The sequence below is a fragment of the Limanda limanda genome, chromosome 20, assembly GCF_963576545.1.
Source record: "Limanda limanda chromosome 20, fLimLim1.1, whole genome shotgun sequence".
In the NCBI taxonomy this organism is placed as follows: domain Eukaryota; kingdom Metazoa; phylum Chordata; class Actinopteri; order Pleuronectiformes; family Pleuronectidae; genus Limanda; species Limanda limanda.
Genome location: NC_083655.1, coordinates 16,739,725 through 17,316,440, shown reverse-complemented (window position 1 = coordinate 17,316,440; position 576,716 = coordinate 16,739,725). Strand labels below are relative to the sequence as shown.

Sequence of the window (576,716 nt, the reverse complement as noted above, 5' to 3'; positions counted from 1 at the left end):
TTTAATATTTCTCTTCTAAAGTGTTGATCCGTCTGTGGATAGACACGTTTTCTCATCTAGCCATATCAGATCTTTACTTTGTTCCCAAGTGAGTTTTTATATAGACATTTAATGCAGCTTTGATGCCTCGGTGTGAATTGATAACATTGTAGAGGTGGCATGAGACTATTTCCTTGATAAGATGAAAAAACGAAATGAAGCCCCTCCCTGCCCTCCATGCTTTGTTAGTTTGTTAGTAATTGCCACAACAGGTGGTAAACCTAGCTGCCCCTCTGGCCCTTCAACCTTACAAGGGGGCTAAGGACGCACAAAACAGGGTTAGAAATGGAGCCTGAAACAGAAGCACGGTCAGCACAAAGCCCAGTGTCCTAGTAATTAAGAAGAGGAAATCCCAACAATGGCGGCCGGCCTCTGATGGTAAAGATTAGCTGAAATAGTGAGACGGGTAACTGAGGAGGATGAAACGCTGGCCTTTGTAAATGAGTGTGTGTGTGTGTGTGTGTGTGTGTGTGTAGGGGTGTGTGTGTTGCTGAAGGGCTGGGAGGTGCCTCATTCGTCCTACTGTGTGAGCTTGTGTGAGTGAAGATGGAGCACTCATTTAGTGTGTGTGTATGTTTTTGTGTGAGCTGTCATGCTGATATTTTCTATTTTTCATGTTGCTATTTTTACATATTTGTATTAAACGCCTGTTGGTTTTGTGTCTTTGTCACAAGATCTGACTGTTGTCATGCAGCTCCTGCAGCAAACACCAAAAAAGAAGAAAGTGTATCATGTGAAATGCCTGATTTAGTCTTGGATTATTTACCACAGAGTGACAGGATGTGACTAAAGAGGTTCAGAGAACAGAGAAAAAAAAGACTGATGTTTGACTCTGATCTAACTTCACCAGGAAGTAGCAGTTTCACCATGATATCACAGTCACACACACACACACACTCATCACAAGACTGCGTTCTACTAAGAAGTCCAAAGATGGTCACAAGCAATGAAAAGTTTTTGATATGCGTAGAATTACCCTACTTCATCTGAATCACTCATCAACTCTTTTACCCACGAGAACTGAACAAATGAGGGGCCTTCACACATCAGAGCGCGAGGTCAGTTCACGTGTATAGCTACATAAATGTCATATCAAAGTCATACAAGTTTTTGAACGTACCCTGTGAATACACAATTAAAATGCTGCAATAAAAAAAAAGTTAGTAAAGGATTTACTTGTCAATAAGTCTGAAATTTCTCCAACATCAAACTGATGAACCTTTCATATCACACGGATGTATCATCATCCTCAGGCTGTTCATGGGCAGAACGAATTTGGCTTCCCCCCAAAAAGCTAATAGACTCCTCGGAGTCCTCAGCACAGCTTAACTGGATTTGAAGGTGTAGCAACAGTGAGGAATATATCACGGTATGTGGAGCATTCTCTCCTCTTTATAGAATGAGAGTAAAATTTGAACAAGTTGTGAGCTTTGGGTAAAGTTTGCTCTTAAGAGTTACGATGAGGTCCAGTTGTGGCCCCCCACTTAGACAAATACTGATTTCAGACATGCACTCAACTCCAATTAATCTCTTAAAATTATTCGGAGGGGCTGTATGTGAGAATGCAAATGAATTTCTCTGCAGTCAGAATGAGCCAATGTGAGAGGACTCACCCCTCTATGACTTTTTCTAACACGCGACAGGTGAATTAACAAACAAAAAACAAAAAGAAAACTAATATCTGAAGATGCAATATACCGAACATGTAGAAGACATAAACAAGACTTGTAAAGACAAGATTCAAGAGATTTTGGTGATGAAGGCAAACGTTGCTGTTGATCTACTGCAAACAGAAACACTTGATAACCACAGCCATAAAACACTCCGGACTTGTTTTCTGGTCTGACCTGAGAATCTGCATTCTAGAAAGTCAGGACACAATTGTGCAAACATTCTCTGGAGTTCATGTCTGAGCCCAGATAAAATAACTCAACCTCAATCATCTCTCATGGTATCAGAAAGGAGGAAACAGAAGCAGCTGCCTGAGCTGTGCAGGGGTTAACAACTCACCATGTTATGTAATAGATGTATCATGTGGACATGGCAACATTTTAAAACAAAGTCCAACTTGTATAAGGAAGTGATCAGTCATGCACAAACCTTCTGAGGGGAAAATAAACACAACATAATTTGTAAAAACAGACTGACACACTGATTTGTAACTCTCTACACACATTTTCTGATTATAACAGACATTTTCTTTTACTTTCAAAATAAAGTGATTTTGATACTCTGGCTGAACTGGTGTTTTTTAATCTACGTCTTTTGAACATGTTCCCAGATCTCAGCACTGAACTTGACGTGTACAATCATATCATCACTTAAATTTAAAAGATGACCAACACTATATAAATAACACAACACAAGATCGGCCTCAAAGGAAACAACCTATTTAAAGGAACCTCAGATAGTTGTGATAGAGCTCTGTGATTTCCTGTAACTCTACCGACACCTAATGTCTGCAGTGCTTTCAAGTATCACCTCTCCTTTTCTGCCAGCTCACGGTGAACCCTGAAGTCCTCTCCGTCAATATCTGGAGTTGTTATCCTGACTGCCAAGTGCCGCCGTCACTGCCGGAGCAAACTAACTCCATTTCACCATGTCAGAGTGCAGCCCTCAGAGAAACCGACCTCTCCTCTGAGACAAATGGAGAAAGACAGCGAGAAAAAAGAGAGATGTAGCAGGACAAAGACTGAGAGGAAGAAGAGACAGACACAGATACACGGAGGCTGGATGAGAGCGAGAAAGGCACAGCAGTATTTGGATTCAGACACAGTGACAGTGAGAAATGTAGAGTGAGAAATGGAATTGGATATAGAGAGAAAATACAATCAAGATAGAGCAATACGAAATCAGGAGAGGGGAAAGAGAGAGAGAGAGATGGATTGAATGCATAAAGAAAAAAAGGGAGAAAGAAATGCAGGTTGACAGGGAAAGACAGAAATGTAATTCGATGTTGACGGAGAAACAGACAATATAAATATAGACTTATATACATAAACTACAGAGACAAAGAGGCCGAGAGAAATGGAGACGGAGATAATAGAAAGAGAGGTAGACAGTCAGACTGTGAGAAACTTGGGAATACACAAACTTCCACTTCCACTGCTTTCAGAGATATGGTGGTATTTTAAAAATAGAAGAGTGTTATCAAAAAGAAAACCAACATGCTCCCAAGTCTTTTCACTTTTTCTGAAAATTCTTCAAGATAGTAAAATGGCTGTCTAGTGTCAAATCCACCACTATACAAACATGTGTACTAGGCCAGAGTGTACAATTTGTAGTCTACGAGAAACATATATTTTATTTAGATGGACATATCAATATCAAGATTTAGACTCTATTTAGACCTGGAATTAAAATTAATCTTATATGACGATTTGAAAATCGTAGTTAACCTAATTTTACATTATTTACACTTGGTATTGTGTGTCTTCAGTGACCACATTGAGACTACATTGGGATCCAGTCGCTCTGAGCAGCGCACATCCTCCTCTTGTTTGCAAAGGTTCCAAAAAGAAGACAAACAACAACAAAAATTACAGAGGAAGAAGAATAGAAGATTGTAGCCAATCACAAATCTGTGTTAGTGTGATTGCTTCCTTCAGATCTTCTCTCCATCTACAGGTGTTCACTGGCTAATGACTGCTAACTGCCTATCTGCTGCTCCTTCGCTAGTTTGGAACCATTGAGTGTGATTATTAATTACAGCAACAACACATACATTTATAACTATATACAATGTGGTCACAGTCCGTCCCTGACCACCCAAGGACGTGGTTTAGGCAATTGGATCACACTTGTCCTCGAAGTGCCTTGGGTACATTCCCACTAGCAGTATTCGATTGCAATTCCATTCACCCATTTCAATGCCAGGTCTACACTGAGTAATAAAGACAAAATAACATGCTGCACATAGCCACATTATGCTGCTTTAATTTGCGATAAAGACTCAGACAGATGAATTGGATAGTGGGAAAAAAGCAATGACTCACCACAGCATATTTAACAGTTAATTATTAAGTGTTTGATGAGAGTGGCTGTATTTAAAAGGCCGATAGATTGAATGGCAGCCAAGCTTCAGTGTTCACAGACTTGACATATGGCTGGGTGTAATCACCACAAGGTTTCAGCGAGTGCTTTAGATACAATGGGCCTGGCATGAGAGCACAGCGACACAAACAACACAACACACTTGTTCCCAACACCTTGCATCCTTGTTAACTGTGACTTTAATTTGCAATTGGACACAACCATTATAGGCTCTGTTGATTTCTCAAATCCCCCTCCCGCCTGCCTCCCTTTCTGCTTCACTGATATGAATCAGATGCCAGACTATGAGCTATTATTCTGTGGCGGTTTTGCAATAGTACGTCTGCTCAGATGTTGGTTTATCAGCTCCCCTGTTTCTGCTAGACCAACAGTCATACCAGCAGCAGGCTGAGACTGACATTGTGATGTTGTTGACCTTCTCCGACCCCATTTGTTTCACTGCCAGCGTCTGATGTAGCGATATGCCTCTGTCTGTTTTATCAGTCCTGGTCTGTGCCTCTCCAACTCTGCCACCCTCCCAGCCTCACAATGGGCCCTTGAGGCAAACCACACACGCAAACACATATATACACCCAGCATGACACATACGTGCTGAGGTTATCTTGCCTTGACATGCCGGTGGTAATCAGTGTCACATTGCATTGTGCACAGCGTATCCAACAACTCTCCAAATGAGGCTTTAAAAATGAAGCGATCTTTGCAGCTGCACTGGTCTTTTGTCCACTCTTCCTTTCTGTCCCCATTACGCTGCCCCCATCATTCTGTCAAGCCAGGGAAGTAAACCTAAACAGACACTTAATTTTTCTTGCTTTGTCATTAGCTCTGCTGCCACGGAGCAGCCTCCAAACACATGCCTCCATATCGATTTAATGTCAGCTGCTGCCTGGCTTTAATGCAAGTATTGGCCACATTTGTTTTGGTTTCAGAAAAAGCGACAGGGGATCACATCGTAATGCGTGTCACACATTGATGAGATACAATGGGCAGCAAAGTGACAAGTAGGACTGATGGCATTTGATATGGTGCTTCTTCACTGCTTGGAAAAGTCAACACATATAGCAGACTGGCAGTCGCCGACAATGAACTGATGGCTGTCTGAATACTCATGGGGAGGGAAATCCCGTTTGTCTGCTGCTTCTCATCTGACACATTTTAGAGTGAGGACATACTCTAAATACATTTGTAGTCCTGAAATAATTATTTTGTGAAAAGCACATTGGGAAGACGGCACTGGGAATTTGAGTTTGAGAAAAGTGATTTCAAAGAGAAAGAAAGTTAGTGAATGAAAAGCAGTATAGCATGTTTACTTTGTAGAAAAAACGCAAATAATCTATTGTTGAATGTAAAGAGCCCTCCAAAATGTTATCTTTTTGATTAGTTTGTGTTAGAGAGCTAAACGGATGAGATGTGTCAAAATGGATCGATTGGTCATTCCACTGGGATAGACACAGACGCAGACAGTGACTGTTTTCTTGTGAAGAACAAAAACAGTGACGGGTGAGAGCTCATTCTTTAAAAATTAATTACAAGTATTTTTGGCCAGTACATTTATTATTCAAAGCATGGCGACTTGAGGGGTTGTGAGAATTCGCTCATCCAGGTCTCATGGGCTTTGTGAAGGTGGAGAAGGCTTATGACAGTGTCCCTATGGAAATCTTGTAGTGGTATACTGTGGTGTATGAGGTAACAACAAGCCATCCAGTCTTTATATAACCAGAGTTGTGTTTGTATTCTCTTCAGAAAGTCAAACATGTTTGAGTCGGTGTTGCCCTCCACCAGGGATGGTCCTTGTCACAGATCCTGTTTGTGATTGTCATTCACAAGATCTCAAGGTGCAGCTTATAGGAGGAATGTGTCATGTTTATCAACCTTGGAATCGCCTCACTGTTTATTGCACAGGATGTGACTCTGTTGTCTTAATCAGATGATGACCTCAAGGCCATGGTCTGGTTCTCTGCCGGAAGAGGGTTGAGAGGGAGCTGTTGCCTCGAGCGGAGGGGTTACAGTAACTTGGTGTCTTGTTCAGGAGCCAAGGTTAAGTGGAGTGTGAGATGGATGGATGGATTGGAGCCACATAAGCAGTATGGTGGGCATTATACCAGATCGTTGTGGTGAAAAGGGTGCTAAGCATGGATTTACCATCTACATTACAACCCTCACCTACGGTCATGAGCTCTAAGTAGTGACTGAAAGAATGAGAAAGCTGATACAAGTGGCAGAAAGGGGGCTGGGCTCACCCAGATAGATCGGTGGGAAGTCAGACCTCCAGAGGATGCTGGGAGGAGAAAAGTTGCTCCTCTGCATGGAAAACAGCCAGTTGAGGTGGTTCAATCAGCCGATGGCCTCCTGAGTACATTCCATTGGAGATGAACATGCTGAAGAGATTACTTATCTTATCTGGCCTGGGAAGGCTTCAGGGTCCTTCCGGAGGAACTTGAAAGCATTGGTGGAGATGGGGACATTTGAAGTACTTTCCTTAAGCTTCTGCCACCACAACCTGAATCTCGATAAGTGCTAGAAAAGGGATGGATGGATGAATTAATCATCATCCCATTTATTACACTGTTTCCCAAACTACTTGCTTTGTGGTGAGTAATAAAAAGCCAATTAGGCAGTTAGTCAGTGCAGTTTGTGCCATTTCAGCTACTTCAGCAGTCCACTGTTTAGTTCTGTCAGCATTAGAGCAAATATTTAATAGAAGACAGGATGAATGAATACTCTTATTAATGTTGGGCCATTCATCTGAAAGACAAATTGTGTTAATGTTGCGAGTGCAAGGCTGCTTTGTTTTTGATGGCATATTTGTAAATGTTTTACGATTCTAAATACTGACTGACTAAATTATTTGCTGTTCATGACTGTGTGCATTGCTGCACAGTGTTGTGTTTATCTGAGTATACTGATGAATGTCTCATTATACGGTCTGAAAGTGAGGAATAAATACACATATCCCTTCTCAGTCCACTGAAGCACACACGTGTGTGGAGTCAGTTTTGGATTGTTGGATTCAAGATTGGGTAACTTACCATAAAGGTCACCATAACCTTAACTTATACAAGAATAATACAAATCACACCAGATAGCACATTTTTATTATGTTTACTTATCGATTTGTTACTATTCTTATGCTCCTACCTCGCTGCATGAGAAACAATTATTTTCCCACATTAACATTTTGGTGACTCTAACATGCACCTGTGAAGCTCATGAAATAACTTAAATACAAGAAAATACCAAATTTGAAAGCTCAGGTCTGACTACACCTCCTCTGGTGATCGTCTGCAGAAATCTAGTCAAGAATGTAAGGCTTGAATAAGCATGAGATGGGCTTAGTGTCATGCTGTCAATGAGGATATACACTCACAGCCAAAAGTAGATCTACACACATACATATTTTTAGTCTGGGTAATTTTTCATGGTTTCGTCTAAGCCCTTTAGTCCAAGTCAATAGTAATCTTAAAGCTACAGCCTCCAATGTTATTCTTGGGCATTTTCACGCTCCAACCACAAACGCACCACAAGAGTTCTATTTACCTCTATAGGGCACTTAACTGAGGGTGGTGGCTGTGTCATCATATCAATGTTAGAAACAAATCTCATTAGGGTAAAGATTTCCTTCTGTAGAGACTGTTCACTAAACCCTTACCCTTAAACCAAAAAAATGATCCGCCTCCAAACCTACCAAAGTTTGTTTATTACAAAATCTACATATTTTTTACATATTAAAGACACAAGAGATCCCGTCTTGTTATGATCTTACCGATTGGGGCATCATTGGAAGATGCCTGATATGATCTGGTAATGTAATAATAATAGTTGTTAAATTACTTTTTTCTCATGTAGTGTAGATTATTGTCAAAAGCAGTAATGAGATATGATGTGTATATGAGATTGACTGCCAAGTCGTCACATACTGGTTTGGTCAGGACCTTTCCTCATATTTTAATGTGCAGGGTGGTCTGATAGAATTCCAATGTTCTCTGCTGTGTTCTAAACTGACACACGAGGCGAGCAGACCACAGCCCATTGTCTGCTGATTTGCAGACATAATCACATTATGTTTGTTAAGTCACAATGAACCATAATCAAAACCACATTTCTTATGAACCTTACCGAAGAGCTTTTGTTAACTGAATGACAAGACGTGACATGCACTTTGTACATCCACCCTACATCTGATTCACCTTCTGGGGAATTCCAGGCTTAAAAGTCAATGTGTTAAGTCACATGGTCTGTATGTCACAAGTTAGGAGTGAGAATCTGTTGGTTTGGACTTCCTATCACAAAGTAATTGTGGTTATAGACTAAACAGAGAACACATACACTCCAATGAGAGATAAATGTTGATTTACCTGAAATTATATTATAATTGCTTCTCACTTTCATTCTAAAATCTTCCATTTACTTTAATTAACAAGCTTCGATGTTTACTTAGTTTTAGGTGTTCGCTGCCTCTTCTCGTGTCTTCGTCATACTCTGTTTCCAAGCAGCTGAAGGGCACGATGATGAGAACAGCGGCGCATAATACACGGCTGGCATAGCTGCAGCAGGAACTTGACAAGTTTAATGAAGACAGGCAGGGAAAACAAAGACGGGAGAAAAACAGGAAACAGGAGCTGGCGAAGACTGTAGGTCAAATGAATGGGGAGAGAGTGGAAGAACAGCAGGGCAGCTCAGTGGTGGCTTGGCTTCCAAATACCCCAGAAATTCAAGAGCTTGGTCTGGATATTTGTGGAAATATAGTTATCAGGGGCCTCATCAGCAATTTGCTTTGGGGGGGGTGATTAATAAAAATTACCTAACTCAGACAAGAGGCTGATTTTGAAGTGGCTTTTTACTGTACGGAACACTGAACTCCAACTCTACCAATACATGGAGAATGTTTAACTTGGCTCGGCTACACAATGCAATGCTTGGAATTTATTTGGGTTTTCAATGTGGGTGAGGTTTTTTCTTTGGAGAGGGCAGTTTGAAGCTCAGCTGAAAGCACCAGGTGGGTTTTGAGGTCTAAGCTCGGAAACTGGATGATTCAATGAAACGTTTGTGGAAACGTGTGCACACTTGGATCTTTTATGGCTTGTTTAATCCAGGATCCCAAAGCCTTCATTCCTGCTGCCCACATTCCGACCAGCGCCAGGAGTTCACGGTTGAGGTACCAAGACAAAGTAATATTTATTGTGAACAAGAAAATGTTACTTTTACAAAAACTTTGAATATAAACATTTTAATCCTATAAATGTGGAGGGTAAGAAGTCAAATATGTTCCAAAAGATACACTAAACAGCTTGGCATGGGTTAACGTTCCTCAAAAGCAATATCACCGGATGAGGGAAATTTATTTATTTGCCAAGGAAACCTCTCTCCAAACATGAAAACAGAGCTCTCCTCTTTCACCAAACACTCGAGACAAGAGGGGAGAAGAAGACTTAAATAAATACATCGCAGTGTTCTGGTTTGAAGTCTGGAAAGTACAACTCTGCACTGCTAAGCTCCATGGCGGCAACTGTAAATAATGTTATGCGCCATTATAAGATCAAAAAAGTCTGTCATTGGTGCTGTTTGTTTTCACAAAGAAGAGACCAGTAACTAGCCTTATGTTAGTGTATGTGTATTCTTGTCTATAAATTAGCAGGAATGCAGCAGATCATGGCTTCAAAGACGAACCATGAGTCAACATAACAGTCTAATGGCTGTTCTGTCGCTCTTTAACACAAATGCTAGAGGATGAGGTTTAAAGTTCAAAGTCTTGAAAAAAATATGCAAAAAGATTGACGTTGGAACATCAATAATTCTATAAAATATTTGCCTAGGGAACATCATGTGATACGATCCTAAGCCCCAGACAAACAGCTTCTTGTCCTAGTTGACTGATAATGTTATTATATTATTACATTTCTGTGGTGTATATTCCACATTCAACCAGTTTGTGTCTAATAGCCTATAGCTCTTCTTGAGATTAAAACTTCTGTGATTTGACAAAAGTTTAACAACGACTACTTTGTGCGCACAGGAAAAGAAATCTATCTTGCTGAGTCCTCTGAACTTACTTTGACCTCTCAAGGGAAACTCTCTTGTTGAGCCATGATGTTTAGCACATTAATGTCAAGGCTGGATGGGAAATTCCTTAAAGGCTGCCATAGAACATAAATAAAGAATTCATTAAAATATTAGATATTTAAGAAAAACGAAAGTCCACAATTAAAACAATGACGTGAGCAAAATGTGCTGTTGTGAAAGGCTAAAAGTCAGGACATCTTGGCCATTGCTGCTGTAATAGCTGTGTCTCCTGAGTCCCCCAAATTCAGACAAATGCAATTCTAATCTGCTTGACATGCTTTTGCCTTTAAAACAAATATAGAGAGTTTTAATCAATTATTCCATTCCATGCAGAAATACTGGGAGACTCCGGTCAACAGAGAAAAATCACCCAAAAGAAAAGAGTTTAGATTTTCTTCCAAACAGCATCTCTTCCTTCTTTACAGTTTCTCACTTAACCGGTTCGGCTTTTAACAGTTTATACTATCATCATTGTGTGTTGACATATTGACATTGCATGAAAATCCACCTATGACTGTGTGAGTCTAATGTTTCAGGATCCGTGGAAGGATATAAAGCAAGTGTTTAGTATTTGTTAACATAAGTACAATTGAAACCTCACGTGTAGTTTAACACATCAACAGATTTCACAAATATTCCCATATGCACGTTTAGAAACTATTTCTGAATGACACTACTCATGCTGTTGACACATCACGCCCATCCCCAGACTCTCATGTTTATCAGGGAGGATTGATGCGCAGTGTGTGTGTTGAGTGCACACCAGAAGGGAGCTGCAGGAGCATTTGTCTGAGTTAATGACTAAAACCGCATCAAACAAGCGAACAGAAAAGCTCTCCATGGATATCTTCAGTTAGCTGGACAGTTTGTCACAGCTTCAAAACCACCTACTACTGCTGGGATAAGGTGTGTGTGTGTGTGTGTGTGTGTGTGTGTGTGTGTGTGTGTGTGTGTGTGTGTGTGTGTGTGTGTGTGTGTTTGCCCACATGCTCGTCAGCAGGATAGCAGAGGAATCTCCCTGTCTGCGTTTGCCTGATGTGAGCTTGTATGTGTTTCCATCCTGAGAGTCCCACAGCAAATTTTGTCAGCAAGCAGATAAAGAACACTGTCTGTGTGTTTCCGAACGTTTCAGCTGCACACAGACCAGTCTGGACACATTTGTGTAATTTCTGGTGAAATATGTTTTTCTATGGCGGCAGCAGAGGAGGGTTTACAAAGATTAGCCGCAGCACCTTCAGATGTCAGCGAAAGAAAAGTCACACTGTCAATCCATTGTGCTGAAGATTCAGTGACAACTTATTTTCCAAATCATGTCAACAGTTCACAAATAAAATTCTATAACCTGCATCACTAACAGAAGCACAGTGAAAAAAAGACCTTTCTGTCCTTAGTTTTCCCTGAAACCACTTTCTACTGAAGAAAGTCACCATGAGAACTGTTGGCAGGTAGTGGGTGCCAATGTGTGGTCTGTGGATCACCAAGAGTAAATCAGATAATTATAATAGGCCTCATGCAAGGATATTTTTTTCTTAACTTGACTCAATTTACTGTTTTCAATGAGGTGTTCCAAGTTGCATGATGGATTTAAAAAAAGTTTTAACTTCACAAAATGAAAGAGTATTTAAATCGGTTAATGAGTAGATGCGTGTTCGATCCGTGTGTCAGTCCAAAAACCTTGTATAAGTAAGTTAGAGCCTATATCAGACATCTTGATTCATATATGCTGATTCTACTGTAACATGACTAGTTTGAAAGAAAATCTGTTTTACAGCAGAACATGGAAATACTGGCAATATTAAAACAGCACAGCGTGATAGAAAGATCCAGCAACATTCTCAAAAATATGTTGTGAATGTGTTTGATCAAAACTGTATATAGGCGGGTTTGAGTGCTAAAGATAAACATCTATCACTTTGGAAATACTATTTTTTTCAGACTATTGTTGGATATGGCCTACCCTCTTCAGGTAGAATCATATCTCCAGCTCCCTTTATTAAAATCCTTATTTAAATATCTTATTTACTGAGGCCCAGTGAACGACACAATAACTTGATATCTTATTCAATTGAAATGCCATGGAGCAATAACTATTTGCCACAGCAAAGAGCTTGCAAATAAAGCTTGTCTCCCTGAGCGGTAATAAAAAGCCTCATATGGAAGTGGTTATATTAGGACTGTGAGAAATCAAATAGATAGAATCTGGATTGCTCGGTTTCACTCAGAGCTGCGTAAAGAGAGGCTAGCTGCTTTGTGGGGCTGGCAAATATTGAAGCGTTGCACTCAGTGTCAAGGGAGTTGAGCAACATGTTGACATGTCAGCAGGTCAGAGACACACGTGCAAAATCTGCCTACTCCATGTTAAAGGCAACATATTTGGCCCCATGACTGAGTTGTCAATTCTAAGTATTAACCTGCACTCAAATAACCAGGTTACACTGTCACCTTAATCATCGAGCATCATTAGACTCAAGTTGTCATTACTCTGTCTCTCATTTTACAGTTTTTACTCCTCTCGTGTTTACCTGTCTGCCATTGTCTTTGTGTGTGTGTGTTTGCACGTTTGTGTGTGTGTGTGTGTTGAGTGTGGTGATCCTGTTGAGATTCCCAGGTTCCTCAACTACAACTGCAGACATCGAAATGAAAGCCCCCATTCTTCACTCTATTATCTGCAAGATTGTACAGCGTGTCCGCATGGTCATTCCTTGTACTTTTTTATATGGAGTATAACTTATATACCACTATTATTATGAATCGGACAAATTTCTGATATGATAAGGTGATGCAAGTAAGACAGGGCAAAGCAGAAGGATGTATGCTATGTATATCTATTCACGGCTAAATGTAAACATATATACCTTCATTCGGCACATGAAGAGGTTAGTAGAAGTATTGTCTTTTTCAGAATAAGGTCAATAACTAAATTATTTTGTCCATTTACAATCATATGACGGTATGCGAGTCTTTCATTATAAGAACCTGCAGCGTATTTTGAAATAAGTAACTGCCCTAACATTAGGTCAGGGCTAGGGGGGGAATTTGATGAATGGACTTTTGGTGAAAGCAGACACACTTTGTAATTTACTACACGGAAAAATCATCTTCTTTTCCGCTTGTAAGTTTCTCGTAAGTAGAATGATTAACATACTTGCACACTTACACGGTTGATGAGATCCATGCTCGCAGACATCCCCAGACACAAGAAAGCCTTTTTATTATGTTGAGTGTTAACCTTTAACCAGGGGCAGCTTTGAGATTTCTGCATACACAAAGGCTAACAAGGTCACACAAGCTTGCCATCCGTTCACATGCCTTCGGGCTGCAGACTCCACTTTTAGTTGGAGAGATAACCTTCCTAAACAACAGAGGGCCTGGGACTCCGACCCGAATGAGTCACTGATTATCTATGTTTACAAAGGTCAGCGTCGTTACAGCCCTGGACGTGGAGTGTCCACCAGCTTATCTGTCACCTGGCCTTGATGGCCAAACAGCCTCCTATGTTAAGAGGAAAGAGTGGAGCTGTCAGAGGAGCATGAGATGGTAAACAAGCTGGGACTGGAGCTGAAACAATCCCCTGTGAGTGTGGTATTTAACAGAAAGGGCCCTATTCTTCACCAAGAGCATAGCGGCACCGAGTGCAATGCAAACATATTTCCTTGATTCTAACCGACTCTGTTCATTTAATCTTTACGTGTGCCTGTACCCATGAATTTATATTCAATTAATTAATATATTTTTTCACTCCCCCGACCTTTTCCAGTACTCGAAGCTGGTGAATAGCCATCATAATAATAATCGACCATGGTGCAGGCTTATCTGGCTTTCAAAGGGAATGGGAGATGATACACTGATTGGTGTATTGCATGCTGTGTCCAAAACATGCCCCTGATAAATTAAAAGACTTAGTACAACCATTTTAAGCCGTGAGCCTGCTGCAGCAACCCTTTATTTTCCTGCTGTTGAACTCGCAAAAGTGGATTTGGACACGCCCTAATTGCGCTTGTGCCATTAACTTTAGACCATGTGCTTAGATCATTAAAATAGAGCCTCAAGTGTATATGTGGGTCTGTGAGCACAGAAGAGAAATGTATGTGAGAGTGGGAGATAGGTAGAGAGAGGGAAGCCCATCTCAACCCTCAGGACGTAATTATACTTCCTTATTCCAACTAGCGCAACTTGATGGTTAGTCCCCAACTCCAGGGCTCTGCTAAATTTTCTCATTAGCCAGCCAGAGTTTCTGCTGGAGCACGCACCTCATCTTTCAACCAAACCATGTGCCTTGTAGTAGAACATGTACATGAAATGTGATTAGGGGAAAAGACATAGGCATTGCACAGATTTAATATTTCCTTGTAAAGTTCTCATAACCCTAAGTGAATACAGGCTGGTCACTAAAACCTCTCGCAAACAGTTTCTTGTCCACACTGGATTTTTCAACCCCGCCTGCTAGCAAATGCTATTATCGTGATTAAGCTTTGTGCAGGTGTGTGTGTGTGTGTGTGTGTGTGTGTGTGTGTGTGTGTCCTCTGTGTGCATTCAAGGGGTAAGTGATTTTCTATGATGTCAGCTCTTAAGAATGCCAAACTCATTTGCAGCATAATTATGGACAACTAGCTGTTAAATAGCCATGTCATTTCTGCCCTAGAATTGCGTTGTCTCGGCTCTTTCTCCCTTCCCCAGTCCCTCAAACACAAACAGGTGACAACCTTTATAAATCAAGCATGGAGGAACAATGAGGCGTCCGAGGAGCGATGGTAATCTTCGATGTGTATCATCATTCCGTGCGCCTCCTCTATCTAGCAGATGAGGAAGACACAATGATCACTGGCCTCAAATAGTAAAAACAGACGGTAACCCATTTTGTCATGTCACACATCCAATCCCATATGCACATAAGCAAAGTAGGCACGTATCATCCGACCCTAGGGGTGCTGTAGGGTGAAGTAAACAAAGCGCACAAATGAGAAAGCATGTAAACTGGTTATAAACAGGAGGAGGAAGGAGAAAATTAAAGGGTCAGATCGTGTAAACATGTCTCAGTGTTGTTTTTAATGTGTGTGGCAATTTGGTGAGTTTTAAATTGATACCGGTGCTCCTTTTTTTTTAACCTTTATTTTAGATGGAAAAACAGAGCCCCTGCTCTTTAGAAAAAAAGGAACAAGTCTTTGACTGCTGGGAACTAAGAGTAGAAAGTTGAGGAATGTCTGGCATTGGAGACCTTCAAGGATAAGGAGGGTGTTATTTTATATTTTTCTAACAGTCAACAAATCCCATAAAAGGGCTCAAACTAACAAAATTGTCTGCCAGGTTCAAAATACTTTAGTGGTCCCTGAGGACAATGTACACACATAAGAGAATGCACAAACATGAAGGGCTGAGACCAGGCCGCAGGAGAATGTGCGCTGTTGTCCTGGGGATAAGTCTTATCTCGACAGCCACTCTGGCCAGTTCCCCCCTGGCTCTATTGTCCCTGGTGTTTAGAAATATGTTGTAATTCCTCTCAGAAGATTTGAGAAACTTTACCCTCAGAGCTGCATAAATCATTTGATTCTGCCAATTTGTCTGAAGGTTAGGCTGAGTTTATAATAATACACAATGTATCAATGAAAATAAAACCAAACAGAGGCATTGGGAATATTAACATTAGGGGTGCTGCCTTCAGGTGCAGCGTCAAAAAACCAACACTACACAGAATAAAACCAAGATTAAGAGAGAGAACCATCGATGCCAGGGTGCCATAGATCTTATATAGTTTAGGGCAGGGCTATGCTAAAGAGGGCCACACTTCGTCATGCATGTCGACCAATAAAATATATCATGATGTTGCGCGGTTCCCTTCTCAGATTCTACCAATAACTCAGGAACAAAGGAATGCTGTCAAACTGCACAATTCAGTTACACACATTTCCCCTTCTTTTCACATGTTTCAGTAATCACTTACTGACATGCATAGCATGTTTAGAGACAAATGAGTAACCTTGCTTTACACAGATGTGAATGTTTGTGCCTGCACTCTTCTAAGCATTTTGTCCTCAGGGCCAATAACCAACTGATTAGTTTTGATCTAGGAGATTGTCTTGCTGTTACTTGGCCGATGGACTCAACAGACAACATGTTGGTCTATAGCCTGCTGTTTTACGACTTCCTGATGTCACCAGTTGGTAGTTACTAGGTCATGCAGGGGAAACACAAGACACAGTAGCCTAAAGGAGGTCCTGAGGGGCTGATTCTAGTCATAGGTCTGTCCCAGGGCGATTTAAAATAATAGCAAACAGCAAACTTTGGTGCTGTAGTAAGTAATTACATTGGATTATTAACTCCTACCATCTGCATTAGTTTATATGGGATTGAGTCAAAATAAATAGAGTGTGTGTGTTCATGATAAAGAAGGAAACACAGTGAGACTCACTAGTAGATCGTGTACACCAATAAAGCTCTATGGTACAGAGGAATAATATACTGTGTGTCAGGCTTTATTGAAAAATAAATAAATATATAAAATAATATAATACAATCATGTTTGCTTTTGTAGCTCATTTATTTTGCTGGCTGGGATTGTATGAATATTTGAATGGACTCACAGCCTGCCACTCAAGGCTCTTCTGTGCAATGTTTCATTAATGAACATGGAAGTCAAATTGTCTCTCTCTATGTTTTCTCCGATCACTCCCTCTTCCCTGACAGCGTGACACAGACCACAGTTTAATAAGGCCATTCCGTTTTCCCGAGCCCCTGTGCAAAAACAAACGTATCGTTTTAATCAACGCTGGCTGCTTGATTTCAATTTCAACCTGAAATGTCGCCTGCGTCATGCTCGGGGGCTGTCATCGTGACCTTGCTGTGCCCCGTCTCTAGGATTCACCCCTCGGTGGCTCAGTCAGCCCACCCACTTGTGTGAGATCATTCCAAGAGAGTGTTGGGATGTTGATCTCATACGCCTGTCACGCTCATGCCCATAGCCGCAGTATCAGCAATGCTGTTGATAGGAAGAGGAGAACAAGCACAAATATCTTCTTGGTTTGGACCCCTGCAGAAGCACGAGGGGAAGTGAGGCGACCAGGAATCTTTGAGGTGCTCGGTAATGACTTTCAAACTGAATAACATTTGTGTGTGTACGGCAACACACGCTGGGAGGGATGGGATCTGATGGGCTGGTTCCCCGAGATGTGGTGATGCCACTTTCACAGCGACCCCCTGCTGCTCCCCACAGCTCTCTGCATGCATCGTTCCCTTCACTGCTTCATGCCTCACATCCTCTCTCCTTCATGTCTGGTTCACGTTCCCTACAATTCCCCCTTTTGTTTAATCCTTTCTGTTTCTTTCATGTGTTCTCTTTCTCCCTGATATTTCAAGGAAATTAGCCTGTCTTTGCTGATTCCCTCTCTGGTTGAAGTGATAATGTGGACGGGAAGCCGCCTCTCTCTGTCTTTCTTGTTTGGTTTTTAATGCCGTTTGTCTGCCTGACTCTTTCCTCTTTCTCTCAGACGGGGGACTTGTGGTGATGAAGATGCTCATTTCTCTCTCCCCTGGAGGGCCAGATTGTAGTGTTGTGCCATTAACCAGAAGTTGCGCTCATGCCGTGGCAGCTTATTAACATATTTCATCTGCATGCACTATTCTGCCTTCACAATTAAATTGTGCTTCTTATTTTTCTTGCTGTGATCTGCAAGCTATAAGTTACAATAACTTATTTTGGTAATTTGAGCGAAATAATCACAGTTTCCCATTAGGAACCGAGACAAGTTTTTTAGCATATAATAACACTGTGGGGGGAAAAGAAAAGACGCAAAAAAGCTGCCTCTGATTATTGAGCTATCTGTAATGTTTTGGGTTAGGAAAAATGAGACAGAGGTGGCCACACACATGCAAAGAGGGAAAACAAATGGTTGGCCACACACTGACATATAACCGCACAGCATTTGTCAGACGCGCCTGTGAAAATGTAGAGGCTTTTCCTAAGTGGCAGCACATCTTCCCCAGCGCTTTAGAGTTGTTAGCAGTGTATTTCAGGAACTGTACATGCATGGGTACACAGAAACATAGTCATTAAAATGCACCTGCCTCCACTCTGCCCTCTCTCGCCGTCGCCCTCTTTCATCCACTCCTTTTGTTCGGTGCTAATGGTCCGCAGCAGTCTACGGTCATCCTGAGGAGCAGGAATGTTGCACGGACCAACAGGGTGCATGGGGCGTTAACCCCAGCAGAGAGGAAGGCCTGGAGGGGCCGCATGTGGAGGGCAGTGCTGAGGAACCAGAGCTTTTTACACAACCTCACACTGGATTAAACTTTAACCCAGCTCAAAAACTCTCAGTTTCAGAAATGAGGAGGTGTGAAAATGACTCAATGGAAAGGCAGTGGTGTGGAGGGGGTGGGGATTGGGCAAGTGTCAACTCTCAGCTGGACTCATGAGATCACCACGATGCATTAAAGGTTGCACGCTGTTAAACATGAGTCTGAGAGGGGAAGGCAGTTATCTGAGGTGTTCATTAAGTTAGTTCTTCTGCTTCACCATAAAATCCCTGTCTGTAAAAACTTTCCCCGAGAACAGTGCAACACCTGAGAAATAAACAAACTAAACTGATAAGATTTGCTCTTATTATATCCAACTGACTACGCGTGTGAACCCATCCGAGATAATATATTTATTTCCCTCTGTTAATGGGCATGAGTGAGCTCCTTGCAAGCTCGTCGTCAGTGGCTCCCCACAATCAAGCTAATTATTCCTCATCATATCCAGCAGGTAGTAATTAGGCCTTTGTTGCTCGCTATCATACTGTTGATACAATAGACGGCTCTCAGGCTGCAATTGTTCTCTGCAATTGTGCGGAGTAAAGGAGATTATGCATTTTAATAGGTGAGAATTAAAATAATATGAAGTAAACCCCAGCAAGGGGAGAGACCACACTCTTTGTGTTTACCACCGATGTTGATTCATATAATATACAAGCTTAATCTCATGATTCAAAGTGACTCATTCAAGTGTTCTTGACTGGAGCTCACGATGGAGATGCAAAGCTAAACTGACTGCTGTCTCAGTTGATATACAGCGGCGGCAAAATAAACACGAAATTGGCTATTTAAGAGATCAAGCCATGAAAGGCTGATTGCCGAGTGTGTTTTCTGCAGATGTTGTTTGTCATACAAAGGGATGAAAGGGAATCTAAGTGATAGACCGTCTGATTTTCGGAGAACACAACACTCCAAAGACTCTTGGCTGATTGCTGTTACACCCACAATCACCCAGTGGCAGGGGCCTACACACAAACATAATTTCATTTATGAGAACTTTTTCACAGATTTTCTTTCAAAATGTGATTATAACGAGATGACACAGTCCCCTCCAGAATACAACTTCATCATCTAAAAGCTGAGTACAGTCTATGCTTTGGGACAAGGACTCTTATGGTTCAGACACTGTGAGAAAATTAAGGGATAGGGCTGCACATTTCAGAACATTTTACAAGCTGTGGGAGCTTTAAACACAAATACATGTTCTTCATTAGTTTTCTGAGATAACACAGTTATTATCATGTGAACTAACTACAAAACTTTGATCACGGCACACATGGTCACATATGTGGAGCAATTGTAACCCTTATTCAAAGATGGTGCCTGGCATCATGATGTGCAGGGCCTCCTTGATCTTTCTACATTCTCTGACAACTCTTCAATGACACTAGTCTCTTCCAAGTCAATTCTGTGTTTTGTGTCTTGTGTTTACTGACTGCTGACAGTGTGTATTTCTTAAAGTTCTAGAAAGACCCAGTAAATGGGCCTCATTCAGAGTCTTCTGAGCTGCACATCATTGGAAACACAGCACTGCAGGTGAACCCTCAGCTGAGCATCTGTGGTAATCGACCCGAGCCTGACAGGACCATCGGGACCAGACATGCCAGTTCAGGTTCAGAAAAAATGTTTGAATAATATTCAGGTTGAGGTCCCGTTCGGTGCGCACATAAGGAGCTCTGCACCCACAGACTGGGTGCAGTGTGCACTGTGTGGTGCAGTTGCATCTCCTGAGCCATCTGTCTTCTCAAAACAGAAATAATAGGCATGCATGATATATATCTGTCCGATATATTATCGGCTCGATAATGGGAATTAGATTTATTTATTTATTTTTCGGAATCGGAAATTATTACAGATAAAACGTCCGATAAACACAGCAAACCTGGCCGCGCTCAAGACGTCATACATCTGTGCCTGTCCATACCAGCGTGATGTGTTTATGTCGGGACTGAAAACCTGCGTCACCAGTGTGGAAGTTTTTACACTTTCTGAGGGCGACTGTAGGATTACAATTTGCAACAAATGTGCAAAGGTTCCGAGAGAGGGTACATTTTTTTCAGACTACCAATCTCATAAGTCACCTTGGAGTCTGTCTTCGCGACAACGATGTATGGTGAGAATATGAGACGCTTGCAGCCAGTATAGGGAAGGGGAAAAAAGGCCAAAGCAAGTGTCAATGCAGAAGTGCAGCGAAGGGTCACGGAATTGGATTGTTCTACTTCACCCACCTTTGTTTTTCACTCTTGCACTATAAATGTAGCCTTTCTGTGGAATTTCCAGCTGCACAGTTAAATAATGCTGACCTCTGAAAAATGTAAGAAATGTCTGACTATGCAGGGAGTATAAGAACAGGAATGAGTGTGTGAATATTTTGTTAGTGGTCAGTGCCTCAGTATTTAAAGACATTTGCTGAGACACTATGAAGCCAAAAAACACAAAAGGAAGACGTTTTACCAATCAGCCACAACATATCGTCTCTACTGGTATGTCCATGTTAGGAGGGGGCTAGTCTCCTTTCAGTGGGGTGCAGTAAAAACCAGGCTGAATTGCTGGTGACTCTGCAAAAATAGGGGCTCTTAGGACCAGCACCAGAACTCCCAGGCCTCCAGAGGAGGGAACAGGCAGCAACCATTCAGCTGGTAGAAGACACATCGAGTCGGATAGTTATTATTGTAATGTTGTGTAGTGTTATAAATTATTGGTGTGTGTATTGTCTCTATAGTATTATAATTTTCAATATCATGGACAGCTGTACAAATATATCTACTAATATCCAAATATCTCATAGAAACATCATCCTTTGGACAACTGTTTTCTTTCTGTATGTCAGAAGAAACAATAGAATGCTCATTTCAATTCTTTTAAGATAAAAATGTATTGTCTTCAAATTGCTTGTATAATGACTAAATTACCAAAATATTCAAATTACAATGAATTGACACAAATAAAAGCAGCAAAATGTCACATTTGAGAAGCTGAACATGATAATTGCTCGATGTTATTAACTTCATTGCCGTTACTCTACACTTCTGCAGAATACACGTTGTTGTCAATGTGCTGTATAAGAACCACATGGCAAATTAACCCATATCATAACTCCTAACAATTACTTTTTAACCCATATCATAACTCCTAACAATGACTTTTTAAATCTACTTTTTTTATGAAGAATAAAAAATAAGTGCTTTAGAGGCCCCTGTAGCAGGAGCTGTTATCTTAGGACAGAGTGGTTCCCCTGGTTCCAGTTTTTATGCTCAGTTACGCAAACTGTCTGCTGAAATTTCTGTTATATCCATATCCTTCTTCTGGCAAAAAGGTAAATAAGCCCATTTGCCTTGATATGAAAACCATTCCCTTGACAACTAATAAAATGATATAATTTCTGATAATGGAATGATCCTCTACAATTTACAGGATAAATATGATTATGAAGTTAAAATAATTGATGCTTTCCCACTGACATGCAGCCAACATATATTATGATTCATCCATGAAAAGCGAGCCTGATAATTAACTAACAGGTAAGTTGTTTTTCTTTGGATAATGATAATGTAATGCACATAAGTGCTACTGGCTATATTTTATCCATTAACTGGCAGAAAAGCTGTGACCAAAAAAATTATCAATTCTCGCGATGATGGGAGATTTATGAGTCGATATGAAAAAGGCAACATTTACTTCTAATACAGTGAGCACCTGCAATCTGTATTCAGGTTTTGCACCACACTTTTAATTAAGACTTTGCAGCGTTCAATAAATTCTGCCAGACACAAACACACAAATCACATCTGATAAGATAACAACTTGGCTGACTTGCAAAAATGTTGCCCTTCACTGTGTACACAATGTAATAGCCTTGCGCTCCATAAACTACCCATGGGGTGGGGGTGGGCTTTACGTCAGTATGATTCATGAAGTCTTAGGACCACACAAAACTCAACTTTTTGTTTGTTTTCTAGAGATTTGGGTTAGGGCCTTTATTAGGAGAGTAACACTTTAATTCAGGAGTACTGGCACTGGAAAGTGTATGATTGCTTAAGTTTCTCCATTTTGTCATTATTTTTTATCCTCCTCTCACATTTTAAAAATGAAGGAAACTGGTAATGGTTCAGAGAAGGAAATAGGGAGTACTTTTAACCTTGTCTGCAGTTTGCTTGTTTTGAACTGAGACAGTAAAACAACCATTTTATCATAAGCCAGAGATGAATAAGTACAATAGCAAACTCTTATCAACTTCTCAAACCCCTCTCCTGTCAGGCAGCTCAACCTGATCCGACGTTGAACGACTCCTTGATCTGCGAAATCAGTTATCTCCCTAACTGTTCTGCATTGCCCATGTGGTTGAGCATTTCTTCAATAGTGAAAACGTCCTTCAAACTTCACAGAGATTACATTTTGCTTCAGTCTGGAGCGCACAGAAGCACGGACGCACAGGCGCTGCTGGTGTGATGCATCATGTGGGGTGTTTGTGCTCTTTCTGAAGTAACACATTTCTCTTGAGCCCCACTCATGCATTTCTATTGTCTTCTCTATGCCGATGCTATCAAACACAACAAATGAATCTCCCTGTTATATTTTCTTAGGGGCCCTCATCTGTGCTTGGCTTTATCTAAGAGGGGGAGAACAGAGTGCATAGACATTTATCGCCGTGCTGGTATGTGAGCGAGTGTCTGTGTGCATATGGTCCTTTTCTCTTTATCTCTGAACAACGGGTTAGGGTGTTAGAGCAGAAGAAAGATGAAGATAGTAATGTGCGCTGGAATGCTGCTATCACACCGGCTTTCCTGCCACGTGTGTTGGGGGAGGCGTCTGCATTTGTATGTGCATGTTTGCAGGGTCAGGCCATTCAAAGGCTATATTATGCTCATGTGAGGAGTCCAGTTTGAGCCTGAAAAGTGTTGTGTAACAATGAAGTGACACAAGAGTAAAGTTCCTGAGCAGTAAAAAACTAGAATGGTGACTCATCTAGAGCTTAGATCACACGCCGCCACAGCGACATACACTAGTTTATAATTAAACCCATGGCAGCAAACCAGATAGGACCTCTGGAAGTGCTTATGACTCCCAAGATAAGAGCTGCCTTGGTTTGCAAAACATGCTGCATGGCACGGTTTGGCCCTTTGAAGACAATAAGCCCTCTGCTCACAAGCAACATTTCTCTTTGACGGGTGCTGGGTCTCATTGACACACATTTATCAATTCATATCTGTCTGCTCAACCTTTTAAACAACCTCAGCATTTACAGGGCCTAAACAACATCTGTCTTCATGTCCCCCTCTTCATCGTGACCTAAAGACACACCGCGGCCTTGAACAGACTGGGTTTACAATCTGGCTTCAAATTAGCATGTTTAGAAGTTTTTATGTGGCTGGGAGCTTGCAATGCAGGCTTCTTTTACCAAAGTATGGCAATGAATACCAGAAGTGGTGCAGTGTGTGATCAGCTTTCAAAGCGATCTTCGGGAATTGAAATGTAAGTATCTCATTTAAAATCCAAACAACCACAAACTTTCAACTCAGATGTCATCCATCCTTGTTTGGAAGAGTTTCATGCATTCCTTCATCAGCAGTCACTGATGTTCAGTGACAAGCTGCTGGGGTAATGGGTTCAGTAGCAACTTGTGTCAAACCTTGAGCAGTGGCAGCTATCAAAAAGAGGCAATTTAGATGGGCAGAGATTATGGATGCTCTGATGCATTGTCCACATCAGAGGAAATGTCAGCAAGCAAACACAAAATTAAGGCTAGCACAACATGCTGCCTGTCTATAAGAAGGAGGCGATCATATTGATGGGCTTTTCTTAAAGCAGGCAGCTTAACTGCTAATGTCCACTGAAATGTCATCAGTCAAATCAGCGCCTTCATCTTTTGCTCCCAGCTGCTTCGATCGGGAGATATCTCTCAGCCCAACATTGACTGACAGAGGGAGGATTGATGAGAGTCTCTACGAGAGTCTGCCCCGGCGACACATCTATTCCTCTTCAAGACGTTGCTCTGAACAGGGAAGACAAAGTGACTGGTTGCCTGTTTGCTCATGTTGAAATCAAGCAAAGTGACAATCTGTCTTAGCGCATGTCACTTATTTCTCTACATTCCCTCTTTGTTCTTCACAAGAAAATGACAAGTAGCCCAACATGTATGTGAACCGATTCTGAACAACCACAGCCTGTTGGCACCACTGTATCCCATGGGGTCAGGCCTGGGCAACAGATAACTCAGCGTTGGCGAAAGGGAGGTGAGGAGGGGGAGGTGGCTGTGAAGCTGGTCTGAAGGCCGCAGCAGAGGGCCATGTCTTGCAGGCAGGCGGGCAGACAGACGGATGTGCTGAGTGACTGGCACCTGCTCTGGAAGCACCAGATGGCAAGGCGAGGGCCTGTGCCAGTGGGGTGAGGGGACCTATGTCAGTCAGTGCATCTGCAGCCTGTGTCAGGATTCTGGCAGGGCTGCGATGTTCGGCCAGCCATCGCCACTCAACAGCCTGCAGTTATGAGGATGAAAATTCAAGTTGGGCAAGGGATGAGTCGAAAGCCATGCACCTGATGCTGTGTTGTCGTGCAGGGAATCAGTGGCAGTCGTCCAAATCAGATCTGAGAATACGGATAGAGTCAGAGAGAGATTGGGTTTGGCATCTTGACAAGTAACCTAGGTGAGGTAAAAGTTAGAGCTCATCAAAAAGTTCACTTTAATTATAGACTAGTCCAGGTGAATTGCAGAGCCAAAAAGGTTCTATTTTGAATATTCAGCACCTGGAGACATTGCTCATTTTCCATGCCTGAAGGTGAAATCACGCTGCCACTTCAGTACCGCATCAGGTGATATGTCACTTGTCAAGTTCACAAAGAGTTTGAGACAAGGAAAATAGAAACCTTTTTTTAGAGACAGTGAGGCAAGAAATAGGAGAGCGGGATCAAGTTGTGAGTCAATGTGATCACATGTCTGGCCACCACTGGTGTGGGGAGGTTGTACGCTGGAGATGATAGGGGCAGCTGTTTTTGACACTCAACATTTGGCAGCTTTGTGTTTTGACCTTAAGATCCCCATAAACTCCAAGAGGCATGGTATTCATGGTTTTCCGCACCTGTAGCTTTTTAATTTGGCTCTCTGTATGATTAAAATCATAAAATACTGCTGCACAACACAAAATGGATGCTTTTTCTACAGTAGAAAAATCCCATAAAGTGTTCCCTCATGCCATCCCTATAACATTTTAAACTTCTGCCATGTTTTATGCTTGTGACAGTGAGGCGAATGCACTAGTGAGACACAATCCCATTTCATGATGAGAAAATTTGAAGCAAGACTTCAAGGTCAGTCCCCACAGTGGAGGGGTGGACTTGGGTCACAAAACTCCATGGCACTGAAAAAACAGCAGAATGACAGCGGGGTGAGAAACACTTTAAATGTTTGACAGGTTACAAGTGATTGGCTGAAGGCGAGCGTGTCAGGTTTTTATTGCTTGAGGGCAGGGATGACCTCATGCAATAAGGGTGTTTAGACTTTGAACAAAACTGTGCTTGGAAACATGGGGATATGAATGGCAACGCATGTAATGTGTATGTGCATCTTAGACAAATACGTATCAAGTTCTTTTCTACACTAAAAGTGCACATTTCAACAGATCATAAGAAAAATTCCTAGTAACATCCCTCAGGGTTGCCCACATCATGTACAGGAAAACTTATTTCACTTTTGGAAATGTTTTTCTTTCTCATATGATTACCACAGCAAGTTAAGTACATCAGTCGACACTATGAAAAGCTAAATTCAGACGCAGTGGTGTTGTATTGACTATTGACCTCCAATGATCAACCAGCGTTCTTCCTCTGGGATGTGTCAACTAGTACAACTGGGCAGAACATCGATATAAGGGTGATGCTTCCTTTTTTCTGTCTCTGAGGACTTCTGCTGTGAGAGAAGCCGCGGCATCTCCCCAGTTAAATGTGGATGCAATCAGACAAGCCTGCGAATTCTTTCTCTGTTTGCTGTGTGGTCTTTTCAACCCACAACAGAGTCCCGCGGGTGACTGACTGCCTGAGACTAACCAGCTCAAAGGCAGCTCCACTGATCAATATTTGAGCAGCTTGGCGCTGCCTGAGCTCCCCATCCCTGTCATTGAGGTCCCCATTCCTCTTGCTGGGACAATTGCCAGGACATGCCGGGCTGTTTGAGGCCTGCTTACTGAGGTGATCCGGTATGAGTAGCGAGAACATCCCTTGATCCATTATACATGAACTTGGGAGTTTGCTGGCAAGTTGTACGTGTGTAATTGAAGGAAACAAGGCGGTGAACATCAGTACACAAAGAACAAACATGTATACATGGTGAGCAGAAGCCAAGTGCACAAACATGTGCATTCACACTCCAAGAGACTGAAGAACACACACACACACACACCTATATACACACAAAGACAGATGCTGTTTCCTATCTAAGTGCATCATTACAGAGGTCTAAACAACAAAACAGGTTGTCGGCTCAGGACCCACGACTCTAAGAGGTGGATGGATGAGAGAAAGTGACACCTCTGTCACTGTGCAGCTAAAAACTCTGCGGCTGTTAAAGCCGAACCGTGTGTCTGCATGCCTGTACGTTTAAGGGCTTTCCACCTACACAAATGTGATCCAGCAGAACTATCATAGCACTGAAGGATGGAAGGCGCTTCTGCCTTCGATCACTACAGAGGTGCCTCCCGCAAATAACCATACCTCAAATCCAAAAGTCGGCCAAAAGAAAACGGTTTGCGACAGTTTCCAAATAGTTTGACGCAACACCAGGAGCCACGGAATACATGAAAAAAGAATTCCTGAAAGGTTTATCCATTCCGAGTGTTATATGACCTAAATGTTGACTCTTTGAGTTCTTTCACATTCTCTATTGACAAACTATAGCCCAGATTTTTTGTTTATTTAGTAATTAATCTGTTTTTGCATCATATCCAATGTGGGAAAACATTGATCAGTGTGTAATTACATGAGGAGGGAGGGAAGAATTGTGTTGCCTTCGCCATATACTTTTGAATACATAATCAGTTAGATATATGCAGAGCGGTGATTTATTTTGTTGCCCTCGTAATGCTCCGTTAATTAGACGAGGGGAGGGATGTTTAATTAATGCTGGTGGCGAGGATTAAGAACAGGGGGCAACAACTTGTCATTTAGAAACATAGAAGTCAAACAACACAAGCCAGATAACTGACAGATACCCTGACTAAACACAAACAACATGCGAAACAAGGCTGACTTTGTTTCTGCTGCTCTTGGTTACCAGTCAGGTTGGCAGTGAGCTTTTGCCATCATGATTCACAGTAAGTTTCTCACAGCTCTTCCAGGTTAGTTTGTGCTTTCAGGGAAGAAGTAGAACTCTCAAGGTTGACTTCAAGGAAAAATTTCGAATGGATTTCCAAAATGTCACACAATTTTGTTTCCATCCATGATAACATGACAGAGAATTTTCTCCTTGAAGAATGTCTCACAGCCCTTATCCCTCCCATCGGTAATCTGTGCGTGCTGTACACCTATGCATGACACAAATGATTACACATTTGATTATTTTTTCTGAACACCCATCCATCCCTGGTCTTCTGTCTTGTTCCCCCAAGTCTCCTTCAACCTTCTGACATGAAACTGTAGATTTATTTCATTCACTGTTTCCTTGGCAACTCTCTCTGAGAGACCAGCGAGGTTTCAGCAGGAGACAGAGTGCGGCAGTGGAGTCATTATTTACTGCAGGGTTTAAGCTCTTATATTCACTGACGTCCTTTACAGTATCACCCCCTTTCTCTCCATGTCTATTTTCACCCCTCACATCAGGGCATACCTAATTACAGTCTCCATGGCGATGGGCCCTTGGTCAGGTTACTGACTGAACATTTTAAAATACAGCAATTATCTTTTATGAAAAATAAATAAAAAATCCTCCTAATTGTTTGTTGGGTGGTAAATGCACGTTATATCTAAAAGTATGGCACAGAAATTGTGAATCACTAAAGCTTGTTGAGGTTTATTTAGAAATATGTGCTCCAAGGCTAATTAGCAGACCTATTTTACGTGTTAAGCGCTGTTTGTTGGTTCAGCGTCCTCACAATGAGGAATGGTAGACGGCGAGGCCACCTTTTACTGGGTGATAAATCTAAATTTGAAAAGTGTGAAATTCAGTAAGCCGGGGTCTTAATTACCACCCGTGTTCACTTTCTCCATTCATCCGTGACCGTAAACTGAACAAGAGCGCTCTGAGTGGCTGTGGCATGCATGAGCAACAAATGGAGTTCCCCTTGTCCCAAACCCATACATCATCAGCTGTCAAGACCAGGGCAATGTTAGTTCACTTTCATTAGTAAACACTTTATGAAGTTTGGTCAAGAGTTACATACTTTAAGACCGTATTGTACACAGAGTAAATTATAACTAAGAGGCTCTGGTTATTTATGCCACAGCAATATTCACAGAAAAGGAAGGACAGGACGAACCTTTGGGAATATTCTTGCATTATTCCATCATGATTAGATTGAACATTCCCTTTGTATCCACACCTGATTAACAGCCTCTACTTTTTTGAGAGATCAGTTTTAGTAGTTAGTATTAAATAGAACAGAATATGTTGGGTGCTGGCTTGGAACTCCATCATTTTCCATCAACTTAACAACGAGTTGGACTTTTAATTTGGGCTCTTGTCTGCTTCTACTGCAATTTCGTTTGTTTAGACAGAATTTTTACGGCACAAACGCCATTCATTTAAACAAAATGATGTAGATTGAAGAATAACTTGACTTTCTGATGGGATAAACTCAAATATATTATACATATTATTCATTTCATAGATTTTTTTTCCACAAAAAAGTAAATGGACCTCTCCTCCTTCCTCATATAAATCTTAAGAATTCATAAATATGCTAATATTTAAGTTCAAAAGGTAAATTCCTGCAAGTCAGATAAACGTGAAGTGGATCAAACAATTAACTGTATAAACATGAAAAAAGATAACACACTGGTGAAATGCAATAGTTTGCGTATGTGTGGGAGAAAGAGTTAAATCTGACTCATTATCACCTGAGGATGGAGATAGGAAGATGAGTATTGTCAACCCCCCCGCGAGGTTGCTGAAAATCTGTCCACAAAGGACCCAGTGGCCATCGTGCCGTAAAACTCCAACCCTGGTGTGCTACATCATTAATAGGTATTTTGCACTGTAGTCTGCTTCCAACTTATGTGCCCGCAAATTTGGGGAAGATCCTTTCTGTTTCAGCATGGCGATGCCCCAGAGGAAATCCAAAAGCCAGGTGCAAATGATTTTCCCAGAACTGGACTGACCTGCACGAGCCCTGTACCTGTGGGATGAAGTGGAACACCAACAGTGAGCTGGGTCTCATCCACCAGCATCAGTGGCTGACCTCACTAATGCTCCTGTGTCTGAATGGGAGGAATTCCCTGCAGCCAGAACACTGGAGCTGCTACTGCTGGAGCAATTAACACTGTGGTATCTTATCCTATCTCGATGTAGTGTGACTTATGAATACTTCTATTGTCATTTCATATTTCTATTTAATTGAGCTTTATGTTCCTACAACAAATAAAGAGTGCTGTAAACACAGAGCCAATTGAGCTTGAAAATGATCAGTTTTTAACAATATACATAAACCTGTCAGGCCTGTCGTCTGTCCTCTGTCCTGCTTGCTGTTAATGACTGGCTTTAAAGCATCATTCTTCTCCACAAATGGAACACCTTGAAACAAAGAGTTGTGCCTGTCAAAGCATGATGTGATTGCTCACGCCCACCCAGCTTCAACAGACACGCAGGTGTTGTTGGAGCCCCTCTCCTTGACCGACCTTCGGGATTGCCTTGCACCAAACACCGTCTTTGTCTCTGAAATGGCAGCAATTAGCGTCTGGAGCTAAGACGAGGGGTTATTTTGAACGTGCGAGGGGGCAAACCGAGCGAGGAAGGACTGGGTTGAGAGAGAGGAGACCTGAGCGAGCCACAGGGGCCCGGAGTGGGAGGCAGAGAAAGGGAGAGCCAGAAGGTCAGGGATAATTAGAAGCCTTTGTGGCCCTCTCAAGAGGCTCGGGAGGAAGCCCACAGATGGGTCCACGGCTCCCAGACACCTTGCCCACACCTGAGGGATGTCATAGTGCAAGCAGCAGAATATTTGACAGTGGACACAGGTGCATTTGGAAGAAAAAAAGGAAAGGAAAATAAATTATGGAAGTGGCCTAATATGTTACTTTTCCTAATTGTTGCTTAATCTGTTCTCTGTGGTGGATAAGTGGGTAAAGTGATAGCTATTTCCTCATTTTGCCAGTAAAACGCTGTTTATGAAATCACTAATACAATCTGGCAGTGAGTTTCTCATTCCCAACACATGATCCTAATAATGTAATGTTGCGCTGGCTGAATTAACTTTCTCACTGGAATGTTCTGCCACCAATGCTTGACTTTTAACTACAAACGTCAATTATGTCACCCTGGCCCACATGCAGCCTTAAGCTTTCCCTTCTCAGTGACCTGGTGAAAAATCAATTCATGTTGCCGTGACTTACCGGGCCTCATGAACGGAAAATGCAAAAATTGCCGTGATACTAGCAATTATTGGCTTGACATATTTATCTAGTTGCCATGCAAATTCACTGCCGGAGTGTTTAGCTGTGAATTCAAAGGGGTTGTGATGCTGTGGTCTGCAGCATAATTAAGAGTTAGAGGCAGTGTGATACATACAGACACAAACATAAACAGACTGAAATGGCACCCATTCTCCTGAACCCGTATTTGCTATCAGTAAATATCTTGACACATGCTCCAAAGGGCCTCACAAGGCTGCCCAGGAGTTAACCTGCTGACATAAGCCCTTCTGTCAACGCTTGTTGCTTTTCAGTCAGGTACCATTACCATTAATGGGTGTTGATGGCAGACCTACAATCACTGTCATCTGCTTAATGTAAAAAAGGCCACTCCCTATTGCCTCACATGTCCGTCAGTCTTTCATCTGGCATTTGTGATCTACATTTTTGGTGTAATTCTTGTTTACTGCGGCCGGTCTAGCTGAGGTGAAGTCATTTCTGAGAGAGTACCACAGGGGAAGGGATCCACCACCCAAATATCCTTACTGCTTTATATTCCACTGCTGCTACATCTGTTTGTGTTCTGGAGTCAGTGTCGTGAGTGATGTAAATGGTAAACAAATGTATTATGACACTAGGTCAACATTCGAATGCAGCGCTGACAGCCGAGGAAGTAGGAAAAAATTACTTCTGATTGATATTTTGCCTCTTGTCAGCAGAGCAATTTCATCCTGAGCAGACGGACAGGATTGAAAGTTTCCCCTGCAGAGATACTGTGTTTCGCTTCACTGCTATGTAAATAACTTGTGTGTGTAACATTTTAATGAAGGTTTGGGGGGGAACCAGGACTAAGGGGGTGTCTTGGCTAAGCTGCACGGGTCACCTGCAGTAAATCTTTGCATGATAGATTTTGTGTAATTGCTAAGCTTTGTTTAATCTGAAGCTTAGTGTTTGGCATGCTAACTTCGCCTCATGCATGGCATGTAAATATCAGCTAAATGCCACATTCATTAAGGGATGCGGCGCCGTCTGGATGTGTGACAGACCTCCCTTCTGTCTTTTCACTGGAATGAGTTCACTGCACATGCTATCGCCTGGAGGCCTGGGGGGAATGGGGAGACAGGGAGTTGGGGATCCCCAATCTGGGGTCGGCCTCAAAGGTTGAAGCATTCTGTACGTCTGTGTTCCCATGCATGGGTTTACAAATGTGTGTGTGTTGGTGTCAAGTCCATTATGAAAACAGTTTTTCCTTTTACTGTGTGCAGCTAATGAACAACGACTTGATTGTTGACTGCGGTGTGAAATGTCAGCTGTCAGTTTGTCTGTGTGTGACATGTCATTTTGACAGGAGATTCTTTCCTTCTATTATTTCACAGCCTCTCCATTTGTTTATATGAAGGTGTTTATGCATTCTTAGCGTGGCAGCTCTCCTCAGCGGGAAACAATAAGAAAACTCATAGATCATTCTCGTCTCTCATGCTGTTTTGCTGACATGCACAGCATTCGGCCCAATTATTCCTGTTTCCATTGTAGTGATGGATTGCATATGAGTATATTCATATTTTTCAGATGCCCTTTGCAAAGTGTGTGTGTGTGTGGGGGGGGGGGGGTATTTGTCTTGTCTATTACTAAATATCTGCTTATTTCATTTAAGCTGAGTTAATGACATGGGTTATCATCACACTAACCTCCCTGTTCTCCCGTGGACAGCAAAACCCAGGTTACATTTGTGAACTTCTTGATTATTGATAGCGGTATGTAGAAGGTCAACCAGATGGCCGATACCTTCCTACTTCCTGTTCCCCTCATCATCCATCCCATCCACCCCTCTGAGCTCTCTCCAGTGCGGAAGAAGCTCCCTGAGGTGTCCTGTTGATTCTGTCTGGCAAATCTGCAGCTTTGGCCTTTTCCCCTCCAGGCACCCACGCAGAGAAGGGTAAAGTGTGTGCCGGGAAATAATTAGAAGGTGGGGGTGTGGGTGCTGCCCTGATAATTAGTTTAATAGCATTCTAATGGTGGACCATGCCATCTGTCCAAAGGGTTGGGGCACAAAAACGTCTGACACGTTTTAATGAGGCTTAATATTCACCCAAAGCAAACACAGGATTGCATATTGTGACCGAAACAATTGCATTTAAGCAATAGGAATTTAGGATGCATTGTTGTCAGTCAGTCTTTTGTGTGCACGCACTCACACACACACTCACTCACACACACACAGTAGAAAATATTTCTAGCCTGGCAGGAGGGCAGCAAGGTTTTGAGTAGGCCTCATACAGATAATCAATTAGAGTCCAAAGTCAGGTATAGGAGCTCACAGTTGACAATCGATTCGTGAACTCACATTTGGTTTAAAATACCTTGTGCATTGAGGTTTTAATGATGATGATGGTGGTGATAGAAGACGTTACTATGGCTGACTCACAGGCTGGCGAGCTCCAGATTCCTGCATTAGCTGAGACAGCGTACATGATGAGAATATACTGTAGGTGAAGGGCAGGGGGGAGCATAAAGGAAAAGGGTGAGGGGGGGTGGGCTGTGCAAAGTGTCTTCTTCTGAGTCTCATGCTGATGTCAGGTTGATTTCCAGACCTTGCATAGAGGAAATGTGTCCTGGTCAGAAAATAACATTCATGTATTGAAGAAGCCACATTCCGCGTCTTCCTGTCAAGACATGCACACACACACAGCTACCTCTACTGTCAGGGATCAGAGAGTACATCTACTTTACAATGTCACCTACAATGTACAGGATTCTGCTATCCAGGTTTGAGGGCCACACTGTGCATTGATAGCTGTGTGAAACAAATATAAAAGCCGCCCATTGAGTTCGACCTGGGTGTTCATCGCCATTAGAGCCACATACAATGCCATTACCAGGTTGGAAATACTAAATGAAACTACTCCACTGCAGCTACACCAACCAGGGGTTGGTAGGAGAGGGACTAATGGAGCTGGCGAATGGAAGTACAGGGAGTGATGGTTGATGATTACAAACACTTGAGAGGTTGATGCTTAACAACAGGCGTCATCAGTCTTACGGCATTGTAGTCGATAAGGACTTTCTTTTCTCTGTACGGTTTACTTGTTTTGTGGACTTTTTTTCACAATATTGCAACTTTCGCCCGTTGTGAGCCTCCACTCTGTGATTTCTGATTGTAGTTGGCGGAAACGTTGGACAGAATTGAAGAAGAAATGCTACGACCATGCAGCTAGAAGAAGAACCACAACCTCTCACAAACCACCCATCCATTATGTATACTATTTCTTCTTTCAGGGTCATGTGAGAGCTGGAGCCAATGCGAGTAGACATTGGGCGAGAAGCAGGGTATAACCCCGGAACAGGTCACCAGCCCATCACAATGCCAAAACTATCTATCTATCCCCAGTCTGTATATCTTTTGCACTGTGTAAGAAGAGCCTGGCCACACAGAAAAAACCCATGCAGACACAGAGAGAACCCAAACGGTCCACACTGAAAGACCCCAGCTGAACCTTCTTACCGTGAGTCACTGTCAACAAAAACTGAAAAAACTATTTTGTACAGACCTGGAGACATGTGGGACAGACAGGTTGAAAACATGGATGGCAAACTGTTCCCAGTAAGGGCTTCAATAATTCCCCCGTACATATCTTTATATCCAACGTTTCAGAGGAAGATGTTTTTCCAAAATGCAACATAGATGTACTATTTCATAAGTGGCTCTGCTCTCTGGAAGTAATGCATAGCCAGCTAACATATTTTATCTGTTTATGTTAAGCTTGCTTGACTGATACCCAAGTGTCTTGAAATCTTATGCAGAGTATATCATTTGTATGGATGACACATTGATGGGTACAGCACTTCCTCCCCTAGTAGATTGCCTCTTTAAGCACGTAAGGCGGCGGATCGATCAAGTATATCGAGGTGGGTTATGGGGCAGCCATTAGCGAACGTAGGCTCAAGCAGAACACAGGGAGATGGGTGGGTGAATTCTCGCTACTGGCTTTTTAATAATAGACCAGTGGACTCACATTTTTAACCACTCATGGAGGGGTGTTGTCGATTGATTTCATTCTTCAGCAAGAAATATTGATAGGCTTCATGCTTCTAGCTGTGGAAAATCAATGACAAGTATAAGGACAGATGGAAAAAGAGAACACGAGGGAGAGAAGGATGGAAAGACAAGTTTTGTTATAACCATGAGTGTGACAGTGGACCATAATACAACTCACGGCAAAATAACTGGAGCAGTAGACGTGGTGTGATTTACTGATGATGGCTCAAATCAAAAACAAAGGAAAGTAGACAAGAGAAAAGAAAAGGAAATGCAGAGAGGCAAAGAAGCAAGGGGAATGGGAGGATTTAAGGAGTCAAGATTGGAAAGGAAGCAATGGAGGGAAATGGAGAGAGAAGGAAAGCAGTTGATACAAAAATTAAAGGTTATGGAAGGAAGAATAGAGGAAAGGACAGAAAAGCAGATAAAAGAAGAAAAAAAAACCTCACACCTCAAAAAAGAATTGAAAGGAAAGGAAAGGAAAAGGGGAATGTGTAAGAGAGACATGTGAAAACATCAGTGGGGAGAATGAAACATTGAGCACAGTCTGACAGGCTGATTATTTGACAGTGACCCCTTAGGGCTCCGCAGGAAGAGGTCCACGGCATGTTTCTCTCCCCACAGACGGAGCTCTGTGACTCTGATGACACAGCCAGGCGTGTCCCAGGGCTGAAGAGGCCTGTAGAGCAACGACAGGCCACGCCAGCTCTAACTACCCCTCAGAGACATGGAGACAATCACTCAGCTGGGCCTCACATGCACTCATACACGCACACACATTAATACTACCTCTCTCTCTCTGGTTGAAGACACTTTTTAATGAATCAAGAGAGGTTTTTAGAGCATCTAATATCGTTCACTCTCCATCCTTAGTTTCATTTGAATGCAAAATACCCATTGTTCTCCAGGTCAATCAATAATAAAATCTTATTTGGATTGACCCAAGTGATTGTTGTGTAGCTTCTGCTATTCTTCAGACTGAAACATTTTGATGCGCCGACACATTTCATTATCTCATTTGTATGCCTGCTACACCGGTGTTTGTCTGATTTGATATCTGCACGAAGAACTGAAGCGATCAATGCAGTCCCTGGTAATGGCACCTGCTCAGACTCTGCTAAATAATTGGACTAACACTTTTCCACTCCAATTTGTTGAACACTCCTTCAGACTGAGAGATGGAAAGACGTTAGCCTTGATAATCGTCGCATTGTCACAAGCAACTTGCGTAAGAACATCTCAGGGTAGATGCTGCAGACTTCTGCAGACTTCTGCAGCATCTAGGTTATTAAAAAGCTAGTCTAATATGAATGAAGGGGCTTGTGGACACTTTGATGACACCACACGAGCAGTATAGAGGCATGTCGTGTTTATTCTGTTGTTTTATTACGTCTAAAGAAAGGTGACTAATGTCTTCAATTGAATTGTATTCGGCTGCTACACTGTCTACCCCTGAATCTCCAAAAGTGTTTTGTGGACTCATACACACCTACCCCTCCATCGGCATAGTGTTGATAATAATGAGTGAATTTTCATTTCTGGGTGAAATAAGTAAATGATGTGTGAAAACCTTGCTGTCTGCATCAGTTTTTGGAGACTGTCATTGTTACAGTGCAGGTCCAAGGTGGAAATATTCAGCCATGGTGTTGGCTGATTATTTTTCTTATTTGATACTAAAGGGATTGGTTGCAAATTCAGGGGAGCAGTTTCAGGAGTTCACAGTTCCTAAGATTAGGTCCTGTTTGTTTCCTACATGCTACAGTGGTCAGTAAAAATAAGCAACTGCATTTAAAAATGTTTCGCTCTTTGAAGAGGTGTCAAAGGGAAGGAAAGTTAACCAGAGCTACTTAGGATTGCATCATCAAGAGTTCAACAACCAGCTTTAAATGTGCAGGTAGGAGACCAAAGCCAAAGGTCATCTGAAGTCGACTTACTCTACTTTGAAGAAATCTGATAAAAGATTCAGCTTTCTTTTTAAATTCACTTTGATGTTTCTGGGTCAATATTACATGAATTTTGAAATGGTGCTACATTTCTTCTCAGTAGAGTCCGGAACTCCCTACATTTCCATTTCATTGTAAACTGAGGCTGAAATACCTGCTTTAAAAAAATATAAATTCTTGATACAAACATGTGATAATTTCAAATCACTCCCAATATTTTCCATAATTTTATACATGTGTTCAAATAGTGTTAAATGTATGCTCTATTTATGTTTTTCTGCATTGGATTCAAAGAAGTGTTGAAAGCTGTTTGCCGAAGATCCAATATGAAAGCTATTGGATGGTCAGTGAAGACACAAAATAGTCTTTGTGTGATAATTATTTTTCAACATTGGTTTAAGGTCTGAACGTTTTTTATTTTGACAGTGACAGTCCAACACTGAGATCCTCCCCCTTCTAATTAAAAAATATAACAGGTCAATACTGGACAGCAATCTCCACAGTGTGGATTAGATGGCTTGTCAGTTGTTGGTGAGACATCAGGAAGTCATTGGCCCCCGGGGGGGTGTGCCTGAATGATGTGCACCGTGTGTGTCATCATCGTGCTTTCTCCTGCAGCTCCCATGGGTGTCCTTCCCAAAAGGCAACACTCTCCCTGATGAGCCAGCGCCAGAACAATAACTAGCTCGCATTCGATTGTGACAGGAGAGGCTTTCGTGTGTCACTGTGTTAATTTCGTGAACCTGCCTTTCCATAGAGTGGACTTTTCACTTTTAACTCTTGACATTTACTTTTTCTCTCTTTTTTTTGCATATTCCCTGTTGTCTATTCATCTATGGTTTCATAATTTCATAAATGTCAATGACAAGCAGCAGCTGGAGTGAGATCTTCACAAACCACAGCAATGTACAACTCAAAAGTGACACATCATAGGAAAAAATCACAAATTAACCTGAGCAAGGAGGAATAACACCTGTGTGTTTGATTGTGCATGTGTGTGTTTGTAGGCTGAGGTGAGGTGGGGGTCCGGTGGTTTATCCATATTTATAGTCACGCAGAAAGTAAAGTTGTTGGGAGACCCCTCTTATCTATCCTTCAACCTCCGTAACTCTTCCTCTCAGCTTCCCCTCAAAATGTCTCTTCTAAACAGTTTCATTTCAGTGGCAAGCAACATCTGAGTGCTTCTATGACCAAACCTCTGTGTGTGTGTTTGTGTGTAAGTGTCTGTGTGTGCGTGTGTATCTGTATATCAGCATCTATCCTGAGCCCCAGTGGGCCATCTACCTGAGGTGGTCACACCACAGGAGATAATGTGCCTCCTTCTTCCTCCCATCTGTGCCACCAGGACCACAGAAGTGTGAATGCATTCCTGTCTTTATTTTAATTTAATATTCAGGCCCTCAGCAGAGGTACAATTACGAGAAGACATGACGAAGAATAATATTGAAGGTGGGAATGATACATTTTTTCCTTGTGGCCAAACAGGAGAGTAAATGGCTAACAAAATGTGTGGTGTCCAGCATTCCTGAAAACGGATTGCTTGCAGTTATTTTTCATCTTAACACATACCCCCCCCCCTATTTTCACTTTTCCCTCTCCTGTTCGTTTTGTACATGCATGTGTTGCCACAACCATGTTTCATTATTCATTATGAGGCCAAGCCGATCAACTGTGAGGGACATGGAATTCTCTATTTGGCCTTTTTTTTAAAAAAAAGCATACCTGAAGACCTATAGCTCGCACTCTTAATTGGAAAACTTAAATATGATGTCCTGTGCGGGCACATCCAGGGGTCGTCCAATTATGGCTAATGAGACTCACATGAACCAGATAGCTTTGAAAATCAAGGAGAGCAGAGAACGTTTGGGGTCAATTCCCACCTCCTGACGCCCGGTGAACACCTGCATGTGGTACCCTCTTCTGCAATTACACCCCTTGCCCGGTCATTTCTCTCCCAGCACTTTTATTGCATCTGCTGCCCAAGACAAACAGCAATAAAGCCAAGGTAACCATGGATACATGAGGGTCACATCTCTTTTTTTTCTTCCCTGCGAATGCTATTGAAAAAATTCCTCTTTTGAATTTAAGTGGTCGGAGTCTCTTACTTCTCCATGGTTGCTCAAGGTTATGAATGATGTGTGGGAAGGAAACAATGCTGTGTGGGCTTTTATAAAAAATACAAAGAGAAGCCAACATGGTGACATTAGAGAAGTTAAAGAGGAAAACAGTCATTTTTAAGCCCTGACCTTTTATTCATTATTCTTTTTTGAAAGAATGGTGAGTAGTGGGAAACAGTGAAGCAGCAAAAATGATCACAGGAACATTCCGGCATTTGTCGCACGAGTCAAACATTGGTGTAATCACAAGAGCAGGAAACATTAACAGCCGTGTTTCAGGCTGTCACCCTGACTGACAGAACGCCTAATCTCTTGACAGAGCTAATGAACACATCAGCTAATTAGAAGCACAGGGAGTGTGCTTTTAAATGCACACACGCACAAGCACACACACACACAACTAAAAAGACACACACACCCTCTTCCCCCTCGACTCTTCCAAACATGACGAGCTATCCATCTTTGTTTCACCCTCTATCTGCTGTCTCTTCTGTTGTGGAGCCTGCAGACCTGCTCGTAGGTAATAATGTTCTTTCTCTTGTAGCTGTTGTGTTCCTGCTCACAGTAATTGTGAAGATGGCATGTTTTTTGCACTGAATTGGGCTTCCCGGAGCCCGAACTGCGAGGCTTTGAATCCCACGTCTAAAACACAAGTTTTGATATTTAAGACACCTCACACAAGCAGAGAGAGGTGGAAGAAAAGTGACATGAGACGTGAAGACACCACAGGCTAAAAGAACAAAAAATAATGTGGGCGGAAGAAAAGGGGATTTAAGAGAGGAAAGGTAAGTGGAAATTAGGTGGAAAGATGTGAGGACCCGTGAGGAAGAGGAGGGAGCAGGGGGCAGGGAGTCTATGCTTGTCGCTAAGAAGAAACATGACAGTGGCTGTAATAGATTCTCCTCACACCTTCATTGAGGTGACCTACCTATGGGAGAAGGCCTCTTTACAAATGACAGGTGAGAACAGAGAGGAGGCCGTACTCACATGCTGATCATATGCTGCAAACCCTCTTCAACATGGCCTCTGGCACTGCAGAGCTACGGTGACAATAAAGCTTCTTTTCTTCTTCCAACACGTGTTTGGGTTCTGATCAAGATCGTCCACATCGACATTGACAACATGCTAAACTAGCGACAACTTTAATCTTAATGGAAGAGGTTTCAATGGGAACAACTCCCTCATTCTTCACATATAATGTCCCAAGCTGTTATTCCCTCACACAGAAAAGGCATTATTAAGTGATCCATAATCCAACGGCTACAATGAACTGAAGTGTATTTCTTCCTCTCCTCTGTTTGTGCTGTAGCCTGGAGAGTTGGAACAGCAAGAGATTTCATTATCCTATTGTACTGCCGATGCGGCTAGCAACGTAGTCACCAGGCAACGAGGCAACACGCTCCCTGTTCTGGGTCTTGTTCTAAAGAGTCAAAGTGTTTGCTTCGCACTTTCACAGCAACAGCTTCTGTACGCACACAGACACAAACACACACACAAACACACACACAGACACACACACTCCTCCCAAATCCCCCTTTTGAGACTCTAAATCAGCCCTAATCCTTTTGGGTCAGACCAAAGTCCTCCAAACAAACATAATGGACACTAATCAGCTCTGCGGCAGTCAGTGTATTGGCTTGTTTTGTCACGCTCAAATGATCAAATACAATAATGCTGTTTTCTTAATAAAACAGAAGGTTATTAATCTGATGATCTCCAGTCCCTGTGTACCACAACAGCCCCCCCACCAACTACCAGCCACTTCACTCAGCCTTTTTTATTTGTCTCACCCTTTTTGGGCATTTTATTGAGGATGTGTGTGTGTGTGTGTGTGTATGTGTGCACGCGTGTGTGTGAGGGTGTTTGTGTGTGTGTGTGTGTGTGTTTGTGCGTGTGTGTGTGTTGGGGGTGAGAGGAGACACGCTTGCAATCAGTGTAAGTGATGAAGAGCTGTTAATCATCTGTCATTCACACTGCCAAATGAAGAGCCAAATTAAGAACCATCTACATGTGTGATTGACGAATGAAAGTTACTCTGGCCAAACTATATTACTTTAGTCACAAGAGTAAAAGTGGAGCTTTTCTGAACACAGCAACCTCACTACAGCAAAGTGTGACACAAGGCAATCTCTGAGCCCATCGGCTATCATCTAAAAACAAATAAGCCTGTGGGGCAACGGCCAATATTTTGTGGCTTCCGGTACAGACAGCAGACATCTGGGCTAACACTCTAACTTCTGTTCGCCATGCACTGTTTACAGTGCAACTAGTCTCTTTTGACACATAAGTCAAACGTTACTCCACAGAAAACACAAACAGAGATTCTTTTTGTGGGTATGTTTTAGATCCAGATGACATTTTGGCTAATCTCTTTTAACAGCTTTTTGCAAATGAAGGCAGATAAATTAAAAAGCTGACGGCCGAGGCACTTCGGTCAATGTGTTCCGCCTCTTATGCTCTCCACGGGGACTGTGAGGATTCAGGCAACCAAACGGCTCAAATGAGATCAAACTAGAAACAGGAGCCAACTGGGCCCAACATTTTGTCCAAATTAAAGACTGTACTTATAATTGTGGTAGTGATCTCATTCCTAATTGTGTGGAAGTATGACTATGGTAACTGTAAAAATGTAAACAGATTTTAATATGAATATCAATATGTTGATAACTTTGGGTAGTACATTTACCCTATACATTTGGAAACAGATTTAATAAATATATAAATATATATATAAAAATATAAAAACATGTTGTTTCTACTATAGAATCACTGTTAAACAATATACTGTGTGTCAGGACCGACATGGAGACGTTTCCTATTTGTCTCGTGTTTGTCCTTTAGGCTTTTTGCAAACAGCGGGGCCCTACAGCGGTAACCCAGCCGAGTGCAGGCCAAACAATAAAAGGTTCATCCAATTCATTCTGGCATGTGGTCCTGCCTTTTCAAATGGAGAATGGAACAGCACCTGGTATCTCACGGGCCTCGATTACGCACTGCCAAGATTGGAGAAGATTGCGCTGCCAGGACAATAATGTGGACATCCACCATGAGCGTCCATCACCCCCACACCTCATCTTCTCTCCCTTTCACCCTCTACTCTCTTTCAACAGCTCACCCAAATCAATCTGTGTGTGTGTGTGTGTGTGTTCATGGATTCTCCCTCCTCTCAGTCGGTCCTTTATGGAATAAGTCATCACAGGTCTTTATCTCTGTTATAGTCTGTCTCTTACAGCATTGGCTTCTCTTATCGTGGCTGAACCGACTGCATGCCCCCACATGCTCTATCCCTTTCTCACCTCACTGTCTGCCATCCCCAGCCGCTCACTTCTCTTGTCCAGGGTCTGACAGTCCAGTTTACAGCCAGTATTTAATTTCTTCGACCAGGTGCTTCCATGCTCCTGCCTAAGATTAAGAAGGTCTATACTTCAATGCAGGATTTAATCCATTGGGTTTTGAAGTATGATCAGGCTTCAGATATTTTGTCTTGTGAATCTCACTAATGTAAATCAGTAATATCACCATGACAAATTGATTCATATACAGAGGCAAAGTAACTTGATGACAGTTGAGTCACAACTTTGATGAACTGATCATTTGCAATCTGCTCTGACAGGATGAAGGTGACTGTTAAGAAACATGAGCATTTCAAAACCTGACCTAAAACATGACAATCACGAAAACCTTTCTTTTACATTTGTCAGCATTTCGTTTCTGTTCAGAGTTGTTAAGAACCAATCAGATGATCGGTGATGTACAAACAAAAGCAACAGGATCTCACGTGGTATATACAGTATTTCATCTTTTTTTCTTTATGCAAGGCCCAAATAAATATTTAAGTGACCTGTGCCTGCTCCTCCACAAACATGTCTCTCATCCTGAGCCAAGTCATCAGAGACTCTGAAGTCTGTGTCTAAATCTTAGAAGGTAATTGCATTATTGTTCTTACTTCTACTTTGGTTTAATATAGCTCCCTTCACTTTGATCATTGGCCCTTGTCAGACCCGTGACTGAAATGTTTGTTGTGGGCTAAAACTTCAGAAAAACAAACCAAAACACATTACCCACTATGCAATTTGCTTTCTAGGCATTCATTTGAGCAAATCATAATATATTTCACTGATCATGTGACTTGTTAATGACATCATTAATAAATGTACATACATGCCATCTGGCTCTCGAGGCAGAAGCACACAGGCGATGCACCCGCTACTGAAGGGAGATACATGCATGCTGCACGTGGACTTCATGGGTTAAGGCAACAAAGTGCACTGGAGAGTCCAGAGTGATAAAAGCTGTGTCGCATGACACACAGTCACATCACCAAGTTTCCAGAAGCACCTTTTTTGTGAGAAATTTCTTCATTCATTATTGCTGATACCTGCAGTTATCACGTTGCTAGATTTTGTATATTTGTGAATTTCTCCAGAGGTACTGACGAAAAGTAGATTACTGAGTATTTCTGCATCAAGCTGTATATTGTCTTAACCGTTTGTTCCACACATTTCTTCACCAACATGTAGCCCTGACATGCATAAGCCAGAGTGCATGTCCAGGAAACTCCAAGAATGCACATCTGCTTCCTAGATCCAGTTCATTCCTGTGTACAGGATGCACACAACTCCTTTATTCTCCCATCAGTGCCACATGCTTCAGACCTGCGCATCCCTTGATACACTTTCCCCAGCCTCCATGCCCTGAACATCTCCCTCACGCCCACTCACCCATTCACCAACGCTTCTCCCCTGCTTATCTGTCATGCCTTGGGTAAGATGTTGCTGGGCAGATTAGTTGGCAGACTGCAAAGCATTACTCGAGCCTGTTTGGTTTGCTGTGCAGCCACTGAGGTGTAATGCGGGGTGACACTCACGCATGAAAAGAGGATGTGATGTTTTATCACTCGGCTCGGCACAGGAGTCAACTCAGGGATTTCATTAAGCGCCGCTCGTGGTCGTGCATCTCTCTTATAGATGTTGTGGTAGGATGCAGTTTTTCATATTTGATGGAAAGAGCTAAAATTATGTATTAAAAATCAAACTCACTCACAAAGACAAATATTGTGCGCATGGACATACAAACTGTAAATGTAAAATGACACCAACACTGAATGTATCTTACCCCACAGTATTAAGCTGTCCACCACTTTGGGTCATTATGTTAAAAGTAAAATGCATCCGAGGCGATAATGTGGTGCAAATCACAGCACACTTGGTTTCCTGCACTGCCCCTAATAGCTGTGAGTACAGTCTTTTCATTGCACTGTGAAAGTTTAATAGCATTATTAAATGAGGCAAAATAAATCGCTGCACTTGTATGATGTAAGAGGGGGTTTATTTACATAGGCAATGTAAACAAAGTGTTTAATGGATTATTGCTGAACCAGTGGGCTAATCAACAGGTTTGTCGATGAAGCAAAAGGTCCTGCGTTGGATCACTAATAGATTCAATGCAAGCAATCACTGATTAACACACAGGTGCCAGGAAATACTGTCAGGGGGAGCAGACGCAGATTGTGTAATAGGAACTCTACACCAGCCGTTTTTAATCGCAATATCAGGAAAAGATCAATGATGAAGTAACTCGGGGTTATTCAAATGAATAATGTATTCATCTATGAAAAATATATGAAAAGTACTGGTTTTGTTGGTTCTATAAGCTACAAGGCACAGAAAATTGCCCCAGCTTTATCCAAGGATCAGCCTGGAAGAATAATGTATTGAACCACATCCTTCAAAAAGGGCACAGATCGAAAGATTTCATCAACCAAAAGGACAGTGTGAGTTCCCGTAGACAACAGAAAGAGCACAACGACTCAAAAGACGACTCCAACGCCTCAGATGAGACACAAAGGTTCAGAGATAGTTCACTCACTGACACCCAATAATCAATGTTCTTTGGCTTGACAGCATCAGACAAGTTTCTGGGGCAGTGCACATAAGAGTCACGCTGTAAATAAAAACAACTTTACCTTATCCACAGAAGTTCCGTCTCCCCATAAGTCAGAAAGGTTTCCTTTTGATCAACTCCTTCAGATAATCCTGTGAGAGGACATCCTGCAGTGGCAATCATTTCCAGAATTGTTGTTTACCGACTGCTCGAATGCTGCTTCTGTTGCAAGACTGTAGTCTCAGCTGAAAAGAACAATTCAGGATTTTATTCATTTGGTCCATCCTTGCACAAAATTTGTATCTGTGTGCAATGTGTCTCTGTTCATGTGTTACAGACCTTTTTAAATCGTATACAAGAATCAGTTAGCTGGGAGAGCGTAGCATTAACACAAATTCTCAGCATAAATGTATTCAATAGTCAACTGATATAACGCTCTTTTGAATGCTGAATTATTTCTATATGAAGAAAAAAATATCTATAGGGTTTTATTGAACCTGCCACTCAAAGAAAAGCAGTGCAGGGCATCATGACCAACTGCTGACTTCATCCCAGCTTTCACGTACAGGAGCCTCACCACACTAAAGCTCCAGTGCTGCTGCTTCACAACGAAACTGACAATTGCATCCTGAAGGCGCTTTGGCGGCTTAGAGACATTCCATTATGTATCAGCTCACCCACGTATACACACACAAACACATGCTGGTTTTTGAAGTCAAGGTCAAATGTATGAAAATATACAGTAGTCCCTACATTATGTGTGTGTGTGTGTGTGTGTGTGTGTGTGTGTGTGTGTGTGTGTGTGTGTGTGTGTGTGTGTGTGTGTGTGTGTGTGTGTGTGTGTGTGTGTGTGTGTGTGTGTGTGTGTGTGTGTGTGTGTGTGTGTGTGTGTGTGTGTGTGTGTGTGTGTGTGTGCTGACAGCGCTCCCTGTCAGTGAGTGACTTGACTGTTGAGTTGTGTTTTTACAGGCTTCACAAATTTACATGCCCAGCAGCCAGGAGACTTAAAGACAAAGAGAGGGGGTGGTATTCAGGCGAGGGGGGAGAGGAGGGGGGGTTGAGTTACCTATCATTTGATGCTGCTTCTCTTGCATAATCCCACGCTTTTAAATGGAGGGAAAATGCTGATGAAGCCACAGAGCAGAACAATTGAAGACAGAGAGAGAAAAGGAGAGCGGGAGAATGAAAAAAAGAAAACAGAGGAGAGCCTGCCCTCTTCTTTGGTGTATCAACGTAAATTCCTGACAAGGCAAGCCTCTTCTCTTTCACCAAGTTTGTGTTTTCCAGGCTTGCATTTTGACTGGATCAGCATTCTAATGAAAGACTGCAATGCCCCACAGCTCTGTTTGAATCCCTCAAGAAACAGTCAGCAGTTGTCTCTTTTGTTAATATGCAACTTTTGCTGTGCACCTGTACAGAAACTCCAGGGAGCAAAGTTACGTTGTCATCCCTAGAGCTCAGGAAAGTTATCTGTTCACCCCCGTCAAACTAGTTTTAAAGCATGAAAGAGAAAAGATATCTGAAAACTTAAAATTCAAAAACACTTCACCTGAAGATTAGAAAACTAGGATGTCTCTAACTCCAGCTGAACTCATTCATCTTCGGCTTTCCTCTCTTCATAACTTTCTCTGCTTCCCCTCATCCCCTGGGCCCTCCATGAGCACCAGAATCCTTTGGATCAGGTACAGAATCATCCAGAGCATGCAATGTACTTCAGGCTAGCAAAGTTACACCCAAACTCAACCTGGAAAACATTAACATCTCAGACCTGCACAACTTCAAAAGTGCTCTCCCTGGTCTGGATGTATTGAGGCAGCCTCAGGCTCTTTCATACTGTTATGCATGTGTGTGCTTGCATGTCAGTGTGGAGCATGAAAGCATTTTTCCATCTGCAAATTGCCTCTGAGGAAACGGGTACTGACCAGCTGGTACCTTATGTTTATCAGGGCCCGGGCTCATTACACCATGAACGGCAGGCAGCCCTGGCAACTGTTGCTGTTTTACATTACCAAACAACAATAGGCTGCCGGACTTCTTGTCAATATTTCGTACTTGTTATTGCAACAAGTGCATGCATACAAAGATAGAATTCAAAAGGAGATGTAATGCTGTGTGCATGAACAAAAAGGAGCCAAGCACCAAAGGTAAAGCAGCCAGAATGTTTATAAAGACCATCACTTGCTGACCAGCTGAGGGAGACAATATTAGTCAGTGCACAGCAGGTTAAACAAGCCCCTCATTGCTAAAGGTCATTATGACCTGCTCCTCTTGACCTACACTTTGCATCATGCAGCAATCACATGAATTCTATTTTTTGACACGGGTGAGCTTTTGACACCATGCCCATTCAAGCAAGTGTTGCAAGTGGTTCTCTGCAGGAAAGTATGGCAAGGTGTGAGGCGATGTCTGGTGAGGTGTTGAAGGTGTTTCTCACAAACAACACAGACTGCATGGTGTAACACAAACCTCACTTCCTCTGTTTCTGCAATACTCTTAACTGATCCACTGAGGAAATGTCCATAACTTGTTGTGTAGAGTAATTTTTATGGATTAATTGCATTGCTAACAATGCAACACTGCATTTTCTGCTTCACGATAAGAGCCTCCTGAGAGGGGAAAGCTTCTTATATGAACTAAAAGCAGCATCTGCATTAGCAAAGCCTTATCACATCTTAGAAAACAACTTTAATATGGCTGGGAGAGCAATAAGTGTACATTAACAGCTCGTTGCTGAAAACCCAAACAGGAACACTGACGTCAAACTAAAGTAACGACTCTCTCTGGTCAACAGCAGTGGAGCAGTTTGGCACATGATTTGACAGAATAAGCCCGATAAGCATATTTATTGTTAGGTGATACCTTGTCCTTGAAAAAACTATATTAGAGCAGTACTAATTGGTACATGTGTGCTAGGAATTCTTGATTTGACAAAAATCTAAAAGAATAAAATGTTTTTTTTACCAATTTTTATGATACAATAGACCTACAGACCTTCAGATAAAGTGACTAGAATAGATACAGTAATCAAACCAGAGGCCTCTCTGAAGTGTTCATGTTTCCAACTGTAGTCCCCTCATCCCTATGTACTTTAATGATAAATATCCCTGTGCTACTGTATTGTCAACCTAATCATATGATTGAAGGCACTGAAGCAAAGAGTGCTGCTGCTTGTCTAGTTAGAGATCTGGCTATCAGCCCATAAAAATCAAACTTGTGTGTTCTCACAGTCTATGAACCACTTGGCAAGCGATTGACATATCGAAGGATGAGGCAAGGCCCTGAAGCAAAGCTGGCATGTGTTTGAACATTCGCCCATTGCCTCCCTGTAGCTGAATTAAACACTGGCTGGGAATCAATTTACAGCAATTCCACAAAGAGAGGCGACCAGTTTCCCACCTGTTCCCCACCTGTTCCCTGCAATGAATTCATGTGTTTTTCAAAAGAATGCAAATAAAAAAAATGACTGTCTCCAAACAAAATGATGTTATCAAAGGACGGAGACAAACACGGGAGCTGAAGCGAACTGGGAGAAATTGTTGTTAGTGGTTCTTCCGCATTAAAAACCTGAATGAAACAGAATGATGCAGTGGAAGATTGGCCCTTCCTCTCTATTTTCCCTTCAGATGAAAGACTCGTACCTGTTTTATCACAAACACAGATACACACGTTTGGCTTTTCACTCTACCTTCAGAGTCCAAGTGTATATCAAACATTCCTCTGCTGTGTTGTCATGCCTCTCACAGGGTTTTTTTCTTTCCTCTTTCCTTTCATTCTCTTTGTGCATGAAATGAAAGCAGAGCCCTGGGAGTGAATTGTTCTTTATCCATGCTTTCTTCACGTGTAAATATGGAGCCATCAAGTGTAAACTGATTTCTGCAGCTGGTTCCTGTCTCATTTTCCTGAAATTCTAACCCAAACACACCTCTTCTAAATGGTCACAAAGGTCCTGAATGGGAACTGGCTCTTTTTTTATTTTATTTAAATAAAGGACAAAAACCTTTGTTTGGTATTGCCCATTAGTTTTTTGAATTTCAACCTGTTGACTAAAATTGTCATCTGTGGAATGTAGGTGATGTTCTCGTCACCATTATAAATTATTTCATCTTTCTCTGGCTTTTCTTGTTGTTTTGTGTGTGTTATATAGAGTGGTTGAAATAGATCTAGGTTAAATACTGAGAGAAGTTGTCAGCATTGAATATGTTAATTACAGATATGAAGATAGCAAACAGCTCCTTCATAATGACCTCCCCTGGGCCTGTGCATGGTTATCCAGCAGTGCGCTAATGGGGTTACTCCCAGTCCTCTGTGGATTTCCCACCACCAACTATGGAAGCACATAAGCATTATCAGAACAAACACTGAACATTTACATATTCATCATTACAAACATGACCTAAAATAGTACTGTTAAAACACGGAGATGAAAGTTTTAAGATCCCCGAGCATCAGAGAGTTTATGAAGAGACACAAGGAGTGTACGAGTTGTTCATCATGTACTGGTTCTACTCTATTAAGTACAGATAGATAACAAGCCTGACCTCTAATAATAAAGAAATATATAGAAAAATGTTGGCAATAGGAATACAACAATATGATTGGAGTTACAGAAGCATTGCTCAAGGGTGTTAAGTCAAAGAAGTCAAGCAATCAACTGTTCAGTCCGGTTATGAACAAACACCAGGTTAAACTTATTTAGACTAAGAAGACAAGAGCACACACTGTCCACACTAACCAGGTAATGCTTAAAAAATAGCTTTTTCAATTGCAACACTCCCAACCTGCAAAGTGTGAATCACAAGAAACAGCAATCAATGAGCTTCAAGACCCTAAAAAGGCCTTTGGGGGTACTGCATACTGATTTGATTATACTCATTAGTACTTAAGCAACCATTTCTCAATATGTAGTTAATTGACCCATTGTTATTTAGTGCAGATCTCACACCCCTGGGCGTGTGTGTGGTATGAGCCTCTTTCAGGACCTTCAGAGGGAACATTTATAACTTTCTTCCTGATTTCCCTCCATCCTCTGTGTTTGTCCTTGTGTCCTCACTACATGGTGAAAGCTGTCTTGACAGTGGGTGATAAGCATCGGCCAGACACTTGGAAACACAAGAAAAAGAGGGAGAGAGTTTTTGTAGAGTACACACTCTTCCCTTGCAGCCATGTCTTGTTTGTACACTGGGGAGATGGCAGGATCTCGTGTTTCACCAGCTCTTGTCGCGTAGTCCCACTGCTACTGTCTGTTGCTGTCATCCTTCTACAGTTGTTAAAAACAGCATGTGCACTTGGACTGCTCTGCATCTTGCAGGTGCTGCTATAGACAAGAGGGAAAAGGGAATAAAACTGAGTCAGAGCAGCAGGGTTGTGGGATCTGCTTTCCCCTGGTTGTTTCATGTGCCATTCTTTGTCTCTGCCTTCTCAGCTCTCTCTGCCTCTCAACTGATGTAACATGACTCCAACTTGATGTCTATCACAATACTCATTACACCCCTGTTGTCCTTTCCCAGACCCCCATTTTCTCAGGAGGTCCTTGTCTCTTTTCATTCTTCTGTTCCATCTCCATTTTTCGCAGAATGCAACTCATATTGAGAGACTTGTGAATTTAGAAAAAGGTCAAGCTAGTGGTGCCAGATGACTTGTTAGCTATAGCATTGAAGCAAATTTAGCGCAACTAGGTTATAGCGGTATTTGAAATGTTTTGAAAGTGAAATGTTTAGAATTTTTTTTTTTTTAGATGTTGCCAAAATGGCTAAAGAAAAAAATTATTGATGTCTCTGGGAGAAAGTGAAAGTATTGCCAGACTGTTTCATTTTGAAGTGATATAATAAGACAGGTTTAAAGGTAGCACTTAAAATTAAAGACCCACATAATTCTTAATAAAAAAATATATGCTACATTTATAGGACAGTAAAGTGTACTATGCAATGGAAAAAACAAGCACATCTCAATAACTTAATCCTCAAAGACATTCTTCAAACATTGCAAACTGACAGAATTGCTGCAATCGAAGGCACCTCTCTCCACAGTAATCAAAGTCCTCTCCCAGAAGTTTGAATGGTTTGTGATGATGATTAGTTGACCATGGTGCGCAGCCGAGGAGTGGATGCAGATGTGGCTAATTCCAATGGTGCATGGAAGGCTGATTGTATGGCACAAAGCGCTAGCAGCTAATCAATACAGTTAGCATTGCTCGCCCTCGTTTGTGCATCTGAGGGCTCAGCACCTGTGACTGCAGCCCTGTGCTAATTTCAGCTTGATTATCATCAGAGCTCATCTGTTTCCTTGCATTTCAAAAACTCTCCAATTAGAGGACTTGGGGTGCTGTTAAATTCAAGGAAACAACACAGTAAACCGCAGGAACAATTCAAGTGTGGAACTTTTTGTGGCAACTTCTGAAGAGATATGCAACTTGGACAAAATATAACTGCTCAGTGATCTTGCACACAACATTGTTAATGTGATTCATATTATGTAAGATGTATTTGTGGAATTATGACTATTTGCAATCCTCTAAAGCAGTTCTAGTCTATCTGATGTTTCAAGGTAAAACTGCATCTGAGGCTGAAACACTGTAAATATTTGATTGTTACATGTTATTCAACTCAAATTCATGCAGGGTTTGTTTTTTTTACCATCAATGACGTCAATATAAACAGTTTGCTTGAATTGCAAAGGAATATCATTTGAATAGTAACACATGCCTCTCTATCATGTACACAGCTTTGTACAATAATGTATAGTCTATATGTGAGGACAGTGCTCAGGGCTATCATTCCGCAGCCTTTGTTTTTCCCTCTTTTGAAGCACGAGACGAGCCACAGAATGACTCCATTAATGCAGAAACTATTTCCACCAAATCAAAAGAAACACCCCACCTAATGTAATGACAAGCTCTCCCCTCCTTGCCTCTGGTGCTTTTCTTTTACTCATCACAGGAAAGGAGGTCACGAGGGTTGGGCTGTACAGTAGAGTATTGTGTAGAGGTAATGTGCTGTGGTGAAGTGGGCTTTGATTGGCAGTGCTCTGCTGAAATGGTGCCATTCTTACCATATTGTGCAATCAAGATACCACAAAAGATTATGAAGCCATAATTTATTTTCTTTTAGTGGCATCACTGAGATGTTTTGAGCTCATGATGGAGCTTCTCTCAGTGGCGTTGGTTCACTTCAACTAAATGTGATTCATTCTTGCTTGGCAGCCTTGCTTGTGTTCAGGTATGAGTGTATGCTTTTATATGTAATTCTTATTCTTTGTTTTTATTGTTTGTGACATTGGAAGGTCCACTGAACAGATCTCTAGTTTTATTATTAGCTTTTCCAACTCATTCCAACATGGTTGTAGGTCTTTTAATCAAGACACACATTTTGTAATTTGTATTTCTTGTGTTTTGATGGATTTTTCTTAGTATGAATTGATAGACCTCAACAAAACAAAGATTTGTCAAACATATTTGATGACTATATTTCCCCAAAATATTTACATTTGGTGCCATATGACATGAACTTGTAATGCCCCCTGTGCCATTTAATTCTACCCTGTATTTAGTGTCCCTCTGCAGATGGTCACCTGTTGTGGGAGTCTGTGCTCAAACCACTGATGGTTAGCCTCTGTGGCTGGAGTCCTAATTAAGCCAGTGTGGAAATATCGCCAGCCAGAATCATAATGACGCTAATTGTTTGCTGCGGCCCAGGAAAACTGCATCATGGGCATAAGGGAATAATAACAAGTTCTAATGCCACCCCCGAAGGGACTGCACCTGCTTATGCTTAAAGTTATAAGTAGTCACTATAGGTACTAATATAATTCAACCACATATGTGTTTGGGATGTTTGCATTATTTATACTCCAGTGAATTACTAGGCAGGCTACTTGTTTGTGAGCACTGCAATTTGTAGGATTTGTGTAGAGAGAGGAAGAGAGAGAGTATCTTGTGGAGGGCGGGGGTGGGGGTTGCCTTTCATATTCTCAGCATGAATCCTGCAGAAAGTCATTACCCACAACAATAGAATTTCTGCTCTATTTGCCTGGCATATTTTTCCATCTGGCCTCTGAAGTGTGCCACCCCAGGTCCAGAGTCTAAAGAGGTGGGCCCAGACAAACAACCCTTTCCACCCCTGTTACAAAGATGCCATACCCTCCTTCTCAAGACGTGTTGGGAATGCACAATCACCACTGTTTTTTCTCAAGTCTACCATTCTTATGGAATAGGATCAAGCCACCAACAGTAGGAGCCCCCTTATCATGACTTCCAGGAAGCAGGGATTTTGAAATGGAAGCTTATTGATGTGATCCATCCAATGAATTTCAGAATGTGGACAGGATAGAAACCATTTGAGGCATCAGGTACATCCTACAGTGTGGAGCTCATCATTAAGAACAATGCAGTGTGAACACAAGGAAACTGAAAATATATTTTTTAGATGGCCATATTGAACTGTTTGTAAAACCATGTCTCGTGGCTCTCAACAATTAAACAGCTTTGAGAAAACTGAGATGCAATAATGGATCCAAACAAAGCATTTGCAATACTACATTAATGGCACCGTCCTACAGATGACAGCCCAGTATGTGGGAACTATTCTGAAATGGGTGGGAGAGCTCTCATCTTTCCTCCCATCTCTTCTTCCATGGCCTCCTTTGCTGTTTCACTCCCATTAGCAGTCAATGAGAGTGGGAGGAAGAAGGAATGCTTTCTGGCACAGGGGTCCTTTTGTTGTCTTGGTGACTGCGGCTCAGCCATCTCGGAAAAACTCAGACCTAATACATCATCACCCTGGCTCCCCAGGCGGTCGTCATGAGGCTCAGATCTGATTCTCTGTAGCACGTCATCACGCGAAAATAACGCCCCACAGTCGCAATTTACACCGAAAAAAATCAGCTTTCTGGAAATAATCCAAATCCTTAACATTCACGAGAAATGTTGCCATGTGCATGTCCCACTTCATCCGCTGTTATTTAAGTGAAGATTGTTTTTCTATTTGTGCCCATTGACTTTGATGTGCCTGCTCTGTATGCTTTGAATATCTCCTCGTTTCCCTGCAACACAAAGCCTCCTAATTTCTGCGGCTGTGAGCAATTTTGGCGGACAGCCTTCAGATTTACATAGGGAAGTGGCCCACCTGCTCTGTGTTTGGATAGATGGATATAGTGTCTTTGTTTAAGATTGCAGATTTGATTAGAAGATTACTAATTCATCCTTACAAAGCTCGGGTTACTAGAGTGCTTCATGTTTTGGGATTTATAAAGATCTTCAATTTCTATTCCAGTGCTGATGTAAGTACTTGTAGTTATCTATAAGAGCTAAAGTAGACTTATCTGGATAATGTTTCATGGAGGCACAAGACAAACATTGTTATATGTTTCCTGTAAACATGCTTAAACTTATAGAAAGGTCATCATTTACTTTGGAATGCACAATTTGGTTCTCCAGCCTTTAGTTGCCCAAAGATGTGATATTGCTCCAGATGTAAGATCTTTATTTATTCCACCAACACTATGCTCACGATCATGAAACAGACACACACAGACAGACACGGTTACTCTGACTTTATGAAACATTCCCCAGGAGGGTTAGTGACTGTCCTTAGTGTCGCGTAGATCATTTTCTCATTTCTTCTTTTGATGAAAGCGTGTTCTGAGAACCTCCCACCTTCTCCGAGGCACAGAAACTACAGTGACTGGAGTGACTCAAGATACTCAACAGGATATCATAGCTGTCAAGGCAATATTAGAGTCCCTGATTTTTTTTTCTTGGACCACTGTGAAAAGGAATTATTCTAACTGAATGATAAACATCACCTGCATACAAATACATATTTATATTATGCAGGAATTTAATAACCAAAGTTTAAATAGTATGAGCAGAGATGGCTGCAGTCGTCATTACTGATGCAGTGTGCCTGCAAACCTGCTTTGAACTACATTCAAAGTCAAAGCATTGAAATAATCTCCTCACTGTGAGCCGAGCTATTCTCAATAGCATGTGGAAACCAATTCAGTCCTGCTGCCCGGATATGTGATGTGACTCCAGTCTGGCAGGGTTGGCAGAAACGAACAGCGCGATAAGGAAGTCCAGACCTAGTCGCCCACTGCCCGTCGCAGAGAGGCAGACGTGTGACAGATCATAAAATTAACAGGCTCTTTTTTGACACACAGAGACACTGCACAAACAGAACTGCTTCCCAGAGATAGCAAGGCAATCACCACGACGGGGTGGGGGGTGATAGCAGGGTGGGTAGGGGGCAACCAGGCACACATCCTGCCCAGTAATGTTTCCTGAAATATTACTTACGGAGAAGTAAAATCCATGGGGCTGGTTTGTGCTATTAACCACAAAAATCAATCTTACTTTAAATTTGAAATATGCATTAGGCCTGCAACAGAGCGCCATCATATAGCACCTAACCAACATTCACAGGAGTGGACAAGTGCACCAATCTGTCTACTCAACCATGGAAATGAGCGGTAGATGCAATCCATATGACTACGTAGGCTCTTGAGGCTATGCAGAAGTCAAAATCAAACACTGTATTCACCATAACAGACACATTTGTTATTATCACGTATAGTTTTCTATCACAGAGCTTGTCTTGTCTGCAAGAACATAAAAACCACATGTATTCAATTTACAACGGTAAAACAGGACCCAAGCAGCATTTAATCACTAGAAAGTGTTCAGCAATTTTAACGTGATTGAATTAGACTTTATTGTGTTTAGATCACTTGTGTACAAGTAAAAAGTCCAAACCCTGAAGCAAATGTGCAGAACAGAGGGTAGTAAAGACAGCTCCTTGTAACTGCATAGCAGCAGAAAGGTTTTTAACATTCACTGAGGCAACCGTACCGTGCTGTCTACCAGATATAATTTAAAGATATCCATCAGCCACGTCTGCTCTCCAGGATGACCAACAGGCCTCGGCTGTGGCCATCTCTGCCCCAGCTGATAACATATCACAAAGCAGGGACCCGGTATCACTGCTGGCCGAAGCAGGGCAGTGTTTGGAGCACATTTTCTGCTTGGATGAACATAATGTTTTTGGAATTCTATTGACTCTGGTGCTGCTGCTGATCTGAGTAAGGGGTGAAAAAATGAAAAAGTGACAGTGGGGAGATGTATAAATCTGCTTTCAGTGATGGAAGGTGAGATTGCGAAGACTAGTGAAGCAAGTAGGTTTGGGCTCCAGGGTGTACAACCTGTGCTTGTGCCTTTGCCCCTTACACCACTGAAATGTCAAATCTGCCCTTTGCACTGAGTTCAATTGTTATTATTTTTCAAATCCAACTCTGTTGACTGTCACTCACTTCCCTCAGCTTTATTCAATCTTTTATTTTCTTATCTGGCTGCTGGCTTGAAGAACATCCAATTCTTATTACTCGGCTGTACACGTACAATGTACTCTTACTCTCTCTTTCTCTACGCTGATGGCTAGTCCCCTTCCAATAAAATATGTTTTAATATAAATCAAAAGGATTCCTTTCATGTTGTGGAGGTATTCAAATGCATGGTAGTGACATCTTGCAGCGCTACTTGGTGAACAACAGTACCAATCAGTTTTGTTCGTACATACAGAATGTTGTATGTACTGTGCATAAAGTAAAGTTCTGGTCATAAAGTAAAGTAATATCAGGAACATTGAGCCAACTTCAATTGATCTTTTTAAATCTACCATCAAAACCCACCTATTTAAACAGGCATATAACTCTTAATGTTACTGTGTGCTGATGTTGATGTTCTGCTGCTGCTCTGCTTTGAGAATTTTAAAACTTTTGATAACTCTTAATGTTACTGTGTGCTATCGTTGATGTTCTGCTGCTGCTCTGCTTTGTGCATTTTAAAACTTTTGAAACTGACTGTATTGCTGACTGTTGAACGGCGACCTTGAGTGCCCTGAAAGGCGCCTTATAAATAAAATGTATTATTATTATTAATATCACCTTGATTTTATATAGCTCTACCCTATGTTGTTAACAATTAACTGTTATTTTGTCATAATAAGCATGTCAATTCTTGAGATACGGCCAAAAATGTCTTTAGTGTGGTCACATGTGACCTTGGCATTTTACTAAAATGTAATGAGCTTATATTTTTATCCAAGTGAACATTTGAGAAAATCCCCTTAAGGCGTTCTTTAGATTAATTTGTCACAATGCTAAACGCGTTTTGGGAAGTTGCAATACCAAGTGTGACCACTCAGAGGTGAAACCTAGTCTAGACTGACAAGTTATAAGTCTCCAGCCCTAAATGTAGACTTTTCAGTCACACACAAGCCATGATGCCTTCTTCATCATACACAATGCATGTTTAACAGAGAGATAATATATTTAATCTACCCAATTTAATTGTCCTATCATAGCATATAGCACTATAAACCAATATCGATACTTTTCTCTAAGCAAATGTGTCAAGCATTTTCTGTGTGTGTGTCTCTGTGTGTGTGGGAGGGAGGAAAAACAGTTACATAAACTTAAACTTATAGTGTCCTATTCTACCACAGGGTTGGACTATTTCTGTGATCTGCGGGCCCTATGATGTATTCCATTGAAGCAAAAGACCAAATTGGCCAAAGGTCTGTCAGTCACACTGTTAACATATGATGTCACAATTGATGAAAACTCACTCAACCGGAGCATTGGAGGCAGGCAGTGCCAAGACTAAGTGAAGAATGAGCCTTCTTTTTCATTGCCCAGAACAAGATGTCAAGGTAGTTACAGATATGTAGTCCCAACACCCTTCGCCCTTTATATGTATGCTGCAAACAGTCATTCCCCTTATCCAAGATCCTCTCACTCTTCCTAATCAGAACAGAAGAACCCTCATCACAATTACTATTGGTGAGGCAGTGCAGTCAATCAGATACAAAGACGGAAAAAGAAAACTTTCCACTATGAAAGGGAGCAGTGACGCCATCTTCTGTCTTCGATATTTCCAATTGGACTTCTGACAAGGCCACTCTGACTTGTAACTTCAGCTTCTCAAGGTGCTGATTCAGCGGCAGGACACAGGAAACAACTAAACAGATTGTTTCCATCTTCTCCCTTTGTCAAATTTGTTGCTGCGTCAAACAGCTTTGGGACGTCCACCAACTCTCTTAACAGGCTCCACTCACATGCTGGGAGCGTCAACCCCTTGTGCTCAGCCTTATTTGGAACAGGACGGCGCTTTCGATGATCCCAGGGAGCTGTCTTCACTTGTCACAGTCTTTAGTTCCATCTTGAGCATTCAGAAGTGAGGATGCCTCTGTCTTCTCCAAATTCCCCAATGTGCAGCACTGAGTATTCATAATTTTAAAAGAGACGGAGTTGTCACTTTATTTCCAACTGTCTCCCAGCACCAACTGGAGAATGTGCATATAACATTGCAAAATAGCAACATGTAATGTTAGCTGATCTTCCAGGGTTAGGTCAGGCCCGAGCTCTGCTTCTTCAAGGTGATCCTCATCAAGCACATCTTTCTGCTCAGTGGGGATGCACTTTGTGAATGCTTTCCGCACTTTGGCTGCAATGTCACTAAAAATGGAGTCAAAATCTTCTTTAATGTTGCATCCATCAAATATGGCCTCAAGCGTCTCACTGACTCTTTAAGCTGTACATGATGCTTTGAATTGGTAACAGATATAATATATTTATATACAGCCCACTGACACTAATCAAACCCCCTCATCTTTAAGACAAACCAAATGTCCACAGTGACTGAAACTGTGTTGCTCAACTGAGTTTTCCATTTTGAAAGTCTCTACAGCAGTACTCTCCGTTTTGGATGTCTTTGTTTTGTGGCACCTCGGGCTGTATTTACTGTCAAATTACAGTCAGGCAGTGACAAAAAAAAAGTTGTGTTTTTTACAATAGACGGGGGCAAGTTGCTATAAATAACCACATCGGACAATAAAGCATTGCTGTACCACCCCACGCAAGTGTCACTGAACTGTGAGATTGAAGGCTGTTGTGGTTCATTTGTGATGCTTTTTTAAATCTGGGACTCTACAAATGTCGGATCTGAGCACATTAAACAGATGAGGAAATGCCTCACAGCATGGACTGTAACCAAGCACATTCACCCAAGTGATGGATTTGTACCGATTTCCTTTACTTGAATCCTTGAAACTTAATCCTTCAAAATGTTTAAACATTGGTGATATTAGCCTTGACTTACTGTTCTTTGTGCAACTTTTAATGTCAAATTAAGTTGGATGCTTTTGCCCACCTGTTATTGTGGACCATCATATTTTGCATGCTGCAGTTTTTCTAATAGTCCTTGTATGTGAATTAAATTTCATTTGGTACAATTTTTATCCCAAATGGAGTGAGGTAACAGCATTATCGCTTCAAGGTTATCTGCTGCAGTGTGATTGAATGCTGGGGAATAAAGCCTGACTGAATACTGTTACCTCCAGTTCATTCGAAAAAAGATGTATCTTTGGCAAATATCATCTTTGGCCATTTGTAAGTTATCAACTATTTTCCATTAAGAAAATTCAAATAAAATTCCAAGTCATGTATTTTTTCAGACTAAGTCATGTAACTCTAGTCCCCCTTTGTGGCCACTATGACAAAATTGTCTCCCTGTCCCTTACTGTTCCCATAAGGGCTTGAACATCATAACTCTCGGAGCTAACTGCCAACTCAGCTACTAACGAGGCATTTTCTTCACAGTTTATTCAAGACTATTCGTACCATTGACTTTTAATAAACCATGGTTCTTTCAAGGAGCCCTTCATACTCTAATAGAGCAGATTCAATAAAAGTGGATTGGACAACACAGTTAATAAGCTGCGATAGCTCAGTTTGTTTTGATCTCTCCAGCTCTCTGTTACCTCAAAGGTCAACACTGTCAAGACACTTTGATGTTAGTTAGCACCTCAACATTACCCATCAAAGTTTATCAAAGGTGAGCGCAATCCAAAAGATTTGCGTGCATTCTCTTCCCTGCCGTGTTTACTCTGCTGATCAACTCAAATGAATTGATATGGCAGCAACATTTCAGCGTTTTAAATACTCACGTGACTGAGCCTTTCTGTCTTTCAGCATAAGATTTTGACAACGCTGATTTTAATATGGCAACATTAACTTTGACATTCCCACAAGTCCTTGTGGACAATGTCACTGTGCATTGGGTAAAATGTCGTCTTCAATGCACTGATTCATATGTATAACCTCCACAACCCCTTCAACAGGGAGAGTGGCTCTTTTCACCTGAACCAGCACAGTTACAGTACCATGGAGAGAGCAGTTATGAAATGCCACATTGCATTTGGACGTAATGTTGAGACACTGGGGTTGCCGGGCTCTGTGGGAATTATAGGGTAATGAAAAAAAAAAACTGCTCCTCACCATTGCCTGTCTCATCTGGCCCCCGCATCCGTTTCCCATAATGCTGGGCCACAGGGAGCCAAGTGCTCTGAACAGTCCTCTCCCTTGGATTTTATGTGTGCCCCACGCTGTTGTCGGTGTGATTTAGCTCTTACCTGGTGAGAGGTGCTAAACGTCACTAGGGCTTTTTCACAACAGAAGGTGAGTGGGGTGGCTCTGTAGAGCTGGGAAATTTGTGCTGTTGAAAGACTTTCAGAAAGTGATGCTTACTATTTTTGGAAGTGAAACAAAGCTGGTACACACTTCCATCATACATACACCCATGCATCTGTTTTTCTGTCCTAATCTTTCTTGCTCTTCTTACCAGACAAGCCCTCATGTGCACACACTTCGCTCGATAATACTTGGGCCCACTTCAGCCATGCGGCATCCTGACTGATGGCTCCCTCAGCAGCATTTTAAATGGCTGTGCCCATAACCATTAGAAAAAATGGAACACGAGCGCTGCAGTAGCATTGAGAAACATACAATGCCGATTAATCAGAGAGTGGGCCTTCCCTCTCGCTAACGTTTGCTGCTGTATTACATGGGCACAGGGGACAACTCAGCGCTGAGGAGGCCAATAAAACAGCACATTCTCTTGGGGGAACCAAATGCTGCCAGACCATCCGCTGTCATAGAAGCCTGGTGATGAACTGGGCCATTAAAACTCGGCGACACCAATACTGGATGTCTGCAGGAGGCCGTGGGTCTATTCCCATCCCTGCTTTTACAGTCCGGCTGATTTCTGGGGAGGAAATTTATGCTCAGGGTTCAATCCTAATGAAGTCAGGAACATGTGTGTGAATACGCTGGAGAAATGTAACTCTGTATCCATATGGGTGTTATTGGATGCTGCTGTAAACTAATTGCTTAAGATAAAATGACATCAATTCTAATTACTTTATAGGACTCTTGCACCTTTCAGTATGACTCATTGTGCATTGTAATTACCTGTTTGAGGGAAAATAGAAATTAAGATGGCTTTTTACATTTTTTTCCCTCTGAGTTCCACTACAAAAGGAATAAAGAAAAAGAAAACTGCTGTATTTTTTTTTTTAAGTTAACAACTTGGCCCACTGCCTAACAAGGAGCTTGGGGGAATAACATGTTAAGTGGAGTTGTGAGCTTGAGTCCTGCACTGTTGTGTTGATGTTTATTGCCCACAAACAGGCAGGCACCGACTCTCTACCTTATCCTGCACATGAAAGCCTGGCCCGATTTCAAAGTTTCCAAAGAGAGCACAGTCTGCAAAACACCTGCAAGATAACACTCAGGGAGGATTAAACTGCCATTTGACTCTCTCTCTCTCTCTCTTTCTTTCTCTGTCTCTCCCTGCCTCCCTCTCTCTTTTCATGTGTTCAGTCTCAAGCAAAGACTGCGGCCGTGGCATTCCTGCTGGCTCCGAAAGCCGACTTACTGATATCATTCAGAGGTGAGCCTCTCGAATTTGTTTACTTAATCCAATATTCATGCTCTGTGTAGGTTAGTGAATGCAAAGCAGTTTGTGTCTCCAACCAACAAGACATACGGTTCCCAGATAAATATGAAATAAATAAATGAGGAATGCAGGAATGGTGGAAAAAAAAGAAACAGAAGAAAATAAGGGTATTAGGGGAAATTCTTGGAGGAATGTGTGCGGCTTAACGCAAAGCAGATAGCTGGGATTGAACCTGGTAGGAATCCTCACATGGGACAAGCTAATTTATAAATTGTTAATAATTTATGAACCTCTCTGCTTTTCATTTGCAAAAAGTTGAAAAAGTAACACGGCATGTGGGTAAAGTTTAGTCCAACTGCGGTAGGGGTGGGCAAAATCATGTCAGCAAGAGCAAAATTGTACATCGATTGACTGGATTTGGCAAGCAAGTAAAAATTACTTAAAATGTTTCTTTCAAAAACAAGAAACACTGATTATTCCTTACAGCTCAGGATTGAGAGCACAAACTAATCTAGCATTCAATATGAGGGTGATGCTAAAAACCCTCAAGGAAATCTCTAATCTAATACCCCCATTTGAAATATTCTCCATTTCTTTGATCTCATTCGATCTTCTCAGAGGGAGCTGTGTCTGTATCTGTTGCCATGTCCATGCTTCACATTGAGAAGGCTGTGGCTCCTCTGTGCACCCTCCATGCCCAGATGAATTGGTCAAAGGCCTCATCTGCCACTGATCTCCTCCAGTACATGCCTAGAAGGCTGTGGTCATGCTGCCTGGTGGGAAGCCTTACATGGCTTCAGGGCAGACAGCAGGACCAATGCTGTTTGGCCACCAGTGATTCGTCCACAGCTTGGTCAGCAACTGATCATTACAATTTGTTCAAAGTAAAGAAAAAAACATTCACTGGAGTATTCCAGACTGTGGGAAACATATTGCTAAATATGTTGATAATGTGGTTGTGTAGCATTTCTCTAATCAACATTAAGTTGAGTCTGGTTTTATGATCCTAGACTGTTTGATAAGTCCCTTAGACATGGGTTTATCAGCTCTCACACATGGCGATAACAGATCAAGCATCTTCTATATGGAAACACACACTCACAAAAATAAATAAACACATGCACATAAACAGATACACAGAATCAGAAAAACCGTATTGATCCCTGGGGGAAATACAACTGTAACAGGCTTGTGCACGTAAAATGGACCATTCTGTATAATTCTTTATTTATCCTTATTCCATACACCTCCTTTATGAGCAAGAGCAATATATTGATACTTTATACAAGGAGTACTGCACGTTCTGACACAATTTTTATTCCCAATTGTCAGTGATGATCTTTTCTTATTAAACATAAGACTGCTTCTCTGACGCAAGTCTGCTGAGTTAAAGACACAACGTGATTTGCACTGAGGTCGCCGCTGGGTTCAGGGTTCTGTTCAAGGAGTTTTAGATTAATTAATTGAATAGGCAGGACTGCGTCATGTCTACGAGGTTATTTTGTTGTTGCCAAACTCGAAGGTCCTATTATATTTAGAAACTATTGTTGCCAGAAACAAAGATACATCTGTCTTTTGCCAACAAGAGGGGAGCAACAAGGAAGAGGCTGTGGGTTCATGAGGCCCTCGGGTCCAGAGAACAGTTTGGGGAATTCAGTCTTGTGAAGGGACCTCTGTTTTTACAGCCACTGGTTCCAGATCTAGTTTTGGCTCAGCAGGGAGCAGTTTGACAGTCTACTGGGGGAGAATCGGACCTTACACTATGTTCACACAGTGAAACAGCCCGAATCTTTATATCACTCTGGATATTCCTCACAATTTTGTGCAGGAGAAGGAGAAAATTCTGAATTGAGCACCAAGGCTTGCATTGTGGACATGGCTTAAGATTTCAAGGATCCAAACAAATGAGCCACTTTCCATGGCAACGTTTCTGAATGTGAACTGACTGAAAAGGTAGACATACATTTAATTCTTCATTATAAGGCTTCCTTAACTGTTTTTTTTGTTGCCTGATTTCTTATTTCCACATTTTCACACACTCTGTTTTCTAATTTGTTATTAACTGTTTACATTATTTAATTTTAAGCCAATATCTATATGACTCAAGATTAACTCCGAACCAAAGACAATCTGCAGCTGCCACCTCTCACTACTCGTGAGGATCATCGAGAATCTAGCGCCACAGTGGAGGCTCTTCCAGTGGCCGATTGGAGTGAGCCCTGCGAACGTGGATGCTGTTGAAAAAAGCATTTAGGCCCTTTGCAACTTTCAGAAGTGGAACGTTCCTCTCCAATGAAAAAAACTGAACATCCCTCTTCTCAACTTTAAGGGGGTAAGTGCCATTACTTAACCCAAGAGACAATAGCTTTACTACTTGTCCTCTGCAGCAGGTGAAGTCCCCTGGCAGAATCAACAAAGCCTGATATGCCCACCTGTTTTCTCTGCAACCCAAACCTACCGAGGCACCTCTTTAAAAATATAACAACAGCTTTTATAAGCCACCCACTTATTCTTGAAAGAGCCGTTTCCATTGATCTTCATAGGTAGAAGATGGTAGGCCCCCTACTGCGTACAACCTTAAAGCATTTATGATCACAAAGTCCTGAAATTCACATTTCCATAAGCATAGTCATTCTGTAGTAATTAGCAAATTAAAAGCAATCAGGCCACCTATATTTACAGTGAATCATCACATGGTTAAATGTGTACACGGCTAACCAACAGAGAGAGTAAATGTGATTGAACCAAACCTAATGGTTGAGGTGCAGTGATTGCCTCATTACGTTGTGTTGTTGTACACACGGAATGCAACAACATGCAACCACTTTCTTGTAAATCATGTATTATAATAAAAGCCATTTATCTTTACTCCATTCACCCTGCTCACATATATCCACCTTCCTCTGAAACATATACATGACAGTCTTTCATGATGTTAGTTCATTTGCCATTCGAATCAAAAGATAAAACTTGAACTCATAGTTGTGTAAAGAGAGGTAAGCCCTGTATAAAGCTGCCATGAACTCCATTTGACCTTCCATTTGACATGATGCTCCAGGAGGCTTATGATGGAGACATACCCGCATGTTGTCTACTGTGCTGCCCCTGCAACACTCTTGTCTCTCATGGTATTTATCTATTTAATATATCGATAACTATCTTCCTATATTTAAGATTCCTCTAAATAAAGGAAAATTTGTTAAAGTAATAATTAATAGCTGAGGGTAAAACATACAACAAGCCACCCGACTGTTAAACACTCCAGCTTACTTAGATATCCATTCTCAAGATAGGATTTTCCTCCTGAGGTGCTGACTCACATGTACATTAGTGCATTATAATTCAGGGACTCCCTTTTGTGCTTGGTTCCTTGTTTTTTTTAACCATGCAGGCATTTGTCTTAGCACATAGAGGTCAAAGTTCAACTGGGCTGAGCTTGCAGAGTGGCGCCCTGTGCGTGCACTTTGCTCAACACAGTGACAAACCAATGCGGCGTGCTGAAAGCCATTGGAAATAATGGGCTTCAGAGCACAGAGGTGGTGTCGTACCGATGTGTCTGAGAGCCCCATTAGGCTGAAAGGAAGGTTGTCTGCGGATACATGTAAATTCTCTGTATGCAGAGGCCCTCATCGTACCATGTCACTACTAAAGGCATAGCATGAACACAAGATCGGCTGCTCTGTTAGCAGAGCACGAGCAGCTTTGATGCTCCATGGCGGCTACACAGGAGATCTTCACAGTGCTCGGAGATTCAATGTAGTCATATGTTTGAATGGAAACTCTAAGAGTAACATTTTAAATGATAGTGCAAGTAAAACAAAACCACTACACAGTCTGCTTCAGCTGCTAGATTGATACAAATAGAAGCTTATCAGTTGTCAAATGTGGATGAAATGCTTTTTGTACTCTAAATAAAAAAAAATTAAACACCTTACAACAGTATGCCATGGTGCAGCCTGGAAAAAATTATTTAAACTCAATTTTAAATACTATCCACCTTGAATTGAACTTATATAAAAAATGTGCACTGTAGATTTGTTGTTTTGCTCCGTATAAGATTATATATTAAAGAAAATATTGATACTGTTTTTTTGATAAATAGTTGATCAACAGTTGTTGATTTCTTGTGCTGCACACAAGTTAAGTTCTGTTCACCGCAGCCGTATTTGTGTATACAAAAGATTTATGCCTCAAAACCTGGAGAAATAAAACATTTCTGATAAATCCCACATGTTAAATGAGTATAAAAAACAACGTAATCCCCTTAACAGCTCATGCATTTGCTTTCCCATGACCTCAGGCATGATGATGCGCACAATGAGGTAGAACATCATGTAGACTTAAGCTAAATGAGTTGCAAGGGCATTATTTATCATCAAACGACTTTCTAATTACTCTTGATAGTCAAACATGTTGAAGAGAAGACCACGAATATGAACTTTAACTGTTATCGCCTATCTGTAGCTGAGGCAGAATTAAGGACCGGGCCTGCACATAATCACTTGGCACAGGCAATTACAAAAATAATTAGAATATTAATTAAAATTTCTCATTAGTGCACCCTGTTGTTTTATGAAATTAGTTTAATGATAGGGAGGCCTCTGGCCTTCATCCCTCCTAGTAAGCGCACAGTTTGCCCCTAAGAGCAGAAGGGGAAAGCAACAGAATATATCAAGATGCAGAAGAAAGAGAAAATCGAAAAAGAAAGAGGGTGGAGTCGATGTACGATTTGTTCAAAAATAGAAGCTAGTATATTGGATGAATTTACTTAATTGTGAGCTAGGGGGTATTTACATACTTAATACCCAACCCAGATTTGTAAGCATGACTTTAGATCCTATTCCTGGGCTGGGTGATTAAGAGACTGTCATCATTTTACCTGGGGTCGATCAGGGGTAGAACAATGTGGGTTCAACGCGATTCTGCTTGTCCCTAATATATGCTTTCACAATCCTGATCTAAAACATACAGCTTCTGCATACGTTTTTTTATTCAATTCTCTGGGCTTATTATCTACTAAATATGCTTTCGGTATGAGATCATTCTGCATCCCATGTGTTGTAAATTCATTTAGAATAGGATCTTTCAATATGCCCTGCTCTTGTGTTTTGTCTCAAGAAGAAGATGTTTCCATCTATTCCCACAACCACCGGCAGCATGTCGAGTTCCCCCTCAGAGCAGACAAGCAAAGAGGCAACGTGAACAAGCAGGAGACCTATTCATTTGATGGGAAGGTTAGTGAATAATCAGCACAGGCCCCCATGACACTGCATTGCACTGGAGACTGGGCCAGGTGCTCCGGTTCACAAAGTTATTTATTAACCAAATTCAAATTTATTCTGCTGCCACAGCTGCCATTCCCACGGACATCTCACAGTCACCGCTCTGCGTGTTTATCATCTCTCTCTGTCCCTTAGTCTTAATCTCTTGCCGTCTCCCTTGTTCTCATTTGTTATTTTTTCCACCCCACAACCCCCACCCCCGTGCGTTTTGATTTGCGCGGATTGCGAGTCCCAAATAAACACATGTAGAGAAGTGTTGAATTCATTCTGATGCCAGATGAGTTAATGAAATTACATAAATATTGAATTGCTGTGTTGACAGCAACAGTCAAGGGAGATAAAGTCCTAGTTTTGCAGCATGTGTTCATACTGATACATTTTTTTGTCTGTGAACTTTCAGTTCTTCTGTTAATTTAAAAGTAAAATCCCTGTCACAAGTCTTATGATGTGCATGTAAGCTGTCAGTGCATGCGATACTGCCACCTCCTCCCCAGAATCCATACGGGTGATGGTGTCACATTTGTCGGATTGAGCCTCTGGAAGGGAATAAACTGCTTTTTGGAACCTACACACAATAACACGCAGCACAATAACATGTCAGGCATCAAAGCAATCCCATTGGCTAACCAAGGAAACCCATTTCACTTTAAATCAACGTGCAAACAAACACCTTACAAATCCTTCCATTTGAAAAAATATGTCATCATGTTTGATAAATATACCCACATGGGTAAATAGGTGCACCCATCCCCTCTGTGTGAAAGCATTAACACTGGCGATTACCAATTTGCATGAGTGACTTGAGGTGTCTAAACAGAGCGCTGCCTATTATAGCACTCTATTGATACCACTGACTTGTGTGCCTCCTCAGAGTGCAAAGAAACGCCTCTCATCTTTTGTCACGGCTCACAATACTGCTTGTATTGTGGCAGGGTTTTTTGCAGAAGGAAAGCTGAAATGAGGAGATGTTCCAATGTGCTATTGTATGTTTTCCCATCAAGTTTCCATATGTAGCTGACAAATGACTATAAAGGCATCAGTTGCTGCAAGAGTCCATTCTCTCGGCGCCGCAACTCCTCTGTTTACAGATTCAGGAAATGCATGTTGATGCAAGAATGATGATAATACACTTGCCTTGGGGCAATGTGCTCTGCAGTATCACAGCGCATATCCCAGTATCCCACTATTCAGCAGCTTCAGCTGGGGGACACAAAGAGGACACAGCCAAAGAAAGGAGCGTCGGACTGCCTTTCACCACCTCTCCCAGTAAATGACAGTTGGAAACCTTGCCCACCGAAAATGTCATGCAGCCAGAGATGACAGGGCCAGGAGAGAATGGGGTCCCAGATCTGCCACACATGCCCATTACCCATTTGTCTGCATATTGATGTGATTGTCTTATTGCACCTGCCGATGCAGACATGCAAACTGTGAAATCATTTTCAAGCAAAAAGGCCAGACAAGCTCCAGTACCAGCTTCTCAAATATGAGGATCTGTTGCATGTTTCTATCCAATATGATAGTTCATTATATTGGTTTTGACTGTTCGTGTGAAAAACAGGCAATTTAAGGACATGAGTGTGGGCTTGGCAAAATTGCCAGAGGCATTTATTTCCACTAGTTGTTAACGTTTCACAGACTAAATGCTTCTGTGATCAATCAACGCATTCTCACTTCCAGGTCGTTACATATGGACGCTTGGTCAGGGCCTATTTGGAATCTGTTTTTAACGCCTTGCATTTAGTGCCACTTTGCTGCATGAATGAAGTGCTACATTTATTAATGGCAGCAGAGTCACCAGGAGGTGTTTGGGGAGGACGGAGGGAACACAAAGAACACGACTGTTTATACCAGAGACCGTCCAGACTCCTGTCTGTGGTTAAGTTTAGACAATAACAGCACTCTTGTTGAGGTTAGGGAAACATGGAGGTTAGGGTTAAATATAAATAAGCATGTTGTGTCTGACATAACTTTGACCTTCCTGACTTTTTCTGCATTAAACGAGACCATGATCTTCCCCTAAAGTGTAATGATGCTGTTGTCCATATCGGTGGATATGGCACATAACAAAACAAATTGTTGTAACACACAACATTTGCAACTTCTTAAACAACAACATATCTCCATGTGACCAAACCGTCCCATAGCACAGAAAAGAAGAGATTTTGGAATCCTGCAGTTGTTTGTTGTTTTTTTTGACAAACCATATCACTTTTAGTATGTGAGTATTTATCAAACTTATAATCTTTTCAGTGTGACAGTATATCTCTCTGTCTCCTGGATTGTGTCTCTGCTGGGTTGCAGTAGGCAGATAGCATAAAAAGGAGGGGATTTTGTAATAGTCTGTAAAGAATCTGTTTGATTTACACTGTTGCTTATAAATGTTTCAGTTAAACCTTGGCATTTATTTTAGCACAAACAATGTCTTCCTGTACTTTGGAAGACAATGGCCTGTATGAACAAGAGCAATTATTGCAGCAAGTAAAAACTGCATCAGTCCTAACAGCGCCTTCCTGACATTCAAAAAAATGAAAACTTATCCTGTAAAGAACATTAAGGAACAAATTCCACATCAAAGCCTGCAGCCAGGTTGGAGTTGGCCAATTTGAAGCCACTGGACTCTCCCAGTTTGAATAATTTACTACTTGACCAACTTCATCATATGACTGCACTATGACCCTGTACATCAAGGTGGTAATAGGTGAAGTGGAGGCTGTCAGCAAACACCCCCCCTATCCAGCCATTCATAAACCACTTCCTCCAGTTTTTAACTGAAAGTAGCCCTCTGCATGTTGACCTTGCCATGCTCCATTGATTTGGGTACTTGAGGCTCAGGTTGTCTGCATTTATTAAGATCGGAAGCAGACTGGGGGGTTGGTTTGAGTTGACGGGTCTGACACCAGACACCAGGTACCTTCCCCTGATGCTCTCAGGTCTTCTGACACAAGTCTAATAGGCTCTGACAGGCTCCCTAAATGGAAAATGTTAATGATCAGGATGTTACTAGCTCTAGCTGATATTATCAAAGGGTTTAGGGGGGTTTGGGGGATACTAAAAGGTGACTGGATATCCTACGTCCATGATCGCTCAGGATGTGAGACATGGAGCGGAACAAAGGGAAACACAATACACTGTGAGAGAAGATCACTTTTGCATACATGGGTGTGTAAGTGTAACATTTGCATCAGACATAACAATAAACATTAATAAGATTTCAAATCTGTTTAATCTATTTCATGTAGAATTTAATGCTTAGCTGTAAATCTATACATTTCAGTTTTAACTCAACTTTGAAAGTAAAACTGATGCTAACAAGAGATTATTTGACTATATTAATTTGTTTTTAGGAATTGATCATGAAGTTGCTGATCAATATGACCAAACATAGAACGGCTACTGTTCTTTGTCTGCAACATTTTTACAAGGTAAGTGAAAAAGCGCGGCCTTGGTAAAAACCCAAAATGTAATAACGAAATGTGAAGGGAAGGGAAATTTGAGTGGCAGTGGGAACAAATGCTAAATAGCATTTTCCCTGGTTTAATGAAAACAGCTGATTTATCTCCATCACCTCACCCTTCATTTAGTCTTCAACATAATGTCAAAAAATTCCACATCACGAAATTACCTCAGTGAAAGAAGAAAGGGAGGAGATGACTTGAGTGCCCAATTTATTTTGAGCATAATTTCATAAAATTGATTTTTCAATTTTTCTTCAAATTTGCAGTGAAGACTCTGAATTTGCATTTGCTCTTCGGCTCCTAATCAAAAAAGGTAGACGTAACTATACCACAGAAACGTTTCTCTCAGCACAAGTAACCTTAAAAGAGCTAAATCCAGTCACCAGCACACAGAGTAGACGTCATATTCCATACATTTCTGTTGTATTTAAAGCAATTTTTATAAATGGCATCTTCCTGCAGAGTAAGTGAGGAGAAAGGGTTAATCTGACGTGGACTCAGTCGGACACAGAAATGTTGGAATAAAAAGCAGTCTGTGAAGAGATGTAAAAGATTGTGGTAGATTTGCACTAGTCTGGTCAAGGTGTAGTGAGTTTGACAGTTGATGATCAACCAGACAAGTAATGATTTCATCAAGCATGTGCCGGCTGGTGGCACAGGTACTGCTACTGTTTCCACTGTAAGGTGACCAACTTTAAAAGATCAAACAGCTCGCTGGACATCTGTTGTGTATGCAGAGTTATGGTCAACGTAATGCTTGAGTCCATAACAATGTCAAGAATACTGGGATAAATACTGTATGCACAGTGAGACGAAGTGGTTTAATATGCCACTTCATAGACAAAAAGTACTGTACTGTATAATACATGTTAAAAAAACAGCAGGAATGTGAAATTAGTATTTTCTATTTTAGTTATGTCACATGGCTGTGTAAAGAAACATTCACTTGTTACATCAGACTTGTGCTGTATTTTTATTTTAGAACATAGGACAAGATGGTGAAGATTCCTCGTATGTTTGAAGGTCTTCGGCACAAATTCAGTTACCATCTACTAGTGAATATTAGTGGTTAGCACCCACCAGTAGATATTAGGGACATATCTTCAGTTGTATACCTTTCAGGTGTTTTGGCCTTTGCCGAACCTGAGCGTACGCCGAGGCTAAAGGTCAATCTGACTGGCTACTGGCTTGTATGGCCCGCTCAGGAGATCAGACATCAGTAAAACAATAACCAGAAGAACAAATGTAAGTGGAAGCCACGGCAGACAGATGCAAATAAACAACATGTGGCTATGCTAAATTCTGTTTTCTGTTTTGTGCTTTCAATGTAAACCCAACACAGCAACTTCCAACATTCCAGACAAACTAAAATTGCATGACTTGTAATTATAGTTATGCTCTTTCATGTTCTGAAAGTATCTTTTGTACTTGGAAACAAATTAACATCAAGGTTTAAATTAGATCAATTATTTAAGATCCAGGCTGATTCCTCCAGTCCAGCTGGGCGCTTCACTCCCTTAAACAGCTCCCACAGCACCATGTCGACGCTGGATTCAGTCGTTTGACTTCATTTCAGAAAACACTGGTAGAGAAAGATGATTGCAATATCGCTCATGAGAAAGTAGTTCCAGACAATTCCACAGAGTCAACGCCGTTTGTGAACCTTTCACTTTTGTGGCCAAGTCTAGCTCCAAAAGGCAGAAACAAGAACATTTTGAGCTGTTGTGTTTCACTTGGTCTATGCGGCTGCTATGTTGTCTTGCACCTGTTGATTCACATGCTGTTTGATTTAGTGTTTTGCCTCAACTGTAAGCAGTTTCACACAGGTCCAGTGCACACAGATGCCAATTTTGAAAATCTAATTTAACTGAAATGTTTTCATTAAATGTTTATATTAGAGACCAATAAAAAAAAAATTGAAATCTAACACAAATAATGTTGAGATCAATGAGAACCATATAAAAAAACATTACTTCTGCAAGAGAAGTTAGCTGCAGTAAAAGGTAAAAATATGTTTTCTAGAGCGGTGTGCTCTTAATATTAACAAGAGTCACCTGGTTCCATGCATGTATGCTATTTCAGACATTCAGTGTCCTTTTATCCCTCGTCCTCCTAATAGCTTATCTCTATTGATTTTCCCTCCAAACATCTGTCCTATTAGTATGTTCTCATCAAATCTCTGATGAGGCCTATTTTCCAAGATGAGATGGAGCAAACCATACAGCCATAACAACACAACCCCCATTAATGTAACCCTGAAAAGGTAACTACTAGTAGATGGAAAAGGATGGAGGAAGTAAACAGGGCCCACAGGATAAAATGGAAATAACCATGAAATAAAGGATCTCAAATTATAACCAATGTTAGTTCTGGGTTCAGAGTGGTCTCTCCAGAAATCCAATCAGTTTTCATTTGGTCAGGGCCTGTATCAAAGCAGGATGGGCTCCATATTACCAAGGTAACTAATTTCTATTAGCTTCAAACAGCCGAGAGAAGAGAGGCAAGCTGGGAGGTGCGACGAAGAGGGGCGGAGGTAAGTAATTGTTGATCACAGTACAGCCCAGCTTGGAGCCCATTTAGCAAGGCATACATTTTGCAAAGGTAAAGACAAACTGCCTCTTGTTCTTTTTGTAAACCATGTATTTTCATTATTAACAATACATCCTATAAAAGAGACAGGATAGTGAAAATGGTTTGAAAATGGAATTTTCATTGAAAACGGGCAATATTCTTTAAATGGATAAAAAACATGAAAAACACAGACTGCACATTGGATAACAGAATCCAGAAGATTGGACAAGGCTCTGTAGTTTCTACCAAGTGTTCTCTTCAACTTCTTTTTGAATATTTCTATTTTCTCAAGTGTTTTGTTGTCCTTCTTACCCATAGTGCTCCTCTTATCAGTAAAAATGTTGTGTCACCCCTCTATCCTGTTCTTTACTTAAATAGTTTTAATAATTAATATTCCCACTATAACAGGACGGAAGTCTTTACGTTGAAAAGATCATAATGTCACCAACCTACAGAGACAATTATTCTCATCTTCCCATGTCCCTGTGTCAGAATAACAAAGTCACACCTCTCACCCCCGTCTTGTCCTACATGTGAACATGACTGTGCTCAATCAGTTACTACAGGTTCAGAATGTCACACAAAACCACCTGAGAGCACAGCGATAAAGACAGAGAGCATAGAGAGAGGTCCACATCAGGGTTTACTGGTGTAACAGAAGATTGGGAAGTGTTCAATTCCGTTTAAAATGCTACGGTAGCTGTGTCGGTAATGGGAAGTAAAGGGGAATCAATGTTAAAGGGGAGAAGGGGAAGTGACACGAGAGACATGAATCATATAGAAATTGTGTGTGCTGGAACCTCTGAAACAGCTGTGCAGCGCCTCATAAATGCACCATGGAGACAGGTGCTCCCTAACATGGAAATATAACCACCATGCCAAAAGGAGAGGCCCTATTTCATGTGGCGCTGTGGGACCGGGCGGAGGCGATTCACGGTTCATCTCCACTGACCCCTCTGTCCTTCAAGAGGATTAGTCCGTTCACAACAACTCAAAGCCAAAATGGAGTACGGCCCGGCCGCGGGAGTCTGAGTGCATCCTTTCTCAGACGGTTGCTATGGGTGAACATGTAATCAGCGCTAAAAACACGTCGGAGTGAAGCAATACAGGAAGTACTGATGCGTAAAACCGGCCCGCACGCTGAATGCAGAAACCTTCACTGGTTTCAACAGCTTTTCAATCAAACTGATGCGATTGCCCTTTTAACAAATGCACCCAGTCAGTGACAGGACCCCGTCCCAACCCCCCCCCCCCCCCAACTTAAAATGAAGTCTGATTTCAATATGAAAGTGAGATTTGCACCTACTTAAGCTCAGATAGGACCCAGCATTGGACACACACTAATGGTTGAGATGGAGTGATTTTTTCTTCCATGTGACGTCCCAGCTCTGCATTTTATTAGGTTTAGCTTCATGTTTTCCATATATTTCGCATGACTGGGAATTGGGATAATAAGGTTTCAGCCCAGTGGCGTCGGGACAGACACATGCATGTTCCTTAGCTGCTGTCACTCACTTGAATCCAACACCATACACCGGACAGAGGGTTTTCTGAGAAGATTAACACATTTCTTTCTGAAATGTAACACTGTGCTTTCGGAAGTCTTCTGTTGCTTTTAGTATTCTTTTTTTGTAGGTGCATTCATTTTGTGAATCCAATCACTGTGCTAAGGCAAGGTCTCATCTAGGCACTGCAGCAGGTCACACATTAATTTAGCCCAAAAAATAAAACTATGATATAAACCATCCCTTCTTCTCCGTTTCTCAGCATTTCTCAACCTTTATTCGGATGGGTGACTGAAGATGTGGAGACCAGGAAGGCTTTAGAAATCTCTTGGTAGGAGATTGGCAGTTTGGTAGTTTCTTCCTAAATGATGCAACTTGTGTTGAGGAAGATGGTTAGAGTTGAAAACAAGTGCTGACTCTGTCCTCCAAAACACAGGAGCATGTGCACCATCACACAGCTAAAAATGTGTTTTTTTTATCTTAATTGATGTCCTATTAGACAAAGATAAGGTCACTAAATCTGCTGTTCTTACTGAAAAGTGATACAAATTGTCGGCAATCCCTCAAAATTAAATAAGATTTTTGTCATTTTTAAATATGTTAAGATATCCCTTCTTGTTGTGACGGAAAATACTTCTTGCAAGTGTTTTGTGACACAAAGGGATGAAATAATGTCCATGTTATTGTATTGCTTTGAAACTTAATAGAAGCTGATTGAGCTTAGAAATTGCAGAGAATCATGATTTTAAATGAAAAAGCATAACAAATGAGAACAGATTAAGTATTAAGAGGGATCTGAGGCCAAAAAGACACAAAACATTCACTTGAAAGGGGCCGCGTAATGACAGGATTAGCCAGTATTTCATCAGAGCACTGTTCATATGATGCCTGCTCACTTATACTTAACAGAACAGGAAGTTCTCTCCTGCTAGTCACTAGGTCATAGCAATATGGAGCCATAGCCATAAGGATGTGCTAATGGCGTCTGACTGACGTCTTCACCATGTCACATAAACCTTCATTAGCAGTGCCTCTGTCTACATCTCGACAGTTCAAAGCCATTAGTGCGCAGCATCACCAAAGAAAATAGCATGTGTCGAGGTACCACTCTTCTATTGGATAAGGGAGTAGAAGGGAGAGAAAGACGATACCCCATAATGATACGTCATGGCTGCCTTAAAAGGCGCGGTCGGTGATGAATCGCAATGTTTGGCCTCATAAATTATAATTATTTTGAGGCAGCACGGTTTGAGTGAGCCACTTAGCATCGCAGCATCTATCAGTCCGCCCATATGGCGCAGAGATTAAAGCTGGACTTGTTTTTTTTCCTCCTCAGAAAAATGACATTAGCATGAGGAACACAGTGATGTGGTTAAGGGAGCAAGGTGATGGTTGTGATTGTATGCATCCAGCAGAGATTATTTGAAATGCAAACACTTCCCTAATACAAGAATATAAAATTTCATAAAATCCCCAAAAATAATTGGTATGGGATTCCCTTAAAAAATAGGCATTGCTGAATTTGACATGCAGGACCTGAAGTATTTTATTGTAGCGAGGACAACAAGACTTCTGAAATCATACCCGAGCAGCTGAGGAAACAACCCTTGGCACAACACAATATGTTTTCTCAAAAACTTTCTCAAGAACTAACAACTGTTTAAATTGTATCCTCACAGTTCATTCTGGCATTTGTGCAGCTACCCTGATTGAATATAATTTTTATGATTGTCAAGTTATATTGAGATGCGGATCTACACAGCCAAACAAAAGAAAACTACAATCAATGCAGGAAACAGTTTTATCCTGGAAAAATCATTAAACTCCAAATTCTGTGTGATTTTCTCTATGTGTGGCAACGTCTGAATTGTTTTCACATGTGGTTCACTTTAAATTTTTCAATCTATTGCGTAAGTGCCTGGCTGCTCCCCTCGTATAGAATCCAAAATGAAAAACCCTGATACGATGCTCATGAAATCCCACTTGAGCAGAGCGACACATGCTCAGACAGGCTTCTGGAGCCAACACTTGTACTGGGTTTCGTAATTTCCAATTAGCGTGCAATTCCAAGTCTTAATTCAATCCCGGCTAAACTCATTTGCCAATTCATGTGGCAAGCCGTGCATCATCTATAAATAACCATTCGGGACATCTATGAGCAAACGTGTTATTGTCAGTCCTGGTTAAATTGGTTGGTATGGAACTGGCCGTTGAGAAACAGGACACAAGCTGCTCTGGTAGCAGGTCCTGACATCTTCTCTGTGGTTTCCCTGCCCCACCAGGCAGCCAGCACTGAGAGAGGACCTGTTGTTTGACACACTGAAGGAGCTTTGGCCTCGGGACAGTGCCACAGCAGAGTTTTCTCTCCAGTAGTGGTGATTTGAAACCTTGCAATTCGGGGGATCAGCTTTTATGTTTTATGATCTGCAACAGCTTTGAAAAAAAGAAAAAAGAAATAAAAGTCCAAACAGGTGCTGGCAATTTCTCATGGCTGGCTGTGTGAATAAGCATGTTGTTTCTATATTTTTGATTAACACCATACAACAGACACTTGCTCAAGTAATTTCATTGCTGTAGAGTGAAGATGTGAGAATGATTGTTTATAAAATATGTATGCCAGTACCCAGTGGAAACCTTTTGCCAGCACAGTCTAAATTATGACAATACAAGGAAGCTGAGAGGGATCGTAGCAGCCAGGAGAAGTGAATATTAGAAAAATAAAGTCAACATTTCTTGGAACACAAGAGGTTTATTCATCATTCCGTTTTGTTGAGCAACACATAACACCCGCAAAATTACATTGTCCAGACTTTCATTTTGGTTCATTCACCACTAAACTATAGAAATAATGTGTAAATAAGAGATGTTGACATAGTTATCTATTTGGACAGAGCTAAGGTCATTGCTTCCCTTTTTCGTATTTATATTAAACTAGATGATTCTTCTACTTCTTAGTTTGGTTTATTGTCGGGTGACAACCAACGTCAAGGTGCATTACCGTCCAAACTATACCTTACACATCTCGACTTTAAAGGAAAGGTGTAACATTTAGAAAACAATGCTAATCCACTTTCAGGCTGCTAGTTAAATGTGAGATCTGTCACAGCCTCATGTCTGTATGTGAACCATGTAGCAGCTGGTTAGTGTAGCGGTGCAAAAAAGACACTTCACATCATCCCAGGTTGAATTTAGGCCCTGTATGTTATTTTAACCAGCGGCAGTGATGCTCAACACAGGTTCAAATTAACACTGTATTACAAATGCTAATGATATTAAGTGAAGATAATTAGTATCTGAGTTCAGTAAACCTGTACACCCCCCACTCCCAGACCCCCAAACATCCGATAGCATTTTTCATTCCATTTTCGCAATTTAATAGACATCCCCCATCCCTAATGTTAAATAGCACTGATGAACATGTCAGAGGTATGTCAGCTTAACATGCCTTTGATAAATTTTGACAGAGGCACGACAGCTGTTTTAAACCATGAAAATAATGGAAAATAAAAACCACATTCTATCTGCCTGTTCTACACACCCTTAAACTTCCTGAAACCATCTGTAAGTAAAGTGTAAATTGATGATTATGTATTACCTCTGGAAAGGTGGTTATGTTTTCATTGGCTTTGTTTGTGTGATGTTTAGCAGAATTACACAAAAACTGCAGAGCTGATTACCATGAAACTTGGTGGAAGGATGCAGTATGATCCACATCCCATTTTTTCCACTTTCTTTAACATAATAGAAAGTGTTTTTGATGTTTTCATCAATTTCCCAGGGAATAATCAATGGATCTAGATGAAAAGAATCAGGCATGTTTAGGGGACTGATATATATGAGTATGTACAATTTTGTGCCATTTGATCAATTTGAGGGGATTTTGGGTATTGGCGATGGTGTGAGCTCCTCTCAGTGCTATTCAAGTAAAACATTTTGTGCTTTAAAGAGCAGGACAGCGTTTGTGAGATTATGACCTGGCTCACATGGCCACAACAAAAGTGAGAGAAATGAAGTCTAACAAATAATGAAAGATATTTTATTAAATTGAATCAAATGTTGAAGGTGCAAGTAAGTAAAGTCGATGCCATCTGCAGTATAATAATAGCTCAACCCTAATTTCCCTCTGGCTTGTGGCAGGTGATTATGCACAGCAAACCAGCTGACTTGTTAGGCGACGCCACAAAATCACACGGATGTGCCCCTGAGACAGTTGTCGACAAACAACTGACACTAACTCCATCACCACAACACAAAAAAGTGGACACATCACTACAGCCAAACAGGGAAGAGTTTGATGCCAGGTCACCAGCTATTTTTACCAGAGGGCAAAACATGTTGAATCTCCAAAAAACCCAAACCTGGCAAACAGAACCCGCAGCCAACACCAGCACAAAGCTTGAGTAATTCACCTAATCAGCATGCACAATCAACACCAGGGGCCTGCTCCTGCCCAGGGCACAAACAACTTTGAAACGAAGCAACCTCAATGGTAGAGCCTTAATTTGTTATGTCCTGGCTAAAGTGGCCAAAACAAAACGGAGACACACCAAGGGTAACAATCAATGAAGAATTAATTAAATTAAATAGCAAATTAAATGTTTACAGAATTGTGTGTGGAAAGAGCTTAAATTAGTGGTGTGTGCAGAGCGCATGAGTGTGAGATTTGTAAAGTGAAAAACAAAGCATACCACAACGTCAGTATGAACACACCTGAAGACACACACGACCGTTAACAGACACCCAAAATGCCCATACATACGTTCCATCTTGACTAAGACATTTATCGTTTTTTGATGAATCGTATCAGATAAATCCATTCACATTTTCCGATACCTTTATTGTTTAAGCATGTTCCACCGCTAAATGATCATGACCACTGCTGCTTCAGGATCAGGTCAGATGCAGATTAAAAGGTGTGTTCGTATTTTACTGTGTCAAAGTTTCCAGTCTGACTGTCCCTCCACACTCGCACTGACCTGGGCTCACTTTAAACTCAAATAACATAAATAAGAATTCAGCGTTTTGGAAAAAAGTTCTTAGTGTAAGTGATTAGAAAAGAACAAATAGGCAAAATCTTGTGTTGACCAGCGGAGTAATGTTCCCTGATGCTGCCAATGGGGGCCAGGCGGGGCCACCCTTATATAGTAAAAGCTTAAGATGCATAACACAAGTCTAAACTGAACGAATGTGAAATCAATGTGTGTGCCTAGAGTTTCCCACCCATAGCTAGTGCTTTGTTAGCTTTAGGCAACAGTTGAATGAACAATTTACACTAAACCTAAATGGGTCTACAGTCACATGGCTACCAGTTAATATATCATTCGTTGCTGGCGTGGGAATTTGTCCCTCTACTTTTAAACTGCCTCTCTAAAGACCAGTGCTCTTTTTAACAGCAGGACACTGACAGAAGAGTTTTTTGTTGGGAGAAATAAATTACAACCTCTAATTAGTCATACCCTGTTGATGGAAAGCCTTGTTTCTGGAAAGTTCCTCGTGAAAGAATGAATGAATGGACTACAGTAAACATCAACCCTCTCTGTACATGTACATTTCTATCATAGAAGTGCTGAGAGTAGGTGCAAGATAAACATATTTTATCTATATTATTATATTTTGTCTTCTGTCTCCATCAGTGTACTTGCTGTGAGACCTTGATGCGGAGAGGAAAAACAACCAAACTTCTTTATCAGATTCCACTGGGATATGAAATTAACATTACAAACAGTAGCTCGTCAGCACCGCCTCCCTGCGCAGCCTCTCTGTGGAGTTGGCAGAAAAATAAGTACAGTCTAAGAAAAGAGATGAATTTTCACCTTTGGGCCATATGGTAATTTGAATGATCCAACTCGTATCAGATCTGGAAGTGCATGCATAAAGCGAAGTGAATAAAAGGGAGTGCCGGATCACAGACGAAGTGAGAGCGTGACACGGACTCTAATTATCATAAGCCATATGCCTACAGCCTGTGGAGTGGCCGCAAGTTAAATAAAGATGATGACAAACAGCACTGCACATACAAGCAGTGCCACCCCCTCACTCCTCTCCTTTCTCATTGGAACAACCCAGGCTGCCAACCAAATTAGCATCAACTTGCTGATACATTTGTAATCTATTCTGAGCCTAGCAAACAATACAAATTGGATTTCAAATTTATCCTGACTCAGTTATGCAAAGTAAGAGTAATGGAGTGTCGCTATAGTAACGACTTTCAAACATGACAACTTTAATCAGCGACGACAAAAATACCTTCATGTTCAGGCCTCAGCAGGAAGCGATATCAAAGTGTTTCACTTATTTGAAAGTAGTTTCTTCTCTTGACTCAACAAAGCACATCTGAACACAGGCTCACAACTTCTGTCATTCCCGCAAAATCAAACCTCAGTTCGGCTTCTTGATGGGGAAAATTCACTCGGCTATATCTGAGATAATATTGGAGGAACGTCCACTGTCACTGCATACGATGACATTAAAGTGGTAAAAAAAAGAGGAAGCATTAATTCGTCATAAGAATAGAGATATCAGTATTTGTGACATCATGCACCAGAAGATGCTTCATGGCTATAACTATCGTGGAGCGTAAGCAGCTACTACATCAACCAGATTATCATTTGGTTGTCAAAAATTACGATCGTCTTGGTCCTCCTTTAGATGATCATTCCACTTTATTCTCTGTCCTTACACTGAGTGCCATCGAGGAAGGTGTCCTGCTGAAAATCCTTAACTAGCATGCATTAGCAGAACACGAGCATGATAAGGTATGAAAAACAAAGGGACATTTGTATTTTGTATCTCTCTTCTGATACAAAACAGTTAACATAATAAAATACAACAAACTTTTGTAAAAAAGCAGATGAAAAAAACATTTTGCCATTTCATGCTATTCACTCAAATTCATTTAGCACTATCTTGTGACTGCCCTCTAGGTGAAATGCAGCTGATTTCACCACAACATAATAGGAAGTGGAAAGTCTTGAATCGGGCTCTGTCGATATGGACTATCTATAGAAAGACAACAAGTGATTGTCAAACAGCTGACTCCTTACATGTGCCCAAGGCATCAAGCATTGATTAGTCAGATTAATTACATGATAACTTCTAGACTCTACCTTTCTGCAGCCAGGAAATGAAAACAAAAATCTGCTCCTGAGGCTAATTCACAATAACACACACACAGATACACACAGATACACACAGATACACACAGATACACACACACACACACAAAAGAAAAATGAAAAAAATCAATGTCAAGGCCTCACGATGCACACAAAACTAGAGCCCTCACTCTTTTGATAATCTAACTCCCAAGAACAACAAACCCAATTAATGATAGGGTTTCTGGCTCCATTGAGCCATTTTCTCTGCCCGAGATAACCTAGAGACACCAAACATGCTGATAAATGGGCCATAAACTCCAATCCGCTAAAATAACAACACTGCCTAATGTGTCCGTGAGGATGCTTATCACAATGTAATCATTATTGTGTTTGCACTGAGCTTACAATGTAGGTCAAAGCTGTGTGTATCGTGTATTATGTTCATTATTCAGCTTTGCCTTGACATTGAAAGTGTTATATGGGTTCTCACTATAGCATTGCTCCAGCAGACTGAGTTCAATAATGTGTACAGTGCAGGTTTAACATAATTTTCTTACTATTACTATTATAATTATAAGGTAAAATAGGATAAAATAACAGTTACACAACCAAGTGAGTAATTGTTTATAATAATACATTACACTGCAACTCTATCACCAAGTATGAGTTAGGTTTTCATATAATGTGAGCGCAGGAAACGTTTCTGTGCTGTCACACACATAGAGCGCACAGGAGACCAAAAATAAATAAACTGTGTTCACCTTCAAACTTTCATTTCCAAAATGATGTCCCAGACCGGAGGTCAGGATCCCACTGCCATGTGAAGTAATTGAGCCGCTTGCTGTAACCAGAAATACTGCGGTACTCCTGGCCCATGAGGATGATTGATCAGCTGATATAGATCCTATAGAGCAGTGATCTTGGATCATTGTCCTGAACTGACTCCAGTATTACACAGACCAACCGAAGGAACCAAACCATCACAGTTCTTAAAGCACCTTATGGCAATAAACTATTTTTGTTCAATTTTATTATTCGTGGACATCACAGCTGTCTCAGAATTTGCTGCATTAACAGGAGCAGAAACACTTACCCCTCAAAGTATTTCACTGATGAATGATATCAATTCTGTGGCCAAGCTCCTGGATTTTGGTGTCAGAAAGTTGCGCTTCTTCTTCTAATCGCTTGATGCCACGATTCACCGTAGAAACCCATTGGTTAGTAAATGAAATATTCAAGCGGTGCTTTGCATCGAATGTGGGTGTGTAAGGTGAACTTTGAGGCAGATCTGCATATAAACATTTCCAGGTGGACCTTGATTTATAAGGGGAACATTTCCTTCAGGTGTACGCCCCCAGACGTTTGACCAAATGAATATCATAAATCTAAGGTGATCAAACGTTCTAAGATTTTTCATATACAGATTTAAATCAGTGTAAATAATGCTGCTACAGTGGTAATCTGATTTCACTTTCTAATGTTCATCATGTATTCCTTCATTTATTATCCTACACAAAGTTTGTATAAACCAAAACTAGCAATACGTGATAGCGACTTAGGACCTGAGACATTGGCAGTGGTTACATGGAGTAAACACACTGGTTATGGAGAAGAGGTACAATCATAATCAACAGGATATCACTGCTGAGTTTGCTTAACCTAAAATGTTCCACTTGCCCAACCTCTCACAACTGATTCAGGCCATTCAGGCAATTTATTCAGCCTTGTCTCTCTGCTTTATCTCTTTTTCTCTGTAAACAAGACAGACCAACAACTGTTGCTGATGCATGATTTTCTTTTTTGCCATTTCCTTTTTTTGTCTCCTGTATCTTGGTTTCATTTGTATACACTTTTGATGAGCACTGAAATTTGGGAGAATCACGATATGTTTTTGTGCATTTATTTAGAAGGCATCACTTTCTTTTTCATTTACAACACACATAGCACTTTCTGCTATCTGTCTTTGCTCCCACCTGTGGGACACACTGACAATGTGGTTCATGCTTCAGTGGCTTTAAGTAGTTTTTTCATCAGGCAGCGATACAAGCTACTGCTTCCACTCAGGCTTAGATCACCACAGACTGGTACCGTATGCGCTGCTCAGGGATTTTGAGTCTACATCATATTTCTCTATATTGCTTGTAGCCTTCCTCTCATTTTGTCGTGGGATTAATTCCTCCACATTGACCTCCTGTACCTAGCAAAGATTCATGAACTGTAATGCTGATGACAACACCACATCCCTGCTGCCTAATCCCCTGACAGAGGTTCTTTCTCATTCCTTCTCTGACCTGATCTCACCATATCATATTCAGACACTCACAGATACAGGCAGAGACTAAAGACAATACCACATGGCACTGCCAGGACGGGAAGCTTAGCAACAGACTTGTTCTTTCGGTACACTTCAATTGGCAGCACTAAAAAATGATTTTTAGAACTTGTTGATGTTGAGGATCATTAAACCACTCTGTATAAAGTCAACCAAATATTAAAATCCAGTTTCCTATTCCTGTAAAGAATCCTGATATTTTCGATGACTCATCAACACCAGGACAAAACCCTGTCTAACACATAAAACAGCACTTAACAGTAAGTAAGTGGTAGAATGTTTAGTTGATTCAGTTTTTCCCCTTTCTGATCTAAAAAACGGAGGTATGGGTGGAGGCTAATGGTCCTCCACAGCTCCATATTCCTCCATTCAATCAGCCATGCCTGTATCTGAGTAATCCAGTCAGAGAACGATTTGATCAAATTCCTTTCATAGGTACACCTCTCCCACATATTCAGTTTCAACCAGAAAAAAAACACACCTCACATTACTGAAGGTTAAAAGGCAATGATCAACATGTCAGTATTAAACCTTTAAGACTCAGAGAATGTGGGTTTGATTGATTGGTGTGTCAGGCAAAATTAAATTAAAAACTACTTCAAATGAATGCTTTGACCCACAGTTACACTATTAAAGACAGCTGCAGTAGTGAAATCTGTTTAATCGGTAAGACGTCAGAAGTCAAATGACAAAAAAACCTGACTGGATCACATCCAGTGTAGAAGCCTTACCATATAAAATTTGATCTTTGCTAACAAGAAGACCTTCTAAATGCAAATGTACCACTCCCGCCTTTAGGTAATCATACATGCAGTACATCCATACATTATTCTCACTGATTACACTATGTATGCATATATACATACATAATGTAGCTAGTTGGAATGCTGGTTTACTTACATGATGATTGACATGGTTAAGAGTCAGCCATATTATTATAATTATTATTATTTTTTAATTGAATTTGTCCCCTACCTGTTGAGTCATTTGGATAGCTAAAACTGCAAGTCAGTGTTATATGTCAATGATAAATCAACTGTCAAATGTCTGTTTCTAAGATGATGACGCACACAAACAGTCTATTGATTCACTTTCGTCACAGAAACAAGCATGGCGTGTGTGTTTGATTATAGTTTGCAATTACTGATGTCTATCAAGCATCCGCTGCTGCAGGCTTCTTGTGGCAACGGTCATGGCTGACGCTTGGTGCCTTGCTTATTCATGGCATTTATCCTTTTTACTGTCACTTAGGATCACACATGCACAATGCCAGGATAGGTTATCCATACCATTAACGAACGATACGGAGACAACAGCCGACAAAGACGCGGCTGTCTGAATGGTGAGACAGTAATGTGTTTAAGGGGAAGAGAAGAAGAGGAAAGGAAGGGAAGGGATCACAAAATGACAGCAAGAGAATTGAGGCTCAGCGCTGGGATTTGTCTTACATTTCCCTGATCTTGTCCCCGAGCGCTCCCTGTTATCACCCTCAGAGGGGAGAATTTATTTTCTATTTATTTCATTTTTTTATTTGGGACTCTAGCGGGATATTCATATATTCATTTGTGCCACCATTGCTGTCTGAGAGGCGAGCCGTGAAGTGCATCACATTAAATGTATTGACATAAACAGCTCGGCGGGCGCATTGCCTCAGCCTTTGATGAGAGTTTAAGTAGGAAACCATTGAGAGACTTATGGAGAAACGTTCCCATGGGATCAATAGATTAGAGACCTAACTAATCTCAGTGAGCTAGATAGCAGAGCTCATAAGGAAAAATGACAGTCATATCTGCAAACACATGGTATGCCATCACTCCTCGCTGCCCTCAAACTGTAATTATTCCCCACGCTAATATGGGTCATGAACGAGTGAGCACAGGAAATAGCGTCTGTTGTTTTCCATGTGTTTTAGTCGTGCTCTGTGCCCCTTATAGAATAAAAGCATATGTACTGACTTCTTGTTGTGTTTTTCTCTGCATGTCTTCATTTTGATACTTATCTTTTAAATGAGTACAGTGCTTATAGAACTGAATAATATATAGCTTCTCTACTGTGCCAATATAAGATCCTGTAACAGAACACAAGGCTAGTAAACAGTAGAAAGCAGCATGGACGCCAGTTTCTATGTTTTGGTCATCTATAATATAATTATCAAACAATGCAGACTGAAGAGTGTTTGAGATCCGCTTGAACCACTTCCTCTACTGCCACCTTGACATGCAATTCTACCATCACCTAGGATATGGGGTTGAAATTAGCATGTCGATTGGCCATATTTCTTCCACCTAATGGAGGGGGCCGCCATAACCCTGGATTTCATTAGCACTCATTGCCGTCATTGGTTATGTTGAGGTATGAATACTGATGATTAATGGTTAGGGTAAGAGTATCAGGAAAGACGAATCTGAGACAAGGAAGGGGTAGCTCTTCAGAATCTTCAAAATACATAACGCTCTCTCTAGTCTCTAGAAGACCCTGCCATTCCTAAAAAAGTTTGGTTATTTGTGTCCGGACGTGTCCTTTCCCCACCCTGTCCTACCCCTCTCCTCTAACTGAAGTGGCCCTTGGCTGACAGATCCAAGGTGAGGCGCCCAGGACAGAAGCCCAATTAGACCTATCTGTGGGGAGAGCACCTCAGCAGCATTCATCATACCATTTCAATTAAAGCCATCTAAGAAATGATTAAATAATCAGTTGCAGGCTAATGGAGCCGTATATCCTTGTTATGGGAGAACATTGGTCATCGGCATGGGAATGTCTGGCCACTGCCAGATGTCACACAGCAGTGCCAAACGAGTAAGACAGATGATAGAAAGGAGGAAGGACGGTAATGAGAGGTGAACAAAATGGAGTGCTTATTAAGCCAGGAGGGAACGTAAATGTGAATTAATTGCAGGAAAAATACATGATTTTGACCACATCGTTAAAACCTGCGTGCATGCAAAGGCAAAATGATGAGGCCGACAGCTGAACATGCATCAGCGGACAGTGAGCGGCGACACAGAAAAGGCTATGATAGTTAGTTTGTCTGCAGTAATGTAGAGCCCTGTCCCTGTCAGTCTGCTAGCTAGGGTACACAGCTCCAGTATACAGCTATTTAGCCAGCGGCGCTAAAGAGAAAGAGTCTGGTCTGTTGCAGATGGTGACAGACAGAAACAGACAGATTAAAATACCTTTCTGCTTCCTGCACACAAAATCTTGTAAATAACCATCTCAGTGTGTTTAATGTTTTCCATCACCAAGGCTTAACTCTTAACTTGATACTGAAAATAATTACAAGAATTTATATTTTAGAGTGTGGCACATGATAATCACGAGGGCCCAATATTCCACGCTTAATCTTCTTATGCTGAGTTTTATTGCAAAAACATCATTCATTCACACACTCACACACACACACACAGGACTGCTTTAAGAGGGGTGGGATTAAATAGCCGTCATTATCAAGCAGGGTGGCTGTAGAATGGATGTGACCCTGGACAGCTTTCCATCTTCCTGCTCTACGACTGCACATTAATGGTTAATTGATGTCACAGGGGACTGCTGATCAAAGGCTTTCTAACCAAGCCCCCTTTTCAAGCATGCTCCACTGCTATTCTATTAGCAAGGCAGGCTTGCCAGACTAATGTGGGGGGCTGGGGTAGGGGTGGCTGTGGCTGGGGGTGTATGCGGAGTTGGGAGGAGGTGGTGGGGGGGTGCGAGGGGAGGTTGTTTCCCGTACATCTCTTCTCACCCATCTCCCTACACCCCTCCACACACCACTACCCTCACTCCCTCCTCCATGATAATTAGCCCCTGCCATACACGGACCAAAACACACAAGTATGCACACACACGCCCCGGAGCTGCCACTGTATCTGCAGCTTAAAATGCCTGTGTTCTGACAGCCATCAGCAGAAATAGAGGAAAATCTTATTTACCTTGCTGGTTTTGTCGGTCCCCACCCTCCACTTCTCCCACCCCCCTTCCATATTTATGCCACTTTCATGATTTCTCTCCTCGCTACTGTCTGTTCAACCAGTGATGCTAATGCAGTAATCAGGTCCCTTTTAGGTGCTTGGCCACAATGATTGTTGTAGATGAATAATGCAAAATTAGAGGGATGGAGACAAATTTGTCAGTCAATCAAAAAAGTTGCAGGGAATCTTTGAAAACATTTAGTCATACCTAAAAATCTGCTCAAACTTCTAATTACACAAACACAGTGTGCATCGGCAAATTTCCATTTTTCACCTGGTGTTTGGGAAGATTTGCCTTCTCCTGGACAATTAATCCCTGAATCAGAATCCCTGCAACACCATACAACACAGAGGAAGATGGGTTTTTGAAGATGTAATAGTGTGAGTTTGGCAGGCAGCCTGGAATAATTAGTGTTGCCCTGGGTCTGAGTTAATCTTTGCTGGGCTCGCAGAACATTCCCACTCAGGCTCTTTCACTGCCAATTAACTCACACTCACACAAATGATCTTGCATGTGCCCCAAACTATAATCTCTTTACAGATTGGAATGTACACGCCTCATTTCCGTGACTCTTATAGTGGTTCACCTTCCGATTTCCACAGTGTTTCACAAACACAGGTTTTTCTGTGATTATAGTTGCAGTCGGGAAGTGTGTCACATCTCAACAAAGGCAGATTATGCTGACAACTTTTATTTGGTGCAGAGAAACATTATGAAATATTTGTAACATACTGACAAAGAACGAAAGGGCTCAGTGTGGATACACTCAATCAGCACACTTTTGTTTACTTAAACTAGAGCCAAAACTCCTGCAGTATGTCAAGTGAGTAGGAAGCATCTAATGTTTGATGCATTCAAGCTTCTGGTTTGAAGGCATACTGTGCGCTGTGAGAGCAAGGCCAGCAGAACCAGTTATGCATCACAGAGGAAGCTAGATAAACGCATCATCCTCATCGCTCTCGCGCAGCGATTTCCCAGTAGTGGGTCTACTTGATGAAGTGCCAGATCCCCTCCCTGTTATTCTCTGTGCGCCAGCAAAGTGTCCACATGCATGAGTGTATTCATCAGTCAGGTGGCACAAGCCGGGCTTTTTTTCCTCTCCTCCTATTCTTCCCTCTTGCAGTTCGCAGGTGTGAATGAGATTGGGCTGATTTATATCTTTTGTTGCTGCTTATCAGTAAACTGTAGTGATAACCAAATGAACTCAGGTGATGCAAAAGTGTAGACACTGTGATTAAATATGTTGTTAACACGCAAATATGTTCTGTATCACATTTGCAGGGCATACTGTACTAACTGTAATACTAAGTCTCTACTTGATGAATGAGTCACCCAGGATATCCTGGCCTGCAATTGAGTGATGTGACAGCCAAGCAAAAAGTCAAATATATTCATGGTGCAGACTACAAGAGCAAGAAGTAACTGCAGTAATCAAAACAAAGCTTGGAGCCATTGGCCCAGACTGACATTTATCTGTCTCCGAATCTAGATAAACCTTGTTACTGCTGTTTCTTTTGTTTTGGGGCCAAAGTGATTATGTCAACAAAGTCAGGTCCTCACATGCAGCATACCACTGTGGGGTGAAGTGCTCTCTCTCTGTTTTATCTGTCACATCCAAATCCATCCAAAAATACCTGTAATTACGCAAATTCCTCGAAACTACAAACTTAAACCAATAGCAGAGATTAAGAAAACATCTGATCCAGCCTCCATCCTGCCATTTTAGCCCACAATACCTCACTTTTCCTTACATCCACATCAGCCATTATAGTAACTTTGAACCCGTAGTGCTGGTCACTTCTTTAAAAAGATTTTTTTTTTTCCCGTACATGCCATATCGATCATTTTTTCATTCAGTGGCTACTCAGAAAGCCATCCAGAGTTGATTGAAAATGCTGTATTAAGGGGCCCTGGGATGAGAAACCCTGGAGTTCCTCTTACAGCACTTCAAAGAAGGAATTAACCGAATTAGCTGGTCAACAGAGGGGGACCGACTGCATATGTCAGATGGCGCTAATCATCAGCTAGAATAACATATGCTGAGACAATGAGTCATTGCATAAGCATTGGACTTTGTTTGAGAGTTTCTGCCTGTCAGTGTTCAGTGACAGGCAGACAGAGCCTGACATCATGGCTGGGTGCTTTGTGGACCGTGTCACAAATGCACTTAGCCCTTTGTTCATCCGGTGTAATGTACTTGGGAATGAGCAGCATTTAGAAATATAACTGTACGTTATGCTACATATACTCAGAACAGGACTATAGGTGTAATATAGGGGTAAAACCATAGGCAAAATAATAGGAACACTTCACAATACAAAGTACAGCATCTTGACAGGGCAAATGCAGGACGGCAAAGAATGTGCGTTGAAAAAGTGGTGCTGAAACCTGGTTCTATAAACCCTGGGATCCTGAAGGTGGTTTGGATTGCTTGTTGCAGAATTGATGCTAATAGGAAAGGTCTATGGTGCAGGACTGCTACTCTTCACCTTTACGATCAACTGTCAGATTATATCTAGTGGGTCTGTTGTTCACTCTATTATTTAATGATTGATTCTCTGCACTGTCACAGTGAGACTTATTCATGCATAACAAGATAGCAACATGCACCAAGCAATTATATGTACAGTACATAAACTGCTTTTAAAATTATTGCATAGTTTACAGCACATTCATGCCAAATTGATTTGAACTCTCTTTGTCCGTGCTGGGGTAGTATTTGATTTCCCACTACAAACAAACTCCACCGGATTTCAGTTGGAACCAGACCAAGATCCACTTCCTCAGACAGTGTCGGTGCATTGTTTAGTTCAATGGAGAATTTGATTAGCACCCGGCTAAAAGACACCAAACTAAAGACACGGATGCATTCCTAAGAAAATGCCATGGGTACATTACTTTTCTGTGCAAGAAAGGAGCTTTGACGGTCCCACCACTACATTTTGAGCTCCTCTTGGTGAATGGTTCTCACCATTGTGCTAAAAGTCCTGCACTACTAAGACCATTTGCAGTTGATATTAAAAATGCATCCATGATAGTCAATGCGAAATACTTTTTTTAAATCCACCGATGGCAGTAAATACCCTGAAATGAACTTGATTCAAGTCTGGAATGTTGCTGGTTTTAATATGATTGAATGTAATGACTTGCAGCTTGGAGTGCGTTTTAGCAACAAATATATGCACATAGTTTGGTGTTCGCTGTGGCTTTGTTGTGCCCTGAGGCCACAACAGAGTAGCACCTCAGCTACTCAAAAAGGACCCTTGAACTGAACATATGCTCGCTGCATATTTTTTCTTCACATTTCTATATCCCACAGCTTTGTGATTATCGATATCCTTACGAATGTTCACTGTCTGTTAATCTGTTGCATTAATTACAGCCTGTGGTTTAAATCAAGGGCAGCACATTTAAAGTATGTACAAATCATGATTGCATAAGTAAAAGTGCACAGAAAGTACAGCTGAAATATTAGAGCGGGGAATGTACATTTCTGCAGAAATGATACCATACTACCAACCCTTGTACAGTAATGTCTGCCTTTTGTGAGGTTTAATTAGACATGATATCTTAATTTGCACACAGATGTACCACGAAGTAATTATAGACTATTTTCCAAAGACTAAGCAGAACATAGTCAAATCCCCCAACTGCCTGTTGACTGGTAGAGTAAAAATAGCTCATTTGAAGACAGTGGAAGGCTGTCGTCTTTGAGTAAGACTTCTAGTGTGGCCTCTTGGGATGAGGCTCACTGCAATTTATCACAGCCACTAATTATTCATGTTTTAAGCCACTTTCTCTTACAGGAAGAAAAAAAGGAAAGGGAAAAAAAAATGTAACAGGCAAACACAACAATGAAATCACCACTTGCATGAGCGCTGACACGAGAGCAGAGCAATGAAAGCAGCATATGGCCAGATTCTGTGCTGCTCGCTGATTATAAGACATGTGTCTCATCCAGAGGGAAGAGAAGTCTTTTGCTAAGTGGAGTGTCGGCTTCCAAGTCTTGGTTATTCAAAAAGAGAAAAATATGTCATTGTGTGATTACTAATTCCCTTCTACTCATCATGCCATCCCCGATTGTGGGCAATTCCAGCTGTTTGCTAGAAGAAAGGTCTTTTAAAATTGTATTAAGATGACCTCCACTTTGTGATAACCAAGCACTTTACTTTATCACAAATTTAGCTCAAAGGAAAATAAAAGAAGCAGAAATATGTTATTCTCTGTAGGAGCTTAACAGAGGGAAAAATAAGCAGCAGCTCTCAGATCCTATACTTCAAATATAGTGTTGTCAGTGTTTTCACCTTCATTATGTTGCAGCACATTCACATTATTCTAGGTCAATGGCTCAATTGAAGACCTATCTTACAGAGAGATCAGCAGAGGAGCTAATTACACTAATAGGCTCTGGCAAATGTTTGATACCGTACCACTATCTATAATCTAAGAGCTAATAGGAGACCACTTGCTTCATGTGTTTTCTTCTTACTTTCATCTTTAACGTTGTTTTCTTCTACTAATTGTATGCAGCTCAAGTGTTTAGAATGCAGAGTTCCAGTTTTAAATAATAACCGTCTCTAATCAGGAATCAAATTATAGCCTGAAGAAAAAGTGGGCACAATGACGTCCGGACATTCTTGTTTGCCTTTCAGATATAAAAAACACAGCAGGAGATTCTCCAGTGCAGCATGTATAAAAGGTCATATGAAGGAAAATAAGAGTTTAAAACATTGTTGCTGCTCTTGGTGAGGAGGGAAGTGAATTGGATGCTGAACTTGCATTGTTTTTATTACAGCGTTTCCTTGTAGCATCAGTTTAGGCATTTTTCAAATTAAAACCTGGAGAAAACAATATTTCAGTGAATTGAGCTTCTGAATGATTTACTCACTCAAAGCTCATAATGTGCAGCACTAGCTCTAATAATGCTAAGTGACCGGGGATGACAGCATCTGAGTGTGTTTCCACAGCCAGAGATGACAGCTTACTGAAGAGTCAGTTTGTTGGATTACCATAGAGCAGAGTGACACAGGCAAGATAAAGTATAAACAAGGAAACATTGTCTTTCACAATAACCTTATGATAGAGGAGAGCAGTGATGGACCTGAACATATTAAAAATGATAACAGGGGCAACACCAAGCTTGGAAGGAAAGAAAAATATCTTATTATAATAAGGCTAAAATTTCAGTCTTAAAATACGTAAAAATGTCCACATTTTTATGGACGATACACAAATCATGTTAGTCATCTGCCTTAATGCACATACAGAATGGCCTATGGTGTTAATGACTGAAGAACAATAACCTCAGCTGTTGTTTTTGACAAAACAATATGCAAAGTAGCTTATTGAGGTCATCTCTGATATTACACATGCAAGAAAATCATTATGAATGTTTATCTAATGCCTAAAGGTAATAATCTTACTTTCATTGGCATTTTTCATATATACATTACCTTTCTGGGGTTTTTTTCGCATTCAAGATTAGGTAAAAGCAAGAACCGTACTGTCGTTAAAGTCTGCTCTGGCGCCAAACTCCTGTTTCAACTTAAACCTTTTTAAAGAAATACAATCTAACTATTCAGCTTTGCCTCTGCAAACAGAATACTATCTTAGCTTTCTTTCACAAGCTCAAAATCCCAAGATTACACGCACTCTATTTAAAAAAAAAAAATAAAGTTTTTGAAGGAGCAAAAAAAAAGACACACATGAAGTGAGTTTAGGACAAACAGCAAGAAGACACCGCGACACCGCAGCTCTCTTTAGATTGTTTTTACTGTAATAAACATGAAACAAGGACTGTATCAGTTTACATGCTCTTGTCAGATCACTGTCTTTATCTGCTCCAAATACAAACAGAGCGGTTCCTGGGCGCACGCATCAAAGTAATGTGGTGCATTTAAGGGTTGTTGTGCTGCAGCATTGCTTCGCTGTTGGCTGAACCATGGTAAAGAGGTAATGATTTGTTGATCATCAAAAAAAAATAATTTAATTCTCAAAAAAAATAAAAAAATGTGTTTGTTTCTTTGTTTGAAAGCAATTATGCAAAATTCTTAACTGATTTTCATGAAAAGGATGCAATGTGTGTCGGGGAACACATTTTGGTGCAAAAATTGGTCAACTTGGTCATGTTCCCTAAAATTTTAATTTCATTAACAAGGACATCTCAACTGATAACCCTCTGCTCCCAGTAAGTTCTGCTCTCTATCGCTGAGATTATTATGGAAACTGAAAACTTAAATTCAGTATTGAAACAATATGAAACTCTGGAAATCTTAGAACGAATCACAGAATGTTGACACAACTAATATTTTGAGTATAAATAAACCATGACACAACCTAAAGAAACATGATTTATCTATTTAGTGTTGCAGCCAATAACCAAAATCTAAATCTACTTTAGGTATCTGGCATGACTGTAACTCGTTAACTGCTTTCATCAAGTATCCTCACATATGGAGGACCAGCATATTAATTTCAATGCATTTCACTTTTGCACCTAAAATTTCAAAATTTGACAACTTAAGCAATATTAATATTTATATAAACCATCCATTTGACCTTTGTACAGGATCAAGATCTCCTGTTCCTCAATGTTGCCTATTAACTTAACCCAGTAGAATTATGGTATTTTATGATTGGTGATAAGGTTGCACATATGCAATCCGAATAGGATTCAACAGGTCCCTCTGAACAACCACGATCTCGAACCAATGGCATGGCTGATGCACAACTATAGCACCTCAAACCCTAATGTAATAACCAGAACAAATTGTGATTTTTTTTATTACATTGTGGAAAATGTTTAATGTTTTTATAACAATATTCACAGATATTAGACGTTTCCGCAGGCCAGTTCCTGTCTAACCAACAGTCAATAAATAACTGTCTCAGCATGTAGAAAAATGCTTTATCTATCCCCTCTGTGCTGCATGTGTGGGAGTCCATCTGTTCATTTCAATAGCAAGCGTCATAGACGCAGTGCAAGGATTATTGTACACAGTGACAGAGGAACCACATTTCCAGCTTATCTTCCCAGTAGCCATTCATATTGGCTACTTGGCCAAGTATCCTGCATCATACCCAAGGAAATGATTAACCAGAAGAGGCCCAGTGATTGCCACTGAGATTCAAGCCAAATCTCACAAACCCACATTCATTTTAATTTTATCCACAAGCGTCACATGAGCATGGCTCCACATTAAAATTCAGCAATATCAACACCATTCATTCACTGAGTTTAACAATAAGTCCACAATGAGAATGTGGGATGAATGTGCTTGATAGTGCACATATTCAATTATGATGGATTGAATGATGGCTTAGTGAGCATAATGCTGTTGCTCTTCCCTATTGGGTTGTTTATTTTTGGCTTATTGTTTGCCGGCTGCGAGTAAATTGTTAAAGTGGTCTAATAAGCAAGATGGCATTCTCTCCTCAGCTTCAAAAACAGCCCCACAGCATGTCTTCATACAGATGAAGTAATCAAGTGGGCAGATGGATTACAGATAAAACCCTGTCCAACACCCAGTATGTTTAATCACGTTCTACTTATCTTTCGATTGGATCTCTTGACCAGAAAAACAAAGAGTCCAGTGCTCTCGATACCTGGGATGCACATGCCTTTAGCCTGCATGTGCTGGTATGCAAAAATGTGGTCTTAAAAGTTTAAAAGCACCATCAGGAAGGCGTGAAGGAAGTTGTCTAATGGAGAAAAGACATGAGGGAGTGGAGGGGTGAAATTGCTTGCTAATGGCCTCTTTCTCCCAGCTGTAAGAGCTGCAGCTGTCTGGGGTTGCTGAGACAAATAGGGGTGGCTCATGAGGGGACCGCAGCATCCAGACATCAGCTCACATTTTTCCCCTGCACACTATTGGGCCACAACAAATTAATTCTGGACCGCTTGGGGAGGAGCGGCAGCCAGCTGGGTGTTGGCTAACAAACATGTAATGTATTTTCAGTGTGCCGAGCCTGCTCTATCAAGGAGATGCATGCATGATTGAAAAGTTGAGCAAGTTGAAAAATACATTCGCTCCAGTTACATGAGATTCACCACAAAGTGACCTAGAAATTATAGCTTTATAGCATAGAAGGAGGGGGGGGGGTGTTTGATGTGTAATGGGAATGAAAATGACTAGCATCCATCCATACTGGTTAGAGAGACAAAATCACCCCTAGATGAACAAAATTAAATAACTAATCTCCGACCATTGCTAGCAGCACTGTCTCCAACTCATCCATATGAGTGCTTGGATTGAATCTAGACAGGCTTTGAAATGTGGCTCACTGGCATGAAGTAAAAGAACATTGATATGGATGAAATCTGCTTGGCAGACACAGAGCATAGAGCTATTTCTAGGGCAAAAATATATGGTCATTTAAAGTTCACAGTGGAAATACCAGACCCTAAGATGTACATTCAGTCCTATTGTTTTTATGATGAGTAGCCTACTGCCCCATGTGATTAGAGGTGAAAAGTAAGTGTGAGAAGATTTTGCGATGGGATGAATTTTTGTCATATGTCAAAAAGATCATAACCATGGTCTTATGTACCCAGATGCCTTATATGTATTTTCATGTTGTTTCTTGCAAAACCAACATTATTAATCTAAACTCATTTTTTTAAAGATTCTCAAAGGCCAGAAACAACGCCTTGCATTCAATTTTCACTTACTTGGATTTTGAAACTTCCAATATTGACTTTGATGGTGCAGGTGTGATTAATTAATAACAAACGCCGGCTTTGTCTGGCAGCTCTCACAGCTGAAAATGGTTCTTTCCTTGACACCGAGCCTCTGGAAAGTACTTATTGAGATGAATATTTGTACCTACGAGGTATTTTGCCCTCTCCAGCACCACTTCCTTGACCACAGAAATTGGACCTCAGTGGGTTTGGGCCTGGTGAAACTGTCATAACCTGTGTCTTTGTGCCGTCTACAAAATATTTTAGTTTTGATCGAGTAACTAATTTGAGTCAGCTGTTTTGCTTTCTCAGCGGAGTCACATAACTTAACATTTGGAGACTCAGCAGTGCCATCCACCACTATGTTGTTGCACCTGCACTGGGAGTTTGATTTGCCTTTTCCATCAGGGACCAGAACAGATTCAGCCGGTTTCTGCATTTCATTTATATCTGAATTGCAATAAATCGAGAGCGCACTTCAGTTAACTTTTAATTTATCCACCTCCTTCTTAGTTAGTTGTTTTCAAGTCTTGTAACTCTTTAATGAGCTAATCCAACTTCCTGCTGTGTTTTTAAGCAGTTCTCCCTGCTATTCTTGCTGTGACCTTAGTGTGGTATGCTTGACTAAGTGGTTAGCTAGACGCTAACTGCTGTCAGTCTGCCATTTTTACCGAGGAGTAGCTAGTGTGCAGTCAGCTCATCAAAGCACCTTTGCTGAAAACAGCTGCTGTAAAGAGGCGGATGAAACTGAATCAAAACTTTAAAGTTGCGTGCCTTAAAAACTAAACAAGCTCAGACATAAAAGCTCTCAAACTGAAGAGATGAGTGATAATTCCCTGTTCATCAGAGGTGGTGAAAATTAAAACAATTATTACTGCAGCTTCAACTATATTTTGTTTGTCTTACCCAAAATCTTTCATATTTCATAAACCAAAACCACAGCCATATGGTTGATATACATAGATCTATCAAGAGCAGGGGTCCTAGACTCCATCGTGTAGTACAGAATATAAATATACTTTTGTATTATTATCTAGTAATATATCATTGTTCATGACTTCACATGCCATGAAAGTCTCCAAAGCCACTGTGTGTTCTTATCATATATCAATACCTCCGCCACGTTTATTACCAGGCAGGAATTAAATACAAAATAACCTACTTAAAACACGTACCCCAAGGAATCATGGGATTTCAGGAGGTACATGCTATTCTTCTTGCTGCCTGCACAGACTCAATTATATTTGCTGTACACAATAACAATCAACCTACATGCAGCTTCCTCCTGCCAGTCATAAATTTGTTTTTGCTAAATTGTGAAACGTGAATCACAGCTATTGAATGTTGACTTCAGTCTGAATATCTTGGGTTGTGTTGTTTTTTGTTTGTTTCAAGACTGCAAAAATCTCAGTATTTCTTCACTAACAAACTGCTCGTGACCTAAATTAATCATGCTTCCTCTCATTTGGAAGAGAAGCTATACGAGCTATGACGGCCTTTGAACTATTCCTCCCAGACCAATGACTGGTTATTTATTCATCCATTCTTTTGAAAAGAGAGCTTCATTATCATCCCCACATCAGCCCGTCCCGCGAGAAGTTGCGGAGCCAAGCCGTCAGGATTTTGCTCTCCAGCTTCACAGGCTTGTCAAATTAAAGGGGTCTGCCAGTGACACTTTGAGGGTAGCTACCCAAAAACAGAGGAAAATGAATGAATTATGTAAGATCTTTTTGAATATTGCATTGCAGAGGAGGGCAACCCCATATGCCCACAGTTTCCAGTCTCAGAGAAGACATCAATTTGGCATCCCGCCGGCACAATACAGCAGAGGTAAACTCATCCACCTCTTTTCTATTGCCTGTTATCACTGTGAGCAGTGTAGAGTTGGCCCCTGTGGCTTTTCTAAGACAAAAGCTTTGGGATATAAGCAGAAAGATGACGACACAGGATGATTGAATGAAATCTGCATTTGGCAAGTGGATTTGGATAACATCAGAGGGATACAGAAGATGACCTGGGTTCTGGGAAGTGTTAAAGAAAAACAAGATGATGTCCCTTTCTGTTTTCTAACAACTTCTACTCCTCGTCCTGCTTCATTTGAGATGAGTGCAAATTCAATATTTGTTCCTGTTATTGAAACAGATGTGCTAAATAAGTCAGATTCAGCAAAAGGATCAAGGGATAATTTAAAAAAGAATGGGGGAAAGCACAATGATGTGGAACATCAAAATGCAGCAAACACAGCAGGGAAACACACACAGTTTCCCATTAGAAATGAATAGAGGTAGCTTCCTTGAGACAGTAGTAAAGAAATACCCTAAAAACTCCCATTTCTGACTGAAACAAAGCAACTCAAATGGCTCCCTCAGTACAATATTCCACAATCTATTAGTTTTACTGCTAATCACTTTTCTCTTTCACGCTGTTGCCTTTATTGACCTTATATCGGTACCAGCAGCCTCCTGCTATTTCACTGTGTGTTGCGTTTCCATCTACTTGCTTCAATCCCTGCAGCAAAACAAAGAGATAATTGAATTGCACCCAACAGGCCACCTGATAAGTCAATCTCATATTCAGAATTTGTGATGAAGTCTCGCCGTATGTCCTGCATCCTTATTTTCTGCCCGGTAAGCCTGTGTCTAATTGTTATTATTATAATTACTAGAATGGTAACAGTTGATTTGCAGGGGACTGTGAGGAATGTGATGCAGCTGTTTTAACACCACTGGATTAAACGCTGAGACACGTTGGTGGTGAATGGTGTCAGTGATAGATGGTACCACCAGAATGGAGCTGGGGAGGCAGAACAGTGGGGTTTATGATCGCAATTTTGATTTCTTAATTATAGCAATTATACTTGTGTAATTATAATTAGTATTATGTGAATCTGGAGATGTTTTCAAAAGTAAAATAAATAACCCCAAGAGAAAAGAAAAGCTATCCATTCCCTGCATAAGGACTTCAAGGATGATGAGATTAAACCTCATTCTGACTTTATATCATAATGTATTCAAATATGGGATGCCATAATCCTATAATGGGCGTATAGTGGTGGAGTAGATAAAGTCAAACTGATGGGAGAGCTGAAAATGTGGTGGTGACAACTGCCAGCTATTCCAGTAAAGAGCTTAACTCCAGCCTTTGTTGTGATAAGGAAAAATTCAAAGTTAAATCTCACAACAAGCTTTGTGGTCCAGGAGTCACCACGAAGAATGTCAGCCTGATTGCCTCAGAGGAGAAGACCGTCCCCCATCATCCTTCATCTGAGAACCACAAACCAGGCTCTCCAGACCTTTTCTTAATTATTTGAGGCTCTCTAATCAGTTGAGAAACTCTCTGCGGGATGTACAGTAATGGTCACCTGAGGTGAAGTGCATGCTGGGTCGCCAGAGGCAGAGACATGTCAAACAGAAGCTGGAGCAATGGATGGCAAACAATGAATATAGGATGCAATAAATCTTAAATAACGCAGAGAGTTACAACCCTCTATCATTTAACAACGACTGAACTCATGACAAGGAAGTCCTGAGCAATTAGTCATAACGTGGGCACGTATTGAAAAACCAGGGCAGATTCTGAGGCTGAGTTGTCACACATGTCCACCATCTGCTGAGGACCCCTACGAGGTGCATTTAGACAGCTCCTGGCAGTTCCAGAGACACGCATGGCGCTGGGCCTCTGCTGAGTGGCCATCGGTTCCCAACACATCCCTCTGGAAGTGCTCACGCTCTGCCGTTTGCTTACGTTCTCATTTGTTATGAATCTATCATCCCTTCGGCACCAGTTGCATGCTGGCTGGTCATGAACACGGCCCTTTAGTGCCAAGAGAGCAGAAACTCAGTTTGAGTCACACTGTGTGAGGCAGTGAGGATGTATGGATGCACTCCAGGACAGTGGCAACAAATACGTCTGCACAAAACCCAACACAAACACTAGCGCCAAAGCTGAGTGACTATTTGGCAACTGATCAAATTGATAAGCTATTTCATCATACATCTGCAAATCTAATCTTTATTTTTCTAGCACAAACAGAAGTCAACAACTCACAACTGCTGTTTTCCAGTCACAAGTTCCACACACTCTCACAGTTGCAGCAAAAGGCCAATAAAACAGGTTCTTCTTTGTCTTTAAATTGTGGTTCTATTGAAATGCTGCTGTAGTTAAACATAATTCCAATTTAGAACAACTTTATTATCCACAAAATTGTGTCCATTATTCACACCAGTAATACCAACATTCCTTTTTCAAAAGTTAATAGCTAAAGTCTTTGTACACCTTTAACCTACAGCTGTGCATGTAGACAGTCAGGGTTATTCATTATTTTCTGTGCACTCACCTTAGATTGTACCTAATCAGTTTAGATCTGATACTGCACCAGTCTGATCGTCATTAAGTTTAAATAAACCGAGAATATCTTTCACCATATTGTAGATTAAAAAAACTGCAGTCAATAAATAAAACATAATCTTGTCTTTCATGTCATTTTCTGCGAGCCAATACTGACATTTATAATTTGCATATGAGTAATCAGGTCACTTTCCTATTAGCAGTATGTGCCAAACTGTTATGCTGTTGCAATCATAGCTGTGACTTCGCCCGTATTGTATTTAACAGGGATCTAGACCCCTTTCATTTTTTTTTGTTCAGTAGCCTTGCCCACAAGGAAATCACTGGCGTAGCAAATCAGAGCTCACAGCATTAACACATTAAAGTCACAGTCCAAAAAATTAAAGGTTTCAAAACAGATGGTCTCATTTTATGCAAATGTTATTATGCAAAACTAAGCCTAGAGGCTTGGCTATTTTTTTCAGCCTTTTAATTGGCTAAGAGGAGAGAGAAGTGCCAGACGTTGCAGGTGGCAAGGTTGTCCCGCTTTTCTATTGTCACATCCTGAGAGAGAATTGTCAGAGAATTTTATTTAGTGTTTTTTCCACCAGGGCCTCACCACAGCTATCTGTACGCTAAGAGGGGAGCCCATGGAGCTCTGTGTGATGCTGCAGCTTCTCAGAGCCGGGTGAACTGGTAATGTAGCACGTTTCAGCTCACAGCGGGGGCTGGCTCACCAAGGCAACAACGGCTGAGAATAAACCTTTGGTTAAGAAGGTGAGCATTATCCACCGTGCTCTTTTCCCTCCCCTTTGAGCCATGAACACTCAGAGCTGCTGATTAGCACCATGTCGTCTGGAGTATGTCAGGATAATTAGGAAATAAGATCTGAATAGTTCTTCACATGGAAAGGTCTGCTCAAGTTGCCCCCTTACAGACGTCACAAACATTTAGCCTGTGACATTGGCCGGCCTCTGGAAAAAGGAAATTCTATTTAATTCAAATTTTATTTTCCCAAAGAGAAAATGTGCCTCACAGACATGGTTTACGATAAACATACACGCACAGTAAAAACACAATAAAAACACTTTTAAACACATAATTATCTGCCACAACACATGCAAGTGAGGAGTGACATCAGCTTATAAAACCGATCTTTCCTACTGGTATAAAGTGGGCTCATATGTAGGCATCAAAACACAATGAAGTAGAAGTAATCTAATTCAACAGAGGCTTAAGTTGTAGATTTTATTTCGGTTTTGAAGCCAACAGAATCAAATGCTTTTGCCTTTGACTTACCTCCTAAGAGTTACTCTCAGGCAAAACAGACTAAGCAGCTTGCACAGTACTACCTCATCAATACCTGATGAAATCCATTTGGTCGGGACAGTGATAAGATAAATATATTCAGAAGACATATGGAACTTTGAAGTCCTTAAATATATCACTCCCCCTATAATATTAAGAAAAGCTTTTGATGTTGGGTCGTCTTCCCAGCATCAATCTTGCTGAAAATGTGCTCTTCATCAATGTGAATAGGATATTGTGCATCACTTATCTTTTTTTTTTTTTCCATTCTTTGAAAAGTGTGCTGTTTGGGTATCAGTCATCTGCTCACCATGGGACCAGAATTACATGAAATAGTGCGATTAACTGTTGGCACGCACTGTACACATACGGACCATATGTTGAAACTGCTATGTCTGTGGTGGTAACTTCTTAAATGTGTTAGCACAGCACTCAGATTTTGGCAGTGCTAATATGCTTTTGGCACATGTAGATGCACTTCTATTAGGTTTGGTTTTTCCAATAATGAAATCTGACTCTCCCAAAAAATTTGCTCTTTAAACAAGTTTTCTTTAAATCCTAGAGGTTGTCAATATAAACACTTATATGTTCAACATGGGAGAGAATGAAACAAAAGACATGAGCTGCTCACATGAGTCTGACTCTCAGCGCTTGCAACAAAGAGTACATGAGGTGACACTAGATGCCATGATCTGTCTGTAGCAGGACCTGTGGGGCTTCACAAACAGGCCAGCAACACCTCTGACTCTATAAATATGTAAAATCCTTGGCATGTTCCAGTGTCCCTGTTGAGCTCTGTGAATCATTCAGCCACCCCCACCTCCTCCACTCCCTGCTTGGCCTCTTTGGGGAACAGCCAGGGTAAACAATGTAAATAAGTCATGATGACTACAACTGCAGTGCATACACTCGCACAACCTGCAACAGTTTTACATGTGGTGCAGGCCTAGAGTCTAGCAATAGAGGCTGATCAGTTGAAAGCCGTTGCTCGGTAATGAATGCAGTGATTGAGTGCTTGACAGATTTTGGTATTTCTTGCCAACATTTCAGCCAATTTAGGGTTCTTGCTTTAAAGTTGAACTGATTTTAAGTTTTTAAAATCCTTTTATCGACACGCTATATAAAGGTTAGATCTAGGCCTTTTCTACACTACCATGGATTTTTTGATATTTTACTCTGTTTATGTCAAAACAATGTCTGTCGCTTTGACCTTTTTATAGAATATCTCCATCAAGACGAGAACAGGTACTGCATACAGATAGTTTTTGTTGTTTTTGAAAATCTGCACTTTGGAAAGATGTAAAAATCTGATTTAGTGTTTCAGTGCCCACAAAGAGAGAGTGACCATTTTCTCTGCTCAGGAAACCAATACTCCACTCTATTCAGTTAACATGTTGAGATTTAGCTGTTGATGGACCCATGTATTCAAGGAACTCCTTCATTATGAGGTAGGGAGGAAAGAAGGATTGAAGCAGGTAGCAGTAGAGGGCTCATTTGAGGTTTTTAAGAATGGAACGTAGACACAAAGCGGACATGCGAGGGGGGATGATTAATAGTGAACTCCATTATTGAAAGGCTTCACTCATAAGATGTTCACATCTCCCGGAGGAGCCCGCTCAGGACTCCAGGCTAGGTTCACACTGTTCTGTTGTTTTTTTTCATTACCAGAAATTTCCTCATAACACCACGGCAGAGAAAACAACACCCCAGGGGCCGAGACGCAGGAGAACGGATGCTTTAAAACACCTATATGGCCTCCAATTAATCCTGAGAACATGTTACTGATTCTGTTTTTGTTCTCTCAATAAAAACATTTCCAACCTAAAAGCAGGCCTCTGACTATGACGATAGGAGCTGAATTTATTGTCACATTATTGCCCTCGTCATTTAGGTTTTCAAAGCAGTTCAGACACAACAGCATATTTATAGTTTATTTTCAGATATGATAAGAACGCTCATACTAGTGTGTAATACTTCAGCAATTAGTCAACCTCTAGTCAATCAAGACAGTCTAACTGTCCAGATGGTCGTTTTATTTTCCATTCTTGAATCTGAATGTGAATCCCTTTTTAAAGACTGTTGGCACAATCATGAATAGGCTATTGGTTAAGTATACTGAGCGCTCAAACGACATTTTGAAAGCTTTTTGGAGCCAATGATGGATTGGGATGGATGTGGAGTGGACATGAACGTAGCTCATTAAACACTGGGGTGAAAAGCTCTCAGCAGGCTCTCGACAGCATGGCTGAGCGGTTGCAGTCACCCCCAGCGAACCGCTGGCTAGAAGCTCTGGTTAAAAGGAGCTGCTCCAGTCAAAAGGTGCTTTATGTTATTGTATAGAATAACAAGTTAGTGCTTGCCGCAAGGTCAGGGGAAACAACAGTGGATGTCTCCAGTGACAAATCACTCTCTTCACAGAGTTTAGAAAGGACTTTTTGTCTCCATCAGTTCTTAACTCTGTGGCAGTATACACATTTTTTAAATAATACTTTTTACAGCTGAAGTCTTGTTCATAAAATGAGCCTATATTTAGAGGTCTTAAATGCTTTCTTAAGTGTAAACTTGCTGCCCCAAAGGAGTGATTTTGCTTGTCCTAAATGCCGAAGTAACAAGTGATTTTGGCATTTAGCACTGACCATAAAAACATTTGTCTGTAAGTCATGTTGGCTTCAGCTCGCCGTAGTTTCTATTTGGCTGATTGTGCATGCACTAATGCACCAAGACTTAAGACAGCTGGTTTTTATTCCACTAACCTTTCTGCCTCCCAGTGGGTCTTATTAACCGCATACTTACTGGTTCCCACATGACTTGTTATCAGGGTTTACATTAAAAATGAATTTGCAGGTTCTATCGGCTGATAATTTGTCATTAGGTTGTTGTTAACCCTGCTTTATCATCTGTTAAATTCTTTATGCAGATTGCAGGGTCACTGACCTTACAGGATGTGTCTGGCTGCGGTGAGTTAAAGTGACGTTCTCAGTAATTATGCGGTAAAGGCGCTAAGGTCAATTAGAGAGGAAATACTCTGAGTGCAATTAAATTAATGTTAATATGTATTCTTTGCTACCTCAATTAAGTGCCTCAGCTGTCGGATTATTCTGTTAGGAACGTTTCCGAGTGGTTAAAGGAGGGCCATTTATACCTTTACAGAGTTAATGAACACTTCAGCTCTGCCTCAGTTAAAAGAAAACTGGTCTTTTTAAATCTAAAATCGGTGTCTGCATGGTTTAAAAAAAATACGATGATAGAAAAAAGGATCAAATTTGACCCAGATGGACTACCAATAAGTGACACATTCTAATGGGCAGCAGGAAATGGGCAGACCATCAGTCAGCCAGAGACAGATAAGTGAGGAGCAGGTAATGGGAGGAAGCCCGCGGCAGCTGCCGTTGGTGGTGATATCTCTATGGAGCAGACGTAAAGCTTGAGAGGATTTGGGAGACAGTGCTGGCTGGCAGGAAGCATCCACACTGAGGGGATAGATACTGCTCCGTCTCAGTGGCTAACAAATGTCTACTGTAAGCAGTTTTTAAGTGTTTGTAAATGAGATAGATTGAGTTTTGGGAAGATTTGGATTTTATTGCACATGACAAAAATCTGTTCTTCCACCCAACAAATGCTTAAGGTGTTTCCAATCCAGACTGATATGTTACATTAGTCCACTACGACACATATTGAGGACATATCGACAAAAATGGAGTCAATTCTTGAAAGGAAAAAATACCACCCACCTTCCTTGATGACTGACTGTGACTGCCCTTTCTCTGACAATGTATGCCACGAAAAGTCAGCCGAAGCTCCAGACGGAGGGAGGAAGAGCTGTCACCGTATCCCTTATCATTCGCCACAGCATTGTGGACGTCAGGTCTCACGCTCTTTTCATTTCTTCCACCCTTTTTTTTCCCTTCCTCCCTTCCACCTTTGCTGTTTCCCCCTGGTATTCAAGTCGTTTAAGCAACGCACATAATCTTCAACCACCCAGCCAGCCCTAAGCCTCAAAGAGCCGCCCAGATATGTGCAGATGGAGGTGAGCTAACCTGTAACCGTGGGCCTAAGGCGATAATCATTTCAAAACTGTGAGGGGAAATGGTTTTATTAGTTCTGTAAAGGTAACGTTTGCCTTATCACGCCTAGCAGATGCATCAGAGAGGGGGACGGGGGAAAGGAAAACAGGGGCAGGGGGAGAAAGAAAGAATCAGCTGATAACAGTCCCTCCCCAGGGAAGGATAAGTAAGGAATTAAAAAAGTGCTTCCTCCAGGAGAAAGTTTAGGGGATTAAGGTTAGGCGCTTTTCCCCTCTGTTCCCCCTGCACCTCATCCTCACCTCGACTCAGCCTTCCTCCTGCACCAGCCAGCTGTTAACCCCTGGAATGAGCTTTTACAAGCCTCACAATATGATTGACAGACACCTCAGGGTCTAACAATTTTCCTTATATTTCGATACATATGTGACTGGCTGGTATCATGTTTTCCTCATTATCTCTTGTCCTCTGTCTGTTTTACTGACCAGTGGCAGCGGTTCATGACACTCCACCTGCCTTCAACCAAAGCCCCTTTCATGTTGGAAAGGTTTCCATGATAGCTGGCCTAAATTGAAACACCACACCCACAGTTTCAAAGGCCGGTCTCAGACGGTTTATACTTGACCTGTGGGGTGATTCAGAAAGCCCCAATTGATGTTTTATGGGGAGCATGGCCCTCTGTGCAGTGCTACAGTATAACTGCCATTCCACTATGGACAGACCTGGATTCAATCTCTGACTGCAGCTCTTGGCATTTGACGGGATTTTTTCTCTGCTGTTTCAGTCTGTTACATCAGTCCTGTGTGCACTGGTTCGAATTTATGTGCGACCCAAAATTGTTGACTTCTGCTTTAATGTAGAAAGTTTTATGAAGTGGTTATGGAACATTTTATTGTTTTGTTTATTGTTTCCATGCTTAGAGTGAACCAGCTACGGAAAGGAACATTTTGAGGTCACAGTTCTGAATGTCTTTAATATAAATGCAACAACAGTCAAAGATAGAACTTTTTTTATTCAATCTATCTGTCAAACAGCCATTTATTTTTCAACTGTCCTTTAGCAAGGATAGTCAGATGGCTACTATGAATGGGTTGAGCTGTAATTGCAGGAGGAAAACAAACCAATATGTAAAACAGGAAAAGGCAGTGGACAGTGATACCTAGGGCCTCAGGCCTCTGTTTCCTGACACACGTGTCGAGCTGTAACATTACACAAAGCAAAGAATGTTTGAAAGTAACTGCAAATGTACTCAAGTGTGGTACGTCAGGGCTAAAGCATTTGCACAGTTCATTAAATGCATGTGCAAGAATTAAAAGAAAGAGACATTCTTAGTATGATAACACAGAACATCTGGTAACACTTGACATGACGTCTTAACACTTTTCAGCTTCATGAATCCCAACAGGCATATAAGTTAAGTGATTTACATTACATTTTCTTTTGGAATTAAGCGTTCAATAGAAAGTTTGCCTAATGTTACTGCCCAACACAAAGTAAGTGTGATTTGTATTAGATTTACGAGAAAATGTATGAATGCCAACCAATTTGATTTAGATGTAGCATGAGGCCATCTGAATATTGTGACCCACTGCAGATGGAGGGGAACACAGATCAGGTGTCACCTATTCCACTGAGAATCCCCCACTCCTCCCACCTACTGAAGGAGAAGACTACACCGGACAGACACAACAATCTAAAATTAACGAGGTTGTTGTCACAGGTCATATAGGAACCTAACTCATGATGGGAGGAAACCATATGATTGGCTAATATCCAATATTTCATATAAGACCAATACGCTTACTGCACATCAGAAAACTCATATACTTGTCAAACCTCCAACCACAAACTTTCTTTGCAATCACTTTGAGTACAATTGGACCTATGAGCCTGCTCCCTGTGATGACTGATTGTCAGAGGCCATGTACCACTGACAGTGATTTCGCTTTAATGGCTGATTGAGCATGTCACCAGTCAGACTATAACCTGCAGTTTGATATGCTGCAGGCCGAGTCGTTTGACAAGCGCGACAGCTGCTGTCACCCTCAGTCAGAGCAAGAACATCCGAGCAATCATTTGGAGATGAAAAAAGCATCGGTTTCCTGTACACCTTCCCATGTAGAAACAGAAGAATTCAAAGTCTGCAACTTTGCTGAGGTTGGAAACAAGTGAAAGAAAGATGAGGGGGGGGCAAGTTCAGGTGATCTATAAAATGTACTCACAACCAGACATAAAGCAGAGGTTATTCTCCTGAGCCCCCCTCCCTGCACTGAACCACACCTTTAGTGTTCAGCTATGTTTAACATTCCCATTATGCTGCAGGGGGGAGATAACTTTCGACCCACCAATCTCTCTTTTTCGCTTTCTTCTTCTCAGTCTCTGTTTTTGTCTCTCAGAGGCATAGAGACTGTTGCTATCTGCAGCTTTAATGTCATAATTAATTCCCCGACACCATTGTCATCTCAGTAGTGTCAATTATTCTGCTGCATGCCTCTAGGTATCAGTTAACACTCTTCATTTAGTGAAGAAATAAGGTGAAAATTAGAGGTCTTTCAGCGAGGCAATAATTGGCAGAAGAAAAGTATAGTCACTGACAGATTAAGTTTGTTTGTAAGCTTTGTTATTAAGATGTTCTCTAAGGTATATCTAACTCTTTGATAACAATATATAGGCCTACCCTGCATTGAAGACTTGTTGCATGAGAAGTCGCGAACATGATATTGTGTTACTTATTAAAAGGGATGAACTCAGATTGGACTGTAACCTGTCCACTTTCTGTGATGCTATTATTGCAATTTCCAAACGAGAACCATGGTCATGGATCATGACTCAGCTACACTTGCTTTCATATGGAAAACATTTGTGCTCGGCACATTTCAGGGATGTGCTAAATATTCAAATGATATAAATCCAGCATGTGTGAGATGCTACTTTGTTATGCCAAAGGACAGAGCGGGTCAGTGTTCCGCATCGTGGTGCCCTGACACTAATACCCTGAGGTTGACAGCGAAGTCTGGAGATTCAGCAAATCTTTTGTAAAGTCCAAGAGGCCTGTCAGATTGAAACTAAATACATAAAGAGTTCCAGTGGGTGTTTTTTGCTTCTTGATCTTTATGTGCATGGCAGCACAGATTCAATAAAATGTTTCCAATGCTGGTTTGTTTAAATGCACAAAGAGAAGTCTCTACACAGCCTCTCAAATGCACATCCCAAAGTGAACCCTGGTCCTGCTCGGTTGTCAGACATTAATTAAATCATAGGCAAATTATTTCTTTGCTTTGCTGTACCCATGGACACTCCTGACTAGGAGCAAATTGAATGAGAACTGAATGTACTCAAGGGTGGGATTGTAAGAGAATCCTGGAGGGAACATCACTGGTAATCTGAAAGGAATTCCTTCAATTTTCCACTCCCAGTCGATAAAGGACTTCATTTCAGCAAATGTTGAAGCATGTTGTGTTATGTGGGGGTTTGATCGGGGTCTACCTACCACTCAGGCACACAGGGCCCCAGCTGGACCATGTTTTATGGCCCACCATCCAGCACAAAACTGCTGAATCTCACTTGCCATGAAAAGGCTTACTGCTCAACTGTTTTCCCTTAATTCTCACCATTTGGATACCCTTCACCAGCATCTAAATCCATCTTCCTAATCCTACCCCACTTCCCGTCACCAACACCCCCCTTTGTTTCTCTTTGCTCATTTATTTGTGTGGCTGTCTGGTTGCTCTCAGATCAGCAGTGGTGGAAGCTTAGCAGCAGCAGCTAACCTTAAGCCCTCCACATGACTCCTAGACTGGAGGAAGTGGGGCTCTGCATCAGTGGTGGAGGAGTTTCATTGGCTCAGGTTCTTCCAACTTTCAGTCACAATCCCCCTTCTGTCTCACATTATTGTTAGCGTGACAGATTTAGCAACATTCTTTGCTGTGATTCCCCTTTTCACATTTTCCCTCATTTTGTTCTAAACTGATAAAACATAAATGATTACAACTTGCGTTTTGGGTTGCATCTTGTAGCTGTCTTGGATTACCTTATCAATAACATCACTGTTCTCTTCAAGAAATACTAGAACACATTTCATGCATCATGTTAGCGGCTGCCACCCGATTGTTGTCAGCTTTACATTCAAACTGTACGGAGAAGGAGCTTTTCCTGTAAAATATGCCAGTTTAATTATACTGCCCAACATATTGCTGTTAGGAGGACCCTTCATACCCCGGGTTCTAGAATCAGAGGAGTATCCAAGTGATACCAGCTCTTCCTTTTCCACCTGGCTCTGACTACCTGTGCTGCTGACATAAAGGTGGAGCAGCAATGAACCTCCCGATTCAGTAGTCTTGTGATTTATAAAGAATAGTGAAGTGGAAAGAGTCCTGAACAGGCTGTGAAAAAGTTGCTATTGTAAGCATGTCAGCATGCGGACATAAGCTTTATGTACAAGGTATTACTGTGACTCAGTACAGCGTCACAGCAAGGTCCTTAGTCCTGTTTCTCTGTATTAATAATGTCTCTTCTTCTAATGTATTGGTGGAAGTATGGAAAAACACTGCTCACACCACAGGTGTATGCATAGGGAAGTATTTTGTAGGGTTCAGCATTAATTGAGCCATGGTGTCCTTCTACAGTGAGGTGTGAAAGTCTTCATTTAAATCCTATATTTCTACTCTGTTAAAAGATATAATGCCATACTCACTATAATCTACGCTCCACAAAAACACATTGACTGCCCAATGTCAATACTTGTTCTCCAACACCGAATGAGTTCCCCAGACAGTTCACTAATCAGTCCACTCACCTACCTACCTATTCTGTGATGATAAGACACTTTCCCTCTGCCGTTTATTTTATATTTAAACGCATACACAGAATGTGACGATAAATAGTGACAGCACTTCTGAGCTCTGGACAGACATTACACTTTCGCTTGGATATGTTTTCACAGCAGAGCATATGGTTGGCAGTGGATGGTGACTTGGCTGTGTTGCATCTTATTCTGTGTCAGTGTCTGTCACAATGTCTTTGTGTCTCTTCTTTCATTTTTCTGCTCTTGTAGTAGACGTTGTGGACACGACAGCTGTCAGGGGTGTGGGGCGTCTTAAGGGAAGACGTTCACCTCCCACTCCTTCCATCACTGATGGTTAGCACTTAGAATCCTGGAGTGAAATCAAATCAGATCAGCTGATTGCCTGATAATCTTCATATGTCTGTGTACATCTCTGTGTATACTGTCTGTTCACTTGCTCGTCTGTGTCAGTTGAGTCTGTTCGTTGCTCTCTCTCTCTCTCTCTCTCTCTCTCTCTCTGATACATTCTGCCGAGTGTAATAGAGAATAGCAGGTGGATTGGTGGCCCACGCTTCTCGCTCTAAGTTTAACCTGTGAGATTCAACACCCCCTGAGGTGGTGTAACATGTCTCTCCCAATGGGTGCCTGCTTGAGTATTAATAAACTTTGGTGGAAACTAAACTTGTGTCAGTAACTGCTGCCATCAGCAATATGACTGAAGTCAGCGTTCTTGTTCTCTTGCAATTCTCTTGATATTGTGGCATTGCATTTTCGCATATTTTTGTTCCATTTTAATGATTTATTTGGTTGTTTTTTCATCTATTTTTGCTCCGTCTCTCTTTTCTTCACAAAGTAAAACAATTTGCTTCTCTATAGCAGAGCTCTATGGAACTGTGGCTTACAAAGCCACAATAGCACATTTCAGACAAAAAGTCCTTTTATTATATGCCATTCATAAAACACAAATATACCATCAGGGAAATATAACATAGAACATGACTCATTTTTAGTGATACAGTTTTTATAAATGTTAAGTCACTAAAAAGTTAACTTAAATCGACATGATTGGGATATTACAAAGGTATATTTTATAATTAGTTTTACAGTTTGAAAAAGTTAAAGAAGGGGCGTCTGCATGGGACACTGACCACACTGACCATGTGCGATGCCACCAGTTCAAGGTGTATCTTAGAGACCTTTGTTGCATGCTATCTTGTACAGACAGAGATTGTGCATTGCACAAAAAGCATAGGTATAATTCTTAATGTTAAAAACAAGTGAATCCTATTAAGCTGAACTCATTTCAGGGTTCTGGTATTGCAGCTCACAAGTGCTAGATGAGTCTTGTAGAGAAGACAATGCCCAACTTATCTTTATACAGTGAAATAAGACAATGTTGAAGCATGTGGCTCTTAATTTAATAAAAGAAAATGGGTTATATAGACCATATCCATGAAAACATTACTTTGTTTCCAAAAATAGACACATTCGACACAGCAGACACATAAACAGAAACAACCAATACTATAGTACAGTATTGTAATTTACTACAACAATATTGCCAATAATAGCATAATTTACAGATCTGCTTATGTTATGAATTGCAAGCGCATTGTTACGTGTATTTACACATTATAACTGATCTGGATAAAAGCAGCTGTATGACAAAGTGATCATCACTTTTTGGTGGACACAGATCACTTTCAGGTCTGTACTATGCCCCCCACTTATTTCAGGAGTGTACTAGTCGTTAAGTTCTGTAACTTGGCCTGCAGACTAAAATATTATTCACTTAATTATAATTTTTTATATTTATATTTATATTTTCTAGTACATAAATATGTACTTGTTATGTTTGTGACAAGATTTCATGAACTGAGGCAGGGCTCATCCAAATACATTTTTCAGATTAATCCAAATCTTTCTGGAACAAGTTGACCTCAACAAATTGATATATTTCAATGCACTGACAGATTTTAGGAGCCAATAATAAAGGTTTCTTGAGGTAGACACCTTGATACATTAACCACAGCTCATTGTTGTCTATAGCTTTCTGTGCGGCAATGGTACAATGGCATATGTTTTCCAGAAAGCCAATTAACTGTTCAGCGTATCATCTGTATGAAATATGAGGCCAGCTCATCAGCCAGTGAGAGAGAAATAGACACAGTTCACATTTAAATGAGAGAGAGAGTGTGATGCACAATGGCCTGGAAGTCCTGCACTGAGCCATTTCCTTCCCATTTCCTTCCACCTCAGTGGGCTTCCTGACGTCTGACTCAGCCATCTCTTTAGAATAATGGCGAGGAAATCATCTCTATTCCACTCAGGAGAGACAAATACAAACAGACTCTGTGGCTTAAACTGTGTCCGCATCACATTCCCTCAATGCTTAGACAGAAGATTATACACTGAAAGAAAATGTGTGTGCATCCGATTTTTTTTTTAAATCATTCAACTAATTCAGGTAAAATCAGGACACACAAACACAGCAGTAGGATCTGCTGCATGACTGTAATGTTGAGATGTTAAGACATGTCTAATCTTCTGAATCAACATTCCAATGTTCGTGGACTCAGCACTGAGTATGCAATTCATCAGTAAGGATTTTGATTCAGCTCCTTCAAATACTGATGTCACTTCATTTGCTGGAGTGAAATGCAACACTGTGTGGTCGTGCAGCTGAGAAAACACAAGAGAAGGAAAAAAAAGTTCAGCTGTTGAAATTAAAGGCTGAGATGCACATAAAAAAGTCCATGACATGCTGTCTTCATGGAATATTGCTATACTTAAAAGTAAATTATCACACCTAGGTGGTTTAATGTCTTAATCACATGGGGCAATAAAACCTTTATAGGCCTCATTAATCTAAGGCCTTGAGCTTCTACGTTGAAAGTCCTGTTAAATATCAATCTTTTCACATACTGTACCCCCAAGCAAAGACAGTAAGGCCATTCAAACAGATTTCTTGTGTAAGATGAACCCGCTGAACAAAGCTTCACAACAAGCACTTATCTTCCTTGCTTCTTCCCATTTCACTTTCCATCTGATCCCCATTTCCTTTGGTCATCCCTTATGTTCCAGTACTTGTCCTCGCAAAATAATTACAAAAAGCCCAATGTCACCTGTCAGGTTGGTCACGCCCTTTGCTGAGAGTATGACAGCCATCTTGTCCCCTCACTCCTCTATTTCCATTAGCGTTACTGGCCGTTGTCACTGTGGGTCCACTCCAGGGTCAGGGCTCTAAACTATGGGCTGTAATTGCAGCGTGTCAAGCACTTCAGTGCTGCTGCACCCACCTAATGAATTGTCACCCAGTTTAATATGAAATAACATTAGGATGAGCCGTAATAGATTAACAGGGTTTGTAAGGTTCGTCACAAAAGATAATCCATTTGAAATTGCTGATTACCTGCCTGAAATTATTATAAGGAACATATGAAGTGGATTACTCTGCCTGTGTGATACAATCTGATCAGCTATCACTGGATTACTCTGTGTTAAGAAGAGACGAATGCTAATCTTCATCCTCCATTAAAATGTACTATCATTAGCTTAGCCACATATAGTGGCTACAGAAGACATTGGATCTAAGTTTGATAAATATTCTTAATAATATTCAGGGAAAACTCTGTCTTGTCTTTTAGCATGTGGAAAGTATTCCTATACATTTTTTTTCCCCACTCACATTCTGTGAATATATATATATAGACAGGGGACAATGAAACTTTGTATCCTGATGATGTTGGGTATAATAATCCTAATCAATCTAATACACCACGGCTCTAATTCATGTAAGTATCCCTTCAACACTGATTCACTCACTAATGTGACAGCCCAAGGCCAAAAGGATGACCTGCCTTTATTTAAAGCCGTTACATTAATAAGACCTTGCTTCAATTAAAGGATAACACCAATTAACATCTGAGCCAACAGTTTGTCCAGATTATATAAACCACTTTAGTCAGGACCACCTTAATTTGGTTTCAATGATTGCAATAGTTATATTTGGTGGTATAGCTCTGTTCTGAGACCACCCTGCCTTCCATGAGCATGAGTGGATCCACATGCAGGCAGCGGGAGCGGCAGCTAAGAGACCCTGGTGGAGAACAGGCATCAATGACAACACATACTGCTAAATTTATTAGAAAGGTGAAGGGCAAAGTGCCTGCACCCGAACCATAACTTTTTTTGTAAATCACCAACATCCATGGTGAGAAATTCAGATTGATGGAACAACTCCAGGATAAATAAAGTAAAGTTAACTTCACTATTTTGTTAAGATAAAAATGAAACCATGCACATTTTAGAGATGATGTAGCATTTTAGCTAAATATATATTCGGCATTACTGTACATGTGGCTCGAGAGGTAAACGGGTTGTCCACTAACCAGAAGTTGGGCGTTTCGATCCCAGTCTCTCCCATTCTACATTGAATGTGACCTTGAATCCCAACCTGGGCCTGACAACTATAGGCGGTGTGTGAGTGATATATAATAAAGACTGCACATAGATGCACTGTATGAACCTGTACATCAGCAAGTCTATGGCAGGCTTCAAAAACTTATTGTTTTTGTCAAGTTCATAACAAGTACACGTCAACTTACAAATCTGATAATAACCCTGTTATCAACACTAAACAAAACGAAAATAAAGAAATTCACACATGCAAGTATGCAGCAGACCAAAAGCTGATTGCACACACAGCAAATATAAAACAAGAGAAATGTCATGTCAACACACAGCTTCAGTGTCCAGGCAGAACTTAACATCAACAGCATCCTCACAGCAGGAAGTCAACACTCAGGGACATTCAGTCATGAAGAGACACACAGATGAAGAATATATCTGACTCACGTGTTAACGATGAAGTTATTTTCCTCTCTTCTCCTGGACATGAAGAGCCCACTTCACTTAATGTGCCTCCACGTGTTGCTGGTGTTGTTGTGTCCTCACTCCCTCAGTGCTCCACACCTGCTCTGCTAGCTGCTAGCATTAGCAGCAATAGCCTGTTAGCAACAACCGACCATATAACTCTCTGAGCTTGATTATTTTTCTACATATTATTTGTTGTGAGGCTAAAACGTCACAAGCTTCTCTACTCTCCTCAGAGTTTGTTTCCCATCGGCCTGACTCATCATGGAGACACTTCCTGACTCACCCACTGACCAACTGGTTCACCTGTGTGCACCTGGAGAGAGGGCAGCTGCAAAACCAAGTCTGACCACAAACACTGAGCAACATTGATTTGTCATTACAGCCCAGAGGGACGCTGTTTCACTCTTCTGGGCTTTTGCATTTAATCTTTTTTGTGTTTTATCTGATCTGGAACCATCATCATCACCATCACCTTCACCATCATCATCAATCATCATACTCATCATACTCATCACCATCACCATCACCATCATCATCACCATCACCATCACCATCACCATCATCTTCATCATACTCATCATACTCATCATACTCATCACCATCACCATCACCATAATCATCATCATCTTCACCATCATCATCATCATCATCATCATCATCATCATCATCATCATCATCATCATCATCATCATCATCATCATCCTCTTCTCCATCATCCTCTTCTCCATCATCATCATCTTCATCATCACCATCATCATCATCATCATCATCATCATCATCATCATCATCATCATCATCATCATCATCATCATCATCATCATCATCATCATCATCATCATCATCATCATATTCATCAAACTCATCATACTCATCATAGTCATCACAATCACCATCACCATAATCATCACCATCTTCACCATCTTCACCATCATCATCATCATCATCATCATCATCATCATCATCATCATCATCATCATCATCATCATCATCATCATCATCATCATCATCATCATCATCATCATCATCATCATCATCATCATCTTCTTCATCTTCATCATCATCATCATCATCATCATCATCATCATCATCATCATCACCACCATCATCATCTTCTTCATCTTCTTCATCATCACCATCATCACCATCATCATCATCAATTTCTTCATCATCACCATCATCATCTTCATCATCATCATCATCATCATCATCATCATCATCATCATCATCATCATCATCATCATCATCATCATCATCATCATCATCATCATCATCATCATCATCATCATCATCTTCACCATCATCATCATCATCATCATCATCCTCTTCACCATCATCATCTTCACCATCATCATCATCATCTTCATCATCATCATCATCATCTTCACCACCATCATCATCTTCTTCATCATCATCATCATCATCATCATCATCATCATCATCATCATCATCATCATCATCATCATCATCATCATCATCATCATCATCATCATCATCATCATCATCATCATCATCATCATCATCATCACCACCATCATCATCTTCTTCATCATCACCATCATCACCATCATCATCATCAATTTCTTCATCATCACCATCATCATCTTCATCTTCATCACCATCATCATCTTCATCTTCATCATCATCATCATCTTCACCATCATCATCATCATCATCATCATCATCATCATCATCATCATCATCCTCTTCACCATCGTCATCTTCACCATCATCATCATCTTCATCATCACCATCGTCATCATCATCATCATCATCATCATCATCATCATCATCATCATCATCATCATCATCATCATCATCACCATCTTCATCCACATCATCATCATCATCATCATCATCATCATCATCATCATCATCATCATCATCATCATCATCATCATCATCATCTTCTTCGTCATCATCATCATCATCATCATCATCATCATCATCATCATCATCATCATCATCATCATCATCATCATCATCTTCACCACCATCATCATCTTCTTCATCATCACCATCATCATCATCAATTTCTTCATCACCATCATCATCTTCATCTTCATCATCATCACCATCATCATCTTCATCTTCATCATCATCATCATCATCATCATCATCATCATCATCATCATCATCATCATCATCACTTTACCAGGAACCATCTTGCTCTCCACTCTCCATTCCAGCTTTCTTTACAAATTCTTTTAAATCAATATCACTTTCTACTGAGTACAAAGTTTTTTCTCCTGAGCCCATAGTTGTCAAAACTAATAGAACTGATGACAAAATCTAACAAAATAAAAGACATCATGCCTGAAAGTTTGTTTGACACACAGTTGAGGTGGGTCATTCAAAAAGTGAAAAATGAGTGGTAATAACTGCTCTGCTTCCTCGTCTTCACAGAGCTTCCATCATAAATAATTCTGAGTACGGAGGCCTGTGTTTCACCCCCTCCCCAGTGAATCAGCTGATGCATTTTTCATTGACCAGCGGCTCCATTAGACATGCTGATAGATGTGTCTGACACTTGAGGCATACATTTTCATTCATCCACGGGAGGATGATTATTAACAGAGATAAGCAGAGTGAAATGACACACAATTATGCTATCGACCCCCCCCTCCCACACACACACACACATACACAACCAAGTTTTGACGGCAACCATATAGCATTCTGCACCTCGAAAGCCAGGCAGACAAGCCAACTCTGTCAGGAGCGCTGACCTAAAATCAGAGATACATTTCCGATATGAATAATAACAGGCTTAGTCATATGTCTGGCAACGTAACCCATCATTATTCGAGCCCTCGACCAGTAAATATAGGAAAGTGAGCAGCACTTATCATTGTGACAACACCTCAGCTTGTGTACTCCTAATTTATCAAACAGCGGGATCTAAAAGACGGTTATCTATTGACTGCCTTAGAACAAAACAATTTTCTTTTGTGTGAGGCAGGGAAAACAAGTAGTAGAAGGGAAATCACAGACGTTATTGAGTTTTCAGTTATCCCTATCATTCTCTGTGATTATCCTTTGTTCAGTAAACACAGAAAGAATGTGTAAGTTCAGAGTTGTTGTTCTGTGTCGTTCCCAAAGGAACTCATTCAGGTCTGGGCCCAATCAGTCAGTCCAAAGCCTTGTTGTTTTATTTACTTTACCTGTTTCTCCACTGATACAACACTACTAGTAAAAACTGAATCTGTGCGTGCAGCAGCTGAACATCTTTGCAGATACATTTTCTAAATGACTCCGCTGTGAATGCATCAGTAAATAAGTACCTGAGTGATGGTCCAGGTTCAATATGTGGAATGGACGGAGAGTTTATCATCATCCACACCGAGCAACAATCATCACATCTTACACTCAACTCTCCGTCCCCCGATGTTAACAAAACTGCGTGAATGAACTCCATCTCTTATTGATCTGTTGTTTTGCCACATAATTATCTGAGATGTGTTGTCCAAGCGTGTGGGTCTGTACTTACAGATGACAACATTGTTGTGTAATTATGCCATGTGTAAAAACACTGCCTTGTCAATTTTCCAATCAATTGTTGTTGTTTTTAAAAAAATCTAAACATTAATTTCTGTTTCCAGTCTTAACATGTTTCCATTTACGAACTACATGTTGGGCTTCATCTCTGCTGCGCTCAACGCGTTATATTCCACTCCACTTTCTGTGTATGTGCTGGGATCGACAGCCAATCAGACGTCCCCACTGACTCCCAATCTCCCAGCCTTCCTGCCCCGGGCTCTGAAAACGGAGGAAAGCCATCCCGGGGTCACGACGCTCCGTGTTCTCATTGACGGAAACCCCACTGCTGTTCTTTTCTCATTACCCACTGGGCAAACCCCCCGCCCCCCTCCCCACAGCGGCATGCCTCAGCCTCGGGTCAGAGGTCAGGTATCATAGAAGTTATTTTTATTTCCTTTTTTTTTCTCCCTCTCTCTCCTGCAAATCCTTGTGTCACTGCCGCTGTAACCGTGGATAATGTTTGCTTGTGCTGTGGTAAATTCTTCAGTGACAACAAGACTTCATACATTTCTGATTTGTATGCTCATCTTCAAGCAGCTGGAGCCTGGTGTCATGTCCTGTGACTGCTTGAAAAGAAAGTCTTATTTATTCAGAAAGAAAAAACTTGTGCAGAAGGAGGGATTAATACCAACCATGCAGAGAGGGAGAATGAATAGGCTTTTGTCAGAACCCAAGTTCACCCAAACATCTGCAAGGAAGAAAAGAAGTGCTGCCATTTCACAAATTAATAACATGCACTACAGTACAAACATGGAAAGCTACAGTATATTCTCTAATCATTTTCAAATGGACATTCAGGGTGACACATATTTCTGCCCTGAAGTCACAGGCACAGATGATAAGTGGAAAAACGACACTGCAAAAATAATTTAAGAGTCACACTTTACTTGGAAACAGATAAAACAGACAGAGCGCACGCTCACAAGCCTCACACAATCAAACTGAGCACCACTTCAAGAACAGTTTGCATTCATTGTCAGTCTTGCATCACAATCTATGCATTCAGCACGCCCGCCCTGAGGCTACGAACAACTGAGGGGCCTTCAAGGTCTGGTTTCTTCAGGAGATTTAAATAAGTGCACTTTCTGCACTGGCACTGAGCATAACAGCTGGTTTTGAACATTCCCAGCCTCCAGCTTCCAGAAATGCTGGTTTCAAACATGAGCTGTCGTCATGTCACCTCTCATCTGTGCTGCTTTTAAACTGTCAACCACGGCAAAATGAAAACTTCTCATGCATAGAGAAACAGTGCACTGGTCACTGCATGCACATAAACACCTAGCTAATGGCTTGATTAATACTACTTCATTTACACATACCAGATCATGTGTAGAAGATATAAAACCCCATGAGGCTGCTTATATCAGTGCTACAACCCAAGACAAGAATTCACACAAAAAAAAGTGGTGTCATTTGGCTACAGAAATCCTAAAATCTGCATCTTCTCCAACTTGGTCCTGTTAGAGGAAACAGAATTACACATGTCAATAGTTGTGTTGCAAAAGAGCTATCTATTGTTATTGTTTTGACAAGAAAATGCAATTAGACTGGTAGAAATTAATTTCTAATATTTTCTTCATGTGGGGAGAAATCCGTTTACGCTCCTGTTCTTTCTTTGTTCTCTGTTTTTGAGGCTCTGTTCTGACAGGGCTATGATGTGTTTGATTTGACTTAAAAGTGTGTATGTGGGGGGGAGGGGGGCATATCAGAAGGTCAGCCTGCCACCTGCGTTAAAATTAAGAATTCGGAGCATCTTGTTAAGATATTCCTTAGTTTACGATGACATATATCTTCTGGCACATCCCCATCACATTATCGTGAGTACTGGGATGATTGTCTCGGAAAACAGTTCCCAAAAAGAACCACCGACTTGGAGGAAGTTGCCTGTTTTGTGGAGGAGGAAAAGTGATCGACTTCATATAGTTGGTTGTATCTGCATGATATTCAAAGGTGGATTACAAGAAACAATGAGAATCATCGAGACCTTGGATCCAGAAGAATGTAACCCTGGCGAACATAGGTTCTCCTTGCTGGTTATTTCCCTTTTTTTTTTTTTTCACTGAACATTATATTATGTCTTCCTCATTAAGTTACGAGTTTATTCTTGTAATATTATGATTTTCTCCTTAATCATGACATAATTCGCAATATGTCAGAAATTGTATTTCTTCAATATGCACCTTATTCTCCATCATAGGCTGAACATCTTGAACTTAAGATTGATTGTTTTTTGCTTGGATACTGTACATTCTTCATATTCTGTGAATACAATAGCATTGTCATTAACAGATGTTCTACCTTATCAACAATACCACCTCCATCTGACTGTTCATTAAATGCACTTGTTTACTTTTCTCATATTAATTTCCGTTGTCACATTGGATAGCAAAATGAGAAATTCTTTATATTTGGACAAAGAGAACTGTAAGATTTAATTAAAAAAATGTAAACATTCATGTTTATGAGGCTAAGATTGGTTTATACTGTGTAGTCGTAAAGCTAAAGTAAGCGTCTATAGTTTTGTTGTATATTACACAATAAAGAATATTTATAGGCATCTATTTGTCTCTAACTCCAATATTGTGCACCGAACACACCTAACACAGGATGTGTGAGGTGGACCAGCCTTGGGCGACGGCCCCCCCTTGCAGCATCTGTTGGTGCAGATGTAAGGTGACAGTAATCAATACTGATTATTAAAGTGGGAACACCATCTCTAGTGTGTGATTAATCTTCATTCCCCCATGTTTACAGAGCCTCTTCTGGCCCATTCGCCTCAGAGGGGGAGCGTTTCCCATTATCTCTCCCTAGAGACGGGAAAAACAAAACAGCGTCATCATTAAAAATACTCAGTGTCACTGTGGAGGGAGGCAGGAGCAGGTCGTCAGTGGGATGGAGCCCACGTGTGATATCAAAGCACAATGTCTGCAAAATATCAGGAAACGGGAAGATGAAGAACATGTGTAGAAGATCCAAAACATACAACTGGGAAAAACCTCCCTCAACAGTATGTACACAGGATGAGTCACATGAGAGTGCACCACAATGACTGCTCTGCTGTTTAAAGCAAACTGGTTTGTATGATGTATCATCTGACCACGTCTGCAGGCCGTGTTTAAATCTGTTCTGAATGGAGAGACTGGCTTTGTGCCCTGCCTGCTAGAAGAGTCACACACACTTTTCTGCAAGTGAAGATGACACCTTACCTTTCGGGCAGTTGGGTGTAGAATAACAATAGGTTTAAATCTCCAAACAGGTGGTCAATCGCTTTGTAAAGCTGGGGTTAATGTTGGATGGAAAGTCAAAACCCTCCTGACAATGGAAAGGTGTATCAGCAGCTGTTTGATGGTCCGACAAGCAATTTGGAACCAACTTGTCAGGTTCAAGGAGGATTACAGGAAATCTCAGGTGATCTAGTTCTGTTACTGAGCAGCTGAAGCTGAAGCGCTTGGTGGTGGTACAGGTTGTGCCACCACCAAGTTCTGCACTTGGATCATTAACAGCACCGGCATATCATCCCCTTTGTGCAGGTGTGGCTGAAGGTCCAGTCTGATCCAAAGACCCAGGGTGGGCTACTTGCAACAGCGAGGGATTGGCAGCTGCTGCTTGAACTCGGGAAGCAGCTGAACATCATCACAGTTACCACACAGGTAAATGAAGGAAGTGGTGTTGCTCGTGCAGATTGTACCTTAGAAAGACTGGATGAGGAAAACTAAGGAAAGACAACAAGGTAAATATCCTGACAGGATAAACTGAGGGCCGGTCGCTGTGAGCTGGTGGAAGTGGGATGTAGGAGCTTCACAGGCCAGTCTCTGGGTCTGGCCTGTGACAGGTCCTGGCTCCTGTGTGTCTATGGGCTGCAAAGGAAGCCACAGAGAGGTCTTCCCTCTGGCCCTGGTTGAAGAGGGGGGGTGAGTGGTGGAGTGAGATACTTGGACACAGGTTGTACATCGAGGTGTATCATGAACCTGTAAATTCAGTTCTCTAACGTTTCCTATTTGCCAATGTGATCCTGCCGAGAAACAGCATCTTTAAATAGACATAATTCCGCAATAAAACTTGTTTAATCCACAAAGAGAGGAGATGTTTTGGTGGGGCATGTTTGCATTATTTACCCAAATCATTATTCCTCATGCTTTATGTCACCTGACGCATCTGTGTTGCTGTTGCCGAGCAGCAGTGTTCTCACGACTTAACCACAAAAGCCAAGCACGACTTCCCACACAACTTCGTAAACATGAGCTCAAAAGTTAAATTACATTTCTTTATTATTTCAAGATACTTTTTTATTTCATGGCATAATTGACAAAACAATTTAGTTTTATATCAAGTAATTTATTTCAAGGAGGGTCATAATCACTGTTTGTTGTTTCTCAGAAAGATACAAAGCTAATCTTGTTTTTTTTGTGCTTGTCGTGAATAATTTTTTTATTTCAGTATAACTGACATTAACCAAATAATTGCACTTTGAACAGAGAGAGAAACAAGACAAAAGCACAATAAGAAATAAAGACAATAAGACGGCAACAACAAAAAGTAAATCAGTTAATTAAAAAGAAACACCTACATATGTTGGTATGAATGTTTATGAGTCAACCAAATAAGACAGTACTGTCCAGAATCGTATTTATACAGGCTCAAGGCCTTTGAAAGAATGAGTGATGTTCTCAGCTCCATCCAAGAAGTTGAGGAAGAAGAGAAAAATTGTATTTATATGTTACTCTTGAATTGTGGAGAAACCCAGTTATCCAGTGTAAGAAAAAAAGTCTACATTACCCAAGATTTTTCTGCTTGTAGGAAATAATACCAATGCTGCATTTCATGTAAAACAACAGAACCACAGACGTAACATCCAGCCAATAACCTTCCTCTTAAGTAACCAGCCTGTGTCTCTGTACAGTAGGTTCCTCTCTGAAGTGAAATCCTGTAACCTTGCCGTGTAGCAGCTACTGTGAAACAAACAATTCATCATCCGTGCTCCACTGCATCCACAATCAAATTCAGATTAATGTTTAAAACCAACACAAAACAAAAATCAAATTAAAGTCACTTAGAGTATGGATTGTTTGGTTTGGGGGCATTTATGCTACCAGGTCAATTAAAGCAAGAATCAATAATACAATAATGAAACAATAATGGAAGTTTGGCATCGCGTGGAGGAGAAAGTAAAACAACCACAGGCTGATGATGCTAATCAGGGATATACAGCAAACACTCCGAGCAGGTATGAATCATGTATTTACAGTGAGGAGGTGGGGGTTGGGTGGGGGGGGGGCTGTGTGCAGATGTGCGTTTGATATGCATCACTGGCGCAACATTAACATTTCTGGACGGGGTTGAAGGCTCCCGGTGCCTCTTGTCTCCATCGCCTGTGACTGCAACAGATGGTCACCCCCTCTCTCGCAGGCTCCACCCCCCCCCCCCCTCAGTGCTCCCCCACAGGTGTCACACTCCTACTCTCCCCCCCACCCTCCTTCCTCCATCGTTAAATAATCTCCAGGAGCAGCCTAGCCCCCCCCCCCCCCCCCCCCCACCACCACCCTTCCCTCCCTTGTGGTTGTCAAAAAAGGAATGGCATCCTTCCTCGGTTTAATCCGCTCTTACTCCTCCTCTCCTCCGTCTTGCTGTTGAGGGGCCTCCCCAGCCGACCCCCCCCCACCCCCACCCACCCACCCTCCCGTCACTCAGCACCTGCGAGGATCCCACCGAGAGCAGATAAGGCCTCAGCGTATAGCTCCCTCTCTCTCTCCCTGTAAGTGGGGGGGTGGGTGATGAGGAGGCGTGGGGAGGGGTCAGGTAGAACAAAGAAGGGGAGAGGGCGCACGGAGACATTTGGAATTCTTGACAGCTGTTTCATTGGAAAGGCAATCTCCTCTCCTGGGTGCCATATCTGAGAAAGACAGGGGGGAAGGAAAAAAAGGGAAAGAGAGTGGCTGCATTCTCAGGAAGGAGGAAAAAAGAAAATAGACGAAGATCTTTAAAAAAGTTCAGAGGATTAATTTGACACAAGGCAGAGAGGGTGGCAGGAGCCAAAGAGGAGGGGAAGAAAAGGAGGAGAAAAAAGTGCTTTCTTTTGTCAGAGTAATTGCTCTCAGCCAGTCTAGTGTGCAAACTGGGGGAGAGATTATGGGATTTATTCCCATGTAGATTTTCAATGGAGACGCTTTGCTGGAGCCTTTCAGTTTCCTTCAGCAGAACGTGTGGCCCTGGATGTTCTGTATAAATACATAAATACATAAATACTGTGGAGCACCATCTCTTTTATTCCCAGGGACGGTGAGGTGGCGAGAACACTCGGGTCAGACGTGCGTGTGTCAAGGCAAACAAACCACATCAATGAAATGTCAACATGTCAGCACAGTATTTATACTTATATATGTAAATAAATAAATATAAACATATATATGTATATATGTATACATATAATAAACAAGCCTTTGCCTCACAGAATCCTAATCATCTGTACAGTTAAAGGTGGATGAAGCAGGCGCCTGCGAGAGCGATGGAAACACTAATTACAGATGTTATCACAGCAGCACAGGAATTCATTCATATTTGATGTGAAAACACAGAAACAAGTTGAATTTGGCTGTAAAGCTGAGTGCGGCAGCAGAGCGGCTGCACATATTTGCATTTGCTGCGCTACTTTGTTTACCAGCAAAACTTCAAACAATGCATTACCATTTCAAAGCCGGTCAATTGTGTGTAATTCCTTGTCCACACATCGAAAACAAGATGAATCTGTGTTTGTCGATTGGATTGTTTATATATATTTACATGTTAGCCAGCGATCTGAGAGTGCAGCTATAAACTATCAGGTTATCGTTGCAGTGAACTTGTGGTGACTGTCACACGACTTGTTTAATGTGATGGAAGTAAATAGTGTTGTGGCAGAGAAGTATGAGGAGCGGCCTCATGTGGGACAGATGCAGACCATTCTGTTTTTTTTTTTGAAGAATCAAAGGCTCCCGGAGCTAGAAAAGAAACTTGTGTGATTCCTGACGGTTTCCTTCAGCATGTGTCACCAATCAAACAGCCCTCAGAACACCTTCTGTTTTCAATCTGGCTCTCTGATGGGCTGCTTGAAAAGTAGAGGGTCCTGGGTGTGTGTGTGTGTTTGTGTGTGTGTTAGTGTGTGTGTGTGTGTGTCTGTGTGTGTGTGTGTGTGTGTGTGTGTGTGTGTGTGTCAGCGCAGAATGTTACAGGTCCCATTACCTTCAATAGTTTATTATAGCTTCTGTTTGCGCAATATTATCTCTAACAGCAGCGTATCTGTACACCCCCCGCCCCCAAGTTACAGGCAATAAGAACGAGAAGATGGCCGAAACCCTAAACCAATCTGAATTTACCGTCAGTCGCCAGTTACTATGTATGAGCTCCTCAGAAACGCGATCAAAGAGGGTTACAGACGAGTCGCAGACACATCACAGAATCCGATCTGATTTTCAAATCTAGTTGGAGTTGGCACAACACAAGTCAATCAGAGAATCGGACAGGGTGAAGGTGGTGAAGGTTCACGTAGCGGTGAGGAGCCGTCGAGTGTAAAGGACAAAGTATTACAAAGTGTAGCTCACATGAACTTGACATGGAGCTCGGCTAAGGTTCGGACACAACAAACAGAATGTCTGTCAGTCTCCGTTAGGTTTCTAGTGGACACGGACGGATTCAAACAAAAAGAAGGTCTGGCCCGAGCAGCTTTCTATTCTTCTAGGGTCTATAAGAGTTTCACCTCCCCCACCCTGGTGTGTAGCAGGATGACAAAGAAGAGGATCAGTCCGACTCACTTTCTCTTCTTTTGTGTATGTTCAGGATTAATCATAGTTTGGGGACATGTCAGGATTCTCCTGGTGAAAGACGGTGTCCTGACCCTCCGTCACCAGGAAGTCGTGTAGCGTGATCTGCAGTGATCACTGACTTTGAAAGTCGTGGGGAGACAGAGTTTAATGAAACATTTTTATTAATTTAATGAAGTTACATCATAACTGAAGCAGAACCAAAAGACTGCTTCATGTGCCGTGACGCAGGCTTCATGGCGACCTCAAATCCCACTGGCGTGTAAATAAAATGTTCATGTAAAACTTCAAGCCCGAGCTTTCACGAGGCGGTGACTCCTGGCACATGTGTAGACTTGTTATCTTGAGTGTTCCTCCTGGTTTGTGGGGAAGTCTTCTCCACCCGACGCCTTCGGGGCTGTGGTTCGTCCCAGGCACTGTGTGACACTCCATGGGTGGCATGATGGGAAATGGCCTCGGGTTAAATTGGCGCAGGAAGAGGAAGTCTATCTGGGGACTATACTGCAGCCCGGTTGGGGCCAATTCTGGCCCTGAGAGAGGTAATTTCACGGTGTGCATTTGGATCAGTAGCTGCTGGGCTGAATGACCTTCAGGTTGGTGATTAACATGTGCCACAAATAGACACACACATCATGGACTTTACACAAGTAGGTCACCGGGTGGCTCACTATCACTGGAGATAAAAGAAAGCTGTGTTGTTATGATGTTTGTTTAGTTATCAACACTAAATATTCACTTGATCAATTGTTTAGTCTATAAAATATTTTAAAATGTGAAGATTTATGATGTTGTTAGAGCTCATGTTGATGAGATTATCAAGGACTTCAGAAACAGGGAACTGTTTGTTTTCAATAAGTGTTTAAACCAAACACTGATTTCACACCTGATGTGTTTACATACAAAGTAGAATAGAAGTAAATTTTGTGTCATTTGCGGCACAACAGACACAAAGTTTGCATCATTCACTTCACTTGCTCGAGTTGAAATACTTTGCCAATCAAAAGCCGATCAGCATTTAGGATGAAACTCACAGATCCTGACACCATCAGCAGTTCATCAACTGGCCACTGGTCAGCCTCAGGTAGTGCTGGAAACAACAGTCACCCAGATGCAGCTCCTGGAGCAGACAGAGAAATCCCTCGAGCTGTGTGCGCCTCCTGCTGAGGAGGACCCACACACGACAGCCCTGACTTCTCTGCTGTTTCCACAACAGGAACAACAAAGCACCTGCAATCACTTCAGCCAGTTGTCCTCCTCTCCTCTTTCCAGGAATAGAACGGGTGAATATTCCCGAGTCGGGTAAACTCAAATTGCTTACAGTAAACACAAAGGATCCTCCAGCCGAACACAACACTGACATTCACGTTCCGTGTGGATGCAACATAAGAGTGAATTTTCTTGACCCTACATATTTTTTCTTCAAGCTGTAGGACTCTGCCTCTTAGAACCTGACAGGTAAGAGCTTGACCTGCAGACCTGGAGTAACTTCATACCCAACAGGGGCTGGAGTTCTGTTTATACATCAAGTGTTTGCATCTGTTCTGTTTGTTCAGCAGGGACAGTGTTACATTCTGACCCTCACCACTGGCATGTGCAAATTACAACATTCTCATCACGTGCACGCTCACAGCGAAGCAGACAAAGAAAGCACATTGTGCTCACAGATGTTCCCTTTATCGCTTGTCTTTCCATCACTCGTCCGTGGTCCGTCTCCAGTGTAGCAACCTAACATCTGGGAAGGCAGCCGGAAACGGTCTGGCCCATAAAATCCTAAAGAATATGGCAAATATGAACTTCTAAAAGAAGCTGAGACGATATGTGAGAGCAAATACCTTTGCCAGAGCCCAACTGTACCTACGTTTCTGTGTCCATGAAACCACATGCAATTCCACTAGATCTGGATTTTTATTTGGACCTGCACCTCATAAAAATCTGTCTCCTAAACATGTCTGGTTTTTCTCATCAAATCCATGGATCACTCTCTGAGAAATTAACAGAATGTAAAAAACATCACATAATGTTGAAGGAGGTGAAAAATAATCTGCAGCTGATATGGGTCCAGATCAAACCTTATTTCCTGCTCCAGATGATCCTTGGCGAAGGTTTAAATGCTGCGTTGCTTTTGTCTTGACTGGATGAAAGATGAGCAGGAATCTTGAAATATGTTAAGTTTCACCTAACAGATGTTCGAGATGTGTCAGAGGGTCCGACACATCAGAAATGTCAAAGTCCAGATATAATCTAATACAAACGGTTATGACAAGATAATACGTTCTGTCTTGAGTCGACTCTCTTGGAGATGGACCTTCTCTCTTCCTGAGACAGTAAAATCACGCAGCTTGAATCACTTTGATATATTTTCCATGTTGTAGAGAGAAAAAGGAAAAAAATGTGAATTATTCACCCATATGCAACAGATTAAACTCTGAAAATATACTCAGCTCCGTTCTGGATGACTCCAGTAAACCTGACTGTGTCACAGGTCAATGTACAGGACGACAGCCTGAAAACCTTCCTCCAAATTCTAGTGATATGTGGCCATAAAAAGTTCCAGTGGAAACAAAACGTCTTACTATGAAGTAGGTGAAGCCATCTTTTCTTCTGGTTAACACACAGTATAACCTCCCTCTGTTCCTTATCATCTGGTTGACTTTTGTATTCCATCATACACACACCCACACCCACACCCACACACACACACACACACACACACACACACACACACACACACACACACACACACACACACACACACACACACACACACACACACACCACAAGAGTGAAAGACATTAGCCCATTACAAAGACCGGCCTCTCTTCAGACACACGCACTCACCAGATGTTACCCAGAGCTTAAGGGAAGAACCTCCAGGTGTGTGTGCGTATCTCTGTCTGTGTGTGTGTGTGTGTGTGTGTGTGTGTGTGTGTGTGTGTGTGTGTTTGTGTGTGTGTGTGTGTGTGTGTGCGCTTGCGTTCATGTCAGCCCTCCACAATTGGCTTCCCCGTGCATCTGCCAAGATTTATGACTAGAGTTTTTCCGACAACAAAGTCGGCTTCCTCTTTTGAAACCCCAGTGGGGCAGCGGCTCGTGGATCAGAGGGAGAAGCAGGTTCTTCAACCTAAAACAGGTGAGTCCCACTCTTGCCTCAGCAGCTGAGCGGAGTGTAAAAAATGATTTCCCAAATCCCCGGGCTCAAGTGTTTTTTTTTAATGTACGGGCAGTTCACACGGATCCCATCTGTTTCTCATATTAACATACTTGCACTTGCCAAGGCAGGGGTCTCCTGGTCTGGCCTGCAGGGGTCAAGCGGATAAAGTTGAGTAATAAAATCAAACTGGGCCCAATGACGGTGTCTGCTGTTGATCACTGGGAATCTCTGAAGGTTTTCATTATGGAATATTATGATGGTGGTAAAGCAGGAGGGGGAAGTTAAAGAGGCAGCAGAGCTCTTTGGGTGTGAGTAACGATGGGACGGGGCGGGGCCAGAGACAGCTTTACTGCTCCCCCCCGGCCTCTAAGGGGTTCAGGGCAGAGCACCCACTCAGTTACAGGCCGCGTTGTGTATCATGCTGGAATGAACCCTGTTGTGTTTTGATGGCTTCAGATCACCTCCATGAATATGATGATGGAGGTTACATCTCTGATGTCATCATTTGACATCACGAGGAACTCACTTCTCCAGACAAACTGAATTTATTGTCTGTAAATATATTCTCACTGCACTGTTGAATGGCATTATAATGCTCCTCAGTAAATACCTTGTATAGCTTGAAACACTCCCATATCTTCCAATGAACCAAATAAACCTGGTACAGAGCAGATGCAGAAACAAATCACTCACAATCACTCACATAATGAAATCCTATATTCTACATCCACACAAAAAAATGTGTTCAAATCAAGATAGCCAGAGATCAAATGAGAAACTCCCTCAGTTGAGCACGAACCTCTGCCAAGGCCCAGCAGTCCTCTTATGAAGCCTCATTTAACCTCATCACTAGATCCAGATTTTTATTTGGATCTGCACAAACGCATAAATATCAGTGTCTTTTTCTGTTTTATTATTAGCTGACAAATCAGCGAAATGTTGAAAAACGCCCTATTTCACAATGTTGAGGTCATGAAGAAATAATTCTGGATCCTCCCCCCTGAACAAACAAACACAGCAGATTAGAACAGAAACTCCGTGGCAGAGGTCATACGAGTGAACAAGGCACCATCCTGACTTTGTGTGGAATGACAACACAACATCATTTTCAAACGGCCCTGTAGTTTTTGCAATGTTACTCAAACAGGAAGACACAGAGCAGTTTTTCAGGACTATTTTTAGTGGCGGATTAACACACATTTGGTGCTCAATTGAGTGTGTTGGGCAGGATCCCAGTGGGTGTCAGAAATATACCCCCCTGTGTGTTCAGAGTTACAAAGGGCGAGTGTAGCTCATCCATGTGTTCACAACTATGATGCTAAATAATTACTAATGTTCTAAACTTATAATAATATATTATTATTAGAGGCAAAATGTCCCCCCCCCCCCCTCTCCCTTCAACTCAATTCCACCCTCATCCCCGAAGGTGGGACATGAGTGAAGGTCCAGTTGTGTTGTCTTGTACATTTCCCCTCAGACCAGACAGATTCTTTCAAAGACCTCTCCCTTCCTCTGGGTGAGGAGCGATTTGGCAGCAGTTCTGTGCAGTTCTTCTAAAACCGGCCGTTCCCCTGGAGTTCCACATCACTGAGTGAACTATTGTCTTTATCACCATCACAGGACGTGATCAGGAGTCGAGCCACGGCCTCCTGAGCAGCTGTTAGAGACCTGTCAGGCACAGAGATAAAAGCGATGGAGGGACAGGGAGGACGTGTGTCTTCTTGCGGAGGTTCAACTTGTTTTTACTTTCTTGAAGCTGTGAGATGACACATTCATAAAATCCTCACTTTCTTATCTCAGTTTTTATTTGTTTTAGGCAGCTGAAGCCGTGAGGGCTGAGCTGTCGATCGCAGATGACTCAACGGTTTTGAATTCTTCTCGTTCAAACACGAACGTCAGAAAGAAAATTTATTGATCAGGATGGAGAAAAATTATGAATTGAGTCATGCAGGAAAGGAAGCAGCAAGATTTTCATTACTGTCCTTCAATTATGCGTCTGCTGGTGTGGTGTCACGCAGAGAAACTCTTAATGATTCTTAAAGCAACACAATCAATGGAAAGTATTGTATCAAGGATTGAAAGCACCCTGGATTTATTCATTGAAAAAAGTTCATATTGTTTGTACAGAGAACAGCAGACACGGCTCTTAATGATGCACTGTTGTAAAAATGGAAATTGCACAATGCTTACATATTAGTCCTCTTTTACAACCATAATACTATACTGTGGATGATAAAAAAAACAATGATGGTCATAAAAATGTAATGAAACAATAACAATATATTTCTCATTCCTCCCAGGATAAAAAAAAAAAAAAGATTCTCTGAAACAATAACTTTGCGGGAGGAATCCATGTGTCACAGAAGTGCCACGCAAACATTAATTACACAACACAAATAATAAACACGTATTATGGCATAGGATCACATTTGCATATGTGGAGGAAAAACTCATTAGATGTTGCAGACAGTCGAAGGACACCCCCCCCCCCCCAAAAAAAACACAGGCTCCATTCTACTCTATTACATTTAGAAAATGATGTTTTCAGACCAGTCCACACGAGCTGGACACGCTCGAATACCAGCTCGTCTCCCACATGTAAATAGTTGCATCATTGTATCAAACAGCTTTCAGTAGAAACAACAGGGTCAGTAATGCTTGTAATTTATTGTCTGTGTTGTGTTCTTCACTGGAAGCTGAGGTTAATGCCGGTCAGGGGTCACATGATAAGAGCCTGACGAATCAGTGAAGGCTTTGTCTTGATCAAAAAGTCCCAATCAGCAAACAGCGCTGAGTGTCTACGTCATCGTTTCCAACCATCTCAGCAGTATGCATGTAGCCAGTGATAAAAAAACCCACATTAAAGTTCATCCACACAAACAGAAAAGCCCAAACATGTCGGATCTGACAGTCAGATGAATAAGCAGCCTTGTCGGTAACCTCCTGTTTGTGGAGCAGACTCAGAGGAATAGTTGTGATTACTCCATTGACTGAATCATCTGGAAGGTCAGGCCTCCTCTCTCTGCTCCCTCCCACTCCTCTGCTCCGCTCCCACTCAGCAGCCAAGTGGTTAACACGGCTGCCAAGACATATTCAGAGGCATATTGGAGCATCCAGTTACTGGCAGCGTGCACAGACACTTAAACACATGTCCACCTACATGAACACACACACACACACACATACAAAGTGGAAAATTGGGAGCTGAGCAAACACACTGCTACTGTAGTTTACTTACACTTGTAAGTGTGAGGAAGCACATACACAAATGCACACTCTCTTTTTTCGGCAGTTGTGAAGACAAAAGCTCCTCCGTCATAACAGTTCTATTATTTCTATCAAGTTTTATTTTCTAATTATGATCTTTATCCAGAGCCTACTAGGATTCATTTACAGTATAATATCCTGGTTACTACGACAACAGCAGTCTCCATGCACCTGCCTCTAACCAGGCTTCTCTGATAAACCTGATTTCATGGCTTTGTGTTAAACATACTGAAGGGAAGCATTGCACCAAAACTCAGAGGGAAAAGGTCATAGGACAAATTAAATTAAACCCAATTTTGACAATTACCTTTGCTTTTCAAGAAAATGTCTTGATAAATGCAGAGAGTGTTATAAAGTGTCATCACTTGGACTAATGCTCAAATTCCTGTCCTTACAGGGATAGAAATACAGGAACCAACACACGCACACACACACACACACACAAACATGGTCGTACACATACACTCTCAGCCACACTTTGAAAACTGCACCACTCCCTATTGATTGAATGATGAGTGGTTTGTTATCAATGGACATCATCAGAAATGGAAAACAAAATCAGCTCCATTGTATCTGGCCTGTGGATAGGCTGCCCCTCACTGAGGCCCCCGACTGCAGAGCCATGTGCCCCCCCCATGCAACCACCATGATGAAATATTCAGTGAGAAAGCGCTCAGACACCTATGGGTCCAACAAGGCTTCTGTTACAGCCGAGTCACACTGGGGCCAGAGCCCGGGCAGCAAGGTCGCTGCTCCTTACCCCTCGCCGCACATGACAACAAACAAGCACAAAGGGCTGCATTCATTTTTAATGAGGTACGTTAACTAATAACCCAGGCCTGACCCCATTTATCCTGCTGGATTCCCTGGGTGGGGGGGGGGGGGGGGGCAGAGATCTTAAGCTGTTTCCCTCCACTGAGAGTCTGGTCTGGTGGTGGTGACGATGTAACGAGAGAGAAGAGCGGAGATAAAGCAGCGAGCGGAGAGGAACAGAGGATTCAGGATTATCATATTAAACCCGGGTTGGAGGGGAAACCAAAAGGGACGTTTCTCCGAACAGAGGGGGGGGGGGGTTGAGTGGTCGTGGCCGAAGCCCAAGCTCTGAGTCGGCGGTTCACACGAGCTGTGCTAACCTCCACACTGTGTCACTCCCAACTCCTGCCAGCACCTACACCCCCCTCCACATGGACAGTGGTGGCTGACAGAGTCCCAGTGAACAGCAGAAAGAAGCCTGACTCACACCAGCAGGGTTTCCACTGCGTCATGTGTTCAGAGTCATGATGTGGTTCTGTAACCAGTTGCCCTCAGCTGTTCTATTGAGAGTGTGATGGATGAGTCAGAGCTGCAGATCATGAGCCCAGACATGTGGTCTGTGGCTACAAAAGGTGAACAATCAACAATCAATGGGTTAAAAGGCACTTATACACATATATGATCTTTGTAGAGGATAAAACATCTCAACTCCTTGGATACAGCTAAAAAGGATTCTTAGAATAAAAAACATCTTTTTTTAAATATCAACATTATTTATCAACAATCCCATGGAAGTCTCAGCATTATATATATATAAAAAAATCATGTATTGCCCTCTTTGCGTTTTTCCCTGTTGATGCGTTCTAGAATCAGTCCTAATCTTGAAGTACTGTTACTGGCTCAGGAGTAGAACTGCCTTCCTTTCTCCGAACCATGAAGCCGGCTGAGTTTGGCGATCTGAGAAGGCGACGGGGGCACGTCCTGTCTGTAGGGCCCCTTGGATTGAGGTGGGGGCTGCACCGGGGCAGAGCCAGGGGTCTGAGCGTGGTCCCTGATGTGGTCATAGGTGCTGCCGCCGAGCGGTTCTTGTGTGGGAGGCGGCCTGGCCTTGCTGGCCTCCTGGTCCCTGCGTCGCTGCTCCTGCCTCAGCAGCTCCTGAGTCTCCAGGAGGACGCGGGCGTTGAAGCTGGACGTTCCCAGGTAGCCGTTATGGGATCCCTGCCCAACGGAGTTGCGAGGGTTGGACGTGGGTGATTTCTCAGCTGGCAGGTACACCGTGTCCCATATGTCCTGGGACGCTGTGCTGGGGGTCTTACGAGGCGGCCTGAAGACACAGAGACAGGTACAGAGTCAGTCTCCCTGTTGAGAGAGTCACCTTAAACAGCACCTGATTCTAAACGGAGACGAGGAGGGCAGCAGTTACCTCTGCTAAGAAAAGATTGCTTTTTTCCCCTGCGTTGCCCCTGGGTCAGCACTATTGAAGGGGATTTCAAAGGAAACTGCACTTCAGCAGAGAATGTGACCAATTTCCACATTTTGTGAGATTAAAAAGAGGTTGTGGTACCGGAACTGAGCTGAAATACTGCAAGCAACATGGTCGGGAGAAGCTGTAGCCTGCACACTGAATCCAGTGACATAAAGAGCCAGACATGAAAGAAGAAGGAAACAAATGGAGGAAACTTGAAACACCCACAGGGCTATTAGTTCCACGTTGTAAACAATCACAAATGTTGAACCATCGCTGAGAAAAACGGCTGCTCTCATTCATTGAACTCCTTTCTGGAGATGCAGACAGCTGCACTTACAGCACAGACAGAGTGATGGAAGGCTCATGGCGTTGTCTGCCTTTTACCCAACATCAGTCTGTGTGCCCCGGCCCGGGGGCCATCGAGATTTGTCCAAGGGCCAGAAAGTAAATATATTACTAAACAAAATAAAAATTGGCTAATTAATTTAGTATGAATTGGCCCATTATTGTTAATATATTTTGACTTTTTTACAAATCTTCCTAATCTTAAAACCAGGAAGGCACTTCACTGAGGAGTGATGATTTGAATTTGCAACTCAGGAAACGTAATTGCAGACCTGATGGAAAACGTTGCAGGAAGCAAGAAGAAGCTGTTTGTTGTTTGTCAGGCAAGAAAAAGTGTCACTCTCAAAGAGCCTAAAGCAGAAAGACATGAAAAACCACTGCTATAGGGACGAATGATCTGGTAAATACAGATTTATCATGTCCACTACACCAGTTTGCCTTGTGCGCATTGAAACAATTACTGTTGGAAAAGGACACGATATCACAAAGAGTTTTTTACAGCCCTTGAAGTTTTAAATTTTTAAAATGCTGTTGGCCCCGTTTTGGTGTGAAAACTGCCGGGCTGGGCTTCACAACTCGATGACCATGCAGACAAAGAGTCATATGTAGACAGAGTCCTACCATGAGCAGTCAGAGGCTCATTGGCACTGTAGGAGCTGGATGTTCCGATGCCATCGTTATTCACCTACTTTAACTGAAGAAAAGAGGGCAACAAGTGCAGCTCTTCAGTCTGTCTGGTTTCTCACCAAAATAACAAACTATTTACCGCTGGGGTATTTGAAGGAGTGCATGGTCACTGTTCGGAAGGAGCCTGCTAGCAGCATATCTATGGACAGGATAATTGCCCCTGTTAAGCAAATACCTCTGTCTGCTTCAAGTACCTCCGGCTGGTCCCACGTCAGACAACAACCGGCCACTTGCACTGGATGGGTTCAAGGAAGCTCAAGACATATTTCTGGCTACTGACGAGTCCTCTGACCACAACGACAATTCCCAGTTGTCTCTTTTTGTCTAAATTATAATGATTATATATAGATTTCAAAGGGGAGCTGTTGGCTTTGATCCTGCAGCAAGGGTATCACCTCTGGAGACTTTTTCTTTGTAAAACTGGAGGTGTTAGTTAAAAAGCAACGTCATTAGAAAAAGTCAACCCCATTCGTCGCAGATGGTGATCCTGCCTTGGTCGGTGAGTTAAGAATCACAAAGCTAACGCACTTCATCATCTCATTCACCAAATTGTGCTGCGTGTCAAACTTAGTGACGATATCAAAAGAGGTTATGAGCAAAATAATAGAAATAATTAACCTCAACAGAGGATATTAAAGTGTGCAGCATCGACTGTTCAGCAAATATGTGCCTGAATCTTAAGCTTCTAGTGACCTCTCATTCCACGAAGCCGCAGCTGGCTGAGGAAGAGCCAGGCCTTGGAGGCTTCATGGGACTCAGGGATAAAGTTATGGATTTATTTGGAGCGAAGAAATTCCAATGAGCAGCTGAGCACCTGCACACTGTGCAAGACAGAGAATACAGTGCTGCATTTTCAGGAGACATTTTTCCATTTGAATTCAATTAATCAAATTGCAGGAATGCAGCAGAGGGTTGATCCCTTTGAGTTGGGTATGGGATACGTTACCAATCTGTGTCTTCTACTGTTTGGTTTGGCTTTTGTGTAACGCCATATCTTCGTTTGTTGAAACCAGAAAACAACATATTTGGAGCTCAAGGACACAACGCACCACCTTCACCTGCAGCCTGCCATAATGCATATAATGCTCTTTTGTTTATTTGACTGTAAATGGTTCAATGATTTACAAAATTAACATCATGCTACATTGGGGAAGACTTGGAAGTAATGGTTTAGACTAAATCAAGTGAGAAAACTGTCTCATTCTCTCATAGACTACGATAGAAACAGACTTATTTTTGCAACCAGTGAGATATTATTTGATCATATACGGATGTTAATATCAAGTTTCAAGCCTAAGTCTACGGAAAAAGACCCGCAGTCTATTTCCATTTTTACATCAAGTCTACGGAAGAGATGGAGATAAAAGGGGCTCTCCATGGTGATGGAAGGATGAGAGGAACTCACTGTTAACAGCTCATCCAATTGATTTAAAACCAGGTTTGTGTTTAGTGTGAAGTTACCTATATGCTTCCTTCTGAATTAAGAAACAAAAACTTTACAATATCATCACTGACATTCTCATATGGGTCAAACTTCAGCATGACGGACACATTTCCGCCTAAGGAGTTTGTTCATGGGATTCATTAGTAGATGTTATGGTCTATTTAAGGTTTTATTTGATGTGCAGATGTCTTGCAGGAAGCCGCAGTGATCTGTTCCATTCGACTGACTCTTGAAAGAAACGTTTTTGGCAACTAAGTCCTGTCTCTTTAATTTATTTATCTTCCTAGCATGTTGTCACACAAGGCTGGAATTTGCTCTGATCTTTTGATTTTTAAGAGCTGTTAATTAAATCAATTCCGTCTTTCTCTTTCTTTTAGTTTTGGTTGCTATTATGAGTCATGGTTATGGTGCATGTGAAAGAAATAAAATAAAATGTTAAATAAGAGTATCTGAAAAAATAAAACAAAAAGTTAAAAACAAGCATATGAGGAAAAACTTATACAAAATTATACATCAGAGCTTGTGGAATATATAAAGGAAATGATAAGTACAAGCAGATGAAAAATATAAAACTAAATGTTACATAAAATAATGTAAAAAAAGAAAAGAAAAATGGGCGCTAGTTCACAGCCACTGCCCCACACTGACACAATGTTTCACATATTGTCTCTCATACAGAAAACGAACCCCCATGATTCCTTTCTCAGAAATAGCCCTGGATGCCATCAATGGAAACTGCCAGTTTTGGGGCTACAGTGTTAATGTTGTTCCTGCAGTTTTAGGATCCATTAAGGCCGACCTGTGACAGTGTCTTCTGCGTCAAGGGTGCTAAAAGAAATCCCATTCACACCTCACTGCTGCATTGTGCGCTCAAGAAGCTTTTGAGTTCACGGTGCACAAGGCGGCAGATGGAGACAGGGGCCCAGCGTGCTCTTAGACCAAAACACCTGCATCTCTTATCTGACCGATCTCATTCCAGAGACGCTGAGGGGAACCAAAGACAAAAGAGGCTTCTTCTTGTGAAAAAAAACGTTTTCTTTGAAAACTGAAACCTTAAAATTGTATACTTTACGACCAAAAATAAAAATAAAATAAATGACTCAAATAGTTACACCGTAGCAGAGACGATACAAACAGACACTAAAGGTGCGCAAAATGTAAATACATGTTTCGTGTTTCCACGGGAGGGATACTGAAGCAGTTTGCAGCAGAGTTTTAGAGACATTATTTCATGCCTCTATCTACTATCTACCAACCCTCAGGTTTGAGGGAGTTGTATTTAAACAACACGTAGGATTTACAATGCTTTTCTATTTGGCACCATAGGTCTTAATGCAGGCAAAACATGCTTCAGTTGCATTGTTGAGACATCTCTATTTTTTAGAGATGAGTTGTTTTTTTCTCCAGTCTATAACCTTCTCGCTCATTGTGGGAACTGTTTCTCGAGAATGTTCAAGGTCTCGACCTTACTATGTAAAGTGTATTGAGATAATGTAAAAGTTGTGATTCGGTGCTATACAAATGAAAATGAATTGAACTAAAGAAGGCCTTGTGACAGGAAGGGAATTGTATGCAATTATCTTCTGTACACGTGTTGCACAGATACATTAGGTTGTTACTCTCTTTATGTGTGTGTGTGTGTGGATGAGGGTAATTGGCGGAGGGGCAGCTGTAGGGCCAGACTGCAGAGAGAGCCCCGCCACATGCTCCATATCTGGGTTTCGCTGTCTGGGCGAGCCGCCACACATTTACACCCCGGTTTGGCGTACGGCAGCTAGCGTCGCTCACAAGGGAGCCGCTCATTTAGAAACGCTGGACGACTGTTGCACAGGACGGCGATCGGCACTTCCACAGTGAACTTTTAGATTTGAAAGTAGATAAGAGAAGAAGGGGGATTCAAGGGGAAATTCTATGGCGGCAATGAGGAAAGAGCAGAAATGGCATTGTTCCACAGGAATGTAGCAGTGATTGATGCGTCAGGGGAGCGAGTTCTCTTATCACCTCCACTCCTGCGCCAGAATATGTCACAGAGTAGATTAGTTACATTTACAGAGGGAGGGGATGGGAAAGTACATCATGCCAAGGAGCGGGGTAAATTTAGAATGACAGAACATAACAAACAAAGCCAGGAAGTTGGCTCGCAGAGAAGTTTTGTGGCTGCTGTGTTTCTTTAAAACAGCTGGGAAGAATCAGAGTTCATGAGAAGGGGGAGAAAGCAAGCGCACCCACACACACACACATGCTCAGATACAAATTGATTAGATGAAAAACCAAATGCATGCATTGGGCAATGGAAAAATCATTTCGATATTATACAAATAAATTGTTAACAAACCTGGAATAATGTTTTCTTTACCAGCGTGGAACAATTATGTTTTGGCTGAGGAATGCAAGAGCTGCACGGATATACGCAAGAAACCCTGGCAGTTGGGGCCACAGTTAAGAGTCTTATATTGACCACATTCGTGCGTGTGTTTGTGTGCTAGTGCGCCTCTTTCAAGCTAATCAGTGGTCTCTCTTTCCTACTAACACGCTCATTCCTCTCCCAGCCCCTCTCGCCATCCGCTGCCTGTCTCCGCTAATCCTGCTCCAACAACAAGCCTTCATTAGTGCTCTTCCAGTCCTCACATCCCAGACAGAGAGCTAAGCCTGGCCGTCATCAGATAACCAGCCACCATGGCTTCTTCTGGAACTCTTTGGGAAGAAGATATTTGTGTGAGTGTTTGAGTGTGTGTGATGGTGGGGCTGGCGGTGGTGGTGGTGGGGGGTCCCATTTTGGCTGAACGGCTCACTGGCTAGGCTTCCTGTTTTGGAAGAGAACGACAGGATGAAGGGGTTCCAAAAGAGAGGTGGTTGGCGTTTGGGAGAATTGTGGTTATTAATCTGCGGATGTAGACTCCAGCTCCTAAATGAGCAGCCGTGTTAGACACAAGATCTATAAAGCCTTAGCCAAGGTCAAAGGTCAAGCCGGAGCTCATGCGAGTCCTCGCTAAAAGACGCTATGAGATTATGAGAGGAATGTATATCAAAGGCCACCCTCGCCCGGCTTTTTGGCCAGCCAGACCAACTTTCCCAAGAGAAGCGACCCGCGGGGAGGGGGGGGGGGCTGGAGGCAACTGTCACATCACATGAGATGCCAGCAGATAACACCTATGAAGGGAATGCATAGATCGGTCTGGCTCATACAGACCACATTGATTACGGGTCTATGTGGATCACAAATCCATAGCTTTAGACAGTAACATGCTTTAATCGACCCGACTGGGACTGCTCACAGAGAGCAGAGCAGCTAAGAAGAAGTGACTGCTGTTAGTGGAGGGAAAGATTGAAATCACAAGGGAGCAGACTCACTCTGGCCAAGAGAATGAAAAGACCACACACATTTGCTGTATATACACACATTAAGTGTCCTGTCTTTTATTAAACTGGCAAAGCAGCCAGCGAAAATAAATATGACTTCACTTTAGAACATACTGTGTATTTCAAAACACAAACACTTTTTTCAGTGTGGAAACGTTTAATGAGAAAAGGAAATGTTTGTTTTATTACTAAAATTAAATCTCTTTGTTTGTCAGTCAAAGTATAAAATCTACGACTTCCCCCTGAAAGACGAACAATCCAATCTAAAGCTGGAGACCCCTCAGTCTATTCTCTTCTTTCTCACGACTTCATGAGGACATTTCTGTCCCCAGACGTCCACTGCAGGGTGAGCGCACCTCACTTTCATGCTGCTCTCTCGGGTAAAATCATTCCACTACGTCAAGTCATCCTTTCCGCTTGGTGAAGATGTCTGCGTCTGGACCCAGGGTCAGTCTGAGAGAGACGGAGGCAGCTGTCCACTCGGGCTCCGAGATAACGTTATTTTCTACCTTCTGCTAAGAGGTACTGGATTTAAAGCTCACAACTCCGAAGACTATAGTGACTGGCTTTCGTTTGGTATATAGTGTTGACTCACTGTCACTTTGAGTGTCCCACCATATTAGGTTCCAAGATATGGCCGTTCAAAAAACTATTGCCTGATGTTTTACCTGAAAAAAGGACGACTCCATGAATATTCATATCGAACAGCCTCATGACATTTGACTGGCACATTTTACAGCCTTAATAGAATCAGCACCTTTGCAACTCTCTCTTTAAACATGTAAAGCTTTAAATATGGAGATGTTTCACCAGCAGTGGTTGGTTTCGCAATTTGCATCGAATAAAGTGCTTTGAAGGATCTTTGCAGACACTTTACAGAGCGATGGCAGGAAATGCAAATACTGCTACTAAACTCCTTTCCCCGCAAGGCCTCCAGACGTGAGATATTGGATATAAGCTTTCTTGGCATCTCTTTGACTAATATGCAAAGGAATCGAAACAGGAAGATGGAGAAGATAAAGAGCAGCAGTTGTAGCTCTGGAATCATCAAGCTGATTTAAGGCGAGAGATTGCCGAGAGAAAAACCCTTTTAAAAACAGGATTTTAGAGCTGGTGATCAGAGGAAAGGGGGGGGGGGGGGGGGGGGGGGGTTGATGGCTGTGACAAAGTCATCACTCCCTCAGGGTCAACATCGAATTAATGAAGTTTGAATATCAGTCAAATAATTCCAAGCAATCACATTAAATTATTGAATTCAAAGAGTTTTTGCTGAGAATAATTTAAATGAGTTAAAAGTGGCTTCGTGGCGATTTACTTTGTAGCCAAAGACAAAAGATAAAGCACGTGTCCAGGAACAAAAGAGGTAAAAGGCCCAAATATGAAGAAAGGAAATTGATGGAAATCGAAAAAGTCAAACGAAGAGGTTGAGAAAGGGCAGGGAGAACGTGATAAGTCAAAGTCTGGGCAGGGAGAGAGAGAGAGACGGAGGCTGACAGGCAAGCAGTGACAGGGAGGCAGAGGAGGAGGGATGTCTCACCGCGGCAGGGAGCTGTACTGTCTCTGCGCCTGTTGGAAACCGTCTCTGTCCTCTTGCTGCTCTTTCTGAGTCTCCACTGTCACAGAATGGCGTCCGCTCTGCATCTCTGTCCCATTGCTCACCTGCAAACGTCAAATCAAACAAGACAATGCACAGTTTAGACACAGAGAGACATTACACCAAACATTTCATTCTGTGCACACGCTCATTACATCCAAACCATAGCAGGCTTGTTTGCACACTCATCTACACACACATTCTTAAATGGTGGAATAAATGTCCCTCGGCACAGCAGGTGGTTTGACAGTGTGAGGCCTCCTGTGGTTTCTGGCTGCCCTCAGGGAGCAGGTTGTTAGTGGCTGTGAATCCAGGATGACAATGACACTGAGGAAAGCACCTGAGCTGGTGGAGGAAAACTGCCTCGTAATCCTGTTGAAGGCCTAATTCATAGAGTTATTATCATTCTATCAATTATAAATCCTTGGTTTATTAAAATGCCAGACAACACACTTTGTACTTAAATTCTTTATGGGGAAGAGGAATCTTTCAGTACTGTCAAAGAGTCATAAATAATTTACATTTTAAAAAATTGGAAAAACTCTAGAAGAAAGTGTGGTTGACTTTGAGAACTACAGAAGGACTTTGGTTATCATGGAGGGTAATCCAGGAATAAGGTGCAGTGTTCATATCTCAAATTCTTTATGTAAGAAGGTTCCAGGTTAAAATCATCGTTGGTCCGGGGTCCTTGGTGTGGGGAGGTTGCATGTTCTCTTTGCCTGGGGTTTCTCCAAATACTCTGTCGTCCTCCCACAGTCCAAAGACATGCAGACTGGAGTAAGACCTCTCGCCAACTGTCAGATGAATCGTTACTGTACCACACTATCAAACTATTGTCTATCCTATTCTATTCTTTTCAAATGAAAAGAACCATGTGGCCTTGTCGTTTCTCAAGAGGAAATGGGTGCTAAGAAAAGCAGCTGTCAAAGCGAAATTAAAATCTATGTAATCCATCTTTTATTCAACAGATACGCACCAGTACGCAGCACTGCAGATATAAACTATAGATGAGTATAACCATAGTCTCTGCCTCATTCCACAGATCTGAGTGTGATGTGCCTCGATCACACATCACAAACCTGCACCAGCATGTGTGTATGCGCTTGTGTGTTTGTTATCTGATCATCGGCTTGGTTGACATGGAGATATCATCTCCCCCAACGCAGTGAACTGCTAACGAGCTGCCTGATGAAAGAACACGACAAGCCAATTAAATGGAGGCGAGATGAGGAGGTGTGGTGAGCGTGGCTTGACCATACAGCAGTTGTTAAAGCTTGCGTGGTAATGTGGTCGGCAGGTGTACAATGTTTATTCAAATATTATCTAATATTTTTCACGATTTTACTTGTCAGCTGAGTTTTGACAACTTTCAAAAAGTTAGGTGTTTTGAATCTTGGTAGGAGATCTTTGTACATTTTGAGAACTTTGTGATACGTGTTTGTAGGTTAGAAGAAGGGTAATGGTGCATGTTAGAATGGATTGATGGGGTAGAGGTGTGTGGGCGTAGGGAAAGGCTGTCAGCCAAAGTGTCTTTGGAAACATCTTGTGTTGTTCAAATGAATATTTTTCTCCTCTCACGGACAGCTGTAATAACAGTGCAATTACATTTCACTCAGCGTCAATAGCAAGTCCTCTCTCTCGAGCCCTCCAAGACGTAAAAACATAATAGTATTCCACGTGGGTGAAGTGAATTGGACTCATATGTTTCAGGTTTCTGCAGCAACAACACGTTTCCCCCCAGTTCAGAGAGTGTGGCGCACGTACAAATCAGATGAAGTGGAAGGGAATCGGAGAAATTGTTTTACTGTGGCCAAATGTGGTGGTGAGAAAATAATTAGTCACGCACTCTGAAAGTTTTTAAATGTGATCTGAAAGAGAAGTGGTGAGGAGTCCGGGGGGGCGCTTGATGCTTCGGTTGAGGTGGGTGACACCAAGCCGGAGAGAAATGCATGAGAAATATCCAGGAGAGAAAATCAGTCAGTGTAATGGTATTATCCAGGGAAGCAGAATCAGATTATTCCATGTTAGGCCTGGAATACAATGCCACATAAAACATGACATTTGGTGAAATCAAATCAAAGTGACGTCCCTGTTCGTTTTTATCCAATAACGTGAAAAATGATGTCTATACAGCACGCTTTTATCCCCCTCCCCCCTTGTTTCCTTGCTGGTGTCACCGACCAAGCAGGGAGAGGTAGGAAAAAAATCTCCACCTGTTAAAACACGGGAGCATTCGCAGACGGTGAGCCAGGAGGGGACATAATTATGAAAATTATTTGCAGCTATCAAAAATCCGGGAGCAGGAAAGCAGCTGGCAGGGGGCTGAGCTTAGACAAGTTCAAAACATAAGCAAGATGGCCAAGGTGACATATTTTTTTGCTCTGACCTTTTAGATATCCCACCAGGTTGCTGTGATGGGTCAGCACTGGTTTTAACACCAACATTCCTCATGATGCTGTTTGTAGGCCGCCACAGAGTGTTTTCTTTTTTTAACAGAGCAGCCGTGCTTTTTACCAACAGGCATATGGAAGACATTTATGTTGCTAATGGGCAGAGAGAATGAGAAGAAAGTGAGAGAATGTTAGTGAAACACCACATCCTGACGAAGGCCCAGCTGGATAATGATTCTCTCTTAAAGTCCTTGTTTTGGCCCAATTCCGCCAATTTATTATGAGCAAGCCCCGTCCATTTGTGGTTGCGAGGGTGTGTAGCTCTGGGCAGAGAATCCATCTGAGAGCAAGCAGTGTGGTCCCTGGCCCAGGAAACTGAGCTAAATTGGTTGTTGGACGGGCTATCTCCACATCGCTGAAGGACTCACACAACACAACACAGCACGACAAAATGTTGTGGTCTCATTTTTTGCAGGGGAGATATCTGTGTGGATGAATGTGTGAGGTAAAAATGCTTCTCCCTCCATTATCTCTTATCTGCTAACGCAGTTTTGTATCGCTTATAAATCGACTGCAGTAAAAACGCTGGATGTGTTTGCATGTGTACATATATGTGTCTAGAGGTGTGTTTTCCCTGTGAATCGGCAGCAGGGTGAAACAGTGAATCATATACTTTTTTAAAAGTCTTTTTCACAACTCACTGTAATTTATGAGGTGTTGTTCAAATGTTTTGGCAAAGACCTATCGCTCATGGCAGGTGCAATCATGAGATCAGTGCACCACCACACCTGCTATTTGCACAACAGTGACCAACACTTATCTGGAATCTACTCATGCAGCCTCGACATATGGTAAACTAGAGGAAGCCAGACAAAGGCTTGACTGAAATCAAGAACATTTACATAAGTAGCAGAATAATACAATCATGAATCACGAGAGTAACAAGACTGCTGGATTTTACATTAAGTTGTGGTCCAGATTCACTTGAATTATGAATAACATTTACTTTGTAATAATATCTGTAAAAAATGTGTGTCCTTGTTTCAGTCTTGTAAGTACATTACAGAAAAAAACGTTTAAAGCTTGGGTTGGTAATCATGGAAAAACTAGCAAGAGCAGGCTACAGGTTGAAAATACACAACATGTACATCCTGTCCCCTCAGATCAGCACTCTGAGTTACGCCCAGTAAAACACGTGAAAGCACAGTTTGTGACTCACTCACGAACTCTGGCTATCGTCTCTGCTTCAGCTCTGTCTTTTTGGCTTGTGATGCCTCAGGTCATGCGCAGTCAGAGCATGAGCACAGTGTGTGACCAATCGTCACATTAGGACCATTTGTGTTTGTTACAGTCGTTTGAGGGACACAGACACCGGCTTTTCTTCTTCTTTTTTAAACAACTTTATTTATTGATGGAGATTGCGTCATGTCGAGGATTTCAACAAATTAGGTAAAAAGTGTTTCAACAACTTTCCACCCTACCTCTATTTTAAAATAGCTTTAAATTAGCCTAAGTGCTTTGTGCTAAACCTCTCTAGCTCTGTGCCAACTCTTGAAAATCTGTCCACTTGTGTTCGGATCACCAGAGACAGATGTTAGTACCAGGTCTGCTCAGGGCCCTGTTCAGACCTGAAAGACCTCAAATGCGACAGTGCGTCTTGGTGAGTTCGCACCTGTTCTTAGAACAGTCCACTTGTTATCAGATCAGTGAGGATGGATTGATACAGCAGCTAGTATCTCACAAGACATCACATGTATTACGTTGCTGCTCACAGCCAGGAGCTCACACTAATAATTCCAACCCGTCGCCCCTTTGGGTAGTCAAGTGACTGCGGCTAAAAGTGGCTTATTCTTCACATGATCACATAGGAAAGATTACACAATCACAACGGAACAACCACCAACATAAAAGCACAAGATTCAGAGTTTGTGCAAACATAGCAAATGCTTGTAGAAGCACGTATCCTGGTAGCAGGAGATAGAGCGATAATAAATTCAAAGGAATTCGCATAAATAAGGGCTTTACGAGCTGCTGTTGGTGTGTTTGATCCAAGGTACCAGCATGGCGCTCCCACTCGTCTGTGTGGTCATGCTCGTCGGTCCTCCAACGCAACAGCACAAATTGATTTTATTGCCTCAGTCAAAGAGTGAGAGAGAGAAAGCCAACTCTTTGGAAAATACATCGCGTTTTATGATGAACATCTGGAAATCCCCGCTCAGAGAGCAGCAGTTAGGGAGGGAGAGAAAACATGCCAGCTCTAATTGTGTACTTGGGGCGACATGATAGACAGGGCTTCCTGTGTCCCACTCATTATTCCATTAAGGAGGAGCTGGGGCTCGAAGGCTGACCCCAGCATTGTCATTACAGGCGTTCACAGCGGACATACCTGAGCTCAGTCTCCAACACCCCAGAGACAAGCCATTTAAATATCACGATTTTTCCTCTTTTAAAACAAAAACTAAAATGAAGCATATTTAAAGTTGAATCTGTATATAGTGACCATTAAAGTGAATCAAAATATTACTCTTTATATTCTATTATTTCACCACCAGGTCCATTTAGTAGCTGTTTTGCAGCGCTCCAGAATTATTAGCTCAGCCAAGGAGGTTATGTTTTCACCCGCTATAGTTTAAACGTTGATTTGTTTGAAATGACGCCACATTATTAACACTGATCATCACATAATGATCGATCAGACATATGTGTAAACTCAGTCTGGGTAAAAACAACCTAATGTGTAAACTTGTATGGAGAGCCGGAGGAGATGGCAGCTGGCTCGATTTGGCCCACTTCGGTTGGCACAGTGCACAGCACGAATGATAAAGACACAGAGAGGAGCAGTACATTACTGACAGAGAGAGTAAAAACTGTATAAACATAACTCTATTATGGTCCAAACATGTATGAAAGACCGCAAATGATCACTGTAATTGGACTTAGTGGAGCTGTGCATGGCTCCCTGGGTAGCTGCCCTGGACCAGATGGTGCTGTGGCCGGGCTGTGCACCTTCTCCCTTGGGCTGTGGAGCAGTCCGTGGTCCCTGCCTCCATAGCCACGTGGAATTTTTTTTTTAATAAAAATATGTTGTTGTAATGGAATTAATGCATTTAATTTTTTCAGTGTCTGCATAGGCTACTCAGTGTATGGGGTCTATGTTAGCAGCAAACCCAAAGCGTTATATTCAACGTTATTGCATATCACATAATTTCAAAATATTGTGCAACCCATACAGCTTCTAAATGAACCTGAGGCGACATTGTTTTTTCTGTAATGTTTTAATTTTCAACATCTAGAAAAGTTATCAGGTGATCTCAGCCGTTGCTGGATTTTTTTGGAGAGAAAAATATGCAGAACAAATAATAAAACTTTAATGGCTTAAAATACTGCATTTCTGTGTTAAGGCCATAACAAGGCAACCTTCAGTGCAGGGACGACTTGTGCAGATCTGCACATATTAATGTGGAAGACATTCAACTGCCATCATGAGCATCTCGCCCGAAACACTTTTCAATCAGTTTACAAAAACTACAGGTCACAGAGATGTTTTTGTCACAAAGGACAATATTTTGCAATGATAAAATATGAAATCCACAGTTTGACTGACCTCATATTCTACACAGAACATATCTGCAATAGGCAAGAAGGGAAAACAGCTACAAGGTTTGTAAAGTTGCCCAAAACTCTTTATCAAAATTAAACTGATGTCACAAATGCCTCCACCTACACTTATGAAACCAACATTTGAAAAGTTCACTCTCTATCAAAGTTTTAACGAGATTTCAATTTCATAATAACTCTAAAACTATACAGACTACAGTTGAAGAATAGTTTATTCCTCTGATGTATTTTTATCTCTGCTTCCTGCTCTTACACAGACTGTATCTGTATCATTTTCTTCCTCCTGAATCTTTTCAAATCAACCATAAATGTGTCACCTCATATATTCCCGCCTTCTTTTCTTTTCATACTTTCCCTTTGTTTCCATATTAAAATTATTGCCCCGTCTGTCTAAAATAGATACATATCCGTTTTGCTTTTAGATGACACTAAGACAGGATTTCCCCTTGAATTCATCTAATCAGTGTCAACACATAACATGGGTACGGCTGTATCTTTCCTAACAAGCTCTGCCATTGTGAATCCTTGTTCAGGACTGAAATAACATGATAGAGGGCTGATAAAACAGACTTCAATACTCCAGGGCTGGCCCTATATCTTCTTACCCGTGGAATAGCAGGGGTACGCTCAACAATGTCAACAATCACAAGCAATTAGGAGCTCAGTGGCTCAGAGAGACTGTGGAGTACTGAGCAAACAGTTAACATCTCAGTCTGACAGCAAGAGAGAGAGAGAGAGATTAAGAAAACAGTGCAGTAAGATATTCGTCTTTCAGTGGTTTTCAACCATGGGTAGGACTAACACTGAAGCTAATCCAGAGCAAATAAGGTATTTCTCTGTGTGAGAACGTGGAAGGAGGGAACGTGGTGGGGATAAATGCTGTTATGTCTGAAACAAACTCATTTAGACAAGAGGAAAAACAGTAGAAAAACGCTGCCACTCCAGAAACCCATTCAATTGGCCAACTGACACCAATAATTCTCCGGGAAATTTGATGCCAAATATTTTTTTACTTTCAAGGTCTGACATTTTGACCCATAATTTAGAAACAGCTCTACATCTAACCATTTTTCTTCTATAACCAGATGTGAAATGTCAAAACACAAAAAAGCAAACCCTTTCTCAAGCCATTATAACTAAAAAAAATATACAATACCTACCTTTAATTTGTTCCTACTTGACCATATAATAAAGTGGAAATTAAGTTTCAACTAATAAGTTTACTTAAAAAACACTGTTACCTAAACAGTAGGACTGCATGTTACAATAATCTGGGAAATCACTGGGTAAAAGGATAAAATAAAGTGTTTCTTTATTTAAACTCCAGGCACAGCTAAAGTTTTCATGCTCAGCAGGGAAGGATACCAGATCAACTCTGAATTAATTAACAAAGGAATTAACTTGATTAAATTTTTCCAATTATGAGGAGTAAATCCCATTGTTCCTACAGATCAATCATGGGAGAGGAGAAGGGCTTAAAAAACCTCCTAAAATTTTAATTCAAAATTTTTTTAATTTAAAAATCCCTTTAATAGAGTCGGATGAAAATTCGAATGAAAGAGTGCCTGAGTGTCATCAAATTCAAATACTTTGCAACAGGCTCCCAAATAGTCACTTGTTTCCCTTGTTCATCTCCTCTCTGCCTTCCTGCCATAAGTGAGTCATATTTAGTTTTTTTTTTACAAATTACCATTTTGTTCCCAAGGTTGGATCCCGAAGAGAAGAAAAAAGAAACAGTTTGAGGGATATGAGCCAGTGGCACTTTCCACAACGAATGAATTCTGAGTTTGTTGTTATATTAATTATTATTAAATTTCACGAAGTAACATTGTCATTATAGTTTGTCCCTGGATGCAGTAATGTTACTGTAGTCTGTGGAGATGTATAACTAAACACTGTATCTTTTCTTGATAATGCATTTTTAGCATTAACATTGCTCAGAAAGTACAATTTACTGGAATGTTTTCTACTGCTGTGTATTTTTATCAAATGAACTGGGTAACAGTGATAATCATCAAGAACCAATCAATCAAATACCAATAAAAGATATGTTTCCTAGAACTGAAATGTGTTTGTTAGAGTTTGTTAGTGCCTTTTGCCAAGTGGAAGACAAACTCTGAATGAAGTCAGGTCAGGTCACAAGTAGTCACATGAATAAGATTCTACTGTATCGATTCTGATGTTCTTCAAGCACTTTACTGGCTCTGGAGATAATATGGGTGACCAGTGGTGCATTAAGGGAAATTAGTATCGCAGGGGATTGTGTAGTAAATGTGTTTGTGGGTCTGCGTAGCTCAGTGCTGCTGATGGAGCACGGTCCCATTGGACACTCACCAAAGATGGGTCGATACTATAGGTGTGCTGATGGTCCTCGGGGTCCTCATGTATGGCCTGCTGGAACTCGTGCCTCAGCCTTTGTATCCGGTCATGGTTACTGGGAGCCATCTGACCGCTGGGGAACAGAAAAACAGAAAGTAAGACAGTGGGACTTTTCATTTCGCATCCACATAAAACACTGAGCGGTTATTTAGAGGGTAATTTTTCAGCAAACTTCCACTCGGTAATCACACCTGGCACACCACTCTTGCCAGCATGTTGCTCCAGATGCTTGTTCATTTTTTGAATAATTCACTTGACCACCCGAACACCCCTCTAAATTGTGTAGAGGATCCCCTTGATCTGACAGTCAGTATTCCCTTTTGCAGACCCGGCTGACATAGCTTCATGCTTTTCTTCCTACACTCCCTCTCACCATCTATTGCTCCTTAACATCCCGATAACTGAAAGTGTCCCTCGTGCACCATTGTGAATGATGCATATCCCTTTTAGACTGCAGGAGCATATTGGCCTTTTTGATACACAGTCATTAAACACTGTGGAAAACCTTCATTTACATCCCCTTCATTAAAGGGCTTTGAGGGGCCTGTCAATAGGAATCAATAGCCTTCCTTCAGCTTAATCAGGCTCTCCTTTTATCAGCAGCTACAGAGGCAGCACATGACAAAATGCATAATTATGATCAGACAACCGGCTTGATAATAGGCCTGCATTTATGCATACCACAGGGATGAAAGTGACCAAAGGTTAGGAATTTGTGCTGGGAGGGGATGGGAGCGTGGGGATGTAGGGAGTGGGATGGAAGGAAAAGGAGATAAAGGCAGGAGGGGTGTTCTTGGGTTTGGTGTTGAGTGAAAAAAGAGAAAGGTTAATCAACAGCATGTGAGACAAGGGGAAGAAAGGATCTCAGCCAGTGTGAAGAAACCAAAATCGCCAGAAGACAAAGAGAAGAAAAGAAGCCCAGGTGGGTAAAATAAGGGGATAGGGGGAGATATAAAGATAAAAACATTGTCAAAATGGACACTTGACTCGAGGACCTGTCACCCTGTCATTGTGCGTGTCCTCGGGAGTCGCACTTACAGGTGGCATGCCAGCGGTGGAAATGATTGCTTGCTTGGGCCCAGTGGATTCTGGGCACATTACGGTGATAATTACAGATTAGAATGAGCACATCCTTCTGATGATAATGGGCACAAAGACATGCTACCAATCAAGCTTCATTAAAAGCACAATAAAAAGCAGCTCATAAATGATGCTAGGATCTCAGAGCATCCCCCTGAGTAGCACTTGGTGAAGTGTAGTTATCTTGTTATTCGTATTGCCTGATCAAAATCAATTGTATTAGTTATACTCCATTTGATTCCTATAGCTTTATGTGTGTGGGAGTGCATTAGGCCTTTTATGTGGATGTGGGCAATTAAGTGGCTCACTGGGGTGTGAGGTAGCTTCTGCTTTTAGGCTGTTGGGTGATGATGGAGTCGGTCTATTACTGTTCGTAATGTTGGTAAAAGAAGAGCTTCTGTTCATAGACTATATGTACAAATCTATGACAGCACTTGTATGCTAATAAAAGAGCAAATTTCCCTTTAAAATGTTGTAACTAATTGATAGACTGAGAAATAGCAGTTTCAGAAAGAGCTCTACATCTATTTAGTTTGTTATTGTCATCACCCGAATGCCCCCACAGGTTCCTCTTAATATGTTGGCCTTAGCTATACTGTGCACACACACAGCCATGCAATTGAGAAGGAAAAATGAAAACGTATCAGCAATTCTGAGTGAATCCTGTTTATGTTTTCTCCTGCTAATGCATATTCTGAAATACAGGTCACCATCATCCCTGCTTGCTGAGAGAGAGAGAGGTCTGGTGGAAAAAGACCAAATATAGAACTGGAAAGCCCAATACATGCAATTAGCTTAATCCCTGAGGCTGGTCAAAGAGAAGTCGAGGCTGGCTCCGAACAAACAACCTCGTAAATTTTTTTCTTTGACCCTCCAGGGAGGGTCATTGCTAGCATCAGCATCTCAAACAGTCACGACCTGGCTAGAGGAATCAGGGGGTGCAGTGAAAGCCAGCTGGGGATCCAGACAAAGACATTCAACCTAGGCTATAAACAAGACTACGTGAGTCCATATACACTGACAACATTAGACGACCTATTGCCCTTCTATCACCCACTTAATGCATCAAGAAAGAGGATTGGCCTCTATCGCTCCAGTATGTGCTGGATAAAGTGGTGGGGTGTGCACTGCAAGAAGATCAGCTGAGACAAGATCTCCCGGAAATTTAAGAAATAGCAGCACAGCACTTATATATTATTTTCCCAAGAGCTACAAATGGAAATTGCATCAAATATGGGTTGGGAGTGGGGGTGGGATTTAACTTGGGCTGAATTTGTCATGGTAGTTCAAAGGAGGCCTGTGCAATATCTAGATTATCTTTAGGGGTTTCTCCTCTATGCCCCCCATCCAGCATGGGGGGAGATGATGGGATTCTTGGAAAGCACTCCTTGTAATTATCCAGTGTAAATATATTCATATGGAAAGAAAAAAGAGCTGTACGATAAGCAGTGTCGAAGGGCAGGAATCAACCACAAAGTGGCATCAGAAGCTGCGCTATCACAGCAATAGTCGACAGAAGGCCTGTCTTCATTCATAAAGAAGATGGATTCTGCTGCCTTCCCTGAGAGCTCCTCAGAGCTGGGGTCCCTCAATGCATAATTAGTCAGCATGATCGTTGTTGATGCATCAGGTGTCACTTCTTCCACAAATTCCCCCATGAATACATCAGTGTATGTAATGGGCCTGAAGAACAAGAAGTGTGAGAAAAGATTGGGGGGAAACCTTGTAGCAGTATATGTTTGAAGATCACCTCAGCAGTTAGGATGGATGTGTCCATGATGCCAGAAATATAAGGCTATGAAGGAATAGGAATGAGCACTGCTCATCACTTTGCCACAAACCATGTCATGTTTATGCTTAAGGGAAAATGTCTGCATCATGATCGTATGAGCTTATAGGGCTTAATCCCGTTGCAGTTTTTTTTTTTTTTTTTTATGAAAGTCCTCCTTTTAAAATGTAGTTCAATGGAAAATAGGATACTGCGTGTAAAGTAATTAAAAAACATGGGGGAGATAAAGTATCCATATGCCACAGAGTTTTCACAGCCAGCATCTTCATTCGGGCCTGCATAATGAGGTCTGCTCAAAATTCATTTGTGTGTTTGCAGACTGAAATGTCAGCACATGGCCTCTCAGGGTGGCAATGCTGCTCCCATATGCATGAAAACATGCCCACGCAACGCAGGCTGCAACACACAGACGTGGAAAGAGACACAAAGACGACGACACACACTCACTATCTCACTTTCCCCGTCTCCTCACTTTACAGACACTCATATTCAGTAAAGTCACACTACTGCTGTATTTACAGATTGGGTGAGAGCTTATTCTGAGGGCTTACGGGGTGAGGTGAACCTGTGAATTCACAGGCATGCCGAGTCATGTCAAACAACAAGGATTCAGGCCTGTTTGATCAACAAACAGACTCTCCACTGATCTCCTCCTCCTCCTCCCGCCGCTGCTCCAACTCATCCTTGTCTTATTTAAAAAGGATTAAAAGTAGCTGAAGTTGTGAAATACCATATAAATCAACAAAAATAAGACCCAAGCTCCCTGAACTTGTTATGAATGTGGCTTTGTGACAGAATCAAATGTTAAGGTTGTATTCATAACCCCCTGTGGGGTTACAAGCTATAAAGCAACTCCTTTATTTGGGCATTTGTTTAGTAAAAGGCTATTAAAGGGCAGTTGTATGAAGATCTCTATATGCGGACATATGTGTGACCTCCATCCCACCTGTGTTTTCAAACCTGACCTGTGGACAGGGGTCATGAGCCCTCTGAGGCAGCAGTTGGAGGTATGTGGATGCCTGTCTGTGTAATAGTCATCCCTTGATCCGGGAGGATTTGGCAGATGTCTCACACACCACAAGGCTTAGGCCAAGGATGCATAGTATGCCACAGTCCCCCTCTTCGCTTCTGTTGGTGGATCAAAGCCACAGAAAGTCTCGGCATGTCATATAAACACTGCCACTGGCCAATAAAGGAGTAATCCAATCACTGAGAGTGCAACATGGGTCATATGAGCATACCTAAGGCCAGGGGCAAATCCCAGCCAATCAGAATAGGAACCACAGAATGTTATAATCCTGGAGATAATATTTCATGATATGAAGTTTGACAGGAGTTGTCACAGACTTGTTCATTTCTGACGAAAGTAAAAAAGGCTGAACTGTTAGGGCTCCGGTCTGACTTTTAAATCAGGCGGTCTGTTATTCCTTATCTGATCACTGTTGATTGAAATTCTATCAGATTGTCTGGTTTCTTGCTCTGGTCCCAGTATCTCAACGCAGCAGATGAGGGGGCAGGCTTCTTAAGTTTGGGCCCTTTGGCAATCTTGCATCAAGTCAAAGGCTTAGCTCATCTTTATTCCATCACCCTGTGGACTTTCATTTATTTCAAAGACACAGAGATGAGGCATTTTTTTGGGGAGATGGACAGCCTTTGGGACCTACTGCGATGATTGAAAAAGATTAGATATGCATTACCGCAGGTCATTTCTGAGCGGGAAAGGGACAAAGATAAAACATTTTTTTAGATTCTTCAGAGGAAATCGGCACACATCGGCCAATCAGCCGTGATTTCTGCTACAATCAAATGAAAACAGTTAAAGCATTTATTTCCTTCCACTTTCTGCTCTCTATAACCCAGCTTAATAAAAATATCCCAGTGCGTTCTTGCCCCTCCTTCATTTTTTTCCTTTTCGTTTCCCATGTGTTTTATCTCTGAATGCCTCGGTCCTCCTCTGTGGTAACAAGGATAGGTCATGAATTCCCTTCTGTCTTCCTCATCCTTTCCAACTAGCCTGGTAAGTGACAGCTGCAGGCCGGACAAAGGCCTGATAAAACCATGGATTTGTCAGGCTCTGACTTCACCCATGTCCTCCTGTGACTGATGCACTGACATTGGCGTCTGGCCAGCTAAAATCCCCACTTCTAGATGGGGGCTCTTTCCGTGAATGTGTGTGCGTGCATGTCTATCTATGGTTCCTTTCAGACTCCATATGGAGTTCTTGGGGGTCCTCGGAGGCCATCATCTGGGCTGACTGCCTAGACCACGTTAGTAACGTGACTGGGTAGCATGGAGCTGTGATTAGCAGGGGAAAGAAGCAATTTGTGTTGAGCTGCTCCCTCCTCCAGACTGTCCAAGGTGGCTGGCCTCTGGTGGGCCGTTCATCTCCCACTTCCCTGGAGTGAGAATGAAGATATAGCTCTGCCCTGAAGGGAACCACAGAGGATTGTCCTCTAGGAAATGCAGCTCAACGAAAACCAAGAAAAGGGGCAGGCCTGTGGTTATCACACCCTTCTGTATTTCAAAAGGCCAATTTTCCCCAGCTCACATATCCCCTGCCACCCGGCCGGGCTCAACTTCACCCCAGTTTGCTTTATTACCACAAAGACATGTGCTCCAACCCCTCCTTCCTACATGTCATATATATCTTTCTCACTTTCATTCTTCTGTTTAAGGGAATTGTCAAACTACAGGTGCAAGAGAGCAATCGGCCTGACAGCTGTCTACATGTGAGACACCATCAATGCCTTCTGCCCTGACTTCTCTCTGGCAAGTTTTACAACTTTGGTTCCAACGTAAACGTACTTAAGATGAGTAACAGTATTTTTGTTTCTGTGCTGGGCAGTGCGATTGGTTTACTCATATTTGGAACAAAAAGTGTGACTTTTTCGGGGAAAAAGAGGAACTGAAATATTTTTTCTTGTTTTAAGACATCCAGTATGTGGTCTTTGGCTTTAATGCTAAAGAGAAAGAAGCTGGGATGGCGATCTACAGTCCAATGAAAAGACACGGGGCAATGTCGTGGCAGAGCCAGCTAGATGGCCAGAAAATTCTAGGAAATACTAGTTAAGAAATAAAGAATTTTAATGCTCAGGTGCAGTTCAGAAATGAACCAATTATTCACTTGATTTTTGTGAGGCAGATTGCAGCTGCTCTAGCTCAGAGTGAAGAACAGACACAAGGTCAGGATGGCTGTCAATTAGAAGTGAATGTAATTTACAGAGGTTGAAAAACATATTTTACTGTAAAATAAAAAGGCTTGAAACGTTTGACTTTAAAAATGTGGTCTTGTGTGTTGCTTGTATTCTCATTTATCTTTAAAGGTAAGAGAAAAACCCAGCAAATGCTGTATAATAGATCCTATGAAAGCTCCCCACAAGATTAATTTAGCTATTGCTTCAAATTCAATCGAGGGCAAACCAGTTTACATGCAGCCGTACCAGTGTTTTTTTCTGAGTTGCTTCTTCTGAGTGACACTGAGATGCTTTCATACAGCTAACAAAGGGGGAGGCACAACATTAACATGGCGTGCTCTCTTAGAGTGCATGGAGTGCACGATAAGAACTTTCTCCACCTCTATTGCTGGCAACTTATCTGTATGTTATTTTCTGGGAAGAGAGGAGCGAGGCGGCTCCTAACTGACAGCTGCGTCCATGAAGAAAGAGATGAACTTTGAAGTCAAAGCCCCTAATCCTAGTCCATTGATTCAGAGGCACTTGCTCAGTCTGAGAGAGAGAGTTGGGTTTGGAGAATGGCTCGGACTGTGTAATGCATTCACACAGTCAGAAACACACACACACACTCACACATGCATGCACACACATCAGAGTAAGTGCCACTTTGTAATGAGACAAAGCTGCACTGCATGCTTATGATTAAAGCTAATCATGTGTTCACAAGTTGCAAGCACAGACTAAATTAATTTGCTGGATCGTGCCCCAGACCCTTTAATGCTGCAAATCTTTGATTTTCAAAGAACCATATAAACAGCAAGAAAACACATGTGACAGCCCAAGTTTCATAACAGGGTGAATAATTATCTTCAAATTAAAAAAAAAGTGTCCCTTCACTGCAGTGTCACAGTGGTTTATGTTGTTCAGAGACATCGGATGAGTCTACATTCTTCTGCAGGGTAAGCAGAGCGACGAGTCAGTCTTAAATAAGGTGTGAAGGCCACAGGATAAAGTATCCGTCTAAACAGGTTAGCTCAGCTTTTATGAGCCCATCAAGCTTTAAAGACAGCTTTTACGAGATATCAGCTAGCTAGACACTAAGAGGGGGAAAGCGAAGTGAGCTGGGGGTATACTATATTTCTTAGGTTTCCAGTATACTCTTTTATGGACCCTGACACCAAAATACTTGGTCTAAGTATAGGTTGGCGCCTGGAAATATGAAATATATGGTTGCTGTATTTTGCATGTGACCTCAATTGAATTCCCTGTGAGACTGATATGTTCCAATGACAAGTCACCTTTGCACTGTGACGTATAAAACGAGTAAACTGGGACACTTCCTGTTGTTCATGTTTCTCAGTCTTGGTGCACTGCCACAGATACAGTCTCACAATCATCTCCAACCTGCTAAACCCGGTCCAGCTGAGATCATCACAGCTGTGAGATCCCACAACCTCAAACCCCCCATCCCCTGCCAGACCTCTCCTTCCCACTTGACTTACTTTTTTCACTTTGCATTTCTGACGCTGCCTCATCCCTCAAGCTCTCCAGTGCTGGAATTGTTAGTGTGGCACAAACCGGCCCATTGTGCAGTGTACCAGTGCCTCAGCAGGAAAACAGACAGTGTGGAGGGATGCGATTCAAAGACAGGTTAAGAGGTGAGTTCCTGCTTAAAAGCTGAAATTGGGTGAGATTTTTCCTCAAATAAAAATAGTTGGGGAAATCAGCACACAAACAAATATTATCAAGTGCACTTTTCAAAACAACTCATGTTTTGAGTGGTGGTAAATTGACCTTCACGCTTAGTAAACATTTCATCACACCCAACACTGTAATTACACAGTACTTTGCCTCTGGTCAACTTTTTAGAAGTTTCAGATCATTTCCAAATTAAGGATTTACTCACTATTTATTTTGTTTTTAAAATCAACCTGCAGGGAGTTTAAAACTGACAAAGAAAATAGAAATAAATAATTTGTTAGAATTCGTCTCTTGAATGTCTGAACCTTTCAAAACCAATTGTACGTATCCACATAATCCCTATGTGTATCTGTGTGGTGATGTTTTTGTTTATTGTGCTGTGGCTATTACCAAGAATAAAAGCGAGTATGATATTCATTGTGTTTGAACAATATTCCACACCTTTACTGTTTATTCTCTGTTAACTGATAACACTATTGTGTGATGACTGAACATCAGTGGTTGCCTGCAGAGCTGGAGAAACGCATGATGTTGAATTGTGACACTACATTATAAGCTCTTAAACACTGTTATGCTCCATTAATATTGAAAGACATCAGCATGTGAACGAGCAGAGACTCACTGCTGATGCAGGTATTCACTGACCCTCTCTTTGCTTTTCTTGCACGTTGCTTGAGTGACAAACGTGATATTTAATGAATGGCTAATATTAGATTTCAGTGGGGCCTGGGCAGTGCTGATGCATTGACCATACTGTATATTACATGTGTGCTCAGAAATGTATTATTAACATCTGGTGCATCATTTTCAGGAGCACTGAATGGCTGATGTTGAAGGTTCACTTCTTCACTGCCGCATTCAGTGGTCACACATGCATACATTTAAAAAATATATATATTTTTTTTTTTTTCCAGCATCTAACAAGCACTGAGGTCTCCCAGGTTCACTCTCCAAGGCCTGCACCACAAAGTATCCCCGTTTTACGCCAGCACGACATCACACAGGGCTGAATGCTGACAATCGCTCCCCTCTCCAAATGTCAGAGGATGACGCTCAGCGGGCAAGCTGTGATGCATGGGTAAATAATTCACGCCAGGCCTCGGTAGCTCTACTCGCCATCCTGTACTCAAGCAGCCCACAAGTCCTCTCCTCCGCGACCCCCGTGCAGCTGCTACTTCCTCTATACATAATTAACGAGTAGGCACAGTGTGATGTCCGTATGTCGGAGCGGCGCTAGAGCCAGGGCCACTTTAAACAATAACAATATTGATAGTGGGTGTAATAAAGCAGAATTAAAAAGATGGGCTACTGTGATTTTTTTGCTCCTGGCGCAGCTGGTCCCTGCTTTAAGTGGCGAGGAGAAAGGAAGGGGGGGTGGTTTTACTTCTAGTGAAGGGATAAATGTACAGAAAAAAAGAGGGGAGGGAATAGAAGTAGAAGAGGAGAACTGTTACCCCCCTCCTCCTCCTCCCTCCCACCCTCAATGGCTGCTCTTCTGTACACTCCATTACTGGATTAGGTCCTGGAGTCCTCCTCTGAAAGCCATCGAGAGGGAAGAGATAGGAGGTCAGGGGTTATGACCTTTAGTAATGGCCACGCACACAGACAAGCGTAAAGAAGAAAAAGATGGAGATGGCAACATCGTTTCAATTTAGGCCATCAGTGCTGTGTAATAATCAATATGTCGGTCAAGAGGTTGGCAGACAATGACAGATGGAGAGACAAAAAGAGGATGAGTGAAAGGACAATAATGAGAGAATATGAGGTAAAAACTAACTAATTAGTGTTCATATAAGAGTAACTTGTCTCCTGTCTTAATACGAATGAATCATAAACACCAACAAGTGATTCACATAATTAGTTTAAATTTACTTTTGAACAAGACATTCTTACTCATGTGAAAATCAGTTGGAGGCTGTTTTAGTTAAAAATGTATTTTTGGTTTGTTGCGCTGACATGCGTGTGACCTGTTGCAGTCATTAGTGTTTGTTTTCATGTTTTTCATAATTAGTTTTCTTCTTTTGTCCGACTTGTTAAATTTTTTTCAGTTGTGAATTATTTAAGCTGCACACCTCTCAAAACATGCTAAAGAGATCTGTTCTGTTTTTTTTTTCACAGTGAAATCACTTCCTCAGCTATTTCCTTTACACAAGGGACCAGCTGATCACCCTGGAGACCAGGACAGAAGACATGCAACCGAGATCTGAGGATAAGGAGAAAGAATGATGCGACAAGGAGAGAGAGCTGGTTCCAGACAACAGAGACTGATGGAGAGCAGTGTATCTTCCTTCTCTCATTATGGGCAATGCAAAGATCACTGGACAACAAGATGGACGAGCTGTTGGCCCTTGTTCAGAATCAGATTGTTGTGTTATGTGTGTCACAGAAACATGGCTAGAAGGAGATGTTACAGATCCCATTACTGTCATAGACTGTTTTCATATGGTTCTTGAGGACAGGGTGGGATGGTTCTTCAGCCCAGACAATGAACTGTAGGGATACATGCACACTACATATCTCACATCAACACCTCAGTTAACCTGGCAACCGTGTGTGGCGTCACCTGCTCTGTTACTACTTCATGATCTCTGGGGACTTAGACAAGACCCTCCCCACTTTCACTCAGTTTGTGGACAAGTATGTCAGCATCCTGAGCCAGCTGAGGCACATCACTTTTTGCACATTTTTATTTGAACATTTTCCTCCTCACTTTATTCTATATATGGTATATGGTATATATTAATTTCCATAATTGTTTGTTATTGCAGTGGTAACAAAGACATTTGCTGTCAGGATCATTAAAGTTTATGTGAATCTGGCTAGAATTTGTTTTCAGTCTTTATGCACGTGAGACACATTCACATATCAAACCCACTGGTCCTCCTGACAGGTGCTTTACAATGCTGTAATGCATTTGTATCAGCCCATAAATTCACAAAGTCAAATCAGTGAAGAAGAAACTCTGCCATTACCGCTATCACCCATCAACCTCCAGGAGCCTTACATATGTTAATGCCCCTTCAACCTGTGACCCTCAAATTCATGACATCATTATCAGCCCAGCCAGACACAGTGTTGGCCTGTCGGCGCAGTGATCTATGGTCACAGTGGCTCTCCCTCTTAATGAAGCCATTGCGCTGCCTTAAACTGCTGAAGCCGCGACGAGCCTGGCATGGCCGTCGCTCAGCTTAATGTGAGTACACATCCATCATCTCACATCAGGCATCAATCAATCAAAAGCCCCCATGACAGCTGGTAGCCCTGCACCCCCCTCACAACGACCACCGTACACACACACACACACACACAAAACTCATTGGCTGTGATTATGATCTCAATTATCATCATGACCACAGGCCAACACTTCCCTTGTGACCGACATGCTAATCAGGAGCACTGGCAGTCAATAATCAAGGCTCAGAATAGGCCATTGGGTCCAGAACTGGTCAAGTATAATTATATCTTTAAATGTTAATTGGCCTAAATGAATATGCTTGGACCTCAGGAAAAACTGACAAGATCTGGAGGTGACTAAAGTCAACTAACAAGACCACACGGTAAGTGACTCGATTTTTATCAAACATGCTCATGCATTGAAAAAGCCAATCCTGTGACATGGCAGCGAAGCCATGAACCTGAAGTGTCTTTGTACTCCCCAGAGATTTAGAGGGTCATAACTTACCATGTCCAGTCCTACCAAAAGCTATGAGGTCAGCTGTGACAGGCTTTTAGTCAACAATGGCGGAGTTCTCTGTGCACCCACATTCTTATTCACAAACACCCCCTCCCCCCAAGTAGCAGAGGCAGCAGCTGAGGTGGGTCCCAGTGGTCTACTGTCCTGTTGTTTCTTTTCAGCAACATGGATTTGAATCAAACTGGACTGGGCTTTAGTTTCTTCATGTCTGTCAACAGACAGCTAGTGTGGATGATATTGCGTCTGTCTCTTCTATGCAGGTGATTATTGGACTTCCCCAAATATGAGCAGTTATCACAAACCAGATCACAGTGTAATCTCTTTTAATCCTCTGACTAAACTGCTTCTGAGGCAGAAAAAACAAGAGCTGCAAAGAGAGGGAGGGGGTAGAGATGAGAGAAGGGCAGCAAAAAGAAAGAGAACTGCACAGAAGCAGAATCTGTGTCCTCAATAACAGACATCTATCTAATGAACCTCCTCCACTGAGAGGAACTCCTGTCTGGCATTTTAGGAGTCATGAAAGGATACTGCAGTTTCATGAGAGGGATCAGAGTGGACATCACAGCGATAAGAAAAAATAGATAGAGCACCTCTTATGTTATTCTATCTCATAACCCACTTCCTCCCTTTGGCAAGGCTGCATGTTCATGGGTAAAAACCCTATAAGGAGCCACATTTTAAATGTGACACAGCAAAGCACTCAGCCAAGCTCCTAATGCACCTTGTAATGTCCAAGAGAATTATTCAGGCCTGGTTAGGTGGCTGACTTTGGTGCTGGGGTTTAAGGTTAGACTGCAGTTTCCGTTAGGGGAGCTGAGAGACACTGATGACAGAACACTGTCACCTTCAGGTGGTTTAAGGAATGGGTGACAGGGACGACTTCTTGTGACAGCGCTCCCAGAGTCCCAGACGAGTCAGGGAGGATTAGCCACAAAGCGGTCATGGGTTCGCCCACAGATGGTGACCGTGGTGGCTGATGTGTGAATGAACGCACCAGCGAGTCAAAACTACATCTGCTTGAATACACACACATGTATGCGTGCACACTCGGACACACAAAATGCTCATTATCCCTAAACTCCAGCTTGGGTTGGAGGGTGGGAGGTGGGGGGCATCAGAACAAAAGCATTTAGTAGGAGTGAGCCCTTTAATTATGGGCCAGTGTTCGCAGAACTCTCAATGGAGCTGTGAACAATAGAGGTCTTTGGTAATGCTCAACCTGCTGAGTTAACACATATTCTCCAGGTATGACAAAGCACACACATACACACACACACACACACACACACACACACACACAAAGCCACTGGCCATGCCCTGGAAATGAAGCAATAATTGCCTCGTTGGAAACTGAGAAGTGAGTGGCCAGTCTGAGTGGAGACAGACATTTCTGAAGCACATTAATTTAGCTTTCCTCTCACACGCGAGCAAGTGAATATCCTATTATTTACCATCATCTCCAGCATTTGATTTAAAGCTACTACTGTAAGTGTACAGTACTTACCTGAATATATGATTACTGAATGAATTTTGAGCGAGTGCAGAAAACAACAGGAAATTAGTTTATTTCACATCTTTTTTCCTTTTACTTTATGTATTCCTCTGTGATTTCTTGTGAATTGCTAAAGACAATAAACGCCTCATATAATGCGAGGCCATTAAAACACACAATTCCCAACAGCTGTACGCTCTGTAATAAAATGTTCATCATGGCTTAAAGGATAGTAAAGACATGATACTAAGTGAGTAAATTGGCTCTCCTATGGCCTCCCAGTGTGGCGAGGTGTCCGGGAATGTGGGTCCATGTACCGAATGTGTGAAGGATGAGGCCTATAAATAACTGGAGTGCTGATGGTGACCATATGACCGTATGAGAAGTGACAGCTTTCCCTGTCAGTACATTTGACAGGCTTAGGGATAACTCCACATGCCTGGCAAATTGGATTGGAGCTCTGGTGGCTTTGCAAAGAAAAAAAAAAAGATGAATCCCTCCCTTCCTCCTTCGTATCCCCCCCTCCATCTTTTTCTCCCTCTCACTTTACCCCCCTTTTTTTGGGAAATTCAAAGAAGTGAGCATTTAGCTGGTAATGGGTAACAGTTTCTATTTCATGTTTTAAAGTCAGAGTGGGAGGCTGGCCGGGGAGCTGATAAATCATCACTGGTGCAGATTGAACCACATTATCACCTATAAACAGTCCAGTTCCCTCCCCTTATTCCATGAGAGCACTGGCAAGGTGATCTTCTGAAGAAGACGGGGAGAGCAGGCTTTTGAAACTTATGACAGCACGACAGCGTCTCAAGGACACCATTGGGTCAACTGAGAAAAACAACATTAAAGAGACTCAAAATGGATACCTTCAACAACACCTAACATCCCAAGAGTCAGGCGTCTGCACACTTCACACTAGAGCCCAATTCAACAACAACAGGAGACACTTACTAGGAAAAAGAAGGGAATTAGCTCGACAAGTGGTATCAAAATGTTCTCAAGAATAGCTTTAACAGGCCCGTTAATATGGCAAAGCTTAACTTATGCCATACACAGGGATCTTGTAAAGATTAATAAGATGGGGGAGAAGAGAGAGAGAAAAAAGTACATTGATGTGTAAAAGAGAAGCAAAAACTTCAATGAGCAAAAGCAGCTGGTGGCAGTAAACAGTGGTTGCCAATTGGCCAGCACTCACAGAACGCTAATCTCCAAAGCAGGGCGTGGTTACCGTGTTAAAAATGTAACAAGTCTATTTAGCTTCCAAAAATCACTTAAACATAAGTAACAGGGGGACTGTGCACTTTATTTGGCACTTTTGGGTCTGAGATTAGAACATTTTATGGGGATCGAAAGAATGTTGTATCTACAACCAAGAATGTATTGGCTTAACCAGGGAGAATAAAAAAACATTGACAAATTGTCAAATATCAAGATTTACTCAGGAATCAAAAGGAAATCTTTAAAAATACATTCACAGCCCACAAGGATAATGTTTTTTATGTGCTTGAATGTGTCTGGCCCATCATGCCGCTTTCTTTTGAAAGTGGATGGAGCTGGGTGATGTATCTGCTCCTAATATTGTAGCTGTGGTATTGAATTGTAAACTGAAACCTTGACATTTTACTTCTGGTAGGTTAGTTTCCTTAGCAGAAAGACACATTTGCACAAGGTTATCACAATATTCCCCAAGTGGGTGATTTCCAAACTTAAAAAACATGAATTGGCTATTGCTCCAGTAAATCCAATATTCTTGACTGCCTGTGTAATTTCAGTAAGAGCAACATTGCACAACAAGTGTTAATAGCTTCACATGGCAACTCCTCTAAAGACACATTCAGATTAATTTCCTGTGTTGAATGGGGATAGATACACGCGGCAGGCTCACTCCAGACATGTGAGGTACCAGGATATAAAGCCGACAAAGTTTATGTGGACACGTTTGGAGGAATGAGAGCTTGCCACATGCTCTGGTCATTGAGCTCCTTCAAGAGTAAAATGTATGATAATGGACTTGAAACCTTTACTTTGCTCGTGGCACGGCGCAGACGGAGTCATCATGTAGTCAGGCTGCCTCCCACACTCATGTGCAAACATGTGCAGAAATATGAGCATGTGGATGGAAATGTGTTCTCAGAAATAGCTTTTGACAAACACAGAAACATAAAATGTTCCACTCATGCGTTCATGCACAATATTCCATAATCTCCAATGCTCCTGTCCAAGAATAAATGGTCTGTATTTCTCTAGAGCTTTTGTAGTCTTGATGACAACTCAAAGCACTTTACAGTACAGTTTTGCTATTCACCCATTCACACACATACTCGTGCAGTGCATCGATGTGTAGCTTTCTATCACACATCTCTCACACTCTGCCAGCAGACCTGACAGGAGCAATTTGGGGTTCAGTATCTTAAGGACACTTCAGCAAGCGGCAGCCTGGCATCAAACCACCGACCTTCTGTTAAGCGGACGACCCGCTCTATCTTCTTGTATATCATGTCTTGTATATCTTGTATGTTAAATCTGTACACAAATCTGTGAACTTTAAAGGTGCTGGTCGGTGGATTTGACCACATTAAAAAGGGGAAACTGTTTCCCCTGCTTACAGTCTTTATGCTAAGCTATGCTAACTGGCTGCAGGCTTACATTGAAGTGGGGGATACAAGGGTGGTTTCGATGTTCTCACCTTACCTGCAGCAAGTGGCAGGAGGAAAAAAGTTTCCAAAATGACAAACTCTTCCTTTTAAGTTAAATGCATGGAACATGGTGGGAGCCTTTCACACATAGCACATACACACAAACATGCTCTCACTAAGCCAGGCTGGATTAATTTATACGAACATAGTATACAAGAAAAACACACAGACAACATTTTCTCCTCCAGGCAGACTCATGTCTACCCAGCCTCAGCTACTGATTTCACATGGCCATCTCAACGATCACACGTTACAACGTCTGAGATTGACAGCTGCTGTTGAGAGCCAGAGATTCCTGCCATTACAGAGCCATCTCATCCATTTACTTGCAGATCAATGGGGCAGTTACTGAAATGGCCCTCGGAGCAGTGTGTCATCCAGCCCAGACGCTTTAACCGCTTCGGTCGTGCACTAACACGCTCGCCTGAACCCTTCGCTGTCTCATCAGGGCCGCCCTCTCTCAACTGAGCTGTTTGTTTTGGGAGATGGATTCCGAGACAAGACCCCGACCCGGACCAGTGAGTTCGCTTTACAGTCTGATGGCAGCGGCCAGACGGGCCTTTGTTAGCTGGTGTCTCTTTACAGCTGATTAACAGGTCGCACGGAAACAAAGTCACATCATGAATAAGTGATGAATCTGTGTGGACACTGCCAAGTTTCCTTTTAATTAAATTAAGTCACAATTCAAAAATAGAAAAAAAAGAGAGAAGAGGGGAGAAAAAATTGACTCCCTTCCTCATTTGGACAGGAAAGTTAGGTAGGATTCCAGCCTGGATTAACGACTCATAATAAAAGTAGGGATGATTCTTGCTGAGGCTTCATTTCAAAGTCACCACACATGGAAGGAGACTCAAACTGACAGAAATACCCGCACAGGGTTCAAAGGAGCCTTGGACCACACTGTTTTTTGCATAGGTCTTTTCTCACAGGCATACAAACACACACATACACACACCCATTCTTTTCAGGATGGACTTACTCAGCGCCCTACAAAGAGAAGGAACCAAATAAAGCCGTCAGTAGATGGAGATTAAAAGAAGTGCAACACAGTAAAAATCTGATTTATGGAGCTCAGGCCAAGTTGCTATGGGGGGTTTGGTGCCATGGTAACCCAGTCAACGGGGAGGTCGAAGGGGCGCTTGAATAAAGAGCCGTAGAATGGGGAAAAAAGAAAGGAGACTTTTAACCTCTCACTGTTCACATCTTTTCGTCAAGATTGGAGCCTTTACCAGGCTAATGCATAAAGGTAGAGTTTCAATAGAGGGGTCAAAGTCCTCTTCATAAATTACGAAAGCCTTTCATTTTGTTTCCATTCAGGCCAGAACAGATGAGACAAAGACTTAAATGCAACAAGTTCATGATTTTAACTCCATGGAAATGGCTCCTTTAATCGACATCTTCATTCCTGTTGCTCTCTTTCCATTCCCTCCACCTTGCTCCACCTCCTTCCCTCCTCCATCTCTCCACAGTCCTTTATTGTCAGTCCACTGCTGTGCAGCCAGTCTCAGGCCAACCGGACTGTGAGGCAGTCCTGAGACCCACCGTGGTTCGTGGTTCGTGGTGTGTTGTTGTGTTCTGTCTGTGGGGGCAGTCCTGTGCCATGCTGCTGTTTCCGGGGCCAGGGCCCTTTACTATTGTCTGCTGCCATATGGAAGCCAGCACCAACATGGAGATAAGCCTGTCCTCATGCTGTTCCCTGACCTTCTCAGGCACCCAGCTGGCACTAAATGCAGAAATAATTATTATCCCAATTACCCAGGCCAACTCTGTCGCCTCTTCTCTTTGTGTGCTTATAGGGTGTGGGGTGGGGATGGGTGGGGGGTCCTCTGTGGAGTGCCGGGGCTTATGCTGGAGGAAGGTCCCTCACTAAAACTAAGAGGTTTATTTTCATGTTAGCCTTACACAATTAATATAAGCTTATTACTACATTACTACATGAGCAATCATGGGCCAGACCACACCCATCGTCAATCTCGGGCTGAATTTTGATCTAAACTACACACTTTTATGTTTTTTTTTTTGGTACTATCTAGTATGTATGTGACTTTATACTGCTGATAAAATCTGTCCACATACATATAAACACCTGCCAAAGAACTCTTAACCACTTGTGTTGTAGACAGACACACACACACACGCAGGCTCAAAGTGGATACATTTAAAAAACAATCGCGAAGTACTCAAATGAATTAGCATTTAAATTATGTAATTAAAATGTTGCAAGAGTGTTACAGTTTCTGTTTAATAATACTATTTCATTTAAAAAACTATTTCTAAGACTTTTACACTTGGTTATTTCAGTATGAAGCCCTAAACCACAGTAAGAATACCTAAATTGGCATGGTGAATAATGCTTCAGGATTAGATAAGTAGTTAGGTGTCCTTTGACAACTCTATATACAAAGATAATTGCTTTTTCCTTAGCACCTTCTTCCTGCAGTTTGGCTCAAAGGTGACTCAAAGTCCACATGTTTTGTTTAATTTTCCTCATTTTTAGTTTAGTTTAGTCATTTGGGTGGAACAGGTGTAGTTCTTAGTAAGAAAAGAGCAGTGTGTCCATATTTTTAATTGTGACATGTTGATTACACACTGAATTTCATACATAAACCTGAAACAGAGACATGGTAAATAAAGTTGGCACTAGCCTTTAAAACCTGCTACTTTCACCTTCCCACCTGCCTTTAATCAGTTCCTGGTGCTCACTGGGGCTTGGGACACCAGGGTCCGAAAGAGAATGCTCCACAGATGTGCCAGACGTCCAACTGCTGGAGCATCGGTGTCATGAACCCTGTCGGGCATGCTGAAAGACGGATGGACAGACATGACGACAAGTGCAGAGCTTCAAAGACTGCACGGGCAGGAAAAGGGGGGGGGACTTTGGTAGATCTTGCTCTCTCACAATAGATATGTTCACTGGATGTGGAAAAAGCCCCCTCTCCCCCAAACTTGGTGGGTAAACAAGCCCTAAGAGAAAGTGAGGAGGATGAGGAGCCCTCAGTGGCAAAGCAATGTGCAGCATGATATGTATAAAGAGTTGTGTCTTCCTCTGTGGTGAATACTTGCACCAAAAATGAAAGATGTGAGTTGCTGCTGCAGATCCATACATGAAACCATAAATATGTGATGCATCCATTAACCCTCAGCTCTGTAACAAAAGCCAGTACATAATAAAAGCTGTAGAAAATGGTAGGTGAAGCATACAACAAAAACATTTAAGGCATCATTACTGCCAAAACAGCCTGCACCATCAGCTCATCTTATCTCTGCACTTTTATTGCTTTCCCTCCCTGCGGTGAAACGCTAAAGCTGCTGAGGATGTTGCTGATTCCTCCCTGAAGATTTTTATCCGTACTGAATGTCATGGGAACTTTGGGTGCTCAGATCACTTTAGAAAACTGTATTTTATTGTGTTGTTTTGCTTCAGGCTGAAAGCTCCACAGAAGCAGGGTGTGGGGACAGGGGGGTGTAATAACCATGCCAGAAGAAATTATCTCACTTATCCTGTTGGGATCTCAGTAATGTTTCCAGTAGAAAGATAAATAATAAGGAAAATATCACAATTTGGGGAAAAGAGAAAGGCAGGGATTGGCTATGACTGCAGACGAGGGACAAGCAGCAAGGTAAAGTGAGTGCATGGAAGGGAAGACTACCAGTGGAAGCATCATGGCGGCATATACTCCTCAACATAAGTCCCATTGACAAGAGATGAAACCACATGGGCAAACATGCCAGAGCAGTGGTACTCCAGTTCAACTTCCAGTTATATAGACGTTCTACTGGACGTTATTCCCCGATATTTCCTGTGTCTCTCCACTGTCTCTTATATGTAAAAATAAATACTGTTAAAAAAAATCTGCAAAAGTTCCTTCTCTGCATGTTTGCTGTCATTATTCAGCACAAGGGAATTATTTGGATCGATGTATACTTCGAAATGATGTGTCATGTAATGATACCTTCCTTTTAGCTTAGCTGCAAACCCAAGGTCCTCTCCTCTATCACAGTAGTTTCAAGACAAAATATATAAACAAGTCTCGCTGTTTTTTGCTCTCTTGTGTTTGTTTAATAACATTTTGAATTATATGGTTTGTTTTTACACCAGCTATTAGAAAGTGAACCCACTTCCACCCTGTATAAGCCCCTCTAGATTCTGCGATTGTGTTGTCACCATGGCAATGCAGGACCATGAATCTAGGGGTGGAGCTTCTGAAGGACCACTGAATAAAGGGGTGGAGTTCAAATATCTGCAGTCTTTCTCCAGAATCACTTACTCCACCTTTAAACAATTTCTGTGCTGAAACTGGGGCCAATACTTTCCCATTGTGAGAAATCACTTTCTGACTTGTCGTATCAAAGGGAATGACATAAAAGAAAAGAAAACAACGCACACTTCGGTGGAGTAATGAAAGTAACGGTGCGTGGATTTAAAGAGATTAGCCTGCCAGCACTTACATTTAAATGCCTCTATCTGGCCTTGCCTCACTCCATCACATAGAAAATGTGAAGAATGAAGAAGGGAACAGCGGGGTTGATTAGTTTGGGGTTGGGGATTAGGTCTAAGCAAAGGAGCTTTGAGTTATTTAAATCTGCCCCCTTCGTCAAGGTGCAAAGCCACCGCCGGGAAGGTGCATCATGACTTATTCCAGTGGAGTGAATGAAAAGGCAGGAATAAAAAACACCAGATAAGAGACTACCCTGCCACTCTGAAGCATTTATTAATGTGTTTCAGGTAACAGCTTCAGAACAAGGAGAGATGAATAAGATTGTCCTGTGTTGGCAGCTGTGGAGCTAAAGCAGAGGCTCCATCCAACCAGGAAAGCTGACGGTCCACTTTTAATTAGGGGGCATCTCTGTGAGAGGCCACTCAGTCCGGGGTGGTAAGGCGGAGAGGATTTGCGATGACATAAAGTCACCTTGAGTGAAAAGAACAGCGCTAAACTGCAAATCATGAACACTGCTTTGATTTTAAAGTTAAAGTTAAAAAAAAAAATACAATAAGAGCCGATTGTTTGCCAATCACTTGTCACGTTAAACATTAAAGAGTCTTAAGAGTCTAGGCCTGCAGCTTTTCATCTACTCCCACCCTTAGTGACTGCACACTAGGGCTTTCTTGTCTCTCTTGCTTTGCCAAGACTGTGATCTTCTCCCTGCGTGTGTGCGTGTGTGTCAGTGTGTGTACGTTTGACTAGCACTGCCGCGGGAGAAGATGGGAACACTGACCTCTTCACCATTACAGCCCCCACAAAAGATGAAAATGGCTCCTATGTTTCGGATAGCCACATTCTCTTATTAGTATATCAGGGATGGATGGAGAGATGGTGTTAAGTGTGTGTGTGTGTGTGAAAGGAGAGTAGTGAGACGGAGATGGGAGACGGCTCGGCGTCTCAGCAGGGGTAGCAGCAGAGCCATCAAAGAGAATCCCAAAACCACTCATCTCCCGACACTGTCGAGACACTGCAATAACATTCGCTAACGCTTAGAAATGTGTGTGTGCATGAGCCTGTTAATTCTCAAATCCATCGCGCAAAATTACTTCTCAGAGCGTCTGACCTCCATCTGTCGGGTGCTGCCGGTGCCATATTTGTTTTTGTTTCATCTGCTAAGAATCAAAGACTGTAATCCCGCTGAAATGGGCGGCACGACAGACCATCTCAAAAGAAGAAATATGCAAGAATTATTCTGTGTCTGTGTGAGAGAGACTTTTATGGGTGAGTGTTTAACGCGAGAAGAACATCCAGGACCTGACTTGACCCCCAACAGCTGGCTGCCCCACTTTCTGTCTGCTTACACACACACACACACACACACACACACACACACACACACACACACACACACACACACACACACACACACACACACACACACACACACACACACACACACACACACACACACACAGTCACAGTTACACATTCCTAGTATCTTACACTGATGTCCCAACAGCCCCATCAGCAGACAATGCCACAGTCTGTCTACAGTACTTTGATCAGAGTCTATAATGCTCAGAGTGTGTATGCCAATGTTGGTCTCTGACTTTAGGGGATGTGCCTAGTTCAGACAAAGTTCATATACAGTAATGCTTTTGCTGCCATCACCTCCTCCTGTCTGCTGAATCGTACCCTGGAGAGACTGAAGTCACTAAACGATCCAAACATCTCCCAACACTTGCCGACGGCACTTTGTGGCCTTACCATAAAAGCATTCAGCATCAACTGCTGATCAGTTAACACATTGAAACTGAGCGCTTGTATGAGTGCCAGAAAAAGAAAAAACAATATCACCGCAATATACCCAAGCTAACACATACAGTGTCAGGCATCACAATAAGTGTTGGCCATGACAAATTTATTCTGTTTATCCATGCGAGGTAAGTCATAGCAGGACACAACCGATTCTATTTACTAATCGATAGTATATTTAAACCCTCACTTATTGTCATGAGAGTGAGATTATGACCATAAGCCGTGGAGCTGAGCCGCTGCTCCTTCACATTGTGAGGAGCCAGTTGAGGTGGTTCAGATATCTGATCAGGATTCTGCTTTGTGCCATCCAATGTGGACACATCCAACTTGGAGATTGGGCTGGGGTAGCCTTCGAACACACTAGAGAGATTATATACATCTGGCCTCCGGGAATTCCTCCGAGTCGACCCCAGGAGGGACTGGAGAGTAGAGTCCTGCACAAGTCCATTTTTGCAATCCTGGATCCCCTAATCAATCAAAGAATTTCTAGAATGTGCTGAAAACTGCTTTGTCCACACCGACAGTACTCATTTCAGGTGAGGATCAGAGGGCGTGGTCACGTCTAACAAACATTGTTTTACTCTCATGCCCAGTTTTCCCTCCTTATTGGCTGTCAGGACTGGAGCGATGGCTTGACTGACCTTTCACACTTCTGTGTGACAGTGATTGCAGCAGCATAGGATGAATGAGCTGAAATTCGAAGGGCTTAGACAGGTGGAATGCTTCGAGTCTGATTCAAAGAGAGCTGGCAAAATGTCAAATGGCAAATCTATGTGGGCACACACAAACACACACACTGGACGTACGCACGCATACACACACCCACACACATACACATACACATATTTTGTCTGAGTGAAGAACACTGCATGATATTTCACTGGTCCTGACAGGGCCAGAGAGTGAAAAGATTAGTGTGTTAGCCTGCGAATGTCAAGACCGGGCAAACAAATGATTTTGATATGAACGCCTTGCCGAGTCATTTTTTGAATCTGAGTTTGATGGCTTTAGAGAGCAGTTTTCGATCTTATTGCAGTGGTTTGCATCGGCAATATTAAAGTGAAGAGTCTTTTAAGTTTGGACAGTTTAATTTGTGCTGCAATGAGCTGCAAGGCACTGCTATAAATCATGGCTATATTTCAATCTTCTTATCAATAAGGGGGCAAAAATCACACAGTGTTGTAGTAACTGTGGCAAACACATGACAAAGGCCTGTCATGACTTATTGGTGAACAAACATGGATCCAATGTGGTGTGTATTTTCAATCAAGGGATGCCAACCTCGCTGAATAGACAGACACAACAAAGGCCCACTGGAATTACACAAAAAACACAATTTTTTTCATTCAGAAGCTACAAATGAATGTCTTTAGCTGATTGCTTCGATTGATCACGCAGAGCTTTAAGGACATCTGCCACAGAACAGGCCTCCATTGACTACTGCACATGGGAGGGACTGTGCAGCATTGGTGGAAATAAATCATGTGTTAAAATTATATTCTGATGCGGGGCCTTGAGTGCATATTGATTCGTAATTATTTGTACTAACAGTGGCGGGGGAGGGACAATGCCATCCATTACTGTGTGAAAATAGGCAGGGGAATCAATGCGAGTGGAATAAGGATTGTGGTGAAAAGCGTGGCGGCCGTTTCTCTGTCGAAGGCGATCATTAGCCCAAGCAGAGGAGCGAACGCTCTCTGCCATGACCATGGCTTGCCTTCACAAAGCTGACGGTGAATTACATTCCATTCACCGAGGAAAAATTGACCTCACTACTCTTGTGATGGCACAGGCAGCTTCTCCGTGTAATAACAGCGTCTCTGGACTCAGCGCAATCATCCATTGTTTTCTGCATTTTTTCCTTTTTATGTGCCTCTTTCTGTGCCACAGATATATTGTCACTTTAAGAGAAAAAAGGCAATGGGTGAGGCTCTTACAGACACATGAATGAGATCATGTCAAGATGACCTGGCATTGGAGTTGCAATTTCAAGGTGGAAATTAGACAGAAATTAGGTCACACACACACAGAGCCATGGAGGAAGAGCGGGTCGGTTCAATCCCTGGCTCCTCTAGTCGGCAAGATGAAGTGAAAAGGTGAATATGACTTGTAGTGTAAAGTGCTTTGTGTGGCTGCTAAGGCTAGAAAAGCGCTATTTAAATGCAGTCCATTTCCCATCACCATGGCAGCCGGATGCTTAGGGTGTTTTCATGGTGGTCGGGTGTTATAAGGAACACATTTAGTGCTTTGATATGCAAAGATAACATTTCCCATCACTTAGACCAATGCGCTTCATATTGAACTGCACTGGCGTAGATGTCAAGGTAACAAATAAATAGCACTCATAGTAAAACTTGACTGTAAACTGTGGGAGATGCAGATTAAGGGACAAGCAATCATCTGACATCTCATTCTTTCCAGTTTCTACAAATTAAGTAAGGGGTTCTGCAGTGCAAAAAACAGTAAAACAACCAAGAAAAATTATCTTCCCCTTAGTTATACAATAGGAGAACAAATGTGAACTATCTAAACACATTAACCAAAGCCTACGGGCCCAGAAAATAAAAACTTGCCTAGCTACCCGCCATTGACACATTCACCCCCACACACACACATACACATATACACACACACACACAAACGCACCAAGCAAAGAAAGGCAATCTCATCCTCCCATTATAATTTGATAGCTCAAATTGTAGCAATGATTCAAGTGTGGTCCTGTGGGTTTTGTGGATGAGCCCACAGCCTGTTATTTCACCACTGGGCACCAGGGGATGGGAAAGGATGCTATTGCAGCCGACAAAATGACCATTAAATCACAGGCTATGAAGCTACTCTAGACTGTGAAAAAGCATGCACCTCCAGCTTGATGTGTCAGGTGCGTGTATGTGTGTGCATGCAGTGCTATCCCACCAATGTGCAATGTTACCAGCGTGTGAACAGGTGGAAATTGTTTGTATAAAAATTGTGTGGAGGTGCACCTGCCTTTCTGAAGAGTACACTGTGTCAGTGTATAAATTGTGTGGCACTGAATGACAGCTGAAGTGCAAATTGTGTGGATACAAATTAAATGAATGTGCATGGAGTGGAGCCGGTGGTCTCTGTTCATCTCCTCTTCAGATGGTAGAGGTCATGAGTATAAGCATGGTCCACATGCCCCACATTATTACAGTAGACACATTGTGTGTTCATGGTTGAGAAATCCATATGTTTACAGAGTAACTGTGTGAAATCCAATACATAATGTATGTACGTATCTATTGGCCATTGGAATGCGGATTTCTGTGCATGCCTCTACATTTGTATGTGTTTGACAACATGACTTTATCTTGCGTCACACCCTGACACGAATAATAAAACAACCAAGTGTTTGTGAGATTGGGCTTCTGGCTATACAGTGAGAGCATATACACAAGTTATTATGTCCCTGAATGGATTCATACCTAACATGTCTCTATTGCACTGTGTGTAAATATTTATTATTCTACACTACAGGGTACTATAAAAACTGAGTACCAAATGTTACCGATGCTGTAAATGACTCAGGGCTCCAGAGCTGGACATGGGCCTGAGAACATGATGGATATTATAGATATTTGCTCAGACTGAGCTGTTGTCAAGGGGCCTTGCTGTGAGTGACAACTACTCCTATGAACAAAGTGCCAATTATAACCTATGTTCACAAGTAACTTTGAGCAAAACCAGGTCCTGGAGGAGAGATACTTTAATTCATATTTAGCCTTGATGTGCAACGACTGATATATTGAGCCAAAGAGCAAAGTGACATGTCAAGTGTTTTGGCTGAAAGGTTAAAGATGATGCCTCAAATTCCAACCACCTTTGTACCCTAAAGCAACATGGACTGACTGTGGGAAGGAGGAGGGCAGCTCTTTCTTTGATGGGAATGTTTTGAGTCGTTACCATTCTACTACAGAGCTAAGCACCCTGCTAGGAGCTGACATATTAAGGGTGCAAGACTCCCCCTGTGATCAGCTGTGCAGAGCACTTTCCCAATGTGTGGCTTTGTAGAGTAGTATTGCATTGGCACATTACAAACACAGGATCGGGGGTATGGCATGTGATGTCAGTTGCAGCACTTATGGAGGACAGCACAAGTAAACAACTAAGCCACAGGTAAACTACTGGGGGAAAACACATTTAAAAGAAAGTCCACTGACTTATTTCAGCCTTACCAAGGAGGAAACAATGTGTGAGGAGTCAACTCAACAAGCAACAACAAATATGCTGAGAGCAGGAGCAGCTGATGGCTACAATCTACCACCTGTGCCGCTCATGATAGCTACCAGAGGCCAGGTATTTTACTCAGCAGCAGAAAAGAAATACCTGGATGCATCAACAGCCCTGCTTCCCTTTACAAACAACCTGGTGTGAATGCAACAGCTTGTACTTAATCTAAAACAAACATTTTGTACCCTCAGCTCCAAGACATGTTTTTTTAAAACGACTATTGAAACTTTACATAAAATATGTATGGTGTATGATTAGAATAAAATAGTCATACTTGAAGCATTCAAATCAAACCAACAAGAGAGTGTTTTGTATCCCTATGTGCAACTCCACTATAGACTGTAAGTAAAGATGGATGACATAACAACTGACCAAAAGTGAAACCGAAGCATTGTTTTATCCACATGGTGACTGGCTGCAGAATAGGTCATAAGTTAATAAGGGGAAAATGCCAAACTATGAAGTGAAAGGACATGTTAAATACTTTTTTTTCAAAGATGTTTTCTGTCGTTTCAGGTAGTTGGTAGTGGTTCGTTTAATTGCAAATTTTCCTCCAAGTTTGCTTTTGATTAGTTATTTAATGCTAAAAAACAAGGTAAAACATCCTGATTGAAAGCAAAGACTGACTCACGATTGGTCAAGCGAGTGTATCTATTGATGGCACCTCGCTACTGCTCTTCAATCCTCCGATACTGCGCAGCATTCGTATCCAAGATGTTTAAGCTTCAGTTCCAGATTGTGGGAGGAACTGGAGATGTGTCGTCCATCTTTCATCAAACAGTCTATGGACTCAACCATCCACTACAATTGAAACTTGAATACTGCTTCAAGGTTGAAAGAGTCAAACCACACAGTGTAATGAATGGCAGATGAACATGACATGTGAACTGTGGATGTATCTCGACCCCCCCCCCCCCCCTCCCTGACTCTGCTTTTTGGAAATGAAAAGCTTAGGGAGCACAGGTGAGGAAGAAGGGAAGGGAAATATAGAGAGGTAGAAGCTTGGCCTTATCTCCTACATGCCTGCCTACCTCCAGAGGAATGAGCTTGAGCGTTTTCAAAGTGCTGGGGTTTGGCCCTTGTTGCTGCATTACTGTGTTTCCAATAGACCTGTGCAGTAAAGCTGAGGGAGAGGGTTCGTCTGAACCTAGATGTATCAGTGGCTAAGGGACTTGTTCAAGTATAGCCCGTCAAAAATGTATTTTGTCAGTTCCAAGGCAAGTCCAGCTGTTTGAGGGCGATTTCAAATTTAAAAAAAATTAAATAAATGCTCGAGACCTCAAGTATGATAGAGATATAATTCTACAGATAATAAACCCTTCAGCTTTATCACTTAGCATCTTTCTCACTATAACATCTTGATTTAAGCTTAGAATATTGACAGATGCAGACCCAAAACTAACTGTTCACTTGTCCTGGTTCTGGATGGGAAGTAAAAAGTGAATCAGGACAAGAAAAAGTATTTTCCAATATCTTCAAAACACTGAATTGTTGAGTCAGCATCCAGCAGAAGAGGGGACAAAAATAGCTCACAAATGCAGTGAGAGAGTATATATAATGACCATTAGATACACAGCAGCCCCTTTGCACAGGCACACACAGTCACACGGACACAAACCAGAACTGTGCACAAACCTGTTTAGCTTTTCCACCCATTTTGACAGGGCTGCCATAACCTTTTCCCACACTCTTAATTTTCTTCCCTTGAGTCACGAGATGAGTTTACTCCGATCTCTTAAATCCCGGAGTGTTAGCTCAGGAGAAAGAGGGGCTGTCTCTTAAAGTCCAGCTTTAAATGACATGTGTGTAAACAAGGAGACTTCTGGCTTTTCTCCAACAAGAGATGTGATGCCATAATTTCTCCTGACAAGCAAGGCTTCCAATAGGCATTTATCTAAACAGGCTGGGGGAACAGCACACCAGGGAAAGTGACACATGTTAAGACTCAGCATAACAAAGGCAGCCGCGCTTTGGGAGGGGGGTGTAGGGGTTGACAAGTCAAAGGTCTCCCTCTGTGAGAGCTGACATGGTAAGGATTAAAAAAAGAAAATTGCATTAATTAAGCTATTATGGGGGACTCAGGCTGTGACTTTTGACTTTGGAAAAGGGGGAAAGTGAATCAGCAGCCCATATTTGGGAATGTCCATGTGTTAGCTACAGGTGGGAGCCATTCGGCCATTCTGCTGGTTAAACTGGTTTTGTCATTTTCTGGGATCAGATGTTGAACGAAAGGGAGTCATGTTCCAGACATAATTTGTCCAAACACAAGATTAAAAGTCAGTCTTAGTTGTGGCCGGGCTGATGATGGAACACAATACACATAACAAAAAAGAAAAGTTAGACACTTGATTCCCTATTACCCCCAGACCACCTATGCAGGAAGCGTAATTCAAATGTCGGCTTTTGTTTCTATCACTGCCACCCATTCATATGGGATTTAATTCCCATAAACAGAAACCCCTCTAGTTGGAATAAATTTTCATAACAGAGATGAGAGGAAAAATAACAATCTTTGACTCACAGTTATAGAAAATGAAAGATTCTGTCTCCTGGTGCTAATATTCCCCTAACAGTTATTATATCGAAAATGAAAGCCTGAATGTTGGAAAATACAAAACAACTGTATTTGCTGGTGAATTTGAGTTACCGGGGGCAATTGCCTTCAAAGACGCCAAATCACAAACAAAACAACAAGAAAAACAAATACAAACTGTATTATTATTCACAATTGGCAAAATCTCTATTTTGATTTTATCTCAAATGAGATGCCATACATGGTAATGTTAACTCTTGAAGTAGATGTACAGTACAGTAACTGACCAAATTAACTCATCTTCATGTGTAGATAGGTATTTTAAAATTCTTCTGGTTACTTATACCTGTATCTTGAAAGCAGTGACGACGGTGTGATCAATTTTCACTTGACCAGAACTTTTCGTGCGTGTGCATCACTCTGACAGTAAAATGTGTGTCTGTGCCCCTGTGTGCCGGCTCCCGCTGTGTCCCCACCTCCCCGGGGAGTCGCCACAGATGCATAAACCTGTCGGCTCTCATGATCGGCAGGGCGATGCGTGGAGACTCACAGTGACAAGGCTCTCCTAGATTCATTAGACCTCCTAAGGACCAGATCCATACAGCACTGCAGGCTGGTGTCACTGCTGGTTACCCTGACACACACACACACACACAAACACACACAAACACACACACACACACACACACACACACACACACAGAAGACAACTGCTCCAGATGGGCAGAGGACCTGAATCAATCTTGATTCGCAGACCACCTAGCACTCAATATCAGTCAATGCATGTCAAAGAATGTGACTGGAATTGTCTTTGACTTCTTAAAGTCTGTTACAGTTGATATTGTCACAGCTGGTAAAGGTAAATGAGAGAACACCAAAGCGACAGGGAATAAAATGGCAGCAGTGATGACATACTTGCAAGAAAACTAGTTTTGTTTTCCAGAGGCAAAAGCAGACTTGTGCAAAGTGGGGCTGTTTAGCCCAGAGGGCAGAGAAGAAGGCTGCTTAAAGTCTTCTGACGAGCGCTGGAAATTTGGTTGATGAAAAAAACAGCAGGATGATCATCAGCCAGCGCCTTGAAGATACCCATAAGCAAAGCATGTAAACTGTGCCATTAGTAGTTAGTATACAAGGCAGCCCCAGCGGTAAGTTATGAAACTGTACCAGTGTAAAGCAAAGGGCATGCCTGCATCGTACAGTTTCTTTGCATAAATAAAAAAATACGGTATAAACAAAAGACAACCAGAGATAAGATATGTGTAATGACAGAACGTTGGAAAAGTACAGCAAAAATATTTTCCCTTCTCTGGATGAGTATATGTAAGTCTCTCTCTCTCTTTCTCTTTCTCTGTGTGTATCCTGGTGCCAGGGTTGAGGCAGGATGGGCAACACGGCTGGCAGCCATGCTAACCAACCCCCGACTGTGTGTCTGCTCTGATTAGATGGGGCTTCTTACTGCGGTGTGCCAGGAGCTCTGCCAAAGATAAAGACAGTCTAACAGATGTTCCCCTTATCTCATGACCAACCTCAAGCCCATCAACTCCTCAACACTCACAGACTCACACGCTCACACAGACAAAGATACACACAAGTACACACACACACACACACACACACACGCCGAGACTGTGTGCTATTGTAGAATCTCATTCTGGAAGAAATCGGGCCTTGCACAAAAATCTTTCTTCAATTGCGGACTCTAATTTAATGCAGGGAAAGACAGACACACTCACACTCTCACACACACAGACACACACCAACTCACACACACACACACACACACACACACACACACACACACACACACACACACACACACACACACACACACACACACACACACACACACGCACGCACGCACGCACACACACACACACACACACAAATGCCTGCAGATACACACAGCTCCAGACTGGTAGCTCCCCTTGGCAGAGGAAGGCTTTCAGCTCCTCCAACCCTCTGCCTTCCTCCAGCCGCATGCAGTTAGAGCTGAAGTGGAATGTTAAGGTGGCTTTGAAGAGGTGTCTGCTTCATGTCAACCCGACACGACACACTTATTGTTCTCACCATGCATGGCTGACTATATTATCTCTCTCTTCCACACGCCACGGACAAGAGAGAGTTTCGGAGACGGGGGTGAGGTGTGGGTGCAGAGAAAAAGAGACAGAAAGACAGTAGCAGACAAAAAGAGGGGGAAAAGAGTTGAGGAGGCTCTAAATCAGGAGACAGAGAGATCATGGCACAAAGACAAGAAGCACAGCACCGGGGCCCCCAGGGTTTGGGGTCTATGTGTAGGCATAATGAGCGCAGCCAAACATATCCAGCCTCATTAATTTTGTCTATCAAAGCCACCTTCGCCGTGCACCATGCTGCCTGTTTCTTCTCCTATCTGAGAAAGTTCTCACTTGTCAGCTAAGATCAAAGGAGTGCTGGCTCGTCGAAGCGTAAGCTGCAAAAGACACTTTTCTTTTTCCGAAGCTTTTGAGAAAAAAAAAAAAAAAAAAAAAGATTTCTGATCGTACATTTTGCTCTCTGCAGGCAGAGTCTGGATTTACGAACGGCAGCTAAGAATATTCCCAAACATGCGGCGGGGAACGACACTGGAGTGAGACTGTGCCTTGTAATGCAATATTTATGAAGGGCATCTACATATGATGGTAACAAGGAGAACCAGTTTGAAAAAATAGTACCAAGGGTCTTAAATGGAAAACCATAATCAGACTGGAAGAAAACAACACCGTCCTCCATGTTGTGAAAAGTCAATATGCCAATTAGTCTCTGTAATGAAAGTAAAAACATTCAAACCGTCAGTGCAGCAATATACAGCAGGGAAGTAATAACTGAATGAATGAATGAGAATGTGTTGAATCCTGTGCAAGGAGAATTTCAACTCAAATTCATTTGAGACAAGTTGCTCAGGGTTTTGTAGCTCCTTTCACCCATTTGCATCAGTGTTTTGCCTTTTCTCAGCAAGTAAACACATGCCTCATTATAAGATATTTCTCAGCTGAACATCAACAAGCCACAGCCAGTTCTTTAAAGCAGTTACATTTCATAGTTTGCTCTGCAACGCTTTTCTAACTCTTTATTGTGGCTTCTGTTTGTAAAAGTGGACGGGTACACGTCTCAGGGCATCTTAATTCTTTGGTTACATGCTTCTCCACACTCTTCCCACAGTGGCCGGACAAGGTGGTCATTGTAGCGCTATCTCCATCGTGTGCTGAGGACAGGCCCGAGGACATCCATAACCACCAAAACCTCCAGACCTTGGCATTTGGTCTGCCCTCATGTCCTCTGTTTGTGCTGGCCAAACAAAGCCAGCATTGATTAAAAAAAAAAAAAGTATTCCCCTGCTCTGATAACGCTCGATGTTTCACATGTCAAGCACAGTCAGAAGTTTCATAATGTCAAGCACAGAGGCAGCTTTTGTGGCTCGAAGCTAAACAAATAAACAGAAGTTCCCAAAAGCAGAGGAAAGAAAGACGAGCTTTGTGTAGCGATCATTCACATGCTGTTCATTTGACACATATCTTTGACTGGCTGATAACCTCACTCATTAGCACACAATGCCAGCCAATAATTTTCAAAAACATGCAAACTGGTGGGGTTGTACTGCGTGCCATTTACAGACAATCAGGGATTCTTACACCACTGATCTTATCACCGGGGCTCGATTCAACTTCTGCTGTTATAAAAGGGCCCAGTGGAGAATGTGGCGTATCGCTACTTGCTCGTGTTCCACGCTGATGAAGAAAAATAAAGAAAACATTCCCTGAATGTGAGGTTGAAAAGTGGAGAGGCCGGTGAGTGGTTGCCAAGTTTGTGTCATGTCCTATCTCGGTGTGCGTGGCATTTTTATCACCTTCTCGGAAAGAGGAGAGTGTATGATAAACAACGCTCTTCTTCTTGCAGTGAAAAAAACAGCCAATAATCTTGATATCTCCCTTAACCAACTTTTTTTTTGCCTTCACTTTATCTTTTCCTTCATCTGGACGCTCACACACCAGCAAACACACACACACACACACACACACATGGAAGTACACACACAGTTCCCTAACTTGTACAATTAATGAATAGTAAATAAACAGTGAAAACTTTTCCATTGAAAAAGTTATTGAGAGCCAATTGATATTTTCATGTAATGCGACGACAGAGAGAAAAAATGAATAGAGAAAGAATAGTGTTATATAAGAATCTAGGTTAAAGTCAAAAAGTGATCTGCCTGTAATTTGACACCGCTGATGGCAAAGCAGGTACGAATAGGAAAAGCACAAAGGAACAAAGCCTCATTCTCTTTGGTCTCTGCCTGCTAGACTTTCTCTTTCATAAAGGTAGAGCTGTGAATTCTGCAGACTGACGTAAAGTTTTTCTTTTACCCAGTGGGGGCATGAAACAAAGAATTCACACTGGGGGCTGCCAGATATGTGAATGTCAATGCGTGGGCTGTGAGGAAACTGGGGAAACTTGCCATACCGCACTTTTATCAGGGTTTAATAATGAATCAAATGTGACGGACTTAAACTGGGAACTAGGGTCGAAGAAAAGGTGAGCAAGGGCCCACTGCTGCACAAATTTAATTATTTTAATTATTATTTTAAATCTGATTTGAGTTTCTTCAATGCTTCCTAATAAATATAATTTGGGAAAGTTATATTCTTATGTCAAGAACATTTTCTTACACAATGCATGTATTCATTTCATTTTTCACACATATTTCTAGAGTATGTCCACATTTAAAAATAATAACCAAGTCAACTCCAACTTCTGTGGTGGTCTGTTTCTGGCTGTGGAACATTAGGGTTCCTTATTCAACAAGTCCAATTAGCAATAATTCAATTTCTGCTCAACTTCATAGAATCTCCTTACTGCGAATTACAGTAGTCAAGGCGGCTGTTGTACTTTGAGCTTTAACTGATTAATTGTTTTTAACCCAATCTAACAGGAACAAAAACAAACTGTTCAGCTTTTGACATGAAAATTCAACTTTCAGAACAGTTAATGTTGTCAAAAAAATGTAATAATCATCAATTAGATCGGTGTCTGTCAAGCCTTGTCATGTGCTCAGCATAAGCGTTTTTTGCATGTGTAGGGGTCATTCCAGTAGCTCTCAGACACAGATCAGTCAGTGAGGTTCTAAGCCGGGGCGGGTCACTCTCAACACGCTCACTTTCATTGAGCCGTGGACCCTCTAAGCAGCCGTCTCAGTGTGGCTAGTGACAGAAAATGTCAGCAAGCCACTAATCCCTGTTTAGCCTGCGAAAACAGAGACAAAGGCCTCTGCGTCCCTCTCAGTCACTCTTGTTATCCCCCTCGCTGCCAGTCCCTCTCTCACCCACCCAGTCAGCCTGTTGCCTCCTCACCGCTTAGCAGTCCTCACACACACACACACACACACACACACACACACACACACACACACACACACACACACACACACACACACACACACACACACACACACACACACACACACACACACACACACACACACACACACACACACACACACACACACACACACACACACACACACACACACACACACACACACACACACACACACACACACACACACCAAGGCCCATATGGAGAGCCCTGTCCGTTGCCATTGTCTCTCAGATTATCTTCTCTCTCAGCACCTGGTAGGGGAGGAGGGATTAGTGCGCCTCCTAACTGCTTTAAGAATGCTCTCTACTCTTTGACTCTGCCCTGCCACACTTCCTGTTTTGTTCTCCCTCCATCGTGGTCAAGCACCATATGTCGGACTGAATGAGGCTTATCCTTGAGGGGCAGCCTTTGCATGTAGCGCTGTTCAGCTCGGTGCTGGCATGTGTCGAGATGAACGGAGGAGGAGGCAGAGATGAATGGGTCTTGGGCTCGGCTACTTGACATTCTCACACACAGGGCCAAATGTTACACAGTTGCACCCGAGCCCTCTGCTTGCGATTGTGCCAACAGTGGCACGTTCACCCCCACGATAAGATTACACTGCAACAATAGGCTTAGGGATGTAGCGGTTAAATTAAGGGATTCTCATCAATTACAAAGTTCTGTCTCATAGTTTGCTAAAAATTACTTATGCTTAACAAACTGTTCTTTAATTTGTCGTTTAAGTCACTGACATTTAGTTGAGGTGTATATTTAGTTTAATTCAATTATAATTTTATAAGAAAATAAGAAGTTGTAGCTTGTCTTTTTATTTACTTAATGATACAAGTTTAGTTGCTAAAAATTACACAAACTTTACACCTTCATACGGTTTGCATGCGGAGAGTGACTGTGCAGTTGTGATTAAGTATGTGCGTATTACATTTACCACGGTTTGTTTACCCTTTGTGACTAAACCCACATCAAGGACGATATTCAATACACGCACAGATGCTGTTTTGTAAATCACTTGCTTTCTGATAAGACGGCCTGGCAAACAAAGACTGGAGCCATTGTGTTACTGAGGTGAAGCCACCAAGGTCTCCAGATAACCTTGTTTATTCCCCTGTATGTTAGTTCCATATAATATGAAACTCTGCTACCATGACAGCCCTGTGAGCTTCAAAAACTGGAAATAAACATCACTCTAAAGTTACAATCCTGCTTTGCCAATGCTTCTAGTCATTACCTTCTATCTACCCAGAAATCAGGGCCCTATTTTACAGAGCACTATCTGGACTGTAAATTACGTGGAAGCAAAACAAAAATCAATAATTACTTTAATTGTGTTAGGCTAATGTGCAGGAAAGCCATCTACGCTCACATCAGCTGGCCTAGCCAGCACGCAGGCGGGTATGAGTCAGATAACGGAGGATGGCTGTGTTATACCTACGGGCTAATTACGAGCAATTCATCAGACAGATGCTGCGATGACACTTAATTGATTTGAGAATTAATAACAAGGGATAAAATAATTCTGCTGCCAATGTGATTCTGCCGTCATGGTGCGTGGCCAACACTGAGACGCTCCACATGCTGCGGGGTGTTTCTCCTGATCAGATTGATACTGTGGAATAAATTCCCGGTAGAAGATTAAAGACTTGATCTCAGAACTTTGTTTTTGTAATTTTGTTGTTGTTTTGTTGTTCAGTTGCCATGTAAAATTCACAGGCAATACTGCTGTCACATGCCATTCCTCAAAAAATGGCCCAGTTGCCCGCTGCCAAAGCTTTTAGCATCTAATAACCATGTTATTTTGCTGTCTCTCTGCCACTTTAAGAGAGAGAAGGCAGTGGGCACCATGCAGAGCACATTGTGAGAAAACACTACTGCGAGGACCCTTGTCAAGCACTTCTCTCACAAGCTCCTAAGGGCCTTTTGGAAGGGAGAAAGAACTAGGTGGGAACTAACAAAGAAAGAGTGTTAAAATAGAACTAGTTAGAGGCATGAGTGGATTCAGAGGCAGCAGCATGCAGGGCCGTTGCCAGCAGGGAAACAGGGTTATGCCACTGTGGTTGGTTAAAGGTTGTAGCCAGGTATGGAGGGGGGTGGCTATACTGAAGAACAGAGAGAGCACAAGGAGGTTACGGGGTCATGGGGGACTGGAAATAATGAAGAGGAAAGCCTCATTCACTTCCTTGGTTTAGCCTTTGGCCTATAATGAGGGCTCTTGACACCGCGGAGCCCACTGATAGGACACTTTTGGCAGCCTGGCAAATTGACCTGGGAGCCTGATGGGTGATTGACAGCTACTCCTCAGGGCTCCTGAGTTTCCCTGCATGCATGTGTGTGTGTGTTTATGTGAGGGAGTCACACTGACAGTGACGGAAAAAGAAAGTAAGATAGAGCGAGATGGAGGATGAGGTGACAAGGAGCTGCTGCTGATGAAGAGAAAAATGCACTAACCTGCTCTGGGAAGGTAATTGTGGGTAATTTGGTGCAGGACCAAATTAGAATTGAGGTTCAAACATCGAGATGGTCTGGACCAAAAGTGTTTACCAGACAGGGTAATTCGATATTGGTGTGGCCACTGATGCGTGTATGTGTGTGTTTCTGTGTGTGAGTGCACGCCTGTGTGTTGCTGTGTCTCAATACATAAATGTATTTTAACCAGGAGTCTGCCTGTGCTGCTTGATAACTGTTTTCTGAGAATATGAAAATATTTTTTTGCAAAAATACCACAGATCCTGGCAACAGATTCAAGAGGTATAATTTTTTGCCTAATGCAGAGATGCAGGTAACATAAACAAATGCATTTACCATCCTTAAACTTTGGCTTTTACTTTTCAAGCCACATTGTTTTTATTATAAATTCTAAAGAAAAATATTTATGGTATAAGGTTGTAGTGTCATTTTTGATTTATAATACAAAGTGATCAATATACTTCTATAGAGGATGTTACTGGCTACAGATATATGGTCATACAGTTTAATCATATTGTCATTCAGAAATTATTTCCTCTTAAACTGTACATTCCACTTTTGAGAGGGGATTTATATTAATAGGGAAGATTGTGAGGTATCACTTATGTTTTCTTGTTTACTGAATTTCAATGATTTGTAATGTAATAATTGCATTAAGAAAATGAATGGTAATTATACAAATAGCGATACATTACATCAATCCATAGTCATAGTTCAACCCAAAACTGAATTCTATTTTGTGTTCAAACCTGACGAAACCCTAACCTTTCAGTAGCCACATGTTTTTTACTGTAACCATGACGACAAGGGTCTGGCCTGCCTGCCAAAGAAACTCTTATGGTTTGTATCAGAGATTAAGGACAAACAGTCCATATCAGTCATCTAGGTTGGAGGACTTGGTAAATGTTTTTTGTACAAGTTATAAATTAGCTATAATGTGAATAATCATCATGAAATTTGGTCTTCTTGTTATAATACTTTGCAATTATGGGGACACGATTATTTCAAAAAGTCCAAAATTGGATATGACAAGAAACAACACTTAAAAACAAATCTGTAATTGAAACCTCAGAGGTTCCTGTCTATGAGTGATTCTGTTTGTCCTGCATCCTCCTCTGTCCAGAATGCATCACACCTTCAGCCCACACAACCCCAGAATGATGAGCTGTGATGTTTGACTAGTGGATCAAGATGAAAAGGAGAAGGAGATTTTTATTTTCTCTGTCTTCACCAGGGGGACATATATCACTCCGACCCAGGTGTAAACACTGACTAACAGTCTATTTATCTCACAAGCCAGAGAGACCCTAACCTCGCTGTTACTCAGCTCATAAAATAGACTTCCAAACCTGCAGGGCAGACTTGTACCTGATGTGAAGTATTTAGATACTGTCACGACACAGTACCCTGAATGGAAAAACTATATTTTAGAGTGAGACAAGCCTGAGTTTTTTAAAAAGCTTGTAAGGCAAGATTGCATGTTAGAAAAATGTGCTTGTCTTATCAAACTAAATCACACACTGGCACGGCAACAAAGCATCCACTGCCGAAAAGTCAAACACTGTAAATCCAATCTACGCAATATAAATTATGTTCTAAGGTAACGTTTACTATCTGTGAATAAATAAACTCCTCCTAATCTCACAAATAATCTGAACATCAACAGGCTGTTCAAGGAAATGTTGGCCTTCCTGGTTTCTTAACAGTAGGTGGAAACATTGCAGTTCATCTAGTCTAAGACCATATAAACCATCTTAATGGACAGTTAAGTAAAATAATTATAACCTGGTGTTCCCTGGTGGTGTAGAGGATAAGGTGCCAACCATAAACTACAGCATTAGTGGTTAGCATCCAGCCAGGGAACCCCCACCAGTGAGTTCAGACTCTGTGACTCTAAAGCTCCTAAATAATCCACAGAATCTGACATTAACCACAGGTTTAGTAAAGTGCAGCTTCGAACAACCTTTGTTGGTGGAAGAACCCAGTACATTTCGGTGCGGATCGGGATCCGGGGGAAACTTTCTTCAAGATTGTGAGATGGGTATTTTCAACTTTTTCATTGATTTCCTAGAGAATTATGTGGATTTCGATGAAAAATGGGTAGATGACTGATATTTAGGAATGTGTGCAACGTAGTGCAGATACGAATAAAAATCTGATCTAGTGAATTTATTTGTGGTTTTATAAGCGTAATGTTAGGACTCGGTGGAGCGATGTGCTTGCTAGCCCCTTATCCACTGGTCCAAAAACCCACTAAGACCCCCTAATATCTGGCTTTTGTCTGGATTCAATCAGCATTCACTCCTGGGTCAAATTACTCTGTAGTAGACACAGATTTTTAGTAGTCTCCGATCGGCAGTGATGGCAACATGAAACCCGGGCATGCGCTACTTTGTCAAGACAGCGAGCTGAGAGCACATCAGTTGTCAAGGCATTTGTGACGTCGAACATGACGCACTGGGGGATAATAACAGAGCGGCAAACTCCTCTGCTGGCAATGGGAGAGAAGTCAATGGCTTTATCCACATTTCAAAAACCCACGTATACCTGCTAATTTAGGTGTTAAAGATGCCATTCTAGTTTCTTTATTAATCCATTTTGTATTGTTTGATGCTAAGAATCACAGGCTCCCTGAACATGAAAAGTGTTGGGTTAACTGACAGCCCTTTGAAATGCTGTCTAGAAATATCAGAAGTACAAATAGAAACCTTGGATTGTAAAAAGTAGCCGCCAGCTGATATTTAATCATTACTATCAGTGAGACGTATGATGCAGTTGTGACACAGCCAACCTGTAGAGAAGACGTCACATGAAAGCTCCTCTGCTGTGTTTACTTGCTGTCATCACGCTGCAGGCACACAGCCACCTCATTAACATCTTCTGCATGTCCTGTTAATGTGCCAGCGTGTGTGTTTTTAAGCTCGCTCAGATAGTGGGAAAACAAAGCAAAGTCTCAAGAAAAGGGAAGCACAGGTATTTTTCTTTCCTTTTTTTTTTTGCCAGAGGCATCGATTAAAATGCCACGACACAAAGAAAAGAACAATAAGCAGTAAGCAAATAAAAAAAAAAGGATAGTCTCACATGTATGTGAGCAATAATGACACAGTGGCAGCTCTAGTTTATATGGCCAATAACTGTGTCACAGCATCATTGAGTCAGCCGCGGGTGAATTATAGCCCCTGTAGACTCTATTGCTGCCATTTTTCCTGAAGTCTCCCCGAGGAGCAGCACTGTCCACATGTCGTCCACATTCTTCTGCCCCTGGCCTACATGACTGTGCTGGTGGACGTGTGGAGAGTTACGGTGATGGTCGCGGGCTGTTGCTCCTCATATCTCCAATGGTTGTTTTAAAGACAGACTGATGGGAGTGATGAGAGCGGAGGGGTAGAGGTGGAGGGAGGCGGTGTTTAAGGAGCGTCTCGGTGGAGAAGAAGGGTTGAGTTATAGAGCGTGGTGGAGACTGGAAACACCTTGCACCACTCCACTGAGGTTGGATGAATGATGGCATGGGAGTCTACCGCTGTGGCCCCGACAGGGAGGCGTGGGAGGGTGAATCGCTCTTCACTTCCATCACTCTTTCTCTGGTGGGAGGTGGAGATTCACCCGCCTGTGTGTGTATTCACTTCTCCTGGGTTAATCTTTGTCTTTTTGTCTGGTTCACTTATTCTCTGGTCACTTTTTATTTCGCTCACCTGCTGGTTGTAGTTATTCTCACATTTTTCATTCACTCATCAGCTCTATTTGTGTTTCGTATCTCTCCAGCTTTCTCTCTTCTCAAGTGACCAGACCACCCATTATTTTACTCCATCTCAATACTGGTGACTAAAATACTGATTACATAATGAAATGTAGTGTTCAACTGCCTTTAAGTCTATATACTCAGGTGACATGACTTTCTATTCTGTTCAGACACAAATAGAATATGCCCCATCTGCTGATAAAGTCGGGTAGTCTCATAAATAAATAAATACACTTCTATCTTTTATCATTCACTCCCATTGTTTTTAAGAGTGGCAAAGAAGAAGAGATTTCTGGAAGTGTAGCATTAGCTGAGTTAGCTAATATATCAGCAATTTGGCAATATTTCACGCCAAAAGTAAAACAGCAACGTGAACCAAATGCAGTTTCGAGCTATTCAAATCAAGTAATTGTTGTGTAATCCTATTTATCTTTGTTCTTGAATGAAATATGTTTTTCAAATGGTTTAACCAGGCCATACAACATTAATAGCAATGATCACTTCAATTCAGTGTTCGCATATAGCTATTAAGATACTTTACATAGGCTGTTATCTTTTTAAGTGCACTGGTATCAGAACATCTCTAAACCAAACATGTCAAATGATTGGGTTTCTGAGGAGCCTCACTCAATATAAATAATAATATATGGCACGTCTCACTCTGACATGTGATTGTTATACCATAAGCCTGTAGGGAAGAGGAAAAGAAAACAGCCAGGAGTTCACAGGGTTTACCTCGATTCCACAAAAATGAGGTGGCTAACTTTAAGCCGGTCCACCATCTTATCCCTGCCTCTATTTGACGTCTATTCATCCACTCACTCTCCTCCACTCATCTGCCCTTTGCTCTCAGCCCTCTCTCTGCCCGTGCGAGGAAGTGACAATGACACAGCACGCCATCCTGATTACAAGGTTAAGAGACACAGACGTAGAAGTCACACAAACCGTGGCAGCGCCAAAATAGAGATGACGTCTGTCAGATGCGGCCGTAATCCAGTTTATAATGTGTGTGCTCGCCGACAAAAGCATGAGCGGGTCAAAAAAAATACACACACACACACACACACACACACACACACACACACACACACACACCATATGAAAGACATGCTGGAAACAATTTCATTAGCCAGGACATTTCGCTGTCTGTCTGCATTGGCCACCTCGAGATCAGCACATCGAATAAGACAAGACATGCGTGGGTGTGTGATTAGGTGGGGGGTCATCCCATCTCCCTGAAGTCCACGATAAGATGTCAACTCTGTGTGTGTGTGTGTGTGTGTGTGTGTGTGTGTGTGGGGGGGGCTGCTCACCAATGGGCCACCAACCCAATCAAGTAGCAAAAAACACCACTTTCTCTTTTCTCTTTCCCTGTCATCCTTCTCTTTTTCTCATCTCCATCCTTTAAACTAAGCTGATTAAAAGCCTCCCCAACACCACCGCCGCTGACGCCACTTCCAGCCCCCCTACTAACCCACAGCCCAACAGCACAGCCCCATGGCAGCGCGGGACAGCGAGGGGCCCTCACTGCTTTTCTGCATGAATATTAAGTGCAGGATTTGTGTCACGGGTTTGAAATTGGAAATCACAAGTTTGACTAATCAGCTTTGGAGGTTCCACATTCAGGGGTTCGCGTGCGTCTGAGTGTGCGTGCATATGCATCTCTTCCCTCGTCTCCAGTGGCAACAGAGAGCCATCCACACACACACACACACACACACACAGCCTCACCACCACCACCCCTGATCCTGCTGCGAGTCAGAGTGCTTATTCATTATTGGGGCCAAATACACCCCCCGGCACACACAGACTCCCCTCCATCCCCTTCTACCCCTTCAGTGCATTCACTCCCACCCACCTCTCATTTAAAAGGGACCCAGAAATAGCCCAAGAGGCTATTAAGAAAAATACAGCCACAGGAGGAGGAAGCTGTAGGGGTTTACAATCCAAAGCCATTCAAGGGTACACTCCAGCATCTCTCTCTCTCATTCTCTGTCTCCCCCTTGTCATCCATCCTTCTCCCTCGCTCTCTCTGCCTCCCTTTGTTCTGATGATTCAGTGCTTTAGTGAACATGCTCATTATGGCTTGATAGCTCGGGCTCGTTCTCTATCCCCTGCATTGGTGGAAAATGGGGAAGAAAGACGGAGATAAATAGAGAGAGATGAGGAAATGGAGGGTGCGGAGTGAAAGAGTGCAGCAGGAAAAAAGGAGAAGAAAAGGTGAATTCAGTCTGAGAGAAAGGAGCATTAATGAAGCAAAATTAAAGAAGTGGAAAAGTATACATTCTTAACAGTCTGACAATGGAAGATAGATTCAATTTGAGGGACAAGAAAGATGTTACAACTAATGAAAGAATCCACATTTTCAATCTCTTTCCACTGAAGGTACCATGACCTTTTCTATACTCTGCTCATACTTTCAACATATTTCTCATGTTGTAGAAAGACATGTTATTGTCAAGAGCAACTTGTGATTCATTCATGTTAATTCCCTTCCTTCGCTTCAAAGTTGGAACCGTTCTCGCACAGTTTTGTAAGAGATGGAAATTATAGAGAACATTCAGAGGCATTATTGATAATTGGAATTATACCATTTAAATCATTCACATGCTTTTACGAAATGTCAGACTGCTCTAAAGAACAGACATGTTTTATATAATGTTGGTTTTCAAATGCTCAAAGTATGCTGAATGACTCACTGACTATATGTCTTCCTGAAAAGGTTGAATGTAGCGATGGGTCATGATATAAGGCCACACAAAGAGCTGCTTTAAGAAATACTTAAGGTTCCTCGGCCAGTGACGAAATGTCTAACCTCTTTATGACCTCACAGGACTGGATGAATGATTCCCCGGCTCTAGTGATATATGCATCGATATGTAGCGCCTTGCTTCACCCATGACTCAGGCTCGACTGTGAAACATATGTCTGTTGAGATTTACTGTCATGATACAGACACATAGTGAGACAACAGGCATAACCATAGATTATCCATGAGAACCGTGTGTGACTGCCTACACAGCAGACAAGTTTGATATGCTCCAAGTGCTATTGTGTCCATTTTTATCAGTATAATCAGGTTATACCCTCCACATCTGATTACTCAGACCACATTGGGAGGTGTTCTGAGACGCATGTGGCCACATTCATTTAGCTGTGTGAATGCGAATGCGTCCTGTGCCACATGTGAGGGACCTTCTAAGCTGACATCCTCTGATCCACTACGGTTTCATAATGTATCAAATGTATTTCTGTGCTTCTCAGGGCTCATACATTGATTCGTTTGTGGTCACCGCTGCAATATCAACAATGATCACCACATGATTGATACTTTTCTCAAATTGATCAAATCTTTCTACCAGGAGGTCTCAACCTCTCTTTCTCTCTCTGTCGCTTGTGCCTACACACACATACACACACACAAACAAAGTGACATTGATCACATCTGTAAACTCAAAAAACAACAGAGCTTGGTCTTCTGGAACCAAAATTATGTACGTGCTTATTTGTGTCTAGAGCGCGGCAGTAAGATCCAACCACAAGCGATCTAAGGAGACACATTCGGGAAGAATTTTACTGCCACGTGTGAACAGACAAAATCTAAGTCTGTCTACTTGTCATCAGATCTTTTAGGGCAGGTGTTAGTACCAGGTCGGAACAGGGCGTTATTTAAATCTATTAGGAGATTGTCATTGCAGCAGTCCAAAAATGTAACTTTGATGAAACAGTAAAGTTGGGGAAATCTGAAGTGTGATAAATAAACAAACAAAATCAAGCTCATGTAAACTGGTTTTCTTATGTAAACTGAAGTGTAAGTATATTGGTAAACTTCTCCAATTGGTTGGCTGACAGGAATATTAGGTACAGGCCACAGATCTTCTATCCCTATTCTTCTATCCCTGAACTTATTTCAGAGCGAAGAGGTCCCTGATTCCCCTGATCCCTGATCCTCTAACTCACTACTACATTAACCATAAAATCTACCATGTTTAAATCCCTGTCAGCTGTTGCTCACAATGTTGAAGTAAATCTTTAAAATTACATTATCTCAATACACCAAGCAGTAATTCTATAACCGTAACTTACTGCAGTCAGCTTCATTATCTGAGAACCACTTTGTTTCCAGTCAGAACCCAAGGCCCCTCTATCCACCACTCCATTAAAGTCATTCTGCACAATCATCTCCCATCCTGTTGTGATACATTATGAATAAATTAAAGACACTAACAGAGAATGGTAACACAAGCTCCTGCTCTTAGACTGGACTTTGTCCATACACACACACACACACACACACATGAAAAAGACAAATACAATGCTCAGCCATAAACACAAAACCATAAACTGATTTGAAATAATACACTTTATCACCTATAGTCAGCTCTAGCTGCCATAAAGAGGATGAACCATGACTTATGAGAAAAGGTCATAAAACCAGCGTGGATTTTAATTGACATCCTTGACTAGCACTAAAACATGACCACTATCCAGGGTAAAACGGACTGCAGGTCAGGCTGGCAGTGAGCTTTTAATGATTGCCATATAGCTGCAGGATGGGGATTATTCTTTATGTTTAATCACGGCAGACAAGACAAGTGTTTCTGAGATGGCGTCTCTCACCGGGACACTTACCGGTACACACATTCAGCCTTTGAAGCCGTAAAGCTAAAGGATGGTGGAGGGAGCTCACCGCCACACAGGTGTTTTTAAATGGTAATATCCAACAATATCACAGATAGCTCACATGTATAGTCATGCAGAGTTCTGAAAACAGCCCATTATGAGTAACTATCACATCATATTTTATTCAAATTCATAGAGTAATGAGGGTTGCGTCAAACTTTGAAAGCACAACAAGTACTGGTATTTAACAAGAGAATATTAACTGTTCGGTTTCAGGCAGGATAAAAATTGGAAAGAGCAAGGCAGACGAAAAGTAGAGCTTATTACCAGGGACTTAAATGGCATTTGGTCGAATCAGTAAACCAATTAAATAGGGCTGACTAGGTTAAAATGCCTGTGGTTATTAACTTTCCCAGTAATTTCTTCTGGCATAAACAAACTCTACCGACAACAGTGGGCAGACATGGAAACTGGAGGATACTTGTGCGATTTCCCTGAACACGACTATTTTTCTTTGAAAGCAGGCCAGACTCTGAGACCTTTGGCTCCATGATGATCCTTGATGACATCATGGGCCCATTACAGTGCACGGACAAGACCATGTGCAGCCATTACTCTATTGCAAGGGGCTAAGAGCCTTTTTACTGGCATGCTGATGGCATTAGAAAATGTGTGGTGGCCCTCATAGATTTTTATTAGGTCCCACAATGAGCTCAAGCAGGTCCGGCTCAAATGACCTGACAAAGGACATGTCCCATTTTGCCAGAGGGGTGCTAGAGTCGAGTCTGGGCATCAAGCATAGCCTGTTGCCCTAAGCTTTCCAATGGTATATTCTGGTTTGATTCCACCCTACCTGCGTGGAATGAGGTAGTAGAAATCAGGAAATACGCCCCAAGTTCACTGTCTGACCCCAGGTTACACTCTACTGACACGCATGGAATCAGAAACTATAATGTAAGAAAAGGTTGTGGCTGTCAAAAGACATGAATATGGCGGTAGAAATATTTCCTTTTATGGAATCTACAAGCATAAACCTGGCTTTATTTAAAATTATGAGATATCACACATTTCTCAAGTCTACATGGCAGCTAAGCTCTCAAATGCACCCCCACAACCGATATACATCCACACAGCAATGTTATCACCGTGTTGAATTTACAATGGACCGCCATTATATCAGAAAAATTACTGTTCCAGATTTATTGTGAGGGGCTTACATTTTTTCGGGACAAATTTTGTCGGAAACATTCAATAGAATTCACAAAATTTTCACACAAAAAGCTGAAAAACACCATATATGTGCTGTGCACTATTTCAGTACCTCAACACGAGTCCATCTCAAATGTTGGAAGGAGGCTTAAGACAGATGGAATGTGTCACAGGCTGGTCTTGTGGATTTGGGATGTATTCACCCATTCAGCTCCCTGTAATTACAAAGGCTCTTGCTGAGATCCGATTTGCCGCTGGGAGCTTGTTCAAGGCACAGGGATTGGAACGACAAAGGCGTAGTCTGACAAAGGAATATGGATACTGCTCTTAAAACAGAGAGAACTAATTCTTTTCTGTGCTGAGTGCACAGGCTCGCTGGCTCAGATGTGGGCGAGGTACATTTAATTACGTGCCCTGTACACACTGCCTGGCTTTAGATTAGAATGGAGCAATGTCTTGTTACAATTGTACCCCAGCGACTAGTTAAAAACAAATGTTCAGGACACAGCTTGGTCATTTATGCAGGAGCCACTGGTCAGTCTGAAAGTTTTGGCCCCAAGTCTATTCTCTATACTGTATAGTGGCCTCCTCCAGTTAAAATGTTTCTGTCAGTACTGGAATAAGGGCATGACAGTCATGATTTAACACCATAACTGCCAATAGCAGATATTTTGTGCTGTTCAAAATTGTTGTTTCTAAAGCGTAGTTAACAAAATTTTGAACGGCCCAGAAAACATGCCGAGTAACAACAGAGATCTGAGGGTTGGCAAGCTGCTTGATGTTTGGTGGTCCCTGATTGGTCCTTAGACGGCATGCCGCTTAGGGCGCAGGCAAAGAAATGAAGCATGAGAATGAAATTGACTTCATGGAGCTGAGACTTGTGCACGTTTATTTTTGGAGCAGCTCATATGGTGGTAGCATGGTGCTGTTTTGGGGATTTGCAAGTGTGTTGAACAAAAGTGTATTCAGTTATTAGATTATAACATTAATTTCAACTGTGTTTAATGACACTATTTTTTACCATGTATCTCAGCTCTTTGGGATGGCCTGAACATAATTGTTGGCAAAATTAGATAAAAGTAGAATTTGCTACACATATTACGGCGTTATAATGCAGCTATTTCAAGTGAAGCATCACTGAATGAGGGCTTTATTCCATCTGCCTAAAATCTGTAGAGGTTTATGGCATTGAAGATAACATCTAATTTTACATTGTATTTTCTAGCCCAAGGGGGAACTGACACTAACTGTCTATCTTTAATAATGATTGAGGCTAATTTTGACTTGATGCAACAAATCATTTATTTTTGTATTCAAGTTATTTTCCTACTTTACTTTTTTCTTGGTTGACCACAACTACTTTTCCTCAAGACGTTTTTCAGACATCGGGTCAATGGGTCTGGACATTTCTGGACTTCACATATGAAAAATTCAGGATTTGGTTGTCCACATCTGATGTGTTCACAAAAACAGGAAAATGCCCAGGGTGCACAGGTGAGGGTATATTGCATATTGAATGGTTGAGTATTGTTGTCTTTTTAGGTTGACATCCTCTTCAGTGTTCCCTATGTGTATAGGACCTCTTTTTCATCCAAAGATATTCGTATTCCTGCTTTAGACGCACTTGGGCTCACTCTGAAATTTTCTGGACATTTCACTCGGGGTCAGCTGGAAAAGTTTTTGAAAATGTAAGGAGCAACTGGTTCCGAGATTTTCATTCTCAACTAAATTTCCGGAAAATGGTTGTATTCTGTGAATGTGTAAAAGCGTGTCCTCTGCTTTGTAGTTGCATTTAGTTCTTCTTTAGGTCAGTTTGTGCTCTCAAGTCAGACTCACAGTGAGAGGGGAAACCCAAAATACTCCCTTTTGGCTCTACCAGCTTTCACTTAATAGTAACCAACGACCTTCCTGGGCTCACTTCAACTGCTTTCAAACGTCGGTTGCAAAACATGCAGTGATTTGCATCCCTGCCTGACATGCTGAGGCCTCTTTCATGTGTATGTTTGTGTTTACATTTGCTGTGACGGAAGAGTGTGATGAAAGCACGGTGAGACCGATAAGGAGCCATGAGAGTCAACTGCTTGCCGACACGGTTCATAGTGCTCTGCAGTCACCTGCCTCTCAATCACATTCCTCACCTGATCTATTTCTGGAGCGCCTGTGTGAGAGTGACGACTAGCAGCAATGAATGCTGGGATGCTGTGTTAGTGTAACGCACCCGTGATTAGTTCATGAAATTAGGTTATCTATCATGTGAAAATCAAGTTTCTAACAGAGATTAGCTCATAGTCAAGTAACAGTCACAGTACAGTGTGTGTTATTCAATCAAAATGGATTTCTCAGTAGATGAATTTGGAGAAAAGTATACATCCCCAGTTTGCTAACGGCATGTTCTCTGTTTGCTTTCTCTCAATTAGTTGCTTTGACATTTTCAAAACAAATAACCAAATTCATTCTAAATTGTGGAGGAAAACTTGCCATGCTTGTCTATTTGGTTAATCTCTCTTTAGCGCAATAGTCTTTTACCCTGTCAGACATCAGCAGCCTTCAGGAGAGTTGAGGGTGGGATTATTTTGCAGATGCAGATTACGAGGAATTGGATGCCCTCTGGTGCTGATCAACGAACAAGGCTCCAGCAGCCCCATCGACTTTGTCAGCGTTGGGCTTACAATCTGTTTTGCTCTTATGGATTTGAAAATCACCGGTTTATCGACTAATGTTAGCAAATAACTGATGTTAATATCGGCTACTGGACATTTTTACCAGAGAATGTGGCTAAGGAAACGTTACTGATTGTCCATCCCACTACATGGCAGTGTATGTTCCTATTGATTGATGTAGAATTCCCACAGTGATTTAAAAGAATGAATGCTGTATTTTTAGATATCCTCCAAATTGTCATAGGCAACCCATAAAGTAACACTTTGTATTAGGGCAGGGATATTGACCCTTAACAAGTTGCTTTTTATGCATTTTATGAGCACATTGACACTTTATCGTTCATTTTAAAAGACGTATTAATGATGTATGGGTCATTGACGTGAAGCCTATATTGACGTGACTGCCTGACCATATTCTACTTAAAGGTTTTCCCTCAATAACCTCCCAATTACTGCTTATTGATATTAAGTAAGGAAGCTGGTGTTTAGGAATCAAAATGCTCACTATTGGTCTTATAAATTAGTACCACAGTAATACAACTTGTCCTTTAATAAATATGGTCTATTCTTATGAAATAAAACCCAAATAAAAAGTATTTATGTTAAAAAAATGTAACTTAAAATAAAGAGTTATAATTTATTTGTTCAACCATTGTGCTAGTTTATTTTATCTGTACAACACAAAGGCCAAGGTGGTCTGGGCAGCCTTCAGTCGTACTCAAACCTTCTGCATCTCCACTTCCCATTGGGTTTCCAGGGGCACGCCTACCCTAAATAGCATGCTTTCCTCCTTACCTTTCATCTTCAAAGAAACGTTCCTTGGGTAACTCTTTGCATGTCTACAAGCCTTCCAAATTGAAGGACATTGATAAAATGCATAGGCTACTGTACATGCAACCTTAATCAGTTGGATCTACTTGATGTAGAGTTTAAGGTGAGGTGGGTCTATATTTCCCCCTCTCTCTCTTTCTCTCTCGCTCTCTCTCTCACCCGCTCTCTGTCTCTCTCGATCTGCTTTCAGGCTGTTTGCTTTCTTAAATGAACGTAATGGTACAAACGGAGGATAAATTGCCTTCTTGTGCTCCATCTCATCACATCCATCCCAGAGGGCCCTCTCTGAAGCGGGAGGGTATAAAAAATGAAAACAGACCAGGAAAATAATTCACTTGCTTTGCCTGGGAGATACACATTGCTATCTGTGTAGAACCCCAGCGATAAGGCTGATGTGCATTTGGTGCATTAGGCTGCCTGCACTATCGCCACAGCACAGAACGGGATGCGAGTAGAGGTCAGAAGTCAGTGCACGAATGAGTGTATTGGACTTACACCCTCATTTTGTAACCTATCTACAGGGTTTACATGGGGGCTTTACAAAGCTATATGGGGACTGAAACACAATCTACACAGGTTTTCCAGGCGCAGGAGATGTCCTGCAGACACCGGTAACAGCAGCTGACCCGAAGACTAACCCCAGCTCATTTATTACACCGACAGCTCTCTCAACAGGGGCGAACATGAACTCTTCCCATTACCTCAGTGTCCCTTTTTTATTCTCAATTAGAGCAGAGGAAGGCACTGCTCCAGACATTGACTGTGACACTAATTTCACACCCACACAAGGATACTCAGAGGGAGTAATGGAAAACGCTGGTGGATGTCAAAGACAAACAAAAGGCAGCACCAAGACATGCTGCCATGGCTCCGGGAATAAATTGGGATGTCAGCTTCTAAATCTTGTTTAGCTTGGTATCCCACAAGCGGTAAAGGAACTGGATACACCAGACAAAACACCCTGGAATAACAGAGATCCTGACAAGTAAGTAAAATGTAATTAGTTACCACTAATGTATGTGTCTCATTAAAGCAAGCAGTTCCTTGATAATAGACTTATCAGTTTTATTCCCTTAGGAACTACGTAAAAATGTTATTAGGGACTTACGATATGTTATTAAAGTCTTAACGCAGATGCGGGGGTCATAAAAGATTAATTTGTTTACCAATGAATTATTGAGAGATAGCATTTAATCAAAGCTACAGATGTTGCAGTCAGAAAATGTTGCTAATCTCACTTTGATTGCATTCAAATGAAAATAGAGACAATAAAAATCACAGAGACTGATTGTTGATTGCAGAGTTAATTACACATGCCAAACAAGAGACAGCAAACAATAAAAAAGTGATTACTTCAGATTGGCTCTCTGATCATCTGATTGAGGTGGAATTGTTGTTCATAAGAACTTGCTCTCCATCTGCATTTCTTTAATGGAGTCATCCAGTGGTCCATTCAGACAATCTAGATCAGAACTAAAGCAAATGATTATGCAACTGTTGTGTTGTTTTCTAAAACAAAAAGGTGAGGATAATAAGAAACAAGACAAAATGAATTGTTCTTTGTGATGATGAACCAGACAACTGTGTGAGAGCGAGCAGAGGGGTGTGTGTGGGTTGTTAACTGCAGTGGACAGCTGTAAAAGACTCTTCATCTGAGGTGTGAAGTATGTGTCTGTACATATTCCCATCTTCCAGCTTCAAGCCTGTTTACACAGTTGTCAAAGGAAATGTAGCAACTTCACTCCACATCACCATTCTGTACAAAAACTACAAACATAATAAAATTAAATAAAAATACAAAATTGAATGGGGAGCATTGTTCTTTGATGTTTGCAGAAGAGGCAGTGGCAGAATCGGACTTGGCATTTTTCCGGTTTGTATCCAGTTCAAATCTCGAAACAGTTCCCTTTGTTTTGACAGCCAAAGACCTGTCTCTCTTATAGATAAAACTGGTTGGACTCTGGCACCAACAATTAAAAGCTTAGAAGGATGGACTGCTGGGGGCGGGATTATCATGACCAACAAGACAAATCACACTGACCAATACATAATTATGATAGCTGTTTAAAAAACAATGCTCTTGTGCGTAGTCTGATCGAAGATAGAATAGTTTTAATTAGGACCTGTCGTGTTTGGAATTCAATGTACATCTGCAAAGCCAGCAAGACTTGAAAAGAGATGCTGTAAGATGATGTGTACAGTGACATGTACAGTGACGTAATGATTTAGATTTATGGTGGCTCGAGCCCCTGGCAAAACAAACTGAAAAGGTTTGCAAGTTTAACTTATCTGAACCAGCCCAAGCAGCAGCTGGCACGCTGCTGTATGATATGTCACACTTCAGATTCTGGAAAGTCTGAAATCACACACTGGGGGGCAATATGCTGGCTTGTTTGTTTCAGAGTAAAGAAGTAAAAACAGCAAAAATGTGGTCCCTTTAAAAGGCAATATAGGGGTATCTCTATATATAAGGGGCCTCAGAGTGGTGAGATGACAACAGCCAGGGTAAAGATCCACACAAACCCTCTGACCTTCTATCACCACTGGAATTAACCTTATGATCAAATTTCAAGACAATGCAAACTGGATTCTTTAACAGAGATTTGGTGCAGCTGGAGCAAGGGGGGGGGGGGGTACTCTAGTGGGTGTTTCTTTGGGTGTTGGGTTATTTTTCTCTCCCTGCTCTCTGTCTGTCAGGCTCTCTGGAGCTGCTGAATTGCACAGGACTTCAAGGACTTTGCACTGCTGAGCTCCGTGAGCTCCATATCTTTTCTCCCCTTCCACCCCCTGCTTCCCCCACAACGCTTCCTCTCTGTGTCTCTCTGACTCTTTCTCATGCCCATGCTCTAAGGAGATTTAGAGACTCGGCTGGGTAATGGGAGCAGCAGTCAATCAAATTGCTGTTTCAAAGGTGATGCTTTGTTTCATGCTTGCTTCCCACAAATCCCATCGAGCCTGGCACCTGTCAGGTTGTCGTCGTGAAACCCAGCATCCAACGCCAGTCACCCAAACCCCACGGTCTCTGGGCAGATGGAGGGTTTGACTTGTCAGCTGCCTGTCAAGAAAGGAGGTCATTCCATTTTGCTAGGCCTACCTTTTTTTAATAAGGTGAAACCAGTAAAAAAAAAAAAAAAAAACTGAAAAAGAAAACACCGAGCTAAGTTGTTGACGTCTATCGGACTTTCAAGTAAACTCTGTAACAGGCAGCGCTACAGACAAAGCACAATTCATGCTACAGGTTTTAGTCTGTTTACTTTTGCTCCATAAAAGGTTTAACAAAACGGAACATGAATAAATCCTAGGTTTCCATTGGTGCCCTTCTGTTTTACTGGGTCTGACGGCACTGTCAAAACACAGCTGGTGCTGCCAGCTCTAATAACGTGGAGGTTGTTAATAAATTGTCAAATAAAGTTCTTGTTCTACCGTGATCACAGTAAAACCTGATATGGCAAAATGGACAGGATCTCTGGCCGCCCAGAGTAACCAGGGGTCCTCGTATCTCCGATGGTTTATAAGCTCAGGTCTGACTCATACCAGCTTTACAGTCCCAGTGACCTTCCCATTAGGGCTCCATTATCAAAGATCTATTACAGGAAGGGGAATATATTTTGCCAGCTGCAGCTTCTTCATATAAACTGTAGTGGACAAACAAAAGCGTGGCTTTAAAACCCTATGCAAGTCATGGGTAGGTGCCTTTATAATGGCATAAAATGAATGCACATGTGCATAAACACATGAGGCATAAAAATAGTCCAAGATGCAAAACTATAATGTACAGTTACTGGCAATTGCAGGCATTTGGACGCCACCTCCTCTGAAAATAAACTCCTCCCCCTCAACTGAGGGGCCCCTAAGTGTTTCTAATTACGTGACTGGATTAACAGAACCTTCTGCTGTTTGACTTAAATGTTGTGTTTTAATGACGGCACAGAGGACGTATAGTAAACAAACCAGACTTGTGGGTGCACATACATTGTGTGATGTCTTTCCAGCTATGCTAATGTTTGACTAGATGGCTTTTAGATGAAAGACTGATTAGTTCAAGCGTCGTCCTCCTCCAACACACTCCTGGTCTCTGTTCAGCGTTTGGTGTGTTTTTCCCAGCAATGACTGAAAAATAAAGGAAGGCTGTCAACTAATTTCAACTCAATTTACTTCCATTTACTTGGTCCCTGGAACCAATTTGACATGATAAGATTTGTGAAGTTGCGCCATGCTTCTAGAAGTCATATGATTATCAGGAGATGGCTTCCACCATGGTAATACCCCTATAACATTATTTACTATGCTGTAGTGGAGGCTAGCCAGCAACAGAGAGCTGGGTATTTTCTATAGGTGCGTTTTTATAATAATATACAGAAGTCACATAATGTCTGGATCTCTTTTAAAACTCGTTTTGGAACTCTCTATTGGCCATTGTGTATCAAGACAAATATTGATACATTACAGATAATAGAGCATTGACAATCAGATCATAGTCTGAAGTCTGTCTGTCATATTTGGTTTCGCTTGTTAAGTATTATCAGGTCTGTTAGAGGGTAATAGATACTGTCAGATCTTTAACTGTACGAGATAATAGCTTAAACATCCCTAGATAGGACCATTAAACTGACCCTTTGATCAGAGAGCGATCCTCTGGGGAAAGTTTTCAGAAGCAGTGTCCAGGTCAGAGGTAAATGCTTCCCTTTCATAGTGAAGACTGACTGACAGCCAGGAATGAGCAGCCTTCCCCGAACAACCCTCGTCTATTTCCTTTTCCTGAACCTTTAACCGGGACGTTCGTGCTATCTGTACGCTCAGGAATATTAGGTCCAGGGGAGGCAGCAGCACAAACAAGTCATGGGTCTCTAGATGGAAATCAAAAGTTCTGGCACCAATTTGTTGTCTTGTTAAATAGACCAATCAGTAATGTTTGAACATTGTATTGTGTTGGCGCTTTATAGTAAGAAAGTTCCATTACGTCTAATTTATAAATGCAAATTATTGTTTGTATTTGTTATGATAGACAAGTGATGGGAGTCTTGAATCTGAATGTTTTTAAAGCTCTTTTTTTGCAAATTGTAAATAGAAAGCCTCTGAGCTAAATAAGAACCAGTGCATATTATTATACCTCAAAGGCAGCAAGACAAATATTACAGGCATACAGCCGGGCTGGTATACAAGAGATATGCAAAGCAGCGAGAGGTGCAAAACAAAAATGCAATGTTGAACATGCAGTGCATATTTCAAATCAAATAACCCTCGCAACAGCTAATCCTGTCTCTGAAAGTAAAACTCACTGCGCACTGCGCTATCAATACTAAAGGCTCAGACTCCAAACTAAATTTAAGCTTGTATGTATAATTAAAATGCAACACTAAGCTTTTAATACTGAAATAAAACCAGTGAAGGTGAGAACTCAATATAACCAAGGAACTGCAAAAACAAGAGGGGGAAGAATAAAAAATAATTACAAAGGTTTTTTTTCATGTTATGTTATTTGTGTTTTGATACCAATGGTTTTCAGAGAAAGCCTCATGAATAGTATAATGAACCTCCAAGAGTCCCAAAATATATGTTAGAGGTAAAACAAAAAACAACAGAAATATGAAACAGCTTTCAAATGGTCAAAGGGAATTTGAATAAACCCCAGCAACCAAAACCATCTGATGCTATATTTTATAAAGTTATACCTAAAGAAACAAAGCATCTGTTTAAAATCAGACCCCTCATGCAGGATGAACTTTGCACAACTCTTGCTTTTCCCTTCATTTCTCGTAGACAGCCTCGAGCAGCCTGCTATTAATATTCACTGTTAGGGTAAGGCTTTTATATAGTATCCCTGCACAGTGCTTATTGACATTCCCAGTGAGAATCAATAACACTCTGTCTATCACTGACCAACATCTTAGAGTTTTTTTGATCTAAATATACAGGCTGAGTGTATAATCTTGACAAATTCTTTTCAACTAGCTGCCAGAAGTCTCACCATCTCCTCCTTTGAGCATGGGATAGTTTACAGATAGTTTATAGAGTTGCTATGATACAACCAGGCCATCCTGAGGAAACACGTGAAGGTATAATCTTTGACATATGGATCAGTGACCTTCACTAAGCCCCAGCTGTATTGGCACATGGATTTAGCCAACAATCAGAGAAGCCAGATAACCTTGTCATTACTGTCATGAGCGAGCAACAGGATGGGGATTTTACATTTGTAAATCCTTCTAAAAACAGACACACGCTCTCATGGAGCCGCTCTGTCTTCATCGCATAGAGTAACTCATAAACTCCACCCCACTGGAGCCCAGCAGTAAAAGGTCATGAGCCCCCTAGTGACAGCTGTCAATCACAGGAGATAGGTATTAAGCAAAGCATTAAAATTAAACACCCTGAAAGGTTCTGGTAACTGCGGGGATTGTGGTCTCCTGGCATCTCACCACTTAATATGAAATTACATGCAAAAACAACATGGATTTGTGAAACCAAGATGTGCAGCGTGTTATTGATAATGATTTAAGCAAGATGAATTGTTAGAGATGGATAAAAAGCATATTAAAGTTGATGTATCTCTAATACTGTTTACATTTCTTGTACCTCGATAGGAACAGAAAACACGAGTAACCTTGTTTGCTGAAAAAAAGTGTTTTCACTCCTTAACATTGGGACCATGGTGTGAAATAAGGTCTGTGTCTATGATATTTTAGATCAGACAGACTTGTTGCAAAGTTGCCGAACTTTTATGAAGTGAATTGTAAGTTGTAATGCTGTTGTCTGACTTTGAGAATTTAACAGTTAGCAAAGAATGTAATAGGCTAAGTGACTCCTACTCAAACACCAAGAAACCCTGTTTGCTGAAGCTGAAAAAAAGTGAATAAATAAAAACATACAAGATGACTTCTCATGCTCTGTGTGGTGTTGTTGTCACATCAAATATGTTCGTGTCGACATGGAGGTTATGAGCGATGCAACCCTGCAGCGACAAGGAAGCTGAACTCAGAGATGCAACGTGACTCTCTGAAAAAAAGGTCGGTTAGAGGCTGGGGAGGATCACCTGTGATCCAAGGATAATGAAAAAATACATTGCCTGATATTAAATTCAAACAGATAGAGAATTACTGAGAAGCTTGGGGTGTTGTTTTACCTTGTCTGTGGATTCTGCCTGCTTGTCTTGTGGGAGAAGGCTGTGATAACATGGTGTAAAGTTCATTGTTTGGAATTTAACATGTAAAAGTGAACAAATACTGTAATGTCACACTACAGCTTCTATATTATAGATGTGGTGTAAAGGAACATGATTGCTGAAAAGCACAAGCATCAGGGACCTTCGTTGTTTGGAATAATGGAGAACATAGCCATATTCTTCAACAACGCCTGTATATTAACTATAGTTTTTGGCTGCTCCTCACCTGTCTGGAGCTGCAGGGCGTCCATTGCGATGTTTGTTGACTGTGGCATAGACAGCTTCCATGGGTGGGCCGTTGTTCTGAGGGCTCAAGGGAAGTTGCGGGCCCTGGGGACTTTGAGGGAGATGGTAGGGGTGACTGTAAGGGTCCATGCTGCTGCTGTCTACCGACGAGTCTAATGATCCGATGCCAGCGTAGGTCGGATCCTCATCTGAGCTAAAGGTGCGACTGACGACATCTTGGATCTCGGCGTATTCCCTCTCTTTGGCCTGCTTCTCCCGGAACTCTCGCGTCTTTGCCTGTATTCTGTGATAAGCACAATCAAGAGAAAAAGTTTGATAAAGGTTTTCTTCATTTGTGAATCATCTGGCAAAGGAAAATACACATACACCAAATCAATTTCCTCACTGGAAATAGCGAGGGATTTTAAACTCAAAACCTCTAACAAGGATATAATCCTTTTGCTTTTCTATGCCTTTGTCTTAGCCAACTTAAATTAGTGCAAAGTATATAAAATAGGCCATAATTAATCTGTTCTTCAACACATCTATGACTTTCAGGCAGTGAGTTTGTTCAGTGTGATGCTCACAAAGTGTATCTACAATTATTGTTCCAGCTCTGTGGATGGAAAAACATTAATTTATTTCATTTATAAGACAGGAAACGTTTTCATAAAGTTTTCACAGGGAACAGACAAATATGATAACTTGAAAACGGCATGCATTACATTGTGGCCAATAAATGTATCTATTAGGAGAAACAAAGAGATATTTAATGGTATTTGAGGTATTAACTTGTAAGTGATGGGATACACAGCCAAAAGAGATAGGGCAAAAAAGACAAAAGGTCATAGCATAATATTCCATTGAAGACTCAGAGAGGCTCAAAGCAGCTTTAAGTTTAATCTTAGATTTAGATCAGTCCAGACTGATGCTCACAAAGTGTATCTACAATTATTGTTCCAGCTCTGTGGATGGAAAAACATTAATTTATTTCATTTATAAGACAGGAAACGTTTTCATAAAGTTTTCACAGGGAACAGACAAATATGATAACTTGAAAACGGCATGCATTACATTGTGGCCAATAAATGTATCTATTAGGAGAAACAAAGAGATATTTAATGGTATTTGAGGTATTAACTTGTAAGTGATGGGATACACAGCCAAAAGAGATAGGGCAAAAAAGACAAAAGGTCATAGCATAATATTCCATTGAAGACTCAGAGAGGCTCAAAGCAGCTTTAAGTTTAATCTTAGATTTAGATCAGTCCAGACTTGAGAGAGGCTCACTTTAACTTCTAAAGTAGCTTTCATGTCTGGTAATAGGAAATAAGGATAGAGAAAATGAACTGGCCCTGTAGTTACAGACACCATTTATACTGCTTTTCCATCTATATGGAAAGAGTTTGATGGTTCCCTTTCGCACACCTCATTCTGAACCCTTGGAACATTTTGAACATGTATAAGTTAGTTCAGAACCAAAAACATTGGTTCCCAGCTGGAACCATGAAGTAGAATGTTTGTGAACAGTGATGACATCAATGTGCGCGTCATATTCAACAGTTTGAAAAACGCTTCATTGTGCTTTGTGCAGTGCCCTAAGTTGATGACACATCCTTGATTACAATGGTTCCACTCAAAACTGTTGGAAATGTGAGCTTGTTCGCTTGATAGCACCAGGGTTCCAAGAATTCTGAATGTAGCTGGTCCAAGAACAAGATCTAATTAGGTGCAACAGAGCATGCAATATTATTCAAATATGCAGCTTTCCATGAGCCATTAGAGGGCTGAGATATGTGCACTGATCTTATTCCACAGGTCCCCGAACAAGAGGAGGTGGGAGGGAGACAGTTAGCTCCCCTCATCCTCCATCCCACGCCTTCCTCTCCCCAGGACCACTTCCACACAACAGAGCCTTTCACAGGACCTTTCCTGTCTCAGAGAACGGTTCCATGTGAATGCCCATCTGTCCGCAGCTAACAAGACTCAGTCATGGTCTCGCATGTGCTGGCATTGTAGGATACGGGAGGTGGACGTTGGGGAGTGGGGAGAAGGGCTGAGGACAGGCGGAGAGGGGGGAGTTGACCTCCTACTGCGGTGACCCTGGCAGCAGCCACCAGACTGCTCACTGGTTCCAGATGTTGCAGTACTGCTGTAGGGTAACACACATCCACACACATTCATACAAGCACGCCACCTCCCACTATTCCTAGACTTCCCGATTACCTCAGGTCATAGCTGACCTCTGACCCCCTGCTGCTCTTCACAGATGACTGACAGGCTTGGAACAGAACTAGAATCCCCGCTAGCCCCATTTTCTCCCCCATGTCTGTGTATTTTAATAACAGTAATCACATTTCAAACAATCACCATTTTTCAGTGCTGGATTAACCCAATTCCCACATCTTACCCATAGACCGCCTTGTTTATTTTTAGCCGTCCAAAATCCCATTTTCTCAGCATTATCTCCACAATGAGATTCTGATGGAGGCCTGATGCAATGTTACATTATATGCAGTCATCCATAAAGCCTCTTAGCCTTTTTCCTGTATTTCTGCATTGTTTCAGACCAGGTACAGTATGGAAATGATCAAATCACATCACAGCTGTGCACACCCGGTGTGGTCTTACTTTAGCTTGTGCGGTCAAGAAAGAGAACACAGGCCACACAAGGAGGAAAAATCTAATTCCCAGAAGCCCTTTCACCTGCCATCTGGCTAAAGTGATGTCAGATCTCTGCCAGAAAGGACCAGACAATGATGTTACCACAGGTTCACAGAAGTCCACTGGGATCTCAAGACCCTCTGGCGTTTTATGGACTAATCTAATTCATAAGAACGGCGATATTGACATTTGGGATGAGATAATGGCCTCGGCTAGACTGGCGACACAAAGCTAAAAGAGAGAGAGACTTCTCTTTCAGGGCTCAAGAGTCGGACATTGATAAAGCTAATAGGTGCATTTCAATAAAAGGGTATTAACAAGCAAATGCCACAGATGTGACTCATGCTTTTGTCATAAGTGTTGTTACAGTCAAAGCCATCCTGCATTGTACCTAATTTGCTTTTATACATCCATCAACTTTCAAAATAAGCTTACATTTCCTCGCAATGACACCAATCACATTTTCAGAGGAGAGGTCATGGCCCTTTTGTAAAACAAACCTTTCTGTCCGTGTGTTTGTGGAGAAAACGTATCCACAATCCAAACCTGTCAATCTGCTGTGAGGCCTATTTCAACTTGTTCTGGCTGTCAGACAGAAATGCTGTATCATACAGGTAGCAGTGGGTCTCTTTGGCAATCTGCCATTGGAACGCTACATTTATGCTGCGATTGTCATGATGTGTCAAGAATGAAACAATAAATCAAAATGTGTCTTAACATTAAACAAAGGAAACTAGCATTTTCTGTCTGTAAAGGGTGAATCAAACTGACTTTGATGATCCAGTTACCTTTCATCCAGATGTCCCATTATGGAAAGGAGAGCTATAAACTACCATAAGATTCACGAGAAGAACTGTAAACAAATGTTTGTCTCGGTTTACAGATGATGAGTGTTCTTCTGAATCTCATTAAGTTGCTGTGAGATTTGGTAGAGGCAGCCTTGTTGCTCTGAGGATGAATTTTAAAGGATCTTTCCTTTTGCATCATTAGGTAAAAATCTTAATTTGCCTAATATTTCTTTGTGTGTTTAGCTGTGTTAAGTACAGTGTCACAGATATACTAGTCCGGCTGCAGACACTTGTTTTTGTCAACCAATTAATTTGTTTTTTTAAAGATAATTATCCAAACCCATGATCTTTTCACAACCTTTAAGGATTAAGGATTAAGATACATTTATTTGTCCCAAACACATGCACAGACATGCACAAGCACACTCATGCAAGGAGGGAAATTTAACCTCTGCTTTTAACCCATCTGGTGCAGGACACACACAGCAGTGAGCAGCCATGTACGGCGCCCGGGGAGCAGATGTTGGGGGAGTAAGGTGCCTTGCTCAGGGGCACTAGACAGGGTAGGGAGAATCTTTCAATTTTTGGACAGATCAATCCAGGTTCGTCTTTTTGTTGTTTCTCCGTGGAGTCGAACCAGAGACGAACCAGAGACCTTTTCTGCCCATAGTCCATGTTTCTGCCACTAGTCCACCATCTGTTTTAAAAGCTGAAACGTAAAAACACCTGTGATAAAACACTTCCACTGTGTCCAACATTCCCCCCCTCCCCCCTATGACTTTTCTTCGCTGTTTTTATGCTTATTAGCTCAAAACTTTCACACCAGTTAAATGCTTTCTTCTTGGGCAACCTGCAACTGCTGCTCCATGTCCAACTCCCCTCCTTCCCCCACTTTCTCCTGAGAGACCACCCCCGCACTGTACCATATATATACTCCATTAGCCAATTAATGGCCCAGCATGTTAACACCGAGGAAAGTGCTGCCCACACTAAACACATTATTACTCTACAGCCCCAATTACTAGCCCTTTTCCTCTCTTCTTTTCTTACCAGACACTACAAGAAGAAGGGACACTGCAATTTTGAACGCCGTAAGCTTGGGAGGATTTTATTTCAAAAAGGTGAGAAGCAGCCCCTCTGTGGATTAAATTGTTTTGTTTTATAAATGGAACAACATCTGTCTATATCTTTATTTCAATTGTCTTGACAAATGCTCATCAACTTGACATCAACAGTGGCGGGTTTATCGCTGAGGAACCACAGAGGTGCATTGGGAACTGCAAAAGTGTTTGATGAGCTGTTCTCAACAAAGCTTCAAACATCGCTTTGCTATATAGTTACTGATGTGAAATATATATATATATAGTACAACACTATATCTGTACATAAATCCTCACTTTGTATGTAATTTAGACACACAAAACATTTGCGTCACATCATTACACATTGACCCCACCACATGTTTCTGTAACAGCTGATTTAAGTGAAGTTGTTTGGATGATGCTCTAAAGAAATCTACCATTTAGATGAATGCAGGCCAAGCAGTCAGGCAGGCAACAGGCCCTGCAGTACTTACACAGATGTCAGGATGAAAGATACTTCCAGTATTACATGAGTAATTACTTGGTTTCTTTTGTGTCTTTTTGTATTGTCAGTGCTACGCTCTATATTCGTACAAAAAGAATTAACCTCACATCTACCTTTAATTAAAATATGAATAAAAAATTACAATGCTTACTCACTCCTTCATAACAGTGCAGTGGAAAGGCATTTCCTCCTGGCTGGAGAGTCTAGACAGACTAATGATGAGGTTTTCAGGGCAGTAGAAGTTCAACGACTAATTCAGCGACTGACCATATCTTCAAGAAATTCATGTGTCTGCCAGATGACATAATTCTGTCTTTATCCTCCAAATCCCTATTCCTTTTATGTAGTTTTTTGTCATTCATTCACTGGACTAAAAGGGAAAACTGCACAATCACAGTAACTAAAACTGGATTTGTAACTAGAATCTTGCTAAGGGTTCTTTTCAATGAGTAAACGTGAAAGCAACTGCTTAAATTCATTCTAATGGTAGAATGTGGGGCCTGGTGTAAACTGGTAAAAACATGTCAACTAACCTCAAGTCCTTCTGAATAAATCTCACCAACAGACTCCTCCATGTGTTTGTCAATGTTTAATCTACCCAAAGAGGGGGGGGGGGCGGCTGTCTGTATTCTCAGACACTCATTTTGAAGTCAGCACACTTAGAGGTTCGAAAGCCTGCCTCCTCAATATGCATTGTTACCATGGTGGATGAAACAGAATGTATTTGCACTCTTACTTTCTCATCCAGACGCCTTGAATAGATTTTTCTTTTCAATACCCCCTTATCAAAACATGGTCTATTGTTCTGAAGTGCAGATGTAGGGCAGAATGATTCTGAATCTAATCAAAGTGCAGTAAATGGCTCTGCACGCAGCTGTCTGGGCAGAATCACAAACCTCCAATAGCCCATCTTTTGTGTTGACACTTGGCCCATAACAGCATAATGTAATCAGAAAAGATAATTGTGCAAGTTTCATGGTGTCAATTCACACTATTAATATTCACATTAACTTGCTGTAGGTATCCATGTAATTACAAATGTAATTACACTTCCAAATAAGCCAATAGTAAGTTCCTTTGAACTCACTATGCAAATGAGAATGAAATAGGATACTGAAATAATGAGATGGTTTGACAAAGAGGAATGATAATGTTGGTGCCATGATCACATGGGACAGAAAAAAGGAAAGGAAAGGATCTGCTTGTAGCCCTTTTTACAATGAACATGGTATAAGAATCCAAGTATCCTCTGCACAAGGTCAAACATGTTCCCTGTGCGTGTTGGACTCCCCTAGGAATGCCTTTTGTCACCAATTCTGTTCTGTGATTTTCATTTGCAGGATTTCAAGGTGCAGCCATGGTGAGGAGTGTGCTGGCTTGGGAACCTCAAAACTGTGTCCCTGATTTTTCTAAATAATGTGATTCTGTTGGCTTCATCAGACGGTGACCTCCAATGTGCACTGGGGCAGCCGCAGCCGAGTGTGAAGTGGTCGGGACAAGCAGCAGCACCTCCAAGTCCAAAGGCATGATTCTCTGCCCGACAGTAGATTGCACTGGGGTGAGTTGTTGCCGCAACTGAAGACGTTTAAGTACCTCTGAGTCTTTTTCATGAGTTAGGAGAAGATGAAGCACGAGATGGGCCGGTGGGTCGGTGCGGCGTCAGAAGTACTGTGAGTGTTGTACTGGACTGTGGTGAAGAAAAAACTAAAGCAAAACCTTCAATTTACCAGTCGATCTAGATTCCAACCCTCACCAATGGTCATAAGCTCTGGGTAGTGACTGAAAGAAGATTGGGAATACAAGCTGCCGAAATGAGTTTCATCAGTCGGGTGCCTGGACTCAGCTTAAAGAAGAACTGCTGCTCCTTCATGTCAAAAAGAGACACTTAAGATACTTCGAGCATCTAATCAGGAGGCCCCGTGGGCGCCTTCCACTGGAGGTTTACTCGCCCATCTGGGAACAAACCTAGGAGTAGATGTGAAACTCGCTGGAGGGATTACATATCCCATCTGGCCCAGGAATGCCTCAGAATCCCCCAGGAGCAGGAAAGTGTGGCTGGAGAAAAAGACTGCCTTTGTGACCTCCAATATGCATAAGATAATTGATGGAAGCATGGTATAAGAAAAAAACTTCAATAAAAAACCCAATTCTCCATCCATGCTTGTCAAAAATAAATTGTGCTGACCGATCTTTGAAATACCGTTCGAGTCAGCAAGAAGTCAAACAACAAACAAGAGGAAGCGAGTCACTGTCGAGGAAAAACAGGCAGTAATGTGTTCTACTGTGGTCTGGGAAATGGGAACAAGGAGAGTGGCAGTGGCGTGGTGGCCGCTGATTAGAAGCCAGCCAAAGCCATGCAGATAAGAGAGAATGGACATCATAATCAGCTGCCACAGAGACATACAGAGAGAATGAAGTTCAGTTCAGGACGAAAATGAGGAGGGAACATTGTTAGGTTGTCTTTGTGTGCTCCCTACTTTGGCCGGAAAATGTAGTTTCAGGGCTAACATGTGCAGTGATAAGTCAGAGAACGATAGAAGCTCCACCAACACCACCTGCCCTGTGTTCCTTTCTTTCCCTCTCCTCTCCCCAATGGCCCTGCATGAATGAGGCAACAGGCAAAGACACGGCTTCTCTCCAACCACCCAGGGTCCAATCAGAGAGCTTGTTGTCTTCTCAGTCCTCTCAACATGAGCCAATCAGGCAGGGCTGTCTTGGGTGCTGTCCACAGGCATAAAGAACCCAGAGTAAAGGCTGCCACTGCTGGGCTGGACAGTGATTAAGATCAGCCTAACCACAGGCTCTAATGCTGCTTTGATGAGACATGAATCAACCAATCAGAAGAGCCGTATAAAATCTGCCAACAAAACAAATGCCTCTGATAACCACTACACCAGGTCGATGAACTGCACTGTGCAGTGGTAATTAAGTCAAAGTTTTATGCACTCAATTCTCTATCATCTTTAATGCTGCTTCCATAAGCAGCTGACAAGATATCAATTAGAAGAACATTTTCATTAATAATAAACAGGTCAGGTCTGTAAGGACTAAAAATGGCCAAACCATAAATTGCATGAATCATATCAAGGTCACAGTTTTAAATATATGACTATAGCTGCCTTATTGCAGGGCAAAAATGGCAGGTTTTATGAATTAATTTGCCTCACCTCTTCCCTGACTCCTATTTTGAATCACTAAAAGCCCCTGTCAAACCGTCTGCATTAATTAATGATCGCTAATGTCAGCCGAGCTGGGGTTTTGGCTGCAGCCCATCCCATATCGTGCTGACACATTGTGCTGGCTTGACGATTGCCAGCTTCGGGAAACCCGTAACGGACCGATCCATAATTTCATAAACGCACTCTGAAATGGTCCCGTCTCCGTGGCAGAAATGCAATCAATCTGAGTGTGTACCTAAAGCGGAGACCTACGACAATTAAATGTAGCACCCAGGGAGTGTAATATAGTAGCGCAACCAAAAAATACAAGACGTAATGGATTTCTGAGCTGTCGTCCTGCTGAACTCTAATGCTTTGAATATCGACTTGGCTTCATGGCAGGTTGGTTTATTATTACCCACCACCGTTTCCCTCAGGATTCACTTTCCATTAACCGAGGGACAATCCTGGCCTGACTGAGTGATGGGATTTTGGAGCAGGTACAAAAGGAAAGAATTAGGTTTCCCAGGTTGGGACTGGAGCTCACACATGCAGAACGGACACAAACAAGACAAGGAATGAGAATGTGCTGTAAGACAAAGTAGCGCACAAAGAAATTGGTTGACAGCGGTGAAAGAAGAAAAGTATGAGCAAGATTTAAATTGTGGGTGTGTCTGTGTGGGGAAGGGGGGAGTTGAGGGCATGTACTCTACATATCTCATGCCCACCATGCATCTGTGTTGATTCTGCTGCTTAGGATGACAGTCGTCTGGGAGCTCAAGGGGAGAGATCTGGATGGAGAGCCAGGCACACTGGTCTCCAGGGTGCACTGAGGGAAATAGGTTGGGCCCTCAGCCAGAGGGGTCTGCACCCACATTTTGGGAGGACCTTCATTGCAAGTCATAGTTGAATACTGAAAAGAAATGTGCTCCAGCTTTTTGAGTGAGGCCTCCAGATGTTCTATTCAGCAGGGAAGAGGCCCTTTCTGAGTGTGTGTGTGTGTGTGTGTGTGTGTGTGTGTGTGTGTGTGTGTCTGTTCACACTTGTTTGTGTTTGTGGTACCGTGCATTTTCAGCAGCCATCCATCCTTCTCTCTCTCTTCGCCGTAAGAGGGAACGGTATCAAGCCCTATTGTTTCTATTCAATTAGCTGTCATTACCAACGGCAGTTTGATTACTGAGTTCATTTGGCTGGTAGAGAACAATGGCAGCAGCAAGCTGTCTTTTTATTCAGCCTGCCACCAATATTGTCTTGCCTGCTGGAGAATTAAATGGGGCTTGTCTTTGAGGGATGATGTGCACGCGGCAAAACCAAAGCTTTTGCCTTTTTCTTGTGGACGTCCTGATGTCCACAAACACTGGAGGACACAGAGCCAAGAGGGCCTGGATAAAAAGGAACAGCATATTCTTGAACGATTAACAACCTGGTCGAGCTGCAGGAGAAGACAAATGCAGAGCTACATCGATTTCGCTATTATAATGAGCACCATTCAATCATGCCAAATCCACAGGGGCCTACGAGCACCATTAGGAGGTCAGTGCCTCTGAATGGCACAGGCAACAACAATCCATAAATGATCTATTTAATGTACTGATATAAAAGAACGGGACATTTCACAAATTGACATGTGAGTGCTTTCCCAGAATTTCTCGACCTTGCGCCACCATTTTGTTAATTAGGTAGTTTGCTAATTTTCCAGTCAGCGGTGTCTTTTTCCCCCCTTTGTTTGGCCGGGACTTAATTGTTTCGGCTTTTAGCGAGCCAAGGCTCTGTCTGAGCACTCACCTCTCCTGTTCCAGTCTCATCCGCAGGGTCTCAGCCTCCGACGCCTGCACGTCCTCCGCTTTAGATTTACTGGAGCTCTTCCTCTCCATCCTGTCTCCTGGTTGCTCATCCTTCCGGTGCTTTCCAAACCTGAGTAAAAGAGGAGGGCACACTGGATTTAATTGAGGCCCAGGCTTTAATAATTTCAAATGCAATATCGATCATTTTCTTTTTTTTACAACTGCATTTCTCATCCTTTGTTCAGGTTTTTTATTTGAAATACTCAGTAGGAAATTAAAGTGTCAAACTGTCACGATCCTCAGTTTGGGTTTGTATCGGCGTGACAGCTCAGGAGGAGTCTCCTCGGGCACCCATACGTTATCTAATGAATAACTTGGCCTTTTTCAAATAAATGCAATCAAAATGCAGCAAGCCATATAAAAAGATAACTCCATATAGCAAGTTCCCTCCCAGACAAAACTCAATCTAGCATGGCATGCAGTGTTAAAAGAAAGTCTGAAGCAGACTTTTTTAGAGATGGGGAAGGCTCCCCACTCCGTCCCTCAGCCGCAGAGTTTACTGAGTGAGAGGAGCAGTGACAGCTCATGATTTAGTTTTGAGCGTGGAGGGAACAAACTACCTGCAAACGGTCGGAATGTAATGTAATGTAAAACTGGAGGCAACCACCAAGCTGGCGGCATCATTTGTAAGTTTCTAGGCGGTGTCACCAACTTCTACATTTTTATGACAGGAGTGACACGCCGGTTGCGGTAAATCCGTGACAGCCTTACTGCAGGTGAGAATAAGTCAAGCCGGTGATCGCAAATTCCTCTGGTCAGCCAAGCTTGCCGCTCGGCAAATGAATGAGTGGAGTCTGTGGCTGTGTGAGGGGTGTGGGGAAATGATGATGATGAGGAATGAAAATGCAGTTGACAGGAGTATGGTGCATTTACAGGGCTGCACACTCACAAACCCACGGATAATAAATGGACAACTCCATAGTCGGACTCCACTGTATTACTCACAACAGTGTGCTTGTGGGTAACACTAGGATCAGATGCCAACTTTATACATGTGCACAGAATTTAGGGATAAAAGTTAAACTCTCTGATGCGACAGAACAGGAAAGGCAATATCGTGAAAGTGTGATGTAATTTCCTGCTGCGCCACAATGGGGCCAGCTGTGGAGGAAGTCCGAAATGGCAGGATACAGAAAAAGGATGTATTAAAGACAGATATCCAGGAAGTACACACAACGGTCATTTTGCACATGCAGAAGCACATCTGCACACCATATACAGTAGACTCAATGTCACTGTATCCACTAATCACTAATCACCATTGCTGGTGTGTGGTTCTCAATATATATATATGCACCTGCAAATTGAATAGGTTTCTCTGATCACTATATCTACATATGTTGATAACGTATGAGAAGTGTTATTTGAGGAATTTTTATATGAAAGAAGCGAGGGTAGACATGATTGTTGCACTTAAGGTTATTGTGGTTGCTTACAAACTGGGTATGGTATTGGCTCAACTCATTCTCAGAATTTAATCACTTTGGTTGGATTAAGCACAAGAGGTTCAACAAAGGCCATAAATTGAAACCCAATCCGACTTGAAGTAAGGTAAAAGTTGAAATCTTAGAGAAAGGAATGTGCGCAGCATCCTTCGTTCAGTTTCAACTTCCCCAACCGATGGGTTTGAAAAAGCTTTCTCAGTTTTTCATTACATCTCAAATGAAAAGCGGAGAACAAGACACTCAGCCACAGTTGGAGAATATGAGGTAACCTGGAGAAAAAACAATATATAAATCCTACTTGGCAAAATACTGCCTGTGGGAAAAGCTGAGAATGTTTGGTTAGAAATTGGTAAAGGTCAAATATTTACATGAACTGAAATGCTGTGCAAGAAACCTAACATTCTGAATGTGGAACTACTTAAGGTTTGCACTTTAACCGGCTCCAAATGTGAAAACTCAATTTAAAAAATGTGAGGAGTGCAAACCTTGTGCTTTTGATTGTTGACTTATGATTGTCAGGTTGTTGGAGACCAGGCCACCTATATGAACAAATGTGATGATTGTACAGACAGGGCAATAAGAGAACGTGTACGGGCACAGGGGCACGAGGCCACAAGTGAAGGAAATTCAATAAATATAATCACAGCAAAGGGCTGTATGTTTATTGAGTGTTCATATTGCATAAGGTAACGCTGTGTACTCGCACTGCACATAGATGTCGATTACGATGTTCCACATGGGCTTTTTTTTTTCTTGCGGTCCCGTTCAATTTCAGGCGGCGGCCCAGGAGAAAGCATTAAGCTCTGCGGTCTCCCAGCACCACGCTGCTTCACTTCGAGTTTATTTTTACCTTCCTCGTAGCTGAGCTTTATTTGACAGTTTGAAAACTTTCTCTGAAAGCAGGAAAAAAATCACATCAGACAAGGTTGACTTTGGGCCAGTGGAAGTGAATAAATTCATGAAATGGGAGACTGTTTCCCTCATAGATGTTTATTATTCTACTTTACATTAAAAGCAACCGGGAGCTTTGTGGAATTGGCTTCTGTGTGGTAGGGGCTGCTTTGGAATTGTAATCTTTTGAATGGGCTGTGGCCTGGTGGGATATCTGACTTTGTGGTTGTGCAGGGGGCCCAGGAGAGGCAGAGGGAGTGATATGTGGGTTCCTTTGTAGCACAGATAGCATACATTACCTGATTAATTAATCAACAAATGGCTCTACTAAGGCATAAAACTCCAGGCAGGGGCTGAGAATGCTAATAATAGTGAACCTGCTATCTATCACCAGGGCAGGTGACAGCTTCCCTCACCTCGCTTCAAAGACTTTCATTAACTTCCTAAGGAAAATTCACCTCCTTCTATTCTTCTTCCAATTTTTTCTCAGCCTCTTCTTATGCCAACCCACCTAACAACACAAGATAACCTTAGGGGAGACAAACTTCTGCCCTCAGCACTTTTGTCCTCATTCTGGATCGACATCAATACGGTTAGAGATTTGTCATAGTGAAACATATTGGCGGATTAGACTGAGCAGGATCCTGGGCAGCTCCCGTATGAAAGGCTATTCCCCCATCGCCAGTGGCTTGAGTAGCAGGTTCCACATCCAAGCAGAGGCAGAGGAAAGGGACAATCCTACCAGAGTTATTAGACGGCTTGAGACACTTGCCGGTTTACCAACATGGCTCTGCCCTTCCTGTTGAAACCCCTAGTCCTGCCAGTGGGGACTACAGGGGAGCACAGGATTATCCACCACACAGTCAATGATGCACAAACCACAATGTAATATTTCTAAACTCAACACTTTCTTGGCAGAAAGAGATCGGAAATCTGTTGCATCAATGTTTGTTTCAAGTACAAACTACTGATTTTCAACCCTGTCTCTGAAACTATGTGTCTCGTCTGAGAAACGAAGGGAATCGGATAGAAAACAGGAATGATTTTTGGTTCATCTCGGTCAGGAGGGAGGAAATAAACTCAGCTGTTTCTATGGCAACTCTTGAGCCAGTATTGGCACCTTGGCATTAATTAGGACTGGCATCAGGATCCTTGTATTGAGAGTGAGGTTGTTGAAGCTTGATAATAAGATATTGATTGGCAGCAGCAAGTTATGGAGAGAATGACAATGGAGGAACTACACTGCAGTTTGGCAAAGAGAACTTCATTTGACCTAAAAGACTGACCAGCCAGTTTTATTGCGATGTGGCTGTACAGCATTAAAAATACCACCCAGAAGTCTGGATGGCATTGTTTCAAATAATTTTTCATTGCAAACTGCAACAGCTAAGTGAATTAAGTATATTATGAGTATACAACTTGTAACAGACCTCGTTTGATGACATCGTGAAGCAACACTGAACAATGGGAGTTGTTTTATTCAACACCACTGCCCAGCAAAACCAAAGAACAGACTGACTAACTGGTTTCCAGTGTGATTTTCCTTTGTCATTCATAACATAGGTCTAGAAATTTTTAGACAATCTACTCAATAATTGTTACATATCATATCATTGCTCTCAATTGTGGACATATTATCTCTTTCCAGAAGAAACGGGATCTTTGAATCAAGATTATTAACATGAATGACTATTTGACTTGCATTAGTCACCATTTAAGCAACACCTGGACTTCCCCATTCAAGCAGGTGAACAATGATACGCCATTTACCTCCTCAAAAAGCTCTGATCTTTTTCTGCCTCAGTCCCCCGGACCAAAGCTCTGTTTAATGATCCGTTCCTAAGCATCTATCTCGCTGTGGCGGACAGCAGGTAAGAGTGATGAATACAGAAATGCAGAGGGGCCCCTCAAAAGACAAAGAACAGAGGTGCAGAGAGATGGAGATCGCAGAACCACCTGGGTAGAGAGATGTTTAGTTAAGATTAAATGAGTGCAAACACAATAGCTGAGCAAGATGCTGTGTTGATCAGACGTATTGTGATTTGCACACAGAAACCAGATATGATCTTTAGGCTTCTTTCCAAGCTCCAGCTGATTTGTGTGATTCATCATTGTTTGGTCTTGATAATGTCTGATTGGTCATTAAACCTCATTTAGACACTCAAACACGTGTCAGCCAAATATAATATATGCTTTATTAATGCTGTGCTAGCCACTGATGCGATGAAACATTGAGAGTGAAATTGAAGTGTTCAATCAAAGTGTCCTGGGTCACACATCAGCTGACAGCATCTCATAAAACTAAATGCTTTTATATACTGATGCACATTCGGCATACTGTGTTATATCTGCTTTTACTGCATGTATTCTAGCTTTACCTGAAAAGAAGTCAGTAAATATGTACTCCATTCAATATGATACATCATCTTAGAGCACTGAAAACAGAAGGGTTTATACTACTAGCAGTCGGTGCCTCATACATCATCTTCATTGATTTTACAGGGTAATAATACTTCAAGGCTGCGGCACAACAGTGTAGAGTAAAAAAAAAAAGTCCAGGACAGAATTTCCAAACAGTGAGAAAAATAAAATTATGCAAAGCCTCAAAGCCTGTTTGATTGTTACAATCATTTAATCTGGGGAGCAGATTTGAGAGAAGCAAATCTGTTTTGACATCTTCTGAGGGGAATTTTGTGGTTTGCTCACAGGAAGTGTCTGACTTAGGGAGCAGGAGCTGTCTACTCTTTTCTCTTATCTGTGGTTCTTAAAAAGTAAATCCATTGATGCCAGGGACCGAATGGTTTAACCCTCACATGATGCACTCCTCATATGAGCGGTTACATCTTCTGGCATTATTCAAACCTGCAAATGGAACAGGTGAGCCAGAGAGGAGGAAAAAGAAAGACTGCATCTATCAATTTGAGTAAGTGATGAGAGGATAATTTCAAGGGCAGACAAAAAAGAATCATTATCGTTTCTGCTCAGCGGACCTGAAAGTTAATCCAAATCTCCCAGGGCGATGTCCCCTGCAGAGGCCTGATGTGGTGTCTGAGCCCCACTGCCTCCAAACCGTATTGGTTGCTGTGGGGAAGTAAATAAATAACCATGCCTCCACCCATTGCCTTTCATTGTGACCATCCGTAAAGCGTCGCAGAAAATACACATTTATTCAGAGCCGAGAGACAATATTATCCTCTTATTGGTGGCAAAAAGTACACAGCAGAAAGGTAAGATGAGAACAAACACACACACACACACACACACAATGCTCCTTGTCTATCTTCTCCCCTCCCTGTCAAAGGCAAGGCCATGCCAATAAGAAGAAGTGCATGATTTCTACACAGTGCAGCACCAAGGGCAAAACCCTGACAGTGGCATGTAATTTTAATAGCTCCTTGTTAGAAAAGGTGAGGCTGTCGGATTTGTCTGTCCTCCTCGCCAGCTAACTGTTGTTGCAGCTGTGGCGAGTAAACATTCTCTTCCCGGGGTGACACACACAGATGCCTTGTAAAAAAATCCAATAAGACAGTCAGAGAAAGAAAAAGGGAGCGAGAGTGTCTTTTTTCTCCCCTCTTCCTTACAAATCGCATTGTGACCCAGCGATCGTTAACAGGCATTAAAGGGGCATTCGTTATCGTCGAGTGGCCTCTGCGTAACGTTGCCACCACCGGTTTCCAGGGACACCGACCCAAGAGGTATGGGAGGATATTCTCCCGTCATTCCTCCAGCTTCAAGCTCAACGCCAGACGATTATCTCCTTCCCCCCGGAACTCATTATCTGCAACCTGTAATGTCAGTCAGCGCTTTCCCTGCTCAGCCAGACCTCTTTTGAACCAGAATCTACAATTTGATGCATCTCTTAAGGAAAGGAAAGGGGTTTTAAGAGTTTTAAGAGAAAGACTGCAACCCGAGATTCATCAGAGAATGAGTAAGATCTTAGGATTCACCACCGTGGGGGGAATGTGTCTTCAGAATAACACAACTCGTAATGCAGCTGCACATCTCACTGCCTTTTAGAGGGACTCTGCCTCTTACAGGTCACAGCAAGATATGACATCTCTCTGCTTTCACTCCATTGGTCAAGGGCTTGCACACACAGAACCAATTGATTTCCACCCAGGGGGGGTTGGGTTGTTGATTGGCTGCAGCCATGGAGGGAGGCCAGCCCTAATTCTGCCACCGACGGTGTGAAAACAGTGGGTAGAGGTGCAGGAGGGGGGAGGATGGGAGTCAAGATGGTTCATGCCGGGTGGAAGAGTGGCGTGTCCCGCATTGTGGAGGCATGACATGCATTTATGCATGACATCAGGCCGTGCCCCAGGAGGGGGACAGCGCCACGGGCTAGATGGAGATAAAATGATTCTCACCAGAAACTTCTATGACTCTTCGGTCTCCCAGCTGAGCAAAAAGATGCCGCTGACAACGTTTGCGAATTCTCTGTTTCAGTGACGCTCTATGTGTTCTTCCACCATGTCATAGCATTGAAAATGAAAAACAATTTGTGGGCGTACGAATTGCAAGTCAGATTATTGTATTTAAGTGACTCTTTTCAACCGATATCACTGTACCTATCCTGTTTACCATAAAGAGGTTATTGTATGGAAATGAAGATTTTCTGCCAGATATACAGATGCATAGAAATTGCTGTATCGCCCTTTCAAAATAATTGTTTTTCATCCAAACATATATCTTTTTTTCCTGCTCTGTCAGTTTGAATTTTCTTATATTTCTGTAATTCTACAGCTAGGTATTCTCCGTTCAGTTTTTTCCCCTCCCTTCACACTTCTCTTTCAGAATTTATCTTTCTGGGTTACATTCGTTGGAGCCGGTATGTGTGTCCAATTGCCTGATCAACAACTGCATTCCACCACTTGTCTAGTTGTAAGTAGACATAGATAACCAAAGACAAACAGAGTCTTTCTACACCACCAACAACACCCCCGCAGGAGGAGGAAAAAACGTTTGGACTAAAATAAATGTATGCGTGTGAAGAATGGTCAGTCACAGAGAGCCATAGGGCTATTTAAGGGTGGTATCCCATCCTACAGATACTTCATTGTACTTCCATACTGTTTTTATGTGTCTGTGTGTGCGTGTGTGTGTGTGTGTGTGTGTGTGTGTGTGTGTGTGTGTGTGTGTGTGTGTGTGTGTGTGTGTGTGTGTGTGTGTGTGTGTGTGTGTGTGTCTGAGTCTATGTTTGTCTGTGTGTGTGTTTGTGTAGAGGAGGGCATGGTAGATTTTCAAAATCAGACTTAATCCGCTCTTATTGAAAAAGGTTCTTTATAGCAACACAGACCAGACAGAACACAGACACAGAGCTGCAGCGACATCCAAGATGGTAGAATTACATCAGAGTGAATGGCTAAAGATGTTCTTCGCCTCTAAACTAACAACTTTTTATATCAAAGCAATGTTCGACCCTGGGGATTTGTATGAGTGTGAGTATGAGTGTCTATAAATGTCCATCAATCTATGAAAAAGTACTTACACATGAGTGAGGCTTATGTGCTGGGAAAAAAATAAGCATTAATCACTACGTGTTGCCAATTATTCATATTTAAGCAAAAGCAGGTGCACACAAGGATATGTATGTGTGTTTGTGTGTGTGCTTGTGTATCAAGGGACAGCTTGGCTTGTCCATATTTCATAACAGCCTGTGCAATACAAAGGAGGAGGCCCGGCCCAACATGATTGCCTTTAATGTTTCACATAAATCACAGAGTTGTGTGTGTGTGTATATGAGAGTGGGGGGGGGGGGGGGGGTTGCGCACACTCAGAGGAACGCTTCAAATGCCTGACACCGCTGATTAAAGCCTCTCATTACAACACAAATAAACAGTCCAAACACATTCATGCATCCATCTGTTAAAGTGTGTGAGCGCAGTGAGCAGCGACTTTCTGTAGGACAATTTGCATAGAAACACTTGAGTGGCTCTGAGGGGAGTTCAGGTGAACTTTGTGTGTGTGTGTGTGTGTGTGTGTGTGTGTGTGTGTGTGTGTGTGTGTGTGTGTGTGTGTGCATTAGAATTATTCAAACTATTCAGCGATGCATGATTCATGAAAAAAACGAGAACCACGATTTCACGATTCACTCTCAAAGTTTTTTTTTTTCTTTTTTCAAAATGAATGTTTATTGCACTCAAATGACCTGCAAAAGGAAACTCAACAAAAAATATGATTGAGCCTGATCTGTTATTATGGATTTTCAGCTGATGTTTTCTTGTCCTGTACAGTTTCCTCACATTGTAGTTTGTGATGACGTATAGGGTGATTGTATAAATTTGTATTGTTGTGGTGTGTTAATGCCATGATGGCAAAACACAACTGGCAGTGTACATGGTTTTGACTTTCATTGTCTTCTCGGTCTAATTTGTTCGTGGCCGCTGACACCATATCAAAACAGACCACCACATAATGAGTTTGTTTTGAAATGTGTCTTTCTGCACAGGTCGCTCGGGCCGACACACACAATCACAGACACACACAAACATTGTAATCGCACACATCAAATCCTCAGACTGGTTTAAAACGTAATTTGGTCTTCATGCACATAAATGAGGTTCAGGTGTATGTGCATACAGAGCGAGGACATGAGCTCAGATCACTAGTTTTCACAGTAAAATTCAGGATGAAATTTACTACTTGGTCTGAGCAGGGCCAGATTCTTTTTCTGCATGCGCACAGATAGGTTGTTTATCTTATTCCCAATGCAGTCTGAGGTGTTTTCTTTGAATTTAATTTCATTGATTTTTTTCTGTCCTCAAAGCAAACTTTTCTCTGCTTCTCCGTCACTCGCTCTCTCTCTCTCACTGGTGGCTTTCTGCTGCTGTCATGGGATGATCCCACATTGTCATTGGTTAAGGAATAAAGTAAGGGCACTAAAAGGCAAATGAGATCGTATATGGATGTGAACCCAGATCACGATTTTATTAATCATGCAGCCCTAAAAGTTCTGTTCTGTTATTTTAGTTGCAGATGTTTTGTCCTTAATAATTCTGTGCATTCTCTGTCTCTGACTTCTCAAAAACAGACGTACACAAAAGCCTTGAATAGCTACAACCCATGAATAGTCAAACACACACATTTGTTCTCTCAAGGCCATATGCAGTGCATGTTCACTCACAGTTGGATAAAGCCTAACCAAACTGGCACCCCCCACTTCACCCCGCCTTCCAAGTCGGGGTGCAGGAATATTGATGGGTGGGGGACGACAGCGCTGTGGTTTCTCAGTGGAAGCGGTGGCTCAGGCTGTGACCTAAATACAGTATGGCACACTGCATTCCTAATGGGCCATTTTGATCACTGCCACTCAGCGAGGCTCCTGCTGCACGCCTCAAACACAAAGATCTCAGCATTCAGCAGACACAGCAGCCAAAGTCTGCTCAACTTTCAACATTGGCAGCAACTGTGGATGTTAAGGTACCGCAGCAAGTACAAAAAGGCGACTTGAATTCAAGAATCGCTGAAAAATTACTACTGATGTGTAGAACATTTACAGGATAAGAATTCCACTGAGAATAGGTTTGGTCTTGTATTTCGAGCTTCTCTCACCTGCTTAAACTTAAACCCACCAGGAGACGATGGTGAGAGGAAATAACTTATTATTATTGTCATGACACAAGAGTACCTCATTAATTAATCGTATCCATCAAACCCCTCTCCTTGTCTTTTCTGTTTTGATTATCTTTGCGTCTTGCAGTTGTCTCCCAACTAATTTACATGCTGATGAGTTTGGTGACAGATGTGATGTGCAACACTCGAATGCCTGATTTCCGAGATTTCCTGCCTGAGGACAGGGGAGGGGAGAAGTGAGGCAGATTTTCTTTCTCGTAAACGTCAGACTTTGAAATACAAGCATGGACCCAAGCGTTGTACTGGAGTCCATCGGCGAAAGGAGACAGGGGAACTGCTGATCCGTGATATACATCCCTCCCAGCATTCAGAGAGCGAGACGGGAGAGGTCTTTCTGTCAATGCCACAATGAATCTCCAGGGCGGCTGAGAAAGAAGAGGGGCGAGGGATAGGGGTGGATATATGGAAAGAAAGACGGAGGGAGTGACAGTAATTGTGAAAAAAGTGAGGATGAGCGAGAGCAGGGATCCCAAAGGAATCGAAGGGATAGCGACCGTATATCACGAGCAGGATTAGATAAATAATGCTGCACACTCCTTCTCTGTCCACTGGCCTTGTACAGTTGGATGATTTTACAAAGAAAAATAAATCAAAATAAATATGAGAATGAGTCCATGAGTACCTCAAATTAAACATGCAGCATAAAGCAATTTTCATGTTAAGAAATCATTTATAAAACCTTTGTGCAATGACTGTAAAAAAAAGAGACAGCAAGTTCAATAGGAGGATTTGCAGCCTCTACTCAAACACATAGAGTGTTTTACCTGATTTAAGTCTTAATGATTTACAGCACAAAGGGAAGTTGCTTTAAAGCCCAGGAAGAACATGTGGTTTTGGGAAAGGTTCCATTGAGTGAGTTTATGATACATTTAGTACAGTGTAAAGTACAAATCAACCATGGTGTCATCAAAAATACAACCACAATGATACTGATAGAAATATGGTTGATTAGGCAAATATACTGGCACTCTGTTCCAAACATCACATTATGACCCAGAGTTACAGTCTATAAGCTGACCTATTGTGGCTGTAGAAAGAAAGAAGGCATCAGGTGGTGTTGTACATGGAGTGAAGTCCACGTTAAGAGGAGGTTGCCGTGGAGGCTGCAGTTTGTTTCCCATGCGAAAGCACCAGTCATTGTTGTTTCTTTTCTTTTCTAACCCTAACCACGAACATTCAACACATTTAATTGCATGTTTATTATTGAATCCATGATGATGATGTCCAGTAACCTGAGGGAGGATTTATGTTAACCCAAACCACAATCTATTTATAAACACAACCTTAACTTATGTGCTTACACCTAACCACACTATCACAGCTCCACAACTTTAATCGCGTGTTTCTTATTACCATGACAACATATGCTTGTCAGACAAGCACAAACCTATACAATCATTTAGTTTGGGGGATTTTTTAGGTTTGGTGGATGCTTAGGATAAGACAATCATTCAATTAAAGAGAAAAGGATCACGGTAAGAGTTAAAGCCTACTGTATAACGTTTTACATTACTACATAAAGGACAAGCGAATTCTGCTATTGTCACTCAAAGTTGGGGTTAGATGTAAATCAGAAGGGGCAGGAATAAACAATATGAATGTTATTCCTCTGTAAATTGGGTTAAATATACATTTGTTGGTACAAACAACAGCTCACACATCTTGTTGTGGCGAGTGGCGTCCAATTAGGAATCCTTTACGACAAACATCGGGAGCAATGAAATCCTGATGCAGCCATGAAAATAATCTCAATGTCTCTGACACGCTCGCTAAAGACAGAAAAAAAGATCAGAGTAGGCGTGAGAGGTGGAAAACCGGGAGAAAAAAACAGACAATTTCACTTTACATGACGAACACATGTCGGAGACGCTGACAGACCAAGAGGAGTATGGATGGTAGCTTTAATTGGTTGCCTTCGATGGAAATCCGACGTGTGATTCAACATCGATTGATATTACCTCTGTAATTCAAAAGCAATTTTCCCAGCTTATTTTCTTCCTGGTCCTCACTGCGATTGTCTCTCTCCCACTACCCATCCTCTCACTCACAGGTTGGGGGTATGCACACATCAGCAGGTGAGAACTCAGTGGATAGGAAAGGTCATTTCAGCCAAAGGCCTCCATTTCATTACATGCTAAGCCTGAGAAATGGGTGAGCAGACTAGCAATGAGTCCTACTGTAGCGGGCAGCACGCTTCATTTGCATAGCACATGGGGGGAAATAAATAGGTTCTCCCATGTGCATTTCTCACCTCTGTCTCTGTAATATCAGACATGCTTTGCATCTCGAAGTCAGCTAATACTTTACTTCCCTCCCTCCCTTGGACCAACACATACATTTACTGTGATATTGTTTATTACAAGACGGCATTAGTGATTCATTTGCACTATTTAGAAAGACAAAATGGGATTTTGCCATTCTTAGATCCTTGTACGTGCTCTTAATATTTTCTCATTATGGTTCGCCTGCACCTGTCCTCTGAGAGTTGACTCGCATTGGAACAATCTTCTCTCAAATTGATCAAAGCGATCCGCGCAGGAGCAAAAAAATGGATTCAAAGTGTCTCAAAGTGTGAAAGACAAATATCAAACAGAGAGGGAGGAAGTTTAGAAACAGAAGGCGGTTTCTGTTTGGAACATCAAGGTTGATAAAAGAAAGAAGGATGGAGAGAGAGAAAGGGTGTTTCGTAAGGGAGTGCAAAGAGAAGAATGAGGAGGAGAGAGGAGAAGAGAGACAAGGACAAACAAGGAGAGACGAGGAGAGGAGAGAGGTAATGAAAAGAAAAGAGAACAGGAGAGACGGGAAGCGAGGAGAGAAGAGACTAGAAGAGGAGAGAAGAAAATATACAAGGGGAGAGAAGTGAAGGGAAGAAGAGAAGAGAAGAGGAGAGAACAATAGAGACAAGGAGAGAAGAAAAGAGACGAAAAGAAGAGAAGAAGAGAAGCAGAGAAGAAAAGAAGTGAAAGGAAGAGAAGAGAAGAGGAGAGAAAAGAAGAAGAAAAGTGAAGAGGGAAGAAGATATCGAGGAGAAAAGAGAAGCGACGGGAAGAGGAGAGGAGAGAAGAGAAGAGAAGAGAAGAAGAGAAGAGGAGCGTGCAGGGTTTCCATGGGTTGGTGTTGGTGTGATTCCACTGGGGTTGGATCATTAGTAGTCATGGGCCTGGTAGAGGATGGAGGGCTGCACTGCTACACTTAATTTGAGCTCTTTAATAACACACTTTATGAATTCAGTCATGTTTGCAGCCCTCTGCCTGAGACACAGCGTGAGAGACATCGGAGGATCTCATTTCAGGCCAACAGGATTTCAGATTCAATTAACTACACCGTGCAACACCACCTCTTCACACGCGCACACACACACACACACACACACACACACACGCACACACACACAGACACACACATACACAGCAGCCTCCCCACGCTTCAAGGTCTATCTCAGAGCACGGCATGATCATTCTAAATATAATTACTCCAGGGCTGTCTGATGGGGGCCCAGCGCTGCCCAATCACATTTACATCGAGTGGCCGAAAGCAGAGGAAGTGCGGCCGGACAGCCAGACACCCCCCCCCTTCCCCTTGGCCATGTCTCATTCGTGCATGGTGGTTAAAGTCACAGAGCAGCCTCACCTCCCCCTCCTTACTCGCATCTCTCAGCCTCGCCCCACCGGAAATTGATGATGATGACATCCTATCTTTTGACACCACACACAAAGCTGTACCTGGTGCACAGAAAGAGTTTTGTTGTTTTCTGTTTCCCTCTCCCCACGCGGCGCTCTGTGACGGTGACGCTAATCTTCTCAGCGGGGCGCTCTGTTGTTAGTTGTTTGGCCCCCAGCTGGGCCTCTTTGGTACAAGATTGGCATGGGAGTAATGGGATGTCACAGTCAGAGGACATTTTGTGCTCTTTTGTTTTTCCTGAGAAGTTAGAAAAGTTGACCCTCTCTCTGCAGCGCGCCCTCAGTGACATGATATTTCTTTTTTTCGCCGTGCAGCCATCTAAAGGTGAGACTGAGGTACGCCGGCACTCGGCAGAGTTGCCAAATTTCATGATTGAGGTCTCACTGAAATATTCAGCCGTGACAGGAAAAACTTGCAGCTCACATTCATGTCACCTTCTCCACTTTGATGTCAAACGGTCAGTAGCACATAAGTCACTCTAAAGCCGACAGGAAGCCACTGTGTTGTTCACAGGTACTTACAGGGAGCGACTCCTTTCCCACATGAAGACGAGAAAAGCAATTTCTGAAGCTGATCCGATTTTTTCGTCACAATCCAACGTCCATGATGTGTTCCATTGTTCTTTTTTTTTAATGTAATTATCTCATTACTCCAATTCTTCTCATCACCTCAGCTGCCAGTCAGTCTCGTGCTCAGGCTCCAGCTTGACGCTGTGCCCCACGCTTGCCTTTACTACCTCAGCACAGACATGATGATGAGTGAGGCAGCGCAAAGGAAGAACAATTATCATTTTCTCTCAGATTACATTCAGCAGATGTCAGAGCCCACATGTGGAGGCGGCTAATTGCTGTCTCCAAATCAACTGTGGTATAATGCTGCAAGCATATGTGAGGGTGTGTTGCAGGAGGTGGAGGGGACGAGGGGTGTATTATATAGAGGAACGGTGTATGTTGATCCATCAGGCAGCACGCTCTTGGCTCTTGGCTCTGAGTGTGTGTGTGTGTGTGTGTGTGTGTGTGTGTGTGTGTGTGTGTGTGTGTGTGTGTGTGTGTGTGTGTGTATTAAAAGCCAGGCTAATACGTGTGTCATGTCGGTGTACTAATGATCAAACCGGCTTACCCGCCATCAGCTGTTCACACCCACACGAGCAGAAAGAATCAGATGGCATGAAGACACACGGAGCGGCATGGAAACACGCTCACTACCTCCTCTCGTGCTACACACAGATGAGCTTCCATGATGTGGTATCCATTTTTTAAGGCATAGTCATGCATCCATGCAAACACACACACAAGTGCTACTAGCATGCTTCTTCCACACTGCCCAAGAATAATACAAATTGAAAGAGAGAAAGCATCCCCACACTTCATCTTTCACTGCTTTCCTTTCCACTCCACCACCACCCCCACCCCGTGCATCGCTCCATGTAGCCTTGAGTGGGGCTGCATCCGCAGGGAGGAGCAGGCAGATGAGGTCCCAGAGCAGTGATGTAGGGTTGAAGGGTGTAGGGTGGGGGTTGCAAGGCTGTCACACCGAGCTCCAGTGTCGGTTGATGGCTCGGCGTGAGGCATGCCACTTATCAGATTGGTGGCGAGGGGGGGGAGTAGCAGGGAGGTGGGAGTAAGAGGACGTGTGTGTGTGTATGAGGACCACTGAGGAGCAAGGGTGAGATGCCGGAGCCCATTAACAGATCTAAAAAACACAACTCGCGTTATTTATACATGTGCACGCAACTATGCATTACACACTCACGCAAGTGCTCATTTACATGCTCTTTAGATCTGCTCACGCTAACTCACACACCCAAAAGGTAAAAAACTATGAAAGAAAATCAGTATTAATGCTCAGTCCCCCTGCAGGCGGACAGTAGCACTATGCCGTGACTGCCGCTGTGAAAAGCTCCTTTCTCCTCTCATTCTCCCTTTCCCTTCCCTTCCCTTTGCATCCTCCTTTCCCACTCTCCCTTGGTGCCCCAGTTCACTCCAGTGCACACGGCTTCTCACCCGATCCACCCCCTCCTCCTCTCTGGCCCCCGTTCCCTGTCCCAACCATGCTTAGTATTTTTGCAGCCTTTACACTACTGTTTTTCCTTCATGCTACTGTTAGCTTTTCCTACTATATAATGCATTTTCCTCACTATTGTCAAATATACATTTATACACACATAAACATAATTTTGACATAGAAATATGAACATGCAAACACATGCACACACGCATGTGCGCGCACACACACACACACATACACGCACACACACACACACACACTCTGTATATCAACCTTCTGAAGATAGAGATCTAATGAGCCTATTTAACTCATAATTATATAAATTTTCACATTGTTCTAAAGACATTTCATACATGATCTGGAGTGTGTGATTTGTATGTGCTTACACACACACCCAGAGATGGGAGATGGTCCTTGATGGAGGAGGTCAGTCAGTCACGAGCAGATAAACAACACCTCATTTGGCATTTTGAAGGGAGTCTCGCAGGCTGCGGCTGAGACATCATTGTCTGCTAGAATGCTAACAGAGCCCTGGGCAAAGCTCCCAACCTCTAAATAAAACTGATAGAATCAGAAAGTAATGATCACATGTTTTCCACTAGAAAGGAGATGAATAATCACATATAGTGGTTCAGGGGATTATATCCCTGCAAAGGCAGACATGGACGCACACTAATAGATGCATGTAACATACATCCCTGAAATAACAGTGAGTTGCTGGGGGCAAAATTTGTATCCTATGGATGCATGCACATATCCATTCATAAGATTATATGTAATCCATTAGTGGATGGTCCAGGACTGTGTACCAGGCTGCCTGCCATCCTAGAGGCGGTGCACTGTGAATCCAGAGACGCACTGAAGCCAGGCTTGTACACTGCAGTGTCTTTAGCTCTGGGCTTTAGGCAGTCAATTTTCTTTCCATCATGCACTTGCACACTTTCAGTCATTCTTGCACTCACAGTATTTATCTCACTCTCTCCATCTATCCTCACTCTCTATATTAGGCCATCCTCCTTTCCCCTGGCTCTGATGTTAATGCACTCCCAATCAGACTGTCCATTAAGCGGACGTGCACTACACGTTCATCAGGCCATCCAAAGGCCTGCATGCAAATGAGCTCAAATTGCAGCGCGCGGCAAACTCTTTGAAATCTCCTCAGAGAGAGAAGGTGAGTGTTGAGACATGCATGTGTGAAAAATGCATGAAAAAGTGGGAGCCTGCCTTTCCATTTTATGCAAATGAAACCCTCGGAGACAAGCATTACAAATGATTAACCCAATCAGCATGTCCTTTTGATGTTTCGATACAATAGTGAGACAGGTGAAACTTGCTATAATGTAAATTATTTCAGTTGTGGGTTCAGTCCCAGTCAGCCAAACTCTTTGTTATGAACAGGAAGCCTTCTGCTTTTCCAAAAATCACCGCAAAACTTCTGCAAGATTTTCTAAATACAGATCTTTCACTTTTCTTTCCTTCTCCTCAGTTTCAACCTCTAAGCATTTCAAAATGCTCCACTTTGTTCTTTAGAAAAAAGTTTGATTATTTATCCAGTGCGACACATTCATGCTCACCTCAGTTATTTGCCAGGGAACAGAGAAAGAGAAGTGAGAAAGACACAGTAGATGTGTGGGTGTGAGAGCTGCCGTAGATTTAAGTAAAAAAATTGTCTGAGGTATCAGCAAGGAGAATGAGTAAGAGCGAGAAGCAGAGACAGGGCTTGAGAGTCGGAGAGACACCCCGGTACAGGAGGCTGCCTCTTTGCATTCAGGAGGCACAGGTCCTGGTGGTGAACGCACGGAGAAGGAGGTGAGTGTCAGCGAGGCCTGCCACATGCCAACTCTTAAGTGGCAGTGGAACTCAAAGATAATGAAGAACGATGATGAGGCACGGGGCCCACGTGCCCGACTAAAATCATCAAGCAGACGGCCATCGGGCTGAGCACACAGCCCCTCAAAAAGGTTTGCCAAAGGTGCAGAGTGCATGTCGCAGAGTGTCAAACCCAGATTTCCTCTTTTGTCCATTAATGCAGAACATTTCTATGCGTGCACTCCTGTGAACATATGTGACCTGGTGTGCAACAGCATGTAGGAGCCATTATGCATTTACACCACAGGATGCAAAGACAGTTGGGTGAAAAAACACATGAGTGAAAATGATAGAAGATAAGCAAGCACCCCACATTCCTCAATCGTGACCTCAAAACACACTTGTCGTCTTTATTGTTCATTACTGAGCTGTGCGCCGCGATACGCTAACTAATCCCATTAAACTAATCCACATGAAAACAACTTAGTGATAAAGGCCCGCACTGCCTCAGCCATTAATTTATTCCATATTCAAATGTGCACGGCATTGAAATAATTAATGTGACTCCCACTAATTTTCCTTGGGGCAGAGATACTGAATGGATACCCGCAGGATGTTTATTTTTATCTTGAGTCGTTTTGCATGTTTCCTTTACTATTGTCTTTGTACTTTGTATGGTCCAAAGCCACGTAGGTTCTTTACTGTTGGGTAAAGGTCTGTTTTTACCCATCAGTGCTCTGTGGCAGTTGTTTTTGTAACACAGGCTGGAAGATAGCAAACACAACATTAAGCAGTGGGCTTTTCACACACGAGGAGCACAGCCGGAGTTCCGTTAGTTGGACGCATTCACAGCAACACAGCAAGCTCTGGAGCATCGACGTTTTGATTCTGCTGCGGAGATCATGTGTTTTTGTTTACAGCACATCGAAACCGGCATTGATGTGCTGCCTGAATCTCGTCTTATCGAGTTGGCATCTTCGTTTATTTCATCTTCTGGTATTTATTTTCTTTCTGTTTTTTTTGTTGTTTTTGTTTTGAATCTGTGCTGAGCTCGAAATGTCATCAACATGCCCATTCACTCCGGGTGAATCCTTCCTACGTGTATTCTCATATTGACTCATTCAGACATTATCCAAAGTTTGAACTATGTGGTCTGGCAGGAGAAACTCAGGAGAACATTGGCAGCAACTGAGTCGGACATTTGCCTTCTCACACACATCCCCTCCGGATAATTTCTGGAGTTCAGTGCATGTCTGAAAGCATCTTAAGTTTAATGACTTCCAAGAAATAAATATTACAATCTTGTGGAATCTCTCTAAGCCTCTGAAGGTAGTCGGCCTCGACAATTTTCCAAAGCAAAATGAGAAAGGTGCTCAGAATACCGATCACAGGCAAAAATCCCAACCTGTAGTGGATTCTATCGTTTCCAAAGGTCTTTTATCCCCAGGACTGTGTCACAGCTCCCACATTAGCACCCATATGGGCCCCAATACATTGTCTGATGCTTAACAAATGGCTGAGCGTGTTTGGATAGCAGTGCTGCTTATGTGGGCTTATGAATAAAACATGTCGTTCCTATTAAAAATAATCTGGTTCAAAAGTGCCAGAGGCCCTTGAGGTCAATAACCCCCTCCTCTCCCCACCCTCTCTCTCTGTCTCACAGGGTTCAAGGAGAGGGGTCCCTGATTAGCACCCGCAACATCCTCAGAATGCATTCAGATTCTGTATGATCCAGTTGCGAATGCGTTGAGTGGAATTAAATAGAGAGATAGCGGTTTGGCGCTCGAGGCACGACAGGGGCGACTTGTTTAGCAATTTGAAGCGAGCGCTGTCTCGTCCTTACCTGAACATCTCACCCAGGCCCTTCAGCATCCCTTTCTTCGCTTTAATCTTGTCCTTGTCTTTCTCCTCTTTATCCCTCTCTGGTTTCTTCTTCTCCTTCCCATCAGCCGTGTCCCAAACTTTCAGTCTGTCCTCTTTGGATTGGCTGCCGTTCAACCCGGAACCCACGATGAGGTCGGCGCTGGTGGACATCGACTCGCGACCAGATCGGGAACTTCCCTCTGTGTCCTCGTCCACTGGATTGGAGAAATAAGAGAGTTGAGGGAGAGTTGAATAAATAAATTGGAGGAGAGAGAGAATAGCACCAACAAACAGAGGGAAAGAAAGCTAAATAAAAAGTCAACGAAGTCAAACATAAAACTTTAACTTCCACTTGACTCCCCATAGATCACAGAAGCCTCATTTGAAATCAGCACACAACACCACTCTTTTTTTCTTTTTTTTTATCAGTTACAGAGAATCACTTCTTTCCTCTTGTAATATCACATAACCCATTCAAAGAAGTGGTGTCTCCCACAAGGTATAGCAGCTTTGAACAAAACAAGCAGAATTCATCCGTCTCATTAGAGCGGAATATATTTACATTGCGTACCCTTTGAGAATAGTATTCAGTTGAACATATTTTCACTTAGCTGAGAGCCTCAAGTTATTTTAAGTGTGTACTTTTCGCACAGCTCACAAGAGACTTGTTTTTCCCCCTATTCTGCTGCTTTTCATACAATAATGATAACGGAAGCTGTGATGTACCCATGAATCTGGTTCCCTAATTTACATGTCTTCAATTGCATCTCATTTCAACCCAGACATACAATTTAGATTAAAATCCTTAGGAGATGTAAGGTTGATTTAACTCAAAGTTTCCATCACATCTAATCAGAACTGATGTGCAAAATGTAATTAATCTGTCAGTAATTATACATTTAAATAATCTTGAAAAAGGCTCCTGGGGATCTTAATTGCAAATGTGGTGCGCTCCACAATCGGTATAGTTCCTGTCTGCACTGTATCTCTGACTCCGACGCACGAGGTAGATGTCCTTCAGATTACAACTTATTACAGTCTTGCATGTCGCTGTCTAAGTTCTGCCTTTGATGGAGGAGAGAAACACGCTTATCGTGAGGGAAGAAGAGGGAGGGGAGACCGTGATGGATTTTCAGCATACAGGATGAGGCAGACTCTGGGAAGGAGGAGCCGCCGGATTCACATTTCAAGGATGAACAGCGGGGTTTGTTTTCTCTTGTGATCTGTGGAGCTATCAGCGATTTCTTTCAGCCGCCATCTCACAGGGAATTACTGAAATGGAATCTCAACATGAGGCGGTGTGTTGCAGGAATAGAGAAGAGAAACTTGCAGCTCACCGCCACACGTAGCCCCTCCCTCCCTTCTCTCTCCACCTCCACAAATTTGTGAGCAGGTTCTGGATGAGGATCCGTGTTATCACTCAATCTGCTGCCTGCTTATCATCCACTTAAGAACAACGGCAGCGAATAGCAGCTGTGAGCTTTGTCTCGCTATGTAAATGAGGGCTAATGTTGCTACTGCTGAACGATGCCAATCTGCAGATAACATGCTAAACATTGTAATCCAGACCCACCCAGAGGGCAGCAGCCAAATGTGCTTGCATATCTCTATGTATGTGTGTATACATTTGTTTGGGACTATATATGAGTCAGAGAGGAGGGCAAACAAAAGGGAATACTCTATTTGTATACTTCGATGCTGTATTTGACGTTTTCCATTTAATTTAATTCTCTTAGACACAACAACAGAAAAGCCTTTATCACTGGACATTAAATGTGAGGCCATCCGCAGCAATTTAATGGAACTGAGAAGAAAAACGAATTGGCTTACAATTTCAAATGACAGCGGGAGCATTTACGAAAGCGACAGGAGACAAAGATAATTTGAAAAGACAGACGACTGCAGGAAATATTAAGTTACTTTTGTAGAACTTTCTTGCTTCAATAATCATGGGCCTAAGCTGGCCTATCAGTGAAGGTGATGGGGGACAGGTTAAATACAAAAGAAAGGATTTTGTTTTGCCCTATGCGGCAGCGTTTCCTTTTCTGTTTCCTCCAACGATGCAACACAACACAGCACAAGGGGAAGAGCATTTTGCCCAGCAGGATATCTTAAGGGACACATTTTCTTTAGGTGATGGCACATTCTTATTTTATGTAAATAAAAGTCTGGGAGCAGAGGAAGGCAGAGGCTTATCTGTCAACTTTGACTATTAACCTCTGTGACGAGCACAGACTGGCTGCTTTTATCTAAATTGAAAAACAGAGTTATTTGAATATCATGAGGGAGAATGCAATATACCGCGGCAAGGGAAATCGGCTGCTTTCCCCATTTTTCTTTGCCGAGATAAGACTGTATTTAGTGGCACGCTGACAGAGCTTATGAGAACAAAGCGTTTCAGGCAAATAATTCTTTCTTTCTCAAATGTCCCCCAGCTCTTTTAATGGAATCCTTTAATGGTGAATGGAAATTTATATCTGGTGATTACTCTTGCGGTGTTGCAGTGTTATTACCTGTCGCAAGACATAAGACGGCTGTCTCTCAATATCCAATGCATGTCTTTTTGTCATCAAACACCAAGTGGGAATGGATATAAACACTCAAACAGAAGGTGGCATTTGTTTTCTTCTTCTTCTCTTGCTAAGAATATAGTAAGGTAATTTTGGTTTCGGTACCAGGGAAGAAACGCAGGAAAACAAACGTGGCAAAGTTGTGGGGTAGGCCTTGCCAAAACTAACTAGCACACACTGACAGAAGTTAATTTAACTTCCAATCATAGTCAATGTAACTACACAAACACATAACGTGTGAAATAGATATTCTAGGGCACTATCGTGTGTGAGTGAGCAGAAGGAATTTTTCCTTGCATGCACTATGTTGAAAAACATGGCAATGCATTAAGATGATCTAGGCTCCAGGGAAAACATGTTGCCATATTCTCTCACTATTGCACTAAACATGAACTACAGTGCGTGAATATTAATGAGAGTGTGACATTGATGCTCATTGCAAATGTGCTTTGTGACACACAAACAATTCTCCAGCAAGTGGGGATCCCTAACCCAGTTTACTTGAAGGGTGAATCCATTCTGAACAGACCCTGGTGAAGCATTATTGAGCCCCCCTGTATTAAGAAAACTTCTCTTTAATATCTACTATTCTACAATATATAATACAACGTTTTCAACTGAAAATTACTTCTGTCCAAGTGATTTTGATCTGTATTATTTTGATCACCATGAATACTAAAATGCCTGGAAATGCATATAACGTGACAACTCACATACACTGGACTTCAGGAAGGCATGTGCATGATGGAAGGATCTATAGGCCCAAATAATACCTTGTCTCCTAAGCATTTGAAATGCAGAATTAACTGCCCAACAGCTGTTGTAAAGACAACAGGGGTGCAACAGGGGCCATCAATGTTTGTAATTGATTATCCAAGATAGGTTCTACACTGAAAGGCGAGGCTACTGACGGCTTTCTTCCAGAGTTTGATCATGTCATTTGATCAAGAGCATGACAAATCAGCGGTACCGAAAGACCCAACCAGCAAGTGGACGTGAGAGTCTACGTCATCGTTTCTAAACATCTCACTTTCTGCCCGTCCAAAACGAAGTTTTCAAACTGAAACGGGGGGTATCCAGCCTTCTCAGTTTGAGCGGCTCTGAAACACCAGAATACGTTGGATGTATGGAGTTGATGTGCTTTCAAATGAAAATTTAGCAGTGCTGATGTAACCTCAGTGTCTGAACACTCACGTGTCTCCATGCTGTTCTCTTCTTCTGTGCTCGGGACACCAGGATTTTCATAGGATTTGTCAATTGCAGCTCGAAAGCTCTCGTTGCAGCCGCGGCTCCTGATGATCCGAGAGCGCGGCCTATTGACGTTGATATCGCTCTTCATTGACAACTCAGCAACAGCCGTCTGGAGACTTTCGAGGGAGCTGGACTTTTTCAGGCCAAGCGCGGGTCCGACCTCTTGTTCCGCAGTGCCTATGGAAAGAGGATATTGTGTCACTGAGGCCGACAGACTAATGGTGTGTGACTCCAACTCTCCCACAATGGCAGCCTAAACCCTATCATAACAGAGCTCATTGCATGTCAATGAATCATTTACGTTTTGCTGGTTTTGTATGGGATGATGTTATGCGCCGTACTTGGCAGGCAAAGAGAAAAGTGTGAGTCTGGCTATTAACATGAAAAACAAATGATGCCATTGCCTGGCCAATGAAGTGTGTGAAATGAGAACAGAGTATTACATCTTCACAGAGACATTTTCCTGTGAACCTTTGTTCCTAAGTCTTCCAGAGTGAAATCCTATGGCTGAAACATAATGCATATAAATGACACCTCAAATACAGTAATATACCAGAGTAATTATAGTGTTATACTAAAATATTCCCAAAATGATTATATAGACTGTGAACCTGACAAATCTCACATGGGTGGTCCTCGCTCTGATTTCTCTCTATGAGAGAGGAGGGAGAAACAGGGAAGGCACGTAGACTAAACAAATCCAAGTGCATTCATTTCTAACACTATTCTTTTGTATTCACTGGCTCGTCTTAGCACAAACAACGTCTTACAGCTGTAATGTTTGGCTCTCTTTCAAAAGCCTTTGTGTGGAGAGGATTTCAGATACCAAAACATGAAGAAAGTACCATTAAAAAAATCACATCCGGATCTGCTAACAGTTTTGTTTTAATAGGCCTGACGGGAGAAAACAACAAAAACAGTGTTCACACAGGTCACCTACAGAACAAACTAGAGCGTGAAACCTTTCCACTGTATTGCCCATAGAAACACACACCACACCTTAGTAAGAGCATATGAATATGATTTATGTATATTTTAAACCAGACTAGTGCACACACTGTTAAAGACACAACAATTATGCATGTAGTATAACCATTTAGAAAAGCAATTGACTAGTAAATTGTTCCTGTGATACAAATTAAGAGCTGTTATTACCTCAAATATTTGTAAATGAGCTGGTTAGAGAAGCTTATAAATGTCATGTCATCTAGACTAGAAGTATATGTTTAAGGAGGGCCAGCATTATGCTGCTATACAAGCTGGTAGGCCAACTGTGTAGAAAGCAAAGTGAATGTTCATCAGTCAACCTTTTCAGCTCTGCAGCCAGGCCCTGAAAAGCAGTAATTATTTTCCCAATGCTTGCCAGGGGTTTGTTTAGGGTATGTCAGTGGAGCGCGACTCAGGTATTGGTATTTCATTTTGTCAGGGAGCGTCTGTCAGTTCCCCGGAGCTCTTACCTTACCTGCCAGTTGGTAAACAAACAGCCCGGTTGATTTTCTGTCCCCTTAATTCTACCTCAATTCAGCGTGCCGCGCGGCGTTGTCAGACATGACAAGATGGTTTTCAGAATAAGTGCAAGTGAAGCCTTGTTAGAATACAAACTTCTGCGCAGGAAAGTATCTGTAATAACGGATAAGCCCTTGATTCAATTACTTTAGCAGCCTCACTGACTCTGAGGACGCAGCACATGTCAATGAAGTCTGGACAGAGCAGCATTGTTTCTTTACGACTCCCCGTAGACCACATAGACCCTCCACATGTAATGAGTGTGTGCTGCTGTTTCCTCTGTGGCTTCATGTGGTGTAAATTAATGTCTCCGACAGCTCTTCCTGTATGTTTTCAATAGCAAATGTTGCTCTGAGGCTTTGTCTCTACCCCCACTGAATAGAACACACACATGCAAACATTGATTGTATATGTTTGTATGACTTTGCCCCATGCAGGGACTCCTCAATAGGCACAAGAACACAAACCCATGACATCCGCACACACTAACATCAACAAGATCCTTGACATGTTTAAAGTGGCCTAAATGAGGTATGACCCACTGCTGCTAGGTGATCACAGTGGATCTTCGGACGGAGGGCCGCATGGCCAAACACAGATTTGGCAAAGAAAATAAACCCCGATCACTGAAAGAAAACAATTTGCTGCCACAGTAGAGAGTTAGTTTCTGTGCATGAGAGATTGAGACAGGAAGAGAGGCCATGAATACCCAAAGGTTACAAAAGCAGGGTATGATGAGTGAAGAGCTAAAGAAAGAAAGAAAGAAGAGCGTATACTGGCAGCGCTGCGCAGAAAAGTATACATGCTGAAGCTGTTATCCTAATTTTACTGATGGCAGCTTGTCTCTGTTGTTGGCTGAACGCCTTTGCTGTTTTCTTCTTGATCCCTTAACCAAGCAAACCTGCAGCAGCATGCTCATGAATAGCCAGCTAATTCAAACATTCATGAGATAAAGCAGTTTTCACTAATTTCCCAATTCAGTCCTGTCCTTTTAAAGAAACATAGTATCCACACTACTTTTAGGACCCTTTCAGTCAAAAAGGCATCTGTCCTTTAATGCATTTGCTACTTATGCACCCTTATTGTTACAACTACAGATACGCCTGGCGTCAACAGTACTCTGGAGTTTTACAGTGTAAAATTGAGACGTTTTGAAACACGGTTGACCCCGTTTTAGTATCTAAACTCTTAAGCAGCATTTATTCTTCATTCTGCATTTTACAAAGTTTACATGCGTAGGAGACAATCTATTATTTTGATCAATCTGTGTTCACTGGCATACAAAGGCTAAGAGTATGTGAGTGGTCGTGTGACATGCGTTATTAGGTGTGTTAGTATGTGCAGGGATCAAAACTGTTCCACAGTCAACATGATTGTGTGGACAGAGATAATTTGAAAACGTAGTAGTATGGATGGAGCCTAAGGGTGTTCCTCTGTCATATATAGATCTGGTGTCAAATAAGTCAGATGGGCTGAAAGGTCAGCTGTTAGAGAGTGGTGTTGGGTTCCAGGGCTGGTTAACGTATTGTTATTTATTTAACACACCATTTTCTCTTCCTTTTTGTCAATGTTAATACAACTGTCCAATCCCCAGAGAGCCTGGACGCAATCCTGAAAGTACCATTCAAAATGAATGAACACCAATCCAATAACATTGCATGCCATTTAGGAGTAAGAGCATGTGTTTGCCTTGAGGCTGCATTAAACTGTAAAATGAAACTTAACTGTATACTACAAATGTCTGAGGGGGTCAAAAGTTCTCTGCTTGCAGGACGAGAAGATTCATTTTACTGCTTAGCTCCACAGAGGAGTCGGGACCATTTCTGATTACTATGACAAATTTTAATGCCAGGGAAATATAAAAAAGCCTTACGAGAGCAAGAGAATGCAAGTAAAAAATAATGTAATTCATTTGTTCAGAGGGAGTAATCTCATCATGTGAAGGACAAGAGAGGACAGTCTAAAGACAAAATATATTACAACGATACATGGGCACAGAGGAGAGTGCTGTAATTTTTCATACTTTGTGGATAAAACTCGATCAACCCAGTACAAATGCCATGTAAATTTGTTTTTTTTTAAGCTCATGCATTAATCCTGCCAACAGCAGACGAGCAGAAGCCAGGGTACATGTTTGACACAATGGGATTGCAAGTTAGAGGCGCATAGGATGCAACAGTTCAAGGGAACACAAATGACATCTGCTGTACTCGGAAACAGGGAATTATTCTCCCGCTTGGTATTCCTCACCATGATCCCCCTTTGCCATTGTTTCTAGTCGTGGTGGTGAATGACTGAGAGAAGCCGAGAGACAAAGAGAATGGCAGAGCGAAGCAAAGAGAGAGAGTTTGCCCGCAGACCCCGGCTGCCTCAAACCTGCCTTTGTTTTCATCAGAGGCAGCCCTGGCTCTCCTGGGAGAGTTTGACGGACAGCTCTCTGTATGCCAGTCTATTATGCGATTCCTATCACACAACAGAAGCCTCGGTGCTGTGCTCCTCATCTCCCTCTTATTCAGAGGGATGAAAATACACATTCCCCCACTGCATACAGGCATGAGCTTGTATCTCCCCATATGTCTGGAGGAGAAATGAAAATCATCATAATGAAATACGAAAAAAGACAGACAATTAAACCAAATATGGGGGAAGTGCACGTGGAACTTTGCCATGGCCAAAGACAGAAATAGCCAACACGCTGGGTTCTTTAGCCAGATTAAGGGCAAGGACAGTTAATTGCAAAAGATCCATTGCCATTAAACGTTAGAGAGGAGGTATGGCAAACTCGATGAATAAATCAGCAGCAGTTATTACAGGGACAGGAGCCCATAGTATAATTAGAGCAGCTAAAACTATGCTCCCCAGCCATTACTCACCACAGGCCCTTGCATGTAAAGATCTGTGTACAGACAGGGGGCTCCATTACACATAATTTATTCAGAGAGTCCGGCCTTTAAGCAGGGCGGTAAAAGGGTAATTATGTTAAAAATAGCCTCCAAGGTGGTCGAAGGAAGGCCACGTCCAGGTATCCTACTGGAAGTGAGGCGTCACTGGGTCGACCGGGCTCCTATGTCTCTGCCAGCTGTGGATCATTAACCTGACAGAGGACGTCCTCCGTACGCTGAACATGTGTCACAAAGGAATCATCCTCACCCGGGCTTGTGGCTAATATCATAATTATGGATGCTGGACACTGTCCAATGGACGGGTGCTTTTGTCAACCCAATACTTTTACTGTTACACTTGCTTATCACTCTCCAAGTAAGTCTAGTGGCTTAATTAGCCAAGCAATGATTATGCGGAGGTGGTAACTTTAATGCCAAGAATGGCAACGGACTGGATGAACAGGTGAGCTTGAAGTGCCCGTCTCTCGTTAAACACTATTAGCCTGTCAAGCTGTTTTCAGACTTTTTGGACATTCTCATGAAATTTCCTGAAGGTGCTGTTTGTGAGAATGCAAATGCCAGAGTCAGTTGCTCCAGCTTTTTTCAGGCATTTCTCTTGCCAGCCCACTAGTGAAATTTGTGCAAACTTTTTGAGTGAGCCTATTTGAGTATAGAGCAGGGAAATGTCTGGAAAATTGGTCAATTGGTAAATAAAAACCAACAAACACCTACTAATTTCTGGCTTTTGTCTGCAACTGGAATACATAGTTGACATTCACTCCTGGTCAATATCTCTGCCTTAGACACAGGTTTTGGGTGGTGATGGACATGTGACACCCACAGGTTAAATGGCTAATTTGGCAAGACAGTGAGGTGAGAGAGCACCTCAGCCTTTCGCGCACTTTTAACGTTGGACATACTGGCAATGGGAAAAGAGTCCATCGCTTTTTTAACAGCTTGACCTGGATTATTATTATATACCTGCTAATTTATGTATACAAGAGGGTTAGGGTTAGTGAGTTAGTACGTAAGAGGGCGTGTTGTGAGACGTGAAATGAAACTGAAGGAATACAGATATCTCAGGATGAGATGCCAAACAGTTCAAGACACTGTCGAAGATGTCAACTCGGAAAGATAAGCAGATGAGAGATTTTGACAATAAGTTCCAAAATTCTCAGTTCTGGTGGAGTTCAGCCTTCACAGGTCATTTAATATTTGTCTTTAAGCAATTTTCCAGGCTCCTATAGAACGTTTAGGATTTCTTAAGATATAGAGACAGTTGTTTTAGGTTTGCATGTAGGTAATCACATATCTAATATGGGCACAAATATGATTTTATGTATCCCTGAAGACAACAAGTATGCTAGTTTCAAAATTAGTGCTCTTTGGGAAATCACTCAAAAATGTTCCCTCATGACCCAACTATCAGCTCATTCTGTGTTAATTTAATGGATTGGATGTCCTCTAATGTGCTGAATACTAAGCTCAAACCTGCCTGACTATGATGGATCAATAGCAGTGAGCTGAAGAGGCCAACTGGCAAATGCCACTCCACTGCCTGGTTTCCTCCAGCCCTGCACAACTCCTGCAGTAATGGGTGTTCTCTTCATCACCTGCACTACAGAATGAGCACAATGGCACAGGTTCCCACATTAGTTGCCAAGTCTCTATTCAACGCCATGCGACTCCCTCTCAGCAATATGAAAACCGTCTTTTGATCAAGCTGCAATTATCTGGAAACAACTCTCTCCTCCATATGCATCTACAGGTGCCAAGATCACACAGCCAATAATGGCTGGTTATGTGCAGGTTATGAAGACAGAGTGGGACTGTTTTATCTCTATTATTGACCTAGCTGAACAATCATAATGGTCCTTTGTAATGATGGGGAGAATGTATTGAGCTTGTCCCTACATGGTTGCTTACCTCCGCTGGATCTCCTGCTGCAGTCAATCTCATCTGCTACTGTTAGAGAGCATAAACAAGCGAGAGTGGTTAGAGCTTTCTGCGCCAAGTCATTGAGCACATGCAAAGCACAGACAGAATCAGAAAGTGCAGGCAGATACAGAGCATTTTGAGAATAGGAATAAAAGTGGAGCCGATATTATATCCCATGCACAGGCCTGTCAATCATGAGGGCTTACAAGGCAAAGTGGCTGGAATGTGCTAACCTATTACTGTCAGCCGCAGCACCTCACGTCTCATTCTTCCCTCACTCAGTTTAGTTCCTGCGTCAAAATGGGATTGAACTGCGGGATGTCTGACTAGTTTAGCATATTTCGACAACGATGGGCTTCAGTCACAAAATCCATCTGCTGATGTAATTTGGGAGCACCTGGAACTGGATTAGAAGGAGGGACAAAGATACCTAGTGACAGGATAAAATGAGTCTGTCGGGGATGGCACTGTTGAGCATTAACATCTTAGTGAGGTTGGCTTTAAAAGGAAAGGACAGCTTTATTAGTGTGTTAATGAAAAGCAGGGGAGAATGCTTACACCTCCTACTTTACTGAACTTCTAAAGACAAACTTCTCAATGACCAACAGTGAGGCTAAGATGAGGCTTAAGGGTAAACGTTGGCAGTATGTTCTTTGGTTCATTTAATTTTTTTGCTCTATGAATGATACATTATCTATAGGCCATTTTTTATTGTGTGGCTTTGATGTAATAATTTCATTAAAATAACACTACAGCAGTGTGCGCCTATGAAATTAATTAAATGTATATAGCATTAGATACAATCTTTACTTTGTAGATTTCACTTTGAACAGACTGCCGAGCCTGTGTCACACTCTGCTTTCTCAGTTTGCCTCAGTCCCTGTCTCCAACTGTTCTTTTTTGTCCTTGTCCATTGACTTACCAATCACCTTCAACCCACAGATGTCCCCAGACATTTTCTCTGCTCTACTTATTGTGTAGTTGTAATCACCTGAGTGATTTTCCTTTTTTCTGCTGCTTGTGTTTGGATTCATGTGGCCTGTACGTGTCGTTTATATTTGCCCTCCAGTGAAAACCAAGTTTTCACCATGTCCCCCTTGTTCATTTTATTTGACAAAAGAGAGATTGAAAGAGAAAGAGATACATATTTTATATCTATATTTTAAATTAAAATATAAGATTAAAGGAGTCCATTGTATTTCCAGCTTGACTGCAGAGTTACCCTAACTGGAATATAGCATTGCCAAACATTTGCCACCAAAATAAAACACAGCTTTCTGTGGCAAATAAAGTCTGCAGTGTGGCAGGTTCAACTTTCTTGAACTTTAACCCACAATATTAGATTTCATTTGTGTATTTGTGTCTGTTCCCTAACGCTGCACTAAACAAATGTCAATCTGAAGAAAGCCGATTCAGACAGCAAGGGTTTGTGATGTCAAAAAACCTAAGAGGCAAACCTGTGAACTAGCGGGTGCAGCTCAGGTAATGGAAATAATCCTTAACTGCAAGTAGCGCTGTGAGGGTGGGAATACCGGTGGGGACTATATCATCATATTAATAGCTCGCAATCGCAAAATGAAAGAAGAAAGGTGTAGCTACATTTAAGCCAATTTAAGGCAATTAGGGGAAATGTTTAAGACAATGCTTTTTAGAATGTAAATTTGAGGAACAGAGAAGAGTTTTAGGGGGTGTAAGTGGAGTGTCTGGGTTCTGTTTCTGGTTTTGATCCTCCTTGCCTGTGTTGCGCCAGCAACCCAAACAGTTTGTGGTGAATGTAGTGACATAAACATTTTTCTCCTCTGGGAACTCATGTCAGTTACTCAGAGTTATTACGTGGGGAGCAAGTGAGTTATTTCCTTGCACCATCTGAACACTGTGATATTCTCACTGATGGATTATGATTTTTTTTTATTGGCAGGGAATTCTGTCGGCAGGATATTTCACAATTCAATTGAGCCTCAACAGAAGTGAAAGGGAATGTGATTTTGAATTGCGTCTAACAACACACACACTAATCTGGAGATCTGAGATGTAATAGGGTAATAATAGAGATGTGTAAAACATCAATAACACTGGTTATCCCAGGAGCGATGTAGTGCCTCATGAGCAAATAAACGAGTCTCCTTTGTAAAATCATACGCTGTTTTCTCGAACTAATCAAATTCAAAAATAAATGCTGAGGCCACTTTGGCTCAACTAAGAAGCTTTCTTGATTAAACTTGATGATAAAATGTGCATTTACAGTAATGAAAACTATCATGAGTGATCTCTGCTTCCTGCCCATTCTACTCACTTCCTGTCCTCAGTAATACCCAATTATATTTCAACGCTAAGAACATAATGGAAAGTCTTTTTTTGGTCAACTAATTTCTCAGTGAAATCTATCCCATGACCAGTTATCATCTTTCTCCACAGAGCACTTTCGGGGAGTAGTTTGTTTTGTCTGGTTTCATTTAGAAGTCGAGAAGTTAGTCAAGAAGCGAACAGAGGCTATGGCTAATGCAGGAAAGGTGGAACCCACAGAGTGCAGTCGTCCAGACCTACACGAGTCTGATGGAGAGTCAAAGGTTTCTACAGGTCTCTGGGCGCCTTGTGGAAGAGAGGTAGTTGTTATCTGTTATGATTAGCCAGTGATCCGAGAGAAGGCAGCGGCTGCTTCAGCCACAGTGGGAGAGGCTCAGGCAGCATTTTCTTCCCAAGATACAGGCTGTGTTTTTGAAGGTGTGTGTGTGTGTGTGTGTGTGTGTGTGTGTGTGTGTGTGTCTTGCCAGCCTTCCCATCACCAAACAGTCACTAAAAAGGCTGTTGTTATTTTTTCTTGTGTTTTCAACCATGCTCTACTGGACAAAAGGCCATGGGATGTGGAAGCCAAACGAGGACGGGTGGACAGGTGATGGCTGGACTTGTGACACCAAAGGTAACAAAATCCCAGATATTGTGTTCACTCGTTCGCAGTGTTGGACTGTTTGTGTCGATGGTGTTTATTGTTGTAACAATTTCTTATGTTGGGCTTTTGGTTTTAAAACCCTAACCCAAACTGGTGAGAAACAAAATAAGAATGTTTGCTTAAATTTTGAACAGACTCTTGACTCATGTGTTAAATATGGTTAGCGTAGTGTAGCATTTACCTAGATCCATGCTCTTCGACTTGCGGGTCTTCATGATCTCCAGCTCATTCGCATTTTCATACTGTTTGCGTTTTTCGGACATACTCTGCCGGCCAAAGCCCTCCCTCTGGAACGAAGTGTCAGCGTCTGCGTCCAGACTGAGCGAGCTGCCGTCCGCAGTGAAGAAAAGAGAGAGAGAGAGGGAGTGAAAGACAAAAACAAATTATAATCATGTTTCCAAGAGTCAAACAAAAAGCATACCTTTTAATCCACTGATTATGCAAACAAAGAATATTTTATAATAAAGTAGGGGGTATCTATTAATATGAAAACACACACACACACACACACTCAATGTTCTTTTTCTATTCTAGTATATTCAAGGACACCTCCATCTCGTGCTGGGGAGAGGAGGCCTGGCGAAGATGTGTGATATCCCAGTGAGGTGAGGGATCTCCGGGGTCATGGCCACTCAATAACCCCCCTCCTCCAATACGTCTGGAGCGATGGCAGGGCCCGGCCCACCAAAGCACACTCTCTATGAGATCCTCTATCTCTGTCTGGATCTTAATTGAAAATCCGAGGGGAGCGCAAGGAAAGGAGATTCAGAGGTGTGGGGGGGGGGGGACACGGATATCTGAATGCAGAGGAGTGCATTTACAATTAAGGTGAGAACATCCTGCCATTCGAGGGGAGACAGAGGGGAGGAGAGGCGGTGCGATGCAGAGTCTAATAAATGTTAAACGCATGAGAGGCACTGCATGAAAAGAAGCGTTTGTGTCAATCTGTGTCGCAGAGAAGTGTTGGCACATCCTTCGGTTAATGACTTTCACACGTATCTGCAGGCAGCGAAGGAAACGCTCAGGGTTCCTGCAGTTGTCAAGCCTGTGAGCTGTTGAGATTTGACCCCCCCTGCTCCAACTCCTAGAGGACGCTTTCACATGCAAATGACAATGCTCTGAGCTTCACAAATGCAAATCAGTTTCCCTGAGAGCAGATAACACCAATATGTAAGAGGCACCAACAAACTATCTGGCTGAGTAAACCAGGCTTAAAATAAATATTAAACCTGAAATTTTAAATTGTTCTTAAGTAAGTAAGTGTGCTATAATGAATTATATTGTATACCACGAACAAAGGTCAATGCAGTCAAAAGAAATGAAACAATGCACTTTATTTCAAATTTTTATTGTCATCCAATCCTAAATCTCAACAACTGTACAGAGTGGCATGATTACAGTCACTTTTTCAATAGTGCTGGTTAAATGCACAGAGGAAGTGTAAACCACACCTCTTCCAGCAAATAAATGATGCTGGGTATGATCATCTGTGTCCTGTAAGCTCCAAACTTCTACTGGCTTTCCATAAAAATATCTGTCCTTCCAAAATACTGGCATCAAATTCACATGTCAATGGCAAACTAAGCTGTTCCATGAATTATAAATGGTACCTTTTCACCACTACTTTCAAAATTGCTATGAAACATTCATTGATTTAATGATTTATTTTTTCAGTGTAATATTTAATCCCCCATGGACTGCACAGTGACAAAACACAGCAGCCGGCTGTTTGGATACAACATACATCTCCACTCAGTTTGATTATTATTTTAAATATAAAGGAGACACAATATAGAGCTTAAATTCCTTCATAATTTGAACTTCAATTGTCTAATTGTTGTTATTAAACTTTCTCAGTATTCCATTAAAACAGTCAACACTTTTATCCAAAGCGACTTACGATAAGTGCATTCAACTATAAGGTTACGAACACAGAACAGCGTGAATCATGTGTGTAAATGTACTAAACACTGCTGCTCACGTCACCCGCTCGCGTCATCAGCTGATGGACTCGTCCAATCAGAGCCTCGTAAACGCCGTGCAGCAGCGTCGAGTGTCCCGCAGACAGGAAGCGGGTCGTGTTTAGCTTGTCCCGTACGAGTGACTCTGTCTTCGGGGTAAATAACTTGCTGAAGTCGACACGACGCTTTTCCCTGGAGGAGAAGATGAGTGCGTGTGGAGGCAGAGCCGCGGGCCCGGTGTGGACGAGTCGAGGCGGAGAAGACGGAAGCACAGTCCCTGAGTTACGGTGAGCTAGAGACGCCAAGCTAACCACTAAGCTAACCCTACATCTGAAAGCATGTCCGCCACTCTTTGGGATAGCGAGAAAGTTGCTAAAATACGAATACAGCATCGAGTGCTGGAGCAGATCTAGTGCATGTGTAAATATGTATGAATTACTTAGATGTAACAGTTTGTTCTCGTTAAGTTTTTTCATCAACGTGACTTTTTTCTGTATGTTTTCACAGCCTCAGCCCCCCCCCCTCCACACACACACACACACACACAAACAAAGAGGCGTTAGGCTGAGACGCTGAAAGTCCGGATTTAATGTGCAGAAAATTAAGCCATTGAATGTAAGTAACTGTTTTTGAATTGTTTTGGTGTTTTTTTGCTGTGGATCTTCCAACGGTGATGCAGCGCGGCTATTTCCGTTTATTAATAATAAAGTCATGTTACATGTGTTGTTTTCCAGCTGCCTGTCCATGACGTACAAAGACACACTATGAGCCAGTATGATCCGACCAGACCTTACATCAGCATTGAGGAGTTGTCGGAGAAGAAAGAGGGTAAGGTTATATTCATTAAATAATTTTCCAGTTACATGTAAAGGTGTATGTTGTAATTGAACTGTGCTAATTTTACTGAATGTGTTTACAGCTGATTGAAGCGGGACAGATGACATGGATCCATCCTTCCACAGCCAGGAGTGCACCGACCTGTGTCCCACACTTCATATAAGACTGGAAGCTACACTGATCTCACAGCTACACACCACAGACGTCTACACACTGGAGAAGAGTCCCACAAAGAAGTCATGACCCAGAGGCTGCAGAGAAACATTTCAAGCCTCATCTGAGTTTTTGTACAATATTTTTGCTGTATGTAAATAAAGCTTTCACTCCACATATACCTTGTTCACATTTGTTCCCTGTACAATATGTTCACCTATAACATCAAGCATCACATGAATGTTTAGTTTTAATTAACTGCAGTGCTTTTGGTAAAGGCTTACTTATAAATAATAATAAATATTAATATATACATTTTTATTATAAATATTGTGTGGGAGGGGCTTACCCCACGTGCGGAATGCTGTGACCCCACGTGTGCACTGCAATGACCCATAAGGTGACCAATAGCAACACTTCTACCAACCAATCACGAGTGACATTAGTTTCAAGGGTCTGTGGTTTCCTCCAATGGTGAGTAGAGAGAGGTTCTAGCCAGCGGCTGGACTCCGATTCATATGCTAATTAGATCACACGTCGCGATCGGTCCGCGAGGCTCAGCGAGCCCCCCCCCGGCTCTCTCCTTTGTTCTCCAAATCCCCCTTAAGGTCCGCAAACGCCGATAGACCCACCTTGTCTTCACTGGCGAACGCCGAGGTAACATCATGGAAACAGTTGGTTACAGCAGGGGATTAGGCCTGTCCGTAGAGGTTCACTGTGACAATAATACTGCTTTTCGTCTAGTGAGGACACTGGCGCTGTTTCTTTTGTTCTGTTGACGATCATACATTATAATCATTAAAAGGATCGTTGTGTTGTCACCTCGAGAGATCCTGAATTCCTGCTTCTTACAACAGAAGCTTCATCAAGTAATCAGATCTTCCATGATACTGTTTACAGCTTGATCACGTGAATATGGATATAAATGTGGAGTAGAAGGGAGGGGATAGCTTTTTTTGTCAGTGTATCCATTCTGCTGGCACTTGTTTGCATGCAAACAATTCTTATTTGGGACGTCAACCCCATTTAACGAAAGAGCCGCTTCATGTGCCACCAAGGAGCTGGCGTCAACGTGTCACTTTGCTGTCGACCACACCTGACAATCCCAACTAGGATCAGACTGCCTCAAAGGACCAACTCCAGCTGACACAGGATGAGAGGGAGGTGGAGCAGGAAGAGGGGAATGACAGCACAGATGTATTATTCATTAATTCATCATCCCTCACTTTTCTCCTCTCATCATTCCAAGCCCACAAAAAACCGCCTGCCCTCTCTCTCCTTTTTTCTGTTTCCGCAAATGTCATCTGTCGGAGCGTGACTGAGACGATGCAGACGAGAAAGGACGTATTTTCAGCCTGAATTTAGATTTCCCTCGCTCTTGCCAAGATTATGTTCCTGGGGAAACTGAACACACATAGAACATAGCAAAAGTGAGAGGCCAGCAGGTGGGATCATGCCTAACCCTGTCACGCAGATACAGATAGTTGGCGAAGGTGTGAGAGCAATTACGGTTGGGATGAATCAGGAACCAGCTTGTCTGAGCAGCAGTGGTGAGAAGTCTGTGGGCAGTAGGAGTGACATTTAGAGGGACAGCCCAGCAGAGGTGCAAATTTACTTGGTAGGACATCAGATTTGCTGGTTTACGTTGAGCAGCCATTTTGACATTGCCTCTGTTTTACTTTGGTTCACACAGAGAAACATCCAAACACCCAGGTTGGGATCCAAGGTAACCTGGGGGGGGTCTGAACTAAGGTCGGAGTAAGCATGAATAACCATGTAGCCATGAATATAATATGCATGAGTAATTATGTGTATTTGAAGAGGTGGCAGTGACCCTCTACACCACTGCTTCCTACCCTGTTTAACTTGTCCCTTTGATATAACAAATTCTACCTTTCTAAGTATATAATTACTTCTTACTAAATTTAAAGCTATTTAATACAAATGTGGACACATGTGGCACTTTGTGATGGTGCTACTTACTCTACCAAAGCATTGAAAGGATTGAATTAATCTTCTAATCTACTCAAAGCTGGCACACAGACTCACAGCTTGTACAGGCCATTAATAGAAATTCAGCACTCAGTTGCAGACCCTGTATATTCATTCTCAACTGGCAATAAATTTTCCAATATAAATGCTTGTTTTAATGAAGCTGCTTTGAAACTCTCTGCTCTGATCAACATGTTCCTTAAATTCTAACAAGCAGAAAGACAAGCCATCTTAAAGATGTGTGGTTCTATGAAGTTGTCCCCTATACTGGACTTAGATGACCACTGAATTGTTCACTTTGGTCATATACTTAATGAGAAATGTATTGGATGGATGGAAATGAGAAGTATCTTGACCATGTGACTGCCCAGACAAGTTAAATAATCTGCAGAGTGGCACAATTTCTTCCTCAGACCATCCATCTTTGTCCAAGCCTCTGGGGTATTTTTAATAGTGGGCCCAATCCATTTGGATAATACATTCTCTCATCTCTCCTTCTTTAAACAGTGTTTAAAAGCAATTTTCACCATTCCGAGCAGATGCGTTCCTCCACGTTCCAATTCCTCCCATCATCTAAAATTAACTAGCCTGAGGATTGCTCACAGGCAAAACCCACAGCTTTAACTTGCATTTTACATCAACTTGTTCCTGTCTCCCTCGCAGGAAGCTAAATGTGTCAAACTGCACATCGGCCTTGTTGTTAAGTGGTGTGTGCTAAAAGCCGTATGTGCTCACAATTTACCCTGGTGACTTGTGTGTTTTTCAAATTCCTTTTCTTCTTTTGACTTGCTCTCCATGCTTCTTACCCTCATTTAAAAGTGACCCCGAGGAGGTAAGTCTCAAAGCATCCTACGTCTTAGAAAAGTGCAGCACAGTTTGATCGACTAGCGGGGGGGTTCTGTGCATCCGTCTCAACGCTTCGGAGAGGGGCCAAGAGGTGCAGAGTAATGCTCGGTAAGGTGCTTCTGAATTGGTCTTTCTGAGGTTTGGAAAGGGGCAATTCAGCTGACCGCATGAATGCATAGCTGGGCCAAGGAGCTTGAGGGTGCCTTCAATCACTGCATAAAGCCCTGCATGAGAAGTTGGTGCAGAGCTCTGTATGTCTGGCAGGTGCACCAGCGCACACCAAGCAGCTGAACTATTGCATCTGTTTTGGAGGGAAAAGAGGCCAATGGAGAGTTTTCTTTAACCCCTTTCAAAATGTCTGTAAACATGAAATTCCTGTCAGATTTTTATTTCACTTGCTTAATTGCAGCCATTAAAGATTAAAGACTGTAAAATAAAACTGTTCCATCAGTGCCACACAGGCGAGCAGCGGCACCTGCAATTTGCTTTAATTCCCTTTTAACTGTGATGAAGTTGCAGAGAGAGAAAGAGGGAGAGAACGAGATCAATTAAGACTGACTGTGTCGACCCCTCATTCAGTGCCTCCCCGGCTACGGATGCTCTTGAGTTTTGCTGACGTCTTCTCCAGACTCCTGGAAACAACTGCGAGCAACCAGGCAGTGAGATACTCTGTGTGGCGAAAGTGTGTGTGGAGGTTACTATGGCATCATTCATGCTGAGATTCACCTGCACCCTGTCACAGCGAGGCGATGTAGGGCAGACACACACACGTAGTACACAACCTGAGAAGGTGCAGATAAACACGCTCAAGGTGAGCACAGAAACGAGTGCATGTATGACACGCTTGTAGCAAGGAAGCACCACTGAGACATAGTAAATATTCATAAAGCAGGCGATTAGCATTTAAGGAATGCCTGCAATTTCTGTGTGTGTGTGTGTGTGTGTGTGTGTGTGTGTGGGTGTGGGTGTACTGCATTGTGTCAAAGTCGCTGCAAACTTAAATGGACATTCGAGATTAGTCAAATGATGTGTGTGTGCGTGCACTACAGGGCTGCATTCATATGTACTTATGCTGATAGCTTGATGGGAAAAACACATGTTTAATAGAGCACTTGTGATTCTTAGTTACATTACTGATGATAGAGACTATTAGGGAGTCAACTGAAGTAGGCAATCTGCCTGCAGTGTTGGTTTGCAAGTTTGTTTGTTCGTGTCTATGCGGACCTTTTCCACTTTATATGTTAATTTGTGAAATTGTTTACCAGCCAATATGTATCTAAACACTCATGAGACCAAGTCTGTCGGTGCAGCATGAACAATGTGTATGTGCTTGTACTTCAATCTTGGATTCAGTTTTACAGAATGGGATTTAGGACATTTGTTGCTGGTCCTGGGGTTATTTGAGATGGTTAAAGGGCTAAGGGGCGCCCACATAAAGATGGAAGTATAGCGTGTGTGTTTTTCTTCTGGAGTCCTGTTCCATCTCTGCTGGTTGACAGACTGTGTCATAGCTGCATGGGAAATGATTTTTCCACCTGTGACATCTCACAAAAAAAGAGAAAGACACAGTCTAGTGCTCTCTCTCTCTTTCTCACTGTCTCTCTCACTTCTCTCTCACCTCGATGACAATTGGCACCTATCCTCTGTCAGCCTCGCTCAGATTGACTGTGCCCCCGGTGGTGCAAGTGGGGTAGTAACTTTTCTTTTTTAAGGAGGTTAATTTTCCTCTCCAAGCTCATTTGTTGTTCTCACACCTACTAAAGTCGGAAATAGACATTAGATAGGTGTTACAACATTTAACTCTAAACTCACTAGATGTTAGGATGTTGTGCAGTGTTGTGTTTTTAGCATTTGTGTTGACAAATCTTTGGGAATGGGGTATTTATTGTGAGTTTATAAATTGCACGGCTTTTTTTCATAGTTATTTTCTAAAAATCATTACCATTCTGGGCTTGCCCCGTAATTTAATTCTCACTAGTTTTAAAAACTTTTAAAAACCCAAAGGGCTTCCCAATAGGGGGTCGAGCAATTAAACCAATCAAACAATCAATATATAATTGAGCAAGTTGCACTGAATTAATTGTAATTTAAGTAGCATTTATCCAATTTTAACTGTACTTGTCTGCCTTCTGTCCTGCACTTAGTAAAACATTCAGGTGGTCTGCGGGGCAGCTACGATAACAGTGGTTGGTATGGTAATAGTAGCCTGTGTGCCACGGGCGATCTGTGAGTAGTTAGTTCCAGACTCTAAGTGATGTTGTGTATCATTTCCTAAACCTCAGACTGATGAGCAAGCTGCGGACACCCCCTGGCTCATTTCCTGCACATCAGCACCAACTGACTCACTGCACAGTCTCACACCCCATCCTCGTACAAGTGAGAAAACGGTGCGTTCATGACTTAGACAGCACAACAAGCCCTTGCAGGTTTTACCTTGTATGATCAATGATAGAGCCCAAGCCTTCTATCCTGTACAGTGATTATCTGGGGAAAGCTGTAAACTTCTCTCTGTATATAGCACTGTGTTTAATTAAATAAGCAAACAGGATCAGGCTAGCAGTGCTGCCATGTATTATGTATAGATTATAAGTTATAGGACATTGTAAATAACGATAACTGACTTGATACATTCATAAAGTGGTACTTTTGTACTGTAATGTTACATTCTAACAAAGATATTGATATATTATTGTTACCATGGCCACATGTGCTTCTATTTAAATATATTTTTCTAATCGTTTGTGTTTTCCATATGCTTTGTGCCTTTGGGTATAATTTTGTGTCTTAACACATTTATACGTTTATTTGTTATTTGCATGATTTTGAGCATCAACCTACCAGGGACTGTAGATGAATATGTAAACATGAATTTATGTGGATTGTCCTTTTTTAAATGAATAAATATAAAAGTGAGTGGTTTATCATAACACTTCTAAACTAGTAATGTGCATAGAGACCATAAGCAGTTCATGGAGAGAAAAACACAACACCAAGGAGATTGCCTCAGCTTCAAAGTCAAGTTGTTGTCCTTTAGAACTTTGTACGTGAATGCTTTTGACTCTAACAAACTTTTCCTGAGCTCAGGGCCTTTTGTTTTGTCTTGTTTTGATGCTACATTGTGACGTAAGTCTGCCTGCAAATTCCTTTAAAAGTATTTTTTTTTTTCTGAAGGACAAAGTTGAAGGCATCTCAGTGAGGATTAAAACAACTACTAAGCAACAATGTTAAAGGGAAATATTCATTCGGGCATTAATGATGGAACTGAGCAGTCAAAATGGAAGGTAAAACACTCCCAAGTGTTTTGGTCTTTAGAAGCCTGAGAACACAGAAAGCTGATGGGAGCATCTCTGCAGAACAGTACATCTTTAAATTATAGTTTTGAGGAATCTCTGATATCTGACGTCCATATTTTAACTGTTTATATAAGACAAAGAGTTCATTATTTGCATACGAGGCGTAACTAGAGCTTGAAATGGGCTTGGACCCAGGTTAGTGAGAACAAACACACCCTGCAACTGCACTTCATCAACATCTGGCAAGAAAGCCCTCTGAATTTCTGATGAACCTGCATGTGTTACAGTGTAGGAGCTGTGCACTAAATTGTGTTTCCGACACTGCATATTGCATTACTGAGGGAAAAAAAGCCCTTTCATCTTCTTATTCAATCAAATCATTTTGCAAAGCCACTATATCTGCCAATGTGTCTTATCTGTTTCACTGTAAATCATTTAGACGCGGCCCTTCCTGTTTGGCTTGAGATTCAAACTTATGAGGGAGGAGGTAAGACACGGCAGAGGGAATTAATGTGACGGGTCAGGACCCAACGCTGCAATGAACTAAGTGCAGATATGCATAGTAATAATTTACAGACTTTATTTATCCAGTGGAACCAGACATAAAACACATGCTGGTTTACATCACTACACTGGTCCACATTCACACAGCCTTTGACCCTACACACTGACACCCTGCCTTAAACCAGTATAGTATTTAACAGCTGCCTGACAAAGCGCCAGAGCAGTGCAATCAATTCAAAGGCATCTCAAAAGTATCTCCAAAAAAGTTTGGAGGTAGAAACGGCCTCATATCAAAAAACACTTTCAATAAACTCCACAAAACCAACACCTTGCTGATAAAAAGTCTATAAGATTAATAATACTAATAAAACAGTCTGTAATACAGCAGTAGTAAATAAAAGCTTGGGTATCCCAACATTACCATTTTAACAGAGATATAAAAGTATTTGTTTACATAATTTATAGCCCTTTTTATATTCAGTTGAGACTTGTAGAGCTGATATGGTGCAACTGTGGTTCATAACAAAGGAACAGCTTGTAGTGCCTACAAGAGAAGGCAGAACAGGCACATGCCTTCTCACAATGAAACTAAAAGGCAAAGGTATACAGATCACACACCCATTAGATATTGTCTAGGGATGACAAGGAAAAAAGTGGGTCAAGTTATGTGTCTCGTGAGAAATGGCATTCATGCATTCAACAACCATTCTTCTTGGGGGCCTACACATTAACACAGCAACACACGGGCTGTGTCATTCGCTGTAGAAACGTGCTGAGAAAAAGAGGAGAATCTCATTAGCTGTTTAACAAACATGAACTCCGGAGAATGTCCACAGAACTGGGTGCAGTGTTTTTGTCTTTCACATATGGAGAACGCAGCAGGAGATCCTCCGCTCAGATGTGTTCACAACAACACAGATATCTCCAGAGCGTTCAGGTGAGGGATGGAGCTACATGTAGGAGGCAGGACGTCACGTACAGATTCTGCTGCGGCGATCAATTGTTTTTGTTCAAAGCGCATCAACACTTTCTTAAATCTCGTCATTCCGTTTTGGCATCCTTGTTGGCATCTACGTATTTGGCACCTTACTTTCATCCTGAGATATTTGCATTGTTTTTAGTTTTGCGTCTGCTGTGTGTTAGACACATCATCAACACGCGCTTGCGATGAATCCTCGGAAGAAAGAATCTCCTGCTGTATTCCCACACAGACCTACTTGGATATTCAGCTTGTAAGACAAGATTATTTGGAGTTGCAGGTCTGAAAGCAGCTTTCTCGAGGACGCATATTGAGATGTATATTTCTAACTTTGTATGACATTGAATGAGACGGAATCGGATGAGAAAAAAAGCAAAGGAAGATGAGTATATTAAAAAACACAAAGCCGGATTTAATGGATTTTTGTTTACATTAGTAGTTCTTTACATTTATCATAACCACTACCAGAAGCTGGAATGACCTTTTATTACCCCTTCATTTATAGAGAGATGTCAAATTAAATTAATTTTTAACAGCGAACTTGGCCGCTATTCAAATCGTGAACAAAGTCACATACATCACTGGTGCCAAAGAAAATAAATAAATAAGGGAAGTTAAATCGAAGAGAAAGGGAAATCTAAGTTTTTTAACTCCACTGGGTCAAAAAAGGACAAGAAGAGAGAGAGCCTGAATAAGAATTATTTTACAAGCATGCCGGCCATTTTTTTGTGTGTTTTGTGTATGCACTGTAGGTGTATAGCTGTGGCCTTGGTGAGGCGCCTCCCAGGAGGGAGTCTGTATAATACTGGAGGCCATAGGTGAGACTTTCATAGCTCTGCACAATACATATTCAACACGTACAGGGCCCTGGCTGCACTGTTGCAAGAGCTTAATTAAAAAGTAACAGTTCCAATACATTGGAGTCTGGCTGACCCACATCCCCTGCTGGCTCGGTATGCTTGTTAATGCTAGTGTCTGTGTGTGTGTGTATGTGTTGTATGTATGTGGAGGAATGTTTGGGGGAACTTGAAAAGGAAAATGAGAAACAGTATAACAGTATAATTTAGTCAGAATGTGGATACACACCACTTGATGTGTTTAAGCAACTGTTAGAATTGCAGATTTTTTGATATTATGTGTGTGTTTTTGTGTTTGTGACTTTGAGGCCATGAAATATTTACATAACCCAAGGCAGAGGTATGTAGCACACTACGGCATGCATGCATATGTGTGTGTGTGTGTGGGGCGGGGGATTGTGTGTATGAGTATGTGTTGGGACGCCTGAGTGTGGTTCAGCCATATGCTGCAAACCTAATCCACTATGACAAACCTCTGAAATCACATGAACAATGAGCAAATCTACTCATTCATAATAAATAAGGGAGAGAGAGAGAGAGAGAGAGAGAGAGAGAGAGAGAGAGAGAGAGAGAGAGAGAGAGAGAGAGAGAGAGAGAGAGAGAGAGAGAGAGAGAGGGAGGGAGAGAAAAAAAGAGTGTCTCCAGGGAAAAATAAATAAAAATACTAGAAATAAATAAATAAAGAATCCAAGCATCTCGTGGCACCCGTCATTCCACCTTGAAAACACAACACAACCAAAACTTCAGGTCGTGGTTGTGTTGCTGCGTGTCCCACCCAGCCAATCACAAGAGAGGACGGCAACCTTCATATAAAAAGATATGACTCACTCTGAATAGAATAAAAAAATGAGAGCTAGAAACCAGTAGGTGAAAAAGTAGTCATTCAGATGAGAAAAAGAGGACATGATTCGATGTCTTGCCCTGTGATTTCCTGTACCTGAACACTGCAATTATACAGGAAATGCCACATGTAATTTTAGAGTGGGTGATTGTACCTGAGAGGGAGGCCAGCTATAACTTCCTGTCTTAAAGGCAGCCTTTCACTGACAGGAATACAGAGTTTTTGAAAAACACATTTTTAAACATAAGCAGAAGATGGCTATGTGCTGATTGCACAGTAATACAATTTTAAACCCTCCTCCTGCAGACTGTCGGGGTTCCTCTGCTTAAACGGGTCCCTAAAGAGACTTTAGTTTCCCGAAAGGGTTGATGGGCGCTGGCTCCACATTTTATTATGAGGTTCAGATATAGACTGAGTGGGGCACTGAAATCCCAGAGGTGGTTGGGGTTGGGGAGTTGAAAGTCGAGTCCCGGAGAGTTTTTTTACTCATAGTCTGACTACTGCTGCTAAGTCATCCATTATTTAACACACACACACACAGGCACACATGTTTTTACATCTATCTTAGTGAGGACACTCATTGTCATAATGCATACCCTAGCCACTTACCGTACCCTTAACCATCAAAACTAAATGCCTAACCTAAACCTCATTCTAACCTCACTCTGTAGGTTGCAACTCAAAATGGTCCTCACAAAGGCATCTGTACAAGTAAACACACACACACATACACACACACAGTGTTACACAACTGCATCTATAAACCAAGATAGATGTGTACCCACATCGTGTGGTTCCAAATACAGCCCTAAAGCAACAGTTCTTACCTTTCTCATAAAAAACCTAGTGTGTGATGTAAAAATAATATTTCCTGGTCTGTAGTCAGGTAATCTGGTTTGTACCTTCCTACTTAGGACATCTGGGAAATAACTTTGAATAACTGAAAATGTATTATACTTAATGTTTCTCATTTCTGGAGAATATTGAATCAATGTGATTTTCTAGTTTTCTGGATTAGAGCGAGAAACACAGTGACAGTCCTGAAAGTCAAACCTCATATACAAACATGTAATAAATAATTCAGTTCGCTCACCATTCATTCTGACTGGGCAGCTCGTGGATCCAGGACACCGGGTTCTCTCCCACAAAGCCCATATCATCGTGGGAGCTGGAGGACGATTGGTCGGAGAGCAGGGCCGGCAGTAGGGGCGGCCTATCGTCTTCGATCATCACTATGTCGTCCTGTGGCATGTTCACAGTGGGAGAGAGCTGGTAGTTACCTGAGAGGGAGAGAGAGAGAGAGGAAGAGGGCGATTCAAGATATGCTACAGATGATTGATTAAGTTTCTTTATTAGACAACATGACATCAATGGTCAAGAGTTTCTTAAGCCACTGAGAAAAAAAGCTGAATGAAAAAAATTATGTCCACATGCTGAAGCAAATTCCTCCACAGACATGACTTTATCTTACTTTATTAATTAGCAAGAAAATACTGTAAACAGAGATAAATGTGCTGTGGAGTGTTCCTATCAGGACAAGCCTGAAGGACAGAGAAAGTTTTCAAACAGGAAAAGGAGCTTATCAGGTGCATTTTTGTAACGCTGCATGCATACAAAGATGTTGCATGACAAGACCAAAGGACAGTTGGTACATTACACTCATTAAACACACAAAGGTTGTCGAGGCCGGTGCAGATTAGGACAAATTGACCATGAAGACTCACTAGAACATGACCTAATGTTTCCTGTCTGGAGTCCAGTCTCTTAACGCTGCAGCCAAAAGTTGGAAGAGTAAGAAGTTGGTAATCTATTCTCCTTCTCTCCTCTCCAAGGACAAATATGAGGAGGAGAAGAGCTGGCCTGATCTGTATTCTGTCTCGGCCGACCCTCCCCACTGAGGGCTCCTTTGAATCGCTCCTTCGCTGCTCCTCAGGAGTCAAAGTCAATGGGGAATGTGCGCTCGGCAGCACCAAGGGCAGGAGAAGGGTTGTTCAACGGCATGAGAAGTGGCATAACAATACAGAGGTGGAGGATTCACTCTGCAAATGAGTGATGAGCACATGTGTGGATATACAGGCATGACAAAAAAAGGGGGGGAAATCAAAGTCAACATGAGTAATGAGGTCTCAGCCCCATCACACACCTGCTTACGATTAGACAAAGGTTTTCAGAACCGCTGAACTTCCTATGGTCTTTGCTTTTGTTTGCATTATAGCGAGAGTCATTTTGCAAATTTAATAGCTCAACAATTGTGTGTAATCACTAACAGCAGACAACAATATTTACCCTGGCAGGATCCCAACTCTGAGAGTCATTTAATTTCACGGAGGCCCCGACGAATGATAAATGCTATTTGTGGAAGTAAATCAGAGCAGCAATCAACACAGCAATGAGGTATAAAGTTTAGTTATTTGCAGATAAAAAATAATTTAAAGGAAAAACACTTGACTCGAGCCGAGGACACACGGGGGTGGGCTTATAAAGATTGTCTCCAACGACAAACCACAAAATCAAATAGTAAATTAGCATTTTCTTGGTTGTTTGTCATAATAGTCAGGAGTCTTATCAGTGGCATAGAGCGAAAGAGATTTATTACACCTATTACTTTAGGGAAATATGTGAACTATATCAAACACAGCGTTACTGTGGATAGATTGAATTACAGCAGTACGACATTGGTTTACCAAATGTCTATTTTTCTTTAATCCTAATGAAATAAAGCTTTTCTTCAGGGTAGGTTAAACTCTTTTACACCTGATTGTCTGATGCCTTCTTGCTTTGCCGCCCCCTGAATACAAACCTATACCAAAACCCGGCCTTGTACTTATGTATCTATCTTTTAATTAACTCTGGAAGCCTCATCCCTTTGTCCATGGACAGCCTCATCTTATTAACATGGCTGCCAACACTGTACAGGTGGAATGAAGGCTATTTCTCACTTGGGCCGCTTGACAGAGAAACAACAGTTAATTGAATTCTCCCTGTACTGTAAATCAGCAGGACTGGAGTCGTGATGGTGAGAAACTCCAGCACGTGGGTGTGACTGAGCGAGATCTTTAACTTTGACCTACAGACACAGGCAGATCAACTAGTTGGAAGTTAAATCAAAGCTCGGTGACAGTATTCATTATTTATCTTAAATCAAATTGTATTAGTATATAATTATTTCTGAAATGCAATTTGGCATGTAAGAAAAACACTCAACAGCAATGGTTTGATCTCTACGGCGAATATTAGGGCAATATTGAAAAACTAATCAGACAAAAGTTGTAATATTACGTCAATAAAGTTGTAATTTAATGAGAAAATCCAATTACAAGAATAAAGACGAAAGACTTTGGAGTTCCACTCCAAAATCTTTGAAGCTTTGAACAGCATCCAGAATCAACTAACAATAGTCGTGCAGCCGCCCACTCCCAAAAAACTCCTCCCCCATTAAAGAGACTATTTCATCTAGGTCTGTGTTATTCTTCAGAAGAAACTCAGTTTCTTGCACACTCTTTTCAAAGTCCGGATAATATGCTGCTGATGTGCCAAAAGATGAAGTATTACGTTATTTGTGAAACCTAAAGAAGCCTATAACTCAACAAGATACTCCACATTCCTCATCCTAATGCAAGTGACCCAATGATTTTCGGATAGTCCCTCTCTAAAAGGACAAGTAGCCCAAACTTATGATTTGATTCTTGTAAAATCAAATCCTTATCCCTATAATCTCATGTCATGAGGCCCAAATACACCGTCATTTAACTAAAATTGACTGAATGTCCACTTAAACATAAGAGGTAATGTCCCTGCAGATATTATGATGTAATGTGTAGCAGTTTGTTAGGCAATTGTGACACTTTCTTCATCTTTCCAATTTATATAGAAAAACAAATTATGGCGGTATCTGCACTTGGGTAAAGGAGAAAATTACCTTTGCAGCCTATAATTATTACTATGTGGCTTTTAGAATCCTCATTCTGTTCTATACTGTGTATTCACTGAATGTTCTTGCTCTGTGTTCTTCAGCTCTATGCAGTGGTTTAGGTTTGACCTCGGAGTCTTTTTGCACATCTCCTCTAAGTCAGTCCCCAAACTCTACACTTGTCGTCATTGTTTCTGTCTTGCAGTCAGTTTGGGAACAGTGCGGCGAGTGTGTCAATAAGAGATGCCCTGCGGTTGTGTGTCCACAGGGGCTGTCCTCATACCAGCCTTTCACTTTTCTTCAGCTCTCAGTTAGAGTTACCTTTCAATTGCATCAGCCACACTGAGAATGCCACTACAGGAGAGACCTCGGTGCAGAGGTAACATGACAGGAGCTTTGTACCAGGATTAGTTTGTGTTTCAAATGTACAACACCAGGACGAATAATTTCCTTGCATACCAAATGTGCACTCTTAAAGACAATGCATTTGCACATAATCACCTTGCATTGACTTACGTCAGCAGAGCACTTTTGTTAGAGGACATACTTTTAATTAGAAAGTCTGAAAGCTTCCTTCTGCCAGCTTTATGAAATATTTCCAGTCAGGACCTTTCGACCCAAGTGGCCAGCACAGCAGATGAAGAACTGCTAAGAGCGTTTCACTTCCCTCTTTACTAAGTAGCTAAAGGACACACACGCACGCGCGCGCTCGCACACACACACACACACAATAAATGGCCAGTGGACAGGTATGGTCAGGGCCATAATGAGGCTCTGGGAGGTGAAAATAATTAGAGAAGCTGCGGCACTTGCTTTTCTGCAGTTGTTAGCATAATAAAGGAAACCACCCACCCTCAAGACATGTTGTTGAATTCAGCAATTTAACTCTGTAAATGAATGTCCAGCTAAACTGGGACGATAAAGCAGACAAACCTTAGACTGAGTGGACGAGACATCAAGAAGGGGACTCGGCCTTTGGTTCATGAGGGTGGACTCAGGAAGATGGAAAGCAAAAGGCAGAGTGGAGAGGAAGGAGGTGCAGATGGAACTGCTCACTCACTGCTTTCACACCAGTGTCTTACTGGCCCTGCACAGTCGGCAATGATAGGAAAAGGCCATAATAGTACCAGTAGAGACACTCCAATTCCCATCGCTAGCCAAATCGACAGACAGCATGTGTGTGTTTTTTGTCTGTGTGTGTTTTTTTGACCTAGACGTAGCTGGTGAAAAGGCTGACAGTCAAGTCTGTCCATCCTCAGTGCCTTGTTTGTAGTCTTACTTTACATGCTGTGAGTGTTGTCTCTGTTGATTACATAATTACACTAAGAAAAACCATCTGAACATATTGTCGTTGGTAAGTTGGAAGCAACTTTTCCCTTCTCCTGCCAGAGCAAAATAACCACAAGCATCTAAAACTGAGCAGAGTGAATGCAATTACTGTTTTCTCCAAACCCCAGAACCACTATCTTGGCTGGAATCAAAATGCTGTTATTAAGTCTTTGATGACTTGGCAATTCTAAAAACACTGGGGCTTTTCATGCGCCCAGTTTGTAGGGAATGAAAGCAAATGAAAAGAGATACGTGAAAATCACGTTGCTATTACAAATGAATCAGCAGTCACACACATGTCTTCGAGACATGTAGGAGAGGTCACTCCAGGATACATTTCACTTGGGTTAAGATTAATTGTTCATGGGATCTGGTTCTTCCACAAAGGGGCTTTTTGTTGTTTTTTCAAGAGATCATGATTCATGCTTCCCATCAATGCCGCTAAAGGAAGAGTTCCCGAGCAACATGATTAGACCACTGACATAACTGATATTTGGGATATGGATTATTTTGTGGCACAAGTGTAACCCTATGTCACGTTAAGCATTGTTGAGAGTGCACATGACAACATTTACAGGGACAATAATATTCCATGGTAAAAGTCTGAATAACACACTGCCACTTAGCATTGTCTGAATCCCTAAACATGATTAATGCCGTACTCAGAATAACCAATAATGGCATTATGACATGTTGAGTATTCTAACCTTTGTCACTTTTGTGGACATTGCTACTACAACCAGTATACCAGTAAAACAGTTTGAAAGGGGTCATAATTAGACATTAATATGGATAATGGTTAACATGTGACAACATTTATTCAACACAATATACTTTATCTTCAAAAAATACTTTTCTGTGCTCCAAATTAATTGCTTAGTAGGGAATGAGGAACCAATATAACACTGTTGTGAATGATTACCCATAACCTCGGTATCCACAGCTATAGGAGCAAGAATAATTTGTTAGATGGGGTCTGTAATGTAGCTATACTATTGTTATGGAAAGGATTAACATATCAGAGTTAACATTTGAAATGTGTTGTCACGTAAATGGCGTTATTTTTAATATGAGAACATCGTCCAAACCAGAAAAACTAGACAAGAAATGATTTTGCATCGTTTGACACTTACATCGACTGAGCCAGGAATTTATTATCACATCATGGTGTTTCCATCCTATCTGTCTACTCGATGCATATAACTTTGATAAGTGCAATCACTACAGTGGAAATCCCATTACTACCACTGTACTGGAGCACACGCAGCCCCCCCCCCGGCAAGCCGTGCTTAGCGTGTGGAAGCTATTACATGATATTGAAGCAGAGATGTTCCTCCTCCCTCTGGCAGAGGGTGAAGACAGAGACAGATGGGATCTTTGGCTCGAAAGGCCACCTGGCTGCATCCATCCAACCAGATCAGAGCTTCACTCTCTTCTCTCTCTGCCCTCTGACCAAGCGTTGCCCGTTGAAACATTGAGCCGTAAGGGGAGAGGTCACACTAATAGCCCCACTCCATCTTCTTTCTCCTACATGAGTTTCCTCAATCTTGTCCCATCATACACTCTCACTCTTTCTTTTCCTCTCTCTTCTCTGTCTTTCTCCCTGCTTTGGTGACACTTTGGCCTATCGATCTGCCTGGAGAAGGGATCATTAGTTGATCCACGCTGCCACAGCAATCAGACCCATGCATGGGTTGCAGCAGGTAATCACCATAAGTACACACTGGGAAACAAAAGCCTTATGCTCAACAGGGGACACTGGTGCCATTTTTTAACAGTCTCCCAGGGATTCCCTAATCAATGCAATTGATCAGGGCATTTAGTTGATTGGGTTGATGACAGTGTCTCACTTCCATGTTGAGAAACTCAATGGCTACAATCAGTTGTCTATGAATGAGGACGCCAAACACTGAGACTAACAGAGACATGTGGAGTTAATCATGTCCCTGAGCCCAGGAGCAGAGCATTCACCAACACTCTGTGACTGTGTGACCACATATCGACCAAATGTGGCTATTCTTACCATATGCTTGGAAAACTGATTTGGTGGCAATTTGCAGAAAAAAGATCTCTATATAATGTATGGAGGCCACTAATATACCTAAGATAGCATTGCTTCCGGCCAAAAATGATCTTCAGTACAGCATCAAACTAAACAAACATCTTCTCTGGCATACATTAGCATAATGAAGCTAAACGTTTTTCCTGACTATATACCAGTTTCTCTAAGTTTGGTTTGTTAGTTTGCAGCAAAATTAGCATCCCTGCACCACATTACAAGTGTAAACAGGCGTCTGCCCACTTATACCAAGGCTCACTGAGCTTGCTCGGAATGTTCTTTTCTTTTCAATGATGATCAATGATGCAGACTATATCGCCACCTAATGGTCAGGCATACTTGTGAACATTTGTCGTTGTTTTTATGTTCTTGTCTGGATGGAGATATTTCTATAAAAACAAAGGTCATGTGGAGTTTTTCTTTTTTAAATGGAGGGGAAAAATCCATTCAAAATTATCCCCAATACTGTAAACACGGCATTAGAAAAGACAACAACGAAATACCAAATATGGAACATAATCAGTTTGTTAATTGTCAAATAAGTCCAAATTCTGTCCTATAACAATATTACATTGATACAATTTTAAATACAACATTGCAGACCTCAGTCCTATTTTCTGGCTAGTCAGAATTCTGTTCCAGTATATTTTGGTGCTATGTTGGAATCATGTGAGGTCACAGTGAAATATAGGTAAGGGAAGGTTCTTGTGTAACATTGATGCCATTTTTCATTCTGAGGCATGCTAATAGTACTCTGGACACCGAGTTAAGAGCGGTCACTCTGCCTCATCTCCTGCATCGATGGCTGAGTGCACAGAGAGGATGAGTCGGCAGACTGAGAAATACTGAAGGTGAGAAGACAACAGGGTAAATTCCTGGGAACACGGCCCCACTTTAACACCATTAGGGAAGCCTACAGCATCAGGGGACACCCTGGAGTTGCTCTGTCTTAGTCTGGGTTTTCTCTTGTATTTACATCCTATTTGAAAAATATCTTCTTGTAATGAATGCATACATCAATCCATCTTTACTGCATATTGTTTGAAGGTTGCACAGGGAGGACTGGAACCAATCCCAGGTCAAGAGGTTGCCAGTATCTTGTAATGAACAAAATACATGAAACAGATTTAATAATTATGCCTATAAAGAATGTGTTGTTACTTCTAGGTGACACATTTTGTGTTCGGCTGTGTCAACAGGATTTTGCACCTTAACGTGCACTGCATGAGTTGCATCCTATGAACATCTACTTTCCTGTGTGACAACAGCATGAGTGTGCTTGGCTGGTTCCTCACTTCCAGCCTCGCATCCCACACCTCCTTCACTCCTGTGCCAGTCCTGGGTGAGCATTCTTGGTCAGGCACTTGGCCAATAAGTTACATCCACAAAAAGCGTCAGTCTGTGGGCCTCAATTTTCACCCCAGCGTGTGGACCCCGCACCCAGTGGCACTTTTCAATTAAACAGGACAGAAGGCGACGCCGGGTGTGATGGTAACGACCTTTGTGTCAAACCTCGGCTGTCACTGACACACTGTGTGCACGCAGGAGATTTCACTCATAGTTCCTTTTATTTACCTCTTTTCTCTGTTTTTTCTTCCATAAAAGACAAATTTCTTTGTACTTCCCCCACAAAAAGGTCAAAAGGAGAGTGGAGCTAGAAGGAAAATAAACTTCAGGAACTCGTGTCATTTGAGGAGGGATTCAAGCTGAGTGTACTGTACTCTTCACCACCTTTGAGTTGAGGATTCAGCCTGTGACCATGATGCTACACCTCATGGTGTTTGCATGTGCAAAGTTAAAGCTGACAATACCAAAGCATTTCATGGCTTACTGAAGCAAATGGGGGATGGAATTAACTCGGACTATTGATTCGGTAAATAAGTTCGCCAACAAAACACACAAACAACAGATATTTCAGAATGACGGCCCAAAACACTACAGGGGAGATCAAGTGCCCATACAGTCAATGTGATGGTTCTTTACCAGCATAATAACACCCGTCTCCTTTTTTTTATGAGATTTTGCCATGGTTGTTGCCATGGTAATTATAATAATTTCCCAAACAGGCAAGCAGATGTAAAGTGAAATCAGGTATTCATAGGACACAGCGGCAATTTGCTATATTTTAACAGAAAACAGAGATTGTAGCAATAACAATCATAGTTTGGCAAGAATATGGAGTTTACAATTTCATTATATTGACTTGCTGCCACATTAAATGACTCAAAATCAAAGTCAGGCGTTAATTCTAAAGCAGAGAAACCACTCCATTACATTTACCTCTGTGTAGTGGTCCATTTACAACAGCACAGGTAGTATAATGAAAAACAGACTCAGAGGAGAGGGGCTGATTTGGTTTGAGAGTTCCTTCATTCTCTTTAAAGAGGTAAAATGCCTTAGAGTTCTATAAGTAAACACTATTTGCTCTGAGGAAAATGTACGTCCCACATCAGTGGGAATTGTGTATAACCTGATGGAGAGGTTGAACGTGAGTGTGCATGTGTATGTGCACAGAACTATGTGTGCGTACTGCAGCATGTGTGTCTCAGAGTGTCCCAAACTCCACACGTCTGGCCTTCATGATTCAGTAATTTAGCTGGTCTCGATACTCTCGACATCAAGCTGTCAGTCAGGCCCTGCCGGCTGTGTGCTTCCTGACCTTGCAGAGCCGATCTCAGCATCTGTCCTCTAACCACAACTGTCACATCTCACACACCAGGCAATATGTCTGAGCCCATCTGAAATAATATATAGACGGAGATACAGAGGGAAAACCGCTACTGTCAGACGAGCCTGCAGAATTTACCATCAACACTAGTGGAGGATAAGTGAAAGGTATATTATTACTGTCTCAATTCTTATTATTTATGTATTGCCCTGATTAAAAGTAAATGGAGTATATGTAGTACACAGTTTGGTTTGAAGTGGAAAGTTAGATGTGTCATGGACAGCGATGCTCTTTGCTTTCAAAGTGAATTTTGTGACATTTGATTAGGGCTGCCGCGATTCGTTGACGTCATCGATTACGTCGACGCTGAAAATGCGTTGACGCGAATAAAATGCGTCGACGCATTTTTTTTTTAAACCGCTGGGCACATGCAACGGCTGGGGGAGCAGTCCCGGCGCCCTCCACGCAGCCGGAGGCTCGGTGTGCGGCCGGCCTCAAGTTGTTGTTGTTTTTTTGGGGGGGGGTCCTCGTCCACGGCGCCTCACGGCGTCGCTGGTGCGGGGGCTTCCTTTCTCTTGGACCGCGGGGCGGTGTCCGTCGCCGGGGCGGACGGCCCTGGACGCGGGTCGGGTCCTTCTCGCGTCACCTCGGCTACGGCGCCCGCTGGGGAAACGCTCCGTTCGCGCGGGAGGGGGGGGGCGCTAGCCTGAGTCCAGAACATGTGGACGTGCTGACATTCTTACATTACAACACACATGTCTAACTGACGTTTGAGTCGGATTTTGAGCTGGACACCATTGTTTCTTATACTCTAAACATGTTGCACTTTGTTTAATATGCAGACCTAACTTTTTTATTTTGATAAGGGGTTAAATAGAAACTTTGATATCTTTTTGAGTTGCACTGCTGACTTAACTTATAAGCCCTCTTTTTTATTTATTTTTATCACGTTGGAGTTGCTAGTTTAAACCTACAGTTTTGCACTTTAATATTTGAGCCTTTGTTTACATTTTGTTTTGTGCTGCATTATACGATGACATACAGTTTGTTGTTGTCAAAATAAAATTAACTGAAATGAATGGTCAATTTGATTTTTTTGGAGGAAAATTAGTCATTTAGATTAATCGACTAATCGATAAAATAGTCGTACGATTAATCGATAGAAAAATAGTCGTTAGTGGCAGCCCTACATTTGATCAAGGTTAACAAAATCTTAGCTCAACGTTGTCAGTGAACAAGGTCACTTTGTTATAAAGAACAGATAGAGACAGTACTTTCTTCTTCCAATTTGTCTTCAGATGTATCTGTTATGATTTAATACATTTTAGGAATAAAACAAAATGCATTTTCATCTTCAGTAAATCAAGGATGTAAGAGACGAAAAGGAGGACCAGATACACAGACACTGGAAAAAGCCCAAATTTGAATGTGTCTGAGCAGCAGTGTCCTGGATTTTACTTCATAGGTGCTAAAATTCTACCTCAGTGCGGCACTGTTGTGTTGCTGTGATGAATACAAACTATTCCCAGGTTGCATCAGAATTTGAAATAGAAGAATTTGTGTCGGTTTAAAAAAGATAAAGACCTGTCACAAAATATCAGGCGGGTTAATGAGGGCGCAACTCGGAGACAGCCTGAAGACATGGAGGAAAAGGAACTGACATCTTCTTGCTGCAAGACAATTTGAGTCAAAGATCTGAGGCTCCTCTGAGCTTCGGCTGTGATAACCTAGTACTTTAGCACCCACTCCACCCCCACCCCTAAAAGTTTTCCGCTTGGCTCATTTGACTCCCACTCCGCAGGATGAGATGAGCGCTGGGTACCCTTGAAGTTTCAATGCCAAGAAACTTTTCCATCAGTGTGCCCACAGTTGCCGCTTATGATCACAGCAGCATTCTAAAAAGCCTGCGTCGGAAAAGCAAGTGGAGTAAATAGGCCAAACTGAGAGGAAAACCCTACCAATTCCAGAACACTTGAATTGGGATTGAGGACTAAGACATGATGAAAGGGCAAAAAAAGAGAAGGGGAGACAGGGAGACAGAGGGAGAGAGTGTGTCAGGGGCAGGCCCTATTGATCTGGAGGCTTAATTAACCATCAGATGCCTCTGACACAGGCTCTGATCTTCTATGATCAGTAGCAGAGTGGCACCACACTGGGGGGAATGGTTGGGAGAGGATGGGAGAGAAACAGGAGAACGAATGGGAGAAGGGTGGAAAGGGACAAAGTGTGGATCATTAACAGATTACAAATTTACTCCATCCGTGTGGAGGAGGTGGAAGTGGTTACAGGGTAGGAGGTGAAAGGCGAGAAAGACTGATGACATGGAGATCATGAGGAAAGGGTTTAGCAGAAGGGAGGGGGGGATTGTGAAAGGAAATGGGGGAATTGGACAAAAAATTCAAGAGGAAGACGAGAGACGGAGGAGAAAAGGAGAGGCAAGGAAGGTTAAGATAAGAAAACAAGCCTCTGAAAACCTATTGTGTGTGTGCTGGGAAAAAGGAGTGGCTACATGCGACAACACTGCATCATCCTTAACAAAGACTACCCCCCCTACGATGATGCAATTACCTTCGCTGTCTTTGTGTATGCATATGTGAAAGGTCTGTCGATGTTGAGATGACAGCAGCGACAGGCCGAGGATTGAATTGCCAATTCTAATACACTTAGGGAGCCGAGATCTTAGCCCGCTGATGTCAACTGGGTAGAATGGGAATTGACCCGAGTGCAGCCAGTTGGGAGAGGATTGAAGGTGGGGAGGATTGGGGATGACGTTAATCCCTGAGAGGTTTGGGTAGGGAAATAGCATAACCTGGGAAGCAGAGGGCGATGAGGCGAGATGAGGCTTTGAAGGTGATGCTGACTGAGGGCTTGAATGGAACACATGTAGCAGAGGCACTGCACAAGGCATTGGGTGGATGTTAAATTAATCATCAAACGTTAAGTGTCAGACAGCACCGTAGGTAAGGACAGTGTTGGGAGGGATACTTTCAAAACGTATTCCGTTACAGAATACAGAATACATGCACAAAAATGTAATCTGTAACGTATTCCATTACATTAACTAATCTGAGTAACGTATTCTGAATACTTGGAATACTTCCGGTTTGTATTGCATTTTTTAAGTGTATGATTGCGGCGTTGTTATAGTCAGTGGAGCAGCAGCAGTTTAAACTCTCTCTCCACCGATGCTGCGGGCCCGCTGGATGTCCGGCTCCCATCCACTCCCACCTCTGTGCGGGTCTCACCGGAGGCTGAACCCCGCCCTGCGCCAAGGCTGCCTCGCGCCGTGCAGCGATCGTTTCGGCGTCGGGTCTATTTTTTGCGCTTGACGCGAGCATATCGCTCCAGGAAACACACTGAAAAAGGATTTTAAACGATATTGATGACATATTTTATATGATATAAATGATAAAGCATGCACCCCATAGTTTGTATTCCCCTTCTGTTGTCCTGTAGTTTTAAATAAAGAGAGGGGGGGGGGGGGGGGCGGAGAATACGTAATTTACCCTCGACACCCGACATTGAACGGAGCAAACAGCGGAGAAGTTCTTGAAGATGGATGACATTAAATTGGGACGCTGTTGCAGTTAATGTTGGAGCAACAAGTGACCGTATGCTTTTATACTACTGGGTCAACGGGTGATATTATTTTAGCGTCGCTTCAGCGTCCGGTGTGAACCCTGCATGCCTCGCTGGTCTCCTGCAGAGCCATGACAGCGGAGCTCTGGGAGCGCAGGTCGGTCTTCTCTCACCAGGCGCTGGAAGGGCAGCTTGCGGATCAGCAGCTCCGTAGATTTCTGGTAGCGACGGAACTCTCTCAGAGCCAAGGTCCCGGGGCCTGTAACGGTCCCGAGCGGGTAGCGGTGAGGCTTCTTCACGCCGCCGGGGTCCGGGCGCTCTTACGGCAGCCCTGGTCTCCAGCTGCTTCCTGGGGGCTTTGCCTCCGGTGGATTTACGAGACAGTGATTAAACTCGTGAAACAGAGAAGTACCGTCATGTAATCCACTGATTTCAACAATGTAACTGTATTCTGAATACCATCTATTTAATTTGTAACTGTAACGGAATACAGTTACTCATAATTTGTATTCTAAATACGTAACGCCGTTACATGTATTCCGTTACTCCCCAACACTGGGTAAGGAGAATATACCCACTGAGGTTAGAAGGTCAAAAACACTTCCCATCATGGTGAATGGCTGTAGTCACCAGCCAAAATGAAGCCTAACTTGTTGAGTCATCTTATCTAGCAGTAGTTCAAAGAGACACAGAGGGAGAGTGAAAATAATCCCCCGGTAATAAATGACTCACCAATACGTCCCATCACATTAGTGCGTGATGTTGAGATGTTGTCAAAGTCCTCGATGGTTTCGTACTGTGAGTGGGAGATTCGGCGCTCGTGGTTGTCCTGTAGCGAGTTCATAGATTGTTCTAGAACTGGAGGGCTGCCGGGGGCTTCCTACAGAGACCAGGAGAGAGATTAAGAGTAGATATTAGTGTTCGTTAGTAGGTGCCAAACAAGGATGAAGCATATCAACCCATTTAGACCAGCTCCAACATATATGCATGTACTGTATATACCTTTAAGCCCAGGTGCAACATTTTTGTGTTTCTCTTTTAAGACAAACGTCATAGGTTGCAAGAGATGCAACATATGAAATAAAGTGTGGTTTGCTGAAATAATCCCTGTAGAGGAAAAATGCAATATGGGAAATGTAGTTTGGTTGTTTTTTGGCGATCGTAGCATGCAAAACTATTTTAAAGGTACGTTTGGCTGACAATCTAAGCGAACAATGCTGAGGTTTCAGACCGCCTTCTAAGCATTAGATCTTAACAGGTTCAAGAAAATTCATAATCATGAAGATATTAATCTATGTGGAACAAACTAAGACTAAAACGAGGCTCCAGTCGTGTTTTGATCATTCCTGGAATATGTGTTGTATCACTGTAATAATCATTACAATTGTCACACAGAGAGTCAAGAAGTAAAATAAAGTTAAGCTATATAAAATACTTTTTCTTATCTTGCTCCACTGTGAGATTATACCAGTCATTTACAGATTATGTTTGCAGTGTATGGCACCATCTAAACTGGAATGTATCCACACAATCACATTCACACACAAAAGAAGACATAGTGTCTGCTACAGTATCGCTCCTGATGTGATGCCATCGATACTCTGAAAACATGGAACAGGGACTTCAGCATCCATCTTGGCTTACATCGAAATTTTCTGGTTCACCAGTGTGAAACGGCTCCTGCAGAAGTCTGAGCTGGATAAAGCTCCATAGATTTCCCATAGGCCAATAGACAGCTGTCTCTAACAATGAGACCAAGTAAATGGACCAGTGACATTTGCCATGTGGTCGATGTGCCACACTGCTGGTTATTGAGCCCACTGTACACTCGGTGCACGTGTCAGTCTTGACAAGGCGACATGGTTTGCTGTGAGTCTTTTTGTTTGGGACCACTAGGTCCCAAGTACAGTGTCCATGTTTCAAGAATCAATAGTCTGTAAAATGTGATATTTTTAGGATAGAGACGATGGCGCTACCACAGAATGAGTCAGGGAATGGAGAGGAACAAATATCTCAAATCCACGTGCGGAGAGTTAGAGAATAAAGCTTGGGCCGTGGCCTTATTTCCCATAATGCTTTACAGCAGCCTTTGGGCAGCTGGGGAATCCACTGGAGAAGAACTCCCTGTACATGACCTATTACAGACAGCTCCCTCACAGCTAGATAGTCTTTTGTAGTTCAACTCTGTATCTCAAGCATAGTTTAAACTAGGAGGCCCTGGCTAATATTGATCTCACAACACTCCACTGGCTCCTGGCCAAGAGAAAGGGAAGTAAACAGCAGGAAGACAGGAGCACAGGAAGAAGACGAAGAGAGAAGAAATTCCCGGCAACCATTGTGAGGAGTGTTTGGTTAACGAATGTAAAGAAGAAAAAGAAGAATTGTGGGGGTTTGCGAGCTGAGGCCAGGGTGCAGTGTGGGTGCTGTCAAGTCGCCTTCTTGAGGGAGTAATGCGTCCTGGGAGATGCAAACCAGGCTAGAAGGACTTACTGCCTGTTTAATATAAATGAGAGCTTTAATGAGGTTTGGAGCGCAGGACTTTATCTGGACGGTGTGCTGATAAGAGCGAGGGGTGAGAAGGGAAAGAAACGACGTCTGTGTGTGAGAGAGCGTGTGTGTGAGCGTGCATGTGTGTGAGTGAGCGTGCATGCAAAACAGGGGGGCTGGGTCAATTACAATCACAGGCACAGCCACTGGCAGCATTATAATAAAAAGCATGTCCCTGGATGATTCTGACTCAACAAGGTTCAAATTGTTTAAATGAAGATTTATTTTACTCACTTCTCTCTCGTCTACTCAACTCGCCGGACTTCAGATCTGCTTCAGATCTGTGCAGCGACTTGTCATGAGCTAACAAGAAGTAAGATGGAGGGTTTCAGATAAGAGGTAGGGCAATGTGTGGACACGGTGGAACAGAAGGCAAGCGGCTGAGAAACCATATGATATGAAAACTATATACAAGGTGCGTCAAGTTGAGTAGATCTCCGAGAGACACTTGTGTCACCGTCTGCCTCTATCTCTGACAACCGAACAGGCTTATTCTAAAAGTATTCATTGGATTCTATAGCAAATAGACTTTGGGAGCACTTTACATACAGGCAAAATGGCAGCAATTTAATCTTTGTGTATCCAGTATTAATTAAGTCTGCTTCTATGCATGCTAATGCTTTAGCACACTGTGAATGTTTACTGACTTGTTAATGTTTACTGACTGGCCCAACATTGCATGACGAGCTGTGACATTTTTATGAAAAATGTGCACCCGTTGCTGTCACCCGTTAATCAGTCTTCAACACATATCCCTTTTTTTTCATAGGGTAAAATATTCATATGCTCAAGAACATTATGGTAACCTGCAACAGAAGCAGCAGGTTAATAAAAGGGTAAGCAGAAGAAAACTATGGTCATAAGCGTTAGCCATAGCCTCAATTAACCACAGCATGTCATGAGGTTATTTATACCACATGATGAGAAATGACTGGTTAAGTGAAGAAGGCTGTAGATTGTGTCTCTGCTCATGTTGGGTGCAAACGTTAATGCACTACTCTACTCTATGACTTCATAATAACATCAGGATGATGTCACTGCTACCATATGATCCTATAATTATTTTTCAATATGTAAAAGCTTCAGGTCATGTGTATAGTCCCATGAGATCCAGAGGAAACAGAAATAATGTACGATGTAATTTTCTGACTTAATGACGTCCCTTATCATGTGACCCTGTGTGAGGAGGAATCATTGTCTGATCAATATAGAATAAAGATTATGATGTGGATGTGTATATTGGAAAACATGTCCCTCTGATATATTGTTTTTGACTGACTTAAACTTATGACCCACTGGGTCAGAAAGCTGATTATCTGGATAATAAATAATATTCCCAACAAATTTAGTGAAAATCTGTATTTATGAGTTATTTGGTCCACATGCAAAAACACGGGGTGCAAACATTACCCTGCTTGTTTTATATTGACGCACTGGGTAATTAATCAACATGCCCATAAAAAAAAAAAAAAACTGCCTTGGGTTATCAAAGTATTTGATCTGCAGCGGTTTCAATCCATAAACAAAAGTAGCACAGAGTTAAATCGAGGATCATATTGGTCCAAAAGTGGATGTGTTCCTTTAAATCTAGTGTCAATGATAAGATTTGAGTCCTTTCTTAGCCCAATTCTCATCACCTCATCATGTGCTTAATCTGTCTTAATCTAGTCATTTTCAGAGTAGATTATTCTGTTGACTGAGGGAGAGGGCAGAGCACTGTGACTCACACTGAGCCCAGTCGAGATCAGCTGCTGCTCAGTGACTATCGACTCGTGAGGCATCACTGTGTGTGTGTGTGTTCAAGATGCTTTTACTTTATGTGTGAATGTATCAAGAGGATGTGTGTGTGTGTGCATAACATGTGTGTCTCTGTAAATGCACTTGTGGTAAGTGCAGACTTGTGCACAAATGTTTTTGTTTTTTTCGCCAGTGCCTCAGCATCTACCTGACCTTGGAAAGTCAGTGAAGGAGAAGAAGCTGTGTGTTGACAGGGTTGGTCTTAAGCTGTCAACTAAGGCTAATAATATATAGTCCATGGCCATTTCCTGGCCTTCTATCCTGGTCTCAGCCTGTTGCTCTGGCCCTAATCCAGTCAACCTCCACTATAATGCTGTAATTACAATCCTTAAGCTGCTGCATCCTGCCACAGGCACAACTCACCTCTCTGCTAGCTAGATTCCCCACTTTTATTAGCTTCTCACATCCACCTAGAGCCTCGTCTAATGCGAGGGCTTCCCTCACAGGTGGACTCCCAGGTGTATGAGGGGTTCTTGGCAAAACTTCAACTTCAAACGAGCAGGAAATGGAAGAATAACTCATATTTTAATGTTCCATCCGATATATTAATATTAATACTTTGTAGAAATAAACTTGTTTCCTGCAGTTTGGGAGTTCAGAGCGCAATACATGATGGTAGATATTGCTCACCTAGTAACAATCGGGTGTACACAATTTTTCATGATGCATAATGAAAAACAATGAGTACTATATAGGGTATAACACAATTAAACACAAAAAAATGCCGAACTCACCATATAGTGAACCATATACTGATTAGTGAGTGATTTCGGACACAGCCTGTTTTTTTCCCCTATCAGATTTCCTTTCACCTGTGTCTCATTAGTTAATTTGTGGCCTTGAGTTTCCTCTTTTCAGTTGCCAGAACATTATGTTAAGTCACAACTCCCTTGACGATCTGATTCCACATGTTTTCAACAAAGGGCAGAGGTCAAATCCAAGAGCAGACGTTTCTTGCGTAAATAGAAGCAGCTAGAGAAGATCTGAAGCTGGTGCGCACACAGAAAATGTGTCAGAGTGCAAGTGCACAGTTTGAGCACAAGCAGAGCAAACCTAAGCACAAGCAGGGGCTATTTGAGTTGGAGCGCAGGGTTTTGCTGTCTGCTGCTCTCAAACTGAAAGACTTGCTCTTGAATAAAGATAGGAAAACAGCCCATGTCTGTCCATATTGACCATTTTTGGCACATATGTATTGCCATAACATTATATACCACATTAAATATACTATGTAGAGAGGTTAGAGGGATATGAATGTGTGTGATTATTCACATACAAGTTTTTTTTTTGCATAACAACAACACATGACTTCAGACACTAAAGCACACACTTCACCTTTGCAGTCCTCCACCGAGCTGAAGCAGCCCACTCAACCACCAGATTCAATATATTATTCTCTCAATTGGTCCCATTGAGTTTCCCCTGCTGCTCCTAAACGAGTTAGTCCTCAGAGAGTCGGCCGGGAATGAGGGCCCGGCAGCACTGGAATTGCATTTCTGTTGCTCTACGATCTACTCTTCGCAATTTAGTCACTGCTTTATGACAAACTGCATTTCCCATAGTGCACTGCTCCCTGCCCTGGCTCTGTCCTCTTTTTCATGAATCACTCCCATTCACTATGACAACAGGGGAATTGCAGCTTTTCAATGTCCTGATCAGACTGGACTTGTGTTCGTATTACTGAAGGGGTGGGGTCACCATAGATTCCCATCCCTGTCTCTTGCCTCTGTTGTGGGCCAGCAGAAGCTCAATGTTTTAAGGTCTCTCCCAGCAGTGGTCAGCTCAATACTAATAAAACCATAATTTACTCGGCTGGGACTCTGATTGATAGCTCTCTCAAGGCACTATCGATCAGCCTTTCTCTCATGCGAGTGAGTGTCTTTTGTTAGGGCCGGCCACTTCCTTCCCCCTTGTCTCTTTGCATAAACATTCTCTTAGTGACTAACGGCAACAGTATTGGAATGAATCGCAAACACAGGCCATTGGCATGCTGAGCAGACTGTCTGCTCCTTTAGAAACACAATAAGCTGTTATATCTACTCACTGCAAAGAGTGAACTAAGCTACTGTGACTGAGAGCCTCGATGAAGGAATAATACTGAGGTAAAAGCATGGGATAGCATCTCTGCTGCTTTGATCATCCTGCTGTACCCCCTGCTGCTCCTCATCAATAATAAAACAGCGTTCTAGCTTACCATTACCTGACCATGTTCCATAATGGTGCAGCTGTAAAACATAAGAGAGTAAGGTAAATTATGACCCGGAGTCCACCGTCATTACGATGCAAATGGCCACACATAAAACAGCATTTTTTAAAGGAATTGCTTTTCTACTTCTTTGTGAGACCTCATTATATGTAAATTGCATTATTTTGTTTCCTGCTTTGTGTTAATATTAACTCATGTCATTATGCCCCCCGACATCCCCCTTCACGCTGACCTGTCATCCTCGCGCATCATGCTGTTATAAGCCTGTCACATTCCTTCAATTTAAAGTACTGACGCTAATTAGCTGTCATATATATCAAAACCTCAGCAGTGTCATCTGTGATTGACGTATTTGTGGTGGATTTGATGAGTAAACACAGACACACCAGTGGACCTTCCTGTTAATGTGGTACCATACAGTGGCTTGAGGAAATGAGAAAACAGGAAACCAGAAACATGTTCCTCAGGTGACTAAATGCACTGGCACACTCTGTGGTTTCCTGTCCCACATGGCATTTACATAATTGCGGTTGCTGGACTTTAAAGTCTTTCAAGTGGTCAAATCAGGGCGAATTTCTTTACATAAAAGCTTTACATTTATGTCTTGGGGTGTTCTTGACGGAGAGCTCTGCTGAGACAAGCAAAAATAATGAAAAATACGTTAGATATATCTTTATTTCAATAAATGGAATCAAACAAATGGGGAGGATCACTGCTGAAGCGGAGAATATCCTTAGGCAGAAGCTCTTTCTCATGAATTATCATGAGAACTCTAGGGCTGTGTAACACCATGTAAAAATAGTACCCCGAGAAATTGGATGTGTAGTATGAGCGAGTTAGTTTGCTGACAAACGCAAGACACAGAGGATGAGACAGGTTTTGTGGTGAAAGTGTGTTTTTGTTGCTCTGATTAATGCAGTGTTTGCTGGCAAGCTGCAGTAACACTGTCAGGAAGGACCAAAAAATAAGAAAAACACAGTCGATGTCTGCAGAAGATCTCTGTCATGAATAACATCAAAATGCACAGGGAGGCATTCGCGTACATCGTGTGATGAATTTCAAATGAGAGATGAAACCCGGCCAAACATGCTTATCATCAGCCTGTCTGCTTTAAGATGCCGCTGTGATAAATACTGCTTCTTAGAAATGTCATGAACTGCTGCGGCTGCTGCAAATACAAACATTCACTGATCCTATAAGTTCATAAACAGGAGAGATGAGAGGGGATGCATGTTTTATGAGCTCAGACTTATTTATTCTTATTGGAAAAACATTACCTTGAACTTCCCACTCATTAGCTACAATTTAAGTTTTCCGATCATCACCTTTTAAATTGAAATAAGTTTTGATGATGTCTCACAGTATGCCAATGTCTTTTCTTTCACCCTAACTGCAGCGCCCGTTCTGAAGATGCCTGTTTGGAATGGGCTGTTTACTCAGGTAATGCTGGTTCCAGTTTTCTTTCTGAAACAGTAAAGGTGACGAGCAGCAATTGAAACACGTAAGAAAAGACCGACTGCAGGACTTAGTCCACAGCATCCTGAAGCTGCGCCTCCACTGCTGCACAAATTGCCGGGCTGTTTACCTGTTATCATGACACTCTGCTCTAATGATCAACAAAGTCATTTGTGTTGATGAGTGTCAACCACTGCTGCTGCTGGTCACACGTTAATTTACTGTAAATCTTATTTATATTGAACGTGTCACTCATCCAAAATCGCACCAAATTCAACATTGCACTTCCTTGGGATCTTAACCGTACACATGCCATGTGTTAGGCTTTAAGATTAACAGGTCTTGAGATATGCTTTGCACAAGCAGAAAGACAGATTTCTTGAATATCTAGATAGATGATAGTAAATTTTTCGATGGATGAAAAGGTTTTAAACTAGCAGGAGTGAGGGGATGAAAGTTGAATAATCTGAATTTGTTAATAAACTACATCAGGGTAATAAATGAAAATACAATGAAAAACTAAGGCCACATATTAATAATGGAAATTAATAATGGAAGTGAAATTACTTTTCATAAATTTAATTGCTTAAACACATGTGCGCGTACATTAGTGGAACTCAGATACAGATGAGAAATTATACAGTCTCTGAAGCAGCCATGCAATTACAACACTTCAAATGAATTGGCAGTGACCAATCAAATCGCCTGATTATCTGGGGCAGAATGGTGGTTTTTCAAATGAGGGGTGGGGGGACGGTGGCAAAATTAATTGTTCTGGTACAGAGTGTGTGTGTGTGTGTGTGTGTGTGTGTGTGTGTGTGTGTGTGTGTGTGCGTGTGTGAGAGAGAGAGTGTGAGTGTGTATCTGTGTATGTGTATTGACCATATTCAAATATTATTAACTGCCCCTATCTTTGTTCCCTGGTGGATTCATTATTAACTTTACAAGGTGTTGGCATCAGGGCTAGTTTCAAAAAGCAGTTTTTATCATCTCTTCTGACTTTGGATCTTGTTGCATTTGACTTGCCACATCCTGAACTCACTTGTATGCAGTGGTCAGCTTAGAGTCTTCCTCGAATAAATAAGATTCGTACTTTAGAACATGAATTGTGGAAGTGAGTGTAAGCACAACAGGCTCCTGAGACCTTCTCGGTTTTTGCTACCTTCAAAATATCCTCGAGCAAATCTGACACGCTGCTGTGTAAGGCTTGAATACATCCTTGGTAAAGCCATAGGATTTGTATACATTTTTTATTCCAAGTGTCAGCAAAATTCCTAATTTTTACCTGAGGCTGCTCATTGCCGCTGCTTTAATGGTGGCAACAATAGACCAGGTACTGCACCTCAGATGTGGGGTTAATCATGGCCGTCAGCGGCATGAGCCAGACTATAGAAACACCTGTGTCTGCCACTGTATGAGGATGGATATCACTACAAGTTCTGCAGAAAGCAAATGGGCTTATGGGAGACCTTGGTATATGTGTGTGTGTGTGTGTGTGTGTGTGTGTGTGTGTGTGTGTGTGTGTGTGTGTGTGTGTGTGTGTGTGTGTGTGTGTGTGTGTGTTTATGTTTGTATAAATATATTTCAGGATCCTTTTTCTCTAAAACATTTTCAATTACATAGAAGAAACAAAATGTCAGTTAAGCTCCTTTTCAACAGATCAAAAAGAAAGCCCACTAACACCCACTAACTACTGGCTTTTGTCTGCAATGGGACTGGATACAATCCAGTAAACTGTGATGTTAAATGACTTCGTAGACACAGGTTTATATCTGCTCCGTCTCAGATAATGAAAACGAGACACGCAGGTAAACGCGCTAATGTGGCTAGATATCTGCTGTGCAGTTCTGCAGACATCCACCCAACCAACCTAGAGATTAAACTACCAAGAAGCATCCAGCTGCTCTGCTCTAACAGAGATGATCACACTTTAGCCCACAGGACCAAGCGATGATGAAATCAATGCAATTTTCATGGAGTATGGTGGCCTGGATATGCTGCACCCATCTTAGTCCTCGCCTCTGATGCATTAGGCTCTACTGCTCGGCTCCTCTTCCCCCCCCCGAAGACAGTGATGGATCTGATTCATTTCAATGGTGGCCTCCAGTGCTCACTCCCATTCGGCTGGGTGACAGTGGCAAACTGAGGCTGGCTCCCCACAAATCTGCCTGCTGCCTGGTCAACACAGCAGGGCAGGGGGAGGAGGGGGGTGGATGTAGCTACCGGAAGCTGGCGTCGACATTTAACTTTTGCTTTTCTTTTTTTTTTTCAGGTTTACAACTGACCTCGGAGTATTACAGTCTTATCTTTTCTTGACTTTTAGTTTTCAAATTCTCACTCTCACAACAGTTTCAACGCTTTCTGAAGACACTGCAGCTTAAGTAATGATTGCCTGTAATGGGACTTTAATGGATGAAATCCAAAATGCACTATTACAGCTCACTTCTCCTTTTGTTTCACATACCCTCAATCTTTTGCTGCAACATCATCAATTAGCCGTCTCATAGCAACTGATGTTGAAATAAATGTCACCTTATATACAAACCTGTCAAAATTTCTCTCTAAATCATCTCTTCAAATGGATCAAAATTGCAATAAACTTTAATGTAAAAGTGTCATTCTTCATCCGTCTACCTACAGAGCAATAATGCAATGATGAAAAATATATATTTCCAGTGTTTCTCGAGACGTGTTTGTCTGTGACCCCAGCTGTCTGCTCAGTGTCAGTCTGTCTACCTGGCTGCCGACTGGTGAGGGATTAATGAGGACAGGAGAGTGACTGGACCCAAGTGATAGAACTCACTGAACCTTGGGGCTAAATTTTCCCCGGAGGGACATGTATCCTCTCCCCTAGTGTGGAGACGGGGAAGGAGGGGAAAGAGTGGGGAGAAGGGATAAAGGCAGAATGAAAAAAAAGAGGCAGGGGGCTGCGTTGGAGGGAAGAGTTGCTTTAAGTACCACTGAGACAACAAAATATAATCCAGGAAGTCTGATTTATGGAAACAAAATTGCATGGATTTGAAGGATTATAGGATGCCACAACAACAATGCACAGTGATTTATAATACCGGCGCCGCAAAATCCTTTAAAAGTGAAGGATTTTACGGCGACAATTATTTCAGCTTGCGTCGAGATGATCTTAAGGTAAACATTAAGTATGACAATACAAGGGAATCGAACTGAGAGTGTGATATTACAGCCGAAGTTAAACTTTAATTAAGGTTTGTTTTGTTTGCCTGTGTTTTTTGCTGTATCTCTCTCTCTCTCTGCACCATTGACTTGACAACACTGTAGTCTCATTGGAATGAATAATGGGCCAACATTTTCTCTTTCACGCCGGACTTTTGTGTTTCTAAAAGCAGCCTAAAACACAAGCCCAGGGATGAAGGGTTCATGGCCATGAAATTAAAACGACAGACCTGGAAAGGAGGGCTTGACTGTATGGATTCAAGTTAACAGAGAACAAAGCAGTTAGAACAATTTTTTATATTTGTAAGCTTATTTTTATAGCACTTTCTTGACAAGGTCACAATGTGCTTCATAGGGGGAATAAAACAAAAATAAAATAAATACAAATACAAATTTAAAAAGGTGAATAATTGTTTTTAAATCTACACAGAGATCAAAGGTAGATTTTTTTAAAGAAAAATTATAAGAGCAGGCCAGAAGCTGTACAACGTCAATTTGAGTGATACCTGTAGAAATTCAACCTCAGTCCCTGGTTGATTTATCCCATGTTCTACCAGGTAAAATGTGGGGCACAACAAGTTGAGGGGAAAGGAGGTGAAGATTAGCATTGAAACAACTAGAAAAACACGCTGACCGGGCACCGAGGGGGAATAATGTGGTGAAGAAGAGAGAGACACAGCGCTCAGAGGATGAGGGTTAGCGGGGAGGGTGAAGGGCAGAGTGGGAGAACGGGGCTCAGCGTGGTGCTCCACACTGACACACAGCCACAGGACACACGCTCCAATTAGAGTCACAGCAACACTAATCAAACCTGATCTACAACCTCTGGCTGCAGGCGGACCGGACGTGTGTTGAAGTATTTACACTTGAATCCACACTCCTGAAATACAGTCACACTGCACTTGGCATTTTGCATTCAGCTAAATCATGGTTGCGTTCGCTCGAGAACGTGAAAGAGTTTAGTTTTTCTTCAAAATGAAATAAATAAACTAGGCTGGGATTATTCCTGTGTCACAAAGGATATTTCATAAAGTTGAAATCCCCTGGCTTTCAATATTCTTCACTGTTGCCTCATGACAAATATCCACCTAAACGCAATACATATTCCTTTATCTGCCTATCTGACAGTGTTATTTCGCAGGCCTGTCAATCATAACTCAGTGAAGTGCTTCTTAGATATCATATCAATGCCCACCGTGGGAAATATGAGACATATCACCTATCTCGCACAGGAAATGGGACTGTTTGAAGATTTGCATGGTGGTGTGGTCGTTTCGTAGAGGTCCTCCTGTAGCTATCTCAAAGCTCTAAAAAAAATAACTATGGGGGACAGATTATGGCTCGTGGCAAGGTAGAAGAAAGCAACTCTCATTTATCATTCAGTGCAGCTGAATGTAGTCGTCTCTCTTCTTCATTCTATATGTCTTCTACTTATACACACACAGGATTTAAATTATAGTATGCATGTGCGTTTGTTGAGTGTGTATAAAGAATATATGTATGATATACTGAATGCATGTATAGGAAGAGTGAATTGTATTAACAGCCGTTTAAAACTGAAACAAAGGCAGACCAATAAAGTCCTTGTGAGGGGAAATGGTCCCTAGCACCTTAGTGTGATTCCTCCCTCTCTGTTCGGTTACCTCATTGTTTGTGGCCACCCGCCGAGCCACGATGAGCTGGATCATCCCTCGCTTGTTGCCCTCGACAGACATGGATGTCCGCAGCGTCTCCATGGCCTCCTGGTTGGTCTTCCCGAGCAAAGACTCGGCGTTGACTGCAATGAGCTGGTCATTGACATGTAAACGCCCATCCTGCAGAAAAACACAAGGGGAGAGTTAGATCCTTCTGTTAGTTGTTTATGTTAACATGAACATGTATAGTGTGAAGCAGCTCTCTGGGTCACGCAGACCTTTTAATTCAATAGCATCCAAAGAGACTCTGGGGCAAAACAATAATCTGTGTCCCCATTAATCCCTAACGATGATATATTTTTTTTGGTTTCAGAACCAAATAAAGATAAAGTGAATCAAACCACCGGTATTCATGAAAACTTGAATTAATCACATGATTCAAATCTTGTATAATCTTTCAAAGGAAAAGTGAAATATTACAGAATGGGGTAGGGCATCAAACAATATCAATAAATATCACAATTGAATTTTCATCAATAGAAATATAACAAATGTGTCAATATTTATACATTTTGTTAGCACCTTGAATTTGTAAAATGTTTTGCTTTTTGTGTATTTTTTATTTTCTGCTAATAAAGATGAGTTTAAAACCAGATCCTCTACTCAGAGGAAAAACATGAAGAAATTAAATAAATAATTATGATTTTGACATTTATCATGATGATTATCAATATTGATTGAATTTAATTTTATCCCTGGCCATGTCGCCCAGCCCTTTTCACAGAACATTGCTGCCACAAGGTAAAAATGCACAACATCCTAAAGTCTAATGCCAATTACAAACATCATGTGACCACTTAAATATCACAAAGACAGTGACTTTGATATGTTTACATTCAGAAGCAGCAGCATCTCTACAGCACAGTGACCCATCTGTGTACTTACCTGTAGGTCCTTGTCAAAACCATGAATTAAATCAATAAAATCCATCAAGGAATAGTCAGAGGATAAGTGAGTGGGAGAAGTTACTTGCCTTGCTAGCAGCCCCTCCGTTTATGATGGACTTCACAAAGATGCCTAAGTCGGCGTGGTTCTCCTTGGAGCGATTGCCTTTGACGCTGACACCGAGGCCTGCGGAGCCTGAATCGCTCAGTGGGATCTCAAAGGTCATGAACTCTCTCGAACCGTCAGGGGTTAACACCATGTCGTCTTCCTCTGGCTGCTGAGGGTAGTGAAGAAAGAGAGGGATGTATGTATCGGGTCTGTTTTTATTCTAAACAGTTGGGCATCAAAAAGAGCAATCATCTCTGCTGATCATGTGCTAATCAATTATTCAAATGACATAGAATGGACAATGAGGTTTTTAGGCTGTGATCGTTCAGCTTTATAATCAAGCTATAGCAAACTGTTGCTGAGCCCCACTTTTACATGTGAGGAGTTTCTAACCTTAACTTTGGTGAAGAGACAGAAAGACAAAGAGACTTAAAAAAAAAAAGAGGATAGTGGAACAAAAGTTGAAAAAAGAGAAGGGATGGGAAATGACAAGAAAATGGAAAGCGAGCAGGAGACAAGATAAAGAGGCGTAAGATGAGGGGAGCGGGAGAAGAAAGCAAATGGGTGGCAAGCATGTCACACACTGTATCTCAGGGCTGTCATCGTCAATTGGCCATACTGTCTAGCCAAGCGCTGCTAATTCCTCCACCGTCATGAGCTCGGTGTATTAACAGTGGGGACGGCGGAGAACTTTTGAAACCGCCAGAAAGCAATTTGATACTCAAACAACGGCGGCTTCCTTTGAACAACAGCCCTTTGAAGGATCATTTGTGACACGTTAAGAATGTGACCTTCTTTCCTTGTGCAATCCTTTATGGAAAATCACCATAGTTACTTTTTGTTGCAGGGGTGTGCTGCAGATCCTTAGTACACAAAATATAGTTTGTTTTTTTTCAGCTGCCAGAGAAGTGTGAGAGAGAGTGTCTAATAGGCAAGGAGATCAACTGAGCTGGAAAATAGTCCATCAAACATCCACTGCAGTCTCTTCTCTTACTATTTTCACTGGTGTCTAACAAAGAGCGTTTGGAACAAGTAACCAAAAGAATAGTATTTTATATCTCACTTGCAGCGGTACAGAGGTGGGAGACAAAGCTAATAGTGTAGGGAAAACACAAGGGGACTAGTATTTTCTTTCTTAGGTCGAAAAAGAATGAAACCTGGAAAGGACTTAAAAAAAATATTTTCTTTTTAAAGATTTTTGCTGCTCACGCACACTGAACATACGCCTGCCGGTGTAAACAAGCATGTGCATGCTGGAAAGAAGCATTTGCTGTTGGTTTCAGAAAGAGCATAGGGCTACAAATGAGAAGCAGCAATGGTGAAAGGTAAAATGTTAACAGCTGTTAGCAAAGACTACAGGGCGAGCCCCTCTTTGAAGTGATTACTCCTGTTGTGCTCTACACTTGTAACTGACGCTAATGCCAGTTGTTTTCTTCCCGGATGGAATAGGAGCTTGACAAATCAGCAAAGGCTATATTGAGACAGAAAAGACCCAATCAGAAAGCCTTTCTGACTGTCTAACCGAGTTTTCAAACCAAAACAGGGCTTCAGGGCTTTTTTTATTCGGCAGGAAATTCTGAAGTAGTGGGGATGCCAGGTGTGTCCACAGGACAGGAAGTCTCAGAGCTCCGCTGTACTACTGTGATTGGCCAGATTGGTTTACTGTACATGAGTATGTATTGCCATGGCAGCCAAATCCACATGATTGGAAATTAACCCCAGGAACCCACTGCAAGAGCTTTAAATAGACTCAAATCAATACATGCGGTTGCACACATACACACGCACACACACACAAACACACACACACACACACACAGACACACACACACGAACACACACACACACACACGGAACCAGATGGATGGCAGCCAGGTGTGTGCCCTTCACAGCTGCTCGGATAAAGAGTGAAGCAGAGGAATAAGGGAAAGATACAGAGAATAATATGTGTTTTTTTTCTATTTTGGAGGATGAGGAGTTATTAGGATGCAGTGGTGCGTTCAGGTGAAGGCTCTTTTCAACACCCTCTGACTGAGCCCCTATTCTCCAGATGGACCTTCTATCTGCCCCCTTTTCTTTTTCTCTGTTTTTCTTTCAAACTAGGAGTACACCTGTCTGTACAATCTGCCAAGTGGGCTTTCTCTGAATAGACTATTAGTTAATTCAGACCGCTGGAATTCATTTAATTGTGATGCATTTCAACAACTGTAGAGGCTTTATTCGAGAAATCACTGGCTCTGGTTAGGAAATAACCCGTTCCTTTCCCTCAGACAACAAAATGGAGCTAGGGGGATAGAAAAAGCAACTGTTGAAAAACTGTTCTTAGGGGTAAATAGAATGCATCTAAAACTTCCTATTCCTGACTAGAACTTGTAAATATATGTCAGATTGTATATCTATACAATCTATGAGCGTTTATATTGGAGCACTCTTAGCTAATGGGTTGTGATAATTTGGTTTCCAATGCAGGCCCCCTAGCAACACAGCACAAACATACACTGAAAATAACTCCTGTGGATGAAAAGCCTCATGCGTCATTGGCAGGATCAGTCTTTCTCTTTAATGAAGATGTTTTTATCAAAATAAAAGGTAAATATTGGCTTTGAGTAAGCTCACTGGAGAGGCTTTGAGCCCTACAGCGGAAGATGGCATACACCGGATAAAAAAATAGTACTTTGGATGGACCCCATCTAAGCCTGTGTGTTTCTCTTCCGAAAATTATGACAGAATAACCACCCACTCAGAGCTGTGTTCCGGGAGTAGCGGGCCGAGGCAGAGAATGAGAGAGCAGTGTAACATTTCCATCAGACAGGACCAAGTGCTTCTAGCTAAGAATGAGTTTGTCAGGCTGCTTGACAGGCCTTGTTGCAGCGATTCAGCTCTGGCAGAGCCGGATTCAACTGCCACTGTGCTGGAGAAAAAAGGCAGTGAGCTCATTGTTCCGTGCTCAGTCCCATACATGCACCTGAGACAAGAGGACTGACAATGGATGAAGTGATGTAAAAAACTGAAAAGGTTGCATGCTTAAATCAACTTTAAAAACACCAGGAAAAAGTTACATATGAACTGATAATAGTGTTAAACCTTTTTTGGTGTTTTTCACAGGTACGGTCACTGGAAGAAAGAAATTCCTTATTGTCTTAGGACAACATCCGCTCCAGAAAAGGAGCCCTCACTAATGATGGCTGAATATCTCACACCTCCACCACTACGAGCAGCTGAGCCAGGAGCGCACTTCACCTGATCCAAGTGGATTTGGACACTTACACAGGGCAGTAAATGTTTCTATAGCATCATTAAACAAGTTTGGAGTGGTGGAGTGCAGTTGTAAAGGAGGCTGTGCCATTGGCCATCTTCTGCCTTTCAGGAAACAGACTCATCTGCCCTCGGCTTGAACTCTTTGTTTTGTGATTGAACAGTTATTCTCCAATCACATTCAGTTTACCAACATCCATGAGCATCACCATCATAGAATTTAAAGTTTTAAAAAAGATAAACTTTAATCTAACAGATGTCCATATGTAAGTAAATATGTCTAATAATAATGTCTGGTGAATAAACTGGTGCAGTTCTGTGTTCTGGCAGTGATCATTAAGGTCAAACTTATTACTACCACTTTTAAGTGGAGTGCCTGTAAGAAGCCAACGTCTCCTTTCTGCTCTCTCTGACTCAGCCATGCAGTCAAAGTCCATTATGCGATGAAGTCCTTTATTAATTAACACTGTGATGGGGTAGCTCCCATTCATTACAGTCCATTGTCTGGGCAGGGGACAGTGATAGAGGCAGCATTGGAGCAGAGACACAACCAGGTGAACCGAAGAGGGTAGAGAGAAAACATTGCTCATTACTCTTGCAAAAATATCCCGCTTGCTTAATCTGCCTTTTTGTTTTGTTTCTACCTCACTAAACTTGTCACGCACTAACAAGGAAGGTGTGTTAAATGTGTTCAAGTGTGTGTCGGAGAAACATTGCAACAGAAGAAGCTCGAGTGAGATACAAGAGGGAAAACGACAGAGAGAGAGAGAGAGAGAGAGAGAGAGAGAGAGAGAGAGAGAGAGAGAGAGAGAGAGAGAGAGAGAGAGAGAGAGAGAGAGAGAGAGAGCGCAAATGAATCACAATTAGTTCTATTCACAAAAAACTCTGAGTTCTCCGCACATCACTGCCTAAAACAATTAACACTGCTGGAAACTTCTTTCCACACTTGGCCCAATTTGGCGACATTAAAGGTCATTGGAAATGAATTTAAAAAAGGCTAAAAGAAATCAGCCATGTATGTAATTGCAAAAGGGGCGTTCGCGTGATAAGTATTGTAACACAAATTTCTTTTGGTGCTGTTTCTCCTCATAACATTTTCTGACAAAGGGATGGAATATTAAACACCTCTCAGCCTAAAGCAAAACGCAGGCTTTTTCAGGTACAATCGCACAAAACTGAAGGTCACGGCGAGCAGTGGAGGGTCTAAAGTGTTTGTGAACTAACAACATGTGTTCTTCAACCCGGCAGATATAGAGTCAGCGATGACAAACTTGAAGTGAAATCCACTGGGGATGTTGTAATGAGAAAGCTCATGTGGCTCATTAGCAGAGTAATTTCAGTTTCTATGAGGGCATCTGAGGCAAGATACGTCTATATCACTGCAAATGTTTTGAGGTTATCAGACTCTGAGTGGAGCAACCGAACAGAAGCTCTTATGGGGGGTTGACTTGATGCTTCTGTAGGCCATATAGGAAAACAATTGCATCCAATCAAGATGAACATGAAAAACAAAAGGTGACTGTTTAAGTCTACTTGGCAACTGGAAATGTTTACCAAGGCTTTTCAGTGGATCCAACCTACAGACGCACATCATGAACCAGATGCCTCTCATTTCGCGCTAATGGCGGATAAAAAGTACTTTGCTATGTCTAACCGCACACGCACACTTCAAGCCATTATGCATTGTGGAATTAGATGCTGGATCCCCCGAGGGAGAGTAACTGTGTCGCCATAAGTGGCCTTTAACTACCTTGTTTATCGGCATAGCACAAGGCTGCGGTGTGCCCTCCCGTTCTCCGCCGTGACAGCAAGCATAATTATGGGAACAGCTGCTGAAAAGTGCTCAACGGAAAACAGGTGGTGTAGAGAAGACGCGCTCGGAAATCGTTAACCAGGCTGGCATTGTCTTCAACCACACTTGGCAGCTTTCCCTTTAATCACGACAGAGCATGTTTCTGAACTTTGATCAAAAAAAACCTCTTCTCCCGCAGCCAAATTAATAATGTAGGAATTCAACTCATCAGCATCCTTGAAATGGAAAATAAGACCCAGAGAAAAACAAGAGAAAACCGAATAAAGAAAATTAAAGAGAAAAGGAGGAGGAAAGTACAATGTGTGTGTTTCTCTACAAAAAATCAAAGAGTAAAGCAAAGTTTGAATTTTATAAAGCTTTCATGGATAATTTTCCCCCAAGAGGAAGCTCTCTGTAGATGTGGAAGACATATTTATGTGCCATGGTAACACATTGGAGTCCAGATCACCATGTCCTCTCATTTCAGTCATTTCTAGGAAGAGATTGGAAGAGAAAGTGACCTCCAAGATGCATCTGCCGCTGCCAAACTGTTCTGAAGAGCTTTGCAAAGTCACAGATGCGATCGCTGATTGCAGGTTGCCAAACCTCAATCCTACACAACTCTTTCCAAAGGCTTTTAGAGCAATTCCTGTGATTTGACTTCACCTGAGTTCCAACTGTATTTTCAGAACAAATTTGCCAAGTAGGGGTCAGCCAACACTCGACGTTTGTAATAGCAGAGCAATTTCCTGATTACATCCAATTACATTTGAGCAGCTGGTTTGTTTTTTTAAGTTGTATCATAGGGTACAACTGGGAATTCATTATCGAAGGAGTGTGAATACTGGTAAAGGTTGAAACATCTTAAATTATCAGATCCACACGTAAGAAATTACTCATCTCCTCGAGTTGTTTGCCAAGTTTCACTAAGGTAAAATATCTGGCTCAGCCACCTGCTGTTACATAAATAATCTTCTTAAGAGACAGAGCAGAAAATGTCTTTCTGCAGAACTTTATAAGCAAAAAGTTACAAAGCATAACATCATCTTTATAGTGAGGCTAAAGAGCATTACTCTAAGAGACATCTAATTATATTAACACCAGAGATGTAATTCTTTGGCATGACAGCCGATACCACGTAGCTCAAAATAGCACTGTTTATCACCACTTCAATGTAATACCCTCAAAGTGTTATCTGTGCAGTTATATCACTGAGAAGGCTACCACTTTGTGGGGAAGGAGTTCAAGAAGATGTAGGCCATCCAATCTGATTCCTTGTATTGTTTTCAGATATTCCATATAATATCAAAGCAAAGGGTTGAAGCTCTGATCCTAGATGAACTTGACTAAGAGCAAGCTTCAACATGAATCGATGAATGGCGCCTAATGAGAAATTTATAAAGGAATTCTGATGTATTTTGTGACACTCTTTTGAAGCAGGTTGTGTATCCGTTAAGAATCATTGAAGTGCCCGTACTAAAAATTCCTGTTTGCCTGTCCTGTGTTTATGCTACAGAGCTAGTTCAGAATTATTCCTTGTCATAAATAACTCATCCTCAAGCAGTTCTACAATATACTGTCACTCAGTTATTGTTTGCGTGCTGCACGTTGTGTGCAGAGCTTTTTTATAAACAGTCTATGGTGCAGAGTGAAGTTTGTATTCTTTTTTTATTAATAATGAACATCAACAATATACATCCCAATTGTGAAGCAGATAAGATGAAAGGTTCTTCAGATTTGTGTTCCAAATACACAGAGACTGACTGTTGTTTGTGGAATTAGAAGGTCGATGCATCCAGTTTCAGACATGCTTGATAATATTTCAGTTTGGATTTAGTTTTTTCCATACTTGCAACTAGGCTATCTACTTTAACTTTTTTACTAAACTGTCAATAACAAAGTTGAATTCTACGTTAAGGAGTAAACGGAAGAATGAGAAGACGTGAACTTGGCTCGGACTCAACTAATCCGTGTATCATTAAGTTGCATCCAAAGACAGGGGATCGTGTTTTGTTTGCCTTGTATCAATTCATTTCTCCCTCTACCGACTCGGCAAATGGATCTCAGCAGCAAGAAAATCAATACGCCGTCCTAAGTTTGTTCTTGTCTTTAATATGGGCAAAATCTAAAATGACAACCTCACTGTACTGCGGGTGGCACATCAAGAACCAGCTGTGTAACACTGTTAGAAGTAAGATTAAGAAAAAAGAAACCAAGATATCATCTGCTGTGAATAATTGTGCAGAAGCTACGCAAAGCTGACGTTGATTGCTTCAACTTGGAGGAGAAAACAATGGAGTGCTTGTTTGAACTGAACCATTTCGGGGAACCAAATGCTTTTATTTGCACTGTATATAACTATTTCGAGAACTTGTATAAATAGCAGTATTTTAGCTTAAACAAATCTGGAGTAGTTCTGCATGCCTCAGTTGCATTCAGCTGGTAAAAAACGTGGCAGGGAGGATTTAAAACCAGGCCACCGGGGTTGGCACTTATGAAACAGGCCATTAGTCTGCTATAATTGTCAGCAATATTGTCACGCATTTGTCCTCAGCATTCGCACGAGCCATAAATTTGGCTGTCACATCAATCAGAGTCCTGAATTAATTGCACAATTAAGATTCTTATTGCTTGGCAGATATAGCTACTAATGGATCAGTGACAAGTGTGATATGATCATAAAGAGGGTTTTTAATGTACTGTTTGATTGCTCTTATGTAGTCTGCAGTGTTACAACATGAGGCTTCACGAGTCCATTTGTTCCACACAGTGCATAGTCCTATTGGATATAAAAAACACTGTTTATGTGGGGGTCACAGAATGATGTAAGGGCGAGCACTGACAACGTGATTATGGTACAAGAGCATATGTGACTAATCAAAACCCATATTGTGTGTCATGTTTTACTTGGGGTGGTTCAGTATTTCTGCTGTTATTTAAAATATGATTAAATTATGACTGAAAATGCGTTTGTGAGTGTGTGTGTGTGTGTGTGTGTGTGTGTGTGTGTGTGTGTGTGTGTGTGTGTGTGTGTGTGTCCGTAAGGCAAGGAGTGAAACCTGTGTCAGCAGCGATGCTTACAGGCTAATTCACTTATGCCGCAGCAAGGGTTTTACAGTGAATTAAAATGATTTGTCATGAGTGGGGACGTGGCAGTATATCTCCCTCCACTTATTGTTTATGTCACAGCAAACTGGTAGTCGCAGATTATATTTCTCTGCCTTTGTTTCTAAATGGCACCACAACAGGTGAATGGATGTGGCGCTCCACCACTGACGGCAGCGTGTGGATGGACATCATTCTTTGGCCACGGCTTGTTGCACAGTGACTCGTGACATTTGACTTAGTTATTACAGGAAAAGGGGAGCTATGAGAACTCAATCTCGCCGCCACAAAGCCGGGGAAACGTGGACCAGAGGCAAAGCTTTGCTCGCAGCTGTAAGCACAAACAGCGCTGCACGCTGGGAGATAAATGTCTACAATAAATAACATCCGCTGGCTATGCGTAGGAAGTGTGCACTACATAGCATGTGTGTTTTTAAATGTTGTGCTTGTTTCCGAGCAAGAGTGAGAATGTGTGTGTGAGTTGTAAGGCGTATGAGGTCATGGAGAGAGAGAGAATGGTGCATTGGGAGACAAATGCTTTTTAATTTAGGTGCGAGCTACACCTCACTCTGAACAGCCCATATTTTAATTATCTCCACAATGATTACTTTTGGATTACAGCCACAATTTCTATTTAATATCCATGTATATTTTTTGTATTGCCACCTTTTATCTTGTCCTGTTGGACCATGTTAAAACTACATTGATCTAAAAAAAAGGGGAAGGTGCTTAGCTGCCAAATGGATCACTACAAAGGTTTGACCCAGAGATCATTTATGTAGATGTTATCTCAAGACCACAAAGTTACCAGGTATCTTCATGAGTTTCCCCCAAGACTTCCTACTCACTCATAACTGCCCCTCTGATGCTACAAGTTTCTATCTCCAAACAATTACTTCACAGCGCTTCTTCTGATATCTCTGCAGTCTGTTGTAATCCTGCATTGCAATCGCTGATTTGACATCCCAGAGCTGTCAAGTAATGGAACAGCACTTCAATAGACAGGTGACTTTGTTCACATGGCCATTGATCAGAGCCTCCTGCCGCGTCTTCAGGTTTCATGTTAAGCTCTAAGAGAGAAAGCTGTACTCTATGTCCCTACTCGTCTCGTCTCAACCTCTTTGAATGAACATGTCTTACTGTCTGAAGGTCACAGGATGTATAATACAACAGAAAACCAAATATATGCACAATTCCCTCACTCCCTCCCGTTATATATTATAGAATAGACGGCGTGAGATCAAGAGAGAAGAAAGAGGTTTGAAAAAACAGGCCTATTAGGAAGATTACAGAGTTTGGTAAAGGTTAAAGCTTTACTACTTCTCTGAAACTACATGTGTACGTCTCCAAATGGATATTGATATCCTTGGAGTAGAGCGGGTGCAGTTGCCACACAGACAAAGACAGGGGGAAATCACAGAGACAACGCCCCACTTCACTCTATTGCCATTTAACCTTTTTCTCTACCCAGCGAGTACATGTTTATTGACAGGTATTGAGAGCTAGTGCGATTGCTGCTGAAAGCATGTCAAAATACACCCCGACCGTGGTAATTAAAGTCGCAGCGCAAACACTTTGGGGGGGTAAATTAATTCCTCTGGGGGTTCGTGCTCTCCGCCTGGCACACAATAAAACATCTAAACAAAGGGAAATTTTCAGCTCTGACATTAAACATCAGCAGGCAAATGTCAACTAGACAGGAAAAAAAATGCTCCTTTCTATTCTCATCTATACAGCTGCCAGTGTGCGTGTGTGTGGATGTGTGTGTGTGTGTGTGTGTGTGCGTGTGTGTGGATGTGTGTGTGTGTGCACGAGGACAATACTTCTTTGACAGATGCCGGGCAGTTCTCTGGCACGTCACTCACGCTGCATTTTAAAACGTCATCGTCACATTATCATTCAGGGAATTAGATGAATGACGCCATGTAAACAGTCATCTATACATGTGTGGTGATGTGTGTCCTTGCACTAGAAGATTGTGTAGCATACATGCACACAAACACAAACACACACCGTACATTCACCGACTGTGTGACTGAGGAGGCAATTACCAAGCATGCTTTTCCACCATGCTTTATTTGCAATAACTGTCATCGGCAGAGTCTTGGCCTCCTTATCTGATTTTTATGAACATACTTGGAGGGATTATTGAGATTTGTGAGAGCACCGCGATGAAATGTGAAAGTGAGAAAAAAAAGAAACAGTAAGGGAGAGCAAAATGCTAATATTCCTTCCAAAGTGATGAAATACTAACTATCTCTCACAGCATGTAAAAGTTGGTCGGGGAGAAGAAAAAAAGCAGAACACAGAGAGAAGGAGATTATTAGACGATGTTTCCATGATGAGCTTTTTTCTAATCCCGTCATGCCTGAGGAGCTCAGAGAGTGAAGCCGTCAAACTCTCACACCGCACATCTCAAGAGTCGACAGGCCAGGGGCAGCTGCGCATTTTTTAACACTCCTCACAGCATCATTCAGCAGCTGTGGAGCATGAATCAGTTCACTGCTTCTCTAGTTAGCATTTGAGTGTCGGCTCTAGTGGTTAAAGATCAGTTTCAGTGACTTTACGGTCACATGTAGAGGTCACTGTACAGTCAGGAGGAAAAACACTTTTATCAATGACAATTACATCTTACAAGATTGTGCAAGATTCCTGAATTCAAAGATAAGAATTCTGTGGACTTCCTTAATATGATTGGGAATCGTAAATGTGAAAATGTGTGTATCTAAGTCTAGGGGGCTGTGCTTTTCTTACAGCACATTAGCGGAGTAGAAAGTGTCTCAGAGGGCCATTACTCTGCACCATGAACAGCTCCAACAGCGGGGTTAACAGCGCAGGTGCCAGGCTGAGTATTATAGTGTAGCAGGGAGGTTGGCATCGGGGGCCTCTGGTCTGCCAAGGTGCAGTGACGCCCGAGTCTGCTGTCAGAGCCGCGGAGCGCGGGCCGGACGAGGGCAGTCGCCTCACCATCTGTTGCACGACAGCCAAAGTCACCCTGTATGTGTGTCTGTGGGTCTGAGTAGAGAGTGTGTGTACGGGGAATGTGTTCATGTCAGTGTGTGTGTCTGTGTGTGAATATGTACAAAGCTCGAATGGTTTCTGTCAATACACATAATTTGAGGGTATGTGTGCGTGCATACGTGTGTGTGTGTGTGTATATTTATCATTTTGTAGGGACTTAAATCTGGGGACATTATGGGGACTTGTCTTATATATGCCGACAAACAGCAAATGTACTAGTACAAGAGTGTGAATGTGTGTGTTTATGCCCACAACTGTGGACCTTACCGAAGGAGAAAAGAATGTAAAAATATTTGTGCAGAGGTGATGGACTGACGGAGCAATGGCACATCAGTGTTGCCACCATGATAAAGAACTCAGTTGTACAGATGTGATACATTAAACTTTGTCAGATCCCTATTTGAGTATACTGATGGTTTCTACTTATTTCATAGAAACTTGGTGGTGATCAATGGATTGTAAAGTAAAGGATTGGGTTGCTGCTCCTGCATCACCTCTTTTAAAAAGAATGCACTACGTTCATGGACTGCCCACATTTTCATGATCCTGGAAATTTGCAGGTGTGTGTATTAAGCCAGATACTTAAATTATAGTTCTCCTCCAGTATCAAATACATTGCATGTTAAGAAATGTAGAAATACCAACGTCCTGTAATGTAACAAGATATCCTTGTTTTTCTTCATGGGATAAAGTAGTGAAAGCTCAAGATTATAAGGTGATTTGGTGAACTGACCACTTCTCTGGGCAGCTGGGAGTCCTCCTGACGTGTCACCAGCAGGTTCACAGCCCCGCCCATGGGTGTGGCTCGCAGCAGGGCCACCACCTCTTCCTGAGTCTTACCATGAAGATCCACTCCGCTAACCTGCACACACACACGCACACACACACACACACACACACATTTAAGCAAAACTAAAATCAAAAAGCTCTCAGACTTTAACAAGGAAGAATCTGTGGCCTCCTCATAACCTTTATGCAGATGACTCTCTGAGCCAGTTGGAGTTGGAATTAAACATGGGTTATTTCCCCCTGAAGTCAGCGGTAGCTGATTTTCATGTCAGTCTGATTGAAGTATAATCAAAATATTGTTCCATCTAACCAATTTTCCTCTACAGTTCAAAGACTGTGTTATAGCCATAGGGAACGCAGTGTATTTGACTTATTTCAGCAAAGCTCAGTTAGATTGAGTTTTGGAACAAAGCCACATCATCAAAGAAATAATTAGTGTCTGAAATTACATACAATCTCAAAGAGCCCACTCGCTCGACACTGCGTAATGGTTAGAGGTTAAAGAGTGTCGTCTCACCTCCAGCAGCCGATCTCCAGCTTTCAGTCGGCCATCTTGGATGGCAGCGCCGCGAGGAAGGATGTTTTTGACGTAAATGGGAGCCGTGCCGCCGATGGGGACGTCTCTGGATGTGATGCTGAAGCCCAGACCCTCTGGACCTGGGAGAAAAACAATTTTTATTAAAGTAAAAAAAAATGAAATGTGATATTTTACAGACCACTGCTGACAGTGTTGATCTCGCCACAAAGGAGTGAAAGGTCAGAAGTTTAGAGACTGCTTTTCAGTGTTTTACTTTTTTTTAGCAAAAGTGCTTGAGCCTGGGCAGCAAAATCGAGATTGTCAGTCTACATGCTCTCACACCCTGCAACCACAAAAATATATATGTGCTTTTAGTGATTTACTTCCAGGTGAAAAGGGTGAAATAAATAAGATGCATGTAGTTATGTTTTGCAAAGTGTTACAGCAGCTTCATCTGAGTTTGTAAATGTCAACAAAAGATGTTTCTCCTAAAAAGCCACAAAAGCCTAAATGAAGCCACTGTACACTTTTATCCAGTAATCATTATTGCTCATCAAAGTCACAGGGGAGCCTTATAAAATGTACCAAGCTGTATATTACTTCCACTGTGACTCAGAGAAACAGAGTAGGCTCTTAAAACCATTTCTGTAAGATCCTTTTCATTTCATGTCACTGCAACATGAACAACCACTGCGCAGGGATTAAATTATGGTTCTCCTCCTCTTTTCCATCCTCAAATTTGTCACCGGTTTGCCATCAGGGCGTGTCTCGCTCAGGTTTTTCAGGATGTAAAAATGAAAACATGTCCCGAGTCTAAATATAGTGTTGACGCTATGAACCAAAATTGAGTGTTTGTGATACGTGCATGTGGACTGTAAAGCCACTCGTGTACATTATGGTCAGATTAAAGAGCACTTATTGACCAGAATAAACAGAGAAATGAATGAGTATGGATCAAGGAATGCGTCAGAATGCTGTTCAGTATTCTCTTTAAATGTAGAGCGCTACACCTAAATAGCACAAATACCGTTTTCTAAATCATCTGTGTAGCATGTGCTCGATAGTTGAGCCAAAAGCTTCAGACTCTTCGGTACCATGACAAACCAAGAGGCTGCGTTTGAATTGTATCTGGGTCAAGACAATCTTTCATACGTATGCAGAAGTTTGCATAATGTAGACAGAAGTGATCTTTACATTTACATTATGGTTGTTTCTTATTGATGCATCCTTGAGCAAGAGCTACAAGCCTTTTTTAAAGTGCAGTGAGTAGTGAGGCTGAATCTGAGAAAACACTTCAGGTATCAGCTGTGCAAAGCCATTTGCCGTTAGGTTTTAAGACTGACCTTTAAGGTTCATCAAATGAATATGAATAGCTGGTCTGGAGGAAGTAAGCAAATACAATAAAGGATAAATAAGAGGATCTCAGGGCTGACCTTTTCTGCTGACCAGACCCAAATTTGTAAAATAAAGGCAAGAAACGGTTTTAAATGTCAATCGGGGAATGAGGTAAACCACATAAATTGTGTTTGTCTGTTATCTTTGATGGAATATTAAAAAATTCAACAGCCGAGCTCCATAATGTTAATAGATGGACATAAGGAGCAGTGTAGCAGAGATGAATTCCACCGTGCATAACCCAGCTGCTGGTGTTTTTCGCAGTGGAGCGGGAACGTCGTGTTACGTGGTTCAGTCGAGGCTGTTCTGATGGTAACAACAGTGATTAGTATTCATGTCAAAGTAGCTGCTCATTTCACGGAGCTGTCAGCACCTCTGACGGTTCATCATGACCTACTTTTCCCAGTGTGTCTCTCCAGCAGTCTGTCGAACTTGTCTGTCGTCTCGCTGACAGTGATGGCGTTGATGAGCGAGAAAAGGGGGAGAGAAGTGCGGAAGGCAACTTTCTCATGGCTTCTGCACACAAACAAACTCGCGGGAAAGGTGATGAAGAGGTTGCTTATAAAGTCAGAAAGTTGAGCTGTTGAAAGTTGATGATGTGCTCTGATCTCTCCGTCAATGCAGCGATGCAGCATGATAACTATGCAGACCAGAATAGCTGCCGTCGTTAGTGTTGAATGTTAAATCTTTCTTTATGAGTGACTAGCTTTTATTACAAGGTCACATAAGCTGCCATGACAATCAGTAGTCCTCTCTCTGGAGTGGTACTCAAATGAAACCATAGAGTAAAGGCCCTTTGAGACAGGACGTGACATCGGCACTGCTGAGCTCTGAAACCCATCCTGTTGAATACGTACGTGGCACAAAGATGGTTTATTTGCAGCACCGAGGAAAGCACAAATGCAGGTCACCAACGTTGAACTTTGACCTCTGCACAACATGATAAAGATGTGCGTCCAATAGAAATGAAGCATCCAACCAGGCACAATGGAGAAAAGTTTTTGAGTGCGGCTTTAGAGGAAAGTAAACCAAATGCAGCACCGTGCAAATAACGAAAGCTGCACTGACTTTTGTGTTACACTGGTTATTGCTTTTTTCCCCCTGATTACAAAAAGCTGAGTTATATTAATTTAAACAATTAAGACTGACCCGACTATCTACCCATATATTGTCTAATCCCGGCCTGGCTCATTTGGTATAACCACATTTTAGTGTGTGTCTGAGGAATTATAATTATATAAGTTTGAGACACATAGAGAGTTTGAGTCAAGTGGGCACATCAGGTGTGTTTCAACAGTCAGGTAGCTTGTTGTTGGTACACGTACACAGCCTAATGAACAGAATTAAACTCCCGCCCATTGTATGATCCTGTAGTTAACTGTCTCCGATCAGGTAATTAGCAGAATGCAGCTTTAATATGCCTGCAGTAATTAACCACTGGCATCTTTATTTTGGGTAATAGACGAGCAGGATAAAAGTAATTGTATCCTTTTCTGGATTAGTTGGAATCCTGGCTCCAATAAGGCAATTAAATAGCAAACATGAGGAGAGGCTGAGGCACATTAGAATGAGTTAATGGGCTGCGTATGTCCTTTTCAACAGTAGACATTTGATTAAGGCACTCTTGTTAATTCGCCATGTGAGATCTCCTGCCACTCGGAACTCAGATCCATTTAGGCCGAATCACAACAGTTACAAACTGGATCAACAACAAAAACGGCTGAACCCTGTCTAAAAGAACATCAGTAGTGATGGTAATAAAATGGAAATGTCAAGATGAATTTCAGAAACACATTAAGAGCCTCTCAGATTTTATTGCGCATATGAATTTCCGATTCAACATTTGGGGTAATATTTCATCTCACGTTAACGTTTATGAATAGATTGAAATTTACAAGTGAGGCACATCCATTCCAGTAAGCACCATTTAAATCACGAGCAACAATCTCAACAACAACTTTGAAGAATTATGAGTAGTTTTGAAGTAGATCATGATGCAGTGTGGCTAGTGAAAAGACAATAAACTACTGGCACAGGTCTCGTGCTGGAGCCTCACCAACATCTTGGCTTGGTTTCTCTAAAACCAGAGACTGGTGTGCAGACAAAAAGAAAGGAATTCTATCGCATTAAAAACAAATAAATATAACTTGCACTGAAGTGCTTGGGGACCTTTGCCAAAGATATTAGAGTAGCTAGTGACTGCTTCTCCCGTGAGGTATGTTGCATTTAGCCTCTGCTGCTGCCCTCACTTGCCGCTGTTTTCCCCGAAGCTCAGCGCTGAGGCCTCAGAGCCAGCTTTCAACTAAACATCTGCTCCCTCCGACAGGAAAAAGAACAAAAAAAAAAGGAGAGAGAAAGAGGCGTCCCCTCTGCCCTGGTTCATTTCACAACCAACTGCTCGTCAATATGTGTGAGGATAGTGAAGTGATGAAAATGAGATGGGGCCTGGCAGTAAATCCACCACAATGGCTGGCTAAGATAGACAAATGCTCCAGTATCACAGGCCTGTCCACAAGCAAACCGACCTCAGCCGGAGGAAGACTGATTTCTGAATATCAGTAGTTCAATTTCCATTCCACAAGACCACGGTGATCCAGCCATGTACAATAAGCACAGTCTTTCAAGATGTGGTTGATCTGTGTTTGCATTGGGTTTGCACTGTTAAACAAAACCCTGAGGCATGAAGAGATTTCTGAATATTTTCGGGGAGATTAACAGTATTCTTTATTCTCCCTGAATATGTTGTTTACTCTAGAGAAAATAAAGGCATACGTAGGATGAGACGGCCCTTTGTCCCCCTTCACTCAAGGAGGGGTAGGGGAGTAGGAGGAGAGACAAACCTCTGTTAATCTTTCCATTCGATGACTCTTGCTACTTGCTGCAGATAATCACATTGTTTATTTGTAACCATGCATTCCTGTTACTGCTGGTTCGTACCTTTCTTCAGCTGGATGTTGAATCTGTGGCCTTTGTTCTTCAGGTATGAGCTGTTGGCGGTGTTTGTGCTTATTCTGCGCTGCAGGGAGGGGGAGGGGGCTGAAAAGGTCCTGGAGACGCTGTACCGTCGGCCTGGCTCAGGGGTGCTTCCTGCCAGGGGGCCCGCGTGGCTGCAGGAGACAAATAGCAGGGTTTCAGGAGTATTTTTACCTAAAATAAACAATTTATAATATGATGGAAAGGAAAACACAAGCTTTGGTCCTTTGACATTTCCTGCATGAAGTTTTGGTATTTTTTGCATTAATATTTTATTTACTAATAGTAGGTAATTTAATTTCAATACAAAACAAAACAAGAACATATGTTATCATCATATTATGGCAAAATGTTATATGCAGATTTATTTTTTATTTTTTTATTTTTTTAAAATAAATATGAGGAGAACTTCAAGCCCTATTTGGAATAGTAGTGGTGGTGGAGGCAAAAAACTGCAAACATGTAGCCTGGATGAAAGTTGTCCAGACAAAAGTTTATGGGATGACAGCTGTTATTTTGTGACAGTTCTGATAACATACTCTGCTAATGGGATTCAACCAGTAATGTCTGTGTAATGTCACTGGACGATAACGGTTGGGATTAGCCATTATCTGTCAGGCTATAAACATATAGACCTATTAGACAAACACCACATGTTTATCTTTCTGGAATTTGTCCAGAGGCATTACAGGAATTAGTTGTGACTACAGGTATATAAATGCACTTTTAACAAGATGATCGTTGGTGTGGGCTCGGAGGTCTCAGGTAGAAATTCTTATTAAACTGCTCTCTTGGCTTTTAATGTGTAGATTTTAAACTATGATGGATTCACAGTGAGGATATTATGGAGAAGTCCTTGACTGGTGTAATTAAGACAAAAATTGGCAGGTATTAGAAAGTGTGGCAGCCTGAGACTGTTTAGATTTAAATGAATGTTTTTTTATTCATCCAATCAGTGGGACTACTTTCTGGACCATGCAGATGTAAATTCAGGATAGCACGGGACAGCTGCGGACAATGCCTGTGGATTTGAGACTTTTCACATAAACAATCTGAAAAAAAACATGAATGCAACCTGACAGCAAGAAGAACAGCTTCTTTGTTTCTTGTGTTTGGCTTTATAACATGAAATAGTGAACAAAAATGTGTGTGTAACTGCATAAAAAGAAAAGCATGCATGAAGGACTTGGAAAGAGTGCATTAATCGTGACATACTAACAGTGCAAAGTGCTCATTTTACTTTACTTGTGCATACAATTTTTTTGGCTAAACATGGACATGTGGCTCACTCAGACCCTGTGGATTTGGACAGTAATGGATTAGCCTTTACTTTCATTTTGGTGTTGTGTGATGTGTTCTTCAGCATCAGTTCAGGCTGTCAAAACATTTTAACAACCACAACATGTTTTCTGAGGACAACAAGCACATAAGGCAACAAAGCAAAGGTCAAACATACTTGTGGTTAATGCCAGGTGGTGGCCCTGGTCTGGACGCTGGCCCTCCGACGAGACTGGACCTTTCGCCCGGCCTCTGAGAAACTTGGCTAAAGTAGACTCTGCTGGATTGACTGAGTGCGCTCTGTGCTGACAGCAGCTCATACTGCCTCTTCAACACTGCCGGAACCACATGGAAGAGGATGAGCGGGGAGCGCATCGCCTGCTTGAAGATGCTCTGTGCACTGGAGGTGATACACAGAAAGTGTGGAGGTCACGCAGAGAGAAATAAATTAGCTTTAACATGATAAGAGATACAAGTATAATAATGTACTATCATAGCTTGGCAGATGGTGGGATAAGGAAAGGCTGTGATGTGCTGTATGTTGAGAGATGATAGAGGGTTAAGGTTAGCATAGCTAATCGCAGGGCTACTCACTGTACAGCAGCAGAGAACAGAAAGCACATTATCTGTAATTACCAGCATCAAGACAGGAAGGAGATAAGGATGGTGGATGGAGAGTCGGTAATGATATATTATATATAGTGCATTCCTGTATGGAGAGTCGTTGATGAAATAATATATATAGTGCATCCCTGTATGTAAGTCTGTCTGCAGTGTAGTAGCATGTGTGTTTGTTTGAGTTAACACATGAGTGGACATAAGTTGACTCAACAATCACAACAGAGATGATGAATCATGCAACAGGGAAGCTTTCCAGACAACGAGGTTCCAAAGTGAGCAGACAGACGCTTCATTCCCTTCACACTAAATGAGAAAGAAAAAGCCAAAACACACACTGTTGGTCTCGTGCGAGCTTTAGGGGCTGACTAAGCCAAGACAAGGGCTCAACAACACTCCCAGACGTACAAATTGTTTAGTCTGGGTTGCCGGCGGCACTTAGCATATAGATAGGCTTGCCATGAGCGAGCCAGGCAGCAGCATAAGAGGTGTGGTAGATGTCTGGAATCCAACAATCCCAACGCCTGCTTCCAGACCCCCATTACCAAACCAGTAATACCGAGCTGATTCTATCCAAATGATAGGCGCTAAGTTGCTTTCGCTACGACAGACGGCGCTTCATTCAAGAGGTGTCACAGAGGCGAGACCTGAATATCGTATCGAGGCACTTCTGAGGGATTTGGTTTCTCCCTTCTTTATTCTTATGCTAATTTACGAAAATCACTCACATGTGCACACTGAGATGTGATGACTGAGTGGCTATGTGTGTTTGTACACAAAATGTTCCCACATGCACATATACACTGCCATCACTCCAATAATCAGCCTCCATGCGAGCCTGATTGAATAATAAATTACCCCATCAATGCATCATTACATTCAGTTAGATTAAGCGCCTCAAAATATTTACCCATGCAAAACAATCCAAGGAGATTAGACTATCACTTAAAAATGTTGCTCTCTACGGCACACAATCAAGTCGAGGGGTGCAATGCTGGGGAGGGGGTGTAGAGGAAAGTTTGGCTCCTTCACCTAATTTTCGTGCAGAATTACAAACATCGTTTTCGTCTGGGTGCCGGTGAGGAGTGTGTGTTTGACAGAGGCGGGTAAGTGCGGAACGCTACAAAACATCACTCCCCAGTGGATTTGGTTTGAAAGCCTTTTTCACAGTAGAAAAGGCTCGGTAGGGAAATTGGAATGTTTACTAATGACAATAGCATTGTATTGACGAGAAGAAAAAAAAAAGTCTTTGAACCTGAGCGGCTTTGTGCACAGTCTGGTGAACACATTAGCATAATGCGGAAAGGTTACTGGGGTTTTACAAGCTGATGGAGTCGGTTATATGATGTTAGGCGTGCAGTGACAATGATATGAGTAGTTGAGGACAAAGTTGGTAGTTTCTGACTCCACTTGTGAAAGAAGAGGATTTTCAAACTAGATTTCTATCAGTCATTGAGCAGGGTGTCCAGCCCAGTGTGATTTTAGGCTGGACCTTCATTAGAAGGAGGCAAGGACTTTTCTTCCATCGGGGGAGTGAATGATAAGAGAGAGAGCCAAGCAGACCACCGCAATACACTGCCTTGAGGACAAGCAATCTATTTCTCTGCCTGGCAAACACACACACACACTCAGACTCACACACACACACACACACACACACACACACACACACACACACACACACACACACACACACACACACACACACTCACACACACAGGGGTGTAGATAAGACTATATAGCTCAGCGACACCGCATGCGTGTGTCAGAGGATGTCTAAGAATGTGTGAGGGTGGCTTTGGATAAATTGGGGTGGGGGTTGTCCCAGGATTATATCTTTATTCCACTTTAGGAAATGAAGGGGAGCAATGAATCGATACAAATGAATCGTGAGAAGCGTGTAGGTGGTTTTAGATCAGAGGGCGAAGTGGTGATGAAGGACTGCAGGTCACTGAGACCTATTTCAGGAAGGCCAACGAATCGGTAACATTTCTGCTTTATTGTGCCGGCTGTGTGGGTGTCACGTCTCTCTGCAGTTTGGGTTGCACTTATCAACAGCAACACTATTTACTGTCACTGCACTTTGTGTCCAACACAGCTCCTTTAGTGTGAACTGTATCACTCAGTGAACAGTGGTTCGGAATAATAGTATGTTTACAGCTTTGGAGATAGTGAAGGGAAATCAAATGGTTTCCAGTGCAAGAATGATACAGTTTCTTCTATACGAAGAAAATTCACTAAACAAAATGCAATTAAAACATGCAGGATAATATAGTAGGGAAAATATGTTACAATCGACTATGCAGGACCAACATTAAGGCTTACTGTTCAAAGCGAAGGTTGCGAATGTCTCCCTGATTTATCTTGACGATGCAGTCGTTCTCCTGGAAGAGATGTTCCTGCTCAGCTTTTCCTCCGTGCTCCAGGCGTTTCACCAGCAAACCCTGAGTCCTGCAAAATTATTACCCAACAGGTTACAGATAAAACATCATCTGGAAACATGTCAATCACTCCACAGTCCACACAGTCACATATCAATAATGCGAACAGCAGGGATCCAGTTGCAAGCTTTGTCTCCTGCATAAAATACTCTGGGAAGCGACAGTATAGAAAAGAAGGTGGGAGGGAGGGATACATTAATATTACTATGAATGTGTCAGTTCTTACTATGTTTTATACATTCATAACTGGTGAAACAAGCATTGCAGTATTTCCCACATAATTAATTCAGTCTATTACTGTAACCTGCACAAAGGTCACTCACACATGCAGCAGATTCTGAATGGCAAGTTCACAGATTGAAGAGTAAAATATATTCTAGCATGATAGAAAGAACTGCACTGCATGCCGGGACTGCAGCGGAAAATATGAAGTGTGACTGCGTGGACGGTAATAATGTTATGGACCAGGCAAGCACGCGCTAGCTCGTGAATAGCTATAGGTCGAGGAAAATAGTGCTGAATGTATCACTGCACACACCAAGTTAGAGATCTCTTGTTATCATGAGAAGTGTAAAAATAATTTTGTCCATTAGGAAACTTTGGCAGGACAACTGGAAATATGATGGGCTGTCACAGTTGAGATAATTATTGGAAACATTGCAGTGGAAGCATTTTTATTCGTATTTCATCAGTTAACAAATGTCATGAAAAATCATCAGTTCTACAGTTGTGATACTTTAAAAGTTCCCCACCAGTGGGGGTGAGTTTGCAAAGTACGTTTGGCAGATTTGTGGTGTTCCGTACTTGTTGTGCTTCACTATCAATAAAAGTTAACTTTCAGAACTGTAAGCTTGGAAAAGAACCTGCATTTTCCTGCGGCCTGGAGAGTTGATGTTTTATTAACTTAATTTTAAGCCGCTGTCCGGCCCTCTGTCCTTCGCTCTCTCTGTCTTTCCGGGCAGGTCTGAGGGAATGACAGGATGGCTTGTCTCAGGTAATCCCGACCAACAGCTAAGAGACCATATTTTGCCTTCGGAGGAAGCACTGCAGTAGCCTTCACTAAGACGAGAGCCAGCAGTGCTGCAATAAATACCTAAGCAGTTGCGCAGCAGTGCTATCTCAGCAATCCCTTCAAAAAAGGCAACCTTTACCTTCAAATGTGCCGTCCCTCTCTCCCGCCTCTAAATAAATACATCAGTGAGCTCTTTGGGGCTTTAAGTTAGACCCTGAGGATAAACACATGAAGAGATCCGATGAGCACTCGAACAGCAGAACTACAAACTCCATGGTTCTCTAAGGCACCAGACGCATGAGGATGCAGGTTGACTCAATGCGTGCAAACTTTAGATTTCCTTCTATAAACTGACAAAAGGTGCAGAGGCTTGCTTTTGGGAAATTAAAAATAATGATGGAAACGTATCAGAGCCAAAATCTTTAAGATACCAGGAAGACTAAACAGATATTTACAGTGTAATCAACAGTTTTACTGCGGCAAGGACATCAGCTGCTAGCTCTCAGTTATTTCCTCTCAAGTCAGTAGCCACATAAACAACAGCACATTTAAATTGTGACCCTGTTTACCATGGACGTCAAGGGCAGATCTGCGGAGCTCTTTAGCATCTCAGCCAAACAGGGCCACTCTCAGAACATTGCTCTAATAGGCTGCATAATGTGGACATCCACGCTCACGCCGCAGACTCGGCTCGGCTCCTCAATGGGGGTAAATGGTTCAGCATTAAGTTGAAATTAAAGATCACAATAGGCCCTTTCCTCTTCCTCCATGTCTGAGCCAGTGCTGCCAGGTCGGCTTAAGTGTGTTGAACAGAGAGTAATTGCGAATCGGTGGAAGTGGACATGATTGTGCTTTATCTTCATAAGTGTTGGCAGCTTGAAAACAAAGTAAAGCGCGTTTAGATTACAGCATGGACACACTCTAATGAGTTTTGATATGGTAGCAGGCCAGAGACAGCGGATAAGGGAGTTGCTGTTGATCCCTAATCAGTATTCAAAGCAGCAGTAGGAAAGATTGTTGTAAAGCAGCATCTTTTAGGGATTTCAGGAAGATGATGATTTCATAAAAGCACCATTATTGTGATGACTGTAATGCACTGCCACCCTCTCAGTTGTCTCCTTCCTCACTGATGGGATTTTTTTTTGTAGATGCTTATCAGCTACTTGGGGAGAGCCAAAGAGCTAAAGCAGGAATCTAAATGGCATTTCTCATAGGCTGCAAGTCAGTGAATTCATTAGGAATCGGTTATAAGCACAGAGTTTGTAGTTGAAGGACTCTCTGCAGACTCAGGAGGAAAATACTGAGAGCGTTCTACTTTTCACAATAATGGCTCTACTCCATCTTGTGGCTGGGCAGCAGTGCTGAAAAGAGGATTCGAAGGAGGCCACCTGATCTCATCTACTGCCTATAATCAAACGCAGTAATAATCCAATCATGATCCATTTATGTACGGCAATTATGTCCCAAGTTTGTTTACAATTGAAACTGGTCATGGAATGAGAAGTTCATTAAGCGGCAAAGAATGCATCTGCGAGCGCTGTGTAAGTGTGTGTGTGTGTGTGTGTGTGCAGTATGTCTGCACTCAGCCCTTGGAGTAGATTAGCACTGCTTACTAACCATTTGCATGTGTGCAATAAGAATAGAAAAGCACCAGGAGTCTATATTGGAAAAGAGTTGCACGGTAGAAGTTCCTCTCCAGGTGCGTGTGTTTTAAACTTTTTTCAAACATGCACTGAACTCCGGATAATCTCCTGATATTATCCAGAGGGGCAGTATATCACAACGCAAATGTCCGAGTCAGTTGCTGTGGACATTCTCCGGAGTTCTCCTGCTAGCCCCTTAGTAGAATCTCAGAATGAGCCCATGTGAGAATACAGCAAGAAATCCTTCTGAGGATAATTAATGTCACGTCCTGCCTCTGCATGCTGCATTACCCCTCACCTGAACGCATCGGATATTTCTGTGTTGTCAAAGCGTCTGACCAGACAATCTCCTAATTTCTAGTCTCTAGGCTCCCTCCTGCAGTTGTCTTCCCCACCTGCTTGGATCTAACTTGATGTCTGAGCAGTGAAGCAAAATGCAGACGGCCGCTGCTGGAGCGCCTGCAGTTGCTTGTTTGTCGGCTGTCTGACCCCTGTGTCCCTGGTCTAGACACTAATGACAGCTCCCTGAGCCAAATGTCTCTTGTCCTAGTGCACAGGAAAGAGCTGGGCCAGGCCATTAGCATCATCCCACTGACCAGACGCTGTGTCTTATCATGTCTGAAGTTAATTGAAGGCTCTGATAGCTATTAGTGCCGGTCTTAGCTGATGGTGAAGAAGTCTACTGGCCATGCAGCATCACCGCTATTTAAAAAATGCAGTCTGATTTAGTGGGATTATGGAGTAGCTAAAGGATAAAAGCATGTCTAATTAATTGTTGCATTTGAACTTTATCTAAGCAATGTTGCTCACTGGAGTTTTATAAACGCTTTATTAAGTTTCTCCTCTGACTCAGGATAACTCACAGCTGCTGAGAGAGTCATTCACACAGGGTCAGAGCTAAATATAGTTGCATGACACTTGCTTATAAACAGCAATGGGATTAGTGTCCCCAAAGAAATGACATGCGGCAGTCTTCAATGACAGCCATCCTCACTCTCTGAAATGTCATCCCATTTCATCTCCTCACTCTGTCTTTTCACCTCAGTCCCCTGCCTCCCTCTTCCAGCACCGAGCAGTTGCGTTCACCTTGGTGGCGTGCCAGTCCCTTGGCTTGAAGCAGGGATCCGTGTCACACACAAGCTTTTAGTTTGATTACATCGGTCCACTTCCTCTGTCCCTTTTTATTCTTGAATAACCATAAACTAGGCGGAAGCTCACAAGCTCAAAAAGGCACAAGGAAGCAGCTTGAATCACCTTGAAGGCAGAGTGGACACTGACATTGGTTAAAAGAAAAGAGAAGCATAATAATAAGTCTTAGAAAAACGGTGCAGTCAGGGGCAAAACTACTTTCATCTGTTCTCCTTCCCACTGGGAGCTGTGGGATTTGAGCAGCGGTGGGTATTGCTGTGTCGTTACAGCAGCAAGACTCACAAAAATAAAAAGAAATAGCGAGAAGAATTGGAGTCAATGAAAAATACAGCCTAGAGTAAAACATAGAAAGAGATGAGTTAGAGAAAGTTTGAAAAAAATGTGTAAAATGAAGAGTAAAATCTAAAAAGAGTGCAACATCCACTGGGCTTCAATACAAAAGCTGAGGGAGACATATTGGCTGGAGAAACAAACTGGCTGTTGTTGTACACTAAGCTGCATTGATTTCCAGATACCTTTTCTTTCTCTTACCTGACATCCTGCGTACTGAAAGGCACGACGTGGATCCCCAGGGGCCCTCCCTCATTGGACACCTCGACCGGCTTGAGCATGCCTCTGCAGGACGATGATGGATGTGGCCGAGAGGACAAGGGGAGGGAGAAGGCGGTGAGGGGGGGAGAGACGTGCATGAATAAAAAATAACAAGAATGACAAGCAAATGCAGAGAGGCAGCATATAAAAGACGAAACAGTCAAACATGACAAGGCTGATGGGATGTGGGTGTGTGTTTGTGTTTGTGTGTGTGTATGTGTGGGGGGGTGCAGCCGTATAGGTGGAGCTGCATTGTGTTGCCTATACAAAGTCATCCATTACAACGTCGGGCTGGTGGACCTCAGGGTCAAATGGGGACCCAAATGGAGACTCCAATTAAGTGATTAAGATCAGACTCGTGCTAAAAGAGAACAAATTAATTGAAAAGGTGTTGAGAAGGGAGGGAGGAGGAGGAGAAGGTTTGTTTGTGTAAAGACAAAAGAACGGTTGATGCAGATGTGTGTGATGACTTTGATAGGAAAAGGCCTCGATGTATGCTTCTGTTTAATAAATAATAGTGTTCTCATTAATATAATCAGATGTTTCTTCCCCCAGCTAACATTGTTCTTCTATTAAAAGTATTATTTCATTCTAGTCGAGGGTTAAAAGCAAAATATGTAACACCTTGTTGATTTGTGCATATTTGCTAAATTAGATTGATTAATTTTATTACTTTTAAAAAAAACTCCCAGATTTATTTGTTTCTAGAACAACAAAAATGCATAGTCTACTGCGAAAAGACCAACAAATAAATAATTTTGCTGTGGGGATGATGAGGACCAGAACTATCTGCATGGCATAGGTCGTTGTTGGAGGGTGGGGTACTCACTCTAGACTTATCCCATGTGACCTCTCCAATGACGAGTCAGCCCTCCCTACTGGCTCTATGCGCTCAATCCTCCTTTCCTGTTGCCTTTGCTCCTCTTCCTCCTCCTCCTCCTAAAAGAAAAAAAAGACAGGATAAATCATTTAAACAAAAGTAAAAAAGCTCACACTCTCTGTGATTATTTCAATTTGGCTGTGCTTGCATCCCCTCCTCTCCTGCCTGTGTCTCTCCACTGGCTTTTAATCCAATTACCTGCAGGAACAAGTTACAGTCTCTATTTTAAATTAAAAGAGACGTTCAGCTCAGGACAGACTGGGGCCCTGACGCTGCGGCTGAGGCCCCCTTACCAAGCCAAAAACCTCAGTGACTGTAGTGACAAAAGTGGCACTGATGAATTGCTCTTGCTCGATCAATCAGTTCTGGCCCGGGGCGTGGCACAGCGACTGTGTATTCGCTGAGATGCAATGAGGTCCTGAGTGAAGTAGTCGGCACTTGCTGCCATTTTTTCTCTCACTCTCTTCATTTCATTTACTCATCTTCCTTCAGGGCCATTAGGCAGCGGGGCTGGAGTGCCGCGGTTTTTACAGGCAAGCTAGACGTCTGACGACTTAACTAGGCTCCGGGATGAGACAGCAGAATCATGCTTTCCTTAATGGGGGATAGAAATCTTTATCTGAGCTGGCTTTAAGGGAAGGGTACAGCCTGAGCAGGGCACTTACTGTACATGTAGTGATGACATGCTGTTTGTAGAATAGGGGGAGATATATTTAATACATCACAAGGTTAATTTCCAACCAATCATCATCTGTTGAGGGTTAGTTACAGAAAGAGAATCAACAAGGGAGATGCACGCTGAACATCTGAGTTTCTTCATTTTGGAAGGAGAAAAAAATTTCAATTGTTGCTTCTACTCCTGTTAGTAGCTGATGATCCGTGTGTTTTTCTGCATGTGTGAGTATGTGCTTGTCACCATCCAGACAGCGCATCATCTCTTTAGAAGGGTCTGCCGAAACGCTTTGTTACACACGCCGATTTCCTCCACCCTCACCCCTCCCCTTCCTCTTTCTCCCTCTTTTACTTAAATGTCAAGCACATCCAGATAGGTCTTGTGCCTTCCTGCTTTCTTTATGGAAATGGATTCAATCTTTTTCAGAGGCCAGGTTATCTTTGGCGACACGCAGTAGTGGGGCAGAGAGACTCCGTCCCCCTATTTATTTATTAGAGAAGGGGGGTAAGGTGCAGTGGGGGCATGACAATTTAATCGGCGGTCTGCCTAAGGAGACCTCGACTCAACCCACCTGTCTGTTTCCCTTCTCTAACTGTCCCGTATGAAAATGAGTCAGTCAACCAGCCACCCCACCTTTAATTACATGTCAGTTGGGGTCCTGGGCTCCCTGCAGAGAACTGCTTTTTATAAAGCTCTTTATGAAAACCCCTCAGGTTGGTTGGCTGAACTTTCTCCATACATATATATATAAATATATATGCTCAGTACAAAGGTTCCAGCCACATGAGGGAATCCATAAATAAAGGCGGGAGAGCAAGGAGAAGAGAAGGCAGGTGAAATTGGAAAGCAGAATAAATATAAGACCTTATAATTATATGTCATGAGACAAGATTGGCAGAAGCGGAGGTATGAAAGCTCCAGGAATATGTAGACTTTGCTAAAGGAGTCATGGTGCTGAACATCTTCGTCTCATTAGAAAACAGATTGATCAGAGAGGCGAGCTATCTCACAGTGTATCATCAATGAAAGTGACACATAATTAACTTCGGTGACAGACACTCCCAGCAACAGTCTCCTGTTAATTTGCTCCTGAAGATAGTTGTTTATGTGACTGTATATTTCTTCCTTTTTAAGCAGCTTTCATTGCATTTGTGATTATTACCATATTCCTACTAATTACACAAACGCCCGTCCGTCTGTATTTGGAACTCATATCTCAAAAAACGTTCATCTTATGGGCTCGTGTGTATGTGTATTGCAAAGAAAGTGCAGTGCACAGTAAGGTGAGATTTGGACATGCGATATGTTCAATATAGATAAAAACAGGAAATCGGCGCTCTACAGCAGTCAGTGGGGTCGGAGCAGTGGGCCTTTAGTCTGTGGACCGTGTGGAACGGGTCTACGTCCTCGGATAAACCACAGCAGTGGTCAGTAACTGGGTCAAATTGTGGGTCAAGATGACTGACAGATAGATTTGATTAACAGATTTGATGGTTAGATTTGATAATTAGATTAGATGATTAATTATTTTTATATTACCATACCAGACTGGCAAAGACATTCACGGATGGCAACAACAAACATTTGCTTCATTGCTGTGATACTTCAAATCGAGTTGAATTACAGAGGTTTAATTTTAGAAGTTGTGAACTTGGGTCCTACGATTGTGTCGGTTGCTTACCAGATCTCTGAAACAATTACAGCAGTTATGTAAATCATTCACACATAACAAAACTGTCATAAAAAGCTCCGCAAACAATGTCCAACACAGAAACAATAAAAAGTGACAGTATATTGTAGAACTGTTTGAGGAGGACTCACTAATGACAAGGAGTGATTCTGAAGTAGCTCTGCAGCATTAGCACAGGCCTGTTTGGAATGGGCACTCCTCCAGTTAGAGCAGTGAGGTGAAGGGATCCATCAGCTGCACAAGAACAAGTTGCTATTGAAAAACTGACGGGAAACTATAAAAAAGAAAAGAGGAACGTGGTGATAAAAAAACATGAGTGAGCAAGTCACAGTGAGCTGGCAATGGAGGAGGGAAAAGACAAAAGGAAATTGGGCAGAAAAGACAAACACGGGGGAGAACTGCAAAGCCTCATGGTTAATATCTTTGCTCTTTCAAAAAAAGGCAGAAAAATAAGCAAGGTGAGATTTTCACTCAAATTTATCCTTAAGTGTTTTCTCCTTGAAAGAAGTGCAGTGATCCGTGTTATACACCCCTAACTCAGATATTGACTTTAGTTCCAAGGACGTCTGTGGAGCAGTTGAATGATGTTGGGTACTGGAGCAGAATCATCTCAGGGCTTTAGGAGGATTTGTACTGTTTTTATGAAAAATGTGCTAAAGTAACAGAAACATATTGTTATATTGTCTCGCTAAAACAAACAACACTCATCTTACACTGTAGTGGCTTTGGTGGCGCTTGTGTTTATATCTCGGGAATGTGCTCTGTAGTCTCTGGACAACATGTTTCAACTGCCAATCAAGTTCCAGCACCAACAGAAGCACACGGTCCACACATGACACTGGATTCATGAGGAAGTGCTTCAGTGGCCACTGGGGTTCGTTTGAGGGCACAGGGGCTTCATTATTTCATACTGTTTGGTCTCAGAAGTCTGAGCTTTCACCAGGCTAACACATCCCACCTCTACGGGAATATGATTAGAAATGACTTGTTAAGACGGACATTTCTTGCAGTGAAGTCCTGACGATAGCTGCCAACTGCCCACCAGACTGACTGTCGAGTCAGTATCGCAGGGGTCAGTGTCTCCTTGTGACCAGGAGTGGAAGAAGTCAACTCTCCTTATATTCACTGCCAGCTCACTTATTGACTGTGACCAAGCAGAGCACAGAGTGACAGCAGAGCAGAAACAGGCTCCATTTCTCTGGGCTCCTTCACTCCCTCTCTTCTCTCTTTATGTATCCCTCCATCACTCTGAATCTCTCCCTTTCCCCTTCTCTAAAAACCCTCCATTCCGTCCTCCCCTGAGTGCTTTTAGCACCCTGTTGATCCCTTGGTAACGGGTGGCGTGGGGAAGCAACACAGCTTTTAAACTCCCGAAGGCACTCAATCCTAGCTTGCTCTCTCTCACTTTCTCTCTCTGCCGTCCTCCCTCCCTCTTCTCCACCCCACCTTCCATGTCATTGGGAGGGCTCGGACTCCTGATCTGTGGCCAGAAACCAACCAGCCTGACAATGAAAGGAGGCAAAAGTAAGGGTTTGAGGCTTGGCCATCTGACAGCTGTTGCATTAGATTATTGAGGATCATATAAGAGAGAGAGAGAAGGGGGAGGGATGGCTGCAAAGTGCAGAGTCTTGTTACCTTCAGATGGACAGAGGGGTTAGAGTAGTGAGAGAAGTAGAAGAGGAGGAGGGAGGGAGGTAGCAGCTGTCTGCTCAAGAGAGATGCTGTGCGTACACACACACACACACACACAGTAACCCATTGCCCAGCTCTAGGGCTGGGGCAAAGGGTGTGTGTTGAGGAGCTGTCAACCTCCATCAACCACTGTCCTTAAGGACACCTACTGTATTTGTGTGTGTGTGTGTGTGTGTGTGTGTGTGTGTGTGTGTGTGTGTGTGTATGTGTGTCTGTGTGTGTGTGTCTGTGTGTGTGTGTGTGTGTGTGTGTGTGTGTGTGTGTGTGTGTGTGTGTGTGTGTGTGTGTCTTTGTGTGTGTGTGTCATGCCATTAGCCATAGGCGAGTACAACATGTAGCTGCTAGGGGGATACGAGGAAGGGAAAGGAGTAGGGGGGTTCCCTTCTGAGCGTATCTGTGGCGTCAAGGGCTTAACAAGGACAGGTTCAAAGGTCACAGCAAATGGTGTGTTACTGGCCACCACTCCTCCTCTAGAGCCGAGGTCCACATCTGTGTGACGGCTTCATGTGTGGAATGGGCCTCCCTGTTAGACGATGTCACATGCTGAGCTACAATGAGCCGTCTGTGGCGAGCTTAACGATGGTGGCAAAAGAACAGAGTATAGAAAAGCCTCCCAATCAACAAGGGTGCATGCAAGGGTGAAGGAAACAAGGAATTTAACACTATTTGTCAAGTTGAAAGTTGAAATACAATATAATATTAGACTGCCCTCCCTCCTGAATTGGCCAGCTAACAATACAAAACATGAATTATGCGATGTGACAGACGCCTCTTTTGAATATATATATATATATATATATATATATATATATATATATATATATATATATATATATATATATATATATATAAAACAGGCCAAAGGTAACAAACCTGGTTACAAACATGTAAGCATGTACAGAGGTGTAAGTGAGAGAAAAAAGCAGGAGTGGAGGATTTTCTCCTCCGCCACAAAAGGTTAAGGAGCTATAATTGTACCCTCATTACCTCGAGTTAATGCAGTTCTACTAAACACTGTACAACAAGACCGAACAGGACTTCACAGCACTGCTGCATTACACAATGGCATTGACATACAGACAAGCTGCAGGTAATAACTTCTAATAGTCCCATTAAAGTTCCGCTGACCTCACAAAGCAATTATCAATACTTAGCTGCGGCCAGAAACTCGCTGTTTTCAATCAGCTGTTAAAATAAGCTTCATGGCTTTGGACACAATGTGAACAGCAGATGATCCCAAAGAGTGTGTGTCAAAATATAGAGCTGCAGCTGCTGATGGATGGCGTATCCACTTTGTAGGCTGACCTGGTCATACATGTGTCACAATTTGCCATACATGGATTATTATGGATTATTCTTCATGTTACAATAGGCCTTCTATCCCTCCAATCCATCCCCTTAGAGAAAACTGTCATTAGGAACAAATTAGGCCCCAAAATGGCCTCAGTGATTAGATTGGACATGACTGTTGCACCCAGACGACTCAGCCCCACCCTCTGTGCAATCCTTAACCCTTGATTCCCCAGCAGCCCATCAGACTCCGTGGCCATTACAGCAACTAATATGTCACAATCACTAAGACTGTGAGACACTTATTTACATTTATGTTGGGGATAGACAAACAGTGTAAAAGGCTGGGCGAAGAGTTAATCAGTTAAAGGATGATGAATGTCATAACGACCTCTTTTATCCTACCCACAAGTTCTCCAAATGGCACTAAGTGGCTGTCAGCAGAGGCAAAAACTGTTTCAGCATCCTTTATTATCTTCTTTATATTGTTATGATCTCAAGGAACACGATGATGTAAGCTAATAGTAATTTCAATATGTAGCAATCCGGATTTATTGTGTTGAAATGAAGGGAGTCACATGGAATAGGCAGCGTACCTACTGTATTAGGTCTCCTTTCTTTGAATGTTTTATCTATCTGGCAAACTATTAGCTCCACGGTGCAGCACAAACAGTAGATGTGGAAGAGAATCAAAGCAGTGACCTGGTGACTCCCATCTCTTGCTTTATGCGCACGTAAGGGAGAGAAGGAGCGAAATATAGAGGGAGGTTATGATACTACAGCTCTGTGTTTGTTTGCCAAAGAGACGAGACGAAGCGGCGCCTGTCCTCTGATGAGGACATGTGTTGCCTTTCATATTTCACACCCCACACCCATGGGCTCCAGCCCCGTTCAAAGGAGAGCACTTGCATTCCAGATTGGATGTACCATTCCTTTTGATAATGAGGAGAGGGAGTCAAATTTGTGTGTAAATTGTGCACGGTGAAGACAGAGGAGTGGGAGCTGGGTATTAACAACCTGTTTTGAATTGGGAGCATTTCCATGAATGCAGCTTTACAGAATCAAATTAATGCTTCCACTTTATTGTGTATAACAGGAAACATTAATCTTCCAGATGGCAAAAAATCTGCCTTTATTTTGACCTTACCTGAAGAATAAATGAAAAAAGTAGAACTCTAATACATTTAAAAACACATTTATGAGACTACTGATTTATATAAGAATAAAAAGAGGCTTCATGTTTTTATTCATTGAAATATCTGCATTCTAACATCACCCAACACCTCCTTTTAATCAACAAAAATGTCCAGCCTCTAAATCTGTCCCTCTTTGTTTTCTTTTTGGAAAGATATGGCTTCTGGCTCGTAAAAGTTTAGGCTCTGATGTGGATTCACTTGAAGCAAATTACAGGGACAGACAGGTTCCTGATGCTGTTAAGCAAATTAGATCAGAGACGTGAGGCTGCATTTGTCCACATCAGTACAGAGGGCGGCAAGACGTGGAGGGGTGGGGGTGGGAGATGGACAGCGCTGTTTGTTTGACAGACTGACATTTAAAAAAAACTAAAAAGCCCACCTGTTTATTTATACTCCTCTCATCGTCCCTTTTTTTCCTCTTGTCTACAATATTTTGTCTCTTCTTCTGTCAGTGGGAGACTCGCTGTGTGTGGAATACATCATCTGTGAGCGCCTGCTTCATATCAGGCCTGGACTGATCTATCAATGACACAGCTGCCTATGCCTTTGCCCACTGCATCGTTAAATTGCACTTTAATTAAATTAGGCCTGCTAATTATGAGGGCTTAAATCAATCACCAGGTCAATAACACAGGCCCAAGGCGGACGGAGGGGCCCAAGACTTTTTCCAAGCCTCATCAATAACAGCGGCAAACTGGAGCAGACCGCTCCTGTACCAGAGAGCCGGAGGTTCAAACGGGTAGGAATTACTGTGAATTGAGTTATCGTCACCGGCTTTTGTCCAGAGCACTTCTTACTCTTACAAGCTCTGTGAATAATGTTGTTTGAATACAGTGGACGTGTTTCAAAGAGTTGTGAATCTGCGTAGCTTTTTTTTTTGCCTTTAGAAAAGCCCTTCAAAGGGGACATTTGAAGCAGATTTAGAGGTTCTGGTGCATAAAATATAGTTCAAAAGGGATATTATGACTTTCCAGACACCTGGCTCAAGAGCGGGGACGTGATTCTGAACAGATAATCCAGGGCGGTGGGTGTGCAGCCCAGCTGAATCCTGGGTCTTTATCCATGCATTAAAAGGAGCTCTGTGGTGATTTTCAAAGATTAATCATCATTTTCAGCTTATTAAGTGGGAGGACAGTCTGCTTTCCACTACTCACAATGTTTAATCCATCTTTCAAACTGTGAAGGTCAGTGACTGAATGTTACCCCCGTTGAAATAATAGTGGCTGTTTGAATTTCAACAAGAACCCCTGTGGTTCGGGTCTGTATTGTAATTAAATACATTTTCCCTTTTTTTCATTATTTTAAATCGCCCCCGCCTGCAATTGTGTGAGTCAAAATCAAACTGACTTATCGAGTAGCACGGTGGCTGCCAATAAACTACACGTGCTGCACTGCCAAGTTGTCATATCAACTATTTAATACGATATTTACTGTGATGCAAATGTATCAGCAAGTAATCACTGGGGAGGCGCTGGGAAAGAAAATAGGAGAGCAGCTCTCCACTCTAGAACCTCATTCGTCTCCGGTTGTTTTAACACACTGTGACCTCAAAACCTAAATACACTGAACATGAAGGAGGAAGGAATGATGACGAGGGAATGAGGGTGAATGATGTTGAACTATGAATAATTTAGTGGAAAGTAAAGCTTTGGTACACATTGCAGCAAGTTATTAGAGGGGGCGAACGGCCTATTCCACCGATCAGCGCTTGTTTGCTGCCTTGTTTGAGCAGGTGGGGGTGGATGGAGTGTGGGGCGTTCATCGGTATAGCATCGTGGGAGCGATGAGGGGCGAGGTGGAGTGGGGGGGCACTTTCCATTTCATTTTAATTGGAAGTTGAAATCCTCGGATAAGGGGGAGACAGAAAGCCATTTGGAGGAGACCTTGTTCTCAGCTGGGGCTAAATGAAGAGGGCCGTGCGGAGATGAGGGGGGGGGTGTCTGTGGAGGGCCAGTAATGAGGAGAGGTCCCAAAAGACTCCAGCACGGCCACGGTAATTTAGTGGACTCTGGACAGGTGGGGCAGGGTGTCGGAAGGCGAAAGAATCGGTGGGTGCTTTTGTGGAGAGGGAGGGAGAAGAGGAAGGCGAAAGAATGGGTAGGGGGCTGATTAAATTCATTATATAAAAGAGACATTTTTGTATTTGTACTTGAGAGTACCCAAGACAGCCGGGTCTTGTCAGGCTGGTTTCGGAAATACAATCTGAAATGATATTCAGTCTGGGTTTGGCTGGGCTATGTCTGGGACAACATCAGGTCAGGTTCAGACAAACAATCCTAAATACTGGTGCAGATCAGGCTCATACAGGTGCTGACAGAAAATTGCGTCCAGGGTTTGTGTGTTTTGAGTCTCTGAGTGCGATGAGTGTAGCCTACAATTATTCCAGGCATTGATTGATCAGAAGAGTGGGCTGATGATAATTTACCAGCTAAATACAACAAGTGATTGCAATCACTGATGAGATAAGGACATGAGGAAATCTTCAGAGTTTTGACCAACAAGATAGATCATGGGATACACTAAGGGAAGATGATGTTGGCGCCCTAACATGTCAGAGCATCTGTTCATATTTCAGCCAATCACATAACAACATCAGCAGGAGTCTCACCTTCCAACCCTACAGACACAAACCAATTTGTGTTTCTGCGTTTACCGTTTTCTAAATGGTAAAGGCTGTCAGCGTGGTACTGGTTGGAATCATGAATACATGTGAGAATATCAGGGTATGTTGTGATGGAGCTCAGCAGGGGTCCTATTCTATGCAACAGCTCCAATAGCTGGAGCATGAAGAAGAGATCGAAAGACGAAATTCCTCTGGAAAACGGCTGCACAGGGAGAAGCTCTGTCCATTACAGTGGCGCTCCTTGCTAAAACGACACCATTAACATGATCTAGGCTGTTTCAAATCCAATGGGATTTTACCTGTTACTTTTATGTGTTTTCCTGCAGACGATCTTCATAAACATACAATAGGTTTTCAAAGTATTTTCCTTAGATATTGCAGACAGTCATTGGTGGCCATTGATTTCCTTGAAACATGAGGAATTTAAGTAGCTTGAGATGCAGGAGGGAATCTATCACTGGGAACGTCATGTCACCTTTATGAAAGTTACTGTCAAGCATAATATGATTTGTCTTCCAAGGTGCTGGATTATTATGTTACTGAGAAGTTCCAACATTTTAGCTTTAGGTGGCAGAGATGGAAGATAAAAAAAACTAAAAAGCATTTCCCTCATTCTTGTTTTTGAGTCGTTCCATATGAGGTGTCACAGCTTCCTGACACCAGGCATTTGAAACTAGTTTGTATTTTCCTTGAATTGGAAAATATTACAAATTTACATTTGGGGAGAACAATGTGACACAAATTTTGATGTGAATGATTATCTCCTCTGAATCTGAATTAATTTTAAGGCTTACTTTCATATAGAGAGGCGCTGTCCGATCTCTCCATCATACTTCATACATCAGTCATTAACTTTTCTTGACCTAAACTTACAGGGATATTTTACCAAAGTACAATAATGATGGTAGAGATATTGAGCAAGACAATTTTCAGAACATTTGACAGGTGATGGACACACTTACTTTACTTGGTAACGTTACCACTATCATGCTTCCTTACAATTTGCAGGCTTAAATATTGATATTAAACTAGCTGGAAATGGTTCACAATCCAAAACAGAGTAATATCTATGAGTACAAATAATACCTCTTAGCAGAGTGGCAATAAGTGCCTGGCTACCATGGCTACATCTTTATGGAAGAAACAGAAATGGACTGATTGGCCCGCAACCATCTCTCTCCTCCTCGCCCTTTCTCTTCAGAAGGTTTCTATTCTTCCGTCTCTTTGGCTCTGAAATGAAACCACCCGATTCCTCTCCACTCGTATCCGACTGTGACCGCTTTTGTTCTCCAGCCAATGCAAATTAAACGGGTCCTTTCGTCCGAGATAGCAAAGCAGCCCATCTCGTGTTTCTCTCTTGCCGCCGAGATGTGGATGTTTACTGTCGGTCGGGGCCTTATTACATTCCTGCAGCAACTTAAAAGCATTGCCCCCCCGCCAATGGGACCTATAAAACAGTGAGAAAAGCCTATTGTGACAATGGAGCTCATTGTGTCGGAGTGAACTCATTTGGCACTCAGTGGAAAGTGGAATTGTGAGGCATATTTTAGAGAAAGCAGTGAAGGAAAGAGAGGGTGAGAAAGTAGGGAGAAATCAAATAAATAGGAGTGAATGGCTTTTCTCTGTGGGAAACGGGCTCTGTCAATCACCAAAGTCCATCTGGAATATAAAGAGCTTCGCTTTTCTATGTGGCGGTTTCTGAATGTATTTTTATTAATCGATGGCTTTGTCACTCTCCTGTCTTTTGAGTTGGAGAAAGGTTTTGGTGTTTATCGTCTTAAAATGATCTTTTTAAGGAAAATGATCTCCCCTAGCTGAGAACCAGTGAGAAACACTGTCGCTAAATATTGACCAGGCTCCTCCTACAACATGACTCAGCACTTCCCTCCAAAGCCACTGACACTGACTCCTCTGAGGAAGGCGCATTGATTCAACTTAAAAAATGCAGGAAGATAAGAACAAAATGTTTTCACCTTCAGAGACAGTGATAACCTTTCCCATCTTTGTTCTTTGCTACCCGAGCTGCTTGGATTCCACGCCGACAGCCCGGCTTTATTCCCCGAAATCATTATTGTCTTCAGCTAAGGTGCCCGTGCTCCCTGTGATTTGTGGGTAATGAGCTGGCACCCCCCTGCCCGTGTTCAATTATTCTCATTGAGAAAGTGATTTCTCACTCCACAGAGCAAATCGGAGAAGGCAAATGCGTGAACGCTAATCAAGAATTAACACATTCATAACCAGCAGTGCAGAGAGAGATTGCCGCGCTGATAGTGTTGAGGTGCTGGACAAAAATAGGGGGGAATAGGAAAGAGGAGGGTAAAGGGACAGTTGAGAAACAGTGACGGACGTTTTTCACTGTCCATGGTAAATCCTCTTGTTCTAAACTGGTTTGAAGTGGGAAGTAAATTAGAATTGAACAAAACTTTAATTAAGTAATTAACCACAGAGAAAAGGAACCTAAGACCTTTCATATTCATATCATTTAAACCACTGAATAGCATGAGGACGTATTGACCTTGTGACTCTCACTTCAGTTGCTCTAACTCTTTTTCAGATGCTTTTCCAGCCTGGAAAGAATACAATTCTGAAGATAAAAGTCACAGGTTTCTTATCTCTGACTGAAGTTTTGCATATAAATAATCAAATTTGAAAGATGGCATAAAAATCTCCTTTCAAAAACAACGCTATGAGCCTTCTGAAGCTTGAATTCGCTCAACTCTGACAGTCTAGTCACACACACAGCCTGCAGAGCAAGACAGGTTAAACATTTCCAGGCAAGTACAGCTGATAGAGAAGAAGTGCTGGCAACTTCCAAAAACATCTACCGCCTTCTCTCCTGTTCAAACGAGATAAGAAGAGAGACGTAATTTGCACGATTTTCAATGAAGAGTCAGACCAAACAAGACACGTCTTGTTTCAAGGGTAAGGCAAGGGCCAACGTGACACCAAATGTGGTTGTGGGACAAAAGAAGAGGCTGATTCCCATTTGTGAGGTAAAGCAGCATTTTCAGCCTTAGTCCCTTGCCCACAGCCTTTTCACTTACTGTCCTTGGGAACTACATTTGTTTGCTGTGCTATGTGTTTGGGATTATGTTGTGAAAGTCGTTCTGAATCGCTAATGACTTATTTGTATCATTCTCACATATCCTGTGTGTGTGTGTGTGTGTGTGTGTGTGTGTGTGTGTGTGTGTGTGTGTGTGTGTGTGTGTGTGTGTGTGTGTGTGTGTGTGTGTGTGTGTGTGTGTGTGTGTGTGTGTGTTTGTGTGAAGGTGAGAGCAGAGCCTCTGAATGCTATGGACACTGAGAATCAAGAGTGAAAAGCTTTTGGGCAGAAACTCTGGTGGATGGTTAACTGTTGTGGCCTCAATATGAATCTCTCCCACACACACACACATACGCGCACACACACACACACACACACACACACACACACACACACACACACACACACACACACACACACACACACACACACACACACACACACACACACACACACACACACACACACACCATGGCTCATCGTGATTATCACGGTTATGAAACAAAGATGTTAAGTTAATAATGAGATGTTAAATTGCCTTATTTTCATAATTGCTCGTTTACAATCTATTTTCCCTGCTGGGGAATGAATCAACTAAATGATGCCACCAACAGTGTGTGTTACCTGCTCACACACACAGACACACACACACACACACACACAGACACACACACACACACATACACACACACACACACACACACACACACACACACACACACACACACACACACACTTATCTAACGACCGATTGACACTAAATCTGGATTGCATTTTGTTGCTGCGGGCTCTTTGCAGGGTTCTACACGTAGCTGGTGGCTGAATACATCTTTATTTGTTTTATTTAAGTAAAGTTGTCAAATATATACTTTTCCGTTAATGAAAATCCAATGTATGCTCAGTCCCAACATTTTTGGAAAAAGTTGGGGTTTTTACATCGCCAAACATTTAGAATTGTGGCAACTGACTTGACTTCTACATTACTGAAGAAAAATATCATGAGTGCTAATAGGTGGATGCTACAGGACAATATGAGCAAAGTTGCTGCTCTGTCCTTGCATAAACAAAATGCATAAAAATCATGAAAACAGAGAGTATGATTTTAGAAAATGAAAATCAAAAAAATATGGCAAGCACAGTAGTGGATGAAGTATTCATATACAGTACATGCAGTACTTGCAGACTGAATGCAGCAAGTTGCATGAACAAACAGCTTGTCAAAAGTGTGAGAACAGAGATACTCGAAATATGCTGCACAACCCGTCTTTTTGACTTATTTATGAGAAAGATTTGCATTAAATGAATTCATATAATTAAAAGAATTTTGAAAATACAATTTTTTTGCAGTGAAGAGAAAGAGAAATGCAAAGATGAATATAAATAGAGAAATACATAATAGAGAAAACACACTGCTGTGTCCTTGTAGTCATTGTTGAATACACAGCAGCTCCTACTGGTCAGGTTCACAGAGCAGCAATTAGACCAGACATGTTGCGTATATCTTGCATGTATTCAGTTTTAAGTGATTTGTTATAAACTAAACAGGCACACAAGCCCTTTCATGTACGCCGCTGACTGTTTTTGGAGCTGAATGTGCTTCCTGTGTATTTCAGGGAGAACTGAGAACGTCTGGAGAAATGCAAAGTCCTCTCTGCAGACACGAGACACCACGACGGGCCTGACTGCACTGCTCTGGAATGTGAGTTTCTGTTTTTCTGTGCACTCTCCTGCAAACAGCAAAACCCCTCTACCTGCTCTTCATCAAATCCTGACACAGATCTACCCGAACATAATGCACCGACACATATGAACACTTCACCGCACAGCACTGCACACCGAGGGAAAGGACAGAGAATGAGTGAGGCTGGACATGTGTTTCTAAGTCATTCAGAGAGACAGTAAAAGACAAGAAGAGAGACAGAACGAGAGAGACTTATAGGGAGGGTCCGGAGGTTATTGCTGTTTTCTGTCCACGTTCAACTGTTCTAACTTTGCCTGCAGCTTGCCTCAGGGTCTGCACACTGTGTGGGCTTCACCAACAAGTTAGTCAGGAGAGTAAACTCATTTACCAAACTCACTCACCAACCACAGAGAATTAAATGATGACTTTTGTGCAGAATTTCCAAAGTATTCTAATTTATAAAACTAGTGCAGTGCCCATAATAAACCATAATAAGTCTGTTTGAAATGGGCTGTTTTCATTGCCTGCATTAATGTGCCAACGCTACTTCACATTTAGTGAGTCCTCCTCAAACGGTTCTACAATATACTGTAACATTGTGTGCGGAGCGTTTTATAAACGGTCTATGGTGCAGAGTGAAGTAAGAAAATGTTGTGTTCATCCTACCTGGTTTACCTGTAATGACAATTTCATCATCTTTTTTTTTTTTTTTTGATAAACAAAATGGACTTTATTACTCTGATCATCTGTTCAAGTTTGAATTTTTTAGTTTTTTCATATGATGCATGTCCGCTATTTCAGAAGTCTGACGAGCAACCGTCAATCCTCAGATCTCAGTTCACAAGTTTCAGACAGAGAGACAGACAACCATTTGGGGAATTAGTATGTAGATATATTTAGTCTTTATTTGTAGAGCTCCTACACTCCAGGACTTCAGTTAAGTAATAATAAGCTTGTTTTTGTTTTCATCTGAATCCTGAAATAAGGCAGTTTAGTCATGAACAAGCAAAGAAGCTGATTTGTATGTAAAGGGGAATTCCTGTATTTGTCAATATGTGTTTTTCTGTTTTGTTTATCCATTCTGACTATTGTGCAAACATTGGAGATTTGTCAAGACTTTATTTTAAGCTTAACCTAGAGTTCAATGGAAAATCTATACAGAGAGTCGTCCTTTGGAAATACTCATTAACTGCTATAGCCAACGTAGCAAAGAGAATCTGAGATCAAATGGCTGCTACGCTAACCAGACAACAAAATGTGAATAACTAAAGTTGACAAAGACTGGGATTTAACTTTAAGGCTTGAGACATTTCTCTCAAAGATGTATATATTTAAATCATTTAATACATATTCATAAACCTGGGCTTCCTTTGTAACAGCCACTAAATGTGCAATAGTAATGCTGCTCTGTGCAAAGAGCAGTAAAACAGCAAAGCAACTGCTGGCTTCTGACTAAAGTGAAAGAGGCAGAAAAAAGGACAGAAAACTAACATTTTGTTGACAAGCTCACAAATGGCAATCTTTGTTTGTTTGGTGAGCACCGTTTGATGTGGGAATATAAAAGAAAGGCGTGTGTTCACACTGCTCCTCGCTCTGTTCTACCAGCTTGAAGTCAAACGGACTCATCTTCTTTCAACATGTTGCCTCTGTGATTTAGCCGGGCACCTCGCCACTTTGGGTTTCCTTTAAAACTCGCCAGACAAGGTGTCTCATTTAGACAACAAAAAGAAGGAGGCACTCCGACAGCTGGAGTCTTGATCAAAGATGTCTGATCAGAGCTGTTTCTACTCAGACATATTTTTCTTCTTATGTAATAGTTTGTTTTTCTTCCTTTCTGTGTCAGTGTATCTCTCTCTCTTTAAATAAAAAACTGTTTGGAAACTGAATTTTCAAAGCGCATTAATAATAAATGAATAAATGAAGACCATATTAGAATACTTATTAGTTATATTTAGAAACCCGAAAACTGAGCTTCAGGATATACTTCAAACATGTATGTCCCCCTTGTGTGAACTTGATTACCTGTCTTTGATCAACATAATCTTTTCTGTAGCCAAAGAAAACCATAAAACTAAAGTTATTTTTCTTTTTGGCAACCAAATCTTCAGTTTTTCTCCTGTTGCAGGGGCTGCTGTGGTTGTTTGATGAACTGATCAGGAGTGAATTGTGATTGGTTGTTGGCTGTCACTCACTATAGCAACAAGCACTGTGTATGCCCCTTATAGCAGAGTACATTTTGTTATACCAGACACACTTCTTTAGTAGATTAATCATGGAAAGTTAGAACTGTAGGACTGTTGTTTTTGTACTGAGCACCTAAAAAGGTGTATAATGACACGTTGAAGTTAATTTCACGCTGCACGTACTAATTTTGCAGTCCTAGGTAAAGTCCTCTGTTACTGGTGTCAGTCCTTCCTCTGGTACAGCTCATGATAACAGCCTGTGGTCCCTCTTCAAGGCTGCAAAATAATATTGTGTAGAAGAACTCAGCCAGATCCAAAAGTGTGTCAGCGTGTGTGTGTGTGTGTGTGTGTGTGTGTATGTGAGGCTGAGTGGGAAGGCTCATTAGCATTCATCAGTAGGATAACAGGCTGGTTAATGTCAGCTGTTTATGTAAACAATAACTCATAAGGCCTTGGCATTCATGGGCTGATAGAGCATGCTTTTCTCCATGGCACAGTTGGCAGGGTGCGGTGTGCGTGTGTGTGTGTGTGGCTGCTGAAGCTCCTTAGAGAGAACTGTTTGACACCAAAGGGAATTTATTGAATGGGTGAGCTAAACATAAGACACTGACTAGAACAAGATGGCCTTGCGATTGGTTTGTATGCTGAACATATGAGAATACTCCATCCTACAAAGAAAGCACGCTGTGTAATCGGAAATAAATCCTGAGAGAACCACGACTGCAGCTACAGTTGCTATTCTGCAAACCACTTTCACTTCATCACCTCTGGGTTGCTGTGGTGACGACTGAATCACAGATTGTACGGTGTCGTGCATCCAACTTCCCCATGAAGTCTCTGGTATTTTAAGAATAGACATCACATTCCTAATTTATAGCAGGGGGTGGGAAGGTCTGCTTAAATATAAATGCTGAACTAAAGCACTTTAAGAGTGCACCAAATGGTACCTGGCAGAACAGCCATTAATGGAAAAGATTTGACGAGGGAGTGTTTAAAATCCAGGTCCAGTAAGAGTGAAGAGAGAAAATACACCCTAACACATATAAGCTGTTTTCAGAAATGAGCTCCAGAGAATATCTGCACAATTGGGACTTTCTCTGTTTTTTTTCTTTCATACATGAAGAACTCAGCAGAAGATTATCTGCTCAGACACGTTCACAACAAGCACATAGGTAACGGGTCAATGTGCTTTTTGAATATCATTTACTTCTTCGGCATCTTTTTTGTGTATGGCTCCTCTTTTTCATCCTGACATATTTTTCTTTTTTTTGTTTCCTTAAAGTTTCGTGTCATTCGTGTGTTAGAAACATCGTCACCATAAATCCTCCGGAGAACATGATCTCTCGGACATTATTCAGAGTCTTGACTCGGACACTTGCATTCTCACACACTCTGGATAAATTCATGAGATTACTAGGATTTCAGTGCATATCTGACAGCAGCTATATTAAGTAGTGAGTGCTTCATTTGTTCCAGTGAAGAGAGAGAAATGAGTGTGATGCCCTGTTTTTTTTTTGCTTTTGCATTATACTCATAAAGAAGAACAATGAAGTACAGGAGATACATGATCCATGATAAATAAACAAGTCCTAATTGATGTGATTTTCCTAAAACCTTGGCATATACAGTGTGAGCGTGTGTACGCGTGGAAACTCATTATCTCCGACTGCGCTTTAGCAGTGATCTCAGTTCTTTATAATTAACCCACTGTGTATTTTTATCTTACAATCTAACAATCCGATGCTGCTGTGCTGCCTGTCCATCAAAAAGACAAAGGAAGCAACATATCAAAGTGTCATGTGTGGGAGGGAAAAGCAGCGATCAAGGCTGATATACAGTGAGTGACAGAAAAAGAAACAACGGGGCAATTAAGTGGCCCTTTGCAACCTACACTGTGTCACATCTAATGAACGGATTTGTGTTTTTGTGAATCATCTTGTTCATATAGCTTTCACAGTACAAAGACTTAGGTAATTGCCGTCCATAAATTATCATACAGAGATTTTCCTGCAGTTATTCATCAAATATTACAGGCCGATGCTTTTATTCTTCTCTTCAGATTGTACTAGAAATTTTTAATTTGAGAGTAAAATGTACTAAATAAATTATAGAAAATAAAAGTAATATTCAAAGTATTTAACAAAAATAATGTTCATAATGTTCAATTGTGTTCTCTTACATCTAATTCATACTTCCTACTTCTTGGTAAATACACTTTATATTTCTTGCAAAAGAAATTTGTTAAATGAAAAGATCAATACAAATTTCTCAGGATATGAATGTGTGTAAATATGTATCAGGTTCTGAGATGTTACGACAAACACCCTCTCTTGATGTGGCAAGGTGTACAATATTGTTTATTAAAAGGCAGATATGTTGAATAGGAAAGGTGTGTTCAAGGACACTCATCTGGACTTATGATGGACGTGCTTCAGCTACTAAAGTTTTAACACTACAAACCAACTACTGTTCATTGTCTTAGTCTTCCTTTATCTCAAATACCAATCTGTGAGAGGCGCTACAGATGCACGATGAGTCAAGAAGCTGGTAGAGAAAGTGTCTCAAAACCCTAGAAATGTGTTTGTCTTTTGTGGCTTTCTATTCAAACAATACTGCATTCATATGTTGCACTAAAAAGCTTATATCTAATTGTATTATTATGATTTGTCATAATAATAATAAAAACTGGGGAATCAAAATATTTCCTCAAAAACATCAGGAAGAGGAAAGCAGTCAAAACCTAGTGACCTATTGTATTGTAACCTTGAATTTTAAGTGACAAGCCGGGCAAGAAAAAAGAAAGGAATCAATTTTAGGAGATTTGTCTGTGAAACAAGCCATCAGACAAAGGTTCAATAACTTCCATCTCAATAAACTCTTTTATATTTCAACTCTTTTATTACTTACTTGCTGCTACGGTTGCTCTTGCATTCACTGAACTCTAAATCTTTCACGACTTTGCTCTTTCCTTATTCCGTGGCATGAAAGAGAGATCAATTAAACACCTCCTACATGGGTCAGATCCGGTGGCTGAGGGAGCGATGGGCAAAAGACTTAGAGGCAAACTCCTCACGTCGAGCTCAGCGTCTTTGACACCTCCCAAGGTCATTCCTGTTCTCCCAGCAGAGCGCCTCTGTCACTTTTAATAACTTTGAAAGGGAACTTTTTTTTCGCTCCTCTGACAGGCTGACGAGCAGAGGGACCAGTCACGGAGTGAGACAATCACAAAGTGCCGACGGAGCGAGGAGGTGTAAAGCAAGGAGACAAGCTGGCAATGACTTAGACTGTACAATGTTACTTCATAAAAAAGTACTGTCATATACAACAGAATTACACTTGTAGCATGAAATCTGGTACCAGTCAGTGTTTTAGTTTCTCGTTGGCTTAGGCAGTGAGGAGTGAGTGTCGCTGTAACCACTGCTCTGTCATCTGTCTTTACTGTGGTTACCTTGTTGTGACAGTATAATAGGATATGATGCAATATGACACAATGCAGGACGGTATGAAACATACAGAAATAGATCATCTGCAGATTGATGGAATAAATACAGGTGCCAGACAAGTCTACTCATGCTGCCTTAGGGCATATGTTAAATGTTGCTGGCACTCAGTAAGATATTTCATAAAAGGAACATGGCTGCTGAGTGGCTATGATAATTATTCTTTTATCCATATAATAATAACCGCCTGACTTGGTTTCTCTCCACAGGAATTCACAGATCCAACTTTTTTCTCCAAAGACCAGAACCCGTAAATCTACGAACACTGACTAATGATTAAGTAGCAGAGCTCTGTTCTATCTCTGTGTAGAACTCACAGGAATAGTTGCTATGCTAGAGAGCATGAAGCTATGGACTGCTGTGGCAGGTAGACAAGCATATTTGCACCTTTTTAACATATTTAACCCATTAGGACCAGCTGCTTGAGGAGGAGGACGAAGAATGAGGGGGATCAAGGCAAGTTTTCCGGCTTTGTTGGTTTAAGCTTATAATGTGTTTAGTTCTTGTCCTATCTGTTTCAGAGGCCCCAAGACATCCACATTTTATAAACATTGGCAATGCTGTCAGCTCTTCTCAGAAAACCCTTGGTTTTAGATGGCTGTTTTCATACAATACTTAGGTTTCAAGGGAATTTCTCCCTTGTGCCTTAGGTCTCAATGGGTTTATACCAAGATAAAATATGATGTGATTAGGCACTGTGAAAATAATTAATAGAACTGTACCTGGTCCTGTCTGTCTAGCCACTGGTCGACCATTGGATGGTTGGCGCTCAGGGAGGATCTAGTCATCTCTCTCTGGAACTGAGTGGACCAGCCACTCGCATCCCGTGGAAGACTACGATAGGCATGAGCTCCTCTGCCCTGCGGAGGAACAGGAGGTGTTGGAGAGATTAACATCACTGTTTGACTATGACACAGAAACTGTTGTCAGAAGAAGATTGACTCACACTTACATTGATCATACCACTGCTGCAACAAAGAAATGACTAAGTGCATAATCGCCTTTTTGAAATATCCTTTATCAGCAATTTCAAAGACTGATCCATCCTCTGTATTTTTGGCCTGACAGTTTTTGGGATTAGCGCTGTCTATCCCAGCGATGTGACAGACGCTATGTGGTGGATGTTGGTTAGTTTGTCTTGGAGCGGTGCCACACACCGATAATGCATTGTTAATACAAGGCTGACTCCATTCCACCCTCACCCCTAACCCCTCCCCGCAGCTAAACCTGAGCCTCTAATAAGAGGCCCTTTATAATGAGACAGACACAGCTGAGCTCTTACGTTACACAAAAAGCACCTTTTAAAAGCCTCTAGCCAAGGTTGTGTCAAACACCAGCCGACTTATTATAATGGTAATAAGCACAAAAACACACACAAGTACACTCGATTACACTCCAGGGCCGATGGCCTTGGCTTTGAAATCACGGTGATTAAAGGTCAAGGTGGCTAAAGATGTGTGAATATAAATAAAAGCAAATAAATTACTAAAAATAACAGCAGAGACATTAAACAAGACAAACAAAGAATAATAATTATTTAATGTTTGATGAGTTATGAAAAGAAGCTAAAGACTGAGACAGACAGGAGTTTAGATGTCTTGAATTTTATATCGGTTATATCTACACTTTACTCAAAGGGGTTTCATAGTTTCACAAAGAGATTGGTTCAAGATTGTGAATCCAGATAGTGGTGAAACTTAGTCCTGAATGTTTTCTCTTTGCTGTTTTTCCAAAAATGTACTATTTTTCTTTATTGTTGAAAAGTTATGACTTTTTTCTGATAATAATATTACTTTATTCTTGCAAAATCACAACTTTATTCGCATAATTTTATGTTTCCCCTTAACTAAGAATTAACTATTGTGTATTAGAACTTTCTTTTCAATTACAACTTTATTCTTTCGATATTACGACTTCATTCTGGTAATCTTAGAGTTTTCTTTTCTTCAACATAGTCCTAATACTCCATTGTACGATCCAAAAACAGAGAGTGAAAGAAAAGGAGACAGATCACTATCCCTTGCATGCTGTAATAAGCCATGTGTGTTTTAGTGCTGTTGAATGTGGCATGACGGGGCCTGAGGAAGCACTGCAGACAGGACTGTAAAACTCAGCCGGACATGTGGGCTCAACTGAGACAGCCCCTGATAGCCATCATGGCCTCGGTCCCCCACCGCGCAACACGCCGCGACCAAGGACCTCTCTCCACAAACTTTTATTACACATCAGATCATAAAATGCGGAGAAACCCAGATAGCAGAGAAGTAACAGTAAATCAACAAGTTCATATCCACTGGCTAATCCCTTTAGTTACTGCTAAGCGTGGAGAACTCAGACTATGAGGTATTGTAAAGTCATCTGGAGACGTGATGAGTTTACAGTGCTACCTGATGACTGAGGATTCCTACTGGCCTATATTGTGGAGATTTAGCAGAACTGAACCTGACTTAGCCGTAACTGAATTAAATTGATCATGGCTGTAGTGTGAAATGATGCCAGACAACAGAGAGAGTCTGTGTCACTAGACGAAAAGCAGTATTATTGTCACAGTGAACCTCTACGGACAGGCCTAATCCCCTGCTGTAACCAACTGTTTCCATGATGTTACCTCGGCGTTCGCCAGTGAAGACAAGGTGGGTCTATCGGCGTTTGCGGACCTTAAGGGGGATTTGGAGAACAAAGGAGAGAGCCGCGGGGGGGCTCGCGCCGCCGCGCGGACCGATCGCGACGTGTGATCTAATTAGCATATGAATCGGAGTCCAGCCGCTGGCTAGAACCTCTCTCTACTCACCATTGGAGGAAACCACAGACCCTTGAAACTAATGTCACTCGTGATTGGCTGGTAGAAGTGTTGCTATTGGTCACCTTATGGGTCATTGCAGTGCACACGTGGGGTCACAGCATTCCGCACGTGGGGTAAGCCCCTCCCACACAATATTTATAATAAAAATGTATATATTAATATTTATTATTATTTATAAGTAAGCCTTTACCAAAAGCACTGCAGTTAATTAAAACTAAACATTCATGTGATGCTTGATGCTATAGGTGAACATATTGTACAGGGAACAAATGTGAACAAGGTATATGTGGAGTGAAAGCTTTATTTACATACAGCAAAAATATTGTACAAAATCTCAGGTGAGGCTTGAAATGTTTCTCTGCAGCCTCTGGGTCATGACTTCTTTGTGGGACTCTTCTCCAGTGTGTAGACGTCTGTGGTGTGTAGCTGTGAGATCCAGTGTAGCTTCCAGTCTTATATGAAGTGTGGGACACAGGTCGGTGCGCTCCTGGCTGTGGAAGGATGGATCCATGTCATCTGTCCCGCTTCAATCAGCTGTAAACACATTCAGTAAAATTAGCACAGTTCAATGACAACATACACCTTTACATGTAACTGGAAAATTATTTAATGAATATAACCTTACCCTCTTTCTTCTCCGACAACTCCTCAATGCTGATGTAAGGTCTGGTCGGATCATACTGGCTCATAGTGTGTCTTTGTACGTCATGGACAGGCAGCTGGAAAACAACACATGTAACATGACTTTATTATTAATAAACGGAAATAGCCGCGCTGCATCACCGTTGGAAGATCCACAGCAAAAAAACACCAAAACAATTCATAAACAGTTACTTACATTCAATGGCTTAATTTTCTGCACTTTAAATCCGGACTTTCAGCGTCTCAGCCTAACGCCTCTTTGTTTGTGTGTGTGTGGGGGGGGGGGCTGAGGCTGTGAAAACATACAGAAAAAAGTCACGTTGATGAAAAAACTTAACGAGAACAAACTGTTACATCTAAGTAATTCATACATATTTACACATGCACTAGATCTGCTCCAGCACTCGATGCTGTATTCGTATTTTAGCAACTTTCTCGCTATCCCAAAGAGTGGCGGACATGCTTTCAGATGTACCAGTTAGCTTAGTGGTTAGCATGGCGTCTCTAGCTCACCGTAACTCAGGGACTGTGCTTCCGTCTTCTCCGCCTCGACTCGTCCACACCGGGCCCGCGGCTCTGCCTCCACACGCACTCATCTTCTCCTCCAGGGAACAGCGTCGTGTCGACTTCAGCAAGTTATTTACCCCGAAGACAGAGTCACTCGTACGGGACAAGCTAAACACGACCCGCTTCCTGTCTCCTGACACTCGACGCTGCTGCACGGCGTTTACGAGGCTCTGATTGGACGAGTCCATCAGCTGATGACGCGAGCGGGTGACGTGAGCAGCGGTTACTTCATGGGATAAGTATTTGACTGAGGCCAGGTTTATTTTTTGTGGTGTTTAGTAAATTTACACACATGATTCACTCATGCTGTTCTGTGTTCGTAACCTTATAGTTGAATGCACTTATTGTAAGTCGCTTTGGATAAAAGTGTTGACTGTTTTAATGGAATACTGAGAAAGTTTAATAACAACAATTAGACAATTGAAGTTCAAATTATGAAGGAATTTAAGCTCTATATTGTGTCTCCTTTATATTTAAAATAATAATCAAACTGAGTGGAGATGTATGTTGTATCCAAACAGCCGGCTGCTGTGTTTTGTCACTGTGCAGTCCATGGGGGATTAAATATTACACTGAAAAAATAAATCATTAAATCAATGAATGTTTCATAGCAATTTTGAAAGTAGTGGTGAAAAGGTACCATTTATAATTCATGGAACAGCTTAGTTTGCCATTGACATGTGAATTTGATGCCAGTATTTTGGGAGGACAGATATTTTTATGGAAAGCCAGTAGAAGTTTGGAGCTTACAGGACACAGATGATCATACCCAGCATCATTTATTTGCTGGTAGAGGTGTGGTTTACACTTCCTCTGTGCATTTAACCAGCACAATTGAAAAAGTGACTGTAATCATGCCACTCTATACAGTTGTTGAGATTTAGGATTGTTTTGGATGACAATAAAAATTTGAAATAAAGTGCATTGTTTCATTTCTTTTGACTGCATTGACCTTTGTTCGTGGTATACAATATAATTCATTATAGCACACTTACTTACTTAAGAACAATTTAAAATTTCAGGTTTAATATTTATTTTAAGCCTGGTTTACTCAGCCAGATAGTTTGTTGGTGCCTCTTACACATTGGTGTTATCTGCTCTCAGGGAAACTGATTTGCATTTGTGAAGCTCAGAGCATTGTCATTTGCATATGAAAGCGTCCTCTAGGAGTTGGAGCAGGGGGGGTCAAATCTCAACAGCTCACAGGCTTGACAACTGCAGGAACCCTGAGCGTTTCCTTTGCTGCCTGCAGATACGTGTGAAAGTCGTTAACCGAAGGATGTGCCAACACTTCTCTGCGACACAGATTGACACAAACGCTTCTTTTCATGCAGTGTGTATGGTGAGTATGTGGCCTGTATCCATTTGGCAGCGCTTATCAATGATGTATGGTCCCTTTAAGAACAATGGGCGCGCCAAGACATAAATATATCACAGTCAATGCAATACCTTCAACATCTGTTGCTGATTACATAAAAATAGACTTTATCTTGGACCCGTGGCGAATACGTGACAGTTGAAAAAGAGATACTGAGGATTACGGGGACTAGGACTCAGTTTTTATTGAAAAAAAATCTAATAGCCCTGTCAGAAATTGTACAATAAAAATGACAGGCTCCCGGTGTTAGCTCATTACTTTTCATACCGGTCGCCAGTGACAGGAAGATGACTGAATTTGATTTAATTCAGATAACTGATCACCTGCCTCAGATAGGAGTCAAGAACCTAATGGGATACGAGACCATTGCCTTCATTCTGGCCCTGTCAAAATCTTTGAAAAAATACTTATCTAGAAATATTATTTTAGTCATAAATATATGAGAAATGATATTGTCAATCACATCTTAACCTCACTACAGTGGTTGATCTGTATTTCAACGGGGCTGATTTTTTGTCCAATGTCCATGCAAAATCCTGAATCAGTAAGTTGCACATTTCATGTCTTGTTTACTGTTTGCTCTATAGCTTTAAGCAAAGCCACACATCATTGAATATATAAAACAAAAATTTCGAGCACAATGTGGACTTCAGACAAGCCTAGAAAATAAACATTCTCAATACATTGTTATATTTAGTATTGTGACTAGTTAATTTAAGAAAATATTGATTGGCAAGACAGGGGCTGTTCAGCAGCAAATAACATTTCAGCTTGGGCCATTGCCCCCCTTGCCCCACCCCTGGATCTGACCCTGCTTTAATAACAAAGGATGTTCTAAGTTGTCTTTTTGAGTTATCCAGTAAAGAAGAGGGAATACAATTATTTTTATGTAATTTGTAGTGTCATGTCACAGTTGCTGCTGTAATATGATAATATGATATTATTTGTTTGTAGTTGTTGAATCCCTGTTGTGTAAAATATAAAACCCCAAATGCTGCTTATCCTTCTCTGAAAGCCGTCACATATTCATATTTTGCGGAGAGGAAGCCACAGGGCAGCGAAAAAGGGCCTAACTGCATTAAACAGTCAGAAAGAGAATTAATTGACACTCGTGGTCTTTTGCTTTTACATTTCTCCTTATCTTTGAGGCACAAACATTCTTACATATTTGCTCAGTTGACATGGACCAAAAAGAAAGCTTCTCGGACAAAATGAAAAGGTCTGACAACCATTTCACCCCAAACTTTCTTCTCCGCCCCCACAGCAGTGTGCTGTTACATTGACGTGGCTCTGAAAACTAAAGTGTCTTTAAATAGGATTATCAGACAACGCTCTTCGACAAACTAATCACATGGAGGGTTGCTATGTCACGTTCTCAGCACTCAATCACCTCTCTCTTTTTAACCTCCCTGTTTCATCAGGAACATATCTCTTTCTTTGCAAGAAGTACAGGTCTATCAGCGCCACATGGGTCGGACATTTTAGAAGTTAATTGGCTTCCCTTCTTTTTTGGAAGCTGCGGGGAGGAAAAACCCGAGCTCCACTATTTCAGGATTTATAATCAGAGGCTTACAAAGCCGCAGAAAAGGTGAATTTCAAACAAACGGAAAGTGTTTAACAATCTGTGTTCGTCTTTTTGAAAGACACGAAAGGGCGTTATCAGAATGAACTAGTTTCAGATAAGGACTATCTATGCCACTGCTGGATATCTGCTAGCAGGGCAGCACAGGTTTCATATGCCATGGGTATTTCTTTGATTCAGGGTGCAGAGGAGAGTGGGAGTGAAAATGAGAGAAGAAAGCTAAGTGAGGAAGTTAAAAAAAGGTGCTTGCTGGAGGTTAGAAGATTTCAGAGAACATTATCTCTGACATTATAATTGACGTTGCTGCAGTTTATCTGCAGCACTGTGAAAAATAGCTTCAAGGTAAGATACAAGAGAATCAGTATATGCTGTTGGATTCAAAATGTTGTGCAAAGTTATTTTTTGTGCTTTGTTGAGTTTTGTTGAGTTTTAATTGCCTTTTAAATTGACACCTTTATAACAAACTTCACATAACGTAGTAGCTTTTCTCCCTGAGCAGATTTAAATGTTAAGTTGTATGTAATATGTTACCTTTCGTTCCAGACTGCCAGTGCCAGTGCTAGTGCCAGTGCCAGTGCTTGTGTTTGGTCTGTGGTTGTGCTTTTGGAAGCCAGCAGTTGTGGACCAGCGACTTGGGTTCTTTCTGGACGGTTCGTCTGGACCGACTGGGACCTCAGCGGTCAGGGAGGGATCGCTGCTGGGACGGACGTGGAGAGGCATGTCTGCGGAGGGGAAAGCAGAGCATGAGGAGGGGGGGAAGAAAAGAATATGAAGGAGGCGAAATAAGTAGAAAGGGGAAAAAAAGAGTTACAGCAACAACAAACCACTTATTGCTTTATCCTCTTACAGAGCAGATCACTTTCCAAGTCAGTGTTCCAACAGTTACACTTTTCTGCTCTTTCTGGCCACAAGCCCCAACAGTCCAGCTGAGACATGGGAAGTGGTGATTATAAGGACTTTGTGTTTATAAAAACCCTACTGAGTCCAAAAGGAAACACTACAACTCAACTATGAAGGCTAGGCTTGGCGTGAGTCCTGCTATAGTGAAAGAAATACACTGTCAATTCAGTTTTAGATGGAAAATTACCCAGACAGCCATGAAACAAATGTGTGAATGATCATATAAGCCTTTGCCCAGCATAGCCACTCTAAAAATAATCATAATTGGGGCAAAATTCCACATACGGGTCAGGAATGACTTTCAAGATAAGGGTAATTTACAAATACCGTACCAGCAACTGAAGCTGATACTGGACAGTTTCCAGTGATTGAAACCGAGTCTCAAAATTACCCCAGCAATCAAACCACTAGAAGAAAAAACTGCACAGGAAACACCGGACCGTATTACAGCTGCCGCACTAACCACTAGTCAACTGCAACCCGGAATAAAGTTCCCACATCTGATCAGAGCTGCCAAAACAAGTAGAGGGAATGAAGTTGCTCCTCACTTCACACTCAGTTAAAACATTCAGCGAGAAATCCTGCTGATGCCTGTTACACAGGGAAGACGGTGAGTAGAGTATATCTGTGAGCCGTGGTGTGAATCATCTTGATTTTCCCAAAAGGCCATATGGATTTGTTTATGACATTCTCGCAGACTGCGCGTTTGCACCCGTAATTATGCAAATAGTTGGATAACCACCTGTCATCCATCGGCGGATCATTGCAGTGAGCATATGCCGGTGCTAAGCTTCCATCTGATACACCAGAGACAAGTCTTAGTGGAGGAAGCGACGCATTTTAATCATGGCTTACACCGTGCTGCAACTCATGCGTATTTAATGCTGTGACAAGACTGTGCAGTTCTGAATACAACTGTAAGTGTTTCTTAAGACCACCTGCAGAGTAGCTGGGGACGTAAATGGTATAATTATGTGACTGAATCCTAAATATAAAGGTGAGATTAACACATGTTTGTCAGTACCTGTATATTGCAGTCAGAAGAATCACACCTTCTTTTTTATGCTATTGTCAAACAAATACTTCCATAAACCAGCTTTTTTGACCAAAGTAAATCACATCACTTCTCCCACATCCTTCATGAATACTTATTCTCATATGTTCTGATCACGAAACATTCCTCCTCCGTCTCTCCATTAATATTTCACTTCAACTTATTTCACTCCCACTCTGACTGCTTTACTTTCTCCTAGCAGATAATTCAGCGGTCAGGACTCTAACCCTTTACTTTAGGGTTGCAAATCCATGTGGGAATTGAGGCTTTTTTAAATATAACCCATTGAGAGTCACTCTGGTTCCAGACTCACTTGTCCATTTTGGACAACTCATAACCTCTAAATCTTCAACCAATGTCAATGTTAGGTGACCATGCAGAAAATACCGTGTCATACAGTTGTTAGATAAATCGTAAGGAGGTGGAGGCAGGAGCTGTGGTAGAAAATTCAAGACTAAAAGGTCCTATAACTTTTCCTTGACCTTGATGATAAATGTTGCGGTTGAGGAAAGATGTGAAAGAAAATTTATAAGGACTCCTGCCCTTATAAAATCAAAGGCACAACTGCTGTGCTGAGGAAGTCTGACTGCTTTAACAGTGGATATTATGACATGACTCCATCAATGCTGCTGCTGCAATAAATTGTGGGATGATATCATTGCCTTTCCTTTCACTAGTGCAGCGTCAGCTCTAAACATGCCTGATTGGAATGGGTTGTTTTCTTGGCCAGTGATAAAACTGTCTTCCAGAAACAGGAAAGTGACCTGCAGTTATCAAGCCATGGCAAGAAAACACTGGCTGCAGGATTCAGTACAGATCCCTGACGCTGTGCCACCGCTGCTGAAGCTAATCACCTGTTTATCAAAGTTAGGTGATAAACAATGTCACTTATGTAAATATGTCACTCCTGGTACCTGTTTTTTCAATGTTTATTAATATTGAATTTATTGTGTGTCCACATTGCACCAAATCCAACACTGCACTTTCTTGGGCCCTTAAAAATACACATGCCAAGTGTGTAGGTGATAAGATGCCACACAGACAGATGGACAGACAGACAGATGTTTCTGAAATAAGTGGAGAGTAAACAAAGGATGGTCCATTGTGCTAAAGCAGATAAGAAAGGAAACACTGAAGCAAGTGTAGTTAGAATGTGGATAATCTGACCTTCTCTTATCAAGCTTGCCACATAAATACTTCCTGGTCACTTCACTCAGTTAGGAACCTTCCTGAGCAAAGACTCGGGGCATCCTGGTCATTTTGACTGCAACCTGACACAGAAGGCCAGGTGAAACTCATCTGTTAACAATGGCTCCGTTCCATTAGATGCTCTTTCACCCATGCCAGTGAGCAGCCATGCACAATACCAGGAGCCTGACACTAGCTCACCTTAATTGAATGCGGCCATTTTATCAATTACATGCTATCACATGCCAGAAGGTCTGCTGTCTATGAACATTCAACATTGATATAACCGAAAGCATAATTTCCAAATCTTAAGAGTTCAAGTTAAACAACTCTAACTATTCTTTGTTCATATTTTACTTCATTGGCATATAACATTTCTGTCTTCAGCCTGTTCACAGAATAGTAAGAAGGATTTGTTGTTTTTATCTAGGAATACATTTTTACAATCTCATCTTATATTGTCTTGTGACAGGGCTGTGCAAAGAAAAACAATCCAGAGTGTGTTTGCTGTCACATTAAATTAAGGAATAACAGGATGCTACACTAATGGCCTCTGGATGCTGAATTAATTGCATTCACTACATTTACGAATAGTGTCATGGCGATGAAATCATCTTTGAAAATACAGTATGATTGATACAGTATTGCCTGCAATTATATTTTATAAAAACCTTATTTTTGCCAACTGAATTTCAAAGTCTCGTTTCTAAAGCATGAACACCTTTTTTTTTTAACAAATTTAAAACAGAAGTTTCAAATATACATTTCATAAGTAACCTGAGTCAATATTTTTGTATTTCTCATGAGGGAAACATTGCTGCAGGGTCCGTTCTTGTGCAGTAATCGGTAGCTTGTAAAGGTTCCCCAAACTAACTCCAGATAAAGTTTGACTGAACCCTCTCTGCACGAGTAGCACACCAGAAGCTTTAAATCTCTGTCTGTATTCCTCTGTTACAAATGTGTTTCATTTGATTCGACCATTGTCAGTAGACTTACTCAAAGGAGGCTGGGAATTGAGTAAAGAAACCCCAGCTAGAAGCCAGGCGGCCAGTCGTTGTGCGTTCACTCTTAAATTGGGTTGAAGATTCAATAATGGCATTTAATAGACTTTGCCCGCTCTCAGTAACGGCTGGTTCACATCCAGTTCAGGCCTCTAGTGACGTTCACCTCAGACAGCGGGGGTAATTAATGTCTGGTATTATCCTACATGACAGCATGAGACATGACACACACACACAAACAGCAAGGAACAGACTGAATTATACCCTCAAAGAAACATTGAGAGACAAAACAAAGAAACTGAATGAAAAATAGCTCAAAGACAAATTTGAATCACTGCGTCATCTGGACTTTTTCCAATTCAGTGAGCCTTCATATGATTAAGGACTTTGATGTTATAAAATAATATACTATGGCTTAATGCAGCTTTGGTGCTATGTGTGTGCTTCTGTGTGCATAGGGACACTTGTTACACTTGTTCCCAGAATATCTCAAAGCTCAGCTATTACTGGACATTCGATCTGGGTCTATGGAACCCATCACAGCATCTATATTACTTTATGCAACATGATTGCTTCCAGATGTATCAAAGCAAAATGTCCGTCAGTATTTATTTGTTTTAAATGTCAATCCTTCTTACGTAGATAACACAAGTCACGAGAGTCTGAATTTAGAGGATATTATTGTAATGTTAAATTTACAAAACTAGATTAATAAACTCTGTTTGACAATTTCATCGAGTAATCTCATGTTTGCTGATTATGCATTTCCTTCAAGATTACAAAACCTCACAGATTAAGGTAAGTAGATTTATAAAAGATTTACTCTGTGTGAGGGAGAAAATGTGTCCTCTGCATTTTTGGATCTATGCTTACACATCAACTTTTTATGTCTGGCTGTTTGACGATGCTCCTGGCATCTAAACATTGACAAGATTTAATTCAGGGAGGTCCTCTTTTTAATAACGTGCTATTCCATAGGGTGAAGAATGCTTACAGATTAACATATGATAAATAAGAGAGCTGTTACCTATTGTCTGCTTGTTTGTGTGTTCTCTATAGAAGGTCACAATATGAAGATTCTCTCCACTCTCAATTCTCCCTGACCAATTTTCATCGACTTAATTTGTGAAGGGATTACCCCGGCAGTCCAAAGGGTTTGCTTGGTCCCACGTTTAATAACCGGAGCTGCCACTTCAGACCGAGCAAGCCATCGATCCAGGCTGAAGCGAGAGTGAGACCACTAGAGGGGCGGCGGGAGGGTGGTGGCTAATAAGACGAGGCCCTAATCCAGCCCCCGTAGTGAGGGATTATGGCCAGGGTGCAGGGTCATAGAGATGTACACACACTACAATTCACCACAGGGAAAGGTCAGACTCTCTGGGGGCTATTACCTCGTATTGGTCCGTCCTTTATTTATCTTTCACATTCACCTTGTTTGGAGGAGAAATATATGAGCGTGTAAATCATTGGGGAGAAAAGCATGGCCATTTACACACAGCAGGAAAGTCAATATTAAAGTCATTTAGTTAGTATTAGATTGCAGAATCTTTCTGACTGGTGTAGGGTTACTCAAATTGATCAATTTGATTGGCACAGCTGCGGTTTTTTGTTGTTTCAAGGGCTTAAGGATTTGCAAACAGTTTGATGTACATGAGGAAGGAACAAACTGTGAGTCGATGCCGTGGCCATTGCATTAAAACCAACAACATGCAACAAGCACTGCTATCAGCCAATAATGAAAATAAAGCCAGTTAGGGACTTGTTGAGAATTTGTAGCAGCTGTAGATGAGTTTAGTGGACTCACTAATGTGAAGGTGAGGACATTTGAGTGCAAATCCAAATGTCTTCAGTTCTCGTTCCGAAAAATCCAATTACAACAAATGAAGCTGAACTAGATGTGTCTCAAACCAGTCAGCAAATGTTTAAACAACGACTGGTCTAACAATTGCATGCAGTGGCCAAACGGTGAAACACCCATTCAAGTGTTACAGATTTGAAATGGAACATATGCACAAACTATTTTCCATGATTCAGGCTCTCATTTAGGAAAAAAACAAGACCCTATCCAGCTCTCCAATTTGAAACTCCAAACCAAATATTAATAATAGTCCAGCGCTCAGTGTGTGTGTATTCATGTTATTGGCTGAGGGGAGGTAACTGTCATATATAATCAAGTCTGTTCTTTAAACAACGCCTACCTCACACCAAGTGCTCAACCATAACATTTAATTTTAACGTTTACAGGATAATATTCTTCATGAGATGGGACCATTGTTTCTCTGAGGTCTACTTGATGCCTCCTTTTTGATCTAGTGTCCTGAGTGTATATTTAAATGCTCAACCGGTCGAGGCAGATGACCACCCAGATAATGTATGTCATGATCGGGGCTACACAAATAAAATTGAATTGAATTGAATATTAAAAAAGAGCATTCCCCCTGTCAGCTTGTGTCATGTGACATGCTCATTACTCATATTTAACTGCCTGGTGATGATCCTCTTCAGTCCTATCCCAGTTGGATGACATGGTAACAGCATTTTCTGCAGGTTGCACAGTATTCAAAAATATATATAAACTACGCATACTTTCATTATAATCATCACTCAAGTGGGTCATAAAACACACCAACCTGTACAGTTATATCCACCTCACTCCACCTCCCCACATTTTCCTCAAGTGGCTCTAGTAATGCAGCAAAACAACAACTTCCAACTTAGTGGTGAAAGACATGGGGGTCAGCCCTAATGTATTAGCTGTGGAAGATTCCAATCACTGAAATGGCATGAAGTACAGAGAGAGAGTATACCTGGAGAGAGGGGAGGGGCCCTCCGTCCTGACTGGCTGCCAACTCAAGGTAATGGAGCTTCTGCCTCAGCATACTGATAAGACTATAGAGAGGACAGGCTAAGGATAGACTTTGTATCAGTGGGTGTGTTCGTGTAAGTGTATTTCTATTCTACCAGTGACTTAATTACCATATAGGGCTTGAAAAACACAAGACAAGAAACTAGAGTGTCTTTCTATTTTTGTACTGATGTTCAACAATTATACAAGGACAAATCCACAGCAAAAGAAGAAGCTACTTGAACGGCACAAAAACATTTCAATAAGTCAGAGTCAGGGTTGTCTCGACAATATTTTTCTTCATTGGAACACCATTTGCTTCACCTGAACAAGCTGATGCGTGTTCACGTATGAGATTGCAAATAACTCTAGAAAAATCAAGAAGAACTTAAACTTATACTAATAATAAAAACAGAACTACATCGGTCTCAAAGCTTCAGTTTTGTGGATTGAAACAGTCAAGAATGATGTTGCTCCAACAGCTGTCATCAGCTGTCAAATGAAATGCACCTTCTCTGACACCACTGATAAGGGTGACACCAGAAGAACATGCTAGAGAGTTTGAGCCATGAGGAGCAGTAAAACAGCAATTTGTTTTCCGATGTGATAATTCACCCATAAATCAGAAAATGAGGGGTAGGCTTTGGGAAGTGTAGGTGCATTTACAGAATTACAAGAGAACATATGCAGTGCACTGAACATTACAGATAATAACATGCTATGATGCCTCCACAACGGGAACTTTCCTGTTAAGTGTGGGCTAGAGGTTATGAAATAAATGAGGTTAGGTTTTCACCACCAAAATTTAAACATAAAAGAGTGCATAAAGTAAGCAAATACGCATTATCAGCCAACCAGTGGTGAATTCAGTCTGGTGGGTTTTTTCTCTCGTGGCCCTCCAGCCCTGTCATACTCTGAGTCTTTGCTTTCACATCAAACTGATTTAAATATAAATGCCATGCGACCATGGCTTCATGAAACGTCTAAAAGCTATTTTTCCTGGGCTACTTTGAATTCTTCAAGCTGGGGCCAGTTCAATGTCTGAATAAATTATGGCACTGAGCCATTTTAACTCTCTCTCCAACCACGTCTACATATTGATGTCCCTTGTGTGCAGCGAGGGGGGATTTCCACTGAATACACCCTGACCTGAATCATGCAAGGGGGGGAAAAAAAGGTTCCATTTTGGGGGGAACAAGACAGTTCTGGAGTGGTGGGAACCAGGACTGTGGAGAAAGAGATGAAATATGTAGAAGACTTAAATAGGATGCTGATCAACCAAAGGCTAAACAGGGTCAAGAATAGAACTGAAAGTACTCCTGAGAAGTATTTAGCAAACTCTAATCTGATGTAATGTCAGATGGAGAGAAGAGACAAACTGTGAATAAACATCAACTGTTGACCTTTACTCAGAGTGGAAGATGAAATCCAATAGATGGATGGAAAAACACTTTAAAGCAAAGGAGCCGTTACGAAAACAAAACCCCTCCTCAGCCTAATTGCCCCTCTGTCTATACATTGTGTGTGCCTGTGTGTATGTGGATGTACATTTGTAAAGAGCTCTATGTGTGACTATGTGAGCCTTTGTGTACATGCACATAAGTACATCAAAATGTATTGATTTTCGTGTTTTCATGTCCAACTCAATTCTGAGAAATTTAAGATGTAAGCATCTTGTAGCTGCTTCTGACTAAAACAGCCTCTGCTAGTTTCTCTTGTGTTTCATATTCATAATAGAAAAACAAAATCAATAAACTTGCATTAGTGAGCCATGATAAAATGTTGCCTCTCCCTCTGGGGAAACAAAAAAGGCTGTAACTCTGTGTCTTATAGTAAAAAACAAAACATCAAGTCATATGTTACTGTTGGTCATTTATCAGTTCACCTTTCAGCTGGTTCATGCTCAAATGACCGTGTTTGAAGACTGGTGAAGCTCTCCACACAGCAGCGTATTTGGCAAACTAACCTAAAATACTATTTGGCCTTTGTAGGAAATAATATCCAGTTATTTTTAAGGTTGATTAAAACTGAGTTATGTGCCACTGTGAAAATCAGTGCTGTGGTCATGTCTCCAAAATTGACTTTTTAAGGCTGAAGTGTCATTGGCTCAGATGTGATGAGATCTAATTGATATCATCCCCTGTGTTCAGGAAAAAAAGTAATTATTTGCAGTAATTCCTATGTTCTTCACCAATAAAGAAGCCACCATATACCCAGTGAGTGGTAATCAGTTTCGGAATCAGTCCTATCTTTCATTTCAAACTTCACATGTCAATCATGGCAGTGTTGGTGTTGGTATGATGTCCGATCATAGTCTGTGAGTCAAACAATAAGACGGGGGAGATCTGTATTCCCACTGGGTTTCTGAGTGAACCATCCTGTTTTCATTTTGAACAACAAATAGAGGGGAGCAGAAACAGATTCTTCCCTTCTGACAGAAAGACAATACAGACTATTTACTGGGGAGAAAGAGGAGAGGATGTCAACCTTCCTCGAGCCCTCAGAGATGAGGCCTCCAGCAAAGCAACAATAACACCATTATATGAGTGTGTGTGTGTGTGTGTGTGTGTGTGTGTGTGTGTGTGTGTGTGTGTGTGTGTGTGTGTGTGTGTGCGTGTGTGTGTGTGTGTGTGTTTGTGTGTGTGTGTGTGTGTGTGTGTGCGTGTGTGTGTGTGCATCACAGTCTCTAGGTAAGGTTGTGGTGGTGGGGGAGAGGGAGTCCACTCGCAAAATCAAGCTTGACTCATCTAGGTCGAGGCTCTTCTCAGGCTGAGATCCCAGAGAGTAACACAACTAGTGAACTTAAGAGTGTGCATCCGTGTTTTTGCGTTAGCATGTGTGCACATATGAGTGAGTGCAAACTTGCACATGATATTTACACTGACACTGGTAAACACTGAATCAACATTTGGGGCTTTGATTTTCCATATAGATCTGTATTATTCCATTTACTACTTTTTTTAATTGAATAGTTATGGATTAAATTATCTTGTTACTCTCCAAAAATAAAAAATATAATAAAGAATCGTGCTGAAAAAATAGGTTCAGGTCCAGAAGCACCATCACAACTCCCCAACTCTATCCACACTTATCTACACTCTGGCCTCCAGACAGTTGCTAATCAGCAAAACCAAACAACCCCCGGCAAGCCCAGAAACAGGTCCACAGCAGCACCTTCCGTGTAAACACCATTTTGTGTGTTTCTCTATTATGGCCTGTCCAGAGGTGCGGGCTCCTGGAGAAAAAGGGGCCATAAATCTCACTCAGCCCGATATGTGGCCGAGTCAGTCATGATTAAAAGCACTGCTCTGAAAATATCACGAGCCAGGAGTCGTAGAAGCTCGGAGCAAGGCCAGAGCTCCCGTGCTTGTCACAGCTTAGGATTTAGTTTAGTTGGGCAAACAAATCTTGACTTTCACAGAAATTATTAAAAAGCTGCTACTGCTGGAGCTCTCCCAACCAAAAGCTATTCTCACCCCTAAAATCTATCTTCAATGTGAGCGATTGCTCTAGTCGGCGTCAGGGGTGGCAGTCTGTAAAAATACTGCAATGAAACCTGAACAATTCCCTGAACCCAGAACAACTTTATTGATATGGATTCCAAAGGTCCCCCCAGTGCCCTGTTGTAGTCTAAATATAAAGAATCTTTTACACTTGAGTAAGAAATAAATTCTGAAGATATGATTTGAACATTAAAATATTTAACACAGCAGGCAACATGCTGTCCACTAGCTATAAAAAAAAACTGCAGTGGTTTGGAGCTGCAGTATGCTCACACATGTTTCACACGTATGTTCTGGAAAGATTTCTGAGGCAGTACATGCCCCGACCATTCATCATCCTCCTTAACCCAAGGTAAACACATACACAGTACATAAACTCTAGTCCATCTATAATATTACTGTTGGCGCCACTGTCACAGAGAGCAGATTGCAACATGGCTACGACTATCAGCCTGGCTTCTGTCCAAACCCTTGTCTCAGGTCTATGATTAAGCATGAGTAAAACACCCAGTTGTATTAATAATAAGTTGGGAAATGTCATTACTCACAGATCTAAAGGAAATGATACCAACTGAATATTCGACTCAAACCTCAAGTTCCGGAGCTCTCTCCACCATAGAGTGACTGGCCAACTGGGAACCAACAGAACAAATCCAAGTTTTGTGAGCAAACAGACTTCCTCCAGTATCTAGGTCATTACATCGATATCAAGCCCTTTAAAGCAGTGATTATGTGAGAACCAATCTAAACTCAGAGGGTGTCATGATTTGTTAGTCATAACCTTTTTCAGTTAACATTTACTTAATGATACGTTTACATAATAAGTTCAAGTAAAATAAACTTGCCTGTCGCCATTTATAATGAATGGTCACTTTTCTAAGCTGTTATTTTTAATTTGTACATGTAGAAAATGTTGTGAATAATAATGCTAAAGGTGTAAAAAACAACATGGGTCGAACTTTAACCGTTAACACTAAGTTAGAGCCACTTAGACACAATATTTTATTATATTTCATAATTATGACAATGGTGTTATTGCTTAATTTGTGCAAGTTGACCCTTTATCTTTGTCTATACTTCTGTTTTAAGTGCAAATACTGGTGACGAAAAGCATTGGCTTACAAACGACACACATCTAGTAGAGTAATTAACAGAGCATGTCTTCTCCTCAATTTGATCACTGCTGTCTATTACCGTATATCAAAGAACATATACAAAATGTAGTAAATATAATTTTTAAAAACAATATGGTAGATGGTCTGTATTTTGAGGGTGGCTGTGTCTGAGGGGTAGAGCAGTAGCGACAAGGAGGTCGGCAGTTCGATCCCAGTCTTCCTCATCTGCATGCCGAGTGTACTTGGGAAAGATGCTGAGCCCTGAATTGCCCATCACAGAAAAGAAAAAGTGCTGCTTATAGATGCACTGTAAGAATGTGTGTGTGAATGGGTGAATGGCAAATTGTACTGTAAAGAGCTTTGAGTGGTCATCAAGACTAGAAAAGTGCTATAAATACAGACCATTTACCATTTAAAGAGCGCTTTACCTGTCGTGATGATATGTGCTGATTATAAGTGTAACCTTTATAATGTAGTCATGGTGCTATCAATGCTTGAAATTCAACAATGAAATGTAGGTCAAAACCGACGCCATCAGTATCTAGGACATCACATCGATATCAAGCCTTTTAAAGCAGTGATTACGTGAGATGATTCTTGTGCAGCAGGATTACAGAATGGTCAGGTACATTGTTATTTGCATTACAGGTGTTATGTATGCCATGTTAATTTCATATGTGATAGTATATACAGTTATTTAGAGACATCTCCACAGCAGCAACAGTAAGAGTGAAAATTACTGCATGGACTTACAGCCTATACAAGCCACTAAAATGCATTTTCCACTGTGGTCAGCTGTGTCTTTTCAGGATCACTTTATGAAACAAAGTGTTGCTTCTTCTTTCTCCAAACAAGTTTAGATAGTAACAAATTTAATTGTCACAGTCGATGTGTGAGCGGAAACTGGAGGCTGATGAGTGAGTGAATGAATTTCTGTTTCTGGCAAGTCAGACAGCATCTAAAGCATGGAGCTCATTCCATTTGCAGCTTCCAGACAGCACGTACGCAAAATCCATATCGCAAACATTTCAGCTGCAAGAACAACTTCTTCCTCGGCTCTGAACAAAAACATCCTCACACCAGCTGCTTTTTTCAGAGAAGATGACAAATGCAAACTTTCACCAGACTCCCCAACTTTTTCTGGACCCTGTGATGATTTATTGGGGAAAACAGCAAGTTATTTGGTGGGAGAGATGAGAGGAGTGCTGCGGGAGGAGTGATATGGGCAATGGTGTGAGGCCTGGCTTAAATGTGTTGTTGAATGAACTGAGACATTTCTGGTTAAAAGCTGCCTGCTGGGATTCACCACTGAGTACATATGCTAATCAGCTAAAACAGCTCTCACACACATAAATCTATTTCTGCTCAGATGCACACATACACACACACACACATACAGCATGTACGAGGTCAGACTAGTTTACATGCAAAAAGTCAAAGCATATCAGAGAGGCTCCCCACAACACAGAGCAGAATAGACGAACTCACAAACTCAGCTCTGCAGAACTTTTATGAGAACTGTTTCAGAAAAAGTGAATACTAAATCCTAAGAAACAGATGGTATTGTAATGTGCCGACTTTGTGCTTTAGATATGCATCACTCTGATTAGTCACAAAGTATTATGAAAGCACGTGATGTTTTCATGGACATTTAAAAGATTTAGAAAACCTAATGTTTTCGAGATAACAATATAGTGTAATTCGATAACAGGGGGGTGCCGTGAGTGGGAAGAAATGTCCTAAGTTTCACTGATAATAGTGATAACGACAAAAGCTCATGAAATCAATGCTCAGATAGTGGGGGAGTTGTGATTGGACGGGAATTATATGCGAGTCACAGTGAGGCTAAGAGGTTAAAGGTGCTATGAGCTGCACTTAAGCAACAATATATTATTACTACACTCACTCACTTCGTGCTGCCAACATAGACCACTAGGTTAGATTACACAGATTTAGGTGGATGTGTTCTGGAGTAAAACAGATTACTTTTACAATCCAGAACAGGGAAGGGGCGACGTTCTTTCAGTACAAGGAAAGTCCAGAGTTTCTTGCAGTTGTAGATGGAATAAGTGAAAGGTCTTAGCTGAGGTCAAATGCTTCAGTCGCTCATTGCTTAGTCACAACTTGACCTCACAGTGAGGTGCAGAGAATGATGAAATATGCCAGTAACTTTTCAGCAATTGCAACAGCATTTGAAGTACTGAAGTCCGGAGGATGAGTTGAAAAGCATGAACTTCACCAGAGTTGCCTCTTTCACAGGTGTCTTGACACAGACCCTTCCACTTAAAAAAACTTTTTAAGAAGGTTCGGCATATGACTGGCTCTAAATTGTGCCTTCACGCTAAGATGGAACTTTGGTAACTATTTTACTTCTTGACACATCAATGTTCTTGTCCTTTCGACTTGACCCAACATTAATCGGACCATATTGGTCTCGGTTAAAAATGGCATCCCAAAAGTTTAGCACCAAAAGTTTGAGGTTAAGAAAGTTTCTTGGGAATGCTGTACATTTGTTAACTGCTAAATTCTTGTTCAACATTGAGATGTCAAACATTGGTTGAAGTGCAGGGCTTTGACGTGGTATACTGGTTGTGTACCAGGTTCAGACAAAAGCACACTTAAATTAAGGTTAATAAAAGATTGTAGTTTAATTAGTTTTAATTAATATATCTTGTGAACTTTTTTTCAGTTTTTCATCAGACCCAGACCGTCCCATAACCTTAAGGGTTAGAGTTTTAACCCTAACCCAAATTTGTTCGCAGGTTTGCTTTATAGAATAGACTGGAAATATGTGAACTGAACAACTTCAAAAATTACATGACAGATTAAGTCTGTTTCAAATTTCAGTTTCACAGTTTGAAGTGTCACTAAAAGTACTTACTCCAACACTGGTTTATCCCATTTCTGTCTCTACCGTGAATGCTGACTAGATGGTAGAAGTGGGATCAGTTTAAAAGTATGGAAACTAGTTAGGCAAGTTTTAAGTGTGATCAATGCAACTGGTTTTTGAATCAAGGACTATTCAGCATGTGTGAACTTAATCGCAGTACAGCTTGAACCCAGTCTCCATGGATCATGTCTTGATTGGAACTGAAGGTCACTTGATCGGCAGTCAAATGCTCAACCACTGGGCTGTGCTCCAAACACTGTTCTCAGGCCCCACTAGGGAGATACTGTTAGTCCGCTTGTTGTAAGTTTGATCTCTGCTACTTGACAAAATTCCACATGACAAAGGCAATTTGGGCCAGCAGGCTTTAGGAAATGGGCAGGAATTCAATCCCACATGTGAATCTGCATCTCCTCTGCTTGAATAAGACACTAAAAACCAAAGCAGCTCCAGGGTGTTTTCCTGTAGCTAACCAAGTGCTGACAAGTCCATGTAGGAAATGAAGGGATGCTTCCATTGTGGGTATCAATATCAAAAAGTGTTATTAATCTAGAAACAAATGTGATGGTATTATGCTATGATGAAAAACAACCGGTTTGGAAAAATGCAGGAAAGACTTACACACAACGTATGATTATGAAAGACTTTGCTGGGGGAGTTAGTAATGTATTCTCTCTGTGATTCCTGTAGGAACATGAACATATAAACACATATCAATAATTAATCAATTATCAGATATATGCCAAACCATGTGTGTCATTATCTGCTAACATTCCAGACCTAGAGCTTTAGTCCAATTAACCAAGATGTGGTTTCGGAACTTTTGCAAGCCTAGCATAAAGGAAGTCTGCAGGGCAGTAACTGCATATTGTCAAATTAATTTGCCCCTAACGTCAAATGGTTGGCAGAGACCATTTCATAAGAAAAACAATAAATCAGGCAGGATATGGACAAATGTTGTTCTTTCATCCAAGCTGTGATTGTGAGCCAAAGAAAGTATTCTGAAAATGATTGTGTTTACGGGAAGATGGGAATATGGTCGGTTTGTGTTCTGGGATTTCCACAGAGCTTTGGGGCTAGAACGTGTCTGTGTGGATCTGATGAAAAACAGGAGAGGGGACAGACTTACTGTGGCTGTGGTCAAGGAGATATCTCACTCTCTCAGTTCTATCATCATTCATGACTTCCCCACATATTCATTGCACAGTCTCACCTTTTTATCTTCATAGATTTGACTATATTTTGTGCTACTTGGTGAGTGACAATCCCACAAAATTAATATTGGGGAAATGCGTTGTCACTGACTGTTCAGACCTGGTATTAACATCCATCCTGAGTGATCTAATGTCAAGTGGTTATGAATGCATTCAAATGTGTCCTGAGATACAATCAGTCAGACCACATTTGGACGGGATCTGGGATGCATGTAGCTATATTATTTTAAAAGGATAAATGAAAATGTGTCCTGGTCCACATATGGGCCGCCTACTCAGCTTCCCTCCTCTGACCCGCTACTGTTCCATAATGAACCACGCGTGTTTTTACGCTTTGTAGTGCGCATACCACAACAACATCATCACTAAAGATTGATACTTTTCTTAAAATTGGAAAAATCATCATGGTACAGTTGTCCGCAGCTGCTTGTTTTCTCTCTCTCTCTCTAACTCGCCCATGTCCCTCATACACACACATTGAAAAAATATACTATGTAATCAAACTAGGTAAAAACAACATAATTTGGTCTTCGGGAACAAAAATGACGCCTGTGATTATTTGCATATAGACAATTGATTACAGAAGACACATTTAGGACACATTTTTATACTTTATTGATTAATTTTAACTTGTGTTCGAATGTTGATACCAGGTCTGAACAGTGCCACTGATGGAACTCTACTTGAAAACTGAGATGAATTGACTTGTTATAGCTGCAGTCACACGACTTGTTAAGATGAACCATGCAGCATGTCCACGTTTATATTTATTGTGTGTGTGTGTGTGTGTGTAATGTGTGAACACATTCAACTATACAATGTCAACACACAACCTGCACAACACACAACAAATTGTGTTGCCTGCATGTGCATCACCAGGTGTAGATAAATGCCTGTCTACCTTGAGAATTGAGTGTATAAAAACACACGTGCGTGCTACCACATGTGGCTGCTGCCTGTGCGTGCCAGTGAATGCTTCCCTCACAAGTGCTTCATAGCAGACAAACTTCACAGCTGACCTACCCGCGGAAGAGAATGATCGGTGTCAGAGAGAGACAGGATGGGAGGCTTTTTACAAAGGGACTAATGAGGTGGGTGGAGGACTCGAGGGGATGTTTGCGGGTCCACAGAGATGAAGAGCCTGGAGACAAAGAGATGCTAAACACCCCATAATCCTTTGAGGACTTATCGTGCCAAGACCAGGAGCCATTGCCCTTGGCCAAGTGTGACCCTCTTTTGACATGTCATAAACGCTGTAAATGAAACACCGCAGACTAATGAGAGCCAGAGAGGAAAGAAGCATTACTGTACATTTATAGTTTCAACATTTCATGTTCGAAATGTTTGTAATTTGAGTAGATGTGAGAACTTGAGCAATTATGCAAATGTTTCTGAGGTATAATCATTGTAATTAAAATGAGTGCTAGGGTGATGCATTCACAGATTAAGCCTAACATTATCTCTTATTTTTGTTTTGTCTAATTGTTTTGCATTTTTGTTAAGAAACACTTGCATATGTACCACACATTCAGTAACAGTGGCATTTTGGGGAGACATTCTAAGTTTTTGTGTTAGCAAATCTGTTACTGAAATAAGTATGCCAATAAGCTGCTGACTGAAACTACAAGCACGTTTCTTTTGGTTTTCGTCTTTGCCTCGAAGAAGGAAGACTGAAAAGCAAGCAGATGGATTTGAGGTCACATATTAGGAGAATGTGACGATGAGTGTAAGTTCAATGGTCCCCTGATATTAAATTTATAATTCCTCCAAAGAAGCCTTTACTGAATGATCAATTATTTCAATAATATAAGCAGTTGAGAAATAAATGGGGTTAACCATTTGTACATTTTTCGTGTCAAGATTAATTTGGAGGCCTTATTTGTAACTTGACACAACGATCTTTGTGATATTTTTGTGATTACAAGTGAGAAAACGTGTGAACACCTATTTTTTGTCTCTGCCAAAACAAGCCAAAACAAGTTTGAGGACTTGTCACCTATGCAATCACATTTCCTGCTAACACATCCTGTGTCTGGAAAGTTTCATCCCCTAACCTATCGCTCAAAGCAATGCCACTGTGAACAGGATGTCTTCAAACATGACATAAATTTGTGAGCTTTTACATAGTGGATAAACTTTAGGAGTCCAGTGTCGAGTCAGACGTCAACAAAGACGCCATATTTTAGACTGAACAGTCAGACACATAATTCTGCTTAATGTCTTTCTGCCATGTGTCTGTGGTACTGGATTGACCAGAGAGTCACTGCAAACAAACTTTGGCTTTCCTCCCATGCTCCCTGTCATGGGGTTATAGAAAGTCATCATTCGAGACTGTGTCTTCATGTCAGAGAGTGTAAACGACTTTATTTCTCAATCAAGACCTCGGTGCTCCTGTGTTGCTTTAAGTGTGACACAAGTGACCCACAAAACTGATCTCAGTCCAACACAGGAAGTAATAAAGCAGTCATCACACACACGCACGCACACACACACACACACACACACACACACACACACACACACACACACACACACACACACACACACACACACACACACACACACACACACACACACACACTCCACATGATACAGCTGTCGAGCTCCAGCTTTATTGGGATCCTGGCAGATGAAATAATAGGAATAGTACTGGTAGCACACTCCCAGTGGTGCTGAGTGGAGACTTTGACCACTCCAAGCACTTCACACCTCATTACCAAAACAATGTCTTCACCATTTAGCAGTGCTGGCGGTTGTAATAATTAGCTGTAATAAGCCAAGTATGATATTACAAGAGTATGAGTGTTTTTATGACTAATATTCCCAGTGACTGCAAAATGAACGCCCACTCCTCAGCAGTTTAAAGACCCACCCTGGGCACCCCTGCCTCCCTCCCCCTCTACAACCAGGAGTATGATTAAAAGTTGACATAACTAATAGCCTCTACACTAAGTCAGGTAGAGGAAGGCAGTTCAAACTCTCATGGGGGACCTGTGGGGTTTAAAAGTGCTTTCAGCTTGCTAATGATGAGCTTGCTATCTCAACATTCTCATTTCCGAGTGTGTACTCAACTCCGTAGCTACTTTGAGAGGTGTGATGCACAGTTGGAGTGGCTGTGGTTTGTTGAGGGATAAGGGTCGAGTATATGAATGAAGATCCACACAGAGTATGTTAGCTGTCTAAGTCTTGATTGGTAATTCACACTATAGGTCTTTCATTCAATCTAATCCTCTATATCTCTATTGGTAATAATCAGGATTCCTGCCTGATAATATTTTTTATTCATATTTACAGGTCAATAAGAACACAATTGCCTTGCTTACATAGCCCCGTTTAACACTAATGAATGAATTACTGGAGATAATATAATACATAACTGTAAACTTTTTTATTTTATTGTTGAATCACAGCTAAATAATTGTTCCAGTCTTTCTCAGTTTTAGCTGAGGAGAAAAGCCTGTCATGACAAATGTTCCATGACGCTGGATAGTGTCGTGGCAGTGGAGAAGCAGAGCCCTGAAGAAAAGACTATTTCATCACCAGTGCACAAAGCCAAAACTAAAAGAGAGAAAGAAAAATAAACAAATAGAAAACCTAAGAACACCAGCTGAAAAATTGTGGCGTGTTTTCTTAGTGATCTAATGTCTGTTCTGATCAAACTCAGCAAGAAATGGAGGATGTTTTGTTCATTGTTTCTCCTCCACAGTTCTGTCTTTGTAGAAACCAGCTTTACAGAGGCAGGTGAGGGGGGAAGTACCTCACTGCTAGTTTTGTTGTTTTGTTTTGAAGTCCCCGAGGGAATCAAAAGGTTCACACTATAACTAAATTGTTGTGACCCTTCAAAGTTAATTCACAGAAATCATCATACCATAGATTTTCAAGAACAAAGCGAGGGGCCATTTGCCAAAATTTGGTAGGTATTCCAGCATGGGAGTATTGTTTAATTTCTCTGTATTTTGGCAAATGATAATTAACAGTCTATTGTGTGCTTGACTAAAACAAGACGGCTTGAGGATACATTGGGTGATCTGATCACAAGTGGACAGCTTGAAAAATGGGTTTTAATGCACCCAAGATGCATTGAGATCGGATCATTCCGATCACGTTTGTATATTGTCTGGCCCACAAACAGACATGTTCATTTAGAAGTGTGAAGTGTATATTTCAACTACGGTCCTCTGTATAGCTGGAAGTATGTACTCGTTTGTACAAATTTTGAAAAGCCCAATGAGATGTATTACGACTGTGTCAAACATCTTTGGTTTACCTAGAACACACAATAAACCCAGGCTGCTTAGTTTTGATTTCTTTAGATTTTCCATCAGACAAAACACGGGAAAAGCACCGTTGCCTCCTGCTGGTTATAATAAACTACACTTTCTTCTTTGAAATGAATTGGCATATGTTCTGATTTGTATATAGAGCAAGTAATTGAGATCCAATCCTAATCAATCAAGATGCAGAGCTGTCCAGTTGAGATCAAGTCATCTAAGTTAACATTAATACCAGATAAAAACAGGGCTATAGACATAACAAAGTTTAATGCTGATACATCAGTCCATAATATATGATAATTCGTGCCTGGCCTTGTCCCATGATCAAATAATGAATCGATTAATAGTTTCAACAGCAAGCTTCTAAGAACTTACCTAGTGACGAGAAAAGACAGATGGGTTAACCGTCAGACAGGACCAGCAGATGTACACCCCCAACCGTTATCAACTCTAAGATTCTAGCGATATCTAAGCTCTTTGAAGGTACTGTGTCACCAGCTCACCACTGAAGTGAGAGATTAAAGAGGTAGTTTTGGACCAGACAGTTAGACAGAGAGAGGGCAGATGAGAAAGATAAGTATCAGTGCCTGATATCAGACCTATAGCTGCTTGTGGTTCCAAACCTAAACCTGGCATTTTATCTATAATGGGCAATCACAGACTTCACAGACAGAATCCACCCAATCCCACTGAAGACCCCACAATGGAGGGGTGGTCCACTTCTTACGCTGTAAATCAATCTGAGGTAGAGCTCTTAAAAGACAAAAAATGCTGAGCGAATGATTCGTACACAGCCCAAGAACAAGTCCAAATGAAAACGAATGTCTTATTTGAGCGGTTTTTGTGCAACATTTTACAATCACTCTACCTTAAATGTTGGTTACTGTGAACAATGTGCACTTATATCCTGTGTTGGCAGTGTCACTGTGCATCTCGTCCGCTGTAGTGACTTTTATATGGCCTTGGCTGACTGCAGGGAACCCGCTCAGTGGCAGACCACTAAGCCAAATTGATTAGATGAAGGCCCTCCTCTTTCGAAGGTGTCCACACTTTCCCCCCCACAGGCAATCTCTCTAATGGCCTCCCAGCAACCCTGTCACTGCAGAGCTTCAAGGACCAAGGGAGCGGAGATTCAAGGACCACAGGAGCAGGTTCGTGGAAGAATGGACAAATCGTCATCAGATTGGTCGACTTAAGGGACAGAAACGCTAGAAGATATGCTTTTGTTGTCTGGTGTTGAAACTTTGAAAGGTGGTCACATTGGAAAACGCAAAATGACAAGTTATCTAAAGGTGTTTTCGTTTTGATCTGTACAGCAGCAGGGGTCAATCATAAAAACTATCACTGTAATCACTGTGATCTTCTGCTCATGTTTTGAAGCCAGTCCGAATTGATGTCAGTGTAGTTTTGACCTGTCGATAGCACTTAGGCCTCTCCCATTTACTGATTGTGTTTCTTGAGCAACTGCAATTGAGCCTCGATAAAAACCCAGTGATAAAAATCCTCACAATCAAGGAACAATCACTAAGAGTAGTAATCACTGAAGGTGGAGATGCCTGTGGAAGAGGCAAAGCCCAAAGCAGTGTTTATCATTTATTGAATACCCTATTCACACATGTAAGTGTGTGTTGGAGGTATTTCACACTGATCCATAAGCAGGTCCATGCCACATCATTGAAAGCCACATATTAACAGCATAGATTCAGTCCTCTAGACAGGATTGTGCATTAGAAAGTGGGCACTTAAGGCTGTGAACCCTGGTCATATAATGTGACCTCAGCACTGAGTCTAAGACACTGGTGATGAGTGTTGATTTTCACATTAACACCAGAGTACCCTCTACATTTGTGCCTTTCTATTTGTCCATGGGTTGGAGAGGCAGGAAAGTTAAGTGATCTCAGTTATCAGATCTGCCCTCTAACATTGTATTTCATTAATCTGAGCCATTATGAGATATTAAAAGGCCCGCCGACTTGCTGCACCTTTTCTGCCACCCAGGAGCACATGTATGGACCTAAAAGACTTACTTCCAGTAATACAAAATCAACTACTGGTTCACAAAGAAGGACCTCAGTAAAACTCTTTGAGAAACATATTACAAGCACAATTAAGATCCAGCGTAATTTAAAGTTTCAGACATTTTCTCTTACTTCTGAAAGATAAAAATGTAGTGGTGAGTAGAGGCAGAGGCAGCTCTGGCGTCTGCGTAATTACGGGAAAATTACATTCATTAATGTAATTTACATCTCATCTCCAAACCAATTATTAGCAGTTTGACCTGCACGGCACATGTTAGCATGGAAATCTAAAATGGTTTCCCAAGGCAGAGGCAAGGGAGGGATGGAGGACAGGAATGATAACGGGAAGGAGAGTTTGGGACTTTGGGAGTTGTAGGAGAAGAAAAAACAATCAATATGGCTCTAAAAGATGATGATTTTAAATAGCCATAATACTCTGCCTCAGAGCACAGCTGCCAAGGGCGCCGCTTCTACACTTTGATGTCTGATGTACAATATAGCTGCCAGTAATTTGCTCATCTGCATCTCTAGATGGGCCATCATCTCCCTGTCCATGTATATGTGATGCCAGTCAGTCTGTCCTGTCTTAATGACTGGCTGTCTCTCCGTCTCCTAAAAGTTGTATTCAATACACACATATAAAACTTTGATGTTAACTTTGGAGTTGAAATAGGGACGTGAGTGGGTAAAAGTCAATGTGCATTGTACATTATCTCCAGGTGACAAACAATGCAATCTCACATTTATCTTGTTGGAAATACTGCTCTTATGTAAACTACCACAAAACTGAAAAATCATTGTCCTTATCTGTCTGACCGCCTTAATCAGGTCCAGACCACAGATTCTCATTCCCACCTTTCTTCTCCACTGTCACTATGCTAATTGCTAAAGATAAACCTATCACCATGGCAGTATTGTATTTCTTGAATGCAAGACGTGCAATTTAAAGGCCATGTAAAGAGGAGGCTTAGACGTGTTTTTGTGTGGGTGGGTAAGACAGAGCTTTCGTAACACTCCCTTGTGGCATCAGAATGGAAATGACCAGTGGCATAACACGCTTGCCACTATAAAAAAAACTAATGTCCTCATATGAACAAAAGAGAATTAAGCACTTAAGCACTTCTTAACCTTAATCTAAGGTTAAAAAGAAAAAAAAAGAAGATGGGAGGGATTGCCCAAAATGGTGCATTGACTCCGTTTATGGATAAACCTGCTAAGATATAGGGTGTGAGCATAAGCACCAGAGCAATGAAGCAAGTGGAGCAGATGCATCATTATTATGCAATTAGGGGTAAACTATGTCGTTTTCCATGTTCAGCAACTTAATAAAACAAATAATTTAAAAGAAAATTGCACAGTTTTTGGAGCATCCTTTGATTCAGCCCAACCAAAGACTGACCCATCATGCTTTGGCTATTAATCCACTCAAAGCCACTCTGCATGCACACACACATTCAACACCTTTCTGAATAACTTTGCTACAGGCTTGGTTATTCAACCACTAGTATGATGCTAGAACTGCTTCTAAGGGAGGAACCCCAGTCCCCATCATTAATGATGTATCCCTCAAAGTTTGCTGCCCAAAAACCAAGCAGCCATAGGTTTCAGGGTATATGCTGAATTGGGATTGAAACAAGAATATTGCCTTGTTCAGGGACCTTTAAAAACTCTTCCCACACAACCTTAAATACAGTTGTTTTCCAATGAAAGGATGTTTTATTGAAATCCATACAGTACATATGAACAGTCTTAGAGTCCATGCTCATCTGTAAGTCCTGGCTTTGATTGTCATGGATGTCCTTTACAGTTAAAGACGGCTCTGCGTCACATCACTGGTTCCACTCCATGGGACATGAATATGCCAACATGAGCAACATCTGAGTCACAGACGTGTGTCTGCCATGTGTGAGTCTCCAACTTGCACTGACATGTGTGCTCTTCTTCATGCATGACTGGGTATCCAACTGTGTCTCAATTGCTTCCATTGTCTCAGTTTCTACCTGTCTGTCTAAATCAGTATGCTACCATTCCCTGGACACACTGCACAGCCTTGACAGACATTCGACTCCGCACAATACTCCTGAAACATGTCAACTGAAGCCAATGCTGGCCAGTAAGTTGTCAAGTAGGAAAAGTTTGTTGATGTTGTTTCAGTCACACTGTCCAGTTTCACACAAACCAAAGCTCATAAAAAATGCCCCATGACTCATGTACGTAAATTTAGTAGACATGTTTTTATAACCTCTAATCCCTCAGTCCTCATTCCAACATTGTGACAGCCTGGGAGATTCACAACAATAATACAACTTTACTGAGGCTTGGGCAAATATTTTGCAGCATCTTTGATCTCTTAATATTTATTTGCTCAATAAGAGTCAGTTAAGCTTGACTTTCCAAGAAAAATGTAGCTTTTAAATGTCTTTCATATCTGAGACTATTAAATATTTGTGTTGTGATTTCCAGGTAATGACATTGATTTAAAAAAAAAAAAAGCACATTGCAGTGTGATTTCAATGATTATTTTCCAACAGTTTATTTAGTTTATCAACTCTACTATACCTCAAACAGCTCAATAAGTGAGTTGTTAGTTATAATATTTAATAATACCACAACGATGATAGTAGAAAGGGAGATGTTCCTGACGGTTTTGTGTATAAAGCAGATGTAGGTGACATATAAATAATGTGAAAGTATCAAAACACATAATCCACAGAAAAAAGCTTCACTCGAACCAAATCCAGCAAGGACATTTTAGTCTGAATTTGATTGGCAGTTTGGCCGAATTCAACACTGACTGTCCATTTGCATTTACTGGTGAGTTTTACCAAGCTACAGTAATAGTTTTCTATCCATTTCCTATAGTTAGCCTAGGCCAATAATAATAGAGGCTCATACTGACATAAAACACTCTGATCATGCTAAAGCTCCAGAGAGAAGTCGTAGAGAGGAGGTGCACAACTACAAAATCTTAGTTTTTAGCACAAATAGATGTCAAAACCTCAAATACGACAGCAGAAAGGAGTAAATTATGGAACATTCACTTGTTGGCCAGCCAATGGCTTTGAAATAATTACTGGACTTACTGGATCGCAGGGCAGACTGAGTGACCTCGATCTCACTGTTGGTCTGGTAGGGCTGGAAGGCAGATACCGAACTGATGTCACTGTAGGGCTCTGGACTCTGTGTTCCAGTAGAGCTGGCGCTGGTACCATCACCTCCATTATGAGGATCCTGTTCTTCATACACAGCAACGAGCTGGAGAGAGAAGAAATAACAAGCGTTATAGGGGGATTAAGACAGAAGGAAATATGACATATTTAGGTTTCTAATTTTAGGATTGTGTATGCATATACAGTACAGGAATGGGTGTTCATTCTGTATATACTGTATTTTCACATTAGGGTAATGTTGCACAAAGTATATCGGCCAAGTCCCTCAATCATGATTTAAGCCTGCAGTGATGTAGTGTAGGACGTTCCGGGTTGCCAGGTTTGGCTCCCACAGCGTGTACACAGCTTCATTTCAACTGAGGTGATACGTTGCCATGTTTCTAAGGCAAGATAGGGAGAACTCCCCAAAGAAATCCCATAATTATCAGTCTTACACACACATTGCTCATCACTACAGCCAACTCACCCCCTTCATGTGAGGGAGAGGGAGAGAGACAGCAGTCTGGATAATGGTGTATTAGAAACACTACACTGCGTTTCCTCTTTCACCAGGGTAGAGTAAATTAGATCAGCCAATCCTGATTTACTACACACGAGTCAAGGCTTTTTCTTAGGCTCCTGGACTGAGACACAAACACATACACACGCACACACAGTTTTCATTGGCAACACAACCTGTTACTAAACCTCTCACAAGAAGATTAACCTCTTATTCCTTCCAAACAGAGCAATCATACAGCAGCAGCCTGATCATCACCATGCTATACAGAACAATAGTATGTATATTACCGACTTGAGATGAGTGCCTTTTTAGGTCTTTGTGCTACCTGCACATCTATTTAATGGAAGGCCATGGATGTGGAGAGAGCAACTAACAAAGAAAGCATTAGTTGCCAATGGGAGCGAACAGCTTTTTGTATCCGGCTTTGTATTTGTCTGAGGGTAAAAATAGCACAAGTGCTTTTCCATGTATTTGCGATTTTTCATCACCCCAACACAGGGAAATCTGCATATAAACAAGTTTAGAAGCCCCTCTTCTCCTTTTTTGATTTAATTCATATGCAAGGGATAACGCCTATGTGTGTACGTGTCTGTGTATCTGTATCTGAATTCATGCCTTTCTTTGAGTGTCCCTACGTTGTTTACTGTTGCCGTAATTCACTGGGACATCTCTCTCGCCAGCCTTGCACAATTAAAGCAGACATTTATTTTCCTAAGATCTATCCTCACATCCAAATGCCATCTTTGAGACGCACCCATATCACTGAGCGCTTCACCCATTTCACTCTAATCATGTACATTTCCGATCTTAAAATTATGTTCCTCAGGTTGTAAGGGTTTATCAAAAATGTGTTCAGTGTAGCTGAAAGGCAATCAGAAAGAAGAGATATCTGGTGCTACAAAATGTAGCACCAAAATGCTTTGATATAAAGATCAGGCAAGATTTTTTAAAAGCTAAATCTGTGCTATGAACACATACGAGAGAGAACGGTAGAACCCAGAGGGATTTAACCTGCCCAAGTGTGAGTGCGAGCCAATTAATCATTGTGAGAAAGTAATCAGGCCTCTCATTCAAATATATTGGTGGGAGTATTTAGAAAGCTGACAATCCCTCTGCCTGCCAAGCTGCCCATTTAGAGAAGTGGTGAATACAGTTGTTGGTGTCGCGGTGAAGTGTGATTCATTTTCAAATACGTTCCAAATTCTTCTAATTAGGTCCACTTTGCAATCCAATGCACCCTTTCACCAGACTCCAGAGCACTCAGTGGGTATCTAACATGTACAGCTAAACTCATCCACACACCCACCATTTCATAATCAAACGGGCCTCCATTTACCCTGCATTCAATATTTATGGGATCCTCAAAGTGCTTGTTCATCCCCTAAACCCAAAGAGCCATGGAAAGTTCCCACTGTTCATAAAACCTTTCTTGTAAGCTGAAGTGCTGAGACATCAAACTTACCATTAGTCATCTAACTTGTAAACAGAAATGAGGATGATCATAAGGTTTACATGACGTGCAAGTTCAATTAATCCACAATCAAAGTTTTCAATAAAATATGAATGTGCAGTTGAACTTAAAATAGATTTGAAAATATTTTTTTACAGCTATTGATGTTGCTGTATTTCATCATTTTACATAAAATATTTAGGACTGATGCAAATTATATTTACATTTCACTGAAGTGAATATTTCTACCAAACAAAAGTTAAAAGTTTCTAAGTTTCTGAAATCTAAACAAGTGTGTTTATTTACTAGGTCCAGTTATTATGCTGACTGAATTACTATCGTCAAAAAGTGTCCGAATAGCTTGAAAACAATTGTTTGGACTATGACATGAATAAACAAACATACATGGAAGAATTCATTGAAAATGACAAACATTCTTGTTTGATTTTCACACTTATCAATTCATGTCTGCAGAGCATCTATTTAGATTCTGAGAAGCACCCCATGTAGACTCTTCAATTTGTTTTCCTTCTCTGAGTTCTTTGCTTCGCCATCCTGTCCTCTGACTGAGCGAAGGAGAAGTGGGCAAACTTGGCTGGAGGGAAAACTGACGCAATTCTTGCTGTTGACGGGACAGAGCTCAAGAGGCAACACAGCGAAGCCCATCATAAAAACGCTTCCCCTCCATCTGGGAATTGGTCACAGCCACTTAGAACTGAGACGATTTCACGTTTCCATTTTTTTATACTCACACATTCCCCCTGTGGCTGCTGTACAGCGGGCGTCAAGTTGTATTCAGAAGTTTTTCAAAGGGAAGAAAAGGTTTTTTTTGTGATGCACAGACGGGAACGGCATGGGAAATTTTCAAGTAGTGTGACAGGAGGGGACCACTAAAAAATGATTTTAAAGAGCCGCTGAATAACACGATAATACAACCTGCAATAAAACAAAAAGATACATCATAACTAAAGGTAGAAAAAGAGAAATCAGGGAGGGAAGGCACATGGCAGGATGTTAGTTACAGAGTGTGAGTTTCCAGTCTCAGGATAAACTCTGGCAATTTGAAAAACCTATTTAGCTCCTACCTGCTTCAGTTGAGAGAAGCGAGGGGAAGAGAAGAACTGACTGAGTCTTATTTCATGGGCCTTTCTCTCTCCAGCAGAGAGCTACAACATTGCTGCTGCCTTAAGCCCCTGGAGCAAGGCTGACACTCATCCACTCTCAGCCAGTTCCACTGACTGTCACAGCAGCTGCCAGTCAGCCGCTATCTACCTGGAAGCCTGAGGGCTGCTGGATAGAGGCAAGAGCAGAGGATGGAGAGACATGATGATGAAGGGGTGAGACGAGGCGGAGGAGAAGAAGAAAAAGGGAAATAGAGAGAGAAAGTCAGATGAAGCAGGGTATACTTTGCAGCCTAGGTACAGGCGGTATTTGGGATTCAGCATTTCCATATCTGTAACGGAGAGAGCGGGGAGACAGGGCACCGAAAAAACAGAATCTCAGGGATTCCTTTCATGTTGGCCCCCTTTGATCTGTTTCTGGCTTTTGGCAGCAAGGGTGCGGTAGAAGAAGAGGAGGCGAGGAGGCAGCTGAGGAGGGAATGAGGAGATGTTTTGACAACCTCCCTGCTCCCCCCTTCCTCCACCCCTCCACCAAACACACCCATCAACTTTCAGAATCTCTGATCTCTAAGGAAGCCCGGGCATTAGGATTGGCACTGCTACAAAATAGTCGTCCCTAGCGTCCACCAAACGTTCGTAAAGCAACATTCCGACAACACAAGACAATAGAGGTTATTAGCAGTCATGGAGCAGCGCTGGCAGTGCCACCAGAGACAAGTAATACCTGCACTGTGACGCTCTGACACTAATCTATATCTGCCACAACAGCTTTTTCACAGCCGAGTGGATGGGACGGGTGACATGAGTCAACCCGCGGGAAACCTGTCCCCTCAATCCTCACCTTCAATTAAAGAGCAAATCCAAAGTCCCACCAGGCAACATCCTGCTGTGAATATTTATTGCGGCACAAAGCAAACCTCAGAGACGAGATTATTTATTCATTTGTCTGTCGGAAGTTTTTCTTTTCCTTTTACATCCAAAAGCCAAAAGTCAGTGCATGGCTAGTAAACAGAGATTATAATTTAAAGAATAGACGGATATGCCAAGCTTATTGAGCTGAATTCACTCCAAGGGCCTCTACTTGTATGACTCTTTAAATCTACCTTTTATTTGTTTTGAGATAAAACAATGAAGGAATAATCAGTGAATAAATTGGTGTAGTGAAAGAGTTATGTTAAATTATGCACCGGCTTTCACAAATACCGTCACATGTTATGTCCTCTCTATCATTTAACATCATTCTACCGCAAGGGCACCAGGGTCACAAAGGTATTACAGGTCCAACAGTGACAGTGGAAAGAGTGAAAGCCACTTACTCCACCAAAAACAAAATAAGGACTCTAAACTTCTTGAGTAATAGCCATGAGCCATCATACTTCATTCACACGCCAGCCATCTATCCATCCATCTAATCACCATCGTCAACACTCTCCATCTATCAGCCATGGATCCATAACACATTCATCAAAGAGTAAGATTTTTGATCATGTATGTGTATCCAGACAGATCAACTCAATCCAGACCTCTTATGACCCACAATTTGCTGTAGAGACAGCATACATTGCGCTTTAATTTCCCTTAAATGACACGTTGACGAGAATGTGACCTTGACTTTCTCATCACAACGGATTAACCCTCCTCCTCTTACTGTAGAGTTATCACACGATATATTCAATATTTCATAATTTCCTCCTGTCCATTATTTCTCACACGCAGTCGACTGAGCCAACAAAGTGCTTAGTGCTGTATTTTTCTCGCTCATTAATATATTCAGAGAATAGGTTTGAAGCATCCGCCCTGCCATCACTAGCATTCCCGATAACCCTCAGATGGCACCTTGCTCCACTCCAGAAACATATGCATATTTTAGGTGCTGTCACATGGGGTTGATGCAACGGAAGAAGGCCCTGCAGTCTTGCAAAGACCTGAAATGATGACACACACCACAAAGCTAATGTAATGTGTGAAGATGCTGCAACACATGGAATACATCCTTCCGTTTAGTGTAGTGCAGTGGAGGAGGGTGGGGTGGTTGGATGGCGTGGGCTTACTCTGGCGAGCAGAGAGATGACAGGCTTAAAGCAATATAATCCCCGAACAAGCAAACGCAAGTCCGCAGATTGGTTTACGCTGCTGTTCTCGCTAAAACATCAAATCATCATTTATTTTACTTTTGAAAGCAGAGCATCTCGTGTTGTAGATTCACTGCTGGGAGCAAAAATAACACAAGGTAGGAGGGGTGTTGAAGAAGGAATGGGTGAAGCGGCAGTGAGAAAATATACCGAGCAAGCAAAGTTCAACCAGATTAGAAACTCATCCCTTTAAAATCCACTCGGTCAGGTTCTCGTCCGTGCCTTTGAAGATTTCCTCCTGTGTTGGAGGAAATGAATTCACCTCATCAGGGCACCCTGCGCGAGCGCTACCTATGCAGTGCTGACAGAAGGGAAAATCCCTACTACACCCCTGTCGCATTCTGTTGTGTATATTAATATCTTATAAACCCGTGGTCATATGTACAACTCAACACTATCCAGCCATGGGAAATAATAACACTTCTGTTGAAGGCACACAAAAGACCTTTGCAGTCGGCAACTTAAGAATGAGAAGAGGAGAGGAGGGAGCAATGGAGGTAAAAAATGATGACATATTCATGAATGCAATTAGAGTTGGTGTCCATAAGAAAGCAAGAAACATGATGAGCATCTTATGACCTTGATGGGCTAAATAACCATCAATCCCTCGACACTAATTAACACTGAGCAGACACATGAAATAATGCTGAACTAATCTTGCTCCATCAACCTGTCTACATTTTTAAATGTAATAATATTAATCATCCAAAGCAATTCTCCCTGAATAGATGGGTATTTATTTTGACTTTCGATTCCTTTGGCCACAGCTTTCACAAATATAGTCAAAAAAATATAGTTACATGGACTTTACTTTAAGTTGCCTTGAGGACGTTTAATACATGTAGGTTGGATGAACAGAAATAACTGGATGTACTTTGTGCTTTTTGTAGTCCAATCACTTTTTATGCATGTATTTATTTTATTGCCACCCTTTATGCATTTTTCTGTCTTAACAGAATTATTGGTGGCATCTGGAGGCTTTCCACCTTTGTGGAATCACATGTATGCCTTGCATTTACACTTGAGAGTGTGCATGTCTGATACTTGGCGGGATCATCGTACCAATAACGTGCTATGCTAGCTGTGCATGCAATGCTGAAGAGAAGTACAAGAGACACAACCTGCTGAACAACTAGGTTAAAAAATTGCATCTGCCCGGACAATTCTTTGGCAACCACTTAGTACGTGTATCTGAAATGTCTCACCCCATATCCAGAGTTTCCTGATCAGCTATATAAACCACTGTAGCCATGGTAACAAAGGCATTGGTTCTGCCGTACCAATTTGAGCCAAACTAGTTGTTAGGGGGGAATATGACATGTTTTCTGGGGGCAAACATGGAAAAAAGCCAGGAATTTAAACGAGGAATGATACCCTTTGCAGGAGAAGAGTTTTCTCCTTCTGCTGCAGACATTGGCATTTGTAACTTTTAGATGCACAAAAAGCTATACGACAAAGTAAAGAAGATGGAAAAACCCGGAAAGAATAATAAAGGCACTGAATGAATGCAATGAAGCTACCTGTTCCCACTGTCTTCCTCTGGTCCGTCCCCCACCACACTGCACACCCAAAGTAATAATGCCTTTCCTCCCTATAGTCTTGATTCACATGCAAAACAGTGGCGGACTCTCTGTCTTGGGGCCTAATTCAAAAATACAACTGACACAAATATCTATACATGTCACGAGTGCATCAACACACACACACACACACCAACTTCAAATAAAAACAAAAACACAAAGAGTCACAGTTTATGTATTAGTATTCCTCTCCCAAGGTGATGGCATTAGAAAAAACCCTATTCGAACTGTGCTTTTCAGAGGGAAGTGCCCTTCAATCTTTCATTGGTTATGCAAAAAGCCAGGAGAGAGTAATTAAAAACTCCACATTCAGGGACCTTGGCACAGAGAGAGAGAGCAGGCCAAAAGAAAAAAGGAAAAGCTTCAAACATTTAAGGCCTCCCTGTGGAAAGAGATGGAGGGAATGAGGAGCAGAAAGTAGAGTGGAGCAGACAGAGAACGACGACTGAATCCCCGACAAGGCCACGCATCCTCTGAAGTCAAGGTGGATGGAAATCCGTTGTTTCATACCTGTAACGAGGCCTGATCCGATCATTAACCAGAATTTAAGCTTTAAGATTGTTGTCTCATGCAGGCCGACCTTAACTGTGTAAGAATTATCTATCTAAGAGCATTTTTAAAAAGGGAAAGAGAAAGGGATTAAAAAAGCAGGTATGCATGAAAAATATCATGAACATGAACTTTTATGACAAACTGCACAAAGATAGACCCAGAATCAAAATGTCCTACTTTAAATTACTTTGTTACGTTATATTTGCCTGTTTGGTTTTGGTTTAGAGTTCTGACTGCTAAATGTATACAGGGATCTCATCTAAATTGAAGCTATCACAATAAACACGTGAAAGAGTTAATAGTGTCTGCCAGACAATCCTGTTTTAACCTTTTTTTTTTGTTTTTTTTTCCAGATATAAGCACCAACTCCCAACCAGTACAGTGCATATGAATATGACATGAGAGATCCAGTTTGACTTACATCTCCCTCCAGGGTGGCCTTTGCCCCGTCACCTGGGATGGCCCCGGGTGAGCTGCCTGATCGCCCGGGGCCATGGACCCACAACAGAGGCCATATTTATGCACAGACTGATTTATATGCCAAGAGATTTACTTTGAAATGTAAATAAATCTCAAAACAAAAACCTCAGTCAGTTTGACTTATGAAAGCAGATCATAAGTAATACATTAATTATTTCATGTATTTATATATATGAACATTTTAAAGAGTATTCTTGTACAAAAAGCTTTGGAATACTCCTTTAACTTCTGTTCGGTAACGAAACACAAAAACACAACACCAGTCTTAAACCCTTTTCCCAAACTCGGGTAAACCTGTTAAACAAAAGGCGATTGAATCCTTTCTTATTGCAAGTAGTTTTGCAGTTGGCTTTTCTTTTTTTCTTTTCAAACGCAGTGGAAAAAAGGCTGAGTCAACAAGAAAGCAACATGGAGGCCAGTGAACATGTCAAATCAGTTCACATTCATATATTTTACGTCAGTATTTCTAAGCTAGCTCCAGACTGAACGATGTTCGACCACTGCTTGAACAGAGATATTAGTAGTGGAGTTTGACCAGTGGGAAAGGGTTTTACTGAAGGGTTATGTACCTCTTGTCAAAAAATTAAGCAAGAAAAAAACTGCTGAAAATACTAGTAGAGTTACTACCAATTTTTCTTGCAGTCAGTATATCACAACGAGGCAAAGCCGCACGCACACAAACACAGAGTGGTTACTATAATTCTCCTGGTCCTACGGCTGAACAGCTGACGTTGTCTGTTGTGCCGCTAAACCAGTGAGCTTATCAATGAGCCTGTTCAGTGCCCAGCACGACTACTAATCAGCTGGTAAGTATAACAGTCGACCAGTTAGTCAGCCAATGAGCAAGTGAATGAATTCCAAGCTATTTAACCATTCAGCCAGTCAGCCGCCCAGTGATCCAGTTCGTAAGCTGGTGTGTTAGCTCGAATGTCTAGCACCTAGTACACCAGCGAGTCAATGAAGTGTTCAGGCCAGCCACTGACCGAGTCAGCCAGCGAGGAGATGGCCAAGTGGAGCCAAACGCCCCTCAGTTGGCACTAAACTGAGCAGAGGCTGAGCCAACATCTACAACACACACTTCGACACATATACACAAGAACACACATACTAGCCAGTGGGGACAGTGCTGTCATTATCTGCCATCTGCAGGCCTGAGTGGCCTTAGCCTGGAGGGAGAGGAAACGGAGAGGAGAGGAGCTGAAGCAGGGAGAGAGCATGGTTGTCGTTATGTCTGTGTCTGTAGGGGGGGTACACACACTATGTGAGAAGTGACACTCTCGCTAACGCACCAAAAAACATGGGAAGACAACAAAGAAATGGCTTTGTGCCAATAAGGGAACAGACAGGCTTGCTCTGCGAGATAGAAATGTGCATCCACTTCATTACAAGAGAGCAGTTGCAGCCGTGTGCTTAACAAGAGCATCCTGACAGACAAAACACCATCACAGCTGTGTGTGTCTATGTGTGAAGTTGTGTCTCACATAGTGCAGAACTTTTACAACAAATCTGGAGTGACAATGTAAAATACTATTGTTTTTCCTTCCCTTTAAGTGCTGCAGTGTTGTGAATTTATAAAACAGTGTAAGTTAATTTCTTTTTTCAACCATTAGGTCGGCTTTGGCTCGGGAGGTACAGCAGGTCATCCTGTGACCACTTACTAACCAGGTGGTTCAATCCCTTGCTTCTCCACTCTGTATGCCTAAGTGTCCTTGGGCAAGACACTGAACTCCAAATTGCCCCTGACAGCTGTGCCAACAGTGCGTGAGTAATGTGTGATAGAGACAGTGCTGTACATGGATGCAGTGTATGATTGTGTGTGTGTGAATGGATGGCAAAACTGGTCTGTAAAACATTTTAAGTTGTCATCAAGACTAGAAAAGCACTATATAGACACAGACCATTTGCAAGCACGAGGAGATCAGTGATTGCAGACATTTAAGCAGGGCATGCAGGACGGTTCTGTCTGAAGACAGCAGGAAAAATCAGCACCTGACATTTAGACTGAATAACAAGGACATGGTCCACTGAGACACTGTGTGTGTTTTTCTGCAGCTTCTGCCGTCCCATGCTGTTTCTGTGGCTGTGGCCAAGCGCATCACTTCACAGAGCTCAGTGCCTCCATGGCACTGAGGTTTTGGCTGTGGAGAAGTGTGTGTTAGGATGTGTTGCAGTCAGTTTCACATGGAGGCAGACTTACATCCTGGAATATAAAAGAAGCCTCTTGGAGATGTGCATGCACCTTTCCAGAGGTGACAAGCTGACTTGATAGTACTGTAACAAAGTGAGAACACCAGAGGCTTTGCTTATCTGTTAAGGTGCCATAGGTGCAGCGGAGTGAAAGCTAGTGAGAGCTGGTTTCCTGCATTTGGTCTTTTTAGTTATTTCTGTGTATCAGAGGTGACTACATCACAGCCTGGCTCTTTTCACAGAGACAAACAGAGCTGCACCATGTTTGCCAAATAATACTCTAATACCAGCAGCTTCTGGCTGACATGAACTCTGTCAAACAAAACACAGACACATCAAATCAAATCAACTCAATGCTCAGTGTACCAGTGTTTGCTATGTGTGCACTGTGCAAGCCAACCTGACAGTACAGTTCTCAATTCAGGCATGACCTTGAATCAAACATTAGAAGAGTAAATGGCTTTCATTTTGTTGGCCTTTTATTACAAAGGTGAGACATTTCAGAAGGTACCTCACTCCTCTCTGTTCTGTTGAACACAGGTTCATCTCTTAACTCACACTCACTGTCCTCTCCAAATAGAACTGTGTGTCTTAGCAAGGCAGCTTGTGCCCTCTAGTGCATGCCACTCTCCACGTACCTTGCAAGTAACTGCACTCTCTCCTGTCAGCCTACCATTTCAACAAGCTCTGGCAATGAATAGGAAATGTGGCATGACATGTGATATCCCCCATAAATAGATGTCAAGGAACCTTAAAAGAAAATCAGCTTTTACAAGCATAGATTTGTGTTACATTCAGATTCCTGTCAGAGTGTGTTTTTTCCAAATCTACAGTGCGTTTTACGCGGGAGAGAGATGTCCCAGGATTCTGTCTAGGCATGCGAGTATTCTGAATGAATCACTAGATGAGTCCTCTTATTAAAGAACAATAAATCCACAACTGGACAGCTATGAGCAAGCAACAAATTGGAGCGCTCCGCTGTTAAAACAATCAGTGACTCTAACAAATGTATCCGTACACACAGTGTGAGAGAAGGGACAAAAGGACATATTGCGTCCCACCCTGTGCATAATGGGCGGTTACATGATGGGGTGGGGTGCATGTCTGGGGAGTGCTGCTGAACTCCCGTAACCTCAATTATTCAGCATTAGTCCCTGCTATTGATTTCCTGTTGGATCGACTTACTGAGTCCCGAGCATTGGGACAGTGACATGCTATAGCCTTCCCTGGGAGGGAGCTTTAGGAGTGGATGGATAGATGCGAGTCTGTTAGTGGGAGAGAGAAAAGAGATACAGATCCACGGGTGGAGAGTGTAATTAAAGATACCCCTTATTAGGGCTGTGATAGATGGAGATGTCACAGCCTAGTGGGCTAGTTAGTTAGCGGGATGTGGGGGGACTAGTTAGTTTGAATCTGATACCTTGAGGAGGGAAGGTGACATTACGTAGAGGCCAGAGGGTTCCCATGATTAGAGTTCCTGCTGAGGGAGGAACAATATTTATGTTAGAAAGGAAAACTCTGTGCCTGTAAGATATTGAGGGAAAGAGTAATTGTTCAAGGATATGGGGTATTATTACTAGCCCAGTGGTTTTGGGGAGAGTTGGGCCGTTTTCTCAAGCATCCATCAGTCCCCAAGCAGACCACAGTCGAAACAACCAACATAACTATGCCAGGCAAAAGTCACCTTCTGTCTCTCACACTTGCTTAAACGGATATGAAAGGAGGGACATGCTGACAACACAGGAAAACAACCTGTCTTTGATTAAAAAGGACTATCTTGCTTTCCCTGTCTCTCTCCAGGTCTAAATCTGCTCTGAGTAGGTCTTGTCTTCTTCTTTGTCTACCTGGCCGCATGATCCGACACGCGTCCAAATAAAACAGATGGCAGGAGATGCCTTTCTGCAGTTTCTCCTTGGCCCAACCTTGAGAAGCTGTGCAGGGCCGAACACAGCGCTGATCTGGTTTGGAGGTTGAGGACTGGAGGGGGCAAATCAGAGGCCCTCAGCGCTCGCCAATTCTAGGAGGCTGAAGGGGATGAGAGGTTTTGAAGTGTGGGGAAAGGCGAGAAAGGGCTGGAGTGATTAGCATTTTCGTTACACATATCTAATGTTGAATTTCCAAAATTCATTGTAGTTAAAAACAAATTTAAAAAGCTGTAAAAGTAGTTGTTTTTCGATGCAGAACAACTAATTTGAGAATGAAAAACTTTTATTTCAGGATACTATCCATATTGTATGAAGTAATTTTAAACTTTGTCTAAATACAAGAGGGTTAAATGTGAACATTTGTGGATACTTTTGGGCTTTGGGGCAATTAGAGCAGATAAAATCACAAGTTGGATAAGTTTCAAATTGTGGTAATAACAGGAGTCTGTACTTTACAAAGCGGAAGGCTTGGAACATTTAGACAACTCATTGTATGTACAGTTTGTGTTACTCTACTGTTATTCTTTTGTATGTTGGTGAATGCAGTATAAATAATCCATATCACTTTACTATAGTGCAAACTTTTCACAAGTGCATCAACAAATGGAGAAATAATCTCAGTGATAAAGGTAAGATTATTAACATTTAGGAATTGAGCTAGCGAGCTTGAAATAGCCTTGTTTTGAGTGGCCGGTATTGTAAGGGAGGTCGGTGGGGGGGTGGTTTGCAGGGGTGTGCGGGGCAATGAGGTGAATAGGGCAAGTTTAGGGTCTTGGCAGTGTGTAGTTAGCTGTCGGCGATTCGGCTCCACCTCTTAATCAGCACTTAATTGACAGTGTTGATGACAAGTCCAGGCCGCAGGGCAGACCACAGCGACTGTTTACTGCCATCTCCTCTTTTCTCTGCAAACTGAAGCAGTGCATTAACTCTCAACAGACACACTGTGTACCTAACTGAATGTGTCTGCAGTATAGGTAACACTGCATTGATGTTAGTGTCCTTTTATGTATCAGTGCTCGGAGGCCTGTTCTGAGATGGGTTCATACCTGTCAACGTCTGCTTTGCAGTTACACTGTTCAAATACTTTGGCAACACAGAGCTGTCATAATTTATTGGTGAAGTTTTAATGTTTTATTCAGTCAAGAGCACAGATCAAAAGGAACCATAATTACAAGAAGTTACCCAACTCATCCAAACATTGTCAGGAAGGTCATAGCGGATAATTGCTGTCAAGACTTAGCTCTAAGTTCGAGACTCATCGAATAGTTATGAGACTATCAGCCTGGAGGCAAATCTCAGTCTGATACACAATATATAACTTTGGCACAACTTGCTGCATACGGAAAAAGAAAAAAACATCCAAGCGTTCGTGCTTGCCTAGAACTCAAAGGGCAATACCAAAGAGATTTTCAGCTGTGGGATGAAGAGGGAGATAAAAAAGAGCTAGATAGAGAGGTAAAATAAAGATCTGCACTTCACAAGATGGCAGAGAGCCCGTGTCTGCTCCAAACATTGGTATGAATGTAAATCAGCAGGTAGATCATGCTGTCAGGCACTTTCGGGGATGAAGAAGAGAGACTGTGAACTTCTTTGCAAAATAGATATTCTCAACTCTTTGTCTATCCAAACTTCATCTTCCCCTCTTACTTACGCAGGTCTCCTTCACATTACCATCCACTACTGGCCCGTCTGAAGGGGTTTAACTTTTATTTTAGCGACCATTCGTGGCAGAGTTCATCCTCAGAATATGGAGAAATAAATGAGATTCTGCACTGAACCTTTAGTTAATTTGCAGTCCTACTAATTGACATGGCCGAGACCATCAGCTGCTGACACCGAGTAAAGGACCGTAAATGAAGAGTGTGTGTCTGACTGCATCCCAAACTGGGTTTGGATTCAAGGTTGGGTTTTTGGGAAGTACTTGAAAGAAGAACAGATAAGAATAAAGGCAAGTTTATGCTGCCATTATGTACGAAAAGGGGACTTATGTCACTGCCCACATCCATGCACCCTTTACTTTGACATGGTTGTTAAACAATAAAACCATTAAAGGAGAGTGTTTCTGACAATATCAGCAAAGTCTAAACTCCTGTTCTATGATCGTCTTGCTTGAACTATTGGTTACACTGCCCCCGCGATTTCTGGTGGTAGTGTTCTGGTTAATCTGTTTCGTTCAAATCCATAAGCTTTTCCATATATGTACCTAACGTTGAGCATAAATGACACTAACGTGTTCCAGTTTATGTCTTGTGCTTCAGATTGTGGTCACTGTCCGTAGAGTCCTAACCGTTTTTTTTCTTAGATTTTTTTAAAATAAGTATCTGATGAATCAAGTCTTTGTGCAATAATACTTAGGATATGATTTTACAGTTAACAGCTGCATACCCATTGTAGCACAGATGTACAGTATCTCATTACAACCCAAATTTTCAATTATCAAATCAGACGATGATGTTTACTATCAGAAACTGCAGGAGGAGAGAATGTAAGATACATAAATACAAAGAATGAGCTTGACACAGAGAGAGAGGGATTTTCATTCTCCCTCCATCCCTTCTAAACACAGGGGCCAGTGTTGTGGCCAGAGGGACAGTGCCCTGCTCTGTAGCCCCACCATGCCAACACCAGCTGGAGATCCAGGTTCCCCTCTGATGTACACAGCTGCAAATCCCCTCAGCCATTCTCAAAGGCTCCTTTGGAAAGTGGAGCATCCAGCTGGAGCCAGAATGTCAGCTCTTCCAGCAGGTGGACAGCTGATCTGCGTAGAAAATAGCCCTTGGCAAACGGGGTAAGGCAGCAGTGACTTGAGGTGCAACAAAATGCCTCCCAAGAGTCTAATCTCCCCCTTCAGAAGATGTGTAAGCTGCGGGTTTCAAGGAACAAAATCAGCAGATTTCTCTGCAGGGAAACAGCCGCCTCTGACACCTGTGACACAGGGAAGCATTTTTAATTCTAAATGCATGTAAAAACCTGTTCGTACTTTGTTGAGGCAACAGAGAACATGAGCTCAGGGAAATAAATCTTTATGATGATATTCGTAGAAAGCTGTTGAACAGACACTGAAAATGCCAGTGTTTGCTTTTGAATAGTATTTGGTGCTGGTATTTCAAACACAGATAATGTTGTTCAATTTAGGTTTGTTGGAGGAGTCAGTTAAGAGGCACTGAACTGGGTTGGTCTTCAGTTGAGCTTCTAACCTGTTTTTGTTTCCCTTGTATTTCAGCTCCAGACTTGGAGTCGAAGAGGTCCAAGATTTAGTACGAGGATAATGTGCTATTTGGATTGTCTAACAGCGATCACTGCTCAAATGTTTTCCATAATAATGCCTCCTAACAGACATCAAACAGCATCTCCGTAATGTCAGAGTCATCTAAACAGGCAATTTAAACTGCATTATTTCCCTGGCCCTGAATCTAAATGGTCACGGTGGGATGCAGCGAGGCAGCTGAGATGATTCTTTTACGGTAAGAGACGAGCAGAGGTGGCCAAACGTGAGCTTTCCATGAGCAGTTTAACCATGTTTCCATCCCCAACTCATGTTTTATAGACGATTTTATGAATTAATTGTGTGCAGGAGGATGACACAGGAAACCACGGGTGAGTGAAAAGAATTTTCTCTTAACTTAGAGTGTGTGGGTATGAATGTATTTTTTACCATGTCCAACTGTCTGTGGAAAATCTAAAGCAGCTCACTCTAAATCAATTCTAGCTTCAATGTGAAAAACAGCTTAATATCTTTTAGTTCAAATTTAAGTTTAGATGAATGATTTAGATAAGAGACACATATAATTATAAAATATGACTTATATACTGTCATTGAAAGAACATCATTGCATCAGGCATACCATAAGAACATGTGTGTTTCTGTGATTTGTGATGTGTGTGGGTGTGTGTATCTTTTCTCCTGGGCAACTTAATGGAGAACATAAGCCAGAACACCTGTAAACAAGGCATGACAGCACCCAGGCCACATCGTGCTATTTATGGGCCACATGCACCGTCCTAATTCACCTTTCCCCTGTTTGTCTCCTGTTAGCAGTCCTTCAAACCAATTAACACCTAGACAGCCATTCAGGTCCAAGCGCCTGGATGCAATTAGAATAAGGAAACATGGCCACTTATGGCAGGAAGGGGATTTAAGACACTGGGCTGGGAATTGAGACTACTGTTAGTTAGCCTAATGATTGGGAGGTAGACAGTGCTGTTAATTGTGACTGAAAGCTGAGCATAAGGCTTGGTGGACTCTTCGGCCCAACCTTTGTAATTAGGTGAATAAAGTCCTACTGAAATCTGTTTTAATGAAGTAAGACTTGAGTGTAGAGGAATTCTGTTTCAAGATGGTGTTTTTCCTTCATTTTAAGAGTCCCAGGAGAAAAAGCTCCTATGGCGGCACTGGACTCTGATCTCCAAAGGCTCTGCGCCATCCGGATTATCACTATGTGGTACTGGCGCCAGTAGTTTCGGTTTTGACCAGGTTCCCATAGTTGCCCCCTTGAGCGTAGTTGTTTTAGGCGCAAAACACATCGGTGCTGATCTGGACCACAACTGCCGACCAACATCTGAAAATGTGTCGTGGAAATGTTACAGTACGGCGCGCAGCTTGACTCTTCGTGGAGCGCTTTGAAGGCAAGGTGCATTTTGACATGTGCGACAAAGGTTTTAACCTCAAACACATTCCATTCTTTAAGGTCATGTGCACTTATGTGGTGCCATTTTGCACACATTATAATGGGTGAGATTGATCACACAAGATTTGCATTCAGTAGTCACATCCGGTGGACACTGGTTTGTCATTTGTCACGGCTTGGAACATCTTATTATCACCTTGCAAAGGAGCTTATGTTTTCTTCGATGTTTGTTTGTAAGTAGGTTTTTATGTTTGTTTGTGGCATTAAACATAAACAACCAAACAGATTTACATGGAACTTGGTGGAAGTATGCAGTATGGGTCGACAAAGAACCCTTTGTATTTTAGAGTTGATCCAGATCATGGGGCGGATCTTAAACAAGAGCCTTTTTCAACATTTCCACCTTTTTCATAGGGAATAATTCATGGCTCTTGATAAAGAACATCAGGTACATTTATGAAAATGATATCTATAATTGTGTGAAATTTGAAAAAGCTTGATTGAATTTAGGCCGTTTTGGTTTTAAAAGTTTTACATTTTAATTACATTGGTCAAAATCATTTTAGCCCTTTTTGTGATGGTTTTTGTGGTCTTGTCAGTGTGTGATAATTTGATGTGTTTGGATGGATTGCCTCAAATAAAGTAACGTAACCTAACCTAACAACACTTATACACAATTTGTGTGGAATTTGGCATCATGAATCCTTTGACTGTCAGATAAGAAAAAACCTGAAAACCACTCTTTGACATGCAACAAAAAGGAGGAAACCCCACGAATAGCTTGCAGAGAGGAATCCCTTTAACAACTGGACAGTGATAACAAAAGTTAAATAAAAAAAGAGAAACAATTTGACTAAATTTGTCTAAAATTAAAAATAACTGTTATAATTCAATGTATAAATTGATTCCACAAAAATGTCTGTTCTCATTTTATCTGACAAGAGGGTGACAGACATGAGACGGGTTGGAACTGGGCCATCCTCCTCATTTCCCTCTGTGGGCCATAAATTATTAATTCTGACCAGAGGCCCATACATACAGCTTAACTATATGACGAGCTAATGAGGGCTATTGATCGAATAATTGATTGCTTTGTGCATGGACTAACTGACTGCCCACTGCTCCATTTGGGCAGCTCATTACTTAATATGCATTATTCAGAGCTAACCGCTAACCAGTGGAGACTGCAGGATCATCTGAGAAATGGATGTCAACAAGGATATAATAGCAGAGTCGGGGCAACATCAAAGCCTCTATGACTCTTTCAGTGCAGTGAATAAACATGCCGCAGCAGAGTGGTAAGAGCAATACAGCGACTGCCAGGTTTGATTTGTCAGTAAAGGACACAGGGTCAGTAAAGTCTATTTATTCGACCTGCTCTTACCCTGTTGTCAAACTATAACCTTGGCTGTAACTTCACATAATCTCTGCGCCGCTTTTATTTCTAAATTGTCTTACCCCGTTGTTTTATCCATTCTTTACTATCCTGGCCTTTTAATCCCACAAAGATTGATAGATTCTACAGCACAGACCTTTGGCCTGCACAACTTTGCTTTTCAAATAAGAGATTACAGTGTGGTTGGCTTGCATCCTCAAGAGGCATCAAATAATGTGCTCTTTGAGTTTTTCCCACAGATTTAGAGGTGATCCATAACAAACGTCTCCTCTTCTCCTTGTCTGGTAAGAAAACCCACTAAACACCAACACTCTGACCTGTACTGGATTTCTGGCTCACGTAGCGTTTGGATTGCAACATAGTTGGCTGACTCGCCACTAGAACTTGGATTGTGCTTCCTTTACATACTTCCTGTGAGTGATGGTTCAAGAAACACTTACAATGCAGTAAAATGATTCTGTTAAGATGGTATATCTCTGATTAACGCACACAACATTGCAGTCTGCTTTCTAGGTGCATAACAAGCAAGGGTTGTGAACCGGTTGCCTGGCCTAGTTTTCATAGCCCTTTTTCTATTTTCTGTGTTGCTATCTGACATGCTTCCGTTCCTCAGTAATCCATGTGCACTGACCATTTGACAGAGATGACAGGAGTGGGATGCCCTCCTGCTTTCCTTTTCAATAAAACAGCACTTTGAGGTCTCTCTGAGATATTTTTCTGAGAACTGTAGACACACAGTATGAAGAGGAAGAGCACAGAGGAGGAGGAGGTAGAGTGAAAAAAGAGGGAGAAAAAGATTGCGAGAAAATGTGACTATGATGACATACCGTGGAGAATATAAGGGTCTCCGGAGAGAGCTGAAGCTGTGCTGAAAGCATCCAAGTCGACTTCCTGGAAAAGCAACCTGCAGCAGCGTGTACTGTATGTGAAATGGTTCAACAGGGGCTAACTAGCCACGGTCATACTGGGGTCATCGCACTGGGGCAATTCAACTTTCACTTCTTAGCTTGACCTTCTTTTTCCATTAAAGCTAACTTGACTTTAGCTGTGTGACACCGTGAGACCGTGACTCACTGTAAATGGACGAGCTTTTTTAGTCCACATTTCCTTGCAGATAGTGCCAGAGCAAGGCCATGTCATGAGAGTGATGCTACAAGAGTTAATCTAATTAAATAAATATACAGTGCGTCCATAGGCAGTGCGAAGATGCTCCAACACTATTTTGACAAAAATGACAAGACCTTTCTTCTTTCGTCCAACTATCAATACATGTCGGGAGATTAGGAAAGAATGACAACTCTAATGTTCTTTCTTCAAAAAATGTATATTCACTAAAGCCCCGTGTGCTTTCATTTATCTCTTACTTTAAGTATCCCATCAGCATTATATTCACAAGAATGCAGCACAATCAACGTCGGTGGAGTCAAAGAGTTTGGCGGTGTATTTGCTTATCAACTGTGGAAAAATACCAGACTGAAAGCAAGAGAGGACATGTTCAAAGATTATAGTGATATGTCTCTCCTCATGGAAAGCTTGAAGGGTACAAGGACGACAACATACAAATATGTATCCAAATGAATTTAATAAAATAGGAGTGTGTATAAGAGGTTGTTATACCCCTCAGAACTGCATAACTATATTCTGGTTCTTGGAGAGGACATTGCTATGTTAATTTAAAGTTGTATCTCTGTTTTCTTCCCCAGAGCTTTCTGTGATGGACTATGTCCCCTCAACAGCTGGACGCCTGGCTCTCCTGCATGTGAGGACAAACTAATGTAACAATGCAGGGGTCATGGGAATGTGTTCACTTGGTCTTTAGGTGTTTCCACTGGGACAGAGCTAAATGTCTCGATTCACTGGCAATCCAAATTCTTTCTTCAAATTATAGGGAAGTAGAATGCAAATTAGAATTTAAAATTCTAATTTGGCCGACGTGCTCCATATAAACATTCATATTAGAATAGTAATTGTCCTGGAAAATGGCAGCAGTAGAACACCAAATGTCAGCATAAGAAGCAAAGCTTCTGCTCTTTGTGTCGCCTTCCCTGTTGTCTCAGATTCAGTGCTGGTTTCCTGCCAGTCCCTTACAATTTTAGGCGACAGACACAGACACACGGGACACTCACTACAGGCACCTGGAACCATACCCCGTACCAACGCCATTTATGAGCCGGATTATCCATAGCCCTCCTGGGTCAGCTGGGACACAAGGTCAGGGTTTGTCACTAATGGGGCCCTGTGAGTGCCAGGGTACCAGAGCTGTGAATCCCCCAGAGAGGCATCAGTCTGAAGGGCCCACGACTCTAATTGGGGGAGCCTATGTACATAAATGACAGATTATGACCTATAAATGAGAATTTATGTGACCATTAGATGTGTCGGGTGATCCCGGCAGAGATGGAGAAGTCGCTCATTAACATGCATTCAGGACTCCTGGCTCTGCCTAATTAGCCTGATGATATGCAGGCTACAGACATTTACTTGTTTTCCACCCTCAGACATTTCAGGCTCGTTATTTTGATGAGCTGGTGTGCAATCAGTGGATGATATGAACTCTTTGTGGCTTAACTGCATCCGGTAAATATGTGGAAAAGGCACAAAGAAGCATCAAGTGCAAGTTAAGAAAACCACTGCCAGTTATTGTTTTGTGATAGCGATTTAGCTTTAACAATTTTATGAGACAGGGCTCCATTGACACCCTGAGAGCGGATGATGGGATATTTACCCAATATTAAAAAATCTTTGACTTGATATATCCGTGGAGAAGGGATATGTCTACAAAAACATTAAAATCAATGGGCTTGTCTAAAGGTCTACAGTTGAACGGTAATATCTGGGAGATTGATCGGTGTGATAAGGGATTTGATGGCAGACTCAAATATTTGCACATCAAGTGGCGGCATTAGTGCTGTGATATTGAGTGGTGGTGGTGGTGGTGGTGGTGGTGGGAAGTGGGTGTCATGGGAGGAGAGAGAGGGTGATTGAAGATAGAGAATGATGAAGATGGAGAGAGGGAGAGTGCGTGTTTCCTTAGTACCTGCATCAACAGAAGATAATTACTGGTTATTATACAGTTGTGTACATGTTGGTTATTATATACTGCTTTGCTTACAGGCTAGACAACTCATATCATCATATCATAAATTATAAATTGAATGTGTGAATGCATAAGTTGTGTGTTTTTAATAAATTGCACAGTGCTTTGCCAATATTGTGCGTGATCATCAGTCATGCCAATAAAGTTAATGAAATGAGCAATATTGAATTGAGAGATGTAGTGTGTATTCATTAAATAGTGCAAAGATAGGCCAACAATGTGTGTGTGTGTGTGTGTGTGTGTGTGTGTGTGTGTGTGTGTGTGTGTGTGTGTGTGTGTGTGTGTGTGTAGGCGTGCATGTAGACGTGCGTGTGTGCGCGAGTATTTGAGTGATCGAGACAGTGGAAAACCCCCTCATCTACGCTCCCCCCTCCCTTCATCTCTATTGGTTCTGCCTGTTTTGACCAGCTCATTAAAGGGTCGTCTCACAACGCATCCCACACAGTACACAATGAACTAGTGCTGACAGAAAAAAGGTGCAGCTAACAGCTTTGAAAAGAATTATAATATTTAAATCTTCTCTTTTACTCCCTTTTTAACTTTGACCTTGTTTCCTCTCTGTAATGGGACTGACATAAGCGATCAAAAGCGTAAAAATGTGTTTTCCCCCAAGGATGGAATTACTCAATTACATGAAAAGATTAACACAAAGAACACATTTTTTGAATCTTATTCAGCATGTACAGAAAGGGAAGTACACTCTAATAAATGGATCTAATTAGGAAATGCATCCAATTTAAAGTGAGCAAGCACTTGGACACTAAAAAAGTCAAAATGAGTGATAGAAACATCGGTGTCTGGGGAAAAGAGAGCGAGAGTAAAGGATGGAATGTTTAAGAGGAAATTATGTGTACTACAGTAGGAATCAAATTTCGGTGAACACCAAAGGAGCATTTTCATGTCGGGTGTAAAATGTAATCGGCCAAACTCAGATGCAGATGGGAACAACATTATAGTTATGATCTCAAGTATACAGGGAGTCTTTCTTTATCTCCTCTGCTCTCTCTTTCTCCCTGCCTCCCCGTGTTTCTGTCTTTCTTCAGCTAACAATGCCAGAGTGTTATTCTCGCTGAGAGGGCTGCTTGAGTTCCCGTCGGGCATGAAGGCGGCAGGGCGGAGATGGAAGTGGTGACTGTGCGAGACGCCGACAACGGGCCAGCGCGCCTATTAGGGAACTTCACAGCTGGCCCTCTCTCTCTCTCTCTCTCTCTCTCTCTCTCTCTCTCTCTCTCTCTCTCTCTCTCTCTCTCTCTCTCTCTCTCTCTCTACCACACACACACACTCACAATGGTTTTCAAGAGACCCGGTGAAGCCTGCTGGTTTGAAGGAGGAGAAAAGGGAAAGAAAGATGGTGCTCCAGTTGTCCTCTGAGCTCCCATTAGACACATCTAAAAAGCTGCTCAAGAGGCTGGACGAGCAGTGGGCCACAGCATCCATGAATTAGAGGAAATGAGTTGCAGGAAGAGGAGGGAACAAAGAGAGTAGATGCATGTTTGCGTGTGTGGCAAACCCAAACTGGCCAAACCAAACTGAACGCAACGTCTCTCCCTGGAAATTCAAAAAATGCCATGACAACGCAGTGCTGGGAGGCGGGGCGAAGAAACACCTATCTGTTACCTATTTAGAGACATTTTAATAAATTTGGTAACAAACGTGATAAAAAACAATATTAATGTTGTTCATCAAAGAACAGTCATATAATTCAGTTTACAGCTCAAAAAACCCTTTAGGTTAGCATCTCTTTAATATGTTTTTTTGCTGCTGTAACTCTGTCAGGATGAGAAAAGAGTTTGCAACTTTCCACACTGGTGCTGACTTTGTAATATTGCAACTTGTGTTAACTTCAGGTTACAGAGAGAAAGAGCTGCTCATCATAGAGATCAGACAAAAGGTAAAACAAAGACAAAGAGGCTTTTGTAAAGTTGTGTAAAGCTGAGTAAAAGTGGCTCCTTTGTGTTTTATGATAGTCTCCAAGGTGCTGCTCTAATTTAGAGTGAGAGGTGCCACAGCTTTCACCCTGCTGGCAGGTACTTGAGGTGCCATGACACTGAAATACTTTGCATACATTACAGTACCCTCGTCACTTTGCCCTGGTATTATCACATCTTTCACTCTTTCCCTGCATATCATTTACAGCAATGACACTGGGGAGATAGGTTCGTATAATTTTATATGAAGAGTTTGAGGTTGTAAAACAAGACGTCTAACCTGACTGCAAGGAGGGTTGTAAAGTCCAAAGAAATTTGGTCTCATAAAAATCTCAACATTTATTTTATCTTTATTCTTTTAATTTTCAAGATAATGCAGGATCGTGTTTATAAAGATGGACAACATAAAGCCAAAGCCTCTCATCACTACCTGGTGGTCATAGACCCAGCCTCATCCATGTTAGTGGGTCATGGACCAAAATCGGTTCTCTTCCGGGCTATTTTAGTTAGTTCTTATCACACTGATTTATCATCAAGTTTGGCTTTAACGAGTTATTTGATGCTATAAAAATGGGGTGAAATGTCATGATTCACAGCTGAGACCGACTGGCAATTGGTCAAGCACGTGGGTGGTGGGTGAACTGTTTGAGTCCACAAAACACTTTTGGAGTCTCAGGGGTAAACAGCGTTGCAGCCAAATCCAATACAATTGAATTGAATGATGACCAATTCTTAACACGGAAAAAAACAACAGAAAAAAAGAATGAAATGCCTCCATACAAGGTCTCGTCCAAGGGTGCACAAAAACATGGTGTAAATTACGCTGTTTCGAATCAAATTTGAATGTCAGGGCTTACGGACACTTGGATGACACCACAGGAGCAGTATGGAGGCATTTCATGTTTTTTTTCTTTAAAAGTGCTCCGTAGTTACTTCAATTGTATTGGATTTGGCTGTAAAGCTGTTTACCCCTGAGACTCCAAAAGTGTATGGGGGACTCAAACACTTCAACCCTCCATCGGCATAGTGGTGAGTATATGATGAGTGACTTTTCATTTTTGGATGAACTATCCCTTTTATGATTACTATTATTTGCTTGTTATTATCCTGAGGTGGACAGTGGTGTTGATGACACTTGTCTAATATTACTCACTTTTGGTGGCTATAAGCTTCTCAAGCTGTCTAAGTGCTGTACAGCTGCTTATGTGGCCATTGACTGCTCGCCAACAGCAGATTCTCCAGTGGTTTGTGTGAGGTCCACTTAACGTACAAACTGCTGCTGGAAAACAGCCTGTAATGCTAAACAGAGAGTGGATGGGAAAGTCCCAGTGAATGTGGATGTGTCCTCGAGTCTAGTTAATAACTAGACTGATAAAAACCTGCAGCTTGTTTGGCTTGTTTCCTCAGAACCCTTTTTACTCAATGATTACTATGTCATTATTTTAATGATAAGGTATTAGTTTGATTACTATCTACAAAGGCTTTTATTGAGAGAACTGACCTGACCTGGTCTTACATTGTGAGCCAATGTAAATGTGTGGAACAGGAAAAGGACATGTTTCAAAGTGAGGAAAGCTGGAAACATTAGGTGACAGAGAGATCAAAAGGTGGGTTTAAGGCTGTGGTCGAGCGGGTCATCCACTTACAAGAAGGTCAATGGTTCGAACGCTGGCTCGTCAAGTCCTGTACCAATACTGAGCCACATATGACACCTGGGGCCTCATTTATAACCGTTGCGTACGCACAAAACGGGCCTGAAATGTGCGTACGCCACTTCTCACGCCAACGTTGGGATTTATAAAAACAAACTTGACGGGAAAATGTGCGTATTTCTACGCAAACTTAGACCCTCCCGTACGAGCGTTTTGGGGAGACGGGAAAACGGCGACACAGACGTGAGGTGGTGAACTGCAGCAGATTATTGATCCAATTCATAATTTACATTAAAACCAACAGTTTTTCTCGCGCGACGTATCTGCTCCACATGAGCCTTTTAATTAAAAAAATATAAAACAACTTTAAGCAAATAAGGTTCAGATTCGATTTAACGGCAGAGTTACGGAGCCGAGTCATTAATAGGTTTTAATAATATCTTCTAACACTGTGCGTGTATCATCAGATCGCTGCAGTGAACGGGACTGAGCCAGAGAGCGCACAGAGCACAGAGCGCACAGAGCGCACAGAGCGCACTGGAGATTACTTATAAGAAATGAGGAAACTTTCCAAATAATATCCCAGAAGAGGTGAGGATCCACTGATGTGAGGGAATCGGTCCGATGCTCTAAATAAATAAATACTGCCGTGACACCGGTGCGGGGAACTGCTCGATGTGTGCATGTGAATGGAAGAACGAGGAGAAAGCGAGGCTTCAGCGATCTCTGATCTGTGTCTTATCCACAGCAGCAGCGGCAGAGTATCAGTGTATTTTCTTTATTAGTGACATCAATGCTGTCCCATAAAGTCGCTCTTCACCTCCACCTCACTAACAAACACTTCGCTGTCAGTGTCAGAAAGTTTCACTTCCTTCGCTTGATGCGGTGACTCCGTCAGGACTCACGGTGGAAACCCATTGGTCAGCAGCATCATTTAATATTCACGCCGTGCTTTGCGTAGACCATTTATGGTGGAAAGTGGGCGTGTGGAGGGCGGATTTGGAGGCAGATCCACGTACGAACGTTTCCAAGTGGACTGTGATTTTTAAAGCGAACATTGCGTTCAGGTGTACGTGCGCACAGTTTTATAAATCGGAATTATCTTTTGCGTACGCCATTTCCGGATTTTGTACGTACGTACACTTTTAGTATGAATCCTACGCACTCTTTTATAAATGAGGCCCCTGATGACTGTGCGGGAAGTGTGTAAATGGCGTGTCAAAGGTAAAGCACAGCATATAGTAGTGCTTTATAAATGGGTTTAAATGGATGAATATGGCTCGTAGGTTAAGGTGCTTTGAGTCTTCAATAAAACTAGAACAGTACTTTATAAATAAAATCAGTTCACCATTTTAAAAACAGCACGAGTGATGGCTGAATTTAATTTTAGTTTCAGGTTCATTCTCCATGCTGCTCAATGTGAAACTGTCATGTCTGACTGGGACATGATGAATAGAACGGAGCATCATTAATTATATTAGTTACACAACGGTGTGTTAAAACGTCTGCTGTGAAAAAGCCCAATACAGCTGGCATGAGAGCTCAAGCTTGGCCTCATTGGTTCGACTCAATTAACTTGGCAGTTATTCAATATTAATCTTGAATATACTTCAATATCAAGTGTGAATCAGGTTGTATTGCATGTGGAAAATAATGTTAATGTGTGTCATACAGCTATTGTATACGCTGGAACCCTGACCTGCTTCCAGAGTCAAATATGTAGCTATGTATAGATGGTCTGATTTCATTCCCCCCTATCTTCTGTTAATCAAGAAGGTTTGTTTTTAGAGCCCCTATGTACAATGAGGATAAAGTACCATGCATCACTATACTAGAGCTGAACTCGTTTCATTTGCAACGTGGTTTCCATTTTGCTAAATTAAAGATGAACTGCGACAACAGTATCAATACAATTCACTTCACATCACATAATTTTGCTCTGAATCTGAAAGTAAGTGAAACAATCTAAAACAGTTGGCACACTTCCTGAAAGAAAAACATTTTTTTGCTGCTTTAGTGCCGCCTTGTTTCAACACGCTGAGAGAAAAAGCTGTTACCACACACAGGCTAAACATTAAAATGTGTGTGACGCAGCTGACTAATAAAAGCGAGGAACTAAATTACTGATGAAATCTTCTCAACGCATTGTACTTTTTTGAAGACAGCAAGTGCTTTTTTCTGTACAATCATGTGTTACTTAATCATAACAAGCAATATGATTTATTGTAGATTGGAGACTTATAACATCCAGCTTGTTTAAGAATGAGTATCTGTGTCCTTTTTAACTTTGATTGATAAATCATTTAATCATTGTTTTCATTCCTCTCTGTGCTTTTATTATAATAACCGTTGCCTATTTCACTTTAATAATGTGCAGATGAAACAAATTAGAGGGATATTTTTGGGGATATTCAGCACAAGTATGTTTTCCTGTGTGCCAGCTTCCAAGCATGTGTACTTACAGTAAATAGAGCAAACATCTGCAGGAATGTGGAATGCATGCCTGAGTATTAACTCAGCAAATGATGAATGAATTAATGCAATCGTGCATTGACTATATGTTAATATCATACATGTATGAATAAGTATGTATATGTGTGCACCTGTGTGCACCTGTGTGAGGTCTAAGTCTCTCTCCCTCTCTCTCTCTCCCTCTCTCTCTTCACTGAGCCGGCCTCCCTCGACCTGCTTGGCCACCTCTCTCATCACCCAACTGGGATCTCTGTCTTCATGGAATCCTATTAGACAAGGCCTGCCTCCATCTGGATCCAACACTGACAGCCCATTCATCAACACACTGCTGTCTCACACCAACACACACGGGCCCGGTCTTTGGGGAGTGGGACGAACAAAGATCCCATAATTATAATAAAAAAAACTGTACACAGGCCAGAAAGAAGGGTAGAAGAGTTTGAGCTGCGTTCCCTCTCAATGTTAACGGTGACCTGAGTCTTGGTGCGAACACAGTGATTAAAGAAGCTTCTTTGACCAAGGAACCTGAAATAACTTACCTGGTAGATCAGGAATACAAACAGACAGGTGGCGGTAGGAGCAGCAGCGAGGCACCAGAAAACAAGAGCAAAGAGAGAAGGACGGGTTAAAATCAACACTCCGTCCACGTGGGGTTTTGAGTGAACAGTGCAAACACAATACAGCTGAATAAAAATCAAGGTTATGTGGAAAGAGACTCATCCAGTGAGACAGACAAATAAAAAGCAGGATATACACAACAACTCATATGGATGCAATCCTACTATCAGACCAAAAACACAATGTTATATTTATCTATACATATATTTACTTATTTATCCACTTCTAAGTTACCCCGTGAGAACCAAGGCTATAGACATCACACACCAATTTCCAATTTCACAAACATCTTATTTTCAATAACTCACGAAGAGCAAGCGGAAAGACCATGTACAGTAGTGATTATCACAAAAACACACGTTAACGCAAACACACACACACACAAATCACCAGCCATACTATTGGCAGGAAATCCGTGAGAGGCTGATGGAGTGGTTGTCTTGGAAACAGAGACTGGCACAGGTTATTATGAAGGAAGAGATGAAGGGTGAGGGGGGTGAGTGAGGGCCACAATGCAAAGATCTGCGGCAAGACGGACGGATCGTGAGTATTTGTATGTGGTGATTACATAGAGGTTCACCTGTAGAGAAGTTCCATTCTCTCACTACCTCCACCATTAATAATTCACATAGGACAAATAAATCAATAATTCAAACAAATACACAGACCTACAGCTGGGGCTATTTTATATTCGAATGCTACGTGTGCTACAAGCTAATTTACAACTGGTAGAACAACAGACTGACAATAGGGAGAGCTAAATAGGGTTGGATCATAACAAGCACAGACCAAGCAAGAGACTGACAGCTGCCCCCCATCCCCCTCCATTCTCCCTCTCTCCCCATCTTTACTCCAGCCGTCTCCCTTCAGAGGGTTTGTAGCCCCGTGGTGATTGTTGTTGGCCTCCTTCTCCACTCCCTCTCTCCATCCGCTCTGCCCTCCACTCCCTCTTTCCTCCAGCCCAACCCCACTCTTACAGAGAGATAGGAGAAAACAAGTATCCAGGCAACACAACGTCACTTAGCGAGAGGAGAGGAGAGGAGAGGAGAGGAGAGGAGAGGAGAGGAGAGGAGAGGAGAGGAGAGGAGAGGAGAGGAGAGGACAGGAGAGGAGAGGAGACGAGACGAGACGAGACGTGACAAGAGGAGAGGAGAGGAGTGGAGAGGAGAGAGAAAACCGCATTGTGATGGAACCAAGAATACAGATGAGACCCTATAAAAAGAGGGGGCGAATCAGAAGTAAAACAGGAGAGATAGATAGAGTGAGCTATACTGTACAGTAGAGAGGACAACAGAGAAAAAGAAGAAATGAGGATAAAATCAATCTGTCAAGATACGATAACACACGTCCAGTGAAAAGGTCGGAGTATAATAGACCTAACAGGTGCATCTACAGCATTAAATAGAATGTTGCCAGATAGAAAAAGCCTAAAGTTAAGGGGAGATTATTAAATGGGAATTACAGGTGTGAAATGATCTGTTTTATCTAATTCAGGGGTGAAATGAAAGAAAATTGCCTAAATGAGAAGTGTTTTTGTTTCTAGCTGTTTTCATCTTATTATTTCAGGTGTTATGTCAGTGTGATTTCTCATGCCTTGACACAACCACCCTGCATTAATCAAGCCATCTACAAATTAAACCGTTAGACTGAAGAGTTGAGGCATCAACACTAAAAATACTTGCAACCAGGCAGAACTTTGATAGTTATACAACAGACTTTATTCCATAAGCTGATGTCTTGACACTATACATTCAGATCTTTGAGAAGGAAACATGTCAAAGGGACATTACTTCAAATAAAACATTTAAAATTTAAAATATAAAATGTACTCAAGTAGATAAATATCCTATCAAAGAGAATTGAAAAAAATCTAAGGATTAAAAGGAACACATCATACAGACCTTCTCTAACCCGTATTAAGTATAGAGCCAAATAATGTGGTTTAACTGAAAGGGCCAAAGCCACAGCAAGTCCGACTCCATTCATGTCTAAACACCAAACAGTGAATCGATACAACAACATCCAACTAGTAAATAACACTCATCTATAGATAACTGTAGGAGAGATTTTGACAATTCAGTGGCTGTAAAACATAGAAAAAAGCCACTGATTCATGACTTATTACAATGGATTAAGCTATTCCAATGATATACATTTTGACACGTTTTAGGGTTACAACAAGTTTCAAAGAACTTTACCACATGCAAAAATTACAACAAATAGTTGTTGGTCAGATTCTGAGACTGCGCTGTAATTGTAGTTCTATTGAGGAGTTTGAAAATGAAACCAAAGAGAAAAACTTGACCTCTCAAAGCTCCACATCTGAAGTTGTGTCTCTCCGATGCTTGCTAAATTTAATTTAATCTGTTCCCTCTTGATATTAAAATCACAGTTCAGTGAAACAACTGGATTGTGCAGCAGCTTCCTGCTAAGAACAGCCTGTACCTCACTGTTGACTCACTGTGCATTTTTGCCGATGTGAAATTGGTAGTAAACATTGAAAAAAAAATGAGAAAATACACGGAAAATTGGAAATTATGTTAATTTCAGTGTGTCTGGAAGCATTTGTGGGGTGTTTGTACGAGGGCAAGCTGCGCAATAGATAAGGTTCCAGAAAAGAGGGTTTTCCTCGGCTCTCCAAACCCCTCAAGACACACAGCGAGATGGCAGTGGAGGAGAAGGAGGAGGGAGAGAGCAGACATAAAAAGTTTTTTGTTGTGTGTGTGTTTACTTTCATCTGGCTTTTATATTCAGCCAAGAAAATAAAGTTTAATTTCTCCTATTCTCTTCTTTTCATTGACAGTGGCAAAAGTGTGGATCCCAGCATGCCAAATAAAGTTTGCTGATGATGTGCAGCCCCTTCTGGGACATAAACATTATAGTTCAATAGGCAGAGAGACATGGAGAAACTGAGCTACTGGAAAACATACCCAGCCTGCTGACGATTCGATTTGCAAAAGATTCTTCACACTTGGCCCTTGCAAATCCTTTTAGCAGTGCTCTGCATGGGATCATGGTGCCAGACTTGGTGCACATGCAAGCACACAACGTGTCCCTTATGACAACTGAATGATGACATTTGATAGAGCTATGGTAACTCAGCTCCAAACCCAGGTCATTTGTGACACATACGAACACTGTGAAATGGGATGAATATGGTTGCTATTGTTACTTTGAAAATGTATTTCACTACAGATTACAGAATACATGCACTTGTGTCTTACATTATTCTTACATGTAACACTGATTGAATGCGGCAGTCACACTAATAAAAATTAGACTGAACCCAGGAGTCATGGCAAATCTACAATACCAGAGAAAATATTGATTTACACCAATCCTCTTAAAATAAAAATATTATCATATTATGCAGCTTTTACCTTTTCAGTTTTCTGAAACCATGAAAAAGATATAACATAAATAAAAATAAAGCGAGGAAGCATTAGCTAACATACTAAAAGGTTATAGTTCTAAAATGATTGTTTAAAGTCTTTCAACATTTAGGTCATTGGGATAGAAAAAATGGTTGATCTCCATTCTGCTAATTGCTTGCGTTTCGTTCATGTGTGTAGAGGTCTTCTGAAAGCTTGCAGATACGGCTGAAACAGAGCACTGGAATCGTGTGGAGCAGTTCAGCCAAAGGTTTAATAAAGATAACCACAGGACACAAGGAGGAAATTTCAACAATGTTCGACTGTTTGGGAGAGAGGTTGGACCACCTCTGTTTATAACATGGCTGCTTTTGCCTCTTAGTATAATTACAACCTCCTCCACCATCGTCAGGACTGTCTCGAGACTGTAGTGGATGTATTGCTTAACAACAATCCCAACGTAAAGGAAGCATGGCAGTATGTGGGCAGTGACGATTACATCTTTTGAAACAGATGTATCTCTGCTCGTACATAAAGGCAGTAAATTACCCTTAAGTGGGTAGCTTACTCTGCCGGGGAACTGACTTTGTTCAACCTAACTATAGCTAATAACACTTCTTTATGTAATATATTGATTATAATAATTTAAATGTATTCTGATTATCACGCACTTCTATTGTTTTTGTAACTGAATATAGTCACTCATACATATGTGTCATGTTTTGTGTTCAAGGTAACAGGGTTTTCTGTTTATCAAGGAGAAACCAGGTGAGATATCCGACCTGCTCGACACCAGGATCTGCTGTGATGTAAAACCTCTCCGACAAATTCGGTTTGCCTTCGTCAGACCACTGTTTTAGAACTGTTTGACAATATGACACAAAATCACATGCATGTCCGGATTCAATCTGCAATCACACTGAGCAATCAGTAGAAAGCTGCGTTAAAGCCCTGTGGGGAGCAATCTGGGCCATTTCCAGGCAGCATCTCCCACAGACACGTAAGGAATAAAAAAAAATAAAAGCTTTCCGCAGAGGAGCTGAGCTCATTTTGAACACATAATTGTCCTCCTCTTCCCCTACAGCCTCATTACAGCACAATCTGATTACAGGGTGGAAAACAAAGGAGGAGGATGAAAAATATCATCCAGCATCGATGAGGTGCATGCAGCACTATTTGTATCTCTGTCAACTTTGGACTCGACCCTCCCTTCCCTGCTCAACGTGGGTGTGACTTTAAGCAAGCTGGGAAAAGTCGAACTCATGAATGCACAGTTTGTGTTCATTCCAGGTGAAATTGCATGTCACATCCGTTTGGGTTTCACAATGTAAAGGCATAAATTCTCATCCCCGGTGTCAGAGCCGTCGCAGCTGGAGCGGAGGAGTGGCAGGATCCTCACAGGGCCCAACGCGGCTGTAACACAAGTCAGACCATTTTCTGTGTATGACAGCAGCAGAATGAGACTGTTTCGGCTCAGTTACTGCGCCGACTATCAGGTCCCCTGCTCCCGATGAGCAGATTTCATTGGCCTCTATTACTGGGTCAGGCTGTGTGTGGCGGCGGCAGTGTGTGTTTGACTAGGCAATAAGCCAAGTGTCACTGTCACTTTCATCAGCAGAGACTTTCTCTCTCTCACTCTCTCTGTCTGGTGTCTTTTTCTTTGTCTCTCAGTCTCTCAAGGACAGGCTGGAGGGAAAAAAAGCATCCAACCCCAAACAAGGCGGGCACAAAGAAGGATCCAGTCTGAGAGTAAAAAAAGTGCAGGAAGCTCAATATACAATGGATTTTCTTCAAAATGTTAAAGCCAATTTGGAAAGTGGTTCTCCAGATACCTTGTATGCCACTGACTCTGCCAATCCAATATATTGTAAGACCTCTAAGACTCTGTACGCAAGATGGTAAACTTGCATTGAAGTCTGTATTCAAGCAGGCAAATGGCAGCCAAATTCTCAAGAACCTCCAGATGGCCCGGACATGTCAGTCCTAAAATATGCTACAACAATATCTGTGCTGCTACTTTAATAATCCAAAGACCACTTGACATGAACGACTAACACCCTCTAACACCTGGCTTTTGTCATTAGTAACAAACCGTACAATCAGCGTTTGTCCCCGGGTCAAATTACTTTGGGTATTAATTTAGCTGTTTTAGCTCCAATCAGCGCAATGTAAAATGATATCTTGGTGTAATTTTTGCAACAATGTTATGACTTCATGCATAAAGCCCATGTGAGAAGAGAGCAAGAAACTGTCTGTAAATTTCACAGCGAGCGAGTGGGCTTGTTGATGATGTATCTGAAACGGGACGGACGCAAAACTGAAAAAGAGCCAAATATCAAATATCTCAGAAAAAGAGGAACCAGAAGATACATGATGAACATGACAACGAGATCCGAGAGATTGTGCTGTAAAGAAAAGTCTCCTGAATGGAAAGAAGTCAATCACCTTTTTAAATTCTGCAAATGCTTGGTGTACAATAGATTATGTCTATTTTAGCAACATAGTAAAGTAAGCAGGACTCCAGACGATGGATAGGGCAGTAATGGGCTCAACGCTAAAGGTTGCATCTCTCAGATTTGCGGTGTGTGCATGCCATAATGTGACTTTTAGAAAGAAAGCGATATTGAAAAAGAGTCCAGTGTTACTTGCAAGTGCACCCATTTGACTCTGAGTATTACATTTATGTGCATGTTTATGAGTAAACAAGTGTATTGAGTCTAAGCACATCACTACATCCGTAAGGAATTTGATTTGAATGAGTAGAGCATTGCAGAAGCACCGAAAGCTCTCCAGGGACAAACCCGGCCCTCAGACGCTGCAGTATATCCATTACAAAAAAAGACACAACAGATATACACACTCACTCTCACTCTCACTCACACACAAACATGTGGCAGCAGTCTAAACACTGTAAGTGCAGTTGTTTATCCAGCCAGTAAAGTTACTTCTGAGACTCTACTCTTTCCAGACTACTCAGCAATAACTTATCATTAATGAACTTCAAATCAAAACTTAAAAGTCAAAATGTCTATAATCCAAAGCAGGCTGGATATAATTTATTCCCATCACCTAAAAGGAAACTTGATCCATGAATCTTAACAGCTTTCAAACAGTCTTACTGCCATTTGGAGCTGTCAACGTGAAAGACTGTCTGGCACAGCTTTACAGTAACGTTTATTGTAAGGTGTCACCACTGTGCCATCAGCAATAAGAATGCATAGAGGCAGGCACTGCTTCCCTGCTCTCTGAATACGACAAGCAACACCAAGAAGCTCAACCTTTTCATTTTGAAAACTGTGCCTCTTAAATAAACAAGCCGCAGTAATATTTCAGCGCTTTTCTTATTCCATCCCATCCCCTCTGATCATCAGTCCTTGTCCACTTCCATTAGAGCTGTTTCATATCAGAGAATAACAATATCTCAGTCACTGTGCGGCTCACCGCCCTGCCAAAGAGCTAATCAATCTATGGCCTGTCTCTCCTTAGGTGGACTGATCGGTTGGCATTATTCTCCAGTCAATTACCTCCAGTGAGAGAGGCGCAAGACGGAATGACAATGACCTCTGATGAATGCCACTCAGGGCTCAATTTAGGCAGCCGGGTTGCCGTCCCCAAGCTGGCAGTAAGACAATTGGGTCATCTAATGGGTATTTATATGAGCTCCCCCTCAGCGACCAGCTATTTGTTACAGAGAGAGGTTACTGTTGGAATGGACCGTTTACCTGTGATGTGGTTGTTAGCATAAGGCCATGGTGGAAGGCCACAGTGTGTATGACAGACGCTTGTGTGTGAGCAAACATGGATGTCGATGCACATGTTAATGCGTCTGTATTCTTAGTTATCTTCCAATTAATTGTACAAACATCTGTCTGTTAGTCTATCGGCACTTGGCATGGGTATTCTTTGGTGTTCCTGGGAAGCGCTCAAATTTGGTGCAATTTGGTTAAAAAATAACTCAAAACAGGGCAGTGTGATAACAGTCAGTCTGTGGTGCGAGTTGAACTTGTCTTCTTCTATGTTCTCGGATTAATTACAGTAGTGATAGGCAACTGAACCACAGGTAAAAATCACAGCCAGATACTTTTGATAGTTTGATTATTTCAGACCGACAGAGACACAGATAGGGACTAACTCGAAATGGGTGGTGATCTCCTTCATGGCAACAACATTCACAGAACCACTTCCTGTGTGGCAATATGTCTTCAAAGTAAAAGCAAATGTATTTATTGCTGCAATTCTTTATATCTTTTATTTTGAGAAGTTGTAAACTTGGGTCTGAAGATTGTATCGGTTACTTAACAGACCTCTGAAATAGCCGACATGCAATTCAGGAAAATATAAAAGTAGTAAAGTTAAATATTTCAACTTATATATAAGCCATTAAGAGTAATAAAGCAAATTCAGTCAAAAATACTGACTCTAAAATCTTTGCCAGATTCACCAGGTAGGATAAACCGAAAGTTTTCTAACTACACTCTGCACCATAGACTGTTTATAAAAAGCTCTGCACGTTGTGCGGCACGCAAACAATAACCAGTGACTGTATATTGTAGAACTGTTTGAGAAAGGACTTATTAATGACAAGAAATAATTCTTAAGAAGCTCCAGAGCATAAAAAGAGGCAAAGCAAACAGCCAATTCCAAACAGGCATAAACCTGCCTGGGTATTGCACTAGTTCTATAAATACATATTCATCTCCTGCCCTTAATATCAGGAGTCTGTTGTTGCGATCAAATAACTCACCATGGCTTGAATCTGACTTGCTGCATTTAAACTACACACAAGTGGGCAGTAACAGCTAAACAGCCGGTGACACATCAACACATCATTATGAAGCGTGCGCGTGTGCAAGAGTAAAGCGGCCCAAAAATGGCCGAGCAAATGTGAGGGTTGAGAGAACGAGCTGACCGCAGACTTGGTCGACTGTTCTGCAGGAAGATGATGAGAAAAACACTGCAGCACTTATACAAGATGAAAAAAGGAAATGAGGAAAAAGAGTAAGAAAAGTCAAGAGGGAGAAGGAGCAGGATAAAAAAGAAATAGACAGACATTGTATTCATAGATACAGGCCCGAAAAACAGATTTCAGTGGAAAGTGGAAATAAAATAAAAATGGGGGTGGAAAGAGGAAGGAGAGGGATGAAAGAAAAATTCTAATTTAACAATAGCGAGGAAGTGGGTCTCCAGGTAAATATAGTGTGATTTCCAAATTGCTGTGCTTTGTGGTCATATCTATCCAACACATTGCTGTTTCACTGCAGTTTGGTGGGGTTGGTACAGAGAGAGCTGGTCGAGGATCCTGGTCAAGATGAAGCTTAGCTAACAAATGCCAGGACCAAGTAAACAAAAGTGAGGAAATCTGTTGTAACAGTTCTGCAATAATGTGTCTTCAAGCAGGATGTGTTTGCACTAAAACACAGCGGAAGAGAATCTTAACAAACAGCAGTCTCATATTGAAACATGCAAAGTATAAACGTTCAAACCCTTTCAATAGAGGGATCAAATGTTTCCACTTGAGATGATCCAACAACAACAATTATGTCTCACTAAAATAACTTCCTGTGAAAGAACAGGTGCCTATGTTTTTCTTTCCTCTGTTTTTGTCTGTAACACAAGGTTCTTTTGTGTCTTTGTGTTATAATATTTTTCACAGTCGTATCTATCTGCCACTTTGACGTCAAATTTCCTGTAATCCTAATAACAGATGGCCGCAACTATCCAGCGTGGCCCGATTCCATCATCTAAATTACAGCTTTAGGCAAATGATCTACACAAAGGCGAGTTATTCAGTTACAACAGCTAAGGTCTAAAATCCTTTTAGTATGCACATGGTTTCTGCTCGATGTTCCTATGGAACATCGAGGCTGTGAGAGGTTTTACGGCCCTAAGCTGGGCTCATATTCCCACAGTTAATTGGGCCTGACAAGATCTACGTGACTTCAGTCCTTTTTTTTCTTTCTCCACTTCAAGTGTGCAGCTACTCGTATTTTGCATGTCTTTCAGTACAGGTTAACAAATCTCTGGGCACTGAGAACACACAGAGCCAGGATTCATGGCACCATAAGAGTTGTACTCTTAGAACTTCCTCCTTTGTGCCCTGCTAGTCTTATATTCCCTCTTCCGTGCTTCAGCACCTCTCAGACAAGCCCTTGCTGACCTGACCCTGGGGTGATCACATTCAGCATGTTACCCATCTGACCCTCTGACCCACTAAAGCACTTCCTGTGGGCATATGCAAGTAAATTTGGTTAAAACATGTGTAAGGAAATACAAGGAAGTGAGCTGAACAGGCTGTTTGGATTTCCTAGGACAGAGCTCAATACCCTCTCTGTGTCTGTATGTGTGTGTGTATGTGGTCTCGGTATTACTCGTGTTATGGGAACCTTTAGTGTGTAGTGTTTATACATCATAACACACATAATATTTTTATGGTGAGGACATGTGTTAAGTTTATGTTAAGGGTAAGAGTTAGTTTAAGTTAAGGGTTAGGTTGAGGTTAGGATAAGAGTTAGTCAAGACCTAAATTCTGGAGAATGTCTGCACAGTGAGGTCCAGACTCTCTCCGCAGTTTGCCTTTCACAAATAAACAGTGCAGCAGGAGATCCTCCAGTCAGATGTATTCACAACAGCAACAAAAAATATCTGGAAGATGCAGGTGAGGGGTGGTGCAGCATTCAGGAGGCAAGACGTAATGTATATATTTCCACTGAGAATCATAAGTTATAGTTTTAAATTACAGCAATACCGCACCAGCCCATATGAAGCTTTGGAATATAATTTTATTTTCAAGCTATATAAGTAGTCCCTCTGTTTTGTTTGTATCATTTTTCCGTTTGTCCATTGCTTGATTGAAACATCATCAATATTCCCACTCGCTAATGGTGAATCCTCAGAATTATAACTTGCTGTATTCTCACATTAGCTCACTCAGACATTATCCTGAGTTTTCACTACAGGGCCGGTCAAACAAACTCCGGAATGTCCGCAGCAACTGACTCAGACATTTGCTTTCCCGTATACAGCCTCATCTCCAGAGTTCAGTGCATGTCTGAAAGTTACTATGGAGACCCTATTGTGTGTGTGTGTGTGTGTGTGTGTGTGTGTGTGTGTGTGTGTGTGTGTGTGTGTGTGTGTGTGTGTGTGTGTGTGTGTGTGTGTGTGTGTGTGTGTGTGTGTGTGTGTGTGTGTGTGTGAGTGAGTGAGTGTGTGTGTGTGTGTCTGGCAGTACAAATGAAATGTTTGGATAGAACTCATTCACACACCTGGGCCTCATTCAGCGCTGCCCTGCCAAACACCCGTGACGTTCCTTGAACACAGCAGCATCATGGGAAGTCTATATTAAGCACAGCGCTGTGACAAGGTCAGGGCGCGCTGTCGAGCTGAGACAGCGACAGACAGATGAGGTAAACATGCTATCTGCAAGCATAATACAGCTGAATTAAAACAGAAGCTAAATGAATAAAAACATCAGAGCGCTGTAATTAAACACACTTAAATAATCAAACTTCTGCAAAACTGGTCTTTGATTGACATTAGGATGAAACACCCACACTTCAGTTGTTACGAGCACCGATAATTAGACAGTATGTAAAAGCACAGTGGGGCCATTATAAAACCATATTTCAATGCGGGGGAATGAAAAGAATACGTACTCAGGGCCACTGTAATGTGTTTTTCCAACATGAACCACTGCTGATATCAATTCAATCAATCATAGGAAACTAATGAGAGTGTCAGACAAGCATATTTCATGACATGTCTAAATACTTCTGAGTCTGTGGAATAACAGGAGAGCAGGGAGGGGAAGCTGTTCCCAGAACTGAAAACTCCCTGGATCTGGAATATGGGGTGTTGATATTTTCTTAAGTAGGCCTCGGGGATAGCTTTTGAAACCATGCTTGATGTAGGATTTTATTTGGTTTGGAATAAAAGCCCTCCCTAGGGTGCTCCCTCTCCTATAGGCTGGTTAACCCTGCCTGACACACGCACATATTTAAACACGCACACACCAAACATTAAGTAGGTTATGATTAATTTTCTTTGTCATCGTCTGCCTATAAAACAAAGTCAACTGGAGTGAGTGGGGGCTTTCCTGCGTTCATTTTAGACTGCACACTAAATCATTCATGGCTGTTAAACAGTGCTTGTGTGTGTTTAAAATGTTACTCTCAAATATGAGAACCCACACACACACGGCCTGTACTTTCACATAATGTCATTCAAACTATAACCTGACATTTCCTCTCTATTGTTGCTTTTTAAATGGACCTGTAAATAACTGGGAGCACAATGAAGGGACAGTGGCCAGACGCTTAATGAATTCAATTAGTCAGTGTCAGGCCGATTAAGAGGTCTGAATGGAGGCATTGTCACATCGTAGATAGGACAGAGTGTGCGTGTGTGCGCTTGCGTGTGTGTGTGTGTGTGTGTGTGTGTGTGTGTGTGTGTGTGTGTGTGTGTGTGTGTGTGTGTGTGTGTGTGTGTGTGAGGGAGAGAGCCAGAATCCTCGGCTCTATCAGTCAGCCAGGCAGGGCCTTGCACTCCGGCCCTCTCGCTCCATTCATCAAGTACCAATGGTCGATCAACTACAGAGTAGAGGTGTGTTTCATTTTGTAGGTGTGTGTCCCTGCACATGTTTCTGTGGGTCTGTGTGTGCGCAGGAGGCCGTGTGTGTTTGCATGCAAGCGGCTCATTATATCTCTTTGCACCAAGACACTGTGCATCTCAAAGTCGGCGACGCTCCCTCTTATCTCAACAGCAGGCTGAACGCTTTGAAACCGTCAAAGGCCTCCTAGATCCTTTCTCAATTAAGAGTAACCTTTATGCTGGAGGATTCAAATCCCACAAAAGCTTCTTGTCTGCTTTTACACTATGTACAACAATAGAAATTGGAGGCGCCGCACTTGTAGCTGTCGGATGCGGAGTTTAAATGGTGTGGTTATTCTTTTTTCTTTGCTTTTTTTCCAGGGTAGGCCCAATGGGGAATCGACCTTTTCTCTAAGACGTCTGAGTAAATAAAAAAAAAGCAAACCAAACAAAATGCCAAGCAAAACACACAGAATCCTCACGGCTTCCACACAGCGGTGTCCTGATGAAACGTAGCAACAACAAAAGAACAGCACCTAAGCAGCCTAGTGAAGCTCATCACAAGGGGACGCTAAAAACTAAATCTGTGTGAGGAGATAGAGCGAAGCATGCAGGGTGAAATAGTTCCTCTAAGAATCCTCCTCTATTGAAAAAACTATTAAACTCACAATGAGAGAGAGAGAACATTACAAGCTGAGCTCAGGTATCTATCACGAGGGTAAGTTTGCATTCATACACAAGCTTGACTTGTAAGAATAGAAAAGACTCCTCGAACACCTTTGGAGTGAGAGAAGAAGCAGCCGTTGTTACGAATGCAGAGATAATGAGGTCGTGGTTGAGGGAGAAAATTATTCATTTTGAGTGAGAAATGACACTGTCACGAGTTTGTGCACTTGTTAACAATGTTTATCACGTATGAAAACGTTGCATGATCCACTACTTGCTTGGTATCGTACCCTTCATCCTGAAAAGGGCAGGAAACGGGTTTGATAGTTTTGAGGAAACTGGAAAAAGCTGAATAAAAGATGTGGTATATATTAAAGCTTTTTAAAAATAAAATTTTACTTCGATATAATAGTTTGCAGGTCATTAATTCAACTTTTACTCTTTACTTTTCATTTGTTTTCTATTTAAGTTGTATAGTTTTACCCTGGTTTCAAGTCATCATTATTAATATCATTATTTTCATTATTGATAAATCTGCAGATTATTACCTATTATGTATTGTCTTCGTTTGTGTTTGTTAGTCTGTTAGTTACGATTACGAAAAAACTACAGAACAGATTACCATGAAACCTTGTTGGACGGTTGCAGTATAGTTCGAGAGAGATCCCATCACGTTTTGGTGCAGATTCAGAACGGGGGGGAAAGATCCAGGAAGACTTTGTCCGGTTATTTAACGTTGTGAAATAAAGTGTTTTTCAATATTTGTTTATTTCTCAGAGAAGACCTTGTGGATCTCTATGATACAAATCCAACGTGTAGGGGACTGATATATGAGTGTTTGCACTTTTGTTATGATTGATAATAATTTGAGGTGTGGGAAAAATTAATCCCAATTTCCCAGAGCCATTCAAATTACCTGTTTGTTGCTTGCCAACAGTCCAAGAATAGAATATATCCGATATACATTCATAAGACAAAAAACAGCAAATTTACATTGGAAGTCAAAAGAGTTCTATTTGACAATCCAAGCATTATTTAATCAATAAAGGTCTGGTGTATAAGCACTTGCATTAGCAATCTGTCTACAAGTGAAGTAGATCTGTGAAACCTCCTTCACAATGGTTGGTACTGTAGTCCACCTGGCTTTCTGAGCACTGAGAGGTTTGAGTGAGCCTGTCAATTGTGACTTGAGAGGCTTCATTCAAGGTTCCCAAAGAGGATGTTTTTTCTTTTATCTGGCCATCTGCTCCTCTGACAGATGCTGCCGTTTGCACCGCGCCAGGAAACTATAGTCTGAGATGCTCCTATTGATGGGTCCAGCTTGCAAAGGAGAGATGAATCAATGCTCTGCGATCGTACGCTAACAGCAGACAGGAAGTGAGCACTTGGTCCGGGCTGAGGGCTCCACTGACGCTACTCTATGTTTATCTCTATGAAAGGCTCCTCCTTTCACCTCCACCTTACACACACAGACACACACACACACACACACACACACACACACACACACACACACACAGACCCACGCAGGTTCGCTCGGGCCCAATCCCTGATTGCATCTGGCTTGTCATCGTCAGCAGCCAGCTCGGCTCCTTGGGGGCCCCTGGTGCTCTGATGGAGCAAAGCAGGCTGGCCTCCCCCCACTATTCACTCCTTCACAAGACAAAATTAATTTGGAGGTGCAGAGGACTGATAAAACCAGGAGACAGCATTTGGGGCGGAGGGGGAGGGAGGTAATTTGATACCTCCCCCTGACCCATTTCACCTCCTACACACACACACAAACACACACACACACACACACACACACACACACACACACACACACACACACACACCTCACCCCCCCATTCCCTGCATCCACAGACAAAGACATCCTTTTTTTCTCCCCCGCTCTCTGCCATTTTTTCTGTTATCAGACAGATGACAGGGGGAAACCAGGGAGGACGAGCAACACCATACCTGCGATGTGTTACCTGTGGAACCCTCTATCTGTGCTGGACGATAACATGCCATATACAGCAGCTGTGTGACACATCTGTACTATTGTGTTGATAAAAATATAAAATAATTGTTAATATGTTTATATTAATAAAAGGTGTAGCCTATTTTAAATGTTCAAGAAAATGAAAGTGCAAGTTTTTACATTTACACTACATATTTTTAGTGGAGAACAAAACCCTTAATGTTTAATTCACATATATCTTTGTATAATATAGAGCTGAAATAATGAATTATTAAACACATGACTCAAATTATATATCATTGACAGAAAGGGCCAACAAACTCGCAGGCAGATGGCTTTTCTTGAAAAGAAAAAGGGAATGCTAAGCAGACACACAAGGATCTACACACAAACACACAATTGATGCAAAGACCAAGGGTCAGCCAGGTGAGTGTGTGTGTGTTCCTGTACTTTGTGGGGACCATTTTAAGCATAGACCCTACAGAGTGAGGACATTTTAGGAAAGTGAGGAGACTTTGACAGATCCTCACTTTGAGCTGTTTGAGGGTTAAGACTTGGTTTTAGGGTTAGAATTAGGTTTAGGTCAGGTATTTAGTTTGGATGGCTATGGTAAGGGTAAGGGGATAGGGAATGTATTATGTCATTCAATGTCCTCACAAAGATAGAAGTACAGTGCGTGCCTGTGTGCGTTCCCGCGTGTGTGTACAGGACAGGTTTAATTTCTCTGAGCTTGACCCTTTTGCTTTCTTCAAATAGACAGGTGAGAGCTGCAATTATCCCCGAGGATTTTCTTGTACACTCACATAGCTCGCAGACAAAAAACACACACACACACTCAGAGTTTATAGTCCCCGCTTTATTTTCCTCCACATCATTCAGATCATTTTACCATGCCAGCTCTCCTTGCCAAACATGTGAATGGGCACCAACCCCCCTCCCCCAACCTCCCAATGCCCAACAAATCTATTATTGAAGCTGCCATGATTGCAGGGGGGGCTTCATCAACCAATATCAAGGCTCCCAATGTTAAAGGCCTTTAAATAATTCAGAAAAGAGGAGCCCACCCCACTTTGGGAAGTGGGGGACTTCTCACATGATGAGATCATGTTCCCTCGCAGAAGGACGTAGGGTGGTGGGGGGGGGCGTGGTTGTGCATATATGTGTGTATTTATGTATATATGTGTGTTCATAACCTCGTGTCAAGTGTCAGTTGGAGTTGTGTAAATAAAAGGAGGCACAGCAGTTCATTATGAGATGTGTCGTCAGGGGAAGTGACAGTGCTGTGACCTCCTGCGCTCCTCCATTTCAGTTTCAGCACCACCTTCATTTATTAAGTGTGAGAGAGTGTGTGTGTGTGTGCGCGTGTGTGTGTGCAAATAAACAGGGGAAATAAACGGGGGGAGGGGTAGTGCTCATTTGTATTCAAATAAACTTTAGGCATCAGCATATACTGTGATTACGGGTTAGGCAAATTGTTAAGCATGATTGATTGTGTCTCATTGTTGAAATAATGTGTGGTCTGTGACCGATTGATTGTGTCTCGCTACACTGAATGGCTCATCTGAATATTAACGACCTGCTACTTGTGTTGACTGCCATGAAATGTCATCAAATCGTTCCTCGTTTTGAAACGCAAACAATATGCAAGGAGTCATCAGATCCTCGTCCGCGTTGAATAATGACGAGGCAACTTTGAGTGTGCGGTGAGTCCAAGTCTATACACATCTCACCTCACAGGTGTTTAACATCTGGATTAGGGCTAGGCAGTTTAAAATTATGAATAACTATTGCAATAGAATTTACAGCAATGGCAATTTAAAAAAAAAAAAAAAAATTTGAAATTTTTACAAAAAATGTTTACTGACTTGTTTGCTGGGTGATTATCATTCTCTGCTCATAAAGAAGAGCTTAAAACCACAAGCTTCACTAAGCAAAAAGAAATCAATCTTTAATCCTCGAATAATAATGCAAATGTGAGGTTATTCTAATGAATCCAATTAAATTGTATTTATCTATTGTCTGTATTGTCTGATTGCTGGTTGAACATCAAATTGGGATAATAAAGATTTCTTAATAATTAAACAAAAAGTATCAATATCACCTGTTAAGATGAACTTTCTTGTTTTTGAGGGTTTCTAATAATAATCATATCATAATAATAAAGTTCTAACTGTATTTTTTATTCTGATATATAGTCCCTGTTTCTACATACAACAGTTAGGGGGCTTCTTTGTTATTATGGGGTTAGGGTTAGGGTTAAAAGATTATATAATTTCCATGTTCAGTTAAAACAGACACAAGCAAGAAACTATTCTACTTTGAAGACACCAAGTTTGTTGTTGTGGAAGTTTCTGTAGACCATAAGCTTTTTATGAGCAGTAATAGTGAGATAAGCACAGACAACAACCATAACGTTTTGTCCAGCGGAGTCTGAACACGACTCAGACATTTGATGGCTCGAGTCTGCACATTCTCAGCTTTGATGATTGAGATATCAGGGCTCATTTTCCAGCATTCAGAGGAAGCCATTAACTGCCATTCATTCCTGTGCTGTAGGATAAACAACTTCCACAGTGCAAGACAATCCATCACAACTGCTCTGTTCTTATCAGTGTGCTGAGTTAGAGCATTTTCATGCAATTGTGCACATTATGTTTGACCCTGCTCACTGTCATTCACATAACACAGACAGGAAGTGATGGATGGATTGTTGCCTCTTGTACTTAGATATCACATGCACTCATTTGTTTCTGAGGTGAAACAACTCTGCCACTGATACACCTGGTCCCCACACTTTTCGAGCCGCTAAAACTGAGAAGTTTGGAAACGCTGACACTCACAGTCACTTGCTGATTGTTTTTTTTTTCGGTCACAAGGTAGCCTTCGCTGATTCGTCAGGCTCCTGTCACATGACAGGAGGAAAACAACTGCCATTTGCCTTATCTTCCAGTGTAGAGCTCAGCCTGGATAATCAATTTCAAGCATTGCTGACTCTATTGTCTTTGCTAATAGCTGTTGTGTAGTTAACTTCTCCATTTTACACAAGGATACAACTGATTACATGTGTGGGGGACAATGTAATATTAGACCATTTCCTGTTTACATGAGCATGGGCATGCCCAGTGTACGTGAGTGGTCCCTTTGACGTGCGTTTTCAGGCAGGTAGCTACATTTATAGTTGTGTGGACAGAGATCATTTTAGTTTGAAAACGCCATTTTAAAATGAAAACACATTACGGATGGAGCCTCATAGGGAAACACTCAAAACACAGCTAACTCAAATGATAGTTATCATTTGATTCCTACAGGACAACAGAGTTGTGCTTGAATCCCACCTGCCGTCATGTTCCTGCTGAAATGTTCCTGTAAATGTACCAATTCAAAAGTGAGGCTGCAGCACCGCTTGTGATAATCCTTCCCTTTCTCCCTTGTACTCACGGTAACAGCAACACCACAAACACATAACTGAAACTATTAAACATTGACTGATGTGTAAAGTCAGGTAAATGACCAAACAGCCAAACTTCACCAGGCTTTTACAGAGGCCATCAGGGGAAATCAGCCTCCCTTAGCTAATAAACAGTAATGACCTGCTTCCCGACACGTCTCGGAGCCTCCCTTCGTGACGGCGTGATGATGAGGACAAAACAGCGGAGCCAGCAGAAAGAAACTGTGCCTGGGGTGGCCCGGTAATTACTGTTAATTGGTTTAACATGGGGATGGGTGGAAAGAAGGATGAGAGAGGGAGAAGAGTGGAAGGAAGGATTGCGCTCTCCCTCCAAGCACTCGCCACAGCTCGCATGATGTGATAGTGTGCGTTATCACAGCTCTCTATCAGTAGCATTAGCTAATGTAGACGAGTAGGGAGGGGAGGGTAGATATCAAGGTGGCGAGAACATAAGCTGTCTGGTAAATAAGTATGAGCTGGTACGTGCACGATCATATATAAACAACAAAAACACATGAATAATGCAGACTAACAACCTGCAGGGGCGCACAAGTAAAACACCTGCATGTAAGTTAAAAATCATAGTACAAAATCTGTAGACGTAAAGTGTATACACTGAATACATTCAAACATTCACACACACACACACCACAGCAAAACACACACAAACAGATTACACAGAGCCTGAGGGAGGCTGCTCACCAGATAAGACAGGCAGTCTGAGGGCCATTTACGGCCATTTGATGCATAATGATCCTCCTATCAGTGGCTGTGTGGGCAGAGAGATGAGGTGTGGAGTATTCCCCAGCATTCAGCTCCGTGCTAATACCTTGACCATAACCTCATCAACAACCCCTGGACATCTGCACAGTGCTGCACTATAATCTGCCTCAGAGACACACTGAGAAACAAAGAACAAGAGATTTTTGGGGAAGATGAAAGAGACACTTTGGTGTGGGAGTGCAGATAAAAAAACTAAAGAGCGAAGGAGAAAATGCAGCAGGCCTGAGACCCTTAAGTTTCCCACAGGACAAACTCCCTACTTGTGTTATACGATTTACATCACTGATATAACTGACCTACATTAAAAAGAAAATATGTGATATTTATTTTGTTTTTATTTTAACTTCGCTTTTCCGATTCCCAACCGACTCAGGAAAAAACTGTTGAGTGTTGCAGGGCTGTCAGTTTAGTTTATTGCATATCACCACCAGACAGTTGTGGACCAGACATTATTAATAATTGCTCCTCCCTAATGTACAGGAAACTCAGTAAATTTGACTAATTTCTGAAACACAGTAATAAAAAAACTGTTTAATCTTTTCATATCTTTATATGTCATGTTTCAATACGATAAGTATCGGTATCTATACAAAATAATGGGTATTTGAATCTGAACAATATTCATCACTAATTATATATATTTTTTTAACCCTTAACTTTGAACTCTTAACAGATCACATTTATGCAGTGAGAGCTATAATTCCTGTTTCACATCAGAGGACAATCAAAGCTTTGACTCGGACATGATTTAAACACACAATCTTCACACAAGGTAGTGAGATGCACTACCTTTGCAACACAAGGTCCTGACAGGTAAGCAGCTTATGGAAAGTGAGAGCACCAGTGCACTGCTGTGGCTGATCAACACGTTCCTACTTCATCTTCTCCTTTCTCTCAGGCTGCGCATTTGAGTATCAGCGAGAAAACTCTGGAGAGGTCTCTTGTGAGGAAACACAGTTGTGTGACCAAACATCCTGAAGGATTTATGAACATGTTGCTTGTGTTTTGGAATAAACTACATGTTTGCATTATGGCATTCTGCATCATCAGAATCCCTGTGGGTGCATGTAAACAGTAGTCGAGGTGCAGAAAGCTCAAGAGAACCTGTACCCTCACTTAAAAATGCAGTATTACATAACAATAAGGTTTTTTGTGACAGGACTCTCACCTCATTTTGATTTTGTTTCATAAATACCAGGTAGAATGAAACTGTTTTGTAAGGGAATCACCTGCAGTCACTCACATTCATAAAAATTCTCCCTGTGCGCCCGTTGTCTGTGTTATGAAGCGTGGAGCACAGAGTCATTCCATTGGATGCATGTGTGGATACATGAGTGAGTGCGGTGGTGCTTATGGGGTGTAGCTTTACAGCCGGTGTATATGAGACTATGAGCATAATAGCATAATCATCACAGGTGGAAAACAAGTTTAAGTCTGTGAGTCTCTTCACCAGCCATTAGATATTATCTGTGGTTGGAAACAAATAAATGTACTTGATGATACTCAAATAAGGGCTTCTTACATTTGAGAGGCAGCAGTTGCGGTATTTGTGGTGGTGGAATTAACAGACAGCCAAAAGCCTCTATGTTATTATGGCTAAACAGAACCACACCAGTGTGTATTTATTCAACAAATGTTGTAATGATGCACAAAAGAGAATGGTTTGCACATCTGAAGCCTTTTGCAAAACCTACTGCATCATCAAGAGAAGCACCATTTCATCCCAGTCTCTAATGTCTTTCAATTCAGACAAGTGCCACACTCATTCACACACACCATTGTCCTATTCCTGAGTAAAACAGGTTGTTAGCACGGCCACCGCTGACACCATAAAGACAGGACTCCTCTGCTTAGTTTTATAACTTCTTCAATACACGCAATCAGCCATAAAATTCACCCTGACACAAGTGAGCCCTACAATAAGGCATGTGGAGGGCAATAAAACACAGCCACCCCGGGCAGAACACAGTACCTCAAGTCGATTTAGGTCCCAGACTCTCTCGTTAGGGGACGAGAAAAAGCTGCAACAATGTTTCTCTTTTAGGGACAACGGAGTCATCTAGAGAATTGAGGGCCATCGCGATGCAGAGCGGTGAAATCAGCCACTGTAAAGCACGGTGGGTTAATATAACAGGCCTTTCCGTCAAGCACACTTGCAGAGGGACAGCCATAAAACAGCAGCGAGTGCAGGGGCTTCACTTGGTGCCGTCACAAGGACAAGAGAAGCAAAGTATATCAAAATATACAGCAAGAGATTTGATTTAAGACCAATGGTTCTCCACTGGCTTTGATTCATAATTAAGAAAAAAAGCTGAATGTTTTTACGGCACTTGATTTCGTTATCAAACTATACGGAACAAAACGTTCCATCTTCGACCTACGAATTTGTAGTCTGGCTTCATAAACTGTAGAGTCAAGAGGTTAACACATTGTAAGCTGAGGCCCTTACATGAACACTATCATCTCAAGGCTCATTGGGTTTAACAGTCTCAGGTAAATCACGGAACATGTCCCCATCGTCGATATAGCTTAAGGATCATGTAAACTTTACGGTTTAACAGCTTTCGGACTTCAGATCAGCGTTAAGTAGATGTATATAGAGTAAGCCTACAGATTGTGGGTCTGTATTTTGTGTCGACTTGGATTTGTACGACTGGCCTTAATCAGGACCGCTTTAAAGAGTCTCACTCTCGTGTCAACCCTGAGAAGATCTTCAAATGTGTGTGTCTTAGTGTCATTCACTCTCAGCATGGGGTGAGTGATGCTAACGGCGGCGCAACTTAGTGTCAGTGGAGGTTACGTGACTGCACATAACCTTGACTGACACGGTGTAGGTGGTATAAATTGTAAATCCTGCTCTGCTGCTTCATTAAATCTGCTTGGCACACGTGTGTCTCTTCATTCTTGCAGAGTTCTTTGGCTCCAGCTCAGACGTCTTTTAAAAGGCTTCTCCACAGCTTCCTCTCTCTCTCCCTCTTATCTATCGACAATCCTCCCTCTCCTCATCTGTAAACCTCGCCGGCACAATGCAGGTTTTAGCTGGGATGAGAGACAGTGGTGATGGCTGCTTGAGTTCATCAACAGGGGTATAAGCCTGAAAGTTTACCAGCGCTGGGCCATTAGGCTTCCAGTACGTAAGCTCTCAGGGCGGTGTATTATCGTCGATGAGCGATGCTACAAAGATGTGTACGGTGGGAGTTGAGAGGCAAAAGGCTTAGGGCTTTCAAGTGCTGTAGATGTGGGGAAGTTTTTCGAAAGTATGCCGAGTGGAGATTTCCTCGCAGAGGGAGGGAGAGACAGTCTTACACTAAAAAGGATGAGTTGAAGGACTAATGTGTAAACCGTCTGCGTGACTGATAAAAGTGATTTGTGCTCCCATCCATGTCTTCTTAAAGTCTATGAACAGGATTGACTCATAAAACAAGGGCAGTCTTCTGAGACCCTTTGCATCAGTCAGGGAGAAACACAGAGAGTCCAGAAACTTTCGGAGTTTGAAAATGTGATCGGGCATTCCTGGTATGTTAAACACTAGACAGTAGAACAAATGATAAACATTCACTAAATCCAGATTTTGATTTGGATCTCAACCAAATTATCAGCCCCCCAAAAATGACAGATTTTCATCAAGGCCAATGAATTATTATCTGATAAATCAAGGAAAATGTTAAAACACATCGTATCTCGCAATGTGGAAGAAAGTAAAAAAAGAGATTCAGATCCGGACCACAATTTAATGGGTTCTTCCCTGACCCATAGGACATCCTCCCACTTATTTCCGTGGTAGTCAATCTATTACTTTTTGTCTAATCCTGCTAAATAACTAAAAACACGATATAATCATCTTTGAGAATTGATTAATGTTCAAATAGACAAAGAGTTAAGGTGAGCACTTACAGCACATATTGATTTTTTACAGTATGGCTGCCTCAAAGCAAGTTGAACTGTACAGTGCGCCTGTCCCCATGGCAGCCATGCTTCATGTAAAGCATAACTGCTGATACACAAGGAGAATCCAATTGAAGGTATTTCACGCATGGTGCAAGGCAAGTAGCTGAGGAAGATGAGAAAGATGACAGTGGATAATAAATGTTCTTCCCTCCTGTCAGCCTGTGAAGAAAGACACTCTTTCCACATCGAGGTGACGACAGGAGTGAGGGAGCACGGCTGCTATCTGCTTCACGCCTGTTACGTTGCTTGCGTGGAAGACACGCCTGAGAACTCCTGCACATTAGTGGCTTTCTGTGCAAAGTTGAGCTTTAACACATCCCCAACAAGTTTGTTCAAGTTTTCAGCGGTACGGCAATGTAGTTTTTAACTTTCCAAATTCATTCCTCACACATACCTGCGTGAAGCATGCGCCTCGCAGCCTGGAGTTTTGAGTTACTCCTGCTGTGATGAGAAGTCCCTCAGCTTGGCTTTGAAAGGAATCTGTGAACATCTACAGAGCATGAAGTTCTCACGATGTGGACCGGTGCTGCTGAAAAGCCCATGTCTTCATCGTGTCTCTGAATACACATGCATGGTTCAACCCCAGGGAAATGTGATATTCTTGATATGTGGAGAAGTGTAGGACAGTGTTTTTGTTCCTGAAACCAAAAACTGACTTAAATGTTTTTGAGTAAAAACCCCTCCAACCTAACTTCTACAATTTCGGAATCACTTCAGCGTCTGAAACCGTGACAGAAACTAGCTATCTGCACATGATCTTTAGAGGTGCTCAGTCAAACCGACACACCTCATTACATAATAACAACCCTGTTAATGTGGAAGGATTTTAAAGTTAATTCTGAGAGTGACTACGTAGTGGTTTCCTGCCTTTAGAAGAATTTGATACTGTTCACTAGTCTAACTATATAGGCTCCAACAGTACCACAGTGCCCCCTGCTGTATCTGCAGAGAAGTGCAGCCTGGACGAAGCCATAAGTCAAAGATATCACTGTAGCAGAAGCTCCCATTTCAACCAGTGGATCATCCTGACACCCTGGAGAGGTGATTATACTTCTTCTGATGTATGTCATTGAGTGAGTCAGTGTGGGATGAGGAGATGTTTGTTATAGATCAAGAATTCCCTGGTGTCCCTTCAGTGTATGTGGTTTTTTGTACTCTGTGTTTAATGGGTAAACCAAAGCACAGACAAGTTTGCACCATTTGTGGTAAGAAAGGGAGGCGTTTAAGATGAAATTGATATTCCATATGATGTATCTGGTAACTTTTCGACGTCTGTTCTGTTCTATTTTGTTTTGAAATGTCATGTTTAACACTGAAAAGTCTTTAAATAAAAGCGGTGTGTGTTTACAATACACTGCTGAAGTGAACAGTTTATCATTCAGCTGACCAAAAACTGAAAAATAATGCCAATTTCGAAAATCAATAAATGTCATGTGCTAAGGAATAGTAACAGCACATATTTCCACAAATCTTTAACGATGTGGTTTGCTTGGTTTTCTTTTGTACCATTATTACTGAATGAGTTTTGTAAATTAACCAGTTGTAAAGCTAAGCTGGAAACTTTCAAAAGGCGAAATGATCCACTGACACATTGGAAATGAATCCACAACTACATAGAAAATGATACAATCTATAATGTGGTTGCTCCAGTATAACACAAACAGTTGCAAAGACTTGAAAGGAATTTAGTGACACAGTGTGTGAGTATCAGTATCTATATATTTTCCATCTCATTTTATCTCCTTCCAAGAAAAACAAAGCATTTCTAAAGGCTGTAGTTTTACAATTTATTACACTGTGTGGCTCTATACAGTCTATGCTTCTACCGTACAATACAATTTATAATGCCATGTCAATTTACTCTATTAGTTCATGTTTTGGTTGTATTCTATAACAGTATGCTATCGATTGTATATATTATTTTCTATACAGCACATGTTTCCCAGGAGTTTTAGATTTTCTGTCATGGGTGGTGTATTTCAATATGTCATCTCGGCTCTTCTCCCCTACCTCACATGCAGTACACACACACACACACACACACACACACACACACACACACACACACACACACACACACACACACACACACACACACACACACACAACATTGTACTACAGAAACCTAACTGCATCCACACAAACATGTGCACCCAGACACTTAGACACATCCTAACCTAAAGCAAAAGAAATGCAGAGCACACAGAAAAAAACAGACACTTGAACACACTCACACACAAACACACACACACACACACACACACACACACACACACACACACACACACAGCAGACGACACCACCTGTCAGTGTGTGCATCGCCACATCACCTGCTCTTTTGGGAATAAAACTCTGATATTCAAATCAACCTCCAGCTCAATACTTTGCAATCAAACACCTCACGCTTTTCTTTTTCTGTCTCTCTCTGTCTCTCCCAGACATAAATACTGACAGAACATAAAACTCTTGGCAGTTCAGTTCAGGTGTTTGAGGAAACACAACAGCTTTTCTGTAACTTAACAAAGTGCAAACTCTGGTGCTCGGGTGAAAAAACAAGGTTGACTAGAAAAACTTTTGAAGCAACAGAAACACAAATACAATTGTATGGTGTTAGACCCACATGTGGAGAGATGTAAGAGGCAACAGAGAGGGCACAGCGCCATCTTATGAGAGGGTGCTTGATATATTTTGTTGCATGATATTAAGGTAACTCCTCATGTTTCGTCTGTGACAAACCATCAGGGGCAACAACAAAATGACGAGTGAATAAAAAAGGAAACACAACACACTGATTTGCATGAGGAACCACAACCCTCGTTGCTTTGTCTGAGCCTTGTTTAAAACAGATTTATCTTCCAGAGTGTTATAATATTCTACCGCGGTGCTCTTTGTGGAGGAAAAGCAGCATTTGCTTTATGACCCTCTCCTCATATGAAAAACTACTGCAGAGGTAAATGCTTTACAGTTCACTTTAATTCAATTTATTCTGCCACCCAAGAAATGTGTGGCTAAAATGTTGCTCTGAATTTCTCCTCCCCCTGCAGCAAAACTCATTTTCACACCCACATGACAAAATATTAACTTGGGCTTCAGAAACAAACAGTTATTTCTTTGTCAAACTAAATCAGGGGCTGGTCCTACAAATATTGTGTTAAGACGTGCTGCGGTGAGAGGAATCTCCTGGCGCTGCTATGCAGGTCTCAGGTGCCACACCTGTGCTAATAGGACTGGTAATTGGAGCATGGCACTACGAGAGCACACACACACACAAACACACACACACACACACACAAACATGCAGACTAACACCAGACACATCAGGGAGTTATATGCTTCGCTCAGGGTGAGTATTGTGTTTGCTTGTGGAAGCAGTGTCTCAATATAAACACACTTTTATATCTATACCAGATTAAATATTTACAAATAACTTATTCATCTTAAATAGAGATGAGACGGGTAAAGGGAAAAGGGTGAAGAAGCTCAGAACAAAGACTGAGGGAAGATCTTTTAACTTGACAGATGTGCAAAAGCTTTGTCAGTGTGTTTTTTCATTTTTCTTCTCCTCGCAGTCTCTCTCTCCGTCCTCTTTATTCCACCCTCCTCTTCCAAATAATAAGCGTATCGGCAACATGTTTAATTATATATCAGCATGTGTTGTTGATGGAGCAACCTGGATTCAGGTCTCAGCGTGTGTGTGAATGGGGCCGGTGTGTGCGTGTGTGTGTGTGTTTGTGCGTGTGTGTGTGTGTGTGTGTGTGTGTGTGTGTGTGTGTGTGTGTATGTGTGTGTGTGTGTGTGTGTGTGTGTGTGTGTGTGTGTGTGTCTACGCTTACGTTTATGTTTTCTAACATAAAATTGTCAGTATCTCAAACACGCACAACATTAAACTATGAATACTGCCCTCTTCCACTCTATATCTAACACATGCTGTACATTAACTCCTCTACTGTTTAACAACTTGATCACACAAACACACACACGTGCATACACACACACACCCACACGCTCCACTTACATTCTATGGTTTGTGAAAAACATGTGTCCCATCTGCACGCTCCCACAGAAGAAAACAGGCGTGCCCCAAAATCAGAAAGGTTTCTTGTGGTTGTTGGTCATGATGTGTTCCTCAGTTGCTGTTCAAAGAACCATATTTGAATGTGGCACATCTGTCGTTGTTATTTTCTGCCATGAATTATTAACATGCTGCCATCGCTGGCAGCTGCACTCGCCATTATTTCACTTATGAATAGAAATAATGAACCAAAACTATTTCTCATGTCTATCAATGATACATGGTGTTTGTGCTATTGAAGCTTCAATGTCTGCACGATAAAAGAATAAAAGGAACTTATAATGTTGTCACCCCTGTTAGTTGGTTGGTTGTTTTGAAAGACAGAAAGATTACAGGGGGCAGATGTAGGAATTTATTTTCACTTTCTTTAACACAGGGAGAATATGTTTCAACATATGCAGCTCTATTGAATATAAGGGGACTGTTGGGCCTAAGGTGGTGGTATAGGCACTACTGAGTGCCCTTCTAGTTTTAAAAGGTGTCTATGTGGTGTAATAGTAACTTAAATTAACTACATATACTTGGTGAAACATTATATAATGTATTAATTGATTCTCTGTTCCTTTACTTCCAAACACAAGGTGGTCAGAGGTCAGATAGCACCTTTGATGCTGGTATTGCCTTTGTAAATTGCTTTCAGAAATACACTGAACTCCAGAGATTCTCCGCATTTTCTCCAGTGAAGGTGAATGTGTGAACGCAAATATTTGAGTGAGAGCCTCAGGATTATCTGCGGACATTCTCCGCCTGGATCGCTTGTATAAAGTCTGCAGAAAGTCAGAAGAATCTGATGTGAGAACCCAACAGAGGTTCCCCAGCTGGATTCACAGCGAGCGAGTGGTGGGACACAAAAATGAAAAAGACAAAAAGAAAACAAATATCTCAGGGTGAAAGCACACATACATACAAATATACATAGAAGACACAGGCGAAGATGTCTAGAGAGTTTGTGACGATAAGAGCCGACATCGGCGTTTGTTTGTAAAGAATATCACGTGATCTCCGCAGCAGAATTAATAAATCACTTCCTGCCTCTGCTGCTCCACCTCTCGCCTGAATAATGTGGATTTGTTGCTTTTGTGAGTACGTCTGTGCAGAGAACCTCCCGCTGCGTTGTGTTTGGTTGAAAAGCAAACAGCGTGTAAATTCTCCGGACTTTTTCCGCAGGTCATGTCTGAAAGCGGCTACAGTGACCTGAATTCAGAATGTTCCTCAGCCGATTGTTTAAAAAAGACTTACGGATCATTAAACTACACAGGAAATGCATATTACATAATTTTCTAAGGCTAATTAGTGAAACGTTGCCATGGAAATACAAAACAAACTATGTTATTTAAAGAAACTCCAAAATATCAAAAGGGACAACTTGAATACATTTTTAACATTTCTGTGAAGTTTGATCAAAAAAAAATCTGAATTTTTTCTTGAGTTCTGCACCGAAACAGGACAAGATACACTCTGATCATGGCCATGCTTTAAAACATAAATCTCAGAGATGCAATTAGTTTTTCAAAAACTTTGATGATGTCTACATGTGGATTTGGTTAAATGTTTAGTGGTTGGGAAAAGAAAACCACATCCAATTTTCTGTTTCTGTTTGAGCTGCAGAAGATTCATTTCCCTAATGTGGAGCCTGAACTCGCTCACTTTTACTTTGGCAGCGTCTCATCCCATCTTCACCACTTTACACAATGTAACTGTCACTTTCTGCACAGTAAAAAGTCTGTAGTCAGGATGGAGAGTTTACTTTAAGAAGCCTTCTGGTAAAAGGTAAATGTCTGTTTGCGTGTGTGTGTGTGTGTGTGTGTGTGTGTGTGTGTGTGTGTGTGTGTGTGTGTGTGTGTTGTGTGTGTGTGAATGTGTGTGTGGGTGTTGCTGTGATCAATAGAGTCAGCTCGTCTGCGTGCAGTTCATTCACTGCCTTGTGATCAATATGGGATTAGAGAGGAAAAGCAAGGTCTGTCTCTTGCCTTCTGTCTCATATCATGGACTGTTTAAGAGCTTATGAAGACAAAGCAGTGGAGGAGCAGAGAGTGAACAGCTTAATGAAGACGATAAAGAGGCGAGGACGGAAATTCCAGTTGTCATAACAAAACATCAGAGCAGAAAGCGGTGATTTTAGATGCTTCCAGGAGAAAAATAGGCCACACAAGACATGCACTGACGGTATGCGCATAAAACAAAGCAGAGACTTTTATTTAATGGCCATGGAGAGTGTTGTTTGTGTGTCCTTTGGGAGCGTCAACAGCAGGTGAGGCCACACACACACACACTTTCGCTGAGTGAATCAGGGCTTTTACAGTGTATTGGCCCTAAACAATAAAATAGAGAGTTACTGACAGGGGACAATACGGCACATCGCACGTGATTTGTCTTCGTCTGTGTAAAGACAGACAGTCACACTAATGCGTGTATACAGGACAGAGCTTCTGGCACAGGAGAGCAATACTATCACAAACCATTGTGTGTGTGTGTGTGTGTGTGTGTGTGTGTGTGTGTGTGTGTGTGTGTGTGTGTGTGTCTGATGGATGAATGTCTTCAGAGATAAATGGGTGCCTATTATTTCTGCCTTATAGGAAAATTCCCCACTGGCTTCTGAATAGGAATAGCATGCCGTCTTCCCGAACACACGCGCACATGCACGCACACACACATACTCACATAACGAGCTACAACCCTAGGCTGTGGTACATCTGTTGTTGAAGAGACATAAGGCATTCATGCAGGGACTCTCTCAAGATTCCCCATGCAGTACCACACACACATACTATACGCACACAACCACACACACACACACACACACAGTGTATGTGATGAATGAGCTTTTTTTTTTTAACACTAAAGGAGAAGGAGGACGTTGTGGTGGTGGATTCTGATGAAAATTCCGCCTAAAAAATCCCTTCTGGATACAACCGTGGCTACACACAAAGACACACACTGAGACACACTCTCTCAAATTGGCCCACTAACCTTCAGATGCCCTCCACCATGAATACATAGACTCTTCGTATTCTTGACGTCTAGCACGGGGACACAGTAGGACACAAAGAAAGAGACAGTGACAGACGATTTTTCCATATTAATGTCAGAGACGACTAATTTGTTGTTTGTCCTCGATAAACTTCAAAATCAGAATTATTTTTAATATTGTTTAAATTAATTTCAGTGCATCAAATCAATCAGTATTATGTGCATCATTAGCACAATTATTAAAGCAGTTGTATTCAAGGGCTGCAACAATTTTTTCTTGATTAATTGCTTCATTTTTTGTTATATTAAATTGTAGAAAGCCCAGGGTGGGGTAAAAATATCAATGTAATATATAATCATGTTTGAATATACTGCTTGAAGCATAAAGATGGGCAACGGGTGTCTGCTTCCTCCCACTACCCAGAAATTAAGTTAAGTACCCAGGATACGAACACCACCATCTTGTGCATTTGGACTCTGCACAGTAAAGATTGGGGGATGGAGCCATCAATGGGAAATCAATGGATCCCTAACCAATCAGAAGTCAGTCTCAGTTTTCAACTATGATGTTTCACCCTGTTATTGACAGCATTACCAGAGACTAAAACAATAATCAGTGTTATAACAACTACCTAAAATGGCAGAAACCATCTTCAAGGAAAATGTATTTGACTTTTTAGTTTGGCCCATGCCCCAACTATTAACATGGAGGAGGCAGGATTTATGACCTATACTGCAGCCAGCCACCAGGTGGTGATCAAGTCACTCACTTTACTTTCAGGGGGCTGTCATGTCCTCTACCTTTATGTATGTGGCAGAACAAAAGCAGCAAATCTTTACATTTGAGTAGCAGGAAGTAGAGGAATATTTCTGGTTTAATAATGACTGACACCATTCTCAAAATTGCTGTTTAGTTTCTGTTTGACCAAGTGGTTAATACACTCATGTCAGCTTTCCTGTAATTGAAGAAACCGTGGTCTAGGAGCAGTAAAAGCAGTGCTGAGACTAGTATTAGTAGTTGTAGCCATCACAGTAGGAGCTGTATTAGTCACCGTAGAAGAAACATTTTCCAAACTTTCCATCTTACCTGGAATACAATTCTGTGTGAAAATGATACGTTCTGTGTGAAGATCTTGAATAATGCCACGTAAAATGTAACTGCTGTTTTGACTGACAATTTTTGCACTTGATATAAAGAAGTTTACAGCACCTCGATTGCGTGTACATCACATGGACCAGCAGCTGTGCAAGGAGAAAGCATGCAGTGCTTCAGCATGTGTGTAAGCCTCCAGTGTTCTAGCAGATCTGAAGAGGTCTTTAGCGTTTTCTCATGAGAAGGGAGGCACAGCACCGCGGTGTTAGAGGGGATTCAGCTCTCTGACTGCTACAATATGCCTGTCTGAAGCTCTCCAAACCAGGCTTAGCTTCGCAGGCCCTGGCACCACCTTCCTACCTCCTTGGACCAGAGTCAACTTCAGCTTGGTACGACGCCAGCCGCCAACGCCAGACTCAGCTTAGCCTGTGGCAACGCTTGCACTCCACTTTCATTTTCTCCTTTCCTTCCTACAGTATATGCTTCCTTCCTTCCTTGCTCGGATGTCTTTCATTATTCTATCTTGCATTAGTGTTGCTGTTTTCCACTTTTCTCTTCTTCTAACTTGCTTGATTTATCTTTTAGTCTTTGATTTTTTTCTTCATTTACTTGTTTTATTCCCTTTACATTTAAACAGATAATAGATGTATTATTGTGGGTTCAGGTTGACTGCTCATGTATATGCAGAAGTCCTTTTCACCAAATCCTTCTTCTATTAGCGTTGGTCACAGCTCAGCTATTTAATATAATATTTAAACCCAATCAATAACCCAAATAGCCTGGCGTATATCACATCCCCTGTAATAAATTGACCCAGTTTAATGCAGAGCAACGCCTTTCAAAGTCTATTTGAGAGCCAATTTTCAAGCACAACCTTGGAGTGACTTTGGATCTGTGAGGGTAATTGTATATGGTTTTGAGAGAAGTAGTCAAGTGTACAAAACAGCCACTCATGGTCCGGAGACTCTAGAGACAAAAGCTACACCAGGATACTTGTCATGCAGAAGAGCCAACCGCTTGGTTTAACAAGGAGCTGAGAGGCAGCAGGGTGAGAGAGAAATTGGTATATATTCAAAAGAATAAGCAATTGATGGTAGATTGAAGTTTCTGTTTAAGGCTGCACTTCTTTTGATTTTCTTAGAAGAAATTTCCAAGCAGACGATGGTAGTTTGGAGCCACATGGAGAATGCACTGTTGCCCCCATGAGGCAAGGTGGGGAAGACCCTCATGAGGAGATTCCTATCCTCTGGAATCTAACTGCAGCCACATTATGACACATAATGATAAAGACACATAAGGAAACTCATTCAGTTTCCAATTGGAAACCGGGGCGACATGTTATCCCATGTCTCTCAGTCTAATACGTCCTGTCCTTTGTTATCTTAGCCCTCATAGGTTGATGATGCGATCATCTACCTGCTGCAGAAGGCTTATTCCTCCCTGGACAGACCCAACACCTCAGTCCGGATCATGTTCTTCGACTTCTCCAGCGCCTTCAACACCATCCAGCCCAGACTGCTGAAGGCCAAACTGGAGGGCACGCAGGTGAGTGCTCCCCTCATCACTTGGGTCGATGACTATCTGACGGGCAGACCGCAGTTTGTGAGATTACAGAACTGTGTGTCTGGTCGTCTGATCAGTAACATCGGGGCCCCCCAGGGAACTGTACTGTCCCCCTTCCTCTTCACCACATACACTGCTGACTTTCAGCACTGCACTGAGTCGTGTCATCTACAGAAGTTCTCTGATGACACGGCCATTGTGGGGTGTGTTGAGGGCGGGGGGGAGGCTGAGTACAGGGACCTGGTTGACCGCTTTGTGAAGTGGTGTGGGGAGAACTGCATGCAGCTCAACGTGGCGAAGACGAGGGAGATAGTGGTGGACTTCAGGAGGAACAAGCCCCTGCCCTCTCCTGTCTGCATCGGTGGGACGGATGTGGAGGTGGTGTCGGCATACAAGTACCTGGGTGTCACTCTGGACAATAAACTGGACTGGTCCACCAACACACAGGCCGTCTACAAGAAGGGCCTGAGCCGGCTTTACTTCCTGAGGAGGCTCAGGTCCTTCCACGTCTGCAACAAGATGCTGCAGATGTTCTATCAGTCTGTTGTGGCGAGCACCATCTTCTTTGCTGTGGTGTCCTGGGGTGCGGGCATCAAGGCAAAGGACGCCAACAGACTGAAAAAACTCATCAGGAAAGCAGAGTCTGTGGTTGGCTCTAAGCTGGTCACCCTGGAGGAGGTGGTGGAGGACAGGATGCTGGCAAAACTGCTGGCAATCATGGACCATCCCTCTCACCCCCTCCACAAAACACTGGACAAGCTAAGGAGCAGCTTCAGCCACAGACTCATTCAACCCCGCTGCTCTAAGGAACGATACAGGAAATCGTTCCTCCCAACTGCAATAAGACTGTTCAACTCATCTACCTCTGTCAGAGCCACCATCACAGAACTGCACTAAACCTGTCTCCTTGCACTGTGTACCTGTACAACCGCTCCTTATACACTTACTTCACATCATATGTGATATGTGTGCATATAAACCATATTGATATTATATATCATTTTATACAATAATATTGTCTTTTGCACACTCTGTATACATATTCTTAGACTCATAGTATATTATATTACCTATTGTATTGTCAAATACTTATATTCATATTCATACTTCTACTATATATCATATCATACTCTCTGTATATTCTTGTTTACATAAGTCTATATACACATATTTATTTATGTGTACATGTTATAATTACTATTATTATGTCACCATTACTATTATTATTATATATACTGTTGCTGCCATTATTACCATATACTGCTTTTATATTGGTATAATTACTATCATATATAAATATATATTATGTTATATTATATACTATATATACTGTACTATTCTTATATACTGTCTAACAATACCATTACCATCATATCATCAGTACTTTTACCATCATCTTGCCAATGCACCTTATCTACCTATTTTATTGTATTTTTATCTTGTGCTTCTGTTTTTTTATTCTTTCTACCTTTTATTTTTAATTTTATTCTATTGTATTGTATTGTATTTTATTGTATTCAATTATACCGGCTGCTATGACAACTTAATTTCCCTTCGGGGATGAATAAAGTACTCTATCTATCTATCTATCTATCTATCTATCTATCTATCTATCTACTTCCCTCTGGGGGTCTTTGGAAGGGCGGCGGGATCTCAGTAGGGGGCCTGTATCTGTCACGTCAGTTTAAGGCCTGTCTTGTGGCGGCTGACCCAAATCCACCCCCGAGGGGTGACACCAGGCCCCTCCTCAGGACCCCACCGCTGCAGATAATAGGCACGTTTGGCAAAGTATCCAGACACTGGAACCAAAGCAGTCCTGACAGCTGTCAACCAGGACAAACATCCTCTTGCATGACACACACATGCACAATATGAGGATGTGTACATCTCCACTATAGCGTGTGTATGATTGTTTTTACATGTTAATATCTACACTTTCTATCTTTCTGTGTGGGGTCCTTCCACTTTTTCTCCTTTTGGCACTGTCTATCCACAGCTCTGGTTAAACACTCTGGCATTTCCAGACAGTGTTCCGGCGAGTCGTCGCCATGTCAGTAGCAATTTGGCGCGTTGGCAGAAATCTCTTCCTGTAGGGGAGCTGTCATGGAGGAGAAATCAAAGACACCTACGTGACTAGCTGGGTTGCCTTGGAGCTGAAAGAAACACTTGGTGACATGACCTGATTTCACCCGTTTTAAAGGAAACTGCAGCAGAAGATGGAAGAGTCGCCTGCTGCTTTGCAATGTGAAGTTACATCGTTCTAACCCCAGGCACAGGGATGCATATGTCACAATGCATATGCTATAGAGCCAAAGCTGTGGTTTTGTCGACAAGAATGGTTCAGTGTCATCTATACGTGTGGTTCAGCAAGTCTACATCAGTAGCTTCAGCAGGTGCTCATGCTCAATGTTCAGGGCTGTCTGGTGACCTTTGTTCCAGACTATCACCCTCAGTGACTGTCTACACACAGCACTCTAACCTGCAGAAGCCCTCAGAGGTATGTGTAAAAAAAACATTTTGTCATGGTTTTATTGTACATTATTTAAAATAACATACAATAACAACTTTGTATTTGCATTTTTATAGCACAACAGCAAAAGTGTTACAAAGAGGGGAAATGAACACAAGAATACAAAACACATAACAGCCTTCCTCTTAGATATAAAATAAAACAATAATATTAAGTTTAGTGAAAAAGACAGAGCTGAATTTGAACATTGGTCTCCCAGGTGGCAATCCTGTGTTTAACCAATTCATTGACCACAACCTGCTCACTTGACATCGTAAAGACTTCCTGGCAGAAAGATATCAAATTATTAAAATGTGTTTGCAGCCAAAAGAAAGACATAACAATAATGTTACCTACTTTGCTGACACAATATATGTAGCTTGTGTTTAGAGTGCATGGAGAAATAAAACATCACCTGGAAGTAAACATGTTCTATTTCTATTTGGTTAAGGGTGCACTTCTAAAAGTTACTAAGAGTAACAGTAAGTCTATCATGTAAAACACAAGAGTGTACTGACCAACACACTATGGAGTTACAAACAACAAAGATCTGTGGTTCTCTAGAGCAGTTACACTGGCCAGCTCCCCACAGTGAGGGATATAACTACATAAGTGTGAATGAGGGATTTGCTGAAAAAAGAACAACAGTGTTGAACAAATCTACCCCAGGTACGTATGGTTCAAAAACTAGGGGCCTAATAAACAAGCAGCAACAGACAATGAATCTAAAACCCCAGAGGAAAATGAAATGAAAAAGTGCTTGTTGCCGCCTGCAAACCTCGAGGCACAGCATCGGAAGTGTGGATAAATTCTGTTACAGCACTTAGTCTGCAGAGCCGACTGTGGTCCTTACAGGCCAATTACAGTTGACTACAGCAGTGTGTGCATCTGTCAGGATATACTCTTTGTGTAGACATGTGTGACTCTGGCTCTGCGTTCCTGTGTACGTTCTTGTGTGAACATATGAGTGTGATGTCTCATTTATTAGGGAGATCTTTATTAGTCTCCATGCTGGGTTCAGACATGCATGCTTGCGTGCACGTTTTTCCCCTATCCCTGCATGGGTAAACTATACCCTGCTGTGACCAGAAGACTGTATTTAAAGTAGATGACATGACAGCTGCCAAGAGTTCAGCCAAAATATTTAGATTGCCCCCTAGTGGCTAGCCAAAATATGATGGGACATAATACTGTCCTTTTATATTCGTATCACAATTATGTATTTTTAAGTGTTCAAGTTAATGATACATTGTTTTGATTACTTATTTAATGATATAAAATCTTATATCTGGTTTGTAATTAGTTGACTGATGTTTCAGTTTGACCTCAATACAACAGCTCCAATCCACGATCACTACTGTGCAGAACTGGAGTTGTCCCTCCTCATTTACAGTCTGTGCTTAGCAGACAGGTTATGATGATGTAGTTCAATTGGATTTTATTAATAAAAGAAACTTCCATCTCAAAAATCTCTTTATTTGAGTGTGTTAATAATGTGCTTTTGCTCCAATTAACCATGCGAATTGCTATCTATAACACAGAAATTAGTGAATTATATTTATGTAGGAGAAAATAAAGCCAGAATTTGCTGGTGCTATCGTGCTGACTATTATTTCACAGATATTCAACATGCACCTTTGTATTAGTTCCTTCCCCTATCATGTTTAGTGATTGATAAAAACTGGTAGGTTGGGCAGTGTGAACAGGGACATGCCAGAGAAAGTCTGAGAACGCCTGCATTAGCAGAATCCAAAGATGTAAGAATGTTTTGATGGTTTTTACTTACTCAGACTTTATCATACTGTACTGCAAAAAAGGCTCTTTGGATCCATTAAAATATTCAGGAAGTACTTCACAAGGCAGATAACTCATGCCAGTGGGTTATAGAGATGTGCAGGAAATACCGAATAAGTCCACGATGTGTACGGTGAACGCATAACACATGACGGAGGGATGATGGTGAGAGACAGACAACCAGACACAATAGTCTTCAATCTGTGCCAAAAGAACCTGCATTCACACAAATACACACATACGCAAACACATGCGCACACACACACAGTCAAACACAGTAATTAGTCTTTGATTTCCCCCGGCAGTGTTCTGGTACCAGGGGGCAGCTGCTGGTACCCTGATTTAGCCTTGGCTAATTTCACTCACGGCTTGATCTCGACCCAACACAGGTGCCCAGTTGGCACCCGTTGGCCGTTGCCATGGCAATGCCAACTTCAGGGGCCAAGAAAATGCCAATTGTTCAAGGAGCTCAACCATAGGAGCTATGAATGTGCTACACATAATACACAGACTATATTAGCACATGTAAGATGCAGTCGGTTTAGTTCACCTTCTACATTTGGTATTTTCCCCCACATAAATGACATGTGTCTGTAATTCCGAGGTTAAATAATAATTTCCAACAAAAATAAATGTTTCTATGCAGCAGATACAATACAGGTGCTACTGCAGGTTGCTATAACCTGGGCTTGAGTGCCTCACTGTGGTGGACAAGTGTCACTGCAGCGTCCGTCAGGCTTCATGTCCTTGCAGCATGCACCTGCTGTGAAAAACACACAACACTGAAGCGCTGATTCAGGTGATTCAGGTTCTGGTAGAATGAGATTTCTCTGTCGATCACCCGTGAGAATTCAGCCTTCGCCCCCTCACTCATTAAACCCAGGGGACGGGTTTGCTTTAGCTCACCTCTGTTAATGAGGGAGATCCAGACCACACACTCTCTGGGGACCCAGCTAATCAGACTCACTTATTTGTTATCAAGGTCCCTTTGGACAAATTATCCAGACACCAACTTGCACACTAAGCAAGCTGAGAAGCAGGATGAGACTCAAGCAAGAGCACAGGGTTAATACTTTTTGAAGTGAGGAGGAAACAAAGCACTAGTCATCACCAGAATGATAATGCACCTTGACATGCGCCAAACTCTAACTACTGCTGTTGCAATAAACATTTTTAACATGAGTTGTGTGACTGAACATCATGAGAGCGCAACGTTTACACTCAATATCCAACAGGCACACAGACTCCAGGAAAAACCTTCCGCCTGTTCTCTTTTCCAGTGAGATCAACTGCTAGGTCGCACTAATATCAGACAAATAAATCCAATCCATCAAAAGCCCAAACTGCTATGAGATAAATAAGATTAAAGTTTAATCTTATTTGATCTAATTGCCCATATCACGCCCATTTCATTGCATTATAGACTCATTCCAAAGCATATTGTGGTTTCCTTAGTTTGGGCCATTATCTAACCAGGAGTCATTTTAATGCCTTATTGCCATCTGGTTATATGGATGAAGCGTCTGTATCACAGCCATTCCCAGTCATTACACAAAGCTATACGTTTTTTCACACTGAATGAATTTTCTAAAGACTAACCTCAGGCTTTCTGCTCTCTGTTTCCATCGTCTTCCTCGTCACTAGATTAACCGAAGCATTTGTATGACATTACTTCTCTTACCACGGGGCTCATTCAGCCCTGGTATAGACTTAAAAAGCTAATTGTAGAAGCGGGGAGTTGCAATAACTATTATGTATCTGCACACCATGCATCAGCTGCGCACAGAGAGCCAGTTGTAAAAAAAACAGAGGGAAAAATCTTTTTGACATGTTTCTACATAAAAATAAATCATGAACCACAGTGGGCTCATATGAAGTGGCTGTTTCATAGAATAGTTAGTTAGTAGCTTTAATAAAGCAATTTTGGAACTTTTTTTAATACAGTATTGGCAGGAATGTTTCATCTATTTTTTAATTGAATTCATCGAAAAGCCAGTGTGATGTTTTTTACCCTCGTGCCTTGTCTTCTCCCCATCTGGACACATGGAGGATACGCGACAAAACTCAATGTGAAATTCCAATTAACATGCCAGAATGAATCCTTCTTTCAATACTATATCTGGCCCCATTCCAGGTGTACCAAAAATAATTAAATAAACTTCAATAGTGTTTAATAGGAACTAATCTCAAAACGGAAAAGCATATTGTGCTGTCAACATAAAAAATAAATAGGTGGACAGAATATGCACACTTATGATTAAATACAAACTCTACAGTTTGTCCCTGTGAAATAAAAATACAAAATAATTAAACAGCAGCAGTGATATATTGACAGAGAGATGGATTCATCACTAGTTCGTCAAGTATTCACCTGTCTAGTTTTTGTCTAACCAGGCCAAAGTGAAACCATCAATGATGCTACAGTGAAAAGAAAAGCATCTTAAAAAACTAAGGTGATTTGGTAAATCAACCCTATGATGATGAGTCAAAAACATGACCATTACACAACAAGCTCATCAGTAAAAGAGAGAAGAGATACATCCTGAGTTTGCAAGAAAGAAATGCACTTTCTATATTTGTCTAGATTTAAATAATGTAGATTAAATAATATTCAGATATTGTATTTCCAGATAAAACCCCAAAATGAGCTGTTCCTTCACTAATCTACCACTTCACACTTCAGTCCAGTTGGTGGCAGCAGTGTACCAAAAAGCTTGTGACAACTGAATATACTAAATATTAAATATCAACAGGCACCTGAATGATTATAGCTAAAATTACATTAAAAGTAAAAGACGTAAAGCTTTAGGACATCATGGACAGGATGGAAGTAAAATGACCTGGGCTGAATTTCCAAGTAACTGGGATCTGAGCAAATCTGATCAACAGAAACCAAACCTCAACTCAACAAATACACACTCCCATATTTGTTGTGCAGTTAAAAAAAAGGTGAGATCATGGATGTGAAGATCTGTGGAGCCGAGACAAACAGGCTGCAACACGCAGCTCTGTGACTGAAAATGAATCACACCATGATAAATCCAACTGCTGAACCACGGCCCGATTTTAACAGTTTGAATGCTCCCAACTGTAGGACTGAAACGTGCTTAATGACAGAAACTGCTCTGTTGTCTTTCCTCTTTACTGCAGTGACACACAGACGATATGAGATCTTCATTTACACAGAACAGTGTCAGTGACAGACCTTATTATACAGTACCACCCTGTTTACTGTTTGTGTGGTAAAGTATACTAACAGTACTGATGATGTCTGATGTGATGAATTTTACTCTTTTTTCCATTTAATATAAAGTGAAGTGGAAAAAAAACATTAAAGAAAATAAAAAGTCTGATGTTTATAATTTTTATAAGTTATACAACTCTATGTCTCTGTTGTTGGTACTTTTTCCAGCATGAAAACAGTAGCACATTTTGTTTATGAAATACCTCATCATGGCCTAAAGGTGAGTGGTTAGTCAATCCTGTTCAGACAGCAGCACTGATCCTTCCATGACACTGTAAACATGTCTTTTACTTTGTTTTGGGTAGAAGAGTTTTACTTGTTCAAACTGCAGTTTGACATAGATCATTATTTTGGTTTCCCCTACAATTTAAATTGTGATCAGACTTGATGAAATGGTTTGATCTGAAAGTTTACTCATCTCAATTGTGATATTATCTTGGCCGATGGCTGTTGTGACTAATGTTGCAGAAATAATCTAAACTGTAATCTACCTCACAATATCTCTCTCGTGCCAGGGAAGTAACTTCACAATGGCGAGGTGTTTTCCTAATAGCTGTGATAACAACTGTGTGTGCTGCTAAACTACAGCTGCACAGGCAGACATTCACAGGATATGATAGTTTGCACGGAACAGGGCCTGAACGTAGCAAATCTGGAATACTACATGTTATTTTAATCTCAGGGAAAGACTGGAAGACAAACGGGTGGAAGAGTTCTGCTCTGCCATGATGATGATTTGTGTCCATGACACTGTAAACACGTCTTTTGCTTTGTTTTGGGTAGAAGAGTTTTACTTGTTGAAACCATAGTTTGACATTGAGTTGAGATCATTATTTTGGTTTCCCCTACAATTTAAATTGTGATCAGACTTGCTGAAATGGTTTGATCTGAAAGTTTACTCATCTCAATTGTGATATTATCTTGGCCGATGGCTGTTGTGACTAATGTTGCAGATATAATCTAAACTGTAATCTACCTCACTATATCTCTCTGGTGGCAGGGAAGTAACTTCACAATGGCGAGGTGTTTTCCTAAAAGCTGTGATAACAACTGTTTGTGCTGCTAAACTACGGCTGCACAGGCAGACATTCACAGGATATGATAGTTTGCACGGAACAGGGCCTGAACTGAGCAAATCTAGAATACTACGTTTTATTTTAATCTCAGGGAAAGACTGTAAGACAAACGGGTGGAATAGTTCTGCTCTGCCATGATGATGTAGGTCAGAGGACCAGCTGAAGTGTGAGACCTCGTGGCGCAACGGTAGCGCGTCTGACTCCAGATCAGAAGGTTGCGTGTTCAAATCACGTCGGGGTCAGTGTATTTTGAGGTATAGAGGACCACACTCACTCCAAAAGACTTTGACTGAACATGTGCTACCATCTGTGTAAAGCAGTCAGTGCACTATGAACTCAGTATGCTAATAATGTATGAATACAACAGTGTACATCATGTCTGCTGACAAACGTAGAGTAAATTAAGCCGTTTGAAGTTGATGCTTTTGTATAATTTTGAATGCACCATGCAGAAACCAATAGTACACAGCTTGTTGTCATACTTGTCAGTATATGAACGCACACAAAACAGCAAGTGTGAGTGTAAGCAAATTGAGACAGATGCAAAAGAGTTTGTCTCACATGTGTGGGGATGAAACTGATAACATGTGGATCAACTACACAAGTACAGTAAACTATTTCAGCTCAATAACAGCTCAACAATGAATTAACAATATAGCGATTCTTGAAAACTGCTGAATAATGTGGCACCAATGGATCCTTGAAATGCTTTTGAAATTACTGTATTAACCGTGACAAGATATTGTGTCGGCTGAATCTATTTTTACTTCACATTATGTAATAACAGCATTAGGTCAAGCACAGGCCCCGAAAGTTTGTGGAAAAAGTGTGTGACGATTCTGAAACTGAGATAGAAACCGTGATACAAAGATATGAACCGCCCCTGGTAGAGAATCTTCACACTCCCACTGGGAAAGCACTACTGTATGTCCATAACAATACAAGCCATATGTTGTCCTTCATGGTTTAAAATGATCAGGCCTGGTTAAACTGAGTGGATGCCAGTGTGTCTGTTGGTAGATTAGATAGTAAAACCTGGATGGAGGCAGTAACTGATTCGAAGAACTGGACAGACTGGATTTACTACTACAACTATATACACATAAAAAGGGCAAACACCCACACTCTGAGATAACAAGCACAGACAGATGGCTGCTCCACTGGTGTCAGGTGAACTGTTCCCGCCAACATTCAGCTGAGCTGCCATTCACTGCAACTCTCAGAAGTTTTACTACAGTAGGTCTGTCTTTTAACCAGAGGGTTTCTGTTTGTTTTTACACTGACTGGTATTGTTGAGGGTTTGTTATGTAGAAGGTAAAAAAAGAGCAGTAGAATAAGCTTTTAAAAGTTAATATACAACTACACTGATGGGATTTATAAGAAAAAAAAAGAAAAATTGACTGTTATTGGGCCTCTTATTTGGTCTAACAAGAATGTTAAATGTTATCAGAGGAATGGAATTAAATACTCTGATAAGAAATGTAATGAGGCCAGACAACCACAAGGAGGTGCAGGTATTCACAGCATCAGAAGGATAAAATGAAAATTAGAAAATATATAAGGCCTACATGTATGCGTCAGATTGCGGTTTTCATTTAGATTATTTCCTTCCTTCTTTTTTATTTGTTCATTCCTTCCTATTTATTTATTTCTATTGCTTCCTTTCTTCCTTTCTATCCCTTCCTTCCCATTTCCTACCTCCTTCCCTCCTTTCTTTACTCAAAACGATCACAGAAGATGATGAGAGCAGATGAGGAAAAAAATTGTTAAAATGAGACGAGAGAAAGTGTTTCAGACAGCAGGTGCAAAACAATTGCTCTCACCACTGATCCCACCTGGTGCGTAACCATGGCACCTACCATACAGGCATCATAAGGTGTGTGGATGCACATGCACGCATACAAAGCCAGAGAGCATCTATAATTTTCAGCCATGCAGACCAACAGGTCAAATCAACACACAGCTCAGTGAACTGCTCCAAATCTCAGAGCTGCGCTGTTCAGTGTGAAAACACACACAGGATATGTTTTCAGATTTCACAAGATCACAGCAGCACGCCTAAGACGTCAGACAGCAGGAGATAGGAAAGTAGATGGCACTTTCATTTCAAACCTGAACGTTTCATCACCACTGTTAGGAATACAAAATGATGAAGCTTAGTTATCTGTGAAGTGATGAAACCACTGTGGATAAATGATCCATGTCAAACCTGTCAAATCAGGATTCACTACAGTGCACAAAAGATTGGAATAAAAAAGCTGTCTGTTCAAATCTATCGACATCTTTGTGCTGTTCATTTGAGGATTTTTGTTAACGTGGATATCTGTTACACAGAAAGACAGGAAGATGATGAACAGTTGGAATAGTTTTGCTCTGTAAGCCGTATGACGTCAACCTGCAGATCATTATATTTCTTTCCCTACAATATACAACTGTGCTCAGACTTGACGCAATGTTTTGATCTGGCAGTTTAATCAGCTCAATTGTGATATTATCTTGGCCGTTGGTTATTTTGACTGATCTTTCAGGAATGAGCAACAATGAAATCTACCTTGCTCCCTGCTTATCTCACTACTTCAAAGGAAGTAACTTCAAAAAAGCAAGACAATGGTGAGGTGCTTGCCTGTAAGTTCCAAAGACAACAGTGTATGCTGCTAAACTACAGCTGTACAGGCCCAAACTGTGCAAATCTGACTCTATGTTTTAATCAGAGGGAAAAGACAGGAATAGTTTGGCTCTGTAACCAATGTGATGTCAGGTAAGGTGAGAGAATGTGCGCAGGTGTGAGACCTCGTGGCGCAACGGTAGCGCGTCTGACTCCAGATCAGAAGGTTGTGTGTTCAAATCACGTCGGGGTCAGTATCTTTTCATGTAGAGAGGACAAAACCCAACCCTAATGAAATGACATCCATTGAACCTGTGGTGCCGGTTGAATGTGAAGCACTCACTAGAAATGACCACTGCAAAAGTCACCTCAATTGTCTTTGTGCTTGTACAACTTTTTCCGTTTAAATTTGTGGATTTTTAAAAATAATTTCAAGTTAGCAACCATGTGTTCATTCACTGTGGAGTAAATTGGAGCAAACATCACACTGTCAGCCACATTTCACTTCATTGAAATGGTTCCAAATAATCATTTAAACCACTTCCTACTTATACAGACACAATGAGGGGGTACAGCTCATTAAATGGCCCAACATTAAAGCTGCAGAGCGGGTGACTCAGGTGTAGTCAACACTGTTCCCATGGGAAGGATGCAGTGGGACTATGGGTAATCATTTCCAGCTGCTCTAGCGGGTGGGGGTGGGCTGTGTGGCATCACGCTGCTTCTGAAGAGATTTTGCCAACACACTCTTATACTCGCAAACTTTTTAAACACGCACACACTTCAGTGAACACAGCAGACAACACCGTATCACTCTACCTACCACAAATATGAAAGCTGTGGAGAGGTGCCAACAGGTTGCAGTGATTAAACAGAGAACATTGTGGTGTGCAGTAGCAGCTTAATGTTTTGTAATGTTGTAGTAATCACGAGACCGTAAAAGCAGGCAGGTGTAATCATGAGCTCATGCAGTGAAGCTCTCTGTAGTGCTGCCAGAGATTTACCTCAAAGATTCAGAGGTCGAATACTAGAGCCCGACCGGTACACATATTAGGGAGTGTATACACACATATGAAAAAAGTTGGCAATTATTCCTAAAATGTTATCAATCCCTTGTGACAAAGAAATGTAACTGAGGCTTGATATTTTACAGTTCAACCATGAACTTTAAATGAAAAAGAAAACAGAAATACAACCAAATATATAGAATTTGAATTGCTAAAATGAACGCCAATACCGATATGTCTGTGAAAGGCTTCTATCAGCTGATATTATGACAAACTGATAGGTCAATCGGGCTGTATCAGATACCATCAAAGGTGTTTTTGCACAAAAGAAAAGCTGAATGGAAAGAGACTGGAGAACAAACAAATACATACAATATGCAATATATACACCACTTCTCTTCATTTTACAAACACACACACAGACTTTGACTCACCCTGTCTTTGTCGTCCACTACATCACACAACATATCATCCAGGTCCAAAATGCCCCCATCTCCATGTTCCAACCTGTGGACCTGCACCCAGTAGCTGACGTCCTGGAAGAAGAAAAAAACAGAGAGAGGTTAATACACCAGTCATCAGATCATGTATATTTGCGCCATATGGACTTGCAGCCTTATATAAGCAAACATGTAAGCGTTGCCAGGCCAAAGGAATGAGCAGCTTGTGTCTCCTTAAGAATCAGCTGATCTCATCACAATGTGCTCCATGTAATGATCCAGTCAGCTGGCACACAGAGCCTCTGACATGGCTCTGGATTTACATCATGATGGCAGTTATGAAATATTTTAATCCCCTGCTGGATGGCCGGCAAAATGAGCATATGGCTCGAACCTTTGTCCATGATGGAAAAGGAGAGGAAGAGATGTGTCCAATAATGTCAAATGTCCCTGTATTTGTTTCCCTGGTAAAATACGATTCTTGCCAAATTATAATCGATTTTAAAATTAAGAAGTCTTTGTCTGGAAATATATTTTGAGAGGGAAATTATCAGATGTTCAAAGCAACTATAGGACATTTAGTAAATTCCTGTTTCAACAGTCAAATATTCCATGGATGTTGGATATAAACCAATAAAAAGTATCATTGCCTTCATTTGTCCTCTTCCATGGGCTTTAGTACTGAGGCATGATGGCCCAGTCAGACAGCAGGGTAAAGAGCAACCAATCAGCTCAGTGACTGTCCTTCCTCATTCGCCATGTATGGAAGAATCTCCTCACTCTTTTGTTTATATTTTGTTCTCACTCCATTTCACTGCCTACATTTCTTTGCCTCCAAACTGAGCTGTCTTCGGGTCTGTGGTCAAATGCCTTCATGCACGGCTCTGTTGTACTGAGCTCCATTGTGGTTCACCAGGCAAAATGGTCCAACTAATGAGGGGAATGACTGTGTGGTATTTTCCTTCCTTCTGAGGTTAGTCAGAGGGAAAAGATGGCAAGTTTATCAGGGAGCGTTCTCAAAAGACAAGACAAGAAGACGGAGAGAAACTGTGATATTAGCAGTTGTATATCTAAGCAATGAGCAATGCAACATTTGGGTCATGATAGAACGATAAAGAGAGTTGTACAGCTTTTTGACTCAGAAGCAAAGCTTAAAACATTCCAACCTGAGGGGAAAATGCTGCATCTACACTATAACATCACTACAAAACACGCTTAAACCCCAGAAGAAGACACAGCATAATTGCACCATCTCTGGCAATCATTACAAACCACAAACTGACCCTGTGTATCAAACGGGGGGGAACATTTAAATTTTAAAATGCTAACTCGCTCCATGTCTGTTTGGCATCGCCAACCAGACTTGTTCCTCAGATGGATTAAAAGAAACAAAACATGATTCTGAGAGAAGCTCAGACGCAAAACATAATCCCAGATTCACCCTTGCGATGGAAGGAAAGTATTTGATTTTGACAAATACTGTTTAGATTAGACTTAAATCAAAATGATGTAGAGGGCTTACGTCAATGTCTCCCAAAGACCAAAAGCAGCACTGCACAATTCCCAGTTTAAAGACTCATCATTATGGGAGTATTGGCAGAGAATTCCTCACTGACTGGAAGAGGGATGGAGTTTGTGTTTTGGGGGATAATTTCTTAATACTTTGGTGTAAATACTTATATAACTAATGTGCACACACACAACAAATGTTTTTTCTTCTGGTAGATAAGTAAGACTTCCAAGGAAGATACAGCCGGTCATGTTAGCTCGTCAGCTCACAAAAATCCCCATGGTCAAATACTTTGTTTTGCCTCCTTCTTAATATCATTCATCTTTGTCTGCAACTCTAAAGCCCTGTACGATATAAAACTCAAAAAATCAGTATAAGTGTAGCTTAGCTTTCTACAGCGATTCTCTTGAACTATGTTATTATTGTCACATAGATCTTGGAAGATCATACATGATTAATATCTGGTAGAGGCTTGGAAACACCCCGAGTTTGGCAGTGTCTTGAGAGCAACCAAAAGTGTTCACTGTTCATCCATCATATTAGGCTCATACTGTATGGGCTTAATGAAATGTTGAACACATACCAGTAGAAAAAGGACTACAGAGAAACAGGGGAAGCAGAACCTCCCAACAAAGAGTGAATTGTGACAGAGACGTTTACATTACTGTGCTATACAGTACAGTACGAGTGGAAAGGGAGGACAGCAGATGATATAGTGTCAACACACTCAGCAGTCGGCCTCGGCTCACTTTCTTAGAATCATTCCTTCCACTTAATTCAACATGTTACACAAGAATCTCCCACATTTATCATCTCTGACTTTTCATTGACTCTGTAACTGCATTTCTCAAGAACTACAGTTTTTTATTTTCTCATACACGGTTACAAGAACTTTCACAAAATCTGAAATCACGTCCATGCAGCATGTCTACATGTCTGTTCAAGCACAAAAAGTCGGACACATAGACTAGTCTGAAAAGACCAAACTTTCCCTTGAAGCTGTTTTTGGGCACTGGAAGATTACGGATACAAACAAAACAGACAAAAAGAAGCAGCAGTACCAGTGAGTCTCCACTGTATTATTTCATGGAGAAGGGGACAAAAACCACCAACACAGCTTTGATACAGTATTTGAGCCAAGAATGTCTGGGGAAATCTGCAAGTCATCTTCCACACAGGAAGAAGAACCTGTAGAAACGAGTCCAACCTGAGTTGATAGATGATTCTCACCAATCTAAAGTTACATGTGTTTGTGACGTGTAACTTTTCACCCCAATGATGAATTTAAAGTTGAATTCCCATGTCAGGTACAAAGTTTTTGGGAGGCTCTTCACAACGCACATCTCTAAATGACGCCTTGCACAGCGCTTCAGCATATCATCATGGACCTAGGATTGCAATGCGCATAGTCTGACAGTCAGTGGGATTTCCATGTCACGATAAAACCTTGGGCTGCCAGCTACGACTATAAATCATAAACATGATACTTGACAGGTGCAGCAAAATACTGTGAGTACTTGAGAACTTTGTTACCACTTCAATCTCATTAAGATCTTATTACAATAATGTCGTTACATAACTTAAAGTTTTTTTCTATTAATGTCACTCGAGTCAAGAGCAGATACATTTCAATATAAAGTGCAAATGGACGTAGCTTGAACAAGCATTGCCAAATGCAACAGCACAGGAGCGTGCTGGGTTTCACTTTAATGAGTGAAAAGTGAAGAGTATTTTGCATAGGGTGCGGGAAACCCTCAAGGGGGAGTAGAGTATGTAAATAACATGTGAAACAGAAGAGCATTTCAATTATTTATAAAGAATATGGATAAAGTAGCCGGGTGGATTAACATGCAGTTACAGAATAATCCTTGCCATGTTGACACTAACAGATCTGCAGGTTTTAAATAAATAACTTTTGTGTTCAGCACAGTAAATATCAGTAAACATGCATCGTGTGCCGGTGAGTATAGTCCCCTGGTCTTATAGCTGCTGCCCCAGTGACCTGTTTAGTCACATGTGAGCTTTACTCATGCATTCAAAAACTGAGTGAGTGACATACCAGCACCCGTCTGATCAGGTATCCATTTATCTGATCCAGTGTAGAAGGTGAGAGAGAACAGACAGGGAGTTGTTCTCTGAGCCATTCACACATAATAACAAACACACACACACACTAACACACACACACACACACATTTGCGACATAAGCCCAGACAATAGCTCTCCTCACCCCGTTACCAGAGTCTTTGTACCAGAGTGGGTTGCCTGTTTCTGTCAAAGACCACACAAAGACTGGTGCCCCGGAGGAAACTGGGAGTGGGAGGAGGGTGATAAAAAGAGAGTGTTGGTGAGAGAGAGAGTACATGTGCCTGTGTGTGTGTCTTGCGATCGCTGCGTTATCCCCTGCAAGTGCTGCTATTCCCACAGGGGTAATCTGAGTGGCTCGATGGAGTCCCCAGCTGTCAGGATCTCGTGGCGCAACGGTAGCGCGTCTGACTCCAGATCAGAAGGTTGCGTGTTCAAATCACGTCGGGATCGATGCTTTTTAATATTCAGGGGAACCCCACTGCAGCCACATACTTTTACTCAGTCCAAGCTAGTCATATAAACAGGCTTAGACAGTGGATTACCTTTGTATGACACACAATTAAATGAAGGAAAAAGACAAATGACAGTCACATATGTGGGTCTTAGTAAAGACAACACCCAGACATGTTTCCCATGAATAAGCCTTGGGGAATGTCAAGCATTTGGAGATGATTCTAAAACGATAATAGAGTTTTACAAATTAGAGCATAAGCAGCAGCAGTTTTATAGCACAGATCAAATGTGACCTTGTCTCTTATCTTCATAAAATGGTATAAATAAGCACTGTTGTGTAAACTGAATAAGTGATAAATGCGATAAATATGCAAGCAGATGACAAATGAAGAGTCAGATGAATCATTCTCTAATCACTGTGTTAAAGGCACCATTGAAGTGTGATTTAATATGTGCAGTTAAAGGAGGAAATGCATGAATGTAGAAATTGTGGGTTTTCTATATATTAAGATACATTCAGATCAACATGGTGCGATCAAAAGGTTTATTTTGCTTACAAACAGAATGCAGCAGGGTTTATCTGCATGCAGCAGATGTGAGCAACAACAACCATGAATCAGTATTCTGTTTTACGTTGTGAGCAGGAGTGCAGTATGGAGGATCAGGAACATTATGACCTGTGCTACACACATTTTGTGATCACTTGCATGTGCACATTTAAAATTTCACCAAATTGGAGCTGAGTACAAACATCTAAATCTGAGTCAGACTCACATCCAGGATCATCACTGGTAAGAGGTGCATCTATGGCTGTGAACCAGACACTGAACAGCAGTTTCCACAGTGGAAGAACCTGCAGTATCTGAACCAAAGAGGGTTCATCAGGTCAGGAGTGCGACCAAGAGCACATTCATCATTTTGTGAGGACATTCACAGAGGAACTGTGGCATGATGGCAACTTGTTGACTTGTGTTGTGATGATTTCTGAGGGAGCAGTCATCACATTTTCTGAACTTATGGTTACTATTAGAGAGATGTGTTTTGGATAAGGAGAGATGGATGTAAGGGTTTATGTTGGCTTGTGTTGGGTTGTCTATATCCTTCAAGTGATGAGATGATCCAAACTCCAAAAAGGTCCCTAAGAGAGGACTCTCAAATCTCCAGACTTTCACCGCCTGAGCAGAGAGCTTAGACATCACCATTAGTTTGTGACCTCTGACCTTTAGGAGCACAGACCTCACTATGAATCATCAGCTCAACCCAGTGGTTCAACCTCTCAACCTCCCACTTTTAGTTTTCACTCGGCAGCACAATAATGACTGTGATTTGTGGAGTGTATTTTTTATTCTGTGAGTCAGAAACAAAAGTGTCACACCTGCCTCACATGCACGTGCGCACGCACACACACACACAGTCCCTGGCTCCTTATCTTTGCCTATGTGCTATCAGGAGAAAAATCAAACAAATACACAATAGAAGATATAGGTCAGTAGCAGGCTACTGCTTCTACCACTGTGAGGTCACACGTAGTGCAGCTTACATTTAATTAAGCACTAACACAAAAAACCTTCTTCATTTAAAAAGACTTTGCATGTAATTTGTTGTTCATTAGTCCATACACATTAAATCAGCAAAGTCATTACAGGATAAAGTTGTTTTCTTATTCAGACAAAATAGTTAACATCACTGATATATTATCAATCTACCTAATCAGGGCTGAGCGTGGGAGTGTGTAGGCTACTTACGCAAATGTACTGCATACTCACATAAACACACACCTCAATCTATTTTTGCACTTTTCCGGTCTGCACAACTCATATCCTATCTACTCTGTCCCTTCTAACTATGTGTTGTGTACCTACATTTAAATTGAGTCCTAAATATGTACATGATATGTTGATATGTTATGCAATATTTATGTTGACACCAGGGATAAGGGAAAAACAGCATTTAAATATATTCTTTGTCCTGTACATACAGCAGAATTGACAATAAAGTTGACTTTGACTATGACAGGAGCAACAGCAGGATGGAGAATTTGCTTCAATGAAAATCAGATGAAAGCCTTAAATAAAGATTATTGACTGTAAAAATACAAATTGAGGAATTAAGGTATCACTAGTAGTCATACAGCCCTTGTCAGAATTTCCATATACTGACAATTTTAATTCATAGAGTACTAATTACTGGTTGTTTATAAAAAGCCGCACCCTGTTAAAACGTTGGTTATAGAGCATCACGCGATGGACACTGTGCTGGATTATCCACCTTTTTGTTCTCTGGTTAGGATTTTGATCCTACACACCAACACTCTGCAAACCAGACAAGTTTGCTGGCTGACATTATACATCTTGTCTCAACAGTAGATGATTTTCCAGTTTAGTTTAGTGCCCTGGGTTTGTTTAATCCCAGTAAAATAGACTGAATGTCCCTTCTGGGCATTCCTATTGTTTCCTAGTAGAACATCACAGCCCCGTAATGTGCATAAAGTAAAGTCTGACTGTGTGTACGTGCACTACTGATGCCCTGCACACCAAAACAACCACAGTTCAACACTGAGAGAGACAGGACACCTTGCTTCACACATAGAGTAACAGCACCCCGATGCACAAACACAGGAGCACAGTACTAAGCGTGACACAAAGAACTTATACTGGAGACTCAAAAGTCTTAATGACCTTTATGTCGTACTGTAACTTGGTTAATAGATTTTCCTGAGAAAGTCAGAAAGAGACAAGTTAGGAGAAACAATATAATATCATGTACAAATCATTTACTTGCATCATTACCTGACTAAAACTAACATTCTAATCACAACTCATCTTAAGCCAAATCATCATATTGTATATTAATATACTTCAAAGTAAAACATCATACTGGTACAAAGCTGAGATAATTTTTCTCCTTCATTTAAGGTAAATATGCAAGATAAATTCCTTTCAAGTTAATTCAACAATGTCAAGTTTTAACTTTCAGATTTTATAATCATTGTTCTAATATGAGGTCTTCTAAATTTAAATAATGAGCTGAATGAATGTCGTGCTGATATTATTTGTGTAAATTAAGTCACTTAAGAACTAATTAAATAAATTAAACTGGATTTACAGTGATATTGTGACACAACTGAGAAATTCAATACATATTTAGAGTTGGATGAGCATAATTAGTGTCTCCACAATACCTCACTCCATTAAAGGATGACCCAAACTTGTTAAAAGACAGTTATTACTATGTTTTCAATACAGTCGTACTATTTTTAGAACCAAGATAATCTCATGTACCCCAAGAACCAAATGGAAAAAAGCTAAAGGTCCCACATAACTCGTGACAACCTTAATTTGTAATAGGAAACATAAGGCAACTACTAGATTAATGGCTCTGTAAAATGTATATGTTTGCAGTGCAGGCACATATGAAAGGATAAAACGATATTTCTTTTGGCCAACAGTTTACTTCTTCCCGCCCTGTGCACTACAGCACAGTGGCAGTACTGGTACCAGAGAGGTTAGTGAGGGTTTGAGCTGGTAATTCAGGCCAGCCTGTCAAACACAGAGCCAATGCAGCAGCGTCTTGACCTCGAGACCCTCCAAATATCTGCCACACCTACACACACTGAGACAGAGCAGAGACGACAAGATGCCAAGTCTCTGGAGCCTAAAGCTGCCACAGAGAACATCCTGTCAAAGCCACGGGCCATGTTTACAAAAGTGACACCTGATTTTCCAAGCTTTGAGATTCAGCCCCAGTTTTATGCTTGGATAAACCTCTGAAGTCTTCTCCCCGCTGTGTGATCTGCTTGAGTATGGGATTTAAAGTCATTAAACCGTGTTTCTCCAAGACTACAACTCCACATATCACCCCTTATGATAAGTATAATGTGGAAAGCTGAGCATCTGGTCTGGATAAAAAAGAAAGCAGGCCGCAGTATGTGTGTGTATGTGTGCATGTGTGTGAGTGTGTGTGTGTGTGTGTGTGTGTGTGTGTGTGTGTGTGTGTGTGTGTGTGTGTGTGTGTGTGTGTGTGTGTGTGTGTGTGTGTGTGTGTGTGTGTGTGTGTGTGTGTGTGTGTGTGTGTGTGTCTGTGTGTGTGTGTGTGTGTCCTCACAGGCCAGAAATGCTGCCTCACAGCTCAGCCTGAGCTTGAACCACTGCTGTGATGAAGGTTTCACCAACAAATTAAACAGACATTATCACAAGAGGAACTCATTGAGCAGATTTCATAATGATTCATCATTAGGCCAAATAAAGGGTAAAACTTTGGACAAGATGTGTGAGATATTAAGAAGGATAACATAACAATACTGCCATGACTCTGGACTTTAAACTCTTGGATAAAGAGTTCTGATTATGGACTCTTCAAGTTATTTGACTTGTACCTGTGTGCTATTGTTTTCAGATTTGGGTTCATTCAGTGTTTCATTCTGTTTCACATTTACTGTCTTGGATCTGTAACTTTTTGGAATATGGGACGTGCAAAGGAACATGCATGATTTGTCAAATGGCATGCACTCATGAAAAAAAACATCTAAACACATCAATTTCCATGAAGTTAAGTGAGATATAACATGCTTTATCCCAGACTTGAAGAAAGTCTATGAATTGTTCTGTAATATGGAAATGGATAAATGGCTTATTTACGCCAACAAATTAATAAATCTGAATGAATAGGTGCAACTATTCTTTCTGAGATGCTAAACGGAAGCATCCTCTGAAAGACACAGATCTCTTGTGTTAACAGGACGCTGTTCTCTCATTGACCCTGACCTTTGACCTCCTCTGTATAGGAGAAAGCAAGAAGACAGTTTCCTTAAAGAGTATATCTGTCAGCTTCAAACACTTATCTTTAGAAATCAACTGACAGAGGGTGAAGGTGTCGTGTTACTGAAAGAGCATTTTAGTCTCAGACCCTGAGGGGGACGTCCCATCCAGGCCATCTGCTCAGCCTGAGACTGGGAGGAGGAACAGTCAGATATGGTGCAGATGTGAAATATCAGCATAAGAGGGCTATAAATTATCATGACGTAAAGAACAAGTGACCTTCATGGTCTGTGTATCGTTTTTTTGCAGGCTTTCATGCAGGGAAGTGTTAAGGTTAATTTAGGGAAGACATTGAGAAGTGCAGACATGCTAGTGTGCAGCTCGGGCCACAATTTTTGTCTCTGAACCCGACAGGCATTCTGTTTTTTATGTCCGAACCCGACCAGAGCCTGAATTTCATTTCAAAATGTTTGTCTGAACCAGTCGGACCCGTCCAGATCGGGTATCCACATTCTACTGAACAACAGAATAAATGTAATTTTAAACTACTGAAGCAAAGAAAATCCTGCTTCGCCTGCCAGTTGCTACTTGAACACTGTCCAACATTGGCTATGAAATACTGCAAATGACATTGAAAGTCAGTTTAGTCCCTGCATGTTAGGGCCTGCTGCTTCAGTTTAACAGTTTGAGCACTGCAAGACTCTTTGTCTACTTATAGAAGCAGCAGTCAGCACAATTTCGGCACACTTTTGTTTATTATTACATCAGCACAGAGGTTATGCTTGCCAGATGGGACCTCTAAATGAGCCAAGAGAAGCAGAGAGCACAGGGCGAATGACCACGAACAGACACAGCGGAGATGTCACGTCACAGCTCTTACAGAGTGCAGATGTGGATTTGTGTTTGTATGCGAAGGAGCATCCCGGGATCTAAATGTGGTATGAACATCATTATTTGCTATGTATATTGTGTCCTGTTCATAGTCCTGTTCATGCTGACAAATAGTCAAACTACAATCGTACGGTATCTCTGGCACCAGGAATAGACTTCAGTCAGTCAGGAAAAGCGCAGATGACACACACCTCTGTCATTGTTTTTGAGGGATTGTGAGCCATCAGGATGGGTGATATGGTAAGAATGTGAAATACTATATGAGAGGAGTGGGCCATGTTCTGACTGATGTGATCTGCATTTTGCCAGGGAACAATAAATCTGATTACACTGGTTAAACAGTCCGTACAGCGCTGTAACGCTTCTGAAACCAACACCATGATAAAAATATCCACAATCTTCAATCACAATCAAGATAGAATAGAACAGAACCGTGATGCTCTAACTCACTGTACTATAAACACTACAAGACGTGTAAATCACAAAAAGATTATTCTGTTCTATGTTTTTTTTTATTTCATTGTCACCTGACTTCTTGTGGCATGGGACTATTTAGGTCCAATCACGTTTAAGTGATCATGCCTGCACTTAACATTCATTAAGCTAATAAAGGATAACAGCACAAGAGGTATCAGATGAATGACATATCCCGCTAAACCCACAAAACTTGAAAAAGCAGCCCGTTTGGTGCTAACACAGATACCTGAAGTTGTTAAGTTTCACCACATCATATGCCGGGAGGAATAAAACCAAGATATGAACCATCCTGTTGCTCAAATATCAGGGTGTGAAGTGATCAGTGGATTTGAAGTATTACACCACCAGTGTGTACTCAGGTATTCACCCCAAACCCCCCAAAATCTACTCATTTCTAAATACTAGTTAAATATAGTTTTGTGACCATGTAATATGATCCAACAGAACCTGTTGAGTCCAGAAACCCTGACGCACAAAACCTGTTTGTAGTGAGGAGTGTGTTGGTCATGGTTTGTGGAGAAGCAGCAGAATGTGACCATGAAACCCTCTCACACACTGGGGGAAAGAGTTTCCATGAGTGTGTGTGTGTTAAAGAACAGCATATGTACAGCAGTCATTAAGATCCCAGCAGTGTAAAGACCAGCAGAAGGGAGTGGCGTCTTCTTGGGCCGACCCACAAGTTGAGACAGTGCAGGGTGTTCACCACGTCTGTGCTGCAACTGCAGGGCACAAAACGAACTCATGTGCCCACTAAAGAGTGACCACATTCACACACAGCTGGTACAGCGCACTCCTTTCAACTACAAAATAATCTCACATGTTCACTCAACATGTGTCAAACATGTCACTAATGCAATACAGCTACAGAAATATAATATTACCACGCCAAAGACTCAAATTGTGATAATAATCAGCTGGTGGGCCTTGGAAAGTTGATCCATCACAGCCAACCTGGAGTCCACCCACTGTTCACATCTTAAAAGATAAATATGTATTATGGTAAATCCTACTATTACTGATACATTTAGAATATTAAAGCAAGCTTCATGGAATATGCAGGAATTATACTATATGGTGTAGGAACTTCACAGACCACAGAAAACCTACATCACTATATCACATTTGCATTCTACACTTGTATTTCAAGTTTAGTGCTTGTTTTAAAACAGCCACTTCCAGGGAGTGTGCTGGAAGTATGTGTTAGGTTGTTTGGACAAGACTCAAGTCATGCAGCTCAGTCACACAAAGTAAAAAGCTGGAGGGGTTGAAAGACAGTTTACGGCTCCACCATGGAAACTCGCACATGTGACACAAGTCTTATCTGACTTGACCAGAGGAACTATGCACATTTTTCATTTTTTGAAAGTCCAAGATATTTTGGCATTTTTTACATCTAATGCCTCAAAAGGTTCCGTCATTAAATCAGTAGCTGACTAGAACCTTGTTTCCATTAAAGAGGAAAATTATATAAAGACAATTATTTCGAGGGAGCAGGGCCTCGTGGCGCAACGGTAGCGCGTCTGACTCCAGATCAGAAGGTTGCGTGTTCAAATCACGTCGGGGTCAAGCTTTTAAGACATAGCAAACAAATATATCAGCAAGGAAAAACAATACCTAGGCATTGCTCATGGTAGAACCTCAGATAAAGATGCCATAAATTATTTGCGAACTTGGACCACATATACTCTGGATGCTGTAGATTATCAACTTTAAAAGTTAGATGTTTCATATCTTTATGTACAGATATTAGGTTAATCTTAAATCACTGACCCTAACGTGATTTGAACACACCTTCTAATCTGGAGTCAGACGTGCTACGGTTGCACCCCCTCTTGAATAGTACTTTGTTATGATGATTCTAAAATTCAATGCGTCTGTTTATAATATATGTGGGTATGCAAATCTGGGTGCTGCAAGGAATTGTTTGACCACGTTTTCTCCTTTTATATTGTGTAGTATTAATAAGTGTATTATGCGCTATGGGAGATAAGAACGTCAACCAGGTCTTATCACAGCTGCCACTTAAATACTAAAGATCATTTCATTCAGGCAGGAACCCTCCTAAGCAAAAAAGGACTGAGGGCCTCACCTCATCATAACTCTTCTTTTTCTTTTCAGATAACAGATCTTGTGGATGATCTGACAAAAGGCAGAGCAGTGAAAGTTTCTTGTCCTGTGAAAGGCCCACCTGGATGTACTTTCTACCTCCATGAGCCGTAACTTAACCAACGTCACTCAAATAACTATCAAGAAGGTAAAGAGGATACTGTACATCAACAAGAAAGATATGGAGTAAGAAATGAAATCACTTTCACTATTAACTGAGATGATATATCATTGGTCATTAAGAAACCATACTGCACTTTTTGAAGACATTATTATAAATTGTCTTTTGGTAAAAAGTGTTAGTCATGTAATGGAAATGTTTTTTAACACAATAAACAGTACTTTAAAGAAGTTTCCAATCCAACAGACACTACTTATTCTTCTGAATCTTTGTCAGGGAAGGGGCATAAAGAGAGGAAAGTCATTTTCCAAAGGATCACTGTGGCAAACATCCAAAATCCACAAACACTGACATCTGAAACTCTGAGCCACAGAGTTACAGAGCGATGGACTCAAAAATACATAAAATGTAAATAAAGGGAAGGAAAACTGTCTTAAGAGAAAGGGAAAAGGAGAAAGAAAGCCCATCTGTGGGGTTGTATCTGTAAGGAGTTCAGCCCAGTGTATTCTGGTACACTGTGTTTATGCCTTGCCAATCCTCAAACTGAGATCTGCTCTTACTCATCCATTATCTAGTGATAATAAGTGATTGCTTGGACAAGATCTGACAAAGAGAGAGAAATGAAAGAAGAATTGTGCGTTTGACGACTATCGAGTTTCAATCTAAGCCTGAAAGTAACAGTTCTATTTACAATAAAACGTCTCTGGAGAGTGTTTTTACAACTGCTGGACGAAGAAACATGTAGGGCGCTGAACGGAGGAATTACAAAGGCCAATATATCAAGAGAGGAATGGCGAAAGAAGAAGTCAAGTGAAGTCAGGTAACAAAAACTGAAAACATCCACATGGATGATCCTGGGGTGCACAAATACTGCTGTGCCGTGCTGTGCCATGCTGTAACTGGTTGGATTTACTGGTATTAGGCTGAACTACTTTATGCTAGGCGTGCCTGAAAAACTGCAAACTGTGGGGTTTATCTTTGATCAATCTTTCTTTATGTATATAAACCTACATCTTTGTCATTAACACCTCTACACTGCATGGGTTACATTAACACTGCATAAAATACACAGTAGAGGTTGCCAAACTTTTCGGCCCCTAACCAACCCCCAAAAATAACCAGTGCCAGAGACTTGCCACCCCATAATGATATCACCGCCCAAGGTTGCAATGTTTCCTGTGGTGCTATAAACTGAGCTACTATAGCTGGTGCTAACCTATGGAGACAAAGGAAGTAGATTGTTTAGCTTTTGTAACAATTAGGGGTTTTAATTGTTTTTAAATTGGATTTGATTTCTGGAAATTGTCTTGCTGCCCTCCCGTTGGATCCCTTGTTTGGGAACCAGTGAAGTACATAGAACTGTAAATGCCCACTTCAGTCACCTGACTTCCATTTGTTCTACTGAGCAGTACTCATTATGTAATACTATAAGAAGTCTTCAACATCCAGTCTTCCCCTAAGCCTACTTTACTTTACTTTACTTTACTTTACTTTACTATACTATAATATTGAACATAAACTGGAATAATGAGGTCAAACATGACCTCTTGCTTAGCCATTTCAAACCAGCCGGGTCAAACCTCATGTCCACACTTACCATTGTGTACAGTGAACAGGTACTGTGTCTCATCATTACACCTCCCCACTGAGTGACAGAGCAGTTTGCTTCATGGCTGGGGAAATGCTCATTGACCCTTCACAGGAAACAGGCGACACATAGGAAAAGTACTTGTGAAACTTTCATGTAGATCAAAAAGACAGAGAGAGGACACTGGAGAGTGAAAGTGTGGAAGCGGGAAGGGAAGGAGGTCAAGGACTAAGGATGTGATTAATATATTCATGGGCAGAAATAACAAAGACAGGAAAAGAGGAGAGTGAGGGCAGCCAGTTACCTTGCATGACAGTGGGGTCATGTCTCACTGTTCATATCTAGACTGTATGACAAATTCAAACCTCTGTGGGAGACACAAGAGTTCAAACTAAAAAACTCACTAATCAGTACAAGTTAACCTTCAGTGGATGAAACCAAAGGACTAAAGCTTCAAACAGGAAGCCTCTCTGAACTCAAACCTGTAATAATTGTAAACTGACCAAAACTGTGCAAAGCAAAGATTTGAGCCAAAGTCTCCCTGTCAAACAAACACTGACAGGCAGATGGATGAACCCACTGAAACTTCACAGGCAGACACATAAACTTCCTGTTGTAAAACTGACAGAGGAGGATTTTTTTGATGCATCAATAGCATATCTGACTCAGTGAAATGGATTAACGCCTTCAAAGATCAGAGTTTAAAATGTCTTCTTCTTTTTACTTTCTTACTTTGTGTCAATTTCTTCTCAATTAGCCAAGCTGATAATAGACTTGTCTGTCAGCACCTCATTGAAAAAATGTAGAGACCAAACGAATTGCCTTTTGTTTGTTTTAAAATCTGAAAGCCAGCCAAATGATCTGTCATGCAAACACAGGTAGGAGCATGACGTAACCCAGATGAATTGAAACTAGGCCAGGATTGTCACCAGGAAGTTTCACCACATTATGACATGACATGAAGTCTCTCTGGGTTAATGAACTTCCTATTCAAATTCAATTCTTTTTCATTTTGGAACAGAACATAATTTCCTGGTTAAATAGAGATGCCTCACACATTATGCAGATGTCAGTCAGTACTATTTATTCAAATGCTGCTGACACGGCGGTACGATAATGAATCTGCCTCTCTGTACTTTTACATTCAGCAAAAGCTACCAATTCAATCCTGTTTTCATTTAGTCTTGCTTTCAGACATTGGGAAATCCAGCTTATTAAATGCACATTATCAAGTCTGCTCAGATTTATTGAGATCATAAAGAATTATGGGATAATTACTGAATCATCTCCTCCCACACGCATGAGAAACTATTACTTACTATACTATCATGTATAAAAAAGGTCTAATTCTATTTTTTCCAGATGAATGCAATCTGCTTCTGTTTCATGGCGTTTCCACAGTGTCAACTCTGAGAGCAGCCATAGGAAGAAACACACATGGCCGATGAGCAAGTCAAATGTTTTTCTGTTCACTGTCTTGACACTTGGCAGCATACACTGCGTCCAAAGGCAAAGGCTGACAAAGACACCTGGCTCACACACACTGTCAGCAGCCTGTTAGTGTGAGTGTGCAGACGAGTTTGCTCGCATAGTGTCGCTGAAATAGCCTTCCAGCATTAATGTCATCATTCCAGAGTCCAGACTCATCAGTGTGGCTGGTATTAAATGCTGGAATATGAAGTGAGAGTCTGAAGTCACATCAGATAATAAAGACTGAGGGACATCAATATATATATATAATTATTTACTGTCCGAATTCTGAAACATTATTGATCTACATCAGACTTGTAAAATGTGTTTGCTGTTTATCCAGTGTTTGTCATTCTCTGCCAATAAATAAGACTTTAAAACATCAACCTTCACTCAAGAGCAAAAGTTTCAACTGTAAATAATGTGACATTTATCATAGTAATTACCATTATTTTCTTGGCCACATTGTTAAGCCATAGCAGCTTGTATGCAAGATATCCCACAGCCCTCTGTTTATTTGCATGCATCTATTTATGTGTGCCTGCATTTTCTTAAAGCTGTGCATATGACATTTACACTAATAAAACAGATAAACACTCAAGCCGTCAACACAAAGAGTCACATTTCTTTAGGCTTGTCTCACTTCTAGATTTTATGATCATTCCACTCGCTTGCTCTGTTGCTGGGGTAAACAAAGTTCGTCTCCAAAAGAGAGAACTCCCTAACCTGAAGAACAGAACGCATCCTCCTTGTGGTTCTACTTTGTGAACACGCTGATTTTCCCATGTTGCCCTTCTAATGGCAACGGAGTCTTCCAAACATAACGGCATTATATTTAACTTTCAGGGAACCCACCCACAACTAATGAAGTGTCTGTGAAGAGAAGATTGCTGCTCTAGATGTGCACTAAAATAGAGGGTTTGCATGTGAAATTATCAGTTCTCCACTGGAGTAGTTTAAGAATTGAAACTGGACAATCCTCCAAGCTACCAACAGCGTCCTATCTGCTTCTTTCTCCTGTCTACTAATGGACTAACCATCCAACCTTCAAAGCCTCAGAATAATGCACAAATTTGTTCTCATGTCTCAGCATGATCAATCATCATGCTCTTAGCTTTTATTTCTTCATGTTTATGTACATAGTTACTACATGTCTGAAATTTGTAAACCTATGAGACAATACACAATCACCTCTCAATAGATGAACTACAAGAAAAATAGACCTGACAAAAAGATGATAGCCGGAGATAAAAGGAAGAAAAGAAAACAAGAGACAGAAAATACAGACGACATGAGTGGGCAGGATCTAAATGGAGGATAGAGTAAAACATAAAGGGGTAGAAGAAAAGAGGGAGGACAGGAACTGGAGCTGAGGAGAAGGGAAGGAGGTGGAGAGAGAATAAAAAGGTGTTGAAAGAACGCACCAGAGGCTGTGCTGCAAGGTTAAATCTAATGAGCTCATTGTTTTTATCCACAAGTAAATTAAGACAGTTGAAATTTTCACACACACACACACACACACATTGTGTTATCTCAGGACCTGCTGATGCTTGAAACAAGACTGTAATGTAAAATAACCTCAACACATCTCATTTCCTTTGGCTGTGCATGAAGACACACTAAGCTGACTTATGGGATCACTTCAAAACATCTCAGAACTGTGAAAACATGGATGATTCCACAAGTCCCATGGATTTTACTTCTGTAGCTTTGTTGTAACTACATCCAGTCTATTCCATTTTTAAACTTGTTTTGCCTACTTCTCATTTACTCTATGATTTGCCATGACATAATGCAAACACTCTTCCAACCTACAATTGCAGTTTAAGTGCCTGCAACAACCCCCCCACTCCCCACATCCACACACACACACACACACACACACTGCTCCGTGCCCTGCCTCTGCACAATACTTTCAATGGAGCTGTTCTCATTAACGTCAGTGAGTGATGGAGGAGAGCCCCATCGATCTCTCCTTGGGACCACCAGTGCTGAGTGCCGCGTGTGAGAAGAGAGTCACTGAAGTGGAAAATGGCCATGTGTTGCCCCTGACTTCAGAGTCACAATGCGTCTCTGGGTAGTGGCGGTGGAAGACCTCTCTGCATTTGGGTTAAAAGGTGAAGATCCACTATAAATAATGCTTTGCTGATCCAGATACTTTAAAGCAGAAGGACTTATGTGGCGCTTTGAGTGTGTTTACTTCCACCTATAGACCCATGCTGTGTATCTTTCAATAATTAGAGGCCAATGCAAGAACCAAACACCCCTGTGTTAAAGAACCGGTTTTGTTTCCTTCTATCCTTATCCGTTTTTTTCCTGGATAAAACTGACTCCGCTAAAGCAGGACATTGAAACAGTTTGTCAAACTTAAGGTAATTAATCCAAGACGACTCAATACTTTCAATGTAAAGACTGTCTTCTGAAACTAAGCTCGTGATAACATGTAGATTGGTGTAACACTGCTAACATCTACCCCAGAGGGTTGTTGAACAAATTGAAAGCCATAAAAATCAATTTGTCCTCTCCTCTCCTCCTTGACTCCAAAATTGGGCTTAATACGGTAGCATACTTAAGGAAGACCTCAAATCTGGCCCTGGATCATCTGAGAACTTTTTCATGAGAACGCTGCAGGCGATAGACACAAGGGGATGAACGTTTAAGTGGCTGGAGGAGGGGTGCTGGGAAATCTATTTGGTTGACAGACTGTGCGTTGAAGCTGACAGTAAGAAACCTGCTCGACCAGGTCATTCACCTGCACCTGAAAGCGCATACACAGACACACACGTAAACACACACCCACGCACTCTCTCAGGGCTGCTATAAACACATACTGATGAAAAATTGTGTATCTGTTAGGAGGTTGGAGTGTTTGACAGATGTGCTGTGCAGATGGGGGATGTTTACACACCCTTGGTTTGTAGAGGCCTTCGCAGTCATTAGTTTATGAGCAGAATCAAACACAAATACCACAGAGGGCTTACTCTGTTAGTACGGTACACAGTGACTCTGTGGTGTAATGTGAGCTAAGATACCTAAGACCCACTGCTAATCGGCCTCCTGCAAAGAATATCATCTGGGCTGCTGCAGCACCAGTCCTTTCTCTGAATCTGAATGAAAAAACAAAGACAGTGAAACCTGTAGTTAAAGCAGCAGTTAGCACAGACAGCTTAATATAGAATTGTACTGCTTTACTAGTATAGTTTAGGAAGAAACTTTTACTAAAATACTTAGAAGATGTGGACGACTTTTTGATTCGATACGATTCAGGTGCATGCAATTGATATGAAATGATATATGCCAGGTTCATTTTTAAGAACCCACAAAAAGCATACTTATTTTGTACCCTTTTTAATTTCATTCATTCATATTGCAAGGCGTCTCATGTGCTTGGCTGTGATGATGTCACAGGGTCAGGGTTGAGACGACCCCTACACAGTGGCGAGTGTTGAGCAGCTCACATGCCTACATTGGTTGAGAGGTCCGTAAACTCCACCAAAATGGCCTGGGTATATCTATATATCTTTATTGGATATATTCTACATTTTTAGTATTTAGAAACATCTCACTCTCTCTTTTCTAATTTTCAAAAAACATAAAAATCAATGTAACAGTGAGTTGCAGCCTTAATTGAATGCAGTAGGTGCATTTCCATTCCTTCACCATGAGCTGTCAGTGTGAGCTATCGATGTGAGGGATCTGTTTGCAGGAAACAGATGCTACTTGGAGGCTGGCTGCCCCTCCCAGGCATTACTGATCCCTAATCATAGGGTGTGAGATGGTTGGTCTGTCAGTGGCAACTCAGCATCCTCAAAGCCTCAGAACAGTGAAGGTCAGAGACGCATCTGCTATCAATGTACTGTAACTCTTACCATCTAGCAGCAACAGAATAACCGACGCCAATTCCTATTGACATTGTCACGTCTGGCTCAGTTGTTTCTCAATTGCTTCTGGGCAGAGGTTAAGATACTCTAGTAGGCTACAGACATTTACTATTCATAAGACAAATTTGTGCAGCACATTTTCACGAGGACAAAGCAGTCCATTTTCTACCCAACATCAGAGAAATGTGAGCTGAGCTAAACTTGAAAGAATCATGTTTTAATAAATCCTGACTACACACTGAAAGTCAAGACAAACTCTTGAATACACTGCAACCACCTATGAGTTCTTATTTAAATAGCTCCCATGCCTTTCAGCCGCACTTCCTTAGTCTGTACCCAATGACCCTGTTTCATGGTCCGAGCAATGACTAATCATCCCACAACATGTTCTGTTAGCAGAAAAAATGTCTGGGCAGGAAATTACTCTGCACAGATAAATCCACAACTTTACATATTCATTTTTGAAATTCTTCCAGCAAACTGTCGGTCATCCAAACCAGACAAGCTGCAGAATCATAATGTCATATTAACTTGAAATGTGTACGCAAGTACTGCTAAGAGAAGAACTTGTGTTTGGTGCATCTTTTAAATGTCAATCTTCTATATTTTACAGTTGACCTGAACATCAGCACCTACATCAGCCAATTTTTACTAAATGCACTTTAAAAAACTTTTGATTTGCCAAAAGGGAGAAGGTATAGATGTACTTGATTCTTTAATATGAATATATGTCTTAACTACTGTTTAAAAAATGTGAGTAGCACAATATCACAAAGCCAGCAACATATGAGGATAAACCCAACAAGCCAAAGGCAGACTGAAGCGATACAATAACCTTTTTAAAGAATAATGCATCCTAGCAGCAAAGGCTGCATGTCAGGAAATTATATTTTGAGTTTAATGGGTGCCTTCTTAGGTTTTCCTGGAATGAACTTCAAACCATATAGCACAGAATTACTCCTGTGGGCACCTGTCAATTCAAATCGAAAGTATTTCAGTCAATGCAACAAATAGGCTGAGTCATCTCTGAATCATTCTCCCCTGAAGAATTTGGTAGCCTTGGGCTGCAATCACATACCGTAACTGCCCTTGTTGAAGAGCAATGAAGAACTAGGTCATTTACTCCATGCACAGTAATGGACAGTTTGTACTCCAGTGTTGAAACCCAAGGCAGAGAGTAACCATGATGCCATACAGCATGGTCTACGCTGCATACTGATGCAGACCATGGTGTATGGCTCATCCACTTCTCTCAATGGCCAGACAAGAACATTAAAACTCACCATCTCTCTGCCTCAATCAGTTCAATTGTAAAATACATTATCTCCTCCAACATATAAGATTCAACATTCATTTTACTGGGACATTTTTCTTGGGCTCTTCACTTTATTTCATACAGAAAATATACAAATATGTCGATAAATAAGCATGAGGCAGCCCCACACAAAACAAACGGAGCCTCTTTTCTGCATTGCGGGCCCTTTTAATAGCTGACATTTTGACATGTAATGGGTATAAAAAGTTTTAGGATCATCGTATTTTGCATTCTGGCTCAGTGTCCGGTCTATTACAGACAAAAAAATAACTGAAGTTCAACATTCATCAGCCCCAACTCCAGCATGATCCAACAACTTTCAGTTTCCATTGTTTGAAGTATCAACGTCTGTAAACAGAAAATACTCACAATGACGTACACCAGTTGCGTAAGCGCCGTGTCAATCCAATGCAGAAGTTTAAACCAGGCTTCAAACTACAGCCAAGGTCAAACAGCAGTGCTCGGTGCTACAATAATAACACACAGCACAAGTTAGACGATGCATACTTTTTGTGGCTCAAAACATTTCAACAGTTAAAACCTCATCAGACATTTTGAGGTTGTTCAAAAAATGGGATATGATCGCCACCTGATCTGCTGTCGGTAACATTGCAACGACAACAAGAAAACTGAGAAATATCAGGCAGAATAATTCATATGCCTCATATGTCCGCCGAGCCAACTTGGATCCACAATACACTTGCCCAAGGTGTAAATATTTAGCTAATGTGTGCCTGTTGCAGTTATACCAAACAGTGTATACACATCTCAAGGAGTTCTAAAGATAACAGAGCTTTAACTCATCTTTTTGAGAAACAAGAGAGAGAGACTGTCCATGGTGTAAAACTGTGAATACCAAGTTATCAGAATCAGTGGCATTGTTTGAGCGCCTCTCTACCATCCTTGATCAACCAAGGTGAGAACATTTCAATGTCACATTCCTCAAGATCCTCACGCATTTGTTTGGAAGAACAGGATAACAACGAAAATTAATGCTAAATAAATTATGCTATGAGCCCAACCCTATGACTACTCAAAACAAGAATTATGTATCACCTACAAAATGCATAAAATACTTGTATATTATTATCTTCTCACAACTGTAATTTCCCCTTATTATTGATGTATTTGTGAGTGATTCTGATTTCTGGATTTAAAAACTGATTGATATTGGCTGACACAGCTTCGAGTAAAAAGTGAGTGACTGGCCCCAAAAATCCTGATTTAAGCGCCTTTAGTTTTTAGACTTTAGCTCCAGAGCACAAAACCTGACAAAAACCTTTCTTTTGGCATTCATTAATGACAAAAAGGCTAAACTAGTAGCAAACTTTCCCTTTCATAATGTTCATATGCCACTGCCTGACTCAAAATAAATCAGCCCAAGTGACTGTTATATCCCAAAGTCCAATATCCCAGTCCCGCCAACGCCTAAGCCCTTCAAACATCAAGGATTTAATTTTCTCCTGGGCACGCCTTTTCTGTCTGGATGTTAGAGAGGATAACTGGGTGGGCAGATGTTTGGGAAAATCCAGACTAACTGCTTCAGCTTAATATATCAGCCAAAACACAGAATACATGAGGACAACTGCTAAATGAAGCAGTAATCACAGGTGAATTCTGTATTTTTTTGTCAATGTAATATCTTATTTCAGATGCCAACAGGCCAGTGTCATTCAGAATAACAAAGTGTAAAGACAGATAATATATCACAGAGAGGAGTTATGATTGCTTTGGCATAGTGCTCTGAGCTAAACATGTAACTCATAGCAGAAATGTAACAGTTTTTTTACTCGCCAACATGATAGATTCCAGATCGGAAGGGAACAGTTCATATGCTCAATAGATACACAGCTCTAAAGATACTAGTTACTTCTTTTTGTCAAGATTTTTTTCAGTATCATGTAAGTTAATTAGGCTTAACTGCATTGGGGGAGCTGCTGTATCAACAGCATGAAAAATTAAGCTCTTGCTGATAATGAATACTGAATGAATCATGATAATAATATCCTTAAGCTAAACCCATTTTAAAATACAAAAAGGGGGTTGAAAAGCCCTTCAGAATAAGATATTTTACTTATTTTACTTTAGGTAGGCTACTCAACACATCGGTCGCTGGATTAAAAGGGCATCAGGACATGATGTAGCCTAAATCATTACAGTTAGTACAAGTATTAAAGGGTAAGTGAGTCCACTGATACACAAAATACAATGATGTCAAACAGGCACTGGATTAACATTGGCTGATAGGGTTTAGATTTGGTTGTTTTTTGATAAAAGCTCATTGCAACTACTGACAACCACAGTTATTTACTTTATGCATTGAAAGAAATGCCTTTGTGTGCATAGTGCTCACGGGTTGAAAGACCCAGGGTGCATTAGAGGGATCAAAAGCCAATGACAGACAAAGCCACGAGAGCATAGTGATTTTATACATGACATTTTTTTTGCAAATCGTACATGTTTGCACAAAGCGTTTAAAAAAATATATAACAACTCGTGAAGCAGGAAATGCAATTTACCAAATCATTCTTTATCCTAATTTAGTTTTTAAAGACGGTGCCTCTGGCAGAGGGTCTGCCCTGCGTGACTGTTGCTGAGCAAGGCACTAAATGTGTAGGGGAACACCACAGGCAAACAACATGTAGCGTGGTACACGTAATGTTAAACACATCTGTGTTTACTGAGTCTACACAAACCTGCCAGTAAAAACTCCTCAGGGAGTTACACATTTGTCAGGCTTTTGTCAAGGTTGAAATTATAACCTGTGCAAAGAAAGTTGTTTGACAGGTTCGAAGGCGCAGAGGATTGAGAAAGACAAATGACACGGACAGATACCCTATCTGACCCCGTTTCCTGAGGAGGAGATGGGAGTCATGCTGGGCAAGATAACACAGAGGATACACAGGTCAAAGACAAGCCAGAGGGACGCTAGCTGCCAGGAGATACAAAATCCACCGGCTGCAGCAGCTTGTGTAAAAACAACCTGCCACTGTGTGTAACAAACTAAGTGTTTTAAAACGACAACAGTAAAATAAATGTCAGTGACAGAGGTTGTTGCTCACAGTAAAACAAACAAACAAACAAAGAATTATCACATGCTGGCTTGAGCTTAACGCAGCCTTTTAGCATCTCTCAGCTAGCACCTTTGTAGCAACAGGCTGCTCGCTCACACACAGCAAAAAAAAGGTTAGCCTTTAGCTAGCTAGCTGGTGAAGAAAGTCCACACCTAACAAGCTAAAAAGCCATGTATTTTTCTCAGTTTTGGTGGAAAGAATAAAGAGCGAATATTTCACTTACATGTGTCAGTTGGGCAGAAAAACATCTTCAGGTGAATATAGCTCTGTTTGTCCTGGATGTGTTGTTTGCTAACATGTTAGCCGTAGCTAGTTTATGAAGCGCCACCAATGCAGGAAAAGCACAGCTGTATTGAATTAGGTATTAAGGGCTGCATTCCATTTAGCTGTACTCACTTGTGGGCCTGGTATAGTGAATGCTAGCCCACTGTCATGCTCACTGACACAACTAAATGGAAAAGACACAGTAAAAACAATTAGTTCCACGATAGATCGTAAATAAACCTGTGATTTCTCTGTAGTGAAAAGTTGGTCTGAATGTTTAGTGATTTACCAGTTTGACTCTCAAACGTTTTAGATACTCCATATAGTGCACTCATTGTTTCCCACAATGCATCATGAAAAGTGTTGTACAACCCATGGTCACTACCCTAGCAATATATACCATCATGCATTGTGTATAAATGTAAATACTCCAAAGGCTTCAAATGCAATAAGCTGTTGACAAAACAGAGGATCACACCCAAGAGGGCCTGGCATGGCTTGCATGTTGAAACACTGCGAACCACATAGTTGGCCTCTGCTACAACTTGCTCAGAGCCTGATCCAGCTGGAAGCACGAGCTGTCATCTCACGAAGACGTGGGATGAGGAAACCTAGAGGAATAACACAAACTGCCTCAGAAAGTAACAGCTAAGTTATTGATCAAAAAACAAATTGAACAAATCTACAGAGTAACATCTTGTCTATACACACAATATAATTTACCCTATAATGCAGCCTTAAAGGGACTCTTACCTTTGTTGCATTTTTACACTTTTTTTGGATAAGGTTAAATTGGTATTAATAAGGTAATGACACTCTAAAATGCAAGACAGACCCACCAGGAGTAAAAACAATTATTTCACTCTCATAATATTTAGTGAAAACTTCAACCAATAAAATTCTTCGGACCGAAGGACCTTATTGGCCGACAGACCTGTCTGTTTGCTGCATGGACATGCAGGTTTTCCGTCTGCTTCTTGTGGCGCATTCGGGCCCGCGTCATCAAGGCATGTGAATGTAAATGTATATAACTTACCGAATCCATTGCTTTGGTAAAAAAAAACTCACGTGCGTGCGCGGAGGCAGTAGCTTGTAAGTCTGCTTGTAAATAAAGTTTCTTCAAAAAAACACCGCGGATGGGAACGAGGGGATGGGGCATTGGAGGAAGGCGGGATGATTTGAATGTGCTGTAATTCTCAAATGCAACAAAGGTAAGAGTCCCTTTAAGGAGCAATATACATTGAATGGATAAGTAAAGCAAATGTATTTGGCTATCCACATCAGAGCTGCTGGTTTGATGAGGTCAACTTCAGTCCATTCCAAGTCAAGCATATTATATTAACCATAAATTATTGTCCCACAACTCTTAAACAAGGGTGAATCTGAGTTTTAGCTTTGCAAACATCTCTCTTCAGGCTCGTTGATCAGAGATTAGAAATAATCTCAGTGGTAAATCTTGATATGAAAATCAGAAGAGTTTTTTTTAACTTCTGGCTTAGACACATTAAAGCTCTCTGCAAAAGTAGCACCTATATCTATTTCTTTACCGAACAGAAATGCTGATAAAAGCTGTCGATCAACCCAACTGACCTCAAGTTCATTGTATAATCAAACTTCTGAAACCATTAACGTTTCCTGATCTGCAAAGCTGCTTCCTTGGCTGCATCCATTGAAGTTTACCTCAACCAATGTGATTATTTCTGACATAAGAACAGCTCTGAGTCTGGGAAATGACTGTATAACTACAACTGGGATCCATAAAAGCAAGGAAAAAGAGTATCTCTTCACAGTGCCAGACATCGGAGCTTCCCTTGACTCAAATATGGAGCTTCAGCAGCCTATACCGTTACTGAATGGAAAAGTAATGTCTGTGTATTTTAAGAGCAGAAAAAGGAGGCCTCCATGTTAAGACATGTAAAGTGAAGACAGTGAAAGCTGTAAAAACAGTCTTTAAGAATGTGTTGGGAAGGGAAGTGCTTCTCCATATTGCCAGTATTAGCAAACACAGTGCTGGACCTTTCTGCTTGAATGACATTTGATTTAACAGCTTGATCCCTTACTCAGTTGTTCCATTAAGATAATCTAAATATGGATTACTTTGTTTCCCAACCCATCCACTGGCATCAGTAGCTAAAACCTATGTTATTATATGTTTTCATGAGCCCATTTTTCCCCCTTACCCTACAATAGAAAAGGTGTTGGGTCAGTTAACAGTCAGAGTTACATGATAGGAGTTTCATGGTAACATTTTCAACAGCCTACCTGTTATTCTATGGTGACTAATCTACGATAACAACTCGGAGTGTAAGAGTTGAATGGTGTAGGGATGGAGTGAGGTAGGGCAAGCAGGAGTGATATGACAGGAGAGCAAAAAATCAAGTGGTTAACTAACTAAGTGTTATGTGTTCAAGATGTTAAGGTGCACGATCGCTTCTGGGTAAATAAGAAAATGGATAATAGCGAATTATGGCATAAAAATAATTCCAATCTTGTTTCAAACACCTTAAGACGACTTTTTTCTTGGAATCATTCAGCGCTATAGCATTTCGACAGAAAATGATGATGACACAATTTAGTCTGACAATGTAAACACTTGTAAAAAGTAAATGACGTGAGGATGTGGCACTAGACGAAAAGCAGTATTATTGTCACAGTGAACCTCTACGGACAGGCCTAATCCCCTGCTGTAACCAACTGTTTCCATGATGTTACCTCGGCGTTCGCCAGTGAAGACAAGGTGGGTCTATCGGCGTTTGCGGACCTTAAGGGGGATTTGGAGAACAAAGGAGAGAGCCGCGGGGGGGCTCGCTGAGCCTCGCGGACCGATCGCGACGTGTGATCTAATTAGCATATGAATCGGAGTCCAGCCGCTGGCTAGAACCTCTCTCTACTCACCATTGGAGGAAACCACAGACCCTTGAAACTAATGTCACTCGTGATTGGTTGGTAGAAGTGTTGCTATTGGTCACCTTATGGGTCATTGCAGTGCACACGTGGGGTCACAGCATTCCGCACGTGGGGTAAGCCCCTCCCACACAATATTTATAATAAAAATGTATATATTAATATTTATTATTATTTATAAGTAAGCCTTTACCAAAAGCACTGCAGTTAATTAAAACTAAACATTCATGTGATGCTTGATGTTATAGGTGAACATATTGTACAGGGAACAAATGTGAACAAGGTATATGTGGAGTGAAAGCTTTATTTACATACAGCAAAAATATTGTACAAAAACTCAGATGAGGCTTGAAATGTTTCTCTGCAGCCTCTGGGTCATGACTTCTTTGTGGGACTCTTCTCCAGTGTGTAGACGTCTGTGGTGTGTAGCTGTGAGATCCAGTGTAGCTTCCAGTCTTATATGAAGTGTGGGACACAGGTCGGTGCACTCCTGGCTGTGGAAGGATGGATCCATGTCATCTGTCCCGCTTCAATCAGCTGTAAACACATTCAGTAAAATTAGCACAGTTCAATTACAACATACACCTTTACATGTAACTGGAAAATTATTTAATGAATATAACCTTACCCTCTTTCTTCTCCGACAACTCCTCAATGCTGATGTAAGGTCTGGTCGGATCATACTGGCTCATAGTGTGTCTTTGTACGTCATGGACAGGCAGCTGGAAAACAACACATGTAACATGACTTTATTATTAATAAACGGAAATAGCCGCGCTGCATCACCATAGGAAGATCCACAGCAAAAAAACACCAAAACAATTCAAAAACAGTTACTTACATTCAATGGCTTAATTTTCTGCACTTTAAATCCGGACTTTCAGCGTCTCAGCCTAACGCCTCTTTGTTTGTGTGTGTGTGTGTGTGTGTGGAGGGGGGGGGGGCTGAGGCTGTGAAAACATACAGAAAAAAGTCACGTTGATGAAAAAACTTAACGAGAACAAACTGTTACATCTAAGTAATTCATACATATTTACACATGCACTAGATCTGCTCCAGCACTCGATGCTGTATTCGTATTTTAGCAACTTTCTCGCTATCCCAAAGAGTGGCGGACATGCTTTCAGATGTAGGGTTAGCTTAGTGGTTAGCATGGCGGCTCTAGCTCACCGTAACTCAGGGACTGTGCTTCCGTCTTCTCCGCCTCGACTCGTCCACACCGGGCCCGCGGCTCTGCCTCCACACGCACTCATCTTCTCCTCCAGGGAACAGTGTCGTGTCGACTTCAGCAAGTTATTTACCCCGAAGACAGAGTCACTCGTACGGGACAAGCTAAACACGACCCGCTTCCTGTCTGCGGGACACTCGACGCTGCTGCACGGCGTTTACGAGGCTCTGATTGGACGAGTCCATCAGCTGATGACGCGAGCGGGTGACGTGAGCAGCGGTGTTCAGTACATTTACACACATGATTCACGCTGTTCTGTGTTCGTAACCTTATAGTTGAATGCACTTATCGTAAGTCGCTTTGGATAAAAGTGTTGACTGTTTTAATGGAATACTGAGAAAGTTTAATAACAACAATTAGACAATTGAAGTTCAAATTATGAAGGAATTTAAGCTCTATATTGTGTCTCCTTTATATTTAAAATAATAATCAAACTGAGTGGAGATGTATGTTGTATCCAAACAGCCGGCTGCTGTGTTTTGTCACTGTGCAGTCCATGGGGGATTAAATATTACACTGAAAAAATAAATCATTAAATCAATGAATGTTTCATAGCAATTTTGAAAGTAGTGGTGAAAAGGTACCATTTATAATTCATGGAACAGCTTAGTTTGCCATTGACATGTGAATTTGATGCCAGTATTTTGGGAGGACAGATATTTTTATGGAAAGCCAGTAGAAGTTTGGAGCTTACAGGACACAGATGATCATACCCAGCATAATTTATTTGCTGGTAGAGGTGTGGTTTACACTTCCTCTGTGCATTTAACCAGCACAATTGAAAAAGTGACTGTAATCATGCCACTCTGTACAGTTGTTGAGATTTAGGATTGGATGACAATAAAAATTTGAAATAAAGTGCATTGTTTCATTTCTTTTGACTGCATTGACCTTTGTTCGTGGTATACAATATAATTCATTATAGCACACTTACTTACTTAAGAACAATTTAAAATTTCAGGTTTAATATTTATTTTAAGCCTGGTTTACTCAGCCAGATAGTTTGTTGGTGCCTCTTACATATTGGTGTTATCTGCTCTCAGGGAAACTGATTTGCATTTGTGAAGCTCAGAGCATTGTCATTTGCATGTGAAAGCGTCCTGTAGGAGTTGGAGCAGGGGGGGTCAAATCTCAACAGCTCACAGGCTTGACAACTGCAGGAACCCTGAGCGTTTCCTTTGCTGCCTGCAGATACGTGTGAAAGTCGTTAACCGAAGGATGTGCCAACACTTCTCTGCGACACAGATTGACACAAACGCTTCTTTTCATGCAGTGTGGAAGCGTGGGACCTCGTGGCGCAACGGTAGCGCGTCTGACTCCAGATCAGAAGGTTGCGTGTTCAAATCACGTCGGGGTCAGAGTTTTAGGAAATATCCCGTAGTGTACAGGTAATATGAAATATTTGACTCTGACAGTTCATCAGCAGACTTCACAATATGTCATTTGACTGTTATTTTAATTTGAGATTCTGCCGTGAAGAATATACAGAGCTTTGTTTATTTGCCAAATGCTATGGTAATGTCTTAAAAAGCCTGACCTCGACGTGATTTGAACACGCAACCTTCTGATCTGGAGTCAGACGCGCTACCGTTGCGCCACGAGGTCCCACACATCCACATTCTCACGACATGTAGTGTTTACAAGGAAAACCAGCATCTGCTCTCATGATTTTTCTTCTATGATAAGTCAGTTCTCGTTGGCTAATAGCAAGTAATGACATCTTGTTAAAAGGCAGAGCTGTTAAGGTGTAATTTCTAACTCCATAAAGGCTCTATACATAATCTGATCTCAACAAAACCTCCAATCAGGATTTCCTTTTAGTTTGCCACAATGTTTACTTAATAAAAAGTAAAAGGGCCCCTCAAACAGTCAAAATCCAAATGTTTTGTGTTTATAAAGACTAAACAAAGACCTCTTTCATTTCGAAAATACAGACACATAAGGACATTTTGGTGGCTTTCTTAATTATCTTTGAGGTCTGACATTACTGAAGTTATGAGTGGTAGCCGAAAAACAAACACACATCTAACTTGTGCAAGATGACGTGCAGTGCTTTGGTTCCATTATCCGGCTTCTAACGGTTCAGGCTAATCATTACCAGGATTATCTGAACCAGTGGTTTAACAATACGAAGTCTTGACCAACACAAGGCCGTGTCTAGGGAGAAGCCAGCAGCTATCAAGAACTCATGTTTGATAAGTCACCATGGTCAGTGGCACAATATCCCTTCAAGAAAAGACACAAAGAACTCTCACAAATACACTCTTGCATATAAACACACCCAGTAATTCACTGTGTTCTCCCTCCAACATTGTTTCAGGTCCTGCTAAATCTGTGACTGTTTTGACAACAAAAGAAATTTCATTTAACTCCAACAGTGGTGTATAAACAAAGCAAAACCATAAATTAACACACAAATTTGTATCAACTATTAAAACCACATTACCAATGACAAGAGGAACTGACCCTGACCCAGAAATCCCCAACGCAGAATATAATATATGGAGCTGGAAAACCAGGCATGCAATGGCTTGGCATGGCTATGGCACACTCAGACCTTGGCAGTTACCATTATGGCATGGGGCCTGCTTGAATTGCTGAGAGTAGCATCTACTGCCAGATATTCTCCCAGCTTTGTGTGCAACACTCAAACCCAATGCATTCAACTGAGCGTCCAGTGTGGCGGATGCTTTGTCCTCAGCAGTCACAAATCTTTGCATGCATGCTTGTGCCCTCCCTACCATTTGCCTTTCTGTAGACCTTCTGTACACCTTTCTGTTTACAGCCCTGAAGTCATCTTAGCTTGAACGTGATGAAAGGGAGTCCCGGGAAAGATATGGAACTCGTGGAGGTGCCATTGTCTCTGCTAACATTCAAATGAATACTGAAGTTCAAATGACAGTCAAAGCTAGCCAGAGCCTGTCAGCCAGACGGGTTGCAAGGAAGTAGTCACATACTCCCTTTGACATTGACCGTTATGCCAAGCCACATAACTGTACCAATGTCAAACCTACAGTCCAGTCTTCACATATTTGTTGTACAGTTACAAAATGTGTGTTGTATTGACTCAGTAATCTAGTACACTGGATTATACATGGAGCCCAATGAGGTTAAAGTCCTTACTTTGAGGGCATTAACATCCAGTTTCGGTGAACAGTGTAGGAACCGTAGACCTTTTTGTACAAACACCCCAAAATTGAATATGACTGATAAACATGAACCTAAATGTAGTAATCCTAGTTGATATTTCAAATCCATTCCAGTGTATCATTGTTATATGAACATAATAGTGATAGACTGCATTGTATATAATATAGACCAGACACCTTCCCTGATGAGGGTCTGTCGGGCCTGCAATAAAAGCAGCGTCATTTGTTGTGGGGTTGTTGCCACTTCAAGTGACTTTCAGAGTCAAGAACCCCCCAATGTTCGGCCTTAAAACACCTAGGTCCCCTTTCGGTATGTTAAAGATACTCGTGCTTACCAATCCTGGACTGTTCATGTAATGTGAACGGGAACATTTTCAAACACCTTTAAAACTGAAAGTCAACACTTAAACCTTGTAGTCAACAGTGTATAGAGCACCCAAAATAAACTACACTGACTGAACTATACGTACACTGACACAGCTCGATAAGATCTCTGCAGCAGCCTTTTAGATTAGTATTTAACTACTGGTCTACTTCTGGACTACCATTTACTTGACCAACCTCCGTGGGAAATTAGAGGCTATTTTGCTCTGCACAATTCGTGTGCTGCAAGCACCCCTGCTTGTTCTCTTACTGCTGCTGGAGCTATGAATTGCAGACCCTACCTGAAGTCCTGTCCTGATTTAACATGTCCTGTTTCAAGAGCCAGAAGCTCAAAGGATTGAGTAAATCACTTCAGTAGGAAGAGTGCAGTGCATGCTGGGTGATGAACATCTTTTCTGGATGCTTGGGCAAATTTCAACTCGTGACTCTTTGGAGGGCGTGTGATGTTTTACTCTCAGATTTGCGAGGGGAAAAGTTCCACTGAAAGGTGTTAGCACAAAAGAAAGGATGATGCTAAGCCAGCTGAAAGAAGAAAGAAAGGGAGAGGAAGGGGATGAAGTAAAGCAAGAGATCAAGATTCAAGTAAGGGAAAACTAATTATTGGAAAAACCACAGGAAAAAGAACAAGAGGATGAGAGGTTACTGAGTCCACACGTCTCTACTTCTTCCCCTGCTTTGTAAGAAAATGACCTCGAAGAAAAATCACTGCTGCTTGACCACAGCTGAACCATAAACCCACTTGTGCTCAGTTACCATCAATCACATAACATCCCCTCATCCTACAGCTCCTCTTCATCACGTAACCAGTGAGCGGTAGAGTGTAGTGAGCTAATGAACGCAGACAACCCTTCCAAAAGGTACTTCCCGCTTTCTCCATTTGCAGTGTGTTTCTGTAGTGCTGCACTGGCAGAGGCTCATGTTAGGTCCTCGCCTAAGAATAGATTAGGATGGAAAGACTGAAGGCTAACAATTCCCAGAGGAGACAAACGGTGTTTGAAGCACTACATTTGAAAGCAAACTGAGCTGCTCATTCCATTATAGCGTAGATATAAGACATGCAGTTAAAAACTTTCTAAATTACAATGCTGCCTGTTCCTTCTATAAAAAGGCCAAGAGCCTCATGGTTTCAACTCCAGAAACAGATGTAACCAACTGGAAGCATTTTTTCGTATTCGCTTTCCCTAAAAATGAACTGGTTTAAAACAAACACACAAGCAGATTCTCAGTTGCTCAACTTTGTCGTGCAGCAGAAACTTGTCTGTCCTGACCTCTTCAACTGTGCTGAATCAAGCAGATTTCCCTTATTTTTCACCACGCAGAACTAAAAGTTACTCAATACCCAATTTGCTTTGAACTGACAAGGAGCCTGTGAGAGACGAGAAGCCTGAGAATAGGGGTCAGAAACTGGAAGTTTGCTAGGTGTGACTTTTATATTGTGGGACCAAAAAGCTGAAATGCAGTTAAGTGCAGATCTTGGTTTTCCATTTCTCTCTGTGCTGTGTCATGTCGCTGTATATCATTTTCTTTCCCAGGTAACAACAGATTATCCCCGTTCAAAATTTCATTCTTTGTTGTGTAATTTTGAATCAAAGTGGGTGTAATTGCACTTTCTTACACTGATAATTACAAAAATGAAAAACTCATGAACTATGGGTGGATTCATTTGCTGGAAGTTAAGTTAACGACACACAGGGACCTGGTCTGCCATAAAGGAAAATGTGTGATCTGACACAAGACAATAATACGCCTCAAAATGAAACCAAAACTTAGACTGAACATGTTAAATATGGACTTTAAAGATGTAAAGTCAAGACTAACTCCATTATAGAAATAGTCCGACATTTATTAACACCACAATTTGCTTTCTCGCCAAGACCTAGATGAGTAGATTTCATGTCAGTTTCATGTCTGTACTCTGCACTTGGCATTAAGACTGGAAAAGGCATGAACTCCTTTAAATCATCAAATTAACCAACGGCTTCATAGTTTATGGAAAATGTTCTAACCTTATTCTTAGAAAAGTTAGCATTTAGAAAGCCTGCTGTTAATAGAAGTGTAAAGGAGTAAAGCAGTAGTGTTACAGGTAGATACAGTGCACAGCATACAATCTGATCCTGTAAATACCTATACACATCGATACCTTTAATTCCATAAAATCAAAGAATTTGAAATGTTCCATCATCTTAGTCTTACAGTTAGTTTAATTATTTCCACATTATAGGCAAAGACAATGTTAAGTCGACTGCTGGGCTTTGACCATTTTATGATGTCAAGTGCATGTGTATGGGCTGGGGGGGGGGGGGGGGACGATAAATCCTTATTTCATGGCCTTGTCTTCAGACATGCAGGAACCAGAGCGCACATGCTCATCATATGCTGCTGATGTACAGTCAAATAAAAGAAAGGATGGAGCTATGAGAACTTTGTTTTCATGAACTGTTCTCCACTAGATATATTCTGCATCTGTGTATGTCAATAACTTGCCTGCGCTGTGACATCTCCGCAAGCCTGCATTTGTGGAATTTTGGGAGGGAAAATGGGCAATTATGGGATTTAAGGAGTAGCTGTGGGAAAGTGGAGGACAAAGGGATCTGGAGATGCAGATATTTAAAGAGTCAAAGCCACAAATTATGGATTAGGTGGAGACACTGTGTTTTCGTAGGCTTTTGTTTTATGTAGCTGATAGTGAACAAGATGTGGGTGGGTAAAGAGCTGAACCTCCAGGTCACGTCCTCGTGGCGTTTTGTGTTTTTGCCAACAAGGCAGTCCAGAAAGGAAAAAAACGTGGTGAATACTCACTTATTTCTTCACTGGCCAAGGGCTAAATATAATAGCCTTGTCATGAGAAAAAAAACTGGATAAGGAAGCTGAAAAGCTATTTAGCATTAATCCTTCATGACTGTGCATACTGTAGCCCAGATTGACTCTGAAGTTAATGGCACTTGAGTGGGTGATTGATGCTGCCTGCCTGGTCTCCTCTGGGACTGTGATAAAGCCGTCAAGTGTCCCCGGAGAAGATCAGGGAACAGACTTGTTACAGGGAGCTCAGGGAGGAGATTGCGTCTGTAGATCACTGATGTTATTGGCAGCTATAAGAGCAACGAGTGCAAGAATAAAAGGCATTGAAGAATTGTCACAACAGGTCGAAAACATGCAACAAATGTTTTTGCAAAGCAGTGCAGGTTGTGCATGATAAGAAGTGGATAAAGACTTTAGAGTCAAGCAGAATACAGGTGGAGGTAAAAGAGCAATCTAATTTACATTAGCATCTAAATGCCGGAGCCTAATGGAAGCCAACGAGTCTGGCCGAGTTCTTTTTTTTTTCAAATTTTGCAATAATATTCAGGTTTGGGTCAAGTTCAGTCACGTTGTCGAGGCTGTCATCTTATTTTTGTTACACTGCACATGCCCGTAGGAACTGTTGGGTCTCTATAGAATTGGAAGGTCTCGACGTTGATCTTGAGATAATGTAGGTTATGATTTTGCACTATACAAATAGAATTGAATCGAGGACAAACTCTGTCTCTCGGCAGGTTCAAACACAAAAAAACAGAAAGCCCGTTGGGTTCTGTTTGGGCTTGGGTAATTTTCTCTCAGGTTCGGTCAGGTTCAGGCAGAAAATTATTCCCCGCTCATAAACCAGATTAAAAAACAATTAAAAGCGTTGGTGGAACAGGCACAAAGGTCAAATGAATCCATAAAGTCTGGTTTATGTTGGCTGAGCTGGCACCAGTCAACCAGTGCAGATGAATCCACTTTTCCACCTGTTCCAAAGCAATGTGAATAGCTGTGTCGTTTGCCATGATTTTAGCATGACTTATAAACAGTATATATTTATGAATATTTCTAATAATTAGATTCCCATGGCTTTGCAATTGTACAGATTTTCCTTAGTTTATCAAAACATTTTAAATAGTTAAAGTATATAAAAGGACGAAAGATGAATGAGATACCTGTGAGTCTGTATAATTCCATGTCTTTTCTACATGTCTTGGTTTGTTTTATAAAATGTCAGCGTAAATACAAACTGAATCACAACTAATTGTCTGCAATGTATCTGTGTTTTTACCTTGAACTGAATCAACCAAACTCCACATATGATAGACTGAGGCTTATGAATTTCACTTTCATTTGCTCCTCTGTTTTCCATGCTAATGGCGAAACCCCTTACATGACTGCTGTTTTATATAAATGTATCTGACTAACCTGCGGTGCTTAATAACACATTTTGATTTGAGTCTGCACGGCATGGACTGTAATATTGCAATGACTTTTAGAGAGGCCATGTGTTTTTTTTATTACGTTGTAATTACAGCCATAAAAATGCAACTTTTGCACTTTTAGATTAGCATTTAATGCTCGTCTATGTCGCTGTCAGCTGCAGGAGTGCATAAATCTCCAGCGAACCTCTGTGTGATTACGTCTTCCAGTAGTCCAAAGGTCTTGGCCGGTCTGCGATACCATAGTTAGTGGTGACCTGGAGCCAAGCGTTCTCCAGAGGGAAAGCCTACACTTCTACATTTACAGTACCGCTGCACGGATCAATGGACCAGTCGCCTCTGTTCTGCTGAACCATGGAAAACCATTCAGTGGAAGAATGTGTGTGTGTGTGTGTGTGATTGCTGGTGTGTATCTAAGGAGGAAGTGCTCTTCAAGAATGAGTGTTAATGTTGACATACAGTGCTTTCCCACTGTTTGCACTCAGTGGACAAATCTACTGAGGTGCAACAGACAATATTCAGTTTATCCAGCTGCTGGATGTGTTTTACTTTGAAAACTCCAGGGCTGCGTTTTACTTTGAAAACTCTGGGATGCATCTTAGTCTGGACAGGCACAAACAGAGATGTTTGGAAATAATGACGTAGACACACACAAGCACTTGCTGATTGGGTCTTTCATTCACGTAGCCTTCTCTGATTCGTCAGGCTTCCAGAATTAGCCTCAGCTACCAGTGCAGAAAACAATCGATAGAAAATAAATTGCAGGTGTTTTTGACCCAGTTTTCTTTGCTAACAGCTGTTGTGCAGTTTGATTCTGCATTTTAAAATGATACAACTGATTACATGTAGGAGACAAGCCATCATTCGATCAGTTCATGTGTGCACTGGTACGTACACGTGTAGTCACATGATAATGCATTTTCAGATGTGTTGATATGGACGGGAATTAAAACTTGAACGGAGCCAAAATGATGATGGAAACAGATTTTAGTTTGAAAACCCAAACGAAAACATAGTAGTATTAACCATGGACATGTACGTGTGACTGGAACAAGTACAGAACTTGCACCAAACATGGAATACGGAAATGATGGTCAACCCTTTGCTGTAGGCCAAAGAAAAAGATGCCAAAAAGTTTTCCAAAGCTTAAATACTGAGAAGACAGCAATACACACATAGGTCCATCAACGTATGTCCAACTTTTGGAAAATAACTGCAGAATAAACACGTCTCCAATGGTTCTACCACCCATTTGGAAGGAAGAGAAAGTACTCTGAGTAACCTTGGCAACACGTCCAAACTTTAATTCATTCATTAGTCATTTACTGAGCTTTAAGTCAAACCCACAAAGGGAAAATAATAAATCAGTGTCCTCCTCCGTGCTCGTTCAAATTTGGCTCAGGGCTTTCACACAGTCATGTGTTCCATCATTTCATAGGTAAAACTTGGTTGAACTCAAAACCTGTTTTCTAATCTAGGCGTGTGGTGGGAAGGGTAGAGAGTGCAACGCTGTGTTTCTCCATCAGTAGACAGGATACTCATTCTATAGGCATGGGTATCTTCAGGTGACGTAGTGAACTGGACTTGCAGGTTTCACCTTTCATGAAAAAGCCTTCTCCTGAAGATTCAAGGGACTTGTTTGCCCCTTTTCCATAAAACTGATCAGGTGTGTTGGGATGTGACGACATGGATCCACACACAAACATTTAAAAAGGGTGTCTACTATATCTAGGAATTCACAGTTTGAGAATCTCTGAATGAATATGTCTGTGCCAGATATGGATGTCCTGGTTGCATGACTGCTCTTACTGTGATGATGTGATCTGCAGTCACACCACACACAGTCCTGGCTGCTTCCCATTTCCCTGTCATTGCTCAACACTCTCTGGAGGATCTCTGCGCACTCACGCGTACTTTCCCTCCGCTACAACTCCCACTGACTGGAAACGATCCACGTGCACATCCCCCAGGGCCCCCCCTCCGCTGGGGGACCCCCCTCTGGCTCCTTCCAGGGGGCAGCCTGCCGGTTCTCCTCAGCCCGCTCCCTCCCTGCCTCCTGCCCGGATGGAAGCGCCATGTTGAGGCCAGTGGGAGTGGATCACCCGGAGGGGGGGGAAACGTTCCAAAAGGACTTACCTTCGCTATCGCCTTCTTGTACCTCATGGCCGCCTTCTCGATGAGGCTGTGCACTTTCATATTCCCATCCCCGCACGGGACGACCACTCGGGTCTTCCCGAAGCACACGGTCACTTTCATGCCTCCTCCGCCGGCGCGTTAATCCCAATGAGGAAAAAGCCGCGTCGGAGCGACAGGAACCATATCCCCAAAGTGTGCGTAAAGGTGAGAAACTAGATCCAGCAGCTGGGGTGCAGACGCCGGGGTGAAGGGGTCTCTGTGTCCGGGCTGGAGGAGAGGGGTCTCGGGTTAGATCCACTGCTGGGTGTCGTCCTCACTCGCAGAAACTTCCCAACTCAACCGCCTCTCTCTCTCTCTCTGGCTCTCCGCAGCCGGAGCGCACCGCTCCGCTGCGCTCACACACACACACACACACATAGACACACACTGCGAGGCGCCCACATGTTGGAGCACGCACCAGGAATGTTCCCTGTGCACGGCCAGCAGCGTGCACGACGGAGCCGGACGACAACCTGTTTGCGTCGCTTCGCCTTCACATCACCAGAGTTGCGTAAGGCGCTGCTTTGTTACCTGCATGATAGATGTCTGCTGGAGTGTAGGAGCAGTAATGAAACACTTCATAAATCTAAATCCAGTGTGCATATAGGTCTTTGTTGTCACTCAGGGTTAGTTTCATTAAATACAGTTTACCCCTATTAAAACCAATTTCAATAATCTTTGCAACCACAGAGACATTTAAAGGCATTTAAATAAGATCTATAACATTCAAGTAACAGCAGAACAGACACCCTGGGGTGTATGGGGGTCCTAAGGGTGCATATAATAACCCTAATGATAATAATCCTGTCCTAAATGTTACTCGGGGCCATCAAAACGTAAATTAAGTATCGATCTGTCTGTCTGTCTATCTATCTATCTATCTATCTATCTATCTATCTATCTATCTATCTATCTATCTATCTATCTATCTATCTATCTATCTATCTATCTATCTATCTATCTATCTATCTATCTATCTATCTATCTATCTATCTATCTATCTATCTATCTATCTATCTATCTATCTATCTATCTATCTATCTATCTATCTATTTATCCATCTATCTATCTATAATCTTATGTTTATGGGGCAGCTGCTATGGGTTGATGGAATAATTTATCAATCAATCAAACAATCAACATTTTTTTATTTGTACAGCACTTTTCATACAGATGTAGTCAAACATACAAAACATGAACCAAGTGACATAGAAAATACAATCATCCACGCAACACATATAAGAAATACAATATATTCTCACTGAGGTATTCACGCTCACACACACACAAACACATTCTACCAAAAGCATGAGAAATTATTTAAGTTTGATTTTAAAAGACGATACACTTGCAGATCTCAGGTCAGACAGTTTGTTCCAGAAAAATAAAATAACCTGACTTAATTCACCTTTACCTGATTTGGGGGCTATAATAAGTGAGCAGATCATAAATGTATCTGTGAACCACACCACTAGGGGCCTTGTGAACAAGTAGTAATACTTTGAAATAAATTCTAAACTGTAACTGGAGGTACAGACAACAACAGAACAACAGAACAACAGGACTTGGCTCAGGATGCCTCAGCCTGCTCTAACTCTGGAACCACAGTGTCTTATTCATTCTTGAGTTTGGGAGATTGGGTTTAAAACCCTTGATCCAGGCTCAGGTTACACACTGCAGGTCTTTTGCAATAAGCATGATACAGGTATGAGTACACTTGGACGTGATGTTTTTGTGTGACTACCTGGGTGAGTCAGTGCTTGGGACTTCAAAACAGATGTTGAATTTCAGAGATAGACTGAATGAGTATATGTATTATGAGCTATGTATTTAGTTTGTTTCAAAGGAGCTTCTGAGACCAGGCCAAGCTCTGACCTGCATTTGACTGAGATACACGTTCAATGTACTTATAGCAATAAAGTCTTTTAATGTCATGCAGATTTCTTAATTATTGAACTGCAGTGCAGGATAAGACATGAGCCCAGGGCTGGATCCACACTATGACCCAATTCACTGATAAAAGCTGCAACCTCTCTTTTGAGCTTCACTCACTCCCTGCAGCTCTGATTCTTTATGAGCCAATGTCGTCCAAATGAGTGAACACGAACACAACGGCCACATCTGCAGATCCCCCACTGTCCATCCATTTGAGATAGGAAGTGGACATTAGAGATTATTATCCTGCAGAAGTGTTTTGCTCAACTTTCTGGCTGACTTTTTCATCTGATTGTTAGTTTGGTTGTTTTTTCCTGATCTGATTGAGTGACTATCCATAGATGAGTCTTTTGGTCATATCCGGTCTTAGTGCTATCTCCTTTTCATCAGGGCAAGGTTCCTACAATTAAAGCAATGTGTATTTCCACAGTTCCTTGTACCTTGACCTGTAAGGGTGCTGCGTCGGACTCTGGATTTGTCTCATGTCATGTCCATGTGCTTTAGGATTTGCAAAGGGAAAAACTAGATCTATTCTGAACTCTTTCCACTCCTCGATTATTTGTGATCAGGCCAGTCCACCATGGCAGCTCCTGCTCCCACAGTTTCTCAATTTCCACATAACCAATGCTCCCCCTAGTGACAAACAAGGAAAGAACACCTCCCTAATTTGCAAGTAAAACATGTTGATGACACTACGAGCTATTACATTTATATTCCTGGTGTAACAGCTAAGTTACATCTGTTTTCCTGTGCTATATGTGTGTATTAACTGAAAAACAGCCCCTGAAACCACTGAAACATGGATACAAATAAGGAATGTTTGCACAAATCCCCACAGCATAGTTTATAAACTGACATATTGTCTGTCAGCTGAAAGTTTTCTGACAATGAAATGTCAAGGCAGCTTATTTTCATCTTTTGTAATAGCGAATTTCCCTGAGCAGGTTAATGCTTCACTCCTGGAATCAAGCTCATTCATATGCTCCAAAACTGCTGTTGTCAAATGAGTGCAGAGCTTAAATTGTAGTATATCCACTGCACATCAGGAATGTAGGGAGGAGGAGTGAGACAGAGGTGAGAACAAAGAGAGGCTGACCCGCAGCCTGAGACGGTGTGTGCTCCGATGATGGAGAGGGTTTTGAAGCTTTTCATTTCTTAACAATCCTCAGCCTCATTGTTGTCTGAGTCTACATTCAGCACCACCGATTAAAAAACTATTATTTACCAAAAGGGCTTTGTGTTTGTTTGTGTGGTACATGGAAGTGTTGCAGGAGAGCAACCGTATCTCCAGCTACATGTGAAGCCCGGACCATTTTTATCTCTGCTACATTAGATTTAACATTTACTTCCATGGAACACATACAAACCTGTTTGTAGAGTTTGGTAATGTTCATCTATAATAAGACAAAACTAAATATGACATAAGAATAGTGTTTAGAGTACAGAAGATGAGAGGTTTTAGAAAATTATGGGTCTTTTCCCAGACCTGCAAAACTTTGATGTCGGTGTGATTCATGAGGCGAGACACACAAAGTGACGTAATAGTTCAGTTGCAGTTAAATACATTTGTATAGCAGCGAATATGAGAACCCGTCTAGTTTTGTGTTTCGAATGTGCAACAAAATTGTGATTTTTCTTTTTTCCTCCTGATCATCAAACCTAGAGAAATCCCAAAAAAACACATTATCAGGCTTGTTCTGAGTAGAGAGAGGAGCTGCAGAAGGAAACAAAGCCTCTGATTATAATTTCTCTGTTTATTCTAGACTTTTATTAATTTCTTAATCCATCGGTTCCTTTCCCTTTGTTAAAAGCATTGACATTAGTTTTTATATTCTCCATCTTTACATCTTTGAAGCACTTTATAATTTAGTTTTTAAAAACTCTCACGCAAAGTTTATGATTGCTATTGATTATAAGCTCCATGGCAGACGTGCTGCAACAGGTCACTTTCTACACAACGCCTCTGTCATCACTCACCTCACCACTGGAGAATTCAACGCCGCCTTTACATTAGATTTGTTCCTACTTGTGACATTTTCTGCAACACATTTCCAGACGTCTCATTCCACCTGCCTCTGTCGATGGTGTCGTGAACTCTTGTAATTGTGGAGCAGGGGAAATTGGCCATGAGCTCAGGTGAAGATGTGATTTATAAGCGGATTTAACGTCACATAAAAGTTGTGTCTTACATGCAGAGATGATTTATTGTTGACTCCTTGTTCGGATCCTCATCTCGTCTAACAAGACTTGCAGTGCACGGAGGAGGGGTTTACATAAGGGTGAGGTTTAAGACTTTATGCTCTACCATACAATCCTGAGGTGTTTTGTAGCGGTTTAACCTCTGATAACTGTATGGAAGCAGATTGTGTGCTTAAGGAATAGTTCAACCAAAAATGTGAAATATTCCAGGAGATCTCTGGTCGAGGAGTATGTGACCTTGTGGCGCAACGGTAGCACGTCTGACTCCAGATCAGAAGGCTGCGTGTTCAAATCATGTCAGGGTCAGTGATTTTCAGATAATCCTCACTTATGAGACAGTGTTGAGCAGTTGATGAGAGATGTCTTGTCCACCTGCACGTCATAATTACATTGTTCATTCCTGTGATGTGGCCGAAAGGTAACTGTCCTCTTTAAAGAGATAGTTCCCCCAAAATCACGAATTCACTCATTATCTACCCGCTGATGTAGGGTTGGGTGAAGTTTTTGAGTCCACAAGACATTTTTGGAGTTTCAGGGGTAGATATCAATTTAAATTCCAGCTATTTAGTCTGTATTTACCTGTGAGATAACATTTTAATCTGATCCAGATGAGGCCTTGAAAGATTCCTGTTAAGTTGGTGGATGCATTGCACAGAAAGCCTCCTCCTCCATTCATCTACTCCCTCCTTCAGTTAATGGTTAAATGGCTCGATAGAGGCTAGAGGATTCTGTGTCCTAACACTTAATCATGCAATAATAGTCCAATTGACATACCATGTCAAGTTATGTTTTTCTTTGACCACCTTTATTGATCCAGATGTGTCTGAGTCAAACCATGAACACAAAGCCATGATCCTTTGCCTTTGATCACAGTTAGTGGGATGAAGTCTACTTAGCAAAATAAAGCCAAATGCTTTCCTCCTACTATTAGCACACAAAAAAAGAGATGTATCATGCACATGAAGCTCTACTCAAAATCACATGTACGATAGTTTTCAACATCTGCTTTTGAAATAGTTTTAGTTTCCTTGCAGAACTGAAACAAAGCTATATTAAATCTGCTATTTTAAGATTCTGTGCTCTCAATCTTTATCTCATCAGAACGTTGGGAGGGAGGAATGAATGTTTGGTACCTGCTGTATTTGATTCTTAAGTACTCGCCATTATTTCATCATTTCATCTTTGTTCGATTCTTCATCAGAGGGTTTTGTGTAGATTTAGCAAATAGTGGATGTTGACAAGATGCCTCAGTTGCAGACACAGCATAGCAACAGCAATCACACCGAGCAGTTCTATCCAGACGGGTAAATAAAGTAAATTCAGTCAAACTTCTGATAACTATCACAATGTGGTGCAAAGTTTCACATGTACATGTATCTCAATAGTGACACTAGTTATCGTATTTGTAACTGTCAGCAAAACCGGCCAGTTTATGCAGACTGTTTTATTCTTTTATTTTAGGGTTGGGATATATATTGTTCTTATGTTCAACTACGGTTTGGGTTATTTTCAGTTTTATTTCGTCGTCTTTTACACGTAGCGACTCCCCTCGCATAATTACCTGCAGCAAAGGAGCGGACGGTTTTATTCGACACACCTGATCCCTCGTTTCCGCCCCAGTGCAATAAAATACCTGCCGTGAGCCCGGAACAGATAGGAGCGGAAACCAAACCGGACGCCAGCTTCGTGGAACTTCTCGGACCTAAGAACCATCCAAACACCAATAGCTTAACACCCCTCGCCAAGCGGAACGAGGTAAGGAAGCTGGTCCCATTCACTTTGCTGCGGGTAGTGCGGAAGGGAGTCGCTGTCACTCTAACGAGTCAGATGTGTCTCACGTGGCGATTTGTTTGTTCATTGTATTTTAATGTTCGTATTTGGTTTTAATGATTAAAATCTTTGTAACTTGCAACTGTCATTACAGTTTTACGGTGCTACTACGGCAAGCCAGATGCAAAAATAAAGAGCCGTGTACATCAGTCAAGAGACTCAGAAGTTTGTGTGGAGAAGTGGGGGGCCGTTACAGTAAAACTCGTGGCTACACCGAAACGTCTTCCTGACTCGTGTCGTCACCCGAAGACACAAAACTTACACATCGACCGTCAGGCAAGACCGGATTGCGCATCACAGCGCACGCACTATAGATGCTCTGAGAGACATGTGTATGGAAGTTGAATGAAGCTTTTCACATGTAAATACAAAAATGTTGTGGACTTTCCTGCTGTGTCAAAACTGATCACGAAATAATAATGATGATGATTATAACAACCAATGGTAAATATGTGTCATGTTGCAACATTATTTATTGTTTGTTTGAGGAGCGTAATCACTGTTTAAATTGCCTAGGATAGCTTGCTCAGCATATTTATAACGCATCCTCTTTTGTTTGTGCCTGTCAAGCCTTTTTTCCTTTGCTTATAATATTTATGTTGCATCCGTTTTGTACTGAAACTCTTGAGTATTCAACTGTTTGTAAATGTCTGGTCAAAGAAATAGCAGTTACTAAATTAAAGCGACTACTGGCAGAGGTTTGATTCAGGCACACTGCACATCACACCTAAAGATTAAGGTCCGAAAGTCAAATTAACAACGCAAGTAAAATAAAATGTCACTTAAAGCAGCAGCAACAAGTAAATCAGTTCCCATGCATCAAGACAGACCAGGCTCACGGCAAAAAATAATTCCTGAGAACATCCGAGAGCCGCATGAAAATACTTTTTATAAGGCCTATGAGTCCTGGAAATTGTCAGCAAGAGAAGTTCGGACTGAATTGAAAAACTACTGCTCTCCAGATGACCTCGACAAAATCCAACACAACATTACCACAAAACGTGACGCGGTGCATCATCACTATGAGCCACTCGTACGCAACCAAACCTCCACTTCAGATATCGTTGGTAAAATGGACACCTGCTCTGCTCTGACCGAAGAAATCCTTGCTCTTGTGAGTAATCGCAGAGACATCATCGATAGCAACTATAACGAACGAATTGAGAAGGAGAGAGTGAGAATAGTGCTGAGTAAGGAAGAGCATGGCTCCGTCTTTGGACTTACCAATACTGAAACCGCATTTTCCGAAACATCACAGAACTCAGACCAATCAAATGCAATTTCCACAAGCTCTAGCAAACGACAAGATGCAGAAGCAGAACTCGCAGCCAAGCAAGCGGAGGTAAAGGCAACAAAAGACATTCTAGCTCAGCAATCCAAGCTCAGAATACTGGAAGATGAATGGAAACTTGAAGAGGCGGCCATGTTGACTGAATTGGAGCGGAAAAGGACAGAGAGACAATCAAAGCTAGAAGAGGAAAGAAGGAACCTGCAGCAGCTTAAGGCAGAGAAGGAAGTCCAGGTAGCAGCTGCTAGAGTAAGAGCATATAACAGTTTCGAAGATGTCCACCAAGATGGGATGAACCATGAATCAGTCGCTGCTCACCAGGAGACCAGATATGAAGCTCGGCTAAATTCAAATGAGTTACCATCTCAACCTCGACTAGCACCTTTGCGAGCAACAACATCTGAAGATACCGTCTCTCTGGCCCAAGCAATAGCAAGCGCACTAAGCATAAATCGCTTGCCTGTACCTGAGCCAGAAACATTTAATGGCGATCCTTTGAAGTTCACTGATTGGAAGATGTCTTTTACAACCCTTATCGATCAGAAACCTCTCTCACCAAGCGAGAAGATGTATTATCTAAAGATCTACCTCGTCGGAGAAGCCCGCAGAGCAGTGGAAGGGTTCTTCTATAGGAACTCTGAGGACGCATATACAGGCGCCTGGAAAGTACTACATGAGAGATATGGAAACCCATTCCTTGTTCAAAAGGCCTTCAGAGACAAGCACGCCAGATGGCCCAAAATCAGTTCGACTGATCCTTTAGCACTGAGAGATTTTACAGACTTTCTCCAAGGCTGCTCAGAGGCAATCCCACACGTTAAAGGTTTGACCATCTTGAACGATTGCGAAGAAAACCACAAGCTACTTCAAAAACTACCTGACTGGATTGTACGAAAGTGGGGCCGAATCGTCGACGATAACCTGTATAAATCGGGGGATTACCCCGATTTCAAAAGTTTCACAGCGTTCCTGAACAAAGAGGCCCGGATATCTTGCAACCCTATCACCTCCCCACATTGGATGAACTTTAAACCCACAGTCGAGAAGGAAGCCAGATCCCTCAATACAACTGCCCAATTAAAGTACGCCACCCGAGATGCACCTGAAACGGCCGATTATAGGGGAAGACCCCCATGTGTGGTCTGCAAAGATGAACGCATGGCATCGTCAGGTGCCCTTCTTTCTCTGCGAAATCTATGGAAGACAAAAAGGCATTCATCCACGAAAACCGCCTCTGTTTTGGTTGCCTAAGGAAGGGACACATCAATAAAGACTGTAGAGGGCGACATTCATGTAATGCCTGTGGTCGTAGGCATCCCACTTGCCTGCATGAGGAGTAGTTGAAAGGACCAGGGGACGCGACAAATAGTTTAAACCTGTGGCATATAGATAAATATCGCGTACATAACACTTCTTGATATTTTAATTGAAAGGGCCATTAGATATCTTTAGAAATCCTGTATAGCACAGTCGGGTGAAATGTTTATATCAGGATTTGGTGGGAGTGTAACTGTCAGCAAAACCAGCCAGTTTATGCAGACTGTTTTATTCTTTTATTTTAGGGTTGGGATATATATTGTTCTTATGTTCAACTACGGTTTGGGTTATTTTCAGTTTTATTTCGTCGTCTTTTACACGTAGCGACTCCCCTCGCATAATTACCTGCAGCAAAGGAGCGGACGGTTTTATTCGACACACCTGATCCCTCGTTTCCGCCCCAGTGCAATAAAATACCTGCCGTGAGCCCGGAACAGATAGGAGCGGAAACCAAACCGGACGCCAGCTTCGTGGAACTTCTCGGACCTAAGAACCATCCAAACACCAATAGCTTAACACCCCTCGCCAAGCGGAACGAGGTAAGGAAGCTGCTCCCATTCACTTTGCTGCGGGTAGTGCGGAAGGGAGTCGCTGTCACTCTAACGAGTCAGATGTGTCTCACGTGGCGATTTGTTTGTTCATTGTATTTTAATGTTCGTATTTGGTTTTAATGATTAAAATCTTTGTAACTTGCAACTGTCATTACAGTTTTACGGTGCTACTACGGCAAGCCAGATGCAAAAATAAAGAGCTGTGTACATCAGTCAAGAGACTCAGAAGTTTGTGTGGAGAAGCGGGGGGCCGTTACATATTCTTTATGTCTCCCATTAGCAATTGCCACTACAGAAAACTTGACTTTAGAATTAGAGATAATAGAACCATTCCTAACTCTGACTCTGACAAATGCACCAGCTCATGAAAACCCTGAGTTACACTTCTTTTACCTCCAATGGAATATCAGGGTCTGTTCATGTTCTGCTTTTAGTATTTTATCATTATACACCAATTTTATCAACTCACGTTTTCCACAGTTTGATAAATCCAACAACTGACAGGCCCCACCTGCAGGCTGTATGGCAGTACTGCACCGTGTCTTCACTTCTTCTCTCCAGGAATCATCTTTGTTTGGATTAGGGCCCAGAGCCTTTAATTGGCGTGTTTGTGGGGATTGGTCGCAGCGTGTGCACTGAGCGCAGAGAAAGGTGTTAGCACAGCTTTAGCACTCTGATTTTCACGGATTAGGGGAAAAGCTGCCAGCTGCTGTTTTGCATATTCTTTCTGTCCCGCGGTTTTCTCGGACCCCCTGAAGTCCAACAGCAAAAGAATACAAACATATTCAGAGTGAAAACATCCTGATATTTCACCTGTTATAAAAAAATCGTAGTATATTCACAGCTCAAACAGCCCTGTGTTATTCCAGATGTGTTTCTAGCTGCATATTCTATTCAGCCTGAATAATATAAATTTGCACATGACATTTGGGTAAAATACAAATATTTCAAAAGAGGCATGAAAGTAACTTTTGCTTAATGTGACAATAACAACAACAGTTCATTGATTTGATTCCAGTCAGAATGAGGCTGGAAATGATGGTTGGTTCTTGTTGAGCTAATTTTTGTCAGTGTTAAAACTCTGAAATGATACAAATGATGTGACTCTGGACACTAAAAAAGCCTCATAACAAACATTGACCGATGCATATAAACAGTTCAAAATGTTTACGGATCAGATTGCTGTTGATCTGCTGTGTCTGCAACCGAGGCAACTTTTCAACATCAACTATTTGCTAAATCTACACGAAACCCTCTGATGAAGAATCGAACAAAGATGAAATGATGAATCAATGGCGAGTATGTAAGAAACAAATACAGCAGGTACCAAACACTGATGTCATTCCTCCCTCCCAACGTCGTGATGAGATAAAGATTGAGAGCACAGAATCTTAAAATAGCAGATGAAATATAGCTTTGTGACAGTTCTGCAAGGAAACTAAAACTATTTAATGATGTGCAGGTGGACAAAGAATTTAGGTGGGCAGGTGGGCAAAGCAGGACATAATCTTCTCCCTTCAGTTTACATAATTGATGAACATCACTGACCCTGACTGATTTGAACACGCAGCCTTCTGATCTGGAGTCAGACGCGCTACCGTTGCGCCACAAGGTCACATGATCCTTGTTCAGAGGTCTCCTGGGAAAGTGACAGTTGTGAGAAGTGTACAGTTTTTTCAACTGATCAACATGTTGTTTGAAGAATTATGGTTCAAATGTAACAGGCAGGATTATCCACAAGAGATGTTAAAAGAAGCTGTTAACATTTTGAACTGTTTATATGTATCGGTCAATGTTTGGACCATGATTCTTCAAACAACATGTTGATCAGTTGAAAAAATTGTACACTTCTCACAACTGTCACTTTCCCAGGAGACCTCTGAACAAGGATCATGTGACCTTGTGGCGCAACGGTAGCGCGTCTGACTCCAGATCAGAAGGCTGCGTGTTCAAATCACGTCAGGGTCAGTTATATCCAGTGACATTCCTCTATTATGTAAACTGAAGTGAGAAGATGATGTCCTGCAAATAAATGCTTTGTCCACCTGCACATCATCATTACATGTTCATTCCTGTGATCAGGCCTAAACTTAACCATCATCTTTAAAGGGATGGTTCAGCACTGTGCCGATGGAGGGGTGGGTGAAGTGTCTGAGTCCACAAAACACTTTTGGAGTTTCAGGGGTAAACAGCTTAAATGTAACCGAGGACCAATTCTTCAAACGTAAAAAAACAACATTAAATGCCTCCATACGCTCCTGTGATTTCATCCAAGTGTCCGTAAGCCCCGACATTCATATTCAACTTGAGCACCATGTTTTTAGCCTTAAAGGCCACTGTTATCCTCCTCCCGGTAACTTGCAGACATTCAGGCTAACATGCTGTAAATTACGATGTTTCTATAGTCGAATTTGAACCAGTTACTTCAATTGTATTGTATTTGGCTGCAACACTGTAAACCCCTGAAATTCCAAACGTGTTTTGTGGACTCAAACACTTCACCCACCCCTCCACCGGCCTAATGGTGACAAGATAATGAGTGAATTTTCATATTCGGGTGAACTATCCTCCTTAAAGCAGTAGACATTAAACAGCCAGCCCCATGTTTGTGGCTACAGCAGGTTCCCTCCTTTCCTGCTCTGATGGAAGGCCAGTACACAGTGCAGAGTGTAAGATCTGTCAGTAGCTGCAAACTCTTAATGGTAAAAATATTACCGGTAAACCACTATGATTGTATTTTGATTTCCATATTCTTTCTGTCCCGCGGTTTCCTCGGGACCCCCTGAAGTCCAACAGCGAAAGAATACAAACATATTCGGAGTGAAAACATCCTGATATTTCACCTGGCATAGAAATCCTAGTATATTCACAGCACAAACAGCCCTGTGTTATTCCAGATGTGTTTCTATCTGCATATTCCACTCACCCTGAATAATATTAGATTGCACATGACATTTGGGTAAAATACAGATATTTCAAAAGAGGCATGAAAGTACCTTTTGCCTAATGTGACTATAACAACAACAGTTCATTGATTTGATTCCAGTCAGAACGAGGCTGGAATTGATGGTTGGTTCTTGTTGAGCTAATTTTTGTCAGTGTTAAAAGTATGAAATGATACAAATGATGTGACTTTTGACACTAAAAAAACCTCATAACAAACATTGACCGATACATATAAACAGTTCAAAATGTATACGGATCGGATTGCTGTTGCTCTGCTGTGTCTGCAACCGAGGCAACTTTTCAACATCAACTATTTGCTAAATCTACACAAAACCCTCTGATGAAGAATCGAACAAAGATGAAATGATGAAACAATGGCGAGTATGTAAGAAACAAATACAGCAGGTACCAAACACTGACGTCATTCCTCCCTCCCAACGTAGTGATGAGATAAAGATTGAGAGCACAGAATCTTAAAATAGCAGATGAAATATAGCTTTGTGACAGTTCTGCAAGGAAACTAAAACTATTTAATGATGTGCAGGTAGACAAAGCAGTTATTTGCAGGACATAATCTTCTCACTTCAGTTTACATAATTGATGAATGTCGCTGAACATCACTGACCCTGACGTGATTTGAACACGCAGCCTTCTGATCTGGAGTCAGACGCGCTACCGTTGCGCCACAAGGTCACATGTTCCTTGTGCAGAGGTCTCCTGGGAAAGTCACAGTTGTGAGAAGAGTTCAGTTTTTTCAACTGATCAACCTGTTGTTTGAAGAATCATGGTTCAAACATTGACCGATACATATAAACAGTTCAAAATGTTTACAGCTTTTTTTAACACCTCTCGTGAATAATCCTGGCTGTTACATTTGGACCATGATTCTTCAAACAACATATTGATCAGTTGAAAAAACTGTACACTTCTCACAACCGTCACTTTCCCAGGAGACCTCTGAACAAGGATCATGTGACCTTGTGGCGCAACGGTAGCGCGTCTGACTCCAGATCAGAAGGCTGCGTGTTCAAATCACGTCAGGGTCAATGATGTTTGGTGTCATTCCTCCATTATGTAAAATTAATTGGGCAGATTATGTCCTCCAAATTAATTCTTTGTCCATCTGCACATCATCATTACATGTTCATTCCTGTGATCAGGCCTAAAGTTAACCATCATCTTTAAAGGGATGGTTCAGCACTGTGCAGATGGAGGGGTAGGTGAAGTGTTTGAGTCCACAAAACACTTTTTGAGTTTCAGGGGTAAACAGCTTTAATGTAACTGAGGACCGATTCTTCAAACGTAAAAAAAAACATTAAATGCCTCCATACGGCTCCTGTGATGTCATCCAAGTGTCCATAAGCCCCGACATTCAAATTCAACTCGAACACCATGTTTTCAGTCTTAAAGGCCACTGTTATCCTCCTCCTGGTAACTTGCAGACATTCAGGCTAACATGCTGTAAATTACGATGTTTCTAGTCGAATTTGAACCAGTTACTTTAATTGTATTGTACTTGGCTGCAACACTGTAAACCCCTGAAAATCCAAACGTGTTTTGTGGACTCAAACACTTCACCCACCCCTCCACCGGCCTAGTGGTGACTAGATAATGAGTGAATTTTCATATTCGGGTGAATTATCCTCTTTAAAGCAGTAGACATTAAACAGCCAGCCTCATGTTTGTGGCTACAGCAGGTTCCCTCCTTTCCTGCTCTGATGGAAGGCCAGTACACAGTGCAGAGTGTAAGATCTGTCAGTAGCTGCAAATTCTTACTGGTAAAAATATTACTGGTAAACCACTATGATTGTATTTTGATTTGCATATTCTATCTGTCCCAGGGTTTCCTTGGACCCCCTGACGTCCAACAGCGAAAGAATACAAACATATTCAGAGTGAAAACATCCTGATATTTCACCTGTTATAGAAATCCTAGTATATTCACAGCACAGACAGCCCTGTGTTATTCCAGATGTGTTTCTATCTCCATATTCCATTCACCCTGAATAATATTAGTTTGCACATGACATTTGGGTAAAAGCCAGATATTGCAAAAGAGGCATGAAAGTAACATTTCCTCAATGTGACAATAACAACAACAGCCCCGATGCAACCTTCAGTTCATTGATTTGATTCCAGTCAAAATGAGGCTGGAAATGATGATTGGTTCTTGTTGAGCTTATTCTTGTCAGTGTTGAAACTCTGAAATGATACAAATGATGTGACTCTGGACACTAAAAAAGCCTCATAACAAACATTGACCGATATATATACATCCTTCAAAATGTTACCAGCTTCTTTTAACATCTATTGTGGATAATCCTGGCTGTTACATTTGGACTATGAATTTTCAAACAACATGTACAGCCGTGGCCAAAAGTTTTGAGAATGGCACAAGTATTGGTTTTCACAAAGTGTGCTGCTTCAGTGTTTTTAGATATTTTTGTCAGATGTTACTATGGTATACTAAAGTATAATTACAAGCATTTCATAAGTGTCAAAGGATTTTGTTGACAATTACATTAAGTTTCTGCAAAGAGTCAATATTTGCAGTGTTGACCCTTCTTTTTCAAGACCTCTGTAATTCGCTCTGGCATGCTTTCAATTAACTTCTGGGCCACATCCTGACTGATGGCAGCTCATTCTTGCATAATCAATGCTTGGACTTTGTCAGAATTTGTGGGTTTTTGTTTGTTCTCCCGCCTCTTGAGGATTGAACACAAATTCTGAATGGGATTAAGGTCTGGGGAATTTCCTGGTCATGGACCCAAAATTTCGATGTTTTGTTCCCCGAGCCACTTGGTTATCACTTTTGCCTTATGGCAAGGTGCTCCATCATGTTGGAAAAGGCACTGTTCGTCACCAAACTGTTCTTGGATGGTTGGGAGAAGTGGCTCTCGGAGGATGTTTTGGTACCATTCTTAATTCATGGATGTGTTCTTTGGCAAAATTGTTAGTGAGCCCATTCCCTTGGCTGAGAAGCAACCCCACACATTAATGTTCTCAGGATGCTTTACTGTTGGCACAACACAGGACTGATGGTAGCGCTCACCTTTTCTTCTCCGGAAAAGCTTTTTTCCAGATGCCCTAAACAATCGGTAAGGGGATTCATCAGAGAAAATGACTTTACCCCAGTCCTCAGCAGTCCAATCCCTGTACCTTTGACAGAATATCAGTCTGTCCCTGATGTTTTTCCTGGAGATAAAGGGATTCTTTGTTGCCCTTCTTGACACCAGGCCATCCTCCAAACGTCTTCGCCTCACTGTGCGTGCAGATGCACTCTCACCTGCCTGCTGCCATTCCTGACCAACCTCTGCACTAGTGGTGCCCCGATCCTGCAGCTGGATCAACTTTAGAAGACGGTTCTGTCGCTTGCCGGACTTTATTGGGTGCCCTGAAGCCTTCTTGCAACAATTGCACCTCTCTCCTTGAACTTCTTGATGATCAGATAAATGGTACATTTGGGTGCAATTTTACTGGCAGCAATATCCTGGCTTCTGAAGCCCTTTTTGTGCAAAACCATGATGACTGCACGTGTTTCCTTGCAGGTAACCATGGTTAACAGAGGAAGAACAATGAGTTCAAGCACCCCTCTCCTTTTAAAGCTTCCAGTCTGCTATTTTGTCTGAATCAGGATGACAGAGTGATCTCCAGCCTTTTCCTAGTCGACACTCTCACCCGTGTTTACAAGAGAAGCACTGTCATGATGTCAGTTGGTGCTTCTTTGGCAGGGCTGAATTGCAGTGGAAATGGTTTTTGGGGTATTAAGTTCATTTTCGTGGCAAAGAGGGACTTTGCAATTAATTGCAATTCATCTGATCACTCTTCATAACATTCTGGAGTATATGCAAATTGCCTTCCTAAAAACTGAGGCAGCAGACTTTGTGAAAATGAATATTTGTTTCTCAAAACTTTTGGCCACGGCTGTAGATCAGTTGAAAAAACTGCACACTTCTCACAACTGTCACTTTCCCACGAGACCTCTGAACAAGGATCATGTGACCTTGTGGCGCAACGGTAGCGCGTCTGACTCCAGATCAGAAGGCTGCGTGTTCAAATCACGTCAGGGTCAGTGATGTTCAGTGACACTCCTCTTTTATGTTAACTGAATTGAGAAGATTATCTCTTGCAAATAAATGCTTTTTCCACCTGTACAGCACCATTACATGTTCATCCCTGTGATCAGGCCTAAAGTTAACCATCATCTTTAAAGGGATAGTTCAGCACTGTGCCGATGGAGGGGTGGGTGAAGTGTTTGAGTCCACAAAAGACTTTTTGAGTTTCAGGGGTAAACATCGTTAATGTAACTGAGGAACTATTCTTCAAACGTAAAAAACAACATTAAATGCCTCCATACGGCTCCTGTGATGTCATCCAAGTATCCGTAAGCCCCGACATTCATATTCAACTCGAGCATCATGTTTTGAGCCTTAAAGGCCACTGTTATCCTCCTCCTGGTAACTTGCAGACATTCAGGCTAACATGCTGTAAATTACGATGTTTCAAGTCGAATTTGAACCAGTTACTTCAATTGTATTGTACTTGGCTGCAACACTGTTTACCCCTGAAATTCCAAAAGTGTTTTGTAGACTCAAACACTTCATCCACCCCTCCACCGGCCTAGTGGTGACTAGATAATGAGTGAATTTTCAGATTCGGGTGAATTATCCTCTTTAAAGCAGTAGACATTAAACAGCCAGCCCCATGTTTGTGGCTACAGCAGGTTCCCTCCTTTCCTGCTCTGCTGGAAGGCCAGTAAACAGTGCAGAGTGTAAGATCTGTCAGTAGCTGCAAATTCTTACTGGTAAAAATATTACTGGCAAACCACTACGATTGTATTTTCATATTCTTTCTGACCTGCGGTTTCCTCGGACCCCCTGAAGTCCAAACGCGAAAGAAAACAAACATATTCAGAGTGAAAATCCTGATATTTCACCTGTTATAGAAATCCTAGTATATTCACAGCACAAACAGCCCTGTGTTATTCCAGATGTGTTTCTATCTGCATATCCCACTCACCCTGAATAATATTAGTTTGCACATGACATTTGGGTTAAAGCCAGATATTTCAAAAGAGGCATGAAAGTAATATTTCCTCAATGTGACAATAACAACAACAGTTCATTAATTTGATTCCAGTCAGAATGAGACTGGAAATGATGGTTGGTTCTTGTTGAGCAAATTTTTGTCAGTGTTAAAACTCTGAAGTGATACAAATGATGTGACTCTGGACACAAAAAAAACCTCATAACAAACATTGACCAATAAATATAAACAGTTCAAAATGTTTTTTAATGTTTTTTCTTGTGAATAATCCTGGCTGTTACATTTGGACCATGATGCTTCAAACAACATGTTGATCAGTTGAAAAAACTGTACACTTCTCCGAACTGTGACTTTCGCAGGAGACCTCTGCACAAAGAACATGTGACCTTGTGGCGCAACGGTAGCGCGTCTGACTCCAGATCAGAAGGCTGCGTGTTCAAATCACACCAGGGTCAGTGATGTTCAGTGTGCAGGTGAACTATCCTCTTTAAAGCAGTAGACATTAAACAGCAGATTCCCTCCTTTCCTGCTCTGTTGAGGAATTAATAGTATAAATTCATGTTTCGATTAACTGACTCAAAAAACATAATTTTAGAGTCTGTATATTTTAATCCCAGTAGATTGATGAAGTGTGATGATTGTATTCTGTACTTTTGTGCTGTATTTTATGATTTATCGATTTGATCTTTATACTGATATGGATTGAGCAGTTTGAAATAAATCTATATAAAATACAACGTGTTGATGACGTGTGGATTAATAACATTTAAATCTAATCAGAGCCTTTTTTCGTGCCGTGATAAGGTTGTGAGATCCGAACCCACCTGCAGAGCTCCATCAGCGCTGCTGGTTATTTATCATTAGAATAAAGAGGGTGTAGATGTGTGTACATGGAATCAACAACACAATCCACGTACATGAGTAGAAGATGTAGAAATGCATGATAAAAAGAATTGACCCCGACGTGATTTGAACACGCAACCTTCTGATCTGGAGTCAGACGCGCTACCGTTGCGCCACGAGGTCCTAGACGACTTCCTGGTTGGTGCAAATAATATATAAATGTACAAGTAAATGAGTCTAGAGTATGATTAGATTGATCGTTTTATACGATCTTTAGCATTTCAGTTGCGTTCAGTCATTTCATATAAGATACATATGGTGAATACGGAGAGAAAACAAAATGGTTGTCAGCGCTTTTTGCTCCTGGAACCAGCTGATCCAGCACGTTGTGACTATCTCCTTCTCAGAGGATACACATCTGCACTCAGGACAGATGTGAGCTAAACAGCTGCTGTTACCTGGCAACACAACCTCGCTCGGGTGACGTTTAGCGAGTGCGCATGTGCGAGTGACGTCACGATCAGGTGCTGTAATATGGCGCGTATCGAGGTTGAATTCAAATTTGTTTACACGCTGAAATCTGTTTATTAAATAATCCCACCTCAGAATTGTTCACTCTTCACTTGGGAACGTTTATATTTAATGATTAATTCAATGTTATGATGGATTCAGGATAACGTGGGACACCTCAGCTTCAGTCTGTTTACTTCCTGTTCCAACAGAATCTTACTTTTTGTTAGTATGGACATCATGTGACTGAAATCACATGACTTCATGAAGGTGATGTCACCGAAGGGGCAGGTGCCAATCAGAGGCTCCCCCTTTTTTTCTAACCTTTTGTAGTTGTGCAATATTTTCATTGATTAAAAGTAAGTTTTAATCTTAGGGAAAGGTGTGTCTATGTTTAAGATATTTATACATTTGAAAATGTCTGATAGAAATGAAGGGAGCAACAATGACAATTGAAATGGAGGAGTTATGTCAGTTATCAATACAATATAAATATTAGGAAAATAATACTTACACTACGTGCAATATTACTTTGTTTTTAATGTGCAATAGCACAATGTGTAGCATCATATTATGTTTAGTATCATGTGTAATACTCCATTTTACTACTTATTGTTTAGAATTACTTACTCTCACTTAACCTATTTTTATAATGCGCTAGTTCTGCATTTATATTCCATATTTTTATTTTCAAAACATTTTCTTAATATACCTACTACTCTATTGCTTCATTGTACTGTTACTTCAACCTTGGACCAGGCTTGCACCAGAAACTCCATCAGTATTAAAAAATTCTGAATTGATCTTATCTGATCTTATACAGAGAGATGAATGTGGGGACGTTAAAGTTTTAATATCTTTTTAAGTCTTCATCTATGAGGTTGGGTTTAGCAGCAAGTTTGTGGTATCAGTCTTTCACATTTGTAAGCAGCATACAAAAAGCAGATAACATTGTATTATAGCTGTAATCTAAGTGTTTAATATGTAAAATGTATTAACTCGTAAGAGCTTCTGTATAAACATGACAAAGCATTAACACACAATTCTAAAAAAAATCTTTATAAATTGAAACACTGCATATCAATAGAGGCTCAAATATTAGGAATGAAGTTATTAAATTGTAGTTAACTCATATCTATGTTCTATTAATACACGTTAAAAGTTATGTTACCAATTTGCAACTATGATCTTTACTGTACATGATTGTAATGTCACAGGGGGAAATGCAAATGTGTGAATAATAACATTTCAGTTTGAGTTTATATTCACAATCACTGAAAAACAAATATGAAACCAGAAATGTTTAAATAAAACCCTTCAGTGTTTTTATTTATTTATTTGACAAGCAGCATGATCATGTTTGTCACACCTCATTTTTCTTTACATTTGAAAGTAGATACAATAGTAAGTATACCAGTTTTATTACAATATTTTTTTTCCTAACTTCAGTACATTTAACAAAGAAAGAAAAATAAACACACGACAACTGCAAATGTGAGAAAAGAAAGCATGTTTTTTTTAATGTGAAGCCACCAATGTGTCATTGATGTCACAGCTAACTTTCCCCCCCGCTTTTCTTTTTCTCTCTCCTTTATTTCCGGTTGTATGTTTATCAGCTCTTTCCTCTCAAAACCGCCGTAGGCATTTTTCTTTTTCTCTCGTTTGACGCACAGGTGCGTGGCACTGGTGATGTTGTAAACAGCTTAAAATCAGAAGGTGGGTGGGGGCTGGGAGCGGAGCAGGGCCTTATGGGTGGTGGCGTCAGCCGGCTGTCTGACAGGACGCGATGAACCCTCTGCGTGTTTTTCTTTCAAGATGGAGGCACGGTCCTGCTTTATTCACCGTGCGGCGTCACAGCAGACAGCGACAGTCCAAAACCTAAATGAATGAATGAGCCTGTTCTGTTGCTTTGATTATTTTTTCATGTTTTAAACCTGTATCTGCCAGTAAGTCAGGTAGGTGAGTGTTTGTGTGGAGGCGGCCCCGGGGCTCAGCTCCTCTGTCTAGGCGACGTAGCTGTACTCGTCCGCCGACGTCTGGCTGCGCTCGATGTACTGCTTGTCGATGAGCACCTCAATGCACTTCTTGATCATGCTGATACTGGGGTTGAACCTGGCTTTGGACTGATTGATGACCTGCACACAGGAAGGATCGAGAAACAACACACAACAGTTAAGCAGGGTGCAAACAGGGAAATAACAATACTGACACATGGATCTACTGCAGATAGAATCACGTTTGCATTCACTTTTATTTTTTCATTTTATAATGGATAACAATAATTTTTTTTATTAAAGAGTCATGTAAACTGGAGTATTTACTCTGTGCTCCACAAATTGTCTCTTGGGCTTGGTCGGATTTTGATGGGAAACTGCAACCCGAGCTGAACTCTACAGTATTTCTTTAAGCTTAATGCTAACCTCAGCACGCTTATGTACTGAAAAAAGAAGCTTCTCTGTGGGTTCAGAGTATTTGCTGCATTTAGACTTAACATTTGCCTAAAAAATACTAATTAGATTAAATTATAATGAAAATATTTGTTAATTGCTGCCATAATGCTTCTAATATGATTGTAACAACAAATTCTATACATCTTAGCATTATGAGTTAACCTTAAAGGTTCACAAAGAGTGTGAGGGAGTAGTATAGAGGAGACATGGAAACTAAACCTTGTGATAAACAAACTGTAGATTCGCCTCTATCACAGTGAAGAATCGGCGTACATGTGTGTGGGTTGTCGCTGTCAGGTGACTCAGAGGTGATGCATCCACTGCAGACATGCTCCAACATGGTCCCAGGAGTGGAGAACATCATTTCTAACTCAACCCTCTGTCAAAACAGTGTTATCTCACCGCCAGAGAATTTCCCCCCCCACATGAACTCTGCATGATTCCCTCTATATGGATTCATTTGGGCACATGATCAGTTTATGGAATGTCCTCTACCTGCATCTTCTGATCACATGTTACTTTATACGTCTATTTAAAGGGAACATTTGTTCGGCCAAGGGTACAGGCTGTTTTTGTGCCCTGGCCTCCAACCACCCTCCAATACAAACCTAATCCCAGCTCATGTTACCAAATTCCCCGTAAATCCTTTTGAAAAGACTTTGAGTGGCACATGCACGAGCTATTCACCTGCTTGTCTCCACCGGGGCCTGAAATGATGAAGAAATCAAGGCAAAGGTCTTAAAAAGAGACGGCTTCCACTCACCTCCTGGATGAGGGCGTTGTGTCGGAGCACCTTGCGAGCCTTCATGATTCTCACTATAGCAGCTTGTAAATACATTTTGCGGTCCTCGTCTACGGCGCTCCTCGTCTGCTCCATTTCCTAAAACGTCAGACGAGACATGTGACACGTCGGCCTCGCTGCCAAATAACAGGGCAACAGTGAAACTCGAGGAAGGATTCGAGAAGGACGGATAACTGTACCTGTGGTGTGTCTTTCTGCATGGAGGTTGTGATCTTGAACTTTGTCCTTTTACTGGTGAAAGTCATATTTAGTGAAAACGTGGACTCTGCTTCGATCTCCTCCTGAAAGAGGGGAAGACATCCTGTGTTTAAATAATCACCTTTGCTAGTGTGTGGGTAAGGATGGAAGGGGGACACATGCCACACATTCTCTGGGACATTAACACGCCTATGCAGAGATAGATTTTAGACCTTTTGCGAGTCGTGGTTGAGCATCTTGACGTCCAGCAGGGACTTGATGGTCTTCTGTAGCTCCTTCTCGTTCATCTGGGTGCCGTCCTGCAGCTCCTTGTGCGTCACCGTCTGGCTGTTGTTGAAGGCCAGCAGCACAGCCATCTGGTAGGTGGTCACCATGGCGACGTACGGCTTGGACAGGTAGTTCATTTTCACCTCACCTGTTGGTGGACGGGGGAACACAGTTGAAGGGTGACCCGCAAAACTGAACCATCTTACTGAAGCTTATCATTTTAATCTAGAGCTTTAGGCCTGCAATATACTTGCTGTTTGACCAGCTGCGTGGTTCACATTATTGTTCACGTATTTGCTTTGGTACTGCGTTCGTTACTGAGCAATTCCAGGAGGATACCGCCATTTGTTGCTGATGTAACGCAAGATTTGACGTTAGGAAAATGTGTTTATTTCCATTTATGCTCAACAATAGATATGGATCTACGAGCACTTCTTCTGAAAGCGTACAGCTCTGGACAAAACTGACTCAACGTAGCAGTACCGCAGGAAATCATGGGGGGGCAGTGATCACAGGACACGAGGAAGAGACATGAGACCGGCGGAACTTTCTTAAGAGAAACTAGACGCATGTATATGATACTTCACCCGTTACTGTAGAACAGCTGGGAGGAGATTTGAATTGCAATTAAATGTGAGTTAGACAGTACTGAGGCATGCGTGGAAGACCGTAAGAGACCACTGCCCTCTAGTGGATGTATTGCTTGACAACAACGCCAACAGAAAGGATGCATGGAAGCACATGGGCTGTGATGCTCCTTGTTCATAAAGGCAGCATCAATTAACCTTTACCTGTGCAGAGGTAGTGCAGCCAGGTCAGCTTCCTCCCACTGAAGTGCTGATTATAGAACAATTCAAACTGTAAGAGGAGGAGAAGACAGAATTGAAGTTAAAAACGCTCCTTTAATCCACAGGAACCTGTCACTAACATCAAGCACACTCACCATCTGCACACTCTTCTCTAGCTCCTGGGGGATGGCAAACGTGGAGGAGGGGACGTGTGTGAGGGGCCACGCTCCAGCCTACAAACATATTGTACATACAACATTACACAATTATACTGAAACATATAGAATGGAATGGAATCCCATATCTGTGTGCAAAGTTTATCAGGCAAAGAGAACCACTGCAATTTCTCCCATACTCTGAACTCTGTGTGAACTGCACCCTTCAGGCAGGTGATACAGAGATGCGCTGTGTAAACTGAATATGTCTCAAGTCTCAATGAAATGAATAAAGAACTTATCACAGATTTAATCCTGCATTTCTATTTTTGTTTCATTCATTTATTTTGTATGTCCTGTGTGATCTTTAGATGAGGCCCATGTATGTTAATGGTTATAACTTTGTGGAGAGTTAGAAACAAACAACACTTTCCGCCTCCGTCCTCCTCACCTGTAAAACGTAGATCTGGAAACTGATGCCGAGGTCCACCACCGTCTCCTGCGTCTTGATGAAATTGTTGAACTTGTTGTTGAGGTCGGCGCTCACGCTCATGTCTGTGTACATTCTGTGGAGTTTGCTCGTGAACTCGTACCCACACGCTTGCTGCAGGATGAGAAACAAGGAGTATAAAAGAAGGGAAAGAAAAGGAGAGAGAGGTGTGGAGAAATGTATGAGCATGTCTCTTGTGGACGGACAAAAGATCACAAGCAAGAGTCCCACCTGCGTCGTGGACTGAATCCACCTCTTACTTAAGTTCAAGACACAATGAATGTTCATTGCACGAGTCTTAGTTTATACATACACCTTTAGATTTACCTTTAGTTTGTTGATCATGGCTTCTTCTGAGTCCATCGACAATGATAAACCATGTATTAACCGCTTTGCTAGCATTCTGGCATAAAACTGTGGGAGTCAAAGAAAAGAGTCAAGGTCTGTGACATCAGAACGTCTCAAGATGTTAAAATACTATTATTAAAAAGCAACAGGGGGCCTTCTCGTCACCTTTTGAAAGATGTCCTTGTCGTCTATGTACTTGAACACTGTGATGAAACTGGTCAGTTTGTCCTCCACCTCATTCTCCGTCATTCCCTTTGCAGATTTCTTCAGCAGATTGTCACAGTATTTCGCCAGCTGGAAGGAGACACCAGGGGGGGGGACCATGACCCGGTCAAGGCACTGTGTATAATAGTGTGTGTGTGTCTGTGAGTGTGTGTGAGTACTCACGAGTTCAGGGGCTTTACAGATGGACTTGGGCTCCCTGAAGTTCACCACAGACGTCAAAGCCTGAGAAAGAGAAAAATCCAACAAACATGTTCAAACTCTATTAATTGTTAAAAAAAACAAGAACTTAATTATACTTTCTACACATTCATCAAGGTTTCTGTCGGATTCAATAAGTTACATTTGAGATTCTTCATAAAAGTTTTTTGTTAATGTCAAGAACGACAGATATGAAGGAATATCAGAATTATTTACATTGCCCGCAGAATTGATTATCTCCCAAACTACCAACAGAGACACTAAGTTTCCACAGTGACTCCCACAGCGAAGCAAAGTGTACTCGGATAAATTCTGATGGGGGTGTTTAGAGACTCAGTTCTTCATTGGTCTTATTTGTAGTTTTATTACAGCGTTCCAATATTTCTATCATTGAGAAAGACCTACAGCACATGAAGATATTACAAACTATACAGGCTGGCAAAACACTTTTTAAAAGTTATAACAACATTTTAAGTTGTACCAAAGTAGAGTTAAATGAATATTAAGATAATTAACATCTAAGACAAGTGTTTCCCATAAATCATCTCTACTGAGGCCATCTGTCATATAACCATTTTACCACCAGACAAAACGTAATATTTAAAACGTATCTAAGATTTTAAGTATTTAAGTCCTAAAATGAAGCTGATAAAATTTGATTCTTTTTGAGACCCTGCAGAAACCTTGATTTATAACAACAGACTGTGAAAAGGGAATTTTCCAATAAATTACTTCAAACATCTAGTGACCATTAGGAGTAAGTTGTTCAATGATGCTTGAATACCTTATCGAGTGCACTCATGAAGTGCTGATCTCCATTTAAAACTGTGTTGATGAGCTGAACAAATTTACTGTGAACCTCCAGCACTGACTCCACGAACAGGGTTGGCATCTGGAGAACACAGAGGAGAGACGGAGACAAAATTGTTATGTTTTACAAGAGTGAAAATAACTGGACAACCTCTCAACCCCTGAAAAACCTTAAAGATCACAGTTTACAGTAACATTTTCTAATTATCACTTTAAAGATGAAGTAGTCCAACAACCTGAGATCAAAACAAAGTAAATACAGTAACTGAAGAGCAGACACTTCAAGCTCTAACAGGTAAAGAGAAAAAAACGACAACAAGTGATTGTGGAAATGCAAATGTGCAAGTCAAGGCACGCAGCACTACTTACGTTTTCCTGAGAGAGGTTACTGGTGCCTCGGATGCCCTCATTGTGAATATGAACCTGTAGCTCCTGGATCATGTGAGGCAGCCCATTGGCCACGGACCGCAGCAGGGTGTACATGTTCGCCATGTCTGGACAAAAACAACACCATAGTTGGATCTCAGCTCTACAGAGAAATCTGTGCACTAAATGTTTAACTTCTTTCATGCGGGATAGATAAAGGGCAGGAAAGGACGGTGGCAGACTTGCCTTCTCTCTTCTCCTTCCGAATAATGTCCTGGCACTCCCCGTGCAGGAACTGCAGGTGATCGGCCACCATCCTCTGCTGACATTCGTGGATGACTTTGGCGTAGGAGCTGGGGTGCAGGTACTTCCGACATCGCACTTCTTCATCTTTCAATCGCATCAAAACCTGGGGGAGAATGAGAAAAAAAAAGGGCCAGATAAGATGAGAACTTTTGGTTCAATGTCAAGACCGCTGAATCAAATTTAACAGGATCATTATATGTCTTGTCCCATTTTTTTAGAAGAAGAAATGTGGTGGAATGATTTTTTATTTTCAGAAAACATTGAATCCTTGTACAGTCAATAAATGATGACCTATGAACACATCTATTCTGTCTTTGGCTTTAATTATATATTTTTTACTTTGCATCCCTAGCATAGGTTTAAAAAACCCTGTCATATCCTAGCTGTTGATTGTATGAGGCAGCATGTGTTACTTGCTGATCTCCATACAATCCTGAGCAGAATGTAAACAAGGATAACTAAATAAGACGACGCAGAGAGCTGCCTTCCTACTGCCGTAAAACTAGGTCAGATCAGCAACAGTGTCTGAACCTGTCCCGACTGGATGAGCCCGCGCTCTACCACTGAGTCTGTTGCTGCTCTCTCACTGTCATATGTCAGATCAATGCTCATATGAACCTGTCAACACAGTGACAGATCAAACAGGAAGGGAAAGTACACGGGCCGAGTGCCTGGTAAAGCTTTAATGATGATCCTGTTTACAGGCTGGAGGGATGAATCTATCAGAGAAATCTGATTATTGCTGATTTGAATGAATGAGAGAGGATCAGGGAGAGAGAGAGGGAGAGAGAGAGAGTGAGTAAGCATCGGCCATGGCAGATGAAGTCGCCCAGAGGTCTGTGATCGCAGCCGTAGCTGGTTAATAGTCCAGCTAATACTCAGATTAAAACCACCCTGATGTGACCCTGCAGTGCATACTGGGTGAATGTACGTACACACACACACACACACGTACACAGTCATCACAAACTTCAAACAAGCAATGCAGCTGAACCACATGTAAAAAAACATTAAAAAAAGGGAACAAACTGCCCTACATGGCAGTTTGAGCCACATATCCATACATTCTATGCACATTCCACATACTTGGATTATATCTCCATCTGACCTACCTTCTCCATATATTGTGAGCAGTTGGATTCTTGCAGTAGATTGGAGGCTTCCTGTTTGTAATACTCCCCTGTTTTGGACAGAAATGGCCCTTCGAAGATTTCCTGATAAAACTGCAACGCGGGAAGAAGGATGTGGTACACATGGGATTTAGTACACATGAAAATGCATAATGGCATATGAATGCTCAACAGACAGTACAACTTGTGGATTAGAGCTGTCACTTTTTCCAACTTTTAACTTTCATTCAAATGGGGGGGGGTATCTTTCAGTAAAATAAGTCAGTAGTGTTGTATTACAATCTATTTGAAAGAATTGTGTTTCATGTCAAATTTGTTCCAACTTAATTTTTGTGAAAAATTGTCAGCCCCATTGTGGATGATGCAAAACAATTAATATTTGTGGCTTTGGATTTTAACATCAATGCTGTTTGAATGAAGAAAAACTCAACGTCAACCAACACCAAGCAAATACTCTGAGAATGTAATATTTGTTTTCTCACCTTTAGTGGAAACTTCTTCTTGTACTGTTCAACATGAACAAAGGAGTTGATGACCCCGTGGATTACCTTCTGGTTGGGGTTCTCTCCACAACGATCGCTGGAGAACAGAGGGAAGCTGCTGTAAGCCGCAAATCTTTTACAGAATCCCTGAGCACGGACTTTTTCAATATGTTGCGAAGTACAGGTTAAACACGGCAGCCCGATTAGACCAGATGATCAGATATTAGCAGTGTAGGACTGGAAATCAGACATTGCACTAATGAAATCCAAATTCGTGAAATAGAGGACTGCACAAGCTATATCGTTTATTTCCACCGCTACAATGAGACATTAATTATGGATTCAAGATAAGGACAAATGGATTTTGGTGAGAAACATACTTCTTGATTTCATTCAGCAACATCCGGATCAGGACAGTCTGCAGGGGCTCGATCATTAGCTTTCTCCACATATCTAGCGCCAACTGCAACAAAAATAAAATAAAACAGCATATCACAGTACTGCAGGCAACCCTAGAGCAGATCAGTGTAGTTTGGAGGTGTGATGTGAAATCTTGACCTGGGAACTGGATCCCACTGATCCATAGATTCTTAGTTTGTATCAAACAAGTTTGGTGGAAGTAAATGTGCAGGAGAAAAGGTTTATACCAGCGTGAGTGAGCGAGTGAGTGAGTGAGTCAGTACCTCTCCAATCTCCATCAGCGGCTCATTCATGTCAACTCCTCCATAGCCGTACTGTAGGTCGGCTTCTGTGAGTTTGTTCTTCTTGATGAACTGAGTGTTGAGATACCTAAAAAGATGGGAAGTGGATAAAATATCAAATATATCTCAAAGAGTTGAAGTGGACGTCATCTAATGCAGTGGTTCTCAACTGGTCTGGCTTCGGGACCCACCGTAACCCAAATCGAGGATAATTGTCAACTTTTAAATTTACAGTTTGAACCTGAGATAGTACAGAATATCACAGTATGCCAACACAAAAAAACAAGTTTAATGATAAACCAAAACGACCAGCAGGTGACGATGCTAGAGAGGGAAATATTCCCTTTTGCACTCAATTAGCTGCATTTTAATTAAAAACAAAAAAGTGCATCTTAAGGACACAAGGTAATACAACATACATAACAATTCAGTAACTTCAGCCTTTTTTAAACAGACTCAACAGTGCTTTCATGAGAAACTACTGACAAGTAGTTTCAAGAAGACTGATTCTATTCACACTCCTTAAAAAAATGCTATTGTAAGCTATTTTATTTAGTGGCTTTATTATGGAAGGTTGATGTGTAGTTCCTGTTATAAGCAGGGTGTTGGTTGGTACTCTTGTATAAGGGGTTCTAACAGAAGGGGGTGCAGTCCAGAGTAAAGTTTGGAGGTGTGAAGGAAAATAAACGGGTGTGCACAGGATTGTTTTCTTAACATTTTTCAAAGGTCCGCGACCCACTTTTGGGTCGGGACCCACCAATTGAGAATCACTGATCTAATGTGTGCTTCAAGAAACAACAATACCATAACAATACTGCTGCCAGTGCAACCAGTTGCAAACTGAGGTCAAAGACCCACAGAGGTGATGTGAGATGCTCATTCTTGAGTTACTCACTCTGTGGTGTCAAATTAATAAAAGCGAAGCGACTGAACCAGGGGCAGACATGAAGGCATTTATAGAAAAAACTTTTATTTTTTAACATCATAGTGAAAATGCCTGTTTTATAACACACTGAACATTCATTGATCTTTTGCTCACTTGACTTGACGCAACGATAGAAATTAGTTTCTGATAAATAATACCTCTATATTTTCTCTGTAGCCCTATTTTTTGTCAACATATATTGAAAAATCTACTATCACCACACTGTAAAACTTGCTCTGTTATGAGTAAAAGTTTGTATTATTAAAAATAAGTATTAAAAATAACAGTACTCGAGTAATCGAATAAATATATAAAATGCATTTCATTAAAGGAATAAATAATAAATCTTTTACGAGGGCGGTTGAGCCATTTTGCAATGCCTATTTCAAATTACTCGAGAATACGCAGATCGTATTAACCTTTCGCCTTTGAAACATCGAAGACATCAAAGGAATTTATGATCAATGACACTGACATTATACAGATACAACAACCTTGTGTTTTGATTGCGTGTAATCAAACTTTGACCCACGCCACTGTCACACTGTGTGAGGAAGTAAGGTGCTGCATTTGTTTTTTTTTGGGGGGGGGGGGGCGCGCGCGGGGGGCGGCGGATGAGCCATTTTGTCACACCCATTTCAAATTACTCCAGAATACGTTTTATTCTCTTCAGATCGTATTAATCTTTCGCCTTTGAAACATAGAAAACATCAAAGGAATCTATGATCAAAGACACTGAGATTATACATATACAACGACCTTGTTTTTTTGATGACACATAATCAAACTGTGACATCACGCCATTGTCACACCGTCTGAGGAAGTAAGCGGCTGCATTCGGAGGCGGCTATTGAGCCATTTTTCCCCCGTCCATTTCAAAATACTCAAGAACACCTACATTTTCACCATTTTTGAATTTTCTGCAAACTTTGGTGAGTTTTCAAGCATTTTTTGGCCCTCAAAAAGGCAATTCATTTGGCAGACAAATAGATCAAGAATAATCATATGAATTTCAATAGGGCCTTTGCCCCTGTTGGTGCTCGGGCCCTAATTAATCGATTGCTATGAAATAGATCATTAATAATTGTGTATTTATGTAAAAATTTGTTTTATTGTTCTATTTGTATTGAGGTGGAGCTCTTTAACTATTTTGTATCCAACTGCAACTAATAATTATTTTATTAAGGATTAATCTGTTTATTTCTCCCATTATATTATTTATTTATATATATATATATATAGTAAAGAATCTACACTGACAGCAGGTGTTTCATATGGCATTCCAGACAAAGGGATATCCATCAATAGACTACTACCTATAATTGATATTATTTAATTATATATTATTTCCTTATATCAGTTTTCATGGTTCACAGTGACACAGAATTGATTCCAAACAGGCGTTGGCAAAAATAGGTACTGATGTCATGATTTTAGACCCAACATTGGTACCAAGCATGTTATTACAGAGATCAGCTGAAACAAATACTCCTTTATAAATACAAATTTCCAGTTAAAAGTCCTAATTTTATTTAACAAACACTGGTAATTCATATCAGTTAAGGTTATTCAGATAATACTAACAGAATCTGTGAATTACGCATTTGTATTTTTGATATAATAACCAAAATAACTTTGTGTTGCTTGGAAGTTGATGGAAGCATTGCAATGAGTAATACCCAAGACTGCAGCTCAATGGCGCACTCCAGCACATTGTTTTGGTTTTACAGCCCACATATTTACTCGGTAGTTGTGTCACACTGCGCTCATTAAACTGGCAGTAGGCAGCAGTTTCTGACGAAATACTCTGGTAAACCCAGAAAGCACAACCTGCACAGAACCACACCACATAGCTCACAGACAAAGTTAAAGATGCAGCAGCGGAACGACAAGTGTCTGTTTCGCTGGAGGTTTTATAAAAGCAAACCGGAGTATCAATATGAGGGAGGCGCATGATGCACTGACAATAATTTGTTCGACAAATTTGCTGATGTTGACATTCCAGCAGTATGGAGCCAAACACAGTCTGGAGGCTGGCTGGTACAGTCCACCTTAAATTATGTTGATTTTACACCTATACCAGACACACTCAGACTCATCTGAAGCTTTGACGAGCACAATACACCAGGAGCAAGTGCTACATGACAGCTATGACATAGAGAAGCAAGCGTTTACCCTTGAAAACCTGGACAGCATAAGTGTGACTTAACATTTTAACAGTGTGGTTTTAATTGAGTTGACGCTTTTTGTTTGACAGGGTACCGACACAGTAGAAGGAATACATAGAGATCTGTTAAATATAATAAGCAACTTTTCTATTTTAAGAACTGAACGTTGCTATGTCACCGCTAAAGCCAGGAGCCTCGCTTTTTCTTTTTTGCTCAAGCTGACAATAATAAATTACAAAGTAAGTATACACGGGCAGTCGGGTGGAAGTACACATAAAAATAGATCTGAGCGCTCTCCAAGGGTGTATTGATTTAGAATAAATCAGGACACATCAAATGTCTGCAGACACTTCACACAAAACTTTCAAGAAGTTAACAAAAACTGTAAGACGGAATATTGTGGCTTGTGATAGAATTAGCACACTCTGCATTTATGGAGCCTCACACACGAAGATGGCTTCAAATAGTAAGTGAGCCCTTCTAAAGATAATTACATTTATCTTATGGCAAAGGTTATACATAAATGACACACAAAGACAACAACTAGCAGCCAGTAGACCAACATTCTGCACTGGGTAGCCTTAATTCTTAAGATAGCAAACAACACAAAAAGACAACTAGCATATAATTGTGCATTTACGGAAACCGTGTCCTCATATTGTCAGGCTATTAACTGAGAATGTCTATGAAATCATGAAACTGTCAATGTAAAGTTCTGCTGTATTTAGCAGTTTTCAACTTGCTCTTTACAAAAAAATGTAAAGGTGGAATAGAGGAAAGACCATACTTAATGATCAGCACATTATGTGAGGAAAAAGGCCTTAAGAGGCATAAAAGTTACCTGTACAAGCAGTCCATGTAATCAGCTCCTTTGCTGTACTCGTCCCAGTATCTGTGGTACATCACTAAAACCTGCTCCTCCGAATCTAGGACTTTCTGCAATACACACATACACGCAAAGTGTGAGAGAAGACAAAGTGTTTTTCTCTGCGACCACCGGAGACGGTGTCTGAGTGCTTACCTTGTACAACTGCCGAACATGATTCTCAAGAAACACCTTGGTCTCCGTGTATAATCTCTCACCCAAAGGCTCTGGGTATGCGACACACAAGGCGTAAATGTCCCTGTTATAACAGTTCAGGATAAATAATAGGGATGAACAGGATGTGCATATACAGTTTATAAAGATGTGGTGCGGTTCAAGTTGGTAGTTTCCTTCAAATAAATAGTTGAATACTTAACTCTAAAATATTCAATATCAAAATTGTTGTAAATTAAATATCTAAATTCTAAACTAAGCTGGATAATGCATGTTAGGTGTTTCAAGTCAACTATATTAAGCTTAACAAATACAGGCCACTTGATTTACTGTAATAAGCAGCCATGTGACTTCCTATCAACAACACTGAACTGATACTATGTAGCAGTTTAAATTTATATTATAGAGCAAGTGCTTCATAGGATACGAGAACCGATCGTTCCACGTGGCTCTCTCCACATAGTCGAGCATCACAACAGCCTTGATTGTGGTCAGGAGCTTGTTCCATGTCTCGTCGAAATCCACCACCCGCGGCTTGAGGGACATTGTACAATTCCACCCTGGGAGAAACAGAAACACACGGAGACAGGAGTCAGAACACACGTCAATTACTATGGAAACCAAAAGTGATTCTAAACGGGGAGTTTTATGACTATTTCAAAATAAAAGCTGAACAGTACAAGGGATCGGGGGAAAAGAGCAGAAATCCAGAGCAAGTGCATTGCACAGCTGTGAAGTGAACATCAACACAAAACGAGTCCAGTGATACACAGCCTGCTTCAAAACAGCTGCTCGCGTTACAATGGCAGCAACAGATGAGATCAACATTGTGCTCAAGTTCACGGGGGCAACACCGGCGAGCACCCAGAGACAACAACCACCGGCCGGCAATCCCGTGGAGTCTACCGGGAGAGCCCGCTGCCTAGAGCCGCATCCCAACTTCTCCATGTGTGTCACACAAATCACAGATCACCTGCCACAGGAAGGGAACCGGGGCCCTGTGTTGTCTCTCGTCATTCATACCAGTTGGTTTCACGTCAGAGAAAAACACAGCAACATCATCTTTCACACTTTTGCTGGCTTGCCGCTCCGCTCAAGCCGAGCTCCGCGTTCCAGCGGCGGGGAGTGTTAGCGTGTGTCCGAGGGCAGCCCCCCACCAGTCATGATACATGCGGCTAAGTTAAGGATACTAGCTTGCGGGATGCCAATCCCAAAATAGGAGGGCTAGCTACGAGGGCTAACTAGCTCGCAGCTAGCTAAATGCTACTCCTTCCTGCTCGGGTCCCCCAGCAGTTCCAAGGCACCAGCTAGCGGCTAGCAGGGGAGCTAACGGCTGCTCGGCTAACGCTAGCGAGTGGTCATCTTCTTCTCATTTGCCGCACATTAGCGCTGACAGCCCGGCAGGACGCGGCGCTGCTGCCGAGCTGTCAGCGGGGGCCCGCGGCTCGGTGTGTACCCTGAAGATCACGTACCTCTGAACAGTATTTACTTGTTATAAAACTCAAGTTGCTCCGCTGTCACAGGCTTGATTTGTCTCACAGGTCTCCCCTACCTCATGGCCTATACCACTGCGCTACACGGTGGGGGTGCACTGAGGACAAACCCAAAAGAGCCGAGAAGCACTTTTTGCTCTTAGTCTTGGTGAAGTGTCATTGACAGATCTCCGTTACAAATCTAATAAGTGATTTTTTTCTCCACCGCAGATATTAAGGCCGAGAACGCTCGAATTCAAAACATTGGAACACCCAGGTATTAGTGGTATCGCCCGAAACTACGGAAACCTCCAAGCAAGTGAGTATACATTTTATTTTAATAATTGTAAACCTCAGACTTTCACCGGATTTTGTCACTTGTTTAATATAAAATGGCAACATGTTGTCCTCAGTTGAAAATCCGCTAATTTATTACTATTATTATTATAAGTTCTGTAAAATGTTCCCTGAAAATCGACACCAATTGTGACATGACTTAAAATATCAGCTAATCATTAAAATAATAAGTAATAGTTGTAATGTGAGTAACATGTCTTAAACAAACATAATATTTTTCGAGAGATATTACATTACATTATTCAATGGGAATAAGTGGTAGAAATATCAGCCAATCAGAATCGTTGGAAAATAGACTACCCAGAGTTCCCCTTGGTTGCCTGCTTGCTAATATTATGCTAACGACGATAATAATAGTTGTCTCTGTTTATAACTGAAGCTTAACTGACGTTTTTTTGTATTTTGTGATGGTTTTGTTTTCTGAACGTCGCCCGTGGTTTCTCACAGAAGGTAAAACACAACAGTTATAATGAGCTGTACTAAGCTAGCCAGCATGTAGCATGATATCATCACTTTTAAGCAAAACTCTCAGTAAGCTTAATTGTTATTATTATTATGATTCTTTTTATTATTATTATGTTATTTGTGGCTGTTGTTATTATTCCAAACGTCTCGATCAAGTTTCATGCAGGTTAGTCCAGTTCAAACGTTGACGGCTAAACCAAGAATTGACGTGAACAAGTAAAAATGCTGTTGATGTTGTGCCATAAAATCGAATTTAAAATCTATAACAACAATGACAACACTTAAAAAATACAATAAATATGGGGGGGGGAAATTAAATAAATGGGATAAAAACACATACCAATAATATCAATGTCGAGACTAAATTGAATACAATTTAAAACATAGAGGTGATAAAATAAAATATCTATTAACCATATTTAATCAAAGGCCAGGCGAAAGATAATTCCAGCTACTGTCAGGTCCTCAGGTATATTATTATTATTACTATTATTAATAATTGTTAATAATTGTTTTATTATTATCCTTGATTACCCATTAGGCTATCTATAATGCTTATCCTTTTTATGTTGAGATTATCTATCTATCTATCTATCTATCTATCTATCTATCTATCTATCTATCTATCTATCTATCTATCTATCTATCTATCTATCTATCTATCTATCTTTTTATCCATTTATTTAGCTTATGGTGTGGTCAACTTGACAAACATAGTCCACTTGTTTTTAAATTGGGAAATTACACTTTCAAATGTTGAACTGTTTTTCTGCTGGCATAAGTTACCCACAAAATCAATGGCTGATGATGTAATTATCTAGTCGCTAGTAATACATAATGCCATCTATGATGATTACAAAGCAGCAAGTAGAAAGTGACTACTGAAATATTTTACAGATGCAGTCACAATTTATGACCACTAGACGGCAGGAAAACATTTAAAATCAACAGCACCACTTTGGTTAATACAGTTTTTATAGGTAAAGTGTTTGTAAATTCAAATCCAACAAAATAGATCAACGTTATCATCAAGCCATGGTTCTGCTCACTAGATGAATGTCAGTTCAGACAATTTATACATCAGAAAAGTAGTCCCACAAACAGGGATGCAGTATAATGGATTTATCATATAGCATTGGATACAGATACAGATTTTAACTAACCATTTTTGCAGGGTTTGAAATGGTTATTTATAAACTATACAAAATTATAGTAATGTTGTAAATCATGTAGTAAAAAAAAGTTGAAACGTTAATATTGCCCCATGAACGCAGCATGGATTGTGTAATTAAGTAGCCTACTTCAGTAATATTCACTTGACCATTCTTTTTCTCTTACCTTCCCAGTGGTACACTTTCAGGTCCATCCTTACAGAACCCAGACGCTGCAGGATATGATCGGCAGGCAAACACCACAGCCTCTACCTGGTAACACTCTATTTCAATGTGTGTGTGTGCATGTGTGTGTGTGTGTTGTAAAAGTAACACAACAATCACAGTTGTAGCTTCTACCAGAAGACAAACCTTTCCGGGGCAAAGATGCTTGTGACTTTGCCCTTAATCTGATCTCAGAGCTGTATCTTGCAATTGAAGAATAATATTGTTATAAGCAGATTGCAATGTTTTGCATAAAAGAGAGTGGAAACTTTGTTATTGCCATGATTGCAACCAACCTTATGGTACTACCAAGTATTTGTGTGTACAAAGGGGCCCACATATGAAGCTCACCGAAGCATAAAGGTATGATAGGAAGAGTGGCTCGGGGTTTAATGCATCATATCTGTAAATATCAGGTGAAATTATTACACTAATATGAGGCTAAATTAACCTTCCGTTTTAACAGCTCTAAATCACAAGTATTTCACACTTTGATAATACATATTATTTTACTAAAGTCAGTGTCTGCTCAGATGGTTGAGACATTATACAGGACATTCATAAAAAAACATTTTCTGAACACAATTCAGGTTTCTACCTCTAGTGTCTGTAGGGGGCACCCCCTCCTTGAGCTTTGAGTGTGAGGTGAATCTGCTGAGGGATTATGTTTTGCCCTGACAGTGGATAAATATAGAGTGTATACACACTGTTCTAGTACAGTACACCCCCCCTCCCCCATATACAACTTTTATTTCTTGCAATGAAAGACACTGTATGTTGGCAAATTTCTGGCTCACACAGCAAAGTTAAATTCTTTAAAAAAAAGGTGTGTTTAAGTCCAAATAAATCTCTGCTGTTAATCCATTTTCAACAAATCATATACTACACCAGTGTTAATTTCGTTGACGATAACGATAACGAAAAATATTCGTTAACGCCCCTTTTCCCATGACTAAGACGAGACGAAGACGTAACGAAATGGATCTTTGAAAATAAAAACTATGACGAAATCTATTTTAATTTTCGTTAACGAGACGAGACGAAACGAAAATGTTGGCGGTTGACTAAGTCACAACAATTTTTAAAAACATAATCCTATCAGGCCGTCATGAAGTACCCGGAGCGGCGAGTGTGTGTGTCTGTGTGTGTGTGCGTGTGTGTGCGCTCCCAGATGCGCTCCGGTCCCGCGGCTCCGCCCCCTGCCGCAGCGCACTCGCTCAGAGAGCTGAGATCAGAGCTCGTTCACATGGAGCAGGCCGGTCACTGACTCACCGGCTGCTTCTTAACTATGGAAACAGTGAAAACACAGAGTTTCTCTGGTCTCAGCTGCTCTGAGATCAGCGCCGCAGCCTCTCGATCAGAGCAGAAGCTGCAGTTGGTTTATACCGAGCTTCAGTTTCCTCCTCCGGTCTGATCTGCTTTCACTTTTTGTTTTCACATTTCGCCAACTAAAATATATAAGCTGCAGCTATATGTTTTTATTTATTTAAAAATAGGGTACTTCTTATTTCATACATTTCCCACAAATATGGGGATGACTCAAATAACCCTACATAGTTCTGCGTTTAATTTATTTCAAAGTAGGCCTACACTTGCCTGTGTATTTTCTTCTCCTCTTCATAAGCATTTGGTGTTTCACTTTGTTGTAACAGGTAAAAATAAATAAAATGTCAACAGTTTTCTTTATTGTTGTTCTATAATTTCATAAATGCAATCATCTACATATTAGTATAGTATAACGTTATATAAAATTTTATCAGCTTTGTTATCAAATATGTTTTGCGGCTCCAGACAAATTTTATTTGGGGGAAGAGGGGGCAAAATGGCTCTTTTGATAGTAAAGGTTGCCGACCCCTGCTAAAGACCTATAGGAGGGACATCTAATGGACAACCTAAGTACTGCAAGCTAGACTAGTATGCAGTTGTAGACACAACACAGGGGGTCCCTGGGCCAGAGAAGGGAAGATAAGGAGTTTAATGTGGCTATTAAATGTGACTAAAACTAGACTAAAATGTAATTTGTTTTCGTCGACTAAAACTAGACTAAAATGTAATTCGTTTTCGTCGACTAAAACTAGACTAAAATGTAATTTGTTTTCGTCGACTAAAACTAGACTAAAACTAAGAAGGATAAAAATGACTAAAACTAGACTAAAACTAATATGCATTTTCGTCAAAAGACTAAGACTAAATCAAAAATAGCTGCCAAAATTAACACTGTACTACACACACTCACATATATATATATGCACTCCTAAGTGCTGTGCTCCAGTCGAGCTGAAGAACATTTCTCCCCAAAGACAAATATCACAGCCCCTGACTCATAGCGCTGTGTCAAGGAGAGAGAGAGCGAGAGAGCGAGAGAGAGAGAGAGAGAGCACTCGCAAAGCATACTGTTGACATCAGGAGGCCAGTGATGTCATGCTGATGTCAATGCCTCTAATTGTAAATTGCACACATAGCCGCGCAGTTGGCTGTGGTCACATCTCAGTCAGAGAGGAGACTCTGAAGGGAACACTGTCTGTTGGAAAGCTTGGGGAGCAGATAGAGAATGGCTGTAACTGGGGATGAGTCAGAAACAGGTATGTTTGCTACTATCTCTTATACTTACTAACTTATCTAAAAACCTTGTTTTATTATTTATTAAAACATTCTTAGATAGTTGAAATACAGAGTAGAGTCAATGGTTAGTGTTGTGGGGGTAACCTCAGCTAAATGAGGAGTATTTTAATTTAAAAACAGCTATTTTGCGATTGGCTTTTCAGACATGACATATTTATTTATCTTTTTCAGTAAATTTCTCGCAAACCAGAATTAAAAAAAGCAAAAGTTCCTCATGATAACATATTGAGCCGCCTCCGCTGAAATAAAGAAAAGCATCCGTTGATATATTACTTTCATTTCCCACTGTCATTTAAAGCTGACAAGAAAATATTTCCACTGCCTCTGCTTGTCCTTTCTCGCTATTTCTCTCTCTCTCTCTCTCAACACGTCTGCTGCCTCTCTCTCTCCTCTCTCTCTCTCTCTCTCTCTCTCTCTCTCTCTCTCTCTCTCTCTCTCTCTCTCTCTCTCTCTCTCTCTCTCTCTCTCTCTCTCTCTCTCTCTCTCTCTCTCTCTCTCAACACGCCTGCTGCCTCTCTCTCTCCCTCTCTCTCCCTCTCTCTCCCTCTCTCTCACCCTCTCTGTAAAATGCTTTAGCGCTGCCCACTCACAGCACATAGCAGCAGTGGCTGACGTCACTGCTTTTCCTGGAACAGGCCCCCCCAGCAACTACATGTAAATGTATACCAGGGAATACGATGTGCGTTGACGTCAGTGGCTGTGCGCGCGGTGATAACAGGCAGCTCCTTTTTTGTGATTCCGAAATGTCGCAGAATTAATCATTGGCGTGTTAGAATGTGAGGGGCAGTGAAGGGAAGGAGACACAGATAAGAAGTGCACCATCACACACTTTCCTATCACCATATTTTGTTGATTTAGTTTGGGAGAGGAGAACTGTGTGTGCCTCATTTGACACTTAAAGTTTCACAGCACAGAATCCTGGGATAAATAAAACCTTTAAATCTTGAACATCTTTATTCTATTTAAACGACTGTGAATCAGACTGACTTCAACTTGGACTCCAAGAAACATCCTCCTGATTTATGATCATCTGAGCGAGAGTCTCTGGCTGAAAAATGGAAAACAAAACATCATACTGACAAGGTTAAGAGAAGGATTGTTTTGGCTATGTTAGTTTTATCTCTCACTAAATTGAAAATCATTGACGTGCTGAATGACATGGAGCCAGTGCACCAGCTCATAAATGCGTACTAAAACGAAAAGTATCTAACTGATGAGTAAAATACGTTATCAGATATCTGGCCTGACATGTAATGAAAAATCTGCATTTCACAACAGCAATATAATTGATGAGTATGTTACGCTTACAACATTAACCTAATTCCCAAATATATTGGTGAGGTGAGTGTATTGTATTTCCCACACATCCTAATCTATCTGATTTGGACTAACACCAAAACACATATTTACCCTGCCAGCATAGCAGAGCCAGTAGAGTAGAGTAGAGTAGAGCAGAGTAGTGTGGTGTTTGTGTGTGTGTGTGTCTGTGTGTCTGTGTGTCTCTGTCTATGTGTCTATGTGTCTTTGTGTCTGTGTCTGAACCAAAGTTTTCTCTGCAAATAACATTAATAATAACAAAGTTACAATACCCAAAAAACTAATGAGTAAAAATAAAAAGCTGATGTCAACCGGTAAATTATTTCATATGATAAGTGATGTCATGAGGAAGTCTTGATGATGTCAGAAAATGACATCATGCGAAGTGTCTGCATCCCACAGGACTATAGACGCACGCAGCCAAAGGCTTTAATAGATTGTACGGCAGGAATGACGTTACCATGACATCACTGTGAAATCAGACAATGACCTCATACAGTAAGGTTGTGATTCAAACTTTGCAACCAAAAAGATTAGAGACACGATTTACAGCTAATAAATCAACCAATCATTTGTCATCAGATGCTTTGACCGTCTGATGCTTTTCTCTATTTGTGTTTATATAAAAAAAATAACGTCATTTTACAAAGTATTGTCAGGTAAGTTTTACCCCCTACAATTGTAATATAATTTATTTTACAGTTTATATCTTTTACTTAGTCATCAGATTAGTTTGACTGTTGCAACCTAGATTAGTAAATCACTGGTTTGCACCTAGTTCAGTAGTCACATATGAAGAACTCTACACACAATACTTGTGATGGATTTACAGACCCAGTAACCTTGTCGTCTGATGTGTGATGTGTGCTGTTTCCCCCAGGCTCCACAGGTGACTTCACCGCCTGCCAGCTGCACATACCCAGCTCCAACCTCCCGCACAGGGGGGCAGGGGCCAGCGCTCATGGCCCCAAGAGATCAGGAGAGGACACTGTGAAAAAGAGGGAGTTCCGCTTGATGAAGAACAGGTAAGGAGAAGTGTTCCCACTCATGATAAGTCAGCCATCGTAACAATAGCAGTTGATATTAGCTATATTAGATATATCGGCGTCAGTGAATATAGTGATTTGTGAATAACGTGTGCCCCGTATAAATATATTCCATCCATCCCTTATCTATAGTGATAATCCTTTTTTGAGGTTCGCCAGGATTCAGCTGGAGCCAATTGCATACATGTTGCATTACAACATAGAGACACAAACACAAGACACAAAACTGTCAATTTAGAGTCTCCAATTCAAATTAAAATAAAAACAAATTACATTAAATTGCAGCATAGAATCATCATTTTGATCATAGTGGGAAATGAGCTTATTTGTTTCTTGCTGAAGGCAACGGATAGATAAGACCGCCCTATCCGTCGTGGAATGCCCTCTCCGAGCACCTCGGAGAGCTTTTCGTACACGTCTGATTTTTCTAACTGTCCGTCTTTATGTCGGAGAGCCCACGGACAGGTCTTGGCTGTGATTGGTCCGCGAACGACATCATTTCCCTACGACGTCATTTCGCTACGACGTAATTTCCGGACCTCACACTTTCTGCCTTCTTCCCTGTGTCACATCAAACCCAAACACAACTACAATTCTACGATTAATGTGACGTGTGTGTTAAGCCAGCGGAGTTGTCCGGCTGACGGTGGCTCGTTAGAGCACTGACGGCATATGTGCACGGTCACATACGGTTATAACGAGCTTTCAAAACGGCGCTAGCGGGCTAGGCTAGCGGGCTAGCCACCATGCTAACTGCGGTGGTAACAGAGCAAAAACCCGCCGTCACGACTTTAATTCCACTTCTATCATGACACTGTTTCTATAATACCGTCAGGTTAGAAGCAAACACTGGATAGTAGTAGTTAGTGTCGGGAGTCCCTGCTGACTGTGTGTGGAAGCTGGGGGGGAGCTAGCTCCGTGTAGCTTCTAGCTACATGTAGCCTCAAGCAGATTCAAGCTGTGGAATCAGCAACACAGTTCGGAAACAAGACCGGAGAACCGCTGTGCTAAGAAACGATAACATCAGCATTTTGACCCGCTGGGTGTCACTTTATTTAGTTCTGTTAGTTGCCATGGTTCAGTGTGTGGGAGACCAGCTGACAGAGGTAAACAGACACACGTGGACTTCTTCTTCCCAAATGGGGTAGGCTTCTCTGAGCTCGTCTTCCGTTGCGCCACCTATGGGTTTGCGGTGAATTTTTTTCGACGTACAGTGGTAGGAGAAGCAAAAATCAAAAAGACTCTTCTCCCACCGTGGAGCCCTCTCCGAGAAACGGATACGTAGAAGCATACTGGAGCCTTGAGAGTGAGATGAGATGGAAAAGGAGGATGAAGGAACAGCCAGCAGCTGATTAGCTTAACTTAGCATAAAGACTTCAAACAGGGAATCCATCTATTGGACAAGTGGCTCATGCTCACTAAGGAAACCCTTGTATTTAATTTGTAAAGAGCGTTTGTCCCAGATCTAAGATTTTTCCAAATCAGGGGCGATAAGGGTCCACACAGAGAGGCCAATTATATGTCCAACATCTATGCACAATTCCTGAATCAGCAAGTTGCACATTCAAGTCATTCCCTGTTTACTGTTAGTGCTTTGAGCAAAGACCCACTTCATTAAATGTAGTTTGGAAATTATTCCTTGTTCAAGTAGATTGTTTACTTCAAAAAAGGCTTAGAAAATTGTTAGTAAATGACTAGTTTATCAAAAATCACTGTGTTCATTTTCATGTGTTTCAATACAGTGATAACTAGCGCATTTCCCTCTGGATCCCCCTCTGCATCGTCTCTGGTTTTATTGTATCAGTTTACACAGTCCTTTCAAAAAAACACTCAGGACACCATCGCCAACATATTCTCTGTCATTTTGTTAATGAAAGTCTCAAGTGTTAATATCAGAATGGACGGGCCTTATTACCCCAATTCCTGTCTCCTCTTCTGCTGTGTCTACTGTATAATACTCTAACACCATGTAGATGACAATAATTGCAGGGTCATGATAAGATCCACAACCTGTCATCATTCATCTCCATGATTCTCTTACTTTCGCAGCCTCTAACTGCTAATTCTCACGTTACCTGCCTATTATCTGCTCTGTAACATGTGTTTGGAGTGTGAGTGAGTTTGCTGTCACGATCCAGTGTTAAGACCTTGCAGACTTGTGTTTGCTGTAAACAATATTGTGTCACTGCTGCTGCTGCTGCCCCCTAGTTTTCTTTGTTGCATGTTCTCCCTCCTCCCACATGGTGATTTAACAATGATCTTCACTGCTTAATCATAGGCTTGTTTCTTTTTTGGGGTCATGACATCCTTTTTGTAAGTCTCGTAATGTGACGTCTTTAACCGACTCGAGGATAGAATGAATTCTCTGTTGTATCTTGGAGAAAAGCCCAGGGTGTTATGGCCTCCCTTTTTCATGGTTACTGTTGTTGTTGCTTCCAGGGAGGCCGCCCGGCAGTGTCGCCGAAAGAAGAAGGAGTACGTCAAATGCCTCGAAGATCGCGTGGCCGTGCTGGAAAATCAAAACAAGACTCTGATTGAGGAGCTCCGAGCTTTGAAGGACATCTATCGGCACAAAATGCAGTGAATCCTCAGAGCGGCGGAGGAGCCTTGAATGCGTGGAGCTGTGTTGTCTGTCTATGTACAAACACTCACATGAACATGCGCTCGCACAAACCTCTTCTTGTCTTTTTGCTGTTAAATATGTTTACATGATGATGTCAATGTCTCTGGCTCCGAATCGCCTGCGCGCCACAACCAGCAACAACAAGAACTTTGTTCCAGGTCAGGGTCACTGTCAGGGAGCTTGTGTCCCTTTGCACAGGGAGGCTGTCGGAGTGGGCAGGAGGACAACAAGGGAATATATGGACCGCCTGCCTTACTGAGAGAAACTGAAGTCGAAGCATTGGTCTGTCTCTAACACCTATGCTGTAAACCCCTCTACACTTTCCATTCCTTTAGGATTAGTTATCAAATTTGGCTTTTCATGATCTACTCTTTCAGCCGATCGTTTTTTGTGATGTGTATTTTGCTACGACCAAATGTTCAAAGAGGATCTGATCACATCCCCTAGCTGTGTTTTCAGCTAATTTCTGTTTTCCTAATGCAAGCACAGGAGTCAACACCTACCTATCCACCATATTTAACAAAGAGACAATTCCACTATCTCTTCAATTACTTTTCTGCTCCTAACCTGTGCCATTGGTATTTATTTAGGCAAGTTCACTTTGCATTTCTGTTATAGTTTGTACCAAAAAAAAGCATTTGTGTTAGTACAAGTAAGAGTTTATTTATTTATTTAGTTTGTTTGTTTTTGTGGAAACTGTATTAAGTGTTCTAATTCACTTTTCTTCATGTCAGTCCACCAGTCTACATTAATGTGACTCTTCTTTTTTAAATGACATGAAATCCTGCTTTTATCTTCAGCATTGTTGTTTTATTTCTCCTCTGTAACACAAAAACAGTTGTCTTGTTATCTCAACGCCATGTTTTAAAGACTTAAGGTAAATAAAGTTGTTGTTCATCTGTCTCGACCTTGATAGTGTAAACATTGTTCAGTGTTAACCAGGGAACAAATGGAAAAAAGTCCTTGTTCTTTGTCCATTTGCTCTTATCTTGAGGGGGAAACTAAATAAAATGATCAATGTAGTATCACTAATCTCAATATAGCAAGAATTAAAACCAAAGAAAAGTGCACGAGATGTAATTTAAGTTTAGAAAGAAAAACTGGAGGAACGTCAGAGTGGATACCGCCATAACAGTCCCATTATGAAATCTCATTTGAATTCACTCAACTACTTTTAGTTGGATCTGCACCAAATTCCGTACCTTTCCCCCGCCCCTCCAGAAAATATCGTGCAGTATTTCTTTTGTAATCGTATTTGCAAACAAACGAAAAAAATCCCTCCTCGGTGGAGGTAATACACATGTTCAAGTGTTGGGTAGAAATCACTAGATCTAGAAAAACAAGGGGCGAAGAATCCAATAGCACAGAGACGTGCCTCACACCTGGGCCTTCTGTGAAACCTTCTTCCTGTCCAGTCCTGAACAAAACACAGGTGTCTTCCACACTGACAGAGAAGAAACTGTGTGGAATGTAACGGTGAGGGAAAAAGGAAACACTGTCTGAGGCCGTAGACTACACAAAATGAAAAATGGCATTGTGCATGGAGAAGTCACCGATTGGTTTGAATGCAGTGTGTAAAAAGCTTCCAACTACAGATCTAGATTTATTTTATTTTTCTTTGCAAGACCAAAGAGAAGATATTGACAAAACAATAGAAGGACAAAAGCAGTGAATACAGCCCAGAATGACAAAGCAGAGAGAGAGAGAGACCTGTGTTGTTTTCTATATAGAAAAACAAAACATTTTCTTTTATAAATATACTGAATACATGTATATACATGTACAATCAAAATGTATCAGTGAGCATAAGGAGGGACTCTCGAGATAATATAATATAATAACAAAACAAATAACCTTTTCATTAAAAAATAATCTTACGTGATAATTATTATTATATGACTGTTAGATGAGAGCATGAAGAGGGACGTTCTTGGAAATGAAATTAAATAAAAAGAGAAAAAAATTATGCATAAAATAAATTGAGTGAAAAGGTTAACAGAATTAAGATGAAACTCAGGGTCTCCAGACAGCTCCGTCCAGACCTCAAAATGCAATGTGTTGAAAATCTGGTTTTGCAGCTAGTCTATCTGTTACATGCAGGGAGGCAGTAGTACCAGCAGGCTGCGCTACAGCCCTACACCTGATCTTGCAGTGCAACAACCTGTGCAATCATGCAGAGCGCACATCTCCTCTCATGCATCTTCAAGCCTGCAGCTGCATCAGCTGTTGGTCTGAGGCCTCAGTGTGGGTGTATTGTGTGGCACGTCAGGGGAACATCTGAGTGGATTAGGCTTCTCCTCAGGTCTGCACTCTGTTTGCCTTGACCTCTCATAATCCTGTTTAATGCTGCGGAGAGACTTAGACTGAGAGCAGCCATTTTACTGGGACACAGGCAGAGCAAAGCCCCTGATGGATTTGTCAGGCATCAGTCAAGATCATGTAATTAGCTCCACACACACACACACACACAAACACAAACACACGCACACACGCACACACACACACACACACACACACGCACACACATACGCACACACACACACTGCTACAGCACATAGCATCAGTGATAACCCATCTATTAGTGTATGAACAAAACTATATTTATTCTTAGTTTTTTGTTTAGTTTAATAACTGTATGATAACAGATTAATAGATTAATGATGACATGAACCCTTTTTTAATACGGAGATTTTTCTTCTTGATGTATTATCCCCCCTGACACACTGTTATAACCATGTTATAACTGCCTATTTATCTCCACAGTTGTAAACACCCACTTGAACCGGAACCTGTTCCATCACAGACACAGCGCTGTAGGTTTGGAAGATGCGTTCAAGTGCTGCGGGAATTATTACATTTGGAGAATTCTGAAATTTCGTTTTGCAATTTTGACTTCTGCGAGTAATTCCGATATCTGTGTTGCACATTGGATCAACATAATATACCTTTCGGCAATCCTTAAGATGTTATCAATACCAGACGACAGAATGGAGATATCATACTCAGAGGAGACATGGCACAGCTTTTAGTGTTCTTTGTGCCAAAAAACAATATTCTGCTTAGACCATAGGCTTAGACACTTTAAGGTATATTACCTATTAAAAAATTTGTAAAAATTCAATCAACAGCAAGCAAATGTAACAATAAGAGATTATTCATTCAGTAACTTTTGTAATCTCAGGAAACAAACAGTCCTTGCAGGTAAGCGACTCATCATTGTTTGGTGAACCAATGGCTGCACACAAGACAGACTAGTCTTTGCTTTATGGATCATCTCTGTCCTAGAGAGCAAACTGATTATGTGTCACTGAACTAACCAGACAATCAGTTTAAACAGACAGGGACAGACTGTATTTACCATTAACTCCTGTCGGACAACTGCAAATCATCTGTTACATCTCTTTAGTTTATATATATTTATTACATCAAGAAGTCCCCAAATGTGTATTTCCCCCCATTTAGAGAATTTGAATGATGTTCCAGATTACATGATTAAAAGCATGCTGTCCCACATTATCTATCATGTCTGATTAAGTGGAACAACAAAAACATTTTTGAAACAAAAAAACCCAACAACTTACTGCATTTTTTTTTCTTGGATACATCACAAACATAAATTGATAAGATTTAGGAACATTGCCTTGTTTATGAAAGATTTAAATCCTTGACATGTGAGAATCCTGTCATTGACCTTGTCATTTAATACCAAGACCCTTTCTGGGACATTACCCACAAGAAGTCATGAGATTTCAGTCACATGATAACTTTAGAAAAAGTTATGTTAACTAGATTTTGTTGGAACAGGAAACAAACAGACTGAAGCTTAGATTCAGGTAATTCAGGTAATCTTGGACATTGGATCATGTGGGAAACGACCCAACGTCCAAGATTACCTGAATCCACCCAATGTTGTGTATTTCTTTCAGTATGGTAAAGTCTGTATAAGAAAGAAGGAAATGCAGGAATAGAGACTCGGTAGCAGAAGGTAAAAATGAAGTAGAAACAATATGTGTTATGGTAATGGTTTGGTTTTGTATTTATATAGCGCTTTTATAGTCTTGATAACCACTCAAAGCGCTTTACAGTACAGTTTTACATTTACCCACACATTCATACTGCATCTATTAGCAGCACTTTGTTGGTCTTTGGGGGGCAATTTGGGGTTCAGCATCTTGCCCAAGGACACTTCGGCATGCATATGGGGAAGACTGTGGATCGAACGCCGACCTTCAGGTTGGAGGACAAATACCTACCCCCTCAGCCACAGCTTATACAATGCATATGCAATGTATTGATATGTATGATGGACTTTTGTAACATCGCTTTAAGACATCAAATCCATAATCTTGGTGTACATATTGTATATTGTAAAGAATTTGGTTAAACTGCACAATTACGAAACTTTTATTTTTCTATCGCAAATAACCCCAATCCATGATCATGATGTACGATCACAATCATGATCAGATTTCACGATCATAATCCGAAATTACGACTAACAACCATCAATCATGACCCACAATCCTGTGCCACAAGCCATGTTCTTGATACAAAATCACAACCAAAACCACGATCCACAATCATGATCCAAAAATCGTAATCTACGATCACGATCCCAATCATGATTCCATATAACGATCCACTATCGTAATTTCCAAAATCATGGCCCCCAATCATGATCCAAAATCCCAATCAAAATCATAATCCATGATCCTCATCACAATCCAAAATCTTCTGAATTCTGAAATTCCCAAATCTTCTGAATTCTGAAATTCCAAAATAACGATCCCCAATCTTGATCCAAACCATGATCCACAATCCAAGAATCCTCCACGGAAGATTACATTTTATCTTATGTTATCCAACCTTAGATTATTTTAGTTTTCATTCGGGCTTTAGTTGGTCAAATCAAGTGCTAGTTTTTTTTAACAGCGCGAAACCATTTCTCAACTTTTCACGAAAGTCCCACGTTACGTGTGGTCCCTGAACGCAGCAGGGTAGCGGATGTAGCAGCAGCCTTTTCCAGCAGAACCCAACAACCATGTAGCTGAGGAGAAGGTTCCTGCTGCTGACTCTGAAACAACATGTCCTCTCGTCCTCCAGTGTCCCAGTGAGCTCTCCCACAGCCGGCATGTGTCTGTGAGGGGAACCGGAACCGAGCACCGGAGCTACACGGCGGGGGAGACGACACACACAGCCCGACGCCTGCTACCTGCCCTCGCCTGGAGGTTTGGAAGGGGACGCTTGGGTGGGCTCCTCCACTCATTACCCGAAGCCTGACGTTTTATCTCCCCGTGTGTTTTTTTTAAATAATGCCTCCATCTTGGAGCACAGAGCCGGGCAGGTAACGACACCGGACACCGGGCACGGAGGGGACAGCAGCTCCGTGTGTTACAGCGGTACCGCCCCGTTTTTTACCCTCTCGGTAGCGGCGCTAGCGGCGCAGCCGACCCGGGGGCTCGAAGACAACCCTGCCGGGCGAGGAGGAGCTCAGCCGCCGCCATGGGGAACACCACCTCCTGCTGCGTGTCGTCCAGCCCCAAGCACCGGAGGAACAATCACTCCCGACTGGACTCGTACCGGCCGGAGCCCGAGCTGAGCCGCGAGGACACGGGCTGCAACCTCCAGCACATCAGCGACCGGGAGAACATCGACGGTAGGAGCCAGGGGCATTAAACCCACACATCCCCATTATCACTGTCATCATCATTGTTATGAGCTGTGTGAGATCCCTCTGCAGATTGAAGCTGCAGCATGAACACATCGTGAGAACTTGCAACATCTGTGCAGAAGGACCCACCCATCCACGATCGTTACACCAACACAAACACCACCGTGCTGCTGTTTGCTTCCGCTTTTTATCATGCATGTTGCAGATCAGCTGGTTTCGATGCGATCGAAAGTACAGGGGTTCCCCAATCCAGCTCCCCTGTCTTTCACTGCAGCTCTGATCTGAGAGAGGAAGGTGGTGTGGACCATTTTCAGATTCACTGTCACCTTCCTTTTAGTGGATGATAACAACAAGCGTCCAGGGTGCTGCCCTGAGCCCAACCTGAGGAATTGTGTGATCTACTCTGTCCAAGATAAGATATTATAAGATAAGATAGACCTTTATTAGTCCTACGATGGTGGCATTCACAGTGTTGAAGCAGCAGGAAGGGGAAAAGTGATGGAATGGTCTGATCATCCCAAAGCACGTCACATTACAGCTTTGCATCTATGTGCAGTTTTCTTCATAGTACATCACTCATACGCTGGTGGCAGCTGTCAGGGACAATTTTTGGGTTCAGTCTCCTCAACCATGGCATGCGGAATGGGGAAGACCGGGATCGACCTGCTGACCTGGTTAGTGGACGACCCGCTCGACCTTCTGCAGCCGTGCACGAGATCATTTTCTCTGATTAACCAGTTTTTTGTTACGACACAGCCATATCTTTCATAGTTGGTGTAATCAATCTAAATCAAGTCTCTGCTCGTGGTAGAAATACGTCAGGCACATGATTCGTTGGTGCCCGTCTCTCTGTGATGGGATTAAACTCGTGTGTAACAACATGTTCCTGTCTGTCAGGTGGATTTGTGACCTTTGGACAGAACCAGGCGTCGGGTCAAAAGCTCTGTAATGGAAGACGTCCTGTGAACAAACAAATGTTTACATTCGGGATAGGAAGGGACCATAAAAGATCAGATGTATAATGTTAACAAAATAGAAACAGTAATGGACATATCAGATGGAGCTGCACAGATAGAAAATGATTATTGCTCGGTTGAATTAGTTGCAAACCTGAATGAGATAGATATAGGGTGCATTCAGTCTATAGCAGTGCTGGTTGTACAGTGTGACAGCAGCAGGAAGGCAGGACCTGTGATACCTCTCCTACGGCAAACCACTCCAAAGAAGATGGTTGATGCCACCACACGTTCATAAAAAGTCTCCAGGACTCCAAAAGTCCTCAGTCTCCTCAGTAGATGCAGTCTGCTCTGGCCCTTCTTGGCATGATCAGTCCAGTCCAGTTTATTGTCCAGGTGAACCCCCAGGTACTTATAAGAAGTCCCTAACCCTATGTCCATTCCCTCCTGGATGATCACCGGTATCGAAGCTTCACAGTGGCTGAGTCAAATCCACCACCACTCTAGGACGTTGCCATTATTTTGTAGTCCATTAGAAGAAGTTTGAATAAGTCTGATGCAACTCGATGGCTCGACCTTAAGATTGTGTCACCTTCCCTGTGTGTTGGTGTGTGTGAAAGGTTGGGCCAGCTTATTGAAGGGTGAGTGTAAGTTTGGGTTCCAGTGGGAGGTGATGTGATAATGATGGGTAGTGTTTATGACAGGGTGTCCACTCACTTCCCTCGAAAGAACGAAATAGGAAATGACCGGCAACACATTGTAACCCTCACTCAGGCTAGCACCCTCACGTCATGTGACATTTGCTTTACACTCTAGGATCAGATCGTTTGTATTTGCCTGAGAAAAAAAAGGAATTAATTTTTTGAACTCATTTTAGCTCATTAGATACAATCACAAGTGTTTCACAATAGATGCTCTGATCTGTTGTGCATCATTGACCAGGAAAAACATCCAAAATTCCAGTGATTACTGAGGAAATGGGAAGTAGAGGAAGATGGGAGATAATCATCCCAGCATGCCACCACTGACAGGAAATTACCAGCAGCTTGAGAAAATGTGCAGCTTTGGAGAACATGACACACGACAGGAACTAGTCCCGATGCTAGTTGTTGGGGCAAACCCAATTCAAGCCCCGGCACGTCCCCCGGCTTGGCATCGGATCGTCTCAGCGCTCAAAATGAGTCAGGATCATGGCTTTCGCCGCACAGTGCAGAGCACAAGTGGATACAAACAGCTCCCACAGCCCCTCGCGGGGGCGCCACGATGTCGGCCAAAAACAGGTCAAAATGCCATTTGGACTTATGTCTGTCTCCCTTTTCTCTGGCGTGGCAGCTTTCCTCCCACAGCTATATTGCTCAGTGTAAATGATGTGCTCCGAAAAGGGCCAGTCAACCTCGTTGTACTCCTCCCTCTGAGGATTGGGCTCCCTGGAGTGAGTAATCAGGAAAGCCCCCCCCCAGGTCTGAGCTGTGTCTGCTGCAGCCACTCCGTTATTGATGGAGGAGGCTTTGAATGAGTCCAATGTGGGTTGGCCAGTGTGCTGCTTAAGGAAGAGCTGGACATCTCGTACCCATTTTCTGACACTTATTTTGATGTGGTTCGTGGGTAGCACGCGGCTAAGCAAAGTATCCCAGATCCTCCTTGCTCCTGCTCCTCCTGGGGTATGGGGTACACTGTATGATCCCTCCCTGCATGGTTAGGGGCCACACCGGGCTGGTCTCCTAGTTAGAAGTGCCAGGGACACTTCCTCAGGGAGGTGTCCAGAAAGAATCCTACCAAGGTCTCTGAGCCACCTTAACAAGCTCCTCTCGGTGTGAAGAAGCAGCAGTGATCCCAGACACCTTACAAAACTTAGGGAAACTTGGGTTTGGTTTCCTGTATCCAGTATCCACATCCACATATTTCATTCTCAATCATTTCTGTCAGTAAAATTCACTGTATAGCTGCTTTCAGACATATACTGAACTCTGGATAATCTACTTGGATGATGTCCAGAGATTCACTGCTAGCAAGTGAGTGAATTGACGAGGTTTCTAACACGAATGTGAGACTGTAAAACAATTCCATTTCCAGATCGGTTTGAAGCTGCTCATGCCAGAGGGATGCAGTGCTTATTGCAGGTTTAAAATGAACTCTAAATCATATGGGGAAGAAAGAATGTTAACTGCATCATATTTATAGTTTTGTGAATGTATTGTAATATACTGTACATCACATTAAGAATTGTGAATAGACGAGAGTTCAAAAACACCAACAAATCCAAACACAAAGCTGTGGATTCTGTCTCTTACAACAAATGCAACAATGGAAGGAAAGGGAGAGCAAGAACAGGTTTCAAGCTGGTTTTTTAGTGTTTATCCTGCGTAGCTGTTTACGCAAGTCTTAAGGTGTTGACCCTTTGACCCTGTCCCTGGACGTAGAACGGCATTCCACAGTCATATCCTGCGGAGTAACACAGCTCGGTCCAAGCAAACAAGTTACACATTGTGAAGGTCATCACACCCAAGCCTGGCCATAGTAAAGAGCTGGGGAAAACTCAAGTACAGTGTGAACACTAAATAAGAAGCTTTGATATTTTTCTTTTGTTTGGTTCTTTTAGAGATAGTCACCGTGGTGTGGCCATGTAGCTTTTGTGTGTATTTATTTCATTTGATTCAACCGGAACCCACTGCATGGTCCTATTTACATTATGGTGCATGAGTGCTGGTGCTTTTCTTGTGCGTTTACATGTGGACACGTTGACCATGTGATCATAAAGCCTGGAGAACTGCTGACAGTGATGATGACATATGTGCACACAAAACATACGTACACACAAACATACACACACATCTTTCCTCTGAGTAAGAGACTGTCTTTCAAGCGGCGCCGTTCACAAATCAAAAGCGTAATCTGATTTGCCGGAGCAATTCCTCGCTCTCTATACATTTCCCTAGTGTTCCTATGCATCACTCGGTGATAGAGGCTGGAGATTCATGCCTCTTCTGACAGCTAATTTGTCTGTGTTTATTCCCGTTTGTGTTCGGTCTGTCATGTTTTGTGGGTTGTACTTGACAGCATGTATGAGCAGGCCAATACAGGAGCACGGGTCTCTCCGGCACACCGAGGTGAAGCCCATCACTCGCTCCAGACTGCGATAAAGACATGTCGACCGGCTGAAGGGTAGTTAAGTTTTATGGTTGCTATCACAAAGGTTAAGTAATTGATTGCAGAGAGGAGGAAATGATTGGTGAAACACTCGTGCTCTCGCCGGTGGTTTGTGTGCATTGAGCCGATTCCACGGTCAAGATGCTTTCCAGTCTAAATGCATTCAATATAAATGATGCAAATGTAGTTACATAAAACAGAGTCTCTAAATGGGGGCTTTTGAGGTAGTGGAAGTTGTCTGCAGGGATGTGGGTGTAAAGGTTTTTATCATTATGGCTTCTCACTGGAGCTGTCAGGATATTGGATTTGGGGTTTTGTGATCTTGTCTTATTTTAATCTCTTTAGTAATCTCTCTTAATTATGCTCAAAAAAACAATTTTCCCATTACTGTTTTAAATTACCATTTTAATTAATAGTGACATTGAATTAAATTAAATTTGCATCTTCCTCAGACAACACTTGCGACTCAACATGAGCACATTCAGCTGATACAGAAATGCAGCAGAGGAAATCACAGACAGAACGTGTGAGTTTCTAAGTCTGCTTGATTTTCATTTAGAAAAGATTTTCGGCTCGTAACTCCAAGCAGATGGACCGTCAACGGGAGAGAGCGAGAGCGCTGCGAGCCACTCACAGATGTTTCTGTGTTTCTCAGTCTAACACTCACAAAGACAGAGAGAGAATTTTGTGCGATCATGTGTTGTGGAGGCCTAGCTTTGATGAGAGGGCTAAATGGAGGTGATGGGATGTATCGGTTGCATTTCTTCAAAAATATTATGTTTTTCTATCTTTTCCAGGATTACCAACCCGAGCTCAAACATGATATCAATAACTCAAGTTTTAAATAATTAGATATTTTTCAATCCCGGGCCACTCACACCTCTCACAACACAAAATGTCTCCTTACACCTTTTCTAAAACATTTCAAACAGCTCTGCATGTGCTTGAATCAATCACATGTATATAATGAAAGAAAGATGTGGGAAAATCATTTCCACAGTTCTCCATCATCAACACATTTTCACTGGAGCAGCTTACCAAGTCTTTGCCTTTTTTAATCTGAGTTTTGACTCAAGGTTAACAGCGTTATCTGATCTAATTTGGATAATAAAAGGCTGCCTGAAATCCTATCTGGCAGTAGAGGACATAGAGGATGTTTAAAACAATAGAAGAGTAACATTAGAGGACTAGATCATCAGCGATTACTCTACGTATTAACATTTACATGTACAGTATCTGATCTTACTCAATAAATTAGGTTCAGTGGCGCTGCAGCTCTCAGAAGCAAGAGAAACAGCTGAGCTATTTTTAGCCTAATTTGATCAAAGAACGATCGGAGACCATTTTTACACAACGGCTCTAAGTAAAGGTGAAGTCTCACAAATAGGAGGAAAGGGAAAAGGACGTGGAAGACAGCACAGATGGCTCCCTCACTCTGTTTGGGTTTTACTTAACGTAGACATCTGTAAATGAGCATTTGCTCCAGGCCCAGCGTTTGTCTCAGTCTCATCAGTGTTAAAGTTAGTTATTTCTGGTGCACACCGTGAGACACACACACACACACACACACACACACACACACACACACACACACACACACACACACACACACACACACACACACACACGCACATACACAAACCCACATATTGATGAGTCTTGCTCGCAGGCTAATTGAAATCTGGACATGGATTATTCATGCCTGGTTGATGAGCCTGGGGAGTCTCTGAACTAGGAATTCCAGACGAGTTGACCTAGATGTCGGGTGTATGATACTATCATGTTTTGATTGTTGATGAGGTGAAAAATACTCATCACTCAGTCTGGAGTCTTTATGTCCTAGATCTAGATTTGTACATTGAAATTCACATTTAACTGATTATTTTTCCCTTTCTCTTGCGTCACAGCCAGGTTTAATTTTGAAAATGGAACGAAATACAAATAACTATTATTAAATCCTACTTGCTAGAGCCATAATCCACATTTTGAGCAGATACACTATGATAACATGAATAATGTAAAATATCTGATCTATGAAGAACATGAATAACCATGTGTTAATCCTGTTAAATTATGCAAAGACTAAATGAATATATTCACATGTGCAGTTGTAATAGTCTTAAAGGGAAGTCCTTTTGTGTTCAGTCTGAATGTTGATTCAAATTTGTATTTAAAGATTTAAATACAACATTTTGCCAAACAGTGGTGGGTACTTTTGCAATATTCTTACACATCCTCCACATATGGTACTTATTTTATTGAACTCAGCCAGGAGGGGCAGCTCCTCAGAATACTTCAGAAAACCCCGGACTGCAATTTAATGAGCTGGGCAGCCTATTACACATCTTTGGTGTCAGCAGATAATTTGGCCTTTTCATCTTTAAGGCACTGGCTCAGAGTCAGATGAAGCCCATGTCCTCGGAACATGTTCTGTCAGGATCTCACCCTGTAACATTGGCAAGTTCTGTATTTATCATAATTGTGACAATTTTAATTGTTTAATCAATTTCATTCAATCAATTCTTTTCAAATACATTTTAAATGGATTTAATTACTATTTAAATTTACATAAAACAAGCTTTTTGAAATACAACACGCCAAAGATGAAACCAACCTTTTTGGCCTCTGACGTCTTACAAATTACAGATTTACAAATGGATTGTAGGATTTAGAAAAGCTCAAATCTGTATTGACATCAACCCTTTAGTATTCAGTTTTTATGATTACACCAGTCTGATACTTTGCTGATGGGTATTGGTCAGTGGTGGTGAGTCATTGTTTCCTCGCTTTCATGAAATTCAGGGTTTCCCTTCTCCGTTACTTTCATTCAGTCCTGGCAGGCTGCTGACTCATGGAAGCAAACATTTTGAACTTGGGGAAAAAGAGCACATCAGAATGGTAACAAGAATCAGCAGATGAACAAAGGTCCCTGGTGACAAAAAGTGAGATTAGTTCATTGCACTTAGAGAGCACAGAGACTTCTGCCAAGACATATACTAGATTTCAGAGGAAAATAATGAAATTCATTGCACATGATGGAGATCTGGTCCAAAATGTAATAGTTTTTTTCCTGGGCCTTGTCTCATCCCTCCATAAAGTTCAAGTTCCATGCAGATTGTTTCTGTACTTTTTGGTGACAAATAAACACAAACAGGTGAGATCATGTCCTCCTTGGCAGAGGCAAAAAGACTGTGGTAAGCGTCTTTGGTTTATAATTTTTTTACAGACGATTTGACAGATGCATTAAGCATACCCATGGAAAACAACTATGCCAATTCCACAAAAAATAAATGTTTGAGTGCTTTTTAAAGTCGGTTTCTGCTAATAATCATGGCATCAATATTGATTTGTACAACAGATAAAAGGTTTAGCTGAGTCTTAGATCTTTCTCAGACTCTAACTGCAGTGGAATAACAGTCAGTGTAGTTGCATCTCGTTCATTGGGTTATCTGTGCAGGTGTATGAAATCCGTGGATAGTGGGTTAAAGAAAAAATAGAAAGCTGTTGTCAGACCCTGCTTTTTTCAGAAATTTCAGACTTGTAAAAATCTGGCAGCTGACCTGTATAACCACAGTACATAAGTGAGTATCACTGCTGGAGAAGCAGCAGTGTAAGTGCCTTCGTCGAATACAAAATGCCAGTAGATGTTAAGAAATTGAATTATTACTGTCAATTCTACAACCTACAACCCTCTGCGTTAAAAATAAGAGACAAACTGGAAGCTTGCTCTCGGCTGCCAACCCATTATATTTGTAATAATACGGCTCGACTCGGCCCACGCTTGGGAAGATGGAGCTGCCACCCACAAATTACCTGCTAGCAAGTTCTCACAGTGGCCCTGTCTCTGGAGAAATTCACATTGTAATGGACTTCTGCCATCCTGATTAAGAGATGTGAGGAAGCCTCTGGATCGCTGATCGAAAATAGTCATTAAAATAAAAGAGTTGTCTCTGTGTGGAAGAAATGTCAAGAATCCATTCACTTTCAGTATAACTGAGGTGGAACGCCATCCAAACGTCCTATAGCCAGTTTGTGCTGTAAAAATCTTAGCTTGTGTCAAACGGATCCTTCTTGTTGGGAGTATAGTGAGGAGAAGGTGGGTGTAGTCATAACTGTGGCTGATCACTAGAGTTCACTCATTCAAGTTAAAAAGTTGACTGTCTATATTTGCATTGAAATGTTGGAACTTTTCTGGGCTTATGCCAGAGTTAATTAAAAAAGCCTTTCACATTATCATAAATGCATTTCATGAACATGAGAGGGTCACTTTATATCCTCAAATGAACTAAACGTTGACATTGTGAAGATGGGTAGTACAGTCTTTTAAAAGCAAATGCTGGATGAGTGTGTTGAATGTCAACATTTGCGAGGGCTCTTGAGCCAAAGACTTGTTAAAACAGTTGATGTCCAGCCATGTCCCCATGGAGCTATTAATAGGTGTTTTTGAAGTCGGTCTTGATAGTTCTCTGGTACTAAAGGGAGTTTGAAAAGAGGTTTGCCCTTCATGCCTGGGCTGTTTACTTTGGTCAAGATGCTGTTTGAGGGGATTTGAGAAGATTTCTGCAGTAAGGGATCAGTTCATCTTTATGTTTTCTTTACGACATTACGTTTACATTTGATCCATTAATTTTGATTTGCAATGGAATTTAAGCAGCAGAATAAAGACTTCTGTGTGGGCTGCATCTCCCAACACTGAACATTGATTGGTTTGTAGATGATTGTGCATCTGATGTCCCTGTGTTGTCATTTGTTTCTGAAAATTTTGTTATTGAAGTGCACAGAAAAAAAGCAGTCATTGCATTTGACTGAATGAAGGAAATGAAATGAACCGGTTCACTTTGTTAGTTTTGTTTCCACTGTTTCGGTATTACTACCAGCAAAATGAAGGTTAAATCATTATATTGTTGGAGGTGACCAAGCAATCTTGTCAGCCACTTCAACTTCTTTTTATTCTTGTAACGTTTTATGCTATGTCAACTTCCTGCACTTGAAAGTCAGAAATATCCAAAAATGTGTTTTCACACTCTGAACATTCGTCAGTTTGATGCGAACTGACACCACGTCTTTTGTCTGGACCAAATTTTGGTCTTTTGGTCCGGACTGTGGATCAAGGCATCTTTCACTCTTTTGATTCCAGGGTAGGTGCGAAAGCCCCCTTGTCTTCAACTTGTTCGCAGTGTTTCTTGTAAGCTTGGGGGGAAAAAACAGGAAATGACTGAATGCCCATGGTTGAGAGTTGATTTCATTTGTGCTGTTGGATGGCATAATTGGAAATCAGCTTACATAATGCAGTCTGTCTATTTGCTTGCTGAAGTGGTGCTTATCAGTCACACGCATTGGGAATTGGACTCGATGGCAATTAGATGTAGTGTTCGGGAGCTCAAGAGATCATCTGAGTGCAGCTGTCAGCGCTTCGCTTGCGTTACTGGAAAATGTGTAATGCAAAATGGGAGAGATAATTTGTCACGATTTAAGCGGAAGGGACAGAAACACCGAAATTCTATAGAGGATCATGAAGTTTGCAGGGTTGATCTTTGTGACCATATTTGACCTAATGTTTGCAATTCACTGCTGGGATTCAAGAAGAGATTTGCATTTATTACCGTATACCCATTTTTTTCCAAGAAAGAGCATTGGCCTTTTCCCAAAGTCCTTGGGGATCAAATCAGAATCAAGTCACAGATGGTTTGTTGAATCTAATGTTCAACTATAAAGCTCACAGATGGCGTTATGTTGTCCCTATGTCTTTCATACACTACATTGCCTACACTGCAAGCAAATGTTGTGCTAACCAAATTGAAAGCCAACTGCTTGAGCCTGGAACTAGCAGTCGGGGTAACAGTGATGGTGAAACTAGTAATACTATCTTTATCAATCCTATGTTTTCCACAGTTATTCTGGAGGCACCATCGTTATAATAAACAAGACCCAGTGGGTGTTGATAGGGTTTATTCGCCCTAAACTTAAACTCTTCAACTAATCTGACAGCACATTAAGTCAGATAGGTTTATGTCCTTTTAGATTCATAATTGTCCATAATCAGCAACAGGATCAGTCAGTCATCTTCTTGCGTCAAACAGGATGTCACAGTGACAAAATGTGTGTTATTTCTAAATACTTCCTGTGTCTCAACAAACTCTAAAGTTACATCTCACTCAAGAAAATTTACATTGCTGAGTTCCATACTGACTCGAGGCCCTTTTCAGAAGTGTGAACACACCCAAGACCTATTGAGGACCCACATTTGAGAGCCGAGCACACAGACCTCATTCTGAGGTGGTGTGGGACTCATTTGGCCATATTCTTTTATCAGTGTGAACTCACAACCTACAAAGCTGACGTCCTTTGATCTGCAACTGTTTCATAATTAACTGAGAGCATTTTTTCAACGTTTATTTGTGACCACTGCTACAATGTTACAACAACACTAACCAATACGTATTGATTTAAAAACATACTTGTTCAAAAATGTCTAGAAGTGATTTCATCATAGAGCTGCACACAGTGTAATGATTCATTCATCCTCTCCAGGCTCTACTTTCTTTTTCCCTCCCTCTCTCACATACACTAACAAACCCATTGACAAAGGACCCGTCTGTTATCCTGAAAAAAACATTATTTGGTACATGCTTATTTGCATATAGATTGGTGACACAATGTCCCATTGCTAGCAGTCAATGGAGACATCTCCACATCTGGAGGTGGAGACGCATTCTAATGCCGGGTGTGAACTAACGCATGTAAAGCTGTCCACTTGTGATCAGATCACTGGCACGTTAATACCCGTCTGAACAGGGCCGGAGAGGAGGCGGTAAGAGAGAGCTTCACGTGTCTGTTCTCATGACGTGACATCAGCTCCACAGCTGCAGGCGGCTGTTGGGACTTTCTGCATGAGCGGCACCATGTAAATGAAGCAGCACACAGCTTATCCTCCTTCCTCATCCATTACACTGTGACCTAAAGAGTCAATTCATTCACAAAGGAGACCCTCTACAGGACACTGTTTAGTCTATTGCAATGTAATCTCTTGCTAGTCCACAGTATTTTTAAACCAATTGATCAGTTTTAGAAAATGTAACTGATATATCTTCACTCAGGCAATCCAGAACGGCTAACTGTCTCTATCAGCAGATGCTCTCCTCTAACCGATCTATACTGGCAGCGGTTTTCACATTTAATCTTTAAAGCATTAATTCACGTATAAACACCAACATCTGCTCTGAACCCGCGTGTGGGCTTTCATGTGGGTATTTGCAATCATATATGGCTCTCTCCTATAGATAATCATATGCTTCACACTATGATGTTGTTCATGGTGACGAGTGGAGTCGGGTCTAATTCAGCTAACCGAGCACATAGCCATGTTGTGGTGGTTTGGTGAGCAGGTGTGGAGGTAATTACACGCTGCTGAATGGCTGCTGGAAATTGACCTTGACTCCCGGAATGGCACTGCAGCACCCGGCAGGCGATACGGTCGAAAAAAAAATAGCTTGAGTGGACAGAGTAGTTCAGCTCCATGGTTTGATTCTGTGTTAATATTGTACGGATCACGTGTCATTTGCCCGCTTGTCAAGAAGAATTGATAAAAAGGTGTTGTGCTTTTAATTGTATTTTAAATAACACAATTATAAATCCCTGAGAAATTTTGTCATATTATTCTTATGGTTGGGTTGTGTTGGAAAGACATTTTGTGGGCCTAAGATTTTTGATGTCTGATTTCTGCTAATGAGTCCCACTATTTCATCAAATTCTTGGCATTTTATTTAATTAATCAGCCATTATTTCTTTAGACTGCTTCAAACTGGTCATTGGCTTGCATCAGTGATGGCACACATTGTTATTCTGCTGTGTTTGCCTTTGTTTGGGTGCATTTACGCTTGTGTGCTAATGCTTGCGCATGCCTACATTTGCATGTGGGTATGTGTTGTGTGAAGATGTAAACACAGACAGAGTATGACAGCGCTTGGCACAGATGGCCTTCCTGTCATCCTCGACTCTGTTCACAGCTTGACACCGGATGAACCCCACAGAGAGGGAGGGAGAGAGAAAGAAAGAAAGAGAGATATTAGAAAAGGAGCTGTGAGAAAAGCACTGGGTGGTTCTAGTTTATAATATTTGTGGATCCTTTCTTAAAAGTACTCCATGAACGTGAAGAAATTGGAATTAGTTTTAAGCCCCTTTTCTGCCGGTGCGTGAACAGATTGTAACATAACACATCCTATGTCAGATTTTAATGAGATCTTATGACTATTTTGGTTTGCTTATAACAGCCTGTGGACTGATTTTCTACGTAAAGACTCAGGGCAAAGTTTCCAGGAAAATCCAATCATGTGACGTATATGCTCACACCAGAGTTCTTTGCCTCAGTACGTCTTACCACAACATTACTGTAGCTTACAAGTGGAGCCAGCTGACCTCAACAGAAACAACCAGCTTGCTGTTCAATGCAGACAATACACAAAATCCAAATAAGCATAAAAAAAAACCCAAACAAAAATAAGTTTCACTTTGTGAAGACTGTCTGGCGAAGTGAGAATGTGACAGAGGTGTCAACATCAACCATTGCTGGAGACTTCAATGCAGTCTGTAGACCTTTTTCAACATTCTCGCAGATCCAGATCAAGATCTAGTACATTGTTTGCAGTTTTGCACAACCACAGTGCGCTTGTCCAGCTCATAGAAAACTCTTGAAGAAGCTGAATTAAACGAATTAACCCTAACCCCAAAGCTGTATTTCCAGTGAGGTATTATTGAGTATCTAGCTGTTGTGAGTTTTATTTTGTTATAAACAGTGTGCATCTGTATTTAAAATATGAATACTCTCTTCAATCTTCGTAATCCTTCAAAAATGGAGAAATATGTTAAGCAGTTCTTCTTTACTGTTAGCTCTGTCTGTGCACAGGCCCTGACACCAGAGCAGTGCAGACGTTTAACTGAGTAAATCAACATATTTACTGTAACAGGTGGTGAATCTCTTTACAATGCAGTTTAAACCATGTCACTGCATCATAGAACACAATCAAACTCAAACAATTAGTACAGGGTAGCGTATAATCAGGTGGGAGAGGCAGTTGAGAGATAGAGCAAGAGAAAGAAAGCAAAACACAGCGAGCCCTGCTGTCTGTCTTCATCTTTGATGGGCTTGCCTCCACCATCTGAATCGTTTCAAGCCTGCGTTGCCTAGTTACAGGGAGCAGAGGATGCAAGGATGGGAGGAGAGAGAGAGAGACAGAAAGAGAGAGGGAGGGTTGGTTTATCGTTCTCATTAGTGTGCAGAGTAAACGAGTCCCTGTCCCTGAACTGTTCAACACCTCACATGACTGCCTAACCTCCGTGTCTTACTACTGTGCTCTCTTTGAACAACGGTTGTAAAATCCATATGTGAGATATGATATGACGGGTGGTCGTGTTTGGACTAGAGGCAGTGGACTAGGGGCAATGTTTCTGCTCTGCTCTTCACTGAGTTTTCAGTATTGTATCATTATGTATCCCTGTTTTTTTTAACCAACATCAGATCGCGTCAACCATCATCTGATGATGAATTCTCTGGGGGCTACTGCCAATATTTCGGGGCTTCCATGTAGACTCCACCTTCTCTTTGCCGTAAACTGTTTGCAGCCCGACTGGCGATACAATGTTTCACTTTGATCTGACCAACATTTTTATTTGCTTTCTGGCCCAATTCCTGGTAACATTGCAAATATTATACCTGTGTCACAGTGAGGTGTTGGCATTCTGACCTTAGCATTTTGGCTCAAAGTACACTTTAGCTTTACAGTGCCACAAGCATGGATGTATAGGCTCTTTATCTTTTCAGGACATACAATATGTACTAAAGCTGAAGGTGTAAGGTCTGACTTTTATCGTATTGATTTCTCCCAAAGAGAACAGACCCACAGTTTTCAAGCACATTCATGAAAGAACGACAGAATTACCCGCTGCTGAAGTGACCTAATGTGGAAGTGGAAGGAAACGTTTTTAGCTCAGTCCCAACTTGACTGGCAGGTCTTCTGTGTCTCTTTCAGTCTGTTGTATTTTTACCCTTCTCACCAGTGTATTTCACTGCCACTCTAATGCCTGAACTAAACAGCATTTTCAAACAAGCACGGAGATACAAGAAAACAAGATTGTCCTTGGCAATTTATTTATTGCTTGTTAGTCATTTAAGCACCGACTGACTTCTGATTGTACTTAAATATTATAATCTTTCACTTGTTAGTGCTGCTGTCATTCTCACAGTTATTATTAATAAGATTGTTCCATCCACACGTATCTCTACTATAATTGCCATTATAACAACTAGTATGGCACTTCTTAATATAACAGTAACATAACTTTATGGTCTCTCTTCCCTCCTCTTCTTTCTACCCCTCTCTCCTCCTCTCTCCCCATCTTCTCTCCTCTGAATACATGCAGTTCAGTCAGATTCTGTTTCCTCCTGTTGTTTTTTTTCTCCACTTCCCCCAAGTGTTAAAATCATTGTGGGAACAATTGGGTTTCTTTTTATAATCTTGATATCGACCTCACCATGTAAGTGCCCTGAGATTATGTATACTATGAGTTGGGTGAGTTTCATTAAAGTAAAGAAAATGGGATTATGTTTTCTGTGGATTTCAGGTGAAATCTTTCTCAGCTCATTCCCCTCCATCTTCTTGTCCCTGTCGGCTTTTCCGTGATGAGAGCTCAGCTCTTTTTCTCTGCGTCTGCATCTCTGCACAGGGTTTGGCCCACGTCTGCAATTGATGATAAAAGCTCAGTTGTGGTTCAAGTTGCAAGGGAGAGTTATGATTGTGCTGCTGTGGGTCAGAATGAGTGAAAATTATAGGTTTATTTGGTTCCGATTCATTCGGTTTTGCCCATTAGTCACATAACAGTATATTAAGCCAGAATTTTAAATGACTTATTCAGTTTGTGGTCCGGATATAAGTGATAAAGCTTGTTTCAATTTATATCGTTCGTCAGTACTGAGAGGAATTCGTGATCAATCAGTCAATTCCCAAGCCTGCCAACCTGTATCCATTTGGCATCAATGAATGCAGGTATGATTTTTCAGCCTAACTTTAAACAAAACTGATGACACTCTGTGAGTGTGTCTAATTGAGCAGGACTCCAGTATAGGAGTCTCACCTTCTACTAAATACAATTCAATACAATATAAAATACAAGCAAATAATCAACAAATTATTTGACAACAATAATCGTTAATTGCAGCCCTACTTATCACATAGGTAAGTACAGATGTAAAAACAGCAGCCGCATCATAAGCTGCTTTTAGACGGATACTGATTCTCTGCACTTTCTCTGGAGGAGGTGCATGTGTGAACGCAAAAGAGAGCCTTCAGATCATCTGAAGACTTTCTCCACCTAGCCCTGTAGTATCAAGTCAGCAGAAAGACCTATGTACGCGCAATGCTGGATATCCACCGCTGGAGTGGGTGGAATGGGGTTGATGCTGCTTCTAACCCACGACAGATGTAAAAAACAAATCACCGGGTGAAAAAGCAGAGCCATACACGTAGAAGACGTAAAGAGAGTTTGTGGTGATGAGAGCCGACAACGGTGTTGATGTGAGCTGTAAACAAAATCAGGTGATCACCGCAGCGGAATGAATTTGTTACTTTCCTGCCTCTGCCTGCTCTCACCCGGTGGCTCCAATTCTCGCCTGAATAATGTGGAGGATTTGTTGCTATTGCGAAAGCATCTGTGCAGAGCACCTCTTGCTGTGTTGAGCAAGTGTGAAAGGAAAACTGCGGATAAAGTCAGGACCCATTTCTCCGGACTTTATCCACTGGAAATGTCTGAAAACGGCAAAGTGACACAGCGTTAAATGCCATAACACAGATAACACATTGCTAGAAAGGTGCCTAGTTAATCCCACAGCAGGAGCTCATAATTTCACACTGTCCATATCCCTGCTGTATTCTGCAAAGTGGTTTTCTGTCCAATGAGAGAGACACTTAACTGTATTCACCTTCCCCACACATTCACACTCTACCCTTTATTCACTTTATTCACTCAGAGTTCCCACTGTGTTTGTTAACGGCGTTGTCCCCTATCCACACACACACACATGCACACGCACACACGCACATACAACACGGGACTGTTATCAGAGCCAGCTCACAATATCATGTGGTGCAGAGGTCGCAAAGTTCACACTGTGATACGTATGAGACGACAACTGTTTAGCTTTGATGCTCACAGCTGCTCTCAAGAGGCCGATTTTACACCAGAGAGCCGATGGATGAGATTCAAGGTGAGATCAAGAGAGAGTACAACGCTGGCCAAAGGGTCCCAGAGCTTCAATCCTTCAAGGTAGATCAAATCAAATTTATTTGTATAGTCCATATTCACAAATCACACTTTGTCTTATAGGGCTTAACAAGGTGCGACATCCTCTGCCCTTAACCATCAACAACAGTAAAAAACATAGACACCTCAGAGATGGCCACGTGTGAGGGATCCCTCTCCCTGGACATAAGTGCAATAGATGCCACATGGAACTGAAAACATCAGCAAAATAACAGCATTTACAACATTGATTAGAAGAAAAAAGGTAAGATTCTCATACAACCTGAGGACGGCTTTGCTTTGCTCGGCCTCATGCGCCGACCTCTCCGTAGAAATCTTGGTAACAGACACAACAGTTTGATCTAATGCAACACGACATTCCTTTTTAATTGATCTATTTTCAAACACAAACTACATCTTGCGCTCTTTTCACAAGATGCACTGTGTGCTCCTTGTCCGTGTGGGTGTGTTGCTTGATAGCATGCTGTTGACAGCAGGGCCGTGCCATGCTGTGCCATCTGGATGCCCCCCCCACCTCTCTCCCTGCAGCAGGGCAGCCAAAAATCAGCAATAGGCCTTCCTGTCTGGGCTGATGTTGAAATCTGAGGGAACCCTCATAACAGGGCCCGAGTGCAGGCAGGCAGCGTGCCAGCTAACCGCTAACCATGCCAATACAGATGTCATTGTTCCCAATGTAACCAGCAGCAACATGGAGGGTGTCGGTTTCCTCTGCAGGTGGATGCAGCTTGTTGTGGGGAATGTTCCAGGGGGTTGTGGTTGAGACACAGGTTCCCCCTGAACAACAAGATACTGACTGATGTGTTGGACCTGAGCAATAAACGATAAACAATTATACGTTAGTAGTGAATATAAATGTCATTTCTTGACCATGAATTAGAAGTAACTGTAGGCTAAAGATCCAGTAGACGTTAAATGCCAGGAACCTTTTTTTATATCTTTTATGATTCCTAAAATTTCAGTGCATTGTATCTCAAATATGCTGTCATTTTAAAACTAAAATTAAGAATGGCTGGCCCAGTTTTGACTTGAGTGTTAACATCTGTCCTGAGTGATCCGATCACAGTTGGCCAGCGCTAAGTGCAAACGCACCTTAACGTGCTGAACGCACCCAACGTGTTGAGAGATCCGATCATTCAAACCACATTGGGAGTTGGTCTTGGATGTGTGTGGCCCCGATTTTTAGCTGTGTAATCACAAATGTGTCCTGGGCCACACATGAAGCATTTTGAAGAACTGGTCAATAATTGTGTTATTGTGCCGTTTTCGACAGGACAATGTCCAGATGATAGATTTCCATTATTTGCAATGAATTTGAATGGGCCACGAGCTTGCATAAGGGAAACAGTTAGAAGACGAAGAGTAATGACGTGTAGCTGCTCTTGATTTTGTCCTTCATCTTTCCACATAATAGGTGTGTTCTGCTGGGGAAGTCTGTCTTAAATCTATACACACTGACCTAATCCCTCCCCTCTTTGTTTAGCCTACCTCCCTAACAATGTGTAACCGCCACCCCCTGCTTCGCTTCCTCTCCGCTTCCTGAAATGCAGGAAGTTGGGTGCTTGCGTCTCCCCCAGGTTGGAGAAAGGGAGAGAAAACAGGGGAGGTTGGAACTTCACAGGAGGTAACTGACGAGAGCTGTGGTGAGGGACACACCCTGGGTCCGTGGACAGTCGGCTTCCTTCCTTTAAAAGAAAACGTTACGTCATCTGTGATTAAGAAAGCAAAGATACTTTCAGCGTTAAGCAGTAATTTGTGACTAATGTTTGTGTTAGTTAGAGTGTGAATGCATCACTAGGAGTGATGGATGTAGTGGAGCAGTGTGCAACATCATTAAACCACCGTCAGTTCTCCTTAGCTGCTCTTTGCTTGTTCCCACACACCCATCTTTTATTCAGCACCGTGTGGCCCTTCCTCCCACATCATGGTACAGTGTACATGTGTGTGCGTGTGTGTGTTGTGTGCGTATCCTTTGAGGCTCTTCAAGTGTCTCTCCAACACAAAAGACAGTAGTTCAAAAGAGTTCAGACACAATGGCGATGGCTTGCATGCGTAACCAGCAATGTGTTTTAAGAGACTCTAATTTTCCCCAGTGTCTGCCCATCCCATGCTCTCATCTCCAGTATTCTTTTCTCATATTAGTGTTAGGGTATTGGGGATCCTAATATACCGAGAATAAAGTTAAAATTCACCTGAATGAAATTGGAATACTACAAGAAAAAAGGAGAAATTACAAAAATTAAGGTAGTCAATCTCTTCCCCTCCTTTTTTCCTTTTCTCATTTCTATCCGTTCCCGCCCTGTCAGTCACACTTCAGAACCATCAGTCTCATCACTTTTCTCCTCTCTCGCCCTGGTTAGCTCCTCATTGCCAGCCCGTCTCTTTTCTTTTGTCTCTTTCTCTCTATTAGTGTTACTGGGTGTTGGTCCTGTCTGACCCTTCCGGTCTCAATGACATCATCCAAGACACCAGGAAGCTGCTGACGGGGTCCACATCCCACCCTGCTCGTGCACATTGTCTTTTGGTTTAGTTTTCTTTGTGCCCGCAATATTACATCCGGGCATTATCATAACTTTTGTTCCTGGGTTTGTAGATTTTAGAAGTTAAGTTAATGCTTAACCCAGATGGAAACAGAGTAACAATCTTAACCTTAAGTCAATAAATGTTTTCTCTCAGGCTGCTCAGGATATTAAATCAACTGACCTGACCACCATAAAATCCAAGTTATCTGGTAGGGATAATACCAGTCCAGTGTTCAAACAACTGAGGCCCTGTTTCACTATCCACAGATATGAATGTGATGTCTTTAGGCTACAAAAACCTCCTAAATACACCACTTTTCTTGTTTATATCAGTAAATATAAAAACTCGTGCTTGAACATGATTTGTCCTGTGGGGATTAACCGGGGCAAAGAAATGGGGCATAAAACTTACGCTGATACATTCAGTGGTTTTGCATCGCTGCCATCTGCCTGGTGACATTACTGTAGCTCCCTCCGGTTTGGTATTAACATGTCATCCGACAGGGGGGAGGGTGGTGTGTGTTCAGGATTTCATCATTTAGATTAGCCTGTACAGGTTTTCTATTCATTTTCCATTCACACACTAGCACTGGAATGAGTCATTTATTGATAAATTGATCGTCATAACATGAACATGATTTTTTTTAAACTTTTTCTTAGGCCAAATTATGACGTGACTAAACAAAGAAAACAAAACGAGAATAAATGAACTGATATTGCCAATAATTATTAGTGTCAGCTCTCGAACAAATTTTCACGTCATTAAATATCTGTTAGCCATGTCACACGTGTCAAACTTGCAAACAAAGCTGTGCTTATCTGTCCAGTACAATAAAGAAAGTGAATGTTCTAACTTCAAGGGCCTTGATTAGTGTTTAATGCAGATGATTATCTGTAACCTACGGATACATAAATGTTATTCAACAAATATGTACTGTAAATTTCACAGATATTTTAGTTTTCATTTCATTTTCATGTTTGATCCTGTTATAATATCTCCACTTTCGACTTTAGGGCAAAAACGTCCATATTCAAACACATGTGATGTAGCTAGCGACAGGGGCGAAGAAGCTTAGTGCTCTGCTGCTGAAGACAGGGAAGGTAGTCCTGGTGTCTACAAGGCAGATACTGGGAAAAACAGTGTGTACATAGGCGACTGCTAAACTGCTGTAGGACTCAAGCTGTCAAATTTTCAGAACGGTCACATGTCCGCTGCTATAAAAACCCCTTTGTCGCTCGTTATATTGCTTTGACACGGTCTGAATTATTTTCAAGCGGCAGCTTTAATGATGCGGGGAGCTGGGTTTGCACTGAACTCTTTTTTTTCCTTGTCCCACTTATGTTAGTGTAATTCCAGATGTTAGTGGGACATGACTCTGGTGGTGCCGTTTCAGATGAGTCAGCATGTTTGATGTGCTACCAGCTACATGTCTGATAGCAGCTGTGCAATGTACTGTGCTTTGGTACGATCCACTCGTCTTTGTCCATCGTCATTATAGTGAGTGTTCCCACACAGACCTGAATGATGAGAGAGTTTCACACTCCTGATGGTCTGCGGTCACTATGACCACAAGCAGACAGCACATCATGTCCCTCGCTAAAGTTGTCATTCGGAAATGAGACACACACAAATAATTCCGTTTGGCTGCATTTGTTTGTTACATGTGCGTACCAAACCCGAAAGGGTCCTACCATAAATTGTCAGTTCAGATACATGTACCGTTACACCCCGAGTACAGGGCAAAAAAAACACAACCTACAGTGGAAGCCCCTTGTGTTATGGAGTACCTGGATATACAAACATGCTGCCAGAAGGCGTCATGTATGCTCAAAGAACCTGCTCGTGATTTGTTGCAGTTTCAGCAGCTTGTGTCTTATCCCCGGTTTGATGCTAGGTGGTATATGTGTGTTTATATGTGTGAAGTGCAGTGATCTAAAACAAATCTATACCTTTCTGCTGCGTTTGTTTAGGGCATCGATTTACAATCAGCCATTTACACAGCGCTGGTGCAGCAAACTGTTGGCCGACAGATTGTTTTTCCATCCCAGTCTATTACAAAAGAGGTAGTCGCCCCCTGAAGCCAGTCCCACGATTTCAGCCTCAGAAAGAAAGGTGTCAGTCCACATGTGTATTGGTTAGAGCCTTCGACAGCACAGCTCCCACTCATCTGCTGCCGCTATAGAAAGTTCATGAATGAGCAACTCAACAAACTACTATTTACACAGAATGCTGTTTGCAAATCAGTTTGGAATGGATCTATAATTTGAGAGCTGCCTGTGAGACTTAAATTATCTTCCCTCTTCTTTTTCCAGATCTGCCGATGGAGTATAATCCCTCAGATCATCCCCGGGCCAGTACCATCTTCCTCAGCAAGTCACAAACTGATGGTGAGTTCTGCTCCATTTTGTCTGCACCTTGTGTTTCCTCAAATCTCTGAACATTTCTTCACTCCTCGGCTTAGGAAGGCATTTAGTGGTATGTTTAGTATGAGGAGGAAAGTCAGATTTCACAGTCCTTGAAAGTGCCACGGGACTGGAATTACTTCACCGGAGAGGAGGGCTGAACACAGTGAACACGCAGGTTATTGGTGATCAGGTTGAAAGCAAATTTTCTACCAGGCATAAACATGACCTGCTCCGACCTGATGTGTGTGGTCTAGTCTGACTAATAGGAATTTTTTTGGGACGATGCCAGTTCCAATATCAGGGAATAAAACATTTCTGATGCTGATATAGATGGCAATACACTTACATGCACATCAAATGCAAGACTCTAATGTGACGGAGGCTTTAATGACCATAATAAAACTGCATTTAGCTGTAGATTAATGAGGGATTCCTATCATGAGTCATTCACACCTCTTTCTATTGGCCTTCTGTTTTGGAGGATTCAATTCCTGTTGCCCTCTGATGACTGTATGAATGAAGAATCTGAGGAATGTGTTGCGCAGTTTTCAAGGACTGTGACATTACGTGTGTCTCATTCAGAGTTAACATCTTGATGAAATGACAAGCAGGAACTGGTCTGTTAGAGAATGTGTAAACAAGGTTAGGGATTATCATGCAAACTGTCAAATCAATTCCACAAAGTTTTCAACTGATTAAATCATTTACATATAAATGATGCACACACAGTTCAGCTAATTCCATTAAAAGTGCCCCGTGCCTTCCATCATCTATGTTTTTAATGAATTGGCACAGATCCTCAAAGATGTCGCAGATTCCAACTCCACAGTTTGGAAAAAATCTGTAACCAAGTCAGTTCAAGAGATACATGCCTGCTACATCATGGGAAAGCAAGGTTGTTTCATTGATGCTGAGATTGCATAGGTACACAGTGTACCAGCATCCTGTAATCCACCATAGAGGCTGCAGGCAGGCTGCCGTGATAGTTTCCTACCGGCTGCCTCTTCGTCCGATTTTCTGTGACTCAGTGGTTTGGAGTTTTTATCGTTTCATTATTTTACTGTCAGACAGAGAGACTGAGTCTGGAGCCTCCAGACAGACAGTAATATCACCTATCAACTGAAATGTGATGAAGTTGTTCTTTGGGATTACCTCTCAGTGTAGATTGTATCTTTTCAGAGAGGATTAATATTGTTGGAAAAACTGGTTCAGCTGAAGAGTTCTTAGCCTGGAGGCTGATGTATTGATCTGATATTAGAGGATGAGACTCCGTGCTCTTTTATTAGCCTTATCGGGCTGTTGTGTGAATGTCTGCCGGCCTACTTTCCCAACACATTGCACATAAATACCACATACAGGATACCACACAATAGGCTCATTTGTACACTGCAATCCTTATTTCATTGAACTCCTTTTGTGCATCTGTGTCATGAGCCAACGTAGAGACAACTTGGACTTTTGTTTTTCAGTTGCTGTGGCCAACAAAAGAGGTAAGCATGACTGTGTCTGGTCTCAGCAGGCAGGTATATGCTTACTGTGTGTTTGGGCTAACACTTTATGTGTGTCGATCTGTATTGTCATCTGTCAGCAGGATATATAAATATATGTGCCGTCACTGCTGAGCTTCTGGTGTCTTTCAGCGTATGTTTGTGTCTTTGTCCATGCCGGTCCGTGAGTTAAACTATTATTAATGGGGCTGCATGACTTACTTTTCTTGTCATTAGCACTTTTATTACCTGATCGTGAGGGCTATAATTCGTGAATAACGTTGCAATATTAATAAAAGGACAATGTCTTGATTTAATGAGAAAGATTCTTAATGTTTTGAGAACAAAGTTGTGATTAAATGAGAAAAATCTCGTAATATCGCAAGAAAAAGTTCTTAATTTTGCTAGAAAAAAGTCTTAATATTGTGAGAATGAAGTAGTACTTTCATTAGAAAGAAGTCATAATTTAACAAGAAGAATTGTCACAAAGTTACGAGAAAAAGTTGTGATTAAATAAGAGTCATGTTATTGTGAGAATAAGGTTGTAATTTTAAAAGAAAAAAGTCACAATATAACAAGAATGAAGAAAAACTAAAAAAAACACTTCGGAATAAGCATCAAGGAGTAGCAGTGCACTCCCTCTGGTTCTAAAATCTTAAACCAATCTCATTGTTTCCTCAAGTCTATGTGATTCTTTCTTTTAAATAAGACCAGTTTCTGAAACTTGATCATGTGGTGCTGATGTGCCAAAGGATTATGTGTTTCGTTGTGAAACTTTACAAAAGTATAACTTAACAAGATGCTCCACAGGCTGTCTCCTGAATTTTGATTTAGCTGTGGCTTTAGGAAAATCTGCAGCCCTATTTATGATGTAATAGCCGGCTGCTGTTTGCTCGAAAGCAAATCTGCTCATTGGGGGGGGAAAATGCGGGATGTGTGAGTGTGTCTGTCAGTGTGTGTGGGTTTGAGTGTGTTTGTGTGTGTCACAGAGGTGAGAGACAGTCAGTACTGGGATATGAGGTGCCAGACAGCTTACAACATCACTTTTTCCAGTTTGCTTTGCTCCCTTTCCCTCTTGTGTGTTTTCCTGCATCTTAGAGAACACACACACACACACACACACACACACACGCACACACACACACACACACACACACAAACACACACACGTATGCAAATATGGACACACTGCTGACATACAGCTGTGTGTGTTTGCCATATTCAGAATGGCATAAAGCAACACCCAGAGAAGTGAGTTTTGAAAACACTAAATAATCATCAAGTCCATTAAACAGAATTAACAGTGCAATTGACCAGAAATTAATTTAAATACAATTAAAACACTTGCATTAGCACGGCCACAATGCTTGATTTAATTTGGACGTGTTGGCCAAAATGATTAATTCATGAGTTCGCCCTATTTTCCCACATTAAAACACAAATGTATCTGGAGAGAAACCATTTCAGCGTCTCTGAATATATGAAGTGCTACTTGCTGAAATTGCTTTACTTTTGTTTAATGTACTGTAGAATAATTAGAGAAAGGAAAAAAACTGCACAGCCATTATTCTCTTATGAACCTTGGGTAACTGCTGCTCCCTGTCTGTCAGGGTGGTGTACTGCACCGACATTGAGCTACTGGCTCCAGCCCTGACATTTGTCCCTTCGTCTTTTTTCTTTTCAGTCCGAGAAAAACGGAAGAGCCTTTACATCAACCACGTAAGTAGACTCAAGCACACTGGGAAAGTTACTGAAGCTCATTTGAGCAGTGATAAGATCCAACTGATTTCTTGGTTGTCATAAAATTGCTATAATTATGATTATGCTGGTGGTAATTTTGATGTCTTGTATTTTTTGCAAGTTCACACACATTTCGGAGAGCAAGGTAAACTCCTCAGAATAACGTAGCCCTTCTTTCACCATCCCTCCCTCATCCAACCCCACAGATTCCATTTATAGCGTCATGTTTGATAACCTGAAAAGATCTCAGTGTTCGTATGTAGTTAAATGCCATTATTTAAATACAGTGGAATGTAGAATTTAATTCATCCAATAATGGTGAAGTTCATCTTTGCTCATTCCTCCTCAAGATATGCTGTCAGTAAGAATTTTATTTGGAAAGGAATAAGCATTTTTTTCCCTTTTTTTATTTTGAAAAGAAAAAACTAAATTCCTAATGATTTGACAATAACAAGTTCCAAAATAAGGTTTCTGGGACTTTCATATTCAACAACAAATTAATGCTTAATGCAAAAATTGGCACAAATGAGCCAATGAGAAGACAGCTCCTTTGTAAAAACAAGGTTTGGGGTTCTCGAAAGATGCACTCCACCATAAATGCCATTCCTGCATGCAACCATGTGAGATGCTGACGGATGAACGACAGAATTAGTTTGTGATCTTCCAGGTGGCCCACTTTTCATAGCCCTTCTCAGGCGTTTTAGCAGGTCTGAGTGTGACAGAAATAGAGGTTGACACGTTTGTGTGCGCGTGCTGTGTGTTTGTTTGCGAACTCCAGCATAACCAAGGACCTGTGAGACGAAAGTACAGCTCGTGTTCCACCATATTCCTGGACGACAGCACCGTCAGTCAACCCAACCTCAAAAACACCATCAAATGGTAATTTCATCTGACACAGCTTAAACAAACTTGTTGTCTCTTATTGTCTGTAATTTTAATGCCAAATGATTAATTCAAGTGTTGTACCTGACTTTAGTTTAATAAGCATTGTGATGTATTTTTCCTTCTTTTTTTGTCTTTACAGTGTATCCCTTGCAATATACTACCACATAAAGAACAGGTATGATACATGTTTTCATACCTTCGCTAACCAGACAAAGCTAAACCTGAGCAGATGGGAGTTTCCCCTTGTGGCCATTATGTTGAAATGTCAACTTCCTGACTCACTCCATCCCTCTGCAAAAAGAAATGTCGTTGTGTTTAAATGTGTAAAAACAATGGGCCTCATGCAAGAACCACTCATATGCTATTTTTCATGGATTGTGTGCAGTTTGAACATTATACCAAAGTGAGCAACTACACCCAAACATCATGTGGATATTGTTCATCAGTTCATCAGATCATCATGATTCTAATGGTTTATTTTATGATTTCATCAGCATGTTTTTTTTTTGGGGGGGGGCACGTCAATGTTAGTTGTGCCCTCACACAATAACAAACCTCGCTCAATGCTCTGTAGGGGGCAGCATGGGGTGCAGATACTTACAGAGGGTATATTGTAGGGATGGATATCAGCCTTTAAAAAGACTACTTTTCACAAACCTACTAGCCCAGTCCGACAGCTGACATGTTGCCACACATTACTCTTCCTCCCAAGATCATGGTATACTGTTTAAAGTTGTCGGGGAATGCAGAGACCAGAAATTTCAGGGAGTGCACCACGCCAAGGGAAGCCCTTCCATCTGGTTTGCTGCCAACTCTCTCCCCATAGGAAGACAATGGCAGAGTCAGTGCAGAGCAATTTTACCACCGATCATGTGTGGGCAGCTTTAGGCTCTTTTTGTAGGTTGCTTCATTACAATACCTGACTGAGTCTAGCGCCACCTGCTGTTTAATATTCTCTCGTCCACCTCTGTGACGGTCACATTGTCTTGACTGCCTCTTATATAAGTGGGCTATTTTGCTTTTCAAAGGTGTTTTTAAGCAACAAACCTGAATCCAATCCTTTTTTTTTTTTTATCTCTTTCACAAAATTACGCTTCTCTGATGACACATAGTTTAAAGCTGGAATCAAACTTTCCCAATACAACTACTGACTATGCTGAAATGGTCTGTTTTCTTTACGTGAAGCGCCATACTGTGAGGCTCTTCATTTTTCTCGAGGATTCTCGCTTATAAATGGAGTGATGCTTAGACCTGTGAAGTAGGTTTTTTGAATATGGTAATGCTTCATAAACGTGCACCTCTTCATGAACATTTTGTATAGTGAAGAGATATTGGTGAATATGGATTGAATCACTGGTACGAACAAACCTGATGAGAATACGAACACGGTCTTGAACGTGGCCCAGTGTTTTCACTGTTATTGTCAGGAGTCTTGTTGTCTGAAGATGAATGCCCATAAATGGCTTTTTGAACAGGCAATATCTGATGTGAAATGAGTTTCACACCATCAGTTTTCCATTCCTGTCATGCTCTGATGTTCCTCCCCTCCGTTTGTCATTTCAGAGAACTCGACGGAAGAATGGTGTTAGACATTTTCGACGAGAGACTGCATCCGCTCTCGGTAAGATGCGTTTCCATTATACCAATTTTATAGAGTTGCCAGGATTCATCAAAAGACGAACCACACAAACAGATGAACAGCAAATAGGCTCACGCAGATCAAACAGTGGCGAAATCCATCTCGTAATCTCCGGAGCCATCTGGATCATTCACATTTATTTTTAGTGTATTTTTCAGGGTTTCAATCTGAGGATTTACAGAACCACTCTGCTCGATGCTCTAAATCACACCATTCAAAATAATACTCATTAATAAGTAAAACACTCAACTAGCAGCTTCCATTGTGGTAAAGATCAATTGTTATTTTGTGGTATGTTTCGCATTCATATAATTTATTTGTCTTATCTTTTATTCATCGCAGAAGTCTGAGATTCCTGCTGATTATGAAAAACACGACCCGGAGCAGAAGCAGATCTACCGCTTCGTCAGGACGCTGTTCAGCGCCGCACAGCTCACAGCTGAGTGTGCCATCGTCACACTGGTGAGTGTCTATGTGTGTGAGTTTCAGTGCTCACTCTAGGAGGGAGTGTTGCTTCCTGATTCCTATTTTTTTCCTCTGTGGGGACTTATTCCTGGTATGTGTCTCTATAGTTCTCACAGAAAAGTGGGAAGTAACAGAGGACTGGTGGCAAGTTAGGAATTTTAAGAACTTTCCTTTACCGTGTTGTTCTCCGAAGCGCAATGAATCCTGGGATAGGTTGGGCCAGGAAGGATACACTCTTTGGAGCCTTCGTTCTTCAGGGATGAAAGGATGCATTTTGAGGCCGCATTTGAAGGAGCCTTCAAAATGGCACCAGCCTTCAAACGGATGTAGCCCCTGAATTGAGACACAGCTAATGTTAGAATGACAAGTATCAAATTCATTGTGCAGTCCCCTTCGTACTGCACTGTTATACTTCTTATTATATTCTTCCACATTTGAGCCGCACAGTGATCAGTTGATCTGTTCGAGCATCAAACCTCATCTGTGACTTTTGCTAAAAAATCTCAACATGAAATCATTTGGCTGTGGTCTGCTTGCGCGGTGCTACTGTTTGACGCAACATCACTGGCCCTGGATTCTTTGTTGTGCTTGTTTGTAGAGATGTGTGTGTCTGTGCTGTTGCATTCATATCACTCAGCATGTGGGCTGCTTCTCATTTCACGCGAGCTTTCTTCTGTCTGCTGCGGCTGCCAAATGAGAGTGTACATGCGCTGTGTGCTGGCAGCCTCTGGGTCACAACACAGATAGCTTAGCATGGCCCCACAGGCACAAAGCCCAGCCCAGCATGACCCGTCCAATTAGCCACCAGAGGTTAACTAGGGGGCTAGTCAAACCAGACTGTTCTCATTCCATTTGTCTAAACCAGAAGGGACAATCGTATGTCCAGTAGTCGCATGGTAATGATCCTCCAGCTCACCAGCACCTATTTACCAACAGTTTTCCAGGTTTCCGTTTCCGTTTTAAAGCCACATAATGCTGACAGTTCTGCTGCTGTGCAGATTCAGACAGAATTATAAGTGGAACGCACAGTATCTTCCATTCTGCCATAAAAAATACAGCGTCTCTGCAAACCAGAATTTTTTTCCTCCAGACTTGTCAGCTGAGATGTCTAATCTTTAAGCTACAGTGAGCGACCTGAATTCAGATCGCTGTTCAGCCTGCTGCTCATATTATTCAAGGGAAATGAAATTTCAACTCCCTAATTAGTTCTGGGAAAAAATTAGAATATGATCAGATGTTAATCAAAGATATTTCCTGGGACAAGTGATGCATGCAATCTTTATGGACAATCACCCGCTCCACCTGTTTGGGACTTGTTCCTATCTATCAAACTTCTGGTCTGAATCACGTTCCACCCGATTGTCTAACGCTCGAAAAAATTAAAATTAAAATGAATAGCTACAACAAAAGTAAGACTAAAGGTTGACCTGTGCCTGTGTGTGTGCAATTTAAAGACCAGTTTTTAAGAACTTTTGTGCAAACTTTGAGGTGTAGCCTGTATCAGCAAGCTTGACATAAGTTATCCCTGTGAAGCAAACCACTGCAGCGTCCACTGACAAGAGCAAACTACAATGTGATATAATACATTCTCTCATAGATCCTAACAAAACGATGATCAATGGATCTGCAGGATCAGCCTCTGTTCCGACTTGTGAGAAACTGCTACCTGTGGGTTTGCGTGCGCTTTGTGATCTGCACACTGGGAATTCTGGCTACTGAAAGAGAGACAGAGAAATGGAAATGCGGGAGAGAGAGAGAGGCTAAGAGATGGACGTGTTCGATCCACATGGATATTTTATGAGGAGCTCCGAGGGAAGAATTCATCATCTGCTGACATCTTGTTATTTTAGGTTTTTTACCTGGAGGAGAAGTAGGCAGGAGAATGCAAAACAGTTCAAAAGTCTGTGAAGGAATGAAGTCAGGAGGAGTAGAGGGGAGTTAAACGTGATAAGAACATGAGAACATGGTTATTACATAGAAATAATATAGTTATTACATGTGATTTTTATTATGTCATGTACTTGCTGATCTTTTGTGTATTGTGAAAATGTACATTAAAAAAAAACTAAGATTTCAAGGAGCAATCACAGCTGATGGGTGTATAAACACACATGGTGATTGACAGTTGCGTGAGTTGACCTGACCGACTCAGCCTCCAGGAGTTCTCAGTGTTAATCTGATCTCAAAACCTAAACCGTATTCGGACATGAACTCTGCAGACAATCGGGTGCGGACATTCTCTGCAGTTTTCCTTCAGATATGAAAAATGCAGCAGGAGATTAGAGTGAGGAGTGAGACGCATTCACAACAACCGGAAATTCTTCTTGTTTTCTTTTCATTTCATTTTTCATTTTTGCTTCTGTCGTGTGTTTGTGTTCTCACGTTCAGCCCCTCAGGATGATTTACTCGAATCTTTCAGTTCAGTGCATGTCTGAAAGCAGCACTAGTCTGATTTCATCACAAGATCGTGATTAATTGTTGTTCTAATGCTGTGTTCAATCTTTTGGAAGAAATGAGAGACAATAAAGAGGTTTCTCAGTTGTGTATAATGTCTTTAATGCTTCTTCTGAGTTACTTACGTGTGACACGCCTCTTTGTCTCAGGTGTACCTGGAGAGGCTCCTGACCTACGCTGAGATCGACATTGGTCCTGCCAACTGGAAGCGCATCGTGCTGGGAGCCATCCTCCTGGCGTCCAAGGTGTGGGACGATCAGGCCGTGTGGAACGTAGACTACTGCCAAATTCTCAAGGATATCACTGTGGAGGACATGTGAGTCACCGGAGACACACGGATCACATCGTGATCACAAATCATATTGTTGCTATGCATAGGCAGATGGATTCAGCAGCTGATGATGGCTGTTAACAAACACTTTCACATTGTCTTGTGAAGTCAGGTTTATTTATATAGCATTTTAGAACAACCTCAGTCGACCTAAGTGCTGAACAGGCTTCAAAACTAAAATTAAAGAATATATATATGTATTTAAAAACCCAATGTCAACAATAACGTCTTGTGCACCACAGTGGTCTTGTGATGAAGAGAACCGTCTGCAGTGGTTCCATCACAGCAGCTTATCAAAATATATATACCACACAATGTTTTAAATAAAGTTGGCATTGGAGTGAATACTGTAGCATTTTCTTAAGTTGTTAAAAACCGAGAGGATGGAATTCACAGAGGAAACACGAGATGTCCACCAGCTGGAGCCTGACAAGAGTAGAGGATAACGTGCGTCTCTTACTCTCTCTCGCTCTCTCTCTGTGTCTGTGTATACCTCCTCCTTCCACTCCTCCTTTCTCTTCCGTCAAATGAATTCCAGACTTTCATTCTATTTGCATTGAAAAACAGTATTTCCACAGCGATGGTGGTATAGTGGTGAGCATAGCTGCCTTCCAAGCAGTTGACCCGGGTTCGATTCCCGGCCATCGCAGATACACTTTTCATCCAGAGATAAGGAGCAGTCACTGTAAATACCAGTCTTAATGTTTGAGCGTAGAGTTTGTGTCATCTAGAAACATTAGGTTGGTCGACATCAGTGCAACAATAATTATTAATGTGGGGTATTTATCATAGATAATCACGTGTGTGTAATGAAGGTGGCAGTAGATGTGTTTTATTAAACCCAAGGACGACACTGAAAATGTGATTTTACTCCTAATTACAAATACATGGATTTATATAGACAATCGTTCATTACTCAATTGATTTATGTGTGGAGCAGGACAGTTTGTTGACCAAGTCGAGCACAAAGAGTGAATCTTGTAACTTTGTCCATGTTCTAATTCAGCAGTTAAAATGCAGTTCCTGCTACAGAACATTAATTTTGTGTCAAGCTTATTACAAGTTTTCTCTAAAAAATCCGTTTTCCCTGGATGTACTTATTTGCTTTTCTTTTCGCTGCGTACCTTAAGATCTTATGCTCGATTGCAATATTTTGAGTTGGCAGAATTTAAACATAGAGGAGAAGTTCGGAGAGGTCATGGAGAAGGACTTTCGGTCGGCACCAAAGTGTTTCTGGAAGACTATCCGGCACCTCAGGAGGGGGAAACGGGGAACCATCCAAGCTGTGTACAGTAAGGATGGGACTCTGTTGACCTCAACTGAGGAGGTCGTCGGACGTTGGAAGGAACACTTTGAGGAACTCCTGAATCCGAATAACACGCCCTCTATGTTGGAGGCAGAGCTCGAGGTTGATGGTGTTTCGGCGTCAATTTCCCTGGTGGAGGTCACTGAGGTAGTCAAACATCTCCGCAGTGGCAAAGCCCCAGGGATTGATGAGATCCAGCCAGAAATGCTAAAGGCTCTGGGTGTTGAGGGGCTGTCATGGTTGACACGCCTATTCAACATCGCGTGGGAGTCGGGTACAGTGCCAAAGGAGTGGCAAACCGGGGTGGTGGTTCCCCTGTTCAAAAAGGGGGACCAGAGAGTGTGTACCAATTATCGGGGTATCACACTTCTCAGCCTCCCTGGTAAAGTCTACTCCAAGGTGCTGGAAAGGAGGGTTCGGCCGATCGTCGAACCTCAGATTGAAGAGGAACAATGCGGTTTTCGCCCCGAACGTGGAAGTACGGACCAGCTCTTCACTCTCGCAAGGATCCTGGAGGGGGCCTGGGAGTATGCCCATCCGGTCCACTTGTGTTTTGTGGATCTGGAGAAGGCGTATGACCGGGTCCCCCGGGAGAAACTGTGGGAGGTGCTGCGGGAGTATGGGGTAAGGGGGTCTCTCCTCAGGGCCATCCAATCCCTGTACTCCCAAAGCGAGAGCTGTGTTCGGGTCCTCGGCAGCCAGTCAGTTTCGTTCTCAGTGGGTGCTGGTCTCCGCCAGGGCTGCGCCTTGTCACCAATCCTGTTTGTGATATACATGGACAGGATATCGAGGCGTAGTCGTGGTGGGGAGGGGTTGCAGTTCGGTGGTCTGAGGATCTCGTCACTGCTTTTTGCGGATGATGTGGTCCTCATTGGATCATCGGCTTGTGACCTTCAGCACTCACTGGATCGGCTGGCGGCCGAGTGTGAAGCGGCTGGGATGAGGATCAGCACCGCTAAATCTGAGGCCATGACTCTTAGCAGGAAACGGTTGGATGCTTACTCCGGGTAGGAAATGAGTCCTTAGCCCAAGTGAAGGAGTTCAAGTACCTCGGGGTCTTGTTCGCGAGTGAGGGTACTATGGAGCGTGAGATTGGCCGGAGAATCGGAGCAGCGGGGGCGGTATTGCGTTCGCTTTACCGCACCGTTGTAACGAAAAGAGAGCTGAGCCGCAAGGCAAAGCTCTCGATCTACCGGTCGATCTTCGTTCCTATCCTCACCTATGGTCATGAGGGCTGGGTGATGACCGAAAGGACGAGATCGCGGGTACAAGCGGCCGAGATGAGTTTTCTCAGAAGGGTGGCTGGCGTCTCCCTTAGAGATAGGGTGAGAAGCTCAGTCATCCGTGAGGGACTCGGATTAGAGCCGCTGCTCCTTTACTTAGAAAGGAGTCAGCTGAGGTGGTTCGGGCATCTGGTAAGGATGCCCACTGGGCGCCTCCCTTGGGAGGTGTTTCAGGCACGTCCAGTGGGGAGGAGACCTCGGGGAAGACCCAGGACTAGGTGGAGAGATTATATCTCAACACTGGCCTGGGAACGCCTCGGGATTCCCCCGTCAGAGCTGGTCAATGTGGCCCGGGAAAGGGAAGTCTGGGGCCCCCTGCTTGAGCTGCTCCCCCCGCGACCCGACCCCGGATAAGCGGATGACGATGAGATGAGATGAGAGAATTTAAACATTTAAGTAGCCTCAACTAACCTTTTTTGGGTCCAATTGGCCCAACTTTTCTTCCAGTCTAACCCGCAAGTTATCTCAGTCCAGTTATTTTTTTGTTTTAAAAATAAATTGGGTTGGTGAGAAACAACCAATGTCAACAATAACCCCTTGTGCACCTCAGTGCTGCAGTGGTCTTGTGATGGAGAGAACCATCTGCAGTGGTTCCATCACAGCCGCTTAGCAACATAAAAAGAAACCAGTGTCCGTCTGTGGGAGCTGCAGCTTCACGTGACTGAATACACCACACAATGCTTTAAATAAAGTTGGCATTGCAGTGAATACTGTAGCATTTTCTTAAGTTGTTAAAAACCGAGATGATGGAATTCACAGAGGAAACACAAAGTGTCCATCAGCTGGAGTAGAGGATAACGTGCGTCGCTCTCTCTCGCTCTCTCTCTGTGTCTGTGGGTACCTCCTCCTTCCACTCCTCTTCCGTCAAATGAATTCCAGACTTTCATTTTATTCGCATTGAAAAACAGTATGTTCAACAGCGATGGTGGTATAGTGGTGAGCATAGCTGCCTTCCAAGCAGTTGACCCGGGTTCGATTCCCGGCCATCGCAGATAACATTTTCATCCAGAGACAGGAGCAGTCATTGAAAAGACTAGTCTTAATGTTTGAGCGTAGAGTTTGTGTCATATATGTCGACATCAGTGCAACAACAATAATTATTAATGCGGGGTATTTATCATAGATAATCACGTGTCTGTGTAATGAAGGTGGCAGTAGATGTGTTTATTAAACCACATGACGACACTGAAAATGTGATTTTACTCCTAATTACAAATACATGGATTTATATAGACAATCATTCATTACTCAACTTATATCGGTAAGCTGAAGTAAATTGGCTGCAGCTGATTTTTAACTTTATATTTTTTGTTAGAGCTGATCAAATGTATTTAGTGACTTAATAGCCAGTAGCTCTCAGATGGAGTTGATTCATGTGTGGAGCAGGACAGTTTGTTGACCAAGTCGAGCACAAAGAGTGAATCATGTAACTTTGTCCTTGCTCTAATTCAGCAGTTAAAATGCAGTTCCTGCTACAGAACATTAATTTCTTGTCAAGCTTATTACAAGTTTTCTCTAAAATATCTGTTTTCCCTCGATGTACTTATTTACTTTACTTTTCGCTGCGTACCTTAAGATCTTACGCTCGATTGCAATATTTTGAGTTGGCAGAATTTAAACATTTAAGTAGCCTCAACTAACCTTTTTGGGGTCCAATTGGCCCAACTTTTCTCCCAGTCTAACCCGCAAGTTATCTCAGTCCAGTTGTTTTTTTGTTTTAAAAATAAATTGGGTTGGTGAGAAACAACCAATGTCAACAATAACCCCTTGTGCACCTCAGTGCTGCAGTGGTCTTGTGATGGAGAGAACCCTCTGCAGTGGTTCCATCACAGCAGCTTAGCTCAAAAAGAAACCAGTGTCCGTCTGTGGGAGATGCAGCTTCATGTGACTGAATATACCACACAATGCTTTAAATAAAGTTGGCATTGCAATGAATACTGTAGCATTGTCTTAAGTTGTTAGAAACCAAGATCATGGAATTCACAGAGGAAACACGAAGTGTCCACCAGCTGGAGTAGAGGATAACCTGGGTCTCTCTCTTGCTCTCTCGCTCTCTCTCTGTGTCTGTGTGTACCTCCTTCTTCCACTCCTCCTTTCCCTTCCCCCAAATGAATTCCAGACTTTCCTTCTATTCGCAGTGAAAAACAGTACTTTCCACAGCGATGGTGGTATAGTGGTGAGCATAGCTGCCTTCCAAGCAGTTGACCCGGGTTCGATTCCCGGCCATCGCAGTTACACTTTTATGCTTAAGATTGTTCTTTTAGTCCAACAGTTTACAGTTGTACAGCAGTTTAGGACATTTTGGTTTTTGTTGTAAGTGTTGCTGACGTGGTTTCATTGTTATTCTAGATGCTAGACGTTTGTACCTGTTTCGTATGTGTCTTCACCTCAGTGTGTGACAAATAGTCAGGGCCTTTCTATGCTGAGAATAGCCTGTGTTTGTGAAGTCTGCCTGGGTTCAAGAGGTGTTGAGTTAGGGTTCACTCTGTATACTAAATATTCAAATGGAAGTTGCTGTGTGTCATGGTCACTCTGAGTGTTTCAGACGTGCTAAAAGCATTTTGAGCATGTGGGACCCTCCGCTCTCTCCCATACACCACATCCGTCTCAAACCCACAGGAATGTCTGTATCAATCTGAGGTGGAACATGATGCTGAAGACGTGCTGCCAATGATACAACCTCTGACCTCCTCCGCATTCATGCTCCTCTGTGCCAGCGGCTCTATATTCTTAGTCCTTAGGCACAGCTGATTTACTGTAATCCACCTGTGTCTGGGAGAGAGGAGCCCGGCATGTGCTTCAGCTGTGCATGTGGGAGTCTACCAGACAATATTTAACCACTGATTTCTTTGGAAGATCAGTGTTATTTTTATTTTTATTAGACACACAGCCCTTAACACCTCCTGCCTGTAAAATAACAGGAAGGGAGTTTAGGGAAGAATTATGCAAAGTGGAGAAAAGGATGAGAATAGCTGAGTGAGTGCCACGTTGAGATAAAAAAGAAGCAGTGTTATTAGGCAGAATTTGGATACGGTGAAGCCTAAATATAGCTCGTCTGTTGCTGCATGCCTTTAAGTGCATGGTTGAGGTTTGGGGGGAGGCAGGAAGAGATGGATAGTGTTCTTCTTCTGTCGGTTGCAAAAAATGCAAAATGAATTGCTTGTGACTGAAGAGAAATAGATGAAAGCAGCTGTCACCGTGCTGCAGAGAGGATCACAGAGCCGTCGTGCACGAGGCAACGCATCACAATACGCTTTTCATGATGTGAGATTAATATTCTTTCTTACACATAATGCTGAGGGCCTCCAATGCTCTGATATCGTTCCCTTTCTTTTGAGGAAAGGCTTAGATTTGGTGGGCGTGCTGGGGATTTACTCAGTGCTTGTGCGTGGGTGCTGTGCACGTGAAGATAACACCCACTGTCTGTGTGTGGCGATGGATTTGCCAGGATGGTGTCAGGAGCGCTTTAGCCTCTATGTTTCCACTTCAGTCTCTATACACGATTTCTTTGCAGACAGAAATTCAACCTCGATTGACTAACTAACTAACCGCCTCCTAACGAAATACCTTACTTGTCAAACCTCCTCTCTCCCTGCTAAAGGAATGAGCTCGAGCGTCAGTTCCTGGAGCTGCTGCAGTTCAACATCAACGTGCCGTCCAGCGTCTACGCCAAGTATTACTTCGACCTCCGCTCGCTCGCTGAGGCCAACAACCTCAGTTTCCCCCTGGAGCCCCTCAGCAGGGAAAAGGCCCAGAAACTGGAGGTGAGTAGCACACACACTGACCCTGTTCAGGTCTCGTATTAACATCCGTCCAAAGTGATGGATTCATAAGTGGTCGAGTTCAGGTGTGAACTCTTTCAAATGCATCCTCAGATCACTCAAACCAAATTCGAAGGTTGCCTGGGACACATGGCCACATTCTTTCACTGTGGGAATCTAAATCCGTCCTTAGCCGAAGGTCTGCATACTCAGCTGACCTCATCTGAACCGTTACAGTTTCACAATAAACCAAACATACTTTTATGCTTCTTAGTGTCAATATTGTGATTTGTTTGTAGCCACAATATACAACACAGATAATATCATAATGACTGATATTTGGTCAAATCTTCCTTCATAGCTGCGAGCATCCATTCATTCATTCTTTCATTCATTCATCCATCCCCTCTTGACTCTATTCACCGCTCTCTCTCTCTCTCAGTCTCACTCTCTCTCACTCTCACTCATGCCACAGAGTGACATAGGACACTTCTCTAAACTCAAGCTGGGTAGAAAACATTTGTTGGTCTTTGTGGATAGAAATGATCCTGATTATGTGCATATAGAGCAGGGAAGTGAGATCGGATCATAACTGGTTACAACACTTTCAAGACGGATGTTAAGTCTGAACAGGTCCACAAAGAAGTGGAAGCAGATTTCGATATTGGATCTCAAATCGGACATAAAGAAAGAAGGAAAAAATAAGCGGTTCGATCAAATCTGAGTCTGATTAAAAGATTCCTGACTGTGAAATGCAATAAACCAAGGCCATCAGGGTAATTAGTATTTTGGAGAGCTTCAGCTCAACGCACATTCACACAGGGACACAAGGCACAGAGGGTGGATCCTCTGTTGGGCGACGGATGCTGCCGTGTAATTAGCTTCTCTGCGTCAACATCTGTCCCTCTGCCTTTCTGCACTTAGCATTTCAAACAAGTCTGAGACACAGTGTTGATGTTGGAGGATGAATCTTCCTGCTTTCTTTCACTCTATTCATCTAAAATTGACTGCAGCAGACATTTTGACATTTCCCAGTAGCAAAGTACTGGTATAATTAATAACATAAATAATGGCTTATTGACTTTCTTGTTCCAGAGCCGTTGTACTGTGCATGATGTCTGAATTGTTCTTCAGTAGATTATAGATGTTTGTATATGTTACTTGTGCTTTCGATGACAACATTTTTCTTTTGACTTCCAGGCCATCGCACGTTTATGTGACGACATATACAAGAACTTAAGGAAACACGCCAAGAAGCGGTCAGTGAGCGCAGACAACCTGGTGGTGGTGCGCTGGTGTCCGGCCATCCTGTCCTAACACTGGCTGCCGGCAGCGTGCGGCGGAGGAGCACGTAGACCTGTCACACGTACTCTGATCTCTGCCTGGTCAGCAGGCAAACCAGGTGGGCAGCAGTCCTGTGGACCAGTGTCTGGAATACACACGCACACAAACACACACATACACACAATCTGGCACTTTTACAAGTGTGATTGCGCCCTCCCTGGGTCGTTGTACATAAAACAAGTCCCACTGGCTGCCTGCACTGAACCAAACGGAGCTGAGCTGAACCAAACTGAAGTGTGTGTGTGTGACTGAGAGCTGTTGCAATGAAGACCTGGACTGCAGAAAAGAAGAGGCGGCCAATTGGAAACATAGAGTGTGTGAAGCTGGTAGAAGACAAAATAGGAACAAAGTGTAAAGTGGAATATAATTCATGACTGGCAACAGCGTTTCATAATTCCCTTAGAGGCTCAACTGTTTTATACGGTTGATTGACGGGGGCCATGAACATTCCTTTATTTTTAATATTTCGCCTCAGTCTGTTTCTTGATGGCTTTCAGGCACATCTAAAACTTTAAATTCTCATTTCCTCACTTTTGCTGTTCTTTATCTGTTTATTCACATTTTTGTCCAGAAAGCTCAAACACACACAAAGGAGGCACATGTACATTCCACTGTTAACTTTAGTGTACACTTAATAAATTCCCGGACCGCTCATCCTCAGCCCTCCTCTACGTGAAGTCTCATTAACACCGTAGCCATTTAACCGAAGGTGATTGCAAGTCAGTGTTTAGCTCAAGGGCGCTGTGGCAGGACCTAGGAATTCAACAGTGTACTGATCCAGTTGCAGAACGGTTTATCTCGACCGCCATTCAGATTCAGCTTAAAGCAATATCCATGCAGCACATGTACTTGGGAGAAGACAGACTGGAAGACGGGGGTCCACTGCTCTGAGACATACTGTTGTACTTTCTTCACTGCCATTGTCCCAACCTGTGGTGCCTGTAATAAGCTAATTTAACACTCCCCCCCTTTTCTAGTGGAGGAAATAAAGAACAAATAACTGAAGTATTTTTATTTCTGTAACATTTTGTACGGTTCTTCCAGCTAACAAACAAACAAACAGCACAAACAGAATATCGACATTTAGAAGCCACTTAACGCATGATTCTTCAGTGTGGTTTTTCTTGATGTTCTTCTGGAGAGGACCGATATGAAGGGAAATGCTTCAAGTGACAATTCTGACAAACTTACTAAAAGATATATTGTAAAAATAAAAAAAATATCTAAATTGTGTCTGTACAGTGTAAATACAGCTCCAGTGTGCAAATCTGTAGACTGAAGTCGTACTGTTAAAAAAACAACAACACAGAACCCTTTCCCAAATAATGATGTTAGAATATTTATATTGGATCCGTTTTCAATGTACATGATGGGGACAGTAAATATGATTAAAGTAAGTATTAACATTTAAATGGGAGACACCACTGAAGATTTTTCTGTCTTGTTTTCTTGTTCTGATATGTTCACACTGCAGGAAATGCCATTTTATGTATCACATTCTTCATACGGTATAGATAGATGTACTGTGTTGGTCCCAAACGGGGAAATTATTGAAGTAAAATTATAGACATAATGCAAGACAATTGAGGCGCATCTTTATCATTTGTCATCAATGTTTAATAAGAATTCTTAGCCCCACTCTGTGTAAACATCGCCAGATTCATAGATTTCTGATCAAGGTCAATAATACCTGTTTTGTATGGAGTCCTGAATCTGACTTAATGTATCAGGTTTCCAGATCGATCAAAAATGTAAGTTAAATAAAATTAGTGAAACTGAAATACAAAGCTTTTATTGTCATATAATCAGGTTAAATTTCAAAAAAGGCTTTGGAAGAACCTTTCGAGTAAGAGTAAATATGTTTAACATTTATTTTACCAACTGATTAGTGGTGAAGTAAAAAAAAACAACCACTTTTCTTTTACCTACTGATTGGAAGTTAAAGGACAAGTTTCAACAAAGTTTAACTCCACATTTGAATGATTTGATAATATTACTAACTGATGGGTTCATGATAACTTGCTCGATAGCCTTTTACAGCAGTTGGTCAGTTTTGGGGCTCCACATTTTCTTTTTACTGGAAATAACTAATCCTGACCTTTTGGCATTTTTCTTGACATTCTTCACCTCAGAAATAGGAAAATATACAGGAATGTGGTCGAGGCTAATCCCAGTAAATCTCTGGTAAACTCTGACTTAATTGGTTCATTTCATTTCAGTATTTTGAGGATAAGGTTTGATCAATGAGTCAAGTAATGTCTTTAACACATAAAATGTACAAAAGTGATCATCTGGACTCACATTATTCTTGGCTTACATCACTGTATGATTAAAAACATCAGTAAATAACCCGGAAATGTCTAAAAACAACATTTTATAAAAAAACAAAAAAGATCAGGAAAAGGTTTAATTCAGAACAGCGTAGGCTCCTTCAAGCCTCTGGGTTATTTTGTGCATTTCATCAGCAACTTCCACGTCTGTGATTTAAATCACGTTTCGTTCAGCTTCTAGAATCAGTCGGTCGGGTGTGTGAGAAATCACCACCACTGACCAGCTGCTGTGAGAAGGGACAGCTCTCTACCGACAGTCCTGTTCCATGCTTTGCTCTGAACCAATTGCACATAAATAATAGTACTCAAAAAACGAATCGGGACTTGGAAAGAAAAGCTGTCGTTTCGCACGGTGCTTTGAACGAGTGGGAAGTAAAAAGTACAGAATACACGTCTTTAGGAAAGTAACGTCGCTGGAGTTGCTGTTGTGAGTTCAAACTGTGAGAGGTGTTTGATGATTGTATATCCTATTTATTGTTTGTAAGTGTGTGTGTGCATACAGCCCAGTGAAGCGTTGATGCCATGTGGTCAACTGTTCTGAGTTCTGAGATGGAGAATCCCCCCCCCCCCCCCCGACAGGCCGTGGGTCCTTGGCGTCCTGTCTGATGGTTACTAGGTGTGCGTGTGTGTAATAGCCTTGTGCACTGAACTCTACCTCTGCATAGGGTTTTACTTCCTCTCTTCAGTGATAAGTTTTGGATATTTACAAATTCAGCTTTGATCCTGAGGGTTTCCCGTGCTGACGTCAGCTGTAGCTGTGACCTGTTGGATTTGTTTGTTTTTCAATGCATATTTTCAACGAGTTGTACTGTATTCTGTCGTTACCGTCAGTGGATTTCTTCCCTTTTAGTGAGTCGGTTATTTGTTCCTGTTCTCAGTTTGCCAAACTCAGATCCCTCTCTTTCTCTGTGTTCTTTCTTCTTCTTTGTATGTTTTTTTTTTCTCATGATTTAAAGAACTGCTCCCGATCCTTCTTCTCTTCTGAAGCAATGTTTAGAGAATCCTGCGAGAATTAAACTTTACAGCCTTGAAATAAAACCACGTGTGTGACTTGTTTTATCTAAATGTTCAAATTGAAAAGGTAATGCTGACACATGCACACACACACACACAATGAGATCGCAAACCTTCCATCGTGGTGTTATCACAAATGCTTTCCACTTAGTCGCACAATATTTCGAGATGTTCTTCCTGTATTGTGCGACTGACTCAGCAGGGTTCCTCCTCCCACAGAGAACCATTTAAATGGCGCAGAGCAAGTGCTAATACAGAGATTACACTCTGCCATATTGTCACTCGGGGACACATTTAATCCTATTTATTAGCCTCCATTTACATTTCAATCACCTCTCTGCTGAAGTCTTATACAAGTCAATTCAGTACAATGACGAGGTGCCGTGGGCTTTTGTGAGAAACGCTTTCCAATTTCCTTTCAGAGAATTTTAGGAAGATTTGATCTCTTACCTCGGTTTGAGGACACCGGCATAACACAAGCTTTTCTTCAGACAGCTGTGAAGGTTCCAGATGCACAACATCAGATTGTGTGAAAGCTGCGAGGATGAGCTTCAAATGTCACGACCATTTATTGTCAGGTTTATTTTCTCTGAAGTGACATTTGTGTCTTGAGGCGTTCTTTTCTTGTCCTTTGTGCCAAATGATGTTTCCGTGTGCACATTGATCTCTCCCAAAAAAAGAAGACAAAATCAGTCACTGTGTAGAACATGCATGGAAACTCTGGGCTCTCATACCAGCATAAACAGTGGGTTGCTATAGCACTAACATAGGAATAGAGAAAATATAGAAATCTGTAAACTGCTTCAATTCAATGTAAACAGAGCAGTTTTGTTGTGTTTTATATTTTGTAGCTGGTCATTATTAGCAAACAGATGTCTACTACACACCCAGAAGACATGTATCAACATTGTCAATCCTTTGGAGATGTGTCAGCGAATTATTCACTCTCCTTGTGCCTTTGATTTTGGTCTCCACTACAGTCATAGAAACACGAGACACTAACTTAAATGAAAACATTTTTTAAGTACTTTTCATTCACTCAGGTTTGTCTGGAACGGGTCTGTCTGTTCTAGAGTCAAAAATAAAAATGGAGAAGCAGTGTTAAGTTTTAATGCTTCATATATTCCACTATGACGACTTTCTGTTTGTCCTTTTTTTTGTGAAATTTTGCAAACTGTGCAAAAAGCACAGGTGCTCAGTGGTTTACAAAGATATAAATCTCAGTCCCCCCCCCCCTCCCTCTGGCAGCATCCCACCCAATAATACATTCCGATGGGTTAGCATTAACATAAAATCCTCTGTATGCAAAAAGACAGCAAATCTGTGAGCCCATGTTGTATATATATCCCAAAAAGGTTTATATTGTATAAAGGCAGCATGTGTGTGTGTGTGTGTGTGTGTGTGTGTGTGTGTGTGTGTGTGTGTGTGTGTGTGTGTGTGTGTGTGTGTGTGTGTGTGTGTGTGTGTGTGTGTGTGTGTGTGTGTGTGTGTGTGTGTGTGTGTGTGTGTGTGTGTGTGTGTGTGTGTGTGTGTGTGTGTGTGTGTGTGAGAAATCAGGTGTTTCTCATTGCCCTGTTAACAACAATCATACTGTCTCAAGTGGCTGAAGGGAACATTAACACTGTTCTGCACTAAATTACACTCTGAAGACGTCTGTGTGTGCGTGCGTGTGTTAACTTTACATGTTTGTATTGTTAAAGTATCTTAAATTAGCATTTTAGATGTTGCTGAGTGTTTCTGGAATGGTTGCACCTGTGCCCCCCCCCCCCCCCCCCCCCCCCATGCTTAATTGGGCAGATGGTATGTTCCAGTTTAAGTACAGGCTGACAGGTCCCAGGCCCAGACACTGTGCTGTGGTGGTTTTGTGAGGGTGGTTGTCTGTTGTAAGGTTGTTGGGGTTCATGTTTGTGCTTAAGTTCAGCTTTGCTTTCAAGTTGAGTGTCTTTAACTTTTATGGGGTTTGTTTTTTGCTTTGACCCATCTTGCCGTAGCTTCCATGAATTAAACATTTCCTTCTCCTGGGAGATGTTCACTCTTAATGCTGGCAAGGAAAGCCATCATGGGGAAGTGGGTTGGAGATGACCCTCCCTCTATTTCTATGCAGTAATCCTTGATATGATATAAGTGGAAGAGATGAAAACATGTATCATGAAATTGATGGTTATCTGTTTCATTTCCATATAATGTGGGTACTGTCCCTTTTTAAAGTTTGAAAAATATCAAAAGATCTTCTGTAAGGGCTGAAAGCAGCATCACCAAATATTTTGGTTCTTTTTTGTGTAACAGCTTAAAGAGGAGAACCAGAGGCTCATGTAAATAATAACTTGAATTTAGAGACCCAAGGACACTAACTGTCAAAGTTAAAAAATAATAATAAAGGGACCTAACTGATTATTAACGGCAAGCATTTCTGATCAATTGTGTGGTGCAAATCTATGTTGTTCCCTTTAAGAAATAATAGAAGAAAATCATAAGGAATGGTAACAGGTACCAGGGTAATAATTTGGCATCACATGTGTGCTCTCCTTTTGGTCTTTGTCAGCACTCGTACGGCAGCGTGTTGAATGAATTGTAACTGAGGTGTGTCCTTTGGTAAGACCTGAAGGCATGCATCAGTCTAACAGGCTAATGTGGTGGATTTAATTATTAGAAAGTATTGTTGTGCTTCAGATTAATGATTAAAGATGCCTTTACCTCCCCTGGTGTTAAATGATCATTAAATCTTCTTGTCGCTCATAAAGTGGAATCAGCTGTGGGAGAATCCAGTTTACAGCCTGCTCTCCTTTCACGAGGACTAATCCACCATCTGCGTATGTATACATTACCTTGATTTATCACTGGTAGATGCACGGTGAACCTGTGTATCTGTTTTGGAGCGTCCAGTTTGAACGTGCCTGCCGTTGTACTTGAGAACTTAACACTGCCGTTTAGAGTGAGTGAGTGAGGAGGCTCGCTCCTCTTCTGTAAGGACGACCAGCAGCACCAAAATATCTCTGCAATGCCAGGACGGCAACGTGCTGGAAGTGCGTTTAAGAATAGACCCACAATGGGGGCTCGCTCCTGTCTTCCGTTGTCTGAGGGCAGACAGCAGTTGTCTGCAGGGGACAGAGGCAGAGGTAAGACAAGGGGATCTGCGTGGTTCAGAGGAGAGAATCCCCGTGACAGGCTGTCACTGGGAACTTTCTGTCCAACCTCCTGGAGGTTATTGTGCCACTGGAAACCACTCTGCCCCTGGGAGAGGGTAGATGTGGGAAGAGGAGAAGAACGTTAGTTGGATAAGGTTTGAGCTGCTGGCTTAGTTTTCGCTGTGGCCTGGAACCTGAGGACCAGAAGATCAAGTGTGTAATCATGGCAGGACCAAGTGCTTCTGAGATCATCTTCATCTCTGTCAATCACAGCATCACTTTAATAGGTGAGTTGGCTTTCTGGCTTATTATACAAGAATTATCATTCTTGTATGATTTGTGTGAACAGAAATAGTTCAGCTCTTCTGTGGATGTTTATAACTCTAGAGCAATTTCAGATTTTCACATTTTTGGGGGGACAGTTTATCATAAAACCTGCAAATGTTGCTGCATCGCACCTGAATTAATGAGACCGATGTGGTTTCCTTCCAGGGAAGGTGTGGCTCATTGTGATGCTCTTCCTCCGCATCCTCATCCTCCTCTTGGCTGGTTACCCTCTCTACCAGGACGAGCAGGAGCGATTCGTGTGCAACACCATCCAGCCTGGTTGCGCCAACGTCTGCTACGATCTGTTCTCCCCTGTCTCTCTCTTCCGCTTCTGGCTGGTGCAGCTGGTCACCTTGTGTATCCCCTACTTCATCTTCATCATCTACGTGGTTCACAAGGTGTCCAATGGTCTCACCGTGGATCTGAACACCTCCGGTCACATCAGCGCCACGCCACTGGTCAAGATCCGCCAGGAGCCGTTCAGCAAGAGGTCCGTGAACAAGGCACCTCTGGTAGCTGAGGGCTTCACTGGAGGATACATCCTACACCTGATGTTCCGGACCTTGCTGGAGGCTGGGTTTGGAGCTGCTCACTACTATCTGTTTGGTTTCTACATCCCAAGGAGGTTCCTGTGCCAGCATCCACCCTGCACCACCCAGGTGGACTGCTACATCTCCAGGCCCACGGAGAAGACCGTGATGCTCAACTTCATGCTTGGCATGGCTGCTCTGTCCCTTTCCTTAAACGTGTTGGATTTCATCTGCGCGATCAAGCGCTCAGTGAGGCAGAAGATCAAGAAGAAGGTGATGGTGGAGAAAATATATGAGGAAGAGCAATGTTTTCTTTCAGGCGGGGGAACTTCTAAAGAAAAGGACATAAACTCCCCCCTGGCTCAGCAGGATTTAGAGGGGGACGCTAGTCAACTGGGGGGTTTCCGGAAGAGGAGAGGTAGCGGAGGGGGGGTGCTTGCTTTAGGTCTAGAGCCACCTCTCTTGGGGAACTCCTCTCTTCCCCGCTCTCCAGGATCCACAGGTTGCAACACCAACGGGAACAACGGCTATTCTGTCACGCAAGAGGAGCATCCGGAAAGGACCGGCAGTGAGGTGGCTCTCTGTCCCCTGGAGCCAATGGGGACGCCCAGATCCATTCGCGTTAGCAAGCGCAATAGAGTCAAACCGCCACCTCCCCCCAGACGGGACCTCGGGTTGCCCCCTGGGACATTGGTGGGACGAACTGGGGATGGTTCCCAAGCAGGAAAAACCTGTACCAGAAGGGTGGGTCAGTACACGCTGGTGGAGCTGGGTAGTGGCGCAGAGCTTCAGAGCAACGACGATGCACAGGACAAAAGATCAGAGTGGGTTTGACTGCTTTCATTTCCAGGTTATTTTGAAACTTTGGAGTGGGGCACATGGATGTGAGAGTAATATGAGAAAACAGATTGAGTTTGCCCAGCGGCAGCAACTGTTGGAGCTGACATCCTGTCCTGCTCTCTAACTCAATTTACAACACAGACTGCGCTGCCACTTGGAGAATCCAGAACAGCGATTCCTTCACAGAGACACCTTGGACGTACGAGGCCCGCCGTCGAAGGGACATTGGCTTTGCTTCTATCCCAGTGACGCAAAACAACGAGAATTCAAGTCATGACCTCGGAGAGTCATAACAAAACAGGTCAGGAATGACAGGACACTCGAGCCTCAAGTGTCCCTGAGCAAATCTCAACCTTGAGAAAATCTAAAAAGGGTGCAGTCCACCTGTTTGTCCCCTTGTCGGAGTTTCCCTTACCACCAATGACAGACTGTTCATAAACAAAGGCAGGCCACCTACACAAACACCCAACCCTACCATTGTCATTCTATATAATACACCCGATGACCGCCCTCTGATGTGGGTGGGTCACGGGGGTTAATGTGGCTGCAGGTACCCTATGGGCCCGGCGCCTGGATGTTAGGGTGACCTTTGATGAGGTCGAAACGAGAGACAATCATCCCGCTGAGGTGCTGTTACTGGGCTCGTGGAAGAGAATAGGATTCCTCCGTCACAAGTGAAGGACACGACGAAGTCCCCTTAAAGCCGGCATAGGATCACAAAGCAATTACGTCCCCCCCCATAGGGGCTCTGTATTTATGGAGACGGCTTGTCACTCTATTTCAGGGCCTCGTGGAGCTTAGGAGGAATACAAGCCTTAACACACACTGACACTAGAAATAGAGCCCGGCGGAGCTCTGCGAAGGAGCAGCGTGGGCTGTTGCCCTTCAGGATATCTGCACCCGGCTCGCTCTGGTTTCACTTTGATCAAAGCTCAAGCGCTAATGTGGATCAGACACCTGCATCGCACTGACACGTGTCGATCACAGACGTTACGATAACATTCAATTTGCTTTTTTGCTAAAAGGCTTCTGGGTTCGTCAGCAGTTTCTGAACATCCCGGGACTCTGACACTCCCACAGTAAATCAGCAGCATCACCACTGGATTGTCGCTCTGTAGCTCAGGGGCCAGTCTTTGTGTAAATGGAGAGCTTTTGATCTTCCTCCTCTTGTGGGTTTCTTTGAAGCAGCACAAAGAGCTCCCGGTGTCATATCTCACCTGTATCCATGGAGCGCTCCGCCCAAAGAAGTACGACGAGAGGGGGGGGGGGTTTCAAGGTGACACATCTTCTGCACACACCCAATGTTGACTGTAAACGCACGACCTTACT

The 576,716-nt window shown here is 41.7% G+C and overlaps 5 protein-coding genes, 3 long non-coding RNA genes and 16 other non-coding genes across 26 annotated transcripts; 17 read left to right on the top strand and 7 right to left on the bottom strand.

The window, feature by feature from the left end:
* Nucleotides 1–134,746: 134,746 nt before the first annotated feature.
* LOC133026865 (partitioning defective 3 homolog) lies at nt 134,747–480,007 on the bottom strand. The gene is made up of 24 exons (XM_061093848.1): nt 479,886–480,007; nt 441,864–441,965; nt 368,922–369,093; nt 344,371–344,561; nt 337,590–337,727; nt 317,246–317,355; nt 316,357–316,440; nt 311,906–312,031; nt 309,141–309,362; nt 307,649–307,818; nt 303,317–303,456; nt 302,744–302,872; nt 290,818–291,006; nt 289,794–289,964; nt 277,692–277,839; nt 264,508–264,694; nt 251,333–251,478; nt 241,822–242,055; nt 238,038–238,272; nt 218,671–218,799; nt 208,690–208,992; nt 151,693–151,810; nt 143,294–143,415; nt 134,747–135,776 (listed from the first exon to the last, which is right to left on the bottom strand). The coding sequence occupies exons 1-24, from the start codon at nt 480,003–480,005 to the stop codon at nt 135,353–135,355; spliced, it is 4,110 nt and encodes a 1,369-aa protein (XP_060949831.1). The 5' UTR covers nt 480,006–480,007; the 3' UTR covers nt 134,747–135,352.
* Nucleotides 253,138–254,283, top strand: LOC133026867 (uncharacterized). Its single transcript, XR_009683235.1, has 4 exons — nt 253,138–253,399; nt 253,620–253,727; nt 253,847–253,940; nt 254,032–254,283. It is a non-coding gene; the product is annotated as an uncharacterized LOC133026867 (long non-coding RNA).
* Nucleotides 339,954–341,019, bottom strand: LOC133026866 (uncharacterized). The gene is made up of 4 exons (XR_009683234.1): nt 340,826–341,019; nt 340,509–340,604; nt 340,296–340,389; nt 339,954–340,204 (listed from the first exon to the last, which is right to left on the bottom strand). It is a non-coding gene; the product is annotated as an uncharacterized LOC133026866 (long non-coding RNA).
* Nucleotides 437,988–438,059, top strand: trnaw-cca (transfer RNA tryptophan (anticodon CCA)). The gene has a single exon. It is a non-coding gene; the product is annotated as a tRNA-Trp (tRNA).
* Nucleotides 440,605–440,676, top strand: trnaw-cca (transfer RNA tryptophan (anticodon CCA)). Its single transcript has one exon. It is a non-coding gene; the product is annotated as a tRNA-Trp (tRNA).
* On the top strand, nt 445,846–445,917 carry trnaw-cca (transfer RNA tryptophan (anticodon CCA)). The gene has a single exon. It is a non-coding gene; the product is annotated as a tRNA-Trp (tRNA).
* trnaw-cca (transfer RNA tryptophan (anticodon CCA)) lies at nt 453,540–453,611 on the top strand. Its single transcript has one exon. It is a non-coding gene; the product is annotated as a tRNA-Trp (tRNA).
* Nucleotides 469,055–470,173, bottom strand: LOC133026947 (uncharacterized). The gene is made up of 4 exons (XR_009683242.1): nt 469,939–470,173; nt 469,610–469,718; nt 469,397–469,490; nt 469,055–469,305 (listed from the first exon to the last, which is right to left on the bottom strand). It is a non-coding gene; the product is annotated as an uncharacterized LOC133026947 (long non-coding RNA).
* On the top strand, nt 471,283–471,354 carry trnaw-cca (transfer RNA tryptophan (anticodon CCA)). The gene has a single exon. It is a non-coding gene; the product is annotated as a tRNA-Trp (tRNA).
* On the bottom strand, nt 471,530–471,601 carry trnaw-cca (transfer RNA tryptophan (anticodon CCA)). Its single transcript has one exon. It is a non-coding gene; the product is annotated as a tRNA-Trp (tRNA).
* A 4,285-nt stretch (nt 480,008–484,292) lies between the features above and the next one.
* Nucleotides 484,293–484,364, top strand: trnaw-cca (transfer RNA tryptophan (anticodon CCA)). The gene has a single exon. It is a non-coding gene; the product is annotated as a tRNA-Trp (tRNA).
* Nucleotides 484,365–490,940: 6,576 nt separating this feature from the next.
* trnaw-cca (transfer RNA tryptophan (anticodon CCA)) lies at nt 490,941–491,012 on the top strand. Its single transcript has one exon. It is a non-coding gene; the product is annotated as a tRNA-Trp (tRNA).
* A 1,599-nt stretch (nt 491,013–492,611) lies between these two features.
* Nucleotides 492,612–492,683, bottom strand: trnaw-cca (transfer RNA tryptophan (anticodon CCA)). Its single transcript has one exon. It is a non-coding gene; the product is annotated as a tRNA-Trp (tRNA).
* A 281-nt stretch (nt 492,684–492,964) lies between these two features.
* trnaw-cca (transfer RNA tryptophan (anticodon CCA)) lies at nt 492,965–493,036 on the top strand. Its single transcript has one exon. It is a non-coding gene; the product is annotated as a tRNA-Trp (tRNA).
* Nucleotides 493,037–495,990: 2,954 nt separating this feature from the next.
* Nucleotides 495,991–496,062, top strand: trnaw-cca (transfer RNA tryptophan (anticodon CCA)). The gene has a single exon. It is a non-coding gene; the product is annotated as a tRNA-Trp (tRNA).
* Nucleotides 496,063–497,419: 1,357 nt separating this feature from the next.
* On the top strand, nt 497,420–497,491 carry trnaw-cca (transfer RNA tryptophan (anticodon CCA)). Its single transcript has one exon. It is a non-coding gene; the product is annotated as a tRNA-Trp (tRNA).
* A 499-nt stretch (nt 497,492–497,990) lies between these two features.
* On the bottom strand, nt 497,991–498,062 carry trnaw-cca (transfer RNA tryptophan (anticodon CCA)). Its single transcript has one exon. It is a non-coding gene; the product is annotated as a tRNA-Trp (tRNA).
* Nucleotides 498,063–499,710: 1,648 nt separating this feature from the next.
* cul2 (cullin 2) lies at nt 499,711–513,785 on the bottom strand. The gene is made up of 21 exons (XM_061093680.1): nt 513,710–513,785; nt 512,665–512,797; nt 512,220–512,322; nt 512,040–512,134; nt 508,088–508,193; nt 507,785–507,867; nt 507,405–507,501; nt 506,905–507,015; nt 505,733–505,895; nt 505,490–505,614; nt 505,095–505,202; nt 504,275–504,334; nt 504,053–504,181; nt 503,867–503,953; nt 503,501–503,653; nt 503,050–503,127; nt 502,898–502,964; nt 502,052–502,254; nt 501,821–501,922; nt 501,603–501,719; nt 499,711–500,524 (listed from the first exon to the last, which is right to left on the bottom strand). Exons 2-21 carry the CDS (start codon nt 512,781–512,783, stop codon nt 500,393–500,395), a joined length of 2,238 nt encoding a protein of 745 aa, XP_060949663.1. The 5' UTR covers nt 512,784–512,797; nt 513,710–513,785; the 3' UTR covers nt 499,711–500,392.
* Nucleotides 513,786–518,313: 4,528 nt separating this feature from the next.
* Nucleotides 518,314–524,422, top strand: LOC133027070 (cAMP-responsive element modulator-like). Its single transcript, XM_061094078.1, has 3 exons — nt 518,314–518,489; nt 520,727–520,871; nt 523,332–524,422. The coding sequence occupies exons 1-3, from the start codon at nt 518,459–518,461 to the stop codon at nt 523,474–523,476; spliced, it is 321 nt and encodes a 106-aa protein (XP_060950061.1). The 5' UTR covers nt 518,314–518,458; the 3' UTR covers nt 523,477–524,422.
* A 4,123-nt stretch (nt 524,423–528,545) lies between these two features.
* Nucleotides 528,546–568,226, top strand: ccny (cyclin Y). Of its 3 annotated transcripts, XM_061094023.1 has the most exons (13): nt 528,546–529,171; nt 550,434–550,508; nt 551,996–552,016; nt 553,698–553,732; nt 553,875–553,898; nt 554,458–554,460; nt 554,532–554,632; nt 554,778–554,813; nt 556,202–556,259; nt 556,620–556,739; nt 559,346–559,512; nt 565,718–565,880; nt 567,078–568,226. In XM_061094023.1, exons 1-13 carry the CDS (start codon nt 529,018–529,020, stop codon nt 567,192–567,194), a joined length of 1,074 nt encoding a protein of 357 aa, XP_060950006.1. In that variant the 5' UTR covers nt 528,546–529,017; the 3' UTR covers nt 567,195–568,226. The 3 variants fall into 3 exon arrangements, with proteins under 3 accessions (XP_060950006.1, XP_060950004.1, XP_060950005.1); XM_061094021.1 differs by lacking the exons at nt 553,875–553,898; nt 554,458–554,460; XM_061094022.1 differs by lacking the exons at nt 551,996–552,016; nt 553,875–553,898; nt 554,458–554,460.
* On the top strand, nt 560,105–560,176 carry trnag-ucc (transfer RNA glycine (anticodon UCC)). The gene has a single exon. It is a non-coding gene; the product is annotated as a tRNA-Gly (tRNA).
* trnag-ucc (transfer RNA glycine (anticodon UCC)) lies at nt 563,036–563,107 on the top strand. The gene has a single exon. It is a non-coding gene; the product is annotated as a tRNA-Gly (tRNA).
* trnag-ucc (transfer RNA glycine (anticodon UCC)) lies at nt 564,276–564,347 on the top strand. Its single transcript has one exon. It is a non-coding gene; the product is annotated as a tRNA-Gly (tRNA).
* A 5,687-nt stretch (nt 568,227–573,913) lies between the features above and the next one.
* On the top strand, nt 573,914–575,381 carry gjd4 (gap junction protein delta 4). The gene is made up of 2 exons (XM_061094331.1): nt 573,914–573,977; nt 574,183–575,381. The coding sequence occupies exons 1-2, from the start codon at nt 573,914–573,916 to the stop codon at nt 575,379–575,381; spliced, it is 1,263 nt and encodes a 420-aa protein (XP_060950314.1).
* Nucleotides 575,382–576,716: the final 1,335 nt, after the last annotated feature.

Bases quoted from the DNA above. Each gene is read 5' to 3' on its own strand.
- LOC133027070 (XM_061094078.1), top strand. From the start codon at position 518,459: ATGGCTGTAACTGGGGATGAGTCAGAAACAG. The intron at 518,490-520,726 runs GTATGTTTGCTA...TGTTTCCCCCAG, and splicing joins TGGGGATGAGTCAGAAACAG to GCTCCACAGGTGACTTCACC. The intron at 520,872-523,331 runs GTAAGGAGAAGT...TGTTGCTTCCAG, and splicing joins TTCCGCTTGATGAAGAACAG to GGAGGCCGCCCGGCAGTGTC.
- LOC133026865 (XM_061093848.1), bottom strand. From the start codon at position 480,005: ATGAAAGTGACCGTGTGCTTCGGGAAGACCCGAGTGGTCGTCCCGTGC. The intron at 307,819-309,140 runs GTATGTTTGACC...TGTCTCCTGCAG, and splicing joins CCACCTGGCATTAACCACAA to CCACGCGGGCCCCCTGGCAG. The intron at 291,007-302,743 runs GTCAGTTCACCA...CACTACCCTCAG, and splicing joins CCCAGCTGCCCAGAGAAGTG to CAGCCAGAGGAAGACGACAT.
- cul2 (XM_061093680.1), bottom strand. From the start codon at position 512,783: ATGTCCCTCAAGCCGCGGGTGGTGGATTTCGACGAGACATGGAACAAG. The intron at 507,016-507,404 runs GTGAGAAAACAA...CCCGCGTTGCAG, and splicing joins AGAAGAAGTTTCCACTAAAG to TTTTATCAGGAAATCTTCGA. The intron at 502,965-503,049 runs GTGAGTGTGCTT...CTCCTCTTACAG, and splicing joins TAGAGAAGAGTGTGCAGATG to TTTGAATTGTTCTATAATCA.
- gjd4 (XM_061094331.1), top strand. From the start codon at position 573,914: ATGGCAGGACCAAGTGCTTCTGAGATCATCTTCATCTCTGTCAATCAC. The intron at 573,978-574,182 runs GTGAGTTGGCTT...GTTTCCTTCCAG, and splicing joins TCACAGCATCACTTTAATAG to GGAAGGTGTGGCTCATTGTG.
- ccny (XM_061094023.1), top strand. From the start codon at position 529,018: ATGGGGAACACCACCTCCTGCTGCGTGTCGTCCAGCCCCAAGCACCGG. The intron at 550,509-551,995 runs GTGAGTTCTGCT...TTTGTTTTTCAG, and splicing joins CAGCAAGTCACAAACTGATG to TTGCTGTGGCCAACAAAAGA. The intron at 556,740-559,345 runs GTGAGTGTCTAT...TCTTTGTCTCAG, and splicing joins AGTGTGCCATCGTCACACTG to GTGTACCTGGAGAGGCTCCT.